The sequence below is a fragment of the Cyanistes caeruleus genome, chromosome 9 (genome assembly GCF_971803275.1).
Source record: "Cyanistes caeruleus chromosome 9, bCyaCae1.hap1.1, whole genome shotgun sequence".
Lineage (NCBI taxonomy): Eukaryota > Metazoa > Chordata > Aves > Passeriformes > Paridae > Cyanistes > Cyanistes caeruleus.
Window position 1 is genome coordinate 20108658 of NC_141709.1, and position 547383 is coordinate 20656040.

Below are 547383 nucleotides of genomic sequence, written 5' to 3' on the forward strand. Positions count from 1 at the left end.
CAAAACTCTCAGAAGGTAACAGGCATAACTAGAGAGAGAAAACAAATGCTGGTCATAATAATTTTCTACAAAGAATAGACAAGTGTAATGGTTTCAGACCCAGAGTCCTCCTTTCTTCAACTTTAGCCAATTGTTGTCAAAGACATGCTGTAATCCCTTCCATTTCTTCTATTTCTTAATCACATTTGATAACTTAGTAACTTTCTTTAACCAGAGAAATGTGTTAAACATTTTTTTGGCTGCCACAGAGAATTCTAAACAATTTTGCTGAACTGGGTTCCAGCAGTTTTGGTACGTAGCCTAACACCATATATTGTGGTGTGCAGAGAAAATCAGTTCTCCAAAAGGAACTCAATAGCAGCATGGACCTTTTGCCAAAAATTCCTAATTTTGGGACAGTACCAGGAAACTTGTGTGGGTCCCATTCTGCTCCTACTCAATTCAAAGGCAAAGCTACTCCCAATTGCAGAGGGATAAAGTTCAGGCTCCAACACTCAGTCCTCACATTCCCATTTCACACATTTTCCTTCAAATTCTTTTTTTTTCCTTTATTTTTTAGGCTCTGGCAAAACCCTTGCACTCTCCCGTACATTTTCTGGAAGGGAAATCACAGATAGAAACCATTTTCCTCATCTCTTACACTGTTTAAGAATAGCTCCTGTTTTGTGCCCCAAAGCACAGCTGGAACTCAGCAGCTGTAATCTGTAGTGACAGATGAGCAAGTCAGATCATGAAAGGAGGAAAAAGCTGCTGGAAAAGGAGCAAACAAACAGAAGGAAATCTTGTAATCATATCAGAAAGGCAAGGAGTGGTATCTCGGAAGAATTAATTTTGCATTTCAGTAATCCCTGAGTTTACTTGGAAAGATGATAAATTTGGTATAGGCTGTGGACAAGCAGGAGATAGCAGATGTGGAAAGATGGGATCTTGGGACATTTGCCATAGGAAACGAAACTTCCAGCATCACTGTGTTGCAATAAGTGCTAATAGGTTTGGAGCTTGACCATGCCTTAGGTGTGTTTAAGTATACACTAGCTCTGGAAATAAACACATAGCTTTAAACATAGTAGGTTTTCTTATTAGACTGTAAGAACTTGGAAGAAGCAAGTATAATAATAGAACTAGTACTGGTTTTTACCATGAAGCTAGAAGAGAAGTAGCTCTGCAGGGTCTTACTATGGAAGGGAAGCAACTGAGGTGCAGAATAGCATCATCCACTTCTCAAAAAAGGAGCACAAGAGCTTCCAGGTAGAGTGACACAGGGAAGGGGAGAAGGAGCATGCCTGGCACATTCCTGACCCATCTGTGGATACATGACTCAGAGATACGTGAGCTGTATGCAGTGAGGCAATGGAAGGGCACAGGTAGCCCTTCCCCTGGCCTGTGTCTCCCCATGGCCAATGAAGCTGTCCAAACAGCCTGAGGACCGTGTTCAAGCCCAGCAGGGGCTGGAACAAGGACACAAGGAGCAAAGTGCCAACAAGAAGTCAAGAGTCCTACTTTATATAGAAATATATATATAATATACAATTTTTGTCTTTTTCAGCCTTTCTTTTTGTTTTAACACCTCCATTGTTTTCTGGTGTTTGGGAATATCATTGGTTGTATCTTGACATCATTCTTCAACTCACCTACAACTGGAAGGTATCTGCTGCGTGTCATGAAGGTCTTTGCACGATACGAAATCTTCTTGTAGCACCCAGAAAGAGCTAAATACTATAACCCTAACTCACATCAGATTTCTTCTGAAGTCCATGGAAGTTTTGCCTGAGTAAGGCTTCAGGACTCGACCACGTGTTTGCTGTACAGTGTGTACTGCAATGTCTGGTATTGTTTAACTCTACCGTGTTTGATTTTAGCGACAGTTTGCATAAAGATGTCTTATGGGATGAAGTTACAAATAGGCTTTGTTGTGGGGACAAGGTAAGAAAATGGGAAAATAAAGCTAAAAAGACCTTTGTCTCTCTAGGAAGACAGTGAAGGGTGTCATATTTCTTTGGCATTGTAATGCTACTAAATTACATCTGCTCCTCAAACATTTTTCAGAGGGAGTCTTTCTAGACCCAACTCCAATTATAACTGGAGATACAAAACGTCCAGCGCACTCAGCTTTTTGTGTTTAGATCACTTCATCAACTCTCCCCGCCCGTCCTCAGATTTTAATTTAACTTGCAGTTTCCTGCCGCGTCTCCCCAGCTGGAGCCCAGCGGCGGCCGAAGGCTCTTCTCGCCCTCCGGCTGCACCGAGGGCATCACCTGTCCCGGCGCTGCCGCCGCACCTGGGCCCGGGCGGGGCCGGGCTCGGCACTGCGCGCCGGCGGCTCCGGCTCCCCCCGGCTCCGGGCCGGCTCCGGGTGCGGGTCGGCGCCCGGGGCAGCGCGCACCATGCGGGGCCGCGGCCCGGCCCGCCCCGGGGGCCGCGTGTGCTGATGTAATCGCCAGGCAGCCAGCGCTGAAATTCAACACCGCGGCGGGCGGGAGCTCCGCCGGTGCCGGGGCAGGCGGTGCAGCGCCGCTCCGCCGCCGGACTCCGCGGGCAGCCGCGGGGCGCCCCCGCCGCCCGGCCCCCGGCGCCCCCCCGCCCGCCGCGCCGCCCCCGCGGGCCGTACGCGGGCCGGGCCGCCCTCGGGCTTGCGCGGAGCTCGGCGGAGACCTCGGGGCTGGCGGGCTTTCATGGACAGGAGCTGACCCTGCGGCGGCGCGGCGCTCGGCTTTCCCTCGGATCTCCGCTGCCCGGGCAAATGCATACAAATGCATTTGGGAGCCGAGAGGACAAGGCGAGGACGCATCTCTCCCGCGGCACAAACGTAAGCGGGAGCCGGCGAGACGGGGCGCACCGCACCGCCGCCCGCCGCGGGGCCGGGAGGGGATGGGGCTGAGCCTCGCCTCCCACCGCGGGCAGGGGACCACGAGCCCGGCGGGCGGTGTCCCCAGCCCCAGCTCCCGAGCGCCGGCCGTGACCCCGCGGGGTCCCCGCTGCCCCGGCGGACCGGCGGGCTGCGGGCTGCCCGGACGGAGACCGCCTGTATCGCTGCCTGTTCCCGTCTCTCTCCTCCGCATCCCCGGTGTCGTTCTGGACGCGCTCTGTCCCGTCCGGCACCCTCGTGTCGTCCTGCCCTCGCCCTCGCCCGCACCGGGCAGCCCGGCTCTGGTGTCCCCGGGGAGCGGGGACAGCCTGAGCGAGAGCCAGGGCCCCCGACCCCCGAGGGGGAAGGAGGATCCCGGGGCCCAGCGTCCCGCAGTGCCCGCAGTAACCTGGCAGCTCCTGCGCCCCTGTGCTACCTAGCTAATGAAACGCAGCAAACAAGCAAGAGCCTGTAGAATTTACGCTGAAGAGCTAAGGCTACTCTCTTAATACCAGAGATAGCCAGATGAGCTGCTCTGTATTCACATGTTTTTGCAATTGGCTGAGGTATTTCTGATGCATCTGTGGTGTAAAGGTAGAGCTCTGCTCTCTACAGTTTACCTAAAAGCATCAGTAAAATGACTGTGGATCTATGATAGTAGTAATGATATTAGAGAGGTTACTTGTATATGTCTCTCTTTACAAAGGGCTGATTTTAATCTGGCTGTGTCTTAAGTTTACTGAGCGTTCTGAGCAGGACAGAAGAATTTGTTTAGTTTTGTAGTGAGGATTATGCTGCTAAAGTGTGCCTGGTGTATGATCTGGAATGCTTGTGAGCAGTTGAGGGGCTGCCTGAAGGTGGCCTTCCCAGGAGATCTATTTTTAATGGCTGTGTCTTTGGGACTTCTTCAGGAATTGTCTGAGTGCAATTTCAAAGAATGGTTTTATTTGAAATCCGTGAAGGAGTATTGCTGATGGAGAAACATAAATTGCGTTACAAGAAAGAGGTACGGTAGCAGAGATGCAGTTTACTCAAGTTCAAAATCTGAGATAGCTTCAGAATATATATCTATATGGTTCTCTAATGTTTACCTAATTTACTTCTATAGAGAGCGAGCAAACTTGCCTGTATTAAGAAACCAGAATTCCTTGCAAAAGGATCAGGTTTCCTGAGCATATGTAAAACCAGTAAATCCCCTGCAACTTCAACCACCTTTTTTGTTGAAATACCATTAGGTCAGGTCTGTATAGGGGTGTCTCTGCAGGTTAAATAAATAAAACAGCTGCATGACTTCTAAATCTCTCACCCCATTTATTGACAGAATATTTCAAATATGAAATTTGAATTTGTGTCATCCTTGTTTCTTGCAAGCACTAAGTTGTAATACATTTGAAAAATAATCTACAAAATATACAGAGATAAACCCTGTGAAGAGTATTTTCCATCAGTAGGAATTCAAGCTGTATACTTTTGCCTTCATACAGAAAAAAAGTAGTTTATGCTATCTGGAGAAGAGAACTAGTGTAAGCATTCAGAGATTTGCTCATAAAGCTGTTCTAAAATCACGCATTTTCAAAGTTTTTTTGTTTTCTTTTAGAAATACTAACAGAGTTGACTGTTCTTCTGGATGTGGTATTTTAAGCCAGATGCTGTCCAAAGAATGGGCCACCAGGCAGGGAGTTTCCTTTCTCTGAACCCCAGCCCTGTTGTAGAACTCTTCTTAGGCCACTGTTCCTCTACCTCTTACCTCATCTCATGTTTCTCCTGTTTCCCATTCATTCAAATTGTGAAATTTGGCAAAGGACTCAGGAGCTTCCCCCCTTGCTGGCAAATTGCATGGTGCCATCTGTGACCAAAGGGCATGTGAGTGAGAGAAAACCAGAGAGGTTTTTCAGGATGTTGTGTCCCCTCAAACTGTGTTGCTGATTGGTTTTTTAAAATTTGGGAAGCAGCACTGGACCTGCTGGCTAATTTCATTATAGCAACAAAAAAAGTTATATTTCTTTTTATATCTTGAAAGATAAGGTTTATAACATCTTGGGGTCTTTGGAGTTCCAGGGCATCTCTGTCCACAAGGTGCTGTGACCTTTTCAAAGTCCTTCTCAAGCTTGGTGGATCCAAGCTGTGCCATTCTCCTCAGCAGCCCCTGGACAGATACAGTGAAGAAATGTATGTGGAGCAGGTGCTGGTGTTTAAACCATCACTCCTGAGGAGTGCAGGACTGAATGCACCTGTGGCAGTCATACTGCAAACAAGTTTACTTGTCTTTCCTAGTAACCAGCTAGTGCTATTTTTTCCTTTAAACTTGAGATTTTGGAAACTAGGCTGGAATGAAGAGGATACTGCTGTATGCTGACCGAACCTGAGCTCTGTATGCTGCTGAGTAGTGTTCAGAGGGTGAAATTTTTCATTGTAGATTGCTGTGAAGCTTATCAGTTTTTCTCATTCATCCATCACCCCTAATGCAAAAAAATGTTATGGATAGTTGCTGTCAACTCCGTAGGGAGAGGCAAATAGCCACAAGATGTCAACGATTATGTGAAGGATAAACTCAGTTTCTAGTAGTAGAATAGCTCAATCACATCTGGTAGTGCCTTCCACCAAAATGGAGAGTAGTGGCCCTCAGCATATACTTGCATGTACTATAGAGCAGATGAAAAGGTAGGTGAAGGGGAGGAAGTTTAAGAGATATCCCTTGACTGTGTTCTAAAGCCCAGGTATTGGAGCAGCTTCAGGTGTGATGTTAAATGGGGAAAAAATAGCCAGCATTTGGGTCAGCTGAAGTCTTCCATGCCAAGTGATTCTGCACTTTTCTATTGGCATGTCCCAACATCTCCAAGAGCTGTACACTCAGCTGAGACAAGGAGCCAAGCTCCATGCAGATGATGGGTCAAGCCACATACACATTATGCAGCAGGGAGCCTGATGTCTTCTGACTGTGCTGGTGTGAGTGAAGACTGAGAACTGACTGCTCTGCAAATGTACAGAGTAGTGATCTCAACCAAGAGGGAGGGTTTGCCTGGATTAGGTTGCACATGGTTTCATTTACAAAAAATTTAACTTGTGAAAAAAGAAGGAAGTCTCACTTTTCTCACGCATTAGAGGACCCCCAGCACTATGGTTGTCTCTGGTCCCTGTTTTTTCTCTTAGCTGGTAACTCATCTGTTCTTGACATTAGCTGGAGAGCACTGTGTAAGCCAGACGTTTGTCTTTACTTCTCACTAAATGTTTCTGTATATCCAGTTACATCTGTGCAATTTACAGCCTTGGGAACATTTTGGAATTTCTTGCTTTCCTACAAAGTTTGCTGGGAAGTGACAGAGGCAGGTTCCTGACACACACAGCTTTGTACCTGGCTGGTGTATTAGAAGAGGCTGTTGTAATTATTAGAGGAGTCATCTTTGTGTTTTGGACTCTGGGGTTCTTTGAGCATCTGTATTTTGTAGCTAGATAAAATATTTTATGTGATTTTTAGTGGCAAATCCATTTTGCACCTTTGACAATAATAAGGGTCAAATAAAGGGTTGTCCTGAGTTTCAGCTGATACAGTGCAATGCATGGACTTTCTTTCTGGCACAGCTGTATCTTGTAGCTGAGCTTCTCACTTGATCAAAAGATGATGTGATGCAGAAACTTTGAACTTGAATTCTGGTCTTTAGAACTCTGAAAAAGTTGAAGTGAGTGTCCTGTAGTAGATGAGCTGTTTGGATAACAGTCGGTGTTAGGTCTTTTTTGGGAGTGGCAGAACTGCTCCAGTAGACATTTCATGGCTGTAGCAGGGGAAAGCTTGAAGGGAGGAATAGCTAGGGACTGTAGTGGTGGTTAATTAAAGAACATGCCCCTACAAGCATGTGGGGGTGTGTAAGGCATAGTTCCACCTTTCCCTCCCTCTGTGATCAGAGCTGAAGCACTGATGCATATTTTTGAATATCCTATATGTTCTGTGCATTTTCTTCTCAAAGACATGATGTATCTACCATTTTTCAGTGGCAATGATGACTATCATGCCTTATTGTTCCTAAGTTATTCTTTTGTTCTGTTTGCAAAACTTAAGCTCTCACAATATACAAAATCCACTTGATAAAACCAGGTTATTGCTCTGTGGTTTTCATGCACTTGGATGTGTCTGAAATGTTTAAATTCCGAACTCTTTAAAGAATTAGTAAGACTTTTCACTGAATACTGCTGTATGTGTGTGTATGCATATGTACTTATACATACCATATATGTATATACATACCATATACTGATACATAACATATATATATTTTCTTTCTGTTTAAACCATATGTTCCTATAAAAAGTGGTCGTGTTTTCTTTCTACCTTCTTTTTTTTATGTGAAAATCTGACTAATTAGGTGCCAAATCAGGTGACACAAACTTATTTGTGCTGTGTTACTTTGAAATACACTTGATTCCAGAAACTCAAGTGATCTCTGACCTGGTCCAGGAAACATTTTTAGTCACTCTAGCATTCCATATTATGAAAAATCGCTGAGGTTACATACATTAACGAGTAAGAGGCTTGAGCTGGGGCTTGAGTGTAAGTTGTTAGTATCAGAACTATATTTCTGATATTTTTGAAATACTTCTTAGAACTGAGTAGACAGAGGTTACTGTAATTGTTACATGCATCTGTGCCTGGTTGTCCGACATTAACAGAAAATGTATTTCTCATTTATTAAAAGATTCAGTCACTGATAAGAGAGTGATTAGATGTTAATCTGGCTAATACAATAATTAAAAAACAGCAGACAATGTGTTTTTAATCACGGTAAAAATGTCTGTACAGCATTCAGCATTTCTAAAGTGAATTTTGAGCACATAATCTAGCTCAATCTTATATATGTTTGTTGGAACAACTGAAACATCAATGTACTATTAACATTATTTTCATACTAAATCCAAAACACAACACTCCACCAGCTACTAAGAAGAAAATTATCTCCCTGACTGAAACAAGGACAGTGAGCCTATGATAGCTATCAATATCACACTTTTCTACATGTGTGGAGCTTTAAGTTGAAATGCGACAGGACTTTTCTTACTTTGTGAAGAGAATGACTTGCTTGTAGCATGATAAAATTTTATAATACAAGAACAAAAGTTTTACACAACATTTTCACTTATAGGAAGATGATGTGACATACTGAGAAGACTGATAGGAGGTCTAAAGTATCTAAAGTATCTACTGATCTCTACAGGAATTAACTTGTCATTTATTTTATGGTTTCTTTATGGTAACATTTTTTTCTTTCCAGGAAGAAATTTACTACATAGCAGCATTCATATTTGAAAGCTCCTGTAAGAAAATATAAAGCAGATGCAGTCATTTTATTAATAAAAACCAGTGTAAAATATATGTGCTATGTATGAGGGCATACACAACCTCGATCTTTGTGTGAAATGCCTTCTCAGTATCAGTGGAAAGTTGTACAGTGTGATGGCTTTGATTCAGGACTTGCTGAAGTCAGTGGTATCCTGCCATTTGGATCTTGAATCAGGTTTCTAATTCCTTGGAGTTCTGAAACTGTAGATGTTTTCTCACATATTTTTTTTTCCTTTCTTTCTCTTCTAGGAGAGCTCTCCTTTTTATTGCAACATGTATAGCTGTGGGTGTTGCACAAGTACCCAAACAAGGTGAGAATGCTTTGTTTATAATAAGACATTTGTATAATACATTAGTAGATGAAAAGAGTAAATGACTGTTGTTAGTTGTGACTTTAGGTTCAGTTCATTAATTCATATGACTTAAAGAAAATACCAATTACAGCATAATGAGAGCAAAAGTTTAAAGTGCCAGTTTGGAAAAGATGACCTTTTGAAAATTACTCAGATTTTCTGTCTATGAAATGGCTTACATATTTAAACAATCTCTTCATAAAAAAGAAGCCTTGTACAGTGAAAAGGCTTTGATTGTGTCTTCACTGCAAGTGGGTGTCCTTGGGGGTGGCAAGCTGTGACTGAGTTACCTTTGCACTTAAGGCAGGCAAACCACTGTGCATAATAAAGGCTGGCATGGCTAAATCAAAATGGGAAATTTGGTATTTGTTTGGTTTTGCATTTGGATGCAGATGTTGTGAGGAAATAGGGTTGTCTTGTTTTTAGTTTCTTTTTTAATCTGCCAGCTGTTATAACAGCACCAGATGTGCAGCTTGCTCTGGAGACTGCTGTGGGAATGATAGCGTTCCAAAGTGGTGGAGGCTAACGTGCCATTTAGTCCCTTCTTATTTGCCATGGGAGTGGCAGCATCAGTTCTCCAGCATGCTCTGTGGTGTACAGGTGAAGCACAAAGTAGGTCAGCCTTGGCTGCTGAGTGTGTAACTGCAAATACTCATCTGAATACAAACAGATGGGTTGCGTGGTTAAGACAAGATTCATTCCTGATAATGTTTTGCTAGAGCCCTTTGGGATATCTCAGCAGCTTCCCACCATTATTCTCACCAATGCATTTTTCCTGTTTGTCATTCCCAGAGATTGGCAAAGCTTGGTTTTCCCTTCAGTTGTAGATTCTTTGTTTTGCTTTCCCCCCGTTGCCTTTGTAGTTCTGCCCTCCAATGTTGCCCATTGCTTGCCTGGTAAGACGGGTTGTTGATTTTTCACATCCAGCTCAATGGGGGCCATATGCTTTTGAGATGATGGGATTTTCCTGGATTTTTATAATAGCTGAGCCAAGTTCTCACTGGAGGAGGGGCAGCACTGTTAGATGTGTGTGGCCTGCCTTGCTTCAGGCCTGCAGGGATGGAAAGGGAAGAGGCAGTTTTAGGGAGGCAGTTTGCAATTTCCTGGTGTAGCGGGAGCAGGTGAGGGATGCCAGAGACAGCTGTGTGGTGACAATTTGAGTGCCTTCGTCCCTCCTGCCCACCCTCCTCCTCTGTAGAGATGTTTGCTCTCACTTCTCGTGACCCTCAGCCTGAGAATTGCTTTTCTACTGAACCTGCAGGCGAGGACTGTGAAAGCAGGACTGGGGGTGCAGCATCACAGGGGAGTGGGTGGAGACTGAGTCTTACCTGCCCCTTGGCTGACAATGCCTCTGCACAGAGCTTTGCAGAAATGGGGTAAAGAATCCACTCTCAACATGCTTATACTGAATTATTTTTTATTTTGTTACCAGCAGGAGAAAGAGTTTCCTTTTTTTTTCCTATTACTATTTTGTTGTAATTGTTATTTTTGTTATTCAGTAGAATTTCTGGATAGCCATATGAGAAGCCTTACTGAATGGAAAGTCTTCTCCATCTTGAAGCACACGTGCCATACATGAATTTATTTTCTTTAAATGCTTAAAATGATCAAAATGATGCATTGAACCTTGATGCAACTTTCTTCCCATGAGTGACTTGGGTTCCTCTTGCACTTTATTTGCACAGTGTGTGAACAAAGTTTGAAAAAGCAGTTCAGAGAAGGAAACCTCAAAAAAAAAAAAAAAAGGGCATTTCAAGTATATTCTTCAGTTTCAGTATATAAGCTGCAGAGCTGCATTATTGCATTTGTGGTACTTAGTGTTTGTCCAAGAACAGGATTGTGTGCCCATTAGGAATGTGTTAACACTTTGGTTTTTAAACTTCCTTGGCAGTTGTATTTTGAAAAAACCTGTATTCTGCCAAACACGAAGATGCTAGCTAATTAAGCTGCCTTCTCTCCTGAGTTGAGGAGACAGCCTCTGCATGCTTTACCTGAGAAGATACGTATTGTGCAGTCTGATATGCTATAAATCATATTCAGTGAAGTATATACAAAGATACAGTCTCAGCCTTTAGGAGCAGTACTTTGAGTGGACACACACAGTCAGTGTGTCTTGCTGGCTTTCCTATGCCAGTCCTCTGATCTGTCATGCAGGAGAGCATTTGTTGCAGCCAGGTATCTTAATGTATGTAGTTGCAGATGCATCATCACCTAGAAAATGGGTGATCTCATGAGTAATTACTCTTGGTTCTGATGGAACTGATTGATGAATGACCCTTGTCTTTTCCCTTATCCACACTGGAAAAGGGAAAGGAAGAAATGTGTGTACTAAGATTGCTGAAACAGGGAGAACATCTCAGAGATCCTACCTTCAGAGTAGTTGTGAGTACGGAGCAACGTGGGAAATGAACAAGAGGAACTGAATGGAATATGTGTGTGAAACAATCCAATAGTCAAATCCCTTCATCCCTCCCCAGTTACTTTGTGGGGTTATTTTTGTGCCACACAAGGGTCAGAAGGCTTTTTGCCAAAGCTGGTGCTAGGTTTTAGCTCCCCTCGTGATGCAGTAAGGTTGTGAAGTTTTCAAGATCTCCTAGAGGGTGGCAGAAAAGTACTTGACAACAAAAACCCCAAGCAACCTTTCCTTCAAGAAGCTGAGCTATTACAATTTGGGGGACTAATGGGTTGAATAAGCAATAAGTGAAGACAGATGTTTTGCAGACATGGGTAAACAAAGAAAACTGACAACTGATAGGTAAAGCAAATAGTGGTTGTCATGGTGGGAGGAACAATGAGAGGGTTGCCTGCTCCCAAAATCCTATGTGCTGCCAAGAGCTTCTGAAAGCCTTAAAATAAAATAAAAATGCTTGTTGGACCAGAAATGAAATGACTGGCCAAAAAAGTTTGGAACAGCCTTTTGGCTTGACAGTGGGTTAACAGGCAGCAAGTCAGCAAGGAATAATTCCTTTATACTTTTCTGGTGTAATTTTTCACACAATATTTATTTGTTTTTAGCTCTCTCAAGACCTGTTATTGTTTGCAGAAATCTATATGCAGAATAGAAAAAAAAAATAGTCTTATTCCTCATCATGCTCACTGATGGTTTTTTTAAAATAACCTTTAAACTCTGTGCTCTTTTCAAATCAGAACTGCCAAAAATTTGGCAATTTTGCTTGTAGTTTGCCATTTAGTAGTGATAGGCTTGAATGTGATTTTTAAGCTGACTGTTTTAAGTAAATCTAAGCTTTTTATTTTAGATTTGAATTTGTAATACTTTGGATAGATCACATCTATTACTATTTTTAAATAAAAATAAGTAACTAATTTGTTTTAAAAAATACAGCTACTTGCCCAATATTTCAGGTTAGGATGTGATATTTAGACACAATGTTAGGCTGGATTAGCAGTGTTCTTGTGCAGTCAGCTGGCCCAGCCAGTGCACAGAAGTAGCGGAGCAGTGAATTCTGCCTTGGGGACTGTTTGCATGAGTAAGACTGCATTGCCCAGAGCTCAGGACCTGTGTTTCTTCCCAGCTTCCCTTCACAAGGGCAGTGCAAGCACAGCTTTCTCTTCCAGAGCAACAGGAGAGCAGGCAGGACAGGGTCCGGGGAAGGAGTGGTGGTTCATTAGCGGATGCACTGTGCTTCGCAGCTCTACTATAACCTGACCTCTATTATCAGCCTGACAGATAAAAATACAGCCATAGTGAATTAATTGCTCTGAGGCAAAACATCTTGAGAAATTGGCATGCACAGCACTTTCTGCAGAAATGCTCTTTCTCCGTACCTCCGTCTGCACTGGCTACTCGCCAGGATAATCTTGGCCCGTCAGTGAATCTCAAACATGACTAGAAACACTACAAGGTGTGTAATTAATTTTCAAGATGTACAGTGCGTTCAGGTTGATGCTTTTGGTTCCAACTTATAAATCACTCTCAAGGAAATCTCAGGCACTTCTCGTAATTTACCACTGAAACTAAGCCAACATCTGTCTATTCTTAAAGTTTTGCTATGAATACATTCAGTAAACAGAGAAAGGGAAACTGGGAAAGGAGACCTTTTTTCCACTTAAAGTGTAAACATCCATTTGTTTCAGTGGCTCTTTTAATATAGCAGCAAATCTTTAACTTCTTTACTCTAAATTTTTGTTGTGCCATATAATAGTTTTATTAGCTCATTATATACATGTCCATAGCAAAAGTAGCCTCAGCCAAATCCTGTAGAAAGAGCCTGTGTCTGCCCAGCCAGGCTAATTTGATCAGTGCAACTATTAGATACCACAAGTAATTTTTAATATAATTGTTTCACTGAAGTTGTTCCAGTGAGAGGTGGATATTGTATGATGTTATTGTATGCTGCTGTGCGATGCTGTTTATGAAAACTGCTCTTCAGTTTCCTCTTGTGGAAAAACATCCAAAAATTTAGGTTAAGGGGACCATGAACTCATCTGGTCCTAGCTCCTGCGGAGGTCAGGGTGAATGTTGAAGTTACTTCAGGTTATTGGGTCCTGTCCAGCTGGTCTTTAGAAAATCTCCAAGAATGGCGATTATCCAATGTCTCTGCCCCCTGGTCCATCACTTAACCACTTTTGCTGAAAGTGAGTGAGAAAGCTTTTTCTTTTTACAGAGCTGATTTTTTTTGTGCTGAAGCTTGTGCCTGTTACTCCTCAGCTTTCCTCTGTTTTCCCTATGGCCTCAATTCAGATAATCACAATTTTATTTAGATTTTCCCAAACCTTCCTGTCTCTAGGCCAAGCAAATGTTGTTCCTTCAGCCTTTTCCCATGTCGTATGTTTTAGTTCCTAATCTTGTTCCATATTTCCATGACTGCATTTTGATTCAACATCTGCAATATTTCTGCACCTTTCATGAACACTCAGGCAGGCAGTTTTATCAATCAATCAATCAATCAATCAATCAGTGCCATAAATCCTATCTTGTTTTGAGAGCCTACAGAAAGGCTCCTGGGGATGTGTAGTTTAGCTCCTACTCGAGCCTTTGTAGTGTTTCAGCTGCATCAAAAGGGATGTAACAGCGTCTTCATATTCATCCTGAAGGAAGGTGTCTAGGCCCACCAACTCCAACTTGCCCAAATCTGATTTAGGCAATAAGAAGTTAATTGAGTCACCTTCAGCTTTTGATTTACCCAAAGGTGGCTTTGATCTCTTATCCCAGAACAGATATGATTTCAGTTTATCAGGATGATAGATAATTGTGTTTCTACCCATTAGGTGAAGATATTTAGCCAGGAGACATGGTATGGCTCAGATTGAGGAAAGGCTTAAAGGACATGGCTCACATTGAATGAGAAACTAGAGAATCCAGCAGTGAATAAACCACTTCCCTGTAGGAAGATCTATCCAGATTTCTGTATGTTGAAGCCAAATCTAAAGAACATCAATCAGCTGGACAGCAGACTGTTTGTTCTGTGTCCTCAGTGTCTCCTGCTGTGGCTGCACTCTTAATTCAATGTCATGGTAGCTGCAGCCTTGTGCACTTTAGGGGGAGAAATGAGCCAGAAGGCAGGAGCACTAACCCTTGGGTCCTGACAACTCTGCTCTTTCCTTGCTCCTCACCAGTTCCACTGCTCAGAGTTCACCTTATCCATGGCTCTAACAAGTAAACTGTGCAGGAGAAGGAGGCATTACTCTGCTATAAATAGCTTGTCCCTTCTTATAAACAGAGCAGCCCTTCCCTCAAATGATTTGATTTGAACTTTTCAGATCAAGAGGAACAGCATGGATTTATTGCAGAAGGGTTTTTTTGCAAAATAAAAAGATTTCTTAAAAAAAAAAGTAATTCTCTGCTCAAAGAGTAGACAGGAATAGCCAAATAAATAAGGAACTAACCAAAGTGTATTCACTGATCACTGAAAAGTACAAAGAGACCAGATGAGGATTTTTCACTTTCATTAGTGAATTAACCTGCAATGGGCATTTTGTGTGCCTTTCTGTGTGTTTTTTTCATTTTGTTGGTTTTTTTAAGATGGAAGTTTTGCCCTGACTTTATTTGCTTGATTTATGTGAAAGATTGGTGCCTTGCACTAGGGATTTGGTGGCCTTACTGTGTGAAGAATCTGACAGGTACGGATTTGTTAAAATGTTGTGTGTACATTTGTTTATATGGATCTGAACGTATGAGCTTGTAAATTAAACCAACAGTGTGCTTTTATTTCTTTTTACAGCAATAGATGTTCTTCAACAGCTGGGCCTTGTGGAAGATGTCCAAGAGCCATCAGAGACAGCAGTGCCCTCAACATCCTCTCTGTTACCTCAGGGTGTTCGTCTGACTGCATCAGGAGTGGTGCTAAGTGATGATGCACATGTTGAGTCCCCTGTCACTCAAGTCATACCACCAAATCTAGGGCATCAGTTCACCTTATTGGTCGGGTTGTACTCTTACAGAGTCAGCAATGCTTTTCTTTTCAGTGTCAGGAACAAAGGCAGACTGCAGTTTGGTGTCCAGCTGCTCCCAAGAAAGGTAGCAGTGTACACTGGAGGGAAGCAGCCCGTGTACTTTGGTTATTGTGTTCATAATGAACAATGGCATTCATTTGCCATTGGCATTGGGGACAAGACTGTCTCAATGTTTGCTGAGTGTGGAAACAAGTACTTCAGTAGGGAAGTGCTTTCTGAAGTGGAGACATTTGATTCAGAGGGTGTATTTACTCTGGGAAGGATGAACTCTCACTCTGTCGGCTTTGAAGGAGTTATATGTCAGCTCGATATTATTCCCTCTGCAGTAGCCTCTGCGAACTATTGTAAATATGTGAAACAACAGTGTCGCCAGGCTGAAACCTATCGATCTCTGCGTGGGCCCTCACTTGTGTCACATGGGCTGGATGTTTTTTCAAAGATGATCATTGATGAGGAAAACCAGGAAGATGTATCACCTTATAGATGGAAAGAAGTATCAAACATGCCTGTTACCAACCTTGCGCCGATTCACTTTGAGTTACGAAATGCCTCCGTGTGGAAGTTTGCAGAGACCAAACCTCTGTTGCTGGAAGCTTGGCCTCAAACAGAACTCCAGGAGAACATCGATTTGGCTCTTCAGCAGCAGGAGAGGAGCAGAAATAGAAATATCACTAAAACCCCTGCAGGATCATATCCAAATAGTTTGGCTAAAACCACAGAAGATGCAGGCAGACGTAGTGAGCCTTCTCTGATCTCCCCTGTAAAACAGAATAAAACTAAAGTCAAGGGAATGGAGAAAGCAAAACAGCATTTAGATGAACCAAACAAAAAGCAGCAAATCTTGAACACAACCCTGTACAGTTTGCCTGCTGCGCGCCCTCTGGATAATCAACTCCGTCTGGGGCAGGAAGGTGCATTTGATGCTGATGAGACTTATCATACAGAAAAGAGTTACGAAAATGGTATTGATAATTATGCTTATGACTATGAAGAACTTGGCAAAATGTTTGAAAGGGGAAGTGTCAGAGGTCCAAAGGGGGAAACTGGACCTCCTGTAAGTTATCTTTATTACTCTTTTTACTATATTGCAGCAGCATACATTTTACAGAGGCTTTGAAAGAAACCTCTCCTAGCATGCCAAAGCTGTGACTGCAGTTTCTCCCAGCTGTACTGTACAAATGTTTGTCTGCCTTAAATATGTCTCTTTCTCACATGTCATTTTAGTGTGTCATATAGTTATATTTACTGTAAGAATATAAAGACATCCAAGATGTTCACATTCTGGTGAAGTTGTAGGCAACCCAGACTTCTTTAAAATTTGGAATACAGCTGGATGATTGTAACTACTAATTACAGAGACTGCTCACTTAATAAAATTGCAGGCTAATTTAATGCAGTTCACAAATAAAGGTATTGGTCCATAAAAAGAACAGCCAGGCTGCTTGGAAGACTGACACAGTTTTCTTCGTTGAGCAATGCTGTCAAAATTTTTAGTTGTAGAAATAGACCAGCTGCAGAATCTGGTCTGCAGTCATTCATAACTCAAGGTTATGGGGTCAAGCAAACCTTCATAGAAAATGGTTTTTAGAACAGTCTTAGAAGATTTTGAGACCTTTTTTTCAGTTCACAGGGTAAGTGATTTTTGATACAATTGCGAAGGTACAGTAGTGTTTTTAATAGAAACTCGTTTATCCTTTCTTATTGTGTGCACAAGGCTCATAAACTTTTTAATACATAAAAATGTGCCCATATATATGAAGCTACAGACCAGAAAGATCATCAGTTCCTGCTTAACCTGGGAAATATGATAGATCCTGCCTTGTGCTTATGTGAGATTTTGGTTAAAATTTTTAAACTATAGCATGAAGTAAATTATTTCACTTTTCTTGTTTGTTTGTTTTTGGTTTTGTAAGTGTTCATCTGTGTGGTCTTTACTGGAAAGCAATTTGATATGTGTTAAGCAGCTCCTAATATATATTTGAATATGCCCATAAATTTATTGTCTGTTCTTTTGGCACTGAAATATTTCTTTTCTTGAACTAGTTAACTAACAACCTATTCAAAAGTTCAGTTTTTACTCTAAACAGGATCCAGGCACAAAGTAATTTTTACACAATTGAAAAATGTGTTAACGAGTAATTCACACTATTCCAGAAATACTTGTGCTTAATGTTTTTTGATTGTAAAGTCAAGTCTTTTTTCCTCTCTTTGTCCCTTATGATAGTATTTGTGATGACATATCACTAGGCATGTAGCTGTCATCAGCATGAGGTTAATTTCCATTTTTGGACCTTAGGATGTTTAGTAACTACTAATGGAAGTAATTTTAGCTTGTTTGTTGTGATTTCAGTCAGTCACAGCCAAGAAAGTTAAATCCCCTCTTTTTCACATGTCACAGAAATGGCTGCTGATAATGTTGGTTGTTTGCAGTACTAAGAAACTGCAAGCAAATGCTCTGGCTTTTTCTGGACACAGACACTACACATGGAGTGGCAAAGTGTCTGTGCTACCATCTTCAGTGCCTGTCTTATAGACTGGGGATAGAGAAGTTTGTCTTGCTTAGGAATGCAGATTGTAGTCTGTAGGGAATATGGTGTGCTGAGGTGTTTTGCTGGGTCAGAAATTTACATAACATGCCCAGGTTCTTAAAGATCCGTGGCAGAGCTGGGAAGTTAATCAGAGCTTTGTGGGCCCTAGATTGGCTGAAGGGCCAGGAGCACCTGCTGGAACAGAGGCAAAGCTGAAACACCGCTCTGCCACAGAGGCTGACACCGAAGGGAGAGGAGGTCTCTGCATGAAACTGAGTTGTACTCTATGGGGATTGTGTGGCTCAGTATCTCCTACTGCTGTTGGCCTCACACTTGAGGAGATGATCTTGGTTTGCTTTCTCTATCTAGTCCTCCTATGTAGAGAAGACGAGAATTAACACAGCTTTTGTTGTGTGGCTCTAACAATTTAGTACATAAATACTTATGGAGTCTTTGCAACGTGGAGCCTAAAAAAGCAACACCAAAGAACTTGAAAACTTCCCTTGCAGCAAAAAGTCCTGATGAGGCATGAAACCCCCTCTTTTTACTTCTTTTACTATGTTGTGGTTGGTTTGAATCTTCTTTCAAGATTTGAACATAGAAGTTAATGTTCGTTCTATTGGAATTGACAGGCAAGAACTAGCTTTTGTGGTTCTTAAACTACTCAGCTTCTTTTAGCTTTTAATCATCTACCAGAACTGATTCTTGCCTTGTATAATTAGGCCTCTTATATTCCATGATCCCACAGCTGTGGAATTTGCCCACCGCTGCAAACCAGGACTCCAGAATCCAGGCTTTCATTTATGGATAGGGTATAAAAAGGGAACAGCTATTTCTTCAAAACTGTTAAGGCCCTGATTAAAATTCTAGCAGTTGTAATGACCACCACCCCCCCTCCCCACACACACACCATCCCCCCCAAAAAAGTATAAAGTGAGTTTATACTGGAATAGTGAGATTTTCTGAAACACTTCTTTCAAGGGAATGCTCTGTTCATCTGATGAGCCACTCCTTTTTGAGATGCAGAGAGTATTGGCAATATGCAAAGATTGCAAAAATGTGGTGTGTATTTTTAACTGTTTAACTTTCAAGCTGATATTTTTCACTGCACAATCCTAAAGTAGTTTTCAACAACATGATGCATAGTCCCACACTGGTAAAAGTAGAGACTGATGTGAGCTGAAGAGCTGATTTATGCTACTTGCTGGTAGGGTAACTGCATCTGCACAGGATGTGTCCTTCCAAGAGAAATTACCTAGGAATTTGCTTCCTCTATTGGAAAAGCTTTCTGGATTTTCAAGAAAAATATTCCTCTGCCAGAAGGAGGAATGCAGAAGACCAAACGGTGGTGTTCTCTCTAGCTGGTAGAGAGAAGCAGTCGGGGATTGTTGCCCAGAGGAATGGGAAATGGCAAGCCCTGCAATAAGCAGAATTGAGTCCTGGATGAGATATTCTGTTGAAATCAGGAGGTGTGAGAGCAAGAACATTGACAGAGCAGTTCAGAGATCCTAAATGTAGTGCTAAATGAACAGCAATAGCTTCCCTTTCACACTTAGCTTATTTCACTTATTTTTCTCTTAGCTAACCTTTCACACTTCTGTTTATTGCATTCTTTGATTATTTCTCAGTTTAACAAAATTGCTTGTTGAGGCTCCCCCTGACCACAGGGGATGTATTGGTCACTTAATCCCTTTCATGCATTTCCCTGCCCAGGCTGAGAAATCTCAGTATCTGATGATTCAGATAAAAAGGTTCAATTCTTGCAGGTTTATTTTTAGTATCAAAAAGTAATGTTATTGTTAAAAATTCAAACATCTAATTTAATTCCCTTAGAGCTGCTGCAGTTTCCCTATCTTCTGCACAACAATACTGACAAACTTTAATCCATAACCCAAAGCCATATATATTCCTCTGATGTTGATGACATTGCTTTGACTGTTGTAGGAATTCTTGAAGAGAAAAGGAGACTTCTACAACTGTAAAGAAAGGTTAATCATACAGAGGTGACTGCCTGCTCTAGGGCATTTGGAAAGAGAAATGTGCAGATTTTATTGTTTCCAGTGAAATGCAAATGAAACAAGAATTAAAATAATAGGTGGACATTCAAATTTGGTAGAATCCTTGGTGCTCAATAGTTAAATTAATATCTGAATGAACTTCTTAAAGAAGGTAAACAGAGCACAAAGAATAATTCTGAGTGACAGGATCAGAATTCCAGATGGTCTAAAACTGATGGGATTAAATTTAGTGCAATAATAGAGAAATTAAAAGTATAAATAGATTATGGGGGAGTGACTGCTTTGGCAGTCATGAAGATCATAGCTTGGTATCATACAGCAGTAGAGAATAAATACATCTTTCTGCTGTGATGTTTGATACATTAGGAGGAGTGGTAAGTATCAGAGACAGCCTACTTTTTCTACTGGGTTGGGTATGATGAGGTTGCAGTTTGGGGAAGTGTCCTCAACTTTAGATGAGGAGCTTTAAAAAGGATGTTGACAGATGGAAAGGATTGCAGATGATTGCAGTAATATAGGTATAGTTATAGAAAATATGATTCTGAGCAAAGTTTAAAACAAAAGTGTTTTTAGTAAAGAAAGTTAGGAATGAATACAGTTATAGTTTTGCAAAGGGCTAGTTAACAAAGGTAGCATTTTGCCTCTTCACATAAAGAATGGCAGGACAGAGAAGGAAATTTTAGGTGGGATTAAAGGAAAACAGCTTATCAGAGTGATATGTGAACAATAGAACAAACTGTATTAGCAGTGTTAGAAGTGATATTTCCTCATGGTGATGTTTTAGAATGGGTTTGGAGCCTGATGGTACTGTTTACCTCGCTGCTGCACTGCAGGTATTTTGGTGATGATTTGCAGAAAGTTTAATGGGTTTTTTGTTTTGCCTGCCCTCATATTTGATGAATCAAGTGTTAAACTGGTATTTTTCTTTAACTTAGTCTTTTAAAAAAGAATAGTTTGAGGTGAGCTGAGTTTGAGTGGCTGAGATATAGTCAAGAGTCTCTTAAAGAGAAGCTTCGTAGTTGCTTCACAAGAGAAAGTTCAGCGGGTAGGACTTAGATATTGAATGGCATGAGGATCAACATGTGCCTGTGTAGAAGTTTTAACTACTTAATGCAGAATTTATTTCTGTGCATCTGAAATCTTAGAGATTTGATATATGTAAATGAGATGTTTCCTATTCCCTCTGGGTAATAAGTCAAGTTTAAAACACATGCAACATAAATAACACAGGGCTTCAGTACCTAGGAAAATAATGAAAGTTTTTTCATGTCTAGGAAAGTTCCTTACATTTATTCCAGTGACCATTGGAAAGGCTGTGAAAATTCCTGGAAGAGTAGCATTTACTTTTATTATTTCAGGATTAAGCAATGATTATTTGGAACTTGAGCTTCTTTGCTCATTAGCTAAATGAAATCTTTGCAATGCCTGAAGACAGTAATTTGTAGTACCTTTCTTAAGGTACAAATGATCTGGTTTAAGGAAACTGATTTGGTTAAACAATTTAAATTCAGCATCTGTAATATTTATACAAAGTAGCTTTTGTTTGTTTGTTTGTTCAATAGTGGTGGTTAAAGCATCAAATGCTAAAAATCACATTAACATTTCTAATTGCTTCACGTTTGTTTAATTACTGTTTCCAGTAGTTGGAAGAAAAGCTATTCAAACAAGTGACTTATTCCTTGGTTTAAGAGAAATTGGCTCACTCTCAGATGTTGATTTCTGTGGTTTACATGGATGCCTGAGAAGCTTAAGTAGCTTCCTAGCCAGTATAAAAATAATCATAATGATTTGAAGTTGTAGTTGCTTTCCCAGATTGTAGAAATGCACAGGATAGAAGAACGTGTAACTGCTAGCTAGGAAAGCATGTCTAGGGAGACTCAGGTGTGCGCTCCTGAAGTCTGCTCTCAACAGAGATGTTGCTTGAGTCACAGGGAGCTGGAACCATAAGATTAACAAACATCCTCTAGTTAAGGAGAATCTTTTAATTTTTTAATCAAACATATGGATGGCTGGGGCTAGCTGCTTATTATTGTGAATAAGAGACTTCATCTACAACAGTTGACTTTGTTTTAAAATGCTCTGGGAAAGTGTTATTAATCCCTGTCTGCCTAGTTCACAATATATTTTGCTGCTTCATTTAGGGATTTCTGAGGGCTTGGTTGTGATTAGATTTTCCTTTTTTTTGTGGTTTTGTATGAAAAGAGTTAATTATGTTTGAATTAGAGTAATCAAAGTAAGGGTGGGTTGGATTTGGGTGCTCATTTGTTTGTTTGCTTTCTGTTGCAAAGGAAGCAGATAGTGTTTTTTTTTAAAAAAAAAAGCCACATAGGGAAAACTGTTCTCACTGCCTTCATTTAATAAATCAGCAACAAAGATCAGGAATATTAATACTCAGTAAGATTTCTATTAGGAAAATGCTGGGGTTTAGCTATTAATGGATTTTTAATAAAATGTCTGAAACAGGGATAGAGAAGAACACAAATCACAAAAGAATGCACACTAGTTGCAACTATTTCACTTAACAAAAAATATGTTTTCTTTTGTAGTCCCAGGATAATTATCTAATCAAAAGGCATCTCTTGACGTACATTTTGAGAGGAGATACTAAAAACATACTGCTTCAGCAGGGCAGGGTGGAGAGCTCTCTGTGCCCTTTTAAGTGCATTTTTCAAGCTGGACAAGAATGCCAGGTCAAGAGTTTTCTGTGTCTCTGTTATGTTTCTTGTGCTATAAAACATGGGGTCCTTCTGCTTAGAAAAACAAGGATGTTAGTGAGCATTTATGCGATCATAGTGAATAGAGAATGGCCTATGCTAAAAGCACAACATGTTATGGTTTGATCTAAGGACCAGGGCTGTTACACAGGTTTCTGTCTTCTAAACTGCACAGAGAGGGAAGTGCAGGTATGGGTTTCAGCGTGACTTAATGTAGCATGTATGGACATGCAGATGTTCCCAACTACACTTAAACTCCTACGTTTCTTATGAGAAGAAATAATTAATATTTTTAGTTCCTCAGAACAACAGCGACTTTCCCAGAACTGTGCATAAGTGGTCTGTATTTTGGCCAAATTAATGTAAGTAGTTAGATGATGTCGAAATTCCATAGTCAGCCCTGTCTTCTCTGCAGTGACCTTACCTTTCTAAGAAAAAGAAGTATCACTCAAAACTGGAGTTTTTTAAAAATCCGGCTTTTGTCCTAATGAAATATTGCTTGCTAATAAAACCCTCAAGAATGTTTGTCTTTTTTTCCTTCCTCACTTCCCTTTTTTTATCTTTTTCCTGTTTTGCAAAGCCTTCATGTTGGTCATTTCAGCCACCCTAATGGCCCGTGTGGTTTTCTGGGTATTCCTTTCAGCCAGGTGGCAGCACTGTTGTTTGGTGGTGGGCAGTGTGCTACGGAGTGTTTTGCCTGGTGTCTCAGCTTAGAGGGTGTCATAGATACAGGGCAGGGGAGTGTGAGGAAGCATGGGTGGAAGAGCAGGTTGAACCCCAAACTGCTACCATCCACTGACCTGCTTTGTGAGGTCTGACTTTCCTGATGCTCATATGCCCTTGCAGAAAGTACATGGTTCCTGTTACAGCTGGGGCTTTCTGTGCAGGTATTTGGATGAGGCTGAATTTACCCTTAAGAACAGCCCATTCCTCTGCAGGACTCTAATATGATAGGTGAAATATAATAAAAGGTAGTTCAGATTTTAGTTTAGAGTGCTCATTTGTGTTTGAGTACAATGAAGCAGATCCTGGGGTTTCAAGTCTGAACAGCAGTCATATAGGAAAGGAAAGGTTTCTATGTTCAAAACAACTAGGTATGCAGGGGCTGTTACACTGTCAAATAGGGTGACTAATAATCCAATTCATTTGCAAAAGGTACATTTGATCATATACTAGCATCTTAAAAAGTCTGCATTATCTTTAAAAAGAATGATATTCATTATATAGAAGGGCAAATGTGCTACCAGTTATTCTTAATAGAAGCTTTTAACAGGAAACCTTGAACAGTATTTTGTCCACTTTTATTTTCTCTATTTCATATTTGTCATTTCTGCAAGGTGATATCTTATTTTTTCACAGTTATTCCAAGCTTTCTAAAATATTTGGCATGCCAGCATACTTATTGAAAAGGCTTAGTTATTCTCTATCCTTTGTTTAGAATATATTGCACTTGCTTTCCTCATCGGGTCTTTTCTTCCTTTAGTACCAATACACTTGAGTAAAAGTTACTCTCCAGATTGTTAACTCAAATTTCTCTGATATAAGATACTTTCTAAGCAGAAATCTGATTTGGAGTCAGATTGAAAACACACTTTCTCGTAGTTTTGGAATTGGTTTTCAAATTGAGGAGGTCAGCACGAGCACAGGGCTGGCAGTTAGTGAAACTGGTCTTATCTAATGTTGTGATACTGTCCTTGTGCCAGGTTTTAGCCTCAACTGCTTTGATTTTCTATCACCAGGGTCCTCCAGGTCCTCCAGGTTTACCTGGTCCTTCAGGGAAGAGAGGTCCTCGGGTGAGTAAAACAACTATGTTCTTCTGCACTTCTAGGCAGGTCACCAATAGTCAGATTGGAATTTGCATAATTTTGTTTTTCTCAACTCTTAGTATGCTTGGTGATTATGAAAGTGTTTGATTGTTAACATTTGGCAGATAGGTTAAAGCAAGACAAACAAACAGTTTCTCCTGCTGTGAGCTTCCCGCATAGTTAATTTCATGTATGGGTGCATACACAGAGCATTGTTATTTTTGTACCTGGCTTTTGCTGCTCCCAGTATTAATTTCTAGTTTTTCCATGCTGCTCCCATCTGCTGCAATCTAAGGTCACATTCATTTGTTTTTGGAGTGAGGGGAACTGAGCAAAGCAGGTCACAGCCCTAGAGGAGCAGGCTCAGGATACAAAATTAACCACTGCAGGACAGAGTTGGGTGTGTGTGTGTGTGTGTGTAAAAGTAATCCCCAAAATCTCTTTGAATCTCTTGAGCTTCAGCAGCTTGATCATAGGTTGGTATCAGGGCACTTTGGTAAAGAAATGAGCTACGGTAGGGAATGGTTTATTCCGTGTGAGTGGGTGCACCCCAAGAGGAGCAGGGCCGGCAGCCTTGGCCTGTGCCTGGGGCAGAGCTCGGGCTTTGCCACGGTGAGCTGTGCCCTCAGTGCCATGAACGGGAACAGGCCTGGGCCGCTGTTCAGGTCAGCTGCTGAGGCAAAAGAGGCTGAATCTGTGTTTGTGCAATTGTGTACAAAACCCATTTGCTTGAGCAGTCCCTGAGGTCGTGGTTGATCGGGGCGGGTTTTAGGGGAAGGGCAGCTGGAGGGAGCAGATGAAGGTTTGTTGTGGGGATGGTTTCAGGCCGTGGTAGTTGGGATGTGAGAGGCTGTGGCTGGAGTGCCCTCATCAAGGCAGATTGAAAGTGGGAGATATGGGAGGAGCTCATATGTGGGTTCAGCAGATGTGTGGGAGGAGTTTTGATTCAGCCTTTGAGGGATATTTAAACAAGATCCTGCTCAATACCTGTTGAAAGCCAGCACAGCGCAGGATGGTCTAAACTTGGCCTGATGGGTAGGAAGTGCAGTGATCAAATACGCCAAACACCAAACTAATGCTTTTGAGCATTTTGGAGGCAAGGGAGTAGAAGAGACACATTTAAAAGTGTAAAATGAAACGCATTCCTTCAAATTCATCTCTTCATGACTTCTTAGATCCTTCTACGTAAGAGCGTAATTCTTACAACTCAGTTTATTTATGTTGCACCCTGCCTGTGGCAAGGATATGTCTGGCATTAGAGGCAGGACCTCACATATTCATGAAGATCCTCACAATTGGGAAATTTTCTTTGGTTTAGAGGAGGCTGTTTGTGTTATTAAAGCCATGCCTATTGGTGAGATTGCCCTTACACAGATGCAATTTATTTGGAATTTTTTTTTTCTGAAGGTCTTTTTACAGGTATAGAGTACTTAGAATTCCAGTGCTCTAGAGTGTGAGTTCTCTGGATTAATTATTGTGTAGGATAAGCTTTCCAATGTGAAGGGACAGCTTACAGTAAGGTGCCTGGAAAAGTATGAAAATAGCTGAGATGAACCAGTAGTTCTGAGTTTAAAATATATGGGCCAGGCAAGTCTGTAAAACCATTTGATAAAAAATAAATGGTCTTGAAATATCAATGTTCTTTAGTTTGTACAATACTTACAGATTCATGCAGGTGCAGCTAGTGATGATGTGTATTACGACAGGAGTTTGTGAGCCAAAAAGCCTGTAAAAACTTTGTTGATTTAAAGTTCATTTCCTCATCTAGAAATGAACTGCCCTGTGACTTCAGTTTTCCTTTCCATGAGCTGCCATTTGTGATCCTGAAATGTAACTCAAGGTGTCAAAGGAAAACAGCAGAGTGCAGAGGTGCATTGCCTGGGCCTTCATTAGACTGTGTGTCCAAACCTGATCCTGACAGAGAGCCACAGGCTTGGGGTACTTGGGGCATGAATGATTAATGCTTAGAGATTTCCATTGAGAACTGATTTTAATCCCTGCAATTCTATGGTAAAGAAGTCCACATTTGACAATGTTTTGTACTTCATTCCATGAGAATACTTTTGCACTTCTGTATTCCAGTACTGTGCCCCAGGAGAGTAACACTGCAGGCAGTGAGAGTAGCGCACTGTGGCACTGCAGCTATGTTGGCACTTTCTATTTGTTTCCTTTCTTCTAAATCCCTGAGAGTGCCTCCAAAGTTGCCAGTGTGCAAATTAATCTCTCAAACAGCACATGGGATTAGCATTTCTGTGGAGTTATGTCAACATTGTCATTAGTGAGAGGGAGCACTTAAGAGATACAGCTTTCAGTGTTACTGCAAGGTGTAATTGGTAAATGCAGCCTCGTGTGGCAGAAAGACAAACACCGAGTTTATCTGTTGTGAGACCACTGAATACACAAGAAAGTTAAAAAGTATACTTATTATATTTGGGATGTAGATTTTGGAAGAATTTTGGCCTTAGTGAATTCAACAGAAGCTTTGTTGCCAGTTTACCAGGGACAGATTTTTGCCAGTTTGGTCCTTCAGTACTTGGAAGATGAATAGCTGCTGACAGCCATTGCAACAAAAGTTTTCCCAAATGTGCAATTTTTCAAGGAGTGAAGATTGCTGAATGTGTTGCAGGAAGAGACACTTGCACTGGAAGGCACAGATAGTCTTGATAGCTTACTCTGTTCCTGGATCAGGTTAAGTTGAATTATGTTAGTAACAAGTCCATTTTCTACACTAGTTGTGGGAGAATCAGGAGAACCTGTCATTTACTTTTTTTTAAAAGCATGTGGGATACATTGCTTTGAGGCACCTTTTAAGTCACTAAGAACTCATCCACTTCCTTCCATTTGCAGTATATAGCTGGGTACCTCATAATGTTATTTTATTGATTTTATTCCATTCCATCAAGTGTTGTAGCTGGAGAGCAACATTGCAGTGACTATGCCAAACACCTCTTAAGAATTACCTGAGAAAAAAGAGAAACTGAGATTTGTAAAAGAAAGGGGGTTACTCACCTTCACTTTTAATTTTTAGGAAGATGTGTATGTTTATTTCATGTGAATACTTTGAAAATCCTAACCAGTGATTCTAAAAGCAAGAAAGATGCAGTAAAATTAATCTCTGCAAACCATTCACATTTGTTCAGTGGTGTACTGAGTTATCCCATTTGTTGTTCTCCTTCATTTGTTTGGGTTTTTTTAATAGGGTATTCCAGGACCACATGGTAACCCAGGTTTGCCAGGATTACCAGGTCCCAAGGTGAGTTTATTTATCCATAGTGCCATGTAAATACATGAAATTTTTAATGACTTTTTGGAAGTCCTAGAACTGCCTTCTTTTGTTTACAGGTGGAGACTGCTACTATAAACATATTTTAATTAAATGTAATCAATCAAATTGAACTTCATATCAAAACAAAATAGCAGATTACTCAGTGGAAAGAAAATCACCTACGTATGCAGAATGATGACTTGGAAATGGTTATCTTTGCAAGTAATCTGCACTTCCCAAAAGAGTTCATACAAATGAGCTCAGCCTCTGATAAACTGAGGTTTAAATGCTTAATTGCTGTGAGCTTTTGCTTTGCTTAAAAAAAATAAAAAGGAAAAATGTAGACTGTCAGTCCCTATAAATTGCTATTTTATTATCCATGCCCAACCTTTGATATTGAAATATTACAATATCTTAGACATTATTATTAATAAATATGCTAGAATAATTTTCTGAATATTTATGGAAGTGATATTTAAAGTCAAAGACCAAATACTGAACTGGAAGCTCAAATAACACCTTCAACATAGGCCCTTTAAATAGATTTGACAGATTTGTGCAGTTGCAGAATGCCTTCAACTCATATTTAGTTTGAACAACTTGATAGATCTGTTAGGAAAAAGGCAGCACCATGATTTGTTTAGTATGATTCCTAATTGCAGGAATCTGACATGTCATGACAGGTGCTAAAATCCGCTTGAGGACATAAAAAGAAATTTAATAAAGCTTTCAGTGCCAAATTCTGTAAAACTAAATGACTCTGGCTTCTGTGTGTGTTTTTGTAGTTCTATGGGGACAATTAAAGATAGATAATTAATTTTTACTATATTTATGCTGGCTATATAATAGAATATATTGCTAGGAAAACAACTGTAACCAATTACTCCTAGGCTTTGTTTTATAATTTATTTTCTCCCTCCACTGGATGATAATTTTGATCAGTTCTGTAGCTCCGTCCATGAGTTAAGAATAGAAGGAATTGTACATATGTGTATGTACCTATATGTATTTTATTTAAATATATATATATATTACTAGGTGCTTCATGATCTCTTTAATTTCTGTTAGGTTAAAAGTTATCCTTTCAATACAAGTGTATTCTAAAGTGGTTTTCTCTAAATAAAAGTTAACCACGTGCTCCTGAAGTTTTGGCTACGAAGTTCCAGTTGACCACATTGAAACGTTCTTGTTTGATGTTAAAAAGTGACAGATGAGTTGCAAGGATTTTCTAGCAGTAAATGGAGGCAGAATTTTATTCTGTCTTTAAGGTGCATGAATTTTTCCCTCTTTTGCTGAAGGATCCTTTATGCAGTTGCTTCTGAAGCAGGGCACAGTGTTAATATCCTTGCAGCAAAGCATCCAGCACTGAGTGAGTGCCAGCAGTTCCAGCCAGTAGCCAATCCCTCAGCATTTAATTTCTGATAAACAATGGGGGGTGTTTTTAAAGTAATGTAGGGGTATCCATGAGGCTTGGCTTTATTCTTTGGTCTTTGAATAATAGATTAGAGAAAATCTAATTTTTTTGATTCTGGCACTGTGGGAAGGCTGAGCCTGAGGAAACTGTTCAAGGTTATGGAGTAATACATGCAGTAATACAGCCTGATAATGCTGCACATTGCTGGAGGAACAGCGGGTGTCCTGAAGTGATGAAGACATGGGCAGAGCAATTTGGCTGGAGCATCTCCTCTAATCCTGCTTGGATTTACCAAGAAATCTACTTTTCGAAATTTTGTGACTTCACAAAATTTGGAAAATGTGAACTTCGTTTCAGTGTGAACCTGCACTGTTTTATTTTTTTTCCTAGTTCTTTACTAAAAAAGTTAGGAGAAAAGTATCTATAATAGGAAGGACACTTACATTTTTCTCCTCTTTCTGTAACAGTTGAGAATACTTGTTTTAGCATATACTATTAGAAATTCGCTCCCAATGGTATTATTGAGTTTAATTTCTCTGCAACAGGGCCCTAAAGGAGACCCAGGATTCTCTCCAGGACGGGCAAAATGTGGAGAAAAGGTATTATTTCCTTAATTATAGAGAAATGTTTTGTCTGTCCCATTCTTCTGTGAAGTCTTGTTTAATATTCAGACAAATTATAACAGCAAAATGCTTTGTATTTACTTTGCCACTGGTGTATTTTAACAGTTAATTATGTTAGACTGACCACTGTAGACACAGGTGACATAGTGAATCCAAGGAAAATTAAAAATATATATTAAAAGGCGAGACTTAAATTATGTATTTGATTTAATTTACAAAAATAAAATGTAGGGACTTTTAGAACAATGAAATTGGATTAGATTCACACTGATATAACAAGGTATAGATTCCAGATTTCCTTTGGACTTTGCATTATTCCAGAAAGTTATGTAAAACAGAATTTGGTGATGACATGTGCACACATTACTGCACGTTGTATTGTATTTAACTGCTTTTTAAGACAGGCTCTTGGTGCTAAAATTTCTCCTTTTATATATCAGATGTTTTTCCTGCTACTGCCTCCTAAGCCACTTTAGCCAAACTAGTTGTTGCCGTCTGTGCCCTAAGTATTTAAGCATAAATATTCAGATATCTCATTCTTCATAGAAACTGTAGGCTTCAAAGCTTGTGATTGTTTCATTTTTAGATTGACACAATGATAACACCTTAAATGTAATTGGATGTTTGCATTCTAATGTGTTAGCCTATGCTGTATGTTTAAGAATATCTTGCATTTATGCTAAGTTTTATTGTGATGATGATTATTATTATAAGTAGATCAGTTGTGGAATATTTGTGCCAAGTAGGAAGCACTATAAGAGTCAAGGACTGCTCTCTTTTATGAAAAAACAGTAACAAATTATCATGGTTTACTAGCTGCTGATCTGTACATGACTTATTTTTTAGTGCACATGTGCTGTCAAACCCTAAAATTCGCTAATATGTATGTTGTCAGCATTCAAGGGCTGTTGAGAAAAAAATTCAGAAGTATCTTTGATGCACTGATGAGAAATTGCAGTGCAGCTTCTATAGAAATATCATTATTTTGATCCAGCCAGCTTTTTGGCAATCAGATCATAGTGTGGTGAGCTGTATATGGCTGCCTGAAACCCAAGCTGTGTTCTCTGGCATGAACCCAAGCAGCCATAGAACAGTCTAAAGCCCACTCGTATATTTGTATGACTATCCTTAAATACATGTAGACTGAATCTATAATCCACAATTATGAGATTGATATGCATTTTCATAGTTCCCATTATTTTGCATTAATTTTTCCTCTCAAGTCAAATTTGCTCACACTAGTTAATGGACTTAATTTACTTGGACCATAACTCACTTCCAGGATGCATTCCTTGACTTACTGGATTTGAATTTGAGCACTAATAATGAAAGAGTGAATCTCTTTACTGTCAGTCCTGAGTAAGAAGAAAGAGCTGAAAAAACCTACCCTCCTTCCCCATCTGCAAAAATCATAAAAATTTGTGTACTTTTTCCATCTCCCCAACATTTGAGATGCTCTGATTCTTATTCCCATATACCATCGTGTGGCTGTGAGGTTTAAAGAACCTGAAGAGAATAGCAGTGTTCCCCTATAGCCTTTTTGTCCATATGCATCTCTCAAGTTGTCTTTCACACAGATGAGATTTATGCTGTGTTTTGCACAGCACGTGCCACAGTGGTGTCCTGGCTCTTGGCTGAGGATTGTTAGCATAACATTAACACAATCAGTACGCAGTAGTAGTTAAATATATTTATTAATTTGAGGTGAAACCACTTGTTTTTGAGGAAAGAGTTGCCTCAAGAGCTGTATGGCTTCCTCACTCCTGTTTATGTTGGTTAAAAGTAAATGTCATGAGGTTGTGAACTAAGTTTGTTCCAGCCAAGATTTGTCCATGTTGCAGGAGCAGATGTGGTGCACCCAGTGGCTGCAACTGAGGAACTGTTGCCTTTTCAATTTTCTTCCTCTAAAAAAGTAATAAAATTCAAACATTAGCTAGTTCTCCATACCAAATGTCCAAAAGTGCAAAGATATTAAGTGCTACATGTTTATAAACCTGGATCATGTTCCAGTGAAAGACATTGATTCTGGATGTTTTTGTTGTATAGGGAGATCCAGGCCCCATGGGCTTTCCAGGCCCCCCTGGGATCAAAGGCCAGAAGGTAAGATTCTGTTCTCATTTCCATATAACTCATCCTGACTCAAATCTGTGCCCGCCAGGTGGATGTCTGATGGTCAAGAGGTGAAAGAAGAACTTTAGGCTTGCACTTGGTACTGTGTATACTGTGTAAAACCTCCCCTTACAGCTAAATTGAGATCATCATAGCAGGATGTAAATCAAAGCTGTTTAGGTGGGTGTTCTCCAAAAGGCATGGCGTGCCCCTGTTCAGAGAGAAGTGCTACTAGGGAAGGTAGACTTACCTGGGAAATCAAACCATTTTAATTCAAGTGTGTTCAATTTCAGTATAGGTATATAATATAATACAGCATATAAAAGGTTTTTTCATGTATACTTCTGTATTGTGTATTTTGTAGTATAAAAAAAGATTTGGGATCATGAGCTCAGTATTTCTGCATTAGAATTATTTGTCTTTTTTCAAACCTGTGCCAGAATTGCTAAGATACAACTCAGGTGGAATGAATTCCTATTTTGTGTGTTATATAATGTGGTATTTTTAAGATGAGAAATTTCAGTTGCAATTTACTGCATTTAACAAATATATCAAAGTTATCACAGTCCCATGTATATGGGAAAGCATAAGGTAGACATAGTTTTGGAAGAGAACATCAAGGATGATGATGATGATAGAGGAAATGAGACTACCTTAAGAAAATGAGCAAAATAGACTGAGTGAATATAGTTTATGTGGAAGGAGAGGTCACCTGGCATAAATCCAGTAGGCTGCTCTGATTAATCAGGTGGTGAGAAACTGGTGACAAAAATCAACAAGCAAGATCAGAGAAAACTACTATTAAATGATGTCTTTGCAGAATATAGTTTGGTGTTGCAAGTATGATAGAAAAACATGGAGACCAGATATCACAGCAGAATTTTGAAGTAGTATTTGGCACTGAAGGCAGCTGCAAAAGGGTGGAATTGATTATTAGAAAGGTAGGCCCTGGTATTTTTTACTTTAATCTTTAACATAAGGAGAGAAATATTAATTAATTCTTAGCTCCTTTGACTCTAAGGAAAAATGGCATTGCAACAAAATTTATAGTCAGTAATGTTATGTTGTAGGGTGGCTTCATCCAACATTATCTTGATCTCAAAATGTTTGACAATTTTTTTTTACTATCTAGTCATTAATTTCTAGAATTGACCAAAACAAGTAAAAATGTGAGCAGAAAAGGAAGTTCTCATTAGCACCATGAAGATCATGGAAATTGATTTTGCTAAACGCATGGACCACTGTTCACTGAACTGAGAACATGCGTAGCTGTGACAAGAATTTGCATTGCCTCTGTTGAGAGTTAACCTAAAAGCCTGGACAGTAATAAGTTTTGTCGCTGTTGAGTACAGGCAACCTTAAGATTCTGCAAGTACCATGTTTTTGTTTAATCAGGTTTATAGGTTTGCTTTGAAAACAAAGTATTTTATGTTTAAAGGTTTTTAGATGGGAAGCAGCTGTCACTTGTTCTGAATTGAGGCTGGCATTTGGGGACAAGGAAATGAAAATCTTATGGGCATCATACTTTCTTCCTGCCACAAGAATTTGCTCCTTGTCTGATGGTTAGATTCTGTGGAGAATCATACTCACTTGATCACTGGAAATTTTACTCTCTGTTTCCATGTTGTGCACATGAGACACTAACTAGAACCATGTTTGAGACACAATCCAGGTCAAGCAGAAGCTAAGAATACCAGCTTTTAAACAGCACTACACCCATAAACAGTTAAAAATATTTCACACTTATTTTTTTTTAATGGAAAGCCCACAAGTAATTGTGTTTTAAATAATTGACTTTTAGATATTGCTTTTTGGTATTTGTAAATAGATAAACATGCTGTTAGCTCATTGTGATCTCAGAAATTATTTTCACAGGAGTGTGAGCTATGTAGCTGTGAAGTAAACCAGCTACAAGAAAGAAACTGCAGAAGAATCAAATACATCCTTTTTGCTTTGTACTCCAGCAGTGCTAAGAAATTATGTATTGATATATATTAAATTAAAATGTTATAAAATGAATTATATAATTACATAAAATAATATATTGTTAATTACAATAAAATCATGATAAATAAAATAAAATTATTGTATATAATAGAATGATATTATGATATGTTATATTTTGACATACAATATAGAATTGAATAAATAGCATATTTCCAATATTCTTTCTCATCCAGGTATGAAGAAAGATAGAAAAATTCTTACATATGAATTAATGGCATCCCATATTATTTATTTATTTATTTATTTATTTTTCATTTTTAAATCAGCACTCAAAACTTTCCTTATATCAGTCTGGAGACCTCATAGGGCAGAAGGCCCCTCTTTCCCTCTCCCCTAAATGGTCCCAGACTGTACAGAGGGGCAAGGACCTGTCCCTGAAAGGCAGAGCACTTGGGGCTGTGTTGGCAGCCAGGGGACAGCACTCCTGGGCCCGAGGCCATGGCAGAACATTAGAGTCATTGCAGTGCTGTGGGGTTATAGGTGCCTTGAAAGACAGTGGAAAAGAGTTCTACAGAGATTGGCTACAATTTTTGCTCTAGTTTATTCCTTGTATGTGACAGTAAATTGTGAGAACCCAGGTCTTTAAAATCCTGATAAAATTTGCATGCTGAAGTAGAGCACAGTAAGAAATGTGGAAGGAAAAAGCTTTGTTTCAACCTGAGAAAGGCTTCATATTTCATTTTGTCTTTACTTTGACATCACATAAAGGGAAGGCTGGTATGCACATTTCAAAAGCAGTATACTTACGTTAGTATCAGCATTATGCTATTTAGTGTTAGCTTTATGCTACTGAGTTCCTCCCAGTGCTTCCTTGAGCAGAAGGAAACTCCAGCCCTGTGAGAGAAAAGTAGCATTTCCATTCCTTGGGATATTTAGGCTGAGTTGCTAGGTGAAATCTTAGTTGTGGCATAAAGATCAACAAACAAGATAGAATGGAACTATTAAGGAAAAATAAAAGAAAGCCATTCTTTGATGGAACATTTTTTCAAAACTGGAAGCAGTACAGTGATGCTGTGGAACTGATAAGTAAGCATTGTGAGGACTTGTGACAGCACACGGGAGTCCATTTATTTGCTACGCTTACGTTCTCTCTTTTACAGGCTATGAGAACTTCTTGGCAGTCTAGTGGAGTTGCCAATGTTGTGCTAGATTTTAATTACAAATGCCTAGAAATTCTGGTAAAGCACAATGGGTAGCAGTAAAATGGAACGACTCAGCCTAAACAGCCCTTGCTGTCATATACAGACTGCTGTATACAGACTTCTTTCAGTCTGGGTCCCACTGTGCTGCACATGGTAGAAGTCAGACACTTAAACTTGCTACATTTTAGTTGGCAGTAAATATTTTTTCTCTCACGCAGACTAAATTATTCTCACAACTTGCTATGTTTTTGAAATGTGCTTGAAGTTTGTAATTGGAAGCTTCAAACCATTCTGTTCCACATTGAGCTTTTAAGTTAGAGAATTAATCTTCATTAGAATTTGGAAGGTAATTAATTTTTCAAACTGCTGCATGTGAACTTGTATTCTTATTCTTAATTTTCATCTTAGCTCAGAGTAAACTGCATCTTAATTATATGGGTATGCTCAAGAATACAAACTCAAGCTAATAATAAACTTAGAATAGAATTTTAAGAGGATTAGCTAAGTCTCAAGAAAAGAAACCTGTGTGTGAAAACTGTCTCTTTGGAATGGTACTCATTTTAGTAGCATGGTTTAGTTCTATTCCCAACCAGCACTGAGTTAGAATGAATTAAGGCCATGTTAGCTCTGGATAAAAATAAGGACATACTATTCTAAAATATGAGTTCAGAGCAGTTTTCCTCTGGCAGAAATAAAATGCTGTTGTGTAGCACACCAGAAATCAGTCCTTCATTTTTTGTGTCTGTCCACACAGGTGTTAATCAGCTAAAATGACCCACTTTGAAAAAAATTGTGGTAAACTTTTCTTTTGGCATTTCTGTGTATAACTTTCCTTTTTTTCTAGTACAAAATTCAGAAGGGGGTCTCTTCTAGCTATACCTACTTCAGTTATTTAAGTATAGAGAGAAGATAAAATTCTGTAATGGATAAAATTCATGAGATAAGGGATTGGCTGGGACTGTAAAAAATTGTAGTTTCCTGAGAAACTACAAAAAAGCTAAAGAGGAGTTACTGGTTTATGCTAAAATTGTCACCAAGCAAAAAAAATTTATCTTTTAATTTTGTATATGATAATAAAATTAATTTCATGCAGCAATATTGTTGTGGTCACACAGAAGCTTATCCGAAACTTTGGAATACCTGATCTGCTGAAATTGGTTTCAGAATTTCTTTTTATTACAGTGAATCTCAAGTCTCTACTGACTGATGAGTATCATCATGTTGCAAGGCAGACAGATGTTTAACATCAGCCAAGACACTCCTGCTGCTCACTCAATGTCCTTGAGTCCAAGTTTATGATAGATTTCTATCCAGAATAAGGATTGCTTTGGTCTTCTGTCTTTCAAGCTGTAGTTTTTGGACTTGTGTATTCCCAGCATCTCTTGCAAGGGATGTGGAGACCAGACACTTGGCTTCTGCATCAGTCATGCAACAGTCAAGCCTCCCTTCTAGGCCAGCTTGTCTGGATATGATTAGTCCAGTGTAAACATGTTCAAGAAGGTGTTTCCTCTTTCAAGTGCACTGATGGAGAAGGCAGACTCCAGCTCTATATTAATTCTTCTTTTTCTTTAAGAGTTAAAATATGCTTGAAAGGGTTGATGCACAGGGAGTGAAGTTTGAGTTTCATCTTTTTCTGTGGTTCCAGCACCACAGAGAAGATTTCTGGCATGAGGCTGTTTTCACTATCACTATAAATTCCATAGTGTAAGAGCCAAAATTTGTTCTATGTTAATTTTAAAAAGAGATGTTTTGTGTCCTGGAAGGTCTGTCTTTTCTGAGTGTGTCCTAGAACAGTCTGGGATGACCCTCTACACCTTTTCTCTGAACTGCCTTGTTCATAAAGGGCATTGTGATAAGGATTTGGAACAGGGAAATGCATGGTACAGAATCTGTGACAGCATCCCATGTATTCATTTGTTTAAAAGACCACAAGTCTGAAACTGCCTTTAAGCATACTGATGTCTTGAAATTGTCTGAACTGCCAAGTTTTCTTCTTTTCTCTAGCTCAGTTTTCATATGAGCTGCTAAATGTAAACCATGCTAATTCTGCAGGCAGACAAGTCTGGATGTTTTTCTTTGATAAAGAGAGAATAGAGTAGAAGAAGGTACATTTTGTTTGTTTAATTGTATTTAACACAGATCTCTTTCTCTGCCTACAGGGTCTCAAGGGTTACCTGGGGCTGCAAGGGCCACGGGGTGAGCAGGTAAGGGATGCAAGCACAGTGCACTGTACTCTGAGATGAAAAATTAAGATAGGAGAAAGTATCATCCATTATAAGTGTTCAATATAAGCAAGCTGTTAAACTGCTTAAGGAAATACTGGACAGGTTTTGAACCAGAATTCATATTGTGTAGAGATCAGTGTGGTAAAAAAGTAGTCTAAATGAAATGGAAAAACCAGCTCGTTTTTCAACTACCACACCAGCTGGGAGGATGTTGATGTAAAATTCTTACAAGAGGCACTTTTAAAAAGTCTACTGATTGAATGCATTTTTACATCTCCTAGCATGTAGGAAATGTAGTAGTTATTCAGTACTTTTTTAAGCTTCCTTGACAGTTCAGGAAGAAATCTGAATGTAATTTCAAAGACATCCAATTGCTAATATCTCTTGTTAGCCTTTATGAGGTTCTCAACAGCAGAGTAGATGGAAGGGGTCTCTGTTTGGATCACACTGAAAAGGAAATGGTGATGATAACTGATGGCAAACACCTGAAAGGAGATGAAAACTCAAGGACATAATTCACGACTTTCCTGAGTTTTATGCCCAAACTGTAACTGAATGAGTGGTGATTTTTATTACAGTCTCACAAGAAGTTTTCTGTGATGCCTGTAATCTATCAGTAAGATAGAAATAACTAGTGGAAGAAAAAAATGGTTGATTCTTAACATCAGAAGAAGAAGGTGGAGAGAACTGTATACATTTGTGATTTATCCAGTGCTATATTGACCTGATTCTGGAAGAAACAAAACAAAAATTGGCTTTGTAAAGACATGAGGATTTTTTAATGGAAAGTTTAATGTATTTGTCTGAAATACATCTAAGACCAGTGCAGTTACCTCATTTTAGTGATCTGCCTCCTATAGCCCTCCTGAACTATTTTTGAATTATGAAAATAAGGCATGCACTGTTGTATTTCACAAAAACTTAGACAATTTTTAAAGGATATGTGACTGAAACTGGCAGAGTTACTTATGTATGATGAGTCAGTTTTTGGGTGTTCAGTGTAGCTTGCTTAAAGAGTAATTTTTCCATGTGCTTAAGCTGTGTCATACAAGTAGATGTTAAAAGAGAAATAATAAAACAAACTTCAAACCATGACATTAAACATGTTTGTTGTTTATTTTCCTTCTCTTTCTTCCTTTTCCACTTAGGGAATTCCAGGAATGACTGGCAGTATTGGGGCAGTTGGTTACCCTGGCAGGCAGGTGCAGTAACTATACAAATGTCTTTGCATTTTATTATTTGTTTTTCTCATTTATTCTTTTCAAAAGTACCATATCTATCTCTTTTGAAACTACTAATTGTAAAAATGTATTTTTTTACATTGTGTAATTTTTCTTTGAAACAAATTTCTTACTCTGGTAGCGACCTAGAGGGAATGTTGAGTCTCATGGCTTTTAAACTTTGATGTGTTAGATGCAGGAATGCTGTTCCTTTCTGGAATATATAAATGGCATTACCAAAGTACTGAATGTCTGAATACTTTACAGTCCCTTCATAAACCTCATGTGGTTCTGTGTGGTTTATCTTCTTTGTATTTCAAGTCCAGAAGCAGTAGGAAACTGCCTGTTCCTCCTGATTTTTCACCAGTGTGTTTATTTCACTGCTGAAACTATTTCTTCAGTCCTTTAGGGAAAGGGAACTTAAAAGATTTGGTGTTTTTTTCCAATTGGGGTATTTTTTGAGAACCAATAAGCAGAAAGCAGCTTTCTTTAAATACCAGTACTTACATAAATATTGATTTATGTATAAAGTAACAGATACCTCAGTGCAGTTTTACAAATAAGATATAAAGTAGAAATACTCAGCATTTTCCTCATATAAAGGTATATGAGCCAAATTGACAACTGACTTTGTGGTTTTGTGTCTGCTTAAAGGGTGAATTTTACCAATACTTCAGTGTTTTGTTGGATTAAGTTTGTAATGGCTATATATTTTTAAGTTCCATTACAATATTTTATAGTGTAATGGATGATACCATTTTTTGTGTTGAATCATGTAAAATAGAGCATTTGGACCACATACAGAATTCTGACATTTGCTTGAATATAATTGAAATATGTCCAAATATAAAAGCTCATAAACAATCCTGTAAAATTATGTCACTGTAATGGCTGATCACTGTGTCTGGAAAAAAAATTTCTCCCAGAAGAAATAATTTTAACGTAATGGAAGTTACAGTCATGATCTGTGTTCAAACCACACATTAATGGGGGACCTTTCTGAACATGGTCCCAGGGGACTACTTGATGACACCTTCAATCTTAAAAAATTCAAGAATGTGTTGCCAGTTTACAGTTAACAAGTGCTGTTGCATTTATTTTACATAGAGCATATCTGGTTGTTTAAAATTAATTACAACCCCTGTCTTTTTGTGACAGGGCCTAGCTGGACCGGAAGGGAACCCAGGTCCTAAAGGAGTAAGAGTAAGTAAGCATCTTAAGCATTTTGATATACATGCCTATTTTTACCCATACAGTAGGTAAAAAAGGGGGTGTGGAATTTAATTCAGTTGTATGCCTGTAGAACCACTTTATAGAAGCTACAACGAGAAAATACAGAGTTTCTTTCAAAATATATGCAAGAGTTTATTTTTCCCACACTGAGCAGCATAGAGCAGTTTTCCGTGGTTGCCCTTCCTCTCACTTGCCTGCAGGAGGGAGAAGAAAGCAATGCTGGGTGGGTGAGGGCTGAGCGGATGTTTCAGGCCTGAAGCATTAGTTCCATAATGGAGGCTGTCAAGAAGGGAGACATATCTGATATTTGCAGTCTGTAACAACTACAGAAGTAGATAAAGGGAAACAGTCTTGTCACATAAAAACCACAAAAGGGATCCTGAGATTTTAGAATGATTTAGTCATAGTTATGTGTATCCCAGGCGCTGAAGGTTCTTAATGCTCTGCACATTCTAGGTTTGGTTTTGGTTATTCTTGGAAGCAAATTAGATTGTCTTTTATTCCTGGCTGGTTTGGGGTATTTGTGTGTGTGTGTCTGTGGGTGTGTGTGTATTTTTATGGTGCTCTTTCTCTCTTTCTTGGTGGTCTGGGTTTTGTTGAGGGTTGAGGGTTTATTGGTTTTTGGTTTGGTTTGATTTTTTTGGGGTGGGTGCTGTGTAATTTTGTTTTCTTTAAATAGGCACGTGAGCATGCCTATACATGCTTGTGCATGGATAAGTATTTCTTTAGACTGACTCTCACTACCAAGGACTAGGCACAGGTTTCCAGAAACTTTTATGTTTCTGGTTGTATCTAGGATCTGAAGGAGGCTTTTGCTGGGTGTTTTCAGGCCTTCAGCTCATGTACAGGTTGCTCAGCAGTGTATTGTGTTCTCAAGTATCTATTGATATAATCCTATTGTGTTGCAAGAGTTACTTTGTCTTGTTCTTTTAGTGTAGTTACGAGAAGCCTTTACCTGCAGCAGCTTCTTGAACACACGTCTGGGGGTTTTGGAATGGTTTTTTGGGTTTTTTTAATGACAGTTTTGATTACGGTGATGAGAAAAATTAGTTTGGCAGGATCAAGTGCCAACAGATATTGCACCCTCAGGGATTGTTTCTTTTATGTTTCTTCCGTTTATTTTTGTTCAGATTCTCATCTGCATTTTGACTTGTTCTCCCTTCAACAAACAAGACATAAGTGATCCCAGTCCCTTTCCTAAAAGTTACTGCTTCTCTGTTTACACAAAGCTAAAAATGGCCAATGTGTGACTAATTTTAGGGAAAAACACCTCAAGGCTAAATCTTGTGTATGAATTCTAAAAGTAATTTCCAGTAAAAACGATGACAGCCCTCTTGACACGTACTCCTGTGCCATGGAGGTGTATAGCAACATGGTATGAAGCATTTTTAGAGCTTTAGGTTTAAAATATTCCTGTAATCAATCTGTGCTCTGTTTCTCAGCTGTTTTAACTGTAGAAAGTAGATGTGCCTTTGTTTTCCTTACTTTTGTTAGGGCTGGATGACAGGGTAGGCACCATCTTCCATAATTAAAAAAAAAAATAAAAAAAATCAATCCCCATGAAATTAAACCATTACTACTGGAGATATATGAAAGCAAGTAATTAAATTTTAGTAACTAATTTAATATTTTTATTCCAATCTCAGTTTGAATCTGGTAGTGCAGCATCCATTTCTCCATACAACTGAGGAATAGTGGGAGAGAAAAGCATTGTGACTGAACTATAAGAAAAACATTCTGCTTATAAATGTTTTTCTTGTATGAACTCTTACATATAGCAGTGATCACACGGTGTTATTAAATATGAGAACTTCTTTTCCAATGGAGTTTCTGAATAAGGTTAATTTAATAAAAAAGTTGCTGATTTCATCTGTTCAAACAAATAATACATCTGATGCAACCATGTCTTATTAGAAGTACTTCTAATATTAACTTAGTACTTCTTCATTAACTGATTCTGTACCCTTATAACAGAAAACTGTTTTTGCTGTTGGTTGGAGAGTAAATCTCAGTCACATTTAAATTTCTAGAGCTTCACTGTTAGTTTCAAATGAGCCTGAATTTAATCTCTGTGTCATGTTCCCATAGCTGCCATATACTGAGGGACAAGCAGCCTTGAAATCAAGCCTTGTTCTTATGTTTTTAGGGTTTCATTGGACCTCCAGGTGTGGCAGGACAGCCAGGACCTGAAGGAGAAAGGGTATGGAACATTAATGAAATGTTGATGTTTGTGTGGTAATGCAGTGTCTGTTAGAATGGGAGGAAATGTACAAGGTTTATTGATTCATTTAAATATTTTTTGGCTAAAAATAAAACTGATGTGAGGAAAATAAGATGAATAGGTCATATTCAGTCTAATCAATGAAATGTCCTGGTGCTAAAGAAAAATAGGAGCAGCTGTGAAGTATTATTTTACTTTAATCTGCAAGGATTAGGGTTATTTTTTTTTTCTTCAGCAAAGTGTGAATGAATATTTCTCATTCAAGCAATTTCTTTTTGATGATTTGTATTTGTTTCTTGTTAGATGTTCTTTACAGTAGAACCAGCAATGGAAGTGTTAATCTCTATCTGTGCTTGAGCTTTCTCTTACTGCACTTGAGCAAAAAGGCTGTCTGGACATGTACTGTGATGAAAGCAGAACAAGGCCTTTTTTCTCAGTTATTGTGATATTGCCACAGTAATGACAAGCAAAGTTTGTGTTTCTGCTGTAGGACATTGTCCTGATAATACTTTGCTCAATTCTTTTTTTAATGTTGCTTCTTACACTGTGTTTTTCCCATCAAATGTAGGTTTAATTACTTTAAGTATTGAAGAAATGAAAACCTACTTATGATGGGTAATTTCTTTTTCAGGGTATCCCAGGCCTCCATGGAAAAAGAGGTCCTAAAGGGAGACAGGTAAAGCTTCTAATACTTGTTACAATTCCTGCTGCCAGTGTAAAGCCACCTGGAATTAACTCCAGCTTTAATCAGCTGAAAACTTAGTTTTAAGTTTTCTCCATAGATGACTTTCTATTGCTTTCAGTTAGTACTTTTCAGAACTGCAGATTCTGTGCAGGTTATAAGTGCTAGATGTTTTGAAGTGTGGAAGGCTTATCACTATGAGCCTTGTGGCAGGTTACTGGTGTCAGCTATGAGGAGGGTTAGAAAGTGACAGAAACACATAAATATATTCCATGAAATTGCTGCTAGCACAAGGTGCAGATACGATGCAAGCTTCATAAGTCTGGTGTTGGTTTGGATGAAAATCAACTTCTTCTAATGTCTGACATTTCTGGACTGTTGTAAATTAATGCTGTCCTCTACTCAACATATATTTCTACAGCTGAGAATAAACACAAATCTGCCAAGTATACATTATCGAGGTTTACATATTTCCTGTGGTGTCTTCAATGTCAAATGTTTTGTTTTCTGTTGCAACCATAATATTTTAGGTCTTTGAAGCTATCCAGGAGTTTCCTGTTTTAACTTTCTTGTGGTTTGAGATTGGAAAACACCATGGGGTTCTCCAGCTGTGTAGTCAGTTGTGCTCAGCAGTTCAGATGATTTTCATCTACCATGTTGAACAAATTTGTCCAGCAGTAGTATGATTATCATTATTTGGCCCCTGATGTATTCTATGAAAGTAGTAGAGGATTTTGTTTCATTGTTTTGTTTTCTGTGTGATCTAACACCAGCCAAAAAAGTCACTAGCCTACAAGAATTGCTTTAATATAAAGAAAGACAAGCAAAATTACAGTAAGTCTATGGACTGCTCTTTCTGAAGCTGCCGTGAGACCATATTGTAGTTGTCATATAACTGGGCTGAGATGCCTCCTTTTGCATCTGAGTGCTGGGCAGGAAGGGCTCTGTGCCATCAGTCCCGCGCAGAAGTTGTCAATGTCTTCTGCCAGTGAGTCACATGCAGGATTTACAAAGGAGGAGAACCTGGATGGGAATCAAAGGTTCAGTGTGAAATAGGAAGTGTAGTGACAGCAGGGTACACTGAAATGTGTTTAGCCTTCTACTGTCAGTCTCTGTGGCAGGTTTCACTGGGCTTCTGCCTGCCAGTGTGGTGGTTGGTGTAGTATTTGTCCCAGTCCATAGCAGTCAGTTGGTGCTGTGTGTGCTGTGGTAAGCAGTTATTTTCCATTTACAGTAAGAGCAGAGCTTCTGTCAGTGCCAGACTGTGTTTTGTAAGGACTTCTATTTGTATAAAAAATATAATCCTCTGTTCAGAGAGGATTCACATAGGTGGGAGAGCACCAAAAGCACCTCTGCAGAATGTCTGTGATTACCTTCATTCAGTACTGACTTCTTTGTACTGCTGTAATTTCCTCAATGCCAAGGTCCATTCCAGTTCCCTTCTGTGATCTATAAAGTCCTTACTTGACTAAAGGCTACTAATGTGGAGACCAGCCAGGAGAGCAATCACATGGGAACCTGGCTTGAAGTACTTCACTGCATCACAAGCTTAGAGAAGACGTGTTATTTTAAGCCCCAAAACAATGATAGCTGTAATGACAAAGCTTTTTTGGCATAGTGCCCTGGAGTTAACAATACTTCGGGGCAGGGTGCTGTCACTAAAATAAATTTGGCATAGGAATTCTACAGTGCCTGAAGTCAGGGTCCTTACCTTTTTTTCCAGGATGCAACTTATTTTTTTGGGCAAAACTGTCCCTAATAATACTTGAGAAAATAAAAACCCTGTCTGACTGACAGAGGTCTTTTTAAAAGAAATCAGATCCCAACTATAATCTCATTTTTGGAAAGTGATTTTAAAGTACAGAAGAAGTGGATCATACAAGGGATTGTAAACATTTATAATTGACAAAATACTGCTACTCTGTAAGTTTATTGAACGGTTGTTCATATTTGTAACATTTCTGGCATATTTGAAATGGAACAAAATATTCAATTGCCAGAATCTATAGAGTGAGGATTTGTTAGAATTTTATATTTGTTTTGCATACAATATCATTTTAAGAAAATATTTTGTGGTAGAAGTATATGTGTTCAATTTCTTTCTGTTATATCATCATAATATGAAATTAGGCAAGTTCTGCAGTATTTTTAATCCATTTTCTATCCTGTTAGCATGATGCATTTTGCTTTTATTTGTGGGAAGATTTTTACAGTTTTCTTCTGTCTGTGATTAGTTAAAACCAGTTGTCAATGTGTCAGAACAGACCTTGTAAATTTTACCAAGGATTTAGTAATCAAGTCCACTGTAACAGTAAAAACAGTTCAGATTCTGTTTTATATTAAAGTTATGAATAATCATCCTTTGTATGCTTAATAATAATGTTAAATGATAATATTGATTTAATAAAACAGTTGTTGCACAGTAGTATTATTATATTGCTTCCAGTTTTATACTTCTGTGACTGCTCATTTTGCTTATATTTTTTGTACTTACTAAAATTTTTCAGTATCAGTTCAAAGACACGTGCTGTTGAGAATGTGATTATAATGACTGTGGGTGACCTGTCACTTTTATAACTCTTGCTATGCTGGGATTGTGCTGCATCATTTGTGATTCTGTGTGGTTGGTAAAACTGTCCCATTTCATCCTTCATTTTCCCATTGAGGTCTCATTTGTGAGATTCAAAAAAATATACATGTGGTCTATGACAATTCTGCCTCTTCCAACATGTACCAATGGTAGGCAGTACAACCAAAATATGCTGTTTAGGAAAGGGTCATAAATTAATCTTCTAATCATAAATTCATCCTATTAATTTGTAGCTTTTAACAACATAGTCACTCTCAAATATCCATTTTGCATATGTAAAATTTTACACTGCATTTTCAGAGCTAGGAAAAAAATTACCAAAGGTGCACAACCCTAAGAGTCAATTAAATCTGCTTTATTGACCATTCCCTAAGAATCTCTACTTTTCAAGTGATAAAGTGATAAAAATGTGAATACCTGTATTGTCAGATCTTACAACTATAGATTCTTATTTGTGAGTTCTGTGATCAGATGCTGAACAAGATATTAATTCCTTATGAGAGGAATTCCTGTGTTTAGCTTTTCTGAATTAACGGGGAAAGCAGAAAAAAAAAGTCCATCTAAAATCAACCCAAAATATGCTACAGAAGGCATGTCTCTGCTTCACATTATCATGCATGATGATGAGGATTAATAGCTATTCAGTTGTTTCAACATATTTTAGCAGTGTACATGCATGTATATATATGCATAAAACTTTGCCTTGATTTTTATAAAAGTTTGGCTTGTTATTAAAGCCAAATATGGCTTAAGCAGTGCTTTAACTACTTTGATTTATGATATGATTTTTCCATCTCTTTGAGGCACTTCTATGTTGTCTTCCTGACTACTGTTGGAATACTATTGGATGATGATGTATATCCCCCATTCCATTAAGGGAAGTCACTGCTGTAGCAAGTCCTGAGCTGGACAGCTGTGTGGATACCCTCCAAACAAAGTAGCTTAAAAAGGCCAAATGAATTGTACCTTTGACCTGCAGCAGGTTTGAACATGGTCTTACAGAGGTGAAAGGTTAATGCCTTAAAGTACTGTTCCTGATACACATGGAGAGGTAAAAAGATACTGAAACACTGAAAAGACAAAGAGCATTTCACATAAAAATTATTGTAAGGATGGGATGTGCCCCTTTTTCCATGGATATGGATTAATAATGCTCAGGTTCTTTGTGGCTGATTTCTTGAGGTCAGTGCATCTCTCCATTATCTCAGTACTCTAATAATACTGTGGGACATTTTTCATTTCCAAGAAAAGTCTCTTGGTTGGGTTTGAGTGCCATAGCTTGGATTTTTCCAGGTAGAAGCCCTTTCCAGCTTACTATTTTGCAATTTTTCTGGTGAACTCCTAGCCTTAGACTCTGGTTCAGAAATTATTTTGACTACTCTGTAGATCTGCACTACCTCACTTCTCTTAATTTCATACAGTGAATACAAGGCAATCATGAAAATATTTCCTGGTACTGCTTCAAACTAATAGCATGATATTCTAGTTAGCTACATGTGGGTCTTCCAGTAAAATAGTGAGATCTGCCTAGCAATACTCAACTGTTAAAAATTAATTAAAAAACCTCTCACACCACCCTCACACCCTTACCCCCCTGCTAAAAAACCCAAACAAAACATCAAATCTGTTATCCCCAGCAACTTATGTGCTTCTGCAGTGGGCAACATCTGAAAGAAGTAAAGCAATTTTCAAAACCCTAACAGGAAGGAAGGAAGATTAGAGCCAATAAAGTGAAGGAATTCCATTCCATTTTCTTTCTGAAGCAAGAAATGGAAATTCTGTTTTAAACTTCGATGCTTGACTTAGCAAATCAGATTTCTTTCCTGTTCTTATAATCTAGTCTCTGAAGTCAAAACTCTAATAAAATAAATGAGGTTTTACTATGTCTTGAGTTATTGTTTCAGTGTCTAGATGCAGACTAAAGAAAGTGTCCACATTGTTTAGAAAGATGAAAATTTTGATTTCTAATGAATATGAGATCTCATACTGAGATGCCAACTATTAGTATTTGGAGGTAAGTAAGGAAGGACAAATGTTTTAGTGAATGTTGAAGCTATCAGGATGAGAATTGAGTTAAAAATAAGAAATAGGAAACAATTCAAGTAATACTTTAATATAGCTCTCAAAGTAATTCAGTTGTCTGCTTTTTCCATATGTTTCCATTCTGTATAGTTGTATCATTTTGGGTTTATGACTTATGAATTCCCCAAACCTATAGGGATTCAATGTTCAGGCCACCTTTCATGTCTTGAATAATGAAGAACAGGTATTTTTTTATTCTGCTTTAGGGTTTTCCAGGTGACTTTGGAAATAGAGGCCCCCCTGGTCCAGATGGAAGTCCTGTAAGTATTGAATTGTGTGTTGAACAACATGATAAAATTTGTAAAACTCAATAGTAACTCATCTCCAAAATTAAAGGAGACTTTTCCTTCAAAAGAAATGTCTTGAAGTCCATAGGCAAATTTTGGACTGTTAATTTTCCAATGCAAATTTCTAGGAAAATACTATAATAAGTATATAAAAGAGGAATAAAATATTCAGAAAGCTGCCGAGAGAACACATTTTCTACTGCTGCATATGCTGACTACCTTGAGAATCAGATCTCTTACTGTCCTCATTGCATTACTGATGACTGCTCTGTCTTCAAAAATTCTTGCATTAGATATGACTCTGTTGTTTATTTAAACCATTATTCTAAGATCACCTTAACAAAATAGGATTCTGCCTGTATGTAAAACCCCAGCTTTAGTGTGCTTGTGCATTTGATAGTTGATTTCATCCTTTGAACTGGAACTAAACACAATTATGCTAGCATGTCATTTGGTGCATTGTAATCAGTGTGATAACAGCTTTGTCCTTGGCAGTGTGTGCCCTTCCAGTGTGGTGTTCAGCCTGTGGCACAGTCACATCACTGCACAGGCTGCCCTCAAATGAGCTTTGCTGTCTTTCTCTATTTGTAGGGAAACTCTGGCTGCAAACTCCAGACTCAGGTTTCCTTTGGTGTCAGAAACCAGTGAAAGGCTTTGGGCAAGAGAAAAGAACAGCAATAAATGCTGGATAAATGAGCAGCTGATTTAAATCATCTTGTATTGTTGGATGCTCCTTGGGAAATTATCAGCTTGCATCTAAAGATTTTTCTGATATGGCATGGAGTTATCAGCTAGACAGTTTCTCTATTTTTTGAAGGTCTGCCTTGACAGCCATGTTAGAAACTTGTTTTAGAAAGCTTACATGAATTTTGCTGGTAGGTTATCAATGTTTCTTGTCAACATTAAGGAACACAGGAAAAAAATTCTTATGCATTTGTGGTCCCTAAGGCAAAGCTTCCCTTGTTGGAATATCAGGTGGTATCAGTGTGGTTTTCATCTTGGAAACCCACTGAGGGGTTGAGTGTCACCAACTGCTTTGCAAATGATATTAAAAGGTGAGTTCTTCCTTCGCCTCCTCATGTTCCCAAGTCTCCTTCCATTCCTGATAAAGCAGACATTGTCTTCCTGCAAGATCTGCAGAACAGTACTTTAATAGAAACAAGCTCAGAAAGCCTGGATCTGAAATTACAGACTTGCACGTTACAAAGAAGCCTGTTTTACTGTGAGCATTTGCAAACAAGTTCCATCTAATCTGCCAAGACAGCTGCTGATCTTACTGCCTTCTTTGACAGGCAGCAACCCCTCTCCCCTCCTCCCCCAGAGCTCACCCTCCAGGGCTTGTTCAGGCAAGGGGCCAGTGCTGCAGCTGCAGGGGTCTGCAGAGCTAATGGCATATTTACAGAGCCTCTCTGTGAGCTGGCACTGGAGACCAGGGGCTGCCTGAGGAGGCCTGTGGCAGCAGGAACTTGAAGGGAAGACATTTCTTCCTATGTGCTGACTTGACACTAATGACATTTGTCTCCATGCCTAATTTCTTCTGCTTAACTGACTAATGGCATCCTTCATTTCCACAACACCCTCTCAATTCTCTGAGGATGTCAGTCTGCCTTGGAGGATGTTGCTGGAGCATTCAGCTTCCCCTGTGGATAGTTTAGAGCAGGTTGGAGAGAGTGTGTAGGCACCTGAGGAGGGAGGAGAGCACAAAGGTGTCCTCTGTGCCATGTCCAGCAGCCATGCCCAGTTGGGCACTTTCAGAATGGCCTTAGGTTTGCTTGCATAAAACTTCCCTTCCCTGTGGGTGCCAACAGGCTGCAGTGGGCCCTGTGTATGTCATGCACTGGCCAGCAGGTGCCAGGCGTTGGGACACCTTGCATGAGACAAGGTGATCTGCAGGGCTACAATACCTGTTTCACACAGGGCAAAGAAATTTAGCAACAATTTTTGGCAGTGTTTCAGCCTCTTCTGAGTTAAGCTGTGGCAGAGGCAGTAGTGGAGTACTAAGTGTATTTCTCTAAACATTGATAAGCTGTCACTCTTTGGAAACTCTTTAAAAATCAAAACCGACTTGCTTTGTAGATTACTTTTATCTTCTCAATGGGATTTCTTTCTAAATGGTAAAATTCAGATAATCTAAGATTAACTTTCTTTAAAGGGAATTGTTGGTGGTGTTGGTCCTCCTGGATTTCCAGGACTAAGAGTGAGTATACTTTTATTACTTACTTTTATGTGGCTGCATTAGAGCTTTTGTCTTGTGTGTTTGAAATAATAAAAACAATTAGGAACAATTAGGAAAATTCAAGGATTTAAACAGCTTATGTTTTAGACAGCCATGATTTTAAATAATGTCACTCTACAAAAGTGCTATAATGTTGTCAGCATGGAGCATTTCTGTACTTGCTGTGGATTTGAATGTTTGTTTCTGATCCAGTTTGGTTTTTTTTTATTTTAAATTACCAAGTTTGCTAGTTTATAGCACTAAAGCCAGTGTGAAGGGTGCAATGTTTTCAAACATTTTAAGGACAATAGTCCTCACTGGTTCCTGAATATGGCTACCAAATTCAAAGCAGATTTTCTAAGACAAATTACTTTATCACATTTACAATACCATATTAATTTATATATATATATATATATAGAGTATAAGGCTGTGATGCTTACTTTGGAGTTGCACGCAGTAGTTGTACCTATCAACTGTGCCAGAGAAGCTCTGTGGGTGCTACAGAAGGTGGGAAAGACTGTCATTCTGAATAATCTCACTCCCTTGTTTCTTTTAATTCTTGGCTTTACTCATAGAGGACCTCTGATTCTTGATGTTGTCTCAGTCATGTCTGGCTACACAGCCATGTTCTTAACAAGGAGAAATAATAAGTGTTTGCTGTTGAATTAAGGAAGTGTTTACTTTGTGGGTTTTTTTGATATCTACAGATCTGAAACATTCTTGATAAGTTTGTACTTTACAGTGATGGTCATCTCACTTTTCCTTTGAAGCACAGCAGTTGAGTTCAGTTGTTACTCTTTCTAATTATTTGTTCATAACAAAAAAGGATTCCTGTAATCATCCTTTGCTGCCTGATTAGGATTATTATGGCATTGCTATAGTGAAAACAAAAGCTTGGTCGAGAAACCTCTGTAGCTTCCAGCCTTCATCATGCAAACATGATTTTCTGTGCTCTTGTCAGTTGACAGAGTCAGGCCAATTGACGCTCTTGTGAAACTGGAACTTGCACTCTTGGGAATTTGCTTAGAATTGTGGCTTGCTTTTCTCTCTTACATGACTGTCTTTGGAATTTAATCTCAAAGACTTTTATAATTGTACAGATGTACCTGAGGTTTTTTAAAAAAGCCTACTATATGTCACTTCCAGAAAGTTACTGTTCCTGATTATTTTGACTAAAACTTCACTGTTTAGCCCTACCTAGAGTTCACGAGCATAAATGTTTGCAGGATCAAAGCTGCACGTGCCTTCTTGCTGAGTTGCAATCACTTAGAGAGAGATTGAGTGGTTTTTGTGAAATAGAGAAATCATATTCAGAGTTTCTTTACAAGGGACCATTGCACTCTCTAATCTGTAGCAGAATTTCACCAGGACCCTGGGGGAGTTTCAGGTGACCCCAGCATCTGCAGGTACAGCCCGTGTGGCGCAGCCCTGTTCCTCAGCCACCTCTGCTCTCTAAATGGGTCTGTGCTCCCTGGCCTCAGCTTCCTCTTGTCCAGGCAGATGCTAATTGTCATCCAAAACTGACTAAAGAGCTACAATCCTCAGTGTTTGCTTTAGAATACTTAGTCAATCATAATACATTATACTACTACAAGATGCAGTATTGAGCATGAGATTAAATAAATTTTTCTGGCAGAATCCAAGAGTATCAATTCAAGTAGCTTGTCCAGCCAAGCTGTGTGCAGTGTCAAGAGTTATATTTTTCTCTTTGTTCATGAGAACAATGGCAAAATGAGCAGCAACAGCAAGCTGAGTCCAGTAATTCCTTCCATCTATGATTTTTTTCAATATACAAAGCTGTTGCCAAGTTCAGAGCTTTGGCTGGATGAACAGTCATTCTTTCAAGACTTAGCAAGACCATGAGTTTTAATAAGATGAAGAGTTTCAGAAAATTTTCTGCTAGATACCTGAATTAGTTTTTCTTTTTAATTTCTTTTTCCTTTTAAAAACCCACCTAATACTAGGAAAACATTAATTTTCCTTTTCTGGTATTTTTATCTTTTTGACTGGAAGAAGGAATTTGCTTTTAGTTTCACTTGTCACGTAGAAATGTTGGAAAAAGGCACGCTTCATGTATCTGCAGGTTTTATTGATCAGCAAGTTTTATCCAAAGTGATAAGCATACGTTAACATATAGCACGGCTGTTGTAGGTGGAGAAAGATTTAAAAACCTGACAGAATAACTAATTCAGTTTTAATAAATTTAATTCAATAAATTAAGTTTAAATGAAAAAGTAATACTTTTTCAGTTTTATTTTTGTGTAGTTTCAGTTCTTTGCTGTTAATTAAATCACACAATGTATCTGGAGACTATGAGAGGTGTTTAATGAACCTGAATGTTTTAAAGCTGTTTTGGAATTTCTTCCTGTTGCTATTGTAAGCCAAATTTCCCAGTTCAGTATCCCTCTGTGGATTTCCAATCAATGCTGTTGTTACCTGCATTTCAACTTTCAGTATCATTACTGCATAAATGCCTTGCTGAACTAGAATATGTAGCACACATCTGAGACAGCAACATAAGCAATTTGCTTGATCAGCTAGCATGACAGAATATATAATTTAAGCAGTCATGAAAAGCTAAAGCAATGTGGAGTGGCAATTTTCTTGGGAGCTCTACCAAGCACCATTAAGACACTAAGTGATTGGTCTTGCTTTTTCTTCACTGAGCCTTAAGTCTGATGGTGGCTGAAGAAAAATGTGGTTGCTAACATTGCTGAAAGAGTCTCCAGAGAATAATGAATGTGTGCTGAACTGGAAATGCATAGATGTCCATCTCATCTTTTCCATATCACTCTCAGCAAGTGGCAAAAAATTTCTTTATTCATATGTGTTGTTAAATTCTTGCATAGCCATAGTGATATAACATTGCCCTTTTGGGGTTTTTGTCCCCTGAGGTTGAATAGGCAGCAAGTACACAGACTTCTCCCTTTGTAATATAGTTTTAACTATTCTAGGTCAGGTTTTATGTTTAGCTCATGCTTTTTCATTAATATTGTTGCTGTGCTGATCTGCTGATCTTTAAAGGTTCTTAAATTCTTTAAAGATTCCTAATTTTTCGTGATTCAGGTTTTTTTATTTCCTGTTATAAAACTAAATAAAACTGCCTAAATAAATCCCAAATAAATAATGTAATAAGGACTCTGAAGGTGCATTAGAACAGAAAAGGTTAGCATGCCCATCAGAATGTAGGGCTGATTTTGCATGCTTGGAATTTAGAGTAGCATCTCTCTTTTTTTAATTTTTTTAAAAATTTTTTCTTTTAATTCATAGAAGTCACTGATAGATGAGAAATTGAATAAAAAGGCCATTAAAAAGGCTGATTTTCATGGTCCTACTCATCATAGAAAAACTTCTTTAAGCCAAATTTGATGCCCACAGAGAAGTGCTGTGCCTAAGGACAGCAGCAATGGCCACTGAATGTGCAACTGCGGTACAAAAGAAAGCTCCCTTAATTTACATTGCCAAATCTGTGCACTGTGATCTTCTCTTGAATTTGTAATCTACAGGAGAAGAGGAGAAGTTTTGTTTCTCATGTTTCTGCTGATGATGTTGGGAACTGTAAACGTGGAGGAATCATGACACTGATACTTTTTTTTGCCCTAAGAAATTAACCTAAAAAAATATTTTTGTTTCTCTCTGTGATGCACAAAAATGCCACATTCTGTTAGGAGTCTTTAAGTTACTCCATTTCACCAAATGCAGTCACCTTTCTTGCTGTTTGATAGGGAGACATTGGGCCAGCAGGACCGAGTGGACCATCAGGAATTCCAGGGCCCATGGTATGGTATTTAATCATCCCACAGCCAAGTGCCTATGCTGCTTTCCAGATTATAGTCAAGCACTGGATTTATGTTTTCTTTATTTTAACAGGGTTTCCCAGGGAGTGTGGGACAGCCTGGAATGAAAGGTGATAAGGTGATTTAAATATTTTCATTATCTTGGAGATACAGCTCTTTCAGGCTTCCTTCACTAGAACTTGAGTGTAATACCTAACAAAGTCCCTTCCCTTTTTCCTTTTGATTTCTTTTGTCTTCTGACTTTTATTTTTTAAATTTATGTCAGACACATGATCTGGTACTTTAGTCCAAACTTTTTCTGAACAGAACACTAACTATTGAACATCGTACTATCCAGTCTGGGTCTTTAGACTTTCCTGGAAGAGGTATTTCAGTGCAACACCTTGCATTGTCAAAGATCTGTGTTAAATTTAAATTGTGAACATTGAATTCATCTTTCTTATTCTCTGTTTCTGAAAACGACCCCGCTTAAAGCCACATACATATGTCTGTATAAAATTATATGTTGTTTAGGGTGAACATGGCCTTGCAGGAGAGCCAGGAGATCAGGGCTACCCAGGAGACAAGGTAAGTTATAATTGCATTGTTGTACAAAATTATCCAATTTCAGCAACTTCATCAGGCTTATGAGTCTCTTGAAATGCAGCAGGTTGTATGAAAGTAGAATGCAGGAGTAATACTTTCTGGATATCACTGTATTAACATATTTAAAAGAAATTCTGTGCTAATTAAAACTCAGCTATGGAAAGTGTGCACAAAGACAAGTATAGGGCACAAGAAGAATTCTGGCAGCTGTGTGTATGGAGATGCATCAAACAAGGATTATGGTGTGATCTCAGTCTTTCTAAGGAACTGTTGTAAAAGGTATTTTTCCCTTGACCCTGGAGGTTCATCTGCAGCTCACCTGGACCTACTGTGTTTGGCAGCAGCACACAGTCTGGCATGCTCCTTCCCATCATCAAACTGAGATAAATAAGGATCTTCTTTCCTGTTTGGCTAGTACATCAGAAGTCACTGAAACAGTACATCCTGTGAGAACTCTTTTGATGAAAGCTGAATGTTAGAAGATAGTTTTCAACCTGCAGAATTCTTTTGAAACCAGTTTCTGGTGTAAAAATATAGCAATTTATTACTTCCAACATAACACAACAATTAATTTTCATGTGTATTTAATAGCTTTCTTTTTTCAGGGTGCTCTTGGTTTACCAGGACCCCCAGGGATAAGAGGAAAACCAGGACCCCCAGTAAGTTTACACATCAAATTTTGCTCTCATTATATCACTGTGTGTTGTTGATATTTGATATTTGATACTACTGTTGGTATTTGATAATTTTGTGTGATTGTTATGTTCACAGTGCATACAATCTCCTAGAAGTGACTTAATTCAAAACGCATAAAGAATAAGTTCTAAGCTGCTTTTATTTCTAGTGATTGATGTTAATGAGTGAGTCACATCCTATAATGTGAGACTTCATTACAAAGATCAGTATATGTGTCAAATTTTAATAGAGTGCTTAGGATATTAGATATTCTGTGCCAGTCACTGTGCAGGGAAATGGACATGTAGGTAATATTTGAAACAAATCCACTGAGAGCTTTGGGAACTTCCAGATGACCATTTGGACTAGATGGATTTGGAGGGAATGTGTGAGATCTCATTAATAATGGTCAGTCATTTCTCACAGGGATGGGAGTAGTCATGAATTCCTGTATTTAGTGATTTTTAGCAGCTTTAAAGGCATCTGTGCACTGCTGCCACTTCTGCTGCATTTTTAAACGTTGAGGTGGAAAAGGCATACTGCACAGGGTTACCTGGCTTTTCCTCACCTATTTTTAATGCTAATATCTGTCTCTTTTCAATACATAATTGAAAGCTGCCATTACTCACTCCAGCATCAATTTTCTTATGTACAATCAAGCCAATAAGTAATAAACCTACTTAGACCTCATGAATGGCATGGGCCTTTAAATTCAGTAACAAACACTTTCCTTGTCCCATAGAATTTACAGTATAAACACTGAGCCTGCAATAAACTTATGCAAATTTGCTTAAGCTTAGATGGGGAAAATCATAGTTTTTACTTTTAAAAGTACAATATTTTTTATTTTAAGATAAGCATGTGAATCAGCCTATTCCTGAAAGAGTTCAGGATTTTTAAGCAGAAGCTTACATGTCCAAGCTTGTGACTTATGTTAAATTAAGCTATGAGAACTCTGTCCTGCAAGTAATAGAAATTTACCTTTGTAGAATAAATTTACAATGAAGTCATTCCTGTTAAAACTTAGAGAAACGTTTCCCAGTCAGACCTTAAGTTTACTCAAGTGACATCCAGTTATGGTGGCAGAAAGCTTGTGAAAATGTGGAAGAACAGATATATCTTAGAGAAATCAGAACAGATATAACTTAGAGATATTTGGCCCATTTTTAGATGGATTGAAATTTGTGTATAATGGAGTTACCATTACATGTGAATAGGGCCTATTTTATTGTTATTAATCACAAAACTGTCATGTCTTTGGCTATGACTTAAAATAATGTAAGTGTGTAAACCAATATCCATAACCGTTATTTTTCTGAACATTTAAATAATATGTAGTTTTTATTGTGAAAACAGCTATATATTTAAAGGGGTTTTTATATGCTTCCTCCCAAAACTCCTAATTTTCTCTGTCCTAAACTAATTTGAATTTTTTTTGTTGGGACTTCAAAGAGATATGAAAAGCTAGTTTTAATAGTGTCCAAAGAGAAGCAGGTATAAAATTTCCTATTTAGTGAAAATGTCATCTCAACATTTCTGTTGGCCTTTTTGTTAATAAATGTTCTTAATATCTTCATAACCATTTGTTGTTGAAAATAAATTATCATCAGAAATCTTAACTGTTTGGATTTTTTTTAGGGGAAAATTGGAGAACCTGGACCCCGTGGACCATTGGGTCCTCAAGGACCTGAGGTAAGAAGTTGCTTGATAGCAGTAAAATTGAATGTTGGCTCTAAGTTATGAAAAAAAGAGGTAAATGAGTTTGCTTCATAAAAGACTGTTTTCTTAGTTGAATTAGGAAAATCTTTTTATTCAGTCATTTTTGATGAATTCATTCTCCTCCTTAAAGTACAAAAGCTCATAATTTTTTTCTGCAAAATGTTAATGTGCAGGATCTTCGAATACAAAGTAGTTCTTCATTTGCTTTTGTGATTAGGATTTGCTGTCTCTCGAGTCCTGTTGTTATGGGGTACACCTGGAATGAGACTCACATGATTTCTCAGGCACACTTCCATTTGTAAATACTGAAACATGTTTACAAATGGGATTTTTCATTTTCCAAGCCAAGGCTGCATATTTATCACATACAAGAAACACAAAGAATAAACACCACTTACCTGGGAAGTGTTGCCAAGCAGTAGAATCTAGAAGTTTCCTAGAAACTCCTTAATGCTATGGGAGTCTACACAGAAACTGTCAGTCTCCAAATTGTCCTATTTTGGTGCTTTTTTGCATTTATACCACAGGCTTTAAGGAAAAATGCTGTGGTCTATGCCAGAAAGAAATGTTTATACACAGACATATGTATTTGCTGGAGAGATGAAAGCAGAAAGTGGATTGTTCTTTCTAATCAGCCTCCTGCAATGAGTGTATTTTGGGTTTTGTTTGGTTTGTGGTGGTTGGGGGTTTTACATTTTTTTAAAAAATATGAATGGAAGGCATATACTAGCAATGATCTTTTTTCTGCCTTTACATGAGGATATCTCCTCAAACCAAGGCTCTGTGTTGGTACCTTTCTAATTAGGCAAAAGCCCTCACTGAGAGAAAACTCACTGGGAAGTGCATTGTAGCAACACAAGGTGGTCTTGTCAGAGTAAGCCTCTCTGGTTTAGTCAAGGGATGTGCAGAAGACACAAAGCCTGTGCACGTTGTCCACAGCTGCCACCATCTGTGGCTCAGGATTTTAGATTTTTTGAGCCTCTTCATTATTAACAAAAGAGGCCCTTGCATGATCTCTTTGCATAGCTTCCAGCAAGGGAGACCTGCAGCAGGTCAATCCCAAATTGTTGGTATTGAGGCCTGTGTCCTACTGTCCCTGCTGCCTCTGCTGGTAGTCCTTCACAGTTCCTTATTCCAGCACAGACATGCTGCTCCTTTGTGTCTGGGGAAATGATCATTGTTCTGGGCTGGCTGTCCTCAGGGCAGATATGGATGGGAATCTTTCTGTCTGAAAAGTTCAGCATTTCCCCTTGCTCAGGAGTGCAGAATGACTTCATCATTAGAAGGCAAAAAAATGCATGATGCTAAATAATTAAAACTTGAGTATTTTTTTTTTGAGTAATTGTCTGCAAAATGGCAGGCTTAAAACTACAAAGCAATGTTTCTCTTAACTTCATTCATGCAAGACAGGTCCAAATTAAGTACAAGAGATTTTTCCACCTTTTAACTTCATACAAATATGGTCACCATATGGCAAAATAGAAACAAAAGGAATGTAGGATAGCAGCATACTGGGATTTTGGACAAATTGAAGATACTAGAAGTTCTATAATGAAAGGAATTTAAAATAAGCAGCTTAAAACTGAAAAGTGTATGTGTCCCTCCTGTTACACTGTCCTATAAAAATAAGCTAGTTGTTGTTGCCAGAAGTTATTTAGGCACAACTGAATACATGAAGTATGAGCAGATAATGTAGATTTTTCCACAAGAAAAGCCTACTGTCATATGTCTGATCATGTCTCTTCTTCCAAAACCAGACAGCTAGCAGGTCAGACAGGGCTGGTTTCCTTGTTCCTATTTCATCATCTGAATGGTCAGACTTCCTGTGACCCCATGTAGAAAACACACATTATGTTCTCCACTAAATGTTTCCTTGATGTTTCTGGAAATAGAAGAATGTAACGAATTAGTGTCTTACAAGGAGAGTACTTTGAATTTAGTATAGATGTGGCAATCTATACTATATGCCTTCTATGAAAGATTTTATTTTAAAAACCCCCCAAAACAAACCTGTATTTGGATTTGCTGGACTCTGCTGTGAGCAGAAGGAACAAGGCTGTGTCTACCCAGTGGCAGAATCTCTTAGACTCTGCTTCAGCTGTTTCTCTCTCCTTTCGTCCAACATTAAAGACAGTGGGATTTATAAATGTGCCTTGTCCCCATTTGTTTTGTATATATGAAATAAGAAGGTGGGGATTCTTTGATCTTTCCAGTTACACATTTGAATGCTTCATTTCCAGTATAAAGAATAAGCAGTCCTATCCCTGATTTTCTTCCCGTGCAAACTGCTGTAACTCTGGCACTACAGCAGCTGAAATCTATAACTATCTATCTCTGCACACAGGGGTGGGAGCAGGGCAGGCAGACTGATCATCCTCATGGGGTTTTGTGGTTTTAAATGCAGACCACCAGTAAATTGCTTCCTAAATCTTCCCTCTGCAGCTGTGCAGCCAAGGTACACCAGGTCAGAGTTGAAATAAGCCACCCACCTATAGCCAAGGTCCATTTGAGACCTGCAGTGCTGATGGCAGGAGGGACAGAGGTCTCACTCTTTCTCTCTGGGTGGCCGGACAAGGGTTGGCTGACAAGTGATTTTTTCAGTGCAGGAGTCCTGCAGTGTCAAGCCAAATTCTCTTCTGGGTATGTTTCTGCAGACCAGGCTCTGTCGCGTGCCTGAATGCGCACTGGCTGTACTCAGTGAACACTTTATGGAGTGTATTCTTCATCAGTTGACACATTGTGCTGCTTTGTCACGCATCTGAAAATGAACTGCCAAAATGTGAAGTTTCTGTAGAGCTTTGTTTTATTGGTATGACAACTGGAAAGTGCTGATCTGACTGTTTTAACCCACAATGTCTCTGTTTACTGTGTACAATGAAGTATGCAGTGCTTATTGTTAATGTGAATGTAATTAGACAAGCCTTTAACAGGCTTCCACATGTATTCAGAATATTTTGTAGTTAAATTTTGCTCTAGGAATTGCATTCAATTTTCCCCCAAACTGATGTGCCTTCAGAGTGTTATAAATTGGTTTCATATGAAGCAGAGAGAATTAGTCATTACCTTCAATAGAATTTTTTTCATCTGTGCAGTATTTCGATCTGAAATCATTAGTTTATTCCTTCAGGAAGGTACTTGTATGGGACTCAGCTGGTGTGTTTTGTGCTCAAGGCAGTAGCCTTACAAAAGAAAAGGATACATTCAAATAACAGTAATGAGTCAAGAAGGCACACATTTTGTAGGTGAATCATTGGCTGCTTTGAGGTGTTCATTTAACAAAAACTTTATTTTTAGTGCATGTTTCACATGCATTATCACATGATTTTTTGAGTTTTTGCAAACAATGCCAGGTGTGCAGTGATAACATAGCCTTCTGTTTCAATATTGCTTCAAATAACTTGCATGCAAATGATTTGTAGAAAACATAGAAGTAAAAATAATTCAAATGCTGAATTAATTGTGTGTTCTGGCATATATCTGAGGAACTGGTCTTGTAGAAGTGCTTATACTCTCTACTTGCCTTTGCATAGAATCTTCATCTGGCCCTTTCCCAAAGTTCTATGTCTGCATAACACATCCTTTCAGAAGAATAAGAAACTTATTGGAGAATTTTAACTTTTTGTAGAAACCTTCCTTTTGTGATTTAGTTATCAAAATTAATAATGAATCTCTAACAAGGTATCTTGTTGAAATTCAGTAGCTACATACAGTCAGTCTTGCTTCTGAAAATGTATTCTGAATTCTCATTGGAATGAGCTGCAACCTGTGATTGAATGAACTCATATTGGAGCAGGGAAACCTGGTGACTGAAGGGACTACTGCAGTCCCTGGAGACTTTTTTCCCCTCCATGCTGCCTTTCCACCAGTGCTTAGCTGACCCCCTTGAGGGCAGCCAATGGCATGAAGATGGCTGGCAAATGTCATGTGAAAACAGTTTTAAGTGTGATTCCGTAAATGTGAGAGGATTCCCCATGGAAATGGAGTACAATGTCTCAATATTTCTGATATTCTGCTTCCATATCAGCAGCCACACAGAAAAACAAAAGAAAAGCAAAACCTTTGGCAGAGTGCTCATCTTGGGGCAGAGACATGCCCTAACATAGTAAAAGCTTAGTCATCTCTGCATTTTTTTTAATTAAACATTATATAGATAAATGAGAGCAATAAATATATTAATTTTATATTTAAGTGTTCAGTACAAAAAGCAGCACTTCCACTGCAATGTGAAAGCACATTTGTGTTAAGATAGTTGGCATTTCAGGTTTTTCTGATGCCACATTTCCTTTGATTAAATGGATTCTAAAGTGCTTTGCTGGCAAAAGACCACGTCTGTAGCAAGATTTTGAAAATAATTTGTATCCTACCAGCTGCCGGGCTTCTGGCTGATGGAAATTAAGACTATGCATTTCCTTAGAAGTCATAATACTGAGGGCTGTTTTGTTTTGAATAGTCTCTGCTGAAAACTACAGCTGGAAACTATACATTAATCTCCTGGCCTTTCACTTATGGAAGAATAATTAATTTTTTAATCTGGAGTAACTTCTCAGGGAGCTGGCTGCTTAATAACTCATGGCAAATTTAGGTATTTCTAGAGATGCATCCCACTTCACTACAAGGAAGCTGAATGGCAGGAGCCATTGCTGAGGTGTTTCAAGAGCTCCTTCCTGGTTCATTCTTTTCTTCTTTTTCTGGAATTGTCTAAAGTGGCTGTTTGTGTCCTGGGTTATTACTGTTATTTCATGGATTATTCATGCGAGAACATCTTAGAAACAGTGTTCTAATACTGCCATAGCATCTGTCTTTTCTCCAAGGTTGTGCTCAAGAAGAAAAGTCTTAATCCATCTTCACAGAAAAGATAAAGATTATGAGGATTTAAAATTTTTAAATGCATTGTTTAGTGTTGATGTTCTCAGGCCAGTAGCCCTCTTGTATCCTAAGATTTTCCGTGAGATGAAAAGATTTCAAAATACCGTATTTGTTCTATCTGCAACAGTACTTGTCCACACCTACGTCTCATGGCCCTTACTGAATTCCCTCTAGAAAAATTTAAACAAATAAATAAAGTAGATCTATTCCTTTATAAAAGCATTAGAATCTTTCCAAATTATCATTTTTCTAGGCAGATTGCTTTCTGGAATGTTTCTTGCAAGAGGAAATTGTCTGTGTCAGCATTTAGCACTTGTTCACGCATTAGAAACGTAAAGATTTACAGATACATGAAACAACTCACCCCTTGGTAACTATTTAAGGTCTATAAATAAGTAAATTTAAAATTAAGAAGGGACAAGCTAAAAAACTGCAAGAAATTGACCTAACTCTTCAATGTATTTCAGCAGATAGTAGTGGCCAGGGTTTTAAGAAAAAAACACCTCCTCTTTTGAACTGTATAGAAATCAAGCAGGATGCAAGTGAGTGCTTTAGGTATGATTCACAGGTCACATGTAAATTAATATTCTCTGTGCCACCTAGAGGCATGTTGGAACTGTTGCACAGCTCTGCTTGTAATTGCTGCTTTATGGCAAAAGAAAGGGAAATCACTGTGATGCATTGTGAAATGTTCAGTGTTAGAGTTGTTGCCCATCTTCTGAAAACTCTGGCCATTTTAATTTTTATTCTTTAGTGGTTTTCTTTTAGACTCACTAGCATCCAAGCGCTAAACCTGTGTTTTAAAAAATTGTTCTGTATATGTGGTTTTTGTTTCTATTTTTGGAAAAAGTATGCATACATTTTAATCTCTGATGATTTTCTCTTAACGAAGAATAAAACTTGTTTTCCCTAGTGTTAGACCATGGGTTTGCTTAAATGTAGTAATAAATATTTTGCTCAGAGGAAGTGTCAGTCTTGTGGTTTTCAGATGGTAAAATTCAAACATTTATTAAAAAACCAAAATCAAATGCTGTCTTGGCAGGGGACTGAATGAGCAGTGTGCTAACTAAAGGATCAATTACCAATGTTTTATTTTATCCTACAAGTGTAAAGATCGTGTATCCTCTCTGGATATTTATGAAATTGAAATGAAATGAAATTTATGAAATTGAACTCACTACTGTATTGCATAAAGGTTAGCCGCACCATTTTTTTTCCTTAAAATATACTCATTTCTTTCAAAGCAGTCTAGCTGTAGCTGAGTTCCTCTGACACAAAGGCCAGGATCCTCATGGTGTCCCAACTCAATGCCTACTGGCCAGGTGGTTTGCAGTGATAATTTTAGTTGACTCCTTGTCTGTGCATATTTACTTTTTCTTTACTAACAGCTTGACCTATACTAGAGTCTATTTTACAAAGGCCTGTTCTGACTAATGCTACATGCTGGTGACCTTCAGGTACTGCCAGCCAGACCTAGATTATCCCCTGCTGATTTGGAGGCAAAAGGCTTCTTACCTTTCTCTTAATCTTGCAGTGATCTCGTCCTTAACGTGTGGCCAAGGATTAAAGGGCTTCAGCTGCTCTCTAAATTTAGGAAAAATTAGTTGAATTCATAAGTGCAAGGCCTGGTGCTGGCTGCTTTGTGGTGATTTTTTGTACCTCCAATCCAGTCCAGTGGTTTAATTTCGCACATTGCTTAGCGGATAAAAAGTCTTATCTTAAGAGAAATTAAATCCAGGCTGACATCTGCTAAATTGAGTTTAACGAAATCTGCCTAAAATCTGTCACTTGTCCAAGTCCTTTCAAGGAAACATAATGGATTTTGACGTTTTTTGGGATGGTAGAACAAATTTATTTCTTGTTTCTGTGACTCGGGTTTATTAAATGAATGAACAGAATCAAAACAAGTACATTGAAAACATTCCTACTCTGCAAATCATTTGTCTGTATGGTTTCTTTAGGGTTTTCCAGGAGATATTGGTGTACCTGGATTAAATGGCCCTGAAGGTCCTAAGGTAAGGTTATATGAAAACCTATTAAAAATATCAGTAAATAGCATTAATCTCTGAGGAAAAGGCTCTGAGAGATGGACTCTGGCATTATGAGAAGATAATCTTACTGTCAGAATGCAGGTACTTTGCCTCAGGTATTTATATGAGGAAGTTATTTGAATGTTTAATGCTGTCCATGCAGTTCTGAGAGTAATTACTGTGTCAGGTGAAAGCAAATAATGGCAAAAAAAGTGTGAGAAAATACCATGTAGCTAGAAAGTAGCGTATGTTGTACATGTATTTAAATAAAATGCATGCCAAATGTATGCAGATCTTTCTATTACCCAGGTTCCACCTGTACTAAAAATTAACAATTTTTAGAAGAAGTGGTAGTAGAGGATATGGAAAATGTGTAGAATTCACATGCCTGATTAAATTATGGATAAAATAATAGATATAACAATAGAGGATAAAATTTATCTACAAAACTGTGACAGGATAATTTAGCTTCTGCTCTTTAGCAGACTGAGATTTTAGACCAAATTTAGGCAATAATTCATATGAATTGAGTTTTCAATGAAGCTTTGAATAAAAGCAGATATAGGAAATTTTTGTTGAATTGGAAATGGTCGAGAGTAGTACAAAAAGTGCAGGTGGCTCAGAAATTAACCCAGAAGAAAATGATTGAATAATATCTACAATTGACTTGTTGAAAGGCAAGTACCAATGAAGTTCCTCACTCATCAGCCTTGGGACTATTCTTACTTTGTATTTTCTGTGGTAAATAGCCACAAGAATGGCAGAATGAAATATGTATATGAAACAAAGTTGGGCATCTTTAGATTATCTAAAAAAATGCACTTTTTTCTAATTCATTTCACTTGTTATTTCAGATTTATCTATGAAAGGACTGAAACAATAAATCCTGTTACAAACTTAGACCAAAGACATTGCCAGATCTCTCTGAAATAAAAGCACAGTAATATCTTTAGTAATGCAGTTAGAAATTAAGTGAAATTGTAGAACACATGAGGCAAGATGTCTCATTAATGGCACTGCTCAAAGTATGAGAAGGCTTTATCTCTGTAGTACATTACTGGGCATTTTTATTCTGAAGGACTCGATCAAGTGAGACTAGAGGCAGAAATAATACTTGAATGGCTTTATTCTGAGGGTGTTTATTAGACCAAAATGAAGGCCTTTTTTTAACTTTAAGTAAACTAGAGGGCAGAAACTGATGAGGCAAAAGAACTATGCAAGATAAACATTATTATTTGTCCAAGAACAAATCATACAGATTGTCTGTGAATAAACAGACATGGAAATTACATTTTCTAACAGAGTTGTGAAATTCCTTAGCAGACTACTCAAGAAAACATAGGATGGGGAGCAGTAAATAGTTTAAAGATACGATCTTATTTGTACCCAGAAGATTGCAACAGTATCTCCATGCCAAAGGAGATTCTTAAGAACCTCTCAAATAATCCAGTTGCTGAAGCTCTTTCAACCATGTCAAGAGCCTTTTACCAAAATAGACATGAATCGACTAGGAAGGCTGAGAGCTGGTGAGGCAAATTGAGGAGAAGTTAAAATGCATTTCTAGAGGGTGTCCACCTTCAATTCCAATTTATGAGATGCATTGCTTGTTTGTTTATATGCATGTATGCATAACATTAGCAGCCTTATATTAATGAGTTTGTCCAACCATTGCAGTGCCAGCTGCTCTCGTGTTTCTGAGTTACCAGGGTGTTTACAAAAAAAAAACCAAACCTGTGGTGATGAAAGACTCTGTCTAGGGTCTAGGGAAAATACCAGAAGAGAAATACAGCAATTCTTGAACTACAGTTCAGATTTAGTTGTCCAAGTTTATACATGAATGATGTAACAGATCTAATCCCTGCTGCTCAGTTTTTTTCAGTGAGATGGTATTGTTGCACATTATATACAAAGAGTTTTTGTTAGAATTCTGTTGATGTTTAATACATGTGCTACTGATCTGTTGCCTTTTCACAGCTTCCAGAGAAAAAACTTAGCAAGAGGTGGACTACAAAGTTTGGGACTCCATGTTCTTTTGATACAGAAATTACACATCTGAACCAGATTCGGTGCTTTCCAGCACATTTGGTATTAGAGACAAAAAGCTTAGACAGCCTGCCTTAGTCAGGGAGAACTGATGGCTTACATTTGAAAAGGATTACCAAACTGGAAAAACTCTTATATTACTCCCAGTACTGAGGGAGAAGGTCTGCATAACTTTAGGAATGTTTGGCTTTTGGGATTCCCAGCTGCCTTGAGTTCACTGCAGTTCTAAAATTTTCCTCAAGCTTTTATTTTTAGAAAATTGTTCTCACTATGCTATTTTCCTCATGTTTTTGTTTATGCTTCCTCAGAAGCAATACCCATTTTAAAAGCCAAGAAAGCTGGATAAGCTTTATTTTTTAGCAATTGGTGTGGGATAAATTAAATTTCTTGGAAGTTTAAGCTCTGTTGAGTCTGATCAGCTGTCTCTAAATGCCAGTAGAAGTTCCGGATTGTAAATTTTCCCCAAATTAGTGAAATAATCAGCAAATCTGATCTCTCTAAATGATTTTTCAAAGGATTTATTATGTAATTTGGTCTACAAAACATTACTCAGCTTGGAAGCAATATTTTAGAAGGTGTTTGATCTTGATCCATCCCTTATTAAAAAAAATAACAAAACACACATTTTTTTTAAAAAAGGGAATAAGAATGTTTTTAAGAAGTTCAGAAATAACTTTGTTTGTTCCCTGTGTTATTCTTTGCAAGTATTTATGCTCTCTAACCAAGAAAAGTAAGAGGAAAAGATGGTCAGAATATGCTGACTACCATTGTAGTTTTTCCAGCAGTGTGTGTTGTACCATGGAAAAAGCTAAGAGCTTCCTTCCCCTGTTAACTTATTAAACTTGTTAAACTTTCCCTCTGTTTGTATAACACATTTTAATAAAATGATTATTTGGAGTTTCACCTCTTCTGGAAGGGGTGGTCAACTGGGAAGTTATATATGTGAAATACAGGATACCCCATTTGCTGACTTCTGTTTTTTTTCCATGACTTTGGCATATGTGTAATGACTACCTTCATTTTCTGTTTTTGTCTGAAACCTCGAGGAGGAGATGGAAATGTCATTTAGTATTAATATTCAGTTTACAGTCTGGAACTTTTTTCTGGATTCAGTTAAGTGCAGTGGAAGGGTGTGTACAGTAGCAGTGCTGCTGCCATTTCCACTGTGCAGTTACCTTGCACTGAAATCCTTATCTCCTAACAGGCTTTAGAATAAAACAACAGTCATGCCAATGAGAAAATGTCATTACTAACCATTTAAGAATATTACTTATGTAGTGCTGCTGAAGGCCCTCTCATCAGTTCTGTGCTGGAATGTCAAGCAGCACTCCACCCCAGTCCTTCCCAGGCTGATGGGCTCTTCAGTGAAACTCTCTACCTTGAGGTGGCCTGTTCCATTTTTCTCTTCCATTTTACTTTGCCTGCTGAGTAAATTTTTACTGGACCAATGCCTGGACCAATGTCTAGACTTCAGCTTCATTAGCACACAGTTAATAAGGCTTACACTTTCCCACCGTTGCTTTCTTCAGAGGATAATCATATCTCTCCTAAAGGGCAGTTTCTTTGTTCTTGTTGCTTTATCTGATATTACTAAGCTTAGGTTTCCCAGAACATTAATATGTTTACACTTTTTTTTTTGTACTATGCCAGGTCAAGTGCTTTTCCCAATTATCCCATTGTAATTGGGATGCCCGAGGTTTTTGATACACTGCTAGCTGCAAAGTCTTTTTAACAAAGTTTTGAAAATGTTGGTGTAAGCAGTCATGAAAACTTGGAGCTGGCAGAGGTTAAGGTGCTTTATCTCTGGGTAGCTGGTTATAATCCTAACAGAAAAGGGCTGAAAATCACAAGTGGTTTTGGACAAGCTAGTGGTCTAAATTCACTTTGTAGTTTCTTTCCATTGCATTGTTGTCAACACATGTTATTCTAAAGACTACCCTGATACGAGCTCTGTACATTGATGATGCTTTAATCTTAATATGGTAGTGTGGTTTACCTCTTCAGAAAGAGAGAAATTGTTCTATCATGTTCAAATATTTTCTTATTTCCTTCTTACAACATAAAAAAGAATAATGTTTCGGCTAAGTCTGTGTAGAAGTTTTTATGATGCTTGGTTTTCTGCATCACTGCCTGGCTTTCAGTGGGAAATACTATGAACAGTGGTAAGAGATTAGGTCTGCTACCTCGGTTTTGGGTTTTAGTCTAGGTTTGTAAGAGGAGAGAAACTAGACCAACATGATTGTCAACTGATGTAAGTTCTTACTGTGTGTGTTTGGATGTTTAGGGAGCTCTGGGTGACCGAGGACCTCCAGGGCCACAAGGGCCCAAAGGAGTTGAGGTAAGATGAAAAAGTTAAACAACTAAGAGATTGTGTTTCAAAGTTGTGAGAGGTTAAGAGGCTTAGACAATAATGGTTAGGTGTGTATAGTGTTGTCATGCAAAATTTGAAGTTTCTTTTGCATTTTGGCAAGTGTTTTAAAAGGTTTTTAGCAGCCTAATGAGGGTGTGCATCCATTATGTGGTTTATTTTAATTTCAGTGGAATCTCAGATAATATATGTCCAAAGGTGGATGTGGTTGTTTTAGTTAAACTGGGAAGATGGGAGGGAAGGGGCTTAGCAGTATGGAAATAGCATATACCAATTTAATTACAGTGTCCTAGATACTCTTTTGTAAACACTTTAGACCCCTATTAACTGAAAGGGGAGAAAGGCTTCATCTTATAGATTCATCAAATATTCTTAATTCATTGTCATAAAAATAAAAGCTTATGTCTTGTATGCTAAAAATAATTAACATTAAAAATAATTTAGTTTGTGATTTTGAAGATAGACCTCTAGACTTCTAAGTAGCTAAATAATGGGCTTCTATGACAGATACTGGATGAGTAAAAGCTAACAGTGGCAAAATGGTCTGTTTCCAGGTGTTTCTATCAGACATGAACTCAGACAAACACAGTGCAAACTTAAGATGCTATAATAAATATGGACAATTATCTGCAGGCTTTCTTTTTTAAAACTAGACTTGTCATCAAGATCATTGAAATCCTGATTTCTTTTAGGGAGAAGTAGGACCAGCTGGACCTATTGGAGGCGTTGGCTCAAGAGTAAGTATAAGTAATTTTGTTAGGGCAGGCTATTTTGAAATGTAAGTTTACTGTGAGAAGTGACTGATAAAATGGCATCTCCTGAATGAATGTGTGTTTTTCCTCAGATCATGCTCAAAGCAGAGCTGGGAGGGGAAATGATTTTCCATACAAAGGGTTTGAAAGGAAATCACTGCTATAGTGCATGAAATATAGTGCTCCTCTGAGACAAATGAAACTGCCATGCACTTCCTAGGGACTGAATCAGCTGATATATCAAAATATATCCATTGGGGAAGAACCTCCTCAGCTCACGGAGAGAAATATAAAGGATGTATGCTTTAAAAAATGTACCAGAAACCTGGCAGATAGTTACTGAAAACAATAAAGCTGAAACATCACAATGCTGTTTATGCTGACATATTTTAAAAGATGAAGTCTGAAACTATCATCCAATTTTTTTGTTATTTACAAAAATATGCTATCATCTAAGAATATTTCAGAGGACTTGAAGCTTATTTTTATAATATTTCTATGCTAAAATGCATACTAACCTGCACTGGGGATTACAGGAGTGTCTCTAAGTTTATTGAATGCAATTTGATCTTCTGCCTTTATTTGATTATGTGTGCTAATCACTGATTTGGCTTTCATTCTGGATGACTTCCCATTTCTTGCATGAGTTTAAGAGTCTTTTCCACTGTTTTCTGCTGTTAGAGTGGATATATGCCTAAGTAATTTTTCCTGTTCAGTAGCTAGTCAAAACTGGGAATTTTCTTTTTGTTAAAAAGCGTATTGAAATATTTATTTGCCCCGTAGATTAGGTGTTAAGACAAACAAACCCATACCAAAAAAAAACCAGAAAAAAGACCAAAAACCAAACACAAAACACCCTCCCACAGAAGTCCCTTTGTTTTTAAGCTGAGGAAAACATGCAAAAATTCAAATTTCAAGAAATTCAAAACTCTCTGTAACTTTGTTCAATATTGAGTTTAATCTGTCCAAGTTTCTTCCGTGAGCCTCATGGAAAGTTTTATTTTGGCTGCATCATTCTTTGAGTCTCCTCCTTGGGCAGGGCTTAATGGCAGCAACTCCCATGTTGTGCTGTGGCAATTGGAAAAGAAGATGCTGTAGTGGGTGACTCATGGGCAATGAGACAGCTACCTTCGCATCTTCCACGTCACTGGACATGCACAGGCCACCATCAACTGGTGTCAAAGTGACCCAAGAGGAAAAATTTTTGTGTAACCTAGCAAACTCAAATAGTTTTCATCTATTTTGGGTCAATTTGACCTAAATTATTTAGGTTTTTATTTCTCTCAGTGGGAAACGTGCACAAAGACATTGGCATGTCTTCCAGCTCTCTGGTTTCTCTCTCACAAGTTGTTGAGAGCATAGTATGCACATCTGAAGTGAGCCCCAGGGTTTCTGTCTCTAGACATTGTTAGTAGTTTGCTGGCTAACATCCCCTCTTGAAATGAGAGACAGGGGAAAAGGGAATTTTGCTTGATGGGCAGCTCTGCCTGTTTTTCCTCCTTGTCCAGGGGCCCACAGGCTCTTGCCTAGATTCTATGGCTTCTCTTGACTCCAGCTGTTTCACAGCTCCAGGCCAACTTGTTTGCGCTGCTGCTCTGCACTCTGCTCCCATCTCTGCTTGTCCTTGGTGCTTTGCTCCCACCTGTAACACACCCTGTGTGATTGTGCCAGTGAGAGAGTCACAGCCATGACTTAAATCTCACGTAGTATAGCAGGACTGAGTCAATAAGCTGCTGAGCACATCTGTCTTTTTAAATTACGCTTCCTTGACTGCAATTTGATGTTCATTCGATTTACATAGCCTTTGCTTTCATTTTGCATGAAAGGAGTTTTAAAAAGTGAATGTTACATCTGAAAGTAAACACTATCATAACTGTGGTGTCACTGTACTAATTAGATAGCCATGGGGGCAGAGGAGGTCCCAGAGAGGGACCTGAAGAAGAGGTCTGGCTGTGCATGGCCCCAAGGCAGCATTAGCTGTCAGCTCTGTCTTTAGCTGACAGATGTGTTTAACTTGTGTTTTGCAGCCGCCAGGAGTGGGAATTCTTTATTCTCCTCATCAATCTGCTTGAGTTGTTTGCCTGGTTTACAGACCTTTATTCTATTGTCTAGCTGTTCTATCTGAAAGTCTTGCCTGTGTTTTTCTCACTACAGCCTTGCTTCCTGCCCCACAGACTTTATTTGTGGGCATGATTAAATAGGTTAGTCCTCTTTTCAGCCACTGTTACCTTAATTTCTGGGGCTTGTCTCAAGTAGGTAAAGTATCCTTGTAGGTCATGTATTGTAAACCTTTCATTATTATTATGAAACAAGAATGGAGCAGGTTTCTAGTGCTTCTGGAATCCTCATCTTTTTTACAATTCCAGGTCAAAATATCCAATCCCTAGTTCAGGTTTAGGCATGTGGCAAGCTGGCAGCCATAATATTTCACCTCGTTTTTCTCTCCCCTCCCTCCCCTGTCCTTGTTTCTAACATTTGCTTTAAAAAACATGAGAGAAAACAAAAACTCCTGGGACCCACCTGACCAATGCTGCCATTAAAACAGATTATCTTCTGCTGGAACAGAAGTGAATATGAACCTGCACAGGGGTTCTCAGTCCCAGCTCAAAAAATAATTTCCATGTGTCTAAAACAACTGGAGACAAAACTAGAGGATGTTCCCTTGCTCACTCAGAATGTATCTCAGTTCCAAAGACCTCAGTCTGTTTCAGCTTTGGAAGAGGTGTTTGAACTGAATCTGATCACATCATTTGATGTTGCATTCATTCCTTTCCAAACCTTCCCATCCATTCTATTCCAAAGTCATATACTTACATTCTCTTAAGTTAATCCTTCTATATTAAAAAAAAAAAAAAAGCTGATTTTTTTGGTGCTCGCTTGTTTGTCCTGTGAAAATACAGGAGATGCCATACTAAAGATGTGACTGTGTTTATTCAGTTTTCTCCCACTTAACCCTCTCTCTCAAAGGCTATCAAAATATTAATACTGTAACTGTCAGTGTAGCTCAGCTCAGTCAATGCGAGCATTGGTGCTTTTTTCAAATTTTTTTTTTTTTTTGTATCTTCCTTGCTGGAGAATAAAATGCCTTTAAAAGGGTGGAGGTTGTTTTAAACCAGAAATTAAAAAGTTGCAAGTTGATTCCTTTCTGAGCTACATGTGTTAAACAGAAGCTGGAATTTATATAGTCGTAAGATGAGCAGTTTGTCCTGATGATAGTAGAAAATGTTCTCAAATCTGCCCCACACCCCAGTGCAGTATTTTCTGGAAGTGCCTTCCTGGGGGGCTGAAGGCATCTGGGAAGTTTACAGAGGGACTGGATTGAAATAGAGTGATAGTGAGAGATATTTATATTGATATATACACACCTGTAGCTACCAGTTGTGAGGTGAAAGGAAGCACAGTTGGTTGCTGTTTCCTGAAAGAGAAGCATAGACATTTCAGTTAATATTTTAGGAAACAGACATTTCCTTTGGGATTACCCTGCCCTGGAAGAGTAATTTTCTCAGGGGTTTGCAAGCAGAAAAGCAGCCATGCCTAGTTTAACCTTCTGACAGTGTTTTTTCCTCCATGTGTAAATGTATTGTATTTCTGTTTAAAGCCAAATCCATGTGTTTCAGATTGCTTTACCAGTTAAATCCACTTGTTCCATTTTCTGATCAAGTTCCATCTGTTCCATGTCCTTTGCAGCTAGAACATAGCTAAGGAATGACAGCCAAGAAACCTTTACAAGCTGTAACTCCAGTTTAGTTCTCATAAGACTTAAAATTATCAAGGTAGTTAATAGGGGCCACTAGTTTTCTTTTGATGAATTTCACTTAAAATATATTTATGTTAGACTTGCTGTATATAAAGACCTTAAGTTTCTTTACAACAAAGTTGTTAAACAGCATGTAGTAACCTGCAGAAGCCCATCACTTGTTCTTTGTTAAGCCTTGTGGAAAGACATGACTTGCTTTATCTGGTTCTCTAAGAACTTCTCTTCATGGTCTTTTCTGCCTGCATCCCTGGCTGTACCATATTTTAGGCCATTGACCAAACCAAAAATGTGTTCCTAAAGTGATTTTATTTGCTGGAACTTGTTGGCCAAATTGAAATCACTCAGATAGTCAGAGAGAATGAAAACAATAGAGAGGGATTAATATGAGAAGTCATGGAACCTACTAAGACAATATAATTTTAAGCCATATAGAGAATTTCTCAGATGCCTAGAAACTAACACACATATTGTGCTCTAAAAGACAGGCACAGAGCAGCTGAAGCAGAAGAGCCAAAAGAAAAAATATCATCTTTTTTTAAGGAACCTTTTATTATCTCTTGCTTTAGTTGCTCTTTTCTCAGTACAGCTTATGTGGAATGGAAAGCTTGTACTATGGACTTCGGCAATTCCAATTATTCAGTTTGCTGGAACAACCACTGATAATTTCCCTTTAGCACAAATCCGCATGGTTTTGATACTGAATCATTCAAATGTTGAATTAATTTTCTTCCTTCAGTTGTCAGCCTCCAACAATCTCATCAGCAACTTGCTCAAGAGCCAGGTCCAGTCCCCTGGACCTTTATTTGCTGGACTAGGGCCTTTTCCTCAGAGCAGATGGGGAAAGTTTGTCTGGGCAGGGCTGTGCTGTCCAGATAGCCAAATGATTAGGCCATGTTTTATGTTGTAGAGGAAGTAAAGTATCCTGGGAGGGAAAACAATTTCTTAAAAGGGAGACAAAATGAAGTTCTAAACAACTAATTGAAAATTAAGGAGGAAAACTTTCTGGTTTGCTTGCCTTTGTGAGTTGGTGTGAGTGACCATAGAGGGAGGGATGCATGTGATAAAGTGCTTCAAAGATCCTGTCACTTTGTGGCCTTCTGCTCTGATTGATGTTGCTGTATCTCTTCTGGCTAACAGTGTTATTACCAGAGTTGTCAGAGCAACAAGATCTGTCAGCAGCAAAATGCTAGCGGAGAGAAATAAGGCTCAAAATCATCAGTTTTCTGAATAAAGAGGAGAGGGTGTTTGAGATGATTTTGTTTGGTTGAGGACAGTTGAGAAAGGACAGTTATGACACCAGTCCCTGATGTTTAAGCATCAAATTTTATTAGTGTTGAGTCCCTATTCTGCTGGAATTACCCAGGGGAGATTGTTGCCTTGCCATTTTTTGTCTCCCTTTCACTTTTTCAAAGTGAAATTGAAATGTGTTTCAATCTTGGATTAAGACAGTTTTCCCTCAGTGTTAACCTGCTGTAAGGCTTAATTTTGCTTACTATTCCAGTATTGGATGAAATATTCAATAATGTATTTTCAGGTATATATTATATGAGTACACTTGCTAAAATTTTTGTATTGAATATTACTAAACTGTACATTTTTGATAAAGTGTACAATTTTGAGAAATAGATAAACTGTGATAAAATTATCTTTTCAAAATGAAATATTTGCAATATTTTATTCTAATCCTTATTTTAGGGAAAGCCAGGACAGAAAGGTTATGTAGGTGATCCTGGACCAGAAGGTTTAAAGGTAAGTGATGGTTTATGTATGAAATAGAATGGTTTTGGAATAGAGTTATACACAACTATTTACAGTGACAGCCAGTGAAAGGATATGAGCACACATGCTTCCAAAGAATATAAATGTGTATCATACTTAAGATTTTGCTTTCTTGCAAGATCCCATTTTGAAAAAGGAGAAAATTGTGCATCTCTAGGAGACAGGGATGTGTGACCTGCTAAAATTAAATCAAACAGCCTGGAAATGTGAGAGTGCCTGGACTGGGGGGCAACAAGGGTCTCAGGGCAGTTCCTACACTGGCAGGATTTTGGAAGTGTGAATGGGGATGAGATGAAGTGCTGCAGCTCAGAAGAGGAGCTTGTGGCAGCAGAAGTTCCCAGTGCTGATCTGCAATTAGTATAAACCAGTACACAAATAATTGTTCATCAGTTATTAGATGACTGAGATTATAGTCACAGCCAGATAATCAATAATGCTTATATACCCAGCTTCCACCTGTGAAATACACAGCAAAATGTTTCAGTTATGTAACAGTGTTATTTTGGAGAACAGAATTAATTAATACTTAATGATGGTTTCAAGATTTTGGGGAAAGGGGGAGAAGTTTGTTAAAGTGTCACTCAAATGTCAATTTTCCTAATATTTCATAAAAAATTGACAGTTATCAATGAAGTGTGCAGGCAACATTTACCTTTCAAGCAGTAGTGAAATAGTGAAGGTAATTTTCTGAAAAAAATATTTAAATGAAAATAGAATAATTAATTTATAGTATTTGCTGACCTAATGTGTTTTGTGAGCACTTAATTGATAGTTTTTATTTTTGCAGGCAAATCCTAAATACCTTAGGACATCATTTTACCAAATCAAAATTAGCCACTGACAAAATTTGTTTTGGTTACTCAATTTTAGCTTTTAAAGTTTTAATTGGCAGATGTAATTTAGAAAATAAAGAGGCTCATAGGAAAACGGAGAACTTTAATATACACATATGAAAGAAATTACTTTTCTAGTGAACTGTATCATCTGTTTTCTGCATTTAACAGGGAGAAAAAGGAGACCAAGGAAACCTTGGAAAAACTGGTGAAGCAGTAAGCTTGAATTCTCTTTCTGGTTTAATTTTTAATTCTGTTTTATTTGAGAGCAAATGAATAGTTTGTTGCAGACATTGCCTGATGAGGTTTGCCTGTATTTGAAGCTGTAGTATGTCAGTTATTCCTTTGTAGTCTTTTAGATTCATATTATTTAAAGAAATTTCCTGTTTCAAGCATTTTCCAAAATTAATTCTGCTTTTCTCCCCATACATTGTGTGAATATTGCAGGTGGTTGTAGGGGTTTTCCAAGGCATGTCCATGTACGTGAACAAGTGATCCTTTTCCAGTTAAATCATTTGAGAGGCTACTTTTAGGCTGAGATGTATTTTGCAGGCTTGTTCTGTCTATGCTCCATAAAATCACAGAGCTCGAGGTGATCTTGTGGTGACACGTAGCCCGTCCTCTTCTGCCTAGGCAGGACCTGTTATCTTTACATCAGTTCTGACAAATATTCATCTAACCAGATATTAAAAAGCTCCAAGACCAGGGCTTCGCTGGTTTTAAAAAGTTCTTCCAGTTGTGTAACCTGATTCCTTTTTGCTGGAAACAGAATTTTTCATATGGTGATTGTTATTCTGTGCCTCTTTCATTCTTTCTTTTCAGGCTTAAAAGCCCAAATTCAATTAGCCTGTCATGTTTTTGAGATAATTTAAGTCACATTCTAACTCCCCTGTTGCCTGTTTCCAATTCATCCAAACATCTGACTCCAGCCTACTGCCCAAACTGCTAATACTGAATGGAAACATTGCTTCTTACAAGCCTACTTCTTGCATAGATGTGCTCACTTCTACAGGAGTGTGTTGTTACTCAGTTTGAGATTCACAGTCTCCTATCCTTTGTTTTGTTAAAGCCTTATCTCTCACAGTTCTTCTATTATATGTGCTTTTTTAGGTGGTAATTGTCACCAAAACATACCACTTTGGAATTCTCTCTCTACTTAATTTCATCCCCTGCCCTTTTGTATTTTTAACTTCTGTCTGGGATTTATGAGCAGATGTGAGCTTGACTCAAGCCCATGCTTGAGTTACCCAAGAGCTGTCTAGAACATGATTAAATTGATTTTATTTCTAGAGTTAACATATGCTGAAGGAGAGATACCATACACTGGTTTGGGCTTAGTGCTGTACTACTCATATAAACTCTGTTCACCACCTTAGCTGGCAGGCAGAGTTAGCTCCCCATTGTCCACAAAATACCGAGCAGATGTACCTGGGGCAACTCATCATCAAATGGTTGGTTACTGCAGAAGTTTTACAAACTGCTTGTTGGTCAAGTCCAGCTCCACTGTGCACTCTGGGGATTGTGCTCTGGGGAAGGGGACTGAGAAGTTGGACTCCCAGTCACATGAAAGTATCTGCATACACAGGAACCGATAGGGCCATGACATGCCATAAGATCCCCTTGAAAGTCATCCAGCACAGTGCCAAAAACCTCAACAAAAGAAAAAGGTAGGCTCAGTCTTAAGTCATTACATCAATAATAGAGCATGAAACAGTTACAGAAGCTAGTTGCTTAACCTTAACTCTCTGGATTTGACATAGATTTATTTTTGCTCCTCGGTGAACTTGAATTCAGTGGACAAATTTTCACAATGCATATATTTTGTATGAACATAATGTCTTTCACCACTAAAAAAAGCTCCATTCTATGTAGTAATTACTATCTCACATAATCAATGATACATTGCAGTGTTGTTGAATAAAATAATCATACCAGCTACCTAATTGTAGTCAGGGTCAAGCTGCAAGAATTAAATAGTATTTTCTATGCCAAACAAGGGGATGTTGCAGCCCTGTTACAGTGTTATAAAGAAAGATATTTATAGCCCATCATTAATTACCATTTCCCACACATGATATTTGGAGAATTTACATGTAATACAGGATGGCACATAATACCTGAAAACTAAAATAGTTTCTAAGTTACTGATAAATATTTCTTATTTTTACCTGTGGATTGTAGAATGTCTTCTAATTTATGTACATGTATCTAATCAAATGAGCTTCATAGGCCCTTGATCTGTTGTTGCCTTTGCATTATCTGGCAACCAGTGCCCATTACATGATCTTTAAGGGGATAATACATATTTTGTTGTCGTAGAGGGGTGAAACACCAAGAGGAGACACAAGCACACTCACTCTTAGACCTTTCAAAACCCCTTTTCTTCACCTTATTCACCACTGCAATCTGCAACTGTCAAACTTTTCCAAAAAAAATTGAAAAGTACTAACAGGAAGATGATGTTTTTTCTCATATGCAGAAAATGCTTTTCCAGACATGAGTCCTGATGCAAAATATTCACTTCTGTATGCTTTGGACACAGATTTTGCTTCCAGCTTCTCAACAGCTTCTGTTTGTAATAAGTAATTTCTCTTTCCCTTGGCATACACACAGAGTATGGACTTCTTAATTCACAGATAAATCCCCTCCCTGCTATTCAGTATTGGCTCTGGTGGCGTGAGAACATCTCTGGAATCAAACATGCCACACACAAAACAAACAAACAAAAAGTTTGAAAAACAGAAGGAAGTTTGAAAAACAAAGTGCAAAAGCAAAGTACAAGTGCTACCAACCTCTGGGACAGATTTTGAGATGGAGTCAAAAAAAGGTATGGAGTAAGGCATTTGTCCTTACTGATGCCTTATGGAGTTTGTGTGCTACCAGGTGCTTGGTGACACTAAATACAAAGATGAATTGTACAAATAGCAGTAAAAAATGTGCAACTACTGTACAGTTTATTTGATAGTAAAGGCAAAGGGAAAAATAAGTGGCTAAAAAGTTGAAAATAAGACCAATGTCTAAAAAATACTGTGTATTTGGCTTCTCCCTTCTACACCACAACCTCACCAGCTTTCCTTTCTGGCTTGTCTATGATTTTCTGTTTATTCATTATCTCTATGGACAGACTTCTTCAAATTACAGGTTATAACACATATTTTTAAGTCCATGGTTAAAATATATTATACTGTTTTTTAGCAATGGAGAATCCATCACAGCATTCCAGTTTTCCAAATGATAAATAGCACATTTCCTGAATAAGCTAAGAATCAATTTTGCAATAATAAATCCTGTAAATGCTGATTTCACAGCAAATTATGCCATGACCACATGTGCCTGTCTGCTATTGATACCAAAGGGTTCTACCAATATTTTTTTTTCTGTCTATTTCAATCTGCTTGCTTTCTCTCATATCATTCATCTCCTGTCATTCACTAAAACATCTGCCACTGCTGTCTGAGGTGCCAGAATAGAATTACAGAATTACAGAATTACTCCTTTTCTGTAGCAGCTTTCTCAGGTCCTATTTAATACCTGCTTAGAAAAGTACAGATGGAAACTCTGCACAAGCAGGGAAATTTCAACAGCAAGAGACTGGACTGTAACACTTGTTTTTTCAGCCTAGTAAAGTGTAATATGTGCTGAAATACAGCTCTGTCAATAGGCTAGAAGCCACAACATTTCTTAGATCACATGAAGCTGCTGATTCTTCAGAGCACATTTCTGCCAAAGTATTTCTGGATGTTTGTCCACTGTGGAAACAGAGTAAATTTATAAAATGTTTGCTGTGCTCGTAAGCTTAAATGACAGACATCAGGAATGTGGTTAAAGTCAGACTTCAGATACTATTCCTTAACCAAGCCTTACAACAAAAGCTGTTTTTCTGGCTACAGCCTGTGTTGTGTTTGTTTAAAGGGGAAGGGAGGCAGATACGGGAGGCTGCTTGGTTCAGCAGAGCCTTGAGCTGTGGCAGAATCCAGCAGCTGCTCCTTGCTGCAGGATATTTGGTTAACTGCAGGACCATCAAGTCCAATTGAAGAGGGATTGGTTAAGATAGTGAGAAGCAAGGGAACAGCAGACAGAGCAAATGTACACTGCTGATGAGACAAAATCTTTTGGAAGCCATGCCAAAAGAAACAACCCCTTCAGCTACTGAGAAAATTCCCCCCACATTTTGGAGGAGGAAAATCTGGCTTTGCTGACATATGCAACTGGATTCTTTTATGCTTAGATAAGATGCTGTTCAGTGATGGAGAGCAAATATTTGAAAGTAACTTTAAGCATCTCATACAAATGACCTGTTTGTTAAAATGTCAGGGATGATTTAAGAAAATGATTTATTGAATTATTCAGAACTCATCTGAACTTAAAACAGTTGTTTCCCAGGATTGTTTTAGTGTTTGATAATGCTAGTGTTTACCCAGGCTGTGCCACTCCGAATGACTAAGTGCAAGTTAATTCCTATTTTTCCTTGCTACCTCTGTTAAAGAAATTCAGCCTGTAGACTTCTGGATTAGAAATCCTTGACATTTATACACACATTGAGACAGAGTACAAGGGTAGAACTGTCAGCTGTAGTATGTGCAACTGGTGTCAAAAGGCAGAGTTCATGAGCACAAATCCTGGAAAAATAATCTTCAGAAATTACATGTCAGCAAATTTCTCTGGTTGCACATAGTTTTTGAAACAACAGAAGGAAACCAAGCTGAAATAAAAAGTGCTTTGCCATGAAAAAAAACTTTACAATGCAGCAAAGGAAAACCAGTGATGTTCAGGCTGTTGATGGCAGCTCCAGAGCAGACTGCAAATGGTCAGTCTACAGGAGTCTGTGAATGGCAATAAAATACTGCAGTCAGGCCATGTGCCTTGTAGCTGAGTTGCTTTTGGGAAGAATTACCATAAAGCAATTACCACATCTTTCAGAGAGGTAAAAATTAGCTGAATTAGAAATCAGGGATGTGTAATTCAGGGAGAATGGAAACTGCAATTACTTTTGCTTGAAGAAAAGATTAAGTGAACTTTAATTGATGTGTTCAGGATGCTCAACAGAAGGAGTTTGAATTATCCTGAAAAGTCTGGGCTTCAACGATATAGAAAAGAGAATTTTAAACCATAAGCCAGAAGATAAGTCAATTGAGGAAAGCCTTTTTTTTTTAAAAGTTTGGTGAATGCATGGGACATTGCCAAGGGCTTCCAAAGAAGGACTTGCTTCAGCTGCTGTCAGGAAGCAGTTGGATAGAGATTACTGTAAATTTTATGAAGGACTAAACAGTGAATGGTAATAAAGATACTTCTGCATCTTATGTTGTGCTTCTTGGTTTTACCCTAGGTGACCTGATATAGCTCCTGCTGAGGAGAGGGGAGGAAGAGGTTATAGTGCCTAGAGGTTAGCTTTATCAAGCTGTTGCTCATTTTTCTTGAAGGATTTTTTGCTAGTGGTTCTCCTTATCATTTGGTTTCAGTTAGAGGAATAGTACCTGCACATGATATCTGCAGTTTAGCTTCCAAGGTTTTGTCAGCGAGCACATCCTACCCCCACTTTGTCAGGCAGCTTCCCTTAAATGCATTCCTCTACAAGTGATATCAAACAGAATTACCCTACTTCACACTGGAGGCAAAATTTAATCCATTTATTTTTGTCTTGAAACTGATGTAGATTAGGTGATTGGTGTCAGTACATTTTGCCTTTCAAATATTCAGGTAGTTGAATTTTTGAGTCCTTTAAAAAACTGAGTGAAATATCAGCTACAAGGTACAAATATGGTGCATCTCTGCTCTTATTCACTTCCTCCATTGGATGTAGCAAATCACCGATTTTCACTCAGATTATCACTTCTGGTGGATTACCAAATTGCTTTCCCAAGAGACAGAAAATTAATAAAAAAGTGTTATTGTGACAAGATAGTTATGTTAAATTTATTATGGTATCTCATTAAATGAATGTTGAATAAAAATGTTTGAGAATGCTGAACTGTAAATGAAATAGCACTGGATTGGAAAATTTTCAATTATCACGGAAGAACACATGAAAGTACAGCCTGGCAGGTAACTGCTGCCATGGGAATGTTTGGAACCAGCTGTACATTCATTTCTCACTACCAGGTTTTTCAATGAATTACTCTATACTTGGGTTTGCATTAAGTGTTCAATGTGTTTTCAATTACTCAGCTACAGTCCAGTTTCTAACACGGAGTATATGCCCTGGCAAGACGTTTTTGTCTTTCTCAAGCACGTGTTAGTTGTGAGATCTGGTCTCTGATTCATTTTCCACAAAATGCTACTGACAAGAAGGTTTCTAAAATGCTGTTATTATGCTGTTATTGTCACTGGAGTCTTTTACACAAATCCTTGTAAATGAAAGTTGATGACTGTTTTTTTAATAAGTTGCTGATTTTTTTAATCACTTCAGGATTTTTGTTTCACTTTTTTGTTTTCTAATACATTCAGTTTTATATTTGGAATTCTAGAGGATTGAAGGGATGCTGGAAGACATTGCTTCAACAGATCTGCTTTGGACTGTATTCATTTTCTTACATAAGATGGAGAGTGAATTGACACTTCAGTCCAGTCCTAGTAGCTCTTTATAACAAGCCAGTCCAAATCTGGGATTTTAAGAGCCACGTGATCTTACAGAAAGTCTGTAGGGAATGATTAAAGGAAACCATCACTTTATGGTAACTCACTGTTAACAGAACAAGATATTTTGCTCTCTGTACTTTCTTTCCACTGAATGCTACTAATTGTTTGAAAATTTCAAAATTATATTCCTAAGATTTTTGGCTCTCTTGCCTCTGTGCATACCAGTCCTAGCATTTTCTCAGTCTCAGATATTTGACCTCTCTTTTGAATAGAGGGGTGGAAGAGCATTTAGTTAACCTGTCATGAATTTCTTTCCCCTACATACTTTCTGACGTCCCTGTTGCTTTTAGCATTTCACTGGCTTCACTTCTAGTCATCTTGACTATTGCTTTGCTTTCCATAAATATCCAATTCCAGGTATGCCAAGTTTCTTTCACATCTTTTGTATCAACCTTCTTAGTGTTCTTGCTGTAAATTTTCTTAACTACTTTCAAGGAATAGCCAATGTATAGGAAACTTTATATTTAATAGCCAGCTTCTGTCCTCGCTCTGGAAGGTGCCATATGCTAGGGAATACAATAGCATATTCACAGTCACTGCTTCCTAGTCATTTCTGCTCTTTCAGCCCAGAGCATCCAAGTCAGGAAGGCAGTATTTCTGAATTAAAAAGAGAACTTGATCAGAGGCTGTATATTAAATGGTTCGCTGCTGGGGCAAGGCACAGCTCCCCATCTTTCTGATCAGCATCTTCAGTCCTGTAAACAGCATGGCATTGGAGGGGAGATCAGGAGTGTCTCTGTGGAAAGAGAATAGGTCTGAGTTTCACCTTGGCTCTAATTATGTCTCCTGTTCTTCCTGGAATAAGGGAATCAAAGTGATTAGTATTTAGCATTTTGAAACTGTACCCCCACACCTCTTACCTTGATAAGCAGGAGTACAGGGTAATTCTTTGTCTCATAAAGATTTCTGCCTGCTACTGAGGCCTGCTGTTGGCTCTGACTGGGAGCTCTCACTCTCAGAATTCATCACAAAAGTCCCTCATTGCTGCCAGTGACGTCTGGGCCATTGCCTCAGTGCCAGTATCACCAGGACCCATCTTTGGCTGTTGCCAAGGCAAGAGACATCTCAGTTCTGACATATAATACACCAGTTCCCACACATAGTATATCAGCCCAGCAGCCATAGAGATGCCTGCTTATCTCTTTAGTTCCTTCCATAAAGAAATTTGTGCCAGTATTGTCAGCCTCAAAGGTAACTGTATCATTTGCTCATTGCAATATATTTAAACTGTGGGATTCCCAGCGTAGCTAGCAGTCCAAGAGAGCAAGTAATCATAAAATCTCTACTTATTTTGCACCTGTTCTGTTAAAGTACTTGAGGCTGAACTGTATTCAAGTTATACAAATAAAGGCTGCATTTTTATTATTTTAAAGTAGTGCTTTCTCTTTTTTTAAATATCACTTGAATGACAATGTTGTGCTACTAATGCTAATGCTATTCCTTCCTACACACATAAAGATGGCAATGCCAACGTGTGAATTGACATAACTTTCTTTTTTTTTTTTTTTTTTTTTTTTAAAATGTGACAGACATTGTAGAGTTGTGTATTATATCACTACTGGGAGCTTCCACATTTCTGCCATGTTCCAAGAGCAGTCATGCAATGTACCCTGGGCACTTCCTGCTTTTTCTTCAAGCTAAATGTGTCATATTTTTCACAACTGGAACCTTGCACCATAATTCTTTTTCTTTTAGGTTTCATAATAAAGTAGGTATTGTAAGTACTGGGAATAAGATTTCTAAAAGTAATTTTCCTCTCATGTTTCCCACCTCATATAGTCATACTTGTTCTATTCAGTGGAAATTTGTGAGAGAGCCCCAGGAGATTCATTTTTGAATGCCTGAAAGGCTCTGATCCTCTGAATTCAAAGGCATTTGGGGCTACTACTCTTGAGGGGCAAATTCGGACAACACCTGATCCAATATAATTTTTGTTTTGACTGCATTTTACTTTGTTCCACTGAATTCACTCCCTTTGAAATTTGTGATCAGACTGAAGCACTAGCAGGGCAATTATCCCCTTTATTTGTATGTTTGCAAAGCTTTCAGCTGTGGAATATTGAGCTCAGTGACAGATCTAAGTTGGTAGGATAGTATTGTGAAGAAGTTAATGCAATTTGCCTTTTGGCAGTAGCTATTTGCAGTAGGTGTGCTGAGATGCAGGGCTCCTTCTGCCTGGACCGTGAGCCAGGCTAACTCGTGCAGCCCTCTCTTTCCCCAGGTGCACTTAGACAGACATGGGGCTCTCTGTGATGAAGAAATGGGCCCTGCTCTGTTGCTGGAGAGCTGCTGACCATGAACTAGTATAGGCATCATGCAAGTAAAAGCCTGCTTTCTTTTTATACAGGGATCAGCTGGCTTACTTGGAGAAGCTGGGCCATCTGGAAGCCTTGGTGAAAAGGTATAATCGTGTATCTGACTACTCAGCAGCTTTGAAAACCATTGGGGTGATTAAGTACTGGTGAGAGATCATTTACTGACCACTGTCAGAGCCAAAATTCCTGTAGCTGTTTCAGCTACACGGGGGTGTAATAACTGGTAATCCAAATGTTCTTATTTGAGGTGTGTATCTGTATTCTTGATTTTACCTCACAGTTAATTTAGAATTGATAGATTTGATACCTTACTTTTATATCCCTTTACTATACTGCTACTGTTTCAGAGAAACTGGCATTAATTATACTTGTTTTATACAGTACTCACTGGTTTTTCACTACTACATAATGAAGACAAAAGTAGAAAGGTAAAATTCGGCTGTATATATTAACTGCATAAAAAATACAAGACGGAGTTTTGTCTGCTGTGCAGTGACAGTTGTGTTTGTGAAAGCAAAGTTTGGCAGACTCAATGTGACTAGAAAAGTAAAAATAGCTTAAGTGTATTTGACATGGTTTTATTTAGGTGAAGTATTTTAAAACTGAAAAACAGGAAAATATTATTGGACTGCATGTCAGCCTCAGTTATGATAAAATCGTAATTGTCAGAATGATGCAGCATAATTTGTATTTCTTTCCTGCAGGGCTGAATTATTTCACCTAAACTGGTGTCTGCTATTTAGATATTTTATTGAGAAACTCTTAATTTACTGTTAGAAATTCTATTAAAATCTGATTATAATTTATATCATCTGTAAAAGGAAATACATCAGTGGAAAGCCTTGCTTTAGGTTTAGACAAATCTCATATGGTTTCAGTCATAATATCATCTTAGAATTTCTTGTCAAAGGATTCTTGTTCTCTGTAATTACACTTGGCCCAAGAAAGATTACCTTGTGATACTGCTGCTAGTTTATCTAGGAGGGGAAAATAAAATTTGCTGATGACAAATAATTAATTTGTCATCAGCAAAGGGAAGGAAGCTTCTTCACGGTGCAATAATTGTCACTGCTATGCTGTTTCTATAGAATTTATTTTCTTGCTCTCTTATGGATTAAGTAGTGCAAGGTAAACATGCTATATGAATTTAAATAACAAATGTATTTCCAGCATAATTACAGTATGCAAAATATAGTGTTATTACTGTGTCATGTGCATTATTTGTAATAAAAGTGCAATCTTCTGAGGATAATCTACAGCTAAATCTGATGTTTGGGCTGATGTGACATGAATGAAAAGTGAAAAGATATGGAAGACCAGAAAGAGACCCTTCCTGCTTCCCCTACCCAAGTTGCTTCAGCAGCTGCTGAAGGGGTGGCCTTCCTTTTAGATTTCTGCTTTCCTAACACATACTAAAGAAAAGAGGAAGAGAGAAAAAAAATTTCTTTTTTCTTTGTTTGCTGTCCTGAATTTTATGGATTAAGGAACATACTATAAATATGATGCACCCAACTCAGAGAAAACATATCTTCTAGAAGTTCTCAGACACTGATGTAGTCAACCCTCTTGTTCAGTCTTCTAGGAAAACAGAAGACAAAAAAACCTCAGTTTTATCATTTTTTTCAAAAGATGGATAGGCTTGTAGGAGGAGGGAATGTAGGAATTAAAAAAAGAAGTTTAAAAAGGTCTCTTCACTGTTTCTGAAGGGCAGTCTCTCAACTAGTAGTGTGATGCACTGCCATGTATGCTCAGTGGACAGAGAAAAAAAATGAAGAATATTCAGTGTTCTTTTGGTTTTCTTCATTTTTTTTTTTTTTTTTTGTTGTTAAAGGGAGAGCGAGGCAGTCCAGGACCTGTAGGTTCTCCTGGAGAAAAAGGTTTCATGGTAAGTTACGAGTAATATAGAATCCACAATTATGTTACTTATAAATGCACTTTAGTCTCCAAAACAGTAATAAGTTCTCACCCTTCTGGCTGTGCAGACATTATGGGAGAGTAGTATTTATGATGCATAGTTCCTACAAAGTTTTATTGTATAGCTTTAGCCCCTCTGTAACAGTGATATTGCAAAGTGATCTGCTGAACGAAAGAGCAGAGCAACTACATTTTTGAAAAAAGGCTCTAAGCAGCCTTAATAAAGGATATTTAATTAATAAATTAAAAGGAGGGGGAAAGTAAAATAACCATTTCCTTGTAAACTGGGGTAACCCAGGTTATTTTAGTAGAGACTAGTAACTAGCATCACCTCTAATTCTACTGCCCAGCACTTCCCAAACAGCTCCTGGGTGCCACTCTCATGGGAGGACTGGCTTCCTGAGAGCACCACTTGTCCTAAAGCAGGACACAGCACTTCATGCAGCCCAGAGGCCATGCCATGGGGTACAGAAATGAAAGGCTGTACACGTGTGCCCATGGCCATGTTCTTGTTGAAGTTCTCTAGGAAACAAGCTTAAGGCTTGCTTGTGTGCTTGCCAGCTAGCACTGTGGGAGCTCCAGAGTGTACAGGGAGCACTTAAAGGTTTAACTGCAAGGAGAGGACGGGCAGTTTATGTAACGTGGTAGGTGCTGCATCCTGTTTCCTCTGACACTGGTGTGGTTGGCAGGGCTGAAATCTCCATGGCATTACACAGAAACTGCAGATGTGGGCCCGAGCGTGGTGCAGTGTGTCCTTGCCATGGACAAGGATATTATGTATTTGGAGTAATTACTCTTTGGGCATCCATTAGCAAGGAAGAGATCAAGTACCCTGAGACTGCAAACCAGCTAAGTGATTGATGCAGAGCCAATGCCCTTTAAAGCTTTCTGTCCTTCATTAAATCCCTCTAATCTAGATTTACCTTCAACCGGCTGCTTTTGATCCATGAAAAGATTCTTATTAGGGAGGTTAATAAACAAGGATTTATTAATATAGTATCCAGTCTTATCAACTACTTTTCTTGGACTGTTATTAATGCTTATTGCCATAGGTAAATCCACTTAAGTCATGGCAGAAAGAACCTTTCCCAATAGTAAGTCATTGCAGTCCCCAGACAAGAGTTGTTCTTGGCGTTTGGTCTTGGCCAGATCTGCCCACACCAGGATGTGCCCACTTTCTGTTCCCACTGTCACAGCCCTCTCAAAATTCCTCTCAAAAGAGGAATTTGAAATTCCTTTAGATCTCAACATCTTTTGTTTCAGTACATCCCTGCCAGCTAGTGTCTGTGTGTGGGAAAGCTTTCTAGGCTGTTTTAATGGTTACTAGAAGATATCCAATTAAGCATTTAGTTTTTAAACAAAATTTTGGGAACAAATTTTGCAAAATTAAATATTTTATTAACTTACCTCCAGTTATTCAGGTAAGTAACTGGATTTATTACGGTAACTATAATAACAATTTAGATAAAACTGTACTGTCTTTTCTATGTTTATTTTAATTCTAGGGCTATCCAGGACCTCCAGGAGGCCCTGGACCTGTGGGGCCAGAAGGATTACCTGTAGGTATAGGGGGGTGCTTTGGTTTGACATAGAATGAGCTATTTTCAAATTGTCTTTTACCTTTGCTGAAGCTAAGAATAGTTTCTAGTTTGTACTGGAACTTGTAAAACTGTCATGAAAATGTACCCATCCAGACAGAATGTGTTCACTTGCTCTTTGCTAGGATGATCTATGAGAAACAGGAAAAGCAATTATATGATTTACTCATTCATTTAAAAATCACTCCATTGACACAAGTAGGGAAATAGAATTTTGGAAAGATGGTTAATAACTGCATAATATTTTTTAAATTTATTGGTGCCTAATATAGTTTAAATATATTTATTATGTGTTTAGTTTCATTGTTAATAAAAATAAATTATATTCTAATCTGCTGTTTATAATTTTTATAATTTGTCTAGCATGTGTCTTCAATACAGATAAAAACTGAGCCTTTTATCAGAAAATATTCACACTTTTTAACATAATGTTGCTGAAATGCAGGTCTCTTTTAAAAATTTTGGGATAATAGACACAAGTAATCCATCCAACAATTACATCAGTGTTTTGTAAAAATAATGTTACATATAGAGTCTGTTAATTAGATTTTTCTACATAAATTGTACAAACATGATTAATTAATTTGTACCATGAGTGAAAGTGATTGATTTGCATTTATTGCATTGACTGTTGCTCAAGGTGCATAAGCCTTGTAATTTTCAAGAATCTGTGTTTAGAAGACAATGAATAATAAGTTTGTTTGATGTGTAGGGACCTTCAGGAGCACGAGGACCATCAGGGCCACAGGGTCCTAAGGGAAGAAGAGTAAGTACTATTGCTCCTTTATGTTACTTAGAGCAGAGAGTAGTGTGTTGCAAATATAAATCTGAAATATAACCCATTTACAGCTGCTCCCTTTGTCATCTGGTCTCAACTCATTTGTATTGAAATCAGATTGATTATACTTGTATTTCCATGTAGGAAACAATATGAATCTTTATTTATACTCAGAGTGCAATGGGCTTTGCCAATTGGTTTCAGCTGAGAGCAAAGCTAGAACCTAGATCACCACCTGACTGTTTTCTGTACACCTAAACATGCAAAAGTTGTCATTTATAACTACAATTGGGCTATTTCAATGTTTTAAGGACTATTATCTTTAACTGCATTTAATTCTTTGGAAATGGAAAAAAATCTCTCAAACCCAGTTTTGAGGGAAGAAGTGTAATCAGCAGATACTGTGTCCTAGAATCTTGAACCTCCCCTTGTTAGATTGTCATTCCCATTTCACTTTTGTCAGGGAAATGGAAACCATTTTCTCACTGTACACAAAACACTAATCCAAAGCCCACATCAATGAAGTCTCTCACCTCACCTACCAGTTTGACAGTATATCCAGGATTCCTAAGAAACTTGCACAGCTCATACCAGTGGCTGGACCAGTGTGTCTTCACAGCTCCATTTATTCCTGATAAATATATCTCTATGATTTTGGCAGCACATTATGGAGTACAGTGTTTATAATTAAAGATCACTCAAAATAAATCCCATATATCCCAAGCTCTGCGAAAGTCTCATTTTGGACTTGTGGTTTATGCCTTTGCCTCTACCCAGCATGTCTAGGAATGTCTCATGAAAGAGGGTCTCAGAACAGATCCAGGTCCTCAGGCTCTGAGAGCAAACTCCCACTGAAGTCACTGAGAATTTTATCTGCTCTCAAGATCAAAATATCAGACCAAAAGTGGAATCTCACATAAGGAAAATATCTGAGGTGCCCTGAAACCTGGGGTTTGTCATCACTGGATTCAGAAAGAGAAGTGCCAGAACCCTGAGCTCTCTTTGGAGGGCCTCAGAAAATGCATACCACAGTCAGATAGAGAAGTTAAATGGAAGCATATGGAAATTCCCCTTCATTGTGTATGGAAACAAGAACATATCCTGTCTTTACAGCTGGAATCTGTGGGAAGTCTTAGAAGCACTGACCCTCTACTGGTGCACTGTCACGGAATAGAATTCCTTCACTTCATAAATTCTGGACCTTTCAGCAATGGTTTTGCATCCAAGATTACCCAGCAGTTAACTTCTGTCTGAGAGTGTCCAGCTGTTCACTGTCCAGTACACCCAGGAGTTCTGGCCAGCTGAAGGCAGGCTGGCTAGAAGTCTATGGAGTATCTCACTCTTGGGGGATTTCAAGGAATATGCCACTGAGCACAGCACTGGCACAGAGCTTCCTCAGCTCATGCTTGATGCACTTGGCTAGAATTGTGTGGAAGGTTTATTACACTTTATTTTTTAGTGTTAATCTCATGAAAACACAGAGGGAGAACCCCATTTTGTAGATACTTCAATGACAGAATGACACTGAGGGTGAGAGTATCAATATGTGGGAGAAAGTATTTCTTTCCATGACCAGAAGGAAGAAATGCATTAGTCTGGAAGCCTGGCAGTGTAAATGCCACTTACATGGAGTCATTGCATGATCTTTTGTTTCGTAGTCTTTGTTTGCTAATGTGTGAAGTAAACCACAATGTCAGAGACTGGTGATGCTTTCAGTTCATACCATAATCTTGGACTGATAAAACTGTAGCTTCTAGTTTGAGAGGAAGAGTTTCTGTATCATTAGGTTCATTTCATAAGTGTTACCTAAGCAAAATTCCCAACAGGTGCTAAAGTTCTTAGCATTTAATATTCTTCAGATTGGCATTTGGTGTTTTAAAGCTCAAAAGATAAATTTTTTCTGCTTTTACTTTCCTGGAATGCAGATCATGAAATTTAGACTTGAAAATGCAAATAAATGGCACGGTGAACATCTGTAAATTTGGGGTCAGGCAACAGCAGCTCTTGTCTCTAGTAGCCAGTAGGGTTGTCCCTGGTTTAGTGGCATCTGTACTGGCATGAAGAACCTCAGGTGCTTGAGGACATCTATGCTTTGTTTTAATGAGCGATATCTTTTGTACTTCTTACAGCAGGGAATATGGAACTTAGCAAATTGTGTGCACTTGTGAAACAAGCATCCAAGTGTGCTTGGTGGTACATTGATATCTGAATGTGTTTGTCTCTCTTAATTGTTTGAAGGAAGTGAGACTAAATTGATGTTTTCTAATATTCTCCCGTGTCAGCCACCAAGATAGAGAAGTAGCTATATATTGTGTTTGTGTTATTTTCACTCTTCTGGTATTTGGGAGACAGGACGAGAAAGAACAAAAAACATTAATTTGTGCTTTTTACCTTCTTAGATGAACTTTCCTTGGATTATCATACTAGAGCTTTCAGTGTAAAATGTTCCATTTCAGAAGCAGAGCTGAACCCATGCCAAAGCAAAAAATAGTAGCAATTGTTTGGCAGTCTCACTCCCCAGCTCTGTTGCAACCTAATTTAAATAACAGCAGGCAAATCAAGTATATCTCTCATTCTGTACTAGCTATAGTAAGAAATTGTACAATCCAATTCATCTGTGCCAATAAGGAGTCACACCACACTATTTATTGGAATGTTATTGTGTCCTTTTGTCAGGATATTAAATTGCCTTTCCCTTGGATTCCTGCCCTTTGTCTGTGGCTGGCTAAAGGAAGGCATGGCCCAGAGGATCATGTTGCTTTCTGTTACTTTGTTTTCAATTCACAGTTATATAGTAGAAGATAGGTGTTTTAAATGGCAGACTTTTTCACTTAACTGCTAGTGATCAGATCAGTTGTCATGGGCTGCCAAGGTGAACTCCATTGAAATGGAGATCTGTGTGAGTGCCAGAAAGGTTTTGGTGTGTTATGTGCATGACACGGACTGAGAATCTTGTGTTGTCTCCTGACAGGCTTGTTTCTCAAACTGCAAGCTATGATACTCTTTATGATTAAAGTTATGTCAGAAGTGTTGAAATAATTTATCTGGTAATTCTTAATGGTAGAAGATAAAACCTAGAGGGACATTTCCTTGTTACTTAAATCTGTAAAATGAACACATGTCCTTTTTCTTCCTTGAATATTCTATCTTGAGATTCTGTCCTCTGGTCAGTCCTGTGGAGAATGCAGAAATAGAAATGACATATCATATACCTAAAAAGTCTGAGAAAATCTAAAACTATCCTGCAATTGCTTAACTTTGAGGTAAAACACTCTCAATTTCCCCATTCCTTGTGTTGCCATAGGTGGTTCCTCCATGGGTCTTCCTAAAGCTTATGTCCTTTCTGTCCCCACAGCTGAACGAGCTGTCCTCACTCCATCTCAATTTCTTCTTGTCCCTTCTCCTCCTGTTCCTTGAGACATTTCAGATCAGGGAGCAATAAACCTGCTAAATCTGCTTGAATTTTCATCACAACCAATTTTGTGTGTGTTACAGATAGCAGTTACAGAAAAAAGTGAACCTGAAATTAATTTGATCAAGATGTTTAGCTTTCTTTTGAATTATGCTCTATAGTAATTCAACAACTGAGTTACCCTATTACATAATCTTAACATGAGTCCCAGTATAAATGTTTTTATAAAAGCCTCCTTCATCTCTGAAAAGACCTCTAGTGTTTTGTTTCTAATCTCTGAGTGCCTTGAAGTCACAGCTTTTTTTTCCATAGACTTCTTTATTGCTTGGTTTGGGACCTTTCACATTGAGTGCCACATGGCAGCTCAGTGTCATCTTCATCTGAGGCAGCTCAGTGCCTCTTTTCCTCTCTAGCCCAAAAATATGCCTGTAATTGCTCAGTCCTGACTTTTACACTAAAACAAAAAAACAGACTGCCTCAAAAAAGCTGTGTCCCAAACTACAGAGTATTTTATACAGCTCTCCCTGGCTTCCCTTTCTCCTTTTCCTATGGTTTCTGTGTTCCTTTGTTCTGGCCAGAAGTAGCAGTGCTGAAATGATGACAGATGAGTTCTCATGGGATACTCCTGGCTTTGCCAGGGGTTGTAGTTATAGATCAGCTCACAGGAAAGACCTATTCCTGAGAGGTTTTCATTTCAGGAGAAAAGTCTAAATGATTCTGGATACACACTGTTCCTGAGTTACCAGTCAGCCATTTTCACTTTTCCTCCAGAGAAAAGTGGATGGGTGCTCACCACATGTTCCAAGAGACATTTTGCTGTGGATCAGTTAGTCCAAGTCACAGAGAGCAAATTCTGGTATGTTTTTTCTCAAAATATCCAAGAGAGATATGGAAGTCACAGATATTTTTGCAGGGATAGTAAATTTAATTAACTCAGATGTGCTTCCAACAAAGTCATTTTACAAGCCCTTATTATCATCATTTAGAACAGTCTTACGAATGAAAATAAATCATGATTGGATGTCCTTCACTATAAACCATGACCCATGAGGTGGTAAGGGTCTCTACAACACAGAAATTCACCATAGAAATGGAGATTGTTTCCTCTGGGCACTGCCACAGTATTGTTGTAACTCCCTCTGATGCCAGCCAGCCCAAATGCCACCAGGAAAGCTGTTATGTCTCATCCTCCCAATGTGTACATCTGTAAAGAGCCTGTCTTGATACTTATCTAGCTCTTCCTTTCAAGTGGTCATTAGTTATAAGTTGTTATTAACTGGTTTTAATTTAATGTTCCATACCTAAACAGTCATGGTTTTTAGAACTATGGAAATAACCTCCTAGGTCAGCATGGATAAAATACTATTTTCCATTTTGTTCATGACCTATTTAAGAATTTTTCATTTGCTTGTAAGCTACTGGATTTAGATTTCTAATCTTCAATAATAAAACTCTGAATGTTTTGGCAATAGGTATTTGCTGAATTATGCTACAGTAATGTATATTAGTAACGTAACAATTGTTAAACAAATAATTAGTAATGTTCATCAATTGCTTATAAAAATCAATTTACAAAAGCATTTTAGCCTAACAATAGAGCACAATAGTTGACAATTATAAATTGCTTCTAATCTTGCCTCAAACTGGTTTACCAGTGGGAGAACTTCATCTGCTTTCTTTAGATTCTTACTAGCAAGATTAATTTTTGCATATACATCTTACAATGTGCTTAAAAGCAAGCACTCTGTATATACAGTGATCATCTAAATCCCTGTACGTACTTGCGTGTTCTATGACTACAAGGTGGATGAAGAAAAGAGCAGAAAATATCAGCCTGCCATCTGGCTCCAACAGAGACACTGAATGTTTTGTTTACATACGTTTCAAAAAAATCTTTCTTCTTAAATTCAAAATTTAACAAACCAGAAACTTATTTTTTTCTTTGAAGCTTTATTTCACACTTGACACACAATGAAAATTTGTTTTCATGCTAACAAAATGCTTCCCCTCTCCTAAAGCTTATGTAACATCTCCTTAATGACAACCAAAAATAATGCATAATTAGTATTTCAAATCACTTCTTTAATATTCAGGGGCCAAGAGGTCTCGATGGTCCTCCAGGAGAACTGGGAACAGAAGGTATTAAGGTGAGTGTTTGCATTGCTCAGTACTATATAAAACATTGAGGTAGACCATAACAGACAAAAGAAAATAATTTTAAAACCCAGTCCATCATGGCAGAAGCCACAGAGAATTCAATTTAATCCAAGAGATTTGCAAATTTCTGCCTTTTCCAGGTACTTATTTTTTTACAGTATGAGCACATCTAAGCCTGAATCTGCACGTTCTGTAGTTACCCAGCATAGTAACTGTATGCAGTTGATCAAGCAAATGTATGTAGACTTTACACACTGTTTGTTATTTATCAGGGAGAAAGAGGTGATCCAGGAAAGAAAGGAGTTCCTGGGCTCATTGTAAGTATTGGAGCCAGTCTTTGTAGTAAGCTTTAACACAGTAACTCATTTCTGAGCTGTGTTTGGAAATTATTTGAAGCCAGCATTGTCTTTTGATATTTCTCTTTAACCAGGGTAAAGCTGGAAATCCAGGAGAGAGAGGAGATCAGGGTGAACTTGTGAGTATGAAATTCACTAGTACTTCTACCAAAAAATAATCCAGAAAATCTCATACTTTGACACGTGGGTATGAGAAAGTTTATCTACTTCAGAGCAGCTGGAAAACTCTGATAGTTTGCATTTATTCATACAAAGAACCAGGAACAGAAGTGCAGTCTTAAGGATGAAAGTCATTGTGACATAGAACAATAATTTTTTGATAGATTTTGGGGTAGGTGTGTGTTATCAGTGTAGGGATAAATGTAGAAATGTCTTACATGTATATAATGTATTGGAGAAAATTCCTTTTAGTGTTTCTTTGAATGGAAATCTAATGTGTTGTACTTGAGGCATTTTTTACAAAGCAGGTTATCAGTCAGTCCAACTTGTACTGGTTTTTCAACAAAGAGGGAAGCAGAAAAACAAAAAGCAGTAATGGTGGTGGTTTTGTTCTGCAGTTGAAACTCAAAATGTTGGTTGTCACCATACTTCTCTTGCATTTTTTGCTCAGATTTAGGAGCTTGTTGCCTGTTATCTTTGACACAAAAGATAAGAGGGGGTAAATCTTATCTTTGACACAAAAGGTTTTCATTTCCTCTTCATTCACTAGAATTTTTAGATGTATATATATACACAGAAATTAATGAAGCAAAACCTCATTAGGCTGAAATGATGTGTAATAGTTCATTTATTGCAAAGTACAGGATACTGATCTATTACTCCTACAGCTACAGCTTCTAGAAGACAGTGTGAGACAGAAATGCTATGAGAAAGGTTGAAGAGAGAGAAAAGTGTGCTGTGAACCCTACTGATTATCTAAAACACAACTTGGAGGGCGGTCTGGATGTACAAGTAGCACATGGTTCTAAGGAGAATTACATGGAACTGGTAAATGGTGGTTCAGCTAAGATTTACTCATATGTAAAACAAACTAAGGAAGGACTTATTCAGGACTCCCTCACCTGCTGCAGAAACTGATGATATGTCAGTGCATGTCAACCAGAAAAAAAGGCTGCACGTATTTCTTGAGTGTTTCTGTGTTAGTTACTGTCTGAGCAAAAACAAGAGAGGAGGTGGCATTCTCAGAATATGAGGGAGCTTCTTTCCAATGATTTTTTATTTTATTTTAATCTTCCAGGGTTTGCTTGGGCCTCCAGGAACCACAGGAGACAGGGGACCAATGGGAGAGCCAGTAAGTTGATCCTTATGTCTGCTTCAGAGTTTTTCCATGTATTATGGAAGCTCCCTGACAACTTCAGCTCCATTTTACTAGGATTCAGTATTGCCAGCTGTGGTTAGGTAGGAATTGCGGGGAGATTGTTCCAAAACTGCAGAGCTGGAGTCTGCCTCCCTTGCTTAGTGTAACTTGCTCATGAGGAGGCCCCTTCTTGTTGGGAAGCTCTGTAGTAAGGGATGCACAACATAAGAGAGCAGAACATAGACCACAATATGATGGGGCTTTACACCACACTGAGGTAGGTATCAGTGTTACGTATTATGTAAATGTATGTGCCAATACTTTAGTGGTGTTTTTTTAAAGCCAATATTAGGATCTTTGTTAAGGAACACAGGGACCACATCTATTTGGCAGGTTAGATTTTCAAGAAGAGACTGCTATAATAAACCTCAGACATTCCTCTGCTGGATGGATGCTTGTTACTATGTCAAAGCCACGCTGACATTCATGTGGCTAAAATTGTTACAGAAGATCACACATCTGCAGCAAATCTATGCAATATACTGCAAGATATAGCTGTGACAGGAATTGTATTGCAGCACCATCTCTGGGGGTAAATCAGGTTAAATAAATAAAGCGAAAGAATGCATGCAGTGTTAGTGGGATTTGGGAGAAGGCTCCCATTATCTGGTGCAGAAATCTAATAGAGTTGTCCAAAATTGTGTGTTTACATTGCTTCTGGAAAGTAATTTTGCACAGTAAATTGTGCATAGTTTATTTAAATATCAAAAGTGCAATGTTGATAAAAAATATTTTTAGCATTATTAGTATTTAGTATTTTTATGATATTATTTCTACTAATCCATTGACTGACATGCTTACAGAAAGTAATTGCACATTTTGAAGACTAGCAAAACACCAACAAATTTTCTTTGGGGTAGAATTGCATACTTAAACTGCCAACCTGTAGGAATGGCAAACTATATCACAGAAAATGTGTTTTTCCAATAGTTATCACTGGATTCCTGTTGCTTAATCTCTTTCATTTATTATATCTTATCTTCATGTTGCAACATCTGAGAGCCTTACAATGAAAGATTTATATGTCAAATTCCTCCTGTTTTCTGGCCAGCTCTGAATTTTCATATCACTAGCATGCCTGTCTGCCTTAACCAATCTAAGTGGTAGGCACTAATCTAAATGCTTGAGCAGCCTACATTTGTGTTGTGCTCATCATCATAGAAACTACATATTCACTGTCAGAAGAGAAACTTATCCTGTGAACAGGATATCTTTTCTATCAAGTGCTGAAAGAGTAAAATGTCTTCAGAAAATTGTCTGTGTAGCTAGAAAGAAGTGATAAAATGACAGAAGATGTTGCGCAATTAAACACGTGGCTCTTTTTTTAGTTGCCTATCCAAGCAGCTTGATTTCATCCTCTGTCAGCTGGTCACTGTGTGAAAGCCAGCTTCTGAGGTTTTCTGGCCCTGTTACTAGCTCTACACAGAGCAGAAAAACCCTAATTGTTGGTGGAGGAGCAAAGAAATATAAGCAATTAGAACTATTTGTATTAATGGGATTAATTTAAATTACAATCAAACTTTATCTACTTGTCAGACATTTCAGTAAAATCCTTTGCAAGTTACCTTATGTTGATGGTTAAAAGGAGTCCCCATACTGCTATAAATTTTTGGCTTCTGAAAGTCTCAGGAAAAATTACATTACCAATCCAGCAGCCTTATCTCCATGGTAATATGAAGAAATACTTGACTTGTGAAGCAAACTGAAGCTTTGTGACACTTTCCTAGTGGAATTTCATGGAGCTGCTGCAAAGGAAAATCAATTCATTTAGTTTAGGATAAAGTGGATTTTCAAAGGGAAGTAACTGCAGTTTTAGTTGCTCACATTTAAATGAAGATAAAAGGTCATATATATGCATCTACTGGAATTCTGTCAGTATATGCAATTTACATTGTTGCTACAAAGGAGGAGAATATTCACATTGTCATGGCCAGATCACCAGGAGGAACAAAACCATATGCATAGTTTGTAAGAGGAAGTGAAACAAAATGGAGTAGTAAATATTTGTCTAAAAGGCTTCTGTCATAAATAGAAGCAGCATCTTTCTTTTACATGAGAATTATAGATCAAGGAAATGTTTTGAATTTAGAATGTGTTTAGACATAGATGAGTCCCAAAGGGGTAAATAGATATGAACTTTCTTGAAGTTCAGAGATTGGTTATATGCAGAGGGTTGATTTGTCTTGACGTGCATTCACTGTGGCTATAGAATCAGCTGTAAGCTGTTACAGGCATCTTCTGCTCCCCCTGCTCTCTGAGCCCAGATCTTCCATGTCCAGAGCATTTGAACATGCCACTTTGGGAAATGATCCTTGGGTGTTACTGCAGTAAATGTACTACTTACACATAAGGCTTATAATAAAATGCTTATGGTATAGTTATGAATATTGCTAAGGCTCCAGCCTTTAGTCTACTGCGCCTCAGTGACTGTTCTGTACAAATGCTGCTAAATCCACGGTGAAGTAGTTGTTTTCAGTTAATTCCATACCAGACTGTATGCTTTTCCACAAAGCAAACCAGACAGTCTAACAAACCTTAATTAAACAAAGTCTCAGCTAGTCAAGAGGAGAGCTTAGTTCAGATAATAATTTTTTTGGTCTAAAAGAAAAGACATCTGTGCTATTATTTGAGATCTGTTATTTCAGTGTGTCAAGGTTGGTACTGTATGCTATTGTGGGACTTGGATACACTGTTGGATTCAGGAAGAAAGACAATGAAATATGTTTCTTTATTCCAATTGGAAGAGTTGTGAAGAGACAAAGTGAACACTCTACAATGTAATTTAATGTTAACTGAATGATGCATCCAAAATTTTGTTTAATGCCAGGGTCCAAGAGGACAGCCAGGGGATGCTGGCCCTATTGGAGAAACGGGGTTTGAGGTGAGATTTTAATCACTTTTATAGCAATTACAAATACTCAAACAACTGACTAAGCCTGGACAATATGTTTATAAAAAAATTTTATTGCCTGCAGCCGACTTAAATATCATGAGCTACTGAGAGACTCTTACTTAAAGCTGTTACCAAACAATGTCTAAAATATCTAGCTTGTTCTGTTGTAAGCACTGTCTTTGAGCATACAGTCATGACATTTGTCATAGAAAGTGAATGTTTAATTGAGCAAACAACTATTTTTTTTGGAAGCACTACTCTCCTTGCAGTTAGGCAGTAAAACACTATTAATCATATGTTCTTTCAACTGTAGATAAAGGAAAGCAGCTGTAGACAGCCTTCTTGCTAACTTCTGCTTCTGTTTCCTACTTTGTTTTTAATATTTCATTGAGAGAAATGTGACAGAATGTATGAGCCATGTTTGTAATGAAGTACCTGAGGGATGAGCTCACTTAGAACAGTAGGGTTATTCCTCTGTCCCCCAAAATCCAGACTTCTGACTGACTATTAAGAAAAGGTTTCTATGTAAACTTTACAAAAAGCAGTCTGATACCATTAACTCCTTAAGAGCTGAAGCCTCCAAAAAGGGCTTCTCCAAAGGCTGTATCTATCTGGCTCCAAGCCTAAACAGAGATGAAGCTGTCAGTCAGATTTACAGAAGAGAGATGCTTGCTCAGCAGTAATTTATGGTGAAAGGTGCAGGCTTAGTGGTGCTGCTGAGTCTTCAATATGTTCCTGACCCACAGTGTATTTCCTGAAATCCATCTATACCCTCCTTTCTTTTCTGTTTGTCTCTAGAAAGAACATAGAACCATGTTGTCTTGATCTGACTTTTCAGACCTTCATCTTTCTCAATGTCTCATGACATTCTTCTGATTCAGTTTTGGGTGTATTATTTAGTTGTGGCAAAATTATTACTAGTGATCATGTAACAATAGCTCTTGTACCATGCAGGGACCTCCTGGCCCTGAAGGAGAACCTGGTCTGCAGGGGGAACCAGGCACAAAGGTAAATGTTTACATTATTTTTCCTTACACTCTTTAAATTTTCAAAAGAGCAAATCAGAGAGACCTGATTCATCAGCCAAGTAGACAGTGATACAGGAAATGGACCATTAAGAAATAGTGTTATTGTCATTATGACTCCATCATCTGTAAAACCTGTCATTGTTATGAATATTGTCCTTTAAAATCAAATTATTTTCTTTGTGATATCACAGGGAGACATTGGACCAGCTGGGAAGCCTGGAGAAGCAGGTGACCAAGGTTTAAGGGTAAGCTATGGATGCAACTCTTCTTCCACAAGGGAAAAGTATGCTACAGGTGAAGTGCAGGTTGAGAAATCTTGATTTATGAAAAGAATTCAATCAGATATTTTCTGATAGCTTCTTTTTTTAAAGGAAAAAAAAACCAGTAATACTGTAGCAAATTTTAAAAAAGTATTGTTTGGGGAAGAGTGGCTTGAGAGCTTCTCAGCAGAAAGGGACTTGGGGGTGCTGGTCAGCAGCATCTGAACTTGAGCCAGCTGTGCCCAGGTGGCCAAAAATGCTAGTTGCATCCTGGCCTGTGTCAGAAATAGTGTGGCCAGGAGGACCAGGCAGTGAATTTTTCCCTGTACTCTTCAGGGTGAAGCTGCACCTTGAGCTTTGTGTCCAGTTCTGGGTCTCATTTCAAAAGAGGACACTGAGGTGCTGGAGCATGTCCAGAGAAGGGAAACAGAGCTGCTGAAGCACAAATTTTATGAAAAGCAGTCAAAAGTGCAGGAGTTGTTTAACATGAAGAAAAGGAGTCTCATTTTGCTCCACAGCTACCTGAAGGGAGGCTGTAGTGAGGTGGGGGTCAGTCTCTTCTGCCAGCTAACAAATGATAGAATGAATGGCCTTAAATTGTACCAGGAGAGGTTCAGGTTGGACATTAGAAGTAAAATTTTCACTGAAGGAGTGATTAGACATTGGAATAAGTTGCTGTAGGGGGTAGTGGAGTCATTGTCTCCTGAAGTGTTTGAGAGGCATCTGGGTGTGGCACTTGGGAATATGATTATGGTGGTGCTGGGCTGATGGTTGGACTAGATGGTCTTGAAGCTTTCTTTCAACCTTGGTTCTTTGATTATAATGTTGAAATATTTCTGATGGTAACTGGCTCTACAGTAAGTCTGTAAACATACCAATATATAGTAGTTACCCACATGAACATGAAAGATTCAGGACAGAATAGGTATATTTTTGAGATTACTGTAATTATGTGTTATATACTCTGAAACCAAACAAAATCTCAGTACCACTCTAAATGTCCAGGGTTATATGGACATATTGCCTCATTTTTCTAATGCTGATCATCTTTTATGTTTTCTTGCATTGGGTAATCATGGGTGGAAGATAAATAAGCTGTAACAGCAACATAAAAGTTGTCCAAAAGATAATAAACGTATAAAACTAGTATAAGTCAAGAAATAGTGGCACTAACTTTGTTTTCAACTGCTTCTTTCTATAAGGGTGAACCAGGGCCCCCAGGAGAAGACGGTGTTCAAGGAAAAGATGGCCCAAAGGTACATTAAGTTTTAGTAGCAGATATAAAATACTCTTACAAGCCTAAGGACCCAAATCTCCTTTTTTATCCTAGTCCAGTTGTGTGCACCTAGTTTTAACATAGGAGGTCCTGTAAAGTACAGGCTTTTCTGTACCTTTTAGGTGCATATCTACCTTGCAAGGGCTGCAAAGCTGAATGGCTTGGTGAAGAAAAGCAAGCTTTACCTGAGTACAGCTTTTGTCTGTGGTGATTGAAGTGCTGGAGAAAGCAAGCCCAAGGCTGCCCTGCTCCCTGAATTAGAACAGTGCTGTGCCAGGGACTGTGGCAGGTGCCAGGACAGGGGATGTCATAGAAAACAACCTCAGAAACTTGGTGATGGATGCAGCAAAATATGGCTGTAGGAGTGTATGAATGAGATAGAATGGGCTTTACCCTAATTTAGAGCCTGATCTGAATTGGACTGGTAAGATTCACATCAGTTTTAGTGTGCTTTTTTCAAACTCAGATATCCAGAATTTCCTTTTCTTATGAACAAGTAATTCTGTAGCAGGAGGTTGACTAAGGGTTTTTTGGTTGTTTTTTTTTTTTACTGTGTTTTAGGGAGACCCTGGAGACCAGGGACTTGTTGGAGAAGGCGGTGAAAAAGGAGAGATGGGACTACCAGGAACTGCTGGGCCCTCTGGTGAACCTGGCATAATGGGAATTCCTGTAAGTGTTTTATGGTTGAAATGGACTTCTTGTTTGTTTGCTTTTATAAACAAAGTTAATTTTTCTTTCTTCCTTTAATTTTGACTTCTCTGGTTTTCTATGTAATAAGAGATGACGATATTTAAAATAAGCTTCCAATGTAGTTCAGGATTGGTAGAGAGAGGAGAAAAATGCTTTTCTTGTCTTAAATATGTGACCTCTTTGCAAGTAGTGATTCCTCACCACCCATTGTCCAGACACACGTTCCACACAATCTGGAGCCTCTCACTTCAGATCTCTCCAAACAATATGGCAGCAAGCATGCACAGATTAAATGGTAGACAAGCATTAGAATTCACAGGCAACATTGTTAGATCAGTTTGCCTATTTGTTCTGGCATCACTCCTAGCAACTAAAATCCATCCATGAAATTGTTTGCAACTTCTTCATGAGAACTAATTGTGGAGCACAGTTTCCAAAGTAAGTATTTTAGCTTTAAACCAGCTTCCCTTACCAAAAATCATCATGTTCTCATTTGCAGTCCTCTGGCTGCCTTCTGTGTAGCTCTTAGGTGATGGTGGGGTCTGACAAAACAGAACATTTGGAACAGCAGCTGTTCACGGCTGTGAGCACTGTCCACTCTGTTCTCTAAGCATCATTGTTATGTTCTGGGTTTAGTCCTGGGTTCTTCACAGTGAACTACTTTCCTAGGGAGAGAGAAAAGTGTTCCTTTGGTTGTTGGCACCCTTAATACACCGCAGAACAAGTTTTGTTCCCTTGACTCTCTATTTTGAATTGGTAGTTTTGGGGAACACTGAAAGTTTCATACACTGAAATTATTCTAACTCTGCTCAACCCTGGCACATCTACATTTTATGTAATTATACTTGTGTACAATAAACAACCCCAGCAATGCTTCTGTGCCTCAGTGAGACTGGCAGGTCTGGCAATTCGATTTTTGGGAGGATGTGGTTAGGAAGGGATTTTTCATGTTTTTGTTCTACATGTTCTAAAGGCAGCTGTAGAGCTGCTGCCTTCTCCAGTCATCCTCCCTGGCATCTGGGAGTGTACACATCACAGTTTTGGTTTGACCTCCTTCTAGGGATGCAGACAGATCATAATATCCTAGCCTAAACATGGAAATCCTCCTCCTATAGCCCATTGTCTGAGTGTTTCATTGGAGGTGAGAGTAATATTACATTTTCCTTAAACAGTAGATTACAAAGCAACAAATAAGCTTCAAAAATCTGTGAAGTAATATTTTCTGTGTGGACAAGATTTATTTGGTTTATTTCTCCCCTATCTGCAGTACATTTCCACTACTTTGATAAATAATCCCTGATACTTGACCACTAATTTATGCTATAACTTGAGACAGCCCTGTAATTTGCTTACAGACACAGTTAATGATATTTTTCCTCCCACCTCTCTGCTTTACAAAAGCCTACTTAGCTATGCAGTTTGGAGCATGGGTTAAACATGTTTCCAGGCCTTTCTCAAACATTTCTCTTTCTCTCCCTAATAAATCTACAGGGTCCTGAAGGAACACCAGGAAATCCAGGTCAGAGGGGCCGTTTAGGAAAGAAGGTAGTATTTTTCATCTTTCCCAGTTCCTTCCTTTAATCTGAAACTCAGATTTACATTACAAAATTCCATTGAACCAAAACTATTCCTGTTTTGTGTCACGCTTCCAGCCAATTTTTTTCTTGTTAGCCATAGCAATTAGAATTGTCATCATTCTGCAGTCAATAACATTCAAGGTCTTAGGAAATTTAAATTTATATTAGGATGTGCTTTTGCAACCCAGAACAATTCCTGCTTTAAGCTTTGGCTAAAAGAAAATAAAAATATAACAGGAAAGCTTTAGCAGAGATTTTTTTATACTGCGGAGTTCTGGGCTCAGACATTCTAATAACTACAGTAAATAACATACAGTGAATGTCATACCTATTAGATAATGCTCTTACATATTTTGATTAAGCATAAACTGCATTTCAAAACTTAGTGTCAAACTCTTATGATTTTTAATACAATAACTCCAACAGGGGGAAAAGGGGCAGCTTGGCCCTCCAGGAGAACCTGGACCTGCTGGTGATGCTGGCCAACCTGGAAAAACTGGTCCCAAAGGTGCAAGAGGAACTCGAGGTCCCGTGGTTAGTACAAAGCATGCTTACTCAAGAGCTTAGAGGTCATTCAGCATCAGAACAAGACCCGTTCACTTTTCTAGAAAGAAACCTGGGGCATGGATCTGGAAGCAGCCATCCCAAGGTTTTGGTCATCTGAAGTTAGGGCAGTGGGATGGCAGAGCACACCATGGAATACTCCTGTCCCACACTCCACATATAACCTCACAGCTATGGGTGTTTATAAACCTTTCCAGTTCCGAGAACAAACATCAAGGGGCTTGCTATCACATACAATAAGCCTTAGCCATGGCTGAAACAAAGCACTTCAGATGAAGACTACTCCTATGGAACAGGAATCTAATCCAAATTTAACCAAATTAAGTCTATTCCATTAACTTCTTGCTTCGTTCATAGTAAGCTCCCCAAGCTTGCTCCATACTGTGTGACAGATGCACAGAAGCATCCAGCCTCCACACGTGAGAGGCAACGTGCCTGTCTCAGTCCAGTCCTGTAGCCACTGAATGCAGCGGTGTGTTCCTGAGCACGTGAAGTGCAGAAGCAAAGTTTAGTATCTAATGGCCAATATTTTCAAGAGTAGGAGTCAACTTTCTGAGGTGATGACCACCCCCTGCTGCTCTTAGCTTACTAGAACTTATAAGGAGAGTTTTTCCACACCTCTTAAAGCTCAGATCTTTTTGATTTAATTATGCACAAAGATTATAAGGTTAGGACTGAAAACATGGACCATTTTTTCCACAGAAGAATGAAAAGCTCAGTATTCTTTTATAAATGAAGTAGGACCTACAAGAAAGTTGTCTGTGGTGTCAAATGTCAATATTTCAAGATTTTTCCAAGCGCTTACTTTATAAAGTAGGCATTGTTACAGCACTTTACAAAGTGCTCCTTTCTCTCTCACTGATTACTTCATTTAACAGGGACACCTAGGAGGAATGGGACCTGAAGGAGAGCCAGGAATTCCAGGTTATGGGGTACGTTTTTTACTCAGTTCAGGTATACATACATCCTAAAGTAAGTCTGTGGTACTCTAATTTCAAATATCTTAGGGATCTGTATCTAGACTACACAAATATTTTCGGGAAAGCCAGATACTCACGTATGTTTATATGACATGTTTGCCTGCTCAGAAATGTTAGCCTTAAGCAAGGATGCCTGATTTTTATGAGTTTGCTCGCAGCAGGGTTTTACCACAAACTTTAAACAGTTGTTTCTGCAATGTATCTCACCCCTTCTGAATAAAACTACTACAGCTATTCATTATAAAGAGAGTTCAGCAAACACCACCACCTCTGCTTAGTGTCTGGCCATATAGTTCCATTTCAGTAACAGAAACTAATTGAGTGAGGTTAGTTGAAGGACATAGAAATATTGTGGCTTTCACTGAAAAATAGCTGTGAAAATCCTTGTAGATGGATTGAGTCATCCTCATACAGAGCACTGTTCAGTCTCTGTTCCAAACAAAAACCCCCATCACTTACCCTAACCTTCAAGCCAGAACTTCAAGGTCCCATCACCTGCATTAAGCCCTATCAGAACATGTAGTTCCCCAGTGTGCATAGAGCTTTTCCTGCACACAGTCCATTTTCTGCCGTTGATTTTGTTGTCATAACATGATTTAGAATAATTTGGAAGCAGAAAAACAAACGTAGCAAGTAACTAAATGAAATGTTGGAATTAATTATTTCTTTAATTATTTGCTTTTAAATAATTTGCATTTGCTTCTTTAGGGTCACCAGGGTCCTCCAGGGCCCTCAGGGCCCCCAGGCCCCAAAGGAGAAAAGGTATGAACATGGGTTTTACTGATCTGTTTTGTGAAATTATAAAGGGAGGAAATGTTACTGCACACCCACTGTTTTGCACAGCAAGCAGCAAAAGCCACCATTTTCAGTATTTGTTAGCATTGTCAAAGACTATGAAAAGAAATGCAAAGTGAGGAAATGGGTCATTCAGAGATGGAGTCCCAAATCATACTGTTAAAATGTTTGAGGTTTTAAAACACAAGGTACCCATTGTACAGAACACAGTCTATTGTATCAGACAGCACCACTGCCCTTAGCGAGCACTGCTGACAAAAATAATCAGTGCAGAACCAGCTAAATATTTACTTAACTCTGAGCCTGTGAGTACACCCACAGATTTGCCTTAAAGTCCAAATAGGATGGACAAATGTCTGTGGTTAATATAAAATGTTAGGGACAGGATGTGGCCTCAGTACTGCTATTTTAGTGTCAAATTTACTGTTGTTCTCTCAAGTCTCAAATCCTGAAAGCAGATTTGTATGCTCACTGGAACCCGTGTGACCCCAAGAAGGCAGGTACCTGGATTCACTTCACTAAAACTGGAGTTGCCCTTGACAGAGCTACAACCTAGAGTGCGTTTTGCAATAAATACTGTGAATAGGCATTTAGAGGCTGATGTTATAAATAGGTTTTGATATGATTTAAGAAACAATAACTGATTTGTTTTTGGTTTTTTTTGTTGAGAGCTAAGTGTCTAGGTTGCTTGGTCACTTCTGAAAAAACGCTTTGGTGCACTATAGAAGTCCTTAATCATATTTAAAATGTGATTCTCTTTGCATTACTATTGCTAGGTATCATCTGGAATAGATAATCTTTTGTTTATTGACTTGGATGGCAGTTATTTCATATTTAAATTTTAATAGATGTCAGACTTAAGTTTGGAGACTTCTGTACTCTCGTTTTCCTTTATATTAAGTGTATTTCTCAAAATAATGGAAGAAATTTTCTCTCTTTCCCCTTGTCAAATATCCTGTTTATCCTGTTATTCATTAAAGAAAGACACAATTACATGGATAGTGTTCAATGAATCTTTTTTTTTCTTACAGCTGCCATTGAGAATAAAGCAAATATTTAGCTTTTTTTAGTCTTTAATGTCTTTGGGGTATTTAGGTAAATGTTAAAATGGACTTAATATATCCATTATATTAAACCACAAACATGATATTCACTTCTAGCATCTATATAATGTCTTCTCTGCTTTTTATTAGCATTTGAACTTATGCGCATGGTAGATCAGGCTGGCCTTTCAAGTTAACATTTTTTAATACTTATCTTTGGTATAGGGTTACCCAGGAGAAGACAATACAGTCCCTGGACTACCTGGGCCCATAGGTGAACCAGTAGGTCTTTCTTTCTCAAAAACATTATACTAGCGCATCTCAAGACAAGAGCCAATGCATTCATTTCTGAAGCTTTATATCATTGTCTCAGGAATCAGTACAAAGATATAGAATGATGGTCCTTTAATGAGTAACCTTTCTCTAGAAATGCTGTTGTGTGCTCTTTCCTGCTTAACCATCTGTGCCCTCTATTTAGTTACACTAATGCCATTAGTCTGTGTTTAGATCAGCACATTTTAGAAAATAATTTCACCCTCTGTGCTTACTCTGTGTTTATTAAGTTATACTTAATTGCTTTGCTAATCTAAAATATGTTTTTACTTATTTCATTATCACTGCAAACTAATTCAGCTGATTTAGAGAACTGCATTTTGTAACCATTCTTGTACTGAATTCATATGTGGAGTGTATCTCTGTAGCATTTATGAACCTGTCAAAATTATTAGGACAAACTTCAAAATTAAAGCATGTTTTGAGTACAGCAAGTCATTTCAGAAAAGAATGCAGTTTTTAATGGGCTATCTTACAGAAGCCATAAGAGAGCTTTTCTTGCATGTCTTGAAACCAGAGTCACTTCATTTATCAATTCAGATTTTAAATCCATATATATATATTTATATTTATATATAAGTATAAATCTGGAGAAGCTCCACTGAGGTCAGTCCTCCCTCCTGTTTCATTAAGCCCCATGCAGTATTTATCTTTTGGCTTCTAGTCTCCAGTTACCAAAAATTTTAGACTGTGGCTACTGTCTGACTGCAATGCACTCTGTTTAGAAAAAAAGCATGTTTATTCCTTTAGCCAAGCTAACCCTTATGTTTGTATTCCTCAGTTCCCTCCCAGTGGTTAGTCTGTTTTGAGAGAAATCCCAGCTTTCTGTTCATATTTCACTGCAGCATTATATTCATTTCAGCTGTTACATTTTGCTCTTTGGTTTGCTCTCTAGGGTCAAAATGGTGAATGTGGAGATAGAGGAGAACCTGGGGATGAGGGCTACAAGGTAATAATAATAACTTTTGGGTTTTAGTCTTTTTATTTGAACATAGCATGCCGTGCAGATGTGTCGAGTAATGCAGCAGAAGTGTCATCTTCCCTCACAAGTGTGCAGAGATGCACGTGCTGGTTCCTCATGGCACTGATGCATCTTGGGACACATTGCAGCATCTTTCCTATGGGGATGTGGGAGCTGCAACTCCTCCTCTGGAGAAGACTTTAGTGTGTATAAATATCTGATGGGAGGAAATTAAGATGAAGTAAACAGGTTTGTCTCAATAGTGTCCAGTGGCAGGACAGGAAGCAAAGGGCAAAAACTGAAATATAAGAAATTCCTTTTGAAATGGCTTTTTTTACTGTGAGGATGACTGAGCACCAGAACAGGCTGCCCAGAGAGGTTATGGAGTCTCCATCTGTGGAAATACTGAAAACTTGACTAGACATGGTGCTAGACAATCATTTTTAGCTGGCCTTGCTTGAGAAAGAACATTCCATAAATGATCTCAAAACGTCACTTTTAACCTAAACAGTTCTGTGTTTTTGTAATACTGTATTAGTTAACAATTTTCTCTGAAATTTAAGCACTACTTATTTTAAAGATAACCCTAAAAATTATTCATTAATTATATTCAGTCTTTCAGCACATAAAAATTGGATGGTAACTCATGCTTATCACTGATGCAGTTCACTGAAATGCAAGAGGGACAGTCCTTGACACAGAATATCCAAGTTACACAGTAATACACTCAGATATAGTAATAAATGATTTAACCAAATGTATTCTTACTAAAGTGCAGAAATGTTTAAACAATATGTAATTCCCACTTAGAGGTTGAAGTAGAGAATGTAAAAAATAAAAGCTCTGTAGAGTTTGATCTTGGAGATCTGACCATACTTCATCTAGGTCATGTCAGTGAATCTGGGTCCACCTGGCACCTCCCACCATGGGCTTTACAAGAAAGACTGTAACTCACTGAGTTTCCTGTATTGTAATATGTTATATTTTCTCCTTCCCAGGGTCATATTGGTCTTCCAGGGCTTAGAGGACCTATTGGACAACAAGGGCCTCCAGTAAGTGTTTCAAACAAATGAGATTTCTCTATTGATTGTTGAAAATATGTTTTCATTTGCATTCAAATGATTATTTTAATTTATTTAATGTATGTTCTTTTCAAAGGGAGAGTCAGGTGAACTGGGAGAGCAAGGACCAAAAGGAGAAAGGGGTTCAGAAGTAAGTAAAAAAAGTAAAACAAAACTGTACTTAATTAGAATTTGTAGGATTTTGTTGTTCACTGGAAAGTTTTCCTTGGAAAACTTTTGCATAAGGCTAAAACTGAGTGGTTTGATTTCCCTTTCATACCTGCAGGGACAAAAAAAAATGTAAAATGGAAAACTGCTTAATGATCTTGATTAGTAAATATCTTAATGAAAAATATATTTAGTTATTTGAATATGTACATTCCAGTTCTGATTAGTGGACTTTTTTATGCCATTCTTAACAAAAAAGCACTAAATCGAGCAACAGAACAACATTTTGCTGGTTTTATCATATTTACATAATGATAAAACATTTACACTAATAATAAACCAAGCTTTTTTCACTTTATTGTATGTTTTGTCCTATTTCAGCATGGTAGTTATAGCTTGTAACAAACAGTTGTATACATAACTTTTGCATTAGGAGTATGTTTGAAATAATTAGTCTGGAAAATATTTTAAAATTGTTCTACTTGTTCTGTGCTAACAAGTGTTAGTCTTGCCCCTGTTCTTCAGTGGCTGCATTTTTTAGAGGTAGGATGAAATTAATGCTAGATCTTTATATTCTGTGGATAGTGTCCTATAGCAAATTTCTCTGAGAAGCTACTGACTCATTGTGAGCTTTTCTTCCTTGGTGCACGACCTCCTGTTTCACCAAACCACTTACAAGAATGGTATCTGCTCAGTATCGCTCTGTTTTCTAAGATTACCAATTTCTAGATCAATCAACATGAAAAAAGTCTGGTTTTAAGCAAATTTAATCTTTTGGGTAGATCTTGGATAAAAACAAATGTTCACATCCATGTATGTGATACTATTGTTTTCTAGTATTGTCTTCCATGGACATTCAGTGAATTTATATTGCCTACTTTTCATTACTTTGCTTTTGAAGAGTACAGGAAATGCTGTAGAAGTGTACTTCCTCACAGAGATACAGGATACAGGCTGATACAGGAGAAATTACCAGATTCATGATGAAAAGCATTTTATGCTTATTGTTGGAAAAGTTTTAAAAACTGATTCACAAAAGGGAAAAACATACACAATTCTGCCAAAAATGTATTTGCTTTTACTTGAAAAATTTTGCTGTCTCCTGAAATGTGAATAATCTGGTTCAAAGCCAGGCACTGTGAACATGAATACTAGAGGAGAACAATCCTCAGCTCTTCTTAGTGGATTGAGTTAAGGCATTTGTCAGTTCACAAATATTTGTAACTTCTAGGGACCCACAGGGAAGAAAGGAGCAACAGGTCAAGCAGGCAAAGCTGGAATTCCTGTAAGTAACAAAATTCTACAGCCTATCTCCAGATTATAAAACAGAGAAAACACTAACGAATAAAACAAAGTTGAATCATGCCAGGGTTACCAGAAGCTTTTGTGTTCACTCTAAAGAACCTTTTATTACCCAGGAAGTGTAAAGGAACCCCTGTCACTTTTGAATATTAATAATTTTTGAAATTTTGTTAAATTATACTGAATTATATTCAGTTATTCAGCATACAGAATACAGAAGTGACATGCAACTAACAAAAAGGTCCGTGCGACTTTTGAAGTTATTTAATTAGATAATTTTTGGAGTCCATTTGGAAGTTACCACATTTTATTGCCCAGAACTGTACTTGTGTTCATTTCTGACCCCATCAGTTCTTTGATCCGCTGCAGCCTACAGAAGCTTGGATCCATGTGTCCATGATGGATACATGTGCTAAATGCATTGAGGTTTATTTATTCTCTTTCTTGCCCTGAGCTGAAATTGTTAATGTTTTTTCTTGAGTTACTGCAGAGGAGCTGACTTGCATGCCCTTCTTCCTGAGGGAGAAAACAGAGCAGGAAGCAGTAGGTGTTCTGTAAACATAAGGAAGAACAAAATGCATCAAGGTTATTTTCGTCCCCTAATAAATAATGCCACACAAGCACATATTGTAAATAACTTTTACTACCTCACATCAAAACATTGTGAGTAACTGGAGAAATGCAGCTGTTGCACAGAGCTTGTACCTGCTGGGCAGAGTGCAAGAGGAGCCTTTTGAAGACAAGTAACTGTGTGTCCTTTGTAAATACTCAGGATTTTCTTTTGGAAGACTGCAGGGATCATTCAGCAGGCAAAGAAGAAAAGCAAGACATACAGAGAAGTGAGGAGAAGACAGTAAAACTAGAACCTGAGGAAGTTTCAAAGCACATTCCTAATGAAGATACTTTAGCAATCAGAAGTTAGAAATAAGATTAGGATGGCATGCCTCTTATATTCTGTATGGCTGGTGTTACCTACATTTTTTCAGACAAAATGTGTTGTAGTTAGAACATTTTACATTTCAGAGAAATGGTATTTATAGAAAGATTAGTGCAGAACTCCAAGCTTTTTAAGACATGTATGTCAGTCTAAAGGGAAATAATTTTAAGGAAAAAATCAATGTTCCTCTGTTGGATGTGACATGAGACCTTCTTTTGTGCAAGTGAAGCAACAATTACCACAAACTTGTCATTTTTTAAATTCGCATTTTTGGTAGGTTCAAATTTGAACAGCATGAATTTGTGAAAGTCAAGTACTGTGCATTTAGTAAAATAAAGGCTGAAAAGGCATATGTTTGGGTTTTTTCTGGGAGAAATAGATGACTTTATCAGTCAGTTTAAGAATTGACACTGTCAGGCATCTTCCAGGCCTGGCACACAAAGGGGTCAATCCTGTGATTTCAGCTGAAGTTGCTCAGATCCCATGACAGAGCAAGTCTAAGGTTAAACCAGTAGAATTCTAGACCAAACATCCTAAGTCAGAGCTCCTCTGCGGCTCTTCATTCATACCACGGGGTCTGTTGCTATGTAGGGTTTAAAAAATATTGTGACTGAAATCTAGTTATGAGAGGGTGAAGATGAAGAGAGCCAATAGTGCTATATTTGATTTGAACTTTTTCAAGGGAAAACCAGGGCCACCAGGGCAGAAAGGGGCACTTGGGTACCCTGGACCAGAAGGCATTCCTGGGAACCCTGGCAAGACTGGGCTGTCAGGGAAGCCTGGCCCTAAGGTAAGTTGCTTTCCACACTTCCTCTACGTCATTTGCATTGCATTGCATTTGATTTTCCAGGGTTAAGGTATTTAAAAAGAAGAGACCATTCTCAGTTTCCTGAGGATCTTGAAAATTAGACTTTTTGCTTTGTTTTCCTTCTCTTTTGCTCCTGATAATCCAGCCAAGATGTAAAGTTAGCATAAGGGAAATGTGCTATGAGAGGAATTGTTTCATTGGTATATGACAGTAGTAACTACAGCTAAGTGAAAGCTGTTTCTTTGAGAGACTACACAGTTCTGTTCCTGAAAATGAACCTGAGACTATTTCTTCTTAGGGTCTGAGATAATGCCACATTTTCCTTACTGACTTTGTATTTGTAACCTATATCTTTCTACATAAATAATTATGAAGCTTTGTCCAAACCCAGTGAAATAGAGTATTAGGTGTATGAGCTATCTAAGAGCATTCTTGGAAATGGGTTTTTTGTCTGACTGTTCTTTGCTGTGGGCCAAAGGTGGTGACCTACCCCCTCTGGGAGCAGTGACACAGCTCTTTGATTAGTCCTTCCAGAGTGCGGGAGAAGATTCCTTGAGTAGTTTTCGTCACTGAAAATCTGATCACTTTGATTTCAAGTATTAATTTCTCAGTAGTTCTACTCAGATGGACCAGTAATTGTTATAAAAGGTTTCCAAGTTATATTTGGTGTTAGGAATTAATTATTAGATGCCGGATGAGGCACTGTTTTTTCAGGGATAAATTTGCAATCTGGCTGAACAAAGAGAAAATTAAACAAGTTACCCATAGGGGGCAGGTGCACCCTACTCAAGCCTCTCCAGTCTCAGGTCATGAACCTCTTCCAAGTTCTTAAAATTCTTTGGAGTTGGATTTAGAAGAACCACCCCAAAGAATTTTTACATTTTTGCCTTTCCACTGAAAATGTCATACAATCATAGTAAAGACAGCGCCATTAACCCATTACAGTTTGTAATAAAAGGAGGCTTATAAATTATTTTTTCCACAATGAATAAAAAGAGCAGAAGTTTTGCAATGCAAGTTTATCAGACAATCAATCTACAAGCCACATCACCATATTCAAAATCCCAGAAAATCACATTTAACACAAAAATCATGTTTTATACAATACTTTTATTTCTATGAGTGCTTAACTGAATGTAGTAGGAAATAAGGAAGATTTAGATACACTTATATTTCTATTAAATTACATCACAAAAATATTCATTTGTATGGTAGCAAATTTCCATTTCGTATTTTTAACATGTCAAAAGTGGCTTAACTCCATGTACTCACTAATGTGCTTTTTCATTTAAAGTAGTTGCCTTTATTGATAAGTTGATGTCCTCATACATTTTCACAACAAATGTGATTGTTATAAAACAATCAGATCGTTCTCTATCTGGTAATGTTATTGTGTGTGAATCTCTACAGAGTGTACACAGCCGTATTAGTATTACCAGTATGCCTGATCCTTATAAATAAATATGTTGAATTTTGAATATTTCTTTGGGAAAGTAATCTCATTCTGTTTCATGTGGAGTTACTTCTTGAAAAATGAATACTGTGAAGTTCAAACAATTGTCAGCCTTTTGCTTTTGGAATATTAACAGAAATCCACATGACACTGCTGATCATTGTCTTTCCATGTATTTTGATGTACTGTTATTATGTGTCCATATATACAGAAAACATGAAGTGGTTTTGACTGATTCTATGTTATTTGCTTGTTTTAGCATACAATGAAAAAACATGCTTGGCTGTTCTACTTGTAAACCATTATTTTCAATTTGTTAAGGGCAATAAAGGAAACTCAGGCTTACCAGGTCTAGCAGGTTATCCTGGAGCTCGAGGTCCCAGGGGATTGCCAGGCATGCCAGGGCCCATGGGAGCACCTGGATTAAAGGTAGGTACATACATGGAATCTGGTAGTTTAAGTACAGTTTTGCTGATAATGCTTATTCTTCATGCTGCATTTAGTGGCTGTGGAAGCACCATACTACTGTTAATCATCATGTAACATCAATCTGTCAATTAACTACTGTCAATCATCATGTAACATCTGTTACATCAATCATGATGTAACATGATTTTTTTGTTTACCACATTTCCATGAACTGTAATTTGAAAATAGAGATCTCATCCATATGAATGCTATTCCTAACCCCAGAAGCCATGAAAACACTTTGTATTTATTCACTCCAGCTTCAGGGTCAGATGTTTCCTAACTTTTATTTCTAAACTCCTGTAGCTACTAGAACAGTTGGGATGATTTAAATATCTAAGCAATTTAGTAGCAGAGCATTGCTGTAACTTCAAGCCTAAGTCCCAGATTTAGGGGCTAGTAAGAATATCTGGAATGCCCATTTATCACAGGACTTCAATTGTTTTTGTTCAGCCCTTTCAGAAAGAAAGCAGTCTGAGTATGCTCCATTTTCCAGGCAGTTCCAAGTACCTGATATCAGCATATCATCATATTAATTAGATTCATTTCAATTTTAAAACAGGCAAAACAATGGAAACATTACAGATAATTTTCTTCACTTAGAATAGAATTTTTTTATCTAAAATAATGATTTTTATCTAAACTCATTTTCTTTGTGAGATTTTATTGGTAAGCCATTATTTGAAACCTTAAATTACTTGGAAACTGGAAATACTGTCTTTGTTATCATTTCATGAATATATTTTAGTATAGTCTGTATTAATTCTTTTCAGTGTTTATTGCCAGTGTCTCCAGTATGAATTTTACTACTTTGCCTAAACAATGAGCTGTAGGAGATAGTTCCTGGTCAGAAGTGTCTGCAGTCTGAGAAAGGCAAGGAACAGATGAGTTGAGGAGAAATTGTTGCTGCATATAATACAGAATAAGCATTAATAATGCACATACTGACTCAAGCCAAATAACACAAAGGTAAAACCTGGAAAGAGCATAAGCACAAAGCATGAAACCTGTATATTCACAGCCTTTGTTGCACCTCAGTAGCCTCCTGAGTTAGACATGTCTTCTGTGTATTTGATAGTCCTCAGAAGATTTTTCTTGCAGGACCTTGTCTAGTTTCCATTTTAATAAATGTAGATTTTTAGTCTACCAGCAGGGAGTTTGATAAATACACTCTGTCTTGCTCAGAAGATTATTTTAAAAACTTACTTTTAACCTGTCTGTTCTGTATTTATTTTGTGAATTTTGCTGCTTACACTGGGAGATACCATACTAGAATTGATCCAACATGTATGGCTTTCATGTTTCCAACTAAAGGAGCAGACAAGTCACATTTGCATTTTAGTGTATGTTTAACTATTTTCCTGAGAGAAATAAAACAAATGGAGTAAATCTACTACTTAAGGAGAAAGTATGTTCCACACTTCTGACAGGAGACCTGTATTTACATCTGTAACATCCATAATTGTAATTAAAGATACATTTTCTTCTTACTGACAGGGTGAGAAAGGGCTTCTAGGTCATCCAGGAAAGCGAGGCAAAAGAGGCCTTCCAGGATCACAAGGTGACCAAGGACCAGCAGGAGACACTGGACTGAAAGGACTCATTGTATGTAATCACAGTGGTTGATGCAAAACAAATATTCCAAGAGTTAACAACGTGAGCTAATGGTAAGGATGCCTGCTCCTATTACAGGGAGAAGATGGAGATCAAGGTTTAATGGGGTTTCAAGGATTCCCAGGTCCAAAAGTATGTGCTTGTTCTTTTCTCTTAGATTGTAAGCTATTTACAGAGAACATTGTGAAAGCATAGAATTAATCAGCTTTAACACTAATTTGTTCAAAATATCTCTGAGCTGTTGGAACGTGGTAGGCAGTACTGTGTACTCCCTGCCTAAGGACAAACATTCTGGGTCAGTGCGCTTGGTATTTTCACTGTTACTGCTCGTAGAAATTATCTTACTTTCACTGATTACAGCAGTTTGAAATAAGTGGATAGCTAATGTCCATGTCTGATCAAATTGTTCCTTTGCGTTTTCAGGGTCCTGCAGGGGACATTGGCTTAGTTGGAATTCTGGGCCCGAAAGGTCCAACAGGCCAAGCTGTAAGTGTTTAACTACATGAAAGAGATGGTTAGGATGGTTTGCAAGTGGCACGCGTTTTTAACTTAGAGAATCATCTTTTTTCTTATTAACAGCGTCAGAAGCCTCTAACCAAACTTTTCTGTCTGAGTCTAGATACCTTTTGCTTGTACTGCAACACTGTTCTGGTTACACCATGCTTACTCACACACAAACAGAGCTGGGCCCTTAATCTTGAAAGAAAAAAGCAATCTCTGCTGACTAAGTGTGGATCTCCTAGTGTAGTCTTGTGACTTTGTATTTCTTTGTCTATTGGAGTTGAATATTCTTCCTACTGGAAAAACTGCTGATTGTGTAACTATGTTTTACAGGAAAAAAAGTAGGGATCCAACTTTGCTTGCACTAAGACACAGTGGTGTTCTGGCATTATTGATTAATAGGTAGTCCTTTTTAATGAGCATTTGTTTTCTATCTAAAATGTTCCTAACCTTTGTTAGCTCATTTTTCATGACATCCTGCTTTACTACTCACCAAAAAACATGGAAACATCTTTAGCATTTTGTGCATCCAGTGTGGCATCAAGTGTGAAAAGTTGAAGCATGGGAGGCCTTACTACAACATGTTCTCTCTCTGCTGCCTTTGCCATCACAGAACTGAATTTTTTCAGTTAACCAGACACAGAGCAGCAGTTTTAGGTGACTGTTCTAACAGCTACTTCATTTTTCTAAACATTCTTACACCAGATAAACACTGGACATGAGCAGTTTGCTCTAAGTGAAATGGATCTGGAAAGTGGCATTTTAGCAGCACTTACTGGCAGCTTTACAAGAATCCTTGTGGGCAGTAATATAGCTCGAGATACAGTTAGTTGTAGCTCAATAAATATGTGGTCTTTTGTAATCAGTATACTTAAGTTTCCACTGTTTTTAGTGCATCAGTTTTCACATTAAAGAATGTGTGGGGGCTTTCCAAGCACAGCTATTACAAATTAATAAAATACTTACCTTACTGGTTTTGTTGTAATGTGCACTCAGTATTTAGAGAGTATCACCGTGATCTTTTGGATACTTGACAGGTTGGCATGCTGAGCAACTTTAAAGAGGACATGTCATGAGGATTTTCTTTATTTTTGAAACACAGTGAACTAATAAATTCTTTGCTTGTTTACAGGGATATATTGGCCCTGTTGGTCAAGGAGGCATAGCAGGCCCAGCTGGCAGGCCTGTAAGTTTCCCTTCACTTTTTCATAATTCATTTATTTCACTACCCTTTTGTTTGATCATCTTGTTTTTCAACTAGCAACCTTCTTATTTTTCTGTTTGCAAATAGCAACTAACATAACCTTCCTTGTTATACCATGCTTGTAAGTTAATTATGTGACTCCAACAACTGTAGTACAAACAAGAAAAAAATGACAAAAACAGTGAGAAAAAGTAATTGCAATGGCCTTTTGCCTAAGTACAGCACGCACAGGGCATGTGTACAGGAGCAGTGGGCAAGTCAAGGTCTAAAGCAGCACATAGTAATCACCACCTGGATATTCTTTCTCAGCTTTTGGTCTGACATATATCTAGAGAGTATCCATACTCAGTTTCAATATAATTTATTTTTTATCTCTTGTGGGCTGAACTGTCCAGAGTGCCCCTCTAGACACTGGGAGTGCCCATGAGGCCTTGTAAGGCTGTTCCAGGTGCTGACAACGTTCCTGTTATAACTCAAACATCGTTGCGGCCTCTGAAAATTTTCAGTGCACCCCAGGTTCCCTGCAATGGGGGAGTTCTGCCCTCATCCCTGTTTCCATCTCTTGTCACACTCATGGTACCAGAGCCAGATTTGTTTTGTAAGAGAACCCCCTGGCTCATGTCTCCAGACCACCCAACCATGTAAGGCAGTTTTAGAAATTCTTTGTACCATGACGGTTCCTCTGCCTGATCAAGTAGACTTGGAGTAAATGAGAATGTCTAGAAATCAAAATAATCATAAAAACAGTAAATATACAATAAAAGTAATAAATGCAAACATTTCCAAGTGAAATAGAAAGAAGGGGAATGGCCCTTCTATAATTCTTTCCACTTGTTGGAAAAATCAGTACTTTGTCTTGCTCCATTCTTTTCAATTGCACTGAGGACAAAATCTTTACAGTTGGGTGCACTTGTATGAAGGCTTTTAATAGACTTCATATTGAATGCAAAAGTTTGCCATTATCATCAAGAAAGCGTTTTAGTTGAAGATCACTTCTACCTGTAATGAAACACAGCCATCAAGATGCAAACTTTTTCCAAAGAAGAATTTTTAGATTGTTGCCATCCTTGGGAACACAATTTAAGAGCAAAACCAGCCAAAAAAAGGGACAGAAAAATAGTGTCTAATCTGATTACGAGAGTAAAACTAATAACATAATAAAAACATATATGTGGTGAATGGATTTCTTCAGTGATGGAGAGTATTGAGTTTTGTTCTCAAAAACTGGTGAAACACTGACATATTGAATGTGGATGAAATGGTGGAGAACACAGCTGATCGACAGATAACACAGTTAAAATTACTGAGAGAAAACATACTTGCAAGCTGAAGAATGCAGCTTTGCACATATAGGAATTACAAGATATTTTCAACTAATTTAATTTGCTAGAGTACCGTAAAATTCTACCCCCAGAGCTGTAAATACTTCCACAGATGAGACTGGACTTTTCATGTGAGCAGTATAATTCTCATGGATATTAATCTGCTTATTTCAGTCCTAGGCAGCTAGAAAGCATATCAGATTAACAAGTGCTCTTTCTTACAGGGACCGAGAGGTGAAAAGGGCATGAGGGGTGAAATGGTAAGATCAAACAACTTTTGTGCTTTCATTCTTTCAGCTGTGTAAAATCTATTCCTGTGTTACACTGAATGTACTCATGTGTGCTCTGAATGCCAGGCAGTCATGCTGTGCTTCTGGAGAGTGTACTGCCCAAGAAAGCTGGTAGCCTGTGTTAGAAGTCTGACCATGTTCAAGTTGACTTTTCCAGATCTGCCCAGTGGGTGTGAGCTGTTGGGCCATATGGCCTCTGGCATACAGCAGTCACACACTCCAGATCGGTCCATGTTCAGACCTAAAAGGAAAATCTTGTGTCACAATTGTTGTCAAAGATCTAATGCCTCATAGCATGCAAGTGTTTTTGGTCTGTATCATCTTGTCTAGAATGGGAGAAGCTCAGGAGAAGCCTAGACAACAGGGTGGGTGTCCATGCAATGCACTCCAGCTGTAGGAACTATGGGCATGAATTTACTGTCTTTCATTTTTCAGCAAGAGTCATTGTACATATATGAATGGTGGATTTAATATTAAATTTGTGTTAGAGCCAGTAAAGTCTCCAATTAATTTTGGCTATGTGAAAAGTCATTAAGTTATCATATTTGCAGAAAATATGAGCACAAAGCTGATAACTCTATTACCTTCTATGACAGATGTATAATTAGTTCATTTTCCAGTAACTAGCAGATGTGATCTTATTCGTGTTTCTCTTACCCTGTCTTTCACCCCATCTCACTTAAAATTACTTAGTTTCATTTATTGTATTTTGCTTTTAGGTCCTCCAAAAAAATTCAATCAAACTGCATTATAAAACTTTTGAAAAATAAACCTGAAACATTCAAAACATTTTAAAGAGCTAAAGCTTGGAATGGAGCTCCTTGGCTGTGTCTTGGAGAACTCTCTTCTTTGATCCTAATCTTCTGGAGGCAATTGCTATCTCAGAATGAGAGGAAAACCAGTTTCTCAATTTGCTGTTTTCCATCTTAGCTGTCTTTTTCTACTGTTTGTTCATAAGAATTGTTATGACAGCATAGAGCTAAATATGCTGACACTTAAAAAAATAATGCAAAAATAATCCTTAAAAAAACATTCAAAATGGTGAACAAGAAACATCTGTTTCCATTATTGGTGCTGGTGTTTAAGAAGTTATTTCCTAAATAAGTTCTTGAATTCATCAAGATGAGTTAATCTAGTAAGGCTGTATTCAGAAGAAGAATGTTTAATTTTAAATCATATACAGTGACATTACTTTCCCCCAAGAAAGGGATTTATTTCCAACTACTTTCACATACAAAGGAGACCAAATTTTTTTCACCCAGCTGTGTATTCTGACCTTTATTTTATACCTTTAATATTTATATTGGCATTCTTCCTAGAATCACATAGATTTTAACCTTTTTGTAGTATATATAGTTTTATTTTTCAGTCTGTCAGGGTTACAGAGCTCATTACTAGAAAGATAAGTCTTTTTATCCCCAGAAAAACATGCAATATAAAATCATGTCTTCTTATTGAGGCCAATGGTGAAGCACACATTATTTTTTTAAAAATACTCTGTTCAGTAATTTAAAAATTCTTTGAAAACATGAAGGTCCTTGGGATTGCTCATGCTTTCAGAGTTAAGCATGTGCACTATTGAATGTAAAATTCAAGGCCTCTCAAGGGCCTGTCAGCATTAGTAAAAGATTGGGATTTTGGGCTTTGAACTTCTGTTCAATCAAATGGAGTGATTAAAGATTTAAAGAACACACTGAAACTAACTGGTTTAGTCTCTGCTTTTGTTTTTATGAACTGTAATTACACTTTTCTCACTTAAATTCTAATGCGACCAAAGGTTAAATTAAGTAGATTTGTAAAAGTAATCCGGTACATTCCAGTAAAACATTTAACAATTAACTTAGTTCATGAAAAGTGTAATTTAGCCTTATTTTTCTGCTCTGTAGCAGAAACAAAGAACATTTTTAAAATCCCTGCTCTGTGCAGTACCATTATATTTTAAAGATTCGTCAAGATAATTGCTATAGCTCTCTGAAGGTCTAATGCATTTAAGAAATGTGATAGTCCACAAAGTTGTTCATAAATAGCATTCAGTATTTACCTCTTTTTTCTTTCCCCATGGATTTTACTGGCAAGGAGACAGTGGATCAAGACAAATGACATTGCTCTTTCGCAAAATACCTTGAACGCATTGGAACAGTGCAGGTTTTATTTTTAAAACATTCAGTTCTATCTCAGAAACCACTATAAATTTGAACTGCTCTTGTCCCACGACTTCCAGAGTCTTAAAATGGTGACACATGCCAAGTACATAGAACATTAACTGAAGCATTCAGTCATCTAAAAAATACACCAAAATGTCTAAATCTCAGCATTCAGAACAAGGACATCTATTCATGCGAGAGCAGTGGTTACTTAGGGACAAACTGTTGAAGACTTGGTACCTTTCCTTGATTTGGTATTTGCATAATCAAGTCCTGAACCAAGATAAATAATATCCTTACAGTGTCCAATTTGTTTCTCAAGGTACCTTTTCACACTTTCTCTTTCATTTTATACTAAACATACTTGGCCAAGCATGATCAGAGAGGCCAGGAATATATTCACATGAGACTGAAGGTATCTTGGAGCAGTCTAACAGCTCCTGAGCACCTGACCTGATTAATTAAATGTGGAGTTCAGCCTTCCCAGCTGGCATACAACAGTATAGCTCTGTGAAACCCAACTGATTTGCAACAGCTGAGGAAAATAGTAAATGCCAAAATAGTAAATGTAATCTGTGTGAACTCGGGTCAGCTTTGTAATAATGAATAACAACAATATTTTATGCATATTTAATAGCAATAGGATTTCAAAGAAAATTTCAAGCTGGGCAATAATCAAATGCAGAAAAGAAAAGAAAGCTAGTTACTTGACACAGAACCCACAGTGATCTCCATATTGGTATTACATATGCTAAAATTGCTTTTTTCTCATTTCCATTTTCCAACATTAATGATTAACATCTTTTATAAAGATGTTAATCATTAAATATCTGCCTAAAAGATGGCTTCCAGCCCCTTCTATAGATGTAAGTAGATGAAACATAAATAAATAGGGTCAGGATGTATTGGTTGGAAAGTTCACAATATTTACAATCCATGGACCTCATCTTATTAAGGTCTTCTTGGTTAAGTATCAGAAAATCATCTGTCTAAACATCCAGAAATCATTTCAGTTTTGAATTTCCTCTGTTCTCCAAAGAACACATACAAGACATGGATCTTGCCTCAAACCATTTACAGTCCATTGATGTAGCCTAGCACAGAGCTGGTGCTTGGAAATATATGATGGCCCCCACTTTTCACATCCATAATAATCCAGCACCTGAGGGGCCCTCTGGCATGGCCAGGGCAGGTGATGTGCAGACATACCTGAGTTGTGCAGCTGTCACTGTAACCCCTAGCAGATGCATTCCCTGGCACTAACACATGCTCTGCCTTAGGACCTCAGAGCTAGTGAATTTCCAGCCTCAGTGACTTAGGTACTTTGCTCTTAACTGGTTTGAGATCCCTTTTTCAAGATATACATTAATTAATATTTAATTAATATTTAGATTGAATCTGGTCCTTCTTTAACCATTTCCAGCTGCCCTTGCTTTTGGCAGCTTGAGCACAGCCTGAGTTCAGCAGTTATAGCATGAAGTGACACTCACACAGATTGCTATGAAATCTCACAGCAGAAACACTTCTTAATACTATATCAAGTGATTTACAACTTAATTCCTATTTGACTAGGTCAGTTTCACAACATTTGTCAGTGTGACCACGTCACATCAGATTATTTCTCTTTTGGCAGCGATTTAGTACTAGCGTGACCATACTGACGTAGGAGGGCATTTGCTGGAACAGCTTATTGTGCTCAAGTAATTGGTACAAGCAGCACTGACAAAAGAATGTTCTGCTTAAATTGACTTAGCTGTGTTGAAAGGTTTTTAGTAATTTAAGGTGCAGATCTAGCCCATGCCTTTCATTCCTTCTCTTTTTCTCTTTTAAGACTCTGCCACCTATTCTTTTTCTTGTCATCATTTGTACCATTGTTTGTTAGAATAGCTTCTAGAAGGTTTGAGTATATAGAGCTTGAAGATAATCTAACAGAGACACAAGTGTCACTGTGTATTAATAAATGTCCACAACCATTCCATCTTAATGTGAATAGTTGATTAAATAAAGAATAATTCAGATGGGTTTATTGTATTGGGAGGGTCCATGTTCAGTCCTAAGGCAGCCTAAAACTCAGGTTTATGTGCATTGTAGGCACTGGAAGCTAGGGAAAAGCAGTTCCTTCTCCTCCTCTCCTGCAGGCATCCTACACACTAAAATGGTGCCACTTACAATGAGAAAATAAGGGCATAACTTCTTGAATAAAAAGGAAGTCTGCCATATCACAGTGAAACAATGAATATAACATGTTCTGGCTGAAAATTTGCACTGCTGATAAATTAAACTGATAAAAGCCTGGCATATACTCATGGATTAAAGTGGATCAGTTTTTTGCAGTTACTGATAATATTATTTACAATGTTTTTGTGATTATTTACTCCTTCTAGTACTTATCTTGTCAGCATGCATATAACACTGGCACAATGTATAGCACATTATATATTAATACTTTCTATGAATTCTGATATTCCCTTTGTATCAGAAATAATTGGAGAAACAAGGAACCAGACAACACAGCAATCCTAACATGAATATTCATATGCAAATGGAGCAGGGTGCTTTAACAATAGTAACTAATAATCTACAGCTTTAGCACAGCTGGTATCACACCTTCCTTATACACATTGGGACATTTTTGTGATTTAATAAATACAGAAATGTAAAACCCGAGATATTAATGTATAAGGATTGCATTCTATCTCCATTTCTTCTAGGGGCCTCAGGGACAGCAAGGCCAGCCTGGGCCACCTGTAAGTGCATAATAAAATACTGTGCCTGTATTTTTCCATTTTGATTGCACTATATAAAGATGTGAAACACCTAATATCTGGTTTTTCCCATTCTCCAGGGACCACCTGGACCACCAGGACTAAGGGTAAATTCTATAACAACCCTAACCTACAATACAGTGCTTTATTGAAAGTGAAAATAACAGGAACCTCTTCAAATGTACTGCTTGTTCCACTGCTCAAAGAATTTACCACCTGCACTTTTGTATATTCTTGTTCATCTTTTTCTGTTTTGAAATACCTGTTTTTTAGAAACAAGTGGATCTCAATGCTGCTGTTCAAGCTTTGTTTGAGTCAAATGCTGCCTTGCAGATGGAGGTATATATTTAAATTTACATTATCATACAGGGAATGCAGTTATAATTTTATTTTTGAGGACATAACGTTTCTTTTCAGAGACTTAGTTTAAATTAATAATGGATAGCAAATAATTATAGAACGTAATGAAACATGCTAGGATTTATAGGACATAGTTGAAATTAAGAGAAGCAGTGAGACTTCTACCTTTTGTCATGATTGGTAGTAATGGAGATTTACTGACTATCACACATATTATCTATTCAGACGCAGATAGCAACAGCAACATTTAGAGTTTGATAAAAAAAGAAAATTGAATATATGTGTCTGGTTGCATTGGTTGCAAGAAAATCCCTTACAGGGGTGAAGCCAAATAAATTTGCATATATTTCTTACATTAACCCTAAGAGTAGATTTCACTATTTAAAATCTGAAAGCTCTATGTTTACTTTAAAAGTGCGCCAATTTTTTTCCTTTCTTTCCTTGTATCCACATTTTTATGTCAATATATCATAATGACGAATTTGTGTGACTTAAACCCACTTTAACATTACTTCTCTGACAATTTTAATAAAATGTGTTAATTTTTTTATTGGGATATGTTTCCCTTACATTGTTTTACATGTCTGATTGCATTCATATAAACACTTTGATTCTGTCTGGCTATTCAGTGGCCATTTGACATTTGACTCTTACTGCATATACTGTTGTTGTGACACTTCTTTGTGGTAACACATTTGCTAATGGCCCTTGGCAGAAATACCAGAATACTGAAGTAACTTTACTAGATCACAGTACAGAGATATTCAAAACGCTCCACTACCTTAGCAATTTACTGCACAGCATCAAGAACCCTCTTGGCACACGGGATAACCCAGCACGCATCTGCAGGGATTTGCTTAATTGTGAACGTAAAGTGTCAGATGGTAAGTGCCCACTTTCACACAAGTACCTTTAGAAGGTGTTGCTTCCAAATGTTGCTTTCTACATTAAAATTCTGATCTGACAGATTTAATGTTTTTATTCTCTTTTATTGTATTCTCTTGCAGTGTGCCTGTCACAGCTATATATATTTCATCTTTAAGATAAAAATTTCTGAATTTTAAAGGTGGAAGTATGTAGCTATGTAATATTATATAAATATCAGACAGACTATCAATCAGCAAACAGAAGTATCCAGAAATTTTGAATGTAATTTTGTGATTCAGAGTTTTCCATTTAAAGCTAATTTTGCAATGAATTTTTATGGATCAGATTCTAGATTCCTAATGAGAAAATTGTATACCATCCATTACCACTGCCAGATACACTGACAGTCATTGTATCTCAGAAGCTCCTGAATCAATATTTCAAATAAAAAACCCCTCCTATTTAAAGCTCTAATGTCCGTGTAATTGTAATCAGAAGTGATTTATTATGTTAATTTTTCTCAGTATCTGTTGCTAGTATAATTTTAATAGTGAAAACATTTTCATATTCCTTTCCTTTCATTTCCTTGTGAAGGTATGGTAATAATATAAGTAATATTTGCCAAGAAGTATGAACATTTTAGCAAATTGCTTAGTAGTAATTATCCTTTGGTTTTATTTTCTATCTGGAATTATATACCAATAGGAAAATACTGGATTGACCCAAATATTGGATGTCCTTCTGATGCCATTGAAGTTTTCTGCAACTTCACTGCAGGTGGTCAGACATGTTTAACACCACTGTCTGTGACAAAGGTATGCATTGCTTCTAGAGTCACTGTGTCTGTGCTTGAACTCAAAACAAATGCATGCTTATTTACTTAAATCATTAAAAAGTGTTAGATTTCAGAGAGGTATTGTTGTGCATCTTTGTGGAAGGACATTTTATATATTTTGGTACAGAAGTTACAGATTTTCTGGACAGTATATATGTTAGTAATTCTCACTGTGTTCATTTACTCACCTATGCTGATAGAATTATTTTGCTTTTTACTTTCTAATGCAAGGCATAAAAATAAGCCTGAAATACTTCTAAGCTACATTAGTATCTCATCACTCGGCATTTAAGTGTCGAGATGCTGAGGTTGTTACAATAGAAAGGATGAAAATTATTACTGCTTTCCAGCACTTAGGGACTTTTAAATGCCATTAGGGAGGGGCTAGTTACCTGTACATCATTAGTTCATCCTCCTCTTCCCATGCAGTTCTTGAACTCTTGGAAATAGAAATTTTATGTTTGTGAAGTTCTTTATATACACTGTAGTCACTGAAGAGCTTCAGAATTACTCTGAAGTTCACATACGCATTCCTACATTTGGAAGATCCCTGAATATGAAATAGTCTTGGATAAATTCTTCTTGATTAATTAGTTACTATATTTTTTATAAAATCAAAATATACTTACGAACTTTTACATTTGGACTATCAGTATTGCCAGAACCTGTGGTCTAAGAAGACTAAACAGCAGAGTGATGTGGCTTCAATTAAAACACTACTGCTGATAATATCTTCGAATCACAAAAGCATTTGTTTCAGTTTCCTTGTTTAAAAATACTGTTTTCTGACCAGCTGTGCTTCAGCAATGTTGTAAGCACCAGCAGATGTTTATATTTAAGCTTTGAAAATGTCCTATGAAAGCTTCTGTTTATAGTAATGGCTGTAATAGAACCTAACATCTCTGCTGAGGAATGCAAATCATGCTCTTTGGCATTGACCCCAATGTATATAAACATGTATACATGCTCCCATGCCTGAACACCACACTTACATGTCCATGGCACTTTGTGTTGCTGTGGCCATTCGGCACAGTCCAGCTGTATGTCTAACAAAGCTTTTCTCTCGGAATTTAGCTGGAGTTTGGTGTTGGAAAAGTGCAGATGAACTTCCTTCATTTACTGAGCTCAGAAGCAACCCACAGCATCACAGTCCATTGTCTAAACACACCGATGTGGGGATTAAATAAAGCTGGTGGCCGGAAGACATCAGTTACCTTCAAAGGGTGGAACGGTCAAATATTTAAAGCAAATACGCTACTTGAACCTAAAGTGCTTCTGGATGAATGCATGGTAAATACCTTCTAGCACCACACTAATAATGTGATGACAGAGGTACTGTTTAGACATTGCTAACCTTCTGCAAAATAATAACAATCGTTTAGATTCACATCCCTTAAAGCTTGCTTCTTTCCATAGCTCTGCATATGCCAGTCTTTAGATACTGAATTCACCATCTCTTCAAGGGCAAAAGCAATTGCAGTGATACAGGGTATCTACGCTTGCTGTTTGCATTGTGTCTCATGTATTTTGAGATGGTAGGAAGACACTGCAGAGACATCAGCACAGAAATAGGGAGGTCCTCCAGGAAAATTTAGAAACAAGTCCCCTCAAAATGAAAATTCAGAAATGGAATTTTTTTAATTACAGTTCCTTTAGGAACTGCTGAGAGAAGAAATGTTTCTGTGCACTACTTCTCTTTCACTCTGTAAGTGCAATTTGCATTTGTGTTTAGAAGCTCATCTTTTATGCAACTCTAATATGCTCCTCCTGTGTGTTTCAGATTGAAGATGGCAGCTGGCATAAGACACAGTTCTTTTTTCACACTCAGGACACGAACCAGCTTCCAGTTGTTCAAGTTAATGCACTTCCTCACCTCAAACCAGGACAGCAGCACTTCATAGAAAGTGGCTCTGTATGCTTCCTTTAAGATTTCTGTCCTAGGTTTCTTGTTCCATCACCATGGAGTTGCTGCATAGATTGAATACTAAAGTAATGATCCATTGCAGGCAAAATTACTAGGAAGCTGATGAATCATTTCAAGTGTTGTTGGTTAAAGAACCTCAGGAAGAAAAAGACTTCCTCCTAAGGAGAAATGGCATTGAAAAATAAAAGAAAGAAAAGACTAAAGAAATTTTCTTCAAGTATTTAAAAATAAATTTCTTGGTGCTTTCTTGCATAATTTTCTGGAATGGAGTATCTGAACATGGAGTTTTTCAGGACGTCAAGTGTTCTTAGCAATCTTTTTAACAGCACTGCACAAAAACCATCCTGAGGAGAGCTGGAGACATATGATACTGAGGAGCAATACCTACTAATGCTCCTAAATGTGCAATAGCTTCTATATGAAAAGTGAATCATGCCACAGTACAGTACAATAAGTCCTCTTAAATATTGTTTTATTCCAGTCCATCGTGGATACACACATCTAAATAGATGGCACACTACCTCTTTCATGTTTCATGTCCGTGTTGCCTTGGTGCTCTTCATAACACAGGGTGCTTGTGGCCTTAGCAGAGATTGAGTCCCTTTTTATCTTTCAGACTGTATGTGCTGGTTACATCAGGATAGGTTTGTTGTAAAGGTACTTATTTTAAACCATTGGTCACATACTTCTCATAATGAAAACATTATTTATGTGGATTTCTTGTTTAAAACATTTTTGTGTACTATTTTGGAAATGGTGTATAAGACAGCATATTGTATATGATGCATATAGTCAGAACAGTTTGTTACAGCCATTGTAAAAATCGTTGTAAGAAGAGCTACCTAAAGTAGTTTTGATTTTTAAATTCTGTATTTCAGTTTATTGCCAAAGCCATTTTAAGATGATATATTCTGTATATATTTTGTAACTTCTGAAAAAATCCACTACAGTGTGACTTCTGAATGGCTGCTGGTAAATTTTAATCAGCATTTCATCCTCTTTAAAAATTCAATTTTTTTTGCAAAAGTTATGAGATCATTTTGGGGTTTTAAAATTAAGCCTAAAATGTTCCATGAAGTTTGGTTTTTTTCTTTTAAAAAGAACAGTTTTACCATTAGGAAAAGCACTCTTTATATTTGATATGCCTCTATTGTTATCAGTTAAAAGTGTGCTCAGGAGTACATGGCAAGGTGATACCGGACTGTGTTTGAGGGAGCCCAGGAGTGTTCAAACAACCTGTCTGTCTTCATCTGCAGGAAACCACACCACCAAAGTATAATAAAATAAGCTTCCAAACTATCTCTTTGTCTTTTGCTATTCTGTTTCATACTGTATAGGTCATTCTTAGAAATTATGAAAATCCTCTAGAAGGGCACTTTTCCTAGGTGGCAGCACTTCTCTTCCCGAGGGGAAATGCATATCCTCTGTGCCATGGAATACTGCCAGAGACAATGGTTGCTTTTACTAAGTAATAGTAAGTTGTTTTTTTACTGAGTAATGTGCATACCACCTTAAATTTTGCATCTAAGCATCATTTTAGACCACTTTGACAACAAGCTGGTAAAACAAAAAACAGCAAGATTACAGAAGGTTGAGAAAATGTCTCACTTCTTTGCATTTTCAAGATCAATACCTTGACATTATGATTTGACATTTGCTCTTAGATTGGCTTTGGAGGTGATGTTTTGGCAAATGTTCGGGAGTATTTTGTAATATTATAAGGTTTTAGAAAATGTGTGCTTCGTTGTATGTATTTGTTCATCTCTTTGTCCTATTTTGGGGAGTTCTTCATCTCAGAAATTATCTCTTTAAAAAGCAAGGAGTTTAAAGTCTTACAAGGCTGCTCGGATGTGAGTATGTGCATTTCCGTAGGCAGAAATGCACATCCCACGCAGACAGCGGGGATGCCGGCCTGCTGCAGCGGGACACGGACCGGTGAGGCGCGATGTCCGCTGTCACCTGGGTGCGCTTTGGCAGCACTGTGCTGGTGTGCGGCGCAGTGAGCGGCTTGGGAAGCCGTCCCTGTGCTCTGGAAAGCCTCCGTGGCTGGGACATCGCAGGTCCCGGAGCGCCGCAGGTCCCGGAGGGCAGCAGGCCCCGCAGCTCCCGGTGCGGCGGGTCCGGGCACGCCTCGTGCGCCTGCGCTGGGTCTCGCAGCCGCCAGGCGGCGCCGCCGGGCAGCAGAGGCCGCGCGTGCCCCGTGAGGCCCCGCGGCGCGGCCATGGCGGAGCGGGACGGGCTCGGCAGCGCTGGACGGGCGGCGGGCGGCGGGAAGATGTCCCTGCACAGGTACGGCACGGCAGCGGCAGCGGCCGCACGGACTTCGGGAGCGCCTTCCCCGAAGCTCGGCGGGTCACCCTGTGCCCTGCAGTCCCCGCGCTGCTCCCGAGCGGGTGAGGCCCGGCCGAGCGAGCGGCCGCGCGCTGCCTCTCCCGGGGGACGCCGGGCAGAGCCTCGCCGGAGCGGTGACGGGCGGCGGGGACTGCAGAGATCCTGCAGAGCTGGGAAAGGGAATCGCTGCTCGGAGTAACTCCCCGTTTCTGGTTTGCGGTGTTTGAAGCCCTTTTTTCGGGTTCTTAGAATGGGTATGTGCTGCTAATTCACGGATCTCGTCAGGCGATGGTATTGCTGGGCTTGTCCTTCAGGCCCTCACTGCCGGCAAGCAGCGAGCACGTGGTGGGGAGAGGAAGAGAAATGGGTTTGGGCTGATATTTATCCCTTAGTAGTTGCGTTTTGTACTGCTCTCAAAAACTTTACTGACGTGGAGGAAATGTTATTTCTCTTTTCTGTTTGTCAGATTTAAAATCAGAGTGATTATTATTTCTGTTGACATATCAATACCTTTTTTCCAAGAATGGGAGAAACAGCTGTTTTAATAGCCTAGTTAAAAAACATATTTGTAGAGGAATTTGTTTTTTCACTGATATTTATATATTGATAAGCCTTACACATTGTGCCTGAAAGGTTCCCTGACTTTGGAGTTTGCACTGCTGACAGCCAGAAGGTGCTTGGCTGATGTTGTCATGCTCTTTTTGATCCAGTGTAAAAATGGGATGCATTGTTCAGGGTTTAGTAAGAATCCTTGAAATTTATTTTCTGTCTGCTTAAAACTGGGAGTGTTATAAGCCGTCATGGTATAGTACACATTACAGGTGATGCAAAAAGAGAAAAGCACTGATATAACCAGGCCCCAAAGCATAAACTGATAAAGGCTTGCTACGTTTCCAGCTCTGAAGTTAGCATATGTGCTTTTTTCTATCAAGCATCTACAGAGTTTTAATACGGGTGTGTTTGGAGATACTGCCCATAGCTTGTGTTTTTTCATCTGCCACCTTTCCTAATCCAGGGTATTTGTATTTTCACTTTCTCCTTTCAAGATGCACTTTCAATAGCTTTTCCTGAAAATGCTGATGGACGGCCTAGTGCCTGCTTGTTGAGCACGCACTTTTCGTAGGCCAGTCAGGTGCAAAAATGCTGTCTTACTGAGAAGTGTTTTTTACTTCTTTCAGGTGTGAAACCTGTAGCAAAGAAGCAGCTAAGTACAGATGTCCACGATGCATGAAATATTCGTGCAGGTATCTGTTATCTGAACTAAGTAGTTTTGATTATTTTCCCCATCCATGTGCTGAACATGTTAATTTTTATTTTTTTTTTTGTCATTTCAGCCTCTTGTGTGTAAAGAAACATAAGCTTGCACTGAGCTGTAATGGAGTCAGGGATAAAACAGCGTTTGTCTCTGTAAATGAATTTACTGACTTGAACCTTCTGAGTGGTAAGAACATACCTTGTGTGTTCTAAAGCTCCCTGGTTTTACTAGGGTGGCACTACATTTTCCTTTGTTCTATTTAACCTTCAGATTATCGTTTCCTGGAAGATGTAGGAAGGACAGCTGATGCTGCTGCTCGACATTGTATTGTGCATAATCCGGCAACAAAAAGACTTGTAAGTTTTTGATTCTCCTTTTGTTCTGTTGGAATTAGGGTTGGCTACCTTTGAATTCCCACTGAGGTAGCCTCAGTCCAGATTCCAGAGCTGGTACCTCTCTTATGAGGGTGTGAATGACACTGAATTTTAGAGCCTGAAATCAAAATAAGTGTCTAGGTTTATGCAGCAATAGTATTGATGACTACATCCAGTTGCTTGGAAGAAAAGATCACTAACAATTCTTAAAATTTATGTGTGACCACTGTTGCTGTTGAATGCTAGATGTCTGTTAAGAAAGTCTGAATGTTTCCTTACACCTCCACAACTTTTGAATTTTTAAGTTATGTACTTCCCAAGTAAACAGTGAATTTATCAATTGCCTGAAAATTGTTATGTGGTTCCCTATATAGCAGATAAAGACAGCTAGAGTTCTTCAAAGACTAAATCTAAGCAAGAGTGACATAAAAGCCAGCCTTGTAAGGGAAAGGGGGTTTTTGCTGAAGCTCTTTCAGCAAACACACACACTCTCCAAAATAAAAGCAATGAACAAACAAACAAACAAACCCAAAAAACTCAACCAATTCTACTCAAAATTTTGACTCATTCATAAATCACAAAAAGGCATCAGGGCCATTTTGTTTCCCAGTCTTGTGAAGGTATCTTGAAATACAGCCCTAAACTCAGGACTCACACCGATGACAGAATAAATTCAGAAGACTCCAGTTTCCTCTCTGGCTGCAGTTACATTGCATGTGTGTGTGTATTTAGCACTATGATGTCCTGAAGATGGGGAGATGCTGCATGGGTGGCAGCTTTACGGGTGTGGTACTGAGCATGTTAATGGGATGGTGCTCTTAGTGCTGCCTTCAAATCAGAATTTGACAGCAGCTGGGATAGTGCTTGTGCATCCATTCTGCCAGCGGGGTTGTAACCCAGAAGGCATCCTCGTGGTGGTATTATGGCCACAATGATCACACTGTGACTTCCATGGTATGTTAAAGAACTTTTACTATGAGTAGGTCGTTGTCATGTTCTTTTTTAATAGTAAAAAAACTTATAAAAATGTTTCAGAGAGTTTCTAGGCTTACTTAATTTTTTTCCACTCAGGATGGTTTTTTAAAAATTGAGAGTATTTCATTAAATATGGCCTTTTCTATAGTATTCTCATAATTCCTGTCAGTTTTTTATTGTTTAATTTTCAGGGGGCTTATATACTCAGATTTTTTTTAAAAAATGTTTTTATTTTTTGCCAGTTATACTGCTTAAGGAACAAAGCTCGAGGGTGTAATATTGAGCTAAAAACACTGCCTGTTGGATTTACAAAAAGAAGAGAAAATTCTACCACCTTCAATTCCGTGTGAGTCTTCAGTTGGTTACAGTCAGCAATATTTTATTTTCACTGAGCATATAATGATGAGAATTTAAGTTCATACCAATATACTTGCTTTAAGATCTGTTAGATGCACCTTGTATTTTGCAAAATATTGTTTAATATTTCATGCTTTATGTTTTCATCTTCTTTAGGTTCTTTGAGCTCAGTTTAACAGCTTACATAATTCATACTTTATTTTGAAATATGCTAACATTGAGTAATGGTAGGAAGAATCAGTGCTGTTGTGGTCTTTTTTTTTATTAACAGTTAGTTTTTTTGCTGGAAAAAGAAAATGCTTCTTTGGAGGTTTTATGATCGAGGATTGATGTAGAAAGCTTGCAGAAATCCCTGCCTCTGAAAAGGCAGACTTCAAATCTGAAGAGGTGCTTCAGCACTTGAGTTGCATTCTGTGATGGGAGTTGCTGTGCTGGAGAATGTGAATGTTTGATACAGTACAGCTTAGAGAGACAAATGCAGACACATAAAAACTTAAGAAGGTGGGTAAGGAAAATTTAAATATTTCTTCCTTTATCCACTCTGTGGTTTTTCTCTGATATCCAGAAATTTTATTTCAAAGTATTTTCACAGTAAAAATGAAAGAAATTATGAGGTATTTCATTGCAACAAGAATCAGGTCTGCAGTTCAGCTCAGTGGTATACTGGGGTCAAATAAAAATGCCTTCTGAGCTTCTCACAGCAGTGACATCCCTGATGGCTCACATCCCCCCGATGGCTCCTTTATTTGTTTTGTTCATGGTCTCAGTTTTGGTGGCAATTTGTGTTTTCAGGATGCACTTTCCCTCTGTTCTGGGAGCTGTGCACTCCACGGTGTCGGTCTCTGACTGGCCACCAGAGGTCTGTCTCTGACAGAGTAATAACCCACCTGGAAACAGCTCAACACACCCACCTGGATCATTTAGGCTGCTCTAGGGAAAATCATGGGCAGGTTTGGTTTTGCACATAGATTTTAGCAGAACATTAGGCATCAAATAGATGTAGAAGTGTAACCTTTTAAAGTTAAATATTTTACCGGTTCTGTCCGAGAAAACCCAGACTGAACCAATGGAAAGAAAGGAAATCTGAGGTAATTTCTCCTCCCTCTGTCTCAGATTTATATGTCTGGTCTTAGAATAGACCAGGTCTGTTGCAGACCTTACAGAGGTTGTCTCCCTCTGCACTGACTTCCCTGTCTTTGGCTGCATGCTCTGCCTTACACAGGTCCCTTTTACTAGTCTCATGCTGGAAAAAGTATCTCAGACTTGGAGCTGAGTTTCACTTTAATGGGGAATTTCCTCAATGTAGCAGATAAAACAACATAATGCGCTTAAAACATACAGGGTAAGGAGCAGCCCTCAAGAGGAAGCACAGGAATGCTGGGGTCAGTAGCTAAAATTAGAGGACACAGGGGCACAGACACAGGGAGGTTTGACAGCATTGGGAAGATCCTGGGCATGGTACAGTGCTGTACTGAAGAGACATTTGCCTTCATGTACCTTTTTTTTTTACTCTAGAAAGCCTTTTCAGGTACAGACTGAAGTGTAGCTTGCGTTTGGAGCAAATTAAACTTTGAGCAGATTATTTCATGTGTTTTGTGTACTTTTTGTAGTTTTAACAGAAGCAGACTTAAAATCTAAGAGAATGGGACAAGGAAGGTAACTCCTTGGCAAATAGGCATGGAAATATTTCACAGGCTTTCTGGTAGAATGCCTTACTGGTTGGTGTCATTCATAAAGTCCTAGGGAGCTTTTGTTGTTGCTGTGGAACGGTAGCTTCTCTGGGACTTTTACATCCCACCAGGATGGGGACTGGATAATATTCTCTGTCCTGAATAGCATTGGAAATCACCATCCTTTTCTTGCAAATGCTGTCCAAGTGTATGGAATATGCTCAGTGATTATTACACAAAGGATGTATTTCCTCTCTATTGCTGCTAGTGTTATTCACACAGCAATGGGTTATTTGAATTCAGTGATGCAGATTAAAAATTAACATCTGGGTTCTGGGTTGGGTTTTTTTGTTTTTTGGTTGTTTGTTTTGTTTTTTTTAAATTGGTATGTTCTGCCTATTCTCTTTAAATGGCTTCTAAGGAATCAAGTTTGGTCAAACCAGTGATTATCAGGCATTTAGCACCCATGTCATAGGATTTCATAACACTCACAACATTTTGTTGAATATCACATTGAAATGAGGTAAAGCTGTGCAAATAGTCATATTTCCATTATATGAGCTTAGCACCTGACAGTGCTCAGGGTCTGATCCCTCTCCTTGCAGATGTGAGCCCCTTCTCATGCTGTTTGTCAGTGGAGATTTGTAGACAGATTGCTCCAGAGGGTGGGGGCTGGAAGATGCTCAACATGTGCACGTGGAAAACTGAGAACAGGCTTCTCCCATGTCCTCTTGACACTCTCCCTGTGAGCCAAGCTCTTGGGCAGTATAAGGCAGGAATGAGAGTACTCTGAAACCAGGAAGTACAGGATGTATTCTTGTGTCATCCCCTGCCTGTGCCAGCGCTGGAGGACAGATGAGTGTTGTTTCGATGTGTTAACCAGACTCTTCATTTCCTGGATTCCATGAGTTTGTTTGCTAAATCTGATGTTGTGAAAGCACACATGCCAATGCTGGGCAACACATGGATTAGACTAATGTGTAATATTGAATATCTAGGTAATGGAGGGTCATTAGAAAGTAGAGTCTGAATCCAGAGTGTGAACTCATGGTGCATCTGAGTTCTTATTCATAAATTATTTTTAAAGTGCTGCTTCACCCTACGTTTCCTGTGGTGCCCTTATTTTCAGTGAATCTGAGAGTTTCCCACAGGATGCGTTCTGCCATGGAGTTGATGGGGTGAATTGCTGGGATAGGCAGCCTCTGGGGAAAGGGGTGAAAGATGAGGCCAGGCTGAAACCAAGAGCAGGAGCAACAGCGGGGAAGCTCTAGCCAGCAGGTGGAATGGGAAGAGGGGAATGAGCTTGCAAGTCCATGGCTCCTGTTCCCTGGCAGGAAAGATACAGTGAGACACTGAAATGGGGCAGTGTAGTTCCCTTAGCTCTGCAGCTTGTGCTGCTCTGCTCCAGCCCTCCTTGCTGCTTGCTGTCATAGATATCTCCAGCCAGCTTCCTCCACGCTCCACAGCATATCTCCTGGTCAAAATCCTTTTTACCTCTCTTCCCCACCAAGAGGGGCCAGAGGGCTACAAACCTCTCTTGTAGCAGGCATGCTTGCAGCCTGGGAGCATTTGGTCAGAGGGATATATGTGGGCGAAGAAGGAAGGTTTTACATTCCCTCTCCTCTTTGATGTAATTGTGAGAAAAAAAATACAGTGTGGAGATTTGGGATTAGCATAATTTAGGAGATCATAGGTGTTACACTTTGAGATACACCTGGAAGCTCTAAAATGTCAGCTCCAATCCTTAGCTAGATAGACAATTTAATTTATTGTTGGAAGTGTTGATTTTGAGAATATAGAAAGGAGTTTTCTGATCTGGGTATTGACTTAATATTACACCAGTGGAGCTGTTAAACTTGAATTTAGTTGTTACTTAGTACATAGGTTTGCTTGCTTTCGTGGACCCACGAAGAAGAAAGTTAAGTTGCTAAAGGAAAGAAGGTCAAGGAAGGTAATATTATCCAAAACTGTATGAGCTGAATGCTCAGTACTTCAATTAAACTTCAGTGCATTCTGAGAGAGTACTAGGTGCCAGATGAAAGAATAGCTGGTCTGTTACTAAACTTCATGTCTTTTTAATCACTTTGATGAATTCAAAATGAAAGAGACAGGAAATGCTACAGCATTTGCACTTTGATGTAAGATACCCTGTATACTAATATTTTAAGAATACTAGTTGCTAAATTGAAAGCAAATCATCAATGAATCACTGTCTTTGACAGGCTGGCAGTGAAATACTTCTGTAGAAACAGAACTGCAGTTGATGTCTTAAGATGTGATGAATTTGGAATTTTTTGTCAATAAATACTTCAGTTTGCATACATATATACATGCACTTTTAAAAACACCTTCTAAGCATGTCTAAAACAGCTCTACTGCATTCTAGACAAAACTGAGAGGAAATGCTCAGAGGAAGCCTAGGTAAGAAAGTTAAGCTTTATGAAATATTTCATATATTTTTTAAGAAGTGCATAAACATTAGACACTTCTAGAAATCTGCCAAGGCACTTAACGGGTTTGCCCAAGTTCAGAATCCTTTGTAGATCAGTCCTGTAATCCTCAGCAGCTGTACTGTCTACAAACAGTATTTTGAGTATCTTCTTAGGTAGTACTCTAACTGTAAAGGTAGTGAAAATTCTCAGTTGTTCTGAGAGTCAGCTGGAGGAGACAGCCAATTTGTATATACTGCTGCTGTCTTTGTAACATCAGAAGTAAAAATGTTTCCATTGTTGCTGTGAAAAAATTTGAAATCATCTACCCATTGGTCTGGGAGAACTACAGTTGATGACAAAATAAGTTTCTGGAAGTTTTAGGAGAAATGAAAGGTAGATAGTTACTTCTAGTAGAACTGTAGTTGTGAAACAGCCTGTGTGGTTCTGAATGTATTTTGCATCTATATCTCACGCAGACAGAGAGATGCTTGGCTCCCCTTTTCCCTCAGATCCATTTCCATGTTTCTGAAGTAGCCAGAACAGGAGATGAAACCAAGCAGTGCAGGGATGGGCTATGATGCTACTTTTACTGACATCATTGAAGCTTGTGCTTCACCCAGATCTCTGCTGTTTGGTAGTTTTATAATCAGTGCCTTGGTATCCAAAAAACCAAGGCACTGTTGGAGGGGCATTCCATGGCAGCAGAGTGGCATGAAATGCTTCATGGAGTGAGCTGTTACTCAAATGCAGATGACTTATTCAATTAGGCATTTTCATTTCGAAAATGAACATGCTACATGTTGGTTGTGTTTGAAGGAAACACTACCCCAGTGAGCCATAATGGAAAATGAAGTCAGTGAGATCTGGAGCCAGGATATCTAACTTTGATCAGAACTTGTTGCGAAGCTACTTTGATAGCATCTACAGTTGGCATCAAGTTCTCTGGGCACACATCAGTGATGGTGAGGGAAGCTTCACTTCAATAACAGGCACCGAGCAAGTTGTTCTTCAGTACTTCATTGTACAGCGAAGAGTATGAGGCTATTTCTGTTACAAGCTTCTTTTTTTCCTGCCTGCTTCTCTCCTGTTCTTAAACTACCTTGCTTCTTTCTGCTTGCCATTTACTTCCAGGCAAGAGTACTTTAAAGAGAGATGAAGTCATTAATTGCCAGTATTAGTATTATGGTATTAGTTTGCTGAGAAAAAAACATCAACATTTCTGTTTTTTCAAAGTGGAACTTTTTGATGAAAAATGCACTTTTTACCTTCAACTTCCCTGATGCACAGCACTTCCTGTGCACTATTCCATAGACTAGATTGTGCCTGGATGGGGGAGGGACGGCAAAAGTCTGAGAAGAATCCTCTTAAGCTGATTTTACAGCTGCAGTGATGAACTGAGTCTGCCTCAGTGAGCCCACAGGGAATCAGTCTTGCATGTGAAATGAGGATGTGCTGTGTGACAGCCATTTGTACAGACATGACGAGTGTTCCTAGCAACAGGTAGAAGATACCTAAAAGTTCTTGTCAGAGCATTTCTTTTTCAAGTGCCTGTGTTAGAGACAGTTCTTGGGGCCACGTGCATGTTTCTGTGAGCTGTCATGGTTTGTCTCTCTCATGCTTTGGCTGTCGTGATTTAAAGATCAAAGTGTCACAGAAAGGGTTGGTCATTTAGAATAGATAAACATGGCCTGTTTGAAAAAATTGTGGAAGATGGTGAGTTAAATGAAAACTTGCTAGCAAGCCTCATGTTGGTTAATAACACAGAGCAAAATCCTCTTCTGAACAGTCCTTATAAATATTTTAATAAATGTGTCCATCATGTTTCCTTCAGCTAATGGTGGTGACCCTATTTCTGTGTCTAAAGCTTACTAACTTTTAGTAGTCTCCCTGGGAAAGTGCTTTGAAACAACACCATTCCATGTTAAATGGCAGATATTAAGATGACTGAGAGGAATCACAAGCTTGTTAATCGCAAGGGAACTGAACTGGTTACATAACCCTATTGAAATTCCAGTTTGTTCTGTGTGTATGGTAGCATTAGTGCTCCCTTCAGCTGTCAAGACAAGAAAAACCTTGTTTTACTTACCTTGCAAAAAACTCCCAAAATTCCACTCAATGGTTTTAAGGTATTTCAAAACATTTTGCAGTTTGGTAATTTAAGACTGTCATACCAATATGCAAAATAGCATAAAATTCATGGGCCCAAATACTTTGCCAGCTTCTGGTTATATATATGCTATATGTTTTCTGTGTTTTCCTTCATTTGTGGTCAGACAATCTTACCTTTTCCAGACCTGATGTTCTCTAATTCCACCTTTCAAGGCATTCTCATTCTCCACTTTAACAAGCACAGGAGCAGAGAGAAGGGAGGAACCACAAGGCATGCTGCACAACTCTGCTGAGGCACACATTGCTTTGGGAACCCTGGGCTTCATTTATTTTATTCTAATTATTACTTTCTTGGAGCTGGGGGTTCCTGCTTGCTCTTTTTTTTGGTAAATCTGATTTTATTTACACTCCAGAAAATAATAGTTCAATTGTAAAGCTCACTTTTCTCCTAGGAACAACTAGGTAAAGGAATTATTTATTTGATAAGCTCACTTTATAAAAAGTGCTTACATTTAAAAATTGATATCACAGTTAATTGATCTTAGCAGCTAAGTTTACTATTTCGCTAGTGGATGCACATACACTCCTCTCTGCAACCAGCTAGAACATGCTGGATAATATTTCATTTGCCTGATAAACAAATTAAACATGTTGGAACAACACTGTGTTTACTTTTTATTGTAAACCAGAATCTTTGGATAACTGAGGGTGATTATCCTGGATGCAGTAATTCTTTGGTTTGAAATAATGTTTATAAAAGTAGTTAAAAAAAAAACACCATTAGATGTCCCTGTGCTTCACAGATGTTTGAGCTCTGATTTCTAAATCTTTGCTGTTTGTCATGAGTGTGAATTTCTGAACCAGAGCAAAAGGCCAGGAACCTACCTTTTAGGCTGTGCTTTCTCTTAGGGAATTCCTTTAGAAATGTTTCTGCATATTTTCTGCAAATAAGCAAAAATGCAAGTAGAGACTGCCCAATCTAGCAAAGTATTCTCTAGAAGTACAGGCTAAGATGATGCTGTTCTCAGTAGCTTCTGTTCTCAGGTATTACTTATGCTAGCTGGAAAGAGAAGGTAGGTCTTAAAAATAACAACTAACATAAAGAAGAAAGGAATGTGACATCACTTTGTCCCTACCAGAAATTTTACGATCTTTCTGTAAAATGTTTGTTCTTTCTAACTTCTCTTATCCGTGTTATGCCAGAAGGCAACTTCCTTCCCTGGCCATGACACATTTTCTATTGAGGCCATCATAGCTGGAAAAAGTTGAGTCCCCTGTGTTCTGTAGGACCCGGCCTCAGCTGGGACTCAGGCTATTATTGTTGCAGAGGTTTGGTAATCTGTCCTGGTGTATATGCCAAAAAGCAGTTTCCTCTTCTGAAATTAAAGGGCAGCAGGAATATACTTACTTTTAAAATGTGAAATACTTTTGATCAGTTAATTGATGATACTGTATTTGTAAGTAACAGATTTTCATCCCATGAGAACTTGAAATTTAGCAGGATGTGGGAGTGCTACATCTTTCAAAGGACATCTCAGCTTCTCTGCATGTCCCTGTTACTCTTTGAAGCCATTCAAAATCTTAACCATGTCTTTTCTTCTGCACCTGTGCTGTAGGTTACCAAGCTTTATCATAGAAAAGTGGTAGTTGTTACCTACTAAGACTAAGAATATGCATTTCTTTTTGTTTCCAGGGAGAACAAGTTCTACTGGCATTTGAAGCTCATATTTCCTCACTGTCATGCTGAATACACTTTAAAAGGGTACAGAACTTTAAAAACTATTTTTATAAAGTTTAAATTAATCTGTTGAAGTTGAATTGCAAAATACTTGGATCAGTTCTTACCGAGTTCTTGTAACAGGGTAAACTTAGGTATTAATTTTAGTCTTAAATAAAAGGGCATTTCAGTCTAAAAAACAATTGTATAGTCCTTTTCTCTCTGAAAGCTAGCAGGCTTTCCAAGTCAGGCTTAATGTTTGTTAGTCCTTTTCTCTATGTAAATAGAGAGTTTGTATATTCATCATAGTAGTAACCCTGCACGTGACATACTCTCTTCTCATGGAGCAGATGTTCAGCACGATTTGCCACCCCTCCTCACCTGCACTCTGAAGCTAACCTTCATACAGGGTGAAGTGATTGCATTGTTTGCTTTGTAGGAAAGTCCACAAACACATTTTGAAAAGACAAAAAAATAAGCTGTAATTGACAAATGCTTCTCCTTTTTTCCTAGCCTGAAGGGAGATGAGAAGTATGTCCTTGTCTGCTTCTAGGACTGCTGGAGCAGCTTGTTTCTTTTGCAGGGTTAGAAACTAGAGATATGCATGTTTACTCCTTAAAAGTGCCTGTGAAATCCAGTGCTGAAATTGAGATAAAGCTGCTGATATCTGTGCAGTATTGATGCACGTTTATGATCCTCCCATAAACTACTCAGCTGTGCCACTGTAGCATGCTAATCTACAGCTTCCTTCAGGTGACTCACAGTAGAAATTTGTGTACATGATGAACGATGTCTCACATGCTTGATTTTTATCTTTGCTGAAAGGGTGCCTGATGATAAAACACTTGCTGATATCCTCAAGCCATACATTGATCCAGTGGAGTCAGATCCTGTAGTTTGTCAAAGGTGTGTACTGAACTTTCCTTCCTCGTTGATCTAATGCGCTAATAAAAGGGAATGGTTCTGAATACATGGCTTACATTAGCTACAGTACCAGCTTGCAGAGCTGAGTTCCCAGTAAAAGTACATCCTTAATTCCTGTGTTGAAAACCATCCTAACATTCACCAACCAACTAACCCTGGGGTACAGCCACCAAATTTAAACCAGCAAAAAATTAAGAAACTGACTCACGGCACGCAGACCAAATAAAGCAACTGTAATTCTGGAAAATGTAATCATAATTAACCTCAATGGACGCAAGAGTAAACCTTCAGAATAATTAGAAAAACATGCTAATAATTACAACCCTCATTTATAGAAAACACCTGATTATGTGACAAATTATTGTTTTAATGAAAATATACATTATTTTGGCTCTTAACATACATAAGATAGCCATTTCTTATGAATGACGGGAAGAAAAGTAATTTTACATAATTTCTGCATCTTCACTGCTTTTTTTTTCAGATTAAAAATCTATACAGCATCTCCTCTATCAGATGTACGAATTTTAATGAAAATAGAAAACAGGAGCCGAAATTCTATCAGGTAAGGTGCTTCTTCAGTTTATGTGCCTACTAATTAAAAACAGTAAGAAGATCTGACACATTTCTTAGTCCTTAATATTACAATTGGAGATTACATAATCTCATGGATAAAGCCAGTGAGTAATTACAAATGGTTTTAAAAATTATTTGGCAAAATTGCTAATTCTTTTTCTTTTAATATGTCAGCATTGACATTTCAGTGCAATTACTGAGTATGCCTGTACCTAAGCTGCTTCAGCAGCAGTCCCTGCCAATGTAACAGAATACAGGTTTGTCTTAAAATGCTAAATAACTATAGTGACCCTCAGAAATTCATACATCCATTTCTTTCTGGAGGTTTCTCTGTGGATATGTTAACCTTCCAGAGGGAGTTGAAGTGATAGTCAAGATGATACTCAAGAGTTATCTTTTTAAATAAGCAAAAATTGTATTTTTATCACAGTCCAGTTCACTGCATTTGAAATTACACATTTTTCTCAAAGTTACTTGCTCATCACTCTTCATGTTACTGTATTCCTGGGTGTGGGCTTTTATGTCTTCAAAATTCAGACTTGTGCAGAATTGTTTTCTTTGTTTTCAGAACAGACAGTAATCTTGAACTTCAAAATTAAACTTTAAAGAAATATTTTTTGCTAGTATAAATACCATTCCCAACACTCCACCCTGTTGTCACATTGTTACTGAAAAGGATATGTATCAGCTTAGTATCATAACTTACTGTGGTTCACCAGTGATTCCTAGTTAAGCGTCTGAAAGTACATTCTCATCTTCAAATGTAACAAATGAAAATGATATGCTTCCCTAAAATATGATACATTATTTATACGGAGGGAATAAGGGTATGTTGTAAGAATTTTAGCTCTAACTTAGGTTCCAGTTTATGCTGAGTTTTTTTCACAGTAATACTAAAAAATGTGTAATGTACTTTTCAGTTCAAATTCAAGTGCAAACTCTTAATGATTTTGATGGATTTTTTTTCCCCTTCGCAATCATTATTTGAAATATGGTTGTAACATTTGCCATCAGAATTGCCAGCTAGAAACCTGTTGTTTTTGCATGAATTTGGAGATACAGAGCCCTGGTTCATATATGCAGGGGGGAAACATGAAACACCATGGACTGCCTAGTACTCTGTGTCTGAGTTTTATAAGTGTGGGAATAGTGAGTTCTCATTTGTGAACACTGAAGTTGTAAGGGGCCAGCTGTTTCAGCTGAATATTCAGAAGTCCAAGGAGCCTAGTGGGTTTCATCCCAGAGTACTGAAAGAGGTATTGGATCTTATGGCAAGACTCCTCTTGATCATATTAAAGGCCTTGGGGTCTGAGGAGGTCCCTGCTGTCACGTTCTAACCTAGCAGGCAGCTAAACACAGTTCAGGCACTCACACAGCACCCCACAACATCCCAGGGGGATGGGGAATGATTCAGAAAGAGAAAATTAGAATTATTGTGTTGCGATAAAGACAGTTTAATAGGACAAAAAAGGAAAGGATGAGAATGATAAAAGAATTTGAATATACAAAACAACTGATGCCCAGTGAAATTGCTTACCATCCACTGACCAGTGTCCAGCCAGTTCCTAAGCAGTTGCCCCCAGCCAGCTTTGTTTTTAATTTAATTTAATTTGCCTGTAATGTTGGCCAGGTGTGGTGTGGAATATCCCTTTGGCCTGTTGGGATCAGCTGTCCTTGCTGTGTCTTCTCCCAGCTTCTTGTGCCTTCCAGCCTACTTGCTGATGGGGTGGTGTGAGGAGTTGAAAAGATCTTGACAGTATAAGCAGTAGTCTTCCATATTTCCTTTTTTAAGAAAGAAGGAAAACTTTTCTAACAGCTGTGTAGGAGGTTTGGGAAATAAACCAGTTTAATATAGAAGTTGACTATCTCTTGTGCTCATTAGGGTTTTTTTTGTTACTTAACCATTTGCCTCTTCTGAAATATCTATAGCTTTTCCTTATGTCACAGGTTTGAGCGGGAATTCTTGTTCATTAAATTAAATTAACCTAAATATTATGAAGTCTGAGACTTCTCTGTATTCCTAGAATCAGCCTATGTTGGTTGATAATGAGGTTGGAGTAACTGGTATTTATCTCACTTAGTGAATGTTAAGTTTAAAGTATAGGAAAATCAGAAAGTTAAAATAGAAGCGTATTTTGACTTAAGAATTGCAGTTCCTCACTTAGAAATTATGTGAATCTTTTCATATAAGTTGGTGGAGCAGGCCCAACTGGGGCAGTACTGACAGGTCAAGGAAACAGCATACTGAAAAAAAATGCCTCCTCTGAAAGGAAAGAACAAAGTTTGTTTGAAATGACGGGACTGCTATGTCAGCATAAAGTCACTTCTGTCAACATAAGCTGTGTCTGTGCCAGCGAGCGCTCTCAGCACAGTTGTGACAAAGCCTCTGTGAGGGAATTCAGATTTTTACTGTAGTTGCATTGCAGTTAAGTAAGAGAGAATTTGTGTCAGTTTCTTCTCCTTTTGGTTCCTCGTCCCTATATTAATCAGAGAGTATTGTTTGTACTCTATGGATCAATACCTGGAATTGCAGTGGAAGTATTTGTGATCCAAACATGACCAGCTTGCTGCTTAGTGGTCTTCCTGTGGATCAAAAACTGAGTGGAGACAGAGCTCCCTCACCTTTCTTTATCTAGGTTTCTTTAACAGTGGGAAGTGTTAACTGCTGGTTTGTGTAGCCTTGAGTGCTGCTGTCAGCTCAGTGTAATTTCTCATCCTGTGCCTCCTCATTCTGCGTGATTTTATGCTGCATATTCCTGTATGGCAAAATGCTCTTCCATCACTTTGTGGGCAGACTGAAGGAGTAGGATTGGTGTAGGCTACTCATACACATAAGTCTACATTAATGTTTTGTTATCTGCAACTTCTGTGCTCACCAGAAAAATTTCTTCTCCACAAGCACTAGATTATAGAAAAGTTGTAAATATATGTCAGATGCTGGTTTTAGACTTAGCAGAACTTTTTGGAAAAAAATCCTTTTCACACTTAAAATTTTGTATTATTGAGGAAGTGCAGTGGTGTTTCAGGAAGTATCTAAGCAGGATTATAAAATGTTAGTCTTTTAGTTTTAAGATAAGTGTGTTACGGAAGTATTTCCTGCAACTGTTTATGAAACAGGAGTCTGTGGTTTAGTTTTGGTTGTTTTCTGTGTTTCACAGCAAATCGTCCTTTTAGTTTGAAGGTTCTTTGTAGAATGCTTTAAATTTTTGGGGTTTTATTTTTTTCCTTTCTCCAGAAATATAAATTAGCCATGAAGTACTGATTTCTGCTTTCTCACAGGAGTTCTGTAGAACTTAAGAAAGCCACTGGTGTGCAGATATAATGGATAGCTGCCAAACACTGTACTTGCTTTCTTGCTATGTATCTTTTACCATCAGTGGTGACAGTTCTAGAGAACTTCATGGTAAGTTCTTATTTCTGTCTTCTCTAAAACCAACTTGTAAGGATTGTTTTCAGTATGAACTGGTAGCACTCCACAGTTAATTTGGGTAACTTAAAGCATCATTTCTCCTCATGTCTTCTCAGCTTTACCTGTCATCTCATGCCCTATAACTCTTAGTTACACTTGGTTAATCTTCTCATTTGCTACACTTGCTTTATGAGGAATCTTGCAAAGGAGGGTTTCAAAAAATAAGCATTACATAACTCTCTTTTTTGCTTAAAACCTTTTGGTTTTAAGGGAAATTTGGAAAAAATCTGCATTTGAATGGGTCAGAATAGTTTTCCATTTGGTACTGCTTGCTTTGATCACATGTTACGCAATTTAGTCAGTATTGGTGTCCATTCTCTCTTCAGCTGTAACTATTCCAAGAAAGGTTTAATTTCTGCCTCTTGGATGATTTTTATAGTCTACATTCTTTCATAAAGTAGTATTTTCTTTCTTCAGGATAAATTAATGTCATGACTGTCTTCAGACCTTTATTTGGGATGCCTTCAAAGTGATTTCATATGATAAGAGTATTGGTTTTTCCAGTAAGGAAAGGAAAGGTGCAACAGCCAAATTACACAGTGTGGTTTGGGAAATACACCTTCTCATTATCCTGAGAATAGCCTTATCAGGCTTTGTGTAACAAGAAACCTAAACCAAGACAGCAGCCAGCCCTTCCCAAAATCACTTTCCTGTTGTAAAACTGCCACATCATAGAGGGATGGATACAGAATCAGTTGTGGAATTGTTTTCTGTATCAGTAGTACTGGTGTAGTTCATGCTTCAATTACTCAGAAAGCAAAAAATACAAAAAGGATTTTTGTGCCATTTCCAACATCAGGGGGCTTCTTAACTGTCTGTGGTGGCACTGGCTGGGGCACATGAGAATAATGGCATGTTTGTCACTTAATTCTTGTGGACCACAGGGAAGAAAATCTGCTAAACAAGTATCAGAGGTTCTCCTCTACTAAATGCCATTTTTTTATGGTGGTGAACATTTCTTTTGCTTTAACTGATTTAATTCAGTTGCTTTCCAGAAGGCTGGATGATGTTAGTAATTCTGGATCACTTCCCTGTCTCAAGATCAGCTGGCAGAAATTTGAGTTATTTCCTTGGATGACTTAACTCTGTGCTCAAAGAGAATTTTCTTTTGTAGTCTATTGTTTTTAAATAACTATGGGTTAGATCACATCAGTAGGTTGTAGTGGTCACAGTAATAGGTTTAGGAAGGTGAAGCTTTTTGTCTTAGTATGTGCAAATAAACCAACAGACTTTTGGAAAATTATCCTGGAATTCAAAAAGTACTAGAAATATAATGGAAACACATTTTTAATGTAGCATTTAGATTATTTATTTCCTTATCTTTAAAAATATCTGTTAAATACTTGTTTTGTCAGTTACTTCAAGATTATTTTTAAAACCCTGTTATTGAAATACATTGAAGGTAGCCTCAGGTATTGATCTGTTAATGTTTTCCTTAGTTTTTCATGCTCTCTTCCTTGGGAACTTCTTCCTGCATTATCATTTGTGAATAACTTCATGTAAAACCAAGAGAATTTATAATCTTTGCTTTCTGCTTTTCACACATAAGACAATTTCTTTAAAAAGTCACTGCTGTTTATGTGGTGCATAGATCAATTCTTTTTATCATTCTATTATGACCTGTCTTCAAAAATTCTACTTGATCTTGCAAAGCAAGTGTGCTAGAATTAGCACGTTTCAAGCATTATTTCCTTCTTTGCATTTTCTGCAAACGTTGAAAAGTGGTGTGCTTTGTTTATGATTCTCTAGTCTTACTTAGGAAGCAATTTCTTTTCACATTTGTGTTGTAGACAATATGCATGAGACAGGAATTAAGGATACAAATCCTTGGCTGAACTGCTGGCCTTGGCATGAGCTGGAACAGACCCCAAGCTGGCTTTAACCTATTCCAGAAGATTGACAGTAGAATTCATTACTCTGTAGCTTGCAGCAGCTGGCACAAAAGCAGCTCTGCCAGCTTTACAAAAGCAGGGAGCCAGCTTACAATAGTCATTCTTAACTGCACAACTCTAGTCAGGCACTGGTGACTTCGTGCTGCTCAAGGGGAAATAGAATTTGGTCTGTAGTTTGTTTCTTAAAACACAGCACTCCTGTGTATTAATACTTTCTGCTGGTTTTTTTTCCCAGAGAGTTGGATTTTGGTTTGTGGGGTTTTTTAAATTAAAACTTCTTGCTTTTCTGACTGAGTACTTCCTTACGTTTTCCTGCAGGTCATTTCAGGCTTCCTAGTTTGTTACTTCAGCCATTACAGTGTCATTTTTCACATGTTCCTTCTTCATCTGAACATCAGTTTCTCTGCTGACAAAAGCAATGCAAAGCAGCAGATGCCAGGTTACACAGCTTTTACTGTAAAAAGCAGTCACTTTCTTTCCTAGCTACTTACATTCTTCATTGAAATCCTCTGTTACACAACAGAGATGGAAAGCAAAAAGCTACTCATTGCTGAGTATAGTAAGTGTGTATGGTCAGAATCTGTAGCATGCATAACTGAATGTTTGTGATGGATGACTACAATTATTTGACCTTTCAAAAGATTTTTGGGATGATTTCAAAAAAAACCCAGACTTTGTCCATCTTACTATCTTGTGCAATCATTTTTTTCTTGAAAGGGATTCCTTTATGAACCAGTAGACGCCTGTTCTTTTTTAAAGTAACAATCCAGTGTTTTGTAATCCATGCTGAATTCTTTTGGATGAACTGTTTTATAATTAATGGTATTGCTTTAGGGTTTCTAGAGTGTCCCAGCTAGAGAGTTGCTGACTGAGACATTTATTGCACAAAGATTCATTTGAAATCATAACCTCCACTCCAAAATTCTGCTGTCTATAGTGCAGTAAGTTAAATCCAGACAACTTGCAGAGGAGCAATATGTAAGTAAGGAGCTGGAGGATGAGAGAACAATCGAAATGTTACAGTTGGCTTCAGCCAGTAGTTTGACCTGTCCAGTCATGTAGTGGTGTTCTATAAGCACCACGAGCAGATCTGAAGACACTCAGACACTTCATTCTTGCAAAGCAGGTAGGCAGACCCCAAATCCTAAACCAGAAAAGCTGTATACAGTATCTTCTTTCCTTATTACGTCTGGGTTTAAAGCATGGGAACAGCCCATCCAGCACCTGCACAAGCAAATTTCATGTCCTCTCTTAGAATGTGCAGCTAGAAAAGACTGTTTCAAGAACAAATCTTGCAGTTTGCTCCAGTCTGCCATTTCTACTGGGGAACAGAGGGAACTCCCCTATATGTATGTACCTATGTAACATATGTATAGTATGGAAAAAGTTTCCATGGAAGTTAATCTGCTGTGTAGCATACACATGTAAGGCAGATTTGAAGGTAGGAAAACAGGCTATGAAATTCAAGAAAATACTATAATGGGAAAAACCCTGTTGAATAATCTGTAGCCCTTTGGCTGAGAAGAGCTGGTGAAAATGAGCTGTAGAGCCAAAGTGACACTCAAACTCTTTGTCCTATTCCAGTATAGAATAAGAGTTGTGAGATCTATTGTGCGGCTTAATTCAACTCTGTGGGTTGCTGTTAAAATATTTTTCTGAAGGAAAAAAATGATTTGCTGCTGGTTTCTTGGAAGAAGAAAACAATGAGATGCTCACTTAAAGTTAGCATAGTTCCTTCATTTCAGGAGCATGGAAAGGCTGTAAAGGCTTCTAGAAGCAAAGATACAGACTGCCCTGGACACTTGAAGTGATAGGCTGAATTTGGAATCTGCAGCTAGGTGAAAACATGGCAGCATAGCCATGAGTATTTTTAAAGAGACAGAGAAGACAACTTTTCATGTTCTTGTCAGGAAGGAGAAAACCTGTTATTTCCTCCTGATCCTGCCAAAAGGGAATCCCTCTTTTGTTTTCTCTCTTTTGACCTAAGTGAGCTATGGCTGATTGTTTCAACGTTGCCAAGTAGGGAATTGACTTTCCTGCTTATATCCCAAGAGAATAATTTGTTTTCTTTACATCATAGCTTTTCATTTTCATTGTAAAGCATTGGTAACCTTTTACCTTAATGGAATGTTTATGGTACTTGGATTCCCGTGAAAATAAGTATAAAATTTGTGAATATGTTTCTGCTATTCAATACAGAGTGTTAAAGGTATTTAGACTCTGTTTATATGAGCTAAATTTGGAAGTTAGTGCTTGCTATTCAGAGATTCAAAATTAGAGAAGGATCAATTCTTCCTGAAGTGGAGGTTCATTAGATTAACCCAAGGATAATCACAAAAATACTGCCAATTTACAGTGACTAATTTCTCATCAGTTTTATATTTGTTTATTTTAGCAGTGTACTGCTTGCTTACATTAATTTGTAAAATGAAATCTGATGTATTAGTTTTCTGAACTTGATGTATTAAGTGTTTTTCATTGCATCCTTTGATACTCCTTGGTACAACTTACACCTCTAAAATTATTTATAGTTAGGTTTCATGAGGCTGTGTATCAGTGTGCTGTCATTAAAGTAGATTTTCTACATTGGCTTTTTCCCTGTGACCATGCCAGTATTGTATTAGTGGTACAGGTCTCATATTTTGACTTCTCTGCATTTTTGGGGAACCATGCACAGCTTTTACTCGTACTAAATATGCCACTGATACCTTTTCCATTTTTGAAACTTAAGGCATTCATCTGCAGTAGCCAGCTCACTGTCTTATTAATCAGAGCTTTTCCCTTGTGAAATTCCATATTTACATTGTCTTCTGGCTAGCATTAACTCAGGCTGTTTTGTTTATCTAAGTCATATAGTGGCCGTACATGATTGTGGTTTACATTTTTTTAATATGTCAGCTGTATAATATTTGAAGAGTTGTAAACCTTGAGCTTTTAAGCAGTTTGTGAAGCTGCCTGGCTCACAAAGTAAGTAAATTCCCATGTGTGTGTAAAGAACGATTGCTGTGATGCACTTGAATTATAACATCTTTACTTGCTGCTGGATTTTTGTTCTTTTTTTTCATTATGTCTTATGAGATGGGGAAAGTATTTGCATTCTTGAAATTCAGTATCACTTTATTTCTGTATTCTTTGCACCGAATTCTGCCAAATGCAAGAAACTGACATTTGCTAGTTTCACATTTTCCTTTTGTTTTGTTGTACTTTGTTTTATAACTAAAAGATGCAGAATGTTCTGTACTTCAGTTAATCTTTAGTTCATTATTGTGATCCCGAATCCTTTAACCACATCACTCTTAAAGCTCAATCCACTAAATTGTTGAAGCAATTGCCTTATCTGCTTTATGGGTTTTGACATCAATTGATATATTTTTCTATTACTGCCATTAAACAGCTTCTACTGTGCTTCTTTCCTTTGTGCAATTGCCTCATTCTCAAGAGGCTTAAACAAGGACAGCCTTTGTGCTTCTATGGTACTTGTACTCTTACTTTACTTCTCTCTCCTTTCCATTAACTGTCTCATATATTTTCTAGGGTAGAAGTGAACAAACCAATGAGGTTTTTTTGACATCTATTGTGTCAAATAATTTAGGTGACAGTTGTTCCTGCTATCTTCACCTGGCTATTACTTTTTTTTCTTCCAGGGTGTTTAAACTCCCTGAAATATGTTTCTTGTAAGAGGGGGGTTGTGAGTTCAGTTTTTCTTTTCCCTGTTTTATACTTGACTTTTCAACAGTTCTTAAATTTCTCTAGTGGCAAAGCCTCTTACAGCCCATGAAAGAGGGGAGACCTTCGATTGTTACAGCTTAAGATTGTTATCTTAACATGGTCATTGTTTGGAGATGAACTATGGCTGAAATATGACAAGGAAAAGGAACAGCTTCATAGTTTTCTCATTAATTGGCTGTGCCTTTATGTACCCTGTGAATGTAGGTGTAGTTAGGAGATGGTGATGATGTCCAAGATGCTCTCCTGCTATGCTGGCAGTTTTTCTTCCTGTACTTTTTTAGTTGATTCCCAGCAGGACTTGTGGTCCAAATGGTTGATAAGAAAAGGTTGCTTGTCCTAATTTTCTTTCTTTTTTTATTTTCTTTTTTTCCCCCCCCCAGAAGCAGCAAATTTTTGATGGTAGCTGTACTTACGATAAGGATTTGACTTGAAAAGGGTTTGGCCAGGCATCTGGTCTGTACTGGTATTGATTAAATTATGCAGGTATCAGTTGTACGGAGGAGAGGTTAATGAACATCTGTTGAGGCAAATTATGGAGGTCTTAGAACAGCAGAAGAAACATAACCAATAGTGGAAGGAGGAGCTAGAAGCTTTTAAATACTTCTGTAGACTGTAGTATATAATTTTTTTACATTAAAATATCAACTTGAACTAGGTTCCTATTCTCTTTCCTTAAAAAAGTGTTCAGGCAGAGTATTCCTTCATATTGTTTTGCTGTTGATAAGAGTTAGTTATAAAGGAAGTGTTATGGCAAGTCTTGGGGGTTTTTTTGTTTGTTCCTAAGATCTCTGCTGTTTTGCTCATTGAGTTTTCTAATTTTGTCATGTATCTGGACTAATCAAATTCACTGGTTTAGGTTTTTTAGAATGTCAGAATTCTGGTGACAGAGTTAAATATAAATACTGTGCATTGTTTCAATGCATTGTATTTGCTTTCTGCCTTTCATACCTAATTCAAGAGAGCATTTCCCTACTTCCATGTTCACCAAATCATAACCACACGAAGAGGTTATTCACCACTTAGGAATGAAAGTCCATCTGTTAGTTATTATCTTTGCTGTACTGCAGCACTTCAGAGTGAGTGCTTGGGAGAGACTTTAAATGCTGTACCCAGTCTTTGCCCCTTCTAGGCATACACAGATACCTAGGAAATGCTACCCTCTTTGGTCTGGTGCAAAAAAATCCTTTTTTCTTCCCATATGTTAGCATAAGCTTGGTTGTGGATTTTTAGGACTAAGTCCAAAATAGATAGCATGATGTATCTGAGTTATGCCAAGTAAATACCTCAATGTTTCCACTCAGTTCTAGGAAGAAAAGTCATCTTTTGTGTAAAATATGTGCAAACAGTTTAGTTGATCACTCTCACAGGGAAATCATAAATGTCATTACACAAATTCACATTTTGGTAATATTTACAATTACTTAGATGGCTAAAACTTTTTTGTTCTCAGTGACTAGAAGACCAAACTAAAGAAATAACATGGCTACAATTTATCTTCAATTCCAGATTGCAGATTTTTTTATTATTATTATTAAATAATAAAAAGTTCCTGTAGATGACATTCAGGAAAACCTGATCAGCAGGGAATTTCCTGCTGTCTGAATTCATGGAGACAAGTTACGCCATTGCGATGATAGCCACAGGCTCCATTTGAGGGGAACTTGTTGTGATGCTGTGACCTAATGTGGCATTCCTGCCTGTGGGAGACAGATTAGGAGTCTGAATTGTTGAATTCCTGGAAGGTGGTGGAATAACTATAGATAGTGAAACTAGCCTTTGCAGAAACTCACAGATGCTATCAGAAGTGCAGAGCCACATAAATTTCAGTATTTTGTGAAAGGTAACAACTGTTCATAGAGCAAATATAACAGTTTATATGGGAACTGATGTGGGATTGCTGAATCTTGCTAAATTTTCTCAATTGTCACAATTTTTGTAGGCTTTTAAACTGCCTGCTAGCAGGCAAATTTTACTTAATTTTGGTTCTTCAAAAAGCAGTTATTGTTATTTCATTCCAGCTAAAATCAAAAGCGGTTGTCTGCTAAGATCATCTCTTTGTGGTCCTTATAAATGGAGTCATTTCTTATTAAGAAAAAATTCAGGCCTATTTATTGCTTTGCAACATGGGCATAAAGCTTTACTTGGGGCAAGAAAATAATCAGGAAAGTATATTATTTTATGGTGGGTGGTGTTCAGGAAGGCTGAGCGAACATAAGGAAGGGAAAGAGAAAACAGGGAGGAGAGAAGATGGAGAGGGAACATGCAAAGAGAAGTCCTGCTGAATACTGGGATCAGGAAGCCATATGAAGGGGACAGTGGGAGAAAAGAGAAAGCAGAGGGAGGGTTTAAAAGAAGGATGTGAAGATGGGTGTTTAGGGAATGGTTTTGTTGGCATGGTCAGTTAGTTTGGAGCCCAACTTATCTCAAATCCATCCTGGAATGAAGGGCTGAAGGAGCTCATTTAGGATGACAGCCTCAGTTAAGTTGGTTCCTGCAGGTGGTCCTGGAGCATGAGAGAGTCCAGGTGAAAGGACAGACTTACCGTGGTTGTTCTTCATTTCAGTAGGTTGTCAGTTGAAGTGCACAGTGAAGGAGGGGTTTGAAAAGGTTACAGCTCCTTATGGGTTCTTCTCATGCAGGCTGTGCAATCCCAGTGATACAAAACTAGCGGGTAAAACTGGTGATAAAAGAATATCTGGTAATACCTGATTGTGATGTTCTCCCTGTTCTGTCTTGTGGTGAGACCAGTTTGCTGCACATACACGGAAGGGCGACTGTCCCAGTGTTACTCTCTATCCTTAGCTCATCCTGTTGAATAATCACTACAGGAAGTTACAAGACTTGTAAAAAGAAATGCCATTTAATTTAATATTTCTCCAAACAGGCCTAGCCTTTTCATAAGTAAAAATCAGAAGTGTGTGTGTGTGCATAAGCTTCTGATTGATTGCCCCAGCAGGGCAGTCATCTTTTGCTCCTAGGTCTCTATTGTTCACCCTCTGACCATCTGACTGTGTATGTCTTTGTTCTAGTTCTGGGATGAAATTGGGAAGATTTTTATCATGACCTGGTCTTTCTGAGATAACCTGAAAAATCAGTCTTGCTCAAGAGCTGTTCTTAAGTAGACTTCAGAACTGATGTGACAGATAAAAGTTTTCTTTTGAGATCTTTTAAGCATGTCCAGTCAAGGGAGAGCCTGACAGGTGGATTAGCAGAAAACCTCACTTGTGTATGAAGTAGAAAATGTGGTAGACTGAGGTCTTTTGGATAATATATACAGTAACAGACAAGTTTAAATAAGACAAGCAATAAGGTCTTTTGTTACATTCTTCCTGAAGTTTACAGCCCATATTATGGACTAAAAATTTAGATGCTTTTTCCTGTCACTGTCAACCAATAAAATTTACTTCAACAAAAAAAATGATAAAGCTGTGACTCAGTGATCTAACACTTCAGTAATTTACTATCATAAAGTAGTTTTAAGTTCAAATGTTTTATCTTATGCCAAGCTGGACGCTAAAGATGTTTTGTCTAAAATATGAGATAATGGAAAGTGTATTGTGGCATGTGAATTACTTTAGCCTCTTGGTGGTAAATGTTTGCTTAACCAGAAAGGAATGTGTTGAGGTCCTTGCCAAAGGAAAGGTATTGCCATACTTTGCATTTAGAGTACTGTAAATAAAGTAGTAAATATGTTTCTGTTCATGTGTGTTAATCCACAATTTATGAATGCATTCATTCTGTAAGACATGTAATATACTGTTATCCCTTTTAAAGGGTTTCAGTAAGAAGAGGCTGTAATTACTTTGGCTTGAGAGAAACATGAAACCAAATATTTTCATGATGATTTGAAGTTGAATATGAGAGAATTTTTGCTCAAACTAAGTTTCCCTTAAATCCCAGGGATTCAATTCCTGGTTTACCTCCAATATTCGTCTTGTGTGCTGACTCCCAGTGTACTGCTTTTAATCACACATTATTGTAAATCATAAAGTATATAATTTCCTTCACCTATCCCATGTTGGTTTTGGCAAAAGAAAACACAACTGTATAATATGTTAATGATCAGAGGAGGTAGAGCAGCTGTGGTAAATACTCCATGTATATTTTGTATACAGTATATTTTGGTTTTGAACTTTGTTTGCCCTTAGCTGATACAACACCTTAGTGACAATTCAATAATGCTGCTTACAGAAAGAATTGCATAACTCAGATTGCAGAGTAATAATATCAGAGCATCCTTTGGATGTCTCAGTTACAGCAAGTGAAAGCAGCAACGTCCCCCTTTCAGAAGCCTTTTTATACCCCTTCCTTTCCACAAAATCCCATGCCCAGGTTTCTAGTTAAAGAGCTGTGAGAGAACATTACAGTTTGAGAGAGTACTTGTGGAGAGGATGCTCAGTTTACTTTTACACAGATTACTGTGGTATCATTTCTTATGTACCTGTTTTCACTCTCTGGGGTGAAGAGGAGCCCTTTCATGGGAAGGGACTGCACATCCCAGTCTTGTGCCTCTGGAACACACAAGTATGTGGGGATTTCGGCAGGGAACTTCTCACTAGAGAAGTGCTGTGAGCAGATATTTGCTCTGGCATGGTAGATATTGTACCATCTTCTAGAAATTATTTGCTTCTGTATTGGAACAAGGATATGTCTCCTACAAAGCAGAGCTCTAAGTGCTCCAGTTTACCTATGCTTTAGTAGCTGTAAAGATAAGCTTTTTATTTCATCTTCCTAGGGCTTCACTGATAATTCATAAGCAAACGTGGTAAATAAGGTACACTACTAACCAAGTAAATTAAACCTGTAGTGTTAAAGCTCGTAAGTAAAATATTAAATGTTATTTTTAATTTAGAATCAGATTTTGATAAATGTATCAATTTTGATAAGCCTATGTCCTTATCTGATTTGATAAAGGTATTCATTAAGGCATAATAAAACATTTCAACCCTTAGAGAAATTTGACTTTCATTCTCCTTTTGTTCTTTATGCTTAAATATGAGGAAGGTTTAAAAAAATTATGTAGTTGGAGAATAAGACTGGATATGTAATTTGAATTATAAGGTAGTTCTTCTGGACATGGTATCACTTGAAAATTATATGAAATGCCAGGAAGCCTTTTACTTTTTTTTCCCCCACAGAAAATGTACATTATGTCCTTGCTAATATTAAAATCCGAAGTAAACTTCCTGTTATTTTTAAGGTACAATGAACTGGATGCCAGTAGAAGCCTTCTAGACAATCTGAAAGGCAAAGTAATAATTGAGTATCCAACATTATTTGTGGTCTTGAAAACACTGAAGAATGACATGGTGGTTCTTGGCCAAGGTGAGCATATATTTATTTCCTATTATGTTATACTTGGATATTTTAGTTATATAAACAGTAGTTAAGGATATTGTAAGGAATGAGCAATATGTCTTGTATTTCCTTCTGAAGCTAAAAGATTGCTATAGAAAGAGATCTTGTCTTAAAACTGCTGGCTGATGGCATACGTCCATGAGCTGTATTGGATATGTTTTTTCTAACTTTGTTTACTGGTGATTTACTGGGGGTTTTATGTATTTTTAGTCACTAAGGTGAAACACTTATTCGGACTTATGCTAGGTTTTTTTTTATATATAGCGAAGTTTAACAGAGTTGATTATTTCTCAAGAGTCAGGCTGTCTGGGGAAGATGAGTTTTAAGTAAACCTGATAATCATGCAAAGGAATTGTTCTCCATTATTTTCTAGCATAGCTTCTAACATTGGGCAAATAATTCTGAGTTACGAGATGGTAGAAATCACAATGGCAAAGTCACTTTTGAGTGGGGTAAAAGAACAGTGTTATCTTTTAAAAATTACTTGATGGAAAACTTTTATCTTGGAGTTAATTTGGAAGAGAATCCAGATCTAACAAAAATTTACTTTTAGTTTTTTAGTTAATTTCCATTTCTCTCCCCAGTACAAAGGCTTCATGTCCCAGCATCTGTTTCTGAAGCTAAAAGATTGCTAAAAGATATTTCAGCTGTTGAAAAAAGGAATGAGTTCTCATCTCCTAGTCCCCCACGTAGTCACCATAGTTATCATATCCCATAATTTTCAGTGATGGGCCAGTCTAATTCTTAAAAGATTTTTGCAGAAAAGCTTTGAGATATATTTTCAATTACTATTTTCCTGCAGCAGCTCAGTCATGGCTCTGTATGTGTCTAATTGGACTGATGAAATATGGGACTGAGAATATTGTACCAGTGATACCGGACCTCCGTGGAGCTTGGCTGTTCTGGCTAGATTACACTGAGTGATCCCCTAAGTGAGAGCAATCTGCACCCAAAGATACAGCATGCAGAAATTCCTTGTGCTATGCACTGCAAGGGCTTCTGAGGGTGAGACAGCATGCCAGGGGATAAGGTAGGGCTCAGATCTGAGTGGCCCCGTGATATGCACCCTGGCAGTGCACATACATACACTGCAGTGCATGAAGCTTTTGAGTTTATCCATTATTTCTTTGTCTAGGAGCCTTGCTTTTCAGTACTCAGCTGCACCCCTATGATTTAAGAGGGAATTACAATTGATTGACTCATGTACTTAATCTGTATAGAGTTGTCATTGTCTCCTCAGCTAATAGGGAGGTTGTCCTTTTAAGGGTATAGATTCAAGTAAGTGTTGATTGAACAACAGTATTTTGAGGTCATGCTGCTGCACCACCTACCTGACTCTGTAAAAGGCAGAAGAGGAGGGGAAGAGAGAGCCAGTAATAGCTGGAAAGTGCTGACAGCTCTGGCGCAGGGCAGTGCAAGCGTGTGTCTTGAGGACAGTAACCTTCCTCTGCTGCAGGAATCATTTGATGAGTAGTCATCCCTGCAGGGGTTCTGACGGGGACTAACAGCCATTTCAGGTTTTGACAACCATTGATTTTTTTGTTTTAACTGTTTCTATAGATTCCATAAAAATGAATTTAATAGCTCCCTCTTAAGGTGTCTTGGGTATGACATAGCAAAAGTTACAGCTAATGGCAAAAACACCATGATTTTCACAGCTTTTATCATAACTTACTGTCATCTGTTTGGTTAAGATACTAATAGTCAACTTCAGCCTTGAGCTAGGTTGGGAACCTGTGTTCTTGATACTTTTTCTGTTCCGAGTAGAAGCCTGTGGCCGTAATTTTAGATTCTTTGAGGAAAAACATGTTCACAACATGAATATAAGAGCTGGAGTTCTTTCTTGTAGCTGTTACTCTGCCTGAAGACAAAATACCATTTTAGTGTGTCAAAATCATTGTGCTTTTCTTTCATATGTCATCTTTACAGAATATAGAAGGAAAAAAACAGTTTTCAGTTTGCTTTAGCAGTTGCATTCACAGATAATTGCTAAGAGTAAATCTTATGTTAACCTCCAGACTGTCCAGGGCAAAGTCTGTTGTAATCACAGAAGTATTTTAGCCCCTTCCTGTCTCCCAAGAAGTGACCTTTCTGCTTCAGCATCTTCTGTGTTTGTTGCAGTCCAGTTTCTTTGCCATGTATGGCTTTCTGTATCGGTGGCCGCTCCTCCCAAGCCATCCATCCTGCTGATCCTGTTGCCACCACTGCTGCCTTTCCTCTCTGCCCCTTTGCATTCCAGGCAAACAGCTGCCATACTCATGAGTGGACATGTGGCAGGGTGTCTGCTGAGCATGGGGACTCAGGCAGCCATAGCCCAGCTGACCCTGTTTGCAAGGGATCCAGGCTAGAACAAGAAGCAAAGTCTTGAGGGAATTTAATTGCTAAAATACTGTTTCCTTCCTGAGCAATCTCAGATCTACCCCCTTCCCCAGGAAGAAGAGTCAAGTTTTCATAGCCACAGCAACAGGCCCTTGCTGGGGAAAGATGACCATTCTCCCTGAGATTTGAATAGTAACCCCCGAGGACTGGGTAATAGCTAGAGCTGGAGACCTTCAAAGAGAAACAGCTAGGATTTAATGAGTATAAAGCCTATTTCTCCTGTTCTTTTCAGAGATGGTTGAAGTATTTTGGCTGAAACTTTCAACTACATAAGGAAAATAAAGATTGAGAAAGGAAACCGCCACTGAAAAACGTAGAGTTTGAATTTTACATTATAAGTAAACTGCAGACAGTTTTATAGTGAGAAGGACTGGGCAATCTTAATTTATAGGCAATGCTATCAAGCACCATACAAATACGCTCTTTTTGAGTGAAGACAATCTGTATTTCCTTTTAAATTTTACTGTAACAGAAATAAAATCTGTCTGTTGAGCATTGCTGTGAGTCAGAAGTTTGCCACATTCTTTTATGTGATATTTTGATGCTTGACTTGCTTAACAGCAAAAACTACAGGTGCTCTGATTTCAGCATACAAGGTCAGTCATGGCTGAAGATAGCAGGGGATTATAGAAGCTTTCACGGGCCTTACTTTGTGCATTACTCAGTACATATCTAGCATATAAATGTTAATTGATTATACACTAGATTTAATATAGACAAAATGTGACCTCTGATGTTTCTGGGTGAAATGCTTCTATTTTCTTGAACAAATTCCTTGGAAACTGTGCAGGTGCACACTGTGTCCTATGTATTATCCATGTTTGCCAGCTGTAGAATTTATCTTGACCAGAGAGTAGCTAAACCTCATCATCTTCCTTTTGGTAACATTCTCTTAATGAAACCTCTGATACTAAATGCTCAAAAACGTCTTTAAATTCATAGATCAAATACTGAAAATAACAATGAGACCAGAGTGTGAATCATGGGCCTGCTTTGCTGTAGTTTATTTTTGTGCTGCTAGAGTGTCACCAACCAAGTGGCATTTGATGGCGTCAGCACAAGGTGACCAGGGTCAGTGCTTGTTAAAGAAGGATCTGTGGGGTGTGAGGCTGAAGACCAGTTTTAGAGATGAGACTTTCACTACATGATCTCAGCAGAGCACAATAGCTGTGCCCTAAAGTGTAAGTTACTGTCCATGTTGAACTTCACCAGCATTAGCTTATGGACTTAGCTTTTCATTATCTTTGGGTTGCTGGAACATGTGGAAGAAGCACAAAGCTACATCATTTTAATTTTCCATTTCAAATTTCTCTGTAGTTCCACATCTTAAATGAAATACTAAGAAAAATGTAAATTATTTGTAATTCATTACAGTTGTGATATATCTGTCACATCCCCGAAAACAACATTTAAAACAAGACAAAAGAATAATTTTAAATTCTCACTAGATCTAGTTTTGTGGGGGATAAATACTCTGCTTTCCTACTTGACTGAAAGATGTAGATATAAAAGGTAAAAGGAATTCTCAACATTGTCTTGCTTTCTTTCAACAGTGAGGTCCTATCCAGGGCATTATCCTATGTCATGAAACTGGTTATGTCTTATGAAGTAGCTATCCTAAAGAAGAGAGTGATTAAAAGGAAAAGAAGATACGAAACTGCTTCTGTTTGATGAGCAAACAACATTGCTGAAACTAATTGCTTGTTTGTTTTTGTGTTCTATATCCTCAGATGGCAGTGAGCCTGCAGAGAACTCAGACAGTTAAAGCTCATCCCTTTCATCTGTGGAAGAAGGGGAGGTTCGGGACAGTTTATGACAGTTCTTTGAGAGAAGAGGATGGAATGAGCTTTTATTTTTTTTATTATTTAATTAAATTTTTTTAATACAACTAAGTTCCTAGAGCTTCCTTTACTAAAAGTAGCACTCTGAAAGTGCTTGACTATTTTTGGATTTAATAATGCATATTTAGGGATGTAAATAAAAGGATGGGGAATTGTGGTTTCAGAAAAAAGAAATACTCTCATTTCATTGCTGTCTTTAATTGCACCATTGTTTTTCCTTTTTTCCTAACCAGCTTAGTGCCAAATTTTTGGGTTTAAATACCTGATTGCATATTTGTATTTATACATGTGTGTGAGTCTTAATGCTTAAATTTGCTGGAAGAAAAGTACAATTATTTCATTAGATCAATTTCCTTTTACAGTGTTTCTGTGTAAAACTGAGCTGCCACATAGTTTCATGTTATTTTTGATCTTCCCTGGTGACATTTTGGGTGCTTGATGCAATACTTTTTTTTTTGTTCCTTACTTAGTTGCATCTTGTTTCGTGTGTTAATGGACAGGTCAGACTGTGTTTTCAGGATGGCATGTTGTAGTGTGTTTAGTCTTCTCTCCAGATCTTCTAAATTAGCATGGGTTTTTAAATCCATAGAAATGGGTGCATAGACTGGCACTAATGCAAATAACACTGGACTTCTAAAGAATGCTTGTGTTATGCATCTCATATTCCTAGTACCTACTGAAGTTAGGTATTGTAAATACTTACTGGCATATCAGCTAAATTTATCTACTTAAAATCAAATCAATCGTAAAGGAAAAAAAAAGAATCCTGTATTGTCTGCTGACAGTTGTTAACTTCTGGAAAGATTCTTAGCTCACAGACAACTTATCCTGTATCCAAGTCCCCTATGCCTGTGGGGTCTGTTGGAGGATGAGAACAGCAATGTCACAAGTGGTGCAAGCCAGGTGAGACCCTCTCCCCACTGCACCGGGGCATTCTCAGGAATCAGTGTCAGACTCTGTCTTAATTTTTGCAAGGGTCTGGCCAAGCCAGTATTTGTAAAGTCTTCAGGATATAATCAGTCTAAACAGCGCTCTGAGGTTGCTGCTGCCTTAGTTCCCAGGCTCTGTCTCCTGCTTGAGACAGGCACCTTTGTGTGTTGGTGGCCTGGGGTGTGTGCTGAATTACCATGAAGGTGGTATTTCAGTCATAAGTGTTCTTCTGCCAGTGCCAATGTTGTAGGTAGAAACACAAAAGACGACAGTGAAGGAGCTTCTGGAGGGAACAGGAGGCTGTGGGAGCAATACAGGGAGGGTTTAGGCTTCTGGCTTCTGGACTCTCAGTCTGGAATTCAGGGCACCAGGCTGCTGGGTCCTCACCAGTCATGCTGCATGGAGGGGATTTTTGAGATGTTCAAAGTTTTAGAAGGTTATTTTTTCCCCTTGTAAAGAAACTGGAGTTAAGTTGTTTGCCGTGATAGCTCACTACTGAAGTTTGGCCAGAACGTCAGACCTTTGTGGTCACATACTACTTTTTCTCCCAGTGGTATCATGTGTCCTTTCTCTTGTGTGTTTTGCAACCTCTGGTGAAACAGGAAAGTTTTTCTTCTTGCCTGGCAGTAGCCACCTGTGCTCTATTTTCTTTCTTAGTCATTGTTGGTCCTCTGCCCACCTCTTGTTTCAACATTTGTTTTTTTAACCCTTTTTAAAGGATCAGGATTCCTAGCTATAGGTGCTGCTTTCATATTTTTTTCAGTTCAGTGAAAGTGAATAAGCTTTTCCTAATCAGTGATTGCTGCACACTGACTTGGTAGTCACAAATTACTTTAGATCAGTCTTGAATTCATTCATAGTAATACCAATAAAAGAGGCAAATAGCAAAACTGCCACAGTTCATTTGCCAGAAAATGTTTCATCTGGAGTAAAAGCATGGCATTTCTGTTGGATTCAGAGCATAGTAAAAATGAGAATGCTGCAAATAGTAGTGTTGATCTGTATGTGTGTGTGATTAGTCTTGAGGAGCACAGATTTGTGATTTGCATTACTTTCCTGTGCTCTTGGGGGTTTTCATTAATTGTACAAAAGGGTTTGCCTGGGGGGTGGGTTTTCTCATATAAATCCATTTTAAGCTTCCTTGTGAGTAAAACACAATTTATTTTTTAATGAAGATGCTGTTTAATCTATCCTTCAAATTTACCTTAAAGAAGGCTTAAAAAAATTAAGGCGCATTCCTGTGGTGGTTACTTGAACTGAAATTTCCCAGACAAAGCTACGAATAATCTCCCAGAGTTCAGTCAAAACTGAGAGTAAAAGGTAGCATTTGCCACTCATTCCTAGGTTACTACTTACCTATTTTTAGTTACACTAGTCTGAGCAGAGGTGATTGATCAAATACAAACCAAAGTGCAATTCAAATATTTTATTCAGTTTTCCTAAACTTTTTCAGTTTTTCTTTATAATAAGAAATCAAAATTCTTCATATTAGTAGTAATTCTTCATAATAATGGTGTTACTGATTTAATCAAAGTTTATGCACTGTTGTGCTAGGCAGATGTTTTTTTAACACTTTCATAGGCAGTTAAGGAAAGTTCTTAATTTCTTTCTGAGTGACTTAACCTGTAACAGGCATCTTGTAATAAAGTGAAAAGACAAAAAGCACCTTCTGGAATTTTTCAATTTCTGGTCAAGAACTAGACATTTAAGATAAGGAGCTGAGGCTGCCTAGAAGGCTTCAGTTCTGTCCATTTTGAAAACATACTATTGCAGTCATATTCTACACAGATCCCTACAGGACTCTGCCTTGTTTCAGAACAGATCATGTCTGTGAATGAGAACTGTGTGATGTTGTTTTAATCTTCATCATTCAGCACCAGCTTGCATTGAGTGCTTGATTTTATGCCTGCTATGCTTACACATTTCCTCTATAAACTATTTGTCACAGAAGGAGCAAGCTATTTCTGTGTAGTGTTATTACAGCATTTCATTTAATGTTTAGACTTTTCAGCATGCTTGAGCTGGAGGACTATCAGCTTACAAAGAATAAAGGCTCTTGTCTTGAATGAACACACTACTTAAAAAAATTAAAAGCTTAATGATGTCATCCCTTTCACAAACCTTAAAGGACAAAAATAGAGCATAGCTAAGCACACAGCAATAGCTGGGAGGTAGGAGTGAGTCAGCCATGGGAGAGAATTCAGTTCTTTTCCTTTTCTGTGTAGCTTCCTGGGGGTAAGATTGAGTTGTCATGGGTAAACAGCATTGTACCGCCTGTCAGTGTAACAGCTCAGTTTTGAATGAACACATTTGAATTCTAAGTTTTGCTGCATTTATCTTGGCATTAGGAATTGTTGATCCATAGAGGAAAAGAGGGTCATGCCACAGAATGTGTGGCTGGCACTGGTCCTTAGAGACATGCTGGACCAGTTGTTACTCCAGTCAACAGTGCAGTTTTACTCTGCGTTAGAGGAAGGCTCTGTGCAGAACGTGGACTCCAGTCTGAAGCAGTACATGGATTTCTAAGTTCATGGGAGCGCTGATAGCAAGTCATAGCTACGTGTTGTGTATCAGCATAGCTGGGATTCAGTCCTTGCCCTGCCACATACGGCTGTTCTCTGTTGACATCTGTAGGAGCTGAGAATGTATAACACCGTGCAAGAGCAGGCTTTCCAAGAGTAAATATACAGCTGTGATGATGTAACTTCAGGCCCTGTTTAGTCACAAACATTTCATTCTCCTTGAAGTCCCACACTCTTTTCCTGAAAACATTTATTCTTCTCCCCTCCAAAGGAAAAAATATCTTGAATTGATGTTTATGTTGTTGCTATGACATTCGGTTAAACTGTATGCAGATGCAGATTCTGTTAATAAGAGAAAAAGAAATGAACTGTGTACTTCAGTGAACAAAGATTACACTGTGTTTGTATTAAAATGTTGCTATGGTAGTGCATATGGTTTTATTTGCTGGAAATCTGTGGTGAAATGGAAATAAGTCACATGTATGCAAGACAAGAAATGGCAGCAAAAATAACTCAAATACTGAAACTGAAAAGGAAGTTACAGATGACATGTAAAAAGCCAGGTAAGAAGAGGGATAGTTGTTCTACTGTGATCTGTTAACAGAAGTGTGTTCTCACTGTGCCCCAGCAGGTCTCAGAGACCAATAGTACAGTGACTTTGCTCTAGTGATGCTTTTGTTATGAGAGCTGCTTTCCCTCAATGGTCCTGTGAATTGTCGCTTTTTTGTTACTGCTTTGGAAGCAAAGTACCCCTGGCCTGGCCTAATTTCACCACTTCTTTTCCTGCAGGAAAGCATTTTCAGGATATCTTACTATAGTAGGTTTTTTTGCAGGAAAAATCGATAGGGTGATAAAATATGAAAAGCCACTAGAGCTTTGCCTACCTTTGGGGTAAGGGGAAGTCTTAGTGAACTCATGATAGAAATGGTGGATTTAATTCCTTTTTATTTGACTATTACAGTAGTCCTTGTATTTATCTAATCCATTTGCATGAGACTTCTTTTTGCATCAGCTGCATCAGTGCAGCTGTTCATGTGGTTGCAGGACAAATCGGAATGAGGTCAAAATAATCTGCCAGAGAAGGAAGAATAGAAATGGGAAGGGAGAGGGAGTCTTTTTTTAGAGAATAAAGGACTACACTGGGAGCTGGCTGGTTCCTGCATCATTTCAGCTGGTGGAAAAGCAAGTGTTTTTAAGTGGCAAAGTGCATTGCCACTTTGTTCCCACCATCCTCATGTTCTGCCTCAACCAGAAGGAAGAAATTACTGTGAAAGCTGCTTTTGCTTTTGCCTTTCCACTCCTTACTTCCAGGCTCTCTACCAGGTCTGTATTGCAGCTCCAGAACTTGTCTGTTTTGCCAAGATAGGGAGTAGAGTTGTGCATTAAGTCAGTGGATGAGATGTAGATACTAACAAAAAAGAATGGATGTGTGGCATTAAAAACTTGCCAAGAAGTCCCCATCACTTTCACATAGCCAGCAGGGACAGCTGTGTCCTGGGGACATCAGGAACAGCATGCCCAGCTGGGAAAGGGAGGGGATTGTCCCGCTCTGCTCTGGGGCAGCCTCACCTTGAGCGCTGGGTGCAGTTTGGGTGCTATAATGTAAGAAAGACATTAAACTGTTAGAGAGTGTCCAGAGGAGGGTGGTGGTGGTGAAGAGCCTTGGGGGGAAGCTTTATGAGGAGCAGCTGTGGGCACTGGGTCTGTTCAGCCTGGAGGCTGCAGTTAAAACTTCCTCAAGAGGGGAAGAGGAACAACAGGTACTGATCTCTGCTCTGAGGTGACAGGACTTGAGGGAATGGCCTGAAGCTGAGTTGGGAGGTTTAGGTTGGATATCAGAAGTTTCTTCACCCAGAGGGAGGCTGGGCACTGGAACAGCTCCCTAGGGCAATGGAACAGCACCAGCCAGAGTTCAAGATGCATTTGGACAGTGCTCTCAGGCACAGGGCGTGACTCTTGGGGTTTCCTGCACAGGGCCCAGAGCTGGACTTGATGATCTTGTTGTGTCTCTTCCAGCTTGGTATTTCTGCTGGTTTTACAGCCGTGACATCTTGATGTCTGATTTTGTCAAGTTAATAGACTAAGTAAGAGTTGTTCTCAAACCTGGTTGGTTTGAGATGCTGAAGGAAATTAGTTGTTTCAGAGCAGCTGGTGTCTTAGACTTGGCTGGTATACTGGGCTTCTTTAGATCTGACGTTCAGTGGTCTCAAAAGACTGCTGGGCTACTGCTGATTGTTTCACTCACATAAATGGAGTCCATTCTGTTTGAAGCTGCCATTTGTTAGGAGGTGAAGTAATTCATGCGTGTGTCCCAGCTGGATTCCCATCTGGGCAAATGTGTTCACCCCACCTTTGAATTTCTTCTGACTAGAAAATGAAAACTTACAAAAACTTGTGTAATGTTTTCCTCCTGGATGGTTGTTACATTCCATCCCATAAGTGGTTATACTTCAAGACAGATGAAGGTGCTTATGTGAATGGTGCCTTGGGGTCTTTCAGGATCTTCTCCAATATAAATTGTGTACATAGAAGTCATAGCTGTGTAGTTTTTTGGGTTGAACCATAGCATAGTGGATGCCATCTATTCAGTTTCCTGGTGTTTGGTCTTTACAGCATGATTGATGCTTATTGTATCATTCTGTTGGTTGGAGTCCTTTTTTTTGCAAAATTTATATTTTCTAGACACCAAGTCTCACTGCAGTTCAATGCAGTTTAGTTGTCTATGCATTGGAGTGCATTTCTATGTACCTCCAAATTTAGCTTTATGTTACTGCTTTCACTGTGACACCTCCCTGTTTCTTGTGCTGTTTTTATTTGTGGCTGTGTAATATGCAGGAAAAAACTCAAGGTGAAAACAGGGGCATGTCTACATGAAAGAAACTGGCTTGAGGCAGAGCAGCTGGTAAAACTATACAGCGTTCCCTCGTTGTGTGCTGAGCACTTGGAGCCCTGCATCGAAATAGTTTGACTGATTAAACGAGTGAGCTAAACTGTGCACATGCATTTCTGCAGGATCAGCTCAGAAGGGCAAGCATCTGGCAAGAGTAAGCCTGTGGTCTGACACATTTAACTGCTTCTGTGTTGGTGGGTATGTTTGACTTCCAACAATGAATGACTGCCCGCTTCAAACTTTTTTGTCAGTCCTGAAGACGTGTGAGGGATTCATGCAGGTTCAGTGGGCTGGAAATCCTCCTGCAGCAATGCCGCTGATCCCAGGGTCACTGTGTAGCCCAGTGGCTGTGCAGGGATAGCAGGGAGATGGGTCTGTCCCCAGGCAGTGTCAGCTGGAGGCTCAGGCGGCCCAGGGGACTGATCTGCCGTGGGCTCTGCAGTAATTGATGTGTGGATAAAGAGATTCTCGCAGCCCCATGAGGGTTCAGCAGTGGCTCTGTTGTCCCACTGTCAGTGTGATACCAGCTTTTCCTCCACCTGCTGCTGCTTCAGGAGAGCAAGCTGGCAGCATCCCACGAGGACTTAGTGTAGTCATAGTAGTCTGTCCGTGTGTTCCAGCTTTTGTTTGCGGTCACGGAGCACTTACGGAAGCTGAAACTTTGTCTTCACTGTGTTACTTTCAATAGTAGGGAAGATTTTATGTGTAATCTTAGTATTACAGCGCTTACCACCATCAAGCTCTCCTATATAAGCGCGTGGGATACAAAGCTGCGTTCCTTCCATCCTACACCTGTAGTGTGAGGAGCGCTCCTTGTGGCGGCAGCAGCGCCTTGGGCCGGGTGCCCCGTCCCGCTGCGGTGGGACAGTGCCAGCAGCGGGGAAGGGCAGGAGGGGGACAGGCAGAATGGCTGGGGCAGGGCTGCTGTGGAGGGGACAGCGCTGAAGGCTGAGGCAGTGCCGCACTCCCTCCTGCCGTGTGCGGCTCTGCCCAGCTCCAGGGAGCTCCACACGGTGCTGCTGGCCTCTGTTAGGGCTTGAATTTGCTCCAAATGCACAGCTTTTTGTCGCATACATTATTTATCACGTTCCTAACTCCTCACCTCCTAGTATCCCTCTGGAAGCAGGATATTGGTATTTTAGTTTTTGACAAGAAATGCAGTTGTGCTTATTACTTTACCTGTAAGCCCTGCTGCTTCACTTCATGGAACATGAGCTTATAATCCTTTATACATCCACACCTACTACTTAGGGGTATTTTTTGTTCTGCTGGAATAACAGAGGATGTAAAGGTTTCAAAGCAAGTGCAAAGACAGCACACAAAAAATGACAGTGATTCCTTTTAGAGTGTTGTAAAAGTAGTTTTGCATGTAATTGTAAAATGCAGAAGAGAAGAGCACATGGATGATGACCAGCTGGTGTGACAGCCACGCTTTGGAAGACTTGCAGGTATTTTTAGTGAGATTTGTTTTACTCTTTTTATATCAGGATAACTTCACTTAGTATATTTCACTCTTCTGTTTATCTGTCCTGCCTCTGCAGCCCTTATTCTCCCAGCAGTACATTTTCCAGTGAGCAGGACACAGAAAGCAGCCCTTAACACGGAAAAACCAAAGCGCAGGTTGCAAACCGCGGGGCCTGGCTCGAGCCACGCTTCAGGCAGAGTCGGCAGGGGCATGGTTTGTCTTTGTTACAGCTGGGTCTCTGTGTACAGCACAGTCACACGTCCCTGTGATTTCTGGGGAGCTGTTACTTGCGTTGGAGTGAAGATGGATGTCATTCAAGTGTGGGTGACAGTGGCGATGGCGAGGAATGCGCCTGCAGCTGCTGGGTGTCTGGGAGCAGTGTATCCTCTTCCTCTCCACAGTAAGGCAATGTGTAAACCTGATGGTTTCTCAGTGAGCAGCTGATGGAGTAAAGTGTTCAGTGCTAGATCTACATAGGAGCCAAACAAAAGCGCTTCCTTGCGTTTTACCCTTCTGCTGTCAACAAATACTGTGCAGACAAGTTTAGGTACAGCTGAGACTGGTGGCCAGGTGGTGAATTCCAAAACAGCTCAACTTTTGAATGCCTTCAGGGAGAAAACTTGACTGAGCAGAAAAGAAGGAAGGCTGTAATTTCTCAAAGCATTAGCTGCCAGAGATAAGCTTCTGAGATATTTGGCTGATTATTTTATTGAGATATTTATGTCTAATTAATAAAAAATTGACCCTTAACCAATTCTGCATGTAACTAATGACACTGGATGACACCGCTTCACAATTCTAAAACCTCAAAATCAGTCTTTTTTTTTTTTTTGATTTATGAGCAATATCTTTCTTACTTAAGATTGTGGGAGAGTATTTTGACAGAGAAATACCCACACAAGAAGAAAATAATACCCTGTTGCAGGTTTCCTTTCACTCTTGTCTGTAGCACAGCTTTAGGCTAACCAGAAGTGTACAGTGTTGGATTCTTTCTCATATCCTGCTCTAGTTCATTTCTTTAAATGTCATCTTTTTACTGCATGCCACCAAGCTCCCTTGCTTAGCTAAATGTCATCTGTGTGCCACAACATAAAGTGTAATTGCATTTTTAAGAAGTGGGAAAGGGAAGTGAGGAAAAGAGTAGCTCCCTTGCTTTCTACTCTATGGGACAAGTACTTGAAATTCCTCACATTCTTCTCTTGTTAACAGTATGTTTACTTTTCATCACTGTGTTATTAGGATTAACAAAAGTCATTGCTTCAAGCTCATTTAATTTGAATTTAGTGAAAGCAGACTACCTCCTGCAGCCTGTAGGAAGCATTCCTCTGCCATAGAAATGTATTAATTTGCAAAAAGCAGCCACCAAAAAACGTGAGACCTGATGACCGTTTTCACCCCAATGTTCAACATCACCGTGCATGCACTGCATTCTAATGAAGTACCTTATGTTGCAAATTCCAGGACAGTTTGAATAATCTGACAGTCTAATTAACATTTCAGTCTATCAAAGATTTGCATTCAGTGCCAAGAAGCTCTTTCTATGTATGCTTTCTAGAGCATGGGGTTGCAGACTGCAGACACCCCTTCAAAACATCATCTATCCAAAGAATTAGTCTTGGCTACTTAGTCCATTTCCACATCTGCAGTAGAACTTGCTTTAACTTTCAGAGAATCCGAACTTCAGAATTCAGTTTTCACAGAAACCTCTTGCATGTGCTGTATTTAAGCCTGTAGCCTATCAGAATGCTCTACTAAGAGTAGTTAGGTAAATATTTCTTTATTAAATGATTAATTCCATAAATAAATTCTTTTAATTCATTGAATATAAAATTAAAATCATTTACAACTTATTCCAGTATTACAGGGGCTGGAAGGGGTAAAAAAAACTCAGAGGAAACAAACAAACAAAAAGCTACAGTTTGATAAATAAAATACTCAGCTTTAAAACAACTGATTTCTGTTTGCCCTTAAACTACAGTTGGTACATAATAGCTGCCACTGTGAACACCCCACAAGTGCCCACCTGAGGAAGGAATGTAACTTCCAACTTAGTTGGGAGAGGGTGGGAGAAGATCGAAGGGAGGGGGAGAAGCATAGTGTTAAACTGAACAGGATAGAAAAGTTTTCGTAACCGGAACAAAACATTAATCTGATCACTTACAAACAGAAAACAGTATATAATTAGATAAGGTGCTCCAAAAAGAAGCAGTAAAGTTGCTCCAGTATTATGAAGCTTTAAGTATGATTAAATCTCTGTTGCATTAGTGTCCAGTTGCACAGTGCACTCCTGTAACATCTCGATGTTGCCCTCAAATGGGCAAGGCAACACTTTCATCAAAGGTCCTTTCTCCATGGCTGGGTACTTCAAAATTCTGTTTTGCATCCCACCCCCAACACAACTTAGTCCCTAAATTTATGAATGTCGTTGACTAGTCTGTAGTAGGGATAGGCTTCATTTGCATGTGGACAGTTGTAGTTGCATCGGCAGGACTGGATCATCATGACGCTCTTGGTGAAGGTTTCCCCATCATCGCAGCGAAACCTGACCTTGACAGTCCTGGTCTGCTGGGGTGTGCAGCACCTGCCATCCACGCAGGAGCCACAGTACTTGGGGCGGTACTTCTTCACACTGGAACATCCAGCATAAGTAAACTTCACCGGGGAGGGGGACTTCCTTGTCTTGGTACATTTCTTTCCCTTCTGCAAAGGAAAGGCAGTAACATTGTTAGCAGGAGATGCTTTTCCAGCCTTTACCCCCTACCTGAAGCAGCTTAGAGAGAAGAGAAACACCAGAGGAGTCTGTATTTACCTTTAGGGAGGCATAGCTGGGCTGGCCACATGGCCTCACTTCACATATCCTGGTCTCTTTGATGAGCTTGCAGTCAGGATTGTCGTTGGTCACCCTTGTGGAGATGCCAGTTCCACACGTCTTTGAGCACTGGGACCAAGAGGTTGTTTGCACAATGCATTTGGGATTCTCAAAAGTTCGGCTTTGTGGCTCGGACCCAAAAACTGGGGGAAAAAAAAGAGGAGTTAGTCTAAATATATTATCTCACTAGGTTTCTTTCTTTCCCTTGGGCTCTAAGGAGTCATTTAGGCACTGTCTGGCCTCCTCCCCTTAACTGTCACCCAGATAAATCCACACTCACCAGGTAGCATTTTCAGGCCTCCCTTCACAATGGCAATTAGCTCATTGTTCCTGGTTAATTCGCCTTCGGAATCATCCGGACCAAACTCTTTGCTGAAAAAGCCTTCCAGCTCCTCCAGCGCATCCTTGCTTTCGTCACAGACCCACTCCTCGCAGCACTGCCCGGGCACTTTGACCAGCCTGGGGCTGGAGCAGCCCAGGTTGGGAAGAGAGAGTTCCTGCGGGCAGAGCGGGATGCAGCCCACAGCTCCATCTATGCACGTACACTGGTGTTTACAGTTCGGCTGGAAGCTCTCGCCGTTCTGGTAGATTTTGGAGTTATATTCACACGGTCTTCCCTCGGACTGTGCTGCAGAGACCAACAGGAAGGGAAAGAGGGGAGTGAGCGGCGGGAATCGCTGGTTTAAGCACAGGTATTTGCTGGTCTGTTAAACTCAATGTACGGCGGAGCTCCCTACAACCCCCCGGGGACGCGGGGCCAGAACAATAACTTAGTCAGGAATCACTTTTCCTTATGTGCGTTTAGCGGAGCCCAGACATACTGAATCGCATTCCAGACTGCTGAAGTCATGTGCCTTTCTGCCAAGCTACCGACAACAAAGCATAACCATACATGGGCTCGAAATTACCGAACCCCGGCACCGCGGGGCGCGGGGTCCGTCCCGGGGGAGCGGGGTCGCCGCTTACCTCTGCAGATGCCCTTCAGGGCGGCGGGGCTGGCCCCGAAGTTGCACTCCAGCCCCTTGGTGTGGTCGCAGGGCTGCGATCGGCTGCAGTCCTCGTTCAGCTGCTTGGCGCAGACCTTGCAGCAGCCGCAGCCGTCCGGCACCAGCCCCACGCCCGGGGCGCACTGCGGCGCGGCCGCCGGGCACTGGCACACGGCGGGGCAGGGTGAGCCCAGAGCCTGCGGAGCGGAGCGGAGCGTCCGGTGAGCGCCGGGAGCCGAGCGGAGCCACCCGACCCGCCTCCTCTCCCTCCCTCTCCGGGACCGCGGCAGGACCCGCGGCACTTACCAGGCGGGCCAGGCAGAGGAGAGCGGCCGCCAGAGCGGGCCGGGTGCCCGCGGAGCCCATGTCCAGCGCCGGTGCAGCGGGAGCCCGTGGGAGCGCAGAGCGGGAGCGCGGCCGGCGCGGTCTGAGGCGGCGGCGGGCGCCACCGCCTTATATAGGGCGCGGGGCCGCCGCGTGCGCCGCGGCGCTGACGTCGCGCGTTCCGGGCCGCGGCCGCGTCCAGCGCTCGCGGCATCCCAGGAATGCGGCTGGCGCGCGCCGCGGCCGCCCCGCCCCGCCCGGCTCCCGGCACCGCGGCCGCCGGCGCTGCCGCGGGGGTCCCGCCCCGGCCGGGCCGCGCGGGGGGCGCCCGGGCCTCTCCCCGTGACGCGGGCTCTGCGCCCCGTGCCCCGCACGGACGGGCGAGAGGGTGTCACCGGGAGGGGCCGTTGGCGCCCGGGGCCGTGCCGGTGGCACCCCGCGACCGGCCACCCGCGCGGACAGCGGCGGGGGTGCTCCCCGGGCCGCCGTGAGCGCCCACGGCTGCCCCGCGCTGTGGCGTGGCCCGCGGGATCACCCGGCCGTGCCGGGGTTCGCTCCGTGCCGCTGCTGGCCTGCGAGCCGGCACCCGAGCGATCCCCGGCGCGGCAGAGCCCGGGAGCCGGGCGATGCCCGGCGGGACCGACGGACCCGGTTCCAGGCCAGGGACGGGATGGCCTTGCGGCGAACAGCCCCCCGCAGCCGTGTACCCCCGCCTTCAGTGCCCCTCACTCATGCCGGGCGCCCTTGAATTGTATTGCCTCGTTGAAGTTTAATATTTGGGGATAGGGAGGAGAGTTTAAGCTTCTGTTGTGGCGTCTTTTCTTTTCCTGGCTGTAAGTACTTCCAGATGGGATTTAGACCCCAGACGTAACAATATTTCCATATTTGGTATAGCAGTAGCCCGCATTTTTCACATTTTTCTGCTCTGTTATCCAACCACAAAGCATTCTTGACAGCTTCAGATGTTGTTAAATATAGCCTTAACTTCTGTTCCCAGGGCAGGAAATTCTTTGGAATTCCTGTTTTTCACGCAATCTGTCTATCATGATTTAGGAGAACTGTGCTGGAGGAGCCAACTGGCGTTCTGCTGCAGTTCGCTCCTTTATTGAAATAGCCCTGCAGTTGGGTCTGCTGCCCAAAGGCGTTACAAAGAGTCCCCATTCCAGGGATTTTTCTTTGCAAATGAGATTACTGTTCCCAACACAAGTTTGGGGCTTTTCCTGTCGCCTTCAAGGCTGGAAGGTAGAGAAGCGGATGCAAAGGAGAGGCGAAAGCTTGCAAAAACCCCTCCGAAGGCCGTGAAAAGTGGAGGGGGAGGGGGCGAGGGGGACAGCGGGGAGGGAGGGATGCGGAGAGGAGGGATGCGATTAACCTGGTGGCGGCATTCCCATACAGCGGGTGTCCCTGCGTGCCGCCCGCCCGGGGAGGGGAGGGGAGGGGAGGCGGCCGCAGCCCCTCCGCCCGGAGGAGCCGAGCCCGCTCGTCTCGTCGCCTGCCCGGTGCCACGGCCCAAAGGGTGACAGCCAGGACGGTGCGCAGGGCTCCGGTAAGTGCCGCTCCCGTGTGCTGTTCCCTGTGCATTCGCACACTAGCGGGAACGATGAGGCACCGTGTGGGGCCCTGCCGGGGCCGCAGCACGGGGGAGCCCGTCCGGAGCGGTGGGAGCGCTGGTGGCCGGGCACCTGCCGCTGCTGGCCCAACCGCGGGGACCGGGACCGTGAGGACAGCCCCGCTGTGTCCCCTGGCTGTGCCGTGTCCCCCGGCTGTGTCCCCCGGCTGTGTCCCCCGGCTGTGTCCCCTGGCTGTGCCGTGTCCCCCGGCTGTGTCCCCCGGCTGTGCCGTGTCCCCCGGCTGTGCCCCCCGGCTGTGTCCCCTGGCTGTGCCGTGTCCCCCGGCTGTGTCCCCTGGCTGTGCCGTGTCCCCCGGCTGTGCCCCCCGGCTCCGCGGGCCCGGAGCGGACGGGCCGGGCCGGGCCCTGAGGGACCATGCCGTGACCCCGGGGACGGGCGGTGCGATGGGTGTCCCTCAGGGGACAGCGATGGCGCTGCTTGCCAGCCTGAGGAGCCCGGCTCTCCTGCTCCTCCTCCTGCTCCTCAGGGATGTCCCCTTGGCCCTGGCCCTGCCCGGCAGAGTGGCTCATGTCCTTATGTCCTCAGCACTGCAGACCCTCCTCCCGGCCGTGGCCAGGCCCCCATCTGGGCCAGGCCTGATAGAGAGTTCCCCATTGTAGGTTTTTCCCCCTCCTCAGTTTCCTGTCTTCACGGTTTTCTTTTCATTCAAATAAATTCGCTGGACGTTTTACTTTGTGGTGGTTTGGGGGGGTTGGGCAAGGTGTTGGCATGAAAGCTCCAGGCACTCTTTGCCCGGAACTTGTGCTTCAGAAAGCAGCAGTGGTTTTGTTCATTACTTACATGCCTCAAAATTTGGCCAGAAACAACAACAGCTGAAAGGGAAAACCAGTCCTTCATGATATGCAGCTCTCTGGAGACTGCCAGTATGTACCATGTAGTGCCATTTCTGATGACAGAAGTTATTTTATGCATCCATCAATAATTGGAGAGAGACCACCAGCAAGCTTTGATGGCTGCCAGTAATGGTAGTAATGACTTTCCAACCATAATGATTTAACTGAGCCCCAGCTGGTGACAAGGAGGAGCAGGACTCTAGACTTCAAGCCATCCCCTATAGCTGGTCTTCCCTTAGTTTTACAGGTGTATGAGTTTTTCTATGGTACTTTAGTTTTAAAAATCCAAAGTACTTTTTTACATGGGGAATCTGACTGATACCTTTTTCCCCAGGAACTCTTTACATAGCAGCATTATGATGAGAAGGAAAACATTTGTGATTCAACACTTTGATTAATGAAAATTTTCAATGAATTTCAAAAATTTTGAAAAAGAAGAAGCTAACACACTATTGGGTGTGTAAATTGGCCGGTTTTGCTTTTCAGGGATTTATACAAACACTTGTTTGTTTAATTACATCTAATTTAAGGACATGCACCAAGCATTTTGCTTTGATCTATGACTTTCACAACATTCAGCAAATGCCACAGGAAAAGTCAATGAATAGCGCCTTTTCTCACTTGGTTTCGTGTCTTACCACACATTGACACAACTTTGATGGGAAACTAACTGAACCTACATTTGCTCAAGTAAAGGTCACTTTGAAAGCTTTGAAGAACCTTTTAACAAACCTGTCCTGAATTTCAAGTAGTTGACAACACTTGAGATAGGTTGAGTTTCTTTGGAGTTCAGTTTAGACTGTAATCCTTTCCCCGCAATCAAACCATGACCCAGCATTTACCCTCCAGGTTGTGCCTACATATCCTGGATGTACATCAGGAAACAGGAAGAAGTTTAGAGTTATCTTCATTTCTAGATTTTGTTCATTGTGATGTACTGTTCCAGAACTTTGTTGGGAAATGGCCTCTGCTTCATGTCACGAGGAGTGTTTTACTGGTTTCTCACTTTTTGTGCTGTAGGGAATTGCTGGGACCCTGGCTAATGCAAAGCAGGAGTTTGACACTGTTGCTTTACATAGCAGCTATTACAGATTTACTGACTATATCCCGTCATATTCACAGCCCTGTGTCTCTCCAGGGAAAGGACTTTCCAGAGAAAGAAAGAAAAAATAACTGGCTTAATTTTCCTCCACCCAGCAACAGTTTTTCATAGCTGTACATGGGGACCATGGAGCAGCATGAAGGGTTGTGTGGGACAGAGGCTCCCCAGGTGCTCCCACTGGCAGTAAGTACCAGCACCAAACTGAAGCACACCAGAAGTTTGCAGCCATGTGGACTCTGGAGAAAGATCTTACTAAATCCAGCATCCAGCCCTTTTTCTGTACTGTGTCTAATTTTCTCTTTCTCATTCTCTTTTTCTTTTGCCTATCCTTTGCTGTGTGTTTTTTCCATCTCTCCTACTCTTCTTTTTTTGCTGTTCCAATCTTTTCCCCATGTCCTTCCCTCTTCTTCTATGTCTTGGTTTTGGCTGGGGTAAAATTAATTTTCTTCCTAGAGCTGATACATTGCTGTGTTTTGGGTTTAGGATGAGAAGAGTGTCGGTAGCTCACTGTTTCAGTTGTTGCTGAGCAGTGCTTGCACTAAGTCGAGGACTTTTCAGCTCCTGCCCCCACCCCACCAACGAGGCTGGGAAGCACAAGAAGCTGGGAGAAGACACAGCAGGGACAGCTGATCCCAACTGGTCAGAGGGACATTCTGTATCACATGACACTGGGTCAGTATGTAAACTAGGGGGAAGCTGGCCAGGGGCCACTGCTTGGGAACTGGCTGGACACTGGTCAGGGGGTGGTGGGAAATTGCATTGGGCATCACTCATTTTTTATGTTCCTTTTTATTACTATTAATTACTATTATTATTACTATTACTGTTGCATCCTTTTCTGTTCTATTAAACTGCCTTTATCTAAACCCATGGATTGTGCTGTTTTTCCCGATTCCCTGCAGTCCGTGAGCAGCTCTGTGGTGCTGAGCTGCCTGCCGGGTTAAACCACGACAGTGTTTACCTACCTTGGGCTGGGCCTCTCCCGCAGCCTCTGCCAGGCCGCCGGTTCCTGCTGCACTAAATCAGTCCTCCCAGAGTCAATGGCTCCTCTCAGTCACTCACAGGAGGTGCAAATCCAGTGGGGCAAATTAAGCATAGCAATGCACAGGCAGAGCAGCCAAGCAGCCAGGAGGCTTCGGCAGCTAAAATTCAAGTGGGTTCAGAAGTTTTCCTTGCTTTGATTTGCTCAGAGTTTATGCTGAATTCTTTTGAGTATGGCATTTCCTATTTGTTTTCTTCCTCTTCCCTACTGCACTCCCTTCAGCTACACTCATGCCTGTCAGTTTTTGTACAGTCTGTGCCTTGCTTGTGGTTTCTAGTATGTGGGGGGTTTGCTGTGCAATATTTGTGCAGTGAGAGACTGTGCTTTGTAAGCGTGCTGCATTTTCCTCTGGCTGCTGTCAAGGTGTTGTAGAGGTTCCCATTGTGTGGAAGTGGAAGGGGGCCTTGTGAACCTCCTCACCCAGCAGGGAAACAGAGAAGGAAAATCTGATGTCATTGTTCAGTTGTGCTTATTTCTGCTTTGTTGTGTGAACTGCACAGGGATACCTGCAGCTTATGTGGATACAAGAGTACCTGCAACTTACATGGACATAAGGGACACAGAAATGTGACAGGCAGGAAGCATCCCTGCTGATGGTCAGGGCTGGCATAAGGGACACAGAAATGTTACAGAGGCAGGAAGCATCCCTGCTGATGGTCAGGGTTGGCTTGCTCGTGTTGAGCCCCCGTTGGGCTGTGTGTACTGCATGGCTTCTCGCACTGAGCTGGATGCAGAAACGTGCAGCAGTTACAGGCAGCTCCTGCTTAGTTCCTCCCCAGTCAGAATCTCAAAATTCCTTTGTCATGGTCATTCAGCACCAGTGACTACAGTTACTTCAGTAAGATGGGTGAATTACTTACACACATTCACCTACTCTCATGCAGGTGTATTTCAACACTGGCCTACATCCAGAAGATGCAGTTTGCATCAAGCACCTCCCTATAGCTGAAGTTTGCAATGCAAAGACTATTGTGGGCTGTGTGTCTCCATGCCACAAAATAAAAATCATCAGGTGGTACTAGCTATGCCTGGCTACACACAAATTTCTCAGTTATGTCTATTGTTTTCATCCCATGCACCACGATGCTTGCAGAAGGTAGCAATAAAACTTGTAATCTCTTTATAAATTCCAGAAAAGAATTCACAGCTGTGTCTCATGACTTTCATGAAGGAGGCTGAGGTGTCAGGGCTGAGGTGTCAGGGGCATACACAGGTTCCTTCCCAGCATCTGCTGAGATAAAGGTCTCAGACAGAGATCTCACTGCAGAGAATTAATCATCCCAAGTGATCTCAGTAGAAACATCTTAACTTTAAAACTTTGGTCTTCAGAGTGCGGGATTTCCCAGAGGAGCAATGCATGTGCACTGACATCTGCTAAAACAAAATAACCAAGCTCAGAAGAAAGTTGCTCATGATTGCAAGGAGTTACTGGAGCCAGCTGAACCTGAGATTGCAGTCAGCTGGGCTGTGCCTGAGAAATCCTTGATCAAAGCACATGTCCAGGCTGTGATAATGGCTGTCAGCTGCTGTCTGTCTTAGTCTACAGCTTCACTGCACCTCGGAGACAACCAGCTCCTGCTTTTATCTGTGTTGTGGGACTGTCTTCCCAGAATGCACGCTCTTTGGTAGCTTTAGGTTTGTTTGTTTTCTTTTTCTACATTTGAAATATATTACAAACTCTTATTTTTCCAAAGGTGTTTTCTTTCATTATAATTAATAATCACAACTACATTTCCTTAAGGTTATTCTGTGTCAAGGGCGCAGGAACCCTTTGCCTTCCTGCTGATGCTTTCCCTCCCTCCCTGCTGTTTATGACCTGACAGAATAGTTTAGTGTCACTGATCTGTGGGCATTCAAAGCAGTTACCTAACCTTTGATTTTATTAACAGGTTTTTATAGCTGTTTTCTTGAAAAAATAAGAGAGTATTGATTAATTTTTCTTTTCTTTGCACGCAGTTGGGAGGAGAGGCCTGTTCTGGCAGGATGCTGAACATGCTCTGCCACACAGTGCTTTCTGTCACTTACTGTGCTTTCCAGGCTAGCTGCTGGAAATGTCACAGCATTAATTTCAGAATCCCCTGAGGTGCCTGTTGGCTTTGTCCAAAATCATTACTCATTCTCTGCTACGGACTCATTTTCTGTTATTAAAACACAGTGAGACCTTAGCTGTGTTTGCTGCATTACTGTTCATTTCTATTCTGCTCCATCTGGACTCCTACCCTTTGCCCCCCAGTATGTTATGTGAGCACCTTGCAGTGGCAGCTAGCTGTGTTCTTCTCTTGGGCATGCTTATTTCATGAGCTAAGTGATGCAAGGAAGCCAGCCACAACCTCCTCCAGGGATACTCCGCTGCTGGAAATTAGTTGCTTCTGCCTCTTGCTTCAAGTCTGTGATAGTGAAGTGGAAAAATCAATAGCAGAAAAATAATTAGACACGATGTCGTCCTTGCAGATAGGGAGGACTTGCAGGCAGACAGCAGATCATGTATGTGCCTTGTGGAGATGGAGTTATGATCCAAGAATGTGCAAATAGCTGCCCATCCCAGTGTTACATGCCTGTGATGGGGAAGAAGTGCTAAACCATCTCTAGACTTGATTAGCATCCAAACAAGAGATTTATCTCAGGGAGCTGGTTGGGATGATTTTTCTAGGTGAGCAAGGAAGAAACAACATGAATGGAATCTTTCTTTACCTTTTCCCTTCTGGGGGCTAAAAGAAAACTGGAGGGCTGGTGAGAGTTGGTGGGCTGCTCTGAGGAAGGGTCCACACATGGGCTCCATCCAGCAGCTGTGTGCAGAGCCTCAGGGAGAAGGACACCTCTTTGAAGGTGTCTACTGCCACTGTCTTCCCAGCAACCAATCTTCTCAGGAAGTAAAAGGTTAGCAGAGGCTATCAGCAGACTACTTTGGTGCAGAGACTTTTTCATAATTGCATTAACATCACTTTTCCTGTTGTTATACTTAAGTTACGGCTCCTAGTGTCAGCCTTGAGATGAAGCACTAACTCTTCTGCGTAGAACAAGCATTAAAAGCTAGCTGATACACTAATTGTAAAAGAAAATTAGTGCTGGCCACCAGCTATTTACTTTCAGGTAAGTTTGCTTATGTATTTTAATTCTTTTAACACTTTGCATCTATCCCTATTCTTTTGTACACAGTCAGCCATGAGTTTGCCACTGTCCTCTCTCACTGCCTAACCTGAAGCCTGCTTCTGTAACCCTCCTGTGAGTTCCCATGAGCTCAGATCTCAGACAAACAGGATAATTAAGGATCAGAGCAGAAAAATGGTGGATAAGATGGGCCTTTCAGGTGAGCAATGTGTGATAACATGATAGTGTTTGTACTGGTTTTGAGAGGAGAGCCTCTGGTTTCAAGGATGTATCCATGCAGCCTTTAACAGTGCCATGTCAAAATAAAAATCATTGATTAAAATTGTGCCTCATTTGTGCTGCTAAAAACACTTCTAGTTTATGCACACTGAAAACAGTAAATATTTAACATACAGGTTTACTTTTCCTGGTTTATAGAGAGCTCAGTGGGCCTGACAGAGCAGCTAGACAGATGTGTTTATAGCGCGTTCCTCGGGCAGGTACAATGCTGCAGTGTTTGGCCTGTGAGCTCTGCAGGGACATGCTTAAAAAAATATAAGTGTTCCATTTACATGGGGGGGAAAAAATTCCTGAGAATGTTTCTATTAATATTAGCTGGTGTAAAATCCCAGATTCTACATTTCAGGCCTTACATACTTCAAAAATAGAGGACTGGATGGTAGGGATGTGCAGTAGGAAGGGTTTCCTCACTCATGTATCCAGGGAAAGGGACAGTTCTTCTGGCAGGAGAAGATGGTTGTTGCTGAAATGCCCTTGATGAAGGTGGGGTGTGAAGTGAAGAGTTCAGGAGTGAGCAGAGCAGGGCAGCAAACCCTGCACAGGGGGAAGCATGGGTAGGTGGGACCAGGCCAGAATACAGTTTTTGTGGCTTTCCATGGACAAGGAGCTGGTGCTCAGGACCATGGCTGAGATCCTGGATGTTTATCAGGAGGCACATCTCTAAAAAGTGAACCAGCTGCTGTAGTGAAAGCAAAATGTGCAGAGCCCTCCCCACCACAGCAATAGGTTGGACGCACCTCCCACACATGAGATGCTGACAGGAATGGTTGGGTACCCACTTCCACGCTCAAGGTTTTTTTTATATGTTAATTTTGACATTGGTTGAGGTCTTTTCTGAGGACTAGCTTCTCTTCAATTCTGACATTAAGGATGATATATCTGGTCAAAATGAATGACATCAATTAATTAGCAGACATTGATTAACTGAAACAATTGACATTTGGGTTTTGGAAAGTTCCCAAGGAATGTGTAGCTGCATCTGCCTCTCTCTGGTTTCCTCAGAAGTTATCCTTGGTTGAGGAGTGAATTTCTTTCAATAATCTGATTAAATAGCTGGCAGCTCTTGAAGAAAAAAAAAGTAAACATTTAAAAGGAGATCTTGGGCTGATTAACTTCTCAGAAAAGTTTGCTGTTGAAAAAAAAGTAGAGCTAGGAAGCAGAAGCCTGTCTTAGGGCTAGCTGAGTGCTTTATGATTAAATATATGTAAGTATGTATAAAAAAAATTAATAGTCATCTCAGGCGTGTAAGAAAGCCAGGAGTCCTGTTGAGATGGTTTTGTTTCTCCCCAGCTTCACCTACCAAGGACATCTTTCCTGACTGCAGGTGACCTGCCATCCTGGTGACACATGGGGACAGGGCCGTCTCACAGGTACCTGTTCAGTGCAGGACAGCATCATCCTGCTGAGAGCAGCTCAGCACCTCTCCTTCCTGGGGCCTGCTAGCACAGGCCTGAGGAGCTGCCTTTACCTTCAAGCCCTGGCTGCAGCTCCCTTGCCTGTCAGCTCCTTTTGGGACAAAAATGCACAGACCACCCCACTGCCCAGGGAGCACCAGGAAAGGAGGGTGCCAAGAGAAGGGGGACCCTGGGTCGAGGACTGGCACTGTCACAGCAGCCTTCATGGCCATTGCACATCCAGGAGCAGGGGTGTAATAGCACCATCTTTTCTTTGCAAGCTGAACCAGAGCCCATTTTTTATTTATGGTCCTCTCACCCCTCTTTGCTGTGCATCAGTTGTGAGCCCTGACTCAAGAGAAGCCGGCTGTCCTTGACCCAAACTTGCTGATTCCAGCAGTTCTGCTGGCTGCTCCCTTGGAGCCACATTCCCTGCATTTATGACCCCCCTCCACCCACATCCCTTGATGCTGGAGTGGCACACAGGGCTGCAGTAAAGCAAAGGTTTGCCCCCAGGGGTAGCAAACAGCACATTAACCCTCTGTGAGACCTGGCAGGGTGGCTCTCAATGGGTTTTATGGACACTCTTGCCCAAGTATCACACATTTAGGAGGCTGCACAGTCCATGCACAGTCAGCTCCTGAAGGGCAGCTGGCACAGTGACAGTAGCCTTAGAAAATGGACGAATTGTCAGCTCCAGTCTGGATGTCACCATCATTTTAATGCGAATGGACTTTTTCCTGAGCCGGCCTCCTGTCTGAATGGGGAACACAGAAACATCCCAATATTTATGGGATTTTAACTAGATTAGTTACAAACCTATAAAGCAAAGAAAGAGACAGTTCATCCAGTATTGGGGAGGGGAGTGTTAAAAATGCCACCTCAGATAAAATATTATGGGAGTTGAGTAACTGTAAATAAGAACTTTGTCTATGAAATAGCTTCTTATGTGAGCTTGGGATGAGGGCCAAGAGAATGTCTAGGGCTCAGGGAAATTTATTAGCCCAGATCAACGGGATTTCTGGGACTCAGGAGATGGGATGGCAAAGAATTTGCCTGTTGGAGCCTGCACTTACTCCATTCATGCCTGAAGCAGGAGTTTCACTTTTAAAATTTTCAAGATGGTTCATTTGCATTTTTTATATTTTCTTGCTTCCCATTATAACTGCAGTTCTGACCTGGAACTTGGGAGAGCTGGGTTCAAGCTCTGGGTTTCCAGAGTCTGCCAGCATGGTCTTGGACAAGTCATTCATCTCCCTGTGCTTCAATATCTCTCTGTAGACAGGAGATAAATGTCATTGCCTGACTCCTGGGGATCTGCTGAGGACGAGGTACCTGAAGCAGAAGTGAGAATATGATGGGTGCTTGTGAACGATAGGAACATATGCAGAGCAGCTACAATGCACAGGCTGACCCCTCTCAAGAGGAGGAATGGTATTTTTGTGGGGAGCAATGGGTCTTCTTTCAGATTCCAATCAGTCATTTATGTCATGATTTTCACTAGTCAGGGACCTTTATTTTGTACCCTCTGCCAGAGCAAGCTGGCTGTCCTGATAGGGTCAATAACATCCTGATAATATCAGGGTTATCTTGCTATGGATTTATTTTTTAAAAGGGCACATGTACTTCAACAGCACACAATTTGGGAACCCACCACCTTTTATCCCCTCATTTTTCATCTCTGTGTTTCCCATTTACATCCTTCTGCTATTCTTTGCCTGTATCCAGTTTTCTGTCTGGGTTCTTCTAGATATGTCTTCCCTTTTGTCTGTCTGCTTCCACCTCCACCCTCACTTTCATATTTTGTCTGTGTTTTACTTTTCTTATGTTCTTGGAACCTGTCCTTAGCCTCTCCTATATATTTCCCTTTTACTCTCTCTAGAGCCAAGAGCTTTTCAGTAAACAGAGTCCCTCTCCCTTCTGACTCACTGCTCACTGACAGTGGAAAAATTCCATCATGAAAGTGATGTAAAAATCTCCCAGTTTAGAGCGCAGGGTAGGTTAGGATGACCTTGCTCCGCCTGTCACGTGAAGAGCCACAGAGCCTAATTCCTCAGCCAAGGCTTACCTGCCAGTGTATCTCTGACTCAGTGGGCCTTTGCTCCCACAGCAGTGTGAGCACCCCTGAGTGCTGTGGGGATGCTGCCCTGGATCCTCCCGCTCCTGCGCGGTGGCTGTTGGTAATGTACTTAGCCAAAGTGTGGGAAAACTCTCAGACTTGAACTTTGCTTTGTATTTCCATGCCATATGAAACTCATTGAATATTTGCCGTCCCTTCACATGGCTGCTGCTTGGATTGCACAGACATATGTGAAATCTATTTGGTCCCCTTTTTAATATGCTGCTTACATTATAAATACAAAAGCAGGCAGTGCTTCTGAAGAGAAATAAATGTAATTGTGGTGGTGGTTGTTGTTATAAATAGTGCAAAGGATTTAGAAGCTATTTAGTCTTTTTGGGCAAGATCCACAAGTGTTCTGTGTATTATAACCTTAAAGCTCTTGTATTTAGCTATTGAAATCTTCCTTGTTGTGGTTGGTCCAGTTTGCTCATTACTGTTTGGCTCCAGTGCAGAGTGAGGATGCTCTGCTCCCCACAGGAGCAGGGCTTAGGCTCCAAACCTGTGGTGTGCTAAATCACATCTGACCTGTACATGCACACAGCACCTTAATCATGCATTTGCATGTGCAACCAGTCTATTTGCATAAAGAGCCATGGTATTTCCACACAGGAATTTTTGAGGTTTGTTCCCAAATTTAGTGCTGCATTTTTCCTCTGCTGGAGGGAAATGCAAATATTTATTTATTGACAGAGCTGGAGCTGATCATTTTCCCTGTCCAGGTCTGAGATGTCTGTTCTGTCAGATGAAAACAAGTAGTATTATGATTTATTTTTAAAGTGCATTTGTTCATAACTGCATTTAAAACAATTAGTGCCTGCGCTCTGCCAGTCCCAGCAGAGTGCTATATATATATATTTGTGTGTGTATGTATATCAAAAGGGGCTGAACGCCCAGAAATTCTCTTGGCAGCCCTGCTGTCTGGTTAGAAAAGGAAGTGAGCCACAAAATTTGAACATTCAGTTCTGAGACTTGAAAGCTTTCTGGATTTTATTACTGACTCAACAGGGTTTTCATTATGTATGTGGCCAAGAGGAGAGGTTTACGCAAGAGGAACATATTGTAGTTGAATATGTTTGTAATTTTACACATTGTTAAATAATTGAGATAACTAGATGTCTCCTAAATGGACAAAATAAATTAGGTGTTAGTGGCAGTGTCATTGTGGCACAGGCAGTCAATAGGAAAGAGTGGCCGGCCCCATCCAAAAGCTGATTTCCAGTGCAGGGGGGACCTGATTCAGCTGCTGAGGGACATTTTGCTGTTGGTGTGAAGGAGAGCCCTCTTTCCCTCAGCTTGTCTTAAGGCCTCTTAGCCTGACTCTCAGTCTAGCCTCTTCTACTCCAGATGATAGCATCTTCAGCTTGTTTGTGTTGTTTTTTTTTTTTAACTTTAACTTTTAGTAGCCCAGTGCTGTTCAAACAGCAGTTTGAGGCTATGATTCTTCTGCTCTCATTTTCATGTTAGTTTTAGGAAGAAAAATATCGTGGGAAGCAGATTATCATGCAAAGAAAGAAGGTGTGGGATGCATGGAGCAAGCTGTAAATACAGACCAAGGCCATGTCCCGCCATCCTGGTCGTCTCCTGCGGCAGGGGATGTGCTGTTGGATCACACCCTGTGGCCAGTCAACTCTGCCACAAACCAGCATGACAGCAAAGTGAATTCCTGTCCCATAGACAACACGGTCCCAGCTAATTTTGCACTTGTTCATGTGATGGGTATTTATTCTTCATTGTCTTAAAAAGGTATTTATTTTTAAACCTCTGTGGTCTCTGGTGCCGTACAGTCTTAGTGCATGTGTTCTACTGTCAGTGGGAAAAGCTATCTATATGTGCCTCTGCATTTTACATGTGGGAAGCCAAGCCATAGGGAAAATAGAAGATCACTGGATAATTCAGGCTGGAATGCTGTATCCAGTCTGAGCCTCTCTCACTCCCATTTATGCCTAGTGTCTCTCTCGTGTGCACCGCTGTGATCAGTCTGGCTCTGCCTTATGGATAACACTCCAGAGGTGCCAGGGCTGCTTTGGGGGGGGTCTTTGCTTCTCCACAGCGATGCTCACCCTTCCCTCAGCCCAGCCACGTTTGCTGCTGGCTCCTGCCCAGTGTGCATGCATGCGGTGCAGGAGCTGTGCCTGCATCGCTCCTCACCCCTGCTGCAGCCCCGGTGCAGGGGAGTCACTGTGCTGTGGCTGCACCATGTCCTGCCACTGCCTTCAACAGCAAGCCCCATGGTCACTAAAACGTGCCTGACATCATTTTCTGTCTGTTTTAAAAATTATATGGCTTTGGGCACGTGACACTTCCAACATTGTAAACAGAGCTGGGTAACCTTTCATTTCTGCATCTGATCTGTTCTGTTTGTTTTGTCATGTATCTCCACGGTGAAACGTTAGTCTCTGTGCCCTTGCGAGAGATGAATGTGAAGCAGTGTTTGGTGCAGCAGCTGTTAGTCCGTGGCACTGAACCTTGTGCAGGTCAGCAAAGCTCAGTGTTTCCTTGCTGGCACTACATAATTAGTCTCACTGAGGGTAAGCACCATAAGCAAAACAGATCCACTTTTAATGTGGGAAATGCAGCGTGTGCCTGCCCAGCTGTGTGTACCAAACAGATGAGTTTACCAGCCTTTTTCCACTCACCCCTGTGTTGCTGTGCTGGGTGACCTGTGGCAGGACTGTGCAGTGGCTGGGATGCTTGCTAACCCTCACACCCACAGCAGGGACTGCACTGCTGAGCTTTCCGGGGATGCAGGAGGAGCTTGGGAAGCTAACAGTGCTGATGTCCAGAGAGGTAACTGGGAGCCATCATCACAACTCCCTCCTGCTCCCTTGCTGCCCTGAGCACTCAGGGGTGTGTGGTACATGCCCAGTATCTCCTGGCCCTGAGAAAGTTTTCATTTGTGGCTTCTAGTCTCAAGGATGTGGGCTGCTCCTGCTTCAGATTTAATGTTTATGTAAAGTTGTTATGCTGGCTTTCTTACTATAGGCATTTTTGTTAGTCACTTCTGCCTGCTCGTTTGCCCTCTATTTTTGAGTCCACTGCATCTATTTCAGCCAACCACGCAATGAAAGTATTTGTTTCCGAGAGATTAAGCCAGAGGCAGAGCCCAGGAAGGGAAGGTGAGGAGCTGGGGGAAGAAGATGTTGCCAATGGCCTGGGAGAGCTGATGGCCTGAGCCCAGCTCTAGTTAGAGGCTGGAGGAGGAATCCAAGGTGGGAATGCAGAGGGAGAGGCCATGAACACCCTGACCACAGACTGTCTCCTTGGTGCTCGTATGGTCTTCAGACACTGGAAAGTCCAGCCACAAGACACAAATCCATAGGAAATGAAGTCTCATTAGTTCTACTGCCCACAACTTGCTCATGGCTCCACCAGTGCTTCCAAGTGTTTGGTTTGGTAGAAGGGCTACTGGAAAATGGGCACACGTCTTCTCTGAGTCACCCTACCTTTCCACCTCCCCAGGGTCAGGGTGATTCACAGGCCAGGGTGCTGCTAGAGAAGGTGATGTCCAGCTGTCTGTCATCATGCAGGCATCCAGCCTGCATCTGGTATGCTGGCACATTGCAAGCCATCTGGTTCTCTATGTTTTTGCCAGAGATTTTACTAACCAGAAAAATGTGGCATTATAAGAAGGCTGTACTGGCTTGTTATTCATATCCTTTCCCTGGCAAGAAAGAGCCAGAAAGCATGTTTTAAATGTAGCCCATGGTCAGATGGTGTGGCGAGTGCTGGAAGCTTGGGATGGTCTGGCAGAAAAATAATTTCCCCTTTTAAAGCCACTGAGCAGTCCTTGTTCCTCCCCACTCCGGCTTGGCCACTCCGGCCGGGCATGGAGACGTGGCTGGACCCACCCCCAGTGCCTTCCAGCACCCCTGGGAGAGCCTTGCTCTGCAGTTTGAGGGAAGGCACTGCCTTGCTTTTGGCTGCCAGAGGAGAGAGAGTGGGGCAGGAGTTCAAAGGTGTCCCTTCTTCTTCCCTCGCTGGCAGCTTTGCAGCTCGTTTGTGTTGCAGAGAAACGGTGGGGGATGTTAATGTCACCGTGGGAGGATGAGCATCCACGCTGGGAACAGATCCAGCAGAGTTCAGCAGGGAAGAGGGTCAGGGTGCTGTGGATGGTGGTGCTGCCTCTTGGGGTTGGGCTCCTGTTGGGGTATTTCCTGCCACTCAGTCCTGCTCTTCTCAGGAGAGTGATGGGAGATAGTAGCACAGGACCTGGGAAATGTTTTGTAGCAAAAAAAATAAAGAAAAAATAGTCCTTCAGGAGTGTTGCTTGGGAAAAATTACCTGTCCGTGCTAACAGCAGTTCAGATTTTGTGGAGCTGAAAGCACTGCCAAGCTTTTTCCTCCTGCTTGTGTAAAAGTGCACTTCCACCTCCTGTCTCCTCCCTCCAGAAGCACAACAGCTCTGTGACACAGAGTTTTCCAAATGTGATACATTTCTCTAAAACTCCTTTCAAATGTTCCTAACAAGAAACCGTGCTACTCATTTTGCCCATGGTCCCACACGGCCACCAGCAGCGTGGGTGCACAGCACGGCTGTGGGCACAGCCCTACCTTGGGCACAGGGAGCTGCCAGCATCACAAACACAGCATCCCCAAAAGGTTGGGGAGGTGCCATCAGTGCTCTCTTTGCCCTGCCCGAGTTGTCCTGCTGCTCTGAGTGCTGTGCCCAAGGCAGCCAGCAGCTCATGGCCAGGCTGCAGCCCAGAAATGACACATCTGGACAGGGCGTGTGAGCAGCTCCTGGGGATGAACCCGTGCACAGCCTGGGCTGAGCCAGCCCACCCCTGCTTGCAGGAGGGTCCCTGGGAGGCTTTGAGAGGCAGGAGGGCAAAGGCGACTGGAGTGGCTCCGCAGAGCTAAGGAATTGGCCTGAAATGCTAATGCCATCCTCTGATGCTCCAGCCCTGTGACCTTTCCATCTCCCTATGTAAATAGGCTCCTTCCTAAACAGGAGGGCAAGGCAGTGCTTCACTATCAAATCTAGTCCATTAAAAACAAAATGATGGAGAGATTGACCTCCTCTGAGCCCACCTGTCAGTGTTTGCGGTTTTACTATCATATTTTCCAACATCTTCCCAGTGTTTTTCTCTCCTCTGTTGCTGTACACAGAGGCAGAGGAAACTTGCCTGTGCAGAGGAAAAAATGAACCAGGTTTTCTTAGATGTTCTAATAACAGCCTGAAAAAGCTTCACACATTGATCCCATGCCACTTTAGTCATCAGAGGCCTTATTTACCACTATAGCTTGCTTAAAAAAAACAAAGCAAAAGCACTGTAGACCTCCTGTAAGTAAGTACAGATCATGTGGCTGCTTGAACAAAGAAAATCTCCAAAGAAAATATTAAGTAAGCTCAAAACAATATTGTTTGTCTGTTTTTAAAAGACCTCTAACGTGAGTATTGTCTTTAGGAGAAGATGGTACCATTTAGAAATGCTAAATGAGTGTTACAGTATGAGTACCCTTTGCAGGTCTCCTGGTCTTGTTTCAGGATTGTAAATATTTGAACCCTTTGATGCATTAGTCCTTTACAGCAAAGCTATTAGCCTGGAAGGGCTGCAGTCACCTGGAACGCCACAGGATAGTCTGACAGTTCACAGGCAGGGACTTTAAGGAGTGAGATTTGTAAAATTGTTTTATTGCAAATGAGGATGAGTGAAAGTTGGATGAGAAGGATGCACAGAAGGCAGTGGTGCTAGCAGGGCATTGTGGAGCTGCCTGTCTTTGGCAGGCCCTCACAGGTGTCTCCAGCTGTCCTCATGAACTGCATGTAGAATTTCTTATTTAGTTTGCCTGTTTGAAGGCAAAAATTAAAACAGTTTCACTGGAGAGGACTGAGGGGGTGAATTCTGGTAGCCACAACTGTGCTGCAGGGAGGGTTAAGCAGACTCAGAGGACTTGGAGCAGTGCTAAGACTGCTCTAAATTTTTCAAGTTATTAACAAATTGTAGCAGTTGTCATCCTGGAGTGCACTGGGGTCCAGCCAAATCTCCTTGTGTCCACTGAGCTGCTGGCAGGTTCTCTGCTTGGTGATGGCACAGGATCACATGCAGTAAAGCATCACCCCAGTGTGGGCCAGAGATAAAGATCACCTGTTTTTGCCTGCCCCAAAACTCCCTGGTGCAGAGGATGACACAGGTGTTTTTTGGAACAGTCTCATTTCAGTTGGAGGAAACAAGAAAGGTAAGAAGATGATGTGATTACACCATGTGTGTAATCATATGTCACACTGAAAAGAGCCAGCATGAAACTCTGGGTTCATCCGGAATAGAGAGCAGCAGTTATATGCAAATACTTTATTTCATTAGGAAAATTAGCATCTAATCTGTGTGGGAAATAGTAAACTTTGTTTCCACAGAAGTCCTGCTTTTTAAAAATTTTTCTTTGCCATCATACACATTGTGTTAGTTAAAGCGAAGTATTTTAGTCAAAGCAAATGTGACGCAGAAGATTCAGGGTGCCATTTGATAAACAATGGGCTGCAAGATGTCAAGGGGAAAAAAGAGGCAAGTCTGGCACATGCTGAATCCATTCCTTTCTGTGCAGGAAGAAAAATAACAATTTCTCTCCCATACAGGGAAAATCTTTCACAATCTGCATCACTCTAAGCTTGACACTGGCCCGCAGCAGCAGGACATGAGCCTGTAGGGATGCCCTTTGCAAGGAAAGGTAAATCCACTGGGACACTTCCAGGCTCTCCATGACCCTGTGGCTGATACAGGGGTTAGAAGAAATACTGGCTGCATCTGGATACAGGGTTAATTAATTTTCTCTGCCAAAAAGGCAGTAGGCAGCATCTGAAATACACTGGATGGCTTTCTGTTGGGGCCAGGTCTACTCACAGTGCCTGGTTTGGTCAAAGGTTGTTTCTGTGCCTCAGATGCCTGAACTGATTTGTTTTACAGCATTACCAATTACTGACTCAAGATGGTGACACAAACAGTGCAAAGTTTGGATCACATCTTTCTCGTGTTGGCTGACAAGTTACTCTTAAAATAGCAACTATCTAATGGGGGAAATCCCACAGATCTAGGCAAGAAGATTGTAAAAATAGCCACCATTACTGGTAAAAGTCCCAAAGTAATTTTGAAGCATGCTGTGGCTCAGGACTGTGAACATGTACCTGTTATCAAAAAAAAAAAAAAAAAAAAAAAGAGTGAAAGGCTGGCAAGAATTCCCTTTTAGTCTGCCTGGCATCAGTGAGTACCTGCAGGTCAGCAGAGAATGTATTTATAGTTTTAACCACATGAAGCGAGAAAGCCTTATGCTTGCCTGTATTTTTCCATCAAAGAGGTGAAGTAATTCAGAGTTTGTGAATAGATCACTGTTCTTGGACCTTCCTTTTTGACCCTGAATCCCTTTATATAACAGTCTTCTGTTCCTCCTGTGGATATGTTTTTTTGCTGGGAAAGTTATTTTTGGAATGATGGTTTATAATTGATATTGAAGTATGCAGTAAGGCTTTTATATATATTCTCTGTGCTCACACTTGTTTTATATAATCACCACCAAAATTCAACCCACTTACTTTCAATTTTCTTCCCATGTTTACATCTGCTTTTCTTCCCATTATTAAGCTTTTTCAAACACATTGTTGGACATCAAAGATTCAGTTCCAAGTCCAGAACTGCAGTTATGTTCTGTTTGTGCACAAGTATTGCTGCCTTAGTAAATTAATTGTCTCATGATGCCATCTACCTGGGCTTTTTGTTCGGGAGAAAGCCAGTGAGCTGTTTTAATGTGTTTATATGCACTCAAAAAGACAAGAGAATGAATCAGTGCACGCTCAGGACCTATTCTGCTTCTCCCATAAACACCAGAAGGGAGGGTGGAGCGGGCAAAGAAAATTTGTTCTACTCAGTTTGTGGAAACATAAATCTGTCCTTCTTACAAATAAATACCAGAAATCCCAGTCTTAAAATCCTCATGTACAGAAACAGCTGAAATTGTACCAGATAGTGACTTCATAGCAAAAAGCCACATCAGTTTTATTTAAGAGCACTCTGTCCATCTGCATTTTGAGCTACTGTCAAAATGCAGGAATGAAAATACATTCCAGCAGAAGGATGGAAACTGGAAGCTTTTGCTGGGGGGGTGCTGTTGAATAGAATCATGTTTTCTTTGCTTCATTTCTCTGCTTCTCTGGAAAAACCTAATGAATATGGCTAATTTTTCTGAGGGAACAGATACGAAGTCTTCTTGCAAAGTTGTTTTTTTTAATGTAAACTGTTCTCAGACTAGGATGTGTGCCAGTATTATTATGCTCCTAAAATCTTGCTTATCCATACCATCAAGTTGGTCTTGTCTTTCAGAAGTATTGAGTATGTAGGCTTCCCAAATTCAATATGGACTTCAGAAGCCTTAAAAATCTTAAAAATTCTTGACTTCTGCTTAAATGCCTTAACACCTGGAAACTAAATGTATGGAAGGCTCCACCTTGTTTGCAGTCAGAAGAATGCCTCTTTTGAACAAAATCAGTTCAATAACATGAATTTGGAAAAGTCCTGGAAGTTTATGATATCAGTGACCTGTCTTGGGGGGAAAATAATGCTGAGCCTCATATTGGTTTTCTTTAAGGAATATTTTTACTGATGTTTTGTTTCCCAATTCAAGAGCTTTTTGTGAATGAGATAATCTGTTATTTTCAAAACTACAACTAGGTACTTTTTAGACTGTTGCTTCCCAGATCTGAACAAAGACTCTCCAACAGGTGGTAAAGTAATTTTGTCTCTAACATGTATATAGATCATTACAGACTGCATCCCAGAGCAGGTGCTCATGGATGGGGATGACCATTTTCCATCTGTTTGTTTTATTCCCTGTCTTATTTGTCACTATTAAATGATTACTGCAATGACAGAACCTCCCAAGTATGCATTACTGAATTTCTATTTCAGCCTGGAAGCAAGATGATAGCCCTGTGGCATGCACACTGCTAAGGGAAGACAAATATGAACAAAGTGGGGCTTTCAGTTCCCATATCTTTGCAAGATCTTTTCTTTAAGCCTTAGGGAGTTATTTTAGTAATGAGCGTCTGCCAAGGCAAGCTCAGCTGCAGAGCCATGGAGGGCAGAGCTGAGCAGAAAGCAGGGCAGGAGAAGGGTGGTCAGGAGAGCTCTGCAGGTAATGCTGTGTCTGGGGAGCGGGCAGGGGGACAGATGGACACAAGCTGTGCCCAGGCGTGGCAGCTGCCTCCTGTGCAGCTGAGCTCTCTCTGGCCAGTGTGCCATGCTGCAAGGAACAGCTCCCTGCCAGTGCTGAGGGAAGGGAGAGACTGGGAACCTTGTCCTAGGCCCTGGTAAAGGCAGTGGGCACAAGCTCAGGGGACCAGTTAAGTTCAGCCTAACATGCCAAGCTGGACTGACTGAGCAAAATTATATAACCCAGCACTATTTATTTTTTGGTTACCAGTACTGTCAGTTAACTGCATCAACTTAAGTTATAAAGTGTATTTTTATTCCACTACTTGGTTCCAATTGTCTATAAATATTCCACAGTCTTAAATAAATGCCATCATAAACTAAAGTGCTTCTACAAAAACTTAGCATTATTAGGGACCAATCCTGATCCCTTGTTCCTAAAAGCATCTCTTGTTCTCAGAGGGTAGGTAAAAAGCAAGTTACCAAATATGCATCAGATTTAAAGAGCAAGCATTCAATTAGCAGTGTGACACCTCACTGAAATGGCAGAGCTATGGGTTAAAAAAGTCTGGGCAGGCCACTGCCTGGCTGGCAAAGTGCTCCAGGAGTGGTGGGTCAGCTCAGCATCAGGGCTATGAGATCCAAGAGCACCAGCTGCCAGGGGTTGGCACCAGCTGCTCTTATTTTTAGGGTCCTGAGTCACTGTAGCCTCAAGGTTAAGGGCTGCTTGGTTTGCCATTGACAGCTGCAGGTTCCTGGTAGAAGAGCTGGCTGTTTCCTATGGAGAGGAGCTGCTCCTCATGGGCAGGGGCTGTCTGGCCAGGGCTGCAGCTTGTTTGCAGTCTGGAGTAAAGCAGCTAAGAGAAGCATTAACTTTCCTGTATCCCACTACACCTCTGGTGCCTGGATTGCTAGTGCTGGTTTTGCAGAAGGGTGAGACCTGTTTGCTTCTGACACCCATCTACAACTCCCTTATGTATTTCTCCTTCCAGATGTATATTTTTCATAAATCTTAGATATTTAGAAATGGCAGCATAAAATTTTAAATCTGTTCATCAACCTTCTTTCTTTGTGACCCTCTTCCCTGCTCCACTGAGCTTGAAAGCCAATTGGTTTTCCCCACAGTGGATGCACCAGCAGCAGGAGCAGCCATCTCCTACTGGCAGCCAGCAGACATCTCTGCCAGGGCAGCAGGGAAAGGAAGGAGCTGTGTGCCCTGGCACAGCACACATTAGAAATGAGTGGCACTGAGGGAAAATTCTCTGGGAAAGGTGTTTGCACAGAACACCTAGAAGCCTTTCACGCATTTTTTGAGGTGGGGACAGGAAGGCATTGGGGAAAAAACTGTGGGTTGGAAATGTATTTTCAACTATTTTTAAAGTAAACAAATTCCTTTTGAAGTTAGGGGTTTGTTGCATAAATTGTGCATTTGACAGAGTAAGTGGTGGGATGTTATGGTAATTACTAATGTCCCTTGAATATTTGGTTAACCACTATATATAATCCCAAATGCAGTAGCCTTTCCAGGGAGAATTTAGAACTACCCTTTGGGCAGGATTAACTGTTACTCTCTTGTTTCAGCAACTTTTCAATTATTTGATTCTGGTACAAGAAGTTTCCCATTTTGAGAGGAAAAAGGTGTGCTTTTGACTTTGAAAAACAAGTTCTATTCTGTACCTGTGTGTGGCAAGCTCTGAGGTGACTGCCTGGGTACTGGGCAGGAGGGGTGGGAAAACTGTCCCAGCTAAAGATCCCCAGCTCTGTTGCAGAAATGGATTTGACTTCTTTCCTCCCTAGATCCAGACACAGAAAATGTGTTACTGCAATGCTGAGGTCTTTGTTTCAGGTCACATTCTTGCTGAGTTATTAACACTTGAGAAGATTCTCACCCCTAACCTGCTTCTCCTAATGGCAACCAGAACATAGCCACCCTGTCTCCACAGTTTTCCTTCTGCCTGTTATTTTATTCTCAGCCTCCTTTTCAGTTTTTCCTAGGAAAGTCTTCCTTGAGTCAGCACCAGTATATGTAGGCTCAAGGCAGAAAGGTGATCTGCTCTCCCTAAGCCTCAGTCTTCTCTGTGGAAAATGTCATATCCTTGGGCTATCACCCTTGCTTTGTGAATGTAAAATATTGCTTAAAGATACAAGCATATACACTTAGGTGACTGCCTAACTCAGAATTTTTCTTCTGTGTATTAAAATACAGAGAGAGTTTTATGCTTTCACGGGAGTTTCTAGTCTGGATGATTGCCTAGGCTGGGGCTCTAAATCATATCAGTATGTCTCTGCTTAGCTTTAGAGCATACTTTTATAAATTTTATTTTCATCCAGTTGTTGCTATTCATTTTCAGCCCATTTGCTGCCTGGTTGGGATACTCATCTTGTTCTTCATTACTGAGGCAATAAATGTTTCTCAGTATGCAGGGCCCAGCTACCCCATGGTGTGTCCTGTGTGGACTCCAAGCACTCTTCCCACACGGGCTCACCCATCCATCCACAGCCACTTCTTCCCTTGTTTTCCATCTTCATGACAGCTCGTCTCATAAATTCACTCAGGCATCACTGGCACATCTCCTCACTACTGCTCTAATACCAGAGGAGAAAACATGCTTGTGATGCCTTGATTTTCAGGACATTCACTACAAATAAAATAGCACACTGCAGTCACTTGCCAAGATAAATCCTTATAAGCAAGTTAAAATAAGATCTTACTCATTGGAGTACAATTTGAAGCCTAAGAAAATGTCATCCGTAAGGCTTCTGTATAAAATAAACCTGGGTTTAGTTTAAAAAAAATACTTCAAATACAAACGAAATACAGACTTCACTAGGGATAGACCTTTTCATAATCTGCAGAGTTTACAAGCTCACACCTTAACAAGTTCAAATGTAGAAACTATGACAATGGGTCTGATATCTTTTTGGATGTAGAGCAGAGAAACAATACAGTGTGAGGGATTTCAGCATTTAGATATCTGCAATAGAAATCCAGTAGCACAACTATTCTAAAATGTGGCTAATTTCTTGTTTCATTTTCTATCTTCTCATGCTCACTTGAGGGCTTCCAGCACTGGCTTTTTAAAGTGGTCTAAGAGGCAGTCAGCTGAAATGATACATAATTCTAATCACACACAAATAAACTGGGCATGGGAATAGCATCACTACTAATCAGCACGAGTAAACATTTATCAAACACTACAAAAGAATGTTTCCAAATCAATTAATTTTCATATTATTTGGAAGTAGAAAGAGGCTTCACTTTGGTAAATTGTCAGTGCTCAGAAATTTGCTAGGTGTTTTCAGAGAAATTCCCTTATGGGAGATAGCACAAGTTTTCTGGCCAGAGAGCCTAATACTGCAAATATAATTTGACCAAGAGCTGACAGAAAAGGGGATGAAGAACCTGGGGAAGGGGACCATGGTGGCATTAACAGATATGGCTAGCTGGGAGAAGTGTTTGGTTCCTTCTCAGCCTTCCCCTGTGTTCAGGAACCCCCAGCTTGCTCCTTTGGCACCCTCCAGGCAAGCACCCAGGGAAAGAGTTAAGTCATATTGCAATGTGACATAAAGCTGAAGCAAATAAGCAGGAATTACTGTGTTTGCATTGTGAGCAGGCTGGTGAGAGAGAGTTTAAGGAGGGATTTAAAAGACAAGACATGATAAACTGTGCAGAATTAGCGAAACATTTCCTTATGGAGAAGTGGCACAGAAAAAAGAGATGAGAACATCAGTCTGGGTGAGCCTGGAAGGAGCACCAGGGGTGTGTGCATATCAGAGATGGTATTTGTCTGATGACACCAGGGCTGGATTTTCTAAGGAGAAGCAAGAAGTAGATATGAAAATGGTAAAAGCATTTATACTGAAGTCACTGACCTCATATATATATATTCTGTATATATATATATATATGTATTGTGCTCCCACTGACCTCAGGCTTACTCTGAGAAGCCCAAACCTAATGAAGGTTGGATGAATCATGAGAAGCTGTGGCTTTGAGGGATCCCAGAGTTGGGTGATTTGCAAAGAAACATTATAAACCAGTGGGATGGCCCAGAGCAAGGGCAGCAGAAGGGGTGCCATGCTGCAGTCATGAACAGGTCAGCCCAGACTTCTCAGTAGAGTTGCAGAGAAATATTGGAGCCTAGACACATTTTGGGAAGACAAAAAGGGTAAGGGGAAGTGTAATTTACCCAAATTGGAGAGCTCAAATGGAAAGGAGATGGTGAGATTACTGGCAGGAATGGAAAGGAGGAAGCGGGGAAGGAGCCAGAGTGCAGTACAAGCTGCAGCTTCCCACTACTGCTTGCATGAGCTTGGAGGACTTTGGTGTCTGTCATCCCACAGCCTTTCATCAACCCCAATCCCAGTCATAAATTTTAAAATATATTATGGCTCTTGTATAAAAGTAACTCCATGCTACTCTTGCTACATATTTCGAACTAATTTTCATTAAAATAGCAGCTTTCCAGCAAGCACTGGCATTCAGGCGCATGTGTAAGGGAGTTGGTCTCCACTAAACAGATGTACACAAAACCCAGCTCTGAAGGTGCTACAACATTTAGAGCAGACATCTGTGCTATTTAACAGGAGATAATCCCATGCACACCCAACTAACGTGCTCACAGCCCTTTCCCAAACTATGGATTTGGATGCTCAAATGTTATGGTTACTCAACAGAAAATGCAACGATTTCTGAGCAGGTCTTGATTCTGGATTGAGTGAAGGAAGTTAATTTGCTTTTAAATACCCTTAAGTCCCTGAAAAATTTGAGTTTTTTATTATGTTTGGAAAATAGCTCGTGATTCTTTTCTAGGACTCAAATGTTATTCTCTTATTTGCAGGCAGTCTTTGCCATTTCTCTGTAAGTCTTCTCATCCATAAGCTGGTCCTTTGCATGCCACTTGTTTCCTAAGCTTCCCACTTTGCCACTTTCTGTAGACAGAAGCCTATATATTCTCAAATTTAGCTGTGTCAAGCATTTCTGTAAACTTCTTCTCTATGGTATGTGAAAAATATCATAGGTTTTTCTAGACCTTTCTGAGACCACCTTCACTTGAAAATGTTTTCTTGTTTTGGTGTTGCTTGTAGACTGCAGAGCCACAGTTTATGGGTGGAGTGTTTATCCTGGTGGGCCCTTTGTGATACCTCACTTAAAACTGGTGTTTGTCTTTGCCAGGACGATTCTGTGTTAACAGGTTTTTATTATGAAAAGCACAGCTGACCTTTAAAGTCGAAAGGCCATATTTATGAATGACTCAGCCTCTTCTCAGTGTGGCTGAAGCTTACAGTATGCAAACAAAAGCCAAAGCATACTTCTCCCATGTAACTTTTTGAGAAAGCAGTATTTGCCTCTGGCATTCACCAAGGGAGCTTTCCCTTTGTGTGCAAGAGGAAAATTGGGCAGGCTACAATAAAAGGCATTGTTGGTCCCAGCATGCAAAGAATGATGATCCAAGAACTGAAATAATAGAAAAGTGTCGGGAGGGAATTTATTTCACAAACATGTCAAGATAGCTTCAGGCTTACTCAAGTTTTGATTCAAGCTTCTCATTCTTCTTAAATTCTTTCCAGGCCAAAGTGGATTAAATAGCTGCTAATCTTCAATCATTCAGCATTTCCCTGGGATCAGGGTTTGAGGATGGCATTGGCGTGCCGACATTTCAGCCTCCGGTTCCTTAATGACAGTAAACCCCAGGGAATCTCAGAGTATGTACTCTTGCACTGTGATTAGGGTATGTCTCCTCAAATCCCATTGTGAAGGTCTCTGCAGGAAGGCCCTTCTTGCTTTGTGTCCTGGAGAGCATCTGTCACAATAGTCAGCAAGTATGATCAATATTGCACCCAAAATGTTCGTAAGAGGTTATAAGCTATCGCTTTTTATGGAGCTGGTTGCCAGACCCAAATATTGCCTGACAACAGTGCTTGCAAATCATTGCAAATAGGAGAAGAAAACTAGTCTTGCTGTGATATATCTGGACAGATACTGCCAGCCCTAGATCTTAAAAAAAAAGAAAAAAAATTAAAAATTGTGTCTTTTGGCATGCTAGTCCTATTGGGATGTTGTCCAGTTGAACTGACAACAAAACAAGAATAGTAATAATAAAATATTCCTTTATAGACATTATTAATTCCTTTTCCTAAATTTATTTTTAAGAATAAAGTCTCCTAAAAAGTTCAGAACTTGTCTTTTTTTCCCCCTTTTCTTCCCTGCTGGAAAATCCCTAGGAGCTAATGTCAGTTAAGAATTTGCAGTAGCAGCTAAATGTAAAAACTATGTAATTTATGTCCTGTGGCCCTATCAAATATAACTCCAAACCATGTTCACAGCACTGCAAATTACACAGCACTTCAGCAGCATGAGAGATGGCACATTGCCTGTTGTGACAGATGATCCCACACCTAGAACTGACTGAGAGCCTTCATGAAATAGCAAGGCATTCCTTTGGTGCCTGACTGATGTAGGACAGCTGATCTTTTTCTCCTTCAAGGAGAATTCCCCTCAGGCCTTATTTGCAGTGGTTTATGTGCATGTGAATTATTTGTATTAAAAGAGAATTAGTATGGCATTTATTGGTGAACTGTAACACATTGAGATGAAGTGAAATTTTCCACTACTTTTTACATTAACAATAGTACTGGCTGTTGAATATTTCTCCTTTTTCTGATAGTGGACACCATTTTCATTAGCTCTAAGGTTCCCTTGTGCTTCTCTGTAAGAATAAATTTATTTATACCTGCTTTTAAGGCCTCTCTGCCCTTCCAGAGCAGTCCAGCAGAGGCTGAGAATAAATAGCAACCAAAATGCTATTAAAGTGGCCAAAATGAAGTATAACACAAGCAAATACTTTATAATGTTCACAATATTCTTTTTAACCTTCCTCTTCCTTAGATGTAAATTAAAAGGTTATGAATGGCTCACAGGGACTGATGGGTTCCCTCTGGCTCTTTCTTTTCTCCCTTGGTGTTTCCCATACCTTAGTTCTTACTTGATGAATATTGCTGAACCCTGTTCAGCTAGTCTTATTTAATATAATCTAACCATTTTGTTCATAAACAAAGTGATTAATACAACAGAATGTTTTGGGCAATATGATCTGGAGCTGTTGGGCTGACTAGAATGCTGTATTACTTTTGGTTTTTTGGAGATTTTTAGACCCTTTGGTATGGAATCCATGGGTACTAAACGGTTTTCCTGATAAAATTAATAATAAAATGTTAATCATCATGATAAAATAAGAGGTCTAAGATTTAGTGGCTCTTTTCATTATCATATTTTGCCCAGCTTCACGAATAGCCATTATATTCAGACCTGATTTATTGAAAATTTCTGGAAAAAAATGCATATTTTAGTCAAGGATAATTAGGAGGAATTCTTGGAAACTGTTTGTACTGCTCAAACTCAGCTCTCCATTGGTAACTTTTATTTATACAGCTCCAAAAGCATGCCAGGAAAATTAAAGTAATTATCAAATTCTACAAGAAATTTTTGCTATATTGTTCCTTATAAAGGAAGTAAAATCTGCTTTTTCCTCAGAACCCAGACCTGCCTCAGTTCGCAAAAGATGGAAGAACACTGTAATTACAAAATACAGAAAAGATTTGGCTTTATTTCAAAGAGAATAAGATGAGTCCATCAGTTTCCACTGCCTTTTGTGGACTCTCTGTGCCGTACGCAGCTCATGCCATGCCTGCCCAGGGGTTACCTGCCCGTGCAGGTGAACATCCAAAGGCATCACCCACTGGTGGGTGCACGGACAGTCCATGCACAGTTTGTCAGCACTGCACCTCAGACACAGCCCAAATGTGGGCAGCAGCACAGATCCTGTGTGGTCAGGATGATGGCTGGGAGGGATGAGGGGAAGCTCAGTGTGAGCAGAAGAAACAAATGGTCAATGAACGAGTAGTCAGGAGGGCAGTGATGAATGGGAACTGCCCTGAGCAATTCAATGAAAAATTCAATGGGAGGTGAAAAACACTGAAAATGGGGTGGATGAGGGAAAACACTGCCCAGGAGGGTCTTGTGAAAATCTCTGTGTGGCACAGAGACCTCTGTGTGGCTGGTGACAACCACAGAGCATCTGTAGGGCTTTGGGAGGATTCCTCACTGGTGGGGCTGGGTGCAAGCAAGGATTTATTTGGTAGTTTTATCTTGAAATATACATTAGTGCTAGCAACAGCAGGTCTGACTGTAATGAGCTCAATGAATGTGGCACAAGGGATGTTTCAGGTAGAAGGCAAAATGTGGGATTTCTTGTGTGCATAATTAGGATGCTCGGCAGCTGGGTAAGCTTTAATTGCCATCCAAAGCTCCTGATCTTGCCAAAGAATGAAGAGTGTGAAGAGAGCTATTGATTTCCATCTGGACAAACAATTTACTTTTTAGTGCTCATCAGCCTGATGTGTATCTTCATTCCCTGTCACTGCTGTGATCAAGCTAAAGCTGCTTTCATCGGCAGATTTCAGGTGGGATTTCAGCTGAATATGTGGTTAGAATTGCAAGGCATTAATGGTAAAAACTGACTCACCACACTGGCAGTGCTCAATATGCTGTTAGTTTTGAAAATCTCCACCTATCTAGGTCCTTATATAAAGCATCTCTTTGCTGTAATGTCCACTTGCATCCCAAAAATAAAACAGGCACAGAAAGAGCCTTCTTCTCTCCCTGCTCAACAGGAGCAAGTTAATGTTGATTTTATATGATGTATGTTTGTTTATAAATGTTTTACTGAGCAGAGGGTTAGATCAAAGAAGTGGGTTTTGCATTTCACTTTGAGGACACAGATGTCCATATTGAACATGATCACTTTTGGGGGAGGCTTCCAAATTTCATGGGCTAAATGACACATTCTTTTTCCTGTCCTTGACAGTTTCATTGTTCCAGGGGCATTTAGCTGGTGCAGGTCATGATCTTGAAAGAGAGACACACAGAGAAAACTATTATGTAATATTACATAGTAATGCCACTACATTAATAAATGCAGTACTTTGGAAGGAAATGCTGAGGAGAGAGGAGGTAGAATTATTTTTGCAAAGCAATCAAAAAACCCACATTTGCTGCAGTTTACAATATGCAAATAGCATCATTAGGCACCAACATTTTTATATAGCTACTCAGTCTAACATTGTGCATGCAATGGAAATTGGTGTGCCCATGCAGGGTAGATGTGTGTACAGCTTTTTCTGATATACCAGGAGAGAGCACCTCTCCTATGAAGACAGCCTGAGAGAACTGAGGTTGTTCTGCCAGAAGAAGAGGAAGACCCAAGGAGACCTCACCGTGACCTTCCAGTACTTAAAGGGGGCTTATAAAAAAGAGACAGAGCTACTTTTTACATAGGTAAGATAGGGGGCAAGAAGGAACAGCTTTAAGATGAGAACATTTGGAAGAAATTCTTTACTGAAGGATGGTGAGTCCCTGGAATAGGTCATGCAGAGAAGCTGTAGATGCCCCATCCTTGTCAGTGTTTAAAGTTGGATGGGGCTTTGAGCAGGTGTCCCTACCCATGGCAGAGGAGTTTGAACTAGAGGATTTTTAATGTCCCTTCCAGCCAAGGACCTTCTAGGTCCCTTTCTATGAATCTATGAAATGTTTAACATGGATTAATATGGTTTTTGACTAGCCATGTCTTGATATCTTTTTTTTTTTTTCTTTAAGAAAGATTTAACTTGATGTGTAGGGGAAAAAAGAATCAAATTCAAATAGGCCCCATTGGAAAGAGTGATTTTTTTTCCTGTTGACTTTAGTAATTAATCCCATTAAAGTAGCCTGTAGTGGAAAGCAAGTATATGTGAACAAGAGAACAGAAATTAAAATGGTGAGTTTTAGATTAATATTTGCCAAACTTAAAATGGGAAAATGATGTATTTTCAGTTGGTTGATCTTGAATTATGTCTTGCATGTTAGAATATTTTAGATATGTTGTTATAGATATGATGTTACTTTTGTTTGTATGTATATATCTCCCTTTTTAATCAGAAGGTGACAATATACACAGCAAAAGTCATCTGGTACCTTAGCTGTCAAAATACAATGGTTATTGATATCTCCCCTTTGCTCATCGGGGTTGGGTTATAGTCTCATTTTATACACAGCAGTTCTACTGTTGGTTACAAAATGCTTCCCACATGAGACTGTCTTATCATCTTCACTGTTTCTGGAGAGATTTTGAGAAATGAGTCATGGTGTGGTATGTCCTACTTAGGATACTTCAGATGTTGCCTTTTACAAGGTGCTTCCCCAAGCCTTTAACTTTCAGGTCTTGAAAGAAGACTACTCAGAAGTGAATCACCTGAAACCATTAATTATCTTTAAAAATGTGTCTTTCTCCTGTGAAAAATAAATAAAAGAATGCTTTTCCCTGTGCTATTAAAAAGCTATTTTATATTATTTGTAACTGAAAAGAATAAGTACGTATATAGTTCCATTCCTGCTGTTAATGCATCTGTTAAAGTGAGCAGATAATTATACTTTAGATCTGTCTATCCATATTCTAAAACTATGATCATAATCATTAAATAATTATATTTTATATAGATGCACAATAAAATTTCTTCTATCCCTGCTCACTGTACTTATTACCATATGGTACCTTAATCCTGAAAGGAATAAGAATATGAGCATTTTGAGGCACTAGTCTATATGTATTTATAGCAGTAAGAAGTAGAACTGCCAAAATGCATGAAATTTTCTTTTACAGCTTTCAGAGAAATCAGTGAGAGGTCTCTGCTTTCAGTGCTGATTTTGTCTTTGCAGGTAGATTGTAAAAGGTATAACTGGTCCTCTGCATTTGATTTCATAAATACGTTTCAAACAGAACTGAATCTATGTGGTCAGCAAAGTTATTGGCAGACATATTCACTATATGAACCAAATTCTAGCCATTTATTAAGACCACACTCATTCCTTTCCAGTAACACGGTTAGCAGAGTTTGTATGTCTACCTCAAACTAAAGTAGTTGGATTTCTACAAAATATTAAGTCACTATCAAATGTAGAAGGACAGAGAAATCTAAATATAAGCATATCAGACAGAAGTGCAAGAATTAGTGCAGAACACCTGCAGCACACAGTAAACAGTAATGTACAGGTCATCCCAAGTCCTCAGGGGTTCAGGGGAAAAAAAGCTTGTAGCCATCAGTTTCAAGACAAGCACAAGAAAAGATGACTGAGATATTTTACTGCTGTAACTAGACATAGGTCCCTGGAGCTGAATACAGGCATATTTCCATGGAATTAAGAGGAAGGAGCCGATTTTGGCTAGAATTCTTCCTAACCAAGTGAAAGGATAGGAGGGTTTGTATTATGCATAGAAGGTTGCTGTTGATTTTAACTGCAGTAAAACAGTTTACCTTTTTCTCCTTGTGGTTTGAATATGCTTGAGGTGGAAATCTTCATTTTGATTTGTACTGATTGGTGGGAGAATTCAGATAGACCCTGTGAAAACTGAGCACTGGGCTAACAGCAGCTTCACAAAGGTCAACAAGGAGACACATTTGCAAATGGGGTAGATCTGTACACAATAGGAATAAACCAGGAGCCCTGCAGAAAAAGGTCTGAGGGTTATTGTGGCCTCCAGGTTCAAAGTCTGCAAATACACAAATAGTGTCTTGGGCTGCACCAGGATGATCGTGGCCAGTAAACCAAGAGAAATTGTTATCACCATCTACTTGATACTGGTGGGGCCATATCTGGAATACTGACCAATTCTGGTCTGCAGCTGTCCCATGAAAAGAGAGACTGAGAAAATGGAGATTGCCCTGCAGAAGACTACCATGATAATTAGGGGTCTGAAACATGTGGCATGAAAAGAGATTTGGAGAGCTAGGCTTCTTTGGTTGGGAAATGAGGTGGCTAAAAAAGGAACTTGAAGCAACCTATGGGTACTTGAAAGACAGTTAAAAATACAATGCAGATAAATTCTTAATAGACATTGAAGGTAAATCAGGCAGAAGTTATGCCTTGAGAGATTCAAACTGTATGAAAGCTTTTGCACTACAAGGATACATGAGTCTAATACCAAATACACAGAAATAAGCTCTGGTCTTCTTACTGACATTTGGAAAAAAGGCCTTAAAGCTCATAGATGCTTCAGCTCAACATCCCCTCATGATTAAATATTAAGTGTATCAAATGTACAGGTTTATCTGCTGAAAGCAGTGCCCTGCAGGTTTATCTGCTGCAGATTTATCTGCTTCAGGCAGCATCCTCTGTGCTGTCTGTGACTTCTGTCATGTGGTGGAACTACTTGCCAGTGACATTGCTGGGAGGAGTTTTGCCCCATTCAGAACTGCACTTCAACTGCGCCATTTCTCCATTCTATTCCAGCTGGTGAGTTTGAGGTATCCAGAATCCTCTTGGTAAAGTGATAAGGAACAGCAGTTCAAATGAAATATGCTGATCACTGATCATCCATTGCCTCTTCAAGGCTTCCAGCTGCTGTCACTCACTGTATAATATCTGCCTCCTGTGGAAGCACCTACCCATTGTGCCCCCATGGTGGGGCAAACAGCTGTTAAACATTCCCCTTCGAAGAAGACAAGATCATTTCAAGCTTGTTCTGTGATAAATTATAGCAGAAGTTATTGCCACCTGGACACACTAACACTGTAGCTGATCCATGTATCCTTCATTGTTTTATAACTTTTTACCTCTGACACTTAGGACAGCATATTAATAAACTTGGTAGAAGAGCTTATTGGAAATCTTTAAATTTCTTACCTTGATTTGTGATGTATTAGTCTGCTTGTTTGTCTCTAGCAGTAATCTCAGCGCTGAGGATGCTAGCAAAAGAACTCCTTGCCCTTTGTAGGAACACAAAGAAAATCACAAAGTTGTTGGCTCATGTGCATACATATACATATATATATATTCTGTTTCATGTGGATATAAAAGCTAATTCCACTTGAACAAGTTTCATGTAAATATAAAGCTTCATAGTTGCATTTGCAAGTTATTGACCAAGTCAACACAAAAAATGTACAAAGCTTTTATAAATCAAGGCAAAAGATGCCTAGCTGATTAGAAAGACTGTGAATTAATTCTCAGGCAGCTGGCTCCTAGAAGGAATGAGAAATGCAAACCATGAAAAGCAAAAAACACTACAGCCAAATGTCACTGCCTCTAACTGCTGAGCTTGCGAGGGCGTTTCAGGCAATGCGAGGGAAGGACAGCCTGCCACACCTGCGGGGTGCTGCCAGCTGGCCAGTTGGCTCTACAACAGGGAAATGGAGTCTTAGGTTAAACATTAAAAGGTATGTCAAGTTACATTGCCAAGAGCTTGGATCCTTCCATACATATTAACTTGCATCCATCATCATTTTTAAGCGTTTGCTTTTTTAGGCAATCAAGACATAGTTTTGATGGTTGATATGAAGGGACGGCAAGAACACAGCATACGCATTTTTCCTCTTGTATCAGTGCAGCCCAGTTTAGCAGCCATGACTTAGCAAGTCACCCTTCCCTCTGGAAACCCCAAAGTGGGCACCTACAGCACTTCACAGCAGCTGGGTTTGGATTCATGAGACCCATTGAACAGCGGCTGCAAAAGTACGAATGGCATGAGCAATTTCCCCTTCTACTGCTAGAGCTGATGCCTTTTTGCCAAGCTTATAAAATAGCATACTTTATTAAAAATGCTGTTGATAGCAGAAATACTGTTATTGTTGTGTTGCAGTAACAACAAGAACCATTTGTAAGACACTTATCCTAGCTCTGTCTTCTCCTTCTTTTAGCTGGAGTAGCATTTCTGGCATATTTCTGGGAAGTCTGTCCATCAGGGACACAAATTGTGCATTTCTATAATTTTCTGTAAGAGATATGTTAACTTGTGTAATTCAGTACAAATTTCCACAGACTAGTAATCTCATTTTTTCATCATAGTCTTACCTGTGGTACCTAACCCATGCTTTTTTTTTTAAATTCAAGGAGTGACTTTTCTCCTGCATAGGAAGAAGGGTAAAAGTGGTAATAAGGTGTGGTGAAGGTGAGGAGATAGGAGCACAGAAGGTAAACAGTCAGAATTCTGCAGCTCTTGCCTCAGTGATCCGTTTGGTCCATCAAGTAATCCAGAAGTTGATTCTGGTTGTTCACAATAACTGCAATCTACTGTAACAAAACACGTGGGAAGGACTACAAATGTGAGGAATGCCCTGTGCCTCTGCATGTTGTCCAGGCTGCTTGGTGCCGTGTGTCACAGCAATGCTGCCAAAGCTGACTTGCAAAGAATCACCCTCTGACACTTTGTCTCCCAACAACTGTGTAGCTGTCAGTTCATGGGAATTCCTCCTTCTCTGCAGGATGCAAAATGCCAGCTGAGGAAACACCCAGATCATTATCCCACAGCAGACAAAACAAATATTGTGTTTCCCCTGAACCAGCTATATATAGAATTTATCTGACCCCAGTAAGATTCTGAGATAGCACGGGTTCAACTCAGGCAAAGGAAAATACTGCTCCCCAAAAGGATTTCTCTACAGGCTAGCAGATGCACTGTTGATTTATGCTGTCCAGAAGAAGTTGTGGATGGCATAAATAGTGTCTTCTTCTGGTCTCTTCTTCCAGAAGTGGTCTGTTATATAAAGAATAGATGGCAAACAAATCTGTTCAGCATTTGAAAAATGTAAAAGCACTTGGGAGCTTGTCCATGCAGTGGGGTGAAGTGACTTACTGCCTGCCCAATGTCTTCAGCTTCTCTAAATGAGGAGCTCAGACAATTATACAGTAGAAATACTGACTCACTGAGTCACCATGAGAAGAGCAGAAAGAGCAAACTTCTAACAACCACCTGAGTGAAAACCCCTTTGAGTCGATGTTTATGTATCTAAGGCATGATTAAAGCAACATTTTTGTCTTCCATGGCTGTGAGTGAGACCTGGTCATGTACCTTTTCTAAGAGAATGATCCATTGATCATAATGGGAGCTTTTCCAGCAGATCGGTGTTAATAATGGCATTTGACTGTGCAGTAGTTGCACAGCTTTCTATCAAGCTGAAGAAATCACTTAAACTTGTATTCTTTTTCAAAAGTGAAATTCAGTGTCTCTCCATCTTTCTGGTCCAGATTCCCTTTGTTACAGTGGGGTGTGCTGATGACTGAATGGTTCGGTATCTGCCTTGTCCTGGCTTTTCACTCTCTGGAATTTCAAGTAGCATTTCATTAACAGTGTGAGAGATGTCCATTAAAGTTTCAGGGATGTTAGTGGTGATGTTCCAGCATTTCCAAGCAATGGGAAATGTTTTCCAACTTTGCAGCTGCCTATCATGCCTGAGCAATTGCCTGTGTGGTATGCCTTTGTATTCAGCAGTGATCCAAATTCTCCTTTGTCATACAAACTGTTCAATAGCAGTGGCCATCTCTGACCTTCAGTGACCCATGTAAAGGTTATGTATTTACTACTGGGCACGTTAGACTCATTATTACATAGCTGTTTTCACTAAAACAATAGTATCCAGTATAAAAATAATTACTCAATCACAGGACTGAAAGGGACCTCTCCTTATCCATCCTTCTTCCCTGTCTCTGGCTTTCTGCTCCTGGCAGATGTTTCTTCTTAAAAAAACAGGTATAGAGGCTGCACATTTTTACCAGGCAATCTTTTTCTCTGCTCTTTATTGTTAGAAAGTTTTCTGTACTTTTCCTTTATACAATTTAAGCCCGTTGCTTGCCTTCTGCCGTGTGGAAATTACTCCCTTCATCTTTGTGGTAATTTTTTACATAGCTGCAGACTGTTCTCAAGTTGTGGCTGTGAAAAAACATAAAAATTTTATTGATTCTCTACCTTTTCTTTTTTTTTTTGGCAAAGGGATAAAATCTCACTCTGGATATGAATACTTTTCTGTCATAACTTTTAAACCATGTCTCCTGTTTCAGTATCTATTCCTTTCTCCAAAAGTGAATGCACTGTTCACAGATGTACCCTCAAAAACATTTTGCAAAGCAATTTTCTTCTTCCTGTCACTGCCAGCAGATGACTCTGTGCAGTGCAGCCACAAAACACCTGGATTTGCATCCTCCTCTGTATGAAGCATTTTCTCCTTTCCAAATACAGCTTTCTGTGATACTGCTTAAGCGGTCTGCAGTCCATATTCTATTAGGAGCATAGTTTTCATTGTTCTGCATGACTTCCATAGTGTGACATAGATTTTTTTATTTGCTGGGGGGCAGCTTTGCTCTTTTATACTAGTCTCTCCAGCAGGACATAGTTACAGGAAAATACTGGATATTCAACAAGGTAGACAATACTTACATACTATGTTGGTGCCTGTAGCTGACCTATTTTGCATTACTGCATGTGATGAATTTTAACAACACTCCCATAAGACTATTCTATTTTGTAATGTTAATTTGTGAGTAAACTGGTATTTTGATAATTTTATTATAAATATGCACAATGTTGCTCTGGTGCATCTGTTCCTAGATTGTTAATGATGTCTTTCTATTCACCATAAATGATAGAACAACAATCACAATCAGACCTTAATTTGTATTTTAAACTGCACAGTTGTATACATTTATGGTAAGACAGATGACTTTTTTACTGTAGTCATTAGTTCTGAAACCTTGTTTAAACAGCTCCAACACACAATTGTGTGCCTAGCACACACTGTCTCATAGCAGTGTGTCTCACAAACAGATTCTCCAGCATTCTCTCCCCTAAAGGTATTGAGAAGTTGTCAGAAGTGATACCTGATCAGCTCCCACGGATTAGCTGTGGTCACCTGAGCAGAGCTGGTGACTGTGCCTCTAGGGCAAGCCTTACTGTCCTAGAGAGCATGTCACGTGTGTATGAGATCACAGTGTAGCATCACCTCATACCCTGTCATTTCAGTGAGATCTAAAAATTATCATCACTTACAAATTTATAAAGTGATTTCAGATATCAAAAACATCTCTATTGACTATGACTTTCCAATCCATTGGCTGAAGGAAAACTATTTTCAGTATCTTTTCTGATAGGAACCCTGGCAAGTTTTATAATTACTGGATAGTAGTAATTATACTGCTTTAGTCCTTTTTCTTCTGGCTAAAAGTAATGCTAACTAAAAGAAAACCAAACTGTCCCAGTGGCTATATCCCAAATAAGTCCAAATAGGCTTTAACAATGGTGGAAGGATTACATGTTATACCAGATACAGTATGATACTTATAGCAGTTTTTCCAGAATTTGAAATGTCCTACATGATAGCAACTCAATTACCTGTCTATTTGTTTAAGCAAAGTAGTATTTGCACATTACTCAGTGAATGACAGTTATTCAAATAACTGCTCCTATGCACATTAAGTAAAAACAGCCTTTACAGAATATTTGGAGAACGTGTGGAAAATGCAGATGAAAATCTAGTGAGCTGCCATTTTAGAAAGACACTTTGGTATTTCCTTCGTGCTATTCATTAACCATACTCCCAAACGCTGAACATCTGCAGATACCTGCGAGAGCATGGCCAAGACAGCTGCCTGGGTTTTGTCTGAGCTCTGACGGAGGAACACAGAGCTGTGTGCTAGTGAGGTCCCCTCCATGACCAGAGGGACACTTGCAAAAGTCTTGCCAGCAAAAGCAGAGTTGGAAGGAAAATTCATATTCCTTCTTTCTTGTCTGCTCTGGTGAGGACAGAGCTTGGAGATACCTGGGTGACTCGGCAGCAGGAGCAGTACAGCTGAGGACTGGTGCTGTGGATGGTGCCTCTGGCGCAAGGTCTGGCACAGCGCCTCATCTGCCAGCTGCCTGGGAGGAAGAGATGTGCTCCGGCAAAGGCTGGCCCTCCTCCAGGATAACCTCCAGTCACGGTAAAACTGGGGAAAATAAAACCAGGGGAAGCGTTTGTTTTAGGGAAAAATGTGTGAAATCCTCACTGTTACAGTCCCTGAGGCAGAGGTGGAGCAGAACAGCGGTATTCATCCTATTCCACAGAGGTGGAAACCTTAATAGTATAAAGGGTTGGGAGATGGCGGCGGAGCACCGCTCTGCCGGAGAGTACCCTGTAAAAAGCCATGACAAGAGAGTCGGCTGGGCTTATTTCCCTAGGATTTGTATTTTGAACTGTCATGGGACACGCCTGGTCTTCAGCTTCCTTCCTTCCTTCAGGGAAGGAGAAGGCAGCGGCAAAGGGCTCGCAGGTGGCCAAGCCAAGGCACCCTCGAGAAGGAGGGTCATCAACCTTCCCTCTGCCCACCCCATCTGAGATGGATGTAAGACTGTACCTGGACGGGGATTAGAACACTGTCAGCGCAGCTGCGGCGTTGCACGGAACTACTGGCAGTGGGCTGTGCCGCCCCGCCGCCCCTCAGGCCACACGCGGGGCCGCCCAGGCCCGCCCGCACAGGTAAGCGGCGCCGCGCGGGGAGCGGCCAATGGCGCGGCGCGGCGGCCGCCGCCAGCCAATGGGAGCGCGGCGGCGGCGGCCCCATGGAAATGTGCCTGGTGGGGAGCCAATGGGGCGCGGCCGGGCCGCGGGCGGCGCTTTCTCCGCTGCCAGCGCCGGCGGCGGCCGCGCGTCCCTCGCATCCCCCTCATCCCTCTCATCCCCCTCCGCCGTCCCCGCCGCGCAGCATGGCCGGGCTGGGCGGCGGCCTCGCCGCCTTCGGGCGCTGCACGCACGTCGTGGTGCGGGCGCTGCCCGAATCGCTGTGCCGGCAAGCTCTGCGCAGCTCGGCGGGCCCCGAGGTGGACTTCGCCCGCGCGGAGAGGGAGCATCAGCTGTATGTGGGTGTGCTGCGGGGCAAGCTGGGGCTGCAGGTGCTGGAGCTGCCGGCCGACGAGAGCCTTCCCGACTGTGTCTTCGTGGAGGATGTGGCCGTGGTCTGCGAGGAGACGGCGCTGCTCACCCGCCCGGGCGCGCCCAGCCGCCGGAAGGAGGTGAGGTGCGGTGAGGTGCGGAGCGGTGCGGGGCCGGCCGGGGAACCGTGCCATGGCCCGAGCCAGGTGAGCTCGGGGCGGCCGCGCCGTCGGGCGTGTCCCCGGGCCCGCCCCAGCCCCCGGCGGGAGCGGCAGAGCGGGGCGGCGGGGACCGCGCTCGGAGCCGCAGCCCCTCGGCGGAGCGGCCCCGCGCAGCGGCTCCAGCCCGGCATCCCGCCGGCGGCAGCCGAGCCCGCTGCGCGGCGGAGCCCCGCTGTGCTGGGCTTACTGGAGAGCGATGCTCTGCTCCTGGAGACAAGTGGATGGACAGCGTAAACTATGACTCATCCATTCTGAGGCGTGCGGGCTTTCGCTCCATCTCAACTTGCCCAGCCCGTCCGGCGGGATGGATCCCTGGGGGACTGTGCTGGTTTGTGTCCACGGTTGCAGCCCTGCTCAGTCTGCAAACCCCACATTCAGTACACGTTGAACCCGAGCTCAGCCCCAGGTAGTGCATCAGTGGTGCCTGCGATAATTGCATCTACTGGCCTGTGCACAAGAGCTGATGTGTGTTTTGATGTACTTGGAGTCAGTCTTAATGCCCTTGAACCTGATGTCACCTTCCCTGTGCAACCATTGTAGGTCCCCTGCATGGGTGGGGGATGCAGGCCATCTCATGGGAGAGAGATGTGGAGGATGCACACCCACAGGAGCCTTAATTTAGATCTTCTTAGTACTTTCTTAATGTCCTCAGCCCATTCATAAATTAGTTCATCAGACAGTGCATGCATTGAAGTGCCACCCAGTTATCTCCTCAATGAGCGGTGACAGCCTGCCTTCCTGTAAGCATCTTTTAACATAATCCTCCTCATGTCTCTTTCAGTTCCCGGTTCTGGTACCACAGTGCATTGTGAGATCCACAGGCATGTGCTGTTGTGGGACAGGCCACTCGCTCTAGTACAGCACTAGCTCCTCTTGGCCATTGAGAGCAATGGCTGAGTTGCTTCACTTGGTTTTGGTATTTTTTACATAGTGCCTTTCTTTTATCAATTGCAAAATTTTCTTAAATTCTCCCTAGTGGCATAACATCTGAGATACTGAGTGCAGTCCGTGCACATGCACTTCTTGTGCATAACCATGTGTATTTACTCTTTGTAACACACCTGAATGTTCTTTTAGGTGACAACACCAGAATGAAGTGTTTCCCACATGCTACTCTCAGAAGCAGCTGTTTCTTAGCCAGAATCAAAGTGAGTTTTCACTGGTCCTTCCCATGACACACTGGTATATAGCTGTGAGTCCTGCTGCCATTTGTACCATTTCCCCTTCAGCAGGAGGGATTTACTTCTTTCCATGAGTGACTTATCCAGGCAGAGTCATAAACAAGAGAGAGAAAGAGCTATCAGGCATAATTTGAACATTATTAGTGTTCTTGAATGATGGAGCAATCTCTCCCTTGAGTTTTCTATGAAGTAAAAATGAAAACATAATTGAACAAGTACCCTTTTAAAGCTATAACAATGCATGACACTGCAGTGTAGTGTTTGTCTCATCAACATTTAACTCTCATTTACAACAATTCTTTCTCCTGGTAACATTGTTACAGCAGTATCTTGTGGAAAGGGGGAAAAGGTGCTCATTTCTGCCCGATGCTACCTGCCTATTCCCGATCCCTCTCGAAGGTATCTTCCCCTTCCCAGCATGGTTACTGTCAGTTTTGTTTAGCCGGAGTGTCTGAATAGTGTTAGTGACCAGGATGTCATATTGAACACGGTGAAATGGCAAAGGCTTTAGAAAGCAGGAATGCACCCATGCCTATCCAGAGCTCTGTATGCCATGGGAAGGCTTGGTGTGTGCCTTGGACATGTTGGCAAACATCTACGATAACGTCACTTTAATAGAGCCCCCCCAGAAAGAGCTGCATGTTGTAGCTGCATGAGAGGCTATTTCCTGCTGTATCCAAAGCTTCTCTGCTCTTACTGGCTCCAGCTTTGGTTCTGGAGGTACCAACCACAGGTCCTCGGGAAGTGCAGGCACTGAGGTATATGGGCACCCTTTGCTGAGGGTCCCAGCACCTGCTCCCGACCCTCCTGCCAATCCTGGTGAGAGTCTGTTAGCAGCCTCACAAGGTATTTTTATGAGGTTTATGTTCAGTCTCTGAATTCCTTACTGAGATAGTTGCTGGAGGCTGGTGGCAAGTGATGTTGCTGCAGGGTCTGTACTACCATCTGCCCTGTCAAATGCCTTTTTCAGTGACCTGGAGGAGATTGAGGCATCTTTATTGAGCTGTGAGTGGCCCCAAACTGGGGCAAGAGTGACAAGTGATAGCATTGAGGTCTAGGCTGTGCAGAGGGTCCTTACCAGGCTGAAGAAAGGGGCTGACGTGTGGACACCTCATGATTGAACAGGGACAAATGCAAAGTGCTGCCCCAGGAAAGGGACGATCCTGCATCATTTGGCTTGGTCAGCCTGTTACGAAAGTGAACCAAAGCTGTTGAAGTGTGCTGTCACTTGTACTGGGTGACAGGGAAAGAGGGTGGATGCAATCTACGTAAGCACTAGTTTCTCAAACTGCAATCTCTTATTCTTTTTATGTAACATAAGTGCAAACCCATGAATATTTTAGCAGTAGAGTTGGCGTATGCTTGGCTTAACCCAGTAAATCTGAACTCCTGATCATGCACTCCTGACCTGAGCCTCCCTATAAGGCAGGATTCATCTGGACTTCTCTTACTGGTCTCCTATTAGATGTATTTTTGTCCAGAGCAGGCAGGGGCAGAGGAAGAAGGAAAGGATGAAGGAAATGGGGTTGTAGGGCACCATTTCTGCATGTAATTAATAGAGGGAGAGTTTATGTCTGGGAAATCTGCCAAAGAGGCATGTGGTAGGTTGAGCTCTGAAGCCTGATCAGACCAGTGAAAATTGAAGAGCACAGAGGATTGCTGAGGTGCATCCCAAACACAACAGCCTGGTTGCATACGCAGCTGGAGCAGTGCTGTTTCAGGTGTGTTGTGCCTTCTGATAAAAAGCCAGATGCATCAACTGAGAGTACTGTCTTCATCTCCTGTTTCATGCTACTGAAAACCTGTAATGCAGTATTTAAGAAGGATACAGCTTTTTCTTTCACTGACTAGACTCCTTATTAAGAGGGTTTGTCACCAATTATGGTAACACTATGCAGTAGACAAATTTCTGGAGTAGTTTGTAATAACACTGATTGAGCTTTCAGGCTTTATAGATATTATTGCTTATCCCCCAGCAACACTGGATTCTTTACTGATTGTCTGTCTGGAACAAAACAAAATAAAATCTAGGGTTATGTCTGTTCTTGTTCCAAGTTATTGTAAGGAGGAAAAAAGAATTGAATTAAATTTGGTCATGTTCAGGCAGTGCTGGGAAAGAGCCCAGTATTTTTTTAGTAAAGTAGAAAAATTAGTCATGCATGTAATGATTTGTTTGCAAGTCAGACTTATTTCAAGGCATTATGTTTCTGTGTTATCAGCTTCTGAACTTACTTTAAAATTCATAGTTTATGTGGAGTTTTGAATTTGGCAGAAAGGTAAAGGCTTTTGAAGTAAGCCAAAGGTAGATTGCTAATATGTCTAAGCTGGTGTTTTGCTTAGCTGTGTGCAGTCACCAGTGCACTTGATGCTTGAATTGAGTAAGTCCAGTGGAAATGTTGTGATCACTGGTCAGATTGCCAGTTCCAGCACCTTTTGTTCCAACAGTATGTTCTCAATTGTTCATTCCTCTAGTATAAACTCTCAACGTCACCTTCTGCATACAGCAGGGTTAGTTGCTGTGAAGAGCCCTCATCAGCACATTGCTCTTGCTGCCTAAGTTGTCTTAATGTGCTTGGGATAGCACAAAACAGCATTTCCACCATTTCTGTACTTATGCAGACAGATGGAAACCCAAAAGCTCAGCAAAATGCACCCACACTGACCTGGCCTCTTCTCAGCTGCCACATGGGGAATGGAGAATTAGTTGGTGCTGGGAAAACTACAGGAGCTGCTGCAGAAGAGCTCAGTGTATTTCCTTCCTTGGTTAAGAGGAAACTTCTACCCAAGATTTTGTTATTCTCTACTCCCCTAAGACATACTGGGGAACACTTGTTGCTGCATTCATGTGGTATAGGATAACTGATCCTTCAGCAGTGAGGGACAGAATGAGCAGCAAAGGATTATATTTGTCAAATCCCATCCTCTCAACAAGAATTAGAGAAACCACCTAATTGCTTTTTCAACATCTCTTGGTATCTCGTCTCAATCTACTTGCTGTGTGGTAGGATTTTGTCCACAGTAGTGCTTCTGCAGAGCTTTCAGCTGTGCTGGGCCAGGTAACCTGCTCCTCAGTGCTGAGCACCCTCAGCTGCCTCCCCCTCCCACCCTGTGCATGGCTGTGCAGCTGTGTATGAACCATAGCTTGCACCATACACTGGCCTTTTGTCCCAACTGCAGTTCAGTGCTTGCAGGGATAATTCTCAGACCAGGAGGTGGAGGTTTGTAAAAAAAACAGAAGGCAAGAAAGAGTTTACTAAGTTATTTATCTGTTGTATCCACTGAGGTAATACAGCATAGCTGCTGCTAAATACATGACACTTTTTCCACTCTCTGTATATCTAGATGGTCCTTCAGGTTAATGATGTTTGTTTCAAAGTAATAGAATAACTAGGCTCAGGAGAAGGAGATTTAAGACTCTGCTGGTTTCTGAACTTAATTAGGTTATGGGGTTTTTGTTTTATAGCATATACCAGTACAAGTGAGCCTGTATTTATAATCGTAAAATCCTTTAGGTTTGAAAAGACCTTTAAGTTTGTTGAGTCCAGCCATTAAGCCAGCACTGCCGAGTCCACCATTAAACCATGTCCCTAAGTGCCCCATCTACGTATCCTTCAAATACCTCCTGGGATGGTTATTCCACTACTTCCCTGGGCAGCCCAAAGCTTGACAACCCTTTTAGTGATGAAATTTTCCCTAATATCCAATCTAAACCTCCCCTGGTACAAGCTGAGGGCCTTCCCCCTCGTCCTGTCACTTGTGATGTGTGAGATGAGACTGACTCCCACCTCACTACAACCCCCTTTCAGGTATTTGTAAAGTGATGAGGTCCCCTCTGAGCGTCCTTTCCTTCAGGCTGAGCCCCCCCAGCTCACTCAGCCCCTCCTCACAGGACATATGCTCCAAGCCCTTCCCCAGCTCCACTGTTCTTCTCTGGACTTGCTCCAGCCCCTCAGTGTCTTTTTTCGTCATGAGTGGCCCAGAACTGGACACAGCACTTGAGGTGTGGCCTCAGCAGTGCTGAGCACAGAGAGACAATCCCTCCCCTGGTCCTGCTGCTACACTGTTCCTGCTACAGGCCAGGATGCCACTGGCCTTCTTGGCCACCCGGGCACAGCTGGCTCACATTCACATTCAGCTGCTGTCAGCCAGCGGCCCCAGGACCTTCTCCACTGGGCAGCTTTCCAGCCACTCTGCCCCAAGGCTGTTGTGCTGCATGGGGTTGTTGTGACCCAAACACAGGATCCAGCACTTGGTATTGGTGAACCTCATAGAAGTGGCCTTGGCTCATTGATCCAGTCTGTCCAGATCCCTCTGGAGAACCTTCCTACCCACAGGCAGTACAGTAATGCCTCCCCAGGGACTACATCAACCAGTCCCTTAAACAGGCCAATTTCTCCAATAATCAAAAATTATTTCATGATTATGAAATGTGACTAGGGTGTCCTTCAGCTGCCAGATCACTCACCAGTCCTCCTCTGTTAACAATCACAATATCCAGAGGTACTTAGCACTTCAGTAACCCTTTGCTGCCACATGGATCTGCATCCCCTGCTTCCACTGAGACAGCAAATGGAAGGACCTCACTAGCACACCATCCCTCAAACATTGGTGTGATGCCCCAGGCTTATCTCTAGTTATCTCTGGTTTTTATCTCTTCAAGCCTAGTTTAAAGCTCTTTCACTGAGCCCTGCTAACTCCTCTGCAAGGAGAGAGGGACAAGAGTCTCCTGCAGGCCTGCTGTTGTGTAAACCTACCCGTTATCAAAACCCAAAAATTCTGCTGGTGACACCAGGCTCAGAGCCAGGTATTGATCTGCTGGATCTCGTTTCTTCACTCATTACTGCCTACAGCTGCAAAGCTAAAGGGGGATACTGTCTGTGCTCCTGATGCCTTAACCAGTTGTCCCAAGGCCCTGAGGTCTGTTGATTGCCCTCAGACTCCTCAGACTTTTTATTGGGACTCCATTGCTGCATGCCTGAAAAATCAATAATAGATAATATGATAATATTTTGAGGGCTGTATCAGGGGAGGAAGCTTTCTCTTCCATCTTTAACCAGGGCCCCAGGGGGGCAGCAGGCTTCCCTAACAAGTGGGTCTGGTCTGCGTGGGGGCCCTGCTATTCCCTTCAGAAGGGAGTCTCCTCTGTCATGTCAGTGACCTGTCTTTTTTTTCTTTATGGAGGCAGATTTGATGCTAGGCACAAGCTGACTGTACCTCAGCCACACCTCCAAGGTGGATGAACCAAGCAGAGGAGCTCCTGTACCTGGGCACCCCTCCCAGAGGGATGCTCAGAGCAGCACTGGGGAGGGGCAGGGCACTCCTGCAGCCTAGCTCAGGGTGACAGTGTGCTCCCTCTGAGCTCTGTCTGGGCAGCTCAGTCAGATGTGTGGGTGCAGAACTTAGCAAGGCTGTGACTTTCCACTTGGGTGGGTACCATTGCTCCCTGGTTGAGCTGGCACTGTCAGGAATCTTCCTCCTTTCCATGGAGAATTAGCACTGGCTGGTCACTAAAGAAGCAAGAGATTAAATGTTTTATTACTGTTTTAAATGATTCATGGTTCTTTAAACTGTCACACAGATTGTGGTGTTCTTTTATGTTTTCATGGACCCCTTTGCATGTCCTTATTGTGCTTTACCCTTGATGACCCAGACCACCTTGGTGTTCCACCTAGGAAAATCAGGATAGAAAGCACAGAAGTTACCACAGTGTAATTGCTTAGTACTTAAAACAGCAAGTAAGTAAACATGAGCAAAGTCTTCACGTGAAGGCTGACAAAAATTAGAGATGGCACTAGGTACCTTTCCACCTTCTGGCTAGATTGGATTTTTTAATATCTTTCCCATTCTATATTCCCAAGCCATATATACATACTCCTTTACCCTATCTTTATCATCATGTTCTCTGTCTAACCTCACAATTAGAGTGAAAGCATGCAAGATGCTATCAGCACTTCATTTTCTGTCATACTGAAAACAACTGAAAAAAGTTGAGAAGTACAAGCCAGACTTTGGATAAGATGTATACCTGAGTTTTAATGTGGGATTTGGTTGTTCTTTGGGCCTATAATTGTCAAACCCAAATGTAATGATCTTCTACAAAGTTAGTGTCACTTGGAGACTTTCTCCAGGATGATGCGTGATGCCCATTGTGGGTTGCAGAAGGCAATGAAGTAACTCATATCAGAATCTGCTTCAGTGTTTTCTTTTATCATATCAATAGTTTAAATTTTCAGTGTTTTCTGTATTAGTATATAAATTAATAAAAGTTATAAATTATAAGTTATAAGTTATAAATTAACTGAAAAGCATGCAGTAGAGGAAAAAAGTTTCTTAAACAGTACTGAGAAGTTTAAAAAAACTCAATCATTTAGGCAACATCAGGTAGACCTTTATCAGGAGCCAATGTAATTATCAGTATGCATAAGAATGGGTGTGTTAGCCTCCTAAAGCAGACTATTTAAAAAAATCATCTGCTTCACAGTTTAAGTGATGCCTTTTGGTTTGGGCAGGTGGTTCCTTGGTCTTAAAGTTCATTGCTGATGTAGCTCTGCCCCTACATTAATAAGGCTGACACTTTGGGTGAACTCGCTATGCCAAGAACTGTATTTTTTCATTTTCAATTTTGCTTTTGTGATCCCAAATTTAGTGAAAATGTTAGGAAGTAGCTTCTAATCAGATCACTATAAGTAGACTTTATTAATTATTATTGGTTTCTATCTATAGAACTGTAAAACAGTCTTTAAGGACAGTCTAGGAGCAGCTTAGGTTTCATGCTTTTTTAGTAGAAGCCATATTTAGACCTTGTTATTGAATTGTGATGTCAGAATTCTCAGAAATATCCCAGTTGCTGACCAGAAGATTAAAAAAAGTCAGAACCCAAATTAAATGCCTGTTTTTTAACCTCTTGTGGACACATTGTGCAAGCCCAATGTCAGCTTTTGTACTCTGTTCATCACTGTTCCTTCAGCTGTGACAAATAGCCCTTGGTGAGCTTATAGTTCAGTGCAAATGCTAAGTGGTTAAAGGTTCCAAATAACCATAAGCATTTCCACCTGGTAAAAAGATCTTTTGCTTCTGCTCTGACTTATACATATGGCTTGGAGCTACCCTGTTCCTTCCCCAAGAGCTTTCTGCCTGGACTTTCAAGTTTAACCTAAATAGTTGATGTTTTGTAGTTTTTTGTTAGTATATTTTGGGTTTAGTTTGTTTTGTTTTTGTAAGTGCCTTACTTAAAAGCATTGAAAAAAATAGTTTGCCAAAGTCACTTCTGAAATTTTGCTTTTAAGATTCCAAGGTGGGTTCATAACATCTCCTGTGTAGTCTGCCTGATCAGCTGTGCACTTAAACTTCTTGTCTGTCATCATCCCTCTTGGTGAGGTGACTGAGGCACACAACTCTTCAGCAAGCCTGGCTGATCTTAGCACTGATATTTTTCATTAAAATAAACACATGCAGACTTTATTTCTACCACTATTACTGGTTATTTTGAAGTAAATCTGAGTAAATCTAAGTACCTGATTCTGCAGCAGGTACTCTGCCTCTGCTGCAGGCTCGGCATGACTTTGCTGAGGATGCTGTGGGAAGTGACTTTATGGAAGGTTTTAGCTTGCAGTACTCCATTCATGCTGAATATTTAGTGATCTTAGCAGCTCAGGCTGGGAAAGCAGTGTTTATGCTTGTGCTGTTCAGTTTTCAGAGGATTTCTTGTTTTTGTCAAAAGTCTCCTGGTAAATAGTGCTGGATCAAAAATGTAGACCTGATCATTAAATGCTGACATGAAACGAAAGTTATGTATACAAAACAGTCTTCATTAATTGTAAGTTACACCGGTGCACACACACATCTGTGTAGAAGTCGTTGTTTATGGCAGGCTTGGCAACCAGAAGTTGTGACTACAGAAAATATGTTCCTACCAAGAAAGAAATTACTGTCAGTAATTACTGATCCCTTTGAGAAATAAACCATTCTGCTTTTTTTGGTATTTATTATAGAAGCATATCCCTAATCAAGTTGATGGTGTAAGAGAGCTTCACTCTTGGTGTCAGATCTGGTTAGTCACAGTTGTATGGTGAAGATAAATGATGTACCCACAGCATCAGGTGACAGTATCTTTTATTGCTGCCCCTTTTATAGCAGTATTAGGAGTTTGTCTTCCAGGGGGAAAAAAAAGTGAAATGTTTTATAGCTGAGATGTACCTGAGTCAGGTCTTATATTCATCCAAGGCTGGCAATCACCTACACCGCTCTAATATGCCATTTTTCTGTCTGACTTGGAGTCAATACTAAAACCATGCAAGTAGATAAAAATCAGCTCATTCAAGACTTGAAGAACTCATTTTCATGTCAATAGAGATTCGGTATTTGGCATCATCTTTAAAAAACGATTGTGATAATTTGTTTCTGGAGGGTTCATTATGTATGTTAATAGTAAAAGATCTGGCTATCCATGCCTGTCTCTGGATGCCAACTGAAGTTCTCTGGCAAGATGAAATCATCTATCTCAGCTCAGTCCCAGCTGGCTGCTGAAACAAACCAAAACAAAACTGCTACATAATTGGACACTGTTGACAGTGTTGTGATTGATTTTGCATTTCTCTTTGCTTTTTCTGAGGTTTTCAGTGTAAGAGCTGTCAGGAAGCTGAATCCTGTATCTCAGAAAGAGTGATGTTGCAGGATAAGAATCCTGCTTGTGCAAATGTGTCTGCATTTCAGAGTGGTTGAACTGCAGGCCAGCAGCCATGGAGATGATCATCTCCATGCAAACCCAGTCTAGAAAGACAAGTGTTTTAGAGATAGAGCTAGGTTTTGGCCAGCTCTCCAGAGATAGCAAGCTATGTTTTAAAAAATAATTTAAATGTTTACTGGTAAACTGCAGACCATGCCTCTGTGTAGAAGCAGAGACATTTAGCAGCCCTATAAGAGTTAATTTTGCAAACAATAAAAGCACTTTGGAGCATTTCACCTACTCAAATACCGAGTGTGCTTAAAATAGTAAAAGTGATGAATCTCATGTTCTTACGACATTTTACAGAGGATAGGTGGTATGGCTATTGCTAATCACTAGGGATTTATGAAGTTTAATAGGCTAGTTTGTGTCTTCCAATCTTTTAAAAGCCTCTGATGCAAATACTTGTGCATTAGCAAGAACTGGAGTGAGCAGCGCTCATGAGAGGCAAATATGAACTGATAGAAACAATAGATAGTGATGGAGGATGATATGAATGGAATGCATTTGTTTTCCAGTAAAAAGGTCTGATTGAGGTCTTCTGCAAAGTTTGACAGGTTTTTTTGCAAGGTGGTTTTGGGTGACTCCTTTAGCCACATGTATTCAGAAACTTCTAACTATGGTGCTTTCTTGGAGTAGAGTGTGTTAGACAAGAAGGCAGCACAGGGTTGTCAAAACCCTTTTCCACATTCCTTCTGGCTGCAGTAGCTTCAAATGTGTGCAGAGAAAGCTGGTTTTGATGTAGGTTTCTAAAATCAGGAAAACACTACTCTGGTGTTGGCCTTACTGATATTTGTCCAATAATTCTTAATTTGATCTGAACTGGTTGCAAGGAAGGAAACTGAAAGGTAGCCCCACCACCACCAAGGTAGAAAAAGTCAAGGCAGAAGTCAGTGTAGGAGAGACATGCTGTCAAAGAAAGGGATGGGGAGTGACCTGGCTGTCTACAGGGGGAGAGCCCTTGTCAGCACTTTATGCATCATATGGGATGCCGGCTCTTTGCTGATGCTGGCAAGTCCAACTGTGCAAATCTAATCCATAGAAAATGGAGCTTCTGTACTGCCATACAGAAATCTCTTATTTTTATAACTCTTAAAGCAAATGCTTCTGTTAAACTTCATCTTATTCTGAAATGTGATCTTCTTGTCACACAGTAAACCAACCAACCTGCCTTGACCACAGAGCTTTGGCTTAGGACAGTTCCTTCTAGATGACCACTGTATACCTCCATTATTGCTGAAAGGCCATTTTCTTGACTTGGCTCAAACTGATTATTCATCTGGACCTGAAATGCTGTGTGAGGTTCTGGTTACCTATTTTGGAAATGTCGAATAAGCAGAAAAGGTGTGTGGATGGATGAGAAGACCTTGCTACAGTGTAGGACTGCTCCTGGATGAAGTGCCACTAATTAGATAAATGCCTTTAGCTCTAAGTTATTTTGGGTAGGGGAGAGGAGAAATAGGAGAGTTCTACAATATCTTAAATGGTACAGAGCAAATGAACTGGGACTGACAGAATGAAAATGACATCCAGAGAAATACCCAGACAGCAAATTCCAGCAGAAGGAAGTACTTTGTCACGCAGTGCATAACTGAACTGCCAGAGTCATTGCCAGGATGTTGCAGGATTGGGGGTGGGGGGACAAAGTACAGCTGGATGTCAACTATGAAGGAGATCCATCAATAGCTGTTTTAACTCTTTGATCCAGATGCAATAGCTGGCTTTGGAAATATGTGCACTGCCTCTTACAATAAGCTGGGGAAAATATTCTGGAGACAGCGGCACTCTGTACTTGTCCTCTACGTTATTCTTTCCTTAAGCTGCCAGTACCGGCTGCCGTTGGAGGCAGGCTGCCGGGATATACAGGTCTCTGTGACCCACTTAAGCTGTTCATGTATTATGAATAAGCTGTAATACTGATAGCTGTTTAGCAGACTCATAATGAGTCACTTACTGTGATCCTGAAGGTCATGAGTTCTTCCAAGCACTGGCTGTTTGGGAAGCAGATGCCCTGTCTTAACCTTGCACAGATCTTGCTGGTGTTTTCCTCCCGCCTGGCAAGGGAAAACTTATGTTCAGGCTTAATCAGGGTGTCCAGTGGCATAAGATGGGTCATAACTGGCACCAGCAATGGGTGGTTTGAGGTCAGATGTTGATTTATTTTTTCTTCCCTGCCTCAGGATATCCATCCTAGAACAGGTAGTAGGAAATGGAACGATTCCACCATGAAGACAGTCAGAGATATTTTATGTCAACAGTATAAAAGAATTCTGCAGCCCCCCCAGCCCTTAGCAAGTCAGATTAACCCAAAGAAACAGTGCACACTTTGTAAAGCAGAGATTTCTCATTGGGAAATGTTATTTCTAGCTTTTCCACATCAGCTGTGAAAACATACTGCCATCCAAGCTTTGCAAAATAATTCTTAGAAAGGCCTAGCAGTGAATGCTTGGCAAATAGAGGTTTAATATATTGAGAGTCAGGCTTAAAGGCTTAATGTTATGGAAGAGAGTGTCCTGGAAGAGCCTTGCCTTGGCAGAAAGCTGCCAGGGGAGAACAGTCTCCTGTGGACTTTGGGATCTGTTTTTTTTGTGGGACATCTGATGGCAGCTGATAGTCTGCCAGTTTGTGCTGTGGAAATGATCAACAGGTTTTTCCTGAATAGTATGTTGTAGATTAAATGAGCCTGAAAACACCAGCATTGGTGATAGGAAATAGGTATTAATTTTCTGAGTTCAAGGAGCCATTTGGATAAGGTGCCATATTTTTCTGACCTTATGCTCTGGCTTCATGGATGACCCAATCACAAAAAAATTTCACCTAGATCTGCTGGTCTTTTTATGCCTGCTAACGGCAGTAGCAGAGCTGTTTCTAGGTGGGTTTGATATATGGCATGCTGCCAGGAGTGGCATCTGTCTTATATCTGAGATAATGTCATGAGCAGCCTGAAAGCCATTTCTGACAGGACAGTGTCAAACCAGCTGTGCATTGTGCAGGGCTGACTAGAGAGATTTTGCAGGAACAGGACTAGAGCTGGTGTGGCCAAGGTTGGATGGTGAGCATTTTTCTGTGTTTACAAATTCTTCACAGACATCAGCCCATTGTGTCGAAGCCTGGTGTTAGACCAATGACATCAGTGGTGCCCTGATCAAACTGAGTTCATGAGAGCCTTGGTCCTGTGGGTGTTGCAGGGCAGGGAAGATGGGCTCTTGTGTTGCATCTCTGTTTTGGTGCCTGTCACTTGGCTGCAGGAACCCTCCTGGTAGTTCTGCCTGACCCAGTTGCTGGAGCCTTGGTGCTTCCCTGCAGCCCACGTTGCTGTGGCTGTGTCCTGGCCATTCAGGTTGACTGGGGAGTAGAACAAGTAAATGCAGGGGGGGAAGGTGAAACAAAGAAAGGTGAGTACTATCCAGGCTCTGAACTAAGGCAGTGGTATTTGTGGTACTGATGGGAAAATACTCCCATGACCATCACCTCTGCTAGCTGCAAGCATGTGCTGTCTCTCCTAGGGTTTACTTTCATGTCCTGACTTTGATATTTCCTGAGCATGACTTTATCCTTCTCATTTCTCCATCCTTAGGGGAACTTTGGCACGGATGTCAGCAGCCACCAGAAACCGCCAAAAGCTTTTGTGCAGTAAAAATGTGCTCTGTCCACACTTCATCTTAAGGACTAAAGGCACTGCTTATAATTCTGCACCAGGCTTCTCTGAATTTAACCTAGTTTCCACTTTGCTTAGTTTCCTTACCCTCTATACAAGATTGCTGCACACAAACCAGAAGCCTAATGGGAGCTTCTAAAGGTCTGCCAGCCCTCTAGCATGCAGCAGTAGTTCTAAAAATTTCTTAAAAGAGGGTTTTGTGTTTTTCTGGATGGAATGTAAACCAAGGGCTGCTAATGATACAGTGTGTAAGGTCTTATTCAGATTTATATAAACCCTGAAGCTGTGTCTAAAAATAGTGTATTGTTTTGCATTCTTGAAAGCAGATTGACCACACACCTACATACACCATGAAGTGTTATGCTGGTTGAAAACTGGACTTCTTGGGAGTTGTATGAAGAGTACTGAAAACTAATTTTAATTTTATTAGTCCTAAAAAATACAAAATACACAGTCCTAAATATGATAATACTTTGAATGAACCACAGCTGTGGTACTAGCAGGAGGTATAGGGTGTGGAAATCATCCTAGAGCGGTGCCCATCAGAGAACTGCAAGCATTAATTGCCTGATCTGGAGTAAGAAGGAGTGTGGGGTGGCTGGATGTAGATTTAACAAATGCTTTCAGACCAGTGGAGTGAAGGAGTGAAAGAATAAAAACAAGTAATTGGTGTGTATTCTATTTGTTAAGTTTCAAGAGAAGGGACTTTTTCTTTTAACTGTGAGACTTGTGCTTATGACGCAAGTGTATAAGTAGATGTGGCTCAATCCTGTAAGGTGACAGTGCTTAATGCAGAGCTTGTAATCAGTCTTACTAGTTTAAAGCACTTAAACTCCTTCCTCCCTTGTGTCTGCTTACTTACCATCTCTCTAAGCTGGTCTCATGGTCATGTTTTTCACTAGTGGAAAGTCTGAGGTAATGTAATGTTTGAGATGTGGCTGTGACTTTAAAGTGTGTCTTAGCCTTAAGTATTGACTAGGTGATTTTGGGCTGTAGTGTGGTGCCTGTGATTAATAGCACAGTGGTTAATAGTGTTGGTGGTTAATAGCACAATAGAACTCACATTCATGGTAATCTTCAATAGAGCATGTAGCAATATGAAATATATCCTGCAATTAGCTTTAAGAACAAGCTAAATCTACTTGGGTAGTGGATCTTAAAGAACTCATAATCTTTGCCCCTTGCTTTTTACTTTCATTCCAGGGCTGGGAAATCTATCACTTCATTGTTGATACATAAAGCATCTGACATGTCTCCTGTATGTGTTGACTGCTCTAGTAATGAGATTTTCTGTAGGTTTGCCCCTTTATACCTGATAGAAAATGGATGCACTTATTTAGCTTTTTGGGAAGGTACTCCAGAGCAGATGAGGAGGTGACTGCTGTCAAAATCAGCTTTCTTTGTCTAGCATACCCTGTCTGGTGCAAGGCGGTAACAGACACAGGCATAAGTGATAACTCCTGTCGATGAGATCATCAGCACAACGGTTTTAAAGCATTTTAACATGCCTGAATAACAGTTCACACCGTGGTGGTATGTGTCCTCTGACCCATGGCCAGAGCCCAGAACAGCAAGTACAGGCTCAGCACCTCTGAAAGTCAGGCTCTTTCCTCCTCAGCCCTGTGCAGGATTTAGGAGCCCAAACCAGCTATAAAATCTCATATTGGGAAGTCTGGGGCTCTGTTTCTAAACTCATCCTAAAAATGTGAGCTTTCTATATGCTAGGAGTGGCATTTTCATCTTTCACAAAAAGTGCTCTTGCCCCCGCTTCTCCTGCTTTTGTTACTGAAAGAAAGCTAAGCATGAGGCAGAGGAGCATGCATTCACATGTTGGAGGTTGGAAAGGTGTTTGAAAGTATCCTGACTGCTGCTTGTATCAGCACAGTAGGAAGCTGCATTTTCAGTGAAAAACTAGCAGAATGTCTGAGGGTCACCCCTCTTTGAACTGCGCCAGGACCTTCCACAGTTTCCATTGTGGTCTTTGTGCCAGTGGCATGGGCATATATCCAGACTTCATCTACTACAAGGTGAGACCTGGGATGAGAAGGTATTTGAGTGCATCTGTGTGTGACCCAAATTCTGAATTTCCAGCAAGGCTTTTTCCCAAGCTGATCTGTCAGTGGGAATTATATTGGTCCAGCAGTGATACCTTTAAAAAATGTTCTCTGAAGTACAGGTGTGAGCTGTAGCAGCCTACAAGTGTCTGAAGTATTTTGTGTGAGACATTAGTCACACTGAGGAATGGCCTTGTCCAGCTGTAGCTCAGGCTTGCATGGTAATTCAATAGAAGAGACCAGAGAATATGGAAACTCTGGCTGCCTTAGTTCATCATGAGTAGCACTTTGAGGAACATGCATGACAGATCTGTAGGTCTTGCCTGAGGCTCCTATGCAGTTTTCCCCAGCTAGGTCATCTTTATTGAAGTGCTTACTGGAAGTGTCCCAGGACTTGTGGAAAACCTAATTCAGTGTACTTGGAGGGTCAGTCATTTGTTCTTTCCATAGTATTTGCTTCTCTGGAGCAAACTGCTTCCCTGCCCTATTGTGGTGGTGTCCCAAGCTGTTTTCTGGGAAGCAAATTTTTTGGTCATACCTTCAGCACTGTAGTTTCCAAATTCAGTTAATCTCAGTGGAAGCAGTCTTTGAGCATGGAAGCCAACCAGACACCCACGGCAGCAGAGGGAAGAGCTATTTTAAAATTCTAAAAATTAAAAAGTGTTTTTTTCACTTGCATTCCTGGGTCTTGGCCTGAACAAGGAATAGAGGTGCCAAAATACTGCGAGAGTGTCTGTTGTTGCAGTATGTCTGGCTGAACCAGAAGCAGGAAATTCTTGTGAGAGCCTGTCTCATCAGATTGCCAGCCAGCTCTGAGCCTTGTTGGTTGTGTGAGTCGGTGAGGTGGGAATGTGGTTGAGAGAAATATTTGAAGGTAGGTGATATGGTTCATCGGAAGTGATAGCACAGTATGTGTGTGAAGCTTGGTGGTGGTTTTCAACATAAAAACAAGAAGTAAATACATGAAGCAAGCTTGCATGTGGAGGAAGCAAACTTCCAGTGGAGGAAGAAATAAGGAAAACTGCCTGTATGGGTTGAGTGTGTCTCTGCCAGAACTGGTCTGCCTCTGTGCTATGCCTCTGGGTCTCCCTCTGGCCTCTTGAGGGGGGCCAAATCCAGCCCTCTGGTTCATAACTTCCTTCTTAAAACTTGCAGGTCAGAAATTTTTTCTTACCCTAGGCTAGACTTTGCTCTAAAATTTTCCATGTTGTTGTGTGCAGAGCTGCCTTGGCAGGAGCAGGGATGCAGGCACTGCAGTTAAGAATCCCGGAGTTTAAACCCCCTGACCAGTAGAATTATTCCACCTTGGCTCCATCTCAAGACTATTTAAAAGACTGTAGCCAGTCTGTGCTGCCGATTTCAGCATTACTGCTCCTGGTGGAGCTGTAACAGTGGGAGACTTTAAAGAAAAAGGACATAATGGAAACTGATTAGAAAAGTGAAGAAAGTCTTGGGATACAATAAAGCATTGCTTAAAGAAAGGCAAGAGAGTGGGTAAGGTGGGCCCTAAAAAGGCATGTATTCGATCACAGCAGGACAGGAAATAGCTGTAGGAGAATTTTTTCTTTGGTCCATTCATAACCTGGTTTGTAGCTCATTAACTTTCTGTTAATGCTTTTTTCTTCTGAAATCCAGGGTAGCTTATTTCATTGAAGTCAATGTGAAGAGTCATTCAGGACCGAGCACATGAATCTTTTCGTGCAAATTAAACAAGAGAAGCTCCCAGTGTTGCTTTCATGCTAAAGGGATGAGAAGCACATTGAGGATGTGCTGATGATGCATTCTTTATTTACTCCATTTCCGTGGAACTACAATAAGCTTCCCAGAGGTGCCTTTTCCAGGGTGCTTGCACCATTTTTCTGTAATTTACTGGATGATCAAATGACAACCCCTGTGAAACCAGTTGCACACTTGCCTGTGGTTGCATTTAAGCCTGTTAGATTGTTAGAACCTCCTGGCTTATGAAGGAATTGCCACAAAAGCGGTGTGGCTTAAAGCATGCCTGATAGAAAAGTGTCCAGGATCTTAAACACTGTAAGCCATTTCCTGCTTACCTAACAAATGCTGGGTTTATGAACTGTTGTTCTGCAGTGCTAAAATTGGATTCCAGGTAGCTGAAACTGTGCTTCATTATATCCTTTAAGAAAGACAGCTGGGGTTTTGTCTTGCTGATGAAGCCTAATTTGAATGACTTTCCTCATCAAGCCCATTTAATTAAAGATTCATTACATTCTGTATAGTGTAACAGTGAAACACTGAATTGTCCTCTGGGCAGCCAGCTGCCAAAAGGGAGGGATTAGCTGTAGCTAAGATAGGGCAAGAAGTTGTGGGATTAAAATGCAGCAAGATGCAGGTTTGAAACTGGGACAGAATGGGAGGGATAGTGAAGTGTCACTGTGTGTGTCTTGGGCCATGGAAAGGTTAGGTGTGTGTATATATGGGATGTATTTCCCTTGATTGGGCATAAAGGGTAGACTTCTCGCTGTCTGCTGCTTTCTGAGAAGGTTTATTGTAGACAGAAGAAAGAGGATGGACTCTAGTAGCCTTCTGCAAAGCCTGTATGGTTTGCAACCCAGAAGCTGGAAAATGGAAATCCATAAAATGATGCTCTGAGTATGCGACATGAGCACTGGTTGTACAACAACTCCTTGGCTTAGTTTTTGTCCTGTATCACAACTGTGTTTGTGAATGGGGAAAAGAATGGTTTGTCAACTGGCTGTTCAGCAACAAACACTTCCAAAGACCCTGAAAACATTTTGTGATGGGATCCTTGGCGGTGGTTTGCTCTGCACTGGGGAAATGCTTCATACAATTCTCCTGGATGGTGCAGTAGTGCCACTGCAGCATCCATACATGCTAAGCTGTAGATGCATCTGCTGCCCTAAGGAACAGTTATGTGTTGTTTGGCAGCAGAGGGGCATGGGTTAGGGATTTTATTTATTTTTTTTTTAAAAAAAAAAAAGAAAGTTTGTATGGGATTTATTTATATTTGAAAAGAGTAACAACTAACTTGGAGAAGAGCATTTTGCTATAAACCTCATGAGCCTGGAAAACATTCAAGGCTGCAATTAAAAAGCTTGTTTGTATTCTTTCTGAAGTGCCTGTTCATTGTGTTTGCTCTGATCAAGAGGAAAAACCTTATCTTAAACAAACCATCACAAAGCCTTCCATTGCTGGTCAGAGCTGCCATTCTGTAAGGAGCTCGCTGAAAACCAGCACTTACTTCTTCTGATCCCAATTCTTTCTGTCTGTTGAGATTTTTTTTGTTTAATTGAATAGCCTTCCATATTCAGAGCAACAAAACTGTGGGCATAGGTTCTTCTCTAATATGAGCATTATGGTTTTCGCTTGGTTCCTTGGTACCTTTGAAGGTGCTTTGGTTCTCTGCCCACACGAGCCACCAGTTGGTGGCCAGGTTTCCCCCTTCCAGCTCTCCTTAAGCAGAGCTGAGCACATGTAGCTTTCTTTGACTGAGTCACCAGGGCAGGGATGCACCATTTTCTATCTATCCTCCCAAAGCAATGAAACTCCTGAGCTGCAGAGCTAGGAAGGAATCATTAATTTCTGTAAGAGCACTTGAAAGCTGTTGTTTTATGTGCCGAGTGTTTGTTGATGTGACACTGGAGTTCAGCTGCAATTGGGAATGGAGAGACAACAGTTATATTTTGGTTCTGTAATCTGAGCCTTCCATAGCCAGTTCCTCTGGCTGAGCTGAGGGCGTTCAGAGTTTCTTCTGAACGTTCAGGGGCCTTAGGATCTCTTGGGTTCTCGTAGGTGACATGTGCAGGTAGCTCTGTCTTACTTTTAATGCTGCAACAGTCAGTATTTGGTGTAGCACAAACCACCAGTAATTTGGATTAGAGGGCCCAGCATGAGCTTGTTGAAAGACCAGAACCATTAGTTTTTTCAAGGAAAGATCATGTAGCATTTTATAACCAACACTGAAACTCCTGTGTTGGAAAGCTTAATCTGTCATACATTTTTTTCTGAGATTTTCTCAATTTTATCTTTAACCAGATGAATGGAAACTACCAGTGTTCTGGGCACAAGTACTGCTCCAGGTGCCACTCCATGGAAGAGTGGGCAGTTGGAAAATTAGGTATCTGAAACTTTTCAGAGCATGATCTGAACATAGCTTCAGCTAGAGCTAAAGGAGACACAAAAATAGTGGTTTTCTGTTGAAAGCTCTGCCATAGTACAGTGACAATGACATGTGGAGCATCTCTGCTAGCATGGAGTTACATCAGTTGTACTCTGTCTTGGGCAGTTTCTTACAGACTGTTGTATGCAATGGGAACTTGCTGTCCCAGGTAATATTGAATATTATGTGACATCTCTTAGCTTGTGAAAGTTCACTTATCATTCCTATCCCCATCTGGAAGGATCTCCTACGTATACATAAATGTGTAGATGTACATATGTATACATAGGGTATGTAATTATGCATATGTGTGGCTCGTTTCATTTCATGACACTGTGTGGGTTCTTTCCCACAAGGCACTGCTTGTACATGCTAATGTCTGCTGAGAATTAAGCCTGTCTTGGAGAAATATTTTTGCTCTTGCTCTTAGGCAGGTCTTAAAGCTGGGACTCAGAGGTAGGAAGAGAAGTGTGTTAAATGATGACTGTAGCTTATTCTCAGAAGTAGCATGGTGTTCTTTCTGCCCACCTTTCTCTTTCATCCTTCTTCTTGACTCTATTCCAAGACATCTTGTGGAAAAAGGAAAAGTCGTTTCCGTTAGAACTGGCTGTTTTTCTTCTTTCCGTAGATGTTTTTTTACCCCTCTACTCTCAAGTTAAATGGGAAAACAAAGTATGCAGTATTTCTGCTGCAGAGTTAAATATTGATGAAGATTAAGATGCATTAAAAGACTGAGGAAATTCATGGCTCAGGAATAAAAATAAGCAAAACTCAGAAAATTGAAAAAATGTTCAAGTGTATGAATAGCTCTTTATCTTTCCACCTTCCAGCATTACTTCCAATAAAATGTTTAAGCATCTTGATGCAAACATTCCAGTTTCACTGAGCTGGGGACAAGAAGGTGCTGTACAGTAACAGTTATGGGGGGAAAATATTCTGTGCTGTGTTGGTCTTGGACTTCCTCAGAGTATTTTTGTTCCAGATGTTAAACTGCTATTTTTTTCAGAAGCCTTGTTAAGTTGCCAGAACATCGGATTTTTTTTGAAGGATTTTCCGAACCCCAGCTGATTATCACAACACACAAGAATCCAAACTTGGTCTTGGCTTTGCTGTGCTGCAGCAGCTGCAGAAAATCTGTCTGAAGGCACAGGTTTACAGCGCCATCATCGAATGCCCTTATAGGGTAAAACAGGGAGTGAGGGAATTCTGCTCTGCTGCCTCATACAACGCAGGATTTACGTCAGCCATTGAGTAACATCAAGTTCCCTAAAGCACAAATACCCTCACATACACACTGTGGCCAAGGTGGTAGCAGAGCTCCCAAAAGAGCTACAGCAGAGGAACTCAGGGATGGAAGAAATTATATCCCATCTGCCTCCATCCAGGCAAAGGATGATAGTCTGCTCGTAGCAGAGGCAAAATCAGTCCATGGTGTGTTTTGTTCCTAGATATAACAGCACTTTTTCTAGCTGATGGGGTGTGATGGTGCTGGTAGTATATGGCATAGATTGCACGTTGCTGCTTGACTGGAGTCAAAATGGTCCCTGTGACTCCCTGACCAAGGTGCCTGTTCCCCAGCTCCCCCGGCCCTGTTGCTCATATTCCTTTCAGCCCTTTGATCTAATCCTTATGGAAATAGATGGATAAAAATCTCCTAAGCTCTGTTTTATCTCATAAGTGTTGTCAATAGAAAACTTCTGTTTACAAAAGTAATAAATGGATAAGCACATTCTACTTTGTACCTGCTTCTCCCCATAGCTGCTTAATTTTTGTATTTGTGCATCTACAGAAATTCTCAAATACATTATTTTTGCACTTGATATGTCTTCCAAAACTTACAATACCTCCCCTGCTGCCTTCATTTTGCTGTATATCATGTCAGCCCATATGAGCAGAAACCTGTGAATATCCTAGTATTAAAGACAGCATGGAGCTCAATGTGTTCAAATTCTTTTCCCTAACCACAATCCTCTTTAGAGGTGTATTCTGCCAATCAACTTGGGTGACATACTCTTCTGCGCCAAAGAAAGCTACTTACTTAGCCAAGCATATCTGCTGTGCCTGGAAGAGGGCTGCTTGAGGCTGCCGGAACAAGGCTGCTGCCTTCTCTGGGACAGAACCCCAGTCTGCTGGTGGCTGGGGCAACACTGGGCTGCCAGGGCACATGGCTGGAGTGGTGAACAGATTTAGCACCCAGCAGTGTTTCATTGTCTTGGTTCTGTGCCTGGTCTGTGAGGACCGTGGCATTCTTTCCAGGGAGCGATGTGGGGTCGCAGCACTCGTGTGGTGCCCTGGGATGGAGGTACGGGTGGGTCTCCCACTGAATAGCACCAGGTTCTCCCCTGCCTCAAGAGAGAACCATAGAACAAGGCCTACTGAAAAAAACAGCAGAGAAAAATGGCTAAGAAGTCTGTATTTTGAAATGGGGTTTGTCTGGTGGGTGCCAAGAGTGGCAGCTTGAGGCAGTTAAAGTAGGAAGATAACAGTGTCAGCTCTCTTCTGCTGTCAGTACTGATTTCTCGAAGGAAGGGATGATGAAAAATACAGTCCAAAATACGAGATATGAGCAGATGCAATGGCTAAATCACAATAAAATAGAGTTACAAGGTTTTCAGATCACCAGAGCTGAAGTTTGTGCCAGACATCCAAAGGACCCTTTGCTGTAATGGCATTAAGATTAAGACTGGGATGCTAGGGGAGGGCTGTTCCCATCTCCTGGGACCAGACACTGTTACTCACAAGGGGTTTCACTGTGATGCCTGGTGTGCCACAGGAAAAGCTCTTCTCATGATTCAGTCTTGTAGCTGAAAGAGAAAGAAAGTCAGTGACTTACCCTGTGTCACTCTGTGCCCTCTGTGTGGGCCTAATCCCAGCAGAGCTTTTCCGGTTTTGTTTATTTTTTCAATAGTATTTCGTAAAGGGTTTGCTTGAGTTTGGTTTTATGTAGCAAGATAGCCACATGGAGGCCATACAGGAAACGCTTCCAGAGGAAAATCTGAACCTTGGAGTGCAAACTGGTCAAAGAAGGCAGAAATTTGGCTGTAGAAGTACAATCTTGTCTCTACTGTGGCAGCCTGATCCTCAGCTGAGCTTTGGAGGGTGATAAAGAGAGGATAGCAATGAGTCAGGATAGATAGTTGCACTTGGTCGAGGTTCTTCCTGCTATTCCCCTCTGACTCATGGATTGCACAGAGCTCTCTAAATATTTTACATGCCAGTGGCCCCTGCAGCAGTAGGCGTGAGATTAAGCCCATTTTTTTAATCAACATGACTCTGGACAGACTACCCACACTAGCATCCTCCAGACTCTTCCTATTTCAGAGCAATGGAAACAGAAGTCATCCCTTATTTACACAAACTGATGGATTTGAACAGTTCTTTTTCAAAGGTACAATTATCCTAATTAAGTGAAAATAGCCACCAAAAAGTCTCAATTATCTTAAAATCGAGATGTTGCTGTTCAATTGTATTTCCAGACTCAGGCAAGCTGCTGGAATGCACGCAGTTCAACTTTCCTCTATGATATAATAGTTTAAAAGAGATCAGGGTACATTTTACCATAGTGTCTAGCAATGTGAGTTTATTCAGACTTTTGGCAGGCAGTTCTGTGCACTCTTGCTAAAACTGTGAATCATCCATTGTTGGCTGATTGCACTCTAGTTGCTAAGAGATCTGTCAAGTGCATACTGAGGCTTAATTCTACATTTGCTCTAAGAAGGGCTAAATGTATTAAATTGGAACATGTCACATCCTTCCTAAACAAGTAATTAAGGTACTGCTACGAGCCTGTCTGATGGAGAGAAGGAGCTAGGAGCAGCTGGAAGATTTAACTTGTGTTGAGGTGAGGTTGGTCTCTTCTGTCTGGGAACACTAGACTTATTGCATGTTGGATTTTCACAACCTGATGCATAGTGGAAATAGAAAGGGGAGGGAGACATTAAAAAAAATAGAATTTGCAAAAGAACTTGTTTTTCAGTGTCCTTATATAAACCTCTTAAAATGATCTAATGCTTTTTCACAAAGTGTAATTTTTAGTAATGGAAAGACAATACGTCAGTGCTTCCCAAGCTGCCTTGCCCCCCGCCCCCTCCCAAGTGAACTCTACCACTCACACTGCTCCTCCCCAGTTATCCCATCGCTTGGATGTGTTGCAATACGTATTGCAGATGCCTTGTGCTTTCATTCAGGAGCGTACTTTAATATTCCTGTTTGCTAAGTACACCAGCAGAAGTAGAGAGTAAGTGGTACTACAAGATACCTTTAACCACCTTGTCTATCCTAAATAGCCACAAGCTTTTCCAGGAGACCTTCTACTACCCGCAAGGAGAAAAGGGATCCATTTGTAGGCAGTAAATAGAGCACATCATCCGTTTCTGTGAACATACTCCTGCCTATGTGAGGATGTGTGGCAGCAGTTAAAAAAAACAAAAGTAAATGAAAAAAGTAGCCATGCTCAGAAAGTGCCTTAATTTCTCACCAGGCTCTGTATATTCTACCCCTTCACTGAACAAGAAGAAGTCATGAAGCTGTGGTGTCTGCCAGTCTTTCCTGGTACCCAGACTAGCAATGAGCTCCCAGGTTCAGCATTGCACACATCACCTCCCAAATCTCCTAGTTGGGGTTGGGATGCTTGCTGTCCCATGGGTGGCCCTCTGCTTGGGCCTAAAGAAGGGTAAGAGTTAAAAACAATCCTTGCTTACATGATAAATTATCTTCCTTTTAAAAATAAAAACATTATTCCTGCATCAACCATGGCTAATGGTTTGCTTATACAGTGCTTTAGGTGCTGTATTTTGTCAAAGCTTGTTACTGAATTTTTCTTCCTTGTGTAGGTCTTCATAGACATGACTGAAGGCCTTTATAATCCTCTCTTTGATCATCTTTGAAACAGATTGAGCTCTGTGAATGCTGTTTGATAGGGATTTTGGAAATGATGCATTCTTTCTGGTGGCTCTTCTCCAAGCTGCTTGTGACTGTTGGATGTTCTCCATGGGATATGGTACTGGAGAGCAGCTGTGGCAGTGGCCCACATTGGGATGGTGAATCTGTCCTTTGGTGTTGCCCTGCTTGTCTGTCCAAAGAGGTCTCTGGTTGTGGGGTAGTGGTTGAAGCCCACATGCAGACAATGATCCTCTGTGGTGGCTTGGCTCACAAAACTAAACAGATGGCCCATCCCCTGGCTGTGGCCTGAGGCCCTCATGCCAGCCAGGCAGTCTTCACAGTGGCCATATGGTGGGGTGGGCTGGTCACTTGTACCCCCTGTGCTGTCCCTGCCTGTGACCTGGTTTGCTCAGAGTTTAACGCTTCCTTGGTGGCTGGCCAGTGATGATGGTGTGCCCTCAGGCTATTTCTTGAAACTTGAGTGACCTTGCACTGAGAGGCTTCTGTTTGAAACACACCTACTTTCATTTTCGTCAGGTCTTGAGATGTGTGAAAACATTCTGCTTGCATAGCAGCAGTGGTGTCACTTGTGTCCAGCTCAGCCTGGTACATCAGTGCTATCACTGCTAGTTATGGTCAACATTTCATCCAAAGCTGTTTTAACCTAGATGAGATTGACTTGTTACAAACACATCATGATCGGTAGTAATTATTTTTTCCTTCTGTTCCTTATTACTCCCCTGTCAGTCATTTTGCAGATTTTTCTAGCATCCCCATTAGGCTGTAAGGATGATGAACTCTTCCATGAGTAGCAATCATCCTGAGTTGCTGTTTTAATGGTTGTTGTTAATAACTGCTGTGTAATGTCTTCCTGTGTTATGGATGGGATGAAAATTACCCTTTGTAATACTCTCTGAATATTCAACTGGCTTTTTACCCATGCAGAGCAGCAATATTTTCCTTTCTGGTGTGAATTTTGAAATTTTCACCTTGTCCAGGTAGTAATAAATTAACACTACTGTTGCTCTTCCTGTTGTTCTTAAGGTAGGGAAATAAAGGAGGGAAAAAAAGGGTTCTCATACATGTTGATTCTGATATCCAGAGGTAAAAGCCAGGTCCTTTCACTTGTATAAATTCTCCTGATTTCTGATACATTGCACTAAAACTTGCCATAATTGTTTTGGGGTTTATATCTGATTTAATTTCATCTCTATACCAATTAACTTAGACTTTACCTCTGATCCTTCATCTAATAGAGCATAATTTTTTCACATGTGAGAGTGCATTTTCTGGACATTTAATGATATTTTCTTAAAACTGCTCCTAGGCATCACCTATTTTTAGCATGTAGATTAGCTGCTTAGTGATTTAGCTCAACTATTTCAACTTTGTGAAAATTAGTCTTTTGAAAATTATTAAGTCTGTGTGTTATGTAACTGCTTTTACTTACTAGGAACATCCATTTTGGCTATTAAATCTGTTACTTGTTAGGTGTGTTTTTCACCTCATCACTTGGTCTGCAACTAAAAGGGCACAGAGTATCTGTATTCTGAACAAATTAACATGCCTTTGTAACCTCTAAAGTATCCTCCAACTGTGGGTTAGGTTTTTCAGGGGAATCATCTTACTGTCATTATAACAAGTGGTTTCTGATGGAGCAGCTGAATGTCTTCCATGGGAGCCAAGGGAGTATTGAGAAGTCTTGGTGTGTTCCAGTATGTTGGAGGCTTGCTTCCACCCTTTGCCCTTTTTTTTCAGGCTGTTACCTGCTGAAGTGGAAGCTGACTGTGGAGCATGCCAAACAAAATACCACGTTCTCTTTGCTCTGACTTTGCAGACTGTATTTTTTTCTTCAGCTTCTCTTCACTGTTGCATATCTACAGTTATAACTTTCTTTCGCCAGCCAAAATTTCTGTATTTACCTTGAGCTCTTATGACTTGCAGGACATGAAAAGCATTCAGCAGTAGGTAGTGCTGACATTTACAAAGATGACTGTATAGCAGTCATTATTTTCCAAGGTTTTCACCTCATTGCTTGAGCCCCAGGTCTGTAAGAGTGCACAGTGTGAAGTCACACTGGTCAGCAGAAGACCCTTTTTACAGAAGGTGCTAAAAAGACTTGCAGTACAGCATATGCTTGTCTCAGGTTGCTGAAGTGTAACTCAGTGTGAGGAGTGAATGAGGACCTCCTGAGCTGTCTTCCTTACTTGGGGCTGCATAAATAGGAAGTTTTAAAGCTACTTTAAAAAATATTTGTTCTTCTCCAGGATGCTTGCAGGAGATGCACTGAGTGATCAATGACACAGTCAAATGCAATTGTCCATAGACCAGGTGCTCATGTTAATGTCCCCCATGCTTGCAACATGGTGCGGGCATTGTTTTGCTCCTCCTAGGCTGGGTGACAGGGCAGGTACACAACTGAGTCCCTTTGGTGGAGGGCTGGGGCTTACCTGGCTGGGGCTGTGGTCCACAGGGAGGCTTAGCCACCTTATACAGCAGTGATGGCTTCCCCATGTGGGGCAAGGAGTCCCCAGCAGCCAAAACCAGAAACAGCTGCCAGGTGCTTCTCGTGGCAGGAGTGCATTCAGTGGTTTTCATTTAACTTTTTCATGAGCGACTCCAGCCCCAAGCTCACCTTCTGTTTGCAGCAGGTAGCTGCAGGCTTTGGCATCGTCCTTGCCTGAGAATGCTACAGTTACAAGCTGTCAGGTTTCTTCCACACCTCTGGTGGTGTTGATAGCATCTGCTTAGGTAATAGTTTCCATTTGGTTACAAATATATAAATTTCAGTGTTTCTCTTTATTTCTGTGTGGTGGCGAAATTGCGTAGGACTGCGTGGAGAAAGGAAAAGCCATTAGAGAGACTATAAAGCAATACTGGAATCTAATGTATCGTCAACTCTTGGCTGGTATTCCAGCAGATGTGCTCCCTATTCCCACGTGAGTCTGGAAATGGGCTGATATTGCGCTCTATCCGTCAGTCATGGCCCTGCTGCTTGCTCTCTGCCATGTGGGTTTGTGCTGAGCTCCTGGATGGCAGGTGTTGCTCCAGACGTGGGACCCGTGAAGAGGATCACGGCATCACCATGTTCCCCAGAGCAGAGCTGGCAGCAGGCAGGAGGGCTGAGCTCAGGTGCTCCAGTGTGTAATCCCTTGGGATCATTGCTGCTGCCCAGCAAAGGGTGCTAACTTGGGTGCAGCAATGCATGGGCATGTTCTACCTTAGAGAGGAGGCATAATTAGTAAATGTAGGTCATCAAAAACAATTAGCCCAGTGCAGTGTAGCTGGGAAGAGTTCTTACTGTATTTCTTTCCTCCTCAAAAAGAATAAAGAGTGTTCCAAGTGAAACCATCATTTCTAAGATGCACTTAAAAGCCTGCAGAGAGATAATTCCCTCCCAGAATAACTGTTTGCAAAATGAAGTAGGCAGATACTGAAGAAGCTGTGTCCACAGTGCCCCAGGAGTGGGATTGCTGAGCAAGTGAAGGAGACTGGCAAAAACACACGTTTTTAAAGGAGCATGATTGAGTTAGGAGTCTCACATCTGAAGTGTCTTTCTGCTACAAGAGCTTTAATTACGTAGAATTTTTGAGCAGTTGCTTTTCACTCACATGTTATTTTTACATTTCTTCAGTTTGTTTTTTTTCTCCATCTCTCTGCATTACAAGTTTCCCTTTGTTTAAATCCACTTGTATTTTATGTGTGAATGCTGGAAGATGTTTCTACAGCAGCAAAGTGCAGACTAAGTTGCAAACAGAAATGGAAATGTAATTTTTAAAATGTAACACTGTTTCCACCCCCAATTTTTCTGTATTAGGTAGCTGCCTGCAATATGTAGTTCTATTGAAAGAATGTGGCCTCAGGATCTATAAAAGTGTGCAGCAGCTTGTTTGGCAGGGAAGGGAGCAAAACGGTGAACCACATTGCACCTGTTAGTGCTCTGAAAGTGCTTTCCTTAGAGGCATGCAGACATTTGCATTCTGCATTTATTGTGCAAAATGTGAAGGGATGTTTTGAGTGGGGGGAATTCATCCTCTTCTGCCTGCCTAGAGCTCAGGTCCTGTGTTCAGGACCTCCTAATTCCCACCTGTAACTAAATGCTCTCCTGACAAATCTGTGTGGAATTGCAAGCATCATTAATGCAGGTAATCAAAGCAACAGTGTCCTCTGAGAGTTAAAATGACACTGACTTGAACTTAGAATAAGCACCTAAGCAATTTCTATTTGAAAAAGCTAGAAGGTGTAGTATTCTAATGTGGGTTTTGGGTTGAAACTTGACCAGTACATATCCATCATAAAGTAGTAAAAGAATATGTGCTGCATCTTAAAAAATGTTGAAAATTCTCTACCCATGTGCCTATATTGCAGAAAATGGTTTGGGCAAATTGTTTAAATGTCAGTGCATTGAAACTCATACAGACTTAAAGGTATTTAAATGCATGGAGGTCTTGAATGAATTCCTTTGCCTTGTACTTTATTAATATTTGTTGCATAGCTCAGGGCTGTGTAGGTCAGAGTTTGTATGTGTGCCCCTTTTTGGCTGGGTGAAACATCACTGTGTGAAGAACAGGTGTCTGTGTCCCTTTTCCAAGGATTTAGATGTTTGTCATGAATAAGAAATTCACAGTTTTTCAGGAATGCTGCTGGTGTATCACTTATACCCAAAGTGATTTTCAGGGCAGACACGTGCCTTTCACAGCACTTTTAGTGGAAAGGTTTTGGAGCAGCTTTGGGAAGGCTCCCGTGCTCCCTCCTCAGGGCTGAGGCCATGGTTCAGCATCTCGTAGGTCGTTGTCCTCTCTTGGGCAGGAGACTGAATGTTGTCACGTAGGAGGTTTAATCACCATGAACTCCCTGTTCTGTAACTCTCTGGTCTTGTAATTTTTCTGAGCAACAGTGTTGCAGTTCCCCTGAGACATTAGTGGGGAAGGAGGGGAGGCAGAGTTTTAGCAGTCTGGCTAAAAGCAGAAACTCAGTTTTGTTAGTGCTGTATTAATGCAATTAACATGCCCATTGCAGTGAATGTAGTCTATGTACAGTTGTTGATGTTTTTAAATGAATTACTGTCTGTAGTTTTAAGGCTTAAAAATGCAAAAGGTGAGGAGAAAGCATGTCCTGCAGTCCCTCTGTCTGGAGAGGCACAGGAGGGTAAGGGGTGTCCTGGCAAAGCAGCCCAAGAGGTGGCATTGTCCCTCTCTGCATTTGCAGGGTGCATAGGAAGCTTCTGGGGGACAGTGGCTTTTCTAAACCCAGAGCTGTAGGCTGGGCTGAACACGTGGTGAGCCTGCAAGGAAATGCAGGTCAATGCTCTGGTAAAAGTTTCTATCTCTTAAAAGAGACTGCACCAACTGCTGTGCCTTGCATGTGCTCTTCATGGTTTACTCCTTGCTGTTTTATCCTTGTTCCCTTCTTATGACTGTAAGCCTCAAATGGGAAGTTGATGCTGAAGCAGGACTTGGAAAACCGGCTCTTTTTTTCCATTGTCACTGTGAGTTCAAGGAACAATAAGCATATTACTTACTGCATAGTTTTCTTTAAGAATTTATTTTAAAATTGTCAGTATAGTATTAGACTGGTTATTTTCAGGTTGAAATGTCCCACCTAGCCCTGTGATGGCAAATGTGATCATTAGATAATTCTGCTTATTTATGTTGAGATGTATTATTGAGCGTTTAAAACCACTGGTGTGTTTTCAAAGATTTAACTCCATTTCATGACTGCTAGCAAACTTCTGTAATCCTGCTGGGATGACACTTTTTTACCTGCCAGTGGAAACCTAACAGGAACTAGCTGGGAGATGGAAAATAGTCAGAATTTAAATTTTCTGCCATTATTGTTGTTATATATGTCTAGACACTTCAGGGCACTATTGCAGAATGTGTTAGTATAGCTGAAATATGGCAGACAGGTCAACTTCTCTGAAAGCATGAATGAAACCTATTATTAGAGGGGGAAAACTGCTGGGTTAGTATAACCTCTGCCCGTGGGGCCCTTGTTATAAAATAACATGGGAGCAACCGGATGCTCCTCCGTGAAAAGCTGCTTATTGAGTGAATTCAACATGAAGAAAAATATTCTTTGTTGCCTCTGACTATGGCCTTTGCTCCTTGGGTTGAATTGGCTCCAGAGGGAGCTAGGACTGGACTGGCAGGTCCCCTCTGGGGCAATTGCTTCTCCTCCCTGCCCATCCTTGGTATGTGGCAGTGGAGATGTGGTGGCAACCACTGAGTCTTGTCTGGAGCTTCCCACCAGAGAGACAAAATGTGATCAAATGTTCATGATGTTGATTCATAGCCTTATGTGCAGCTGAAATCTGCAGGTTGGTTCCCACATACCTCAGAGAAATGATGGAAAGAGTCAGAGCTGGGTGGTGATGATGCTTCCCTTCTGGGGTGGAGCTGGGTGGGAGCTGCTTTTCAGCAGTGTTAGGTTAGTCAATACAATATTAAAACTTTTAAATACCCTCTAAGAAGGACACTGATATGCTTTTCAGTGTTAAAAACTACAAAACTTGGAGCTTTCTTGGTACAAGGACATGTGCACTCAGCAGATCAGCAGACAGTGGCAGATGTGCCAGCAGCTTGACAACTAACTGTAAGGAATCTAACAAAATCCATTTTAATGCAAAACAAATACTCTTCAAGTTTTTTCCGTAAGTTTTTTATATTTGATTGATTAAACTAAGATTTAGTGAAGGAAGGATGAAACGAGTTGCTGAAACTGCAAACTCAAATGAAAATTCATACCAGACCAAGCTTGGCTGAGCACTAGGGGAGCTTGGAGGTGCTCATACCATTTACCACTGTGTTCAAATTGTGGTCACTTTGTTCAAGAAGCTGCAAAGCCCCACATTTCCCTGTTGAGGTTATTTAATTATTTTTCATTTTTTCTTTGAAAAGACTTCCCTACCTTAAAATAAGCAGAATATCCTTGCCAAAGATCTTTCAGCCTCTTTAGAATAGGGCATTTAGATTACTGGGGACAAAGTGAGTGTCTTGAATGCTCTGTGTCAAGGCACGAACAAATGGCACAGAAACAGTAGTACAGTACAGAGTGAAACCTGACAACTTGGTGTTAAAGGAAAGGAATGCTACTGTATGGTTTGATTGTGATCAACTTATCTTCAAGTGGGTTTATTAGCAATTTAATGGAATATTGGTTATTCAAGAGCCATAATAGCCCTGGTTGAAATGTCCCTTCTGCAGGGTTTTCCCATACCCTGTGGAATGAGCAGAATGTGACAGCTGAGCTTTCAACAGGCTTCATGAATTTTAAATACTTTTCAGCTGTAAAATGGGGCACATGGCGTTTGGTCAACGATGGACAAGGAGCTGGCAGCCTCTAAGGGTATTATGGGATATTGAGTGTCTGGGAGATAATGAATGCTTGGCTTATCCAGGTGCATTCTTGGCCTGCTGTGCATGTCCAGACAGAATGGAATATATTTCTCTGTCCAACATTTAACAATTGATCATTTTGTAATTGTAAGCAGAAAGTATTTAGAACATTATTTTCTCAGCATGCCTGTGTACGACTTAAATTTCATGTAATCATCTTTATCCAGCAAAATCTTCTGCTTTTCTGTAACAATGCATTCATGCTGCTTAAACTTTTCCACCGATTTCATGCTTAGTGGATCTTAGAGAGTCTGTTCTAGTGACTTTAAATCTCCATCTTTTTAAGCATTCTCTTTTTTTCTCCCCCATGTTTTTTTTAAACCTGACTGAAATGATTTCCACTTGCTGTGGGTTGAAATTTCAGCCCAGCTTTTTGTAGCGAGTGAGATGGTTGCTGGCTCCTGCATTATGGGAAATAGTGTCCTTGCATTTTAAAGGTTAAATGGTGAAAGAGAGGAAGGAGAAACCCAGGCATGTTTTACTCCTGGTGAGCCGTGTAAAGTTGTTGTTATGTGCTTCGGTTCTGCTTAGATATTAAAACACAGTATGTTCAAAAGACAGCCAGATTAACTGTGGTTTTAACAGTGTGTACCTGGAAGAGGAGGTTGCTGCCTGAATTCCTGAGACCAGTCAGATTGGAGCTCCCCTCTTGCTTGATCAAGAAGCTTTCCTAGGACAAGAAACCCTAGAGGCCACCTCTTAGTCTGGTTTTCCTACATGTGCCAGTCCCTCTCTGTGCTGCCCTGGTCCAGCTTTTCCCATGTTTCCCCTTCCCTGTTAATTCCTGGTGTGGTACTGTGTTCACCCCAGTCTCAGGTCACTCTCTTGGGCAATGGCCAATCTACACCAGGTACGTCGGCACATCCCTTGAGACTGTTTCGGTAGTAGGGCAGTAAATGGGTTTGGATCCATAATTAGCAGTGTGTGGGCAGTAATAAATGGGATCATTATCTCTGTGGCCCTTTCTGAACTCCATGGTTCATAAACCCCCAAAACTCTGCCAGAAACTGCACCTGCTTGATGCAGGCTTTGGTTAAGCATAAAACTGTCCCAGAGGTGCAATCTAGAAGCATTAGCACGGAATCAGGAAAAACTAACAAGTTGTCTTCTCCTTGAGAATATGGTTCAGGAGTCCTTTGGTATTCCTTCTTGTCCCTCCTGTGGCCTTGTTTGATGAAAAATGGTTGAGGCTTGAGGACAAGCTGTGCTGTCTGGGTGCTGGTTGGTATTTTGGCACAGCCACTGAGCCACTAGAGGCTGATTGATGCTACTGTGTAATCACCCTGCCACCTGGGTAAGGGCCCGGCCTTGGACCTCCATGTTGGCAGAGTGGCAGGCTATGATAAGCTGAAATGCCAAAAAAACTTTTCCTGGGTATAGTGTGTGCCCAGTTTAGTGAAGTCATGCTCAGATTACTCAGTACTGAGTAGTCCAGATGTGATTTGTGTGGGTGTCTTGGGAGCAGCATGTCCACCCATATCATCCAGGAGCGTGCTGCTGAGCAGCTGGCAATCTACTTTGGGACCAGGCTATTGCTGGTCTTTACCTTTTCTGACCCTTCTCAAAAGGGGCAAAGGGGTGGACACAAAGGCTCTGTGTGGGTGAAAAGGGAAATTGATTGCCAAAGTAAATCTGTCAGTGGGCAGAAGTGGGAATGGCAGGTACAAAATGTCTTTACTAGGGTGTGCTAGTGGCTGTTAGGAGAACAGAGCTAACCTTTTTTGTCTTGCTCTTAACACACCCTTTACTGCATGGCCTTCATTGTATCAGGAGCATCTTGTTCTTCTGCTCTTTTCCTGATGAACTTTCAAGGGCTGGGATCCTTTCTGGTATCAACACTGGGAGCATGAGTTGGAAACTCTACCACAACACACATCCCACAAATTTCTGAGATCAATATGAGCAAGGGTGTGCATCTGACCTACTTAAAGCAAGAAAACAACCAGGAGTGGGTTTTTCTTCTCAAAAACCCTCAAAACTATTACAGCACAGCTTTATTTTCTTTGAAGCCTGTGCAAGTCCAAGAGGGTGGTGTTTATCATCAAAAGAAGACAGACTTCCCTTATGTCCAAATGGAGCAGATTCAGGCAGGCAAAAACCTGGATTGTGACCAACATTGGTATCTGGTTTTGTGAAACTGAAGTCTACCCTTTCCTGGCCCCAGATTTGTCCATCTCTATTTATAGCCTTTACTCAGAACTTTGCTGAAAAATGTATTATATATTGACAGTGGCACTTTGTGAACTCAGAGTTAAAGGCTCCAGAAATAATCACCTTTGAGATTATAGTCTAACTTCTGCAAATTTTAGGTCTGACATTTGCTTTGCACAGCCATGAATGCCTGTTTAAAATACAATGAAGTAAAGTCTGAAATGCAGTATTTGTGATTTAACAAGCTGGAGAAATAGGTGGTGGATGTAAACTTTCAGGAGACAGTGCAGTATTGTGTCTTGGACTGAGAGCCCTTTTTGTGCTGTGGTTGGTCTCTGGAGAGCTGAGCTGTGAGCACATGGAGCTAAGCTCTGCTAGCTTAGAAACCTCATTTCATCCCTGGGTCATGGGATGGTCTTCTGCCCTCTGAATCTCTCTGCATCCTTTCCTTTAAGACAGGGCTGGAGGCACCTTCCCCCTTTCACCAAGAGCTTGGAGACAAAGGCAGATCGGTCATTGCAGTCATTAGAAGATGTCTGATTTGATACCATCCACAACTTCTGCCAAGCCCCAGCTGTGCCCCTGCCCATGAGGCATTTTGGGAGCCTGAGTGGCGCCTCACCCATGGCCTCACCACCCAGGGGAAAAGCTGCCCTGCACTTGGCAGGTGCGAGATGGTGGCTTGCAAAAATCATTTCCCAGTTTCCACTGTCTTTTAAAAAGATAATTTCCTTCTTACTGTCAATAACATAAAATCCCATAATATGGTTAGTGCACAGGAGACCAGTAAATAATTTAGGAAGCAGCCTATGTTTAGAGTGCATCAAGTACTAATATAGAGAAGGAAAAAATCCCCGCACATCAGTTACAGTAATTGGTGGAAGGCACCAGTCCGAAGGGTAATGAGCTCCATTTTTAAAGCACAAGGAAATTAGATTTTTATAAATGTCAAACGCAGTTATTGTCCTCCTTCCTTGAAACAGAGCTGAGCTGGCTGGAGCCCATTGTCTCTCAATCAGCTTTGTTATGGATTAGACACATCCCGTCTCACACCAGGAATGTGCTTATTAGAAAAATATCACTGCACAAAGCATACAAGCTTTAACACTCAGCCCATGTACTAATGGATACATGTACAATGAAACCCAATATCACGTTACAAACCTTAAGCTGACCTGAGATAATAAGATAGAGAAATCTGAAAGGATACAGATGAGTGCTCTCTTTGTGTGCAACAATTCTGACTACCTGGGATTTTAGTTTTCAAATAAAGGAGATAAAATGAGGGAAGGTGACTTTTTCTCTTGGCTGCTTATGAAAAAAAGCATGCAGCGTAAGTCTTCTTCATAGTGACAGTGCTTGTAATCAGGTAGTGTCCAAATATTTTGAGTATTTTACTGGGGTCTCCTGGGTAACTGCAGTTTCACAGAGGACTTTTCTAACCACTGTTTTTTAGTTCTTTGCCGGAAAAAAAACAAGAGGTGGTTATTTGTTTGTACATCAAAGCTAGCTCTGTGAATTAGTCTTTCATTCATAATGAATGAAAATGTTGCTAATATGTGTTAAAATACCACACTTCAGAAAATGACTATCAGTTATCTGTAAAGTGAGCAGAATAAAGAGCTTTGTAAAATCAAACCCCTTTCCTACATCCCTATTTTAAACACCTTAGTTGAGGATAACAATCACCTGTCCGTCCTTAGCTTAAGATTGTGTCTTGTTCCTTCTCTGGAAGAGCTCTGTTAGAAAGCACAATCCTTCATGATGTGGAAAGGTTTAAGGATGGAGCCAAGCTTTAGCTTCCCTTTTGCAGTGATGAAATACAGATTCAAGCTACTTGTGTGGACTTTACCCCATACTAACCCAACTCTGAATGCTGCATATGCTGTTTCCAAGGTGGTGCTGTGTCAAACACATCCCATGGTTGTGCTGTGTTGGAGACCCAGCTCAGGACTGATGCAGGATGGCTTTAGAGATGGTTATGGTGGGGATCATGTGAGTCTGTGCTGTCCCCTCTACAGGAAATTCAGCAGATGGGCTAGTCAGTCCTAGTTTGTTTTTCTGGAATCCTTTATTTACAAGTGGGCTTCTTCATTGGTTTCTTTCAGTTGCCTTTTTAATAATGTCAAGTTTTCCCTCCAGTCGTCTTCATCTCAGCTTGTGTGTTTTTTTTCATTTCTGCTTCAACTGATTGAAGTCTCTGCTGTTGCAGGAAAAAAAAAAAAAAAGAGTAACTTGAGACTTCTATTTTACACAAGCAAGGGGTATTGAAAGATATTCCTAGCATGCATGTGTCAGTAGACTCATGAACAGCACTTCCCAATTAAAACTGAAGAATTTCTACTGGTTGCTTAAAGTCCTTACAAAACAGTGTTCCATAGTTTGAATCCATTAACACCCACCATGGAAAAGTGATCCAGCTATTTATATGGCAGTCATTTTACTTATTTAAATTTGGTTTTATAAGCTAAAATGAACCTGACTGTTGGAGGAAAACAACGTGAGGATGTTACAAATATCTTTAAAGCCTCGGACACCATGAAGCAAATTAAACTAGTTTTCTGTGACTTTGAACAACTTTTAGTTCTGATAACTTTCCTTAATGTCTGTGCTACAGCTGCATCAACCCCTGTAAATTAAATAAAGAAACAATTCAAGTCATCTCTGATGTAGTCTGGTAGTTAAATGGTAATCAGCAGCTGGTGATTAAAACATCCATATTACTCAAATCACAAATCCAAAGTCAGCATTTACATTTCACTAGCCTCACTAGCTAGGCACTTTAGTTAATTGGTGCTCTAGTGCAAGTGTTATTAGTTGGCCTTCTGGGCCAGGGATGTGAAGTGCTGCTGCCTCCCTGCCTGCCCCTCGCCCTGTGCTGCCCTTGCTCACTGCAGTGGTTTCTCTTCTCAGCACTGAGCATGGTTTGCAATGCTCAGGTAAAAGCAGGTTTCCCACCTGCTAAAGGGAGCTCACACCCACACTAGTGACTGATGTGTGTTTCTCTCATTACTGCAACTGCTGCTCATCCCTGGTCCCAACTCTAATCACAACTGTTTCACATTTCCCATTAGGTCTTCAGGAAGCCTTGAGGCTTAAGCCTTTCTTGAGCCTTCACTGCTTAAAGCACCTTCACATAATGTCTGCAGCTGACCAGGTTTTACACCTCTTTGCTCTCTCAGATGTTGTTCTGTGCTCTGAAGAAGCTTTTGTGCCTCCCCATGAAAAGTGGGTATGGTGGTCCTCTTCCACAGTAAAATCTACAGCTCTGCTGACGCTTCTACTTCTGGAGACATGGTGTGGGAGGAGGGCAGGAGTGGTGTGGGGAGCAGGCGCATGGCAGGGGCAGCTGCTGGCTTGATTTCCTCTGCCAGCCCAGACAGCTTCTGTTGGGAGCACTTGCTTGGCAGCACATCTCCTGAAAGGGCTTTCTCATCTTGGTGTTTTGGCTTTGGAAGTGCTGCAAGTTATAGATTAGCTGGAGAATGGTGACCACGCAACAGGCTGGGTGAACCTGCTTTTTCTTGTTATTTGGCCTTCTGCCTTAATTAATCTCATCTGAGAGATTTATTTATTTATTCTAACTGCCTGTGACTGGTGTCCCAGTTGGGAGTTTGCCTGTCTCATGTCAGCACAAAATAGTGAATCTGTGTGTTCTTGGAATAGAACCCTTCTTCTATCATGCTGCATCTCCATTACTCCATATTAAACAATTGTTTTCTTCTTTGGTGTCTGTGGACTCTTACTCATGTGGCACCTGCACAGTAAAACCCAGTGGGTTTCAAAGACAAAAGAAATCATTCTGCTATCAGCATATGAATGTTATGAAATGTTGTCATGTTTGTACAACAGCGGTTTTCCAATATTACCTCAGCTGTTCCCCTTTTATTTTTAAAACACCACATGAGTCCAATCCTCATTATAAACCTAATTTTAAAGTATGCTGGAGGTAAAGCAACAAGACTAAGATAGACAAAGCTTTTCTATTAAGCCTGGAGACTCTTGAGTGCCAGGTTTCTGCCTGAAGTCATTTTAGCATCAGGTGAAAGACAGAGGAGCAAAAAAGAAGTGTTAATTGTAAAAGGCATGCTGTAGGCTCATTCCAGGCTGCATGCCAAGGCCTTAGATGGTCTTTTGTGTGGGGACGATGAATCCCTTTGCTATCAGAAACTCCCTGGATACAGTTCTGAGTTGCAGTGTAACCCATCAGAATTCTGCAGACAGCACAAAGATCTGCCTCTGCCCTTCACAAGTTCAAACTGAGGCACTTGCTTTAACAGTGTGCTTGCCCAAGGTTCTTCCTCTGAACTGACTGGAGAGTGAGAAGATGCTAGAGAAGAAGAGAAACCTCCAGAGAGCAGGTCAGGCTTGGATAAGGTGCTGCCCCCAGTATATCCCATGCAAACCTACATCACCAGTCCTGACAGCCCCTGGGGACCTGTCCTTGCCTTTTGAGCCTGGGCTTCAGGATTAATGGGATCACTCACAAATGCCACATCGCTGAGTCACGGAAAAGGTAGCTTAGGTGGATCATGTCTGTCTCCTTCCTTATTCCCTAAAGCCAGCACTGCTCTTAGGAAGGTCTGTCAGCCAAACTCTGTGCTGCTCTTGTGTTGAAGCTGCCACAGTGAGCATGAAGGACCTGTCACCATCATATGTCCTTCCTCTGCTATGGCAGGTGTATTTTGGGAGAGCCCAGGAGTAGGGCTGCTAGAATTGCTTCTGTTGTTGTACAGGGCTGTCATATGTTTTAGTTTCCTGTGTTTTTTTCTAGAAATGCTTAATTTAGCACTTTAAATAGATGAGTGACATCTATCTATGGGACATGCAAAAATATAAAAGGAGTTCACTGTGTTTTCCATGTTTATTAATGCTTTCTGGGCACCTCTAGTTAACCATGGTGAGAAAGTTACACTGAACATGAAGATGCTGCTGTGTGGGATCAAGTTCACAGGTTTCTGTGGATGAGCCTTTATTTTTATTGACCTTCTGCAACTTACAGGTTTACACTTTCGGTGAGTGGTTGGTTGTGTGTAGATCCTTCTTTTGGCTGACAAGGCACCACAGTGATGTTGTGTGAACTTAGCAAATGTTGGCCAGTGATATGAACCTCTATAGAAACAGATTCTGATTTAGGCATCCTCAGCAGCCCTTACTGGGAAAGAAGGAACCTACTTAAGCTGCATTCCCTGCTCCTAATAAAAGCTGTTTTCAGCAGGAAGCAGGCTCTGATTTCTAGCCATGTGTGTTGCTCTCCACAGCAAGCAGTAAGCCTCACAATGTATAGGCATGAAATGTCTTGTAATTCTGAAACAAGGTAGCTCAAACATGCAAGGAGAACTAGTGCCTAGTAAAATTGTAAAGCCATAAGAAATTTGAAGCTTTACTGACTAGGGGATTCTTTTTCCCTGCTGACTGAAGAGGGGTTTGTGGTAGACCTGTCCCTCCATGGCTGGCAAGATCACCTCTTGTGTCTGAACAGAGTGGAAGCAATGAACATCCACTCTGCTGGTGCTTTTTCTGGCCCAAATGCGGAGGACAAGGTTTTGAAGAAGATATTTGTGCAGAGGGACTGGACTTAACATGTGCTTTGGGCCCCTTGTCTGTCCCTCCTGAATGCTGCATAGCTCCTGTGCAAAGACAAGAGCCTAATCTCTGCCACTTTCCAACCCATCCCCCCCCCAGACCACAGAGGCCTCTGAAGACAGGTGGGGAACTGTGATGGTAGTTGCCATCCTGCCATCCATCTTGCTATAGGTGCATTAAAAGGCTTTAATTCTTATTAATTATATGTATTTCTGGCAGGTTTTTAAAAAAGAATTCAACAGTGCAATATGTCATTAATAACTTCCTTTTAAATAGGTTGAAGCCATGAAGAGAGTACTAGAAAGTCTCAACCTTAATATAGTTGAGATGGTGGATGAAAACGCAACCTTGGATGGTGGAGACGTCCTATTTACAGGTATAATGGTAGTGAATTTGCTGTTTACATGTTCTGTCTGCCTTAAAGACTGCATGTTATCTGATACCAGCATAATAAAATGTCTTTCCTGTGGTTTGCTAAATCGGTTGTTTACTAAATGTCATGAAGTAGCGGGGAGATGAGTTCTCAGTGCAGCCCTCAGTACCCTGCCTAATACCTGAATAAATGGAGTAGCAGTACACACACTACAAAGAACAGCACTGTGCATACAGGTTTTATTTTAGCTTGTAAAGTGCCAATAAGAAGAATGCTTTCAGTAGTCAACTGTCTGGGGTGTTTCATGTTTCTTATTATAAGCAGCTAACATTCACCAGACTCATTTTTAGGACCTGTAAAAGCTTGATGCAGACAATTGTCACAAGTTCAATTAATTAAATGCAAAAAAATGCATTTTTAGTTTATCAAGATGTGGTGGAGTTGCCTGTCAGATGTCATGAGTGAGACACCTTACATGCATGGTTGACTTCAAAGATGAAGATACTGCCTGTGTTTTTTATGTCATTAAACCCATTAGGCATTTTCTCACATCGGCTGCACACAGGGTTGCTCCCTGCCTGTGCTGAATAAGCCTGTTTGTTTTCATCAGCATCACAGTAGACTGGCTGCTTGCCTTAGTGCCCAACAGGGAGGGAAGGGTCTCCTACAGAGGCAGACCAGGAAGGGAAGCCTTCCTAAGGCAGTGCAGATCCAGCACTGATTTTCTCTGGTGCTGGAGGATGCCGAAGACTTGATCTGCCTTGAGACCAGAGGAAATCTCAAAGGGAGAGCGAAATGGTCAATCAGTGGTGTACTAATCCAGCCCAGCTGTTGTCTTTCCTGACCCAATGACCACTGCAGAGATTTAGAAGAGGAAGCTATTTATGCTTCCAGTTAAATGTGCCTTCTGGAAAAAGATTAATTGCTTTAGATTATCAGCTCACAATTGCAGGTTGCATTCTTTTATGCTGAATTTTCAGTTTAACTACTCAGCTTGAGAAAAGAAATATAGAACATGAAAATCCATGAAAGATTACTTCAGAATGTTTCTAAAGCCAGTCTGCTTTTTCATTCCAGGAAGAGAATTTTTCGTGGGTCTTTCCAGGCGGACAAATCAACGTGGTGCAGAAATTCTGGCTGACACATTTAAGGTTTGTAGATTCCTTCATGCTACAGGAAATACAAGCTGTCATTCACTGAACTAATTGAACAATTGTACTGGCCAAGATGCTTATCATACTCCTACTTTATTTTAGACCTAATTAAAAAAAAAAAACAAATGATGGTACAAGTTGCTGAAAAGGTTTGAGCATCCTGTAAAGTGATAGATGTTGTAGTTGGATCTGAAATTTGAGATTGCTGCATAAAAATCAATTGGATAGTGGGAGGCTGTTATTTTTTGAGAGCACATAAGCATTCATGTTCTTCATGTTCTCATGTATCAGCCCTGTGTTCTTATTGCCAGTCCCTGGAGAGGTTTTATGTACCTACTGTTTAATTAAGCATTTTAATGTATTTCTTTATGGTTGCAACAGCGGTAGCATTTGAAACATGTTCTGGATTTTATGCCAGTCTCGAGAAAAGACAAGCTGGTCCAGAGGAGAGCGTCAAACTTAAATGGTTGACACTGTGCCCTGGGGTTGATAATTTGCAGAGAGTAAAATTAATTATGGAATGTCTCTATATAATTATGGAACTAGGAGCACTTTAAAAATATTTATAGCACCCTTCCTTATTCCCATACAGGATTATGCTGTCTCCACAGTCCCTGTTCATGATTCTTTGCATCTGAAGAGCTTTTGCAGCATGGCTGGACCAAACTTGATTGCTATTGGATCAAGTGAAGCTGCACAGAAAGCCCTCAAGGTAAAGCACCTAAGAAAATATTCTAAACAGCATATCTCTTTCTGTTTTTTTTAAATATCTGATTAAGGATGCCAGTACTTTAAAACACATATAGATCAGTGAAAGAGGAAATTACTACATGTTGAGGTCTCCTGTGTGTGCAAACCATAATGAATGTCTGTATCAGACAAGAGAGTGATGATTTTGATTTAACTTTAGTTATCTTAAGGAAATAAACAGGATATACAGGTTATTATTTACAGCTTTGTAGACTAAAAATTTGATAATTTGGTGTTAAAAGGGAGGAAGGAGATACAGTCAGACCAGTGGAGATACTTCAGATATTGCTGTGAGGAAACTTGTCTTCTATAATTCATGGAGGAGAAGTAAATGTTCTGTCATGAAGAAGGAGGGAGAAGCCCTATACTTGTATAGAGTGTTTATAAACATGAGCAAATTTCAACTACAATACTGGTTGCTCAGTGCTGCAATTTGAATTTGAGCTAGGGCTAATCTGAGAACTCGTGAATTTGATTAAACCCTTCACAGCTTGGCTAATCATGTGGCAGTGCATCAATTTAGCTATTGTAACCAAAAACATTTTTTGTCTAACTTGACCAAATATTTCTGGTAACTAACTCTCAAGTAAACACCAGCCTTAATCCAGTAATAAGCAGATACTTTTTAAAAAGAACATGATAATTAACAAGATAGTTCAGCAGTCTCTGATTGTTGGTGGATATATTTTTGAAAATAAATGAACTGTCAGTTTTCAGTGTATTTCTCTGCACTGGACATTTAGCAGCACATTTGCATGTGTCTGAGGATAATGTTTGCCCACACCCTGCCAGGTGAGGTTAGGAGTTTGGGCTGGAGCAGGGTTTTGTCCCATAACACACATACTTTCTCATGATCCTAGAGAGCGGACAGGTTACATGAGGCAGACATGTCACAGCAACATATGGAGTTACCCAGAATGTATTCCAGTGAATTGGATCTGGCTGTTTCTCCAGGAGTCTAAATCTCTTCAGAGAAATTATTGGCAAACAAACGGATAAATTGTCTGTCTTGGAAATGATGGCATTTGCAGTGCTGCTGATCACCAGCTTCCGCTAACATTTGAATTCTTGCTTTTGACAATATATTTGTATTTGTTAACTTGTCACCAAAGCAAAAAAAATTCAGTTGGCAATAATCTTCTTGCAGTCTTGTGGAAATGCAAGTGCAAGAGGATGTTGGAGGCACTAAGGGTTGGAATTAAAAGCCGCTCCTTAGATTTCAGCAGATCAGCTGAGCTGTAGCAATGCTGTCAGCTGTTCTCCTGTTACCCAGCAGAGTCTGTGGCAGTACAGCCCCGGAGCTTCTGCCGAGTCTGCTGCCTGGCACAGCCCAGCATGCCACTCCTTTATTGTAATGGCTTGTTATTTTAAACGCCTCCTTCATTTTGCTGTTTTTCATGACTGGAAATGCAATCGTACAAGCAAGATGATTGAGCTGTCTTTAACCATCTCTGGTAATTGAGTTGTTTTCGCATGTCATGTTAGGCAGCTGCTACAAGTGAACTTCTACATCATGCTGTGCTAGCATTTTACATTTAAAACAAGATTTATCTGCTTACAATCTTGTTTGAAATACAGATTTTTCTTGATTGTTCTTACTGGTGCAACTTATGTATCCTTACAATACTTTAAAAATAGAAAAAGAAATTGCATCTGGTGCTCACATATGTCCAAGTGCAATTGATTGTGAGTTCAGTGCAGTATGTGTAATGTAAAGCACTGCAAGTTAGCTGGGAAATTAATCCATTGAGTTTAGGATAATAGACTACATGCTAGAAGCAGATAGTAAATCAGAAAAGACATTTTAACCATTAAATCCTCTTCAGGTTTTGGCAAGTGTAGTGTATTTATTTGGACTGCAGCTGAAAAGTGGCACTTGAGGAAACTTGGTGAAAGAGACAGATTAAGTGCAGAAAGCACTAGGGCCTCTGGTGACTATCACATCTGAAACTTTAACTTCCCTCTGCTGTTTCCAGCATGCATTTAATTCCTTCTTGTAGTTAAACCTGTTTATAATTCTGTACATGTAATTCCACATTTGAACATTAGCCATGGCTGTTGAGAAGATGAAGCCTGGGATTATTTTTCAGTTCCCTTGGTGAGGCCAGGATTTCCTATAAACATGTCACCTTTGAGCTCTGATCATGCACTGTCAGAGTTTCTGACCTTTACTGTGAATGTGAATGGGGACAGATTTGGGCTGAGACAGTGCCAGTCCAGTGTAGGGAGCTGATGTGGCAGTGCTGCAGGTGAGCACTCTGCGCCACTTTTTCCCCAGCAAGGGACACAGGCCTGGGGTCTTGCTGGGATAGCAGAAGAGCAGGAACTGGCCCAGGACATAATCTAGTTCAGCTTCCAGCAACAAAGGAAAAAGCTAGGCAAGGTGACAATGGGAACTGTGACACAGCATCGCATCCGTTGCACACTCCTCTCTTGTTCTTTATCCAGAAAAGCCACATTTGTGGCTGTTTGTATAGGTTGGTACAGAGCACAGTTTCCCTCCGCTTTGTGATGAGTGAAGACTTGGACAGCAGCAGATGACTGTGGATGCAGTCCTTGATCCGACCATCTCTGTCACCCTTTGGATAACTCAGAGTAATCCCACAGGATCTGAGGGTTGCACATGTTATTCCCAGGCTTTGACAAGCTCAGCTATTCCCTTGCAAGCAGTATGGATTGTATCTGTAGCAAGTTCCTACTAATAAAGTTGTTCTCCCACCCACTGAGAAATGAGTCTGTCCTTTGGGTAGGCTTTGATACCAGGCATTGAGCAAAAGACCAGCCCTAGGGTCTCTCCACAGGACTGGTAGAGAGAGCCTTGGTGTGAATCCACTGATCTGCAGTAATGCAGGGTGCATGGGGATTGCTGATGGATCTTGGAAGGGAGGGCACTCATCCCACCATATGGCCTGAGCTTAGTCCTGCAGTCAGCTGAGTCTGGCATAATTCCTCTGAGATCTGGAGTAATGGAGTGGCATGAGAAACATCTGAGATTTCAATTGGTCATTTGAGAGGAGCATATGCTAATTACAGAGGCAGTGTGGCTATGGCAGATGTCAGGACTGAGTGGTGTTGCCAGTTCAGGTGCAAGGCAGAGCAGGTGATGCAGCTGACAGTGTAACCCCTCGTGTCCCCTCACAGACTTGTCCTATCAGGACCCAGAGTGGTGATGACATCTGCGCTTTTGGTGCTGGTCATCTTGGTATCTTGGAGTCCAGCCTCATTATTCAATGGGATTTCTTAATGGTCAGGGACTCTGTTGGAGTAGTGCAATGCCATGACTTCAGCAATATTCCTTTCTTTTTTCCTACTGCTTTCAATAAGAGCTTGGACATGATTGTCCTCACTTCTTGACTCTCTCGCTCAATATCTTCTGTTGGGAATGGGGCTGCTCATTCATCCCCTAAATTATTCCCTGGAGGACGCTATTGCTAATGCAGCTGTTTTGACAGTGGTCAAGGGAGGCTTATCAAAACCACATCTTAAGGATAATATAGAAAGGAATCTCTTCTGGGTAACTATGCCCTTGGTCTGTATCCAAACTATGATCAGAGCAGAGCTTTTGAAAAACTTGAGCACAAGGAGTTCTCGCATTGGCAGTTGCCCCCATTCCTTTGATTAAATGCCTTTTGTTCTTACTCCATCTTGTGTAACTGAAGTCTCTGCAGTGTGCCAGCTTTTGAAGAGTTGAGTCCTGTTCCCCTGCATGGGAGGAGGGTTATAGTGCCTGGATAAAGCAGAGGGGTTCCCAGCTCTGCCACAGAAGTGCCTCCAGACACCTGAGGGAAAACATCTCTCTGGTGTTCGTAGAAAACAGCCTGTACTGTCATGCAGCAGGAAAAGGCTCAGCTAAATCTGCTTTTCCTATTGTCTGTATAGCAACTGTCTTTTCTAGTAATGCACAAGTTTGCATGAAAACATTATCTCTTCTTCCTTAAGAATTCATCATTTGTGCCTCTGCTTATTCCCCACATGAAGTCATAATCCTCTATTTATGCTATCACAATGGGTTGCTGTGGAAATCATTACTAATATTAATAACCCAAAGAAGATGACATCAGGTAGGGAATTAGCAGAAAGTGCAGATGAATGCTGACTTTTTTGTAATGCAGCAACAAAGAAAGGTTAGTGAAATACAAAGAACTGTTGAGAACTTTTCTCCTTAAAGCTAAACATTAAAAATTGAGACTGCTTCTCTCAGTCTTGTAGATAGGAAAATTAATCAATTCATAATCAATCAATAAATTAATCAACTTATAAAATTCTATGTACTTTCCTTTATCTCCTTCTGATTCTTCATTACTGTATGAATTAGGAGTACACATCATCTCAGAGGATGTAGGTCTCCACTGAGTACCAGATGACCTCCTACCTTAAGAAGTCAACTAATTGGGTTTTACTTTGAATTAATTGTAGATGATGTAATAGACACTGCACTTACCTGATTGTTAGTGATGTTCAGTTTGCATATGTGCAGAAGAATCTTTGGAAGATAAAGATTCAATAAAGTATATATTTATAGACAAGAGATCATTGTATTAAACAGGCAAGTTTGTTTGTTTGTTTTTAGAGAGTGAGGAAAGTGTCCCTTTCAATACATGTTTTTCCTCACCAGTAAGGCAGTCAGCCACAGGAGCTGGGTCAGAGGCTGACTGAGGAAATGTCATTTGCTTTGTGTAAATGGGGACTCACGTTTCTATTCCTTTGCTTCTTTTTTTTCCCCTTTGACTATTCTCTCCTCGAGTTCCTGTTCGGAATGACAGGATGTTCGTGCCTTTGCCTTCTCAACTGAAAGCAACAGCCCACGTAACCCACTCCTTTTCTCCTTCTCAGGTCATGGTTTCCCTTTGCAGTGGTCCTTGGCAGAGCTGGCAGGCAGGTGACAGTGTGGCCGTGAGGGATGGTGGCTCAGGGGGGCAGAGCAGTGCAGATGTGCACATGAATGACGCTGGGTACCCATCGCATCTGTGATGATGCAAAAGGCATCCCACGCCAGGAAAAGCCGAGGAGAAGGGTGGGAGAGGTTGCTTAAAAGAACTCTTCATTCTGGAAAACATGACTGAGAGGGTGCAGCAGGGAGGCAAAGCCCAAAGCCCAGCTGCTGAGACCGTGGGTGGTAGACGGAAATTAAAACAACACTCTGGCTGTGTATGGACTGAGAAATGTGGCGTACTGACCATGGCAGATTGGGGCACTACTGGCTTCAAAGAGATCTTCAATGTAGTTTGTGTCTATAGGTCTATGCTGTCCTATCCTATATCTCTATCAGACTTCTTGGTACCTGACAAGAAGGCTTAGATCGTTCTGCTTTGATTTATGCTGCTCACAGTGGCTGTGATGGCCCCTTCCTACTGTTCCTACTATACTATTGTTGCTTCTGCCTGTCTGCATGTCAGGGGGGACACTTCTGATAGATCTTGACATTCCAGCAAGGTCGATGGCTTTTCCAGCTCTGCTCTTCTGTCCCCTCTGGCCAGCCTAGCCAAGTGTTTCATGGTCACTGCTTTGTTTCAAGGAAACTCTGAGAAGCTGCTGAGTCCCTGTACAAGGCACATGGCATTGTGGCACAGCTCATCAGCTCCTCTGTCCTGTACTTTCTTGAATTGAAAGCTGCTGCTTTCTCTCTCTGGTGCCAATTGTTTCTCTAAATATGAAGAAATGAGGAATGAACTTAAAGGACAATCAGGGCAATAAATCAGTGAATGAATTTCAGTTTCAGTGTAAAGTGATGTGCAGCTGGGACAGAGAGAATGACAGCTCTGAATGTCTGATGTTATTCTGAACATCACATATGAAATAATGTGCTCTGACTGATCATTACTGCAGAAGTTATATCCTGAGCTTGTTGAACTTTCTAGCTCAGCTGAAAACCAAATGGAGAACATAATTTTGCCGCTGATAAAGCTGTAGTGCATCTGCATGTTGTCTGTTGTGTGTGCTTTGCATGCACGGGCCCTTCATTCCAAAAAATATGAAGTATAACTGGAAAGATTCAGATAAGTTCCACTGACAGATACCTGGACAGCTTGCCTAAGGAGACAAACTAAGCAAGCTATGACTATAACCTGGAAAAAAATACAACTAAGATAGGATCAGAGATGCCTAGAAGGTCGGGAATAATGTGGAAAAGGTGACCAGGGAATCAATTGTTCACTTTGTCTTCCAGTGCAAGAATCAGGGGAGCTCTAAAAGTATGTAAAGGTAAGCTTTAAAGAGGCAAACTAGGAAAAAAAAATAGATGAAAAATCTTTCCTTGCACAGTACCTGTCTGAACTCTGTCACTACATTGCTACATGTTCAAAAGCAAACTGGACAGACTCCTGGGCCTGGGACAGTGCTGAGCTGGTATCGCTCTGTATGACAGCTGATGAGTTGAGGTTCCTGGAAACCATGCACCAAATCTTGGTCACCTCCACTCTCTGTCTTGGGATGCAAAAGTGGGTACCATCACCTGAGAGTGGAGACATCCTACCATACAGCACTAAAAAAGCAGCTCTTCTGGGCGCTGCAAATTTAAAAAAAATCAGATTTGGCCATCAGCACTATTTTCCATGTAGCAAGCAGTAATTTACCTTTCTCAGCTGTCCCTCCAGATGGCAGTGGACTGGCCAGGTGCCTGTCTTCATCTTTTGCCTTTGCTGCATAACGGCACAGCCCAACATTGTTCCCAGACAAGTGGTCTTTCCTTCAGAAAAGAAACACGTTGACCTTCCAAACTCCCATCCAGCCTGGGGGCATGTGACTGCCTATTGCTGTTATCCTCATCGATTTTAGTTTCCCTGCCCCACAAAAATACTTCATTTTTGTGATTGTAGGCAAAACCTTGATGTAGGTTAATCCTTTCTCACACCTTTCGTTCTCTTGGATCCTAGGCCAAAGGTTGCTTAAGCATCAATGTCAAACAGACCAAAGTTTAATGTGCTTGGAAAGAAAGAAAATAGGTGGGATAGAAAAAATATCTTAACTAGTTTGACGTGACTAGTTTTCTTTTAAGAATACTTTGACTTGAAGGATTTGAGAAAGGATAGCTAAAAGTTGGTGAGGGAATGATCCCATGGGTGTAGGGTTACGTACACTCGACTTGAGCTTAGATTTGATTTTCCTTTTAAATGCTAGTGGTCAGGAGAACAGTAGCTAATCAATACAAACATCAAAACCTAGAAATGTGGGCTTTTCTGTCAGCATCACACAGGCATTTTTAAGTGTGGTGCTCAATGCCCTGTTAGCAAGAGGAACATTCAGTGTATGTTTGGTTTTGCTTGTGGGGATTTGGAGATAAAAATGTGCATTGCAGGTGGGTTTGGTTGCTCTCTGTCCTTGCAGCAGTCTGGATGTGAGTAGGTCCCAGAGTGAGTGGGCAGCAGGGCTCAGACTGGGGCCTTCCTCATGGAGGGGGGAAAATTTGTAGCTAGGCTTGGCCTCTTTTAAAAGTGCATGCAGTCATCTTAGTTCTATCAGTGATAATAGACCTGAAACACATACACATTTTTCCTTCATGCATAATGCTGCTTCATAGTTAGGATTATTTAGCTTATCCATTACCTCAGTTGTCTGAGGACACACTGTAAAAAAACTATAGAAAAGGCATTTTAGGCTATGTGAATGACTTCAACGTAAGGAAAACATGACTAAGGGCTGAGAGAATGTGCAGTGAAAATTACCCTCTTTAGGCTGAAGAAAATTCCCAGAAAAACGAGGCACGCGGGAAATGCCTGGCTCTTAACGTAGCTGGTTGTACATTTGTGGACAGAAAGCCAGCCCTCTATAAATTCATCATACTTTGTATCTGATAGAAAATACAATCAAAGGACCTTGCTTTTATCTTCTTTTCTCTGCCCTGGAGTCAATCTGGCCAGGCACATGTGCTTAATGACTTCACATAATAGAAACAGAGAAAACCACATGGGTCTGTTAAGTACCCTGATTGTGTCATATTGGTGCATTTCTGCTGCATCCAGAGCCTCCCTGTGGGGCAGGTTTGGGGTGTTATTGCCTGGGCACTCTCTCAAGTAAGTGGTTTTTGAAATTTTACTGCAACAGTCAGGCACAGTTATAACAGCGATGAAAGCTTGCAAATATGATTTCCTTTTTATCTTAAGAGCTGAGGAAGGGAGTAATCTTGTATTGTCAAACCCCCAGTTAGTAATAAAAGCTTTCTTGTGGTGTTGTTCTGGCTAGCTGAGATCCCAGTCCCACTATCACAGCTGTGTCCTCAAACTCCTGTGGCTGCTTTGTCTCACTTTCTCACTCAGGTTTTCTTATTTTTTTATGAACTAATTCAGCCAGTTTGTGTGCTTTTTAATACTGAAAACAATCCTCTTAACATGCCCTTGGCATCATCTCTCATGCTCCCCAAAGCCAGTCCTTGAGGCACTAGAGCCCTGCCACTTGTCCTTTATTTCTGCTTGCTGCTGTAGTTCCCACTTAAGCATTTTGCAGAAGCAAATGAATGGGAGACTTGTCTTTACCCTTCTGCTTAAGAATTCTTTCATAATTTCATATGGAAGCGTTTCAGAGTGGTTCACAATGTATTTCTGGTGTTCCTACAGAAAACCTGCAATATCAGAATTCTATTTCCAATAAGGAGTAGAGAAAGAACTGTTCAGGAACTTTGTAAAATCCAGACATAGTGTTTTTTCTTCTACTGATGCATATATTTTAGTTCAGATTTAAGAAATGTTTCCTTAGTCAAGGCTTAAAAACATTGTATAGGAAGGAAAATGGAAGCTGCAGGTAGAGGACATGTCTGCTGACTGGTTACCAGGTAGAAGAGCCACATGAGGTGCAGGTTGTCTGCAGCATCAAGGAAAGCAGAATAAAAATAATCTTGGCAACGTAACAGAAACAGAATTATATAAAAAAAAATTAAATTAACTGTGCTAAGCATACAAAAATACAAAATTACATCTGGTGAAGTAAAGGTGCAAGGATTTTTCCTCAGAAAAACACATTAACCTTTTATGGAGGTAGATGTGTCCTTGGGAACTTGGGAGAGTTTCATAACATGAGAAGGAACAAGAAATGACAATCTGATAACACTTCCTCAAGAATGCATGGCATTCTTTGTTGTGAGTTTCATGATCTCCACGGGATGTGGATGACTCAGGCTAGAACATGAAAAATGTAGACCTATAAAGGATTTAGTTACTGTAGGTGTGGGCAAGCATGAGTTCTTTGTTGCTTCCCACTACGTTATAGACCCTGTTATAAATCAGCTACATGTAGTATTTCTTTAATGAATGAGAAGTAGTACAGATGAATGACCTTGGAAGCAACTTAATGACAAAGTTAACTATGCCTAAAATTGAAGTCTGCTTTCTGCTATGTGATGTAAATCTCTAGGCTCTCCCTGAGAAGGGAATTTAGTTGAAAAATCTTGTTAACAAAGGACCATTTTTTTCTAAAGATAGTATTAGTGTGAATATTTTAAGCTAAAAAAAAAAAAATAAAAAGCCTTTTCTTTCTGTTTGCATCTTTGCAATGTATGTGGGAACACAGGTGGGCTGGGGGAGAAATGGAAACACTTGCATTTCTTTAGGTTTTCAGTGGGACCAAAGTTTTGGACTTTGAGCCTTGTTCAGTTCTGCATTATTCTTGGTCTCTGTGAGGCTGAAGCTGATGTAAAGCTGGAATGCTACAACTGGGAGTCAGGCATCTTGTCTTCAGGCTTTTCCCATCCTTACTAAAACAGATATGATCCAAAACATGGCATTGCATGCTTGTTGTGTCCTGAGAGTCTCTGTCTCTGAAATTTCAGCCAGCCAGGGTCTACATTTGTGTATGAGCCTGATATTTATAACCCAAACCTCTGAAACCCAGCAGCTCTTGTGTTGCAAGGCGGGTATTGTGTTGTCCCCTTGGGAACGAGGATTAGCGCAGACGTGCCTGCTCGCTCCCCAGCACAGGTGCTTAGTGAAAGAGTAACTGCTTGCAGGGCAGAACGGAGGTCCTTGAAAAGAATTAAGATTGGGCTGATATCCAAGCTAGGAGCCATTCCTGTCCTGTTTGGTTTAATTCATACTCATTATATAAATATTGAACAATGGTTGCTTTTTTTATAGGTGCTGAGCGCCTATAGTCTCAGTCTATCAGGAGCAGTTTTGCGTACTCAGTGCGCAATCCTTGAGGAAAAGACCCCACAGAGGATGCTTAATCCTGCTGCTTGCAAGAACCATTGCAACAACGTTTTCTACTGCTCCTTTCCATTAGGTTCAGTAGATTCTTCCATAAAGGCAGAGATAAAAGGAGCTATCTGTACTTGCTGCGTAGCAAAATGGCCCTTGACTGCCTTGGCAATCACAATTAGCTATTTCTGAGGATTCTGTTCTCGCATTACTTCGGGACTGCTAATGTGTTTGATCTGAATAGCTGCACTTTGTCTCCTGGCAGACCATGCAACAGATGAGCGACCACCGCTACGACAAGCTGACAGTGCCTGACGATGCCGCAGCAAACTGCATCTACTTAAACATTCCCAGCAAAGGGCACGTCCTGCTGCACCGAGCCCCCGAGGAGTACCCGGAGAGCGCCAAGGTGAGAGCTGCTCCGGGCTGCCAGCGAGGCCTCCAGCAGCTCCCTTGCTGCAGTGGGATGTGTGGGAGTCCCAGAGCCAGCAGGCCACGTGCACGGGGAATGTTCCTGCTGGTTAACAGGGATGGGATGGCCCCTGCTGACAAATCCGTGTCTGTTCGTCCTGTAAATACTTAGAGAAAAGGGAAAACAAAGATGCACAGTGTAATGATTTTCCCTTACATTTTCTTTCCTGAACAGGTATTTGAAAAGCTGAAGGACCACATGCTGATCCCAATAGCCAACACAGAACTGGAGAAAGTAGATGGGTCACTCACCTGTTGCTCTGTGCTTATTAACAAAGCTTCAGAATTATGAGTTTACAGAGTCCCTCCCTTGTAACTGGCAATAATGTTACACACAAGGTAGACGAATCTGTATCCACACTTTTATTGTTTTTATTGACAATCTACTGTACCACTGTGCTACTAACCCTTGTTTACAAATTTTTTGCATTGTGAATTTTTATTATGTCCTTGCAGATGGTATTTAAGATGGATGTAGGGTTTGTTGGGAGCACATAACTCCGAAGAAAGTTAGTCCCATGGGCTAGCGGAAGACAATTATAATGGCTAACCCTTAGCTTTAGTGATTTAACATATCTGTGTGAAAATTTTATGAAACCCAGCTAATTCTCAATCTTTCAAGCACCTCTGTTGTCTTTACACTGTTCCCTTCTGTCTTCTCTTGCTCCCTTGCTCTACGTGTTTTTTTCCTTCCTCAGTCTTCTACTTTCAATGGTGTAAAGTATTAGGGGGACTGAGGAAAACTCAGTGGGTTCATGAACCAAGTACCTTTTGTAGTAGGGAAGCTTTCCATACACTAGCTGGAACAGTAGGCAGTGGATTAGGCTCACTGCCCTGGCCACATCACAGTGCTGCTGCTGGGCAGAGTTGTGGCTGGAATCCGTTTCAGACATCAGGTACCAGCTTTGGAAAAGCTTCTTCTGATGGGAGTGTTCAATGACTGCCTGGGAAAGTTGAATGACAGAAGAAGAGAGTAGTGCAGCCACACAAGTTGTCTCCTGCAAATTCAGGTCCAAGTCTCCTGCTAAGACCATGACTTTCAATGTGGTGAGAATGGGAGTGGAGTTTTTAAAAAGGCCAGATCTTAGGAAGCCTCTGGACCACAAAAATTCACAAATACAGAGATGCAAAAGAAATCTCAAGGATGGGGGAGTTAAATCTCTTTGTCTACATCTTAATCTTTTTTTCTCCTTTCTGTTTTCTGTTCTTTTGGAGGCCACTTACTAGCAAAATTCAAAAGAAAAGGGTGATAGGAGGAGTTGAAGGACAGCTATTCCTGGATTATGCCCATGAATAAGGGAAGCTATTTTTTCCTGGAAGATTGTCATTTTTTCTTTATCTGCCCTTGGGACAGTTTTCCTTGGAACAATAACCATCTTATATTTTTTTAGTGGCATGAATATTCACTGTGGTATTCAGTTAAGGCAAATATAATTTTTGTAGCAAATTCCTCAACATGTTTACCCACTGAGTCATAGTTTTGGGTTTTTTCCCCTACTGCAAAGTGAAGCACACACCAATTGTATTCACATGCTTCTTGTTAAATCATTTGTAAACTAAGGATGGGAGCAATTCCTAAACAGAGGCAGTAGTGGGAACTCTCCAGAGACTGACAAATAGTCTGAACATGTTATCAGCTTCCTAGACATTTCCTCCACCTCTCCTGAATCACTTGTGGCATGTTGCTGAGGTACAGTAGGAAGTGAGTGAGGGGGCTTGGGCAATGTGGTCTGCAGGAAAGCAAACAGTATTAACCAAATGCCCACCAGGATATCCTTTGGAAACCTGTGTGCTGTTTTGTGCAGTCATAAGGGAGGAAACACAAGTACTCATACCCGTAGGTTCTCTCTGGCATATTTCACACTGCATCTCAGCAGAAATGAGAGGAAAACCTCCTGGCAGCTACCAGAGTACCCCTGATGCTTCATGGGTGCACTGTTTGTTGTGATGGCACGAGGTATCGTGGAGAAGAGAGCAGTGATGAGCAAATGTATTGTATGTGAAAAGAATGCGTCCCAAAGGAACTTCTTCAGCCAGCCAAATAGCAAGTGCGGGGTTTTTCTGTTTATGACTCTTCTGTCCCAAAGGGTTATCCTAATGTTTCCCCTTTGTCTCTTCCATTCCTATGCATCATTATTTAAACCTGAGCCAGGTGATCAGGCTCTAAAGATGTAAATGTTGCAGTGGGGAATCTTTTTCTGCCTTCCCTTGGTGCTTTTTAAATATTTGATAAAGTATCACGCATTTCAAAATAACTTGACATTAAACAGAGATTTTGTGCTCAAAAGTTGCCCTGCAGTATTGAGCTGTAAGCTCCTAAAGGCAAGCTGTACTCTGTTAAAAACCTGTGCAGCCGTGGGAGCTGTCAAAGCTGAAACAGTCCTCCCATCCCAACTTGTCTGTGTACCTCCTGGGGCCTGGCCCCCATCCATGTCCTTCAGTCCTCTTCCCTCCTCTTGCTAGGGAGCCAGAGCATCCAGCTACACTGGGAGAGTTAGGTTGTAGGACTTCTATTTTATTTATTGTTAAATATTTCTATAGTGTTGGTTTTTGGCTTCTTCCACCCTCCTTCACCTGTCACCTGTCTCCTTAGACTCTCATTTCTAGTTTGCTCATCAAGGCATGATAAAGCTCTTTTCTCTCTTAATCCCAAGTAACTTTTGACTTCTGTTGTCTCAGTTCTTTCTTGAGTCTTTTTCTTCACTTCTCCTTCTTCACTGTTCACAGTATCCCAAGCCATGATGGACTGTCCTAAACTCACTCCCTCTTTGAGTAGGTGCCAGGAGAGAGGAAAAACTGAGAGGGTCTGCTTTGAGTCTGAGCAACTTTCTTTGAGCTGAAAGGATGACAGCAGGAGCTGTAGATCCAGAGAGTAACTGGCCTCCTGGGTGACTCCTCTTTTTAAGATTTCTCCAGAAAAAAGAGAACCATTTCCGATGACACTGCTGTTACCTTGTGTCCTTGAAAGCCTTAGAATGGGTGACAATGAAATCCCCTGGCTCCCTAGGGGAAGGAGAGGATGAGTCGGGATTTCAGAGCTGAGAAACAGCTGTATATAGACAGAGAGGTTGGGTTTTCATCTCTTGCCATTTAGTTTTCCTTGGCTTCAGGGCTGCACTTTGGTGTACAGAAGGCAAGGGAGTGGCTGAGGGACCTGAATTCCTTCAATTGTTGTATTCAAACTGTCTAACTTCTGGCACAAAATTTAGGTGCTTTAAAACCACACCTGCTCTCTCTCTCTCTTGGCCTCCGTAGGAATCACAGCCTCTTAACATAGATGCTCAAAATTACATCTTAGTCTGCTGCCAAAAGTTACCTAAGCTGGTTAGTGGGATCACCTTCACCTCACAGCTTCTCCTGCTAATCTTTATTCTGGCATTAGAGAGAAAAATATTATGAGCACTTCAGTTTATGTATTTGCAGTGTGGTACTAAGAACTAAAATCATGCCAAATGTTTCTTGTTCTTGCTGTTTGCTGTTTATTTTTCTGTTGCCCAAACAATTCATTTGTGAGGACATTTCTGCAGTGACACATGTGCATCTAATGCATGTCCGGTGCATTTTGTCACCAGAACATTTCTCAGATGCCTGATATAAATCATCATTCTTGATTAATATAAATAATAAAATCAAATCTCAAACCAAAAAAGGAGATGAGACACTGAGCCACTGATAATTGCCCACATAAAACTCTTGATAACAACTGTCAGGCTGTATGACAGAGCAGACCCATACAGAAGTTCTTGTGGTAATAGCTCAGCAATGTGGCTTGAATTATTCATCAAATGATTTTTCCTTTCAGCAATCAGTTTAGCTCAGTTGAAATGAAAGAGACAGAATGTGCATTATAGATATTTCATGGATATTATCTTTGCTAAGAGTTTAGGGAGATCTGTGATATGTGGGTTTCTTTCTTCAACAGGATGTGAATACAGTGTCTCTCTCTCTGTAATGAAAATGTGAATGCATACTGTACCTTATGAAACAAACTTGAATTCTTCCATTTATGTATTTTTGTGTTTACCATGTTAATAGTCAGTTTTCAATACATGCCACTTTGTGAAGCTATGCTCTGATTTTTTTTGGTGATTTCCATGTGATAGGAATAGAGCTCATAGGCACCACTATGTCCAGGTTTGAAAACAAAAAGACAGTATACAGAATGCTGTTTGTTCACAGCAAATTGGAAAATATGGAAGCAATGAGCTTTTGATTTTGTTCAGCTTCATGTATGTTTAATCAGTGAAGTCAGAGACAAATTAATAGAAAACATCAACATCCACATGGAACCATTGGAGGAAAATAACTTACTATTTAAGATTGTCTATTTTTGCTTTTATCAATAAGGAAGCTGAAAAGATAAGCCTGCTTAAAGAATGGTATTTGTTAAGTGGTTGTGAACAAAGTATCAGTGGACCTCATGTATTTTCAGAGAAGTTTTAACTGGATGTGTGATGTAAATTGTATAGAGTTGTATGTGAATCGTGTTAGTCACTGTTTTACATTGTATTGTTCTGCAGTGCACAAATGTGACTACTGAGCACGGAAGCGTTACATTCATTAAACTTAAAATCTTGTTGCAGTATATATTTCCCCACTTTTTGTGCCAAAAACATCAGTACATTCCATAATCAGTTCTAATAGAGGTTTGCACTTTGATTTTTTTAATTTTTTTTTTTTTTGGGTGACTCTTGCAGTTTCAATACTATATATCTCCATCACAAAGGAATAAAGTGTCGGTTGTACCGTGCCCTGTGTAGTTTGTTCTTCTTGTTTTGGAACTGAAAGTATATGTACTTAATATTGTTTCATGCTGTCTTTTTATTTCCAAGCTTATTACATATCTAGAAGTAAAGCCAATTGTAGACTCTAGCACTGAAACCTTTAATTCTGTTAGGGGAAATCTTGACTCCTTAAAAACAAATTATAATTTCAGACTCTACATCTAAGAATAACGTGTAGAGAGGAGATACTGCCTGTGAGTGGTCATGATTAATTTTATTGCTGCCCAAGGTAACAGAACAGATATTAACATAGTAGAGTATGTTTCTCTGTAGTTCCTGAATTTACTGTAACTTACAAAAGGTGAAACTACAAAGGTTTATGGCATTCCCGTTATGGTAAAATTATTCACAAAGCTCTTGTGTCTTTTCTCCCCACAGTCTCAGGAGAGGTGACTGCACTCCAGACATTGCTTTGGGGTAACATGACAGATAACTGCATGTTTTATGTCTAAAGCCTTCCTGGTGTGTGTTACAAATAGTGCACGTGGGGCTACTCTCTGCTTGCACCCTTGGGCTCTAATGCCAGCAGGCTGCAATATCAGGATTCAAGAGCTGGGGAGACAGTGCAGTTACTCCAGGCTCCATGCATGTGTGTGTGAGGGCTCGTGGGCCATCAGTGCCATCTCCTGGCAGTCCAGGAGTCAGTTGTTCCAAGTTCTTTTAGCTTTTTAAGAAACCCAAGATAATTTAACAGAGTAGGAATTCATTAATAAGCTGTGGCAAAATAATTAGATCACTTTCAAACTGTATTTTGCTAGTATAATAGGACTTTAAGCAAACCATAATCTATTATTCTCCTTGCCAGAGAAGTAGCGACAAAGGATCTAAATACAGCCTTTATACTGATTTTTCAACACCAGCTAAAAGTTGGATTTTTATACTAATGTATTTAATTCAGTGCTTGCCTAATGTGAATACATTTGTTGTGATGCAATTTATATTTTAAACTAGTTCATTTACATGGTACCCATGTCTACAGGAGAGAGTTGGTACCAATTTACTTGAATTTGTTTCTAAATGGCAATGATTAAAAATTAGAGAATATAGACAAGCCACACCCACTTGCCACATTAAGAAGTTTCTCATAGACTATCAAACCTGAAAAAAACAAAGTCATGGTAATTTAACAAGGAGTGTTCTGAGCATAACTTAGCTGTAGGATATTACTTCATCAAGTAGAGACTTTACAGTTGAATGTACAGATTCAGTCCCCACTCTAAGTACATACTGCTTAAAAAACATTGGTCTCCGTCTCCTGCATCCTAAAGCCCAGACATTCTGATGCTGTCAACAACTGCACCCCCAAAAATTCATTACCTGTAGGTTTATTGCTGTGACTTAGTAGCTGAAACATGCCATTGATTTCTGCTGGTATCTGTTGAGTTTGGAAAGGGCCCTCAATCTGTAGCTAAACCTAACTCCTTCCCTTCTCTCTGCCTGGCAGCTTTCTTCTTCCTCCTCCCTAAGGAACTGTGGTGTAGAGTCCCACAGCTCTCACAGAGGCTGGGCTGTCCTGCCAGCTCCAGAAGGGGCTTGTCCTGAGGACCCAGATCCCTGAGCAAGGATCAGGAGGAGAATGGGATGAGAGCAAATGAAACTTCCAGGGAGAGGCCCCTGCTCAGCAGTAAGGACCTACTGCCTGGAGAGGGCTTGATCAATGAGGACAGAAGGGGAAAAAAACCTGAAGCCAGTCACAGCTCCGAAAAGCTGACTGACCTCCTGGAAACTATGAGTGTTACATTTTCTTTGCCTTCACAGGGAATTTTGTAAAAACCTCTGGATTGTAAACAGTTTTCAAATTTTATTTAGCAAATTTATGTTAGATAGACAATACATATGTACATATTCATAAAACAATGCAATGTCCAAAATCTTCCCAGATGCCTTGAAGGAAATGATGCCTAACTCACTCTACATTGAGGCTCACTTCTGAGTATCAAGTGGCTGTTAGTCTCCTGAAATGAGTTTCATGCAGAGAGTAGCCTTCTTCCTGCTGCCTGGACCATTAAATCCTGGTAGGGTGTTTTGGCATTAAGTCTGCTAAAACAGATTCTGTTCTTGTATTCTCTAACCACATGCTCTCTTCCTGACCGCTGAAGTTAAATCTTTCCAGTTTGTCTCCTACACGGCTCGGGAATCAGCAGCCTAACCCTCCAGACATCACATGGCTTTGAACTGCACCTCTTGCTGAGCAAGGTTATTAACAAATATTCTAAATCCAGAATGCATGACAGATGTTTTTATCAGCAGTGTTGTATGGAGCCAGCAAAGTCCACAATATAATTCACCTTGAAGAGGAAGAACTGAAAGGCATGTGATTTAATAAACAAGGGTGGGAGTCAGGGGTTGGGAAGATGCCTGGCTCTGTTTCAGAAGTGCCACAATCAGTTCTCTGGGAAGCATCAGAGAAGCTGAAAGTTTTCCACGTATTTTGGAGGCATAGCACAGATTAGGGAGAATCAACACAGGCACTTGAACTTGGAAAAAAATGGTCTGCCCTGCAGCCCTCTGAGCAGGAAAATAGAAGATAAATAGTTTACTTTGCAGAGATACACAGCTTTGAGAAATTCTAATGCACTACAGAAAAGAAAGGCTTCTTGAGGCAGGAATAACACAAAGGAGGTCCTGGGCTTTGAGCAAAGGTGTGACCCCAAATGAGCAGCAGTCAGGGCTGCGTGGCGAGGGTGGGTCTGAAAGAGCTTTCACTGAGCAGAGGTGACCTCTGCAGTGGGGCAGGGAACGGAGCTGGCTGGGTGTCCCCTGACAACCAGCTTGGGGATTGGCCCTTATTTTAACACCCAGTTCTTCAGAAATCTCTCCTGTCACCAGGTGCCTAGTCCTTTATTGTTCAAGTGTTCTGGGCAGGATCTTCGTGTTTATTTTAAAGCTGGGACTGCTAGCACTGTAAAATAGGTATTGTCACATTTAGTATTTTAAGTACTATTGCATTAACAAAGCATGTCAAGCAAAAACTTAACAAAACTGTAAAGCTACCATAAAACTGGCCGGTTTTCCTTACTGGCAGCAAATCTTAGTGTTGATCTCTTCTACTTTATGTTCGTGTTTATCTGCTGAAACGAAAGCTTTTAGGAGCGCATGAACAGCCCGAGTTCCCCCCGTGTCAGCTGCGAGAAGGAACACGGATTACGGCAGTTCCAGGGCCCCTTTCCCCGGGGAGGCGGCTCCCCCTGCTGCTGCCTTGGGGCACAGCCCCGTGCAGCGAGGGGCTGCAACTCCGCCGCTTCCCAAACGCTGCGGGCCCCGCGCTGCCCCGCGCCCTAAGCCGCCGGCACGACGCGCCGGGAGCTGCGGGCCCCGACACCGCTCCCACGCTCAACCCCTTAGCGGATGGGCTGCCCTACATCCCCGGCGAGCAGAGCCCCCGGCGAGCAGAGCCCCCCGGCGAGCAGAGCCCCCCGGCGAGCAGAGCCCCCGGCCGGCATCCCGGCGCTCCCGCGGCGGGTGAGCCCCTCCTGCCCCAGCCCGTGCGGCCACAGCGGCCTCAAGCGCCCCGGGGGCGGGGCGGAGCGCCCGTCCTGAGCGCCCATTGGCGGAGCAGCCTGGGGGCGGAGCGTAGCTCAGACCATGAGCGCCCATTGGCTGAGGCGTCGGGGGCGGAGCCCGGGCGGAAGCGCCGCCCCGCGCGGGTTTCCCCTGCGGCGCCGCGGGGGTTCCGCCATGGAGGGCCCGGGGTCGTGGTCGAGCTCGGGGGGCGTGGGGCGGCCGCTGACGGAGGACGAGATGGCGGAGGTGAAGAAGGATGTAAGTGGCGGGCGGGGCCGGGGGCTGAGTGCCCGGCCCGGGTGCAGAGCGGCGAGTTGGGCCCGTGCGCGGGCGGGGGAGCGGAAGCGCTGTGGGAGCGGGCGGGAGGACGGCACCGGCCCGGAGGCACCTCCGGGAAGGCGGCGGGGAATTTCGGGCACGGCTGTGCCCTCCGGGGTCCCGCCGGTGTGAGGCTGATCGTGACTCGCGAGCACTTGTCCCGGGGCCCGGTGCTCGGGCCGAGCCCCGGCCGTGCTGTGCTCTGGCGGCCGCTCGCCCTGCGGGGGCTGCGTTCCAAGGGCAGAGCTGTGAGGGCTCGGCTCTCCCGCTGAGGCGCAGCAGGAGGCGGACGGGACGAGAAACGCGGTACCCAGGGCTTGGCTGAATTGTGTGCGGTGACAATAAAGTTCTTTCTTAGAAAGCGTGGATTTATTCGTTAAGTGTACTTAGATTTTTTTTTTATTGAGGCTTATTGTTCTATATTTTCCTGGGTTTTCCCCTATACTTACTCACTGATGTCTGGAATCTGAGGGAAGACTTCATCCTGATTCATTCTGGATTAATTTATCTCATTGTGAGATTGGGAAGCAATGTGCTAACCAACTTCAACATGTGATTGCTTGTTTAAAAAAAAAAAAAAAAAAAGGAAAATCACAGTTTATTGTTTATTTATTGCCTATCCATGGTTCTGTTTGTAATTTACAGTGTCTTATGTTTGACTCATTGGTGTTTTTCTATGTTCTTTTAAAGTGCAGTGAAGGCTCCTTCAAGTTTGGTTTTTGTTTCTTTCTAGCTTTATGCTTATGTGATTTCCTTTAAATGCTTTGTCATAATTCTATGAGACATGTTTTTCAAGCTAGTACTTGTTTCTGTGGAATGACAGGCTAATACTGCAATAGGTGGCATTGGGTAGTTACACCAAAAAAGAGTAAAAACTACTTGAGTCAGACAATACAGGTATAGCATGACAAATATGTTAGTCTGGGTCAGTGACTGAACCCAAGGTTGCCTCTCAGAAGTGCATGATTGGCACTTCAGCCCTTAATCTTAGAGGTCCTCCCATAGTAGTCGGAGGAGAAAGGATGGAAACCTTAGGTAGAAACAACATTCATTTTACCATCAAAATGCAGTCCTATAAATCTGACTTTAGGGCTTATGCACTCAGATTTTAAATGTTGTGGCTCCAACATGCTGGTTCAGTGTAAATTCACTCAGCCCTCTCAGGGCTGTTCAGGTACCTTTGATGGGATCTCTGCGAGCCAGGGTGCTGTGTGTGATAGGGGAGAGCACACCTCAGGAAGCTAAAACTGCCAAGGGCATCTTGGTCTGGGCAGGCTCGTGTTGAGGAGGAGTTACAAAGGTTGGAGTCTTGCAGTTGAGAGCTGAGAAGCATGAGGGTGAGCCATATAAAATTACTCATACAATGGGGTAGGGTTGCAAAAGACAAAACACAGCCACTAATGTTGTTGAGAGTATTTACATTTATGGATGAAAGTGCATCTCTATTTGTGTATTTTGGATGTCAGTAATTTGTTTAACTTGTCAATGGTGGGATTTATTTACAAACCCTTTGAACTGTGAGCGCATACATGCTGTTGCTCTGAGACTGCTTTTGCTCAATGTACAGAAAACATCAGTAACTGCAGTATTTTGGAGTTGTGCCTCAAGGATACAATCAGTATGGAAATGTGGCGATCAGTGAAAATAGGTCTATCTGTAGACAAAGTGAGCAGGTGCTGTTTGATATAATTTCATTTTGACTTGACTGTTTTGAAATATGCTAACCTCAGACCTTATGTAATCACATTTTCTATAAGTAGTCACCTTATTTCTTAACAAGCATTGGAACTCCTGAGTTCAGTCAAAGAGTTAAGAAGAGTCAAGAAAGCAATAATTAGGTAACAGTTTTTTAAATTTTTTTTTTCACCAAGAAAAATCTCAACTAAGTAACACAATGGCAGCCTTAAAAATTAATTTGCTAACCTGTATCAAAATCACATGGATTCCAAGGACAGGCTTCTGAATAATTTGAAATGTTGATTAATACTAGTTTGTTTTATTTTTCAGGCTTTAGAAAGGATGCGTCCTTACCTGTGTGACAAAATCATAGCCGAGAGACACTTTGATTACCTACGTTCTAAGAAAATACTCACTAGGGAGGACACAGAAGAAATTTCTGCTCGATCTTCCAGTAGGAAAAAAACTGGGAAGTTACTGGATTACTTAGCAGAAAATCCAAAAGGACTAGATACTTTGATTGAATCTATCAGACGAGAAAGAACACAAAACTTCCTGTTACAAAAGATAACTGATGTAGTGTTGAAAGTCAAAAATGAAAAGCTCGAAGCTCTTAAAGGTAACCATTTTTAAATAATGTTGTGTAAGATGTAAGTTTTATTTTGAGGGTATGCAAAATTAAAATTCAAAGCTAAAGTCTTCCTCTGGTATTTGGAACAACATGTTTGGAAATATCACCAGTTTGTGTTTGAGAACATGCATGTATCCTAATGCATGTATCCTGGCTTTTTACTATCTGAACACATCCATCATAAGTAACAAGTTGCTAGAAAAACCCTATTGTGTTGTTATGATGGATAAATCTGTCTTCACATTTCATTTTTGCTTTTCAAAAGTAGGTGGTTATCTTCCATCCTGCATTTCTCTTGAAGCTATTTGCTGCAGTGGCAGGATGCTCTGGTTTAGTTAAACTTTGTGCCTCAGCAGAAGATGTGCTAGCAAATGCAGCTTGAAGGGAGTTCCCCTGTATGCCTTCAATGCCACAGCTTAAAAGGAGACACTGTAAATACATGTGTGTGTTTTTTCATACAGCCTTAGAGGTTTTGTTGACACCCAAACCTCGAAGTGACTATGTGTGATTATATTTTAAGGCAGAGGAAGAAAGTATAGGCTTTCTACACCAAAAGTGTTACTTCCCCTTCCATGCTCATCAAAAGGCAAATAAAGAAAGAAAGAAATATGTTTTAACCGTAGAGATGAAGGGCCTGAGGTTTTCTCTGGCTTCAGGTAAAATAGCCTTCAAATGCTGTCTACTTTGGAGCAGAATCATCAAGTGAAGCTCTTAAAAGTTTGAAGAAGACAGTGAGAAAAATAAAAAAAAAGTTGGGCCAAAGGGCTAAAGTGACTTTCTAAACAGAACTTTAAGTTACGGTGCATCTTTGTCAAGTACTGTCTGGTACTAAGTGCAGAGAAACCATTCACATCAGCCTAGATAACTTACATGTTTGTTCTTTAGTTTGTCAGGAATTCTGGATGTCACAGGTGAGATGAAGGGTTATTCTGTTAAAAATACAGACAATTGATCTTTGACAGTCTTGCTGATATTAAACCAGAGTTTTAAGACATGCCCATATTGTAACTAAATCCAGTATCTGTTTTTTTTGTCTTAGGTCTAAGCTGCAGCACCTGTATGACCTCACTGTATGGAGGAACAAATAATCTTTCTAGATCATTTTCTGATGAATCAAATTTCTTTGATAAAACAAAAGACAAGGAATCTACCCAGATACATCACCCAGAGGAAGATTATAGCACTGCTGCATTTGTGTCTGCTGTCTCTCTTCATTCAATGAATTTACCAATTGCAGAGATGGGAAATTCACAGTGCAGCGTTTTCTCAGCCACCCTCCCAGGGCCTGGAGACCCTGGTGCACCCCCACTGCCCCCAGAGCTCGAGTCAGACCAGCAAGAGCCATGTACTAGTTCAAGTGACAATTGCTTTTTGCCTTTAAGGTCACGTTCTGTTCAGCCACAATGAACACAGTGACTTTCATCTGTTCATCTGAATGGTACTGAAACTTTGTGTGATATCTCATAAAGGCTAAAAATGTTTTCAAACTGTTAGAAAAATTAGAGGAAATAATCTATGCAATTTCTGGTTTAATTTTGTAATTGTATGATGCTGGAGCTGCTTGACTTTTTTTGTTTGTTTTATTCTTTAGGGAGCTTTTTTCAAAATATTGTGGCATTACACCAGCGAATGCTTGATTTTTAAACCAATGTGTAAAAGATTTCACATTTAGTTGTAGATAGTTTAGCTGGAATGACAGAACAAATGGGGTTTTTCTTTCTACAGAAACTAACAAATCAGCTTTTCCTGTTTTCTTCACGTTTCTGTGATGGTGAACTGGGAAAGATGGTTAGGAAAAGTACTGAGTATGGGAAAAAAATTTGAACTAAAAGCTTAAGCTTACTTACCAAAAAGCTTAAACTCATTTAAGTTAAATGTTTCTCACTGGGATAAATTCTGCTCTCCATGTATGTGTGTGCTGCTCCATTTGCAAAAAACCTCACAAATCTGGCCAAATCCATGCTTATTAGCAAAGAGTCTTCTCCTTGTGTGAACTCTGTCCTACTGATAAATCAAAAGGCATCAGTATCGCAAATACGCTTCTGCAGGCCTTGGCATATTCTTCTTGTATATTAGTTAAAGATTCCTGATTTGAGATGCACTTTAAATATAAATTCTCTTTAGTACTGGAAAAGGAATGTAGACTGCTCTAGTGGCATCATGAGGGCTGTAAGAAAACATTATTGTAGGATGCTATTAAGGAACAAAGCTTGTATGCTTTGTCCCCCTTGGGAAGTGGAGGAGAAGTTGTGTGACAAGGAAGTATCCCTACCTGAAGGACTCTTGGAAACAGAGCACTTCAGATACCTCCTCTTCAAAGCAGACAGACAGGTTTACATTTCAAATTGTTTGGAGTCAAATGCATTTTAAACTGTTTCAACATGGGAAGGTTCTCATTTCTTGCCACCATGTAACATCCTGATTTCCTCTCATACTCGAATTGTAGCCTACCTTTTGTGCAGGTGCCTATTATCATTTCAAAATGACCTGGTGGATTCTTAATTTGACATGTGTACAGTTGTGTTCTGCAGCAGTACACTTCAAAGTGATGGGATGTTTTCAGTATATCAAAGGGTGGGTTTGTATTTAGGGCCCTAAATTATTTTGGCTCTCATACTGTGTTATAGCCATGTAATGCTGTTCCAGTGCACACACGGGTAATATTACTAAACTGTTCTCCTCTTGTGGAGACAGGCCACCTGCAGGACCTCAGTATAGTCTCTATAAATTGTTTTTCATTATTATTCTGGATTTGGAAGTAGATCAAAATAAAATGAAATGTTCAACTACACTCCATCCTGAGTATATGAACATCTTACATGTGAGAAAAATGTGTTTGTAAAAATCTTTGTTTTTCTTCTCTACATCCACAATCATAGACTGTCCAGACAGTGAAAATGTTTTTCAGTGAAACTGCTTCAGTTTGATGGCACTCTGGAAATAAAGTGCCTAAATATGCAAGCCACACTTTTCTCTTTAACATGAGATTAAGGATAAGATAAACTCCCTGTCTTCCATTAACTTAATTTGTAGCTGCACATACTTGGGACGTCTAAAAAGTCATTTGTGTGAATGCCCACTGTAACCACATGAAGAGCTGTGCTTAGGTTGGAGTCCCTTCCTGGGTTCTTGTAAAGAGAAGAGAGTGAGCAGGGTTGGCTTTAACAGAGAAAATGCATCAGCTCAGGGTGGAGGCTGCCTCGCTGCTCCCCATCCTGCCCGCAGTGTGCAGCCTGCAGGGAGCCAGCTCTGCAGGGACCACTCCCAATGAACCTGAGACCTCAAATGAATGTATTATCATACCAATTGTTTATAATGTGCATTTTTAAAACTTATTTTTATCACAACTTTTGAAATAAATTCTTTTGTATAATTGCCTGTTTTTCTGCCTGCTTCTCATTTGTAAGATGCACAGGTTGCAAGAGCAGTTCATGCCGTTACCTTGATGTGTGGTTTTGGTTTTGTGTGTGCAGGAGGCTTTTGTTCTCCTTGTCTTTATAGAGAGGTTTGTCTTTGGTGGAAAGTCTGACTTAATGTGAACTGCCTGTGTCCGCAGGGCTGCACCAAGAGCAGTCTGTAAGGAAAACATGCATGTGAAATCAAGAGCTCTGCTGCTTAAGTAGTTTCTGCAGTTCGTGACTACTATTACTAACGTGATTCTTGCTTTTTTTTCAAATGACTCTATTGCTCAGCTTCCTACGGATGTGAGAAGAGTGTGTCTCGATTTCATTCTTAAATTAAGATTTTTATTTTTATTAATAGCAGGGAAGAAACAAAAACTTTGAGTGCTGAGAAGCATGACTCAAAAAAGAATTTGCAAATGTGGCAGGCACTGTGGTGTCTCACTTCAGTGCTTGTTTTCATTGGACTTTGTGTCTAGGGCTTACTTCAAAATAATGATCATGGTATTGATTATGAGGTCAGCTGGATATGGTTTATTGTCTTTACAAGTATGGGAAGTGATCACAGTAAAACCAAAACCCCTTCCTCAGATATTTTCTTGCTTATGGTAGTATAAGTAATCTGAATATAGAATCATAAAATATGCTGAGTTGGAAGGGGCTCACGAAGACCCCTGAGTCCAATTCCCAGCCCTGCACAGGGCATCCCCTGAACCTGTCAGGCTGATGATGCTGTGATGCCCTGGGGAGCTGTTCCAGTGCCCAGCCAGCCTCTGGGTGAAAAAGCTTCTCCCGATACCCAACCTAAACCTCCCCTGCCTCAGCTTCACCCCGTATGAACAGCACCACTACTTTAACTGATGCAGTAATGTACGTAGGAGTCAATCACAAGGGAGGTCTAGTACTTTGTCCAACAAATTTGAAAAATCGTTTTGGTAGAGATACTTTCTGGACGGGTGATGGCCAGTGCTGTGTCTGCCCTAGGTGAGCCGGTGATCAGACATTAGGGAAAACGTGTTTTCCCTCCACGTAGGCCCGCAGGTGTGAAAAGGCAGAAATGAAGGTTGGCTGGGTTTCGTGTCTGCTGTTCGGTGTCTGGTCACTGGAGGGGAAGCGCCCCGGCGGGAGCCCGCCCGCCCCGGCAGCGCCGCCTCCGCGGCTGCCCCGGCTCCCTCCGCCAGGGCCGCCGGGCCCGGAGCAGCCGCGGCCCGGAACCCTCGGCGCGGGCGCGGTTTCCGCGGGCGGTGCGAGGCGCGGCCCCGCCATGGCGGCGGAGGGGGAGGACCCGCTGGGCTATTTCGCGGCCTACGGCAGCTCCAGCTCCGACTCGGAGCCCGAAGAGCCCCAGCCGGACGAGCGCCCGCCGGGAGCCGGCGCGGCCTCGGGGGGCAGCCCGGGGCGGCCGCGGCTGCCGCCGCCCGACGAGCTCTTCCGTCGGGTGTCGCAGCCGCCCGCCTTCCTCTACAACCCGCTCAACAAGGAGATCGACTGGGAGAGCCGCGTCCTGCGGGCGCCCGAGGAGGTGCGTGGGGCGCGGGGTGAACCGAGGCGGCGCCGGGCCGCCCCGAGCCGCGCGGGCCGCTGTGACGGGCGCTCTGCTCTCTCCCGCAGCCCCCCAGGGAGTTCAAGGTGTGGAGGAGCAACGCCGTGCCCCCGCCGGAGACCTACAGCCCGCCCGAGAAGCCGCCGCCGCCGGCTCCCGCCCTCGACATGGCCATAAAGTGGTCCAACATCTACGAGGACAATGGCGACGACGCGCCCCGCCAGGCCGGCAAAGCCAAGTTCCTGCCGGACGAGGAGCAGGAGCTGCTGGAGTCGGGTGAGGCCCTGGCTTGAGGCGGCCGTGCCTCGCACGGGCTGGGTGTGCTTCCCGAGCCAGCTGGGCGGGCGGGTTCCCTGCGTGCCCGGCCGGAGGAAGCTCTGCTGGCTTCTCCTGCATCCACTGCTGCCCAAGGGCGGAGCGCTCTGGCTGCAGGGACGGGTGCACTGCGGTGCCGGACTTTTGGCTTTCCTGGAGTCAGCGCAGACCCTCGAGCAGTCTCTCTGCTCCTCTCCGCCACTGTCATTAGCAGGGAAGCGTTAGAGTCTGTAGCACTATAAAACCAACAGGTTCAGTCATGGTGCTGCTGAAACAGAAGGTGGTGTGAGAGCTTCAGGTGCTGCTGTGTTGACTTTAGCTGTAGATGTAGGTCAGTTTATTTTTATAACCTTTGCAAAACTTGGGGTCCAAAAGATGAATCAAATAGGATGTCCACGGGACAGATTGCTGAAGAAAATGTTCACTATCCTCTTCACTTTCAATGATGGTACAAGCTGCAATGGTAATTTAGGAAGTAAAGAAATACTCGATGGGTAGGAGGAATATTTTTTGTTTTTTTAATGCTGGAGAAAAAGAATAGCCAGCAACAATCAAGAACAGAACCAGAAGAAATTCTGGGCTCTCAGAACACAAAATAATGTTTTCATTCATTGGTAAAGTTGTCAAAAAAGCTTTACCAAAAGAAGGATTTTTTTTTTTTTGCTGTCTTGCATGTTTTTTGGTTCTGGGTGTTCTTTCCCAGTAGCAGTTTTTGTCTTGCTCCATGTGTTCTATATGTTTCCCCTGTCTATGCCTTTCTCTTAGCCTTCATGCAAAGGAAGAAGGTAAAAGGTTAATTGATCTTGACATTATTTCCTGCTTCAAAAATGTAATTTTCTAGCTTTTTCTGTTAGCTAGTCAAATACTAATTTTTTGGAACAGGTACTGTACAGTATCATAAAGCCTCTTTAGTTACCTGCAGTGGTTTGTGGTAGTAGAAAGTAACCATTCCTGCTTTGTTTACATACTGTCTGCATTACAAAAATGAGGATGTTGTTAGTTAATGCTACAGTGTCTTTTTTCCAGCCATCTCAGGTGTGGTTAAGTCAGTTGTTCTGAGACAGGATGGTGTTTAAGAAAAAACTTTGTCTTTGCTGACGTTGATTAACTCTTTCTTTTATTTAAAGATGGTGAAAAAGATGATGAACCAGCTTCTGCCAAGAAACGTAAAGTAGAGTCTGGAGAGCAGGCGAAGAAGAAGAAGAAGAAGGTATAAGCAGGCCATTTTGGATTTAGACATAATGAGAATTTCAAGGAGCTTGGATTCCTCTGCTGGAATGGGAAACAAATACATGTTTACTGCATTTCTCCCTCGTATTGGGTAGGGAATTTTTTTTCTGTAGTTCGCTTGCCTTTTGGAAAGCACAAATTTAAACGGACGGTGTTGTGGTAGAACTTGTTTACTGAACAAAATTTAAACCTGTTTATTTGAAACAAGGATTTAGAAGAGAGATCCATTGCCATGGATACTTGTGCTTATGCAGGTTACAGGGCCTCACAATCTTTTGTTTATCAAGAAACGTGGTAACATGCGTTTTTCTGGACTGACTTTTCCATTGTGTCAAAACCTTTTATAAAGGAGTATGTACTAAAGATTTTTTAGGTACTAGTCTGTGATATGTTCACACAATGTTGTTTTTAAATATATGTATAAACTGCAGATAGTCACTGGAATAAAACTACATTTGAAAACGTCTGTGGTATAAATATTGCATTGCATGCTTGGTGAACAGGAGCAATGACTTCTGGTTTATATGCCATTCACTGATGTGTGACTTAACAGATTCCTCAGGGCTTTTTTGTTTAAATAAATACACAACTAAAAACTGAAAAAAAATGGACCTAAAAATGGAGTTTAATGGTTTCATTTATTTATTTATTTATTTAGATGTTATGGTATTTTCATCAGTGAAACATGAGACTAACTGATTGAGGGAGAATTGAAGCATTTAATGTATTCTTCCTGAAACAGAAAATAGAATCAAGATATTTATGTAGACAAAAGTTGTGACAAAGCTGTGATAGAGTCTTTGCTGCCAAACTGTATTTATTTCAGTACAAATGGTAGTCTTCTCAAAGTGCTAGTCAGTATATGTTGCATTTGTGGTATGGTGCTGAATGGGTTTTTGGGTCTGTATATGACAAGGTACCAGCTTGTACTGGACTGAAGAAAAGATTGCTGTATATTTTCAGATAAAGATTCTGTGCCTTAGAAAATCTGCAGTGAGATTAGCACCTACTAATAGAGATATATGTAATTAAATTGTAATGTAAAAATACGTGTTTTCTATTTTCCTTCTGTCTTGGACTAACTTTGGCAGAACAGATTCTGTATACATATGTGCAAATACGATGTTAATATTTTTTAAGTGATTTTAAGAGATTTTTTTAACCTCAATATATAGAAAATTCAATATATTAATTTTTATTGAATATATGAAGTTGTTAAGCAGTTACGCAATTCTAGACTTGGCAGTGTGATAGTGCTGTTTCGGATCCTTGTCTACCTGCAACTCTGCAGACTCTGCAACTACTTCTTGCCAGTTTCACAGGCTGTGGGGCCAAATCTGATATATTCCCCCTTTCTGTGCCATTAGTCTGGAAACAGTTCAGAAAATGGCACTTGACACAGGTGAGGTTTCCCTATGCCCACCTTTCCTAGCACAAACCCAGATACCAGACGCTATCCTGGCAAGCTCCAGGATGAGAGATACTGTCATGGCAAAGTTTATGGAGTGCCAGCTCTCTGTAGGGTTTCTCAAAATACTCCATCTGCATTTTTGACTCTTACAGTAGTTCTGTTTGCTTGAAGAGTGTTACAGCTAAAGGTTAATGTCACCAGCTCTGGAAATAGGATGCATTCCCATGACTGCTGTGACCAAGGAGGCTTTTGTCCATTTATTTTTTGCTCTTCTATTCCACAGGGCAGCTCGGGAAGTTATCCTTCCAATTGCTCTTTTTGTTTTCAGACCATGTGGTATATGTAGTATCCAGTTTTCTTGATCTTAACACCATGTGATACTCACTTTCCAAGGAGAAAAGCAGCATGTCTAGCCTGGGAGAAGAACAATTAATTGTATTATTTGCAGATTAAGGGAATCTTCATTCTTCAGTGACTATAACAGATTCCCTGTTCAGGAAAAATGGCACAAACAACTCTTCACCTTTTTCTGAAGACATCTGAAACAAGGCTGTGAGAGCCTGTGTGAAACTGACTTATTTGGGTAGATTGGTTCTGTAAACACCAACTAAACTTAAACTGATAGCTCAGATATTCAGAAAATAGCTCTTACTATAGAACAGTTTATCCTGGATTGTCTCTTGAGGGAAGCCCATGACAGTGAACATACACCCCTGCTGACAAATGGGGAAGATTGCCTCTGAAAATTAGTGCTCTATTAACTAATCATTCTACTGTTTTTATGATGAATCAAATTTGATTACAATCATTATATGTAATGGGGGAAAAAAAGACAGTAAAAAATGCATGCAGGTTTCGGTTGAGGAAATTCTCTTTAAATATTGTCAAAATCAGAAAAATGGTGCCTGGAAGGCAATTAACTGGCAATGAGCACATTGTGTTGCTTCAGATGCTGGGCAAAATAGCAGCTGCAGTTCTTGGCTTTCCAAGAGATGCAGGATGATCTGGAAAAGAAGAATTAATGTTAGTATAAAAGTAGAGCTGTTGAGGATAATGGTAGGCAATGCTCCTTCCCAGAAGAGCTGACAGGTTGTGGCAAAGCATCCTTCTGTTACTGTGCTGTTTCTGTTCTTGATGCAGACTCCTGCTCTTGAAGTGCCGATTTGTTTACAAATAGTATGTGATTAGCTTAGTGCTGCCAATACGAAAATAAATCCAGAGGAATGTAGTGTGTTCCTTAAAGAGTCATTTATTGTGAAGCTGGAGTCAGCACAGGAAGAAGTGTTTTTATCAGTGGAGAGAAAGAGAAGCTGTGTAGTGCTGGCTCAGTCCGGTGACAGGAAGTTCCTTTGCCAGCTTGCTAATCTTTGAGAATCACGGCAAAATCAAGACAAAAAGATGCAATGCTTTCAGTGCTTTCAGCACAATAAAATTTGGATTTTCTTTTCAGGTTTGAAAGGTTCTTGTTCCTGTTTATGTGTTAGGTTTATCCAAGCCCCTTTGGCCACTGGTCGCAGATGTTTGTGCTTTTGCTTTGGGTGTGGATTGGATGTGAGAACAGTGCAGGACTGTCTTAAAAGCATGGAAGATGATTACTGCTGAACTGTGTGTTCCTGTAGGATAAATGGTTGTACCAGTTGAAAGGGACCCTGGAAATGGCTATAGCTGTGCAGCAGTTCCATTTGGAGAAATGTTGTTTAAGAACACCCACAATTCCTTGTAAGACTGGAAAAATCTGAAAGGTTTTCCAAACAGCTGGACAAATCCGAGGACCCTCAGGCCTGGGCACAAGCATGGTGGTACCAGTGGTACCAGTGCCCTACAGAGATGAGCTTGCTGGCAGGCCAGTTGCTCTTGCAGCAGCTGAGTGGGAATGGCTGTCCAGGCATGCTTGGGAGGAGATGCTAGCCCCTCTGTAATTCACAGGAAGGCAAATCTTACAGAGGAAAACTCTCAAAAGCACCAGCATAAGATGTGATTAGAAAACCCTTGAGCAAATGGAGGCACCTTGCTAAGAAATCTGATTCCATTACTGCCAAAGGCATTTTCTGGCTGCACTGACCGAAGTGAAGTTCAACAAATGATGTAGCAAGAGGCACTGATTAGCTGGGCAGGCTCTGGCTGTCTCAGAATGTCAAGACTGAATTAAAAGCAGGATTTCTGTTCAACAAAATGTTGGCAGAATACAGAAAACTGTTGAAAAGAAATGCAATGTTTTCATTGCACTGGAGGCTTCCTGTGAGACATGGGAATCTCAGGGAGTAGTTCTGAGACAAACATGTTGGTAGCAATGGGCTGCTTTCTAAGAGTTTAAAAATCATATAATTAGGAACCAAGAAGTAGCAGGAATAATGAGTGTATAAAGATTGCAGTGAGCTAGTTCTTTATGCTGAGAGTGTCACAGACCAAAAGGAACAACATCATCTTCAGAGGAGTCCACAGGATTTGTGTCATTGTTAGAAATGTGCAGAGAACAGTTGGGGCTGGAAGGCAGAGTCAGAGCAGAGATTGGAATGGATTTGTGCTGCTGGTTCCTTTGAACTGCTTTCTTCAGGGCACTTGTGTAAAAAGCAGGAATTTTCAGGGAAGCCAGTGCCTGTGGAGCTGTATTGACAGAAGAATGCAATGAATTCAATGAATGAAGATAAGCATTTTTAGTCCTTATCAAATTATTTTATCAGGGCTCTTCATTTAGAAGATGAAGTGGTCTTCATCTTTAGAATGCTTTAGTCTTGGTAGCTTCAGAAGACAAAGACATATTTGCTTTGCTGTAGTGGTGAGCAGCACAAGAGCTCTGCATTTTCTTGTATTCTAACAAAGTAAACTTGTTCTTTGGAGCAAACCCTGATTTTCCATCCCTTCCTGTAACTTCTCCCACCACATGTTTCTTGCTGTAGATGGAGTGATACGAAAACAAATACAGGATTAATATGGAGTAACCCCAGGAAAGTGTAATGGGGAGTTAAACCTAAGCCACAGCACTTCTCAGGGGAGGATTAACACACTCTCCTCAAACCAAACCACCAAACAAACAACAACCCTGCCAGCAGCAGGCTCACAGCAAAAGTCATTGGGGAGTCTTTCTGTTGGAAGCAGAACATGGTCCAGTTTTGGTAAAAAAGAAACCTCTCTGGCACAGGCTGGTGAGGGATGTTTTGAGGAACCAGGCCAGATAATGTGAGAGACTAATTTCACATCTGTTGCAGAAAGGATCACTACTATTAATTAAGACCTAAAAAGGTGTTTGGTTTTTTTTTTGCACATACAAAAAAGTTCCTCTTTTAGGCTTCTGATCTAGAAATGTGTCACTTTCTGTGGTAATCCCTTCCTTAGGACTGATAAAATTGTATTTTGTGAGACTAAGAATTTATATGTTGTCTGACATGTTTCAGAGTTGTATTATATAATGCAATTACAAGGTTGGTAATGGCGAGGACTAGTTTAAAACATACTGTTTTAATAGTTAGGAATACTGGGGTTTGTGCAAGATCTAAGGGTTGCTTACCATTGGTGACTTGTTCTCCCAGGAACCTTTGTGCATGGCTCTTGGATCCCTGTAAAGAAGCTGTATCTCTGGCAGCTGTGTCACCATGATCTTGGACAATAGTAATGAAATACTGTTTCCCCTTGAAAACTTACTCTTTTTTAAGTATCTATACAAAGGCCATTTGCAGGTTTTCCAGCTGTGCTGCTCCAGCAGAGAGCGCTTCTGTTACCCTTGGCACAGAGCCTGTTGAATCATCTGCAGCTCAGCTCTACTCTGCAGAACCCAATTCCCTTCTAATTTTCTTTCTAATGCTTGATTAAGTGTCTCTTGAAACAGTACACATCTATTTTGTTTACTTTCTTGATATCTTGCTCTAGACAAAGGTGTTTTAAACAGCTTTTGCACTGTAAATTTCACATGATTTTTAAATCTTGTGTGGGGAGAGTTACCATAATCCTTTGTCTTTAAAAAAATAATTCTTATATTGATAGATTATGATTAAAAAAATTATTTGGCACACAATTTTAGTCAGATGTATTTGTCTCAACAAAGCAGTGAAAATCAGTATGAAAATAATGAATGCTTAAATGTCATGCTAAAACATCTATTTCAGACAAATTACTGACTTTCAAAGTTTCTAACTTAGAAAAGCCCAAAGAGGGTTTTTGATCTTGTGCTTGAAGAAGGTATAGTTGGTTTAAATTTAAGAATACTCAAGAAAAACTCTTCTTTCTGTAAAATAAGAAAGTGAGGAAGAATTTGCTTTGAAAAGTTGCATTTTTCTTAAAATAGCATGGACTTCTAACCTTCTTTCTTAGAAGGTTACAAAAATAAGGCTGGAATGTGCCTTCCCAAGGTGACCCAGCCCATTGGCTGCCCCAGGCCAGCCAGGCCCACACCATTCCTGTCAGACCTCTTGGCTTTAAAACACTGCTGGAAGGGGAGACAGTGATGCAACCAGCCCCACCAGCCCTTCTGTGCCTGTGCTGGCAACTTGAAGCTTTAGTCAATCAGTAGAAATCAGCAAAAATGTGCAGTTAAACAAGAGAGTTTAACTTCCATAATTTTGGGGAAACATATAGCCCTTTCCAGCAAGTACATGGTCTATAGTTCTGTGTTCACACAGAGCAAGGACTCCTGTGTAAGCACAGGTGTGTGTGGCTCAGGATGACATATTCAGGGTTATAAAATGTGATTTACCTCAGGATTTGCCTTGGTTCTTTGGTTGTGGCATAGCCAAGGGAATATAAAAACACTTAATGCAGTTTTAGAAAAAAAATAACTAATTCTAGACCAAATGGCAGAGTAATAGCAAAAGACATAATTTCTGAGGTCAACTTGTCTGATCACAGAACCTGCTACAGTGCACTGTGTCCAGGTTTCCTTGGAACGTACTTATGCTGAGAATTGTATTGCTGCTGAACTGGGATATCTCTGGACAGCATATAACACTCAGACCCTGCAGTTCACTTAGAAGTTAAATTTGCCCCTAAAACCAACTTTTTTTTCTCAAGCCTATTCAAAAGGAATGAAAATACCTTATACTCAAGTATACATTACACTTGAGTTAAGCATTCCTAGAGATGGAATCGACCCACTGTATGTTTTTAGGGGTTTAATTAAAAGATCTTATTTAATTTTTCACAACAGACAAATCTGAAAGATAATGGTCTTATTCACTGTGACAACACCTAATGTGATTTGCTTATAGGGCAGATGTTTCCAGGGCTGGATATGCCATATGGTAGGAAACTTCATTTGATGCCTGCTTTGGCTGCAGCAGGACAGCAGTGCTGGGGGTGACACAGCTGTCTTCATGGATTGCTCTGAAATTCAGAGTTTAATAAATAATGTGAAGGGGCTTAAATTAATCAGCTGGTTTATATTGGGAATATGTTGTAGACCCTGATTTTTTTCTTTTCCTTCTCATGCTGCAAAAACCCATTAGATTTTAATAGCATTTTGTGGAAGTTAACCTGAAAAACTATCACATTTAATAACAGCACTAATTCCCATGAAACTCTCCCATATTTTCCATCAGAACTGTGTTTATATCCCAGATTGTGCATACACACTTGAGCATTAAGAACCAGAAATACTAGCAGCTGGGAAATTTGCTTCCCTGACACTTGGGCAGAAATCCATTTCAGGTGATCAGTTCCATCTTGAACATTTGTTTGTTCTTTCAATTATATTGCATATGGCTTTTGTTTGCTAAATTAGTAGCTTTTCTGTTTTTATAAGAATATGGTTGGTTTACTGACTCTCCTGGTTCATGCTATAGGGTTTTGGGGAAGCTCTGTGTGACCAGTTCTATTTCTGGTATCATGCTAAAGGATGCTCTTTAATCTGTGGCTCCATTTGTGTTAGTAAGTCACTCAGCACAACAGGAGAGCTCCTGTAACGTGACCTAGTCTGTGCTGTGGGCTCGCTCGGCTTTGCTCCCACAGCAGCAACGCCCAGCAGCAGTCCAAGTGCATTCAATGCACTCCTGGAGTGCATCCTCTGATTTGAGTTTCATCTGAAAGGAATCCAGCTGGTGCACTCTGGAAACCAAAGTGGAGTCTGCCAGGCTGATAGGGAGAGTCACTTCAAAAGCCGCCTCCTGCTCCAAACCGAAATACTTGGGCAGGCACACCCTGCCCGTGCGAGGGCCCTGCTCGCCCAGCACCCCAGCCCCTCCAGCACACGCCTTTGCCCCCAAAATACACCCTGATGGGAAAACACAGCTATCTTCAATGTTTCTGCTCTTGGTAGCACGCCAGTATCATCTTCTAAAGTCAGCTCTTTCCTCACCTTAGATTGTGTCTTTCATATTAGTTGATTCGCTGCTTCTTATATTACAAAGGGTGGTGGAGGAGAGCAAATTGCAGCACTGATCATTGCTTGTGGGTTCCCCAAATGGTAACATTTCTCCTCAGAGATGCTGCACTCATTCCTGCAAGAATCTACACGTGTGGATGAAATTCAGCTATGTATTAATCCCACCACAGGCAATGGAAAGTCTGCTGTCTATGAGCTAATTGCACATGTGAATTTAAAGTGCCAGGACAATAGCAGTGAGCCTCTGTTTCTTGATGGAGGCTGATGCCTTGTTGTGCACTTTGCAGCAGAGTAAGGAAAGGGATTTGTAGGGATTTTTCACTCCTATAAAGAATGGGTTCCTTTACCCTTCTATGCATTTTTCTCAGGAAAACTTAACTGAATTTTGCAAGCTTACAAATGCATTTTTTCATTTTAATATAGATGTCTTAAAAGATTAATTTCTGCCTGAAGACATTTGGGCAAGGTGGAGAGAGATTGATCATTTCCAGATGTTCTTTGCTGACAGGCAAAAATAATTCTGCTTTGGGTTAACACTTGTGAATGTACTTTAAAATATATGTATTTTGTATACAAAGCTACCAGGGAGAGCAGAAGCCAGTGCAGCAGGGGCTGAGGTGCACAGATTTGCAGTGTCATAGCTGCATTAATAAGGCAGGGCCTGCCCCTGTTGACTGGCTAAAAGCCTCAGGAACTTCCTTCCCTGTAATCTCCTATGGACAGGTAGGGGAGATGGATGTGCTTTTCAGACAGAAACACCACATGCAGTGTGCTTTGAGGTAGACACTTGGCTCCATGGTGTTTGCTGAATCAGACATATTAAAATAGATAATTCACTGTTTCTTTGATGTTTTGGGAACATTTCATACTGGGATTCCTAAGCATTGCACACTAAATTCTGGCAAGACTTAGCGCAGTGAATGACAAGTAGTTTGACTTCAGGCTTTTGGGAAGCACCCCAAATTAGCGAAGCAGGGGCAGCTGCTGTCCTACATGTCACCTGGGAGGACAGGCAGGCCCATGGAGCAACTGGACACTGATGTCCTGCTCCCTGTGTGTCCCTGTGTGTCCGTCTCGCTTCCTGCAGCACATGAGCAGCACTCAAGCATCACGCCTGCAGTTCCTCTTGCCTCTGCACAAGCAATGGGGGCTCACTCCAATACTGGCTGTCTTGCCTTGCAGTAGTCTCCAGTGGCTACAACGTGATGACCTCTTAGTGGTGAAAGATATAAACATCAATCAGTTCTGTAGGAAATCCTGGTGCCTGGGACGTGCAGATTCTTCTTCAGTTTGTTCTGGTCTCTCAGGCAACAGCAGCCTGAGCATGAGAAGTAACAGAGCTCATGCCTGTCAGCAGCAAAGGAAATGCCTGCTTGGGAAGCAGTCCTTCGTAACAACTGATGTCCTTCTCAAATGGTGTGTGGAACCAGAAACACCACGGGAGACCAGGATGCCTTTATGAGTCACAAGCTGGTTTTCACTGGGTGGGCAGAGGAGGTGGGGGCAGTCAGCAGAACCAGCCCTGTGTGTTGCCTCCTTGGGCACATTGAATCCTGAAGGGATAGGTTTCCATTGGAATGATCAGTAAAGCTGGCTGTTTTCAGAGGTTGCTGACTGTTAAGACTGTTTTAAGTAACTGACAGACAAAAGACTGATAAACCCATTTTCTTATCTAGATAGGGCTCTGCCCCTGTGAGTGGCAAAGCTCAGGGCCCTGGGAGTGTTATGGGCAAAGCCCCTCTGAAGGCCTAAGGGACAGGTGTGTGAGCACTGCTGTGGATGTGAGGTCTAGAGATGGGGAAGGTCCACTTCAGGAAATTAACCTTCTATGGAGCTGTGTCATGGCACTTGTCCCAGTGTCCCAAACCTCAGCCATGAAAGAGTAAGAGAGGGGAAGACAGGAGGTAAAACTAGGGGCAGCATCATTCTCTGGGGTTTTCAGGTAAAGCAGGTAAATCTAAGTGTCTTCATTGAGCCCCTATATTCTTTAGAAAGGAAAAATACACTAGCCTAGAGCATTAATTGATTTCTTGTGTTTCAGAAGCAGGCAAAGTGGAGGGGGAAGATGACTCTGAAGTCAAATTTTGGAGTGCTTTCTATGAGAGGAAGATGTGGATAGGAGGAAGGAACAGGACTGGGGAAGAAAAAGGATCATTCCAGTTTTTGTCCATGAAGAAGGACAATGTGCTGTGCAAAAGAGGGCTTTGAATCCTGAGACAAGATGTTGATGATAATTAGGTGTTAAAGCTCTGAGACTTGATACAATAGTTAACAAAATATTCACTTTAGTGCCTCAGTAGTGTGGCTGAACTGATCAGTCTTGGGATTGCTCACAGAGCTGTGCATGAGGCAGTCTCTGGTGTTTGCTTAGGCTTCTTTTGTTCCTGAAATACATGTATGAAGATCTGAAGAAGCATGTTCAGGGTTTGTTTCCTCAGGGTTTTCCTTTCTCAGCCTGCTTTGCTGCACCAATGGCTGCCCAGGTGGGGTCCTGCCTGTCACACGTGTGTGCAAGGTGCCAGCTCAGAAAGGTAAACTGGTAATGGGGTCTCAGTGCATATTTTTGCCTGTGACACCTGATGAACTGGATGCAGGATTAGAATGTGCAATTTGGGAACATATCATCTAAAGGGATGCTAAAATTGGCATCTTCACAATTTGACCTGATTTTCTTTTGTTGCTGGTTGTGAAGACAGAACCCACCACACAGTTAAAATCTGTTCTGTTGTGTTTGGTTGGGTTTTATTTTGGGAAGAAGTGGGATCATTTTAGTTCTTCAGCACTAAAAATTAGATCAAAATCCTGGCAACTGTACAACATAAATGAGCAACCTTGCAATAAAGGGTTTTTTGTCACCTTGGAAACACAGTTTGAATAAGCTACTTGGAGTAATTTTAGTTTCAGACTTCCCTCAGCCCTTGTCCCTCCCATGCAAATTCTGTTTTTACACTCAGTATATCCAGGTTAAATGTGTTTATTTCATATATAGACAACAGGGGAATTTGTCAGACAAAAGTGGAAGAAAACTGAAAATTACCTTGCACATGATGTTTCAGAGCAGAAGCTGGTGTTTGGAAATATACAAAGTTAAACCCATCCAAAAATAGATTTTAAAATGCATCATTTTAAATCTCAGAGCTCAATGTAAAAAACCCAGAAGCTTAACTTTAAATTATTGTTTTTGTATACCAGGGAGTCTTGTTATTCTGGAGAAGAATATGACATTTAAGAAACAAATTTTAGCACTGAGAAGCAAAGTCGAGGAGTTAAATAAGGAGAAATATACACCGAAAAATCAATGTAATATATTAGATGTACATGATCTTTCAGAATCCCCAGTATTGTGATATCCCTGTGCAATTTGTTGTATTAAAATGCTGTGGGTCTTTGTTGTGAACATTACACAGATTATACTGTTGCATAGCTGGAAACTCAAGTAATTAGAGGAGAGATTAGGATAAAGTAGTGCTTCTATCCACTAAAGAATGTAAATATTTTGAATATTTTCAATAGCTCACACTTCTTTAATAGATCTCACCTGAAGAGTGCCCTTACTGTGAGTGCCCACTAGAGAAAGCACAGAAGCATTTGTAGCCTTTTCTGAATACTTGATCAGCTGAGACATATTGACGTTCCATGGAGACAATATTTCAAAATGAATAGTAAACTGATATTCAGTTATTTAAAAGAGTAAATTGCATTTGAATATATATTTTATTGTCAGCTAATATTCCTGGAAGCTCAGAAGAACTCATGCAGGACTGGCTGGTGGTCCCTGTGCCAGTGTCCTGGTGTCACCTCTGCCTCCAGCGGTGTGGTTTGCTAGGCTGAGCAGGGAAAGGTGCCACCCGGGACCATGTGCCATGGTCTGAGCAGCCATAAAAGACCAGCAGGAAATTACACCAATACATCATGAGACATGATGAGAGAACAGCTGACTAGCATTTGGGTTAAATGCTTGGAAATGCTTCCTAACTACATGACCACATGACTGGTGAGGTCGTTGGGATAATAATAGGACCATATAACCTGAAATACTTAAACCCAGATTGATTTGAATATGAGCAAAAGGAGGACATGTGTGATTAAGGGAGCACAAATGAGAATGTAAATCTGTTTTTCACCTCCATTTTCATGGATTCTGTTTTGTCTCCCAGGAGTGACTGAATGTTATGATGGTCATCAATAATTAAAAGAAGCTTGACCACAGCACCTTCCCATGAGCTGCTGTGCTTTTGCCATTCCTTGTTATCACAGCAGTGAGTGAGTGCTGGGAGCAAGCTGTCAGCAGATGGTAGGCAGCAACTCTGGTAAATTTGCAAATAAGGGACTTTCCCCGCTGCAGCCAGCTGGCTCAAGTATTAATCTCCCTGCTGCACTGCTCTTTACAAGTCAAGAAAGCTCATCAGGTCAAAACATGTATTCTATACTGGCTGTCCAAAGCAGAAAGACCTTTTTCTCTGATGAAACACAGTTTTACTTGATAGGTGCACTCCAGGACATGCAAAAAAACCCCTCCATGGTTCCTCACCATTAACGTCTCTAATTGCTCTGTTTGATTCACACACAGTGGAGAGAAAGAAGAGAATATTTCACATATGAAATTCCACAGATCTCTCAGCAGCCCGAGGTGATATGCTGTGTTTCTCTGGCTTTTTCTTCCCCCCATTTATTTTGGCTTTGTAATATACAGGATATCTATAATGAATTTATCTTACATGCACACATGTAAAGTTTTTTGAGTAATAAAATTATTTAGATTATATAAAAGAGAAAAATGGACTAGGTCCTTTCATCTTGCAAAAGTCATTGCCAGATTTTTCCTACAAAAACATCTGTTACTTAAAATTTAAGATTATGAAAACACATCTTTGAGGCATCCTTGTAATTATTTAAGTCAAGTACTTTGAGCACAGCACACTATAGACAGTTCTTAAAAAGGACCAGTCTTTCAATTTAAGGATGTTTCCACCTTTCTATATATTGCTTTTCCTCATATCACATTTAGAAGTCTCTTATACTTTGCTCTCATGTAGAACTCAAGAGTTTGGAAGTTAATGATTTGAAAAACCACTATTTCTAATGGTAGAAGTGGAAGAAAGGGGAATCTGTTTTTTGAAAGTTTTTACAAAGATGCTCATTAACTGCCCTAATCTGGCATTTTTTTGGCTGATAATAGGTAACTGAAAGTCATTCAATATATTCTTGCAGTGTTGTAAGTTTTTAGTTTTTCAATTTAGAATGTTTAATAAAAAATTTCTGCATATGCAGCATGCTTTAAGGCCCTGAGCATAATGTGATTTATGATAGATGTGCCCTGGAACATCTCCTGGGCTGTGTTGGGTGGCCTGGCAGAGCCAGCTGTGCTAAGGAGCTGTAGGTGTTACAAGCTCCTGTTCAACATTAACTGGGGCTGCTAAAGGACACAGCCTGAAAACCTTGTAGCTCCAGCTAGGTAGGGGATGAGAATCACAAATATTACATTTAATCTAAATTTGGATTAACAACCAAATTCTGTGAGAGCCTGAATGGTGGTGGAAACTTTGTGAAGGCACAAGGCCAAGGAGAAAGATGGAGCACAGGTGGACATGGATGAGAACTCTGCTTCTTCTCTGTCCTCCTGGGGCAGAAATGGCAGGACCACAGCTATGGTCCTGGCCTAATGACATAGGACAAAATAGACAGAGAAATGCTTATTTAGTGATTTCATTTCCTTCACAGAGAACCTTCTGATGTTTTGAGCAAAAGTTTGAAACTGGTTTTTTTTTGGCCAAATATATTACACTGTTTGCTGGTATTTACTTTCACTTCAAGCAAGGTTGAGTGCCACCAATCTGCTGGTTTTGTCTCCATGTTAGGAGAAGGTAATTGTGGTGATGGTCATGATACCGACTATTTTTACTGTATGGGTCATGCTTTGGCTTCTTTATACCCAAAATACTTTGGTATTTTTAGCATATCTTCAGTGAGACTGACATCCTACCATAGTACTGGCATGTTGTAAGATTGCAGACAGAGGAGGTAATGACAGCCCTGAAGTTCAGTGGCATGTTTTGAAAAAGTCATAGAGATATTAACTTGCATTTTCTAAAAAGTCAAATACTAACTTAAAAATAGCCGTAAGATGCAAAAAAGAGAATAAATTACTTATTTCTGCTAAAGCAAAGTACAGAAGGCAGAGCTGTGAACATTCCTGCTGCTTAAGTTAGCTGATAACTATGAACAGAAGAATTTTCATCACATTGCTCATTTGAATCTAGGTTTACCTTATATGGGTCTTAAAATCCTTTCATTTTTAATTACATTTTAACAGGACAGGTAGACCATGCCCCTGAAAGAAATAGGCTCAGCTCTTCATATAAAGGCAGGGTAACCATCCTGATGCTGTAGATCACATTGCCAGAACCCAGGTGGCCCATGCCACTGCTGTTAGAGAGGAACTATGGTGGCAGTGACTTCTCAGAAGTGTGTTAGTTCCTGGTGAGAAGGCACCCACATTTTGTTGGACATGGCCAAGCAACAGCAATGCAGGTGTAGTGCATCTTACCAGATGTAAGATGTCAACAGTGGTGCCTCTTAAAGCAGTTTTGGTTGAGGAAGGTGTCTGGCAAGGATGCTCTCTAGAAGAAGGCAGTGAGCCAAACAATTCACTGCTCTTGGAGTCTCTAAAATCTGATTTTCAAAAGGGCAACTCCAACTGCAAATACTTCCAGTGACCAGGGAGCAGATGGTGGAGCCATTTTGGTAATGAACACCTTCAGTTTTGTCCAGCCTGTTGTCTATCAACCTCCTCAGGTTTAGAATATAAATGTTTTATTCTCCCATTGGTTTGTCTTCCTAAGATAAGCAGCTGTATTCTGGGCCTCTGGGGTGCCTTGGCTGGCCAGTTCAAAATAGGGTGTGGGGGTAACAAAGGTCTGGATGACTGTAGTGGTGTCTGCATCTGAGAGAGATCAGTCGTTTGGCAGGCTGGAGATAAGACTCACAGCTATTAGCTGCCTGATAGAGTTTCATGGGACTCTTATTTCAGTCCATTTTGATGTCAGGAAGGCAGACGCTTTCAACAAAAAGAGTGCTCATAGATTTTATTGGGGCATTCAAATGCTTCCAGTTCCCAGCTGTCATCAGCTCCACTTTAGTCATATAGCTGTCACTTTATCCCTCTGTCTGTGACAGGTCTTGAGAGAAGAAAGATACTGATTTGTTAAGCTTTAATGAAAAGGAGACTCATTCATGTTTCCAGACACTTTTAGCTTTATTCACACAAATGAACCCCACTGAAGGAAAATGAAGTAAATCTTTCCACAGGTACATCCAAAATTAATAAGAAACTATTATTTCAGATACATCTGAGGGGATCTTGTACACTATGAGGGATGGGATTTTCTGAAATCAGACCGAAGCACTTCAAAACCAGTCCCCAAGTGTGTACAGAAATGAGAGGCTGTATACTTAGGAAAGCACAACTTCTTCAACATATCTGCTGAGGCAGAGCTTATCTCTGATGCTGTCATCAAGGCTGGAAAGGTTATTTTTCAGTCTTCTATGAGGAAATATTTAGCTGCATAATTTCATTATTCAACTATATCAGCGCCCAAACATTGCTACCTATGAACCAGCATCTTTACGAGGGATATCCTTCTGATTAATGCATCTTTTTCCAACTTCAGTTGGACTTTTTGCCTGTTCAGTTATTTACAGCTCTCACATTATCAGCTCAGAAAAAAAGTTATTGGTGAAATCTCAATCTGTTAATGAAAAAAGTTTTAAAAACATTTCTCTTTGTACCATCAGAAAAGTACTGTTTTCTCTTTGCTAAGAGTACACTGTTCAACTGGTCCTAAATATTTGCTTGTCTTCTAACAAGAAGCCTCTTCAAGTCTATGCAAGCTCTACTCCCATTCTCTTAAAGTAGCTTTTACTTTTTGTAGAAGGCCAAGTAAAAGGACTCACATTCAGCACTGTGTGCTTTGCAGGTCTTGAACAAAACAGACTGAGCTGAAAACAAAAGCTCAGCTTTGACTCTTACTCCACTGGCTCAAGTTAGTTCCAGCCAGATCCTTAATGTTACTTTATCTGCAGGTTTGTTTTTTTGTGCAATCAATGCCAACACTGTTGGGCAAATACAGGATGCATAGGGATTTAAAAAAAATCCTGCTGCCAACAAGAAAAAGTGCTTTGTAACCACAGTTTGGAATGGAAACAATTTTCTAAGATACAGATCAAACTGTGTTTATAGACTCAACTATTGGCAGCTTTTCACCAAGCTATTTCCTGTGTGCCTATTGCATAGAGGAATAATCTAAGTGCTTAAACTAACATTTAAAACCATAGAGAACATGAAGGAAACACTGTGTGAAGCAGCATGGAAAACACAATGGTGTTGAATTTTCTTTTGTTTCCATAGCTAACACTCATGGGAGAAGGCAGTAAGTACTGCATACCAAATGCCAGTACTCCAGTTCTTTGCAGGAATTGGTCCAGTACTTACTTTCTACTGTTTTAATTGCTGGAATACCTAAATAACAAACATTTTCAAAAATGCCTCCTAAATTAGATGAACTTGCTAAAAGTTAGTTACTTTAAGTGCAGCAAGTTATTATTCCTTAGTAAAATAGTTCAGACAAAGGCACACATGAACAGAAGGAATCTGATTTCCCATTAGAGCCGGTGGAGCATCTGAAGGTCTGAAGACAAGAGTCAAGGTAGATGTAAAGTGGTTTGCTCAGTTTGAAATAGTTGCCACAAACATTACTTGCAGAAAAAGCCCAGAATTCAGCTTCTAGCTGTTTGGAATCTTTTTGGTGTTTTTCAGTGGGGCAGGTTTCCTGTCCCAGACTTCAAATGCATGCCCTTTGCTTCAGGCATGCATGTGTTGGTGGCACAGCTCACCTCCTGATAGTATCAGTAAGGTCAGGGCAGTCAGGCTGCTGTGCCCATGCAGAATTTTAACGGGGTTTTTGTCACTGATGTTCTGCTTGGCTGGACTTCATTCCTTATCTCCAAGCCATGCCTCAGCTAGGGAGCAGGGCAGCTCCAGTAGAGGAAAACTTTATGGTTAGGACAGTAATTTAGGTTGGATGCAATCTCTGAAGGTTGTCTGGTCAGGTCCAACACAGAGCAGGAGCCATGTAGGTGACTTTGGCCAGGGCCAGACAATTTCCTAATGTCTCCAGGATAGGATTCCCACGACTTTTCTGGGCCACCTGTTTTGGTATCTAATTATGATATGCACACCAATAATATCAAATTTGTTTGTACTTTTCTTTTTCAATTGTACCCTTACAGATCAGTTTTGGGAGGTATAGTAGAAGGCTTAGCTTTACATACTGATTCCAGCTAAAAATCAAACATTTTTGTTGGGAAAGAAAACCACCTAAACAGGTAAGATCAGCTGAGGTGAGGTGTCACTGGGCTTTTCTTTTTTTACCTGGGCCTTTGGGTAACGAAGAAAACGTAATTGTGAATTTGCTGGAGACAGATGCACGCTGGAGACAGTCATGGACTGTACACAGCAAGTGTGCAGTCAGAAAAGCATTGACAGTTTTGGGTTTATGCATTTCTTGCACACTAATTTTCCTGAGATGCAGTTCCAAACCCAGTCCATGGGTGCTGCAATGCAGCTGCCAGAGGGAGGAGGATCTGAGGCTGCGGGGACAGAGGCCAGGCAGATCCATTGGGACTCACAGCTCCTCATCTGCACAGCAGTGAGTATTGGGACCATCCCAACCACCACCACCGCTTCTGGGATTTTTCCCAACCAAAGGCATGCTGGAATGGTTTTACATCTTGCTCTGAAACCCGTACACAGATATTTCATAATATGTGTATTTAAAGGAATGCAAATGGTTTCAAAAGACAGGATGGCAAAATAGTATTTCAAGCTGTTGCATTGTGACATATGATAACTATTGTGAGATTTATTTTAGATGAGTCACAACTACCCTGTAATGAGCTGTTTTTACTTTGTAGAAATACAGGTATTATTGGCTTACTGCCATTGTGTCTCACATATAAAAATTAAAAAAAAAAATGTTATTTTGTTCTTCAGGAAGATTTTGTTTCAGATAAGCAAATTGTTAGCCCTTCCTCATAATTTGGTAAGAGAGGAAATCTGTGAATATGTGTGATGCTCATATGTGGCATGTTGCTTTCTCTACAACCAAATGAGCACTTCCTTTGGTCCAGGATTTAAGTGCTGTGCTGGGCATGCAGAATGCATGGAATGCCTGTCTGTTCCTGGCTGCCTTCCACAGCGAGGTGACAGCCAACCTATGGCCAAGGGGTAGGAGATGGCAGTGGGTTCTCTGCTCTCACCCACCACAAGACAGGTGTACTGCAGATTGATTGTGAGCTATGCCACATAAAAAGCTGCAAAATATAGTCCTGAAATTGTTCATAATGAAATTAAATGTAGGAGATATAGACTCAGGTACAAATTAACCAACAAATCTGTCTCAGTACTTTATCTTGGTAAAAAAATCAATGCCGTATCATCTCCTAAGATCAGTTTTGAAGGGCTGTGCATTTGCTAATGGAACCAATGCAGGATGTAGCCGAGCGACACGTGTACCAAAACTGGATTTTTGCCCATTCGAGCAGCTTCAGCACATTATTTCCCCTGTCCCAATGCTGTTTGTCTTCTACCGGCGTGGCATTTGGGCTGGGACAGTAACATCTGCTAAGGACGAGGCCAGCTCCATCCCCGCACGCCAGGCCCGCAGAAACTGCGGGGAACCTGCCGGGAGTGAGAACTGCCACACGCACAGCCTGAGCCCAGGGGGCAGAAACAGGTTTTCAGCCCACAGATTCGTTTCTTTGGGGACGGGGGGAGGCAACATCAAGGGAAAAGAAGTATTTAAAATATGCTGCGATTCCTTTGGTCTTTGTCAAGAAGCGCTACGCACATGGCAGCCGAAGGAGATGATGACACGGGGGCCGCCGTGGGGAACCGGGTACCGACGGGGAGTCCGTGCCGGCACACCGCCCGAGCCCGGGACTACGGCACTGCATGGTCCCTCCAGCGGGCGCTGCTGGGCCCTGGCCCGGCTCCGTGAGTACGGCACTGCCGGGCCCCTGCGCAGCTCCGGGGGTACGGCACTCCGGGGCCCGGGCAGAGCTCCGGGAGTACGGCACTGCCGGTACCCTCCGCGGCTCCGGGGGTACAGCACTCCACTGCCCTGGCCCGGCTCCGGGGGTACGGCACTCCGGGGCCCGGGCAGAGCTCCGCGAGTGCGGCACTGCCGGGCACGGCCGGCCCCTCACCCAGCCCGGCTCCCCCGGGGCGACCCCGCGCGCGGCGGGCGGGGCGGGGCGGTGGCGCATGCGCGGCGCGGGCGCCCTCTCACCCCGCTCAGCTATGCCAAGTATGTGCGCGGCGGAGCCGGGGCCGGGCGCGCGCGGCGGCGGCGCCATGGGGCGGTCGGGGCCGGGGCTGCCGGCGGGGCCGCCGCGGCGCTCGGGGGCTGCGCGCTCCCGCTGGCCGGGGGGCAGCGCCCGCTGAGCGCGGCGCGGAGGCAGCGCCAGGCATGGCCGATCCGCTCCGCAGGACGCTCTCCAAGCTGCGGGGCAGAAGGTCCCAGCGAGGCGCGGCGGCGGGCGCCGGGCACCGCCACGGCGGGGTCTGCGCCCCGCAGGGTAAGTGTGCGCCCGGCTCGGCCGCGGGGCTCCGGCTGTCCGCCCGTGGCCGCTCCACCTGCCGGGCAGCGCCAGGCGGGGGCTCCCGCGGCACCGGGATGCTCCGTGCCCGCTGCCCCGAGCGCCGCGCCGGGGCCGGGAGTGAGCCTGGCTCTCGAATCAGCCCCTCAGCGGCGGCTGCCTGCCGTCCGTACCTGCGCTTCTCCTGGGAGCGGGAATGCCTCACGAAAGCCGGAGCTGCTGGAGTTCAGAGCAGCGCTGTGTGCGCGTCCCTGCTCGTTGTCTTGTCTCCCACATCTGCTTGTCACTCCTCGGCTGCTGTTTGCCCGCTGGCGTTGGCTGGTTTGTGCGCTTTTTAAAGATGCACTCGGAATCTTACAGATCGATTTTCAGTTTTGTCGTTGTTCCATTTGAATATATAGTAGTTATACTTTTGTTAGGAACCTTAGTGAAGGAGAATGTGTTTATATATCAGCCACAAGAACTGAGAATTGTTTGATCCATATTTGGAGAGACTGGATAAAGCTGTTCCCTGCTTCTTTCTGTGCGATCTGCGGGGCACGGCTTGCTATCGTGCTGAAGTGTTCTCTGTGCCCACGGAGTTGGCGTAGGATCAGTTTTGACTTCAGTTGAGTTGAAACATTGAAGCTTTGATTTCTGAGCATACACGGGTTGTTACTGTGGCTTAACTTGCAATACTCATTTATTGGATTTTTTATCAAGAGTGAAAGGTGAAGGAAATACCTGACTTTTTTTCTTTTTCTTGAACACCATATTGAAGCCTTTTGCAAAGGAGCTGTTGTCACGTTGGGTGTTTGTGTGGAGACACGGTCTTAACTATATTAAATGTGTACTAAATATATAATATATATATTAAATATGTATGTGAAAATGCTAATAGTAGGCAGCATTCTTCTGAATGAAACATTGCTCTAGAACAAAAAGTATGTTCCTGACCTGTATGTCTCTCAGAGCTTTGTATTTATTTAAAATTGACTCACTCCTCTAACAGTGAACAACATTGAAAACTTGCTCGGTGATATTGAACCACTGGTTGGGCAGATATTTGCATGTGAAGCAGTTTGTTACTAAAATAAACACAGGCATAAGGGCTTTCAGGATTAGGGCCAAGTTCGAATAAAGGGGAAGCAGTGCTTGCAAACACTGCTAGCAATTGCAGAAACTGCAGTTGGGAGATGTGTGTGTGTTAGTGTATCATTTAGACAAGTTTCAGTGAGCGTTTCCAGTCGATGACCTCTGGCAGCGTGTGGCCGATCAGAGTTGGGGTCTTCCTGACTCCTCTGGAAGGTGACGTGTCCTTGTGAGCAGCCTTGCTGGAGGAGGCTGGAGGTCGTGCTTATTGTTTTCAGCATCCACACAGGTATCTCAATAATGAGCTACCTGCAACAGCTTTGTGCAGAAACATCAAAGTTTGCTGCCTGCTAGCACTGAGGGGCAGCCTGAGGCTGACACCGGATGTGTCACTGGGTGTATGTTTAGGCACATTGTACTGCTTAGGAGTCTGTTGTTTTGGGAACTGTAGGCTGTCCTAACCAGTACGGGAGGACCCATGTTTCTACAGCAAAGCAGGAAGTAGCAGATATTTTTGTTTGTGGAAATACAGCTCTTGGATGCTCCATCTATTTATGGCACCAGAGCGGTGACCATCCTTGGAGTGAAGCAAGGACTTTGGGATAGTTGTCACCGGCAGGAGGATGCCTATCCAAGAAATCCCTGACCCAGACAGACTTCTTGGAAACACAGGCATAGCCCTATGCCCGTTAGAGATTAGTTTCCTATCCTTTTGGTTAGTTCTCGAAATTGTGGTGTGACAGTGTGTAAGAAAGAGCCATTACAACAACATGCTTCCATTTCCAGGCTGAGGGTGGGGGAAGGAATGATTGCTGCCAAATCACTGAAACTTTGACAGAGATCCGCGTTCATGTTTTCCTCAGATTCTGTTACCTGACTGACTTAAGCCCCAGTACAGCAAAGCACTTCAGTGGAGGTGTGCAAAGGCTTCAAAGAGTATGGTTAATTTTGTTAATTCTTTGAAATAAGTTAATTGTTCAAATCACAAGCAGTGATAATACTGCAGTTTAGCTGAACAAGCAAACTGTACGGTTTTGAAAAATCACCAAATGATGAATCTTTCATCAAATAAAATGGTGGTGTTTCAGATCTTATCAAGAATCTCTTCTGTCATTAAAGTACAAACCTAAAAAGAGGGTCAGAGGGAAGGTGTTCCAATGAGTCTTTTTCATGTCTCTACAGCAAAGTTAGCTGGATTTACAGGGCTGTTCCTTGAGTCCTCCAGAGAGGTGTCCATATTTTAACATCCATTATTGGTGGGTAAATAATTCTTTGCTGAGAATAATGTTCAAGCAGTAACAAATAGCTGCTTCCATCTGGAATTTCCAGTTGCAGAGGACTTAATGTGAAAAGAGGTCTGTTTTATGCAAACCCAGTTATCCCTGTTCAGCCTAAATGGCTGAGCGAGCCCTGTTCGGGTTGTCCTACTGTGCAGAGCAGCATGAGGGCTGTCTTACCTGCTCCCTGTTTTTAATTTGGATGTATTTGCAGCTTTTCTTCCAGTCCTAGTGCAGTGGTCACAGCTCCCTGGCCGACATGTGCTGCAGCCAGGGGGGTACGGCACTGCTGCCCAGAGGAGCTTGCATGTGCTCTGACGGGGGCTTGAGTGTGAGCAGCGCTTTCCACGGACAGTTAGATGTTTGTCTGTTGCTTCAATGAAACTGTCAGGTCTTGAGAACAGTCAGTGGAATTTGTTTACTTCTTGCATGAAATTTTTGTTGTTTAAAAACTTTTTCTTATCTTTGTGATGGTGTGTTTTGTTTTATTGCCCCCAAATCGGGGAATGCTTCTGTCTTAATTGTAGGATAAAGCTGGTAAGGACAGTCCTTTCTGGAGGTTTTTGTGCAAGACATACCCTCACCTTTATTTGTATAGAAATCTAGAAATTAATATATGTGGGAGTTTTGTAGCCATTTAGGCAGTACATTGGGACTGTTTCTTCACTGACGTAACTAAACCAGAGAAATACTGTGTAGTAACTTTTCAAACCGATTGCACCTGAACTTGGCAGAAAAAAGCAGCCGTTTCTGTGGAAGTATGCATGACCTTTCAGCAGAGCTATCTCACTGCCATTTATCTAAATTACATGGTGTTAAAAATATAGCCAAACAAGCCTGGCTCTTTATTAGCTATGTGCACATTCTGCTTTGACAGGCTGAAATCTAATTTTGCGATCGTATCAGGTTATCTTTTGTCCTTTCGGATGAGGTCTGATGCAAGTGTTATACGACAGCAAATGTGTTCATCTGTCAAAAGCAAAACAACATTCTAAACATTTGTCTTTCCCTCTCTCTTTGCTTTCCTTTCTGGGAACAGATTTCATAGAAAATGTTTACATAGCTTCGAGAAGCAGGAAGGAGCCCAAGTGCCCCCAGGCCAGCGAGGTGCCCGAGCACAGGCCGCAGGTGAACAGCATAACCGTTTCCAAGAAACGCAGCTGGCTGCAGCAGAGCACCCACCGACGACCTCCTCCTCCTCTGGAAGAAGAAGATGCCTGTAAGGAAGCGCACGGGGCTGTTACCACGGTACCCAAATCTCCCATCCCGCTGCCCGAGCCCGCGGTGCCGTGGGCTCCCTCCATGTCAGCAGTGGGGCGGGAGCGCCCGGCGCGGAGCTGTGCCCTGCCGGGCCCGGCCCCGCTGAGGAGCGCTGCCTCGGACTGCGGGGAGGATGGCGACGCGGATGATGAAGGAGAAATATGGTACAACCCGATCCCTGAAGATGATGAGCCCGACTTGCCCGGCGTCCACCCTTCTGCTGTGAATAGCCTTGCTGCTGTGGGCTCCCCATCAGTTTGGTACAAAGCCCACCCTGGGGGTGACTCTGGGGTGGCCACGAGTCCCCTGGAGGGTCCCACACGCTCCGTGGAGAGCACGGGGAGCAGCTGGACGGCCCAGCTCGGTGAGGGGAGTCAGGCGGATGCCGTGCAGCCCGGGGAACACACGCAGCAGCACCGGCAGAAGTTCTGCAAGGCTCCCAGTGTGCCAACAGCAGAGGACAATCCTGCCTTCAAGTGCCCTTCCACAGGTAAGAGTGTTCAGGAACATGAGTGTTTGGACCTTTGCTGTCTTTTAGAGGAATAATAAACCTTTGTTATGTCTCTCTGGTCTCTGTCTCCACCTCTTACATTATCAAGCAAGTTTTGGGTGGAAATGCATGTCAAGTGCATTGAAATTGACTCGGGTTGTGCGGCTGATGCTTGCTAAATGCAGAGGTGCACAGTTGTTTCTCTCTCAGTTTGTTCATGGCATGTCCAGGTGTGATTGGCCTGTATTCTCTTTGGCCCCCACCTCACTGAAGACAAAAGGGTTTACAAAATGATCTTGCCTGGTAATGTGAGGACACACTGGATTTCCTTTGTCAGCTGGTGTCTAGCCCTGGCCTTGGATTCCTGCCTCAAAGCTACTTAATGTCTGCAGAAGTTTCTTTAACTTGCTGTCTGGGACTTTTTAATAAAGACTTTTTGGTAGGCCATATAAATGCTATTCATCACGTCACTTTCTGTAATTACTGTCTCGTTGACTGTCTCAGGCTAATCTAATAGACTGGAGAAGAGTGGTTTTCACTTTCAGAAGCCAGCCTCTTTGTTCCTTGTTATCTTTGGCTGAGTGTTTGATAGTCTCGTTTCCATAATTCCATTAGTGTGTGAATTCAGCATCATATTAAGGACTTTTCCCAGTCTGTTGAAAAACCCCAAACAAATATAAAACCACACCAAACAAAAATAAGTAGAAAAAACCCTCCCAACCCTTTCCAAAAAGGTATTACTTTTAATTACTTATGTGCCTCATGTTATCTTGACCTTACCTCTAGTGTCATGTTCAAAGTTAGAAACAGCATAAAGTTCAGGAGACAGGGAATTCCAGGTTCCTTTCTTTGGAGAAAGGCTACACTTTGCACTGACATTTAAGAGCCTGTATTTCTGCCTGGTTCATCAGAAAGGACCTGAAACATTGGTGTGGGAGCCCAGGTGTGCTTCGCCTTCTGGAGGGGCTTCTTTTTGGGCTGTCTCCATCCAGCCTCACCATCCTGGCAGCCTCTGGCCCCATGTCCCTGTGTGCTGGGAGCTGCTGTGCCTGGATTCCTGGTGTAGAGATTACTTCTGGGAACAGGGTTTGTTTTCAAAGGCACCAGAGCAACTGCTGTAAACAGCAGAAGAAAAAACTCATGGTCTTCTGGGGGCTCACATTTTGTTCTTTTTGTGGAAATGCTGCAGATACAAGCATATTTGTACTTGCAAAGTGTGTTAAAGTGTTTGGACATTTTTTACAAATACCTCACTTTATAGCTGTTTTAAATTCTTAGACCAGTTTTATTTGCTTGCAAGACAGATGAAATAATATGTTCTTCAGTAGATTTTTGTTGTTGTTGGGGCTCTAGATGCTTTGTGGAAGTCAATAAGTGTGGTTATTTAGGAAGGCCATGTGTGTCCTGCAAACTGCTTGACCTCCATTTAATTGGCTAATCTCTCTATATGTGGGTGACTATTTATTTTTTTAAAGTAGTTAGTCCCTTTCTGTAAGGAGAAAAATGTCAAACTTGTTTTCATACTGAAGATGCATTTATTTCTGAAAGCAAAGTTGTCCATTTCAAGAGTTCCCTGAAACTGGGAGAGAAGCTACAAATTCCATCTGATTGTTTATTATGCATTTAGTTAATTAAGGTACTTCAAATGCAGCTCTCCTGCATGTGTTGGGTGGTGATCACACTGAATAGATTAATTGATGATGAAGTGGATCCCTGCTGGTCAGTAATTGGCTTTATTACGGAGAAGTGGCTTAGTTCTTTTTAATCCAGTTAAAGTATCTTATTTTCAGTCAAATTTAAAATGACAGCTCATCCATATAAAATTACTACATGAAGGGCATCATGACCAAGTTGACTTTATTTGTGCTGGGACCTTGTTTGAATTATACAGCTGGTATGAAATGGGTGTTTCTGTTCATAAAAAGCTGGGTACATTAAGCAGGAGCTCCTGTCAAATAAGAAATGAAAGGTTTTGGGAAAAGTCTGCATACCTTTCTTGTGGATATGATTTATATATGTCAATATTGGTTAGCACTGGAGCCTAAATGTTAGACTTTGGGAAGCATAGACAGAAAAAAGTGGGGCAATACAAAATCCAACAAAATAAATATATTTGTTCATTTTGTCATTTGCTGTTTTCTTCTTTGGACAATGGAAACAATTTTACCTTTAAAACTAGACATTTTTGCCTTACTTAGATGTCCAGCTTCGTAGAGAGAAAATAGTAATGCTGGTTTTTTTTCTTTCACTTATTTTATTGAGTCTTTATTATAGACAGGAGATTTTTTGTGAAAAGAAAGTGATAGAATTCTGTTTTGTGAGTCTTTCCAAACAGAGCACCAAATAGGTATTTCCTGTAACTGCTAACAGTACAATGGATCATAGTTATAGAGATGCTAATTTGTCCCATAGTCTTAATTTACACTGCTAGCTCCTGGTATTAATCTGGTTACTTTCTACAGTAAATGCCATTTATGTTAATAGGATTTGTCAGGTAATTCCTTAGTGAATAATTCTAGCCTTGTTGGCTTTAAAAAAAAACCTGATTAGAAATAAGGCACCCTTATAACAGAGCTTGGGAAAATAATTCATGCATTTTCTTTAAAACACATACCCAAAAAGTAGGAGTAAGAAAGTAACTTGGTTCCACGTTAATAATGTAGAAACAGCCCAGCTTGGGCTCTTAGGTCTGTGGGAGAATTTAAATGGAAAGAACCCTGGAGGCAGTTTTTAATTATGTGTCTCCTTACACAGGCAAAATGGTTATGATTAAAAAATAGAATTTTTTTTTTTGTTACAAATGCAATATGAGAATTTTTTCTCACTGTAAAATGTTAAAGTAAATTTTCTTTATAACTCTTTAGGACTGAACACTTAACTGTATGTTTTTATAGATGTGTGTATCACCTGCAAATTGTTAAAGAAAAATACCCCTTTGTGATGTTGGCTCCTGAGACAGATTTACACCGTGGAACTCTGAATAGTACCTTCTGAAGAATTTGCAGTATCTTTGCTTTTGGGGAGGATTACTGTTAGCATTAGTGTCCCCCTAATGAGTGGAATCATCTCATATCTGAGAAACATCCTGGTAGGACCTGTGCACTGGAGGTTGCTAGGATCTGGCTCATGCTTTTACTACTAAAAATGTACTTGAGTTAGCTGTCTGGGTGGAAAATCCTGGTAAGAATCACTGTAAACAATTTCTTTCCAGTGTTATGGCAGGTGAAGATGGATCCCACATTCCCACTTAACCCTGATACGTGCCAACTGGAACTTGGCTTAATTCCTATTAAAACTACAGGACTCTTTCTCCACTTAGACTGTGACCATTATCCTGGTTTCCAAATACATTGTTTGGAGCCAATGCATGCAAATATTTTGCATGCTTACATGTAGCAGGCAAGCTTCCAGCAATATACACAGAGTATACTGGGCAGCAAATGCTGTCTACACTTCTCCTTCCACGTGTTACAAGTATTATTTTTGAAAATTCATGTTTTTCCCAGATGGAAGATGCTTTGTGGTTTACCTGTCTTTCAAGTGCAAGGAGCTTTGGTTTCATAAGACAGAAGCACATTGATGTGAAATACTTGTACAATGTTTGAGATGCCAGAATGATTAGGGATTTGGCAGAAAGGTCCCTCTGCTCCCTCTTTCACCTGCAGAGGTGAAGCCAGGTTTTGGTGGGTTTTGGGGGAGTTTGTGCAATGCTGTTGGAGTTCAAAGGCTTATTTTCATGCATTTGTCTTGGGGTGACAATGCCATAAATACCTGCTGGTGAAAGAAACAACAGGATGTAGCACTGTGGAGTGGAAGCAATTCAGTCAAACTAGTTACTGCCTTTTTTAGTTTCTGATTTGTCCTGAGTAACTGTTTCTATTCTCTGATGGGGGAAATAGGGACAAAGCTGCTTTCATACCATGGAAGACACAGTGAGGAGCAGCCTGAACAGACGGTGCTTGGCATCGCTGTGGTGCTCCAGGAGTGCCTTGGTGCAGCTCCAGTGTCTGAGCAGAGCTGCCTGTGTGTGGTTCATGTGCAGGGTCATTAATGTTTAAAATGTCTGCAACAAACTCAAGCTGGTTTGGAGATACTGAACCCTTTAAATCAGTAAAGTGCTGTTACACATGCTTGCTCATCTCTGCAGTGAAGTACCCCATGGTGGATGCTCCAAGGATCATCATCAGGATGAGGAACAGGTCACTCCCTTCACCTCTCATGCCTGAGCTGTAACACCTCTCATTTTAATTAATGCACTATTTTAAGCAATGTATTTTCTATCTTTTGGTCCTATAAAAGTGATCCCTGGGTTGATGTGTCCATCACAATTTTATTAGTATCAGTGTGTATAGTAACCAAAGAAAACAAACTATCTTTACAAAATTCTGAGATTATTTTTTTAACCATTTTAATAATTTCTCCATTCCTGGACTCTGAAGCATGACTCTGATATAGGGACTACATTAGTCAAAGTAGTAATTTATATAGAGGCAAAAAAGATTTTTCTTTACATGTTAAAAGCAGACATTCCTCCATTCATTTAGATAAGTAATTAAGATGTTACATAGAAATAATTGTTTTCTACCACAGTTTTTTTTAAGTGCTTTTTTGTTTTTTAATTTTTTTTGTCCAGTTGCTAATGTAGATAGAAGTGATGCTTACCTTACATTTTAATTGAAGCTGCTTCAATTTGATATATCATGAGTTGTTCTCTTAATTCCATTTACAGTTCTCTGGAGTTTTATATCAGAACAGGTCTAGAACTGTGCCTGTACCTGAGAAACTTAACAGCCTTTGACATCAGTAGAGCTGATATGCAGTTTGTGTCAGTTGAGGATCCAGATCAGTATCACTTGTGGATTCTACCACAGAAAAACAGTAGCCCTCTTTCACCCATTGTTTGCTACAAGAACAATTTTGAGACATTTGGGCTTTTCTGTTTTGACTTGCTGCTTTTTCACTTTTAATACATTAACTCAGCACTTCCATTAGGTGTGAGAGTGGCTGTTTGATATCTCAGTAGCTTGGTGTAGTAAGCAACTCTTGATAGCTTTCTGACCGACTTACTCACCTTGACTTATTGCCCAAAAATAAATTGCAGGTTTTCTGAGTAACTTTAAAATAACTCAGAAACCGTATCTTAGGCAATGAGGAATGTGACATATATAACAGGGTACTCAAATGTGCCTGTAAAACAGCATGTGTTGCTGGCAGTGGGTGTGACAGTGATATATGTGCCCAAACACATATAAACAGCATTGAACAGGGTCAGACAAGCATGTTTACTGTGCTAAATCACTGCACATGTCTGGCAGGGGCTGTGTTGTAACTGCTTGAGTCTGAGCCCTCTCTTCCCTTGGGGCAGTCTTGTGTAGGGCTAGGTCTGCTCTGCTGTGAGGACACTAGTGACTGTCCTGTGGGCACCTGGATGGATGGGCTGGGAGAGGGGCCTGGTTTGGAAAGCACTCTTTCGTGTTTCTGTGGTCATGGGAAGGCTTTATGCTTTCGCACAGCCACAGTGTTGAGCAAAGAAAAAGGTGGCTTTATACTCAAGCTGAACCCACAGCTGATGTTACACACAGGTATTTAGGGTGTCAATTCATTTTGACTTGGATTGCATTGTTCTCCAAAAGCTTTTTTTTTTTTTTTTTCTGTATTCGTACTGCTGAAGTGTCAGAAGGCACAAGGTAAATATATTAAAGACAGTATAATAGAACAGCCCAGGTGGAGAGGGCATCAGAGCTCACCCTTCAGTGGAACAAGAAGCCTAAATGAGACTATTACCTCCCACCCCAGTGCAGTTACAGCTTGGAAACCTTCAGTTATGAAGACTCCACCACATCCCTGGTTGTTTCATGTCCTTACAGGGACTGAGTGTTCTCACTGTAAAAGATAAATGTGACATACACATAAAAATGGTCAGCTGTGTATATAAAACTGACCATCCCCATGCTGTCCTGGTGTAACAGGTGCCTCTTACATTTTGACTTCTTCTTCCACCCTCTTCAAGGATATTTTTAATGTCTAACTGCTGTTTGCAGCACAGTCTTGTCTCTTGGTTGAGAAAAGAGGTGCAGCTCAGTTCCACTGTCCCTCTTGTGAGAAAGCTGTGTCCGGTGGGTAGGCTGGGAAGTGAAGTGTTACTGGGCTGTGCTACAACTCCTCCTGCAGCTTGTTCAGAGTTGTCATGTACACTCTTTTAAAATTGCGTGCATACCTCAGCACATTGCTGGCTTTAGTGGAACAACATGTGGCTCAGTGCTGATGGGAATACCATCCTGCATAATACTCGACTGTTAAGTTTCCTCCAGCCACATATTTCACTTTAACTGTTTGGTGCTGAACGCAGCACAAGTTGGACACATAAAAGTCATAGTGTTAGATTGACTCTTTGGTTTTAATGAGCTGGGGTGGGGGAAGTTTAATTTGCTGGGCTGCTTTTCCAAGCCTGTGCCAGAGACTTTTGACAGAGAGGGAAGATTAATGTTAGAGGCTGCAGTGTGGCACTGATTGCTATAGAGCGTTCCACGCCAGCCCACCAGTGGGACCGTGCGGTGATTTGTAGTACAAGGGAGGGCTTTGTCTGCCTTTATCAAACACCACATTTCTAACTAGCTGCTTGCCAGAAAAGCACAGCAGGCATGCTAGAAATAGCCCTTCCCCTGCAAGGCAACTACTTCCATGAGATGCAGGATTAAATTAATTTTCCTCTGTTCCTCTGGAAAACAGATTCTATGCATTATTCTTTGTAACTGAAACTTCCTTTTATAAAAAAGTTGCTCTTTTAAGAAACTGTCTGCAAAAGTTACTTAATCCAAACTTCTATTGAGACTAGAACTGGCCTTTGTAGGGTTTCTCTTGGAAGGGGGTGGGGGGACCGAAACCACAGCAAATGACTTTGGTCATTTGGAAGACCATATTGCCTGATTTAGCTGTTTAAGCTTGGTGAGGTATAAAAAGTAATTTACAGTCCAATGGTGAAAATTAATTTGAGTGCACAAAGCACTTGTAAGAATCACTTTCTGTGGACTTGAAGTGATTAGTTTAGAATTAAAGTAGTAAGTCCTTGGCAAATCTGAAGGATAAATCTCTATAAAGTATGGTTTACATCTTGTGAAAACAGCACTTCTTTCTTTCTTATATGCTGTAAACAGTCTCCCTTTCCATGGCTAGCAAAGGGGAATGATGGATGGATGAAGGTGTTTGAGTCTGGGCTAGTTGCATCACACAGGGTTGGTGTGCTTAGGGGCTCTGTAACACCCCAGTCTGCACAGGCAAGGCTACCCAGTCCTGTTGGGACTGCTAACATTTGAAAAGTGACTCTAAGTGAAAGCAATCATGTAATTTTATTGGTATCTATCATTCTGGTCTCAGCTTCCTTCTTGCATGTTCCTTAACTCAGGTAAATTGATAGATTTTCTTACAGTTACTACTGCCTCATGCTGGCAAAAGTGAGAATGGCTTGAGCAAAACTTGGTATTTGCATTTCATTGAGTATTAGAGCATGAGGTGAACCACAGGTTCCTGTCAATGTGCAGTACTGGCTTATGTCTAATTGTGTTCCTTAATTAGCTGTTCTTTACTGCTGAATTGAAGGAGTGTTGGTTTGTTTGTTTTGTTTTGTTTATATTTTGCTCTTTTTAACATCAGTACTTGCTGTTATTTTTTTTTCATTTTGGTACCTTGAAAGGGGTGTGATTTCCTTTGAGGATGTCACTTGGGAACTGTCTAACTTTAAACTCTCTTGTGTGATGGTAGTGCCAGGAAACATAGAAGGTTGCTGGCAGGCAGTGAAATGAGGCAGTGCAGGATGCAGCTTTTGGAAGGAATAAATCTTCCATCCTGCTGCAGAAAGGAGAAGCTGAGAGAAATGAAAGAAAAGGTGTGAGACTGCCTGCATCTACACAGGAGAGATTTAGGGCTCATTGAGGTAACAGAGGGACACACAGAGCCACGTTCTTTACTAGAGACAAGTGTCTTTCCTCTAGATGTAAGAAGAGTGGCAGTGTTGATGTGTTGGCTTTGTGGCTAACTGCTCTGTAAGCAAGGGTGCCTTTGCCATATTTCCAGGATTTCATTAAGTCTGGTTTCCTTGCACTTGTGCCCCAGGAATGCAGCTGTGTGCGTGCTTGTATGGGAGATGCAGCACAAACGGGGCGAGCTGAATGCAGTGGGTGCGATTACTCATTTGTTTATATGTAGTTTCTGGCCCTTTCATCTCCATAAAGTGGAACAAATCTGGCTTTTGACAGTGAATTGCCAAATTTGGATGAACGAGTCAGCAGAGCATGGCTTTCTAAACACTTGTGAACATCTGACTGAATGAGTGATGGTTGTCTGAATGAATCGTACGTATCAGGTTATGACAAATCAACATGTTTTCCCCAAGTTCAAGATGTATTTTTTTCATTGCTGAGAATTGCAGTTTGAAAATGATTATTTCTTCTCTTTTCTTCTGAAGGGTTTGGAGCTGCTCTTGCACGCAAGCCTGACATACCTTCCATGGAGGTTTCTCCTCCAAGTCCCAGTCCCCTGAAAAAAAGTGGATCAATCAACTGGCCTTTCCCTGATAGAATTAAATCTCCCAGGACCGTGAGGAAGCTTTCCATGAAAATGAAAAAGCTGCCAGAGCTGAGCAGGAAGCTGAGTGTGAAAGGAACTTCAAGCCATAGTAGTTCAGATAATCCTCCTTCCCTGCTGAAGGGTAGCTGCCGGGATACAAGCCATACAGTGTCTTTGCCTTCTTCTGGAAACTCAACCACAGCTGCCAGCAGGAATGTGATAAGCCGCTACCATCTTGACAGCAGTGTGTCCTCACAACACACCTACAAAAAGAAGAGCTCAAGGAGCTCCAAATCCTTCAACAAAGGTGGTTACCTCAGTGATGGTGACTCTCCTGAACTTATAGCAAAATCAGGTAAACACAGACATGAAACAAAGTGTGGGAAAGGAAAGGAGAGCCTTCCAAGTAACAGTGGTAAACCCGAAATAGATATCGATGCCTTCAGACACTACAACTTTTCTGATCAACCCAAGTGCTCTCAGTACATCTCTGGACTCATGAGCATTCACTTTTATGGTGCTGAAGACTTAAAACCACCACGAATAGACTCAAAAGATGTCTTTTGTGCAATACAGGTTGACTCAGTAAACAAAGCAAGAACTGCCCTGCTCACATGTAGGACAACATTTCTTGACATGGACCACACATTCAACATAGAAATCGAAAACGCTCAGCACTTAAAGCTGGTGGTGTTCAGCTGGGAACCCACCCCACGGAAAAACCGAGTGTGTTGTCATGGAACTGTGGCTCTTCCCACTCTCTTTCGGGTTACCAAAACACATCAGCTGGCTGTCAAACTGGAGCCCAGGGGGCTTATTTATGTCAAGCTGTCACTCATGGAGCAGTGGGAGAACTCTCTCGATGGCCTCGATGCAGACCGTGAGCCTGTGATGTTTGGGGTAGATGCTCGAAAAGTTGTAGAGAAGGAAAATGCAGGCTTGATGGTGCCACTTTTGTTGCAGAAATGCATTCTGGAGATTGAAAAGAGAGGCTGTCAGGTACTGTGCATATTTTATTCTCTTCTGTCAATATTTCTGTGTTGAAATAGCTGTTGTTGCAATGTAAATAGTGAATGGAAATGGGGGAAATTAAAAGCATCTTTACAAGTCAGTTTTTTTCCCCTTGCTGCTTGTGTGTGGTGAACACTGGCCATTGTAATGTGGGAAGAATAACAGGGCTGTGTGCAGTCAGTGCTTCCAGCTTGGCCTTTTTAGAGGAGAAGTATGCTTGCTTACAGGAGCTGCTCCCAGCAGAGCTTTAGGAGTGGGGACAGTGAAACAAACCTGCAGCCCCCAGTGTGTAGAGTCACCCTCAGAAAGCAGAGATCAGTTAAGAGCTGGAGAATGCTTGACCCCTGAGACACAGACCAGTCTGTAGGGATACACACCTGTGTGCAAAAATTGTATGGTTCACTGTTTGCTCCAACCCAAAGCTGAGCACTGTGGGCAGTGACACCGTGAGCCCATCTTTTGGCACAGTCTGAAGCCAGTGTGCCCAAGACCCATCTCTGTCATCACTTTGTACCCAGCATTAGGATGAGGATGAGTCCCTGAGGGGCTTGCTTTCCCCATACCACTGCTCCTTGTCTTTCTTGAGGTTGTTCTCGAAACTGGGACTGCTGCAAAGCAGAAGTGCCCAGTGTCTTTTGTCCTTTTCATCCTATTATTGGTTGATGTAATCTAATGAACAAAAATATGTATGAGAAATGAGGTATGGAAACAAATCACTGGTTATGGATGCTAGACAAGAGGTCTATTAGGAAGGACTATGCACAGTGCTAAGCTCAGATGTTCCCCTTGGCAATTAATTTGAAACTGATGGGAGGACTCTTGCCTGCTATTCCACAGCATATGTGAGCTCTCCTTGTCTTTTGCACCTGTTCTCACCCAGGTGAAATTGAGAAGTAGTGACACCTACCACTGTTACTATTTTAAATTGTTGGCAGGTTGGATATGCTTCCAGGTGTGATGAGATTAACTCTGCTGTTTATAACCCAAGTCATGAACTATAGAGGGAAATGGAACTTCTGTGTGGCTCTTTTGCCAAAAGTCATTGCTGGTATTAACTATGTGATTTTTCATGTGAATACTTCTCCTAACATCCAAATAACTGGAAAAGAGAAGTTTTATTCTTTCCAGTATATGTGTTCTATGGTTTCAGCATTTTATTATGGGCTTACTAGCACCTAGTCATGCAAATGATATTGGGTAATCAAGGCAACACTGGTAATGAAGCAATTGGGATTTGAGTCATGTGAATGTACCTGATGTTTTTGAGTATGAAATCTACTTTTGTATTTGCACAGAGAGAACCAAAACTGCAAAATATACTGTTAACTTCTTGTTTCAGCCACATGCTTGTCTGACTTTAAAAGTTTAGAAGAAATTGTCTTGGGCATATAGTAGATCATATTCAGCCTTGAGAAAGGGGGAGTACAAATTCCATTGGGTAACTTTCTGTTTATTTAAACAGGAATTAATATACGACAGAAAAATAGTTTTGCTTGCATACCAGCATTCTCATGGTCTTAAGACAGTACAGGTGGGGTTGTTTGGTTTTGGATAATTTTTGTTTTGAGTCCATGGTAGTTCTGAATTAATCTTTTACCGCTCAGTACAGCTGCCTATAATGCTAATTAAAATAAAATGAGTATTTCTAAGATGTAGTTTTGTGAGATCATCGGTGTGCTTTGTATAAATGGTGTTGATGAGAATGAAAAATATGATAAAATGGAAAATTTCAATACATGAAAGCACATGATTTAACTGGTAATTAATTTCAAGAGTGGTTTGGGTTTCACTCCTATTACTTTTAATGATGTTAAATAATATGTGTTTTGCAGAAAACTTTCAATATAATTTGAAACACATGAAAATCAACGTCTTGTCAACTTTAAAACAACATGTTAGAGGTGTAATAATGGAGTAGTCATAATTTTCTTGAAACTGAGGGTATAAAATTTTTTTTTATTTTTTTTACCATATGATGTAATACTGTAGGAAAATGTTTTCATTTATTATGGGTTTGTATTAGTTTATTAATTGATTTGTAACTTTCCTCATTTTAGTATGGAGTCAGTTGTATGACTTTTTCTTCTGCTAATGATTAATAACTATATATGTAGTGAAATTTTGTTCACATAAAGCTCTAAACTCTTCTCACTTCTTTCTGCTGAAATTCAAATTCTATTTTATATAATTAAAAAATTATGCCAGGAAAAGTAATGATGGTCTGAGTAAGTAGGGCGAGAAGCAAATATATGTTTAATCTGTATTTCTCTCCTGAATGTGCATAAAAACAAACAAAGCAGCTCCAGTTTAGAGCTTGTGTTGTGTCAGTAAAGCCCTGCTCAGCACACTGGCTGAGGGAGCAGGAGCATCCCTCAGCGATGCCCGCTGTGAGGGGTCTGGGTGTGCCGATGGTTGGCTCCCTTTGGCTGTCCCGAGCTGCGTTCCAGGCAGCTGCTGCTGCGCTCTCTGGGTGACACAGCAGCAGGGATGTCCCTGGGCAGGCTGGTGGCTGATGTGGGGCTGTTGTTTGTGTGTTTGTGCTTGCAGGTGGTGGGTCTGTACCGGCTCTGTGGCTCGGCAGCGGTGAAGAAAGAGCTTCGGGAGGCATTTGAGAGGGACAGCAAGGCTGTTACTCTCTGTGAGAGCCAGTACCCAGATATTAATGTCATAACAGGTAACACATTTACTTGCTTTGCTTCCAACAGAGCTGTGCCATGTTCCTCGTGTACCTTTAAAAGGGTGAAATTGTGCTTTGAACTCTTTTTTTGTTGTCATTTTAAGAAGCTTTTAGCTGCTGGTGAAAGCTGGCTGGGAATGAGTGCAGTTGCTGTGGGGATGTGTAAGTATGGATGAAGCAGCAATGGTTTTTAGCAAGGGGATGACATGGAAGGACCTGCTTTCAATAACTGCTCCACCAGGTACAGAGGGAAGTGGGAATCTGAAAGGATCTGGAGTCTTGGAGCTGGTTAAACCTCTGCCATTGGTTTGTATTGGAGCAGATCTGGGAAAGCTTGGTTGTGATCAGGCACCTCTGCTGTGCTGGTGACTCTGCACCGTGTAAACCAGGGCTGTCTTGGATCAACTGTTGTTCTCCCCTTTATGTTGGAGATAGCAGGAGTTATGGAAACAGATTTCCTGTTGCATTGTGCAGGCTAGTTAGAGCTGCAGGAAAGTGCCTTCATTTGATCACTGCTTTTTTAAAAACCTTGCTAAGCTTTCTCCTGCTCCCTGGGGTGGCCCTTTACTTGTTGTCACAGAGCAAGCTCCAGGCATGGGTAAGAAGTTCCTGGGAAGCCTGTGTCAGCTCCTTACATGGCTCTCTTCACAGGAGTTGTGCTGCAGAACTGAAGTCAGTTGGTGAGGTTTTTCTGGTTTGCTAAAAAGTGGAACAGTTTTATAACTATTGATACTTGTTATGTAAGCTAAAGTTTATCTAATTTCAGGCATCACCAAGTTAAGTCAGCTGCTCTGAGAAATTAGTCAGAAGCATTCACTTCCTGTATATCAAGGGATGGAAAATGTAACAGTAATTTGGGTAAAAATTTTCAATGCCAAAACCCTTTCTGTAATACCCAACATCCAGCTGTATAGGAGAGTTATACCCTGTTTGGTGGTTTATTTCATTTCAATGTACTGGGAATTCATTTCGTTCATTACATTTTACAATTATACATGTTATCAGAAGATACTACTCGATGACATTTACTGAGTTACATAAACCTCTTGGTTCAGAGTGTGCAGCCACTCAGTTTGCCTTGGCTGATTTTGCTGTGGATGTTTGCTGTTGATGTTGTTCACAAGCACCAGCATTCTCAGCATGAGAAACTTGTATTTATAGAATTATAGAATTGTTTAGGTTGAAAAGACCTTTAAGATCATGAAGTCCAGCCATTAACCCACCAGTGTTTCACTCTGATGTTATACAGCTTTTATAAATGAGGTGTATGGTAAAGGTAAAAAGTATAAATGATCTTTTAAACTGAGTGTTTTTCTTCTCTTTACAAATAAATTCGTGGGAAAAAGTGGTGAGCACTTCCAGGATCAGATTGTTCCATAAAATTACTGAAGTCCTATTTTCTCAATTTTTTGTCATCAACTTATAGTAAAACCCTTCTGTTGCTTTCTGCCAGCAGCAAAAGCTGTCTGACACTGACTTGTAAGAAGATAAATGGCAAAGTGCAGTTAACACTGGTTAATGTAAACTTTGGGGTGCTGAAATTTTGGTGTTACTTTTTAAAATTTTAGATACTAAAAGTGGCATTGCACTTCCATGCTGCAAGTAGTCATTAAAATAAAACAGTATTTGTAGAAATGGTTCAGGGTTATCATGTGGAAAGGGTGTAGGAATTTAAGACTTAAGTGTATACAACAGAACCTGGAACATTTCCTAAGCATTTTGATTTTCCTGAGTATATTGTACACTCAGAACCATCCAGAACTGGCTGAAGCCATAGTCTGAACTGCAGGAGAGCTCAGTGCTACTGCAAAGCTCTGGAAGGGCAGTAACACAGTCTGACTGATCTTTCCCTCCTGAGTTTGTTCTGTGCTGGTAGAATGGGAAAACTGAAGTACGCTTTTCCATACACATTCCTGCAAGCCTTGCTGCTGGTGGTGATCATTTGGTGACCATACAGGTGTGGCTTGGTGGTGGTACTACTGGGAGATACTACTTTGCATCCAGGGTTTGCATTGCAAGAGTGAAAAGACTACAGCTTTGTTTTCTGCCTTACAGGAAGTCTACTGGGTGTCCTTTAGTTTGTGTTCTATTGCAAGAGTTTACTTACATGCTGCTTTCCTTACAAGGGAAAAAGAGTTTTAAGGAATTACATTAGAAAAGCAGATTATTTTCCCTGGTAGCCCTGCAGCTGGGCTGTGCAAGTGCCTGCACTGCCTGTGTCAGTGTTGTGCTGCAGGGGCTCTGGGGGAGCAGGGAGGGAAGGGGTGTTCATCCCTAGCTTCCACTGACCACAATGCAGCCACTCTAATTATTGGAAACAGCCTGCTGTGGATTGGTGGGGTAACCTACAGCTTTTGTGGACAACTGAGTTAGCCACTGTGTTTGGTGCTAGGAGTAAAAGAGCCCACACAATTTACTGCGTGTGCTTAGGGAGTTGGGTTGAGAGGGAATGTTTCCCCTGATTACTTAATGCTGAGGCTGGCGCACATGATTCCTGATTCTATCAGCCAAAACATGTGTTCCACAGAATATGAATCCTCAGCATCAATCTTGGCTGATTTGAGAAGTGCTGCCTTATGTCCTTTTTGAAATTTGAGTAGCGCTCCTTTCCAAAAAGATGAATAATACTATTTTTTTTTGACAGGTCTCCAAAGACTAAAGCATGAACATTTAATGATTAAATGTTGACTGAGAAATACTCTTGGGATTGGCACGGGCTTACACACAGTGAAGTGGGCTCATGGATCAAACTGAGGCATGCAGGCAGTTCATGGAACTGACCTATAGCCATGTTGTTGCATCATGTCTGTTGGCATCCACGTGAATTCATATCTCTGCTTAAAGCTTGCAACACTCTTAACAGTTCAGTGGGTCTGAAAAACGAGGAATTAATGAAGTGGATGGCAATTTCTGCTCTCTGTCTAAATTTGTTGTGTGTGGCTGTGTCAAGAGGAATGCACTAGCGGGCTAGCACAGCAGCAGGAAGCGTAGATTCATGGAAGAAAAATAACAGCAGCCTCTTAGAGGGCTAATTTAGCTGAGTGAATAGCAAGAGGATTTAGAAAGGTCAAGGGGCATTCATGGCTCCCAAACTATCCTGTTATCCAGAGCTGAACAGGAGAAAGTTCTTTGGCAGGTGGTAGTCCTATGATTATGGATGCTATTGTAGGAATTCCTGCTAAATAATTACTAATAGACATTTGTGAATGTTTAGTATAAGCTAATTTGGTTAGAAAATACTATTTCGTACTGTAAGCTAATTTTGATTTCAGTCCTTGCCTCCAAAGAAAGCACAACTGAAACAGAGCTCTTGATAGAAGTCAGCATCTCTTGCTAATGTTTTGCTTATGAAAAAAGGAAAATATCCCAGACCATGTTGTACAGCACTAGCATCTGCCACATTTTTTTCATAAGTATATTAACTAGCTAATCCACATAGGGAACATGAGCCTGTAAATTCAGGGAAGAAAAACTATTTTGTGGGATGGGAGGAATATGAGTAAGTTACTAAACAAAAACTAGCCACTTAAGTGGAGAAGTACCAAAAGTGCATATTCTTTTTAAAGCAAATGAAAAATCCCACCAAACCACCAGAGGAAATATTTTTTCATGAAAAAATGGTTGTTTGCATATTTTGTGCTCCTGAGGGGATGTTCCCATTTTAAGCACAGAGTGAGCTCCTGGAGGCCGAGTGGTGTCTGCAGAGAATGTTTGCCCTGCCTGCCCCATGCCTGTGCTGCAGCAGGAGAGGATTTGGCAGCTCAGGATCTGGGCACTGCTGCTTCCTGTAGTGCTGCTCCTGCAGCACAGCTCCAGGAGCTGCACTGCTGCAAGTCCAGGATTCCTTTTTAAATGAAAATATTTATACAGGTAGAAGACAACTCTCATGTGCATTCTGCATGTGAAGGGCAAAATGCTAACTTCTGTTCCCTGTATGTTTTTAGAAACTACCTTGTAACAAAGCCCACCCTGTACAGTTCGTTTTACAACTTGGCTACACAGACTTGAGTTAATGAAAACTGTTGCTTTGTTAAATAGCTCAGTGTGATGGTAATTGCTGTGATGTGAGATTGTGTGAGGTTGTGAAGAGTGCTTGCTGAAAAAAATTTTCTGCTTCTCCAACTTTACCTGTTTGGAGGACAGGCTGCTTTGTTAACTGCAGTACCTTCTTTTAAACAGTTTCTTTCATTCCAGCAGTTCTTTCTAACAAAGTATTTAATGCAGTTGAAATCTAGCTAAAATTAGTAAATATTTGTGGCACAGAAAGCAATTTTTTAAGGAAAATGAAAACTTCTGGGAAGCAGGCTTGTTTCCTTCAGGTTTTTTTTGGTTGTGTTGGATATTGCTCCTGGATAACATCCTGCTATGTCCTTTCCAGAGGCTGCTGTTAGAAGCCTTGATATTTTGGTTTTTTTTTATTATTATTCTTCCAGTCACTGAAACCTCTCCAAAATGAGGTATCAGCCAGGTTCCAGAGCCAGCTTACAAGAATGCAAAGGCTCAGTACCCCTTTGGAAAGAGCAGGCATTAATGAGGCATGTGCCTGGTTGTTGCAATCCCTGGGAGCAGCCTCTCCCCCAGCACACCTCCAGCCTCAGAAACAGTGCAGTATTTCTCTGCAACAGGGAGGACTCAGTGCCTGGGCGTTTTAGGCAGTGTCTCCTGTGGGTGTGAATCATATCTGTCACAGCAGGACTGTGTGGTGTGTGGGGCTGCAGGGTACCCAGGGCCAGCAGGGAGTTGGTGGCTCGCTCTCTCATGAGGACATGTTTGGTTTGTGCTTGGCTGGGTGTGAAGACACCATGTGCTTTGCTGTATGGGCACTGGGATGTTTGCTCATAATTTTATAGCTGGAAATAAACAGAACAGAAAAACTAGCTGATAGGCTTATGTAAAAGAGGAAGGGTCATCAAGCTGGACCTTGGTGTTTGTAGGAGCTCCTTTCCTTGGATGGGAGGTGGACTGAGCCCTTTCCTTGCCTCCCCTCGCCCTGAATGAGAGAAGCTGGGAGAGATGTTCTCCTGGTGCCCAGTGTCCCCACTCCTGCACATGCAACAGCCCCTGTGCTCCAGCCCCTTTTTGCTGTGCCCTTTTGGTGTTGTCCTCCCATCCCTCACTCCTGGGTGCAAGGTTTGACACTGACACAGAGGATTTTCTTGTGGGATGGGTGAACTTCATGGGCTTTAATCAAGTTCCCAAAAATTGCTGCAAAGTGAATCTGCAGCTTGTTAAAGGCAGCTGTTGTGTCTCATTAGGTGTCCTAAAGGATTATCTGCGAGAGCTGCCCTCTCCCCTGATAACCAAGCAGCTCTATGAAGCGGTGTTGGATGCCATGGTGAAAAATCCCTTGAAAATGACAGCAAATGGTTGTGAGAATGACCCAAGTGACTCTGAGCACACAGTAGCCCTTCTGGATTGCCTGCCAGATGTTGAGAAGGTGAGTAGTGTAAACACATTAAAGTAAATCACAAGCTTCAGAAACTAAAGGAACATTTTCACACTGGATATAAAATGTCTCAGAACTGTTTATCAGATCAGGTGGTTCACTTGGATTTGTGATGCTCCATATACTTGAAAGTAATTCCATTCTGCAGTGAATTAGAAGGTCTGCATTGCTGCCATTTGCTCTAGTTTTCATTTTATATTGTTTCTTTAAAATGAGTGAAAGGCTGTGATCTCTACTTTTACATGGTTAGATAAATGATTATTCCTCTGTGTTGTCCTGCCCCATTCTGCAGAGCCCTCTGACCTGTATGTTGTAATTACCTGGGCAGATCCATTCCTCAGTATGTGCAATAAAGCCTTTGCTTCCCCTGCTGTGCAGTGTAAGAGGGCTGTGCACTCTTACCTGCCAAATTCCTGTGTAGCAAGCCACAGCCCCTTCTGGGGGGAGGGAGCAAGGGGCCTGCATGGTATCTGAATTACCTGGAAGCTTGTTCAGATGCTGACAGCATTTTTCCTTTTTTTCTTTTTTTTCTAACGTACCTGGATCATCTGTGCTGCTTCTGCAGCCTCCCCTCCCTTCCTGATGTACCCTTTTTACTGTGAGAAAACTCATCTGTGTGAAACTGAGCTCAGATCAGAAACAAGCTGAGCTTTACCAGAAAGTCTATCTTAATTGGTCTGCTCTGTCCTAGACAAATACAGCTTTTCTAATTCAGCACTTGGATGTTCTGTTGATTGGTGTTGGCAGTAAAACCAGAGCTATCAGCCTTGATCTTTTCCCTGTAGAGCCATGACCAGCACTGTTGTCTAGTATTTGGTTTCCTGAGCAGTATTTTGTTTCTTTAGGCTACCCTGAAGATGCTGTTGGATCACCTGAAACTGGTGGCTTCTTACCACGAAGTAAATAAGATGACATGCCAGAATTTAGCTGTGTGTTTTGGCCCTGTGTTACTGAGCCAGAGGCAGGAGACCACCAACCATAACAACAGAGTCTTCACAGACTCAGAAGAGCTTGCTAGTGCCCTGGACTTCAAAAAGCACATAGAGGTTCTTCACTACTTACTTCAGTTGTGGCCAGGTACTTTCATGAATCTGATCAAGGAAAAAAGTCAAACCATTGCTGTGTGTTTGCACTGTGTGACACTGTACATCAGTTCACAGGATGATTGAGCGGCATCAGAATTCTTAAAATGGGAGATACTGTGGCATCACCTATTAATCTAAAGAAATTATGACTGTTTCTATTTGGGCACTTCACTAAATGGGAAGTTTGTTGGTTTAATTGCTTTCTTACCAGATGGCAGAGTTTGAGTATAATGTAAGAAATAGTGAAGACTTTATATGAATAAAGACACTAGAAAGTACAAACCCAGTGACATTAAAGTTTCCACATCTGAATTAGAGAGGTTGGAGATTTTTTTTCCTTCTCTCCAGCTTTCTCCTGATGGGGTTAATTTATTTCTGCCTTTGTAATTTGGCAGAGTTGAAGATATTCTTAGAGTAAGAGCTCTGCAACTTCTTGTTTTTGCAGAGCTTTGCATCAGGAAAAAGGTTGCTGTTCTACGGTGGGTTTGAGATGACTGAAGATGCTGCTGCTTGCTTGTCAGCTGCAGGTGGGCAGCTCCAAAGCTGCTGATCACCAAAAATGAAAAGAAGCTTTCAGTCAGATGAGCGGGTCTATGCAGGAGAGATGGGGCACGTAGATGGAGGGAGACCAAGAGCTGTTAGGGCAGCAAATACTGGGCAGAAACTAATCTTGAAACCCTGAGGATGAGTTATGGCATGGCTGCTGTGGACTACAAAACCAATGGATGTAGCTCTGCTCATAGGAGTGTGTGTCTGAGAGGGTAGGAGTACGGTAAGTAGTAGAGTTTTCCTTCACTTAGGAGAAAAAGCAAAGTCCTATCCCTTGGCTTGCAAGAGCTGTGCAGGATGTTGTGGAAGAAGGGAGGTAAAACACAAATGTGGAGACTTGAGTAGGTGAACACCACACAAGTTACACTGTGTGTAAACAGCACACTTGGGCTGAATGGAAGGATCACAGTCTGGTCCCTTATATTTAATCTTCTGTAGTTTGAGACAGCTTGATAACCAACATGTTGTGCAATACTTCGATTTCCGTATATTTCCAACCGAAAACAAATAGTCCTTGTTTGGTTAGACCGTGTAACACTGGCAAGTTATTGTTAACCCATGGCCCTTCATCTTAGTGGAGCATAGTCTAAACAGAAGGGTTTTTGTTATAGAAAGAGGCGGGGGAAAGCAGTGAGAGTTATTGCATGTTACTGTGCAAGACATAAAATAAAGTCCTCTGGAGAGACCTGTAATGTGGATCCAGGAGGAGAAGGATTTGGCACATTTCAGGACTGAATCTTTGTGCTTGTGTGCAGGGAGCCTAACAAGGGGAGGGTCAGATGGTGAACTGCATGGGTTTGTGTGCACTGCCTTTTCAGTGGTGAATGGGAATAGGAAGTCTGTGCTGCTCATTACAAGAAGCAATGGTCTGTATAAAACCAGAAGTTTTGCAGCTCAGATACTTAATAGGCACAGGTCAGTGAAAAGAGCTGTGCTGTTTGCCTTAGGCAGTGGGTAAAGCGGGAGGAGCCTGTTAGTAACTTGTGCTGTGCAATCGTGAGCTCAGGTAACTCTGCCAGCAAAGCCATGTGAGTGTGCATCTGCTTGTGGCTCCACAGCAGGATGACTGCAAGTGAGCTTCTGTAACAGCACAGAACCTTAGGGCAGAGGAGAAGCACAAGAGCACAGCTCTGTGTGCTGTCAGCTTCTCTGGGTTTTTCTCAGTGGTGGTATTTTTGTTGTGTTTTAACCTCTGCTGTGCCTGCTTTCTGTTACTCCTTAGCCTGGATGGAGTGTGTGAGCTGAGCTATTTGCTTTTCTTTGACCCAGAGCTGGATGGTGATTAGCTCATACAACGAATTTAATTTGTGTTCTGGGAGTTTCTACTTTTAGAAAGGCTTCTCTGCTGCAATTTGAATCTGGCATGAATATTCAAAATTGAGATTTTTACAGTAGTTTTTCCTAATAATTTTATATCAAATAGCAAAAAATGTGCAATATGTTGGCTGTAAGATTGCATGTGTTTGTGCATGCTCTTAGTGGGATATGGAGGGAGGGCAGTGAGCATCTGCCATGGACTTTTTTGTTGCAGCATGGATTGAGTTCTGACTGGTTTAACTTCTCTCTTCTAGTTCATCACTCACCTGCCAAAGAAGCAGCACATCTGAATGCATTTCCTGAGCACTCATCCTCCCTGAATTACCTGAGACCCAAGAGGCAGAGACCTCAGATGCTGAATCTGAGCGGCACCGAGGTGTCGGGGGTGCTCAGACCAAGGCCGGCAGGTCTAGACAGCCCATCGAGCAACCGCTACGCTGGGGACTGGAGCAGCTGTGGGGAGAACTACTTCTTAAACCCCAGGGACTGCCTGGGTGAGGCAGACTATGATGATGTCCCTTCAGAGGACACAGAGAGTGGGGATGACAGCAGCAAAGCCGAGGAGCTGGACGCCCCCGCGAGACGCCCTGAGCCCAGTCCCGGGGAGCACCCCTTTGAGAGCTACCTGACAGTGCAAGCTATAGACTCTGCAGTGGATCACAGGACACACCTCAAGGACCTGCAGGAAAGTATTGATACTCTCATAGGAAACCTGGAAAGGGAACTCAATAAAAACAAACTAAATATGAGTTATTAAATCCTGTCCTGCGTAACATCTCCTTGTGCCTCCATGGCCCTTGTTGGGCTTCCCTAGCTGTGTGAGGAGTGACGGTGTCCCTGAACACCTTGTGGTAAGGCCACGGCCCACCTTGTGTTAGCACATTTTAAGCCATTCCGTAATGTTTCTGCCTTTCTGTCTGAAGGCATTGTCTTGATTTGTGTTGGAGACAAGCTTAGACTGTGATGTGATTCCACATAGTGGCATTTCTCCCTAAAAACACTATGCACTTAGGTGGCCTGGGCAGTACCTGATAGAAGACAAAGCAACATCTCTGCTGTCAGTGGCAGCAGAATTCCTCATTCCTGGCTCCGGTACAGATGTTCCTCTCAGAAGAGGATGAACGCTGCTCGGCATGACTTTTGCAGCAGGGACTTGAGATAGACCTGTTTTACTATATATGCAATGGCTGCTATGAAAAATGCTTTATATAATATTTATATATAAAGTTTTAATTGTACAAATATTAACATATTACTGTATTAACACTTTTCGGTAATTATTTAAACAAGCAAAAAATAAATATTTTTCTAACCTTGTTTGTACATATATATGTATAAATGTGCATGTGTCTGTAGCCATCTTTGAAAAGGAAAGGTCTCAGAATTATGAAATGTTCCCATTTCTAGGAAGACATGTTCAGTGATGCCAGGACAAGGTTACCCTTTGGGTAACACAGCATTTGATTTATGCACAGAAACATGGCCAGAGAGAAGGTAGGGTGAATGATTAATGGAAATGACCTTGTGTATTGCAGGAACAGCTGTTTTCAGGTGTTGACTATTAACTCACACACACACCACCCTTTCTCTGTTTGTTTGGGTTTTTTTCCTTACTGCATTGTTTGTTTTATGCTCCATGTTTTTTTTTTTCACATATAAAGAAGGTCTGGAGGGTATTTACTTTTCAAAAAATATTTTTTGTTTTTCCTTTATAATCTGTTACTTTATTTTCGACGTTTTGGTACGTAATTTTCCTTTCCAGAGTTTCATGTATTATTGTTGTGGTACCCTTGGCTGCTGCTGGTAGTTAGATATGTTTGAGCCCTTTAGAGGGTTGTGGCTCTGGAGATGCAAGTTGTGCACAAAGCCAGTTGCTTTTTTTTTTTTAAATTACTCTCCCAAAAATGGACACTAGAGTTGTGACATGAGGTTGGGTGGGTGGAGTGATATTACTCCTGGGGAGTTTGGGTGGGATTGCACTTCACTGTGACCTTATTAGATTGAGCTATCACCATCTGCTCAGAGCCTCTTTTATCTCTAGTCATTTATGGTGAGCCACTAACACTAAACATTTCATGTTCAGGGAACACATTCTTGATTCAGTTAAAAGTAGTTACCAAATTGTCCTTCTAACCAAAAGGACATACAGAGTCATTCCTTATCCTCTACAGGTCACTTGCACACCCCCAAGGAAGGGGGGATTTGGGCAGGTGGGGCTGAGAATGTTTTGGTGTTTTGAGAGGTCAGTTGCTGTCAGCTGGCAGGGTAGAAATTAATTTTACATCTTTATGGTACAATTTTTGATATCCCACCATGGCTTTCCATTCATCCTGTGGGTAAGTGATTTTCTGCTAACCTGTGCTTCCTTATATGGCTTAATTGAAGAGTTATTTATTGACAGTAGCAAGGAATTAGTAATTGTTACGGCAAACTTCACCCCTCTTTTCTAAGGAATTATTTTAGCATGGTTCCAATGGTTTATTCAATCTCATTAATTTATTTTTATAAGTGTTAAGAGATGCAAAACAATTATTGCAATATAATGATATGAATGAAAATGTAAATTTAACCTGAAGCATTTATCAATAAATCAATGTATTTTTTTAAACTTTTATACCTACAGAATGTGCATACTTTTTAAACTATAAATTTAAATTCTAAATAAAATTTGAATTAAGAACAAAATCTGTCTGTGCCTAGCTCATGATTATTTAAACCAGTCTAAGCTGTTGTCATCCATTTGCAGTGGCTGCACACGACTTAATTCCTTAAAGACATTTAGCTTTTCAGATATTTTGTTCTTTTGTCATGTCTAAATTGACCCAATGTTTGAGTTAGATAATGCAAAAAAAAGCACTACTCCATTAGCACTCATTAAAGATGCTTGCATTTAAATTTGTTTTTTAATCTTTCATTGTCTGAAATAATCCAGATGATATAAGTGGTCACCTCTTGAATGCATGTAAGCTTTTTTGCCAGGAGGGCTCTGTAACTCGGGCCAGCAGTGCATTGCTCTGTCAACTTTAATATTTTAATATTAAAACAATGGAAATTAGTGACTTGATAAATTGTATTCATGTTAATATCATGAGGTAATTTAAATACTTTAATGTATTGTATTACTCAAACATTTCTTGCTAAAACACATTTTGTATCTTAAAAGTCCTCCTTTAATGAGATATTTCCCAAGTGCTATTTTTGTTATGTTATCCCTTATATATATATATTCTTATAGCTATTATATTTCATATAGTCAGTTATATAGTCTGGTCAAGCTGCATTCTTTTTGTGATTGTTACAGATTCTTAAGGAACAGGATTATTGTGGGAATTACCTTAATCTAGGAACTAGGAAATTGGGAGATTAAAACAACCTGCTTCTACCAAAGCAGTAATTAACTTTTTTACACAGAAGGGCAGCCTCTGCCTGTGTGTGGTTGCAGGGCAGAGCTCCTCCAAACGCTGTAGCCACAGCCAGGAGTCCCCTTTGCTGTGCTGACCTGTGCTGTTGTGTGCTTGGTGGGACTCCTTTGGCATCAGGAGCAGCTCCTGCTCACCAGGGACTGGGAGAGGTTAACGGCAGAGGGCAGAGCCTCTAGTGCAGTTCAGAGAACAAATTGTCCTTGGAGTTTATGGACTTCCTTCAGGTGTGACCTCTGCTTCCAGGTAAAGAAAATGGGTGTGGGTGCTTTTACAGAGGCAGTTCCAGAGGCTTGCACCAAAATCCCATACAAGTGGTTTTACCCAAGCACAAGCCGCTGATGGCCATGTGCAGGGCTGGGTCACAACCAAGAATTGTAGTTTGTAGTCCCCAGGGAAAATCAGAAATGCAAAGGTAGGTTTGTGCCATTCTTTGCTGCCAAGTGCTAGGGATATGATACACTTAGGTGGATTTAGGAGCAGACTAGGTCCATTTGTAGAGTTTTAATCCTTTCCTGTTTGTTTAAATAGGATTTTCCACATTCCAAACACTGCTGGTGCTGTGTGGCTGATCCACCTTTTCTCTTCTCCCCCTTTTAGCTTCCCAAAGTGCTCATTACAGGAGCATGCAAGAGGTGGGTGGGGATGGTGTGGGATGTGGACTAGTGGGGTGGCATGACCTCAGGCCGGCTTAAGCCACTGGGAACGCACATGCTCAGAAACTTCAGGGTTTTTACATCTGTCTTTCGCAATCTGTAACCTATATGTATGTTTGTTAATGCACCAGACAAGAAATGGATCTGCATCTATTCAGACATTTTCTAAAAATAGAAGGAAACATCCCCAGCAGATAGGCAGGATTTTATGGAATAAATCTATAAATCTGATAAACCAGAGACACATGTGGTATTTCTGCTGTCAGATCTTAACCCCTTCATCTTCATCCCCATCCCAAGGAATAGGATGGGGGTACTGGGATTCTTGACAGTAAGTGTATTTTGATGTAGGAAGCTGTTGTCTCACTTTCTGGAGCTAACACAAGCTGAAAGATGGTTATTTGGGGTGTGAAGGGCACTGATGTTGCACTGCCATGTAACTGATATGTTTGCTTTAAAATGTCATCCTATATAATGAATTTACTGTTTTCATTCTGCTTGTCTCTTAGAACCAAGCAGGAAAACCTTTAATGTGTCCTAACATCTTCAGGGCAAAATTGGAATGGCCTGACATGAGATGATGCAAAGCTGACCCTACAGGTAATTGAACATTTAGAATTGTATTAGACAGATAAAAGAATCCTGATGGGATGTATAATCTCATGTCTCCTGTGTTACTTGGGAATAGATGAGGAGGAAAACAGATCTCAGGAAGATTATTCCCTTTCCACTGGGGCATTCCTGCAGCTCCCCAAACTACTTTGCTCGAGGGAGGGAGGGGAGCTGATAAGCAGAATCCTGATCTGCTGCCTCTTTGGCTTTACTCTTAGGAAAACCCATATGAAATCCCTCTGTCTTTTGGAATATTTTCTTAATCAAAACTCTTAAAGAGTGCCTCTGTGGTGGGGAACAAGGCTCCTCTTGAGGCTGCTGCCTCTTCTGGGGAGTAGTAACAGAGCTGCAGTGGAGGGGGTTGGCTGGGCTTTCTAGATAAGCCATGACCATATGATTGACTTTTATTTATATGTAGTTTGCAGCCCTGTTGAATCAAAAGAAATCTGTGGAAGATATTCTGAGGTGGTATACTAATGAAGTCCAAGCCTGATAATAGGTGAGCTTTTTAATTAGTCAGTTGTATGATATTTACAAATCTGTGTAGAGCAGGCTGTTTGTTAAATATTGATTTAGCAGAGGAGCAGTGTTCTCTTCCTGTTTGTGCTGACTGCAAACACTGTGCTGCAAGTGCTAGAGACATGCTTGTTGAATTTTCCTTGGTTCATATTTACAACTAGTTCAATGTGAAGGATAAGGAATATTGCTATAATATTTAAACTTCAGAGTAGCGAACAAGAGACCATTTTTCAAACCAAGTGGCTCCAAACCTCTCTTAAATCTGACTAAAGTTCAATCAAAGTTCTAGAAGTACATGACAGGGAGATCCTGGGTGTAGAAAATTGAGGGGGCATGAATTTAACACTGCCTAACCCCAATTTGCAGTGTTTATTTTGGGTTGCAGGAGCCTCACACTGATCCCGTTTTCTCTTTGGCTGTGCTTTACTCTGACGAAGCAGAGCACTGGGGCTGGCTATTGCTTGTCAGCTGAAGATCCTCTCTGCAAATCCCCTGTGTGTCAGTTGTCTTTTGTGCTTTAGTGTCTACTGTGACCACATGGACATTTGTTTGACAGGAGTCTGTGACCCTCAAACAGTTTGGTGAGTCATGGAAAGAGTGCACTCACCCGTATAGAGTTTAATCTATCCTCTGACAGATTCAATTTCTGCCTGGCAGGCTCTGCTCAGTTACGTGGTGTCTGACCTGGCTATTGAAACCCAGTAGCAGCAGAACCACTTACCAAAGAATCCTCTCTGGATGGAGGGTGGGCATTAATATTCATGAGCTGTTACTTATTTACACAGCTTAATATTAAAACTTCTGTATAACACCATTTGATCTCTCTGAGGGATAATTGTCTTTTGACAGAAATGCAGCTACAGTGAGCTTACTAAAAGCTGTTTGTTCTAAATAATACTGACTTCTTTGAGGGAACAATATATTTTAATGGACTTGGTTTTCTGTTTGTAAGCACTTGCCAGGATTAAGTAACAATACGTTTGTAAACTGATGATAGCAAGTAAAAGTGGTTTAGAGTCCTGACAGGGCTTTGAAAACTGTTATTTAAAGAGAATATTCCTTATAACTGTATTAAGGAAAAATAGTGGGGAAACTGGGTCCAAATCAATTTTCTTTAGCCACACTGTGAGTAAAGAGATAGATAAGGTTAATGAAACAATAATATCTTGCTGCAAGATTCTTTATTTCCAAACCTAAACATCTTCTGCTGAAATAGAAGTCTTGCTGGTTCTAAAGGTGATAACGGGCTCTAAGCATCCAATGAGGAAAGTATTTCTTATCTCTAAGTCCATTGCTATCTGCTCCAATAAAATGTGTGCTCCAGAAACACAGTATAATGTACCTTTTCTTGATCCTCCATCTCTTCTTTTGTTTTCTGTGGTCATACACTGAAGGAAAAAAACCCATCAATAATGCACTATTAAGCTCTGAAACCTGTATTGACCCCATTACCTTCCAGTGGGTTGTGTCAGGGCTGTCACAAATTAATGAGAATAGGTATCACCATGGGCTACATCAATCAACCAAATAATAATAGTATTATTAAACCATTTACTAAAGAAGGGATAGGCAAAATTCTTCTGTGAGTAAAGAATGGAAGGCTGGAATCCATCCTTGTTTGAAGGAGCAATGAATATAGGGAAGTTGACAAAATATAATTTTTTGAACAAGCAGCTGGTGTAAAATAAAAAGCAAATTTATAGTTGTTAAATGTCCATAGGCTCTAATGCTCTTGCAGGGGGGTCATTTGAACAAGAAATGCATCACGTGAACTGGGACCATCTTTTCAATTCTTAAGAACTCTAAATATGAAATAAAGAACTGTTAAACAGTTCTGATTATGTCCATCCCAATTTTTTTTTTTAAATACTGTGGAAAATCCTCTCTAGCAATACAGGTGTATTTTAAAGATACAAAGAAACACAGAACTTTTTCTTAATTCCAAGTATGACATACTGTTTTCTCTGTCTCCAGTCGCATTTCAATTCTGTTTTGGCTTGAAACTTTTGATACCCTTTAAACTCCTCTTCACAGTACTTCAGGTATCTGACTTCTCTTTCAAAGTAATCAAGTACATTGGCATGCTGTAAACAGTGACAAGCAAGGGTCATTACATGCTCAGAGACAGAGATGTCTTGCTCATGATCTGAATGGTATAAATATTTTATCTAAATTGGAAATATAAATATCTCTATTTATCCCAGCAGTTTGCAGCAAAAGAATATAAAGATGTGACCAACTTCAGGCACAAAAAACCCATAAACTGCCATACTTTGGTACTGCACTATCCATTTATTTTATCTGGGATTCTGTGTTTTAGTTTTTATTAGTCTCTTCAACAGCCTGGTATTTTTCAGTGAATACTTCAGTTACAGTGAACGTAATCTAAATATTAGTGACTGTTCCTTGGTTGGTAATTCTGCACCCTAAAGAGTTTAGTTCCAAACCACAGGTAATCTGTCAGAACCAGTGTGTTTCCTCATATCGCTTAGCTCCTGCCTTGCTTTGGAGAAGTTATTTTTACTGAAATGAAGCTGCTGATGTGATGTTTTATTGCTACCTATTGCAGCTCTGTGCATGGCAAACCTTTATGGGATGTTTATAAACTATTTAAGTGCCTACATAAACATAAAACTGCAATAGCATGGGAAGATGGTTTTGTGAGTAACAGACAAGGCAGCAGGCAGGACTGCTAGACTGACACACTAGCTCAATCTTTGGCTGGGAGGTGGAGGAAAAGAAAAACTGAAAACTGTGTAGAAAAAAAGAGAAATTAAAACTGCTTGCATTGTTCCCATGGACTTTTGGTACACATAGTCCTAATTTTAAGACTGTGAATGAGTGGGAATGTTAGTAAGAGTTTTCAAAATGTGCTTTACTGAACTGGAACCAGATATGAAGATATGTAAATTGAATTACCAAATTTAAAGGAAAAAAATTAACACAAATGTGGATGAGAAGGTTTAAAGAAATATTAATTCAGTATATACACATTACTATGCACTCTGAAACATTGTTTTACTGCATGAAAGGTGTCATTTTATGGATGTGGCAAAAAATGCTGACCTCTTAATTGTGTTTTCATGTAGCCAGATTGGAACAGTGGAATTCTGCCAACTGTCACTGAGATTTCCTTTACTTGACTCTTATCTAAGCTCTGTAAAAAGCCAGCTTGGCTACAGGTGATCTTTGGAGAATATGTCTATACTGATCTCGAATGAACTGCCACTATTTGGAGGCATTTTTGTCTAGGCAGACTTGTTTCTGTGTTGGAGTTTCTGGATAAAGTGTCAAAGATTTAATAAAAATTCTTACTAACCTCATCACTTGAAGGGTGACATAGTATTTGACAGATTTCCAAAATATGCAGAACTCCAAGATTGTCAGAAACAGCCAGAAAATGCTGCTCTGCTAAAAGATATTTGACAAAAAAACCATATAAACAATCCAAATTCCAACAACAATGTGAACCTCCACCCAAAGACAAGCTACAGAGGGTTCCTTTTTTTTTTTTGTCTTTTTAGTTTATTGTTCACTGCAGCAAAAAAAAAGCAACCTTACTGCTCTGTTATTTTATTAATCCCTTTAAAGATTTTCTTTTATCAGACTTTTTTTAATGAAATATTTTCAGTTGCTTTTATGCCATGGTAGAAGACTTAGAACTGATGATCCATTTTTGTATGTATAGTGTTAAATTTGTGGAAGTATGTACTTATATAAGATCATTTGTAATAAGATTTGTGTGCCTCAGAGTCATGGGCCATTTTGTGAACAGGGCAGCACAATAAAGTGCAATCACCATCCACATACCTGAGGCACTGGAAGGGCTGATGAAAGTGATGATTGATTTGGAGATGTTCTGGAAATAAGATGGCTCATGAGTTTTCTTCAGTAAATCCCAAATATCTATATTTCCATTGTCTCTGCCAATGAAGAAAACTCCTGGTCTTGTTAAGGACCATTGTCCTGCCGTGTATCTTCCTGCAGAGCAGCTTGACTGAAGGATTGGTCCATTCTTAATTTTTTTTGAAAACAAATAAAAGATAGACCTAACAATCAAACAGTACTATCAATTCACTACTTCAAATCTCCTGTCTTTGGAAAATGCTCAAAATTTAAATGGTCCCATAACAAAAATTATATCAATGGCAAAATTCCTACCACCTGCTGCAGATTAAAAGGATTGTGGGGAAGTAAAAACCTGGTGTCTCACTTCCAGTCTCTTCAGGTAACCTGTCTGCTGTTAAAACCTGTGGTCTGGAAATTTTGTCAGGTGCAGCTAACCTGGAGTCCTGCATGAGACAAACTTGAAAAAAAACCCCCATGTTTCTTTGTCTTCACATGATGAAAAAACCTTGTCCTAAAATACAAGTTCTTCAGATTTGTTCAGCATGCATTTCCCTAGCAGGAGAAATGGATAGTTGGGAAGCTATGTTTTTTACAAAGTTGGAATTTAAGAAGGTCACTTTATTTCTTCTGTAAAAAGCAGGTTTCCTAAGCTTTATCTAAAATAGTTTTCTGATATGAAGAAGATGAAGCTTCTTTTATATCTGTTTTGTTTCTAGGATATGAAGCTTCATGACTTACACATTTCTGAAAATACAGTCTCTGAGCCTGTTATAGTCCTGTCTTGTATACCTATCACAAATGCCACAGCCGTCTTAAAGTAACTTACTGTAACTCCTTCTTTCCAAATGGCAAACTTCTGGCCTCCAATGCTTAGAAAGATGTCTTTAAAAAATGGAGATTTCTGGAGAGTGTTGATAGTTTCGGTGTGGAGGGCATATTTCTGGGAGTGCTTCTGACCTAATGGATGAAAAAGGTAGTTGCTTGTTACTAGTGCCTTAGGGATTAAGAAACAAGAGTGCAGGACCTACCACAGGCCTGGAAGATACCAGATTTTTTTGCTCACAAGGTACAGGAATTTGATTTGCCACAAATCTAGTTACTTCGTGAGTTGTGCCAATATCTCTGTGCTATTTTGTCACACCATCCAAAGTGCTTGCCCTTTTGAAGGTAGACTGTTAAATCCAGGTGTTATCAGTGAGAGAGGCTATTAGAGCGATGAGCAAGAGCCTTAAAAAGACAGAGTATAGACTCTGTATATAAAATAAACAAATATTTTAAAGTTACTGACTTATATTAAGACTTAAACATGTATTGAGAAACTTGAACTTACTAACTGGTTTTGTTGAATTAATATCAGTTTTCATTTTCCAGTCATAATAAACAATTTCTCCATCCTGTAATGCAAAAAAAATCAAGCAAATGCTAATGTTAGAGCTTAGTAGCTTATTTCAAAGTGACTTATTTTTAAGCTGGGACTGTTCTTAATTATAACTTGATGCAAAGATTATATTTTGCCTTTTCTTTTATATACCTTTTATATAGCTTTTATGGATCCTCAGTATTCTTAGCATGCATACTTGTAATTCCTCCAGTTTGATAGTTTAGCATAGCCCTAGTATTCTGTTTGGCCAGGAGACCAAACATCCTAAAGGCCTTGTAGTAGGAGGCTGGAAAACGCTGCGCTGTCTTGGGAAACCAAGGTCCTCTCTAGAACATATCCTGTAAGCCAGAGATTTGCCCAATCCAGGGGGAATTCCTCAGATGGGGGACTATCACACCATCCATCCAGGCCTCCCATTAGGGCATCCTTGTTAGATATGCTCATTTGTAAGGTCTATAAATTGTATAGGCAATCTGTTGTGTGTGCATTGCGGCGCATCCCACCTTGGTGAAGTGGTGCACCATAAGGATCCTTATTAAAATACCCAGGAAAAAAACCCTTATCCCTTAACTGTGTCTGGTCCTCAATTTTTAAGGCCAGGGAAAGGCATCTCCATCATTAAATATAATCTGAGTAAATGAAAACCTGAATTTGCAGCCAATGACTGAAAACACAGTAAAGTTTTGCGTCACCATTTTTCAGTTATGTATTATCAAAACAGCTTTACTTGTCATGATGTATGTAGGCAGTCCTTCCTGCAGAATTAGGTGCTTGGTTTTGATAGTTCATGCTTTGTTCCAGTATTTGGGGAAAAGGTGACTGGAAGCAAAAAGGTTGCTAGAAGCCTAATTTTCATTTCCATATGAACTCAGAACTGGAAAGACCCATGAATTTTAGTAGCATAAGGTAGGTATGTAGCAGGCTATGAACAACTGAGATTTCCTAAAGTGAAATTAAGTTGGGGGGCAAACTGTAGAATAAATGTTTTCACATGACATGTGAGAAAACACTAGAAGAAATTACTAATCTTATATGTTCTGGAATAAGGGAGTACTCTTTGGTTAATAATAGGTGGTTAAGCTCAACATATTTTGGAAATGTCTTCTAATTCCCCTCTTGAAGTAAGGGTTCATAGTCTCTCGAATATGGGAGGTTTATTATTTTTTAAGCATGTAGTTTAAAGTATTAAAGTGGAATTAAAAGGTGATATGTTCCGAGAGATCTTTTTAGTTACACCTGAAGAAAACATGCAAGTCCATACATTTGTGAAAACTCTGTTATTTAGCTGTTCAGTCTTTCTAATATCTTGGATTAACATTTTAATTGGTGCTTTAATTGGTACTTACTTCATTTCCAACAAAAAAGTCTGTGGATATATTCTGTAGCACTGCCAGATTTTTGCTTGAAGAAGCACTCATCTCTGTATATGGCTTCTGTTTAATGGGTGCTCTTAGTGATCTCAGAGATTTTGCCTTCCCTGGGAGACAAAAGTTACATCTTCTTGTTACACACTGGAATTTATTAGACCAAGCAAGTCCTTTGTCTTGTGAATGTAGTTTGTGGATAAGGAGAATTTGAAGAAGAGATACGAAGAAAGACTGCCAAGTAAAGCAGTAGCTCTGTAGGTTTACTGTTTCCTGGTGGAGTCTCCCCATTGCTGCAGCCCTGAAGTCGGTGTTTCTTATATCCAGACAATACTTAGGGTAGCACCACCCTGTTCTTTTCCAGTTTTACACAACACCAGCGTCTCCTCGGGAGCTGCCCTTACATGTCACCCATAGCTGCCGCAACCAGGAGCTAATATCTCTGCTCCAGGGAATGGATTATGTTTCTAAAAATAGCTTTCTGTAATAGCTGAAAAGGACATATTGTTTCAGGGATAAAGAGATTGGGTGTGGGATTTGCATGGGCTTTTAAGTGAAACTGGATAGAGTCACTGTGTATATGGAATTGCTCAGTTTGGATTTTTACATGTACATCTCTTTATGGTCATTACATGTTGGTCACACACGGAGTACCACTATACTTAAGAATTCTTTTTCTCCAGGTGTGCTTAACTATACAGTATGTTGTTGCTCAGCTTTTATTATGTATATACTGAAATACAAGCTTATTAAAAACATTTTCCCCTGTAAGGTGTAATAAAAATATTACCTGGAGGTTTGTAATGATACTCCAGTTCCCTTAAACTCATTCTGATGGGACCATACTCTGTGTTGTTATCCCTTTCACGCAGATTTATCTGTTCAGAAAGAAGTGCATTTGCTAAACCATTTTGTCAGATCTTTGAGGTACAAGTCAAAATTTCTTTCTGCTGTAATGCTACAGATCTTTGCAGAGTTTGTAATACTCCACAAACAGTATCTGCTGCCTCACAAGCATGGAGAAAATGCTCTCTGTGTTACCTTTTTCCTGTAACAATTTTGCTTTCTTTCTAGCAAAATAACCCAGTAATCATGCTTGTTCAAAAACATTTCCAACTGCAGGTATTCTGAGCAGCACAGGTCAGCATGTCTAAAATTATTAACTTCTTTTTCTTACCTGACATTGCTTTCAGCCTCACTTTTTTCACAAACTGTTTTCATGAGACTGAATGTTGGTTTGCTAGTAATTATGATTCTGCTGACCATGACCACGTTCCACTATTTGGGATCCACTGAGATAGACAGCACAGCATCTGAAAAGGTTGACAGGAGCTTCCACTATTTACACAACTACTTTTGCACCTACTGCAGTTCTTTAGAAGCAGTCATGCTGTTTCTTATTAATTAGCTTTTCAAAATGCGTTTTATTGAAGTTTCAAAGGAATGTCGAAGTATTTAACTTCAGAATCAGGAAAAAAAATCACAAGGAAGTCACAATTTGCTGGAAAAAGAGTTGTGAAGCAAAAGATTACGTTCCTATGGAGTTCTGGCCATGTCTACAGTTTGGCTCAATCCCCATGTTCTGTATTTGTGGACACTACCTTTATGAGAGGTTTCCAGGAGAGATCTAAATCCTCATCAGAGTCTGGAACATCATGGGGTATGTGAGATCTTTTCTCCTCCTTTATTTTTTCAGATAAAAATTTTTCACGTTGTTCGATGGATGGAATATCCCAAAACAATATTGAGCTGCAAAATAATTGCATAACATATATTGTATAGTGTTTTAGTTTGCAGCTACATGCACTTTTCCTTACATTTTAAAGCTTGAGGTTTTTTTAATCTTTTATCTTCAAGCTTTATGTAACAGTAGAGACTGAAAATCAGACAAAGGCTAACAAGGATAATAATTACTTCTTTTCTTCTTTTGTAAATGATGAAATCTATTTCTTTATTCACCCTTTCATCAGTTAATTATACCAAAGCAGCTAGATAGTATTCATACAGTTTGCTTATGGACAGTTATTGGGTCAACTTACTGGCACTGCCTGGGTGAAATTCCTGAAGGCTGTAGCAGGTAATTTAGTAACTCAGATTGAAAATCAGTCCAAATTTTTGTGTGCACCAATTAATTTGCTGACATTCAAGGCAAATGGTTTAGCTTGTATCTGTCATCTCATTGGAATCTTCAGCCCTCTGCTTGTTCCTTTTGTTCTACTCTGGACATTTACCCAAAGGTTTAATGCAGCAAATGAAACTTTCCTCATTGCTGATACCTCTTTCCCTTTTCTAACAGGAGTTGCTCAGGGACCTGTGCTCTTCAAGTATGACATTACAGTGACTTCCCTGTTCTTAACTTCAGATAAATACTTTCAATTTGGAACCCTCGTAGCTGAGTAGTTAAAATAATTTCTTCTACGTGTATTACTTGCATTACACTGCAAATGTATTAAGAACTGCATTTGCAATCTAACTTCTCATTTAATTTTTCAAAGTCTTCTGTTATTTGATTAGGAAAAATAACTTTGCACAATTATAAAGTTTTGCTCTCTCTGACCCTCTCTTTGATGTAACTAACAAATACATGACAGCACCCAGCCATGCAGCCTTGAAGCCTTAAGCCTTCTGACATCACGAAAGCTTAACATTTATTTCCACTTTTTGCATTCTGCCCCCTTGCTAGTCTTTCACACAGAATAGTAACTATCATGACTTTTTGGTCGACAAAAGAGGAGATTCACAAAGAGTAATTCTGCCAGCTAAATCTCCAAATTTATATAGAGTTTACAATATTTCTGTAGAAATAGGCCTTAGAATCAATCTTTTTAACATCTTTTTGAGCATGTCACCCAAACAAGTGTCACACAAATAAGTGTGGGGATGTGGCTTTCCAGGGTAACACATGTGTGATAAACACTCTTCTGAATGGGGTATCCACAGAATATAAACATATATCTGCAAGAGTTTTCAGTTAATAAACTCTTAATACCATTACTGTAGAGGGTTTAACTAGGCAAGAATGCAAAGTGCTTGTCTTCTGCATATGGAATTTCAGCCACTCAGGATATGTTGATAGGGTTCCAGAAATGTGCTAGTGAAATCATGGATTATGCCTCATAAAGTTTTTCAAAGGAAACTGGAAGATGTTTTGTAGAGTATATATTGTATATACCAATCAGGGGAGCAGGTTACAAGCTGCAGATTATTTTCATCTCTGTTTTCAGAAGCACCACCCTTTTGGCTGTCCTGAAAATAACAACAATAATTATTATGGGGAAGAAGATGATGAAAGACAAAAATCACACTCTGATGAGTAAGTACTTCAACACATAAAACAGGCTACTAGAAATTAAGTCACTGTTTCTGCTTGGGTAAGGTTTGAAAATGAGGACTTATTAATTTGCAGTTATAAAATCAAGCTATTTTACAAATGTGCTTCATGTGAACTGATACCACCTTTGCCTGCTACATACCTAAAATTCTAAATTAGAATTTTAATTCTAAATTAAATTAGAAAATTAGAATTTAAATTCTAAATTAGAATAATCCTGCTAATTTAGCAGGATAAATACTTACTGGTACCACTGCAAGTCAGGCCCTCTTTAATTTGCCATATTTGTAACTTTTTTTAATGCAGCTTAACCAAAGAGCCAGTAATTGAGAAATTTATCTCCAACAGTTAAGTGTAGTGGGAGTGATGTCTCTTTGCCAAATTTACACCATGGGTCATCTATTTTAAATTATCACTTGGCTAGACCTCACTGTGGGATTGTAGTGGTGCCTTCAAATGTTAATTATTAATAGTTTAATTTGTGTATGTGGGCTTGTGCAGGTTTTATATTATTTATCATTTACCTAGTAGTTATTTGTTTATAAAAAATTAATTTTAATTACTCAGGAAAATAAAGGTGTCAGAGGTAATAAGGAATTATAAGCTAATCAAATCTAACTTCCAGTATATAAAAAATGAACATATTTCGGCAAAAACTGTACTTATCAATTATGTGGCAAAATTTCAGCGTTTGTTTGTTTGTTTTTCTTTGTTGATGTTTTTTTGTTGTTGGGGGTTGGTTTGTCTGTTTTTTGTTTAAGCCAAATTAGGCCTACTCTATTTTTCATTCATTATTTTGTCTACCTGGAATCACAATGGTAGTAATGCAGCCAGGCAAAGCTGAATTACGTTTCGGATGTAACATGGACTAATTTTTCATTATTATGTAATCATAAAACTGCTGATTTTAGGAATTGTGCCATAAAAACTGCTATGTCGTGCAACGGCTGACATATTCCATGTTTATATAACAAAAGTATGTCCCAGTACATGCTGCTAAATACTGGCAAAATGTCTCCTTTGTCAGTGTTATTTATTAAGCAAGTGTTTTCTGTATCTGATATCCCAGATGAACACAAAAACAGCCTTCTGAGCCTAAGCTTTGGCTAAAAAAACCCCACCCAAACAACAAAAACCACAACAATGTTCTGCTATCCAATCCCTTTCTTCATGCTTTACATCTGGTACCAGTTAGTATCCATGACTATTACTCTATAAAATAAAAATGAACAGTGGTATCAGCTGACATTTTATGATATGTATGTGCCCCTTTTCTCACTTTTCTGGAAATGCCACTAAGGACTGTAATGTCTGTGAAGTCTTAAATATTTTTATCAAAAATTTATTGATATATAATTTCCATAAACCTTTTAAAGATTTTAATTTTTCTTCTTCTTGGACAGTTTTTCCACTATCATTACTTTGTATTTGACTGCATTTGCATTTCAAATTAATTTAGCACCATTTACAATAGTTTGATAGTAAATCAGCACCCAGTGTTCCTGTTGGATCCTTTCAGTACATAGACCCTAAGTGCTTTGGAGCTCTAAAACCATAATGGATAAAGTAAGTTTTGAGTACAGTTTTTGAGGCAGCATCTAGAAAAATTAAGGTGACTACAATAACACCATTCTTGGGTATCCAGATATTTAGGTAATTAAGTTATTTCTTGGAATTCTTAGTGACAGGCTAGATTGCTCATAGTAGAAATTCAATACATTTTAAGTATGGCAGGCTTACTATAATTTTGAATTAAAATTTTCTGTAAAGTTAAGGAAATTTTTTGCAGTATGAACAGATTAATATCAGACTGAGAGCACAGCACAGTTGTAAAGCACAATGAACAGGACAAGAGGTAGCAGATTATTAGTATCTACTAAATGCAGTGAGAAATAATGAATACAAGTAATTAACTGGTATTTTCTCTTGAGTTTGCATTAGGATTTCTGAGGTAGTAGATTAGAAAAGCAGTAAAAAGAAGTGGATTTTTAAGCTCACCTCAAAGTTACATGGTAGCCAATGTACATCTGTTGCTGGCTTTGTATGACTATATGGTATGGAAGAGGCTGCACAGTGTCTCACTAGAGATGGCTTTGTGCTACTCTGCTGGACATGCCTAGGTGACAGCTAGAAATGTTTTAAGAAAAGATATCTAATTGTATTTTCAAAATAAAATAGTAAATCTATCAAAGAATAAAGGTTACTTTGCATTCTCTTACCACTTTTTCATGTATTTCAGATCAGTTCATAAAACTTTCTAGGGGTCTAACACCTTCCATTTGGGAAAAAAAAAGTAAAAAAAGCATCAAAACAAGCCTTTGGACATTAAGCTCTAAAAAGAATTCCACACGCCTCCACAGACATGCAGGCATCATTAATGTCTCCTCTCCTCTTAGGTCTTTCTTCTGCTTATCCTCTGTCCTTTTCACTGAAATAGTCTTCTCATCTTCCAAGCTGCCTTTTCGCTGTTCATGAACATCTCGAATACTTTCAGTATTGCACTCAGTAACAAACAGTATCTGTATTTGATAGGCTTTTTAAGGTAGGAGTGGAGGGTATATTGCTGCCCATTAAAGAACAGACTCACTGGAACATAACTTGCACAAAATGAGTAAATCTAATAATCTGTACGATTCAGGTAGATGATTGGTAGACAATCAGGTACCGTGATAATTGTGATGATGTTCTGATTTCATGAATTCATCAGGTTTCTTATCCTTTCTAGTGTTTCATTGCCAAGATTATCTACTCCTCTCTTCTGAGTCAAGATACCTTCACCCATTTCTCCCCCACAAACATACACATACACTGCAATATACTCACAACAGAAGCATTTACCATATTAACAGCTGTTATTTTTTCATAGAATTATAGAATGTTAAGGAGTTGGAGTGGACATTAAAGATCATCTAGTCCTGGTCCCCTAGCCATGAACAGGGACACCTCCCAATAGACCAGGTTGCTCTAGGCCTTATCCAACCTGGTTTTGAACACTGTCAGGGTTGGGGTGTGCATAGCCTCCCTGGGAAACCTGTGCTAGTGTCTCACCACCCTCACAAAGTAAACAATTTCTTCCTAATACCTAACCTACATTTTCCGTCTTTTAATTTTTACCCATTACTCATTGTCCTGTCCCTACAGTTGCAAACCAATAGTCCATCTCTGGCTTCCCTCTAGATTCCCTTCAGGTCCTGGAAGGTTGCTCTGAGGCCTTCATGAAACCTTCTCTTTCCCAGGCTGAACAGCCCCAACTTTCTCAGCCTGTCTTTGTAGAGGAGGTGCTGTAGTGCTCTTATCAACTTTGTGGCCCTTCTCTGGACTTGCTCCAACAGTTCAATGTCCTTCTTGTGTTGGGGGCACCAGAGCTGGAGGCAGTGCTCTGGGTGGGATCTAGCCAGGGCAGAGGGGAAGAATCCCCACCCTTGCCTTTCTGGCCACACTGCTTTGGATGCAGCCCAGGATTCAGCTGGTGTTCTGTGCTGCCACTGCTCACAGTGGGAAACCCCTGTACACCATTATCCAACCATCAGACCCAGAATTACCTCAGTCACCCTTGCTGCTGCTACTCTTGGCTCATCCTCTGAGGATTCAATAATTTCATCAGCAACAGGCTTTGCACTTTGCAGCTTTCCTTCATGTTTAGAAATATCCCACAGTACAACCTACATACAACATACAATGAGAAATAAGTACATTACAAATTGTACTTGTGTATGTGTATAAATGCACAGTGCATTAATACTCTCTACACTAGATTTTATGAAGTCTTTAAAGTATTTTCTCTTCAGTCTGATGCAATCAGAAGAAAGGTTACATTTCTCTCTAAAAAAAAAGTCTTTACAACTTGACCTATTTATCAGTAGTACAAAGAAGCATCGTGCGGTAATGGCTCAGCTATGGACTAACCAGACATAGCTTCAGTCCAGGAAAAGAGAACTTTAAGACTATGACATCTGTCTTCTGTCTCTATGTGTTACTATGGATGTTGAGTATATCTCTTCACCCTTATTTTTATACTGGAAAAAAATACAGAAATATGCAATTTTAAAGAGCAACAAACCTGTCCGTCGACACAGCCACCAGCAATGATGTTTGGATTACTTGGACTGAACTGAAAGCAGTAAATGTCTTCAGGAGCCTTCAACACCAACTAGAGAGAAGAAAAACAAGATAGTTGAGAAATACAGTCACACCATTTGTTTGTTCTCATGTTATTTAAATACTTGGCATATTTAAAAGTCTTGATTAAATACCTGGAGGCAGATAGGGTCAAAAAAACTCAAGATAAGTATAGCTGACTGGTGTGGCAATGATTTATTAGAGAGGTTAACTTGCTCTTCATATGAAGGCTGCTCTCTTGCTGACAGTGCTATAATCCCTAATCAAAAGAGAAAATAAATTTTCTCAAAAGAGACAATTCAAGTTTCAACACATTGATAATTATTCTAAATGACTTATACCTTCTCAATACAGTGAGAAAAACTCACAAAGCAGGAAAGAAAGCCTAAATAAACAACCATGTTTCTTTCTTTTCAGATCAGCTTTGAGGACACCACTTTTGTTACTTACTTAACATTAAGTTTTTTTAAAATGAGTTATAGAGCCGATGCATCGGGATAAAACTCCTCTTTTTTTTTTGCTCGTGCTCCTCAGTGGTGCAATACTGCACCTGAAATGATGTGACAGTCATATAGTCCTGGCCACCCATCATGAAAACAACTCTTTGTAACCCAATTCATTTTCTTGCCCAGGCTGCAGTATTGGCTAGTACTATGCTGGGAGCAGGGGCATTTATATAGAACTTAATTGTGCCATTAGTTCTGGCCATGCAGATCAATAACCCACAGCAGGGAGCAGGAGCTGACGATTTGTATGTCCTGTGATGTTCCCTGGCACTCGGCAGAGCCATGTCCTGTTGTGGCTGTGGCATTCCAGTACTAGGTACCGGGAGAGCCAGGCACAGGCACAAGCACAATGGTATGTAGGGCCATCTGAAGAGTCTGGCACAACAACCCTGCTTCAATGAGCCTCATGGAGGGAAATTTCTCTTGCCCATGATCTCCACTTATACAATAGGGTAAAGGACTTTGCATGGCCCATATAAATTCTACAAAGATTTTGTCTCATTTTTCATTTTGCCTCAAATTGGCAATTCAAACAGGGATACTAAATCAGTTTTGATTTCTTTTTAAATTTGAAAGCTGATGATTTTATGAAAGATGCATATTTTATAGCTGTCATATAATACCCATCATTAAAGACTCAAATCAGTACTGTAAGTGCATTACCATAAATGGTTGGATGCCAGCGAATGCAGCTAATGGTTCTATTCTTGAGATACTGCACATCTGTAAATGATTGGTATGCTTTAAGATAAACATCTGGCTGGCCTTCTTCTTGGTCTTCTGCTAGGGCCTTCCAGTCATCAAAAAAAACATTCATAATTTCATTTTGCTGCAATGCAATTTCCACTCTGTTTTGGGAAAAGAACAGTTAACACTTTAATAATCCAGATGTGACTACTCAGTAGTAGAATTACAAATATTTCTGTAAAGAGGTAGCTCTTTTTTTCACAAAATTATGATCACATTATTTAAAAAATCAAGTATTAAGTTCTCAGTGAAGTATCACTGCAAGGAAACATGCTTCTGTTTAAATAGAAGTAACTACTGTACCAAGAATTTAACTCAGGTTCTTTGTGGACCAAGTACAGAGCAATTGTCCAATTATTTGTGCAAAAAATGTCATTAAGTAGGACTTGTCCCACTTAATGGGACATGGATAAGGGCACAATCATAGGTAGAACAGCATCTTTGCTTACTGCACAACCATCTGCTTGAATGTTCAGTGTTTAAAAGATCAGCTTTGCAGTTTGTTTGAAAAATGTATCACTATCAACTTCAGCAGTTCTGATACCTATACAAAACAACATTATATATCTATAGTATAATAAAAAATAAATATAACATGTCTATATAGCATAGACTTCAAAGAAACAAGTATAAAGTTATTATTTGTTAATATTAGAATAATAAAAAATTAAAAATGTTTATGGAAACAAAAAATAAAATTTATATTTGACCAGACCAATGATCCATTCAGACAAGAGTACTTGCTTGTATTTTGTATTATTTCCAGTAGTCTTTAAATGTATTGCTTCAATAATTTTACCTTATATGTACTGCTGTAAGAAATTGTTTCAGCTTCTCAGATGACAGACTCTCTGCTTTTGCTTCATTTGACAACTGCCTAGTACAATACTGCGTGGATGCATTTTTTGGATAGGTCCTACACAATTGGAATAAATTTGAATGTAAATATAGAAAACATTTCAAAGACAGAAACCTGTGTAATGTGTAAAATTTAAATATATAGTTTTTCTATAAACTTTTTAGAAAATATTTAAGAAAAAAGATGCAAAACAGAGCATCCAATTTTGTTCTATTAATCAGTTTGTAACTGAGTAACTCCAGAATTTTAGTTGATATAAGAAACAGTGCATAGCTTAATAAATAAGCTGATAAATGTTTTCTCATACTTACCATTTTGTCTGAGTACTAGCTTCTCTTAGTTTTGGAACCATCTGCACCCCCACATCCCTTTCAAGCATTTTAATACTGAAAGTATCGTCTTCATAGGCTGTGCATTCAGCATACATCTCTTTGTCGTCTGAAGCATTCTTGTCAGTAAACGTAATCGGTGCACCAAACATCCTGCGAACTCGAGAGACCTTGTACTTAATCTGGAAAAGATACATTTCCATGGCTAGCAGAAAAGAAAGTTTTTGGGAAACTCATTCTTTAAAATGACTGGATTCATATAATTGTGGAATTGTGGGATTTCAGTGTTGAGCTGACTCATATTTCTCCATTTTGAAATTCTGAAGTGCTCTTATAAATAAACTACATATATAATAGAAAACAAGTTTGTAATTATTGTAGCAGTTCTGGATTACTGCTAGTATGTCAAGAGAATTACATTTTCTAATTCATCCAATATCAAAACTGCACATTTAATTAAAGCATTGATTTGCAGGAAGCCTTATGTGATACTGAATTAGGCTTCCAAGACCCAACTTTTCAGCTCTTCCCTCTTGGTGGAATTCTCAGCATTGGGTGAGGTATTTCAACTTCCCTTGCAGTGCCTAGGGTGAGAAAAGTACTCTGAAGAAGATGCAAAAATGTTTGGAGGGTTTTCTTTATGCTGAGAACTAGGAAGGATGAAGAGACATGTCTTGACTTCTGCCCACAAAGAGTGGCACTTGATTTCAGGCAGTAGAGAGGTACTGCTTTGTCTTGGATTCATATCCAGGTACTTTTTCCCAGCACCTCACACAGAACTGGAAAGGAAAGTAGGCTAAAAATACTTTTGAGTAGACCTTGCCAACAGTGCAGAATACATTCACAGTCCAAGTATTCTGTATTAAACTGAATGACTATGAAATAGCTTTAGAACAATCAGACTCCTTTTTAGGTGTAAGCAAGATGTCCAGTTGCTGAGAACTATCAGAGAACTATGAGAACTGGCTAACTAACTTGGCCAATCTTCCCTGAAAAGAGCTACTAAATAAAAATTACTCCTGGACAGTTAGATGCTTGGAGATGCCCCACATATCACAAGTTAGGTAATAGCTTTGAGTGGACCTACTTTTTGGACATATAATTATTTTTTTTTCTCTCTCTGTATATATATATGTAATCTGTAGATGTAATTAATCAAATGTATATGTAATTAATCAAATATGTCCTCCTATAAAATCAGCTTGTAATAGCTGTAGCTGCTTAAAAAGTGTTGCATGCTACTTAAATGCCATCCCTTTACTGGAACAGTTCATTGAGCTTCATGGAAACAGAGCAATGACTCTGTTATCCAACCATTTGGTAAATTGAGCAAAAAGTGGCAGAGGTGCCAGTGACCAGAGATGATCAGGACTTTTGAACTTACACCTTAAAAAGTAGTTATGTCCAATGCAGTGATACATGCCTTATCTACAAGACTTAAAGAGAACAGAGTTCAAAACAAAAGTTTCTGCAGCACTTTCAGCTTTTGTTAAAAGTTTAGTTATTTCTCTATTTCTCTCTGATAGTTTTCTTAAAATATAGGGGGTTTACTTTTATTTGATTGACTAACATCTGTCGATTCTGACCTTTGTATCCCTTTCTTTAACAGATTCTTCTTCAACTTCCTTTTCGCTGCCAAGGGAAACCCAAGGTTTGTGGACTTCCAGAGTTTCTTCTTTATTCTCTCCTTCTGTTTCTTCTGTTTCTTCCTCAGTTACTAAAGACTGTGATATCAAACAGTAAGAAATGGTACTTTTTCCAAAATCTGTTACTGAAATGTAAGTATTAACTAGAAACCCAGTCTTCTGTTTTCACTCACACACTCTTTACTTTCATCTCAGTGCAGTGAGTCTGGGTATACTGTGCCTCTGGGTAGGGCTGGCTAAGGTCCTGTTCATTTGTGCATTAGAATTTTCCAATAATATTTAATATTTAACTACTAAAAGAGACTATTGTCTTGAAAGCAAATAATTTTATATAAAAATAAATTATAGTGATTTTTGTCCATTAGGCCCTCTGGCCTGGAACTGCATTTTACTTTTCTTAATTTTTGCTTCTCCTGATTCCCTGATGCTGGATGGCAAATTTATATTGAAAAATTATATATTTTTTCTATAAACATTCTCTTACAGTGCAGCATACAAGTTCTATTCATCTAGAGCTATTTAGAACTCAAGAAATTTTCATGATTTGAAGAATATATTCATGGATACTACGAAAAATAAGTATAGTACTTATTTGAAAACGCTCAGTATATTTATTGTCTGTTATTTTTATTTCTGAGAAGTCAGGGTATTGAGAAAATGAATGCTTATGATAAAAATGCAGCAGTGGGGGTTATACTATCTCTCTGAAGTAAAATACAAAAATTTAATTTAGCCCTTCTCAGTAAAAAAATATATTTTTACAGTGATACACATATTTTTCTATGATCAAGTTAACCATGAGAGAAATATTGTGTGCTTAACAATACCATTCATAACATCTTTGTTTGAGACTAGATTCTGAAATATTCAGAGATAGAAAAATATTTTGGCATACGTGGATTTTACCTTAAGAAAGTTTTCCTTGGCTTCTTCAGAAGCAACCATATAAAAATTCTGTCCATACTGGAAGTCTGGATCAAAAACTACCAAGAGTTCTTCCCCTGGATATTCCTATTTTAATGAAAAAAAATAATGGAAAACTGAAAACAAATAATATTCCAAAGAAACATGAGGTTGTGATTGGAAAAGCTACTACCAATTTAGTATCTCAGGTTAATTTTGTATTCTTAATGGAGAATTTCATGTGCTAATTGAAAGGAATAGATAGGGCTTATTTTGTAATAAAAGTGAGTCTGGGACAAAACTAATCTTTCATATGGACAATTAAACTGAAAAGAAACTGTTTTGATGATTCTCAGTAAATAGGCCATGAATTAGGGGAAGCCAAATATATGAAGCTCTGTCATTTCACAGAATCAAAACTAATAGTATTTATGTTACTTTTAGCATATTTTCAATCTGAAGTTAGTAAAAAAAAAAATGCACGGCAAGCCATGAGAAACTTTGAGTCAACAATGGTCCACAACCTCTAGCACTCAGGTATTAGAGCATCAGTATGTTTACACAGAGTCAAACAAGAACAGACCCTTCTTATTCAAAAGAATTGACACTCTGAGAGCATAAGTCTTAAAGTGAGAATGAAATATGCTACATACTAGGATAACTTTTTTGAGACGGTGGAAATCAGAAGCTTTAGCTCTTGTTTTCACGTCTTGAATTATGTCCTCTTTTCTAATACACTTGAAACAATCTTTTTCTGTGACATCTTCATCAGGTCGGCAATTAAAAATTTCTTGGGTCTTTGCAGTCAAAAGCAAGGGAAAGATTTCTGGGTGGCCTATGAAAAAAAGCAAAATTGCATGATAACTTCAGAGTGTCATTTAAACATGCATATATACTTTGATATCTCCATGCTTTTACTGTTTCTATCATAATGCCTTTGAACCTCTCAGCTTTGTTTTTGGTATTTTTCAAAGCATGAAATACAAATGATATTTACTTTATTAATCTTTGAAAATACTCTACCCAACATTTTGCACATAATGAATATGATTTCCCTGGTATGAGGGGCTTTTTTCCTTCTTGATCAACAGGTTCTCTACAACTTTAGTGAGAAGCCTTTAATGGGTTGGCTTTAATATTTTATGGGCAAAATCACACACTTCTGACTTACGAAAGCTTTTAATAAGTACCCTGTGGTCCTTCCTTAGGGCAGCACCATATTAAGCCAAAGTTTAATGTAGGTGAGGCTTCTCCCAAGTAAGGATGCTTTTCTGATTTCAGACTTTCATCTTGCTCCCATTGAGTTCAGTGTGCAGTAGACACTACTTCTCACTAATCAAATGAGACTAAAGCAAGCTCACTGAGATTAAAGACTGAGATTTCTTTTCAGCTTTATTGGAGCTGTTGTTTTCTACACACATGATGTCTGGTAGGTTCATTCATATCAACTCAGAACAAGATATTTCTTATCCTTGTGCTAGCACAGATATCTTCATTGGTTTTGGGGAGGTTGGATGCAGTTAGGTGACCTGTTGACTGTGCTTTGCAAACATTCAATCTGAGGACAATATATAGTGCTTCTTATTGTGTGTGCCAGCTGTATGTGAGTAAGGCTGAATGTATGTAATGCCGGTCTTTCTCATGTTCCATGTTCCGTCTCCAGCTTGCATTACAGCTCTAAGTGGCTAAGATCACTCTAGGCCCAGCTAGTTGAATCCTGCCCCTGACATTCCTCCTTTGCTATACTGGCCTGCTAGCAGACTCATGCTCTGTCTCAGCTGCCCTAGTAAGAGCATTCCTCATGAAGTCCACTACATGTTTGCCTGAGAAAGATAGCAGATACTCATCTTTTTAGTGAACTGGAAACTAAAAGACTTAGGGACATGTATACTGTGTACTGGTTTTCTGTACTGAAATGTGCTGGGTGTTGTGATAATAGCTGATACTTTCTATTTTTGTTTCAGTCTCTTTACTTAGTTTAAAATAGTATTTTATCTTAATTCCCAGCACCTGTGGGTTTTTTTCTCTTTGTGCATGCCTTGAAGATAAGTTGACATACCTCAAATGATGATTGTGACTAGCTGTGTCAGCACATTTTGAGAAATCATCTCTAATCTAAACCAACAAGGACTAACAAAATTATAAATCCTCCTTAATCTCTGCACAATCCTATTGCATAATTCATTATGCTTGATGAATCTGACACTTATCCTTTAAAATCTTTCAGAGCTGCTACTCCACTGCATCTGTTCTGCCATAGTCATCACTAAAATTAATGGCAAGCCTGATGTTTCTGGTGCATGCTACACTGTTCCAAGTATGGATTACTTAGTGTCCACTCGTTCTTTCATAGCACATACAATCTGTTTGTAGCATGCACAGGCCATTAGTTCACTTTCATCACAAGCTGTAATCAATATTGCATGATTTTCCTTTTTGATATCTTGGAAAGTTCCAGGATTTCTGAATGGATGCTTCCAAAAAATACAAAATCATAGGGGTGTGGATTGGGAAAAACCTCCAAGTCATCTGGTCTAAACTCACTATTGCTAACATCAGACCTCAAAAATCCCAGCCAGGGTTGATGGTTGTTTTTAGACATTATTATCTGTAAAAATAAGCTTTTATGTTACTGTTTTTAAAATGCTGAATCATGTATAAAGCCTTGTGCACAAATGCTAATGCTGAAAAAATCCTTTTAAAGAGATGTAGGTTTCACTGCCAAATGAAACAAGCATGAAATTTAAGCAAAAATACAATGGACATCACTACAAGAGGAAACAGAGTAAGACAGATACTCTAAATGCATTTTTTCCAACGCTCTCTTGTTATAAGCCCAAGTTAAAAACAAAGTAATGATCAGAATTAAAATTACACCTTTCAGTCTAAAGAACTAAAATTCTATATTGCAGAATATTATTTTTAACAGAATCTATAGTATAAGGAGCTGATACTGGAGTTCTTACATTATAAACATTTTTATTGAATGCTATTTTCCAGTAAAAAGTGTGTAACATCTGATAATAGGCTTTACATTGCTCTTCTGTTAGTAAATTGTACCTGTATCATTTGTAGCAGCCAGCAGCTCTTAGTGCTACGAGAACTTCACAGAATACCAAGAAACTCTAAGGAAGAAGTAAAGAACACTTGCAGGCCTAAGGAATGAGTGCATGGAGTTTAAATCTTGCACAGGCAGTGTCTGTGTTAGGAAAGTGTTATTTTCCTACTTTAAGCAACTGGTTCCTAGCAGTAGTTCAGCTGTTAGAGCTCTAACCTTATTTGCCAGTAGGTGGAGATACAATTCTCTCTTACTATCTGTCTGCTGGAACATTGAAAATACATTTTTTAAAGTACCACTTTAATCATCTGTGGGATCACTTCTTGTGCATTTTCATTAACTGCAGCTTAGCCATTTTGGTGATGCTAACCAGAGAACAATTTTCACCCAGTGCTCAGAGGATTATGGAGGAAAACAAGTGATTTACATTTTCTTATAAAATTACATAGTTTTTGTATTCCTTGTTTGCCACACTGTTTTAACTTTAAACAATAAAAGCTGTATTGTTAAAAGCCAATTAATAAGAACCCTTTGGGTCGTTCCTGTAAACCATAGATAAATTTTATTTTGATATCAATTTAAGTTATATCTGAGAAATAATTACACAAATTGGGTCAGAAGGAAACACAACCACAAATATGGAAAATAAAAAAACATTGGAAATAATTGGGTGTCTAAGAAAAAAAGAATATATTTAAATTCAGATAATTGCATACTTTTAGCCCTTAACTATGGCCATGCTTAAAACTGAACTTGCACATAAGCGAGATTGTAACTTTTAAATGGTTAATTTTTCCCCTACAAAAATATATTATAAACATATTATAAATATATAATAAAAATATGCTAATCAATATCTGTTGGTATTCATGGTTAAAAAACACAAGTGATGTGCTAAAATAATTTTCTCATAAAATTTAATAATGGTTTGACAAAGAGCAAATATTAATGAATTATTTTTTAAAAATCATGTTTTACTTTTAATTGCTGAACTATTTCTAAATACAAAGAACCCTATAATTCTGTTATGATGATTTTTATTTCCCCTTATACCAAATCCTCTCAAACCAAGAAAAAAACCTCTTCTACAAACCCATACTTGTTTCCTGCTGCACTGCCTCCTACTCAGAGCCACTGTAATCACTGTGATAGCTGCATTTCTAAATGGTTTATATTTTTTCATTAAAAAATCATTAAATATATTCTCTATTTTTCATAAAAATAATATTTTTATTCATAAAAAATATTTTCTTTTTATTCCCTGCATTAATAACACTGAAGCTTCAAAATGCTTTGACTATTTCAGAACTACTACCTTAAAACTCAGTTATCATAGTACTTACCTATACTGGCCATAGAAAGATCAACTTCCTTCTTTTTACCTGAAATATAATGACATGATGTTATCAGTAGTGTTGGTTACATAACTATAATGAGTAATTTTACCTCTCTAAGTTATTTATATAAAATAGCATATTCTAATTGATCTCATGTTTTTTTAATGCATGAGGCCAAAATAATTAAGGTAGATCTCATGTAAGCCCAGATTGCTGTTTGTTTCATTGTTGCTGTACCTTACATACAAAGCTGTGCTCCTTTTCCTGTTCATGATTCCTTAGCTTTGTTTTACCTTTTTGTTTCTTTGTCGATGTTTTTGAACCTTTCATGGTGGTCTTGCTGGATTTGGGACTTTCTGATATTTTTTCCCGATTTCTCTAGAGAAAGATACATATCATCAATAATTTTATATAGACAACAGAATGCACCATGTATGAGTGAAAATTTGGTACATGACTTTATGTAGCTTATCATTACAGTAATATTTTCATATGCAGCTAAAGGTATGTTTCATAGTTTTAAATCATAAGCTGTGTTTTCATATCACATGAAAAACTTATTTTGTACAGGGTGTTTGAAAATGAGCACTGACTTTCCACAATAGTGACAGGTTAAATTAGGATAGAGGTTTCCCTTCATGAAAGTTAAGGACCTGAGATAAAGTGGGAAGAGCATGGGTGAAAATTCACTAGTTATAAATGTTTGTCCCAATGTCTGTAAGTGTAAATCACTACTCAGCTGCACAAAGCTTTTCTATTTCCAGGGTTTTTTTCAGTGTAGCTCTGTGGAGGACAAACTCAGGAAGATGTATGCCTTGTTAAATGTAGCAACCACACAACAGGAGATATTGTATAGAAGACTACTCCTGTTTCATTTGCTCTCCTTCATCCTAATATCTGGAGAAAGGATTAGAACAGTAGTGCAGGAAAGTCTTGGTTCCATGGCAAGGAGAAATCCTGTTCAGCCTGCCCGCTGCTCAGGCTGGACAGCACCATCATGTGGGAGGAGCTCACATAGCAGCCGATGGAAGAACTAAATCAGGATGGCCCAAATTCTCTTACAAGTGTTAAAATAGTTTGATGATAGTATTGAAGAGGCAGAGGCATTCAGATGGGATGAGGACTATGGGGTTCTCACTTTGTTTGTGTCCTCCCTCTTCCATGATCACACTTTTTAAGGCTGTAAACTGCCTGGGAGTTTTTTTAAGTGTCTACAGAGCACCCTACAGTATTTGGGTGCTATTACAATTTTACTGCTAACAAGAGGAAAGTAGATGAAGATAGGACAAAAAGAGATAGCACCTTTAAGAATGCTGGCATGACATAACTATTTCTGATGATCTGTTACAGGAGCTATAGCCTGTCTGCCTGTGCATGTGAAGAGCACTTCTGCTGTCAAGATGCATAAGGTGAAAAGATGAGTTTATAAAATAAATGTTCCGTCCTGAGGGTTTGCTTATGAACAGCCTAAAAATAGTGAGTGCTAAAACAAACATGCTGTGGCCTGTGTATTTGCAATTTCAGTGGCACACCCAGACTGAGAAACAGTGTCTTACTGTTTTGTAACACAGTTCTCAAATACTCTAGAAGCAAGCAATATAATCTTAGCTTCTGATCTAAATTTTAGTAGGAAGATGACCACTGATGGCAAGATACAGGTCATGGATTATAGCCAGATGGAATAGCTGAGGTTTGGGGTACATGTTGGCCTCCCATGAGCTCAAGGTAAATTTCAGTTGGCTTTAATGTGATCAGAGTCTGACATTCTTATTACAGTTATGCATTTTAATTTTTCACTCCAATCGAAGTAGTAAAGTATACTCTATAAATCCTCAGACTCTTTTCTGTATCATACTGCATCTTGCAGGTCACAGGTGGTAGGCTGCATCCATGACACATTAGTGTATTTCTCTCTTGTTTTGTCTCTCTTGATTATGGCAAATGCAGTCCCCTCCATTAATCTGTCTGTGAATTTTATTGAATCTTCTGCTTCTTCCAAATACCAATGCAAAGAAAATTAATGTTTCAGAATTCTGAAACTTCTGCTGTGCATGGGATGATGTTTTTATTCCATTCCCCAAATAATATATAATGAATCTAACGAGAAAGTTGGGAGTTTTTTCTGCCCTCATTCTCACAGTATTTTTGTCAAATACAGGAGTAGAAACACTGTTAACATAGTTCTGTGTAACAGTCAATATATTTATATATAAATATAAATAATAATTATAATAATAATATAATAATAATATTTCTTATCTATTTTCATATATATGTATAATCTTTGAAAGGAGACTGTGCAATATGCTTAGCTTACAGTTCTGAAACACTTAGGCCTACCTCACTGAGAGTGCATATCAATTCAGATGGCCAAGAGATTGATTTTTCCTTATTTAAAAAGGAAAGCTGTGCAAAGCTGTTTCTTATCTATCTTCTTGTGTATATTACATATAAAAATTGTAACCCGTGTTGTAAATTGGTTGACTATTCTAATTTGAAACCAACCTTTATGCCTCTGTATAAGAGAGACAGCCCTCCAGGAGAGGAGGTGAGAGCAGCTGTTGTAGTAATTAGTTAGTAATTAGAAGGACAGTATGAACCATCTCAGATATATTCCAGTCACAATGTCTTACTTCACCATTTCATAATTATGCACTGCAACAAAACTAGTTTGGAAATTTTGAGTGAGTTCCTCTGAATATCCTAAACTCTAAGTCACATGAATGGAGGATAAATTGAGAAGGCTGACATAAGTCACATCCTATGTTTAGTAAAATAACTCACAAATAAACACAAGTATATTTTACCTATAAAAACAGTTAAAACTCTTGGAAATGGTGTCCCAGTAATCAGTTCCTCCTCCTTCACTGAAAGGATGAGGTATGGAGGTAGATGCAGCACTATAGAGAGAAGGGCTGTGCTGGTGAAGCTGGTGTCAGTGCCTGGTGCATTTGTTAATACAAAAAGTGCCCTTGTTCAAGGGCTGCAGATGGATAGAGCAGTCAGTGGGACTGTTCCCACTTCCCTCTGGGATGCACAGGACCTCCCAGCTGGAAAGCAGATAGAAAAATACAAACTATTTATCTCCTTTTCAATATGCCCAATACCCTTTCATGCCTGCCCTCTGTCATCCTGTGGCCATATGATTGTCAGTGGTCAGGAAACAGGGAAGGCCTGCAGAGAAAGCGAAGACAGAGCCTCCAGAGCTTCTCTGGAAGCATAACCAGGCCCAAGCTTCTAAGAAAAGTTGGTTTTTACACAGGAATATGGTAACCTCCAGGTTCTCACTTCAGGAAACACTGTGAACTTTCAAATGTGTATTGAAGAGCAGCCTTTTGTACATCACCTCTTCCAAACAAGCATAAAAGAACAAAAGTCACAATATGTAAGTTAAAGATGCTATTTTCAGCACTTTCTTCTTAGTTTGGGGGTTTGCTTTTTTCCCCCCTATGTTTTTATGCAAAATACTAAATGCTATGAAGAAAGACATGAAAAAAACAGTCCATATTAGTGAACTGTCTGAAAATGTGACCAAAATAATTAATTTTTAAATCTATGGTTAGGTCCTATTCACTTAGGAATACTTCTATACTGCTTACTTAAAAAGGACTTGTCAGGGCACACACAAATGTATTATGCCTTTCCATTATGTTCATAAAAAAATCATGATTCTGTGATTGAAAAGAGGTTGGAAACAACATTTAAATTAACATAATTTGAAAATTTTAAGAGTGGAAAATCTACATAAAATTGCAGCCTTTGAAAATCAGTTGTCATGAATACTGCCATGTATTTTATTTTTAAAAAGTAAGTAATATTTAGATTTCATTAATTATGTTCATCCTAATTTTTCAGCAGTTTTCCACTTGAACACAGTGTTACATTATGTAATTGCTAAAATCTGGGTAAATATTTGACAACTCTGATATTTTATAGCCAAGTTTGTTTACAGACGTCTCTAATATTTTGAACATTAGGCTTAAGAGAAAAAATAAGATCAGAGTGTTCTCCTAATTATTTAATGTACTGAAACATTTACAGCTATAAACAAATCCGTGAAGTTGCTAGGTGCTGCAAAAGGCAAAAACTAATTAGCTATCAATTCTACCAAAAAACCTGTCTGATTTGAGGACACAGAATGATTCATTAGTTGCCTAATTGAACGATTTAAGGTCAAGTTTGTGTGCATTATTATTTTAGGGCAGTAATTTATTATAATTTGGAATGACAGAAGAATTAGATGCATGCCCATTTTACAAAAGCACTACAAGGAAAGGATCAAAACCATGTGCTAATTGCTTTTTTGTTCTATCTCTAGAAAGCTAAAAAACACATTTCCATTGGTAAACATTTAGGAACTTGCTAAAAATACCATCTTGAAAATTACTTTGTCTCTCCAAAAATTAATGTACAATGTTGCCTTTAATTAAATTTATTCTATTTTGCTCCATGCAAAGAGCAAGTAATACAAAATTATTAAAAATTATTAATAATCCTAGTGCATATTTGGACACAATTTCATTGTTAAAGTTGTAGGGAGTAAAGCTGAAGTTTTGGCAACTGCCAAATCAATTTGAATGGTTTCACACTTATAACTTTTCATCATATCAGGCTTACTTGAACCTGGTGTTGATTTTGTTATTTGATGGAAACCAGTAGGTGTAGTTACAGTATCTGGGATGGTAAGTGCAATGGGTGTAAAATTAGGTTAAGAATTAATAAGAAGGCCATAGGAGAACAAAATGGAAAACTTCATTCTAATGTTGGTTAATATTGTATTCTGATTCTCTTTTCTTTCTTTCTTTTACTTAAAAAGAAATTGATAAAAACTGGAAAAGGTATAACAAGGATGATTGAAGACATAGAACATATTTTGTACTGAGAATAAACCAGGATTATTTTTAGCCTGAAAATTATCTAAGTTGGTGAAATCACAAGAGACGCAGAGAAAGTGACCAGGAGATGCTGATTCACGGTCCTAACACGAGACTGAGCTGGCATCACATGAGCTTACGGATGTGGAACAAACAACTGGGAACAAACAACAGGACTGCAGAAGTGTTTCATTGCACAATAAATGCATGAATTATGGAATATACTGCCTGTAAACAGGACAGCTGCCAGAAGCACACAATTTTAGAACGTAACAGGGCAAACTGACAGATGAAAAACTGAGGGTAACTAAACATAATGATAATGCATTTAGCTATAGAAATTAATCCACAAATCCAAAAATTAAAAAAAAAAATAGGCAAGTGCAAAGAGTGGAAATATGGCTTTAGTGTTATCTTGCCCAGACAGAACTTCTGGTATGAGCAGATACAACTGGTCTAAACTATTTAAATAGTGTAACAATTTGGGTGGTACTTAAAAAGTTACTAAGTGTGATATGGAAGTTGTCATAACACGGTCCTGTCAGGAACAGTAACATTTGTTGCATTGTCACGACTTTTGAAACATAAATTCTATACTGTAAAAATTGACTTAGATTAGACTTCTTTAAGCAGAGGTAAGAAAAACAACCATCTCTGTGGAGTCTGGGGATGGGTGTGTGTGTTTGCGGGGGTTTGCCGGGCTGCGGCGGGGCTGGGCAGTGTTCGCAGGCCCGCTCCAGCCTCCGGCACAGCCCCTCACGGCACGGAGGAAGGCGCTGCCTCGGGCCCGCGGGCAATGAGGCGGGAAGAGGCGGCGGAGGCGGCTCGGCCGCAGGGGCAGCCCTGTTGCCGGCTGCTGGCCGTGTGGTCTCGGGTCGGGAATCTTTCACCGCTTCCACAGCGCTGCCGGGTCACCTTCGTGTCCTTTGTCCCTACCTGTGCGGCCGCGGCCCTGCGCGTCCCCGGCGGCGCGAGGTTGTCATGGCGATGGGGCTAGCCGTGATTGACGTCTCGGTCAGGCAATCATCGCCCTGCTCTGCAAACCCGCCCCCGCGGCGGCTGCTTGCAGGGCCGCCCCAGACAAGAACTACTCATCCCAGCATGCCGTGCGCGGGAAAAGTGCCACCGGCGGGACTCTGGGGCGCGGGGCATGATGGGGTCTGTAGGCGACAGGCGGCGGCAATTCCTTCTGCAGCCAGGCCAGCCGCGCACCCTAGTCCAGGCATCGGTGTTTGCCGGACAGTGTGGTGTGGCTGTCTCCCGCTGGGGTTGAGGCGATTCGATGCGGTTTGTTAATGTGAAGATTTGTATTCTGTATCTTTTGTATTTTGGATGCATAAAAATATTTTAGTTTGCCTTGCTGCGATGTAAAACACAGGAGCCCCGGAGTCTCTCTCTCTGTACAAAGCACCCAGTTCTGTCCTTGGTGCCACTCCGAGGTCCATCCACCCCTTCTTATGGTAAGCAGGAGGATTCCTTCTGTCTTCCGTGTCAGTCTGGACAGCCAGGAAGTTCCCTTTCTCAAAATGCCTGCTACTCTCTTTGTTTTGGTCTTCCCCTTATTTTACCTGCTCCTTTTATACCAGTGTTCAGAGTGGTACTTTGAGCACAAAATAGGCAGCTGAAGACTGAGCACAGTTATAACCTGAGGTTTATCCTCTTGTCAGGCAGCAATGCCAAAGGAATCATTTACGCAGCGCAGTGGGGCTGGCACAGACCCAAGGCAGGAGTCCGTTCTCTTTGAAGTTCAGTTAATAACTTTAATAGCTTAATTTCGTATAAGTGGAATGACTTAAGCATATCCACTGTACCACTAGCTGCCTTTCATAGCTACAGTTCTGTGACCTGAAAGGGACTTTGGGGGCTTTTTTTTGTTTGTTTTGGATTTTTTTTTATGACGAGCGCTACACAGCTATTTATAACATTATTTCCCCTGGTGGAGAAGTCTAAGTCAATAAATCTGGAGCCGGCATTACCATCCCATAGGAAGTGTATTACAGTGTGGAGAGCCGCCCGTCACGTGCGGCAGGAGGGAGATGTGCAGCACAAGGTGTCAGAGGCCGCGTGTGCCGGTGTGCACAGCACAGGGCGGCACAGCCCCGCATAGCCGAGCCTAGCCCGGCACGGCACAGCCCCGCATAGCCGAGCCTAGCCCGGCACGGCACAGCCCCGCATAGCCGAGCCTAGCCCGGCACGGCACAGCCCCGCATAGCCGAGCCTAGCCCGGCACGGCACAGCCCAGCCCAGGGGCCGGCGCGGGCTGGCGGAGGCCGCTGCTCTCCCGCCCAGCCAAGCGGAGCCGGGAGGGCGCGGGAGCGGGGGGCGTCTGCGGGCACCGGGCTGCGGGCACCGGGCTGCGGGCACCGGGCTGCAGGCACCGGGCTGCGGGCACCGGGCTGCGGGCACCGGGCTGCGGGCACCGGGCTGCGGGCACCGGGCTCCCACGGCCGCCCCCGCGGCGGCAGCAGCCCCCGGAGCGGCAGGAGCGGTCACGGGTGGCAGGTACGCGGGAGCCTTCAGCAGCGGGGGAGAGGGGTGGGGGCGCACCCCCGGCCCCCAGCCTTGGCCCTTGGGGTGCCACGGTGAAGGGGTGCCGAGGCCGGCGGGGACAGCGGCTGCCGCGCTCCGGCCTGGCCGGTGGTGGCGATGCGGATGCGGGCGGCTCCCGCCTCGGCCGCTGTGCCATCCGCAGGGCTGCGGCAGCCCGCGGGGGCTGGGAGCCGCCTGCAGCGGCTGGCAAGGGCAGGGCGGCTGAGGGAAGGGCCTGGCCCGGGTTGTGGGGCAGCACGGAGCTGCGCCTGTGGGAACGGCAGCCCAAGCCCACCGTGAGGGCCAGAAGTGGGTCCGGGTTTTTTGGTTATTTGTTGGGGTTTTTTTTTTTTTTTTTGTGTTTTGTTGTTGTTATATTTTTTTTTATTATTTATTTATTTTATTATTATTTTTTTTTAATCCAGCACAGGTATTGACAGGACTATTTCAGTGGCAGAATAGAGCTCAGTTTTAGAAATGCTGGATCAGCTATGAGGAAGATGAGTGACAACCATAGCATATTGTACTTTATCCTGCAGGACAATGGAAGTCCGATAAAACAGGAGCTGAACTTTATTTGCTCTCTGTATGGGCCTGTTCTTAGCGTTAAACTGCTGACTCAAAACTTTTCCTGCTTTGCCTGACAATTGGGGAAATTGAAGGTCTCAAGTCATATCTGAAACAGACTGTTGTTCTGCTCTGTGCAGGGGCTGCTGGAGGAGACTGGATGTGACTGGACATTTGTAAAAACCAGTCCTGATGATGATGTTTTGTTTGAGTTACATACAAAACTATTCTTATGGGAATCAAAAATAAACTGTCTAATAAGGCACACCTTTATTCAGAGCCTAGGCTGTCTTCTCTGTTCTTAATGTCATCAGTCTTTTATCTGAAATCAATATTCCTGGCTAGTTCTTAATTATTTTATAAAGTGTTTATAAAATGTTTGGGAGTCGGTGAATTTAGTAACAGATCAAAACATAAACATGCTGAATACTATGCAGAGTAATGTCTCAAAACGTACTTTTAAGGTTCTCATCTTTTCCCTTCATACTGAACTCAAATGTGAGCCTCTTCAACTAATCATGATTCAATTACCTTGTGGTCCTTTTGTTTGGTTCGTCATTGCTGGTGGTTTGCATTGGGTCTTTCATGGCCAAAGAAAAAGTCATAATCCTGCCACATGACAAGTTAATGCTCTCAGGTAATTTATCTGAATTGCAATTTGTCATGGTCCATCTCCATTTCCAAGAGTGAACTGTGCTAATAGAGTTTTATAATGCATAAGAAAACCGCTGCCTCTTGAGAATTCCATTTCTTTCAGGGATTTGACACAGGCTTGTAGGTGTGGGGGAAAATGCTAGCTACAGCAATAGATTAATTTTCCCAAAGCGTGAATGCTCATGAGAGGCTTTTGGTGCTCTTCTTGAGTCAGGATGTCTTGCACATATGCTGTTGTTGTCAAGTGAGAGAGGAAGACATTTTCAGGAACTGACCCTGTAATTCCAAATGGACAGCAATTCCACTATTAAATAAGTGTCCTGGCAGCCTAGCTGCAAATTTAAAAACTTGCCCATAATTTTCTTGGAGTTCTGCAGAAAATGTGCAATGAGAAAGGTGTGAAAGTCACTGTAAAGTGTAAGTGCCTTTCACAGACGACAAATGCCTTTGGAGTCTGGGTTGTTAGTGCAGACTGATCTGCTGCTACTGCATTGGTGCTTGCATGTTTTTCAACTGACAAGGACTACTTTTCTTTTCAGAAATGGAAAATCCTGAAGTGGCTGTGAGCAGCTGCAGCGCTCATGATGAGGAAAACCTTTGCAGCTACAAACGACACTCATCAGTATCACAGGAGGGGATTTTGGAAGATCAGCTTAGAAGGAAGTTAAAATTTTTCTTCATGAACCCATGTGAGAAATTTTGGGCCCGGGGCAGAAAGCCTTGGAAACTTGGGATTCAGTTACTCAAAATAGTAATGGTTACAGTTCAGGTGAGTACCTATGAAAGGAGGGACTCAGCCTATGGGAAGTCAAATGAATGCAGGTGACATGCTATTCATGGTGTGGTGCAGAGAAAGGGAACGAATAGATTGCAAAATTCTTATTTGCATATATGTAGCTTAGATCTCAGGTGGCATAATTTTCTCCTAAAACTATGGACTGAAAAAAATAGTATTCTAGGAGTACAGATAAAAGGAATCATGTTTAAGGGCTCAACTTGGTTTTTTACTTTACTTTTTTTTCGTTGCCATTTTTCCCCCCAAAGGATGGCATCCCTACACATCTGTTACCCAAGTACCTGCTTCACTGTTGTGTTTGAGGGAAGGAAAAGTTGTCTCTGTTTCAATATCACAGTGATAAGAAATGAAAGTGGTGACCTTTTAATGATGTTCACTTGTATCTTGCATATGGCGTACAAACTCTTGCATTGAAAAAAACCTCAGAAATTTTTCCTCACTCTTTCTCTCACCCGGCCTTGCACCACAGATTTCATATAACACATTTATCTGTTGCTCAAAACACAATTGTTTGTCTCAGAGTTCTGTGGTTAAGGCAGAAGAAAGTTTTTATAAAGCCTTTCTAAGGCCCCAGATGATCCTCCAGAGCTGCCCAGATGTGATCTCCCTTTATGGTCATGTGCTATGACAGTACATGTATAGAAAAGAACGTTTTCTTTCCATTTTCATGAATGATGGCACAAACTGCAGAAATAAGAGTTCTCCTGCTGTGCATCTGGCACCATGTTTGTGTCCCTTACTGTTTCATTTTCAAATGTACTTCATTCTCTGATTGCCATCTCTCCCCTTTTGCAACTAAAAGTAAGAGTTAGTGATGAAAGAATCCAAATAAAAAAGAAACTAATGCCAATTTTGTATTTTCAGAGAAAACGTGTCTGTAGGTAATTCAGTCTGAGCAGTGTTGCTTTGCTGGTATATTCCTGTGTGCTGAGCACACTGAGCTTGCCTACAGAGCATTTCAGTATCTCTGTAACTGAGTTACCCTTATCAAAACCTGCATCTCCAGTTTGCACCATGGCCATAAAACTAATCTGTAGACTACTGATTCAGACTTATCTCTGATGAGTTTCTTCACACTACACCTGACACCAGATTTGAAACAATAGTCAAGAGAATTGTAAGCTCCCAGGAACAGTACATCATGTACTTCTAGAAACATTTTCTAGTCTGGATAGTGACTAGTAGTAGTAGTAGTGAGTTTTGTGCTCACTTTTTATGAACAGTTGCAATATATTTATTTTACCAGCTTCAGGTGTTATCCTGCTGCAAGCACAGCTTTGGTGGGTTATTCTCAAAGCGCTTTTCATTGAAACCTGATTGAGAGATGTTTGTTCTCCTGAGTTGTCCTCAATCTCCCTTTTGTGCACTGGAGTAAGGACTTCAAAGTGGGATCTTGTTAAGTCTTATCCTGCCTTTTTGGCTGAGGAATAATGATATTCCCCCAGGGCAAGTCAATTGACGCCAGGCCAAACTAACAAAGCATGTGTAACAGTATAGGGAGCTGGAACCTGAGATGGCATCATTTTCTTCCTAAAAATTCAAGTCCTTGGCCAAGATGCTGTAAACATGTTGAAGGCACACATTAGTGAAACCCTTTGCTTCCTTAAAGCCAAACTTTCATTTGACCAGCTGTGAAATGGAGTGGCCTGCATGTAATTGCCATGTCTACCAGTGAGGCAGAAGACTGGCTGTTCATAAAACAAGGTTCATATGTTAATCCAGAAGCCAACTTTGTCTTTGAACAGAAAATATAAATGTCTTTTTCAGCTGGTGGTTTTTGGATTGAGCAATCAAATGGTGGTTGCCTTCAAAGAAGAGAACACTGTTGCATTCAAACATCTGTTCTTGAAAGGATATATGGACAGAATGGATGATACCTATGCTGTATACACACAAACAGATGTTTATGACCAGATATTCTTTGCAATAAACCAGGTAGGAATTGTTGCTGCAATATGTACAATATATATGATCTTTGGCTGGGTACCTTTTTTAAAATTTAACTTCTGTGTCAATTGCCTAAGACTAAAGCATCAACTCGTTTAGGTTTTCTTTCATTGCTAGAGCACTGTAATGAGGTAACATCCTTAAAGCTAATCAATGTACTAGTTCTACACTAAAAGCACTCCTTGGATCTGAGCCAGAATTCTTTGCAAGTAACAAGTTTGGCTTTCTAGTAAGGATTGTAAGGAGAAAAACATAATAAGCAAAAAGGTATTTAGATCCAAATCCTGTAGTTAGTGTTTTTGTCAAATACCTTAAGAGATTTGAGGACTCAGCTGTTGTGTGGTTTAGGTTTCATAGCTCTTTAGGTGACCTTTTAAATAAAAGAGATGGGTTATAACCACTTCTGGTTTGCTTTGTTTTTGTTTTTTTTTTGTTGTTGTTGTTTGTTTTTTCTCATAGACTAACAGTTTTATTGCTATTTAAATTGGTTTGTTTGTTTTGAACTTTAGTACCTTCAGCTGCCCAACATCTCTGTTGGAAATCATGCTTATGAGAAGAAGGGAACAGAAGAGACGCCTCTGTCTGTTTGTCAGCAGTTCTACAAGCGAGGAATCATCTGTCCTGGAAATGACACCTTTGATATAGACCCAGAGATTGTGACTGGTGATGAACCTAATCTATTTTGTCAGTTCTTTGGGAGGATGAGACCTACATTTTTGATAAATTCCTTAAAAAACTTTACAGTACGGTATAGTCTTATCGCATGATCTGTATTGAACTTACTACCAGCCAAAACCAGTAAGAAAAGTTCTGTGTAAGTAACCTCTAGCCCTCACCTCCAATGTCTGATGCCACAAAGAAGTGAGGAGCCTTTAGCACTGATGACCATCTAGTACAAGTATTTGGGGCTAATTTTCAGGAGTGTTCCCTGTGAATTCATGATGAATAACCTGGCTGCTGTTCAGGGAAGCCAGTGTATTTGCCAGTTGGCTTCTCAGATGACTCCTCACTCAAGTGTGCTATCTTGTCTGGTGTAGCCAACAGCTCATAACAGCCTCGGGAGTGGGACAGGCAGATTACGGTTAAAGAACCTGATAATCCATGAGATATTGTTGTGAGTCCTTATCCATTCCAGACTGCTTGTACATTGAGCCAACGACTTCATTAGACAACACAACAATGGGAAAGCACAATTTGAATTTCACTCTGGATTTCCCCAGGTGAGGAGGAACGAACACCTCCTGTGTTGGGGTATTGGTGCATTTTCCCTGTGCAAGGCTGACCTGAAGCTCTGTTGCAGGCTGGTGGCGGTGCAGCTCATGTTCAATCTGAAGGCAATCAACCTCCAGACCGTTCGTCACCACGAGCTCCCCGACTGTTACGATTTCACTCTGCGGGTATGTGGAAGCCTGCCACATGTCTTTCTGCTCAAAACCACAAAATGACTTGCTGGTTTACAGCACAGTCAGCACAGGTATTTTCTGTAGTGTTGAGTACCCCTGGGTCAGTGGTGCCTGGATTACTCTGTTATGGCTTAGTGTAGCCTGTAAATAACCAGCAGTTGTCACTCTTGGAGGTTAAGCTTTCAGTGCTCCTGATGTGGTCCTGAAGTACTTGCTTGGCTTACAGCCACTTGTGCTCTAATCCATCTGAAGTATAATGGAAGTGTAAATCTCTTCTCTTTAGAGAGATGCTTCTGGGAAAGATCATAGAGGAATGAGGATGTAGTTTAAAAGAATTTCACCTAGTAATTGGTTGATTGAACAATTTTTGGCAAATACATAGTTCAGCACATTTGTCTTTCATTTTGACAGCATTTATTTGAAGATACTGGAATTAGTTTAAGCTTAGGAAAAGTTTTGTAACTTCTCCCCTAGGAGAATTTTTCTGCATCATTATGCAGGCTTAGCAATACAGTGGGCTACATACGTAATTGTTTAACTTTATAAAGATACGCACCTATTTTCATTTGTTTTTGTTTTTAATACAGATTGTGTTTGATAATAAAGCACACAGTGGAAGAATTAAAATAAGTCTAGACAATGACATAGCGATCAGGGAATGTAAAGACTGGCATGTTTCTGGATCAAGTAAGTGACATAAATGTGTTCAAATTTTCATGCTGAAATTGTGTCCACTAGCACAATTTCCTTAACCTTTTTCTTTATGAAAAGGTGAGGCACCACTGACATGCAATCTCTAGCATGTGCACTCTAGGTCTGATTTTCTAAGAAATTGTTGTTCTTCAACCTCTGATCTGAAAACCTGGGAATCCAACCACAGTGTTACTTTCTGTAGCAGTTCTCAAGGCTTGCACCATTGATAATGGCAAACCAAAATTTTTCCACACCTCACTGTACATCGTTCTGTCTTTCGCTACTGAACTTAGGCTGCTCATTCCTTCAGGCAGAGTTGTGAACTCTTCTAGCACCAGGCAACAGGACACATGATAGTGGTGGAAAGCTGAAGCTGATTTACTCTTATTTCAGGACTGAGCACCAGGAAAGATAAGGAAGCTTTGTTGCTAAGGCTTGCTGGAGTGTAATGGCTACAAGCACTTCTTATTGTTGCTTAAATGACATTTGCTGTGTATTTGGCTATAACTGAGGTGCACAAGATGGTTAAATTTCTTATATAGTGACTCACAAGAATGCACCACCTTTGTTGACAGACATTTGGCCTGGTCAAAACATCATCTTTTTTCATCAGCAAAAATAATCTCTTTGATAGTCAGAAGCTTTCCAGGACTTTCAGATTCCACTTTGCAATAGGATTAACCAGGTCCTTCTTTCTACTTTGCCACTTTCTCTGTTAGGGCCTGTGTTAGGGAATGAAGAGCTGGTAGTGGAAAAGGGTAACTGGTGTTTTTGTTAGATCCAGACTGAAATTAATTAGTGGGGTCGGGTGGGAGTGCATCCCGGAGCTCAGCGCTGCCGTGCCAGCCGTGCCCAGCAGGCGGCGCTGCCTGCAGCGCTCCCCAGCCACTCCCGGAGCCCCTCTGGATGCTCTGCGCCGGGGAAAGGCTGCAGCCGCACCCCAACAGCTCCTGCCTGTTCCGCACTTACATGGCAAAACCGTCTAAACGGCAGCAGTGTAACAGGGGAGTACTGGGTGGGCTTTTTCCGAGTAGTGCAGTTCATGAAGTCAACTAGAATTTCAGCAGCCCGTTTTGTAGAATTGGTGTATGTTCTTGCAAATTTAGCATTTTTTGTTTGTTTTTTTTTCAAACCACTGTCCTTTTAGCATTAAAAATCTAATCCTTCCACTGTCTCACCTATTCTCAGCTGTATGATAGGTATAAAAACAAACAAAAAGATTTGGTGCAATGTTTAACATTAGATGATCAAGAATGTCAATTTTAGTAACAGATGGAGAACTCATGTCTAACACAATGTTGATCTTGACTTGCTGAGCAATAGTACAAATTATCTGCACTCCCATAGGACAGAAAACCTGATTGTCAAATACTGGTCTGAAAGAAAAGATATATATTTTGAAATTCCTAGGATTTTGAAAAAAAATTATGAGCAGCTCTATGACTCCAAAGGCCATTCCAGTCGCTGTAAAATGATTAACTCTCACCAATAATCCTGCAGGACTATAAGAAGCACTCACTCACACTGATATAAGTTTGATGTGGTATCAAGCCTCCTAAATTTACTGAAGTGGTATCTGTAGTGCAGATGCACTTGCATCTCTCATATAATATGTCAGATAGACTTTAGTGGGAAAAAATGCTAAGATTTTTCTTAATTCAGTTGTATAAATTTATTTAACATCAAAACTTGATTTTTACTTCAGTAAAGCAGTGATGGTCAACAAGAATGAATGCACTATAAACATGTACATTTTTGTTCTTGCAGTACAGAAGAATACTCATTACATGATGATCTTCGATGCTTTTGTCATATTGACTTGTCTGGCTTCATTGATTCTTTGCACACGATCAGTGATTAAAGGAATTTGGCTCCAAAGGGTGGGTATAGCTCCTTCTTTGGAAAGTCTTGTCTTGTGTAAGCCTGATTAACTGTTTTCTTTCCTCTTTTCCCCTAGGAATTTGTAAGCTTTTTCCTATATTATTATAAGAAAGAAGTATCTTTCAGTGATCAAATGGAGTTTGTCAATGGATGGTACATCCTGATTATGGTTAGCGATGTCCTAACTATTGTTGGATCAACTTTAAAGATGGAGATACAAGCTAAGGTAGGCTTGTCACACTGTCGGATGGAAGCAAAACTGCTTCTGTACAACCTAGGTTCAAACCTCTCAGAGAACTTTAGGCTGGCTGTACTTGCTTCTGAGTCGCATGACATGCAAGTCATGTGAGTTGTTTCTAGTAGCAAGATTTAAAAACTTCAAATATCACTCTATATTATAGTGCTGAATTATCTTTGCTCCCTGTGACTCTGAGGAATAAAATGCAGTTCATCTCTGAAAGTCTGACTGTTAACTTCCTCCCTTCCTCACTTATATTTGCTCATTTGATGAAATTTTTCAAATTCAGCATTTAACTTTTGGAACTCTGTTTACAAGTGTTTAACAGAGTCTCTCTCCTTAAATATCACTTTGCTGCTTTCCCAGCCTTTGTTTTCCAGCATGTATGTAACAGTCAGCCATAGCAGTGGCTGATTTCAATTTCTAAATATTTTCACTTTCTAAAATAAACTTAATATCGACAAAACTCACAACTTGTAGAACATTATGTTTTACAGAATTAGGGAAGAAAAAATATTATAACATGCTATCCTGAAGCATTCTGATATTCAGATAATATTGTTCTTCACAGAATCTGTAGCAGACTTTGAAGTGTGACATTGCAACATAGTGGACTTTGGACAGTAATGATGAAAGGATGGGTCTGAAATCCATCTGCTGACAGCTTGACTGTCACAAACACCCTGTACAAATTGCCCTGTCTCACCACAGTACTATAAACTCACTGAGAGTAGAAAGCAGCTGTGAGGAAGTCAGCTAAGAGATAGCTCCATCCTGCTTTGGGAAAAGCAAAGAAGATAACAAGATTGGAATAAGATCTTTCATTTGGGATTCCTGTATCTTATATTATAAAGACATCCATTTATGTATGTAAGAGTATTTTATTAAAACTCCTCATTACAGGTTACATTTTGCTCAATTTTGCAAGCCTTGTGGAACATAATAATAAGATCTTGTTCCATGTTACTGTATGAAAGTGGTTGAATAACATGTACACATTAAAGCAGCCTAAATTTGTTTCTTGTCAAGCTCTAAATGAATTATGCTGATAGGAAAGATTAGCCAATACCCATTGCCAAAATCTATTATTTACATTTTATTCTTAGGAGAATAGAAACAGAAATTAATGAAAACTTCTTTTCAAATCAGCTGTCATGATCTATGTCAGAGGAGAGCTGCAGTTCAGGAACAGAGTACATGCTAATTTGGATGAAAACAGGCCAGTATCTATAGGTGGAAAAAACAGCAAAGTGCCAATAGATATAAGTTCTGGATAGAATTCAATAGAAGCTAATTAGTCTTCTCCTTGATAGCTTTATATAGCTCATAGATCCCAACTACATAACAAGATCCTCCTGGGTATTTATCTGAACAATGCTGACTAGTCATGCTAATTTTGACAAAGAGCTTTTCCTATGTACTGGAATAACTTTTTTTTCTCCTGTGTCATGTTTACCCTGTCCATTGGGATGCAGTGCTGAGATTCCTAAGATGCTCTGAGGAATCTGTCAGTACAGATTCCAGAAGCAGTTGCTGCAAGTCTGGAAGCAGCATAAAAATGTTTGCAGTGCTACTGCAGATCTTGGTGAGCTGGGTACAGAGGAGGTGTCTGCTTCTGCAGTGCACCTGCCTTACAAATAAAGCTCATCTTGTGAGAATCTGTTTTACAAACAGCCATGAGTAAAGGCATGAGCAACTCATGAAATGAGTTGCACTTGAAAGTGGCCCTGCTCTTTCGTGGGACCTCTCTCTAATGCATATTGCCTCAAACGAATTTCTAATTGGGAGAGTTTGCCAAAGGAAAAATGTTTCTTAATAAATCTTTGTAGTAATGGGAGTCACAATTTAGAAGCTGTCAGTTGTTACAATAATTAATTTTTTCCCTTTCTAATATTTTTGCTTTTTCTCTTGCATTTTTTCAGAGTCTGACAAGTTATGATGTCTGCGGCATCCTCTTAGGAATATCTACTATGCTTGTGTGGCTTGGAGTCATTCGCTACCTAGGTTTCTTTCAGAAGTATAATGTAAGGATCTCCTGGGATCTTCATACTGTTGGTATTTATTCTGTTTGTTGCTATAAGAGGACTGGAAGAAGTATCTGGCTGAATTCTAACTGTTTGCATTGCTTTGTGCAGCTTCTCATCCTAACACTGCGAGCAGCATTACCCAACGTAATGAGATTCTGCTGTTGTGCTGCTATGATCTACCTGGGCTATTGTTTCTGTGGATGGATTGTACTGGGACCATACCATGTGAAGGTAATGTTCTGACCATGAAAAAAAACCAGCTTGGATAACAGAATGAGAGATTACAACTGTTGTTTTCTAGTTCTCCATGTCAAGGCTTCCCTTAATGTAAAAATAGTGCATCTCCAACATGATGCTCTTCTGTTTGAGGAGTCTGACTTCCATGAGTCAATCAGACTTTCCTCAAGTTATGAAAGCTCCAAGTCAGAAGTGGAAGCTGTAATGACTCCCAATCACATGCTGATATTTTAAGAAATAATTTCCATTTTGCAGAACACTGGAATCTGACTAAAACTTTGGAGACATTATGCTTATCTCTCTTAAAAGATAAATTTGTTTATCTGAATCAAATGTGCATGTGTATAGGAGGTGACAAACTCTGCTTGTTCCTCAGATGTTTTACTGTTTGCACCTTGTCATCCCCTGGGTGTAGGAAGCTATTTGAGGCAGTCAGTCATCAGCAGTGTATGTTCTTCATGTTGTGTACAGTCTTTGTGTCCAAGTAAAGCAGTGACACATCCTTGTCGTCTTCCCTCCTCTCTAGTTTCGCACTCTGAACATGGTTTCTGAATGCCTTTTTTCATTGATCAACGGAGATGACATGTTTGCCACCTTTGCACAGATGCAGCAGAAAAGTTACTTGGTTTGGTTATTCAGTAGGATCTACCTCTACTCCTTCATCAGTCTGTTCATCTATATGGTGCTGAGTCTCTTCATTGCACTCATTACAGATACATATGAAACAGTCAAGGTGAGCACAGACTGTTCATTTGGAATAATAGTGCAAGGTTGGTGCTGTCAAAACTCTCATCTCTCTCAATGTTTTAACTTCCAGTGCATACCAATCTAAAGAACAAGTATGACTACTTTTGAGAGTACAAAGTGATGACAGGAGGGTTTTTAATCCCTCTCTACTTTGTTTTTCTTAAAAAGTCTGTCTGTTTTTCTGCTCCAATGGAAGCTAAATATCTAAAAAGCAGTATTTTCACATTAGGTCCTATGAATCTTCTAATTTCAGACTTGAGCAGTGTCTCAAAAGTGGTCTGGGGGGAATTTGGATTATCCTAGGTTTTATCCTTGTCAAAGGTTTAATTAAGTATCAATTTTTAGCACTACCAGCAAGATGGCTTTCCTGAGACAGAACTTAAGAGATTTATATCACAGTGCAAAGACTCACCAAACTCTGGGAGGTACAGGTTAGAGGAGGAAAGTTCTGCATCTCTCTTCTGTTGTTGTAATGGTATGTATCTATATTAAAATGATCTATTAAGGTATATGCAAAAGCAGCATGCTAAAACATGTCCCTGGTACAATGTTTATGACAAGTACTTAAATTTTGGGGGAAGTAGTGTTGGGGGGCAGGTGGGGGGACTCACACAAAAATCCCAAACTATTTCTAATGAACAGAGCACTGCAGCTGACAAATTTCTAAGAAGATGTGAGGGAACTTCCAAATTAAGAATCACTTAACATGTGAAAAATTATACAGAAAGTAGGATAATATTTAGAGTAGCTTGGGAACCCCATATGTTTAATGCGTATGCATTGACATTTCCTGTACTCACTGCAACAAGCAGGACTTAAGAGAACTCATCCAGTGTTCTCTTATCTACTTTTTAATCACACCTTGTGCAGGTAACAGGCCTGAAACTTGGGGAGAAAATCAGCTTGTCCAGGTTTTAAGACAGCATGCAGTTTAAGATACTACCACAGCACTTGGAAAACATTGCCCTAACTTCCATTATGGAGAGAAAATGCTTCAGTTATTTGAAGCTGTGTTTCTTCAGGAATACTGATTGCAGGATATGTGGTTTATATTTAACCTGGCTGGCAGCAAGTCCGAGTCTTCCTTGCTGAAGAGTCTTTTGGTGGGGGAGCTGAGAAACATTTGCCACTTGATTAAAAAGATCAAAGGTGCAACTCTGTGGTATTGGGCTTTTCTGGTGGGCTGTACTGTTACAGGCCTGATAGAACATATTTATGAGAGGGAAGAGATGGGGACATATTTTGGAGCAGGGAGATGACAGATCCTGCTGAGAGCCAGCCCCTGTTCTGACCGAGTGTCTTACTGGAGATAAAAGTGTGGGATGAAGCAGAGCAGGGCATCTTGCTCCTGGGTAAAGGGCATGGACACATTAATATTTCCTTTTGTGCACACACCTCTCAGTTTTACCAGACAAGAAGGCCAGCATAAAATTGGACAGGGTGGGGATGTAATAATTTTCCTACTGACTGTGCAGTGGGGATCAGGCATCCAGGAGAGCAGTGAACATCATGTTCAGAATGTTTTCTGGTGGTTCATAGCAGTTTCTTGTCAATGAATGTCAAATTTTTAATAGTTCAGTTGCATTTTTCAGGCTCCTTGTACAGTGAAACTATTATTTTGATGCATGTACCTGACAGCTTCCCCCCTCCTCTCTTGTACAGGTTGTAGTGAACGTATTTAATGGATTGTGGGAGCATATCATGGAGGCTTTAAAGCAGCACACATTGCAAGAACTGGACAATGGATCTGGTGGAAAACTTTATCTCTGAAGACTTAATTTGCTTTTCTCAAAAAACAGGCCTGTGGCAGAAATTTATGCTAAACTTACAGATTTTTTTTTGATTAGACATTCACTGCTAGTTCAGAGGGCTTGGGGATGGTTTTTATTAGTTTTATTCTATTTGTTTCCTCAGTTAAATTGTGCTAGAATGCAAAGGGCATAAAAACCTGTCTGTGTTCAGACTTGCCTAGATTATAAGAGTAGAATATAGATGTAATAACTTTCAACAATAAGTAGAACTAGTGCCGGAAAACTTCGGCTTTGAGCACCAACCTAGCCCTTAGTACTGCAGGCATTATCTGTCTGTGGCTGACCTGTTACTGAATGAATGGAAGCTCACTAGAGCCCTCAGCATTTTTTGTTTGTTTGCACTCACAGTAAAAATAAATACTATGAAATTTGGTGTAATGTGTTTCTGGAGTCATTACAGTGAGTTGATATGCAAGCCATTCAAACATAGCTGAAAGCATAACATAAATATTTCTTTAAACACAAGTACCACTGGATGTAAGTGACAATCTATTCTCAGAGAGCTGGGATATGCCAGGCTGACTGAAGTTAGAGGGATGAGCTGAGTGGAGAAATGTTCTCATGTATCAAGCACTGAGCAGGGTCAGTTACAGTCTTCAGCTTAACAGTGTTTGGATCTTACGTTTTTAAAGGAAAAATCAGACAAAAACCTTTGCAAAATATCTATTTTTTAAAAATTTGAAATCTTCTTCTGGCATACAAGTCTGTAAACCTGAAGTCTAAACTAAGTTAAAGACAGAGGAGATATGTCTCTGAGAGTCTTATCTCTCCACACTTTAGAAACTGGATGTTTCCTAGAAACTTAATAACCTGCTACTGTCAGTGGCTGGCTGAAACATTAGCTCTTGTAAAAGTTCAGTTCTGACAACTTAGTTTATATTCTTTGTTGATTGTGATAATATTTAATGGATGCCTTCTTTTCTATATTCATTCTGGGAGCAGAATAGAAAACTAAAGGGAAGCATATTTTAGAGAGCTTCCATTTGTGAGCAACGGTGCTGTAGCTCTGTGTGACAATGTATAATTCTGCAGAGGACATTAAACATGTTCTGTCTGAATGCTTACATATTGTAAATGTGCTACAATAAACACAGCTGCAGTAAATATTGGGTGTGTAAGTATTCATCTTAAGAGTAAATATGTTACCAGGTTAATGTAGGAGCTTTGTTTTTTAATAGTGCTATGCAACTACTGGCATGAAATGGAGTGTGGAGTGCGTGAACTTGGATTTCCTGTAGACATGATAATTCCTGTGGGCCCTGTTTCCAGCTGATGTTTAACAGCTTCAGAATTTGCCATAGAAACATACTCAAGTATTTATCCTCCCACTAAAAGCACCCCTGAAATTCAGCAAAGCAAATCAAATGCAAGGCACAGGCAGAACAAATTATTCACAGTATCTGAAAGTTTTGTGTACTGAGGTCCTCTTTCAACACTCACCTAAGACTGAGGACTTTTGAAGCTTTTCAAAAAGATGCAAAGCAGTCTTGCCTCAAAAAGCAAAAATTGAGTGAAGGTGCTTTCTCTTGAAACAATTAACTCTTAATGGATCTTTGACAACACACAAAATATAATGTGCACATCACTATTGTATACAGTAATTTATGTAAGGAATTCTGGCCAGGATGGCAAGCACTTTAAGATCAATGAAATACAAAAGGCAGACTTACATGGCTTTTTCATACAGAGTTAAGAGAAAGCTAAGATTAATAATTCACTTAATATATAGGTACATTTTGTAAACAGCTATGGAATACTTTGTTTGCCAATACATTTATAAGGCAAGAAGTGGTCTGATTTAATTTAGAAACCAGGTAGAACATGTGCTTTGTCACTGTTAACATTAAATTGGCAGCAAGTTTCAACAAAATTTGACAGAGCTCTAAAGTATCAAATTCTTACAGAGTTTTACAGTAGCAGAGAGAAAGCATGTTAATAGAAGCCTGCAGTATGAGCATAAGGCATGGAAAGCTACAACAGGTGCCACAAAGCAGAAAAGGATACTTTATATAGATTCTTTCTCTTCCTAATACAAGTGGCAAAGTCTTCCACTGAAGATTGGTTTCTATTGCCTGAAGTGAAGCAGCAAAATCCCTGGTAGATTCTTTAAGTGATGACCTGTGCTTGTGCTACAGCTAAAAAGTCAATCAACCGAGATGCAGAAATTATTTGGAAAACCATGGTCTGTGTTACTTCTGCTGGATTCCACAACTTCTAATTTAGGATTGCTGGGAGTTGTGTGGGTCTGGGGAGGAAAGAGTTGATAAATTACAGGTTACCTTCAAACAGTAATGGGCAGGGCAGACTGTGAAGCCAGAGGGGAGGGCTATCTAAAAGAAGGATGTTTAAAGCAAAGCATAGGATGCGGTGAGGGGAAGAGACAACTGCTTATAAATTTAGCAGGGCAGCAACCGTGTATTTCTGGCTATGGGTGCAGGCTGCTACACTGTGGAAGAACAGTACCCTGAAAGGTTACTGGCTTACAGAATGTCCAGTTCTGTCTGGGAAAATAAGTGTTGCTTGTATTACATATCTGATACTTACATTCTTTTTTTAAAGAAAAAAACAGACACTCAAGCACATGTTGTTCACCTTGGTGCTACTGTTGGCAGTCTAAGTGCTTTCTTGTCCAGGTTTCTGACCTGCTTGATCCTTGGTGTTTAAGATCTTCATCTGAGTATTTTTCTCACCTGAGAAGAAGCGAGGAAATGCTGTTTTCTAGCCTGCTGGCTGCATTTGAGATGAAGTACAGCTCTGCCAGTCTGTGGCTGCTGCTGTTATGTGTGCAGTGAGGATTTTTAATCTTATCAGCACATGATGTGCTGGTTATGGCCTTGCCAAACCAAGATGTGTGACAATGATCTTACTCTAAAAAACCCCTTGTGACTTCAGTGTATCAGTGATCTCAGCATTAGCAATGCTGGTAGTGCATGTAAAGCTGCATCCTGGAGACATCGGTATCTTTATACTGATATAATCAAGCAGGCACAGATAGAACTGTAAAATGCAGTTGGGGAGAACAAGGAAGTAGACAAAGCATCTGATAAACTCATGTTTAAATATGCCATCCTAAGGGAAACAGAGCTTTCAGCCCTGACTGAGAAGTTGAGGAGGGTAAGAGATTTTCTTTCTTCTGATTCTCACTAGGCTCTAGAAAGTCACCTGAAAATACCAATAGTCAGTATTTCCTCATGAAAGTAAGATGCAGAGTGCTATATTAGGCAACAGCTGTTTTAATACCAAGGCTTATTTCAATGCCAATGTTTTGCATATACAGTTAGGGAGAACTTGTTTTTAGCAGAGCCCAGATCTTTTAACAAAATGAAGTTACACTAAGAGGAAGAGGTGGTGGGCTTACTTGTTTCTAAGTACCAGTTTCCATGTTGGATTGAAGCACATTCTCAAGGGAAGGTAAACAGCGTGTGTGCAAAAGAGTAAGAAATGAAATCCAGATGTGCTCATACCTACCCAGTATTAAAATGTGCAAAAGCATAGTTTATCTGGCAGATGTGGGGACAGGAATGGAGACAAGAGGTAGGACAATGCACAGACATTGCTGTAAAAAAACAAAAGCTGTGGCTGGACCTGTGAGGAGCATCCTCCTGCCTCAAGCAGTAGCTAATAGCAGAGGAAGCCTTAAGAAAACTTTCATGCATGAGCTGACACAACGCTCTTGCAGCTAATGTTGAGAAACTGCGTATGGATGTTTGTCTGGGCTTTTGTTCCTTCTTCTTCCTTACAGTGTGGTCACAACCAAATACAGCATCATCTGAGAGCATTATGTAAGAATCCTGTGCTGTCCATGCTCACTGGGTGGGCAGGTAGAGAACAGTTGCTGCAATGACGCCTCTCATGAGTCTACACTCTGTTTGAATGCCTTGGTTTGGAGCAACTGCATTAAACCACATCCTCTTGACCTGCAAGACGACCACCTCTGTAGTAGCTAATCTCACTTGCAGTCTCCCTGCATGTTACCTAAGTGTCTACAGCTACTAGCTGGCAGTAAGGTAATTGCTGTTTTCGCAGAATCGGAGATTATGCTGAGTTTGGAGGGGACCCACAGGGATGATCCAGTCCGACTCTCAGCCCTGCACAGGACATCCCCGAGTGTCACACCAGCCCCGCATGGGACATCCCCGAGTGTCACACCAGCCCCGCATGGGACATCCCCAAGAGTCACACCATGTGCCTGGAAGCACCGAGCCTCACTCCTGCAGCCAGAGCCCGCGGGCGGCCGGGCCGGGCTGCGCAGGGCACGTGGCCGGCGGGCGCCCTCCTCCGCCGGGCCCATAAAGGCGGCGCGGCCGGCGGGGCAGGGTGCGGGGCCCGGGCTGCTCCGCCGGAGTCCTGCCCCGTCCGGGCAGCGGCCGAACCCCGGCGGGCCCATGGAGATCCCCCTCAAGTCCCTCCCCGGCGGGCCGGCCGCCGCCAGCGGGTGAGGGAAGCGGGCCGGGCCGAACCGACCCCTCGGGTCAGCGCGCCCGGCGGGCGGCGGGGTCAGGGCCGCCATAGCAGCGGGGAGGGCGGGGAGGGGCTCGGGAGGGGCTCAGGTGGGGCTCAGGTGGGCAGCGGGCTCAGGTGGGCAGCGGGCTCAGGTGGGCAGCGGGCTCAGGAGGCAGCGGGCTCAGGTGGGCAGCGTGCTCAGGAGGCAGCGGGCTCAGGTGGGCAGCGGGCTCAGGAGGCAGCGGGCTCAGGTGGGCAGCGGGCTCAGGAGGGGCTCAGGTGGCAGCGGGCTCAGGTGGTAGCGGGCTCAGGAGGGGCTCAGGAGGGGCTCAGGCGGCAGCGGGCTCAGGCGGCACAGCCGTGGCTCAGTGCCGCACAGGTGGCTGCTGCGCTCCGCCGGGACGCGGGCCGGCAGCCGAGCGCTCCGTGCGTGCCCCGCTGCGGCCGCTCCTCCCGCGGCTGCCGAGCGGGCGGTGAACCCTGCACGGGAGGGCTGTCCCCTCCATTTCGGAGAAGCTAGAGGCGATGCCGTCCTCTGGCAGAGTGCTGAGCTTAGTTAGAGATCGGGAAGGTGAAGCTGGGGTTGCCTAGGCTGGTATGTAGAACTCAACTCAGTGATGGGGGTTTTTCTCCTTCTTGCCCCCTTAGGACCTCATCGTTCTCGTTAATATCTCTTCAAGATGCAGAGCTCAAGTAGATAGATACCGCTGATATGGAGCTCTGATGGACACTGATAGTGTCGCTACTCACTGCTACAGCAGTTAGTTACTCATTAAAGAAAGTGGCTGTGCTCACCTAATAAGTGCATTTTAGCCTCTTGATTCAGTGGTGCTTTTTCTGCTGGGCGAAGAGCTAACTACTACAAGTGTGTTTCATAAGTAGGTAGCTGTAAATTGTAGTCCTTACTGTAGAAACCTCATTCTTGAGTGGAATGTTGAGCTCTACAATGCCTCTCTACAAAACAGCCGAACAGCAGACTGTCCTACCAGTTACAGCAAGAAGGCATTTGTTACAGTAATGCAGCTGTTAGAATTGAGTTGGTAACAGTTTTAATATATGAGACACATAACACCTGGCTGTGCATCTAAACACGCATTACACAGTCTTCATTCACAAAAATTTGGTAGTGTCACAAAACACTCTGTGGAGGCCCATTGAGTGGTGTTAATTACACTAGTGTGTCAGAATTTAATTGCTTCATTGCTCTGTCTTGAGCTGGGTACTTTGTTTCAGTTAGGTTTGGATTATTAGGCTAATGACCATGTGGTAGAACTAGATGGTTTGTTTAAAATATGGTATGTCACTGGTAATCTCTTGGAGCTTTTCAACTTCTTCAGTGCTTTGGTTGAAAGTTCTAGTTCTGCTGGTTTAATGTGGTCTATTTGGATGTAATTTTTAATCTATCCTAGAAATGAATGAATTGAAAAACAGTTGATGTGTTTTACCTGTTTCACCTGCTTAAGAAATGAATTATTTCTTCAGTACTACACCAGATAATGCCTGGTTTTTATTGGAAGACAAAGTCTAACAGTGATACAGGCTTGAATCTTGGATCTCTCTCTTAAGCTGAAAAAATGTGTCATTTTCTTTGACAGATAATCCTGCTCATAATTTCTACAGTTAATTAATAAAGGGAGTTAAAGACATCAGTGAAATTAATGCCTAGCCACAAATGAGAGTTGTGTAAAGATGAAAGTGCTATTAATGAACATCAAGTTTTTGGCATAGCTGTACAGTCTTGACACCCATCTTTGAAGTAAACCATTACGTTTTTCATGATACCTGTTTGAATATCAAAAAACTAAAATGTTTATTATAAAGTTTGATGTTTGATTTGTGGGGGTTTTGGCCTTTTTTTGGTTTTGTTCATTTATTTTCTTGTTTTTTAAGATTTGTCACTTCCAATATGCTTTTACTGGAAGCTTAGGGAAGGATTTTGCTGAAGCCTTGGAGTGGTTCTTATGTCATACCTTCATGCTTTAAAATTTGACCAGGTTCAGCTTAACCCTGTTCTGTTTCCTCTTTCCTTCCCACCTTCTCCTGTCACTTTCTGGGTTAGCTCTTGTTCACTGTGTACCCACACAAATGCTCCTGCCTGTTGGAGAGAAGCTGGTGCAGGAGCAGTGATGTCTTTGGGTGTCAATGCAGGATTGCAGTATGCATGTACCTGTTTCCTTAATGCTGACAGCTATCACACGCACTTCCGTCGGGTGTGTTTATATCTTTCAAGGTTTTTGTATCTTAGACATTTCTAAAGCTAGTCCAGTATGTTTTTATTATAAGTTTAAATAGAGATGCTGCCCACAGTTTCTTTTTCTTGGGAACTTCCCAATGTTTTTCCTGCTTCAAAAACCAAAATCATCCTGCCTCTCATCATCTTCATGAAAAACTGATTTAAGGCTGTGTAGGAAAGATGACTTTTGAGCTCTTAACATTAAAATATATTTTTTGTTGTTTTCACTTCCTCTTCTGAGGAAACACCAGTGTCAGCTTTACTGTGCTTCTTTAACTGAAATGTCTCTTCTTGTGAGACAGCTGGTTCTAGCAAATCAAACAGGCTTTGTGATCTGCAGTTTGAGCTTAAATATCTGTGTACTTCAGATAAGTGAGGACACAAAAAGTAAAAAATGAGAAAGCATTCCAAGTATCTGAAAACTTGGAATCAATGCTTTTGATTTTGAGCCTCAGACAAAATGTTATCCTTTATAAAATTCAGAGCTTTGGGAATGACATTCTGAATGGTAAATGGGACTGATAATCACCCAATGTCAGATATGATCCTCTTAACATGTAAAGAGAGAAAAATTACAAGTTTGGTTCTGATCTGTGTGTGAAGTAGGAAAGTTCTGAAAACTCGTGATGCTGGAAAACAGGATTAAAATGATCAGGAGATGGGGAAAGCTTTTTCAATGTCCCATTCAGTTGAGAAGGAGAAACATAAGGTGATTTAAAACACAACAACAGTACTCTGTACTTGGTCCTCCGATTTTTACATGCCCAGGTATTTAAATAAATAAATGTCTATGAATTTAGCTCTTGAAGCTGCATGTTCATAACAGAAGTGTGTGTAAAGCCTGCTCTGGTTTAATCTTTAAGACATCTTTTTCTTCTGCTAGAATGTGGGTTATCGAGACAAATATGTTAGCATTGGTCCTTCTTTGTTTCAAATGGATTTTTGAAAGAGTAATAGCAAGCCTACATTTCTTTCTGTTACAGACCCTCTTATTTAATGCCTGCTAATTATTTGTCTAAATGATGTGTTTTAATGATCAGATGTGTTTGAATGATTTTTAATGATGTGATCACAGGGAAATATTTTTTGCATTTCTGTAAAATAACCCAAAAAGTGTTTTGGACCTTTTCTGTCATGTGGTGATCTGAGATGACACTGCAATGAGCAAATGGTCTGCCAAAGCATTCTGTTGGTTTCTCATTAATATGTTATTTGTGGCAGAAATATGATGACTCAATCAGATTTAGATCTAAAAGAGACGGCTTTGAAAGAGGATTTGAAGTTTTACTTCATGAACCCATGTGAAAAATACAGAGCAAGACGTCAGATACCATGGAAATTGGCTTTGCAGATTTTGAAGATACTTATGGTTACAACACAGGTAATCCTCTGTTTTTACTCTTAGAGTGGCAGTGATGTGCAAGAGAAGCCAGCCTGTGCTTTTGGGTCTTTAGCATCCCTGGGTATTTGTTACTGGCTTGAACCGCCCTCTTCAGTCCATAAAGAAAAAATACTAGGAGAGGTATTCAACAGGGAAGATTAATATCAATTACAAAAGCCTCCTGGAGATTTTTGGGGCAGTGTTTGACCAGGTATTTTGCCATTTTTAACATAACACTTTAAAGCAAATTACTCTTCCCACTAAATTCAGCACTGTTTTCAGGCTTGTTATCACAATCACTGCTTTTTGTTACATTCTTAGATAAAAGTTTCACTGGACTATTTCAGTGAATTGGAAAGTGATATTTCCTGATATCTAATCAGGATTAAAGTGTCCATGTTCAATGGGAAGATGCTATGGTTTCTGATGATGATGGGATGGCTGAGCTGCAGGAATTGGATGTGCCTCTTGCTTCTTCAAATAATCCATTTGAAAAGTTGTGTATTGTTTGAGATGTGGAGGCAAAGAGGGTGTTTGTAAACTTCAGTGGTTATTTTACAGTCCTCTAATACTGACTGCAGGTGGAGGGAAGCAGAATGGGACACACATATAGGTAGAAATTACTTTTTCTGAGCCTTTGAAATGCAAGACTGACATCTGACAAGTTGCAAGAACAGCTAAATATACATGCTGAGTTGTGGGATCCCTGGTTTGTGTTTGAGTTGCCTGCTATGAATGGAGTGAAGCACAGCCCCAGCTGATGTGTGCTGGTGTTTTATTGACTGTGGCAGGCTCTGGGGTCTGGCCTCTGCTGGTGCCTTGCTGTGCCCAAATCCTGACAGGGCTCTCTGCAGGCAGGAGTGGGATGCGCTGGTTGTCTGTCTAGGCAAAGCAAATTGAAATAAGAGATTTACACTAGTGCTGGCACAATTGTGATCTGTAGAGACAGAGCTGATGGGGACAGGGCTTGTATTTAAGTGTGTGGGGCAGGGAGGTGGTGGGCAGTGTGAGCACAGTGCAAGCTTAAAGGAAGGTGTGCCCTGGCTTTCTTTACTGGCAGCTGCACCTTATATGTGGGCTGTTCCTCTTCCTTCAAAGACCGGGCAGTAAACTTTGCATGTGAATGATGACACAAAGCACGACTTCACATGTCTCTGAAAAGGTGCAGTACTGCCATCTGTCCTAACCTACTGACTTCAGTTTTTGGGGGTATCACTGAACATGTAATTTTTCTGTCTGCTACCCCAGTCTCCCACTATTCTTTGTGAGCAGAAGGGGTGCTCTGCTGCTTGGTTTTCAGAGGCCACAAGATTTTCTGAACTGCTGCTTGAGACTTTTCTTGTCAGCCCTTGGTTTTGCTCAGATGTCAGATATGTAGCTGGGGCTTGGGGATATCCTCCAGCTACTGTACCTATGAAGAAGCCCTTGCTGAAAAACCAAGCAGTTTCTAGGCTCTGCCTATGTTTTACTTGGTGGTGGGAATGGGAACAGCCATATGTCAGGGGAACACAAATCTTCAGTAGTAACTCTGCTGTTTGCTGTTCCTGTTCTAGCTTCCTTAAGCAGCACCTGGGTCAGGCAGGTGATGCTTTTTATTACTGTAGGGTCCCATGTAGGTTTGCACTAATCCTGTGCCATGCCAGGGGCAGGAAAGGTGCAGGAATTTGTCCATGTCAAAGCAGACTATTTCAGGGGTATCAAGTCATGCTGTTAAGTTAGCTTGTCTGCCCTTGGCATCCTCCACAAAGGTTTTTGCAAATCCCAGTTGGAGCTGTTGGTCCATGATATGTAAAAGGTGCAAGTGTTGAAGCTGTCTGTTCAGCTGCTGCACTTCCATTTGTTTCACTTACCCTGCACGTGATAACCTTGGCTTTGGTGATCTCATGCCATCAGTTAACAGGTTCTGTGCTCCTGCTCTAGCAGAGTTACAGCAACAGGCACCTATCTGGTTTGTAATTTATTTATTTATGTAATATATTTATTTATTGTAGTTTAAAGCTGTTTCCAAAATTTTGCTGCTTGACCACTGTTCAAAATTCAAATCTGTTTCTTTCTCTTGTCAGCTTGTTTTTTTTGGTTTGAGTAACCAGCTGGTGGTCTCATTCAAAGAGGAAAACATTGTTGCTTTTAAACACCTATTCCTGAAAGGCTATTCTGGAACTGATGAGGATGACTACAGCTGCAGTATATATACACAACAGGATGCTTATGATAGCATTTTTTATGTTATTAATCAGGTAGGTATGAGTGTGTGTTTATAATTGTGTTAAAGCTGAAGCTACATCTGTAAACTTCTGCTAAGTTTCTGATTTTCTGTTTCTAATCTTAGATTTCAGTTGGGTATTTCAATAAATCAGCATAGATGGGGTGTCCTGAAGTTTTTGGTGTAGATGAATTTTTGTATCTTGGGGATGAATCCAAAGCAGAATTTTACTCAGGTAGTTCTTAATACCAAAATCCAGAAAATCTGAAAATTGATCATCTTGCATGAACTGGAACCTTGGTTTAGGTATTACTTTGAAGACCTATGGGCCTGAGTTATACCTATGTATGCTTTAAAAAATATGTCATTAACAGCTCTCCTGAATTGCAGCTTTGTAATGAGGGCTGGAGGCCTCAAAATGGGGAATATGGTACTTTGGAGTATAGAGGCATTCAGGATGGTATTTTAAAGAACAGTCCCTTTACAATTTTCAGAGCAAAGTGAACAAATCTAGGATGAGAATTCTGGAAATGTTTTTGTATTTAATATTAATACATTTGGAAGTCACAAGATGAAAGACTTTGGAATATGAAATGTCTCTTGCATTGGGAATGATGATAAACCCAGAAATTATTAACACTGGAAGAATAAAAAGTGGCTTTAAACCAGCTTTCATTTTCACTGGCCTTGGCACATGAGCTCTGGCACCTGGATTAAAGCAGTGTTGCCACTGCAGCTGTGCCCAGCAGCATCTGGGCATTGCAGGGCTGTGAAGGGCCAGACCTCATCTCAGTCATCCACTCGTGGGGGCTTGCTGCTCTCCTGTCCTCTCCTGTAAGCTACAGCAGAGCCACCAGCAGATCAAATGTGCTGGACAGGACCCAAGACTCTCATTCCTGGCATTTTCAATTAATGGTGAAGTAGTTTTCTCAGTCTTTCTTCGAACTCTCCATATTGCCACTGTTTCTGCAATAAACCATACTTGCTTTCTTTTTTCCTTCCTTGCTTGCTTTGTTTCACTTTCCTTCTTTTGTAGGCACTAAGGCTGAGATGAATTCCAGATACAAGATAGTAGAGAAATAATAGCTTTATATCCTCAAGAATGAGCCAGGCATCAGAAAAAGGTCTCTCCATAAAATGTCTTTGTGGTATAAATGTAGTCATATCATTTAAGGAGATTTAAATTGTGAAAACTGGGTTCTTTAGTGTCCTGTGGCATTCCTGAGACTTTTATGTCACATGTAAGAATTCAAAAAGCATGCTTTCAGGTGAACATTATGACTACTGTTGCCTTTATTTTGTCTGCCTTTAGAGGGTACCTTGTGTGAAGAGCCAGTCTAGATAACTCCTAAACTAAAAGCAAAGCTTTTTCTTTATTATTTATTTTGAGATGGGCAGCTAGAAGACACGGGATTTGGTATTCTGTTTTGTATTTTTGAAATGCATGGTTGGGTGGGTGAAGCAAAAGGATATGGCATTATGGAAAATTCTAATTATGCACAGCAAAGCTGTAGTTGTAAAAACTGAATTTTAGCCTTTGTGTAATATACCACTGGGGATATTTGAACACTTTGTGAAAAAACCCCAAACAGAGCAGCAACATAAAACCCCAAGCATACATTTATACTTGGAAGAGTACACAGGTTTCCCTTGTTTCTCTATTGCCTCCAAGCTGAAGTTTCTATTACAAAGCAGCTGTGTGAATTTGTTACTCTTGTGCTCTGCCCTGTGGCAGAGCCTGTAAGACCAGGATCTTCTGCTGCTTGCTTGGACATTTATAAGCAGGAATTTTGCTTTTACTGTTTCATAGTGTTGTTTGAAGGTGGCATGTGGGTAGCCCAGCACCTCGTGCTGTGCTGTCAGGAGGGCAGAGCCCGAGAGCACACGTGGGTGGCGCAGCAGCTGCTGCATGCAGTGATCTGGAGAGGTCCTCGGTGGGATGAGGAGCTGTGACTAAACTGCTGTTTCCACTCACTTGACCTGCCTTAGTCAGATGTGGCTTCCTTATCTTGCTCTGAGTTCAGACCCTGGCAGGGTGAGGAGGCCATGCTTTACTCCTGGGCTGTCTAAATTGGGTACTCGAAGTGGCACTGCAAGGCAGAGCTTTGCATACAAGTGTGGTAGTTTCTGTTGCAGTTCCAGTTCTGCACATGGAGTGTGTGGTTGTTAATGGCTGGTGGGATGTTGTACCTCACAGGATGGGCTAGTGGCCACAGTGCCCAAAGGAAGGGGGAAATAGGATGACAGTGAAGCATAATAAGGAAATCTGTGCTAAAGGGGAAAAGGGACTAATCTTTATCAAAGCCAGCTGAACAAATTTTTAAGTAGTAGGAAACTTTGCCTGACTTTCTATGTTTGTTTACTTCAGGCCTCCAAGAAAGTTAAATGCTTTCTTGAGAGCAGACCACTCCTGTACACTGCCCTGAGTTCTTTTTCTAGATCAGGTGATGATAAAAGCTAACACATTGCTATGAGTTTATGCATTCTTCCCCAAAAGGCCATGGGTGTGTCTGGCTTCTCTTGGACAGTGTTAGCTCTTGGGAAACTGAGCTGGCAGGCAGCTGCCTTCATGGTTAGTCATTGATCTTCTGTCCTTCATGGGTAGCTGTTGGGGAGCCAAGGGACACCAGAAGAGCTGTGCCCTGGGGGCTTGCCTTGCTTGTGCAGGGATAGAAGGTGTGACTCCAGGGATCAGAGGGTAGCTCTTGCTTCCGTAGACACCAAGGCTGTGTGGAAAGCAAGTCTGGAGGGGACTGGCCTGGAATGTAGTTCTTGGTGTTGCTCAGGGCTGATCCATGTTTGGACAATGCTTGGTTTGGGACATCTTTATTTGCTTCCACTTTCAGTCCTTGTTTTCAAGAGTATCTTGCAAACAAAGAAGGTGACTTGTGCTCCCTGGTTGCTGGTTATGTAGTGAATGCATGGCTTCCCTCTTCTATGGTCACACGGGGAGCTGCTCTGCTTTTGATCTTGGTGTGGATTTGATAAGAACTGTGACTTGGATCACAGTACAACAGTTTCAAGTGGTGTGAAAACTATCACCTAATGAGGTGCAGATATCTCTGGGGGGTGTGTGGTCAGCAGCAAAACTGCCCTGGCACGGGGCTCCCTGTCACTGTGTCACCAGGATGCTGACCACTACTACTGAGTGGCCAGCAGCTCTCTTGTCTGTAAACTGAGTGGGAAGCTTTTATGTGAAAGTAAAGATTTTTTTTTTTTTTTAAATTAAAAAACCTGTATTGATACATATAACTTTGGGATTTCAATTTGCTATGTAACGCAAAAAAGGATGATTTTTCTCCAACTTCTACTTCTGTTTTTGTTTTTAAACCTAGTACAGGCACTTAAAGAACATATCCCTGGGGACACTTGGTTATGAACATGAAGAATCAGGTTTAAAAATCTGTAAACAACAGTACAAGAGAAGCACAATGCTTCCTTCTAATGATACATTGAACATAGATGTTTCTACTGAAACAGGTACAGTACTTTAGTACTTAAAATGTCTTGCTGTGGAGTACTTAAATTCTTGCTCTAAAGCTTAAAACCAATAGCTTTCTGTGTGGCTATCACAGGAACATTACCATGCTTCTTGCCTACTTCCCTCTTGGTTTTCAGTGCCTGTCTAGAAAAGACAGCTGTGATTATGAGAGGCTCTCTTCAACCACCTACAAATCTTTGTAGTTGATGGTGAGGTGATGTTTTGTTGTTCTTTTTCGTAAACACACCTCTTCCCACTCTGTGCAGGAGGCTCAAATACAGAATTCTGGATGCTGGTCAGTCTGTCCCTTTCATGGGTGGGTGCCCTTACTGCTCCTCAGAGCCGAGTCCTGGCTGCTAGCTGCTCTCGAGTTAGGACACAACAAACCTGCTTCTGACCCCACTAGCTGGGCCTCTGAATAGGTTTGCTCCTTTTAATTAATTAAAATTAATGCTTTGCCTGTTTAGGACTTGCTATAGACACTGATCATCTCAGTTTTAATGCTACTTTCAATGTGAAGTTTTTATGATAACATATTTTCCTCTTGTCTTTCCAGAATGTATCCTTTTAAAGCCCAAGGAGCTAACTGGTAAGAAGGCAGAACTGAAGCTGAACTCTTCTTTTTTCAATCTTGAATTTTACAGGTAAAGCAATGGGGTTTTTTAAATTATTCCCACTTTTCCTTTCATATTAATATGGTGGATTCTGATTTGTGCAGTTTTTGTATATTTCTGTGATATTTAGATATATTTGTATGCTTTTTCAACTCTCCAGGCTTATACAGGTTGAAATCTCCTTCAAGCTGAAAGGCATTGCTCTACAGACCATCCATGCCCGTGAATTGCCTGACTGCTATGCATTTCAAAACACTGTAAGTGAAAATAGGCTGTGGCACTTCCAATCCTGTATCTGTAATGAGAACTTAAGCTAAGGTGTAGGTGTCATCCTCATATCTAGCCTGCAAGAGCAACACAGTTGAGCATGTCCTGGCCCTTACCCCTCCTTCCCAAAGGCTGCTGAAAAGGTGTTGCCGTGGGACAATGTTGCTTTGTAACATATTCCAGTTGGTAAGCTGAGAAAGGGATAAGGAATTGTTCTTCATCTAAAGACTAAGTGTGAAGTTTGGCCTCTTGGAATACTGGTCATTAGGCAATACATGTCATCTACTCAAATTATGTCTGCACCGTTCTTTATGGTGACAACTTTCTTAAAGCCCATCTGATCAACAATATTAATGCATGCTGTGTCCAAAGCACTTAGTGGGATTTATTTTTCTGGAATGCAGTCTTGCTAGTCCTGTTTCTGACGTAGCTCTGTATTTTCAGATAACTTTCAATAATAGAGCCCACAGTGGAAAAATCAAGATCTACTTTGATAGTGACACTGACATTCAGGAATGCAAAGACTGGCACATATTTAACTCGGGTAAGTATGGTGCATGTATGTTTGCATAACAGCAGTTATGCATCTCCCATTGCTTTCCCTGGTCTGTAGAAGTCCTGTTCATCCCTCTGCCCATAAAACAATGCCACTTGCCTAATGCAATTCAGTACCTCTTGCTAATCAAGAGGTAGGAAATAATTCCTTTTGTTTGGGTGTTGTGAGATGACACGATCATCTCTGCATACCACTGTGTGAAAGTGAGCTCTACCTGCAAGGAGGATGAATGTTCTTCCATAGATTTTTATTTGTGCTGCTCTGAGATAACTCAGTTTAATCCATTAACTGGATAAATTTCCAGCTGAAGTCTCCTATAGCTTTCATTTTTTTTTTTCTTCTAAGTGATTGAAACATACTATTTCTGAAAGTTTGTTTTTCATGTTGGCTTATTTTTTTTGCCACTGCTGGTAGATTAAATGATGTATATGAGCAAAGGCTGGTATCTGCCATGTATTGCTAGTGTTAAGGCTTGGTCTGACAGCTCAGGAATGTGCACTAAGGGCCCCTTAAAGGAACAGTAAAAACGTGTGACAGCACTGTGCAATTGCTTCTCCCATGTATTGACTTGCTGTAAAGGCCTGTGATGGAACAGAATTTTTCAGTGTGCTATAAATATATATCTTGATTAATGTCAAGTGGCCTGCCTTTGGCCTTGGTAAAGCCAGCTTTTCCCTCATAATGCTGTGTTGTAGCAATATTGAAGTGGTAATTTATAGGCTATTATGAATAACCTCAGAGTGCCTTGGCTTGTATCTTTGTCCAGTAATTTATTGTGGCTGTCTTTCAACTACCTGTTCTTGACTAGTTTATTTTGTGTCTAATTACCAGCTGAGGGAGCATGCATAATTCAGTAATAAAGGTGTGCTGAAGGGCTATTGCAACAATTACAAACAAGTCTTAGCCTCTATTTCATATATTTTAAAATGTATGTTATGGAGAAAATAGGGACCATTGATGTGAGGAAGCAAAGGAAGACACCTAATTTGTGTTTACATGATGGCTTTTAAACTTGTAGATGAAAAGAAAACAGTATAAAAAGTCCAACAAGTTTCTTATTGCAGACTTTATTGTGGGAATTTTTTTTTTACATTTGATGGTGTCAGTACAGACCAAAGCTGTGTTTCTTTTGCCTCATGTAGTTATAACACTCTGGAAGCACAGATGGACAGGAAAAAGGAGTATACCTGTATTAACATATCCATTTTTGGGTTTATTTTGAAGAACTTGAACATATTTTTCATTCTTGTGGCCCATTCTCCATGGCTGTCTTGATGAAATTCTCTGTTGAGCTGTGTTCAAGATATGCTTGCAGGAAGAATACAGCTTGTAACCCATCTGCTTGTGGGGTGAGAGTATCTGAGCATGAATTGTTACAAAATGTCACACAACTTGCATCAAAAGAGATGTGAAAAGACTAACCTTACTTTATTTCCTTGGCTCTTTACAGTTCTCCAGAGGAACACTCAGTATATTCTCATCTTTGATGGATTTGTCATACTAAGTTGCTTGGCTTCTCTCATCCTCTGCACACGATCCATCGTTCTTGCCTGGAGACTACAAAAGGTAAGCCCAGTGCTCGTGACCTTAATGCTAATTTGGTCTCTGCCTCCTTTGCTAATGGTCTTGTGAAGGGGTACCTGTTGAAACATGGAGTATTAAAGTGAGTAAATCTGTTGCAAGATGTCCCTCTTACTGTTATCTCTAGAAAGGATGTGTAGGTATCTTGATGGACCATTGCTGACTGTGAATGGATTTTTTTTGTGTAGTGCTGTAATTGGAAGTATTTTGTTGTATCTCTCAATGGGCAAAAGGAGACTTCCCCTAACCCCCTCAGGATTTTAGACAAAAAGGCTTCTGAGTCTTTGTGCTGCAAACAGGCACTGTGTCCTTCATCTCCAAACCACAAGTCTTTCTTCCCTGGCTTCAGAGTAGAATTCCTATAGAGGTCTAGTCATAAATTAATGCCTTAACAAACATCCCTCAAAGCCAACTCTAACTGGAGAAAATGTAAAGCACAGGACATGGTCTAACTCTGGCTGGTTTTTTTTATAAATATGTGGCTCTTGAGAGTTAGAAGAGTCCAGGGTAGGTAGGATATGAAAACACAAATACTTGTTTATCCAGCTCAAGATATCCTTTTTGTAGCTTGGAAACAAGACCAAGAGTCAAGAGGACATGATTCAACATTGTCAAACTGCTCTCAGGAATAGGCACTTCACATTTATTCCTGAGCAAAAAGAGCGAGTGAAAGCAGATGGGCAGTGCTGGGCATAGAGGTGATATTGTTTGCTCTCTTGGAAATGAGAGTTCTTGCTCTGTAGTTGCATTTGATTTCTTTTTCACTTTTTTAGTTGGCTGGCCTTGCTCTGTCAGAAGTGGATAGAACCTATGGTAAAGGAGATAACAGGCCATGGTTATGTTAGTGAGAATGGGTTATGAAATCAGGTGTTTTGCAGAAAGTTTATTTTCATTGGCCTAAATCCACCTTAAATTTTTTCCTGTTTATTTCTGTTGCTGTTGAGAATTAGCTTTAAACTACTATTCCAGCAGACACTGTAGGAAAAGGGGTTGTGTGGAACTTGAATGTTGCCATGTTTTTAACCCAAGGAGACCTGTAACTAAACATCTAAATGCTTGTCACCAGAGATTTGTGAGTTTCTTCCTGGAGAAATACAAGCGCCGTGTCTGTTACGCTGATCGCCTGGAGTTCCTAAATGGGTGGTATGTCCTGGTAATTATCAGTGATGTGATGACAATCATTGGGTCAATCCTAAAAATGGAAATAAAAGCCAAGGTAAGAATTTCATACTTCAGCTAAAATACTAATCTTGCTACAACTATGTGTAATGTGCTTTAACTTGGGGACAGGTGGAAGTGAGCTGTAATAGTTAATAGTCATCTGTTTGCTTAGTTTTGTCCATTTACTAGTGCTGGTTTATCTAATAACTACTTTCAGTCACTCTTCCCCAAAGTTTTTCAGAAAGACCATATAAGCTATATAAACATCTTATTTCTACAGTGCCAAGACCCCTAATCCCTGGTATGGGGCCTGTGGGTAGACAGTTCCTAACAGAAAGACCCAACAATTTGAATTCTTAGTTCTGTATGAAGCAGTAGCACGTACAGTCCTGGGAAACCACATGTCATCCCCTTGATGAAAGGTGGGGCTTGGTGGCTTGTAGGACTGGAAGCACGGCTGTCACAGCTTGCTTTCCTGGCAAGCATGGGCACAGACAGTGTCACCTGCTCGTCCTTGGCCTCCCTGCCTGGGCTTGCTGAAATCAACGTGCTTTGTCCAGCTGGCATCTCTTCAGGAGGCTTTTTGGGTTGGTTTTGTGGTTTTTTCCTAGGTTGTGGGTTTTTTGTTTTTTTGTAATCTTCAATAGATGAATGTCAACAGTACATGTGTTCACAAAACTTTGTATTCTGGGAAAAACAGAGCAGGTGGTGTGCTGCTCCTGCATCATGTGTACTGAGGCTCAAAGTGCAGGTCCCAGAGTGGCCTTCAGAGGAAGCACTTGGGAGTCCCTGTCTGTAGGGTGAGATGGGGGTTGAGGGTAGGAAAACTTGAGCTAGATGGCTCTCTTGTGTTTCCTGCAACCAGTTCTAGCCTTGTAAAGTAAAGTGCAAATGGATTTGGTTGTAAACTGTAGTAAAAACAATGCTCAGGTTCTGAACTGCTGTCAGAGAGAGCCTGTTCAGAGCTGTAAATGTATGTAAGCATGGAAAGAGCTGTAGTCCCCAGGGTCACTTTCCATGTAAATGATGGCTCATGGTTTTTTAAATAGTGAACGAGAGCTTCTTTGCCTAACAGTAAATAGTAACCTTCTTTTTAAACAAAAAATTTGAGTTATTCAATATAATTTTGAAACTGTGTTGTAACCAAACCAAGGGCTTTTGTTCTTCCAGACTTTGCACTTCTACAAAATTTCAAGAATATCAGGTGTATTTCCATTTGCAGCACTGTTGTGTTCGAATGATCTCAGTAAATAACTACAGTTCACATTTGATCTAATTTCTGTGATGTAGCAACAGGATTTCAGTATTAGACTGCCCTGCTTTGTTTATTTGAACTGCTGTAACTTGAATAGTTGTCAAGCTGATATATCTACTGCTTTGTAACTTGACTACCTGCTCTGTTTGGATCCCTCAGAACCTCACAAGTTATGATGTCTGCAGCATTTTACTTGGAACATCAACTTTGTTTGTCTGGGTTGGAGTCATCAGATACCTGGGATATTTTCAAACCTACAATGTAAGGAGGGACTCAAATGTTGAACAACTAAAGTATATATAAATATACACATATACATGTCACTTTTTTTCCCCAGGTCTCTCTCTGATTTTTTGCTTTTTTTTCCCCTTCTTTTCTCCACTCTGACTTGTAGGTGCTCATTTTAACTATGCAGGCATCATTGCCAAAAGTGCTAAGGTTTTGTTGCTGTGCTGGGATGATCTATCTTGGCTATACTTTCTGTGGATGGATTGTCCTGGGACCTTATCATGAAAAGGTACATCAGCACCTTTGTAATGGTGTAATAATGGGAATATCTGTGTTTATAACTCCTAGCCAAACCAACAGAAATGTGTCTTAAATGAAAATGTTTGTTTGAAAGCTGTAATGTGAACGTGGGAGTGTTTTTCATTCCATCTGTACCTCCTTCTACCTGCTCCTTTTAACAAAATTGCTATTCTTACTTTTACTGTGTGCTTGAAGTCAGTGTGATCTCCAGCACCAGGCTGTTTGTGGTGAGGGGATGGTTTGTCCAGGCCATGTGCATTGGTCTGTCTTTTCCACTCTCTTCTGGCAATCCCAGTTCAATTGGCTTAAAGAGGCACTAAGTAGTTCACTGGAACTTTTTTTTTTTTAATTTCCTTGGCTCTGGCGTTGTTTTTCCAAATCTTTCTTGTGCCATGTAACTTCAGCTCCTAAATTGTGACTCATAAAGGGATGGATGCATGCTTGTTTGCTTTGCTTCCTGTGTGGGGGTGTGTTGTGGGTTTGTTTGTTAGTGTTCTTAAGGTTAGTATCAAAGTGTGTGTCTGTATGTCTTGTCTGAAACCTGGGTGCAGCAGTAAGGCTTTGTATATTCTAGAACACAAGCCAAAACGACCCTAAAGCTTGTTTGCTTTTCCTCTTGGCAGATGCTCTATGTGACAGTTTGAACAGAGGCAGATTCCTGCCATGGCAAATTCTAAATGTCTGTTAATGACTAACAAATGTCTGATTTCTCGTTCTTGATCTCTGGGTGCACACAGTGTATGTGTAACAGAGACATTCTGCAGTGCTTGATTCGGCTTCCTCTGCCCCCAGAGCTTGCACTGCTCTAACTTACTGTTACTCTGTCCCTGGAGCAATGGAGGTACTCAGGCTGCACCTTCCAGGTTGATGACAATACATTTCTCTGGGATGCTGTGGGATCCTTTGCCACACTAGAGGCTCAATTGTTTATAACATTACAAGGCACAGCATAATTACTGTTGTAACTTCCCTGCAACAAGTACACCTGAGTCAAAGGAAGGATAGTCAACAACATGCTTATGTATGAAAATGTTACCTGCTGCCTAAATATCATGAATCAATGCCAAGGGAAGCAGCTGTAACTGGGGAGGATTGCTTTTGCTGCCAGCTCCCCAGTGTCCCATAGGAAGGTAAAGTGGCACTGTGCAAGGCAGGCCAGCCCAGGGCTGGCTTCCCAGGGCTCTCCAGCTACCTAAGCCATCCTGGTAAGAAATAGGAAGAGCCTTCCCCAGTGTGCAGAAACACTGGAGATCTCTTATGCTCAAAAATACAGAAATACATGCTCTACTGTAGTCAGAGGGAGGGAGTGGGTATCCTGCATTTTGTGCTATGTCAGTCCAGGGGCTTCCAGGTGAGCAGTCCTCAGCTGGTCTTTTTCTGTGTCAGTGCATCAAAACTTGAGTTCCTCAAAAAATACCTGTGCCACGCCTCCCTTTTTCCTGGATAATGCACTGCTGAGTTTCACAATGGCTTTAAAATTCAATTAAAAAAATAATAATAAAATGAGCCCTAGGTGTAAACTAGACCTGCTCTTCCTGTGCACCAATATGTTCTCCTTACAAGCACATACCTCTTGACATCTTGTTTTCATTATGGGGCCATTATGTGTTAGTTCATTGATAATGCACAATGTTTTAATGTGGCTATTAATTCATATTGTCCAATAAATTATAGTTAAGAAATCCAGTTATTTGGAAGGACAGAGCAAAATGGGAAGTGGGCTTACCTGGTAGAGAAAAAGGTTTTAGCCTCTGGACATATTCAGGTTTGGGGAAATGGAGTTTGGAATGTAAGAGACTGTCCTTGAAATTAAACCATGATTTTTGTACAGGGTGTGCTCCAGTAGCTTCATAATATAGCTATAGCTTGTACTTGCAGCTTATAGAGGGTTTTCTGAGTGACAGATTAATTCAGTTTAGACCATTTGAGTTCTGAAGGCTATGTGCCAACTCTAGCCCCTTAACACAGTATTGATTTATTACCCATACTCCAGTAATGCTGCAGAGCTGGGAAGCCAGAGAATGTGGATTGTGTTCCCAGCATACTACCACTAATATACACTATAGATTCTGTGAAACCACTTTAGCTGTGCTTTGGGAAATGGAATGATACTTTTCTGCAGGTCCAGAATTGCTTGTAATTCAGTAGCTTTCTGTGGTGGTCAGTTATTGACTGTTCTGCCTGTTGAACATCACAAGTTTTATTTCTTGATAATAAATATTCATATGTCTGATGTCAACACATCATGATATTTCTACCTCTTTCTATTACTGACAGGTATATTTTGGCCTGAATGCACAGGAAAGCATGGTAGCATTTGATTGCCTGGGTTGGCTTTTTTTTCTGCTTTGAGTAAAACTCAAACTTTTGAGTCTTGATTGATTTTCACATTCTTCTAATAATTTGTACTCATTTTCCAGTTTGAAGATCTGAACACAGTGGCTGAATGTCTGTTTTCTTTGGTCAATGGTGATGACATGTTTGCAACATTTGCTGAAATCCAACAGAAGAGCTCGCTGGTGTGGATGTTCAGCCGATTATATCTGTACTCCTTCATTAGTCTGTTTATATACATGATCCTCAGCCTTTTTATTGCACTCATTACTGACTCCTATGACACCATAAAGGTAAAGCATTTGTTTTCTGTTACACTTCTAATCAGTTTTGTATTCATTCTTGTTAATCACTCAGCATCATACCATCTACTGTTGGTTCTGATGTGTGATAAGGTTATTAAAATCTTTCAGTTTAGTCTGTGGCGAAATTGGAAGGGTGGCTGGGTTTGCTGACATCTGAGACATGCCTTTGGCAGGAGTTTGGAACAGTTCAAGCAGATATCTCTAAAGTCATTTAGGTGTCCAGGCCTTCTTAATGTGCTGCTTGGAAACGTGTGATTAAAAGGAAATGTCTTCTGAGAGATGCACCGCTTCTCATTCCAGTTAAAATTGTGCCACCCGTTTCCAGTATGGACTATTTGAAAGTGAACCAAATTTTTTGGTAATTACTTTCTGTTCTTGATCTCAAGATCAAGATCATGCCCCTAGTGCTCCTGGTAGCCTCAGTGACCAGTGGGAAGGCAATGTGGATCACATCCTTCAGCCCTCATCTCTTTCTTGCCTTGGTGTCAGATACAGGCCAGCAGAATAAGGCTGGTCTGACCTGAACTACAGCTTCCAGACTGAGGAAGAGCTTCACTTTTGAAGCACCTCAAAATATATCTTAATTGTCTGCACATCTTAGTTTACTGGATGGTCTGATCTGCAAAACAGTGTTTTACTGACTCTTCCCTCTTGAGCATTTCCCATAGATCAACTGGAAGTTGTTTCAGTATGCTGAATTTGCTTTTGTCATAGCATTTCTTCAGCATGGCAATGTTGAATAGTCACACTGCAACCCTTCAAATCCAGAATTAGAGTTCTTAGGGAAAAGGAGCCCAAGGCACTTGCAGTGAGCACAGCAGCTCACTGTGAACAAGGGAGAACTGATATCAGTATGGCCTGAGATCACTAGCTTGGCCTTATGGGCAGCAAACAAACATAAGAGAATCTGTGAACAATGTGAATTTTCTGTCACTTACATTGTTGGTGGAACAAAGCAAGCTTTGTAGTGTTTCTAGGATGGGAATGGGTTTTTTCCTTCCTACATAGAATATTGAATTACTGAACCAAATAACCTGGTTTAACTGTCACACTCTAGAGGAAATTTTAGAATGTTTAATGCCCTGTAACTTCTCATGTGCTGTAAATGAAATACTTTTTCTTTCAGAAATACCAACAAAGCGGTTTTCCAGCAACAGATTTACATGAATTTCTAAAAGACCATAGCAGTGCTGGCTATAGAAAAGACAGAACTTCTTTTCCATTAATCTGCTGCTGCAGGAGGTCAGTAGAGTGCTTTTAATGAGTGTTTTGCTGAGAAGTACAACAGTTAGCTTCTCACTGCAAAATGCTGCATCACAAATGCTGAAATATCCAGAATTCAGTTTGTTTAATATTTGGGCGCTGTTATTTCTCTTGTCCTTCAATTCATGTTAGATCTTCAGTCAGCTGATAATGCAAAGGCAGCAGTTCTGAGCTTAAATATGTTTTAACTGTTATAGTCTTATGAAAACTGCAATGCAGAAGCTGATGGGAGGACTGTGGAGTACTGCATGAAACTACCAAGGGCTCTGGAGCAAACCAAGTCTTTGCTTCAAGGAGTCTCTTTCTAAAAACTTTACTACTAAGCTTGGAGTTGTTACAGAAAGTGAGAGGGTGATTCAGTCAGAGGTTGGTGCTTAATCCCAAAACCATGCTGTGTCTGAGGCAAACTGTTTTGAATACCATCTTCCAGAATATTGGAAATACACTGGTAAATGTCTTTTAGGCATTGTGGCATTGGTCCTTTTTAAGCTGGTGGTGAGAGATGAGCATCTCATCTGGTGCTTCCTAGTTGTAGAGCTTATTCTTTGAGTTCTGTTTCTGAGGCAACATAACACACTTCTGAAGCCCTGTTAGATACAGTAGGGATCTTGTCACTGTCCCTAGGCAGTCCAGGATAATCCATCCATGTGCAGAGAATAGTTGTGCAAGGAAGCCAGGCTGTGGGAGAAAGAACAGACCAAAATGTGAACACTTATATACTGATGCTTTTGTGAAATGAAATTTTATGCTTTTGCTGTACCCTGGCAGAGGTGGACCTACCCTAGGCAAAAAAGGAACATGTGAGATAATGATGGGCAGGTATCTCAGTGGTTGCTGGGGGCACATGAAAACCAACTAGTTAACAGGAATTCCAGCCAGCCCCAGCTTCAGGTTTCACCTGCAAGTCACTGTGTAGAATAAGGGATTAGTGTGCTTGAGCATAATAAATATACACCATAATTTGCTGTGCAGTACTGAGGGCACAAGCCTGGTAGTTGGAGTGAAAATCTAGAGCTTTTGCTACTGTAGCAGTTTTTGCATCATTGTCCAGTGTAGGCGCTGGGGTTATATGTGGAAATGGGAGAGCAGAGAACAGAAGGCTCAAAACTGAGCTCATATGGATGGATGCTGCCTGTTGCATTTCTTGCTGAATGGAGAATTGTGAATTTTTTCTTTGCAGACAACAGAGTGATGACAACTTGATGCTTATTAATTGATGGCTACACATTGAAAATCACCACTGATATATGCAAAGAAAGCATAGTGGTATGGAGAAGGATAATTCTCCAGATTGCAGTGGAACCTGCCATCTGGATCTGCCTCATGAATAAGAATTGTCTTAGCTAATTAAGGTTTTTGGGGAAAAAAGCTATTAACGTGACAGCAGCTGGCTGACCAAGAGGAGTCCTAGAGGTCTGGAAGAGAGCTGTGAAGAGTTCTGTATTCTTGCCTCATGTTAGAGAAGACTGATCCTTGAGCATTGTCTGTGGAAGCTCTGTTTGCTAATAACCTTGAGGAGGAAGGAAAATTGCCTTGAATTAACTGTTCTTGTTAATAAGAAAAAGAATTATACTAAAATGATTTTTAAAAAATAATCTTGTGTTTAAAAGTATTAAATAAAAAGAAGTCAAGAAGGGAGGAGTTTTTCACTTGATGCATTCAGCCTGTCATTTCTACATGGCACATTAAATTTATTTGAATTTAATTTATGTAAAACTAAAAAGCTGCACAAAAGTGGAAAGTAATTTCTGTTTTCCCTCTTGTATATCATTTTAACACAAACCACTTATAGGTCACAGTCTTTCCTTCAACAGCTTTACTAAAGAGCACTTTGTTATCCTTTTCTCTCTTTTGACTTTTCTATTATACCTACAATATTGATTTGTACTGTGTCCAGATTAAACTTACTGCTTTAGATATAGTTAAATACTTTTTTGCATGGTTGGAAACTTTCATGGTAAGAATTATCTGAAGGCTACTGGAAAGTTTGGGGTTTTTTTTTGGTAGCATTATACTGTAGTATTGACATAATCCAGAGGACAAATTCAGGCAAAAAAACAGTGCCATGGAATTCACTTCTATTTCAAGCACATATTAATCGGAAGAGAGTAAGTAGCAAGTGAGTCTCGCAGTTGGTTTGTTCAGCTGACTTTCTAGCTGTCTTTGGGATGGTCAGCAATGAAGACAGTACTTTCCCCTTGCCTCTTCATAAACTTTTTTGAGTGAGAAGAGAGGACTTTGGGGAACTAAAAAGCACTTCCAGGATAATACTGCATAAATGTTAACCAGGTATTTCTGAAAACTTTCAGGAGTACTGACAGTTCCTGGGGTGGGTGTACTGTTATATTAGATGCTCCACTTTTGTCTCTCCATTATTTGCTCTCCAAAAAAACCATTCTTCAGTAGATTATGTCAGTGTTTTGGCAAGGACTTGGTGTGTTCTTAACTACTAATGGTGTTCTTTGCAGGTTCTGGCTTTTTAGTGTTTCAAATGGCAAAGGCAATTCAAAATGCTGTCCTGGTGAGTGGCAGCTTTTTTATTTTTTCCCCTTTTTAAAATTGTTTATTCTAACTTCCTGCTTAGTGTTTACCTTTGTAACAATTAAACTTTTGTTGTTGTTAAAAGTGAATGCCATTTTGCCTTGCTTAGCTAGGTGTCTAGAACAGATTTTTTGGTGTCAGGATTTTGATGCATCCAGGCTCTGCACATTTTAATGCTTCTATTGCTGAAGTGTATTTGGGACAGTGAATTTTTTCCCCATCCCTGTCTATGCAATGTGTTACTGTGGCCTGATCTCACTACAGCTTGTGAGAACTTTTTATTATATATATATATTATATATAAATTGCTACCACTAACCAAGCCACTGTGCTTTTAGCAAAGTTTTTCTGTAATTGTCTTTTCATCAATTACATGATCTAGAACAACAGAGCATTACTGTCTCCCACTGTCAATAGAAGAGTCAACTTTTATCCTGGTGTTAATCTGCAGAACTTGTTTGGGGCAATTTGGTCTTTTGGTGTATTTTGTGTATATTTTGGTGTTTTTGGTGTGTGCTCTGGGGCTCTGGATAACCCAAAAACTTTTCTGTAGGCTGCAGAAGGATGAGCATTAACTGATTGCTAAGGTGCCCCTGTCCCTTAGAATGTGCAATCTACTTGGTTATGTACAAGGTGATGGTGTCTTCTGAATTTGCTTCTATTTTACTGGTTAGCTTTCTGGAGTGCCTCTTTCTAAATCAAACAGTTCCATCATGTCTGAAAATGAACTGTGTTTTTCTTACTGTTCTTCCCTCTGTGCTTAAATCTTGGGCTAGAGACTGGAACCTAGCAAAAGCAGATACTGAAGCATATGTGTGATAATTAGTGGTGTGATGTATGAAACAGGCTCATCATCATCTCCAGAGATGTCTCTCTCTTCCCTGCAGCAGGTGAGGTGCCTCCCCTACCCCTGACACAGAGCCATGGGGCAGAGGCTCTTCATTACAGCTCCAACTCTTTCTTAATGTCACCTGCCAAAACCACTGCTCAGATAAATACATGTTGGTGAGAGAACCCCTCAGGGAATGAGGGACAGCATTATCAACAAAAGGAATACTTAATATTTCTTAATTATTTTTAAGACTTAATTTCTGTAATGGAATCATAAAGCTTTCTTGTCCAGTATTGATTTTTTTTTTTATGGTTTAAATCATATTAAATTCTTGCTAGCTAGACTGCTGCTTCAGCCCTACCATATTAGATCAGGTCACTAATGTGCTGTAGAAACCAATTTTTATCTTCACCATGTGGTGTTCTTTTTTTTTTTCCTCTTGGAAAAAAAGATAAGAGAAACTTGCTGAAGGCTATTACTAGCTCTCTATTCCACAGAGGTGAAACTTAACAGGAACTCTGGCATATGTTGACTCTGAATTCTGCACATTAATACAGATTTGAGCACAGTTGCTGACTGATAGGTGGTCCCACTCCAGCTGCTAAAGAGGTGATGCACAGCATTGGAAGCAGAACTGGAGCATAAACTTTTGCAAAGTGCTTTGAAAAGGGACTGTTGCCTTTCACAGTCTTGTTCTCTGGGAATAAGAGGCTTTTGTTAATTGCTTATAGGACTTAACAAAAGGAGGGTAGAAAGGGATGAGACAGTGTATTAGAAAGACATGGACAGGAAGGAAGAGAAGAAAATTTCCTGAGCCATCTCAAGGTGAGCATTCAAGTGAGGGGAACAGGGTCAATAAGAATCGGCTCTCATTCTGAGGTGGGTTTTTTTTTGTTGTTGTTTGGTGATTTTTGGTTTTGTTTTTTTGTTAAAACAAATTGGAATGGAGTCTGTTTGGCATTTCATATATAGTGTTAATGTGCAAGGCTGTACCTAGGCTTTTAACACCCTAAGTTTTATGCTGTAATTGTTACCAGGATTTCTGAGAAGTGGGGCAGGGATCTTCTGAGATTTTCTTTTGTCAGCTCTTCAGCTGTGAGCAGAGCCGTGCCTAGGTCTGCACTATGGGGACATATGCCTGGCCTCTGTAAGCGGTTCAGGTAGGTTGCAGTGGCTCGGATCCATTTGATCACAGGCTTCAGAAAGATTTGGCTTTGTACTACCATCTATCTATCTACTTTTGAGTTTGACTTGTCTTTGATTGCAAAGCTGTGTGTGCTCAGTCCTGCCCCTTGGAGGTGCCATGAGCCGCCAAGTTTCCGTATCACACAGTTGGGTGTGAAGTGGTTCTTGTTTGCTTTTTACACTGTTTCACAGAACAGCTACGTCTGCTGCTCCAACTGTGTGTACCGGCCGGATCTATTCGCAGAAGTTATTGCGATTTTATCTGGCTTTTTGCATTTGTTTCCTAATCTGTGAATGATGATGGACTTCTGATGGGCTTTTCGGGCAGCACAGCCCTTTAGACTTGTGCAGCTTTCGTTCGGGGGTCCCGCTAGCGTTCTCCACAGCCGCCTGTGCCGGGGGCGAGCCAGAGCTTGGCGCTGGGGCGGAAACAAAGCCCTGGGCGAGCTCTCCCTTGGCTGGGCGCGGGCCGGGGGCAGGTGCGGGACGGGGAGCGGAGCGGAGAGGGGCGGGCTGGAGTGGAGCGGGGTGGAGCGGGGAGCGGAGAGGGGCGGGCCGGGGGCAGGTGCGGGGCGGGGCGGGCTGGAGCGGGGCGGGCTGGAGCGGGGTGGGCTGGAGCGGAGCGGGGCGGAGAGCGGAGCGGGGTGGGCTGGAGCGGAGCGGGGTGGAGCGGGGAGCGGAGAGGGGCGGGCCGGGGGCAGGTGCGGGGCGGGGAGCGGAGCGGGGTGGGCTGGAGCGGGCGGAGTGGGCTGGAGCGGAGCGGGGTGGGCAGGAGCGGGCGGGGTGGGCTGGAGCGGGGTGGGCTGGAGCGGGGTGGGCAGGAGCGGGCGGAGTGGGCTGGAGCGGAGCGGGGTGGGCTGGAGCGGGGTGGGCAGGAGCGGGCGGAGTGGGCTGGAGCGGGGCAGGGAGCGGGGCAGGAGCGGGCGGAGTGGGCTGGAGCGGGCGGGCCCGCTGTGGCGGCGGCGCTGGCGCTGCTCGGCTCCGCGCCGGGGCTGCCGGTGAGTGGGGCCGGGGCGGGCAGGCTGAGCCCCTGCCGCCGACTGCGGGCACGGCTCGGTGAAGGGGGCAGCGGTGGGAACACTGTTACGGCGGGCTGGACGAGCTCCGGGAGGAATGCGCCTTTCCTCCTGGAGTCGGGCTGACAGAACTTTTTGCGGTTCAGTGCCAGTCTTTGCGGTGGTGCCGGAGCCCCGGGCCGTGGCGGTGAGCGGCCCCGCAGCGCAGCCCGAGCCCGGCGGGGTCCCGAGAGGCGGCGCGGGGTGTGCGGGCACGGACGCGCACGTACAGACACATACACGTGAGTTTCCATTCATCCGAGACTCCCTTGGCACACCCGGGCTGTGCCGGCAGCTGCTGGGGACTGCGGGCTCCGGCAAAGGGTCTGCTGTTAAGTGGCTTTTTTTAATACTTTTAATGTTATCTTAATCTATGCAATACACCGAAAAAACACACTGCCATTATTTTGCATAATAAGTTCTTTCCCTTAAGGAAACAAAGTCGAGGCGGGGGGTGAGGGAAAGGAAGCAGTTTTGTACCCTTGTATTTCCAGAGAACATGTACGTAGGTTTGCTCTCCTCTCTGTGATACTAGTCTAGAAAAAGACATTTCTTGTTACAGACTGGTAAGCTGCATTGCCGTAGCTTTATTCTTTAAGCTGTGCTGAGTGTGGTTTCTCGCATGTTCCTACAGCCTTCTAAAAGGTGCAGTAGAAAGCACAACTCAATTCCAATTGTAGAGTGAAAAATCTGATTTCACTAAGCTTATCTCTGTACTGAAAATTAAACTAAAAGCAAACAAGCAAATCAAACAGTCCCACAAACCAAATCTGCATAATCGGTACAGGAGCAGCAGTTCTTACCCCATGTAAAGCTGAGAGATGTATTTAGCTTTTTTTTTCAGAATGCTAGGTGAAAGTTTCAGGCAAGTTAGACTGGCTGTGTCCTTATCCTCCTGTGCTGCACTGACCATTAATCATTTAGGAATGTCTTCCAGCTTAGGCTTTATGGTATCAGATGATAAAGTCTCTGAAGTATATGATTTGACACCTTAGAGAACATATTTTTCTTGACTTGTTTTTAATCAGGACTGGTGTGATTTAAGTCCTCATCAGTATATGCTGAAAATACGCAATAAAAGTTGTTTGGGACTGTGCCGAAATAGTCTGTATCCACATTCTGTAGGTTTTGTGAAAGAAAGCTGATTTGCTGAATAGTGAAAGGGAGCTGGTAGTGACCAGTGAGAGGATCTGGAAGTCCTGCAGAAACAGGAAACTTACTTTAGAAGCTGAACAGGTATTTTCTTCTAGGCATGTTTCACAATGTATAGGCTGTTTGAATGACTTTTAAGTACTTTAAATGCTGTGTCTGTTTCCGCATTATAGGATGACCTGCCAGCTCCTTCCAGAACCACACTTAAAGGAGACTAAATGAAGGCTTTGCAGCAAAGTTTTTAGTTTGAACTCCATATATAGATCTAGTAAACCATAATTTCAGAAAGTCTTAAATTACCAAAGTCTGAAGTCTAAACTTGTGGTAACTAGTGAGTTACTTGCTATCTGCCCCTAACAAATTTCTGCAATGTATCAGCTTTCAGAAGCAATTTAGTGCAGTAGAGCTAAAGGGATTTCAGGAGCTGGAGCCTGAGCTTTGTAATACCTTGGTGAAGGTGCCTCTGTAGCTCTGTTTCCCAGTTCAACTACCACTGTCAGTCTGGAAGAGGAACAGCACTGTCACTTAGATGCACAGGGTGACACTTGTGTGCCCTGACAGTGATCTTTAAGCCTCTTATCAGACTGTGTGTACAGAGCGCTGTGGTTCGTGGCTGGCAGTACTACTTCCTCTCTCTGGAACTTTAAATATTTAGTCTTGAGGTTCTGCATTTTCAGTATGTTTAATACTTTGCTTGTGGCTCTATATTTGTACCATATAGCATTGGTCTTTTATGCAGGATGTATGATAAATAAAAACCTTAAATGTTTCCACTACGAGTACTTAAAAGCTGCCAAAAGATCATCTTCATTCCTTTTGCCCCACTCCTTTCCCAGTCCAAAAGATGACACCACAGAAACGGACTATTACTGGAAATACCCAGAATCATGGTGAAAGTATGAGTGCTGCTGTAATTTCCATAAGTTAACATTACGTAGGTGAAACAGGTTTGGAGAGAAAATGGATGTGGCACTTTGCTCTCCTTAGTCTAAAATGTACTGAAGACCAAGGTAATGAGATTATGCTGCTTGGGAGTGATTGGTTTGAGTTCAGCCAGTTATCTGAACTTGGAGATACTTCAGGTAAAGAAAAAAAATAGAGCCAAACACAACCACAAGTAGATTCCCTTACAAATAAGCAAATTCTCTGGTTGAAAAACTTACTCATTTGGCCTCATAGTTTTTTAGTCATAACTTTTTTTTTTCCCCCCCAATTTGTAAAGCTGCATTTTAAAAATATTTTTGAAAAATGACGTTCTCAGGTCCTTGAAGTGTACCATGTACCATGCTGTTTCAAGTACAGGTAGTGTCTGCGCAATTTCTTTAATAAACAAAATGTAAAACAGTTGCATTTCTGAGATAATTTGTCTCTGTAAAACCTTTTAAATGAATGTTGGCTTCAATTACATCCTCTAGTAGTAACAGATTAAAAAAAAAACTTTAGATATATTTGTATGCATAATTTTGTGTTCTCTGTGTGCTTCCTTTCAGTTTGTTTCTCTAAATTATTTAGATCATAATATCAACAAACTATTAAAGACAATGAAAAGTGAACCAGAGCACTTACCTCACAAAACTCTTCCATACAGTTACATATTAACATTTTTGGCTTCTGCTTTGTTACACACCCTTTTCTGCACTGGCATTTCTTTCTAAGCTGAGGTAACCTGGATGGGTTTCTTGGGTTACCGCGCAATCATTCAGTTGTGTTTTCCTCTGTGGCCATACATGTAGCAGGGTGTGGAGGGGAACAAGGAACCAGTTCCCACTCTGGACTGCCACTGCTGGTATGTATAGCTTTGGCTGCCCAGCACCCTGGCTTCCTTCTGCCTCTGCCTTCCTCTGGGGAGTAGGGTGAGAGAGCTTTTCAGTAATGGGAAAAACAAAGGCAGCAGCGGTGGTTTATCCAGAAGAAGAGGACGGGACAGAGGGTGTCTGTGTCTGCCTGTGGCACAGGGTGCAGGCAGGGAAATGCAGTACTGTGGGGAGCCCTGGGCAGGGGCTGCACAAGCTGCAAGCTTCCAGATACTGCTTTGGTGGTGCTCTGTCAAGAACCATCTGCTGATTGTAGGACAAATTAAAAAAGCCAAAGGACTATGTGCAAGTAGGCAATTGCTGCTGCTCTTTCTCTGTGGTGACAATCTGAAGAGAGTATTTCAGGTGACTCTCTTCCTTGTTCTGCCACCTGTGCCTGTGATCAGTGTGATAAACTCAGCTTTCTGCAGAGAAACTTCTGTAGTAAGTTTCAAAACGTTTTAGAGATCTGTATTTAATACCTGGTCTTTGCTAATGGAGAAGGGGAGGCAGGAGGCAAAGTGCTCAGGCAGAGCTGGCAGCCTGCCTGCTTTGCAGGCTGAGCCTGGGCACAGCTTGCTCCTCTGCGCCGTCTCACAGACCTGCCCAGACTGTACTGGCTTTGTCATCTCTCCTGTTCCAGAATGTATCATTTTGGGTGTTGAACTGCACAGAAATTCTGCACAGAAATTCCTGTTCCAGCTCAGGAAAACCAGCAGTAAACCAGGATGGTGTTCTGCCTGGGCAAACACCCTTCCCTCTCCCCTACCATGACTTTCAGCCCTGCTAAAGGGCTTCACCACTATCATCCTCCTTGTAGGCACAGTTTTTCTCTGAGGACCTTTCAGTCCATCTCTAAAGCTGGCTTGAACCCTCTCACAGTAGCTGTCTGTGCCAACCCAGGCCTGTCTGCTCCCTCCCTCCCTCTCACATTTATACAGAAACAGGACAGAAGCCATCAAAGTCCCCCAAATTGACGCCAGCCCTTCAATAAAGTTGTAGCCAATGTATTGAAACATCCTGGTGTTTAATGGACAAGGAAGAGGCAGAAAACCATGGGGGTGTGCCATGAACCACATTATGGCATGCCGGCTAAATTTTATAATGACTGTATCGTTAAAATACTATTTGTGTTTTCCTTCAGAACTGTTAATATTAATAATACTCATCAATAATGAGTAACTCCACTTAGAGCTGATTTAATTTTTAATCAAAATTACTTAAAGTTAATTTTAATCCTAGTTTCAATCAGAAAAATCCTTGACTTCAATAACTGATATTTAATTTCATTATAAATATACAGATTTTTTGTGAATTTATTGAAGCAAGCAGGATTCCAATTGAATAACAACCATTAAAGCATGCTGGCTTGCAACTAGCCAAACTTTTTGTTGAAAACATTATCTAAGTGAGGTTTTATTTCACTATATCCTTTATTCAGGTAGCTTGTGTAATATTTTCCTACATACTAATGCAACTTCTTGACTTTTATTTGAAGAACATATTCTGACTTGGTAGGAGTTATACTTTCATAGAGGAATTTATAATCAATTAAAATATACAAACGGTCATTAAGACAAAATTCAAGATGTTATATATTGGGAAGAATTCTTAAAGTGTGCCTTTGTGTTTGAACAGTTTAACTAAAATCCCAAATCCTTTGACATTTTGTGGAACAGAGGATTTTTCCCACACAAGAGAAAAATCTTGAATGTTTACTCAAGAGTAGTGGAGGAAAATGCAGCTCATAGTCCATCGGTTTGTGACCTTCGTGGCCACTGTTGGTTGAAATAAGGTAATTAAATAAATCGAGATGAGGAAAAGAAACTTTTAGACAAGGATATGCTTTTGGCACTTGACAAGTTTTGATGTATTTGCCAGCAAGTGAAAGAGCAAGCTGTTAGCTCAGCTCACCTGTAGAATATGCAACATGTTATAACTGCTGGAGGTCTGCATGGTGGGATAGGAAACACCAAGTGCTGTAGAACAGGTGCATAGAGATTGTTGGCTGTCCTTTCTCATAAAAAACCCAAGAGCTACCAATTTTGGGAGGGCCAATTTCAAAGCAAAATAAGGCAATTCTTAAAGTGAGTAGCACAAGTGGAGAGCTCTCTGGATGACTCTCTTGCCTTTTTAAGTCTGGACTGACAAGTTTAGCTGTTTTTCTACTAACTTGGAACAATATTTTGCCTGAATACTCAAATTCTCGTTTACTTAATAAACAGATCTGAAATATGTAATAATTAAGGATTACTTTTAATGAAGGGCTATATTTAAGGGCTATATTTTTTTCTTCTTCTTAAGTTTAAATCTGCCCTGATTAAGATAAGCATCTCTGATTTGGTTGCAGAAGAGAAGACCTGGAGAAGAAAGTTCTGCCAGGACATGTGACATGCCAGGAGCTATGGGATATCCTATCCCACATCTGGTGCCTGGTGTGGACTGGGGCAGGACCACAGCTGCATAGCTCTGTGTACAGCTCCCCTGAGACCAGGCTGATTCTGCTGGGAGGACTTCAGAAAAAGGTGTGAAGAAAACCACAGTCTGCAAGGCCCCTGGTGTTGTAAGTGCTTTTTGCACACAGGCTGGTGCAGACAGCCAAGCGCTGCATCTCTGCTTCGGAGGACTGGGCTGTAAACTAGCTCCAGTTCAGCTTCTGCTTCGGTGCAGCTTCCATTTGGAAATCTCCAGAGTCTGCCCTGTGACTCTGAGACCTCAGCTGGATGCTTTTCTACTCCTCATCTTACCTCAACACCTCAAGACATCTCTTTCAAAATCATTTGTCATTTGAGCTCTGCTGTGTGACAGTAAGTGTTTGTAGTGTAATTATTTTAGTAGAGAATTATGATGTGTGAATATTTTTTTTTTCTTTAGTTACTATTTCAAATAAGATGCAGAAAGCATCTGCAGATTTCTTTATTCTTTGTCACTGCAAGCAAAGGATTCATCTGTTGAGATGATTACACAGTAAGATACAACATGTTCAGAAAACCTTCCCTGTAATTTTCACAGTTTTGTTTTTTGGGTTTTTTTTTACTCTGCCATTCTTGCCCAAAATGCTGCTTCTATTTGCAGGCATTTGGGCTGTTCTGTAAAAGCTTAATGTCAAGCTCAGTAGGTCCTTTGCTGCCTTGATGTGTTAGAGCAGAGGCTTCTCTGCTGGCAGGGTTCCCAGCACTCGGCTACTCGAGTAGTCTGGAGCTCCTCAGGGACTTCTGGTCACTTACAGACTGAAATTGATTTTGAGTACTTCCTAGGTGAGAATGGGGAATGTACTGACTGCCCAGCTCCCCCTTGTTGCTGTGAACAGGGAGCAGTGGGTGCTGAATTCCAGTTGACTCATTGCAGTGGATCTGTATTGCCGAGGCTTTTTTATTTTTAGATAGAGGGATGCTCTGTAATATTTCAGCACAAGGGATGATTTACTTGTTTCCTTCCACTTCTTGTCCTTAAGTAGCTGTTCTTAGTTCTGACTATGTGCTTAAATTTGATGCTTTAAGTAATATAGTCTTTTGTAAAAAAAGTGGCTGCCCAAGTTCTTGAGGGCAATAAAATGGACAACAATGTCAAGTGGCCTGCTTTCGTGTTGACTACTAGGTGGGAATTAAGAAAAATCAAGGAAAAAAGGCTAAGGAGCTAGTTCAGAAGAACGGAATATTAAAAAAGAGAAATTTCTTGAAAATATTAACTATGGAATAGTGTAATTTGATTTAAAATTTATACTGTAAATATTGCATGAAATAACACAGGTAACATAACATAAATGGACTGTTTTAGTTTAAAGCTTGGAAGGAACCTTTAATATAACACTGATGCATTAACCAGCCTGCCGGGGATTGTTTAATTTGCTTCCTGGTCCCTGGGGAGATGAGATTTAACTATAAAATAACCACAGGGTAATAACAGACTAAGTGAACCTGATGTTTATCTGTCAACAATTTTAGCTGCAGAGGTGGAAAGCCTATACTTTTTAAAATTTTTCTGCCTGTAACCACTTTTTCTAAGTTTTTTGTTGGTTGCCGCTGTGGTTAAGATCTTGTGCCATGGCTGTGTTCCTGGGTTTTGCTAAAACTGTAAAATATCTATTAATGAATTGTTTAAACCCTTCTGTAGATACTGACAGTGAATGTGTGATGATCAGACATAAATTCTCCCTTCTGTACTGTAAGACCCTGCGTGGGGTCCAGCAGTCATGAATAATTGCTGTCAGATCTGCTGTGTAAATTAGTCCAGGTTCAGTCTGGTTCATAAAAAGCAGTAAAATTGCCAAGGCAGCTGACATTGGCCTCTCCAGAGTAGCAGAAGTGTGATGTAATCTGGAACTTGGGCTCCCTCTCCATCATCAGGTTTAATAGCCCTGTGTCCAAAATAGTGCTGAGTGGGTATGAGAAATAAACTCCAGCACTACTGCTCTTCCTGGAGCTTGCTTTAACCTGTGGTTGGGTAGGGAACTGGATTTTAGTTTTAAAGATAACTGGGCTGTGTGGTGCTCACAAGCCTGGGTTGAGAACCCAGTAAAATAATTCCTGGCTTTAGAATAGTCAAATATCTAGAAAATATTTTTCCCTTTTCAGCACATTTACTTAAGTCCTCTGGTAGTAAATAAAAGATATGAGTTCAGAATATATATGCCTGTAGTATCTTATGTGCATACATTTTTTAATTTATTAATATATAATTGGAAAACCAAAAAGTATTTTGTCTGTAATGGGCCTTTTATTGCTTAGCCAGTAAAATGGAAGAGTTATGAGTTATGCTTCCCTATCCCAAGTGGCTACACTGAGAAATGGAAATAATGATGGGGCTGTGGCTCAAACATGGGATTTCATAGCAAGAATGGCTTGGCTGTTGCTCAGATTTTCTCCATGACCTCCAGAAAGTAATTTTCTTAACTTCCACTTTGTTGCCTGTACAGTATGACTGCTAGTGCAAAAGAACTGTGGTGGAATTTTTAAAGTAGGAAAATCTTTTAGAATTCCTGATTCAACCAAGCATCATGCACTGTGGTCCTCCAGAATATCTTTTGCATCAACGCTGTACAGTTTGAATTTTTACTTAAGGCCTCCATATACACACTCTCTTGTGTCTCTGGCACAGCCCCTTGTCCCCCAAAAACAAAGGATTGGTGATTGAAGCGAGGACTATTAGCTGATTGTTAATCTTCTTGCTTTTTCCCCTCCACCCTTCCTAGGATGCAGGGGCTTTAATCCAGGATGAACGAATGCTACTATGACAAGCGCATGGACTTCTTTTACAACAGGACAAAGACGGACACAGCGGATGAGTGGACAGGACCACAGCTCATTGGTGTTCTGTGCTTTGGGACTTTCTTCTGCCTCTTCATTTTCATTTCAAATTCATTGGTCATAGCAGCTGTGGTGAAGAACAAGAGGTTTCATTTTCCCTTTTACTATCTTCTGGCCAACTTAGCAGCTGCAGACTTTTTTGCTGGAATCGCCTACGTCTTCTTGATGTTCAACACGGGCCCGGTGTCTAAGACATTGACAGTTAACCGCTGGTTCCTGCGTCAGGGTCTCCTGGACACCAGCCTGACGGCATCCCTGGTGAACCTGCTCGTCATCGCTGTGGAGCGCCACATGTCCATCATGCGGATGAAGATCCACAGCAATCTCACCAAGAAGAGAGTCACTTTCTTAATTACATCAATTTGGGCCATTGCTATTTTCATGGGTGCTGTTCCGACGTTGGGTTGGAACTGCCTCTGTGACATTACTGTCTGCTCATCCCTGGCACCCATTTACAGCAGAAGTTACCTGGTGTTCTGGAGTGTCTTAAACCTGGTTGTCTTCTTTATTATGGTGGTGGTTTACATAAGAATCTACATGTACGTCCAGAGGAAAACCAACGTCTTGTCGTCACACACTAGTGGGTCCATTAGCCGGAGGAGAACCCCTGTGAAGCTTATGAAGACTGTCATGACTGTCTTGGGTAAGAGGCTACAAACCAGGGTGGGTGAGGCTAGCAGTGCCAGTGAATTGGTTTGTGTTGGTTTGGTTTAATTTTCATTTGAAACAAACCAACAGAAAACTCCACAAAAATTGCTCAGCCCTCCTAACACAAAAAAAAACCTTCACTGAACTTATAAGTGCTGGAGGCATCTAGATTTCTGTGTGCTTTAGACAGTGAAATAGCTGTTGCACTATGCAGAAACATGAGATAGAGGACCGGTCAACATACAGAAGAAAAGTATTGCTGCCTTGTTACAAAGCAAAAATTGTGAAGGTAAAGGGTTTTAAGGGTTTTGGCCTTTTTTTTTTTTTTTAAGCAGAAAGATACAAAACCACTTTGGAGAAAGGTTTGTGAAGGTTTATAATTACCCATTAGAACATTTTCAAAATAATTTTTTTTTAATATTTGCACCAGGCCATGAGCACTAATGTTGATTGTTGATTGTTTTCTTTGCACATCTTCCTCTTGGCTGTTTCCTGGACATAGAAATTTCTTCCCCCTGGAAGTGCACCTTCCCTAGGGAAAGGAGAGAATGGCTTGTGGGTCTGTGATTTTAATAGGGGTTTGATTTTCAAGGGAAGAGTTCACCTTCATTCTGTGGATATTGCATGGTGCAAAATACTTTTAGATAATGATGGTACAGTCTAGCCTTAGATCTCTAAATCATAACATGAGATTTACCCTGGCTTCTGCCTTAAATTCGCTGTTGATACTTAAGCAGCTCAGATCACTTCATCAGGGAATTGTGATGTAGTGCACATTAAATTGGAGATGAACTGAGCAGGTGACTGATCCTTGGAACAAATACTAGCTGTAGCAGTCAATTTTCCACAGAATTACTTGAATCTGAACAAGATGCATCCTGGAAACCAGATATAATGTGAGCAGGGCTCCAGGTGGAGCTGGGGGTACACTGAGACATTTTTGAAGCTGGGCTCAGGTGGTGGTGGAGGACTCTAAACCCACAAATACGGCTTTACTGCTCTAACAGCTGTTCAGAGGTTGGATGAGCCAATGTAGCAAAGCTGGATCTTCTGAGAAAGTTGGTGGTCATGTATACCTGGGCCACAGTTGTGTCATACTGCAGCGTGGTGGTATTAGAGAGCTCTGGGAGAAAAGTGTAATTTTTCATGGAGGTAGGAAATAAAAGGGTAGGAAGTTCAAGTTGAGGACACTTTCTTCCCCTTGCAGTTTTTGGATGCTGTTTGCACAGTCTGGTGTTTGATTTTATTATTTTTTTCTGAAATAATAGTGCTGTGCTACGTAACACCTTTGTCCGCTGAATGATGTCTTAAAGAGCTTCAGAAGCTGAATTCCATTAAACTTCACAGTGCCTGACCTTGTGAAAGAAAGTAGACTGATAGTTCAAGCATGTACAAGGTTCTCACTTTTACTTCTGTGCCTTCTGGAGTTGACATGTCCACTGCCAGAGCCTTTTCTTTCTATATCCTTCCCCAGCTGTTCTTTTGAGAGTCAGTTTGGTGGTTGTTCCTGCCCCCTGCCCTTGACTTGCAAGAACAAGGTTGATCTTTTGCCCTGCCTAAGCTCTTGTGCAGTGAAACCTAAACCATACACCTGGAAGGACAAAATCCCTGCAGGTCAACTCTGAATTGCTCCAAATATGATCCTGTCCTAATGCATAGGGATGAGTAGACTCTAGTTAACTGCTGCATTGGAAAGAGACAGAAACCAGAGCACTTTTAAAAAGCAGTTCTTGGAGCATTTCTATTGAAGGCAGAACTGCACCCTGCAGCCAGTGTGGGACTTGGAGGGACGGGGATGCCATTTGCTCATCCCTCATGGTCCTTTAGCCTGTGGCAAGCCTTCAGTGTTCTCTGTGACAGTGCTGCTGTGTGGAAATAAACCCCACTTAAAATCTCATTTCGAACTTGATATTTCTTTTACTAGGGAGTGGGGCCTTTGGACTATGGGTTGCTTTGATGTTCAGCATCAGCTTCCTCTTACAGCATAAGGCTTTTCAGCCATGAAATTGAGCTATAATTGAGGCAGAACATTTAATGTTATTGTGTGCTTGGCCAGGAAAATTTAACTTAGCCTGAGTGCTACTTTAGAGATCATAATTTTGTATATTTGCTTGTCAGTCAGAAACAAAACCGAAACAGAGCCTGCTTCCAAAGAAGTTAAATTAAGTGCTGGTTTTGCTGGGTGTACAGTCTACTTCAAGCTCATGGGTCAGAGGAAATGTATCTTGGCATATCAGTTATAACTTCATATCAGTCATCCAGATTTTGACTGAGGCGCTTTTTATTACCATTTATTTTCAAGAATGCGGACTTATTTTTTTAAACAGTTTGAAATGTGCTCTCCTGCCCAAGTCATTCAAGCACTGTGTGCAAGATATATTAAAAACCAAATAGCTTGTTTTCTGGACTTTACCACAGGAGTCACCAAATGACCAAAGTGATTGTTCCAAAATTCTGCTTATAACCGCTAATGCAAGAGCCTGGAGCTATATGCTGCACATGGGTTTTGCCCGAAGCAGTTATTTTAAATTTTTTTTCCAAAACATCTGAAAATGCTTTGGAGTACATGCCTGATATAAATTTAATTAAAAGCCCATTCCAAGATGCTGTGCTGGATAAAGCATAATAAACCCTAATATTTTTGTTCATGTGCTTTATTGGTTTCATGGGAGATTCAGGACAAAATCCTCCTCTGCTGCTGCGTGGAAGGAGGATGTGTGTGGCTGGGTACTGCTGGCATGCTGCTGCTCCTCCCAGCTTCCTCTGCTCCCTCCTTGGGAAGGCTGGGCTGTGGCTGGCTGCCCTTCCAGCAAAACATCCCTGTCCTCTCTGGGTGTTCTCCTCCTGTGGCCCTGCAGGATTTGAGAGTTGGAGGAATTGAGATTTTAGTGTCATTTCATGGATTCCTGATGACCACAGCTTCAGGTGGCTTTTTGCACCATCACTTAGGCTCAGAGGGTCCCTGCCAGAGGCTGGGAGTCAGGTCCCTGTCATCTGCATATTCCTGCCATAACCCCCAAAATAGCCCACCATGGCATGGGAGTGAGGCTTTCCCTTTGGCATGCTGAACCACAGAGAGTTACCTAGTTGAATTTGGAAGATGTGAAACCAAGAAAAATGGGCTAAAATCCTCTTGGGCTGATCTTGTGGCATAATCCCAGCTCAGTTTGTGACTGTAGCTTTGAGGAAGAGTGGCTGCAGGTGCGCAGGTGTGTGATTTTCAGGTGGTTGTGTATGTGGTAGCTCCTCTGAACCTGGCAGTGAGATTCCTGCTGAAATAACAGCTTTGGGGTGGATGATTTTCAGTTTCAGTGAATTTATAGTTTAATTGGTAACTTGCTGTTTTAACTCGGTTGCACATGTGGCATTGGCAGCTGGAACCTCCTGCACTCTTTTTTTCTTGGTGTTGGCATGCTCAGGGACAGCCTTGATGTGTAGGAATTTATGAAATGATGCTGCTGAAGCATCAGTAGTGTTTCCAGATCCACAGAAATTAATTTTTAAACAGAAATGATGTAATCTACAAGAAATTTCATGGTTAAAGCTAGTGGAAAATCCTCAAACTAACCTTGAGGCATTGTGACACCTGATCTCCCATAATCTGGTGGAAAGACTCCGAGTTGTTCTATGTGGCAGCCAGGCTGTATTTCATGTCACTTTTGTGAATTTTAAAGAGTCCCAGAAGTTATTTTTGGAGTATGGCATTTTGTCAGGGAGGGGAGCTCCTATGGGATAAATATTCTGCAAACAAGAAAACTGCCGAAGGGCTGAGTCTAAGGTATATTTTTATGCTTAACCATGGTTCCCTTTGAAACTCGGTGGTAAAAATAACAGAATCTGAGCAAGGCTGCGAGTCTGAGACATGCCCCACTTTCATCTCTGTGGTGCTAAGAGCAAAATGTGTTTTTGATGGAGTCAAAGCAGCAGCCCTGAGAAAGCATTATCCAGTAACTTGGACACTGTCACTGCATTGCCCCATCCTTGTTTTCAGTTGTGGGAAATGTGTGGAGACATCCCTTCGGGTCTTTTATCTTCCCTTACTTTTGCAGCTGAAACCTTTTAGGGGTTTTTTTTGTATAGATAGACAGGGATACATCCTGCAAGTTCACGGACTACTCCTGCCTGCAATCTTTGGTTCTGTTTGATGGACAGATTTCAGTGTCTTTTGTTAAATGTGCCTTTAGGGGTGCCTCTTTCCTTTCCTGCTGACTTACATAAAAGCATGGCTGTACCTTACACACTTTTTGCAACAAGTGGTCAAAATGCTTTCAGCATCTGTTCTCAGGAAGGTTTGTTACCATCTCAGTTTCTGCATGGAGCTGGTGGATTGGCAGCTGTGCCAGTGACCCTTGGTAGGTAGTGAAAGCTCTGTGTCCAAATGCTTGCTGAGACACTTAACTAGGCACAGTATTGTCTGGGTGATTGAGTTACTTGTTAAAATTGATTTGCTGGTGAACCCCAGGACAGCAAATCTGTGCAGTGTTTTCTCCATTGTAGATGATAAGAGAGAGCTGGTGCCCTGCTCGCAACTGCTTACTCAACATGCAGGAGCCAAACCAGTGTGTGGTACAGAGACTGAGCAGGGAAAACAAGTGTTGTGGTAGCAGCATGCAGCTCCCAGTGCCAGTGGGCAATGGAGGAATGTTACTGATGTTAACCAGTATCTCAAAACTAACACCATGAAATTAGTACTTAGCATCACAAAAATCTTGGTACAGCAGAGTAGAAAATTCAGTTTCTGAAGACAGTGGTCTCTTGCCTTTCTGTTCAGTATTGCCTAGAACAGAGTAAATCAGTTGAATTTTGTCTGTAGTCCAGGAGCACAAGGTTGCAGCAAGATCCACAGCACCTCATCCTGGATACATTTTTCACACAAATCCACTTGGCATGCCATTGCAGCCTGCCTGCCATATGGGCAATGTCCACTCCAGTCCTCAATGGGGAGAAGTGTCAGAGCTGCTGCCACCAGCCCGTGTGTGCAGCAGAGTGTGCTGGGGTGCCTGAGGTGCTGCAGAGTGCTGCCTGCTCCTGCTGTGATCCCTCCCACTGCTGGCTTCCACAGCTTGGATATGGGAGTACCAGCAGCTTTTAAAAGATGAGGTGGACTTGCTTGTTCTACCAAAATTGTTGAACAGAAATTCATATCCCCAGAGAGCTTTTAGGCATGTAGATGCTATTATTTGTTGAATTATTTTTTCTCCGAGCTCCAAAATGGGGAAACTCTGCTGTGATAAGTGATCGGAATTTCCTTGGTACATTGTTCAAACTGTGACTGCTGGGCAGAGTTGTAATTTTCTATTTCTGTATGTCAGACAGCAATTGTGGCTTGTGCTAAGTTAGTATTATCATGCATATGGCTACTCCTTCCCTGGGCTCTGGGCAAGGGATCACGGGGTGCAGCACAGTGGGGAGACCAAGGGGCAGATGGGGCACTCCAGGGCCCCTCTCCAGCTTGTGGCTGAGGCTGCACTTGGTAGCAGTGTTACCCTCCTCACCCTCACTTATGGTGTGGGTGTGCAGGAACATGGGAAGGTGCAAATTCAATGTTGAACTGCCTTCTAAGCTGTGGTTTTAATGTTTTCTTTGTGCTGTGTTCAGTCTGTCTAAGATCTCCTTTATTCTCCCTTTAATTTTTTTTTTTTGCCTCTCTCGCAGAATTTTCTATTCCTCCACCACTACTATGCATTTACTTCCTCATACTTTTTGTGATTTGGCTTTGGATTTTTTTTTCCCCACCCCTTCATTTCTTTGCTTTTACAGCTACATCATTCACTTCACCTTCACCAACTCATCTATTTGTTTTCTCCTCTCTTTTCCTGTGTAACTAAATTTTTTTCCCTGCAGCCAGATTACTGTGTCTCAGCATGCAGAGCCTGGCAGGGTGCAGTGGAAGGAGGTGGGCTCAGCTCTGACCAGGGAGCTCACAGTGCTTGTGGGTTGTAGGCAGTGGCGTGCATCCTACACCAGCTGTGGGTTTCCCACCCAGGACATGTTTAAATTATGTGACACCTGTCTTATTAATTAGCACTGCAGAGTCAGCTGTAGGGTGGCTGGAGACTCATCTCTTTGGATCATGTTATGGCAGTGGTGGAAGTGAACCTCCTGATATCTTCTCCTCCAGTACATGAGAGAGATGAACAGAGGAAGTGTGTTCAAGCACCAGTTCTCTGCTTTTAAATGCTCCAGAGCTCTTGTTTATTTATCAGCATGGATAAATCATTGTTGTGATGACCTTTTCCCACGTGTGTTTGAGTTGATGTTGTCAGCAGCTCAGATTCTTGCTCCCTGCAGTCTTCTGAGAGCTGCCCTGCCTCCTGCTCAGGGCTTGGCAGCAGAAGAGCTGTAGCAGATACAATCTTGCTGCTATCATTAGAATTTTGTCCACTCCTGCTTTTCTCATTTTTGTGTAGATTTTTGACAAACTCAATAATCTTGTAAGATGTTAAACACTCCAAAACCCTAGAAGCTTGAAGTCAGATTTGTTTTTCTTTTTATTGTCTCCTATATTTCTAGGTGCCTTTGTTGTCTGCTGGACCCCTGGCCTGGTCGTCTTACTGCTTGATGGCCTGAACTGTACTGACTGTGGGATTCAGAATGTTAAAAGGTGGTTTCTTCTCCTGGCCCTGTTGAACTCTGTCATGAATCCGATAATTTATTCATACAAAGATGATGAGATGTGGGCTACCATGAAAAGGATGATTTGCTGCTCCTCTGAGGATAAGAGCCAGGAGAGACGCTCATCTCGGATCCCCTCAACAGTTCTCTGCAGGAGCACGGATATCTCGGGCCACTACCTTGAAGATGGCATTATTCAAGGGACAATTTGTGGAAAAGGAGATCTTGGTGACAAAGGAAACTCCTGAGCTATGCAAGGGAATGACTTGGCTGGAAAAGGAGAGGGGGAAGGGAGAGGTTTTGTAAGAGGAGATTGACTGGCAAAGCTAGTAAACAATATATACACTTTGTTCCAGAGCCTCAACTCCAGTGTTAACAAAAGTTCTTATAAATAATTGCCTGATGGAAAAACACTTTGTAATGAAGAAAACTTTCTGTGCTGCCATCCTTTTTGTCTTTCAAGTACATGAAATTGTTTCTTCATGTGAATGGAATAAATACCTCTCAGAGACTTCTTGTGCACGGAAACAAAATGTAAGCAATATGGAGAGACCCTCCTTAAGCTCCTGCAGAGAGAAGAAACCTGCCTGACTCTGCAGGTTTGGCATTCATTGAGTATTTATGCTTTGATTAGTTTCTGTGCATCTTGGTTGGACAGAGTTGTGACCTGTTTTCTTGGTTTGTGAAGTTCATGAAACAGTTCATGCTTACCTCTTCTCTTCCTCCTTATCTTGCTTTCAAAATAGGTAGTTTGATAGTTTACTAAAGCTATGCCAGAAACCTGGCTGTGATGAGAGACCCAGACCAGGCGTCAGTGTGTGTGGGTACGTCTGACCGTGGATTGTCAGGATCTGAGAGTACAGAAAGCAAAAAGCCATTATTTCTTCCATAGTGGGGTGAATGCTGCCGGAAAAGACGATGCACTCTCTGCTGCTGTTGTGTAGGCAGGCATTGAGGGTGGATTAACAGAAAAGCTCATTTCTTCCTTCCCTAGATAACATCAAATGGGTGTGCTCACTCCTCTTTACCTGCTATGCCACTGAGAGAAATGAGATCCAAAGCTCTGGTTTACAAAGGAATTTTTAAGGGAAGTTTAAATACCCATTTGTCCAGGTTCAATCAAGCTATTTCAAATAGAAATTAATTTACAGGCAAAAAAAGCCTGAAATCAATTTAAGCCCCTACCATAGTACAGTGTGCATTGATTGTTGGACCTTGTCTGGACCACATTTCTCCTCCAATTTGCAAACAGATCTTACTGGAACAGGTACTTGAGGAAGAGACCATGAAACAGGGAGTGATGGAGGGCTTTCAGCATAGTGACTGATCAAATCTAGTGCTGGTGCAGCCACAGCCCAAACAGCTGCAGTTCTGGCTTATGCACTGTGCTCTAACAAGAGAGTCCAGCAGTACAAAGCTCTAGGGTAAAGTTCTTATTTTTAAAATTTCAAATTAAAAACTGGATTGTAGATTTCTCAGTAATCTAAAAAGCTGGTTCGTGCTGTCTGGTTTCAAAGGCAGTGAACTCCCTGTTGCCATTTTAACTTCAAGGGGAGTTTCCTGTGTTGTCTCCTAGAGAAAGTCTGATCCCTGGTATTAAGGCAGGTGACCTCAGCCAGAGGTCACTTTGAAAAGTTTTGGAAGTTTTGGCCGCTTGGAATTACCAGAGAACAACACCAAGAGCCAACACCAAGGACATATTTTATGAAGCTGAAAGATAAAGTTGAGCTGAGGTTTGGCCAAATTCTTCCTTTGGTGCCACTTGCATGTGGATATCTGGACTGTGTTGGTCAAAACAGAACTAGCCCTTGGCTCAAAGGCTGAGCAAGGGGTTTGCACTGGGAGACTTAATAGCAGCCCTTAGCATATCTTACAAGCACAGTAAGGCTCTGTTCAGAGAGATGTCCTGTAACATGCATTATCTTGTAGGGATGTGGCCCAGTATTCAAGGTAGATGGTGTATTTGTTTACACGTTTTTTGCTATTGTAATGCAATTTTTTTGTGCAAATACTACTTCACTGCTTTGGTGTTCTGAAAAGCGTGTAAAGTGGTGCTTTGTAGGGGCGGTGGTGTGGTGGGTTGAGCCTGGCTGGAGACCAGGTGTCCACCAAAGCTGCTCCATCACTTCTCTCCTCAGCTGGACAGGGGAGAGAAAATAAAACAAAAGGCTCATGGGTCAAGATAAGGACAGGGAGAGATTGGTCACCAATTATAGACTTGACTTGGAGAAAAATTAAGTTATTACCAATCACATCAGGGTAGCATAATGGGAAATAAACCCAGATCTTAATACTTTCCTCTCATCCTCCGTTTTTCCTGGGCTTAGCTTTATTCCTAATTTTCTCTATCTCCATTCAGCAATGGTGCCAGGGGGCAGGGAATGTGACTGGTTCATCAGTCATTGCCACTCCTTCCTCATAGTGAGGTTTCCTCACACTCTTCCTTCTCCTTTGTGGGGTCCCTCCCACAGGAGACAGTTCTCAAATTTCTCCAACAGCATGGGTCTCCCATGGAGTCACTCGCCAGCCAACCTGCTCCAGCATGGGCTTTCCATGTGCTCACAGCCTCCTTTGGGCATTCCTCTTCTCCAGCCTGGGATCCTCCACAGGCTGCAGGTAGATCTTTGCTCCACCATGGGCCTCCACTGGCTGCAGGGGAAGCTCAGCTCTGGCTCCTGGAGCACCTGCTGCCCACCTTGGTGTTGTCACAGTTATTTCTCTCACACATTCTCACTCCCCTCTTCTGCTGCAGTCACACAGGTTTTGTTTCATCCATCTTAAGTACCTTCTCCCAGGTCCCTGCCACTGTTGCTGATGGACTCACTTTTGGACAGGGGTGGGTCTGTCCTGGAGCCAGCTGGCATTGGCTCTGTCAGACATAGGGAAGTCTCTGGTGTCTTCTCACAAAATCCACCCCTGTACCCCCTGCCCCACGCTGCTATGAAAACCTTGCCCTGCAAACCTGCCCGTGGTGGCCTTGCAAAGGCACAGCATGCAAGCACCCCATCCCCACTGCTACTGCAGCACAGTTTGTCTGAACTAGGCTGGAGCTCTGTATACAAACCTAATAGAAAATAAAATGGTACTTCAAAATGAAAGTCTTGTTTTGCTTCCTGTTTGAATGGTGATTGAGCAATGATGGGGAAATGTTGTTTCATGGTACTGTGGGTCCAGAGTAGGGATGGGGGTTCTTTTAATAAATTTTTTCTATTTACTAGCAATACTAGCCAGTGTATTGCTTGGTTGAATCAGGCCCTGAAGAGAGCTTGGATGAAGATCTTGAGCATCTGCAGCAGGGGAAAAAACTTTAGGTCTTTCCTGCAGAGTTTGGGATTTGGAATGCAGAATAACTACCTGTGGATGATATTTCCAAGTAAGCAGGAAAAGGTGACTTTTGTGAAGGTAAAGGAGTTTTTTTTTACAGCACCTCATCCAGTTGACTCGTGGTCTGGATTAAGGTGTTACCAGTCATTCTTCTACAAGTAAGTGTGAGGGTTTGAGGTCTTTTATCCTTTCTATTCTCTAATTAAAAAAAAAAAAGAAAAAAAAAAAGAAAAGAAGAAGAAAAAGCCCCCCAAAAGTCTTCAACAGAACAAACCCCAAAGACCTGCAAATTGATGCTTGGAGAATGGTACTATTTGCACTGACATGTCCTTTGTTGCTGCAGGATGCTTTCCTTGGAGCTTCTACCTCATGGTCTACTGCTATAAATTGCAATGTGACATGACTGGAACAGGAAACTGATCTTGCATCAAACTTTCCTATGAACTGCTACAGCACAGGCTGTGTAATGTTTCCAGCATCAAACTGTCTAAACATCTACCTACTCACAGAGCAGGGAATTCCTTATTAACTCCATAAACATTTGTCAGAATAGTTTGTCTCAAGGAAACCATTAAAGCACTATTTATACTTGACTAGAAAAAAAAATAATTAAAACAACGAAGGGCAGTTGGTGAAGGCAAGTTCTGCGGGGTTCCCTTGTTCCCTTTTTCACTAATATCCCAAAATATCTGTATCAGTTGACTTTTCATCTGCCTGCTCCTATTTATGCACATCAGTGTACGTTCTGCTGGGGAAGGCTTCAGGGTGAACACTCACAGAAACTCCAGTTCGTAGGAGGCAGAGGAAGGAAAGGGAAGAGCTACCATTAAGTCAGATAGTTATGAGATTCTGCGTGTTCCTGGTGGTGCTGGAGGTCTTTCTGCATCTTAGAGCCTTGAGAGCTGCTGTACTGCTGTCAGTAGCAAGATGACTTCTAAGACAACATTTTCATAGCAATTATGGTTTGAAAACCTTTGTGATATTCTCCTTTTCTCTCTCCAGCTGTTCCCAAACCAAAGTTGCCTTTCCAGTTGATCACTGGGTGCAGGAAGAAACGCTCCATGGCTTTTCCCAGGGCAAAGATGTATGGTCTGTCCTCTGTGATTTGCTCTCCCATAAAGCCTGTGTGGTCACGATCATTAGAGATGCTTTTCAGACAACTATTATTAAAGCTGGGAACAATGAGGTTTTATTTTACATGATAGATCTTTTGAATCTTTCTGGATAAGCAGCTAGACTGATCATTGTTTAACAGTTGTGTGCGTGGGAGAGAAGTTTCCCTGATATCTGTGCTGTCAGTTTGACCTAGGTGGTGTGGGTGATGAGTCCCTCTGGGACAGCAGCCAGACTGCTAAAGCTTGAGTGCCTCCAGAGCATGACCCTTCCACTACTTTGGGGGTGCTTTACCATGACTGTTTTTCCCTCTGTATAGGTTTTTTGTGAGCTATCTTCTTTTATTTTCTTTTTTTTTTTTTTCAGTAATTCCTGCAGACTGGTGAAATACGTCTGTATTTGTGCATATGACAGCTTGTGCATGTATTTGAACTGCAATAATTACTGCAGATATATGATGGTGCCTTTCTCTGATCAGATTTTTATTCTAGACATATTTTTCCTTTAAAACTCTCTTCCAAGTAGCAGTGAACTGCAGGAGCAGTTCTTCTGATATGATTCTTTCACAGTTTTAGAGAGCTCTACATGAAGATTCTGAACTACTTGCTAATGGAAGATGATAGAGGAAGGGTCCTTTTAAGCTTCTCATATTTCTTACACTTTTTCCCTATGGTTCTGGCTCTAGGCCACTATCCAAGCACACGCAGAGCAGGATCAGCCTTTGGTCCTGCCCAAAGCAATGGCTGCTTGTAAGATTAGAGCCAAAAAAAGAAAACATAGAGAAATGTTAAAAATAAGCAGGCAGGGAAATTCTGTTATTTATCCCAGCCTATAATTCTAATGAAATCACTTGAAAGAAGTGATCCCACTTTCCCCCTTGCACCCACTCCTACTTATGCTGGCACAGGCATTTGTGAGACCATATTGTGAACTGTAGCAGGTCTGAAAAATAACCCTGGATATCACATTTTGCTATTAACTGCAGAAGATGTTTTATTTGTCATGAGCCAGCAGCTGCATTATTTTCTCTACTTGCTATATGGAGTCACACAGATGACTTTTTTTCTAGAAACCTTTGTAAAACACAGTTCCCCTTAAATGCTATATTTTGCAGTGACTAGGCATGCTTCTATCAGGGAAAATGACAAAAATCCATCTGGAAATGAGGAATTAGGTCATGATAGTTTCTCCCCACCCACAAGGTCTTTTGGAAGATAGGGAATTTAGACTCATATGCTTTCAGCCATTATTCAAAACATCCTGCTTATCTTTCAAGTACCATTTGGTCCCTGGCTTCTTTTGTACACATTTTTTTGCAGTATTGAGAGTGTTTTTTCATTGCAGCAGGCAGAAGCGTCTGTTTTCTTCCCACCCACTTAGAAGTGCTACTTTGCAGCTCACAGGTAATGCTGTTGTGGATTGTCCTGTACGTGCATCTGTGCATCTCCTCCTGTGTGAGCTGAAGTGAATCAATGTTTAAACTACCCTCTGCTGCACTTACCACAGACAACTGTGTTAGGGACAGCTTTTTGTTCTGAACTAGCCTTTACTAAATCCCAGTTGTGCACTTCAGATTCTCCTATATGGCCCTGTAAGAAAGTCAACATGCAGAATAAGAAAAGCAGAAATCACTTGTTAATCCATTCTCAGCAATGGCTGTATTTTAACTTTAATTAATTAATTAATTAAACTTCTAATTTCGTTAAAATCATAGATATGGCCTAACTTTTCTAAAAAACCTGAAAGAAACAAAAACTCCCATTAAAAAGGCTATGGCAAACAAAAAACCCACACCAAACCAAACATTATGCGTATCTGCAGGCCAGGAGTAAGTCAACACACCCACAATCTCTGAACTTTAGTTTCCCTGACTTGCTTTGAGATATATGAAAGTAAGGAATTCTTGTTTCTGAGTGCAACTAATTCCTTAGGGGTTTGGTGTGTGATCTCCTGGGGATGTGCTTCTTATCCAGACAGGTTCTTTAGCTTTCCTGCTAAGGTTTCTGTGGAAGCTGGGATACTGGCCTGGGAGCATCATTGCCTCACCCATTATTGCACTTCAGATGTGTAATAGTTAAGAATATATATCTACTGTATTGTGCCTAAATGTTAAAATTATTTTGCTTATTCTAAAGACTCTCACAGCTCTGTAGCACTGATTTTATCCCCAGGTTCCATTTGTATTTGTGACACAAATGCTTGGTATGTTGGCTTTACTTAGATTTCTGTTAGCAATATGCTCAGTTGCTAAAGGATGTCAAAATGCACAGAAGTGAAAAGGCTTGGTGTCCAGAGATGGAAATGTTATTAATGCTTAAATGATTCTATTCAAATCCCAGTTAACGCATCAGTTGTTATGAATGTTAGTGTGTTGGCTTGTGCAGTGCACTCTGTGATACTGGGCTGGGATTTTCCCACAGGTATAAATGAGTTAATTTTATTAGAAACGTAAGGGTTTGTGCCTGTAGGGATAAAGGGCTGGTGAACAGGGAACTTGCAGTTGCTCACCCCCATGCTTCAACTCTGCACAGTGGCACTGCTGTCAGAGGCCCCTTTCCTGTGAAAGGAGCCCTGAGAGTGTCGCAGCTGTGAGGTGAAGACATTTCGCGGTGTGGTTTAGATGGAAAGTCCCTGCTATATAGGAAACCGTCCCTATAGCAAGAGGCTGGCTGACAAACACACCAGCCCTTCTCAGACACAATTACCAATTTTAAAGAGGAATGATTTGTGCCCATACCCACAAATTTACAATATTGGATTATGTCCCAAATTTGACCTACATTGTTTTGTCCTATTTTCTCCTTTATAATCTCTTCGTAGGGTCCATGTAATTTTTTTGTGTGTTTTGCTTTGTTCTTCAAAGCACAGATTAAACCACACTTCTGTCTAAACAGATAAATTCCAGCAGTATTGGGTCCTATAGCAACCCTTCAATTTCACAGACCAGAGAGCCACAAAAAGAAATAAAGATGGTTGAGCAGAGATTTTAGTCCTGAGTTTTTGCAAGGTCAGAACACCAAAAATAACAAAAATAGTTATGCTTGCATGTGTAGTTAAAGACGTTGGAGAAAAATACTTTGTCAAAACAAAAGGAAACCCCTAGCTTATGGCTGATTTTTGCAGTTAAAATGTGAGTTGGAAGTTCTAAACATTTAAATTGTGAGTTTTCTGGACAACAGAAGCAAATAAATCTGTTTTCTGATTGGTTTCTCTGAACTGGAAGCTGCCATGCATTCAGCTCCTTCCCAGCACGAGGGGATCCAGGCAAGAGGGAAATCTCCTGAACCTCTTCTCCTACCTAAGCCCACATTTCTGTCTCCATGGGCTCCAGGAGTTTTGCTGAGTTACAGAAACAAGTCCAAACCCAAGGATGGAGGAATTCCTGCAAAAACAGTGTGAGCTCTGGCTGGAGACTTTCTGTTGAGTGCTTGTGCCTCCTGTGCCCAGTGGTGGCTGAGATTGCACCACAGTCCTTGCTTCTCTGGAGCAGACTCTCTGCCCAACTGCTAATTTTCCCAAAACCTGTTAGTAAGACAACACATTTAGATTTTTGCCACTCAGCTAAGTTTTATTGAAAGTGAGTGGTGATTTCAAAAATTTCAAAGGACTAGTCAGGCAAAAAGTGACACACTGCCCATGCCTCATTCCATTCAGAAATCAGGATAAAAGTGTTCCATGAATGCAGTTTTATGTTTGCCTTTGCATAGGTGAGGACTTGCAGGAAGAGGATGAAGGCAATCCCCAAAGTGGCTTCCAGGAAATCCCCAGCACCCTGATATCCCATCACTGCTGTGCCTCTGATCTTCTCACCCAGTCAATTCCAGGAAAATACCAGTCATCTTTATCCATTTTGTAGTCAGCAAAATTGTTAAAGAATTATTGAGGTGAAATAGTCTTGGCTCTTTCTCTCTGCAGGAGTATGAATATGGCTTCTCCAAGAGGTAGCATGATGACTTGCAAGGAGCTGTGAGTCCATCTGTAAACACAGAGTTGTATGTGAAGGAAAAATCAGGCTTCCGTGGTGGCTCACCTTGTGTGTGGTCTGCTTACTTTGTGATACCTGAGGTTCAGAGGTTTCGCAAAGTGACTTGAGGATTTACTTTGGTGTGAGTTCTGAGACCTTTTTGTGTGGTGGAAGTGGTTCAAATGAGCCAGAAATCACAGGATTGACATGAGGGAACCTCAGGGGATGCAGAGAGAAACTCTTGTTATTAACTTAACCTGATTCTACTGACTCTTCATTGGGTTGTTCATGTACCAGCTGTGGTTGTAAGCCCTGTTTGTCTGAATGGGATTGGGCCATCCTGGTGCTGTGGGTGTTCAGAGGCTCAGCTGAGATGTTGTGGGGATGTTCAGGGGCAGCAGGACCAGGTGCTGGTGTTCAGTGCCCTGATACAGGGGTAGGAAGCTGAGAGGAATATTAGGAGGTGATGCCTCAGTTTCTCAAAGGATTTAAGCCCAAATGAATCAGTGAGGGTTTCTAGAACGGAATCTCTAGTGGATGACAATTCACTTCTCTCTCTCTCTCCCCTCTTGTCTTGCCTTCTGTCCTTTCTCACCCTTTGCAACAAAGCAGTACAAGCTTCAGAGCTGATGTACAAAGAGCTTTTGGCCAGTCAAGCCAAACGCTGAGGTGCCAGGGATGAGATAACACTCAGATTTGGTGTGAGCAGTTCATCCTCCCCTGAGGCAGTCAGACCAAATATTATGGCTTGCTACAATAATTTCCTGTGGGCTGATAACCACTGATTCAGTACAAATGGTAGTAACAGGCTCCATCAGGAGCTGTCCTGGAGGGCTGTTGATTTATTTAATCCCACAATGAAGATTGAGTGAGCTATTATTTCGAAAGGCAAGCTGGATCCAGCGTGTATTTGTATCAACACGCCAGAGATGACACAACCAGTGCCTCACCCAGCCCAACAAAGTCGGTTTTTGCTAATGTTTTATTTGGTCTCCATGTTTGGCTGGGAGACAAGCAACTCTCTTTTGATGTGTCGTTTCCATGAACAGTACACAAAAAACAGTCTCTGTGAGAGGGTGGCGCTGCTGTGTCCTGCTCACTTGATTTCTGTGCCCCTCCCTTCGGCATGGGTTCTAGTGGGAGATGTCACAGTGAGAATAAGGACCTAGGGCTTTTGGAGTTGCCGCAGTGGCTGGGACTGCCTGCCCACCAAATGCAGCTGGGAGCTGCTTACAGTTCCTGCCACATTTTGGAAGCAGCGAGGAGAGCCTGTGGGTGGTCTTGCTGAAGGAGTCCTGGTCAGACAATGTGCAGCAGCTGGTTCCCACCTGCATGTGGGCTCTTCGCAGGTTCCTCATGACTGCTGTCCTTGGGGAGCCCACAGGCACTCAGGCATCTTTCCAGGTATGAAGTTTAAATTTTTGCCCCTTTAGTTTCTATGGATCATTTTTGACATTGTCCAAGTTGAAGCAACTGGAGCTTTCTTTGATCTAGGAGTGAAGTTGACTCAGCTCTGCTTTGCCCAGTTTTATTTAAGGACCGTGACTCCTGCTTCTGAAACATTATTCATGAATGCTGTTACTGCACTATCTGCTTTTCCATCTGTTAGATGCCATGGCCTCAGCAGCACAAATGCCATAACAGTAGCAGCTGTCAAAGGTCTATTTAGGCATCTTCGAAAAGTAGTAAAACCTGATACCACTGAAGATAAGCCAAGTTTTATTACAATAAAGTTTTCTTTGGGTCTGATTTTAGAAATGTTACTACTTAGAGCACCTCTGAAATTTTACTTTTGATAGGAGGGAGGTTGTACTCATCTATTATTTTAAGAACAATTATTTTCTTATTCACAGTTTAAACAATGTTGTGTTACTGTTTATAACCCATCTACAAATATATAACCCTCTGTTCTATCTGTTCTCAGTATTCTGTTTGGTTGCTTCCCAACTCTGGGAGTTCATATGGGATAAAAGAGGATCACTTGGGCCAAACCCATGTCTCATCTTCTGGGTAACCTTATGGCTTCATGACTAATCAAAAGTCTAATTAAAAGCATAGCTCACGAAGCAGAAGATTCCCCAAACCAAGTCCTGTGTATCACTTAGAAATGTAAAATTTCAATTCTGGAGTGAATAGTGCATTTAAATATGAATGATAATTGGAGAAACAAATTAACCTTGTTTATGCTAATTGAGTAGATCTGAAGACTCCCTGAAGACAGGTGTCCCATTAATAAGCATAGCCTAATGGACTGCAGTTCCTTCAGAAGTCTCGTAGTCTCGACCAGGCACAAGGAAACAACCAAAGAATTCTGCAACTCTGCAGCTCCATGATGCTGCACACAGACAAGCTGCGTGTCTGCAGGAGGCCTGGGCACCCCATCCCTGGTCCTGCCTGCCTTTACACCCCTGTCCCCATGGGCTCAGCACCTGCTGGTCCTTCAGCCAACCTGGAAAATTGCAGGAGAGCACAGTTCTTCCAGTCCTAGCCCAGGAGGGACAGGGGTGATGATGTAATGGCCACCAGCTGCTCTTGGGGCTAGGTCTGCCCCAACAAGAAATTGAAGAGGTGAGTGGTGCCCTGTGGCAGCTGCACATTCCTTGAGAGCTGAGAGACACAGCGGCAGGCAGCGCTGGCAGCTTTCCTGGCATTTCATGGGCATCTCCCTGCTCACGACTGTCGATGTCTAAAAAGCACATTGGAGAAATGCATGTTTTAGGGCTAAAACCCAAAATGGGAAGAGTTGTGCTGGGGCCCAGGCTCTTCCTGGTGATAACAACTGCAGTCTGCAATCCATCAGGGAAGGTGTACTTTTGGTGTGGCTGGTTTTTCTGCCTGACACTGTGCCCTTGGTGCTGCCATAGGGCAGCCGGCAGGAGCCACTCTGGGAGGTAGCACGGCACGTTCCCTGCAAGGTACATGGCACTCCTGTCCCCTCCTCCCCGTTGCCTGGAGCCAGCCAGGACAGCCCAGCATCGGTGGGTGGCATCGTTGTGTGGCGACCGCTGGCCATGGGCCACGCCAAGGGCTCCCTCAGCACCCTGGGGACTTTGCACAGAGCGCTGATCCTGCCCAGACCTCGGCAGCCCCTCACCAGGGACCGGGCAGGGGGGTGACAGGGCGGCTCAGGGAGAGGGCAGGCTCAGGAGGGTAAAGATGGGGTTGTTGATAAGGCTTCAATCACCAAACCGGTCTGGAACCGTGTGATTTGGCACAGTGCGGGGAGCTGTAGCTAACAACACAAAAGATGAATAATTGCAGGTCGTGGCATTCATTCTCCGAATTTAAAAATGATTGAGCTCTCGGTGAGGGCAGGCAGCCGCAGGTTCGGGCTGCCTTTGTCCCCCCAGCCATGGTTAGCATGGCACTGAGGTCTGGCAGCAGGCGCCTCTGCTCCCCCGGCCGCGCCCCGGGGCAGAGCGGGGCTGTCCCTGCTGCTCTGGGCACGAGTGCCGGGGGCTCTGCTCCTGCCCCTCGGCTCTCCGCCCCAATCAGCGGAGCCCATGTGAGCTGTGACATGGGTAGGTCACAGCCGCTGCACTGCCTGTCCCGAGGAGCTGGAAATGAAAGGGGCAGGAAAGACAAACATCGGCTCCAGACAGGCACATCCAGCCCGGTGCTCTGCTCTGCTGCTGCCTCGAGTCCCAGCCACAGAGACAGAGGTTTAGAGGGATTCATGGGCTAATGGGCCTGCCTGAACTGACTTTCGTTCTGTATCTAAAAATAATGGATGTGCTTAGTTAAAGCGTAGCAGCTAATGACTGGGAGCAGCGAGGTTTTTATAATGTCGTTGAAGGGAAGGTAAAAATAAAAGGGTTGGTTTCTAATTAGAAAACTGTAACCTATATAAAACTATATCATATCAGGATTGTCTTACCTAATTTTACATTCTCTCAGCTCTTGATAGGTACCACATGTGAACGTGTCCTTGGAAAAGAAACAGTAGCTGCTGTGAGTTTCCACAGAGGGCTTGCAGTGAAATCCCGAGGATACTTACTGCTGGTTGGTGTAAAAATGCTGACTTTGGAGCTGCTGCTCTATGTTTTGAGCTAAGAGTCTGTGTGACTTTTGCCGTCAATCTGCAGGTACAATGCTTTGGTACAAATAATGTGGCATTTCAAAGCCTGAATCATGTGAGCAGGAGGCTGAAGCTAAAACAGGAGAAAATGAATCCACCGATGTTTGCTACATGGTCCTTTGATTGCTGACGGTGCATTATTCCCTTCCTTGTTGGAGTCTAAATGTCTACCAGCTCCTCTCAGAGTCACAGCATTGCTGACCCAGGAAAATTAGTTATTTTCTTTTGTATTACAATTATTTTTCCCCACTTCACTGAGCAACTGTTTGAGAATCCCCTTGCTGTCTCTGCATCTGCTTTTAATCTGCCTTTGTTGCAAAGCCTGCTGAGCTGACCCCCAGATAATTCTTTACAGTAGCAAGGGATGGTGCACAGACCTTCAGCACTGTCACTTGTGGGGAAGAGGTGAAGTCTGGGATGGTGAGCAAAGCTTAAGATTGCTAAGCATGGGGGAGAAAATGATGCCTAATGAAGCAGCAGTTTCAAGTCAAGGGTGAAAGGAGTGCATTACAGCAGACTTGGAGAAGTCTGGTGTTTATCTGCCACATCCTTTGTCTACACGTGGGAGAAGTGGGGGATGCATCAAGCAACAGCATCTGTACACAGGCTATCAAAGTGCATTTGACATTGCACAAAACTCATAAGAAAGCTTATTGAAAGTGCTTTGTGATGCACACAAGCCTTAAACTAGCTATGAGTTTCTCTTGAGTGTTCCTCTAGAGAGGAACCTTCTGTGTGAGATTATGGCCACAGCTTCCAAACACTGCTGCTGCTGCATTTGGCTTTCCCTGGGGAAAGTTGACTGCAGTTGCATTTCAGTTTGCAAAGAGAATAAAGCAAAAAGGAAAGAAAACACCTAAATGAATGAGCAAACAAACAAAAACCCAGAGAAAGAATCAGGTGCAAAAGTAGGAAGGACTATCACAAAAATAAATCATTGAAACATATTGGGTCACAAACTGGATATAAGCCATTGATGCTGGGATGTTGCAAGTAGAGAAAAAAATACAAGATTTGTTCTGAGATCTGTTAGTGGGATGATTGCACCAGCAGCATGGGGGCTTGACAGAGGCAGGTCACAGCCAGGACACTGGACACACTGAGAGATGTCCAGCAGACAGCAATAAACCTGGCAGTTGTAGAAAATATGACCACTGAGCAAAGTCTGAAATAATCGAGCTGGATGCTAGACCTTTCTCATTAGAGAGTATAAGCACCATTAATGAGTGTTTCAAAAAGACATGAGTGTGCATGTTGGAGCCTCAGGTGTACTTAGGTGCTTCTTAAACAGAACAACCTTAGGGTTCATCCAGTACTGTATTCTGGGATTGTTCTGTGTTATTGCAGGTGCTGAATTGGGGTTTTAGAATTTTCACCCTTGTTTTTCAGGATGGAGTGAGAGGAAGGCAGGCTGGCAGCCACAGCACAAGACCCCACAACCATAGCTCCAGGCCCCACTACTGGTTCCACTGCTGGTCCTGAGCAGCATTATCTGCCAGTAACAATCCTACAAGTCCTGGATTTCTTGAAGGGGTTAACAGCTAAACTCTTCTGAAATGGGCTGAAGTCTCCATGTGAGTGGAACTAAAGATCTGCTAAGTAATATTATGTTTCTGTTAAGGCAGCAGGAGGGATAAACTATCCTGGCTCATATATAAATATTTGCACTCAGTAACAGGAGCAAGGGTAACTGAAGAAAAATGTGAAAGACTCATGTTGTTACTGTTGTTTTCTGGAGTTTGCTGTCCTGCAATGGAGTACCTTTTAAATAATTCTATGGCAACCACAACAAAACAAACCCCACATGGCCTTTGGCTCAGCTGCTTTGACCAGCACCAGAATGCAGGTTGGTCACAGAATCTCCATAGCTGCTGGTATTTTATCCAAAGCACAAGTCTTCAGGAGCTGGGTCCTGCTTCTTTCTTTGCCCAGTTTAAGGAAATAAAAGTATAATAAAAGATGTTATATACCAGGCAGTTATAGAATGAGAGATACAGAAATAACCTGTTTTATTCCCAAAAGATAACTCTGAGCATCTGAGTGCTAGGCCACTCAGTAATAAAAGTCATCTTAAAAACATGAAGCAAGCTGTTCCCTACACATTCCCCTTTCAGACAAAACGATTGCAGAAAACAGCTTAAAACAGCCACTAAAACCAGCAGACATCCGGTTAGTAACCATAGGGTACATTAGGAAATCAGAAGTTTGCCTGTTTATTTGCAATTTTTTTGGCATAAAGAAATAACATCGTTCATGAGCCTCTCCTCTTTGGGGCTGAACATGCTGCTGGTGGAAGGCTGAGATGGGAGATCAGCAGAGGTTCATGACTGCCAGTAGCAAATCCTGTGGAAAAAGCAAAGGCAGAATTGATAAGGATCATTTTCTCAGAAGCAGGACTGGGAGCTGTGAACCCTGGAGCATCCTACTCCTTTACCAGCACCTTGTAGGTGAGTGAGATGGGATGCAACACAATGAATCTACACAGAACATCCTGGAAGGAGAGGCTACAAGGGCAGGAAACCCTTCCTGCACAGCAGGAGAACTAAGGCGCTGTGGCTCAGGTGATGCAGAGCAGTCTTCTTGCTGCTCTCCACAGTCATGGGTGAGGTGGGTCTGGTTTTGCCAGCCAAGAAGAATACAACTGCTCTTGGAGATTAAGACAGGCAGAGAGTGAGTAGGATCTATGAACCACCACCAGCTCTGAGGCAGAACTGTTACTGGCAGCATATTCCCAAGCACTTTACTAGATTTAATTTTAAATGCCCCTCTCACTGTGATGTTCTCTGCTTCCTCCAGGAGGTTTGGTTCATTAGGTCCATTAGTGCAATTAGGGATTCAACAGAGCAGACCACTTGAAAACATCAGTCTAAAGGGCATCTCACTGACAGCTCATGTGGCTGGCTTCTCTCTTGTTCCACCAGAAAAGCTGCAGGAAAAACAATAAGAATGTCCGAGTGCGTCCTTTCCTGGAGAAACTTCCTTTTGCCATGAAAAAACAAGAGTGCTCATGTGGTGCTGCAGTCTGATGGCAAAGTAGAGCTTACAAGGCTCTGTGCTACAGCTGGGCTGGGTGGGAGAGCACCCTGGGGCACAACCATTGTGGTGTCTCCCAGCCCTCACATCCTGGGGTGACCATCCATGCAGGAACTAGGATGGTCTTTTATCTGGAAACAGAACACAAAAAGCTGGAGAAACTGCTGATCACATAAAGAGGGTCATCATGGCCTTGTATTCCCTAAAATGTGCTTGTTGGTCAGTGACAGCAAACATAGCTGTCTGCTGGAGATGGTGGATGTCTATCATGAGCTGCATCCTACCATGGCTGCTCTTGGAGAGCAGGGGGCCTGGGAGTGAATCAGAAGTCAAGTTTTAGCCTCCCTTATGCATCACATTTCTTCTCTCACACCTGGAATGGAGCTGGTCAGGGTGTGGGGCAGCTCTGGCACCATTTAAACCAAGCTGCAAGCCAGAACTGAGTTATTTCTTGGTGTGTGCATTTGGAAGAGGCCCATTCTCCATGCTGTCCTGCTAGCAATCTGCTGAATCAGAGGACAGTCAGTGCAGTGAGAGTAAAATCACTTGTCAGGGAAGGAGTGATGGCATATGCTAAAGCTGTTATGAGAATTTTGCCTGGCTTTAGTTTCTGTTTGATAATGTGGGAGATGATCAAGATCCACATTTAGATTTCAGTACGGAATAATCTAAGACAGCAACTCTTGATGTCAGTGGGAAATGAGCCTATTTATGCTAGACAGAATTTGGGCATGGCAGACCAGAACAGCCATATGTTGCACAGTATTATGCCACCTCCCGTGTACTTTTCTAGTTAGTTCCTAACAATTCAATATGCTCAAAGTAGAAGCAGGCTGTGCTGTGTTTTGGGAACTTGTGCAAGCAGCAAATCCTGTTAGGAGAATAAAGCTGTCTAGCCCATGGATTGCTTTTTGCATGCTCAGCACCATCAATCACTGCTCTGCCATGGCAGCTGGGGAAGGTGTGAGGGTGCCAGAAGTGTTTTGGCAAAGAGCAATGCCATCAGGGCTCATTCAGAGCCACCACTCAAGGGTGCTGCAGCCACAGCCCCTGGACGAGCACCTGGCTCTGCCATGGACAAATGTTTTAGTGGGAGATGTGGCTGAAGGGAATGCATAGCTCCACTGAGCCACCACATTGAACAGCTTGGTGTGTAAAGTTAGAACTTAGCAGGTTTCCTCTTGTGTTAATATGCAGGGCAGTCAGCTAGGGCAACTGTTTGGCTTCCAGGAAGGAGAGGACATTCCCCTGCATCTGGAATGGCTCCAAGTGCCACAGAAATATCCAGCTGCTGTTCGGCCTGTAAACAGTGTGTGCAGGGCATGTACCTTTCAAAAACCTGTACTGGCCCTTCCATTAGTTGAAGACTTAGGAATCTTCCAGAGGTTTGAGTATTTTTCTCATACAAATCCTATTAAATTGCACAAATTCTTCCTGAGACCATTTGTCCCATCACATCCACAGTCTATTCAATATACTGTCAGTCACCACATCCCAGCTTATGAACCTGGCCAAACTCCCCCTTGCACCCTCTATGCACAGCGTTACATGGGCTGTCATCCCCTGCCAAAGGCTGTGAACAAGTCAGAGCTGAAGAGAAACAGAAAAAGCACTTACTTTAAACAAACAAACAGACAAACTAGAAAAAGAAAGAAGAGTCAGGTCAAGTTTCTTCTGCAAGGCTTGGGCTATAACTAAAGTGCAGGTATTGGAACTTTCTAGACAATAAACACTCCTACAAAGACTTCTTTTATTAAATTTTTAAAAAGCCAAATTGTACAATAACACACACCCTCAGTCAATTCATATGATATTTCTTTTTCTATTGAATTTAGTTAAAAGCCTGCAATGGAGACTAATTCCTACAGCTGTGAGGATTGTCATTAGCCATGCACTGCACAGGAGTCAAACATTACAGCCTTCTGACAACTTTTTGGACGGCTGCATCTCATGTTGCCATGGAAATGGACTTGAGTTCATTGAAAGCCGGGTAATGGGTTCTAAAATCATCACTCCTTATATTGAAAAACTGCTGGGGAGACCTTAGGTAGTAGTAGTAATACTAATAATGTCTCAGCTTGTAGAACATTGGTCTTTGTTGATTTTATTTTGTAGAAATGTTATGTCCATGTTTAATTATCTTGTCAAGTATAACCCTTCCATTTGCATTGCTCTGACTGACCACAGTGCTGCAGCAGTCAGATGCCATTCAGACCCAGCAACAGGGAGAGCATCACTAAAAAAATGGAATTGAGAAGGGGGATTGTTTGTTTTAACTAACCAGGCATATGGACACAACTGACCTTTCCTTTTATCATGTCTGTCCTGTTGCACAACCATTTTCCATTAATCCAGAAGTGTTTGCTTGATCCACTGCCATTACAATATATGATAAAGTTCAGTATTATTATGTCCCACATTAACGTCCTTTCACTTTGCTGTGTTCAGCAATCTTCAGCTTTGCCCTAGTTTCATGGTGTTCTTAATTGTACTAAAAATGTTTGTCTCTAGCATCATAGTAACATCAACAATCAAACAATTCTGGCAAGGAAAATTTTGCTATGCAGATAAACTTGACCATGAGAATTTAAACTGTAAAAAAAAAAGTAAATCTTTTAGGGAAAAATTATGCCTGTAATCACAGGGTGAAAAGCAGGGCTGCGAACAAAGAAAGAAAGAGTTGGAAGCCACCTTCTCAGCCTATGGTTTTGTGGAAAAGCCTTCTACACTTACCAAGGATCCTGTGAAAACAAAGTGCTTGTATACCAGGCTTAATCTTGAGATATTTAATAGGTTACTTGCAAGTTATTTAACTTTATTGAATTACCAGAAGAGTAATTTTTTAGTTTTATATTAGCTCTAGAGAAACAGCATTATCCACTAGAAACTAGTATAATTTTAGTAATGTAGCATATCAAGATATGATGTTGAAATGGTTTTGAATCTGAGTCTTGAGCATATATTATGTACAATATATTGTAGCAAACTGCGGTTTTACTACACTTTTTTGAGGTTTAAAAACACTTCTAATTCTGGAAGAATCTGGCTCACTTGATCTGCAATCACCATGCATTGAAATACTGCTGAAATGAAGAGTGTGTATGTACTCTCCACCTTAATTTGTAATCTCATGGCATGCTCATTTTTATTTACTGATCAGCTGATTAGTGGGTAGATTCATGGCATTTCAGTCTATTTGCTTTCAACAGGTCCTTTGCCAATCCTCTGTCAAATTAAAGAGAAAATTCTGTAACCATTTCAATCAGTTTCCCAAATCTGACTTGCCTCCTTATGGTGCTTAACAGCACTCCTCAGTAGTATTTCCAGGCCTGTGTAGAGCATTCCTGCTGTATCTATTTAGAAGGATGCCTGAACTTGGTCCATTATAGTCATAAGAGCTCTGTGGCAGAGATGGGGTTTGCACATTCAGAGAGGAGGCTGGTGATGAAGGAAGCTAACTTCTGCAGTAAAAGTCATTAGGCATGCAGCCAAATTCAGATTTTATAATCTTCCTCTAGGCCATGCTTGTGAGATTCAGGGTTGATTTAATTATATTGTTTCTTTCAAGTAGATTTTATAGGAAGAGGATTGCTCTGTTTTCCTTCAGTGGCTACTTTTTTCAGAGGCTCAGAGGTCAAATGAAAGATCTCCGGTGGTTAATTAATTTCTGCATAACCTTCTCACACCCATTAGTGTATGGGGTTCATATTTTAGAATTAGGATTGTGACAGGGAGACCTGAGCTGGTGCAGGCTGCCACTTGAAGAAGTTCTCTGAGCCACTCTCCAATCAGCACAGTCACTTCAACTATTGCTTACAGCCACTGCCAAGCTACCACACGGCCTCTTGGTGCTGGGGAGACACGGAGTGCCTGTCCACTGAGGAATACACAGGACAAGGGTGATCTCCAGAAGAGACAGCACAGAGCCCTAGGAAGAGTGTTTCACAGAATTTTTCTGTCTTTCAGCATGATCTGAAAACTCCCCTTTTCCTTATGTTAGCTCCCAGTTTCAGTTTGGATGAGGTTGGAGCAGATCTCCCACTTACTGCAAAGCAGTGAAGTCTTGGCATTTAGAGGAAAATCAATATGAAGAATAATAATGCAATATAAACACTTTTGTTACAAATGCATAGTGTAAATAATACTCTTTTATAGCATTTATTTAAATCCCCAGGCACTGATGGAAAATAGGTCTCCAAATAACCTAAATAGTTTGGCACATTAAGCCCTCAGCACTTACAAATATTGGTAGTGTTTCAAAGAATGCATTTTTAAGTGAGCAATAAAAAGCAATTAGGCATGTAATTGTTGTTTTAGAGATTTAATCCAATTCCCACTGCAGTCAGTGGAAATCTACAATCACTTCAATGGGGACTGAGTTGGGACCTTACACATTTGAAGGCAGAGAGGGAAAAAGAATAGGGGGATAAGCAAACCTGAACAAAATCAGAATTGGGAATTTCATACACCTAATGAAATGCACAAAACATCTGAGATTGAAAACATCCTTATTTTGGGGCAGAAAGCATCTACTAAACACAACTGAAGATTTTCCCCCTGCCCTCCATACAATGCCTCTCCTATCACTTGACAGCCATATGATTAAATTATAGGATAATAAACTTTTCTGAACTTCTCAAAGAAGGTAACCCAGTTTTTCTCTGTCAGATGTCACACCACCTAATTATAATTAATTGTATTTCTGTATTTGTCAAGTAGCACAAATGCTGTTAAGACAGTGCATAAACCTGAAATGGGTAAACACTACTGAAGTTATATTTGACATATTTAGGATAGACATGAATCCTATCAACACAGGCAGATGGAAATATTCAACATATTTTATGCTATTATTTCCATTGAAAGTAAAAACTGTATTTAGTTTTTAAGGTGAAAATTGGGAAGATATACTGTTCCGAACATTCACAATTACTTGTGGGAATCATGGATCTTTTATCAATATCTACACTGCAGAGATCTAAATCCAGCTTGTTAAGTATTTTGTTTTCCCCTTGGCTGATGTGCAAATATACTATGACTATCAAGTTACACAACTCAAAACTCAGGTTCCCTGTTTGAGTCTTTAAACTTTTGTCATGATTATATCTGATGGGAAAAAAATGTTATGCTTGTTACAAGATCTTAGTGTAATTTTATTGCATTTTCCCCCTAGGTATCAGAGGATCTCATTTACAGCATTTAATTTCCTGTAGGACTGAGACTGCAGTCAAATATTTTGTCATGACAGAGTCAGGGCTAGGTTCACTGCTTTGACTGAAATCTGAATGGAATAAATAGAAGATGGATGTAAATGGGCTACTTGGAGTTCTGGTGGAGAGAACATCTCCTTTCTTTTGGTGCAGGAACAGAGGCAATGGGCATTAAGATGATCAGCCTGGTGTGAATGGAAGCTCTCCCTCCACAGTTTAAAGGTGAGACTCTAAAACCAAATAGGGAAAATCCTATTACCTTAAAACATGACTTCAGTCTAGGAAGAAATGGTATAGAGCTACACAACACATTTTCCTCATAGTGAAATGACTAGTTAGGAGACATGATGCAACTGACTTCAGTGACATGACAAAATAAGTTTCCAAAGATTTATAGCAACCTAAGTATTACTTCTGGTGATTTATAAAGCTGCACACAGATCTTCCTCCAGACAGCCAGAGGAATCAAACACAGAAGACACTGATGTATCACTGTTTGTTTGACCTCGTTCGTCACAAGAACAGGGCCTTTAGATCAAATGTGTTCGCATCAAGGCCAACTCTGCCCTCCCTACAGTTACTTGCCAACTGCAATGGGGCCTTGAAGAATTAACATTTTAACTATTGGACTCTAGAAAATGTATTTTACTCTTTCTAAAGCAATGCAAATACACTCCATTTTCAAGGAAAAGTACTATCTACCACCATTCAAAAAAAAAAAAAAAAAAGCAAAAAGCAATCAAGGACAGACTATGAGGTATTTGAGCAGATCACAGTATCTCAGTGAAACCCTGGAAATGCAGGGCGTTGAATTTGCTGATTGACCACTGGATGCCACTATTGTTCCACTGAAATGAAGAGTAATGTTGTCATATTCTGACTGGCTTACTATCCGAAAGAGGGGAGTTCAAATAGCACTGGTATGGGCAATTCTCTGTAGAAAATAAGCAATTAGATTTGAAATTATTAATGCATTTTAATGTGTTTAGAAATTTGATTTTTCTCTGGGCTCAGAGCCCCTTCCCTGCAGGAATCACCACATCAGTCTCTCCCTTTGAAGCCCTGGCAGTGTTGCACAGTGCCAGGCAACCTCCATCTTTTGACTAAAGAGAAGCAATTCCAAATCCACACTCTCATCATGCAGAATATTTAGGCATTATTCAGGAAAAAGAGGAAGAAATGAATGACCTAACATTAGCCTCCAAAAATTCAGAGTCCTGAACTGGGGACATGGTCGTGGTACAGTGGTCCCCAGCTGGCAGAGGCTGCAAGGATGCTCGGAGCCTCTGTCCATAATAAGCTCAGCGTTGTATGTCAGAGATACTTTAAGATTAGAAGACAACAGTGTTATAACATTGTGAAATTTTCTCTACAGGAGTGGGTTATCTTGCTTTTAAAATCTCTTTACTGTTTTTAACATTTTAAACTGTATATATATGTATTTGAAGCCAGACCAGTTTTGCCTGTCTGCAGAATCACAGGCCATGGAGTGTTGTATTTCTCCCCATCATCAGGGTTGTGTGTGCAGCCTTTCAAGATCTGTGGCCTCTGGAAGTCCACAGGGAAATCCTGCAGCTCTCAGGACAAGGAGCAGTGCTGAGGTGTTCCCAGGAATGCTCTGCTGCCTTCCCCCCAAAAGGGCTTTCCTTTTACCCTTGAGGTAAACACAGGGTGTAGCACTGCCCCAAAGCCTCCACACACTTGCATCCCCTGACACTGGATCCGTGTGCTATCTCATGCTGATGTTTTCCATTATTAAATTCCCACTTGGAGTTGGCACTGAGCCCTGCTCTAGTAATAGAAAGTGTGAGCAACAATGCTGCTTGTGAGCCCCTCTGCTCTCAGCTTTTCCTCAGCCATTTCCCCATGCAGGTTCTCCAAACATCAACACCATTCATCCCTCACTGTCTGTGCCATGGAGCCATAGTGTGGATTTTTCTCATTTCCAGGACATAACTCTGTCAGAAAGGAATAGACATTCTCCTCTTAACTGCTCTACTTGATATTCCAGAGGCAGACACCTCCAGCAAGAGGTGAAGAAAACAACTGCAGGTAGTAATGTCTTAAATCCTCTGCTCTAAAACTTTGCACTAAATCAGGTAATTATGTTACATGCTGGCACCTCACTGTACAACTAAAAAGTTTTTCCCTTTTCTCCCTTTCCTACAGAGAGTATAAGAGGGAAATATAGGGTTCTTTTTTCCTTATGAGACCCATACACATTCCTTCTATTTGCAATTTCCCACACACACATACAGAATATTTTTATTTGTATTTTTTATTTGTATTTTTGAAATTAAAACCAAGGTTGCTTTATTCTAGCTGAGGAATCCCTAACCTCATTTTTCAACTGCCTCTCAAAATCCAGCAAGTGTACTTTAGTCACCAGGGAAAGGTAACTGTCAGCTATGTGGATATGGAGCCAGAAACAACAGCATAATTTATGATTGAACCTAAAACAAATCACCCTGATTTTTCCTTTTGCAGTTTTCAGCAGTTCAATTGATTTCAATATGGCAACAAACCTCTCCCACCATGCTTTATGATCACTTGTATTTGAAAAAATGCCCTTTTTGTTCATTGTGGATGCTTTTTATGCTCCAATGCAGATGTTTAAAAAGATTTATTTGGTTTCATTTCGAAAGGGCACTATTTAAATTTTTGTAAATTCAATTGTACAATGCAGAATACCAGATTTCATTCAAAAGGAATCTGATATAATAATAGTAATAATAATAGTAGTAATAATAATTAATTATAATAATAATGATAATGATAATAATAATCTAAATGTTCTAGAGCACATCACAGCCCGGACAATGACTGCAAAAGTGCATAAGAGAGTTGTTACCATGTCCACAGCATACAAGATTAGATCTTGTTTCTGCAGATATTCAAAGAAATAACCTAAGCTTATAGAGTGGAATATTCACGTTTCCTGGAATTCAATTTCTGATAACTATTTTACAAAACTTATTTCACTCAAGGACATTTTTAAGCATCCATTTGTTGACATCAATCTATTTTTTTTTAAGAAGTTCACTTTATTTCTTGAAATAACAAAACATTTCTTAAAATATTACCTTAGAGCCTGGTAAGAACAAGTTACTCATCATTGTCTTTCCAGTTCTGGACAGAGTTATAGTGCCAGCTGTATTTATCGTGTTTAGACTGTGTATGCTGGTGGATGAGAATTTTCTTTGTGCAGGCTTCAGATCAAGAACTGAGGAGAAAACAACTCACATTACCAAGACTTTCTTTTTATCTTTAAACATTTAGATTTAAAAATATTTTCTTCAGTTTTGGTTTGGCCTTTGCCTTTCTGTTGCAGGCACAGCATGCAAGAGGCAGGCCAACTCTGCAGAGACAGCATGTTTGGGCAAAGATATCTGAGAGATAACTGCTCACTTCCATACTGTTGTGCCTCAAATTTATTTTAAAGGATAAATATTTGATTGTATTTTTAAGATATTGACTTGAATATTGCATTTTTGCTAAATAGTTAAAAAGTTTCCATTCAGCTGATAATCTGTCTTGAAATTTCCCTTTTTTTTTTTTAACTAGTGCAGGTGATGTCACCTGTGTACATGAAGTTTAAATTGTCCATAGGCACCTGAGCATCAGCACTCACCAGACTGAAGAGTGATAATCACATACACAATTGTTTCATAAAGTTTTGCTGAGCTCATCCTGAAAGAAAAAAGAAAGGATTTTGATTTAAGTGTCTAACTCACCCTAGCTCAGACTATACTCCAGCAGAGTGACATGAAGCACCTCTCTTGGGAGAGGCACTGCTCAAAACTAGTTGCAGATGAGAATGCTTAAAAACTGGAGTATCAACTATGTTCTGTGTGGACAACTGCAGTTTAATGGCTCTGCAAGCTAATCAGAGATCAGCTAAAGAGAGATGGATTGAAATTACTACATTATGTTTCTTTTCTAAAACTTCATGTTGCTTTGTGGGTATCAGACTAAAAGGACAGTGCTGTGATGAAACGTTATTCTAGAAATTTTATTTTATTAAATATTTCACTGTATGGTTATAGTAGCACTGGGCCATTAATTCTTCTTTTTATAGTCAATAAATTATGTTACAGTAAGTTTTCTCATGGAAGGAGAAGATTTGTATTTGCATGTAGTGTCCTGGTAGTTCTCAGGCTTGTGCTGCTTTATAGGACTGAAAAACAAATGGTAAACTCAGCTGTGTCAGGGGCATATTTTTATTGAAAGGTAATGTTGTAATGATCTGAAATTGGAACTAAGAAAATAAATTGCAGCCTTTGGTTATGGAATGGATTTCCCTAAAGATACACTTAATACTTTGGTGCCTCATTTCCCACATGTTTAAAATTAACACCACTCCTGCTCCCTTTTTTCTTATAACTCCTCAGAGTTTGGGGTTGCGTATTTATTTTGGGGTGCCGAACTATGATACTGATTTATTTATTTGCTGACAGTAAAAAAAAAAAAGTCTTGTTTTCATGACTGGTGAGAGATCATATGGTGAGACATCTGATAAAACACACACTGTCTGCAGACACCAAACTAACACTTCATTCATTGCTTTCCCCTGAAAAGCAGCTATTTTGCTGCTTTTCACAAGCTGTGGGAGCTTCTCTTCATTTCCCTGGTGCTACCTTTGGCTCTTCCTCCTTTAAAAACACACTACAACAATTTCAAACATTTTTGAGTGCCTTAGTGTTTGGTAATGGCATTTGCACAACTATTTCAGCAGCTGGTCTAATGAAGGAGAGCAGTTAGATGCACAAGATTTAGTGACGTTTAGCCCTGCCTGTAGTGATATTTCACAAGTGTGAGATGCTGAACAAATTCTTGTGAAGCTTCTTCAGATGGAGATTGAAGCAGACATGCAAAATATTGCACATATTCTCCAAAGATGATGTATGTGTAGTACAGGATAGGGTGGGAAGGAGAACAGCTGTTTCATGGCATGAGTTGCTATAGCTACTAACATCAAAATTTGTCATGAAATATCTGCATCACTGAAATTCTTCAACACAGTTAAACTAAATGGCATTGTCTGTGCTGCTCCTTACTTCATGGAAGAGGTCCCTTGAACTACTAATAGTCTGAACAGTTTCAAAAAGGAACCTCAATTGCTGCAGGCAGTGTAGCCATTGGATGTGTTATTTTCCACAAAAGGTCTTTGTGGTAAATTCAGTGAAAGCTTATCTGGTGCCTGCCTCCCAAAATGGAATAAAATTGCCTATGTACCTACATGCCTATGGTACACATATAATGTGTGGAGATAGTTAACTGAGGAAAATATCTGCTCCCATCTTTAATCAGAAATAAGGTTGGAGATAGTTAAATGAGGAAAATATCTGCTCCCATCTTTAATCAGAAATAAAGTTGCAGAGAGAGAAACATGTGGTTGTAGCTCCCTGAAAGGGGATAGTATCTAATGCCTCATTGACATTGACACTAAAATTGGGGAGTCCCATTCTTCTCCCTGTTCTTTCTTTTTTCTCTCTCCTATCCTAGATTGTTTTGTACTTGCTCTAGCATATTTGGAACACTCTGTGAACCAATTCACTTGCTAAGCTGCTGGAACTCTAGCCCAACAAAAAGTAACATAAATAGAATTAATGAGCTGACCTGAGTCAGATGGGGGTGCAATAAAAACCAGGGCCTGTGCTAAAGCATAACTATGTAGACAATCTTGGGGAGGAGCAGTGAAATAGTGGCAGTCCGTGTTTTAGTTGGCATCTTGTCACTCACCCCGAGGCAGTCTTGTTCAAATGTTTTGGTTGTGGTTTCTTTTCTGTGGAGTCAGCATCCTTTTTGTGTTGCACCCACTTGGATTCCTGAAGCTTAGTTTGCTTTCCATGGCTTTGGCTTGGCACAAAGACTTGTTACTCTGACAGGTAAGAGCACCATCTTATCTGTGGATATTTTTGTGACTGTTGGTGTCCTTGGTCAAACTCCCTGGGAAAGATAGGCATCCTTCTCTCTAATTTTCTTTTACCTAACAGGGATTAGTCTGAAACTTCACTATCCAAGTACAGGAGCAGAGGAAACTTTCAGCCAGAAGTTGAATGCCTTTTAAATACTGAGCCAAGTGACTCTCATGTAGTGGGACACTGGGGGAGAGTGAGAAAAGGATCACACAGGTGGGCTTCAGAATGTAAAGTCCTGTGACCTGCTGTAGGTCTCTGCATCTTTGGAGCCTCCAAAAGGCATTACTGGAGCTTCTAATGTGTGAGCTGGAACTGAGAGCAGACCTTAAAATGCTTACTAACACAGAGCACAACCCACAGACTGGCTTATGAGGTTATTTTTATGCACCTCCACAAAGAGGCATGAAAGCCCTATGAGCTGGGCTTTGTCGAGATGCAGTTCTTACACCAAGAGACAATAAAGGAGTCACAGGCTGCCACTGGCCTATTGCATAACCGGATCAGACGTTTTAATGAGCTTCTGCTAGTCCAGGGTTCGTCAGCCCTGCTGATTTGTAATCAAGCAGGACACTGCTATAGAAACCACTCCAGCAAACAGCGTTTCTGAATGTACTTAAGAAGATGAGTTGGAATTGAAATGCAAACAAACTGTGGATCAGTCCCTCTTTCTGAATTGTTGGAGCCTGTTGTCTGATTGTTCATGTTATGGTTTAATCCAGCTTGAATTCAAGTTTTGAGAGGTATTTTGTATATTTCACTTCATAGTTTGCTCTGGCTCTTTAATATTTTTCCCATTATAATTCTTAATCCAAATTTTTAGCAAATAATTACAAAGAAGAAATTATAAATACATCTTCAAGATTTCTCTAGTAATTTATGCTATATAGCATGTTTATAAAAAAAATTGAACTACATTTAATTTTTAGGCTAACAGTCTATATGACAGAGTGGAACAGCTATGAAATAATACAAGTTGTTTGGTTATTTTTAAACTGAATTATAAAACAAAATAAAAGGAGACTCCAGATAATTCAGTTGATTAGACTCAAGCAAGCCCAAGTAAAGAAGAAAAAAACTGTTTAAGGAGTTAGTCTAAAAATTTGGGGTATCATCAAAGACCTGACATCTACTACAGGATATTTATATTACTCAAGAGAGTTTGGGAAATAGTCGATGTTATCCTTTACTCTATCCCTTAGGACCCCAAGCTTCCAAAGGCACCCTTTCTCTATACCAAAATCCTCCTTATGTCACCCTGTTATGAATCACTTTAGAAAGCTGTGTTTTACTTCTCACCACACTTTACATAGACTGTGTTATACCAAATTGGTGCCTTGGTGAAGGTCTGTCTTGGACTACAGTTTTTCATAACATAAAATTTCCTGATAATTTTGCCTAAATGCATCCCACAAAGATTTTCCTTTCCTGGCCAGCCTTTTAAAAAAACATAAACCAAACCTGATCCATCATGCAGAGTGCTTTGGGAGTTCTCCTTTGAATAGCATCAACTTCAGGAACAGCTGCTAAGATCAAATGGACAAAGAGAATTCGGCACCACCCATGGCTGTATTATGTTTTAAAGCTCCAGGAGCTTAATCCTTCCTGTGAACAAGGTCTGTTGTCCCACTTGCCATTACCACTAACATATTCTGTGTAAGTCTGCTTCCTCCTTGGAGTGCACCCGTGGCAAAGCTGCAGTATAAAGGTCCAAAGTCTTTGCATTAACCTGAGTGATAAAATGAAGGTTTTCTTCTGCACTGTGAGGAATGATTTCCTACAAGCCAAATAACACTAAAAAAAATATAGTTACTAAAAACATTTTTTAGTGTTTTTGCAAAGGTACCAAAAGCCAAAACAATAATCAGTATTTCTGCAAGTTGACAGAAGATCCTTCTGACGCAGCAAGAAATAGTCAGTTTATTTGGCCTATATTCTTTTTCACCCGCCTGGAGAGGTAGTTATCGTCTGCTCATCAATGAGAGAAATAGCTTTATCTCCAATATATACAGCAGGAGTACATTTTGGCCCTGGAAGTTAAATTTTGTTGACTTTTAAATGGCTGATTGTGATCTTACTCAGCATTTTTCCATTCTTGAGCTGACCTTTGAAAACCAGAAATGCTGAATGAAAAAGAATCTGGAAGCAGGGCAAGCAGAGTGTGAGAGACATAGGGAGGTTTATCACAGCTGTGTGATAGGCAGTGATAACACAGCTGTGTGTTTGTGGCAGGAAAACCTACAAGTTCCATTTTCTTTTGCAGTTCCATCCCTAGTTGCACACAGAGCATTGCTCTGTCTACTTGGTGACTCTAACAGTGAAAATGCTAACATACTACTTGTGATCTATGCTACCACTTTCTTATACTGAAAATACTCAGAAAATAAGCAAAATTTGTCAACTTGGATGGACAACTGAATTTTAAAAAGTGTATATAACTACAATCTATTAAAAATACATATTTTATATCTTAATTGCTGCTATGTCTCTATGGTGGTGTCTTGCTGCATTCTGAGCCTCTTTTCTGTCAGTAATTTTTTTATTTTTTTTTTAGTTTCTTGATATGGTCTATAATACCCTTGCTTTTGAAGAAAAAATAACAAGAATCATCATCAATCTCTCCCTGCCACCCAAAACCAGGGAATAAAGTCTCCCAATTAATTTACTAGGTTAGAAAGCTGATAGTTTATTAGCAGTGCTGAATGGGGATTTCTCCTCAAAGCATTCATGAAGAGGAACCCAACAGGCCAGGTTATATCCGTGGATCTAATGCATATTAATCACATTTCTACTACATATTCATTACATTCCTGAATATGTATGTATATGCTAATTATTCACATTAACTTATTTGAATATGAGGTCTTTTCAGCATCTTTCGTGGTTGTTTGAAAACACTCCATGCCTCAAAATTTCCGTTTTATGGTATCAGATTTTCTGATGAATCTCTTTCCTTGCGATCACTTTGTTTACTGCTTGTGATTACTTGCACTGAATCATCCAACAAAGTACTCTCCTCAAAGCTAACTATAAAGAGAATTTTGGACCTGTTCTAGTGACTTCATCCTAATTTAAAAAATACAACAACAGGTTAAGGTTGATAATATCAAAAATTAATAACCTGGAAATACATTAGGATGAAAACTTCAAGTTTTGAAAGGCAACATGTCACATATTTAATGGTGTGACATTGGAAAGTTTAATTGATGTTCTCTGGGCAATAAAGCATGTGTCATAGTGGGTATCTTGGTGCTTCTTCACCATCACTCCCAGCCACAGGGAGGGCTGTCAGGTCTTCCACAGGGAGGCATTTTTGTGACATGGGACTGGGAGAAGGACTTGGGGGTTCTTGTGGATGAAAAGCTGGACATGAGCCAACCCAGAAAGCCAACCCTGTCCAGGGCTGTATCCAAAGAACCGCGGCCAACAGGTCGAGGGAGGGGATTCTCCCTCTGTGCTCCCGTGAGGGCCCGCCCGGGGCACTGCTCCCAGCTCCGGTGTCCTCAGCACAGAACGGTGTTGTCCTGGGAGAGCGGGTCCAGAGGAGAGCACGAAGATGCTCTGAGAGCTGCAGCACCTCTGCACCTCAGGCTGAGAGAGTTGGGGCTGCTGAGCCTGGAGATGGATGGCTCGGGGCAAACCTCAGCACACCTGCCCGTTCCCGAAGAGAGCTTTTAAAAGAGAGAGAGTGACTGCTTACGCAGGCAGGGCGCGATGGCACGGGGGGGCCGGGTTTAAGCTGGCGGAGGAGGCGGGCCTGCGGCGGGCAGGTGGCGGAGGCCGGGCCGCTGGGCCGCCGCGGGCGCGGCAGGTGCCGTTACAGCTCTCCCGGCAACCGCCGGCCAATGGCGGCGGGGCGGGCGGGGCGCGGCGCGCCTTAACCCCGCGGGGCCCGGCCAGGGCCGCACCGCCCGCGGGGCTCGCTCGGCAGCCGCTTCCCCCGCCTCCGCCTGCTCCTCCGCCTCCTCCTCCCTGCGGCCGCAGCAGGTGGGGGGTGCGCGGGCTCCGCCGCCCGTCACGGGCGGGGCGTTGGGCGCGGCGGGTAACGGCGGCGGCCGCGGGCGGAGGTACCGGCGCTGCTGTGCTGGGCGCTCCTGCCCAGCCCGGGCGGTGCGGCGCTCCCGTGGTCTGGGCTCGCCCCGGGCCGGGGGAGGGCCCCTGCGGGGGCGCAGCTGCCGCTGGCCCGGGCGGGTGTGGGTCCTGACATGTGCTCCGTTCTCTCAGGCTCCGGCTGACCGCGGGGCGCAGGGAGAGCCGCGGCGGGGCTGGGCTGTGCCGGCGCTGCCCCCGGCGCTGTAGGGCCCAGCGTCTGCTGTCTCTGCGAAGCTACAAGCGGCAGATGCTCGGAGGTGAGAGCCGTAAAGCTTTCTACTGAGTCAGGGAATTTGTGGCTGCTGGAGTTGAGCTGGCGGCTCACGTGATGGAAGAGTACAGGTTTCGTAAGTGACTTGGACATTTTTTAAACGTTATTTAAGATTTTATTTATTTGCGGCAAAGCTACTTTAAATTCGAAGATGAAAGCGTAACGCGAGACTAGTTTGTAGTGCTCCTGCATCCCCAGATTATGTAGAATGCTCTGCTGCTTGCAGTGCTGAGTGAAATAACTAGTTAAGCAGAGCTCCATAGGCTGCCAAGGTATGATAGGAATTTCAGGGCAATGACTTAAAATAAGAGGCATTCGAAGTAAAATGCGAACGAATTAGGTAAATCTTAATAGTGTACTTAGAAAGGAGACCTGGAGAAATGATTTGATACAATGAATGGGGATTTCAAATTATAGGCATTTATGGGGAAGATATTTTTAGGGTTTTTTGATGGGGGCAGAAAGCTGTGATACTAATATCAGTTTTAATTTGGACCAGAAATATCATGGGAGAGGGTAACACCAGGCTCATGGGGATAAATATCTTGGTTTTGAAGCTGGCAGCAGATGCTAAGGGAAAAAGGTTAAGTATAGTTTGGTTGTACAGTAATGCTTTTATATGTGTATCCTCCCAAGATGCTGCAGTCTGGAGTTAAAGGATTTCTGAGCAGAGGCTGTATGTATCTTTTAAAATGTAATAGATGCTGATGGATGTTTCTCGAAAAATTGGAGGTAGTTTATATACTGAGTATTCACAGCACTTCTTGGTGATGCAGGTCCACAGTTTAATTGTGTTTTATGTGGGAAAAAATGCCCTTATTTCCCAGCTTTTGCACTGAATGTTTCACTGCGTTCTTTATAACTGCTGTGTTAAAAGAAGCAAAGAATATTTGTTTTCTGTGTGTTGTTCTGTTTCTCCAGCTGTTTCCTCTTCTGGTTGAAAAGTCACAGCTTATTAGTTTCTCATATGAAAGCACTGCTTGACCTTTCTTGCACCGTATTTAGGTAGATTCTGTCTTTTTTTTACAGGGAAGGTTGTACCTCTGTGAGTTATTTAAGGTGGAGAAGCTCAGTATTCATCAGGAGTCATTATGGTGGTCTTTTCTGCCCTCTGCTCCAGGGTTCTATTAACTGCCTGGGGGCTGTTATTTCCAGAGGACTAATCACAGGGACTCAGGATCTCTTCCTGCATGATAATGCCTAAATAGAGTCTGTTGGTTTAAGTGCATAGCAGAGTTGTGTTTCATTGTGTTAGTTTGTGTTTATGAACAAGGAATTTCAGCTGCTGATTTTTATTATCCATTTGTTCAGTTTGAGGACAACTTTCTGCAGTTTATCATTCAACCTGTGTTTATTTTTGTGAATAACTGTGTCTAGTACACGAGTATATCACGTGTTCATCGCTTTTTTAAAACCCACTGAACAACAGAAATGCCTGACTCTAATTTTTGTCTCTTTGTGACTTTCATGCACTTTGCTCACCCTTCTATAACTTGTTCCTACACTTTGCCCTTTCCCATTTATAATCAGTTGTTAATAAATACCTTAACATTTTAATTGAAGAGCTTTTGGTGGGAACATTGTGAAAAGCTTTTTGAAAATGCAATTATGCTGTCTTGTCCAGATCTTGTTGGATGACTCCTTCTTCCAGAGCACTGTGGCAGACTTGTTAGTGTTCCTTCCTTCCACAGAAGGTATGCTGACATTTCACCAATCCCAGTTGTTTGGAGTTATCGTGTCTGTTCTGTGACATGTTTTGATTAACAGAAAACCTAGAATTTACAGGAGAATTATTCCTCGAATTCCCTGGTAATCTCTAGAGAAGTTATGTAGTTATCTTCTTGCATTCCATGCCTGATTTAATTTTCAGGTTATATGCTACTGAAGCATGTAAGTTTCCTAATTTCTGATAGCTGGAATACTAGTTCTGGCTCTGCCCAGTAAATATCTGACCAACTTCAGGAACCAATAAGACAGTGGTTTGTTTTTCTTTTAAAAAGTTGTCTGCTTGCAGAGACAGCTGTAAGGTTTGACTAAGGCTGACCTCAGGAAGAAGAGGACATGCAGAACTGGTTTCTGAGGTTCTCCTCTTGTCTGTCACATAGGGAGATTTGGTAACAGAATGTTCTGCTATGGCTACTTTTAGTAAGTGTTTTGTGAGTGCTAAGGGAGAAATGCAGTTTTGAATATTAACAATAGAGTTATTGTTCAATGATAGGAAAATGCTAATGTGAAATCCATTGTGTTAGGTCAAAATGGGGTAGGAATTTGGGAGCCAGATAAAATGTTTCCATGTGTTTCAGTGTTTTCAGTGACTGAATTAACAGAATTTCAGTCATCTGTGTGCATAGGATGTAGAGTTGAATCTTGAGGTAATACATCAGATTATATTCCTTGTAACCTGAGTGTTTGAGGCAAAGACCATGACAGAACAGTCACTGAACACTCAATTTTATCAGATGGAAGAGTATAGCTTTGTGTAATTAAATGTGTTGAGAAGATGGAATATTTATTTTCTTAAAAAACTTGGTAATTTTAATTTGTTTTCCCGTTTGTTTTTTTCTAAGTAGAATGGAGTGGAGAAATGTAGTTGGGACTTTTGAGTATGATGCATTTTGAATTAACAGAGACTTCATACCCACAGGCTGGGTGATTTGACTTGATTTTTCATGTTACTTTTGATAATACTGGGAAATTCAGCTGATACAGCTTAAACTTTCCATAGAATGTGGAAAAGTTGAGGGATTTCTTCACCCTCATTTTAAAGCTAATAGATTAATGATTAAATTGCCACAATTTTATTAGTGTGGGAAGAAAAATCTGGGTTCAGATTTAATTGCAAGAGCCATCATTAAAATTACAATATTAAATAAAGGTCACTAAAACTGTAATAGTTTTTTAGAGGAAATGATTCTTTTTACTGTACCATTATCACTGGATGTAATATATATAGATTAGTGCTAATGATACACTGTTATTAGGAATTCTGTAGAGAGACAATAAATGTCAAAACTCCAGGGGGGAAATGGAGGGACTTTCATGGCAATTACATGAATTAAAGTAAGTGTAAGGCATGGTATTATCAGGGATGTATTTGTAAACCTACAATGTCGTGTCTAGAGCGTACCTTAAATTTACCTAGACTTTTGTCTTTTTGTCTATCTGGATAAAAGCCATCTGTGTGGCATCTGTGGATTACTAGGCAAAAGTAAAAGCTTTAAATAGCTCCATAGCTCCCTTTGGATATTATTTGAGAAGAAAAGAATCACACTGGTCTTCAAGTAAATGCTAAGTACCCCCGCAATTTTACAAGTTGGAACACATGCATGTCACAAGTTGTAGTATTTGAAATATACAGAGAAGGAGTGTTGACAATTTCTGGTTGATACTGACTCTACAAACTTTCTTCTGAGACACTGCACCTTTCCAGAGTTGCCTTTCCATATCCTCCCTGCCATGGTGGGGGGATGGAAGTTTTCTGGGTTAGCAAATACTGTGTTTCCCACTTGTCTGGTTTAGGGATGATTAAGGGATGCAATATGACCACAGCACTGTGACAATTCTCTGCTGATTGTGTGTTTTACAAACCCAAGTTACAACTGCTCCTTTTCAAGTTTAAATGTGGTATTTAGAATTTTTTAGTGCACTGGTACTGTGTTAAGTTTATAATTCTACTTCTTGCTGCTTATGATTTTCAAGTTTTTATATGGTTTGAACTCAGACTTATTTAATCAGATTTCTATCTTAAATCTTGGCACATTTATTATCAGTTCCTCTCCTGTCCCCCAAAACACAAATCAGTAATTTTATGAACAGCTTCTTTCAGCTCTTTGGGCTTATGAATTATACTAATTTTGAACTGTAACTGTGTTCTTGAAAAAAAAGATGTATTTATTAGTGAATTATCTAGAAGCTTCTGGAAATACTTCTGTAGCTTTTTGTCCAAAAATTCCCAAGGTGGCTTTCAAAGAAGTTCTGGTATGTTATTACCATGGCAGTGCTTTTTTTTTAAAAGTTCCTTGGGGTTTTTATACTTCATTTGTTCCAACTAGCACTTAAATGCCTTGGTTTGATTACTACTTCCTTGGTTTTAATCAAGCTCTGTGATTTCAGTGGGGTGTATGTTGTGGTCTTTTTATTTAATACAATATTTCTTTTTTCAGTGAGGTGGCTCTGCTCTTGTATTCACACTTTTGAATTTGGGTCCCAGAGGCTCATTTTTGCACAATCCATCCATGCCTTGGCCTCCAGGAATTTCTTGCTTGGGAGAGGAAGTGACACTGCCAATTGGGGCAATTACCTCTAGAAAGCAGTGGGTGAAAGCGGGTTTTTGGGCAAGTCATTGACCCTGGTAGGGAAGTAACTATAACAAATGCCTTTGTACAGGGTAGTCTTGCTGAAGCATCTGCTCTAAATGAATGTGTGTGTGATTTGCAGGGTGAAAATTTCGGGAATCATTGCATTCTTAGACCTGGATTAGTCCTGCTTCCAGTCAGACATTGTTTAGGGTGACAGATGCTGTGTCAGAGTAGTATTGTCAGTGCAGAGAGACCTGGGGGTTGATAATACTGTGTGTTCAGTGAGTGTGGGTGCAATCTCTTAAAGAATAAAAGCCAGTTTGTTTGGAAGTAGCAGCATATCTAAAATTAGGTGAGTATTTTTGTGGACTTTCCAACAGTCCTAGATGGAATTTGTCTTGAGGTTCTTAATAATCTTTGAAAAAATGTTATTAGATTGCAGGATTGTGATGTCAGTAATGAAAACATACTTAAACATACTTGTACCTTCATTTGCTGCCTTTTTCTCATATGTTTGTCTATCTATCTGATAGATCCAGCAGAAATGAAAGTAGCATATAAGAAGTGTGTCCTCTTAATAGTTACTGACTTCTGAATTCCATTTTGAAGGCACTGTTGTCTAATTAATTTGTGAACATCTTGCTTTTACTGGGGGAAAGAAAGAAAAATATGCATAAATTGTGTAGAGAGAAAGCAGAGCAAACCATTTCTTCAACAAGAACAGCAACAATTGTTACATTGACTGTTTTCTTGCTGCCTTATGTGTACTTTCTGATCTGGAAGTTTTCAGGAGCTACTAAATTACAACACATGGGAGGAATAACTGTTTACCTTTTTTCCCCGTGTACATTTATGAACCTGGAAAAACGTTTATCTAGCTGGATAATTATTTAGAGGGCTTTTTTTTTAGTGATGAGCATTTTGTACAAGGCTTTGGTGTCAGAAATTTAGAAGTAGCTTAGCCTAAGTGTGTTTATTGGAACATTAGCAAGTGGTTAGGGAGGAACATCCCTGTGCTGTAAAATCTACTGAATCCATCTAAAACAGACTTTAGACTTCCTTCCAAAGTGTTGGTTGAAACAAAGGGGCCTTCTTTTCTGTCAGGTGGAAAGTTTGTTTCCCTGAAGTATCATTGTTCCTGTAACAGCTGATGGGTTGTGCTATCCAAATCTTTAGCATCCAAGCTGGATTTAAAGTTTCCAGCAGTGAGAGATAACTAATGCTATTATGTGCCTTCTTAGTGTGCAGTGGAGGTGGGGTGAGGGGACAATTAGTTTGTTCTTTCTTTCGTGTGGGTGGCTTCCCTTTGGTTTCCAGAGGGACAGTGCTGTACTGAGTGGCTGTGCCAACAAGGCTAAGGCTTCTCCTATTTGTTTCCTTCAACAATTTTGGAGTTTCTGCAAGGAAGCAAGCAACTTGCTAGGGAAAGGCAGTATTACTAAATGTATAAGTTAATATAAATGGTTAAATATCTATTTAAATTTCCTTTGCCCTCTGCCTATATATCCTCTCTAGAGCCTTTGTAATACATCTCTTTAAGTAACAATCCCATTTAGACAGAAATATGTTAAAACTTCATATAAGTTTACGATAATAAAATTGCTTCCTGGTTACATATGGCAGGAAAAAGTATTTGGCTTGCTCTGTTTCCTCTGATGTACATCAACAGAAACAACTAGTTATCTACAGTATGAGTCTTTATTTTCATGTGTGTATGGCATTTTGGCTTTAGTTAATGGCTTACAAGACAGTTAAGGCTAAATATAGAAAGATGCATCATTTTTACAGAATACTATTTGCTGTGCTTATCGCTCTCAATTCATTGTAAAGAAGTAGAAAAATTTCACTTGGTTCAAGTTCAGTAGTCACTCTCCTGTGCCTTCTTTAACCTTCTAGCTGTATTAGCTGCTTTTGTTAATCTAAAATGCTCTTGCTATTTTAGGAGATGCCTACGTAACACACATTGCTAGCAATTGTACTAAATACTTTGCTGCTGAACCAGTTACTCAGGTACCCAGCCTGTCTCTGTTGCTATGGGAGATTGGAAGACTATTACTGTGCCGGTGCTGTCACCAGGTAAACTGGGAATATTTAGAATTTTGTTCATCTGCTGATTTTACCAGCGATGCTATAGCAGCTAAGGAGAGAGACTGGAGTTTTGTGCGTGACATATTTGAGTAATTAAACAGCATGGTAAATAATACAAGCAGTGCTTTGTCTTGGATTGAGTTCTTACAGAAATGCTAATGTAAAATACTGTACTTGCATATGTATAGAAAGGTTAAGAGCTTGCAGTCACATTTTGTTTTTTATAATCATATCTATCAATGTATCTTGTGTTTTCAAAGATTTCTGTGCTTGTTCTATATTCTTTTGCTTCATAAATTGGTTACAAATTTGTTAAAGGAGTAAATACCTTCTTGCCTATTTCTGCCTAGTGGAAGAATACAGCATACACTTAATAAGTATAATAATATCATACTTTCTATAAGAATTTTACTGAATACACATCTCTTGCACCTGTGTTGTAGTAAGTCAGTAAAAAGGAAGTGTGGTCAGTTTTTTCTTAGTAGATGAGTAACACTTGAAAGGTACGACACTCCAAAGTGTTATTGACTAAATCTTCAGTGGAAGTTTCTTTTTTATATATATTGTGAATTGTTTAATGTCATTCTTGATCAAATTCTCAGCTCTAGAATCTAAATTTCTGTAAATTACTTGTGTACATAAGGCTTTGATTTTTATGTGATGTGTTAAAATAATAGCTGATTTCTTCTTAATGTTTAACTTTTAGATAGCAAAAATACACTTCCATATACCTCAGAAAGCAAGAGATCTCCTACAAGCATGAGCTCACAAGTGCTACGCTTGTCACTGCCTTCATCCAAAAACATGCACAGCTTTTTCGGTGCCTTCTGCACAGAAGAGAATATTGAACAGAGTATATCCTATATTGATAGGGTAAGCAAGATCTTTCTGTTTATTGGAGATTGTTACCTACACACAATTGATTGTGATAAAAAAAAGATTGACAGGATTAATAAGGCTTCTTCATCAGTGCCCAGCAGCTGAAGTTGGTGGGAAGTAAGATTCAGGTTTTCCCCCTACATACAGATTTCACCTAATACTGTTCTTCCTTTGGAAAATGGTGAGAGATTGATCCAGTTATTGATCTCATTTTCCCCCTCTCCCCCCTTGTCTTTTACCAGGAATTGACAACATTGGGATTTCCTTCTATTTATGCGGAGTCCAGAGGAAAAGAATTAAATTTAATATCTATCATAAATTGCATGAATGGATTGCTTGTACTGCAGCACAAGAACCTTCGAGCTCAGGAAGAAGTAGAAATGCAGCATCTGAAACTGGGAAGTGATATGGATCACTTACAGAACTGCTATGCTAAGTTAAAGGTAGAAAACAAGATCATTCCACTAGAATTATGCAGCTCTCTGCATTCTTAACAGCAAGTCCTTTTTTTTATTTTTTTTTCCTACCCAGTACTAATTTGCAGTTGCATTTTCATGTATATTTTGGGGTTTTTGAAGTCTTTTTTCCAAATGAAAATGCCTTAAAGTTAACGAAATATGAATTAATAAGAAAACTTCTAATTAGAATTTTAGCCTCCTTAACCAAGGAAGGGGAAAGACTGAATTGGGAGTGTTAATGTACACTTTGAGTATTAAACACTTCAGTTCCTATTAGCATTTTAGCATTACTTAAAAGGGTATGCCCAGCTCTAAAAGATAAATCCCCAATGTAATTGTAGCAGGTAAAAGCACGGATAACTCTTCTAGTGCAGGGTTTTTATTAGTCTTTTTCCATATCATTAGCTTTCTATATGTGTTTTTTTTGTTGCTGGATTTCTTGAACATCCAGCTATAAAGTCTTTTTGTAAGAATTGCTCAGAATCTGTTGTCAAACCAGAAGTTACTAAGCTTCATTTTATCAAAGGGTAAACACATGCTTAAGGCCAGCCCCTGTGGAGTAGCTGATATATTGGAAGTTCCTGGGTGCACTTGTATGTGCAGTCATATTAGAAAAGACTTGACTTTCCCTTAATTCTGTTAAGAAAATAAAATAGAAAAAAAGAGAAAATATTTCAGTGCATGACTCAGTGCTTTTTTAGGTTTGCTTTTCACTTGGGCTGGTTGGCACCATCTCCCTCAGAAATACTGCTGTGGATTTTCAAAATCATAGTAGCCCTTTTGCTGAGATTGGTCATTCATGTAGAAGGATTTTGATGACATTAAAAGTTATCTGTAACTGCACTGATTTTTATACAAACACTATAAAACGTGAGGTTCTAAAGCACTCCAGTTATTTTGCCTAGATGAATAGCTTTAAGGGGAGAGGGAAATCTAGTGCTACATAAATCCCAGAGCATTTAATTTGGCTGTCAGCTTGTGAGGTTTCTCATGTAGATTCCTTCAGATCCATACAGCAATCCTCCTGACTTGCACTATTGTGTCACCTGTATTTCACTGTGGTTTGTTAAGAAGTTCTTGTTGCTTAAATATATCTGCACATTTGTACCTTGCTTTGCATATAAAGGAAAAGCTTGTATATAGTATTTGGATGTCATTTAAGCTGCCAATTTCAGGTCTGAGTCTTATTTGTGGACAAAACTTTCTGAAATGCTAGTTTTGCATTGTCTGTTAGGATGAGCTCATCCGTCTGTCCTTCTCTGTGAATGTGAGATGTTCCATTTGCATTGTTATGGTCACAGTCTGTATATCTGTGTTAATTGTACCCTCTATTATTCAACAAAAATGCTCCAGTGAAACTGTAGTTCCAAATTCATCCAGGCTGCTTAGTATCCACCTCACTCTCAGAGTACAGATATGCTTACAGAATCCTGACTTAATGAAAATGTCCTAATTGTAAAAGTTAATATCTTTTAAATACCAAGTCGTATCTCAAGTGAGGTGGTTTGGCAGTTTGGTTAACATGGCTTGTTTGTTTTGGTTGGTTGGTTTTTTTTAAATCTTATGCTTTTAATTCTTATTGATACTGAACTATCAACACTTTTTCTAGGAACAGTTGGAATTATCTAAAAGGGAAGTAGTTGGGCTTCAGGAAAGAGACAGACAACTGCAAAGCAAGAACAGAAATTTGCACCAGTTACTTAAAAATGAAAAGGATGAAGTGAGTTGTTTTGTACATTAAGTCATTATATAGATATTGAAGATTTCATTTTCTTCCTTGCACAGAGTGCTGTAATTGCTCATTTTGAATGTGGTTTTTTTTTTTGTTGGTAAATGTCTTTCAAAGTGACTGGCATGTTGCATATAGATAAATAGATTCTGTAAGGGAGAGTTCAAAGTTGCAACAATAGTAGAGACTACTGCAGAAATGCAGATGTGCAGTTCTCTGAGATTTTCTGTACAGCTATATCTTTGAATGTTCAGAAAGTAGGAGGGGCAACAGGATTCTGTCACTTACTCAAACATTTGTGTATAGAGGCTTTTGGGGTTTTCTTATTCTATTATAGGGGGAAGCAAAGGACCAATAAGGGAGGTGGGGGGAAACCCAGCTCAAAAACACAATCTCATTAAACATGAATATCTTGAAACAGCATCAGAAAATGCTTTGACACCCATGACATTTCTTAGTTTGGGATTTGTTTCCTGTATGCTCCTTCCCTAGCATTGTACTTCATATGGCTCCTATGTTTTTGTGAATGTGGCTCCTCTAAGTTTCTGTGATCGTTCTGTGTTCATAAACATGTTCGTATGGTTGGGAATCACAGAACTAACTGTACATCGTGAACTTCCTAAAGTTCCAGCTTAATACTGAATTTGCTGTATGTTTGTAAGGTTAAATCAGAAAATTCTAGAAACTCCAAACAATACAACCCTAGGAATTGATAGTACTTGTCAAAAATTTGCCTTATGATATTTTAATGTTCTTTTAGACCAAATGGAATAGTCTGTTTTTCAATGTCCTGCTGCCCCAAGGAAGAGGAGTTTTTTTTTAGTGTAAGCCTAACAAGCTTGCTTTAGAATTGGAGTAAACCTAGATCCTGAACATGAATTACTGAAAGTAAAGATGTATCTCTCTCTGCTCTGTTCAGTAAATATGTTAAAGGTTGTGTGACTTACCAGAACATGAATTCAGTTGTACTTCAGAGGAATTATAGTATTTTAATCTGCTGCTTCTGATGTGGGTTTTTGCTGAAAAGAAACTACCTAAGAGATAAGTCTGAGATCAGAATCCATGGGGTGGGAGAGCTCTTCTGATTCCTTTTGTCACTTTCTTTCACTAGAAGTACATTTTGATAGAAGTTTTGTTTTGCTTCATGCATTTTGGTTTTCTGAAGAAATCTGTGTTTGTACTTTAGTTCAAGAAACAGCCTTTTGTGGCATTGCTTTTAGGTCCAGAAGTTGCAGAACATAATTTCAAGTAGAGCTACACAATACAATCATGATATGAAGAGGAAAGAGAGAGAATATAACAAATTAAAGGAACGCTTACATCAGTTAGTCATGAATAAAAAAGACAAAAAGTTAGGTAAGTAGTGCCTTTGAATTTTACAATAGCAAAATTAGCATTTTCTGTATGTTCCAGAGCCAATTTTAAGCATTTTTGTCTTTAAAGACAATGCGACCCTCTTGCAAATTTTATTTGGATGTTAGGATGTTAAAGAAAAGATCAATATTTCATGTTAACTGACTGTGTAAGACTTTTCTGTATTGTGTTCCATAAGATCACTTATCAAACATGAACCAAATGCTGATGTTTACCAAATGAGGTGGATTTGGTTTTTTGGTGGCTTTTTTTTTTCCTTTACTGAGGAAAATTTATTCCTAGGATTCCATAGGAATCAATGCCTATGCTAGAGCTATCTCTCCTCTATTTTTTAACTACTGTTGCTGTCACAAGATTTTGGAAAACATCATAAACTGTATTGTTCCAAGCAGTTGCCATCAGGAAGGCACACTGTGAGCTTTTTTACTTTGGAAGTACTAAACTCTGCTTGTGGTCAGCACAAGTAATGAGAGGTTTGAGAGGAAGTTACACAAGGCAGAAGTACCATCCTGTACTCTGTGAAATGAGGAGAAACCAGATCTCCTTTATCATGAGTACCTGTATGTTGTACTGCCCAAAAATTGTGTTCAAGACATTTGTCAGTGCTATTTACCATAAATAGAATTTTCTGTGAAAAATGGCTGAAAATGGGTATTGTTGTTAGGTATTAAAAAGAGGAGTACCTTTTGGTCCATATATCTGGCCTTTAAGTATTTATCTAATATATTTCCAGTAGAAGGGAAGTCCTACTCTTGTCCACCTGCCACCCCCAAACTCAGCTGTTTGCCAGCTGTAATGCATTTTTTAGTAAGCTCTTTTAGTTCACTAAACCAGAAGAAAACGATTCATGTTGTTGCCAAGATAGTTCTCTGCTGACTTACTTTTCTGAAAGTCCTTGTGATTAAGCCGAACCAAGTTAGGACACAGTAGGAGGAACACCTATTCTGGCTGCAGAAAATCTTTAGATATCATCAGTTCAGTAAGCTCTAGAAACTTCATCCGGAGGTCAGAAAAACTTAAACATTCTTGACTTCAGGTGACTAGTACTAGTTGAAGTATCAGTGAGATGAAAATAGCAGGGTTTTAAACTAGTTACTATTTTCTTGATATCTAACCAGCTTGGACCACTAATCTGTAGTCATATATTGGGTTTGGGCTTTTGTTGGTGGTGTGGTTGGGGTTTTTTAGTTTGTTTTTATTCAAATGTGCACAGAGAAGTTTCTTTGTTTTGAGGAATAGCTTATGAAACATTAAGAAGTTCCTTATCCTAAACAGGAAATAAAACTGGCATTATTGCCAAAATGAGCATAGAGTTGATACATTGATATAAAGGTTGAAATAGGGGTGAAGCTGACATTAAGAAATGCATAAAAAAGAAAAGACATGATGAGAATACATCCTTCTGAGTTTTCAAACTCAAAAACTTATCTTTTTTTTTTTTTTGAACGGTGTTATTTTTGCTTTAACCAGGGCCATGTGGTTTCATGAGTCTGAAGGGGGGTGGTATTTGAGTAATGTGGTCTTTTTATAGTAACTACATATAAATGCAATGTCATCTAAATATCTATTTGCATATTGTTTCACACTTTGAAATATCCTTTTCATTTGTAGCTATGGAAGTTCTAAATTATGTTGGTAGAGCTGATGGGAAGAGAGGTGCATGGAGGACTGATAAGACAGAAGCCAGGTAGTTGTCTTAGAACAACATTAATTGAAGCATGTATTAGGGCTGTTATGTTGTTACTGTAAGATTATTTCTTCCAGAAACGAAGAAGAAATGTACAAAGTTCTGTTAAGTGATTATGAACAACGCCAAAAACAGCTTTTACTGGAAAATGCTGAGCTAAAGAAAGTTCTTCAGCAAATGAAGAAAGATATTATTTCACTTCTTCCACCACAGAAACAAAAACCTAAAGAAAGATCTGAAGATGGGCTGGTAAGTGTTCTTCAGTTAAAATTAAATCTCCATAGTAGTTTGGTATAGTGCTGAAGTCATTTGATAGTTATTTAAAAACAGTAAGCCTCTTATGAGAGTTGCAGTGGATTGCACACCATGTACTTTGTGTGAAATCCATCCATGTTTGAATATTCTGCTCTCTGTGAACAGGACACAGTGTATTCTTTCCAGCAAGTCAATTAAAAGCTTGAAAATATTCTTTGAATGAATTTAAATGTGGTAGCTACTGGTATGTAATTCTACGTTGAAACACAAAATACTGGATTTTGCGTGCCTGGGGTTGGTTTGTCTGTTTCCAGATTTTAAGTATTTATTTACACAGGATGTTTTTATTGAACAGTTCACTACCATGGCTATGTAGAAAAGCACTAGATTCTCTGTCATCTTCTTTATAAGATGTGAGGACTCTTCTTCACTTGACTGGATGACTTGCCCCCATACTGGCGCAGCTACTGCTTAAGTCTGACAGTAGAACTCAGCAGTCTGGACCTGTCTAGGTTGAAGATGTGAGAGTGACTGAGTCTTGCTAGCTGACCCATGGTCTCTGGTGGGGTTCTGGGGACTGCCTGGTCACCTCAGCATTATGCTGTCAGGGAGCTGAACTTCCTGAGAGTCAAATTTCCCTGGATGGAAAAATCTTTCCTTTATGTAAGGGTTTTTCTTCTCTTCAGTAAATTGAATGTGTACATATTTATTTAAACAAATACACATATTTGGAAGGGTCAAGTGGTTTGCACCTTCTTATTTCTGCTCCTACAGGTGCTGTCAGACCAGGAGGAAGATATTGGAGAATTAAATAAAGAGAATATGTGGGAATTATCTTGTGAAACTGTGCGAGAACAGCTTACCAACAGCATTAGAAAACAGTGGCGAATATTGAAAAATCACGTTGAAAAGCTGGATAACCAAGGTTGGTGTTTAACTGCATTATATGTACATGTAAAATACATTTTAGAAAAAGTAATACAGATGTGACAGTTGGAAATAACTGAATGCAAAATACGTAATTCCCTCTCAAGAGCCTTGTCTTGCCACATCCTCTTAGAGTTCTTGTGGCATTCTAAAACAAAGCAACTGATGGTATGGTGCTGGACTCTCCTTATTTCCAGCTGTTAAACAGCATTAAGACAGCTAAAAATATATAAAATTCTTTCCTAGTATTATTTTCCCATGCAAGTAAATGCAGCCACTACCACAGGGATGTTTGCTGTCAAGAGTAAGATTGTGAGAAGGTCATGCATGCAATTGCAAATACAAGAGCAGGTGGCCTTTGAGAGTATGTTTACACCCTAGACAGGATTTTAAGAATGCTTGTAATAATTTATTTGGTGTACCTGAAAAATAAGCATCGGAAAAAAAAAGTTACAATTATTTGCTCTTCTTCAGAGTCATCTTCTAGGTTTTTTTAGTTTAATGGGTTGACCCTAGTATAGCCCTTCAGGGTTCTATTGACGTTCAAATACTGGCTTTAGGGGATCAAAACTTGGCTGATTTACAGCCGTTGTGATTTAGCTATGCATTAAGTTAAATAAAGCAGAATGGGATTGTATGAAATACAACCATTTCTGTAATTCATTCCCTTACTGGAATAAAAACATGCATCCAATGTCAGTTAGCTCCATTTCTCCTTCACAGGACTTGAAGGAAAAGGCTTTCTTTTTATATCTGTGATAAATATAGCTGTTGTCATATTTTTATGGACACATAAGCCCTTCAAAAATGGGCTCAGAAGAATGGGCTAGCAGCATGTCAGTGAAAAAAAAACACCTTTTATTGTCTTGAGTTTTCTTTTAAATGACTGCTGAAACAAGTGAGGATTTTGTGTAACACTTACTGCAGTGTAGATGGTTGGTTTACCTTGAGGACTGTGAAACAGCCATGTTTTCATTGGTTTTGGGGTTTTTTTCCCCGTGAACTGGATTTAATGGGTAATTACAGATGTAGTACCAACTCTGGATCTCTTGTCTCTGATAAAAATGCTTTTGAGTACACTGTCTATCTGTCTTTCAGGGTGAACCAAATACCTTTTGTTCTTCCAAGGAGTGTCTGATATGAAGTATTGGGGGTTTTTTAACTTGTTTTAAAGATGCTTTTTTTTCTTCCTTAGTGTCACGTGGACATTCAGGAGTTTTGAATGAAAAAGATGTCATTTCAAGAGAAGACCATGAGCTAGAAACTGGAAAGCTAGAGTTAGAGATTCAACAATGTAAAGAAATGATCAAAACTCAGCAACAGCTTTTACAGGTAGTAGGCTTTTTGTTCTTATTTTTCTCAATTTAATCCCAAGTGTATTTTGTTTAATGCTCCACTCTTCTTGCCTCTGAGCCTTTCTCCATTCCTTGATCATGCTTTTAAAATAGAACAACTTAGTGGGTTGTCTAACTGTGCTAGTGGCTTGGTTAGTAATTTAAGGACTTTTTACCCCGGTAGAAATAATTTTGGGGGGGCTAAATGAAGGTGAGGCTTCCTGAAGAGGGACATTTTGATTGCTATCTGAAATATTCCCCCACTATCCAGCAATTTGATATCTACTGCATTTCTTCCGTATTAAACTTGAACCATTTTTCTGATAAAATTGAACCTATGGAAATGCTGTACCTCTTATAAGTTACTCACAATTTAACATTTGTCTTTTGTTGCTTTATATCTCCAGCAACAGCTTACATGTGATGATGATGACACCACTCTGTTACTACAAGACTGCTATTTGTTGGAAGAAAGAGAGCGTCTTCAGGAAGAATGGAGACTATTTCGAGAACAAAAAAAGAATTTTGAGAAGGAACGAAAAAGTTTTACAGAAGCTGCTATTAGATTAGGACTTGAGGTATTAGGAAAGGGAGCTCTTATGGAAGATGAATTACAAGTCCTTTATACATGCTAAAGTGGAGCCTTCCAGCAATATCAGTTTCTGATGTCTACAGAGGAAGATAACTGCCATACTGTACAGAACATATCTTGGGTTGTTCTGGAAGATCATTCTCTTGGCAATTGAAAAAGCCAAGGTTTTTGTGTATTGGAAAATACAGTTTCTGCAACTGAACCAAACCAGTTTTGTTTTAGCGTTTGAAATATCTTAAGTACTTACAAAATTTACTAGCTAAATCCCTTAGACACTGCTAAAGTTTGGTTTATAAGTAAGGCTTATACAATTTTCAGTCAAATTTGTCCTCAGGATTGAATCTCAAAGGCAATTGATTTCTAAACTTTGGTGAAAACCAGTGACTTTGCAAAAACACCGAGTAATTGCTATGTTTCCCTTAGTAGAGTCATCATCTGTTCTGGTTTTGTAGCTAAGCTGGCCAGTAAAACATAGATACTGGCAGTCAGGGTAGATGTGTCTGTGAATGAGCTCTAGCACATGTCCTTTGGTCTAGCCCATAGTTTGGGTCAAGAATGTGAAGGGGGTTACAAGTTTGGCAGGGAAAGGTCATGATGATGTGATTGTGAAACTAGGATGGTACAGATGTGACAGGAAAAAATAAATTGACTTCATTGCTTACAGAACAGCTTGCTTTGATGTGCAGAACAGAGAGTTGGAGTGAGATGTGATTAAAGTTTATAAAGCTGTGGATTCAGTTTGAGCAGACAAAAGTGCTACTGTTGTTCACGAAGTCCCTCAAGACTTGGACTAGAGGGAACTCTTAATTTTAAAATTAAGTCAGAAATATACCCAAAAAGGTACTTACTGGGTTTTTTTTTTATAGTTAGGTAGTTGACTTCTGGATTTCTTTTCAAAGGAGATTGTAAAGGCAATGTGTACCATCAAGTTCAAAAAGCAGTTGCCTGAGCTTATGGGCAACACACAGATAATAAAAATTGGGGCACAAGGGGGTGCCTTTCAGTATCCATAATCAAATGATTTTTGGGAATGGGAATCTTTGAGGGAATGCACTGCAAAAAGTGGTAATGCTTATAAATAGCATCTCTTGTGGCCATTGTTGGAGAGAGAATGTGGAGCTAAATGGCCAACCTGTCTGACCTAGAATATAAAATAATCTAGATTTCACTTAAGCTACTGGGATAGCAGTAGCTCACATGGTAACAAATACTAGCTATGACTAATTTAATTTTATTTGCATTTTAGTGAGTTGGTTAATTTCATGTTGCACATTGAATTCAGCTTTAAAAATCGTGAGTGATAATAAACAGTAATTGTTTGTCTGGAAGTGTTTAGGACTACATTGCAGCATAAATATAACTGCTCATGCTTCAGCTTGTCACAATGCTGAAGTATGAAATGAGATGCAAAGCTTTGTAGGTGTTTGTGAAAGTTTGCGTTGGAGTTCAGCTTCCTCTGTTTTTCTACTAACATAGAATAGGAGCATCCTGTTTCACTGATGGTTTTTGGAGATGAAATACCTTATTGCTTGATTCCAGAGCCATGAGATCTCTTGGAGCTTGTCTGTTAGGCGTTATTTTCTTTTTCTGCTTAGAGGGGCTGGAAAGTGAAACAACCCCTTTTTTTTTTGCCCCAGTTTTAGACAGAAGCAATTGGCTCTATTTTCAATGTAATTTTTCCCTGTTTAGGAGGCTTAAGCAGTAGTTGTTCCTGGCAGCTGCCTTGGATGAGGGCTGCTCCAAGAGTTAGTGCTGCTCTGAGGGGGATAGGGAGCATAGGAGATAGTGCCACTGGGGTGTAGAGCAGTAAAGTGAAAGGATTACTCAGACCTCTGTGGAACAAACAGTGGGACTTGGCTTGTAAGTGCCTCCTCAGCCAATCCTCATTGGGCTCAAAAGCTTGTCTACAGACGGTATTTGCTGTGTTAAGCTGCTGGCTCTCCTTAGTGACATGGACATGTTATGACTTTGGCTTTCTGAAGTAGAATAGCATCAGTTTAATGTGGGCTAGGCTTTTTCCTGTCGTTGTAAGTGTAAACTGTCATTTCTTTTCTTAGAGAAAGGCATTTGAAGAAGATAGAGGAGCATGGCTGAAGCACCAGTTCTTAACTATGACTGCTGATTGCAAGTCTGAAAATGTGACAACTCCAAGTGCCTTCTTAAGAAGCAAGTATTTGGTTCAATTTATGTTCTTTCACAATTTCTTTTTCTTTCAACTAGAAGTCACAACTATGAACAAAACAATTAAAAAACCAAAAGGTCCCAAGAAAAAATTTACTGTGCATCTGTGTGCCTCCACATGTCAGGGTAACTGATGGTTCAAAATTTCTTTTTTAAAAGGGAATTGTAACTCCCTTCCTGGTAATTACTTATGTAGTGAATTTGTATTTGCGAAACAATCTAGTGCGTATCAAATACCTGAAAACACAGCAGGTAGCTTTCAGGTGCTTTCATGCATACTGTAAAATGTGTAATCACTCTCTAATGTAATCACTTTTCCACTTCATATGAAAGCATTGAAATCTAAATGTGAGAAGGGATTGATTAGGCGGTGCTAAGTTGGCCATGTCTTTCTATTGACTTGAGTGATGGTTTGGTTCATGTAAACAGTAAGACATCTAACTTCATTTTGATTTTGTTTTCTGTATTCTGACAAGCTTGCAGGTTCTCATGTTGGTGTTAATTACTGTCTGTGCATGCTGGAGAAGTCTTTACTTGAGGAATAAAAAAAGCTTTATCGATTGTAAAGTGAGAAATTACATTTGAGTGACTTCATATGACTACTTGCTGTGGTGGCTGTGTATGCAAATGCTGCATTTTCAAATTTAGAATTTTAACATAACTTCATTCAATAATATATGCTTTTAAAAAAAATATCCCAGGTATATATCAGTAAGAGTTATTATTATAGCTCTGCCTTAAGGCCTTTGTTTTAATTTTTTTTTAGTAGAGGACACAAAGACTTGAAGGACTTGCTTTTTTCCAGTGGACTGCAGCTTAACTGATGATGTGTGTCTCTCTTAGGTTCTGACCCAGACATTTGTTTAGTGAAGTCTGCATCTCGGCAAAAAAAAACTCCCTCTGTGTTAAGTCCTACTGTTTCACCAGAACCGTGCCAGATATCTCAGTATATTACACAAAACAGGTTTGTGAAACAATGTTGTAGATGTTTTTTAGAGTGCTGAACACTGTATAGAGCACAGCATAATCTAAAGCTTATGGTTGATGTATAACAAAGGATATTAAACATTATATCATCAAAATAATACTGTTTCCATTCAAAGCATTATTTATTTGCATTGGAACTTTTTTTTTCTGCTTCCAGTGTTGCATCAGAAAAACCTGCTGCACATAACATGCCAAATCTGTGTATGGAAAGTGATGACAAAGAAGAAACTGAAGAATGCACAAAGTCATGGGAAGACTCTGGAGTTGGCACTCTGCTATGCAGAAACTTGCTCATGGAACAGCTGCCTTAGACTTCTAGGGTTGCCTGCTGGGATTTTTGTTAGAGACTTGTTCATAAACTTATCATTCTAAATGAAACAGAATGCTGTGAGTTTGATCATTCTTCTAGAGGATTATGTGGTGATCTGAATTGTGGTGTGTTTCTGTGTGTGCACATGGCTTTTATTTTTTAGACCACTTTTTGCCTCTTTCTTGCAACTCTTGAAAGAAAACTTAAAAATATATAAAAGCTTTGATATTTTTCTAGTAACAGAAGCTCTAATTCTGTGAATAAAGCAATGGTCTGAAACTTTGACTGTAATGAAATACTGGATCCTAATGTTACCTTTCATCACAGGCAGAGATAGCACTTTTAGAAATTGTTTAATTATTGGAAACGTTCATTTATGTCTCAAGTGTAACTGGCATTAAATCCTCTTTTGCCTCGACTTGAATGTACAGTATACTGTAGATTTTTAACAAAACAGGTTCTATATTTATTGTGTGATTTGAAAATACCTCTTTGATATATTAATGATTTAAAGTGCAAAATCTTTATATATTTGTAAATAGAACAAGTGGTTATGCTGAGAAACCATGAAATGAAACATGCATACATAAATATTATTTTACATGGCATTTTAAATTGTTTTATAGTGATACTCAGTTTACAGATCCATTAGGGCTTTCAATGGTTCAGTCAGGAACCAAAGTATTTCAAATGTGAACAATAAACGTGTAATTCTATTCTAAAAAAAACCCTGGTTCTATGATTTGTGTGCAGTAAAATTTTAAGCTACCATGGTTATGGGGCTGTGTACAATGTCTACAAATCTGGTACTGGTTTTGTATTTTGTTGGATTTTGTTTTAGTTGACTCGAGTTTTTGTGTAGCCTTGGGGAAGTGTCTTTTGTTTATAATGTAATAAAAATAGCCAAGTTAGAGGTAAGATGTTTCAAGGTATCCTTTACCTTACTCAGTGCATGTAATTTTCCTTGGCCAGTACAAATCCAGCTTCTCTTGTTGGGTTTTTGTGCATATGTGATCATATATAGCTCTGCATGTGTGATCACTTGTATAGCTCAGATCCTTGTGTAACTGTCCCTTCGGAAGATGTCTGAGCTTAAACTGCCTTTCTTAGGGTAAGAGGTGGGAAATTAACTCAAGTTTAGAATCCTTCACTGAAATGCATTGTTGCTCTGCCCATTTTCTTCAGCCTGGGATGGAGTGTAGTGATTGGATTATCTGGAAAAATAGCAGTAGGATAATACAGGGAGGAGAAGAAACTGCAGTTCTCAAAGAAACTAAGGTAAAAAGCTGCAGTTTGGTCCATTGAGTTCCAGCTTGAGATGAAGTAATAGCCAGTGAAAACTGCAGGGGATACTTGTGTGGTTTTCATATAGCACCTGTGAGGGAGTAGAAGTGGATATAATGATATGCTAATGTCTTGGTGGGCTTTTTGCTGCATGGGTAGTCAGGTTGGAGAGAAAACATCGTATTTCTGTTTCTCCTGTTCTTACCTAATAAATGGGTGTTCAAAGTCATGTTGTTCACTCTAGCTTTTTAGCAGTGTACAGTTGCTGTTTCATGTTTCCCAGCTGTTGGGCAGCTCATGCCTGAATTTTATTTGTGGAAGAGTACATACACATCAAAAAACTTAAGTGAAACCTTAATATATTAAGTGGGAGGACAGACTCTGCAAGAAGGCTTATTTTCAAGCCAGTAGTGACTGCAGATCTCCATGGTTGAGGCAGGATCCAGATGCCACCAGGGGCTGCTACTGTTCCAACATGAGCTCGTGGGTGCCCTACTGGGACTGATAATTGTGTTTGCTTTACTTGGGCCCTCCTTCTTCAGCCTAGTTTTCTTTATGAAAGTAACTTTTAGGATAACAATGCCTTGAAGAACTAAATAACTCACCTATTTAAACTCTTGTTTCTGTCTATTGAGTGACTAGCAATTAATAAACATTTTGTACTAATTTTTTGCTTTAGAGTTCTGTAACCCACCTTACAGAAGTGGATATAGGTTTGGATGTCTCCATGGAAGAACTGAGCTAGAGTAGCGTATGCAGTTGAGTCCTGAGCTGGCCTCAGACTTGGTTTGGAATTCTCAAGTACAGATTCAGTCCTGTCCTTGTAAAGAAGTAAAACATAGCTACAGTTTTTTGATTTCTCTATATACAGTATTTGGGAAGATTTTAAGTCTGAAGCTACTGCTAATAATGGTATGAGTTCTGCAGAGGGTGACATTGCAGTACTTAGAGCTGTTGGGAACAACTCCAGGATCTTTCTTACTCGGAGACTTGAAGAGCAAAGGGGGAGACTTCTGCAGCAATGTGATACAGGTGTGTCACTTCACATAGGTGTATATTTGAAATAATACAGTGAGTGCTTTCTCAAGGAACAAGAAGTAGAGGCTGCCAGCAAGTGATTACAGTACAGCTATTATTAGCTTCTCATGCATGATATTGAAAAGATGAGTGGTTCTCTTAAACTGTGGTGTTTCAGAAAAATCTTTAAATGCAATACTCATTGCTGCTTTTTCAAGTCTCTGATGAGTGTGCTTTTACCATAAAGATCAGTCTGGTTATGTATGAGTACTTTACTTTCCAGGGTTATATTGGAGTTGTTAATTTTTTTCCCCCTACATCCCCAGTGGCTGAGGCCTATACAATATATAGCTCATGTGATATAGACTGTATAGCAAAAAAACTTAAAACCTAATAAATGGAAATTTTTCTTGAGAGAACCTTCTCCCTACAAAACAGCTGTCTTTCTGCTTTGAAGAACTACTTCTACCAGATTCTGCAGGCATGCTCTACTTCAGTTGCCACAGGAAAAAAGCAAAAGCAGACTGTTCTAGCTTATTTTCTAGGGCTCATTCTGTGTCCAGGTACATTTCAATCAGGCCAAGGTAACTAATAAATCTAGATAATACTGGTACAACCAGGTTATTCTTGAAAGGAAAATGGAAGGATATACAGGATAATGGCAATACTGTGCATGTTGAATTAGCTTAGTTATTGTGCAGTTTTTTTTAATTTGCAGTTATCTCTAAGCTTTTGTCTGGGAAGCCTTGTAAGACATCTTGGTTTTAGATTTTTTTTCTGATTTGCAAGAGAAGTTGATGAGAAGATATGAAATGTTGACATGGTTGTATCAAAAAGCTGACCTCAGAAGAAGTTTTCAGGTTATCTGATGATTTATTTATTGCTTTCAGACAATCCATCTGATGTCTAATGTTCACTATGCCCTACAAAGCTGCACTGTAATGAAAACCTGAACTCCCATGGTATGTTTTGTTGTAGTTCTCATGCTGACAGCATTCATGTTTCTTTATTCAAGTTTTGAGTTGTACAAGATGTACAGCTATTTGGAATGCATAACAGGTAAGTTTGTTTTAAGGAAATATTTATGAATAAAAAAATTAATAACTACTGTATAAAAGAGCTTCTCACCTGAGGCACAAAACATGCTTGTTCCCTTGAACACTATAGATAGATGGATAATCATGAAAAAGGAGACATTTCTTGCAAGTGTCCACCCTTCATGCCTCAAATGTCTTCTGCAGTGAGCTGGGTGGCAGTTCCCAAAATAGTTTGTGCAACCAAAGGTGGATCTACAGTCCACATGGAATCTGTTGGAAAAAGTCAAGACATATGGGACTGACAGCCCAGGAACAGCACTTGCTAATGGAAGACTGTAGAAACTGCTAAAATAGAAAATTAATGTTCATTTCTTGGTGTTAAAATAGCATTTGCCACAGAGCACACTCCTGTGGTTAATCACACAACTGTAGGAATTGTGGGAGAAGAAATAGTGTCTGATTAACCAGTATGTCATAGATGTTGAATTTGAGTGGGATTCATGGCTTTGTGTGGCTTCAGGCAACACAATAAACTGTAGGCTTTAAGTTGCTCCTTCAGAAACATCCTCCAACTCAGAAGCCCCTGGCGTTTTTCTTGCCTTTTGTTGTTGATCCAGATGCCACCCAGCTGGCTTTGGAAAACTTGTCCCTTGTTTGGGAGGACTGAGTCTGGGCAATCCCCCAATCTCTCACCACACTCAAACAGGCCAAGCGTGTTTTGTGTATCTGCACTTGCCTCCATGGCCCTGAGGTTTCTAGAAGAGAGCACTTGTGTGAATGTGTGCCTGGGCTCCCACTGTAAACTGATGGTGAAGCTGGCTGTGTTTTGGGATTGACTCCTTAGGAAATGCGAAAGTTCTAGCTGACCTGCACTCCCATTCCCCCTGCTTTGCTGGGAGGAGTCTCTCTGGCTTTTAATTGTTCAGATTTGGCTGTCATTTACCTTGAAAGATAAAATATTTACTGATGGCTTATGAAATCTTTGTTCATTTAAAAAATATCCCTGGTCATTGTGACCAGAGCTGAAAGGACACACTGATCTTCTGATTTATTTGAATAAATATATATATGGCATATATATATAAGTTTTCATTAGATTGTTAAATGTGCTTTGGTGCACATAGGAATATGATAGCAAAGGGATATCTGTCCTTGTCTGCTGTCTGCAGGGCCAGCTGTAACCAGTGCTGGGGGAAGAGGGAGAACACTGTCAGTGTTCTCTGCTTAATTGGGCCGCTATCAGCAAGATAACGGTTTAGGTCAGGTACCAGGTCAGCATAACCTGGGCAAAATCAACCTAATCTATGGCAGGACCAAATATCAGCAGCCAGCTGTGACACAACCTAGGAAATTAAGTAACGTGTTTATTGTAAAATTATTGTAAATGATCTAGTAAAACTTACTAGGATAAGTAGAAACTTTTAAACAACTGAGCAAAAGGCTTATGAGATAATCAGTGAGATGCCACGGTATGACTTGATTTCTATTATTCTATCTGAAGAGGAAGTATGATTGCAGAAAGGGAAGTGTTTACATAAACTGATAAAAAACTTGAGAATTCAGCAGAACACAGCCACGTGTTCCTGAGCTTTCTTCCATAAAAGTCTCACCATGTCTGGCAGAGCCCCATTCACCTTCACTATGAGGGGAATCATACTTGCACTAGTGCTCACCCTCGTAGGTAAGGCTACATATCCCTTCTTCACCTTTTCCAAATTTTCCCTAAGTTTGGTTCCAGTGACTGGATCTAGATTGAACTTTACTTACCTGGTTTTTCATCTCTTTTTGTAGGTAGTCAGAAGTTTGACATTGGTAAGTACATTTCCTTCTATAACCATTTTCAGTGAACTTGCTGTTATTTCTACTCATTAGAGCACTCTTACAAGTCTTGTGAAAATGGTTATTGTTTCCCACAGATCCTGGATTCAGTAGCAGAAAGAGCTACCTGTACAGTTATGAAGGCTGGGTGTTGAATGGGCTTCAAGAAAAGAATTTAGCCAAAGCTGGTGTGCGCCTGAGCAGCAAACTAGAGATCAGTGGGCTGTCAGAGAACATCTACCTCCTCAAGGTACTGCATCTCCTAAATGTGCAAGAGTAAGCTAAGATCACAGCTGTAACTGCATCTGGCTGATCTGGGGTGTAGGAAAGGTGTGGGAAGCACAACCAGGCACTTGTTGCTGTAGGTATCAGAGAATGGTCTGCAAGCTGCCATTTCAGAGGTGACGAGTCACTTACCTGTGTTTGTTGTGGGTGTTCCTCAAGACTTCATATAGAAAGTACAATTGCTAGAGAATAGCAAACTTACTAAACAGCATTTAAGCCTGCTCTAAGGTTTGATTCTAGTCTTAGCACTCATTTCTATCTCCAGTGGGAAGCCAGGACTCAGGTGTGTAAAATCATTGTCATGAAGGCAACTGATAAGCACAAACTTAAAAAGTGATAAAAGCTAAGGATAAGAAGTGATATGTGATAAAGGTGAGATTAAAAAGTGAAAATCATCAGAAAGGAGTATGTAATAATATTTAGTATTTGAATAATGCAGTACAAGATCTGTACATGTGAAATCATGACTCTGCTGTCAGCAGTGATAGGACCTGATTCAATTAAAAATAAATATACTTCAGAAATATACTTTTGCCTCTTTAATTCAGTTATAAATCAGAGGTTCTTTTTGGAATGCTGAATTCATTGACAGGTCTCACCAGCTGTATTGAACTGTAGCTCTTTCAATATTGGGGGCTAGGGACTGCATTTCACACTATAGACTTTGTCCTGAAATTCTTGTATGGTGTGCACTAGCCTGTGCTCTGAGGCACCTAAGCTGATAGTAACTTCGCCAAAGTTACTGAAATTGCTTCTTATTTACATTGTTTCTTAGTGTTTATAACTATGTTGTTCATTGTTAAAATATTTTGGTTGATTTAAATAACTAACAAATATAGTAATTAGTTTAGTCCAAAAAAAAGTTGTATAGGAATAAGTTCAAAGGACACATTCTAAAACAGCATTTAGAATAATATAAGCTTTTAAAATGCTAAATCTAAAGCAGAATATTTATTTTAAGGTTGATAAAAGGGAGACTTTAATTTTGTATGTTAACTGCTTCTATAAGATAAAATAGTATTGATGACCAGACAGGACTTGCACAGGTTTTACAATAGTGTCAGCACAAGACAAAAACTGCTCTGTGATTTTCTAAGCCTACATTTGGAAGAAAAGAGCATCTCACTAGTGGTAATATTAATTTCTTTCAATCTGTTTGCATATTTAGTACCAAAGTGATTTTATTCACCTAAGTATCTTGATTTCCTCCCAGATCCGCTCCCCACAACTCGAGGAATACAATGGCATCTGGCCCAGGGACCCATTCACTCGATCTTCCAAAATCACCCAGATGGTTTCCTCATGCCTTACCCGGCCCTTCAAGTTTGAATACAACAGTGGACGGGTTGGAAACATTTATGGCCCAGAAAACTGCCCTGATACTTGCATTAACATAGTGAGAGGAATACTGAATATGATACAGATAACCATTAAGAAGTCACAGAATGTGTATGAATTGCAAGAGGTGTGTTTCTTTCCATTCTAAAACTATTTTGCTGAAAGGATGTGTTTATTCTCTTTAGTTGGTCTTCCTCTGGGTTACTGTCTGTTTGCATCTACTTTTGTATGTTTGCAGTAAGAAAAAGGTAATTTTCATTCATGTAGAAGTGAATGTGTGCATGTGTGTTTGACAAATGATCTGGGCTGAATTCTTCCTAAGACATCTGTCCTTAAGTCTTAACATGCAGTTTTTTGGAGAAAAAGAATTATTATCCATGAATTTATTTGTTAGATGGCTTCCATAATACAGCTACCTGACCAATTTTATTTGTTAATTGTTGATATTAATTAATCACTTTTTAATTTTAAACTCCATCTGAGTATTGCTCACATGCCTATTATTTAGTTCAGTAGGAATGATTATATGTAATATTAACAGCTTCACTGAGAATCTTCATTAAGTGAAACTTCTCACATGGTGAAATCCTGATATAACTGTGCAGTCTCATTTTCTGTATTCATCTGCCAGGCTGGGATTGGAGGTGTTTGCCATACACGGTATGTCATCCAGGAAGACAAGAAGAACAGCCGAGTCTCTGTAACCAAAACTGTAGACCAAAACAATTGCCAGGAAAAAGTGGTGAAGAGTCTTGGAATGGCTTACATCTATCCCTGCCCTGTTGACATGAAGGTATGTGAGATGTGAAAAGATCTTCCTAATTACAAGCGTGGCCGTTGTGTTTCCATTCACGCTTTGGGTCTCCCTGTCCTCCTACAGAAAGAAAGGATCATCAAAGGGACTGTGGCTTTCTCCTACAAGCTGAAGCAGTCAGACAGTGGCACCCTGATCACAGAGGTGGTGTCTCAGCAGGTGTACCAGATCTCACCCTTCAGTGAACCCACCGGTGTCGCTGTCACGGAAGCAAAGTAGGTGGGACGTGGGCTTGCTTCACAAAGGGAGAATAATTATAGGTTCTGTCAGTCCCCTTCACCCCCAAATTAAGTGAAATGAGAATCGAGCTCCACAGCAGTTGAATGGAGATGTGTAATCACACTTGGAGTTTCCACAGTCCAAAAAGTTCAGCAAACCATTTTTTTTCTGTACCCTGGTCAAACTGGCATTATAATTATATGGAAGAGAATGATAAAAGCTGTTTTTTTATAAGAATGCAACTTTACTGCTCTGTTTATTCTGAAAAGGGGCTAATTTGTAGTGTCAGCAGGAAGATGGTGCATGTAGAAATAAGATCATTCATTACAGGTCAGTAGCTCTCATTCACAATGAGAAAGACAGCAATTTTGCTTTTTCTCAGAAACAATTTCATTGTAGATTACTCCAATGCCATTTTGTTCTAGATAGAAGGCTTTACTCATTAGCAAAAGGCTTGCATAAGAAAAAACGTTGAAGAGTAAAACAGATACTATCACAGTATCACTGAACCAACAAACAAACAAGGTGAAGAGAGATAATGCCTTTCTCCTGTGGCACTTGTCTCTTGACAGACAACAACTCACCTTGCTCGAGGTCAGGAGTGAACGGGGGAGCTCCCCAGACATCTCTGTGCAGAGCTACGGAGGCCTTCGATACCAGTTCCCAGCAGTACTGCCGCAGATGGCAGTGCAGCTCATCAAGACAAAAAACCCTGAGCAACGGGTAGAGTATTTTTTTCCAAACTTCTTTCCAAATTAAAAAAGAAAAAAAAAAAAAGTGATTGTAAATTCCAAAGAATGTAACTATGTATGCCCTCTATCTTGTGTTTTGTAACAGATAATTGAAACACTGCAACACATAGTTCTGAATAACCAACAAGATTTCCATGATGATCTTCCATACCGTTTCCTGGAGCTCGTCCAGCTCTGCCGCACAGCAAGCTCTGACAGCCTTGAATCCATCTGGAGACAATGTTCAGATAAACCCCGCTACAGGTATTTCATTGTATCGACCTATAAGGAACTCTTCTGGTTTTGTGAGAACTCGGAGCTAAAATGAAGGATTTTTTAAAATTCTGTTTGCAGGCGATGGCTGCTGAGTGCAGTCTCTGCGACAGGCACCACAGAAGCACTCAAATTCCTCAAGAGCAGAATCCGCAGTGATGACCTTAGCTACCTTCAGACTCTTCTAAGTGTTCCCTTTGCTCTCCATTTAACAAAGGCTGATGAACACACTGTTCCAATAGCAGCAGTGAGTAAAAGCCATGTGAATCTTTCCTGTCTCACCAAAAAAAGGAATGATGATCAACAACCTGTGATTAAGCACATTGGAGGCTGGATTCTCCTCTTGTGTACGCTAATTTTGTGGAAACATTGACCCATGAATTTGTTTTGGCGTAGCATTTATTAGAGGAGAGTTCTGTGTCTTCATTTCTCTATATTGATATAAAGCCCTTTTCTTGTAAGAGCTTCTGGGAATAATTCCCATTTTAGTTTGCTGAGATCATGCAGCATGCCTTCTACAGACAAAACTTTGTCCTTTTAATCTCTTCTGAAACAAATGATGATTGGGATGTTATGTCATTTGAGAAACTCTTTCAATTACAAACTAGTTCATAAAGTGGAAAATGCTGCAGGAAAAGTATTAGTGCAAACATCAAATACGTTGGCACAATAATGAACCATTTATTCTTAACAGGATTTTTGCCATCTCTAGCCAATATTCTTAAACAGGAAAAGTGAAAATGATGTGAAAATGCATCATTAATATAATTGAGTTGCACATTTTTCTAGAGCTATTCTATTTATACATTGATGCTTATCCATAATCTTAATGTTTTCAGTGTTATGTTCAGTTGACGAAGATCAAAATGTAGCTATGTTAGCTTATATGTGTATAAACGAGTGGGAAATTAAACTCCTAGGTAAAGCTTCCAAATATAATGTCTACAACCTGCTTTAATTTGTTTGGATGAGAACAGTAATCATTCTGAAATAGATCCCTTCAAATAAGATCTCATTATTTTCCTGCTCTGAAAGCTTTGTGAAGCACTGACAAATTAATTTTTTCCCTCTTCACAGGATTTAGTGACAAGTTCTCGAATCCAGAAAAATCCCGTGCTTCAACAACTTGCCAGCTTGGGATACAGTTCTGTGGTGAATAGATACTGTTCTCAGACCTCAGCTTGTCCTAAAGAAGCTCTGCAGGTGGGTGGCTTTTTGCCAAGTTTATATATTTTTTTTTTTTAATAGCTTAGTAATGTTCATTATATTAGCTACATTCTTTTAAGATACAGTATAAAAAGGATGACTGGAAATATAAATATGCATTTTGTAGGTTTTCTTCAGAACAAAGGCATCAGATATTTTTATCAATGCAGTCATTTGCTTCATCTTTCAAAATACAGTTTTCATATTGCAAGGGTAAAATCCTGAGAGGAATCACCACTGAGTGATTTTATTAAAGCCAGTTGTTTATCGTGGTAGGCTTTTCAGTGGGTAAGGGGGACACTGTGGACAGTGTACAGATTAAAGTGAGAAGGTTGAACTGTGCTTTGTTTACAGCCCATCCATGACCTGGCAGATGAAGCAATCAGCAGGGGCCGTGAGGACAAAATGAAATTAGCTCTGAAGTGCATTGGCAACGTGGGAGAACCAGCCAGCATCAAGCGCATCCTGAAGTTCCTGCCCATATTTTCATCCAGTGCTTCTGATATCCCCATCCACATTCAGATTGATGCCGTAATGGCCTTGAGAAAAATAGCTTGGAAGGACCACAAAACAGTATGTAGGATCTGGCAGATTTTCTTTGCTTAGTGAATTAGAATATGTACCATAAACATAATGATTTTTAGGGTGGCATGTGTGGATTCAGCGTTTTTAAAAAAAAAAAAAATACTATTTTTAAGAACCCTACTATACAGTTTTACGTTCAGCTGGTGTTTTCTGCTAAGGTGGAATGATAATTAGTTAATTAGGAATCTTCTGGAAGGATATCAGAAATGTTGCTTTTGTCATCTGTTGTAACCAACTAAGTCCTGTGCTAATTATAAATAGTGGACACTTAGCCACCTAAAACTCAGATATAAAATTTAAATTGCCTCTGTAGTCAGGAGGGAGAGACACTTTCTGTGAAACTCTTAGTCCAAATGTCAGCATTGCTCTGCCTCTTCTAGACCCTTGCCCTGAGGCTGGATGAGTCACCACTGACCCCACACTGAGGCTGTGATAGAAAGTGTAGGCAAGACTCCCACCTTTCAGATGGTTTGGGTATAGGACCTACATGAGAAACCATTCACTCAAGACTGTCTTTGGTGAACTGCTGAACTCTTTTAAAACTGGTCTAAAACAGTGAAGCATGCTCACTGAGTCAGTGGAATTACTTCAAATAATGAATCTGTCTTCTTATCTACATTTTTTTCTTCCAAAGATGTTCACTGATATTTGAATGTCAGTAATTCACAAAGCAGTGCTGATGCCTTATTGATTGTCACAGTTGACAATTATTGATGGACATTTATTTTAGGTTCATTGGCTCCATGGGGCTGTTCCACCATGGCCCCTTTAGTTATATGAGTAAAGTTATGTGGAACTTAAAAAAATTAAAAATAGATGAGGAAATCTATTTCTGCAGGGATAATGATCCCCTCTCCCGTATTTCCAGTTTGCAAAATGGTTTCAGTTGTTGGTAACCCCAGACACTCTTTTGTCTCTGCAGGTGCAGGGGTATCTCATCCAGATCCTTGCTGACGAGTCGCTTTCCCCTGAACTGCGGATGATAGCTTGTGCTGTTATCTTTGAGACAAGGCCCGCCCTTCCCTTAATAACAACCATTGCCAATGTGGCCATGAAGGAGAGCAATTTGCAAGTGGCCAGTTTTGTGTATTCTTACATGAAGGCTTTGTCCAAGAGCAGCTTGCCGTACACGTACAACATGTGAGTAGAGACAGGAACAAAGCAAGTGCTCTTCTGCAAATAATGATCTTCTGCATGTACTGACAACTGAAGTCAGTTTATTTACTGACAGGTTGCAGCTTGTTTCTGGGTGCTATTACCTCTCTCATTTTGTTTAGATCTTCAGCTTGCAATATTGCTCTTAAGCTGCTGGCTCCCAAACTGGACAGGCTGAGCTATCGCTACAGCAAGGTCATACGTGTTGGTGGTTACTTTGGTGAGTGATTCAGTGATCAGGAAACTTGCATTTCAGAAATCCATTCTTAAAATATTAAGTCCTTTGGAGAAATACGGCATTCTTTGTTTCAGTGAGAAATTAAATGTGAGACTCACATGTTTAGGGTAGCCATATAATAATTTCTGCCTAAAAAGTTGGATTTTATTTAATGCTATATCTTACAGCTGACAACGGAAATAGGTGCAGAAATATGATCTTGAATGATAACCAGAATGGTTAGAAAAAAGATGTCTCTTGTTTACTTTTGCCATAGATAACTATAAAGTTGGTGCTGCTGGAGATGTCTTTGTAATGAACAGCCCAGGAACGATGTTCCCATCAGCAATAATTTCCAAGCTGATGGCATATTCTGCAGGGTCTGTGGCTGATTTGGTGGAGGTAAATATTTACATAAGTCAATGATAAATCAAAGTTAAAACTGCTTACAAAGCTTCCTCTCTGTAAGCATGTTTCAGACTGCTCCTCATGCTGTTTTGGTAGGCTGGTGTCCTTGTGGAAGGCCTCACAGATGTCATCATGAAACGAAATATCCCATTTGCTGAATATTCCACATACAAAAAGATAAAGGAGATTGGAAAAGCGGTGCGTATTTTCAGTAATACACCATGTGAGTTAGGTGAAGGGGCATTGGTGATGCTTGCCACTCTAGCTAAGCCCTGTGTCAGGGGGTAAACTATTCTCCTAGGAGTCAGCTCAAGTGTTTTTGTGAAGGTGGGATGTGCAGTGGGGACTGCAGGGGACATCTGCCATGGCTGCAATAGCTTCTGTCACTTGATCTGACTCTCCCCACCTCAGAGGTGTCTGCAGGAGGAGTTCAGGAGGGAAGGGAGTGGCAGGCATTGTAGCACAGTGTGTCACATTCCTGGCTGGCTTCCTACTCTCTCTCTTCATCTACCTCTCCTAATTTACAAGAATATGCCCTTGTCTTTATGAGAATTTCTTTTTTCCCCTGTGCTTTCAAACTGGGTTTAGTGGTACTAACAGCCCAGACCCTGCGTGTGAATGCTGTATTGGGATACAAAACGTTTGTGGGCATCTCAGTGGTGGAAGAAAGTCTGAATTAGTCCCATCCTGCTACTTTCAATTGGAAATTGTACAAAGGAAAGGGGCAGCTTGGCCAGCAATGGGTTTAGTCACCTGAATCAATTATCATTTGTGACATGTTGCATTAAGAAAATTGTTTCTTTATCTGTTCCCCAGCTGCTGGGATGGAAGGAGCTGCCAACAGAAACCCCCTTGATATCAGCCTATTTTAAACTCTTTGGCCAAGAGCTGGCCTATGTCAACATCAATAAGGAAGTCCTACAACAGGCCGTGAAGGTATCGGGGCCCCCTACTTTTCTTTGCAGTATTGGACGGTGTTACACTTTGCTGCCCAACCCCTTGGATCTGTTTCATTGCAGGCTGTTGTAGAACCTGCTGACAGGAGCTCGGTGCTGAGGAGGCTGGTGGGCCAGCTGCGCAGTGGCATTGCGGGACAGTGGACACAGCCGCTGTGGCTGGGAGAGCTGCGCTACATCGTCCCCACCTGCACCGGCCTGCCTCTGGAGTACAGCTCCTACAGCGCCGCCCTGGCCCGCGCTGCGCTCAGCGGTGAGTCGGGAACCCAGAGAGCGGCTGAGCCACCTCTGAGCAGGGGAGCGGAGGGACGGGGGCTCAGGGGGGCTGGAGAAAGAAGTGGAGAGCCAGAAGTTAGAGAAGTTAGAAGTTAGGAAAAGAACCAGTTTTTGTATTGGAGGGTGGGGCGGTGAAGATGTTTGAAGAGAAGCTGGATGCACTGATTTGTGCATTGTCTTTGAATGGATTGAAGACAGAAAAGGTGAGATGAGAACCTGGGAAACCAGAGAGAGAGAGGCCACAACATTCAAGACTGAAAAAACCAAGAGCTGCCTGGGGGGCTGATGCAGACATGGGTAGAAGGAGGTGGCTCTCGAGAGATACTCACACAAGCTAAGCAGGATTCAGTGTTGACTTAAAAAGAGAAGAAAATACAAAACAATCAAAAGAGAACTGTTGGTAACATTAAGAAGGCAGGAAGAGAAGAGTGCCTGTGAAAAGAGACTGGAGCTCTCTTTTAAAAGAAAAAGTCTGCAAGTGCTAATCCTCATCAAGACATTTATTCAGTCATCACACTGTGAGCTATGCAGCAGACTTAAATTAGGCAAAACTGACTCTAGAATCCGCTGACACCGTCTAAGGAATGGTGATGTTCATGTGCCTGTGCTCTCCCACATACCCACTCTTTGCTGCTCCTGGTTTTTAATTTGTTAGTCTGCTTTAGTAACATCTTTGCAGCTCTGCCCCTTCTGTGTATATTCTGTGTGTTTGGAATTTTTATTCTTTATTTAAAAATAACAATCTTGTAGCCAGGTTGGGGAGGCATGGATTGGATGGATGGGTGAAGTGAGTGAAGCTTGTCTGGACTGTTGATCTCCAAGATTAGTCAACGGCTGAGAATATAATTGGTGACTTGTTACAAGAAATGTTCCTCTGCCACTGGCACTTGTTGATTGTCTTCTTTTAAAGTTTAAACTTTGTAAAAAAAGGCAACCTCAGGATATCTGTGTAAATATTAATACTGAGTTGGTGGGAGCAGTTGCTGCAGTGGGGGGTCAGGTTGCCACTGTCAGGCAGCTTAACAGGCTGGAGAGGATGGCCTGACAGAAGTGTGGTGAAATTTGACAAAGGCAATCCAAAGTCCTTCACCTGGAATGGAGTAACACATGCATGTGTAGAGGTTGGGCATCACCCAGGCAGAGAGCAGTTGTGCAGGAAGGGCAGGACAATGTGGTACAACAAACCAGCAGTGTGCTCATGTGGTGATGAAGGCCAACTGTGTCATGGGCTGCAGAAGCAAGAGCAGAGCCAGTGTGACAATGATTTCCTTCTCTATTTAGCACATTTGTGGCTGCAATTGCAGTACAATGTCTGGGTTTGGATCCACAGTACAAGATGTTCACTCTTGATGTGAGGAAAGATCGGAGAGCAGAGGCTGTTTAGCCCTGCTCTCTGCATTGTCTTCTGACTTCTCATGTTTCTGAAATTCCGATGTTACACTAATTATCAAACTTTCCATCTGGGTCAGCTCTTCATTTTCTTAGTGTATTTTTATTTTCATTTTCAATATGTTGCATCAGAACCTTTGCCTATGTAACCAGCTTCCTCTATATTTTCAGTATTCTTCAGAATCATAAAAGGTGTCATGTACCCTGAAGTCTCTCCTGTTTTCCAGCCATATTTGCTGCACTAACAAAACCACTACCTCCTAGTGAAAACTGCTTATGTTTGACCCCTTTCTTTCATTTTTACAATGTTTAAATATTGTTCTTGCATTTGCAGTTGATGGAAAGATAACTCCCCCTCTAACTGGAGATTTTAGACCTTCACAGCTGCTTGAATCCACTGTGCAGATTCGTTCTGACATAAACCCCAGGTATGGCAGGTTTCTAAGGCTTTACATATGAAGGAGGTTTTTAAGGGAAGGCAGAACCACACGTGTAAGAAGAGCACCTTTCTTACACCTGACTGCTACACTCTGTTTCAGCTTATACATACAGAAATTTGCAACAATGGGTGTCAACACAGAATACTTCCAACAAGCTGTGGAAATTCAAGGCAAGATCCTGACAAGAGTGCCAATCAAGTTTAATGCCAAGATAGACATGAAGCTGAAAAATATTAAGATTGAAACAAATCCATGCCACGAGGAAACTGAGATAGTGGTTGGAAGGTACAGTAGCATTACTTCAGAATATTGTGTGTTGCTGAAGCCTGACAAAGTTTACTATTGACTGGCCTCCAACAGAGGTCTCTAGATAGGCAGAGTGACTCTTCAGTGTGTAGCACAACCTTTGGGATAAAGCAAGAGAGAGAAAAATACAGTAGTTAATAATCAGAAGATACCTAAATTATTTAGCAATGTAAATTTTATATGTAATTGTTTACTATTTTGTGTTATTATTTTTTATTATTTTATTGTCTTTTAAGGATTTTGATTTTTATGTTTGAAGGAATATTTTTAATGTTTTGGAAATGTCACTTAAATTTATCCAGATTTTGAGAATTTCCTGTAATACAAGAAAATTGTATTTGTCACGAACACTGTTTTGTTTTCAACATTTCTATTTCTAAATTCATATATAATCCCTGTGTTCAAATATCTTACTTCAGTGCTGTCACATGATACTGACAAGGATGTATTTAATCCAGAGACAAGGGCTTGGAATAATTCACCATTTTTTGCACATATCTCAACAGACATAAGGCTTTTGCTGTATCAAGAAATTTAGGAGAATTAGGTGTTGAAAAGAGAACCTCAATTCTCCCAGGAGATGCTTCATCAAATATTGTGGAAGAACCTTTCAAACCATCAGATAGAGCTTCCAGTGAAGATTTCACAAAGGTAACCTATATTTTTTTTGCTTATATAGTAATATTTACCCTCTCTGTAATGGATGTCTGTAGTTCTGCCTGTGACACACTCCTGGTGGTATTCATGTACTCATCTCTAACGCAGCAAGAAGCTGACAGCACGTCAAGGAAACATGCCTATAGCTCTCAAGAGGATCTTCGCCACATCACGGGAAGGAAAACTCATAAACGAGATGTTTGCATCAAGCTGCATCATCTTAGGTGCCAGCTCTGCTTTTCCAGAAGGTCACGAGATGCCAGTTTCCTAAAAAATACATATTTGCACAGGCTCATCGGAGAACATGAAGCTAAAATAGTCTTGATCCCAGGTAAAATAGTGAGCATCTTAGGATTGTTAGTGCTATTTGAAGCGGTGTAACTTTCTAATGTGTGCAATTGGTGTGTAGTTGAAACAGATGATGATATTGACAAAATTCAGCTGGAGATACAGGCAGGATCCAGAGCAGCTTCCAAAATAATTCATGAAGTAAACACGGAGTCTGAGGAAGAGGGTGGGTCATCTCTGTATGAGGACATTCAAGCTAAACTGAAGAAGATCCTAGGCATTGAAAATGTGTTCAAGGTAAGTTACTTTGAGTATGGCAGTGGGGAACACTTTCTCCTAAATGAGGGCAAGAATTTGAAGCTCAGTGTGGAAATCTGGCATGGCAAAGAAGGGATGGGGCTGTTTTGAAAGGTGCCATGCTGAGGTATTGCTCCTGTGGGGTGTGCCCAGCAAGGTGGGCTGTGCTGGGCTGGATTTCAGCTGAATGGAGTGGATATGAGGGAATTCTGCAGCTTCTGCAGGGAGTGAGGCAGGGAAGTGGTTTTTCCTCGAAAAGCTGATGTGAGAACCTAGCTTTGTCTGACACCCACAGAAGTTTTACCTTGTAAAAACAGGACCAGATGTATTCTCTCTTTTGCACCTCTTGGACTGTATTCGCAGATTGCAAATAAAACACACCAGAAGAAGCGACCTCCAAAGAAAGAAAATGCTGTGCTTACAGAGCTTGGGGCAGACCCTGATGTAAAACATCCCTCCAGTTCATCTGCCTCCTCAGCTGTCTCCTCTTCCTCATCATCTGCTGTTTCTCCTCGTCGTAAAGAGGCTGGTGATGAAGATGAGAATGATCAAGAAGAGCAAGCGAGAAACAAAGATGCAAGCAGCAAGAGCAGCAGCAGTAGTGGCAGAAGTAGCAAGAGCAGCAAGAGTAGCACCAGCAAGAGCAGTAGCAGCAGCAGCAGTGACAGAGGTAGCAAGAGCAGCAGCAGCAGCAGTGACAGAGGTAGCAAGAGCAGCAGCAGCAGTGACAAAAGTAGTAGCAAGAGCAGCAGAAGTAGTGACAGAAGTAGCAAGAGCAGCAGCAGCAGTAGTAGCAGCAGCAGTGACAGAAGTAGCAAGAGCAGCAGCAGCAGTGACAGAAGTAGCAAGAGTAGTAGCAGCAGCAGCAGCAGCAGAGACAGAAGTAGCAAGAGTAGCAGCAGCAGAGACAGAAGTAGCAAGAGCAGCAGCAGCAGTGACAGAAGTAGCAAGAGTAGCAGCAGCAGTAGCAGCAGCAGCAGCAGTAGTGACAGAAGTAGCAAGAGTAGCAGCAGCAGTAGTAGCAGCAGCAGTGACAGAAGTAGCAAGAGCAGTAGCAGCAGCAGCAGCAGTAGGAGCAGCAGCAGCAGCAGTAGGAGCAGCAGTAGCAGCAGCAGGAAGTCATCAAGTCATCACAGCCATGGGCATCACTCAAGATATGTGAATGGCAGCAGCAGCAGTGAGTCACTGAGCCACCATAGCCATGAGCATCATTCACGATACCTGGAAGGTGGCAGCAGCAGCACATATTCCAAAATATGGGTAATTTTGTCAGTAAATTGACAGATGCTACTAAATGTTTGCGAATCACGCTTCTGATGGTGGCTGGCCTTGCATGACAAATCAGGACATTACGAGTTGACCAGTAAATTTTAGCACCATAAAATTGAAAAATTTATTCAATAAACACACCCGCAATCATTGGCACAGATGTCTACTTCATCTCAAAAATTTCCCTAAGTTTGTTGAAAATTACATTACTGTCAGGAAATGTTTTTTTTTGACAATTTAATGTCCATAAACATTGCATATTTCTGTCTTAATTTTGTGGTAGAAACATTAATGCTTTATATAAATGACTTCATCTTGCATTATGGGTTTGTGACTAAGCATACAGAACTATGTATGAATAATAATTAGTAAATTTCTTATTTCATTCCCAGTTCTTAGATTTTCATATAATTGCAGCATTTCTTTTCCTCTGAGACTTCTAATCTTCTTGTTTTTGTCATTTTCAAAGGAAACTCCTGAGATTTATCAGTACCGCTTTAAATCAGCACATAGACAAGAGGTGAGTTTTTCTTTCCTCAGTGAAAGAAGTATGGAATCTGTCCAGAGTCAAATGGAGACTTTAAAGGCAACCTGTTATCTCTGTTGAGGAAAATTACAGCACTGATAACATTAGAACCGTGGTGGTTCTTCTGAGATGGGTAAAGACAGAGAGCTGTGTTCCCTTTTGCGCTGTGCATACGAAGCCACTTGTGGCAAAGGAGATGCAAAGTCTCTTCCAAAGCAATGAGAGAGATTGGAGCTGCACACTTTGGAGGAACCATCAGAAGCTTGGTTCATTTGATTAGCTTTGATCACCTGGTTTCTTGGGTTGGAATCACTGCAGGTACACAATAAGGCTAGTGATGTGGACAAATGTGGGAGGACACCTTTTTTATAGTATTTTGGCTGAGCAGATTCTTACTAGGACAGGAGCCAGCCAGAGCAGCATACTTGCTACTAGTGTTCCTCAAAAAGTAGCATTTCAGCAGTGTGTGTCCACTCAGATGCTCCTTTCCATTCAGTTGCTCCATTCAGTTTTTCTTCCAGTTCATCAGGTTTCTGCAGAATTTCTGGTCTTTCATGTTGAAGTGAGAAGCGGACTAAATTTGACTTGCTCTGGTCCATTGTTTTTTCATACAGGGAATTCTCATCTAGATATGGTCCTTATGGACCGTGAAGAGTCAGATATGTTTGGGGAAACAAGATTTTTCAGAGTTAGATCCTATGTACTAAGCAGGACAAAGCCCACTGCAAGTCATTGAGCTGCTCAAGGTTGGAATAACACTTACCAGCTCCAAGTGCCATGAGAGAGAGTATTGTTCAGCATTGCCTCATGCAATTTCTTCAAGCATGCTTTAAAGTTACCCTCTGAAGCCTGTTGTGGTTTGATTTTGTGTTTGGTTTTTTTTTTTGTAGTTCCCAAAAAGAAAACTCCCAGATGACCAAATTAGAAGCTCACATTCCTCTGCCAGATCCAGTCGTGCCTCATCTCGAGCTTCATGGGTTAGTTGCATCATTTTTAGGGGATTTTGACAGCTTGGAATTATGTCAGAGTGGCTGTGCACTCTCAGTAATTGTATATAATAATAATTACAATAATAATGGGAAGGGAGAAATCTCTTGAGTCTCAGGTATCTGTCAAGACATGCTCCATAGTTCCCACATGCACTTTCCTGTGCAGTGAGGATCCTTCTTACTTGCATCATAGCCCCCTTCCCTCATGGAAATCCCACCCAACAGATGTTTGCAGAGACTCATTTTGTGACTTCTGCAGCCTGGAGGGAGATTGAGGTGCTGCAGTGCCAGTGTGAGGACACTGGTGGTGACAGCCAAGGCTCAGAGCAACCTCAGCAAGAGGCCTCTTCCAGAGGGGACATGGAGCACCTGGGCTCCTCACCACCACCCGGGCAGATGTGTGCGGGCTTGAGAACGATGGAGTGAAGATATTGAAGTCATAATGCACTCAAGGCTGCTCTCCAAGGGAAGGGGTTCTTGATGTTGAAGAATATGTCCTGAGTTATATTCTGTGCTGGGTTGCTGTGCAAACACAAAACCTGAGTGCCCCACACAACTCACAGCTGAAGTGTGAGGAGAAAGCCAACACAAGACCCAGACAGAAAAACAAGAGGAGACGAGCTGAGGGATGTTTTTGCTGTGGGAATGAGTGACGCATACAACTGACAGCTGATGTTGTTCAAACTGAACCACTTTCTTTTATTCACAGGCTGGGTAGTAACAATGAAGCCCAAATCATATAGTCATTACTGTATTTTAATTATATGAATATTTCCATGGTATCATCTGTAGCTCAGGAAATGGCACGAATTTTGGCTCATAAAAACACAGTGATAAATCCATCTGGCTGCAGAGGCACGTGCACATTAAAGACATATGCATGAGGTTTTTAGGCATGTAAATATGTGTGGTACATATGCTGGTATATATTTGTGGTTCAGTTGTTTATTCTTCATTTATCCATCTAGATCTTGCATCTAAAATGTTCCATGGTAACTCTTCTATAATTACATGCTTTGCATACTTTCTCCCCCTTCTTCTTAGCCCAAGTTTTTGGGAGATGTTAAAACACCAGTATTAGCTGTCTTTCTGCATGGCATCCGTGATGATAAGAAGATAGGAGGCCTCCAGCTCGTGGTATATGCTGATATTGACTCCGTCAGGCCCCGGATGCAGGTATTTGTGTCAAACCTCACAGATTCAAGCAAGTGGAAGCTCTGTGCTGATGCTTCAGTCCTCAATGCTCACAAGGCAGCGGTAAGGCTCAAAACTAGCTCTTACAGCTCTATATGCAGCACAGGAAAACAGTGCTCCAGGCATTAAAAATGGACCATTGTTCCTCCATCACAGGCTTACCTGAAATGGGGACGGAATTGCCAGGACTACAAGGTTTCATCTGAGCTGGTAACTGGGCGGTTTGCTGCCCACCCTGCTGTGCAAGTGAAACTGGAGTGGCCTAAGGTTCCTTCCAGGGTCAGATCCATAGCAGAATGGTGAGAATTGAGCGTATAGTGACACATGTTAAGAGTACTGGTCAACTGGGAAAAATCAGCATCTGCACACGAGGTTCTAAGGCTTAAGTACTGCGTGGTATTTTATTCTCTGATCTGTCCAAGTACTGCTTTTGGACATAAAAGCTGAGTGGGATTACATCTTATTTTAATGTACAGCAACTCGTTATATTTGCCATAATTACTGGAAACCAAGGAACAGATCCTTCCTTTCACTGAACACTTGAAAAGTAGAGCAGAGGGTGGGTGTGAGGACATAGCCAGGGATCCTGAAAACCATTATGATACTTACACACAGATGTGAGACAATCTAGTTGGGATGTGTGCAGCCTGGTTTTTTCTCCATCTCACTAAATCTTCCTAATTTGAACTTTTGAAGGTTTTACAAATTTGTCCCTGGGGCTGCATTTATGCTGGGGTTCTCTGAAAAAATGGACAAGAATCCTTCTCGACAAGCCAGGGTGATCGTGGCTCTAACTTCTCCAAGGACATGTGATGTTGTTATCAAGCTTCCTGATGTAATTATGAAATATTTTTATCACACTTCTTTTTTTTTTCCTAGTAGAAAGTGTGACTGTTTAATTACAGTGGGTCAATTTGGAGAAAGAAAAATTAAGTTAGCATCAGTTTGGGTGAAAATGATTAAAATTACTTTTATGTATTTCCACCATTGTAATATTTCATAGAAGGAGGTCTATACAGTGATTTTTTTCATAGAGAGAGATGTGGGTACAGAGTTTCCATCTGTAGTATCTCTATAAGTGTCCACCTCATCACCTTTGGAAGGGAGTAATTAGTTCTCTCCCAAGTAATACCTGAATGACTTCTCTCACACCATGAGAGAAAACTGAACAAAAGCAAAAACCTCAGGGACAATGAGTTATGTTCACGTAAAGTCTTTGCAATGAAAGTAGAAGAAATAGGAAAAAAAAACCCTAGCTGTTTGCTGACACAGGTGCATTTTGAATGTGCTTTTGAATTCCTTTTCAGATTACCCTCTATGAAAAAGCCATGAGGCTTCCCCTGTCACTTCCTGTAGGTCCAAGGATACCAGCTTCAGAGCTGCAGCCTCCCATCTGGAATGTCTTTGCTGAAGCCCCTGCTGCAGTGCTTCAGAATTTGAAAGGTCAGAGTCTAATTGGGTTCAGAAGCATGACAACTTCAGTCTCACAATTTATTTGGACATCTTCTAAATTTTGCTGGCATTGTTAATCTCCAGTTAATTAGGAAATGTTCTGGAATAATGTGATGATGGTTCAACTGAGAGAAAATATTGTGTGTGTGGTACAGAAATCATCAGCATTTCAGGGATCAAGATACTAATCTGAACAGATAACTTTTAAAATTTCTGGCAATTATTTTTTGTTAGATAGAATGAAACCTTCTATATGCCTTTCTAAGAATTTATGGGAGCTTAGTAGCCAAAAGTCCCTGTAAACTGTATGAAAATATCACATAGTGAAAAAAATAGAAAGCTAAAATAATATGACAGTAAAAATAAACCCCACCATTTAATGGCTTCCTCTCATGGAAAATAAAAAAACTCACTGGCATGTTTTTTTAACCAGCTCAATGCTCAGTTTCCTACAACAAGATCACAACCTTTAATGAAGTTCAGTTTAACTACACAATGCCAACAAACTGCTACCACGTCTTGGCTCAGGATTGCAGCTCTGACCTTAAGTTCCTGGTGATGATGAAGAATGCAGAAGGAGCTGTGAACCTGAAAGCAATCAACATCAAGCTTGGCAATCAGTAAGTAACTTCTGCCAGATGCTGGGAGCATGAGGGACCTCACTGTCCACATTTAGCATGAGAGGAGCTCCAGTCTGAGCTTTCCTGCAATGGTTAGCAGCCCATGGAGTTTCAGCACTCCCCTTTTTTATTTTCCATGCATATTGAATGTGATGCTCTTATCCTGCATCTTAGGTGGCAAGAATACCCCTTATGCTCTGAGCAGTGATATTTAGTGAGCAGGAAAATGCCTCTGTCACTGTAAGTGTGTGAATGTGGCACAGGCAGGGTGTGAACACTCTTCTTGTCCTTGACAGTGAAGTCGATATGCGCCCTGCGAACGGGCGGGTGGAGCTGCTGGTGGATGGGGCCGAGAGCCCGACAAACATTTCACTTACATCTGCTGGTAAGTGATGCAGCAGGTGTTGTTGATTTTCACATATGTTTTAGGAGAAAGAAGGAAAGAGAAGGGATCTGTGAAGGAGATTTGGTCAGTTTGTAGTCAATAAGTATTTATTTGGTTTTAAGGTAATATTTAAGAATATGTATATTACTCACTTGCAGAGGGACATTTAGAAAGATTGATTAGAGTGTGAAGCTCTTGAGTAGCCTAAATAAGCAAGATATAATTAACATGAAGATCCCTCATTTCTTGTACGTCATTGCAGGTCCTACTGTAGCTCCAAATTGGAGAAGTGTTTTGGCTATGCTGTCAAATTTTGCTTGATTAAAACTTTTTGAAGTGGAGCTTTTCTAAAATCCACTACACATGACTTGTATATTCATGTTTTTCCCAGTTTGATTGTGGGTATAAATTTGGCTTGCATTCTGGCAGGGAAAGGTATGGAGCACTGGTGAAACAACCTGCTTGATTCTCCCAAAACAGGAAGAGTTTGTTTCTGTGAAAGGTACAGGAGGACCTTGTTTCATCCTGTGTTGGGTAGTCAGGGGCTATATACAGTGTGGGTATTCTGAGTAAAGAGCTGCAAGATATGCACTGGGCTAAATCTTGCTGAAAGTGGGTTAGCATGTACCAGGGCTGAGCTCTGTCATATTTGTTATGTATTTGGGAAGTGCTAATTGTGCTAGAAACAGCTCCACTGACAGCCATGGTGTTCCTCATATTTCCATATTCCAGTGCAGTGTACTCAGAGTCTTGCTGATCTGCACAACTATAGAGATGCTGTAGACAGCTCAGTAATGATTTCTAGACATAAATGTGATTATGTTAATAACCCAAAGAAAAATTAACGAGTCTGTGATCATTAATATTGTCTTCTAACCTTTTGCAAACACCCATTTTCTATGTATGCACATTTCTACATTGTTTTGTTTTATGTTTTTGTTTCTTGAATAGGGTAACTGAGGAATTTTGAAGAAAAGAACATTTTAGGAACATGACAGTTGCTTTTTTTCTCCCTTAAAGAAGCTAAGTTTGGTCTGGTTTTTTTTGTTTTCTTTTAGGTGCTTCTCTGTGGATCCACAGTGAAAATCAAGGGCTTGTACTTCTCGCCCCAGTCTATGGCATTGATAAACTGTACTTTGATGGATACACATTCAGGGTATCGTTCTTCCTCTTCATAAGACTGGGTGTTAATAAATCTCCATGGGATTCCCTTAAATCTGTGTGTATAAGGGCAAGGGTGTACAGCAGCAAAGGCAAGTGTGTTCAGGGCATAAAAAGCCCCAAAGAGAAGGTGATGCTACAGGATTGCACAGTCCTGCTCTTTACTTCTGAGTGTGAGAAATGAGAGTCTTTGATCAACAAAAGTACTCTGTTCTTGCAGTACAGATGTGTGTGGGGAAGTGGGCCTGGTGAGTGTACACACACTCTTGCCTTTGCAAGAAAAATGAGCTTTCAACTCTTGACCACTGTTCTTACAGGTGTATAATTCTTCAAAAAAGCAAAAACGCAGCCATTCTTTTTACATAAATGAGTGGTTAAAATCTGCACTAAAATTAGTACAAAGCTGGAATGTAAGAGATTGGTAAACTGTTCCATTTCTGTCCCTTGTACTACCAAAACAACCACCAGAAATAAAATTCAGCATATTAATAGTCTATTAATAGAGCATGAAAAACTTAACATCCTAGACTGGCACGGTAGCTTATAAGGACTGTAGCAGTTATAGATTCTGCAGGCCCACAGGAGTTTGGCATCTGACTGTCAGACCCTTTTGAATTCTTATCAAAGAGATTTTAAATGTTTGTGCATTGACTTACACTGGAAGGGACCTGCATAGGAAAATATGTTCTCCACAGGTATTGCTTTTTGTTTTTACTTGAAATACTTTTTGCTTCTGTTTCCTCCAAGATCCAAGTTGCTTTATGGATGGCAGGGAAAATGTGTGGACTGTGTGGAAAATACGATGCAGAAAGCAAACAGGAATATCGGATGCCCAACGGATATGTAGCTAAAGATGCAGTGAGCTTTGGGCATTCTTGGATTTTGGAAGAGAAGCCATGTAGAGGAGGTATGCAAGCTCTAACAAATTTAATATAATATTACTGCAGTTGTTCAGAAGATGTAAAATCTGTTCAGAAAATTTAAAATTATTTGTTTTGGAACTAAAAAGCATATTAGAAGATTAATAATTAAGTTATATATCAAGTTTTAAAATTACTTCCAAGTTGAGAAGGAAATAAGAAATCACAGGTTAAACAAGCCAAAATATATGACTTAGTTGAAGGTCAAAAAATTAGATGAATCAAAATCTTTGTTTCAGTTTTGAAGTATTTTAGAAGAGGATCAGAAAGAAGATAAAATTCACACAGAATGCTTTGATTTAAGCACAAGAGCATTTTCTGGACACCAATTTTCAGCAACTGGACCATCAAAAAAATCAGATTGGGATTAGTAGTTATTACCATGGCTGACCACCTGGTTTTTGAACCAGTACAACCTGTCAAACAAAGCATTCAAGTATATGAGCAGTTCCAGGGACTTAATTACATGGTTGAAATAAAAAAGCTGTGTTCGAAGTGTTTCAGTAGATTAGGATCTTATGGTGTGCTGGTGCTCTCAGCTGAGGTTATGATGCAGCATCACACCACAGTGCTCGAGGAGAACAGGCACGTTGCATCTGTAGAGACTTGCCCTGTGGGAAGGATGTCCTCAGTCCCTGGAGGTGGCTTGTACACATCTAGCTCAGCATCAGCTGCTATTCTTCCATGTTTTTGTCACATATTCTGGGCAACAAACTTGCTTTAGATGGATGTGGAATCCACATGCACATCCACAATAATATTCCTGTGGCTGGTGGTGACCACGTTCTGTTTCCATTTTACATACAGTGGAAGCTGCTGAAATTTGAAGGCATGAAACTTCTAGCTAGGAATAAATTGTGGTCTATTTAGCTTCTCACTTGTACTTCTCACTGGGAATCCAAAATGAGATCAATATTACTTGTTGCCAGCAATGACTGTTGCTGTCTTTCTGCACCAGTTCAGTGTCTGAATGACATTGGTAATAATGCAGTTCTTTAGTGATTAATTTTATTTGGTCAGAAATCTCCCCTTTAGTTCCACTGCTGAATATTCAACATTTTAAAATGTGGTTTGACAGCTATTCAGTAAGCCAGTTTACCTTAAAAAATGTTTCTTAGAAAGTACTATGTTTCTGTATCCTGATCTAGAAGTAGACCAGTTGCATTTGAAATTAGCTTTCCAGGCTCCATATCTGACAACAACAAACTGATTTGAAAGGTTTATCAGTCAGTAAAGCTGCTTCATTTATGATCAAACCACAGTTGTCACAGAGGGAAGTTGTTTGCAAATTGGCAGCGTTGTCAGATGGGTCTGGAGCTTTTGAAGGTAAGCACACATAAGCTGTCCCCTCTGACTGTTGCAGCCTGCAAGCTGCGGCACTCCTTTGTGAAGCTGGAGAAGACGGTTCAGCTCGCTGGGGTCGACTCCAAGTGCTATTCCACGGAGCCCGTGCTGCGCTGCACCAAGGGCTGCTCCGCCACCACGACTGCTCCAGTCACCGTTGGCTTCCACTGTCTCCCTGCTGGTAAGGCAACAGAAATCCTGCCGAGGAGAAGCTGAACACAAGTATAAATAGATTGTGACTTAGTTACTCCATTTGAAAAATATGAATAATATAACATAGCCATAGGTAGGCAAGGAGTTAGTTCCCTATTGACAGATGCCCTTTCCCTGTTTTATTAATAGGCAAACATTCCTCCAGTGAGGAAGATGATTTTCTATTGTGCATTTACTTGTTTTCATTGTACTGGAATTTAAAATCCAAACTGAACTGCCCTTCGTGGTGCTTAGGGCTAACAAGGTAAGGGCAGGACAGCAGCACAGTCAACACTGTGATTCAGCTGAAAAGCTGTGTACTGCAGCCTGTGGAGACTGAGCCATATATAACCAAGTGCAGCATGCCAAGACAGGGATCCTTGTCTTGCATTTTTATATATGGCTGCCTTTGGATGTGGTCCTACTTCACTGAGCTCTGATTTAGGTACTAGAAGGGCAGGTGTGGACAGGATTCTTGCACAAAGGCCCAGTGATATAGGAGGATTTATTTTCTATATGTGTACTGTAGATTATAAGACATAAGGTAAAGTAGAAATAGACTGTACAGAGCATAGAATTGTATCTGTTTTCCAAGTTTTTTTTTCATAAAGATCATAACATAAATGTATCAATAATAAAATTCTGCGTGGAAGTAGTAGCTTTCAAGGTAGAACTGGCTTATTAATGAAGAGTGTTTCCTGGAACATCTCTGTGTGACTTAGGCAAATATAAATATGTAAATCAGTGAGCCAAGCCTGCTGTAATTAATGACTAGTGCATGGTAATAGTGCATGGTAAATACTGTACTTTACTTGTGAAGTAAACTGTTTAATTTTCATTTCTTGTTCCCCATCAGATTCAGCTACCAGCCTGACAGACAAGCAGATGAAGTTTGACCAGAAGTCAGAAGATATGCAGGACACTGTTGAAGCACACACAGCATGCTCTTGTGAGGATGAAGACTGCAGTGCATGAACCTGTACATTTGCAGCATAGGAAAAAATAGAAATACTTTCATGTTTTTATTGTGTGGTGTAAAAAAACTTGTCTTAAGGAATAATAGAGATACTAAATTAAGTACTTCAGTATGCTGGAATCTTTCCAAGTAATTTAAAGTATTAAACTTTATTATTGTAGAAAGTGTTATGATTGCCCATAAATACCTGATTTCATAATAAATCCATGCATGGAAAAAATTGTGAAAGCTCCCGTATTTCACTGGTGGTGGAAAGAGGAGTTCTGCATAGATTCTCCTTATCTCCCATTTCATAGACTTGTTGAGTTTGTGCATCTTCTGTGCACCAGGGTTGCACTGGGAATTGGGTTGGGTAGCTGTGGTACTACTACTCCTGCTTGTTCCCCCTGTGCTTCCTTCCCTGGTGCTGGGATCCTGATTGCAGTGGTGTGATGCTGCACCCTCTGCAGCAGCCACGCAGCCGTGGTGCTTGGCCAGAGCTCTGTGATGGGCCAGTGCTGCTGAAGGGAGAAGCAGGCTCAGGGAATAAGCCTGAATCTCACGTCCCTGGGCAAGGCTGCTCTGAGGGAGCCAAGAACAGTTTGTTTCTGGTGCAGCACATGTAGAAGCTACAGTGAATTGGTGTCTTTGAGCAGGACAGGGCAGGGTTTCTCAAGCACAGCACCTGCCAGAGGCTCTGAAGCTGAGCCAGACCTCTGCACTTTGGGTGAGATGCCCCAGCTCCTGTGCCCAGCAAGAGTCGTCGCTGCAAACACAACAGGTGGACTCTGCCTCCTGCCCCCACCACAGGTCTGTGTGCCCACAGCCAGGGACCAGCTCATCCACCCTGAGCCCAAAGGACTCCAGCAGATCTGGAAGGTGTTTTCTGCTTGCTTAAGGCTGTGTTTGCAGGCTGAGTATGCACAATGGGTGAATGGGATTTTGAAAACACTTGAGAACATTCCTTAAAAATTGAGTTTGCTCTCCCCAGCTGCTTTTGCACCTTCAAAGGATGCACATACCTGAGTATTCTTGTTTGGATATCAGTTTTATAGTTCAGAAAGGTGAAGTCCTTATTGCCAAAATAAATATGTTTGAAAGGTCTAAATATACTGTTCTGTGCAGTTTAAATGCTGCCATGGTAACCTGCACTGCAGGATGATGGGGAGTGGCAGCAGCAGTAAAGCCATGAGCTGCTGGGTTTGCTGCTTGCCTGGAACTCACACGGAGTGAGTTCCAGGTAACCTCAGGCTGAATCCTGCAGAATGCAGGGTCTTGTGTGGCTCCTGTGGCTGATGCTGGCACAGACTTCCAGCTCCAGTTGGGGCAGCCCATGGGGTTCTTCTCTTTCCAACATGCCAAGGCTGGAGCACAGTTTTCTTGTTTGCTACCAGCCTCAGCATTCAGGTGTGATGAGCCCTGGCAGGAGGCCCTGGGTGAGCACCACCCAACCACCAAGGCAGCCAGAGCACCTGTGGGACTGCAGGGTATGAGGGCTGTAGGTGCCCACCTCATGAAGGCCTGTGGAGAACCCTCAGCCTCTGCTCCTCTCCCCCACTGCCATTGTGGAGGGAGCTGAGCACAGCTCGAGGGAAATGCTGTCCAGGGCAGGTCCTGAGCTCAGCAAAACTGTTTGTCACTCTCACAGTTTTCTTAGTTTTGGGGGGTTTTTCCTCTCTCTTTTTAATACAGGTTATGTCTGAGTAATACTAGTGTAAAAAGGCTGTGAGTATATGGGGGCAAAGGCTGGGAGTTGAAATTCTTCTTGAGGTACTGAAGAAGTGATCTAGAGAATGAGAGGTTTCAGTTTTATAAAGAAATTTCTAGAGACAAAACCCTTTCCAGCAGGTTTAGGCGACCCTTGAAGCAGAAGAACAGGTGTCCCCATGGCACCTGGCTGGAATGACCAGGGGTGCAGCATCTGCTGCCCAAAGGGAGGGATGGGGACAAAGTTCTGCAGCCCCAGGCTGCAGTGTTGGTGGTTTTGGGGAGACCCTGCCCTTGCAGCTGGTGCAGCCTGTACAGCCCCCAGTGAGGACCCTAATTTTGAGGAAAGCTGTTTGATTTTTATTTTGAGGAGTCATTGTTATAGTGTGATGTTTCAGTGATATAATGTTATAATTTTGAGAATACAAGCTTTGTTGCATTTAATATTGCCATCACAGCCGTGCTCTGCTTGTACTGCCACTGACCTTAAGTCCTTGCTGCCTGTGAGATGCTTTTAAAATAAAACCCAAACCTGTGCAGCTGCATATAGTTATGCCATAATAGCTTTTGAGCCTCGAATACCAGTGGCCAGTACTGAAATCCTTTAATTACATTTACCAAATCTCCAAAGACACGACAGAACTCTCTAGGGAAGAGCTTGGCTTTCTATCATGTGCTACCAGTTTTACAAGGGAAAGGGTTAAAAAAAAGAGGACCTGTATATAGAGCCAGTAAAAACATGGTGAAGGATTTGTCATGTTTAATTATTTTTTTTCCCTACAGATGCAATCTTTGATCTAAGAACAAAATCCACTGTTTGTCAGACGTTATAAATTATATTCCAACTGCTAATTATAAAAAACCATCAGCTAAACTGTATTACAAAAACTAAGCTGTCTTGGATAGGAGCCACTGGTCTGCTGATGAGCAAATGAATCCAGTCCCGTCCCACAGTGAGCTGGGCAGCAGCAGCTTAGGTTCCCAACCCACAGAGGAGAAGGTTGGTAGGCAAGCAGTGGCCACACTGTGCCAGCATGAACCCCCAGTCCTGGGGCTGCCTCAGCCCTCCTTGTGCTGATTCCCAGTGGAGCAGCTCCATTAGGAGCTGACTGGAGAGAACAGGTGGCCTCGGGAACAAAGCCAAGCCCTGGAGCCAAGAGCAGCCTGAGAGATCTGTGGGGCTGACTACAAAGGGGCAGAGAAAATGCCTGCTGGTGAGAGAAGGGGGTTCCACCATGGGGTGAAGATGCCACTCCTTGTTGTGTGATGTGAAGAGTTTGGGTGACCTGCACGTTGTCCACTTTTGTTAAAGCAAGAGGTTTGCATCTGTAACACCTGCTGGCCTCAACAGGCATCCCCCACCAACACCCCTCTGTGGCTAAACACACCTGTGAGAGGGGCTGGCCCACCAGCCCTGGAAGAGACAGCAGGTGAGGGAAACACGGACGTCAGCGGAGTTTAACCGTGGCCCTCGTGACAGTGACGGGAGGTTTGTGTTACGGGGTGAAGTCCCTGTCCCCAGAGAGCAGCACTGTGCTGACAGCCTGTCCCACTCACAGCAGGGCAGGGGTGGGCACCGTGTCACAGGAGGGCTGCCCAGGGTTTTGCACAATCCTGCTGGGGCACTATCAGTTAGATAAGCTGTGTGTCGTATGGTCAGGTCAGGATAACCCAAAGTCAGCACAGACTGCAATAGCAGCAGGTGCTTTCAGGGAGTTAAGATAATTAGTAGTTTTGCTTACATAATAATAATAAATTTTGGCTTTAACTATGTTTTAATACTTGTAAGTACTTGTTTCTAAAGGTACTTTCAAGGCATTCTGTTGGTGAAGTGAGAACAGCAGAACTTGTGATGGTTTCGGTTCAGCAAAAATATCCATTGCCCTGACCCCAACTCTCTCTCCCTCAAAGGGTTTGTTGGGTGGTTGATAAGAAGTTGATAACTCAACAAAATTCACTATGCCTGTTAATAATTCTTCTATAAAAGCACAGATTTCCCCCTGCAGACTTCAGTCACTTTTAGCATGAAGGGACTCATCCTGACCCTGGTGTTCGCCCTCGTGGGTAAGTTGAAGCTTTACCATCACTGCTGAGCTGTGACAGCCACTGAGATCCTGAGTAAATTGTATCTCCTTGGGGCTTTTCAGGATTATTTACAGCTTCATTTGCTGAAGCCCTTTTATAGCTTCAGCTGCAAACTGTTAGATTTCTGTGCTAAGCTCAGCAGCAGGAGAAAAGCCAAGCAAGCAGCAGCTAGTGAGGAGGGCTTGGTGTCCTGGGGGTGTGGGCTGAGCCCTATTACTGGTGGTTCATCAACCATTAGCACGCTGACTTAATGAATAATATATGGAAGGATCTACAGAAATGAGGTTTTTTTTTTCATGAACATTTCTCTTTTCTTCCTCACAGAGGGCCAGAAGCAGGACCTTGGTAAGTGGCTCCTCTGCCAGCCAGCAGCTCCTTTGCTGCCTTCCCTTCCTGCCTTCCCTTCCAGCCTTGCCTTGCCCACTGCTTGTAGCTGTGTTTTGGCAGTGGCAACTTCACCTTTCTTTGCTAGGATGGTTGAAGTAACATCACAACAGTCATAGTCAAGGAGGTGTTTCTGTTCTATTTTTTCCTAACAGAGCCTGTTTTTCATATGGGCAAGACCTACCTGTACAGTTATGAGAGTATCATTGTGCATGAGCTGCCTGAGAGAAGGCTGGCCATGGCAGGGGTGAGGCTGGCCAGCAAGGTGGAGATCAGCCGTGTGTCTGACAGTGACCACCTTCTGCAGGTAAATCACCCTGGCCTTAGGAACCCACCCACCCACTGATATCATGCAGCTAAAGATGCTTTGTTCATACCTTCAGGCTGGAAAAATAAGTGACAGAAAGACACAGAGCTCACACAAAAGCTGTGGGCCCTACCCACTGCTGGGATGACCGTCCAAAGCTGTCCAAGAGGTTTCCCTCAGTCAGAGATGATTCCCCAGCAAAGGCAGAGGTGTGGACGTGGGCACTGAGCTCTGCACCCAAGGCACGGTAGGGAGAGCTGAGGGTACTGCAGGGGTCAACAGCTGCATCCAGAATGCTTTGGCTTACTGGCAGGGACCTACAGAGAGCACCACAGGTTTACTCACAGCCTGCTTGTCTGCAGGAAGGAGCTGGAGCTGCTCCAGCTCTGCTGCCATCACTATCTGAGCCCTCTTGCTAAAGCTACCTTAGCTTTGCCTCCATACAAAAGATATGGCTGGCAGCTGATTCTAAGAAATGTCCTTAACACAGTTTGACTAAGGTAACACTAAGCTTGAGTATGAACATGAGTATTCTAGAATGAAATATCCATGTTTTTTAACCTGGTCCATAGCTTAAAAAAGTTCAGCACTGGAATTCAGATATCACATGAGAAACACCCAATTGTCTCCATTATTCCCCTTTTGATATTCTTCACATAGGTATTAATTCAAATGTGAAGAATTCTAATGGTAATGCCTGTGTTTATCACAATGATATCAGACCTGGCAGCACTGTTACTCATCAAATAAGATTAAACCAGACAGCTTAAAGTACTGGCATGGCACAAAAGACCACAGACTGGGATTGAGAAGACAGCAGGTGGGGAAAAAGCTGTAAGAGTTGCCCTTTAGCACCCACCCTAGGAGTTTTCTCAGTCTGTAATCCTGCAGATGTATTAGTGAAACAGTGTGAAGGCATACCTATTGTCTGACTTTACACACCGCTGCAATTGCAGGCTCTGTGTAACCTCACCAGAGTTGCTACAGTGTTAGCAGTTGCAGACAACAGTCTTGAGTAGGATTTAATTTGAGAAAATGTGACAAGAGGCAAGCCACCCTTGCAGCACTGATTCTAAATGCCTAAAATAAAGCAGAGCACTGAGCCCACACCTTTTCCCTCTACTCAGGAACATGTACTTTTGTGCACAAGGGTGGGAGGTGTGTGTGTAAGTATGGGACTGGAGAGGTCTGTGCATGCAGGCACACACTTCCCACTAGGTAGCAGTCAAGGACTTGTGCACAAGCTTTACAGCTGGAGGAGCTCAGAGGGATGTCAGCCACTTCCAGAGGTGTGAGCTCTGTCCCACATCAGTTGTGCCATGGCTTTGGTGCTCTGGTTCGTGCTGGACCTGGAGCAGCAGCCAGAATAGTCCCTGTGTGTTCAGGCAGGCAGCTTGGGCAATAATGGCTTGGCTGCCTTGCAGACTGAAGGGAGATCTCACTTGTTATCTGTGGGAAAGGAGTGAGTATCCTGTCTGTACTGATTGTTGGTAGCTGGTGTTCATAAGTGCCTGGTTTCTGTATTATAGCACTATTTCAGACTGGTGGTGAACACTATGATTGTTTTCCTATTTTTGTTCACAGATTCAATCACCAAAGCTGGAGGAACACAATGGCTTCTTGCCCACTGACTCCTTCACTCCGTCTTCGAGGCTCTCAGAAACCATTGCTGCATGTCTCAGCCAGCCCTTTAAGTTTGAATATACTGAAGGAAGGGTTGGAAGTATTTTTGCCCCCGAGGACTGTCCCATTCTGTGCACTAACCTAGTGAGAGGGGTTCTGAACCTGCTGCAGATAACCATCAAAAAGTCACAAAATGTGTATGAGCTACAGGAGGTTTGTTTTTTCCATTCTGATTTTACTTTTAGTCTCATTTTACCATTGAAGAGTAAGTTATACTTCCCAGACCGTTTTCTTTGACCTTATTATTGCTGTTTCAAGTGGGCCGTTCACTGTGTTTAACCAATACTTGCAGGCTGGGATTGAAGGCATCTGCCAAACCAGATACATTATCCAGGACGACAGCAACAATAACCGTGCCACCATTTCCAAAAGCAAGGACCTGATGGACTGCCAGGATAAAGCAGTGAAGAACCTGGGAATGGCATACATCCGGCCCTGCCCTACCTGTCCCCTGGTAGGAGCAGCAGGAGCCACCGCTGTCCTGCTGGGGCGTGAGCCACTGCTCAGCGCCAACATCGCACTGATGCTTGGGGAGGGCTGGCTTCTCTGGGCTGACCAGCCCATTCCTGCTTCTGAGTGGGTCTCTTTGCACTTCTAGAAAGCCAGAAACATTAAGGGCACAGCGACATTCACTTACAAGATGAAGTATGATGACAGCGGGACATCATTGACATCCGCTATGTCGGACCAGGTGTACGAGATCTCTCCTTTCAATGAACCCAACGGGGCAATAGTCATGGAGGCAAGGTAGGCACTGTACATGTCCTTACACTATCACAGCCAGGAAGAGATGCCTAAAAGTGCTTATATATTTACTGTTGATTTGTGAGATAGCAAGAAGCATCTGGCCTGTGGCTGCCGAGGGTCAAAACATCATATAGCCCTTGGGATGCCCAGCCCAGGATGCCCAGGACGTTTCAGGTAGCCCGTGCCCTACTGTTTAGGCCACTCAAAATATCTGTGCAACCTCTCAGAGACTTAAGCAAACTCTCACAAAGGCTTTTGCAGTCATAAGACTTTTCCAGATAATCCTGAACAATGGATGATTAGAGAAGTGCACGCTCCATTTGCAGCCCTGCTGGGTACCCCTCAGTCTGCTTCAGTGCTGTACAAGTCTTCCATGCACAGACTGAGGTTACTGTCTACTGATGCATTTCCCTCTTTCCCTTGAAGGCAAGAGCTCTCTTTGGTTGGCGTTAAACGGCCTCCTATCAGTGCACCAACATCTCAGCTGCAAAAACAGGGGAGTCTTCGTTACCATTTCTCAGGAGAGCTACTCCAGATGCCAATTCCTCTAATAAGGATTAAAAATCTAGATTTACAGGTATTAGAGGCTTACTTTCACACACTTTTACTATTTATAAGGTTAACAGGTCATCACATAATTACTCTAGACACGGATCCTTCCAACTGTCTGTTTTTCCCACAGTTAACAGAGACGCTGCGGCAATTAGTTCAGAATAATGAGAAAGGAGACACTAAAGAAGCTTCAGCCAAGTTCTTACAAATGGTCCAGCTTTTTCGTGTAGCAACCCTTGATCAAATCAACTCTTTGTGGCTGCACTTTGTCAATGAACTCCCCTACAGGTAACTGTGGCCTTCAGCCAGGGTTCCTGAGCAGAGGCACACTGGGCAGCGAGGATAATGACTTCTACTTTTCCTGGCAGGCCCTGGTTCCTGAGTGCCATCTATGCTGCTGGAGCTACTGACACATTCAGATTCCTGAAGCAAAAAATCCATGATGGGAAGCTGAACATCTGGGAAGTATCAGTGACTCTCCCTCTCGCCTTCTATTTTGTTACACCAAACAAACAAACCCTAGAAATTGCCTCAGTGAGTACAGATCATTCTTCCTTCTGTTTTCCCATTCACTCCTTTTTAAAGGTGAATTAATAGTTGTTGTATCAGTTAAAGATACAACATACCTCCAACTAAATTTGTAAAATGTGGTATTAACAAAAATGGGAAATGCTTCAGAAAATGTTTCCAAACACCTGTTTCCAAAAGTTTGTAATTATATTTTATATTAAACCCCACAAACTATAAGAAAACTGCTGCTTGTTCTTTTTGCCAAATCAGAAGTTAAAAAGAAAACGACAAACTCAAGAATATAATATATAATCAGTATCCAAAAGAGCATACAGCATGACTGGGGCAAATCTACTTAATTTTCTTGTAGCTGAATGTCTAGCATTTTATTTAATTCCTGAAATTATTTAGAAACAGCACAAATCAATTTTACATTTCTCAAATGCATTTATTGATAAATTCAGCTCTAGTTACTAGAAATAGTAAAAAATGGTACTTCTTCCTTTTGCAGACTTTTCTGACATGTCCCCAAATCCAGAAAGTACTGATCCATAGGATAATTGTTTACTTAGGATATGGTAGCATGGTGAATAAATACTGTGCTCAGGCTTTACTCTGTCCAAATGAACTTCTTCAGGTATGTGACTCTCATTTCTTGTTCATAAAAGGTGAAAAATTTTTAAAAGTGCCTTTAATTTAGGTCTCACAGTGCTGGCAATTAGGTAACTCACTGTTTGCATGCCTCACTCAGGGATGCAAAGACAGAATGAAACACTGAGCTGATGCCTTTGAAAGATCAGGTTGTAACAGATCAGAATTTCAAATGTAGTACTAGAAGCCCATGGGGATAATGGATCCTGTAACCAGCCTGAAAACTTGGATTAAAGCAAAATAATTATGACTCTGTGGTTCTACTTTTTCATTAGGTAGTGTGTACTTAAAAGATGTATTAAAAGGGCAGTAAAGTGTGAATGTAAGCCAAGCTCTAGGTCATACGTTAGGGCTTCCAAGGAAGACCTGGTACACAGTTGTACTTCACTGTCAGAAATATTTGGGACATTGTCCTTGGACTGTGCAACTCCAGCTCCCTGCTCAGCAGGACCTGAGCAAATACTGAGAAGTACTGAGAAGCAAGAACTGAGCAGTACTGAGTACTTGTTGGTGTTTGACATGTGTTTAAATCTTCCAAAAAGAAGTGAAATAAAGCCAAGCCACCAGAATGGTAATTCCGCTTCTCAGAAGAGCAAAACTGTTCAAGTAAACTTGAAATTGTTGTAGGAAGTGAAAAATATGCAAGTACAATTTGGCAGGGCTGGCAGAGGTGGCCCTGGGAATGACTGAACTTGGCATCAGCTCAGTACTGCCTTTGAACTTGCAAGAGACTCCTTGGTGCAGGCACCCACCTGGAATCGTCTCCTACACTCAGGCTCAGGCACAATTCAAAATCAATGACAACACTGTGCAAGTAGAAAACCAAGTTTATTTCCATAGTCTGTGTTTAGCATCCTGATGGTGAGATTTTTCCTGGGAGAGAAGTCTGAACAGCTCAGTTCTGGGATTTACAGCAGTGATTGTTTTGCTTGCTATGGCAATGCACATTTTTATGCTTTATTACAAGATCATCACCTGGTAAGGTTAACAGTGTCTGCTTCATTTTCAGCCACTCCACGACCTTGCTACTGAAGCCATCAGCAAAGGTGATGCCAAAGACATGTCCTTGGCCCTGAAAGCCATGGGCAATGCAGGAGAGCCAGCCAGTGTCAAACGCATCCTGAAGTTTTTGCCAACATTTTCCTTGGCTGCAGCTTCATTACCAAACAGAATTCATGCTGATGCTGTGTTGGCCTTAAGGAAAATTGCGAGAAAAGACCCTGCAAAAGTAACTGAAATTATTATTTAAACAAATATCTTAAAGGGTATGGGTTGGGTCTGCTTAGTTATTCAGGAATAATAAAACCATCAGGTAATGTTAGCAACTCTGGACAGGCTTCTCAGTTATTTCCTCTTGCCCATGCTGCAAACTCCTGCATCACCCCCTCCTTGATGATATCCTGGGGAAGAGTTTGCTTTAGTCACTCTAATATTCAGCCCAATGGCAGTTTCTGGCAGCCCTGCTCACTGTACACCCAGCAATATCTTCATTTTCAGTGACAGGTCCTGTGCCCACATCTCTTGTTTGGGGTTCTGTTCTCCATCCTTTGCAGAGCACAGCTGCACTGGAAACACTGCTCATTGGGAAGTTACAGGTTATTCAGAGGTTCTGTTTTCCTCCTGTAGGTAAGGGAGATCACCCTCCAGGTCTTTATGGACACTACTCTTGCTCCAAATGTCCGAATGGTGGCTTGTGTTGTCCTCTTCGAAACCAAGCCTGCTCTTCCAACAGTAGCAGCTCTGGCCACCTCGCTGCTGACAGAGCCCAGCCTGCAAGTAGCCAGTTTTGCATATTCACACATGAAAACTTTGGCAGCAGGCAAGATCCCACAGCTCCATAAACTGTAAGTAGAGAAAGAAGTGCATTTTTAGTAGAAAACTGAGATTTTTTTCTTGCAGTTTTCTAAGAATTTGGTCACAGTCAACTCTTTTCATATGATTTTAATTCCATTACTCAGATCTGCTGCTTGCAATATTGCCATGAAATTCCTGGGCCCCAGACTTGACAGGCTGAGCTATCGCTACAGCAAGGTCATTCAGATCAGCGACTATTCCTGTGAGTACCAGCTGCCCTGTGCACTTCCTCGGCTTAGGTGGCCAAATGCCTCTATTTTGTTCTGTGATTTTCATCCAAAATCCAATCATGAATGGTGAGTTTAGTGCACTCTTGAAATAGAAAAAGCGGAAGAACCTCCTAACATGCAAAACTGCCTGAGACTCTTCCACAAATCTCTGGTATCTGCTGGGGAAAGTGGTGCTTGCACATGGGTTTAGGCCTCCTTCTTCAGTCCCTGGGATCATGTTGATTCTGCCTTAGAATGAAGTCCTCCTCTTGAGGCTGCAAACTTGAGGACCTGTGGGACTGAATCCTGACAGAAACCCTTGTGATCTACTACAGCAAGTAGCTGAGGTGGTTTATGTGTATCAGACACCTTGGAGACCCTAATTTCTGCTGGTTTCTATTCCTTTGACAGCTCAGTATCAGGCTGGTGCCATTTGGAGGGTCTATCTAATGAACAGTCCCAGCACCATGTTTCCATCTGATATAATCACAAAAGTAAGAGGATATTATGCAAACACTGCAATGGATATTATCGAGGTAAGTATTGCATTAAGGCAGCCAACTTTTGCACTGTGATGTAGTGTTTAACTCCATTTCTAGCTGTGAGGGTGGATGTGGAAGGGAAAATTTAGATAATGATTAGGATTTTACTTAGGCTTCTTTTATTTGGGTTTCTTGACACATACATTCGTCAATGAACACACCCAGTATAGGCATGTAAGTCTAGGAGCAGAAGAAAGCTTACACAGCAGAACATCCATCTGCCCACCTAAAGTCACGTGGAATCCAGGGTATTTTGTATAAGTACAAGGAAATTAAATTTCAGCCAGCAGTACAGCCAGGGCAGCACAAAGCTCCATGTAACAGCATGCAGGAATTTACACAGCTTCTTGGGAAAGCTTTGCAGCCTGGGCTGAGCTCTGCACTACCCTAAAATTATCCCTGTTGACTAATTTAAGGCTGGTTGGCTCAGCACGTCCTCAGCATCTGCAGCCACAGCCTGCAGTCATATGCCAGGTAGGCATGTCCTTATAATGGCTCCACGAAACAAGAACTTCGTGTGGCCTCAGTACATTAACACCAGGCACAAGAGTTTTCCTGAGCACTCTTGTACTTGGGCTGTGATGCCTGACTCTTTCCTACAGGTGGCTTTCCGGTCACAAAGCCTAACCAAGTTTATGAGGAAGCAGAACATTCCCTTTGCTGAGTATGACACGTACAAGACCCTGAAGGAGCTGGGTAAATCGGTACGTCAGGGCACCCTTGTGACCTGTCTGCAACAGACAGCTCCTGACAGCACCAGGGTTGCATCACCCACCCACTGAGCCATCCCTTTGATGTTTCTGGAAGAAAGGAGTCCGTCATCCTGTTCAGTCCTGGAAAGCTGTACTTACACTGTGTTTACTCTCTCAACAGATGCCACCTTTTCACTCAACATGTGTCATCTCTTAATGTATAGTACAAAAGATGAAGATGCTGCTGGGAGCCAAAATGTTTTAAAGTATATGTTAGAACACACTAAGTGGTTGTTCTTCTCTTTTAAAAACGATAATTGAATGAGGTTTTTCCTTCATGAATCCTTGGGTGTCACCTACTACTTACAGCAACAGAAATTACCAAGCCCTTACCTCATCCTTACATGGGGAAACTCTCTCTGAAATCAGCTATGCAATATAAGAAAGGCCACATTGGTTCAAACCTGTAATATGTCTATTTGGTTTTTGGCTAAGGAACCACAGTTCTCATCCTTCAGATGGGATCTACTCTTTGTTAATACATTACTCCATTTTAAGTGACATTTTCTGCTTCTTCCCTTTCTCCCCATCTCTCCTTAACACCACAGCTTCTGGGATGGAAAGAACTGCCACCTGAAGACCCCCTGGTATCTGCTTACATCAAAGTATTGGGTCAAGAGATTGCCTTTGCTGACATTGACAAAGATGCCATTCAACAGATGATGATGGTACTGACAAGGCTGTTGGCTTTTTATCTGCAATACTGAATAATTTCCCTTCTGCATCTCCTTTTACCTACTTACCTACCCTGTTTATCTGTTTCCAGAGTCTAACTGGATCATCAGACTGGCAGCCAGTGGTAAAGAAAGTGGTGGAAGAGGTCCAGAGAGGCATTTCAGGCCGCTGGACCCTGCCAGTAATGGTGGGTGAGATGCGGCACATTGTCCCCACCATTGCTGGCCTGCCACTGGAGCTCGGGCTGTGTGCGGCCACGGTGGCCCAGGCTGCGGCTGATGGTGAGCTTGGGATGCCAAACTGGGCAGCTTCCCCACCATAAGTGTGGCTCCAACCTCTCTGCTGAAATTAAATCCCTCTATAATCTTGAAAAATACCCCAGTAATGTTGAAACATTAGTGACCAGCTGCCTCCAAAGGGCTGGAGAAGAGTAATTAGGATATTTCACCTGAGACATATTTGTATAACTGTGATTTGGATTAGCAATATTTAAATAAGCATGTAAAGTATTTCAAAATGTAAAAGCACTGCCCTTGCATTAACTACTATGCTTATTGAAAGTATTGTATCCCCAGAATTTATTGTTACTCTGTTCATATAATTTCTGTCTTTTTCAGTGGATGTAAAGGTATCACCACCAGTATCTGACAATTTTACACCATCACAGTTGTGGGAAAGCAAGCTGGATATTCATGCTGACATCAGGCCAAAGTAAAAAATTACATATATTTTCACATACACAAGGATTTATATTTATAGTTACAGTTGTATTTGACAAAGATATGTGGTGACATGTAGCTTTACAGGGGTCTTACTTGTCCCAGATTCTGTGACATGAATGTGCTAGTCAAGAGCAGCAAATCTGTAAGAAAGCAACACAATCCCCTGATGCTTTACAACCCTATAAAGCTAGCAATATGCATGGTATCCCACAGGATACTGTGCTGTTCTGCCATTGCTAAAAATGCTTGCATTTGTATTTGTTCAATGACTAATGATGCTAAAATGTGAAAATATGTTATCTTAGGTATCAAGTTTTATATAATTTCATCACAGAATTGCATCATCACCTGGCATAAGCCAGAAGGATTTCAGGGGGGAAAGGGAAAGGCTTCTGAATCTGCAAAAGCAACAGTATTAATAATGATAATGGTAACAAAGACGATAACAATAATAATAGTAGCGATAATATTAAAAAAATAGGCAGAATCTGAAGCTATGAGATTCTGGAGTTAGCCTGTCCTCAAGCAATGGACCAGCAACAACTCAGTCAGAAAGTCTATGTCAGCTCTGTTTTCCAGATGAATCACTTCACCTGTTCCAGCAGCATTTCAACTTTTTTCTTACCTTTTGTGATAAATCTCTTTGCTCATCAGTAGTGGGTCTTACAATAAAAAGAACAGCATGAAAATGTAATTTTTCATTTCAAAGTTAAATTTTTGCATATTAATATATAATTATCCCTGGTTTTATTTCCACTCTTTCAGAGCATATTTCCATATTATTGCAATGATGGGGATTAATACACAGTACTTTCAGAGTGGTTTTGAACTTCATGCAGAGTTCAGTGCCAACACTACAATGAAATTTGATGCCAGGTTAAATATGAAAGAGAAAAATTTGAAGATTGAAACCCTTCCCTGCCATCAAGAGGCTGAGCTTGCAGCTGTGAGGTACAGAAGTGCTTTTTTAATTTTGCTTGCTCTGTGCTACTGATCGTGAGTTCCCTGTTATAAAATCACAAGTATACACTACTTGTTAAGGTCTGCTATACCTTGGCAGCCACATAAAGCTTAGTACTGTCTTTTTTACACCAGCAAAGATGGGTAGAGTGAAATCAGAAGGCGTTACTTGTGTGCCATTTATCACCTCCACAGGAGTGAAGTTTATGCTATTTCAAGGAACATGGAAGAAGTAGATTCTGAAAAGAAATCCCAGATTCTCCCCAAAGGAAAAATACCAAGTATCTCTGACCAGCTACTGCAGTCAACAGAAGGATCTTCAAAACCTGCTAGCTGGAAGGTAAGGAAGCCTCTTGCCACCCATACTGCAGACAACAGAGAACAGAGCTCAGAAGAGCTGGGCAACCCTCACATGGGAGCTGGCCAGCCAGATCACAAACACAGGAATGGTGAAATTCAACAGGGACCTGATATCTCCCAAAACAACCCTAAAATACAACGGGTTCATGACATGATCCTTCACAGTCCACTCACTTTTTTCACTGCATGCAGGCAGGGCTGCTTTGACAGCATGTCTTCCTATTTCCCTACAGTCATGGGAGGGTGTCTGAAATTCACATCCTTTGCACAATATCTCATTTTTTTTCTGAATCAGAATAATGTGAAAAATATGGTTCTTGGGCAGGATATAGATTTTTCTTTCTGAATCCTGAGATAATCCTAAGTGGATTGCAGAAGCACATTATTTCATGTGCTCTTCAGCTTCTGAGGCTGGTGTGGGAAGGCTACGCTGGCTCGCAGCAGGAAGGCTAGAAGCCTGAATGGATGCAGAGGGACTGCAAAGAGCCCTGCAGATTTTCATTGGGAAGTGTGTTTGTGAAACATTGCCTGAGAAAGGGTGGGCAGGAGAGCTGTTCTCTTCCACAGAGCATTTTGCAGGAAACCCCACTGCTTCCAGTGCCTGGATCTCTAAATCTAAGCATCGCTTCCTTCTTTAGGCAGGACTGTCATTTTCTTCATTAATTGGAGGAATTATTTTAAGAGCTGGGACAATTTTTTTTTTTTATGGAAAATTACTTTATCTGCCATATTTTTGTTTCATGCAGCAAACTAGCATACCTAATGCAATATCCAAACGACACCAGCAAAGTTCAGAAGAGGTACAGCACAACACTGCAAGAAGAAGATTTTACGCACACAGATTCTGTAAAAAATTTGAAAGTTTGGGATGCTCTACTTGTCTCAGCCTTAAATCACAAAATTCTGCTTTCTTAAGAAATACCTATCTGCACAAATTATTTGGAGAATTTGAAGCCAGAGTGATTTTAAAGCCAGGTACAGTCGTAACAACTAGTTTTTCTCTCGATCACTGTAAATAATGCCCAAGCAGCATAACCCTAGAATGCCTTTTGCCTTTAGTTCATACAGATGCCGATATTGAAAAAATACAGCTGGAGGTTCAAGCAGGATCCAAAGCAGCTTCAAAAATAATTGAGGTGTCAAGCTCAGGGTCAAAGGAAGAGGGAGAGACATCTCCGTACGAGGACATTAAAGCTAAACTGAAGAAGATTCTAGGCATTGAAAATGTGTTCACGGTAAGAGACTTTGAGCATCAGAGAGGGAAATATTTCCTATAATGAAGCCAAGGGTTTCCACTGTGGAAAACTGGCATGGGAAAGCAAGGAACTGGGCTGGGAGGAATGGGCCTGAGTGAGTTCTGGTACAGCTTCTGCAGTGTGTGGGGACAAAAAGTTCTATTTCCTTGGAAGCCTGTGGTGAGCATCTTGTCTGACAGCCAGGGAAATGTTACAGAGGAAGCTATAAATTCATAATGCTTTCAACTGTTTTTGGAGGCTGCGAATAAAACACGGCGCCGCACAAAACGGATTAACCGAGAGTACCAGACTGCAGATACAGGCCTCTGGGCAGAGTCCAGCACACCCCATCTCTCCAGGTCATCCTCTTCCTCTGCTGCTTCCTCTGCTGACAGCAGAGAGCCTGGAAATCATCACAGGAAAGATGAAATAAAGCAATCTGGGAAGAAGCGTGGCAGCAAGAGCAGCAGCAGGAGCAGCAGTGAGAGCTCTGCTAGCAGCAGAGTATGCAGCAGCAGCAGCAGCAGCAGCCAAGACGACAACTCTGGGGACAGACACTGCAGTGGGGACAGTGAATATTCCAACCAACTGGTAATTCACTCTGGCTGGACTTTTTTATATTTCTTATAGTGATTGTTCTTGTACATCAGAAAATTGTGTTCATAGAGCATGGACCAAAGAAAGATGAACCCTGATTCTCTGAAGCATTTCAGATCAGAATTTTGACATTTCAGAATTTTTCACTGTAAAATATTTCAAAAATTTAATTATTTTTTCTTTTTTTTCCCCCCCATACTCAGAACTGAAATTTTTAATGCATTTATCAAAAGTTAGTTCTTTATTTTCTCTTGGGTCTTCTTACATACAATCTATTTTCACAGGCAAACACACCTGTTTACCAGCTTTTGTTCAAGCCAGAGGATGAACAGGTACATTTACTGCATATACTGGAAGTAGCCAGGGTGTACAGCCAGTCTTGCTGTCTTTGCTGCAATTAGATCCTAGTCCTCTGAGAATAAAAATATGATAAATTAATTCTGCAACAGCTTCCAGTGGTAAGCACCTGGTTCAAAGCAATTCTTTGTTTTTGCAGGACACAGGAGGGGAAATCCTCAACATCAGCATCAGCTCTTCCTCTTCCTCAGATAGTGATGAAGACATCTCTAGAGCCATGTCTCAGGTGACTGTCTTAATCTGCAAGAAATCCAAACATTTACTTTGCATTTCCAGCCGTATTTTTATAGCAGAATAGGAAAATTATGGTGATTTAGCACATTAGGTATATAGAAAGAAAATTAACTGTTTCTTATTTTATAAAGGTGAGAACTTTGGATAGTCATTTAATGTAATTTATAGCATTTATAATTATGAATGTTATATAAAAATACAACATTTATAATTAGTAATACTTAATATTCATTTAATCCAGGCTACATTTTTAAATGAAACTGGAATGTATTGCTGTATATGTTGAAATTTGTCTTGCTCAGTAAATAATTCACTATAAAAATCAGAACACTTTAGAAGTGTTGACCTGCTGGATCAGAAACTGGTTTCACAGATATTTTCATTGTGCATGTTTCTGTAAAAGTTTAGGAGTTGACTCTGCCACTCTTTTGTTCATTAGGTCCTCACTGCAGAGTCCTTCTGCTCCTGTTAGCAGAACTGCAACAGGCCTTTGAAAAAACCTTGAGTTTGCAGCAAGGCTCCAACTTGAGATACTCCTGAGAGCAATCCAGGTGTATATTCAGGAGTGTCTGCATGGTACATAGTTAATGGTAGCTGATCCTCCTATTAGAACTGAGGGAATCTGGAGCAGATTTCAACAAAGAAAAATTTCACACATTTCAGTCAATGACCTACAGGCCTACAAAATAACAACCTTGGCTTTGCTGAGGAATCCCTTCTGCAGCAGCAGCTCCCAGTTGCTAGTGCAAGTAGCTTGTGGAAAGAAGGCAATTGGATCAACCTTTTCCCCCACCATTTCCATGCAACTTAAATTCACCTTTCTTGTCCATCTTTTTACCACATTACTACTTCCCTGAACCCTTTCTCAGCCACAGCCTTGTTCTTTCCCCATTTCCCACTAAGCTCTCATCAACTCTCTCTCACCCAATTCTTTTGTGTGTCTCTGTCACTTGGACCTGGCAGCACAGGGAGGAGTTCACAGCAAATTGCACCTGCAGCTGTCTCCTGGCCAGGTGGGGACTGCCCACAGCTCAGGTAGGATACTCAGGCAGGTGCTGCTGCTGGCCACAAGGGTCCAATGCTGAACAGGGCCACATGCTGCTCCTCGAGCAAGTGCCAGGCTTTGGACTGCCCTGAACAGATCCCCCTGTAATACAAATTATTTTTGTATTACAGGGGTTTTAAACAGGTTGTCAAGGTAGTTTTATCAAAAAGGCTATTAGTTTAATTGCAGTTTGGCAAGAGAGCAGTGCTGAGCTGGGGAGTATTGGTTCTTCATCCAGTACTATACATCTTTATGTTGTGTTGAAATTACTTTACAAAAAAATTCTCAGTGAAGTCTTACTTGCATAGATCATGCCAGTGGTTTTACTATCGTAATTCTAATGCCTTGTTTATTTCTTTGGTCTCTATTTTCTCTCTACCTGAAGCCTAGATTCTTGGGAGACAGCAAGCCACCAATACTGGCTGCAGTTCTTCGTGCCATCAACAGAAACAAGCAGCCAACGGGATTGCAGCTTGTCCTGTACACTGACACACAACCCAAGAGGTGGAGAATACAGATGTTTGGTTCAACCATCACAGGACCAGACAGATGGAAGTTCTGTGCTGATGCTTTAGTAATAAATTACCAAAAAGTATCAGTAGGTTGAAAATATCAATCAGTTCAAATAAAAATGAAACATAGAGATCTAACTATGTTTTATGTAAAAATTTATTTATTTCCCTCCACTAGGGTTCTCTTAAATGGGGAAAAGATTGTCAAGACTACCATATTGCTACTCAGATTGCAACAGGGCAATTTGCTGCTTATCCAGCTATGCAGATGAAGCTGGAGTGGCTAAAAGTGCCTTCAATAATCCGAACAACAGCAAGATGGTAAGATTTCGTTTTAGTTTTTGAAAAATATATGTCAATGTCCCAAATATTTACAGGTTCAGTTCTGTAATTTCCAAGCTTGAAAAATTCCCCTTAATCAGTAGGATATTATAAAATCAGATTGCATATGTTTGCTTTCTCTGTATTCATTCTCTAAAGCATACTGCATTTTCGTTTGCAAGAAAACCACCTGGGATGATGGGATCCACCTCATCTATTGCAGACTTGTAATTTAAATTGACTGAATCAGGAGATTGGTCTTGTCATGCTTCCTGATTCATGGAGGTTCAGAGCAGAAGCCTGACCTTGGTTCTCTGAAGAAATCAGTCTCTTACTTTTTTGCTAATGCAGGCACTTGCCTCTGCCTTCTAAAGCAGATGATACAAATATTTCCTATAAGGCTTATGCACATTAAATAACAAATGTTTTATGATATTTAATGTAAGAAAATTGTATATTCTGGGTTCAGTTCACACGTGTCCCCTTTCTCATGAAATATCTGTCACACTTATTCATTGTATCCCTCCACACATTTGCCTGCAATAACATACAGATCCACATTGAAGCCTATTTTTTTGGCATAGTGCTACTAAAGACCAGACATGTACAGCAACTCAGTTAACTAAATACACATACAAGTTTTCACATTAAAGACATACAGGTGATTTGATTAAAAGTCTGCTGAAGAGGGTAACTTCTTACAATAGATTGCATTATCCAAAACTGTTATCTGCCCTTATTAGAGGAGATGAAACCATCTAATTGACTATCCTGGAGCAAAGCCACAGAACTTACCTTTTTTTCTGCTCTGAGACTACACCTTTATAAAAAGGAATATTTTCTGTATTTCTCTATTTGAGCCTCAAGCTTGTTTGGAAACTCATTAGTAGAGATCCCTCCATCAGCTTGTTGACAGTCTTAGTGGGCAAAGGATCCTTGCCTAAAGTTATCACTGCAGAACTGATATATTAATGTGAAATATTAATTTAATATTTTTAGCATGTTAGTATTTGGAGGCTTATGTAATTTATGCCTATTTTTAACTCAGAATGTGTTTAAAACAAATCTGCCATATTTTTCTTCTCATATCACTCTCCCATCCAGCCTCTTGAGATCTTTTACACCAATTCAATGTAAATTTGCCTGCCCCTCCTTCCATATACAACATCACCAAAAACATGTAAAACATGCCCTGATGCTAACACAGAATGCATATTGCTTTATGGTGGTATTTTAGTGTGAACAAATAATAACTATTTCTTTCAAAGACAATTAATTTTAATCACTTATTTCCTCTTTTTTCAGGTTTTACTCATTTCTTCCAGGAGCTGCTTATGTTCTTGGGTTTTCCCAAAGGCAGCAGCTTGGTCCCTCTCACCAGGCAACCTTGGTTTTGGCTTTGACATCCCCAAGAACCTGTGATGTTGTCTTAAAGTTGCCAGAGGTAACAATTTCCACCATGGTTTTTATCCTGAAGCAGTCAATACCTAGGAAATGGATGATTAAGGGCTTTTTTTAACCTCATGATTTAAAAAAAAACAAAACAAGCAAAACTATAAAGAAGCTGCCTTCACAAGACATTATATTCATGCAGTTGGTTTTACTATGAAAATATCTTACAATGTTTTTGTCTTTCTCATGCAGCATTCAAGCATAAGAAATAAGAAGCAGGTTAGAAAACAATCATCATAATTGATAGCACGTTAAAAAATAACTTATTAAAAGCCCACTCCTCCCAAAATCTTTAGAAAGATGATAGGTTTTCCTGCATTCTGGAAAAGACAGTAAAACCAGGTTGTTGAGACAGCCAAACAGCAGCACTGCATGTATAGGCAGAATCAGGGTGCACATCTCAGGTAAGCAAACTTTCAGCCTGAGAAAAAATGTGCAGCTACCCAAAAATCTGCAAATTAGTGACTATCCAAATTCATTTATAGCACTGCTGTTCCATAGGTTGCAGATGTGCCACATTGTAGAACTATTTCATGCTGTAGACAGAGGACTTGATTTCTTTTTCACTCTGACCAAATCAAGATGCTAATTTAGATTTCAGTCAGCACAGTTCTCTTGGAACATTAGAGGAAAATGCTACCTTATCTCTACACTGTACTTTGCATTTCCATTCATGTTTGTTTCCTGCCTGATTTTCAGCTCACAATTTACGACACAGCCATCAGTCTCCCCCTGCCAGTCCCTTCACATCCACGTACACTGACCTCAACATTACCATCCTCTGACTGGAAGGTCTTTTCCCAAGCAACACTTACAATCCTTGAAAGTCTTAAAGGTCAGTAAGTAACTATCTGCACAGCCATTGATTGACTTTGTAAATTTCGTAAACATGATTTACACTTTTAGTGTAATTTTTTTATTGTTATTATTTATTTAATTAAAAACAGTTGGAATCAGATAGAAATAAAGCATCTTATGAAAATCTGTGAGGCTGCAAAGATGCAAAGAAATGGAGACCTACTAGGAAGATTAAACATTCAGTTCCATGCCAAATAGTGCTTTCAAATACATCCAGTCCCAAATGAATCCATTTCAGCTTCACTGCAACAATTGTTTGTGAAGAAAATACAATATAAAATTATGCAAGGAACATCTAAGCGACCCCTGATTTGGGGTGCTCTGCTTCATTAACACTGTTATGTTGAAGCTGAAACAGCTCCAAAAGTATACTCAATAATTTCAAATCTGCACTTTGAGTTTGAAGGGATTATTGTTTGATTAATGCTGTATTAAGAGCTAATCACATTATACTTACTTAGGGTAAGCTTTAAAATTAAAAGCTTTATGTAATCCTGCAATAAAGAGTCACATTTTGCTTGGAATCAGTGGGATAATATCATACCATGCATATTTATAAGGTGTCCTTGTCCACTGAAAGGGGATTGGAATTAGATGATCTGTAAGGTTCCTTCTAACCCAAGCCACTTTTGAATTACTACAAATAAAATTTAATCTGACAGAATTAATTCACTTCTACATTGAAACATGCAGAACCAGAAGATTTTTTTTTTGTCTTTTAATTAAAAAATTAAAATAAAATCGCTGTCTTATAAAATGCTTACTTTTTACTTGTTTTTTTTTTTTTTCAGGTCATTGTACAGTTTCCCAAAATAAGATCACAACCTTCAATGGCGTTGAATTTAACTATGCAATGCCTGTAAATTGCTACCATGTCGTGGTGCATGACTGTAGTCCAGAGCTTAAATTCCTGGTGATGGGAAAAAGATCTGAAAAGTCTGCTGACCCTATAGCAATAAATGTCAGGCTCGCCAGCCAGTAAGTAATTGAAAACTTAATAAAAAATAGATGCCATGCCAAATATGCTATAAATGAGGATCAAATTGGTAGGGCAGACTGGCATTAGACTCATGCAGAAAGTACTGATGTCAATGGAAAGATATCTAGGAGTGTCACTGGGGTTTGGGACTTCGTCGTTTAAAAGTGCTTCTGAAATATATCTGAGATTCACAGTAACCTCAAGTCTTTACTGCCCCAAATTCTTCATTAATTTGTTAGAATTTAACCATCTCATTTCAGTACTTAGTGATTAGGCAGACACATAAACTAAAAATCCAGAAGGAGCTATTGTAATCATTAGTCTGGCCTCCTACGCAAAGCTAATAATTAGAACAAATTAGAACCCACGCTCATTACAGCAGAGTTGCTGAGAAGTGGACATAGCTAAAAAGGACATTACTTATCCCAGATTAGAGGCACTTTCTTAGGACATCTCTTATGCTCTAATCTATTTGAAATTAATTTAAGACATCCTTTGTTTCAGCAGCCTCCCCTAAATTGTACAGGATTATGCATATTAAAATCATTGTAGAGAATGTTCTTCAGAGCACATAAACAGACTTTGATCTGTAAGGTTTCATTACAAGTAATTATTTATTTCTGAAAAATGTGTGCCTAACTATGCCATAATATTAAAGAAACAGAGGGAATCTAGTACTCCCTGTACCTGTTTTTTGGAAGAACACAAAGATGCTTGTTTTATAGACAGTATCTTTTGTGATAAAGGTATTCCTCATCACTGAATCATTCCTGATTGTTTCATACAATTGTATGGGTGTGCTTTTGATATGCTTGAGCTTCATATTTCTTTATTAGAGCAAACAACGCTCTGAGGAAGATACTACAATACACAGACTGTTCAGGCTGTAAGAGAACTGCCCTAGGGAACCCAATCTTCCTTTGAAATGTAAAGCAGCTTCAATTTATGTGAAGGTAATAGCAATTAGGTTGTTCTGTGGCCTCGAGCAGCCACTCAGAGGCGCATACAGCCAGGGAAAGGTGTACTAGGAGCACTCCTGCTGGCACACTCTCCTGGCCCCCTCAATCTGCCTCCTAAAGGCTAGAAGGTGATTCATGCCAGAATGATATGAGCATCCTGCAGTGATGGTTCTGCCAGAACAGGAAATTGTAAGCTGAGTACAGCAAAGGAGAAGCATTTGTTGACACTAATTTCCTTTATTTAAAGTGAGATTGACATGTATGTTTCCAATGGATTAATCCAGTTGAAGATTAACGGTGTCCAAGCCCCAAGAGATCTTCCATACACATCTAATTCTGGTAAGAGACTCATCTTTAGATTTTGTTTAATCTTTCCTGATCTTTTGAAGGAGAGGACATGATCCTGCAAACCTTACAAGATAATATAATTCTCATTTGAGAAGAAGTTAGGAGATTTTAACATACCTCCATGCAAGCTTTTCTAGTGGGTGTGCAGGAAAGATGAGCAAAGAAAGAGATGCTGATTCTGTGCATCTTTGCACAGACCAAAAACTGCAGGGCTGTGGTATGTTTTGCTGATTCCAGAGGCCCACAGAATGAGCATTTAAATGACCCCTGTCACAGCCACCCTTGTGAGTGGCTTCAGCTTCTCCCAGGGCAGGGAGCAGTAATCTTTTTACTTCCCACCATCTCTTTTGAGATTCTTTAGAGTGTGCATTATGTCCCCAGGAACTTAACAAATGGTTCAGGGGGGACCCTAAAACAGTAACTTCATTTTAGAAAAGGTCTCATTTTGCTTTTTTGTTGCAGATGGAAGCTTGCTGATCAGCAGTGAAAAGAAAGGACTGGCACTAAAAGCCCCAGATTATGGCATAGATAAACTATATTATGATGGGCATAGGCTTGAGGTAATTTTTAAGTTACTTTCAGTGGGTTTAGTTTTAGAAGAAAAGCATTTTCATGCAACTTTTCTGTATTTCCACAAAGATTCAAGTTGCTTTCTGGATGGCTGGAAAAACATGTGGTATTTGTGGAAAATACGATGCTGAGGTGGAAAGAGAATATAAAACGCCCAGTGGATATTTAGCTAAAGATGCTGCGAGTTTTGGTCACTCTTGGATCGTCTCAGAAAACCCCTGTACTGGAGGTACTAAGATTCTAACATATATTAATGGCATTGCTTCCAACTAATTAATTAATCACTCAAATAGGTGGTATATTCATTGTAGCACAGTCATCTTGTTTCTTGCTATTTTTGTGATTTGTGGTCATAGACTAAAAGAAGAAAAAAAAAATCTGTTTTTCCTGAGTTTGATAGTTCACTGCAAGTTCTAGTTTTGTTGGAGTTTTTTAGTCAATGTCTTATTCATTGTGTGTTCAACTCAAAACTCCTTAAGTTGATAACTTAGTATGAAAAGGAAGTTGTTTGACTGTTGACAAAAGTAATTTTATGCCATCTTTAATAGTTTCATTCTTTATTTTCATTCTGTTATTTCCTGGCTTTTAGTTTAGATTAAAAAAATAATAACTAGTCCTGACTATCAAACTAGAGGGCATTTGAGGTGGGAAAATCTTGTTTTAATTTCCTCAGGCTGAAGATAAACACAGTCTGAAAACTTCAGCCTGGGAATGATTGATTGTTCTTGCCATCCTACATAACGACAACATGAATATGTTGGTTACATTAGGGTGCACTGCACATTTTGTGTGGAACACAACCCTCTGGGCATGTGTTGGCCCTTCTGTAAAGTACCCTTAGGTCAAGCTTCCCTGGGGTGACTGGTCCAAGAAAGCCTGGATCACAGACTTAAGGACTAAGCTATTCAGCCACAGCAAGACAGGTGTGATGCTGCTCACAGTGCAGAAGAGGATAGATATATGGATGTCTAGGAGCCACTGCTGCCCTGAAATGAAGTGCTGTCTCAGTTTCAGTAAAGTTGATGGTCAGCTGACCAAGGTTTTTACATGTACCTTTTGGATTTGGACATCAGTGTCCCACCTAGATCCCATCTGACAAGCCTCTGTCCTTGCAACCACCCGCCTCATCTTCTCATAGCCTGAGCCTTTGACAAAAAATTGGTTCACTTCGACCACATTAGCTTCATTCAGCTTGTGTCACACTGGTCATCCATTGGTCTTAAGAGTTTGCCAATTCTAAAAATTAAGTCTAGAAAGTAATTTATCTAAACTCTGTGCACGCTTTAAGACGGTTTGTGTTTTGTAGCTTGTAAGCTAGAGCACAGACCTGTCAAAAGTGAGAGGCCAGGTTCATTTGAGAAGACTGCAGAAAAATGCTTCTCAGTGGAGCCAGTCCTCCGCTGTGTACACGGCTGTTCAGCAACCGAGACTGTTCCCGTGTCCGTGAGCTTGCACTGCGTTCCAGTCGGTGAGTCTGGTGACCCGGGACACAGCACGATCAGTATGTGTGACTGGGGTTCTATGAAAAACCCTGAGGTGCACCGTATAACACAGGAGTACTCCGATGCATAACCAGCCCCTTTCTCCTTCAGACTCCTCTCTCAGACTGGACGGGCAGCCTAGGCTGGACCGGAAATCCGAGGACGTCGTGGCCTCTGTCCCCGCTGAGACAGCGTGCTCCTGTCGGCGGCAGCTGTGCCCGGCCTGAGCCCCCTCACGGACCCGCTCCGTGTGGGCTCAGCCCGGCCGGCACGGCTGGCTCGGGCAGCGAATGAGCCCGTCCCCTCCGGGAGACCGCTCTGCTCTGCTTCTTCTCCTGGAGACCCTGGAAACAGCCCTGGCCCCCTGCCCCGGGGTGACCTTTCAATAAACAGCTGCTCTGTGAACGCCCTCGGCCGAGCTCATTTGTCTCTGCACAGGCGGCGCGCTGGGGGCGGCTCCGGCCGGGCCCGCCCCGGGGCCGAGGCTGCGCGGCCGGGCCGGCACCGGCAGCCATGGGGCGGCCGCGGGGCGGGTGGCTGCTGCCCATCGGCCTCCTGCAGCTGCTGCCCATCGGCCTCCTGCAGCTGCTGGGCCCTGCCTGCGCCTGCCCCTGCCGGGACCCGCGGCTGTGCCAGCCCGTCACGGGCCCCGCCGGCTCCGAGGTGCGCGGCCCCGGGCCCGGGCGGACACTGCTGCTTCAGGCGGGGCCGGGCCCGGCGGCAGCGCCGTTCGCAGCGGGTTCAGCGCCGCTTCCGCACGGAAACCACCTGAGCTCGGCCCGGGCCGGGCAGTGCCCCGCGCTGGGCTGGCGTGACGGCAGTGCCCGGGCCGGGCTGTGTCCCCAGGCCGGGATGGGGTGCGGGCAGTGCCCGGGCCGGGCTGTGTCCCCAGGCCGGGATGGGGTGCGGGCGGTGCCCGGGCCGGGCGCGCTGTGGGTGCTGCCCACACTCGGCTCCCCGCTGCCATCCCTGCGAGCCGCTGCTCAGCGCCGGGGATGTGCCAGTGTGAGAGCCGCGTGGAGAATGATAGTCCTGCTGAGAAGTGCTCGGGGCTAACGAGGGTGCTTTTTACCCCTTTTCCAGGTCTTTGTGTTTGATGTGGGGAAGGAAACCTGGAAATCCTACGACTGGTCAAAAATTACCACTGTGGCAGCTTTTGGAAAGTACGATCCTGAGCTCATGTGCTATGCCCACTCCAAAGGCTCCAGGATAGTACTGAAAGGTTGGTTACGCTGGAAAAACGTGGGCGTTTATGATATGTAAATAAGAAGGTACACAGAGCTATATATTACCTTGGCATTTTACATTTGATTGTATGCAGTGTATTAAAATCATTAAGAGGATTAATTAATAAGGCTTTAATGAACCCATGACTAGTAATCCACCAACATTTTCCACGTGCTGATATGCAGAGCATTGAAACCAACAGTGGATTGTGCCACAGTAGTAACCAAACCATGCCAATGACATCTTAATAAAAGTTCTTTAACAGGGAATACCATTGCTATGGAAGAAGAGGGAGGAAAGAAGCAGCCTGTTATTTGGGTCTGTATTCAGGATCTTATGTGGAGTACCCAAAAGACAAAGTAAGGAAAGGGATTTTAAGTAATTTTTAGTATTTTGCACTTAAACGAGTCCCTCTGTATTAGGAAGTGGTTGAGTTTTAAAACATGAATACTCAGGAAATTTGTGTAGGTACAAATGCTGATTAGAAAGACAAAGTCCATTAGCTTGCATGTTGTAATTACCTTTTGGCTCTGTTGAGAAAAAAGCAGAATCCAAGACTACAGTGTGGAAAGCAACAAAGGTTTAACACAGAAGTATTATTCTCTAAACATGACCAGTGAAAATGCTAAAGGTAATTTACAGTGGCTAAAAGAATATTAAGCAGAAGTAAGAAGATTAAAATTATAGAAAAAACGAACCTAATTTTAACACCACTGTCTCAAAGAAGCTTGGTAACCTCTTCAGGTTTCTCAAAATTATGCTTGGGGAAAAAGTGAATTCCTTTGTATTTTACCAGTATTGGTATGGGCATTTTTTATATTGTTTAAATTTGGTTAATTAACAACAACCTTTTCCTTCTTACTACTGCTGTGGTGCATGCTAACTCTTGAAGGCCTCTTGTCTAGGTGATGTACCTCTTAAGGAAATTGTTGATCCTGCTAAAAGAGCAGCATGGATAACCCAACAGGTGGACCTCGCCAAAAAACAGTATATGGATGGAATTAACATAGATATAGAGCAAGAAGTTAATGAAACCTCCCCTGAGTATTATGCATTGACAGAGCTTGTTAAAGAAACTACAGATGCTTTTCACAGAGAAATAGCTGGATCACAGGTGATAATAATGTACTTTATACAAACATTAAATTTAACCTTATGAAATGTAAGGACTTTTGGCAGTGCTGTTTAGCATATGAATATGAAAAAAGTTTATGAAGATCTGAATATAATATTCTAGTGAATGCTTAATTATGAATGTTAGCTGTGATATGATCTTGTAAGAATCACTCTTTTTGAACTTTGTGAATTTAAATGAGAGATGGGCTTCACTGAGATTTGAAGATACAATGTTACTGCTATGTGCGAGCTGCCAGTTTTTAGTGTGTCCTAATGAATAGTTGAAAGTAGGACAAATACAGCTTTCTGGGGCAAAAGCTTGACAGTGTTTTGGTAAACCCATCACAAAAGTTTTCAGGATTTGCATCATGTTTCATATATTTGGTGGTTTTCATATTATATTTTAATTTGTTTGGTGCTATATATTCACTAATGAGGTACTCACTTTAATATCTTCTGTTTATCAGATGAGCAGCTTCTCCTATAGGTCATTGTTAACAAGATGTGTTAAACTGCACCATTTGGGAAATACTGTCTTTAAAAGTTATAGCTTTTTTTTTTTTAAAAAAAAAAAGAGCTTGATACTAAGCTGTGCATTTTTCCTTCAGGTAACGTTTGATGTGGCTTGGTCTCCAGCATGTATAGATAAAAGGTGTTACAACTACACTGGGATTGCAGATGCCTGTGACTTCTTATTTGTGATGTCATATGATGAACAGAGCCAGATCTGGACAGACTGCATTGCAAAAGCCAATGCTCCTTACCTGCAGACTTTAGTTGGTGAGGACAAAACACCTCCCCAGGAGTCAGAACATTTCCATTTGTTCACATAAGGTGATAGCAAAGATTGCCTTTTTCTTAGACAGGTTTATTTTGTTTTTGTTGCCATGAGGCTTTGAGTGTCCTCAAATATGTGTTGTTCTGATGTGAAAACAGTATCCCTGATCCTTATGAGCCTACAGGCAGTTGTGTGTTGTTACTTGTAACATCATGAGTGCCAAGAACGCTTTTAGAATGACAAATAGCAGCCAGAGCAATGGTGTCTGCCTGAGATTACAAAGAACCTGAAACATTTCTCTCATTTTTGTGAATCTCTGCTCAGGGCAGATGGTTTAAAGTGCGAGCAACTAGAGCAGTTATTGTGGGATCTCAGTGGAGCAAGCCTTTCACTCACTAGAGAGTGCAGGTGCCTTGCACCTTGGCCTCTGTCTGGGGATCATGCAACTTCTGCAGTGGCTCTGGCTCTGAATTAGTTGTAAGAATAAAAAGCATAAGAAAAGTTAATAATGCATGTTAATTTTGATTTCCCTCAAAACATAGGATATGAAGAGTACATTGCTATGGGCATTGATCCTAAGAAACTTGTGATGGGTGTCCCCTGGTATGGCTATGACTATGTCTGCCAAAACCTATCCACGGTAAGGTGAAGATTATTTGTTTGTAATCAAACTGTTAATTTTTTTCCTTAGAAAGATACAACTAGATTTTGGTAATCTTGTTTTTGGACTAGGAAATACTGTGGTCTGATGGATAAGAGCATCAAGCTGTGACAGAAAACAGTCTTTTGCTTGGTTGGTAACTGATGAGCAGTGTGTTACCAGAAAAGGCATTTTAGCTCCTTAGGCAGCCTGAACCCCATATCCAACACTGTTTGACTAAGGAACTGTAAGTGTTATCTGTATGAGAAGAGATGATGTCTACGGGCCCTACAACACTTGTATGTGCCTTCTCAACACCACTGTAGAGACAGGTGCAACAAACCATAGCAAACCTACAACTGTTACAGCATAGCAGTTTATGAGGTCTCAAATATTATACTTAGGAAAAATGTAAGGGTCAGTTAAAGATAACTGTTTAAGCTCAGTGATATCCATCCAGTCCTGTATTACTGCAGATTAAAGAAAATTTAGCTGCTTTAATTTACTTTTCTCTACAAATAGTATCTGCTGGAGTTGCTTGAAGATTTGAAATTTTTGTGGCCTTAATGCCTTTTGTGAATTGTTCTTGGCTGTGCTGCTATTCTGGAGTTCAGTATATCCTACATGAAACTCATGCCTCCCTATTTCTTTTTTAGGATCATGTTTGTTCCCTCCCCAAAGTGCCTTTCCGTGGGGCTCCTTGCAGCGATGCTGCAGGGAGCCAGGTGCCCTACGCAACCATCATGAAGCAGGTGAACAGTTCTCTTTCAGGGGTGCTATGGGATGAGGTACAGAAGGCTCCATTTTATGAGTACAAGGTAAGAGTCTTTTTCCAAGACACTGTGGTGTGGAGTAAGCGTTCATGAACCATAGATCTTTAACTATAAAGTTATTTAAGTTTTTTGGATTAGATTCTTCTATGTTTTCTACTTGCTGGGTTTTGGTTTTTTGTTGGTTTTGGGGGGATTTTTGGTTTTGTTTTTTTTTTTTGTATAGTAAAGGATTGCTGGAAATCTGTCTTGAATTCCTAGTCTGAGAGAGGGGTGCAGTGCCTGAAGACTACAGGAGTAATAAAGATCTTTATTACTTTCCAGTCTTCTCAATATACTGCATCATTTTGACACAAAGACATCCTATAACTATGTCCTTCATTGCTCTAGTTACCTTAATGAGTTGATAAATGATTTAAACTAAAAAAGATTCTGAGATGATCTTAATTTTGTCTAGCTCAGTGCCGTGCATGCATGTTCTCGTCTGCATTTGTTTTCTACATAGACACACTGAAAGAGTCCATGAATGACTGTGCTTACAAGAACACCACAGTGTATCCATTTTGTCTAGTTTCTTTAGACATTATTTAAGTTTCACATGTTGATGATTAAAACATATTGTAACCAATGACTAGGTAAAAGCAGCATAACCTTCATAAAATTTTACAACATCCTCTCAAACTGTTTATTGCATGAAAACCCCCACAGTCTCTAACTAAATTCACCTCTTAACTTAGATACTGTATCTGAAATTTTAACTTTATTTTAAAAAATATTAAAATACAGATTAGCTAAACCTTTAACTCCAGTTAAATTGTGTCACTGTTTTATAACTTACATTCTGCAATTAAAAAATAATATCCAAGTATTTGGCTTAAAATTTTTAATTGTCCTGTGTGACAAAGAATTGGTAAATCAGGAAAATATTATATAAATATGCATAGCTTGTATATCTCAGTTTTTAAATGTATTTTTAACTGTGTTCAAGAGAAAATGTAATCACTGACACTAGTGTTTAAATGTTTTTCTAGGATTCTGCTGGTCAGTTCCACCAGGTATGGTTTGATGACCCTCACAGCATCTCTCTAAAAGCAGCATATGTGAAGAGTCGAGGCTTAAGGGGCATTGGCATGTGGAATGGAAATAGTCTTGACTACTCCAGGGAAGCAGTAGCAGAACAACAAACTCAAGCAATGTGGCAAGCTCTGACACCATGAGAACTATGTGAACCATTGATTTAGAATGATGAAAATTGGTAACTTTTTATTTTGGTGTACACTATCATGGATTTTGACTTTATATAAATATATTGTGATTACAAAAACTTTAAAAACTAGGAAAATTACAAAAACTTTAAAAGCTAGGCAAATTAATCTTGTTCTTTATATTCAAAGCTATATTTTCATTATTCAGAAAGTTCCAATGTTGCTTTGGAACAACAATCCTTGCATTAGTAGGTTTTTTTTAAGACTGCTGGTCTTTTAAATTTTTCACAGTTAATCTAAGTTAGTTAATGCTTGAACCCAGTGTGTATCTGGTAACAAGTCCAACTGATGGATTTACAGGGGAAGTCTCATAATGATGCTTTGCTAAAGCTGCCAGGTGCAGCAAATATTCATTCCTGTGGTCCATGATTGTCTCAGCCTTCTGACTTCCCAACCCAACCAATATTTTAGCTAAGTCACTCTAGAATCAGATTAAACAGAATACTGGAGAGACAGATGTTGATTATATGCAGCTTGGTTACTCTTCTAGATTAAAAGATTTTTATGGACTGAAGAAATTACGTAACATAAAGTAGTTGCTGTGAAGATTTATATCAAACTTGTTAGAAAGGAATATTCAATAAAGTCCAGTCTCACTGTCTTTATGTATCACATAAATTCCTTAGTTTCAAAAGCCAAAAATTTCTGACCTTAGCTTGAAGAAGAAACATTAATATGAAGAGGGCTTGGATGATGTTTCCTTCCATTTCAAACTACTTTACTTCCTGAAAATTAGAATTCAGAAGCTTATTTAATGAACTGTATATCTATTTTTCCAGACACCCTAAGATACATTCAGTAGCCTGTTATTTGTTTTTATGGGGTGTTGCCTCTGAGATAATAGGAGATTGTTTCCTTTCTAATTCATATTTTCATAAAATCATTTGCCTAAAGAAACTGTGTAAGTTTTTAAAATACCTATAGTGATGTAAAGATTGACTGGTGTTTACAGGATTTTATTTTTTTAAATAAAGTGCTGTTCTTGGTAAAACTTGTAAACAATGTTCCCTGTCTGTGCTTTACTTGTTCTACAGCTTACAGCCCACACTGCTTGTCTGCTTCTCAGAACTGTTTCACAACCAGATCAAAGTGCAACTGGGCCCTGCTTAAGTGACTCCATTAATTAAAAATTTTATTTAATTAAGTAGATGTAGTCAGTTATGGGTTTGGTGGTTTTTTTGGTTTGGTTTGGGTTGTTTGTTTGGGTTTTTTTGCTTGCTAAAGAGTTACCACAGTAGGGCAGCATTACCATAATGGCTACTGAGGAAAAGACTGGAAGATTTCATCTGAATTGTCTGTTTGATATTGTGATATAGGTGTTGGAAAGCAGAAGGTGAAGCCTACTGCTCGTGCAGAAACTAAAAAATTCCCTTAATGAATCAGGAGGCTTTTCATTACAACACCACTCTGTAAGTCTTAAGAGAAACTGCTACATTTTATATATTATATATATTTATCTCTACACACATAAATGTACTACAGAATGTCTATTACTACTTAAATGCTTAAATACTGTGAGATGGATATTGCTGAATTGAGAGTCTTCTGGTATGAATATCTGACCTACAAAATTCTGAGGGCCAGATGACTTAATAATAAAACTCTCCTGTAGCTGTCAAGAATCATGAATTGATAATACTATATTTTAAATTTAGGTTCTGATTTTCCAGTAGCTAGTAGCCTGCTCTCGTATCTTAAATAAGACACAATTCTTAAACAGAGAATGTGAGCTTCAACCCTGAATTAAGCAAAAGTGGGTGTAGTTTTAATAATTTATTTAATCCTTTAGCACTAAAATCTTTGTTAAGTCATATATTTAAGAAAATAAATTGGATAATGGGTGGTTTGACTCAAGACATTGCCAAGTTAGTTCTTTTGAGAGCTGCATAATTTTCTTATCATATAACTTATTTCTCATGAGTGTTTCACTTCCAATAATAAATACAGCCTTGACAGCTTTTTAGCTGAGATTAATTCCTAGCATGTTATTCTTCTGCTTAATATAATAACATCTGGTTTGGAAAGAGGCAAACAGCAGAGCTAGAAAAGAATTCCTATGGAGAGGTTTCTGATGCCTCTTTCAGAGAATTGTTTATCTCAGGACTTGCATGACCTTAGAATTAAGGAAATGCAGAATATGCAAGAGTTTAAATTTGAACAGGATCATCATTATACTGGTCCAAGAGAAAGCTTTCAGGCAAGCTTTCAGACTACAGAAGACAGTTAATGTCCTTGTGCCTTTCCTAATAAGAGAGGGAGCAAAACCAGCTAGATATGGAATAAAGGTATTTTGTTTATGCTTCATAATCATATAGTAATGATACATTGGTAATTTATAGATAGGCATATTTATAATGGCAAAAACATACTCCAGTAAATAGCCAAATAAAGGATTACTGTTGTACCTCTACAGAAACCATATTTTAATAATTTCTAAAAAATGGGATATGTAAGCCTGAAAATAAGAACAGGAGGTTACAGACTTTAGGTTTATTTCTTAGTAGCTATATAGTTCATCAAAGAACTTCAGCATACCATTAGGATGTTACACAATTAGTTTTAGACATGTTACTAGCTTAAACTGTATGTTTAAGTAGCTGACTAATCTTACAGTGAGATTTAAAAAGAAGTAAGCTGCATTACCTCAGTAGCCTAGTATACAAATTCCACAACATTTAAATAGTTATTGCCTTTTTACAAAATAACTTCAGGAACATACAAACAAATGCTCTGGAATTCTCTTCTACATACACTAGAGAGCTGCTGTCAACTTCACAGAGGTTAGTCATGTCATCTATTTAAATTCTTGATTTTCTGGACTGGAGAATTAAAGCTGAATGAATCTTCTTCTGTGTCAGTTCCGCTCTCGTAAATCAGATGCTGCCTGCTTTCTCATCTGCAAAAGAACCCATCATTTAAGGAATGGCAATTTAAGGAAGCTTTTTTTGGAGCTGACATGCGTATATAACTAAGAGAGAATTTTATACAGGATGGCTGAATACAGGATACATCTTTCATCTTTGAAATTTTATGTGTTCTAGCACTACTTTGTTCTGTATTTTGCCTTGATGTTTTTGAGACAACTGCAAAATTAATTGTTCTTTCCACTCCTTGCTAGACAACAGAGGACTCATAATGATTGCAACCACCCTGGAGTACCCAGTAAACAGGAGTATGGGCAGTCTCTGTGGTGTAGAACACTCCTATTTCAAGCTTTCAGAGCTGGAAAGCTGTTCAGTGTGAAAGCCTATACTACCTCTTCCTTCCACGAAGAGTCATAGGCAACATTGGAAATGGAATAAAGCAGATGAAGAGGTCTGACATCTACTTAGACAGTTAGCTTTTTTTTTTTCTTTCATTTGTTTGTGGGTTTTTTTGGGTTTGGTTTTGTTTGTTGGTTTTTTTTTCCTTTATACCATTTTTTTTTCTTTAGCCATAATCTATTACTGCTCAGTGCTTCACTACACCAGGTGTATTTCTTCAATTACCTTTTGAATGAAATGGGGATTCTATGAACAAGATTGTGAACCTTAGCTTACACAGCACATTGAGTATCTAAGTTGTTTGAATGCCACATATTCCAAATCATCTGATAACCTGGTGTTCTGGAGTAATTTAGCTCAAATGCTAAAGCCACAACACCTAACACCTTAAAACTGACAATATAAAACGAGAACTGTTTAGCAAATATTTACATCATCTAATAATTGAGAAGTTCTAATTTTTTTTTCTATGTTGCCACATTTTGACTGTTTTAATTAAAAGGCAGAATACCTTAATTCCTATTAGGAGTCTCATTTTTGTATCATCTAGCTTCCTTCTCAGTTGATTGAGTTCATGCTGCACTGTAGCAATCCAGATGATTGTGTAATTCTGTGTGAAACAACAACAAAACTTGAAGTGCAGCATTAGTGCATCCATTCCCTCACTGGGTGTTACTTCACCACACAGAAACAATCCTCTAACAACCTCTTCCCAGCTCCCCTGCTTTCCCACCCCACTGATGCCTGCCTGGCCGCACGTCGCTCACGAGGGGTGGGGAGCACCGTGTGCTCAGCCTAACAGCTCAGTAAATCCTGGCTCCCTTCTCTGGGTGCTGGCTGCTACAGAACTCTGTAGGAATGGTGCCTTGTACATATCCTTCATGTAAGGCCTCTCTGTGCCTAGCCAGAAAGACCAAAAAATCCCACCCCTGCCATGCCCCTCAAAAAGAGCAATAGTGTGTCTGAACATAGCCAGTAAGGCAGTGTCAACCCTATTCATATTTGTATTTTGTAGATATTTCAAGGTAGCTCAAATAATACACATTTTTGTATACTATACACTCTTAGACTGTACATGCACATACCTTTCAGATGCAAGAAAGGGACATTTATTTTTCCTAGGCTAGCTTCAGTTCTGTCAACAGCCTTGCTTCCATTAATGCATTTAGAAAATCAGCAGACTCAACTGTTGGAAAGGGTGTTTCCTCCTTTTATCTTTCCTTTTTTTATCTTTTCTTTTTAATCCCTTTGAACTTACTGTGAAACTCAAAGTTGCACAATAGTTGAAGTGCAACCACTTCAAAAGCTACAGATATGTTTTGTGTGCTCTGAACATGCATTGCCTCTTTGTATGAAATCTTGGATGATAGAAACGAAGTAGAACTGAGCAATCCATTAACCATACTGAACAGAAGAGGATTTTGTTACAAAAAGGTACCACTAGAAAGCAGAAAGAAACAAAGGCTCAGACTCAAGCACTTCTGCAGTCTTTTTGAGACAAATGGCCTGAAGGAATTCTGTTCCTCAGATCATTGAGCTAAAGCTAGTTTACAAAACAAGTCATTGGTTGGCGATAAATCTGTTTCTTTCTGTAATTTATATTTTATACAAATAAACCTCAGACTGCGTAAAAAGAGGTAATAAATAATACAAATAAATACCTTGGAGGTATTTATTTGTATTGTTTGGTCGTTTTTTGCTATCTCTAGCTTCCAATTGCAAGAGCAATTTCTGGTGTTAAAGCTCTAAATCTTGTTGCAGTTTTTTTGAAGTGTCCTCCAGTGAAACTGTAGCTTTCTTAGCTTGAAAGTACTTTTTCTTCCATTCCTCACGAACTGCACAGGGAAACAATACCAGTGTTTGGTCCTGTTCACCTTTTTATAAAGGACTGCTGAAGACAATCATGACTAGCTCACCACACAAGCTTCAGCTGGCCAATGCACACACTGAAACATGGCAGGAGGTTTCTTTAAAATAAGCATTTGGTTAAAAAAGCTTCATTAAGATTACATTCACTCTAAATGCAACTGAATTTTCACACAAACACCTGCAACAAAAGGCTCTATCTGTCTACTGAAGTAAAACACAGGGTCCAAACCCAAAGTTTTATTCAGCCTGTCTATTCTGCAGGTTCTGCTGTACCTAAGCACTCCTGGCCTGTGAAAACTGGTATGCCCAGCACAGAATGAAGTCCACAGCTCTAATGTACCAGAAGATGTAGCATTGTAGATTTAGGCAAAATTTATGCTCTTTTTGGCCAGAGATTTTGAACAGCTTCATTTTATACTGACATCCCACATTATGGGAAACAGATAGTTACCTTTACATTTCACCATGATGCCTCCTATGTTGTTAATGTGCTATCAAGAGCTGGTAGATAAATGCCCTTGAAGGTGTTGTGGCAGTCTTATGGCCACTGCATACCTGCAGTGTCTTAAATGAATCCCTCATTTTGAGGCATATTTTATGGAAGCAAGACAACTGAAACTTACCCAAAAGAACTCAGCTGTTAGAGGACTCTATGCCATGTAACTGAGAGTGCCTGTCAGCATGGCAGTCTTAGGAGAATATAAAACACAGACTTGGATGGCTGTTACTGCAGAAAATGCTCTTCCCTTAATACCTTGCAAAGACACATGCTTGCTACCTGCCCTTACTTATGAAACTCTCCAGGTCTGATGAAAAAAATTCAGAGGTACAGAAGCTTCTTACAGAACCTGCAGAAGCTGTTTTAATCCTTGTGAAATAACCTTTATTTTACCTAACTGGATAGCATAATTTAAGGCAAAGCAGGTGCCATTTAGGGCTTATCTCTAGCTTGAATTGCAGCTCCACCCTACTACAGACTTACTGCTTCAAGCACCCATGTTTGGGGTTTTTTAAATACAAATTCCCCATGCTGCAGGGTGCTGTGCAGCCACATCCTGACAGAACAACTGAAAGAACTGGCATGTCTCCTTTCAATGAGCTACAAGTAATATTTGAGACTTGTAATGACATTTAATCACAAAGAGAAAGCTCTCAAAATATCAAAATTATTAAATCTCATCTCTGTATAACTGGGATGTGATTTAGGGAAGACAATTTTAAGTATAAACTTGAAAATAATTTTAGGAAGAAAATTCATGAGAGATTTCAATGAGATTTGACCTTGTTCAAAAACAAGGTTTGTCAAGCTTGTCACAAATGTTTTGTAACTTCCATGTCATAAGCTGAATACCATTGGATAGGAGGAACAAAAATTATTATGCTGCAATTTATCTGAAGCCCTATCAACAGAGTACAAGCCTCTAAGCATCAGCTAAAGCAGGATTAGAATGTGCCAGCTGCCCTGGGCCTTGGAGAGAAGCAGCCTGCAGTAGCTCTCTGAACAGTGCACGTACATGAGACACAACTTGAATAGTTTATGAAAGCCAGAAGAACCTTAACTTTATAAGATATGCTAAAAAAAAAAAAAAAAAAAAAAAAAAAGTGGAAGGAAACACTGCAACCTTGAATTTTTCTTGCATGCTATTACACAAAATTAGTATTCTTGGAGCTATTGGTTAGCAAACTGCTCTCTCTGTAATTAAGTTCACTGACAAAGAGACAAATAATACTTTCACATTGGTTTCAGTGTGAAATTTTTCAATTTTTCAATCACTCCAAATTCCAAAATGAATTAAAAGCCTACCATGGTATCTCCTCAGCTTATTTTGTTCCAGCAGCCCTTTAGCTTTTTTGATCAGTTCTTCTCTAGTTTTTTCCATGTGCCTTCTCTCTTTCTTCATTTGTTGCAATTCTTCTACCGTCTTGTTCATCTTGTTTTCTAAAGATATTACAATTATATTTAGCAAGCATTTGAATACTCCAAGTACAAAGGATCAGTCAAGACTTTTGTAATGCATCACAAATTATGCCAAAAGCTCTGGCAGAACAAGCAGTAGAAACTATCTCATTTTAATCAGGTTTCATTTTAATCTAACTTTTCAGAAGGGCTGGTGCTTTAACAAAAGGGAGAAATCCAGCAGGCATCCAGGCATTCACCCACACACACACGCAAACATCTTTCTATGTGTTTGGACAATAAATCACTAAAACTATGTAATCAAGAAATATATTCACTCCAGACATTGCAAACTCTTGCCAATGAAGCCAAAAAAACCTCCATAAGACCATTTCCTGCTTAAAATACATTGCAATATAAACTGTAGAGAAATCCTGCCTTAAACTCCAGGTGGCAGGACATCTCAGACTTCCCCTAGTCTGCAACAATAGGTCAAAAACTTCTCACTATCCTGCTCCTCAGCAACACTACCTGTGATTTTCTATGCTACAATCTCACTTGAGCCTGCAGTATTGAACCTGATCTCCCTCCTTTTCTCCTTCCATCCACAACTTGACAAGTTGAGTTTTTTAGTGCCGGGAACCTGTCAAGCTCTAGGACAGCCCATGCAATCATAAGTACCTGGAATTTTCTAATTATAAATTAAAATCCGTAACAATAGTGTCAATGAATGTATGTAGAGTGTAGATATTTATGTCTTCATTGACTCTTCAGTCTTGATTAAATGTTCACTTCCTTGCAATTTCTTGGAATCATGTACTCACTTGCTGCTGGAACTGCAGGAATTTGAGCTGGATTTACAGTAAGTGCCAAAAATGGTGGACTAGGAGGTGAAATACACCCTTTTGGACAAGAAAGATGATTTTGCTTGTCTTCATTTGCCTATAGAGTCAAAAGACACAACTGTAAATACATAACCATAATCCTGGATAGTTACATTAGACATATGCCCTGAAAGCGGCCTGAGTGAGAGGGCTGAATTTGACTTCTGCAGGTAGGTTTTTTCATTGTTACCAGTACACATGACTACTAAATTACAAACAGCTGGACCTCTGCAAACAAAATGAGAACACTGAACATTTGCACCACAGAGAACATACAGACTAATGCTATTGCTCTTGTCCATGTCCATAACCCCAGAAGTTATTGACAGTCACATGCAAGACCAGGAACTAAGCGCCTTAAAACAGCTACCTGGTTCATTAATTATCAAAAACTGCCAATTTTTAAACTAAAATTTGTAATTGCAGGTTTTAATTGTTTAGAAACATAGCTGATATTCATTAGAAAATCTGCTAAGAAGCTGTGCATGAATTAACTTTTCTCGAATTTCCTCAAATCTTTTGTTATCTATGAGTCACCAATCTTACAAAATTAGACTGTTTCTAGGTGGAGGACTACATTTATTGCTCAAAATTACTAGGAATGTTACCTTGAAAAACATACCTGATTATCCAGTTTTTCACCAAGACCAGCTCTAGTCTTCTTAGTTCTGTTTTGCTGCAAGCTAAGATAAAACCAAAAAACACAAGTGAAAGTTCGTTGACCAAAATGTTTTTTCCCTCCTTTTCTTTCATTTATTTGAAGTCTATAAAGTAAGTTTGTATCAGTGAATTAATATTATCCATTCTTTTAGAAGATTTATTATTTGCTAACCTTTGTTTTTTGTGGACGTAATCTGTAGTTTGGTCTTCCATTATTTTAAGAATTTCAGCATCCTGGTCCTGTGTCTCTTCTTAATTTGGTATCTTTTTGGTGTTCATTATTTTCCATGTTTCCTAGTTCTGTGACAGGATAGTGATGAGAAAAATACATAGATTACACTTGCAAAAATCAGGCTGGTTTGACTGTCAATGACTGGACTTTCCAACCTGTATTGGAAATTCAGTGACTCAACACAGCAAGTGATGTTATCTCCAGAATTTGAAAATGTTCCATGGATAACAGAAGAAAGAAATAAAGAAAAAAAAAAGTTTTTTTTGTTGTTAGAATTTATATCTGACTAATTCTGATGATTAGACAAATGCATCAACTATAGTAAAGTGTTTCTCTATTTCAGCACACAGTGATAATGAAGGACTCAGAAGGTAACACTACATCTCTTTGAAATATATCATTTTTTAAAAAAAATGGAATATTGTTCTGATAGTGCTATTCCAACTTACACTTAATTACAGATTTCTTAAAACTTAGCTTTACTTTGCTGACTTTCTAGAACTCTTGCTTTAGCAAAAAGTCAGTAACAAACATTTGTACACTTTTGATATTTAATGTGATTTTGGGGTCTTTAGTTACCCTGGCTTTGTTTGTCACTGTGGTTTACATGAGAAAGAGCAGTTCCTTTGGCTTTGCCATTCCACTTTGGAGCATTGCAGTCTTCTTGATCTTGGCTGAGATCAGAGGTCTGGAATACCAGGTCACACTTTCCAGTCTCCTGATCTGCAGGATTTGAATGACTTGGCATGAAGAGAGATCCATCAAATCCACTTCAATCTGCATAATAATCGATAATATAAAACAGAGATATTATTTTATTGTAAATGTTAACCATAATATTTATTTTTCTTCTCATTCATCATCCTCCTTCACTATCCTGGTTAAGCTTACCTTTTTCTCCAAATTGTGTTTCTGGAATCCTGCTGTTATTGTCTTGCTTATTATTTGTGTGTGAAACTGGAAGAGATTCTTTTTCACCCCATTCCACAGGACAGCGCACTTCTAGATTTTCTACCTGATGTCTGCTTTGTATACTTTCTAAAATGGTTTGCTTTTTTCAGGTTTCTGCTGGGAAAGGCTGGATAATCTTGATCCATGACCAAACCTATTAGCTTCTTCAATAACGTGATGTTTTTGTTGAGTTGATGATGGTAATGAATAAACATCTTCAAAATATTCCACTCCAGGTAATAAATATAATTCAGGATAGAGTGCCTGAAAATATACAGTGTATTCATCAGACAAAGAAAATGTGCAATGTAGTTTCTGAGAATGGTACCTTACAAGCCATTCAGTACTTACATAAGGAGGAGCAAATGACTTCAGTTCCAGTTCTGTTTCCTGCTTTGCTTTCACCTCGGAAGATAAAGCATGGAAGCATAACAAATACAATACTTTTTCATCAGAATGTCATGCATGCACATGACATATGCATTCCATTGTCTTTTTTACATACTGCACTCTTTTATAACCAGCACTATCATCTGTAGTGGCCTTATGGGGAAAAAGCATCTTAGACTACAATTGTATTTTCTGACATAGTTCTGAAACTTTGTTTTTCAAAATCTTAATCAGACCCACAAGATTACATGCACATACTAAATGTTTTTTTACCCTTTGCACTTTCTCTTATGGTTCAAAGGACCTGATCCAACAGTCACAGGAAAAGAAAACTTTCAACTTTTTTATCAAGAGCTGCTTCAAGCTGAATCTGGACAGAAATGCTGAGTCCCACATAATTTTCTCTATTCACCTAATACAGTATTGCAAAATATTTAGTGTATATAGGAAAAAAACTAGTATTATCCTTTGTCTTCTTGTATTTATCATTTTTCTTCATATTTTTTTTGTGACATACACTTTGACATTTCAACAGTTGTCCTAAAAAGAAAGTCTAGAATAGTCAATATATATTTGAAAGATGTGTTCTAATGTAAGGAAAAGAAATCTGAGCTTACATTCAAATAATTATATTAAATTAAACACCCAGGTTATGTGCAAAAAAAGGAAGAGCAAATGAACATGACTTTAATCTATGTTTATCTTTTCATTAAAAGACCCTTGCTTGCAAGTAGGGCATAACTGCTTACATTGTTAGAGTTGTGAAACAGAAGACTAAGGGGAGAGAACACTCAACAAATATTTGATCATGGAAATGTAATTCAATGAGGTTACCATGACCCTAAACAACAAATAAAGCAGTTGGTTTATTGTTTTAAACTTTGTTATAAAGTTAAACATCAAGCAACAGTAAATACCTCAAAGTAAAACTATATCTTTGTCTCTGTAAATCTTCTTATATGCTACCAGTATCTTTAATTCAGTATTAACATAAAATATTTTATTCATTTGCTGACATTATAAAGGCTGGAAAATGTCTCCATTTATCTCCAAACTATGTGTGGAAGAAAATTAACCATCTTTCTTATTATCATCCAGTTAAAAAGACCTCAGTTCATTGAAAACATATTCATACTTTGCAATTTAGATTGTATCACAGTCTTTTAAGTTTCTTTTCAAGTTTTTCCATGCATATTACTTAGTATTTAGTCTAGTCTTCTGTGAGAGCGATTTTAGTGATAATTCAACTAGAAATGAAATAAAGAATGGCACCAAATTTCCTGCTTGTAGTTAATTTCCAAATCCATGAGAAAGGGGTGAAATAAGACATGGAAAAAGTATTCTATATTTACATAAATGACTTAAATCTTTATGTATTACATGAACAAACTTTAAGTTGGACTAATTGTGAAGTTTATTTAATCCTTAGCTATACTTTTTAAGATCTATGCGTAGAATCGATGTGAGGAGCAGCTACAATTCAGTTAGGGGGTTTATTACTAACATCTCAGCTGTATTACTGGACTAGACAATGGAACATCCAGAGAAGTTTTCATTCAGAGAATGATGTTTTTAACACTCTTGGGCAGGTCACAGCAGGAGCCATTAGAGGAACTCTGACTGAGCTTCCATTGCAAATTTGCCAACTGCCATATTCCCAGCCACGTACAGGTAATAATAGCCTCATGCATCTGGGGATTTTTTAACACAACTAGATTTATTATACTTCATCCATTGATTGATCAAAACCATCATCTTTTCACTGGATGGCAACTAATTACAGCTGTTGCTTTAAAGGGTTATTTCTGATATATCTGTTCAGCTGTGCCTTTGCATTTGAGGAAACAGATGTGCTCTGACAAGAGCTTATGCTGCAGCATGTTTAAAAGAAATGCTAACAGTGCTCCTAAAGTTATCTTTATGTGATATTATCTCATCTGCAGGAATGAAATCTCTACCTTACATTATAAAACAGAAGAGCACTAAAGAAAAAAATTAACTTACCACTGCTAGTTTTTTCCCAATGCATTTTAAAAATCTGAATTTATCTGCATTTGTCACTCCACCCAGGTACTCTCCAAGCCTCTCCCGCAGCAATCTTAATGTGATGTGAGGAGACACCCTAGAATGTTGTCATTCATTAATACATCTGTAAGATCAAATAATGATGGCTAGTTAGTAGAAGGGGGAAGATAATGGTCTGTACGTGCTGGTTTGCACAGACAGAATGCCCAAAACTGGGAGCTATGTCCTAGAACTGAACCCAGGTACAGACAGGCCAGAGAGTCTTGGCGAGGCAGGCAGAACACTGCACTATAAAGGCTGTCCTAACATTAATTAGCAAGACTCACATTGTAGCAGCCTCATACAAAGGGAGAATATGGAAGCAGACAAAATTTGAAATTTACTTCTTGAGAATGCTGTTGCTCATCTGCAGATGAATAACACCACCACTGGAAGCAACAGTTGTGCACTTCCATGGAAGTGACACAGTTTCATAGGGCTGGACCAGGACTGTTGAACACTCCCTTCAAGCACCCAGGGCCAGAGGAGCCTTCATCATTGTCCACTTTAAGCAGCTGTCACATTCCTTTGCTTTTGTCTTCTCCAACACCAATTCACAGTTGGGTGTGTGCATGGTGCATGCAAATGTATTTTGAATAAAAAACAAACACTACAGTGTGAACATTTCCACCATGATTTGAGGATGAGAATGCTGATACAAATATGAATTGCATCATTTAATGCACTACTTGAAAGTATGCAAACATTTAGATAATGAGCTCAGTAGGAAAATCACTACAGAATAAAAAGCATCTCTGCACAATAAATCCAAATGTGCCAGAGGCATACCAAAGCCCTGCAGCACAGCATAAGCAATTCTAATTGTTCTATGCTGTCATATAAGAAACCAGGGAACAAATGCAGGCCTGAGACTGTTAATCACCCACGCTGCTTAAGTGGTAGGATAACTTTGGCCCAAGCAGCTCTCACTCCTCAAGCAATGCACAGACACAGCTCGGGGGATAGCACATGCCATTCCCAGCAAACAGTACACACAAGAACCTGCCAGGTCTTCCATCTGAACAGGTCTTCAACATAAACCTGTCAAGGTTTGTTTGCACTTGCAAGCAGCCCTATAGGCCTTCAGCTCACAACTCAAGTATGTAGAAAAAACATTATCACTTTCATCTCATGAACACAGTACTACAATGCTTCCCTTGTATTATTTCAAATACTTTGGATTTAGAGGACCCTCCTCAAGATCATGAAACTGCCCTGGAGCACAGGCAGGCAGCAGAGGAGACCAAAGTCTGCAGAGTGGACACATCTACAATGTATAACAGGGGAAAAGTATCTAGCCATCCAGATCCTGAGATACAGGGCAGAAATTTATCTAAAAAGTAATTGCCAGTGAAGCTGCTAGGAAAATACAATGCTATTAGTCTGTCACTTGCTGCCACTGGCTGGCAGAAAACAGTCACACACAAGTCACTTGCTTCATGGTGTCCCTTTAAAAGGAATGCAAACTAGAGCTCCTAGTAGCTATCTCATCTAGAAATAATAAAAGTTTGGCTTCTGTGGTGAGGAGTGAGGAATAAAAAAAAAATAAAAAATCTCACAAAGGCTGAGAAATCAAGTTCATGGGAACAAGATCTCAGGGCCATAGAAAATTACACCTTTAATATCTTCCTCTAATTTCACAGCTAATGGAAGTGGCCTGTACTTTGACCTAGGAATCCTTTGTAAAGCTGACTCAGACAGCACTAGGATTGTCAAGCTGACTGAACAAAAGAGCTATCAACAACGTCCAAACCACAGGAGCACCAGCAAGGCTGCCGTTCCCTCTCCTAGATTATAATAAAAGAAGTTTTTAAAAATATTTTTTTGTTTTTAAAGACAGTGAGTCACTGTCCAGGTGCTAGTCATTGTTCATGCTAATGTGCTGCAGCATTGCATAGTGTCCATAGAATAATTAATTAGCAATTATCTAAGAGTCATTAGCAAGTAACAATACCCAGGCATATATAAACCCACTAAAATCAGTGGGGATCCTAATTTTATTTGATGCTTCAGTGAAATAAATTTACACTAGAAAATATAGGACAGTGACAGATGTCCATGACATGAAATGAAGTTACCACTTCAGACATCTGCACCTCTGTTGCAGACTAGAACAGCACACAAAATGGGTATATGCATTTATTTTCTCTGGTTTTGAGCAGCCTTTCAACAACAGCAGCTGTGAGAATGAATACATTCTGCCCTACATGCTCATACCTGACTGCTGTCAGTCTTTTCAGCTACACTATATATTAAGTGTATAATACAAAACTCAATTTAAATTAATTAAAAGCTCTATTCCCTGTGGTTTTAGTTAAATTGACAGGTTTTGCACAGGGGTAGAAAAGGTGCACATAACAGCTCCACTTCAATACACATCTTTACATTATTTAATTTTTCTACAGCTTCTTACCACACTAGGTACACACAGATTTTGTGAGCAAAGTGTTTAGGAGTATAAATAAAACTTACAAAGTTGTGTCAGGTTAAAAATTCAACTCCCTGTGCCAGGTTTGAGCCTAGGACTGGGAACCAAGGTATTCTTTCACTAAGTTCTCTAAGCAGCTACCTGGTATGCTCAGCCTTTCACTCCTCAAGAAGAAAGAGGAAATGCTGCTGGTTAATGGGCTTCCCCTTGAGAAACAAGGCTTCAGCTCTTCCTCTGGACTGAGAGAGCTCAGATCATCATATCCCTGTTCCTGGGAACTGACAGGCTATCGTGTCTTCATCAAGCCACTGTCTTGAAGCTGGCCCATTGCCCAAAAGAATTCCAGCTTTTGATAATCAGGCTCAAAGAGACAGAAAGAATATAAGATATGATTTTACAGTATAAATCATTCTGCAGAAGTACTAGCACTGCTCTGGAAGTGCTGTTCAATGGTCTGCACCATGGGCTGCAGGGGAGCTAAGTCCTGATACAGTAAAAATTAACACAATGCTAGTTATGGTCACCACTTACCCTCCAGAAATTTAATTAGACAACAAGTTTCTGCTGACAGATGTAATTGTGCTCTCTAGAGCAACAGTTGGACTAAAAGACTGAAGACCAGTGTGAAGGACCTACCCCGTACATGAAACCTAAAGCTACACTCACCTTATAAATCCAGCTGAGACAAATTTGCTAGTAAGAGCTACAGGAACTGTATTCAGCTTGAAGTTCCATACTTCTGCTGGGACATAAAAAATATGAAGTTCCACCAGCTGAAAAAAAAAACCAGATTTAAATGTGTTATAATCCTTTTCCTATATGCTTTGTTTTGTTATGGTGGACTTCCAATTTCTGTAGGCAGGAATGGGTCCTTTGATATTAGCACAGGGACTAGAAAAGTGAGGCCCTGACTCACAGTGATGACCAAACAGTGAGAACAGTGACAGCAGAGTAATTTGTGACTGAATGCCAGCTGCCAGCATCAAAATAAGTCACATTAGAACAAGCTCCCCAATGGAAGTGAGATAATAGAGAGCCTGTGCTACTGCTGTGTATCACTGTGACAGCAGTGGAGAGATCTTACCAGAAACAGTTGATACTCTGGAGAGTGCCATGACTACAAGAATCCCTCAGCTGAAATCCTACCTTTGTTCATCTCATAAAAAATGCAAAGCCCTGAAAGCTTGATTCAAATAGCACCACAACTCGTTCATGTCATTGAGAAAAAAAAATTCATAATATTTCTGCCTGTTGTTAATAATATCAGCTACCTTGGAAACACAAAAATGCTCCTGCTAAGGTCTGCAAAAAGAATAACTAAGCTGGCTCTGAGCAAGGTTCACTTGGGCAGTGTTCAGACCCCTGGTAGTCATTGCACTGCTAATTTCTATGTCCTGATATTTTTAGTAAAAACTGGAGAGTACTGACAAGGATGCTGTACTTCCCTTGAACTAGAAGCCATGCAAATTAGCTATGTTAAGTATTTCTGCAAGTGTTGAGTTACTTAATATCAAATAGAAAAGAATTCTTTATATATATATATATATATATATATATATATGAAATTTAAAAAAAACATATTTTGTTTTTTTCCTCTCAGGAAATTATACCTCTCAGAAGACCTCTCAGGTATTCTAGAACTTTATTTATATATATATATATTCTTTATTTGTGAAGTGTAAAAAATCTTTGTAAAAAAAGTACAAAAACTCTCACCTGTGATGTTCAAGGTCTTGTTTGACTCAATGACATGTTGGTCCCTCTATGTGACCACAGCAAATGCCAGGTGGGCTTTCTAATTTTCTTTTTTATTGAAGCATCCTTTAAGAATGAGTTTCATGATAATCTGTTATGACAGAAGTTACTCCATAAATACAATTTTTTTTCATTTTCTGATCTTCATTCCACTTAAGAAAATAGAAGTCGTGTCTGTGCTGAGGCAGAAAGCTTCCAGCTAACTGCATACAGAATTAACCCCATCTTCTACATGTGTCACCTAAGTAACTGAGGGAATTGCTAAATCATAGCCCTGCGGCTCTAAGAAATCTGCCCCGGAGCATTTCCTCTTAACATTTTCTTCCCTTTCATAAGAATAGTTTGGTAGTATGTAATTTTCTAGGCAATTCCACTGTTTTCCTAAAGACACTGACCTAAACTCCCACAAAACAAGATTCTTGCAGGGCCTGGATCTGATAAAGTGACAATTATTGTGAACTTCAGCAAACACACTGTGCCAGCCGAATGCAGTGTTCTGAGGAAATGTGACTGTGCTGGGCAGCCATGTCAGAAAAACACTTCCATAAAGTATAACCATGGTTCTGTCCGAACATTGTTATTGAATCATGGAATGGTTTGGGTTGGAAGGGACCTTTGAAGGTCAGCTAGTCCAAGCCCTGCAGCGAGCAGGGACACCTCCCACTTGGCCAGCTTGTCCAGACCCCCAGGTCCAATGTGACCTTCAATGTTTCCAGCTGTTGGACATATCTCACCTCTCTGGTTAACCTGCTCCAGGCTTTTACCACCTTTAGTGTAAAAAAAACCTTCTTCCTTTCATCTCTAATCAATCCTCTTTTAGTTAAAAACCATTCCCCAGTCCTACTGCAACAGACCCCTAAAAATCTTGTTTCCACCTTTCTCTTTTTCTTAGGAGTTTCCTTGGTGCTCTCACTTTGAAGGCTCTTTCAGCCCCTCTGAGGTTACAAAACCTCCTCTGCCTTTTCAGCCTGCTGAAATCCCTTGCTGTTCTGATCTCAACAGGAGGTCTCTCTACTCCTCCGCCTCTACTCCAGATATTTCTAATTCACCTGCTGTTGAGCACGAGTGA

General features: G+C 40.7%; 17 protein-coding genes and 7 long non-coding RNA genes across 58 annotated transcripts; 17 read left to right on the plus strand and 7 right to left on the minus strand.

The window, feature by feature from the left end:
* Positions 1 to 2599: 2599 nt before the first annotated feature.
* Positions 2600 to 128773, plus strand: COL24A1 (collagen type XXIV alpha 1 chain). 2 transcript variants are annotated; one of them, XM_086901536.1, is made up of 60 exons: positions 2600 to 2806; positions 8424 to 8485; positions 14710 to 15995; positions 23941 to 23994; positions 27206 to 27259; positions 29231 to 29284; positions 31355 to 31408; positions 36726 to 36770; positions 37940 to 37993; positions 39170 to 39214; positions 41391 to 41444; positions 42097 to 42141; positions 47026 to 47079; positions 49259 to 49303; positions 53050 to 53103; positions 53195 to 53239; positions 53635 to 53688; positions 54312 to 54365; positions 56020 to 56073; positions 62928 to 62981; positions 67324 to 67377; positions 68100 to 68144; positions 73612 to 73665; positions 74700 to 74744; positions 83512 to 83565; positions 85311 to 85364; positions 86899 to 86952; positions 87704 to 87757; positions 93275 to 93328; positions 93611 to 93655; positions 93769 to 93813; positions 94932 to 94985; positions 97879 to 97932; positions 98899 to 98952; positions 99164 to 99217; positions 100435 to 100488; positions 101070 to 101177; positions 102690 to 102743; positions 103202 to 103309; positions 104218 to 104271; positions 105028 to 105081; positions 106383 to 106439; positions 107386 to 107439; positions 108450 to 108503; positions 108610 to 108663; positions 109912 to 109965; positions 111602 to 111709; positions 113502 to 113609; positions 115146 to 115253; positions 115341 to 115394; positions 115686 to 115748; positions 116896 to 116949; positions 118514 to 118549; positions 123435 to 123470; positions 123569 to 123595; positions 123762 to 123827; positions 124564 to 124732; positions 125421 to 125530; positions 126625 to 126840; positions 127331 to 128773. In XM_086901536.1, the coding sequence occupies exons 1-60, from the start codon at positions 2751 to 2753 to the stop codon at positions 127475 to 127477; spliced, it is 5058 nt and encodes a 1685-aa protein (XP_086757662.1). In that variant the 5' UTR covers positions 2600 to 2750; the 3' UTR covers positions 127478 to 128773. The 2 variants fall into 2 exon arrangements, 1 of the variants encoding a protein (XP_086757662.1); XR_015290352.1 differs by having other exon boundaries at positions 2609 to 2806; positions 124650 to 124732.
* An 868-nt stretch (positions 128774 to 129641) lies between these two features.
* On the plus strand, positions 129642 to 164745 carry ZNHIT6 (zinc finger HIT-type containing 6). Of its 3 annotated transcripts, XR_015290353.1 has the most exons (11): positions 129642 to 129763; positions 130984 to 131049; positions 131140 to 131246; positions 131331 to 131416; positions 132652 to 132755; positions 140671 to 140739; positions 141520 to 141600; positions 142103 to 142183; positions 145474 to 145597; positions 156485 to 156609; positions 160752 to 164745. XR_015290353.1 is itself a non-coding variant. In XM_086901538.1 (10 exons), exons 1-10 carry the CDS (start codon positions 129696 to 129698, stop codon positions 160784 to 160786), a joined length of 822 nt encoding a protein of 273 aa, XP_086757664.1. In that variant the 5' UTR covers positions 129642 to 129695; the 3' UTR covers positions 160787 to 164745. The 3 variants fall into 3 exon arrangements, 2 of the variants coding, with proteins under 2 accessions (XP_086757664.1, XP_086757665.1); XM_086901538.1 differs by lacking the exon at positions 145474 to 145597; XM_086901539.1 differs by lacking the exons at positions 129642 to 129763; positions 145474 to 145597 and adding an exon at positions 129776 to 130059.
* Positions 164746 to 170430: 5685 nt separating this feature from the next.
* On the minus strand, positions 170431 to 173087 carry CCN1 (cellular communication network factor 1). The gene is made up of 5 exons (XM_086901537.1): positions 172831 to 173087; positions 172505 to 172721; positions 171819 to 172166; positions 171479 to 171681; positions 170431 to 171369 (listed from the first exon to the last, which is right to left on the minus strand). The coding sequence occupies exons 1-5, from the start codon at positions 172888 to 172890 to the stop codon at positions 171070 to 171072; spliced, it is 1128 nt and encodes a 375-aa protein (XP_086757663.1). The 5' UTR covers positions 172891 to 173087; the 3' UTR covers positions 170431 to 171069.
* Positions 173088 to 174279: 1192 nt separating this feature from the next.
* LOC147651660 (uncharacterized) lies at positions 174280 to 177280 on the plus strand. Its single transcript, XR_015290356.1, has 3 exons — positions 174280 to 174394; positions 176510 to 176597; positions 176898 to 177280. It is a non-coding gene; the product is annotated as an uncharacterized LOC147651660 (long non-coding RNA).
* A 1616-nt stretch (positions 177281 to 178896) lies between these two features.
* On the plus strand, positions 178897 to 188294 carry LOC147651661 (uncharacterized). Its single transcript, XR_015290355.1, has 3 exons — positions 178897 to 179091; positions 180613 to 180763; positions 182134 to 188294. It is a non-coding gene; the product is annotated as an uncharacterized LOC147651661 (long non-coding RNA).
* A 7536-nt stretch (positions 188295 to 195830) lies between these two features.
* On the minus strand, positions 195831 to 211899 carry LOC111932839 (uncharacterized). The gene is made up of 4 exons (XM_086842032.1): positions 211693 to 211899; positions 211119 to 211284; positions 206215 to 206297; positions 195831 to 196082 (listed from the first exon to the last, which is right to left on the minus strand). Exons 1-4 carry the CDS (start codon positions 211897 to 211899, stop codon positions 196056 to 196058), a joined length of 483 nt encoding a protein of 160 aa, XP_086698158.1. The 3' UTR covers positions 195831 to 196055.
* Positions 211851 to 269824, plus strand: DDAH1 (dimethylarginine dimethylaminohydrolase 1). The gene is made up of 6 exons (XM_086901540.1): positions 211851 to 212347; positions 252479 to 252578; positions 253653 to 253726; positions 254322 to 254441; positions 264869 to 265012; positions 265250 to 269824. The coding sequence occupies exons 1-6, from the start codon at positions 211898 to 211900 to the stop codon at positions 265364 to 265366; spliced, it is 1005 nt and encodes a 334-aa protein (XP_086757666.1). The 5' UTR covers positions 211851 to 211897; the 3' UTR covers positions 265367 to 269824.
* Positions 269825 to 271639: 1815 nt separating this feature from the next.
* Positions 271640 to 273348, minus strand: LOC111932842 (uncharacterized). Its single transcript, XR_002866386.2, has 2 exons — positions 272853 to 273348; positions 271640 to 272760 (listed from the first exon to the last, which is right to left on the minus strand). It is a non-coding gene; the product is annotated as an uncharacterized LOC111932842 (long non-coding RNA).
* A 96-nt stretch (positions 273349 to 273444) lies between these two features.
* Positions 273445 to 279366, plus strand: BCL10 (BCL10 immune signaling adaptor). Its single transcript, XM_086901541.1, has 3 exons — positions 273445 to 273620; positions 275688 to 275976; positions 277028 to 279366. The coding sequence occupies exons 1-3, from the start codon at positions 273537 to 273539 to the stop codon at positions 277393 to 277395; spliced, it is 741 nt and encodes a 246-aa protein (XP_086757667.1). The 5' UTR covers positions 273445 to 273536; the 3' UTR covers positions 277396 to 279366.
* A 1213-nt stretch (positions 279367 to 280579) lies between these two features.
* Positions 280580 to 283084, plus strand: C9H1orf52 (chromosome 9 C1orf52 homolog). Its single transcript, XM_086901542.1, has 3 exons — positions 280580 to 280911; positions 281001 to 281208; positions 282375 to 283084. The coding sequence occupies exons 1-3, from the start codon at positions 280654 to 280656 to the stop codon at positions 282461 to 282463; spliced, it is 555 nt and encodes a 184-aa protein (XP_086757668.1). The 5' UTR covers positions 280580 to 280653; the 3' UTR covers positions 282464 to 283084.
* A 1653-nt stretch (positions 283085 to 284737) lies between these two features.
* LOC111922205 (uncharacterized) lies at positions 284738 to 291751 on the minus strand. The gene is made up of 3 exons (XR_002860429.2): positions 291433 to 291751; positions 290172 to 290323; positions 284738 to 284892 (listed from the first exon to the last, which is right to left on the minus strand). It is a non-coding gene; the product is annotated as an uncharacterized LOC111922205 (long non-coding RNA).
* Positions 291752 to 301662: 9911 nt separating this feature from the next.
* On the plus strand, positions 301663 to 329286 carry SYDE2 (synapse defective Rho GTPase homolog 2). The gene is made up of 7 exons (XM_086901543.1): positions 301663 to 301835; positions 305244 to 305954; positions 314416 to 315515; positions 318075 to 318201; positions 323460 to 323641; positions 324496 to 324727; positions 326856 to 329286. Exons 1-7 carry the CDS (start codon positions 301727 to 301729, stop codon positions 327356 to 327358), a joined length of 2964 nt encoding a protein of 987 aa, XP_086757669.1. The 5' UTR covers positions 301663 to 301726; the 3' UTR covers positions 327359 to 329286.
* A 704-nt stretch (positions 329287 to 329990) lies between these two features.
* On the plus strand, positions 329991 to 333134 carry LOC147651663 (uncharacterized). The gene is made up of 4 exons (XR_015290357.1): positions 329991 to 330266; positions 331186 to 331276; positions 331707 to 331787; positions 332193 to 333134. It is a non-coding gene; the product is annotated as an uncharacterized LOC147651663 (long non-coding RNA).
* On the minus strand, positions 332972 to 361231 carry DNAI3 (dynein axonemal intermediate chain 3). Of its 15 annotated transcripts, none has more exons than XM_086901556.1 (24): positions 361047 to 361164; positions 355530 to 355614; positions 355243 to 355281; positions 353902 to 353996; positions 351495 to 351676; positions 350845 to 350949; positions 349879 to 350016; positions 348275 to 348474; positions 347904 to 348020; positions 347021 to 347205; positions 345986 to 346110; positions 345793 to 345882; positions 345275 to 345394; positions 343731 to 343859; positions 341574 to 341647; positions 340003 to 340150; positions 339192 to 339279; positions 338384 to 338514; positions 336987 to 337050; positions 336483 to 336613; positions 335618 to 335804; positions 335127 to 335215; positions 333764 to 333891; positions 332972 to 333195 (listed from the first exon to the last, which is right to left on the minus strand). In XM_086901556.1, the coding sequence occupies exons 6-24, from the start codon at positions 350881 to 350883 to the stop codon at positions 333189 to 333191; spliced, it is 2190 nt and encodes a 729-aa protein (XP_086757682.1). In that variant the 5' UTR covers positions 350884 to 350949; positions 351495 to 351676; positions 353902 to 353996; positions 355243 to 355281; positions 355530 to 355614; positions 361047 to 361164; the 3' UTR covers positions 332972 to 333188. The 15 variants fall into 15 exon arrangements, with proteins under 15 accessions (XP_086757682.1, XP_086757681.1, XP_086757679.1 ...); XM_086901555.1 differs by having other exon boundaries at positions 335127 to 335218; XM_086901553.1 differs by having other exon boundaries at positions 335618 to 335822.
* On the plus strand, positions 360635 to 376744 carry MCOLN3 (mucolipin TRP cation channel 3). Of its 5 annotated transcripts, XM_086901558.1 has the most exons (15): positions 361281 to 361397; positions 361489 to 361570; positions 364400 to 364629; positions 366424 to 366591; positions 367113 to 367266; positions 367739 to 367823; positions 367904 to 368000; positions 368594 to 368693; positions 370467 to 370579; positions 370657 to 370806; positions 372741 to 372842; positions 372954 to 373076; positions 373609 to 373815; positions 374175 to 374304; positions 375492 to 376744. In XM_086901558.1, the coding sequence occupies exons 3-15, from the start codon at positions 364402 to 364404 to the stop codon at positions 375509 to 375511; spliced, it is 1677 nt and encodes a 558-aa protein (XP_086757684.1). In that variant the 5' UTR covers positions 361281 to 361397; positions 361489 to 361570; positions 364400 to 364401; the 3' UTR covers positions 375512 to 376744. The 5 variants fall into 5 exon arrangements, with proteins under 5 accessions (XP_023787922.2, XP_086757684.1, XP_086757688.1 ...); XM_023932154.2 differs by lacking the exons at positions 361281 to 361397; positions 361489 to 361570 and adding an exon at positions 360635 to 360745; XM_086901562.1 differs by lacking the exons at positions 361281 to 361397; positions 361489 to 361570 and adding an exon at positions 362523 to 362612.
* Positions 376745 to 379935: 3191 nt separating this feature from the next.
* MCOLN2 (mucolipin TRP cation channel 2) lies at positions 379936 to 400894 on the plus strand. Of its 4 annotated transcripts, none has more exons than XM_086901564.1 (14): positions 379936 to 380075; positions 383538 to 383697; positions 385761 to 385934; positions 389236 to 389380; positions 389938 to 390025; positions 390156 to 390252; positions 390707 to 390806; positions 392269 to 392384; positions 393466 to 393615; positions 394975 to 395076; positions 395210 to 395332; positions 397764 to 397970; positions 399109 to 399224; positions 400426 to 400894. In XM_086901564.1, the coding sequence occupies exons 1-14, from the start codon at positions 380026 to 380028 to the stop codon at positions 400460 to 400462; spliced, it is 1665 nt and encodes a 554-aa protein (XP_086757690.1). In that variant the 5' UTR covers positions 379936 to 380025; the 3' UTR covers positions 400463 to 400894. The 4 variants fall into 4 exon arrangements, with proteins under 4 accessions (XP_086757690.1, XP_086757692.1, XP_086757693.1 ...); XM_086901566.1 differs by having other exon boundaries at positions 379956 to 380111; XM_086901567.1 differs by lacking the exon at positions 379936 to 380075 and adding an exon at positions 380459 to 380678.
* A 3773-nt stretch (positions 400895 to 404667) lies between these two features.
* LPAR3 (lysophosphatidic acid receptor 3) lies at positions 404668 to 423470 on the plus strand. 3 transcript variants are annotated; one of them, XM_086901580.1, is made up of 5 exons: positions 404714 to 404801; positions 404966 to 405100; positions 410154 to 410610; positions 412995 to 413752; positions 420271 to 423470. In XM_086901580.1, exons 4-5 carry the CDS (start codon positions 413017 to 413019, stop codon positions 420618 to 420620), a joined length of 1086 nt encoding a protein of 361 aa, XP_086757706.1. In that variant the 5' UTR covers positions 404714 to 404801; positions 404966 to 405100; positions 410154 to 410610; positions 412995 to 413016; the 3' UTR covers positions 420621 to 423470. The 3 variants fall into 3 exon arrangements, with proteins under 3 accessions (XP_086757704.1, XP_086757706.1, XP_086757703.1); XM_086901578.1 differs by lacking the exon at positions 404966 to 405100 and having other exon boundaries at positions 404668 to 404801; XM_086901577.1 differs by having other exon boundaries at positions 404729 to 405100.
* Positions 423471 to 429110: 5640 nt separating this feature from the next.
* On the plus strand, positions 429111 to 432959 carry LOC111932852 (uncharacterized). The gene is made up of 3 exons (XR_015290358.1): positions 429111 to 430177; positions 430698 to 431341; positions 432671 to 432959. It is a non-coding gene; the product is annotated as an uncharacterized LOC111932852 (long non-coding RNA).
* Positions 432960 to 450828: 17869 nt separating this feature from the next.
* Positions 450829 to 471202, plus strand: SSX2IP (SSX family member 2 interacting protein). 8 transcript variants are annotated; one of them, XM_086901572.1, is made up of 16 exons: positions 450832 to 450999; positions 451237 to 451361; positions 453000 to 453069; positions 457616 to 457749; positions 458468 to 458634; positions 458883 to 459083; positions 460708 to 460818; positions 462048 to 462183; positions 463813 to 463888; positions 463966 to 464137; positions 464918 to 465068; positions 466266 to 466402; positions 466812 to 466982; positions 469054 to 469162; positions 470021 to 470141; positions 470322 to 471202. In XM_086901572.1, the coding sequence occupies exons 4-16, from the start codon at positions 457707 to 457709 to the stop codon at positions 470473 to 470475; spliced, it is 1749 nt and encodes a 582-aa protein (XP_086757698.1). In that variant the 5' UTR covers positions 450832 to 450999; positions 451237 to 451361; positions 453000 to 453069; positions 457616 to 457706; the 3' UTR covers positions 470476 to 471202. The 8 variants fall into 8 exon arrangements, with proteins under 8 accessions (XP_086757694.1, XP_086757698.1, XP_086757700.1 ...); XM_086901574.1 differs by having other exon boundaries at positions 450892 to 450999; positions 451237 to 451451; XM_086901573.1 differs by lacking the exon at positions 450832 to 450999 and adding an exon at positions 451028 to 451079.
* A 4019-nt stretch (positions 471203 to 475221) lies between these two features.
* LOC111932853 (vitellogenin-2-like) lies at positions 475222 to 498662 on the plus strand. Its single transcript, XM_086901581.1, has 35 exons — positions 475222 to 475493; positions 475604 to 475624; positions 475729 to 475880; positions 477129 to 477380; positions 477885 to 478046; positions 478134 to 478282; positions 478859 to 479009; positions 479124 to 479281; positions 479372 to 479537; positions 480368 to 480493; positions 480851 to 481069; positions 482004 to 482221; positions 482359 to 482456; positions 482731 to 482855; positions 482958 to 483059; positions 483678 to 483797; positions 483881 to 484070; positions 485817 to 485910; positions 486022 to 486207; positions 486735 to 486879; positions 486994 to 487216; positions 487295 to 487470; positions 487834 to 488730; positions 489209 to 489259; positions 490156 to 490242; positions 491299 to 491511; positions 491605 to 491747; positions 492145 to 492283; positions 492756 to 492891; positions 493334 to 493520; positions 493817 to 493905; positions 494964 to 495061; positions 495814 to 495973; positions 497350 to 497511; positions 498379 to 498662. The coding sequence occupies exons 1-35, from the start codon at positions 475424 to 475426 to the stop codon at positions 498495 to 498497; spliced, it is 5784 nt and encodes a 1927-aa protein (XP_086757707.1). The 5' UTR covers positions 475222 to 475423; the 3' UTR covers positions 498498 to 498662.
* A 3460-nt stretch (positions 498663 to 502122) lies between these two features.
* LOC111932854 (vitellogenin-2-like) lies at positions 502123 to 524534 on the plus strand. Its single transcript, XM_023932162.2, has 35 exons — positions 502123 to 502248; positions 502594 to 502614; positions 502809 to 502960; positions 504545 to 504796; positions 504936 to 505097; positions 505242 to 505390; positions 505817 to 505967; positions 506073 to 506230; positions 506311 to 506476; positions 506964 to 507089; positions 508113 to 508331; positions 508730 to 508947; positions 509062 to 509159; positions 509578 to 509702; positions 510311 to 510412; positions 511009 to 511128; positions 511227 to 511416; positions 511753 to 511846; positions 512623 to 512808; positions 513013 to 513157; positions 513924 to 514152; positions 514237 to 514412; positions 514671 to 515003; positions 515294 to 515341; positions 515506 to 515592; positions 517031 to 517243; positions 517336 to 517478; positions 518784 to 518922; positions 519630 to 519765; positions 520580 to 520766; positions 521974 to 522065; positions 522537 to 522634; positions 522714 to 522873; positions 523951 to 524112; positions 524237 to 524534. The coding sequence occupies exons 1-35, from the start codon at positions 502209 to 502211 to the stop codon at positions 524350 to 524352; spliced, it is 5193 nt and encodes a 1730-aa protein (XP_023787930.2). The 5' UTR covers positions 502123 to 502208; the 3' UTR covers positions 524353 to 524534.
* On the minus strand, positions 511862 to 524055 carry LOC147651664 (uncharacterized). The gene is made up of 2 exons (XR_015290360.1): positions 523972 to 524055; positions 511862 to 515606 (listed from the first exon to the last, which is right to left on the minus strand). It is a non-coding gene; the product is annotated as an uncharacterized LOC147651664 (long non-coding RNA).
* A 56-nt stretch (positions 524535 to 524590) lies between the features above and the next one.
* CTBS (chitobiase) lies at positions 524591 to 531074 on the plus strand. Of its 2 annotated transcripts, XM_086901583.1 has the most exons (8): positions 524606 to 524788; positions 525209 to 525347; positions 526258 to 526466; positions 527077 to 527248; positions 527789 to 527886; positions 528543 to 528704; positions 529688 to 529869; positions 530956 to 531074. In XM_086901583.1, exons 1-8 carry the CDS (start codon positions 524639 to 524641, stop codon positions 531029 to 531031), a joined length of 1188 nt encoding a protein of 395 aa, XP_086757709.1. In that variant the 5' UTR covers positions 524606 to 524638; the 3' UTR covers positions 531032 to 531074. The 2 variants fall into 2 exon arrangements, with proteins under 2 accessions (XP_086757708.1, XP_086757709.1); XM_086901582.1 differs by lacking the exon at positions 530956 to 531074 and having other exon boundaries at positions 524591 to 524788; positions 529688 to 530920.
* A 1545-nt stretch (positions 531075 to 532619) lies between these two features.
* SPATA1 (spermatogenesis associated 1) lies at positions 532620 to 546350 on the minus strand. Its single transcript, XM_086901586.1, is given in 16 exon segments — positions 532620 to 532790; positions 532793 to 532817; positions 533696 to 533798; positions 534857 to 535019; positions 536858 to 536992; positions 537775 to 537892; positions 538457 to 538517; positions 538667 to 538737; positions 538739 to 538794; positions 539267 to 539503; positions 539618 to 539779; positions 539782 to 539941; positions 540029 to 540082; positions 542072 to 542189; positions 545226 to 545332; positions 546276 to 546350. Coding segments are annotated over 16 exon segments (1677 nt in total). The 5' UTR covers positions 546312 to 546350; the 3' UTR covers positions 532620 to 532719.
* Positions 546351 to 547383: the final 1033 nt, after the last annotated feature.

Excerpts from the sequence above, each read along its gene's own strand:
- COL24A1 (XM_086901536.1), top strand. The coding sequence starts at position 2,751 with ATGCATTTGGGAGCCGAGAGGACAAGGCGAGGACGCATCTCTCCCGCG. Across the intron at positions 37,994-39,169 it reads TTGGTTACCCTGGCAGGCAG|GGCCTAGCTGGACCGGAAGG; the intron begins GTGCAGTAACTA and ends TTTTTGTGACAG. Across the intron at positions 53,104-53,194 it reads CAGGAATTCCAGGGCCCATG|GGTTTCCCAGGGAGTGTGGG; the intron begins GTATGGTATTTA and ends TTATTTTAACAG.
- ZNHIT6 (XM_086901538.1), top strand. The coding sequence starts at position 129,696 with ATGGCGGAGCGGGACGGGCTCGGCAGCGCTGGACGGGCGGCGGGCGGC. Across the intron at positions 132,756-140,670 it reads TCTACCACCTTCAATTCCGT|GGAGAACAAGTTCTACTGGC; the intron begins GTGAGTCTTCAG and ends TTTTGTTTCCAG. Across the intron at positions 156,610-160,751 it reads CATGGTGGTTCTTGGCCAAG|ATGGCAGTGAGCCTGCAGAG; the intron begins GTGAGCATATAT and ends CTATATCCTCAG.
- CCN1 (XM_086901537.1), bottom strand. The coding sequence starts at position 172,890 with ATGGGCTCCGCGGGCACCCGGCCCGCTCTGGCGGCCGCTCTCCTCTGC. Across the intron at positions 172,167-172,504 it reads CCTGAAGGGCATCTGCAGAG|CACAGTCCGAGGGAAGACCG; the intron begins GTAAGCGGCGAC and ends TGGTCTCTGCAG. Across the intron at positions 171,682-171,818 it reads AGGCCTGAAAATGCTACCTG|TTTTTGGGTCCGAGCCACAA; the intron begins GTGAGTGTGGAT and ends TTTTTCCCCCAG.
- DDAH1 (XM_086901540.1), top strand. The coding sequence starts at position 211,898 with ATGGAAATGTGCCTGGTGGGGAGCCAATGGGGCGCGGCCGGGCCGCGG. Across the intron at positions 253,727-254,321 it reads TTCTGGCTGACACATTTAAG|GATTATGCTGTCTCCACAGT; the intron begins GTTTGTAGATTC and ends ATTCCCATACAG. Across the intron at positions 254,442-264,868 it reads CTGCACAGAAAGCCCTCAAG|ACCATGCAACAGATGAGCGA; the intron begins GTAAAGCACCTA and ends GTCTCCTGGCAG.
- LOC111932839 (XM_086842032.1), bottom strand. The coding sequence starts at position 211,899 with ATGGGGCCGCCGCCGCCGCGCTCCCATTGGCTGGCGGCGGCCGCCGCG. Across the intron at positions 206,298-211,118 it reads CCTGCTGCCGAGTCACCCAG|GGCAAGGAGTTCTTTTGCTA; the intron begins GTATCTCCAAGC and ends GTTCCTACAAAG. Across the intron at positions 196,083-206,214 it reads CTAATACATCACAAATCAAG|AGCAGTAGTGAGGAGATGTG; the intron begins GTAAGAAATTTA and ends CTCTGGTATTAG.
- BCL10 (XM_086901541.1), top strand. The coding sequence starts at position 273,537 with ATGGAGGGCCCGGGGTCGTGGTCGAGCTCGGGGGGCGTGGGGCGGCCG. Across the intron at positions 273,621-275,687 it reads TGGCGGAGGTGAAGAAGGAT|GCTTTAGAAAGGATGCGTCC; the intron begins GTAAGTGGCGGG and ends TTTATTTTTCAG. Across the intron at positions 275,977-277,027 it reads AAAGCTCGAAGCTCTTAAAG|GTCTAAGCTGCAGCACCTGT; the intron begins GTAACCATTTTT and ends TTTTTGTCTTAG.
- C9H1orf52 (XM_086901542.1), top strand. The coding sequence starts at position 280,654 with ATGGCGGCGGAGGGGGAGGACCCGCTGGGCTATTTCGCGGCCTACGGC. Across the intron at positions 280,912-281,000 it reads TCCTGCGGGCGCCCGAGGAG|CCCCCCAGGGAGTTCAAGGT; the intron begins GTGCGTGGGGCG and ends TCTCTCCCGCAG. Across the intron at positions 281,209-282,374 it reads GCAGGAGCTGCTGGAGTCGG|ATGGTGAAAAAGATGATGAA; the intron begins GTGAGGCCCTGG and ends TTTTATTTAAAG.
- SYDE2 (XM_086901543.1), top strand. The coding sequence starts at position 301,727 with ATGGCCGATCCGCTCCGCAGGACGCTCTCCAAGCTGCGGGGCAGAAGG. Across the intron at positions 315,516-318,074 it reads TTGAAAAGAGAGGCTGTCAG|GTGGTGGGTCTGTACCGGCT; the intron begins GTACTGTGCATA and ends TTGTGCTTGCAG. Across the intron at positions 324,728-326,855 it reads CTTACTTCAGTTGTGGCCAG|TTCATCACTCACCTGCCAAA; the intron begins GTACTTTCATGA and ends TCTCTCTTCTAG.
- DNAI3 (XM_086901557.1), bottom strand. The coding sequence starts at position 355,566 with ATGAAAGGTTCAAAAACATCGACAAAGAAACAAAAAG. Across the intron at positions 351,677-355,242 it reads TCTTTCTATGGCCAGTATAG|GCCACCCAGAAATCTTTCCC; the intron begins GTAAGTACTATG and ends TTTTTTTCATAG. Across the intron at positions 335,823-336,482 it reads TTTGGAAAGAAGGAGTTACA|AATGGACCAATCCTTCAGTC; the intron begins GTAAGTTACTTT and ends AAAAAAATTAAG.
- MCOLN3 (XM_086901563.1), top strand. The coding sequence starts at position 364,402 with ATGGAAAATCCTGAAGTGGCTGTGAGCAGCTGCAGCGCTCATGATGAG. Across the intron at positions 367,824-367,903 it reads TTCACTCTGGATTTCCCCAG|GCTGGTGGCGGTGCAGCTCA; the intron begins GTGAGGAGGAAC and ends GCTCTGTTGCAG. Across the intron at positions 374,305-374,699 it reads TCTCTTCTGTTGTTGTAATG|GTAACAGGCCTGAAACTTGG; the intron begins GTATGTATCTAT and ends CACCTTGTGCAG.
- MCOLN2 (XM_086901564.1), top strand. The coding sequence starts at position 380,026 with ATGGAGATCCCCCTCAAGTCCCTCCCCGGCGGGCCGGCCGCCGCCAGC. Across the intron at positions 380,076-383,537 it reads GGGCCGGCCGCCGCCAGCGG|AAATATGATGACTCAATCAG; the intron begins GTGAGGGAAGCG and ends TATTTGTGGCAG. Across the intron at positions 393,616-394,974 it reads AAATGGAAATAAAAGCCAAG|AACCTCACAAGTTATGATGT; the intron begins GTAAGAATTTCA and ends TGGATCCCTCAG.
- LPAR3 (XM_086901578.1), top strand. The coding sequence starts at position 413,017 with ATGAACGAATGCTACTATGACAAGCGCATGGACTTCTTTTACAACAGG. Across the intron at positions 413,753-420,270 it reads GACTGTCATGACTGTCTTGG|GTGCCTTTGTTGTCTGCTGG; the intron begins GTAAGAGGCTAC and ends CTATATTTCTAG.
- SSX2IP (XM_086901568.1), top strand. The coding sequence starts at position 457,707 with ATGGGAGATTGGAAGACTATTACTGTGCCGGTGCTGTCACCAG. Across the intron at positions 459,084-460,707 it reads ACTGCTATGCTAAGTTAAAG|GAACAGTTGGAATTATCTAA; the intron begins GTAGAAAACAAG and ends CACTTTTTCTAG. Across the intron at positions 463,889-463,965 it reads ACTGATAAGACAGAAGCCAG|AAACGAAGAAGAAATGTACA; the intron begins GTAGTTGTCTTA and ends TATTTCTTCCAG.
- LOC111932853 (XM_086901581.1), top strand. The coding sequence starts at position 475,424 with ATGTCTGGCAGAGCCCCATTCACCTTCACTATGAGGGGAATCATACTT. Across the intron at positions 482,222-482,358 it reads TTGCCGTACACGTACAACAT|ATCTTCAGCTTGCAATATTG; the intron begins GTGAGTAGAGAC and ends CATTTTGTTTAG. Across the intron at positions 482,457-482,730 it reads ACGTGTTGGTGGTTACTTTG|ATAACTATAAAGTTGGTGCT; the intron begins GTGAGTGATTCA and ends CTTTTGCCATAG.
- LOC111932854 (XM_023932162.2), top strand. The coding sequence starts at position 502,209 with ATGAAGGGACTCATCCTGACCCTGGTGTTCGCCCTCGTGG. Across the intron at positions 513,158-513,923 it reads CAAAACCTGCTAGCTGGAAG|CAAACTAGCATACCTAATGC; the intron begins GTAAGGAAGCCT and ends TGTTTCATGCAG. Across the intron at positions 522,066-522,536 it reads TCCATACACATCTAATTCTG|ATGGAAGCTTGCTGATCAGC; the intron begins GTAAGAGACTCA and ends TTTTTGTTGCAG.
- CTBS (XM_086901583.1), top strand. The coding sequence starts at position 524,639 with ATGGGGCGGCCGCGGGGCGGGTGGCTGCTGCCCATCGGCCTCCTGCAG. Across the intron at positions 528,705-529,687 it reads CTCCATTTTATGAGTACAAG|GATTCTGCTGGTCAGTTCCA; the intron begins GTAAGAGTCTTT and ends ATGTTTTTCTAG. Across the intron at positions 529,870-530,955 it reads ATGTGGCAAGCTCTGACACC|CTTACAGCCCACACTGCTTG; the intron begins ATGAGAACTATG and ends CTTGTTCTACAG.